This window comes from Hemitrygon akajei, chromosome 15 (genome assembly GCF_048418815.1).
Source record: "Hemitrygon akajei chromosome 15, sHemAka1.3, whole genome shotgun sequence".
Taxonomy (NCBI): Eukaryota; Metazoa; Chordata; class Chondrichthyes; order Myliobatiformes; family Dasyatidae; genus Hemitrygon; species Hemitrygon akajei.
In genome coordinates, this window is record NC_133138.1 from 43,745,541 (window position 1) to 44,322,256 (window position 576,716).

Sequence of the window (576,716 nt, forward strand, 5' to 3'; positions counted from 1 at the left end):
AATAAATGAGCAAAAAGAAATACTGAATGCTTATAATGTGAAAAATACTTTTCGTAACAAAATATGATTCATAATGAAAACTGTGAAATGATTGTCTTTGTCAGTGACAGCTGAAGAACAGGATACATTGATCCTGAGTAATGTCACGTCCTCATGAAGCTACTGTACATTAAATATTTCTTCCAAACTAGATTCTAGAGACTCATGCGTCAACTCAAATCTTACTCATACCAGCTGCTTGTAATATGTCTCCTGGTCAGCTAGAGTGACACACAGGAACAGGAGGCTATCACATCCATCACAGTTTTTCTGCCAACAGCTCATGGATAAAAAAAATGCAGCTCTAGTTTTCAGTTTCCATCAGACACAGCACCTTCATTATTCCATTGTTGAAATTTACAGAGCTATTCTAAAATTAAAATACAAGCTTTAAGTTTGCTGTAACTTTGGGATTGGGAGGTAACCGCAAATTACCCATAGACCCCAATCCCAGTGGCTAACCGTTGAACTACGTTTGAAAATAGTTTCAAACAGTGTATCTGTGGTTCTTCTAGAGCAGACCATTACTCACCCTCAGTTCCTCATCTAGACACTGTGCTTCAAGTGAATGCAACCTTTAATGCGGGCAGTTTCAACTGAATTCCGTTCTGGTTAAAGACAGTCCAACAAATTATAACTGCATGACGCAGATCCATAAAGTAGACAGAAAGGAAACAGGCCCTTCAGCCAACTGTTCATGTCAAACAAGATACTTGTTCAAGCTTATACCATTTCCAGTGTTCGGGGTATAAACTTCTAAATCTGTATTATCTACATATCTGTTCAATTGTCCTGTAGAAGTTGTTATTGTATGTGCCTTGACCACATCCTTTGGCAGTTGATTCCACATACATATACACTTTACGTAAAAAAGTTGCTCCTTAAATTCCTATTAAATCTTTCCTCTCTTGCCTTAAACCTACTGTATGTCCTCTTGTTCCTTGTTTCCCAACATAGGAAAAGACTAAGTTAATTCATCCTGTCTATGCTCCACATGATACCATAAGCTTCTCCATCACTCTCAGTCTCCTACATACAAAGAGAATTGTCCCGGCCTCTCCAGCCTCTGTCTTTAACTCTGTCCCTCAGGTCCTGGCAATATCTTTGTAAATTATTTATGTACTGGAGTAGCAATAATCCACCCACCACTTCTATTAGCTGCTAACTGAACACCAACGAAAGTTAAGATCATAAAACTGCAGTTTCTGGAAATCCAAAATAAAAAGAGCTGATTTTTTAAACTACATATACTAGAAGTCTGAAATAAAAACTGAAAATGCTAAATTCTGATGTTCAGTTCTGACAAAGGGACTTCAATCTGAAACAGCAGCTCGGTTTCTGTTCCTTCAGATGCAGACTGACCTGCTATGTATTTCCAGCATTAACTGTTTATGTTCCCAAAGAAAGTTTGCAAGTTGAATGAGGTATGGAAGCATATAAATACAATGACTAATGCCAGAGGAGATGTGTTTAAGGTGAATGGAAGAAAGTTTAGGGGAGATATGAGAGGTAGTTTTTTTACTCAGAAATGCACTGATCAGAATGGTGGTACAATAGGGACATTTTAGAGACTCTTATATGGGTACATGGATGGAAGAAAAATGGAGGGTATCGGAGTGAACGGTTAGGTTGATCAATGAGCAGGTTGATATCAGTCAGCACAATCTAATGGACCAGAGGGCCAGTACTGTGCTCTATTATTCTAAGTTTAAACTATTCTTTGCATTGGAAGTTGCTAATGACCCACGAGCTTGCCAACACCCATTGGTTCAAGCTTGTAATTGGCCACCTGTGTAAAATAACATCTGCTAATACCCATTGAATCAAAAATGGGCACTCTAGATGAGGGAAAAATACCAGGAAAAGATTACTTTGCATTTACTGAATGGTTGACCACAGAACAACAGAATTCCTAATTACACACAATAGTTCTTCTAGACTGGTCAAAAATTAGAAAATGCATTAGGTTACCTAACAATTAAAAATAAATATATCCATCTTTACTAAAGGGAGTAATTATTATCACTGCAATGAAGGCATCAAAGTTTAATTAGTTATTTTGAAATAATTGTCACCTAATCTTTTTTCATGGTTCAATTAACTTGTTGACCTTGCTTGCCTTGTTTGCTCTTTTTTTTAAATTGCAATTTATGCTGATGAATCCCACAGTGTCACATCATTTATAAATACTGTCAGTTACAGTAAAAATCAAATTCAGAACTTGACTCTGAAATATGGAGCTAGGGTGGATGGGTTGAGCAAAATGGACTTCAAGCAGTGTGCCAGCCAGATGAGCTCATGCTGTATTTCTCTGTGTGTTACTTGTAAACAGCCATTAAAATTAATAAAATGAAATACATGGATTAATAGAATCTAAATATATCAGACAATACAAATCCACAGTGGGAAGTCATTAATCTTTCATGGTTAGTTTTTCAAGCATGTTTTTTAATAAATGTCTAAGCCACACAACGCCTCTGTATCTGATTGGTGAAGCTTCCGGCACTCCCTGATTTTTTCTGGATATTGAGCCCTATTTCCATGACACTGGCAAATGGCAAGGTGTGATGGTCAGAGGGGACAAAATATTAAATATGGGGCATTTCTTCTCCGTTAGCACCATTTTGTACATTGCAAGTTCAAAGTATGCTGAGTAAATTCTTAGTGTATCATAAATTGAGAATAGCACTAGTAATAAGACCGTAAGTGGAAGAAATTATTACTGGCTCTGAATATCTGTATTATACACCTCTGAGCCCTGCCTGAACAGAATCCTCCTGCTGTGAAATGTGCATGTACTTATTGTCATACTATACAATCGTTGGAGAAATATGCTTACATCCTTTAAGGTGTGCATCAGAGCCTTCCACTGAAACTTCATGAGTCCTTGATACAAATCATGGAATGCAAGTGATGAAATGTCACTCACTTTTAAGGCCAAAAGTCTGCCATGCAGCACTGTTGTTGGTTGCCAAGCTCAAGTGGTCAGTGGTCCCAGATTTCTTTAAGCCTATAGCAATGGGAATTAGGTAAGGAAGGGGTGGGGATGGCTGGTGTTAGGTGACAGAGCATCAGAAATTGCTCGGCATTGTGTGAAAGTTTAGGGATCAGGCAGACAGTGAGTGCAGATGGGAAGGGATTAGACTGGCATTCAATGAAAGGGGATCAGGTCTTGGAATTGCATTGTGTGAAGGTGGATCAGGCATTGAATCAACATCATGTGAGGTAACACCAGTACTATCTGGAGGGGGATAATGGTTTGGACCAGCATCATGTGGAGGGGTGGGGTTAGGGATGTATCAGATATGTATTTTATGGAGAGAGATGAGGGAATAAGCAAATATTAGTTGTGCGTCCTTTGTGTGGCCAGTTTCAGGCTGTCCCACCTCACCATTAGTACTGTCATTCTGTGCTAGCTGACAGTGAAAGCACTGTCTGTGACTGCAGGGGTGTGCAATATTGTCCTTCTAGGAGGAGACAATAAATTCATGCTCCAAAGATTCATTGATACTCCACTGAAACTGGTATCAACATTGTTAGTGGTGTTTGTGGGAGTGCCATGATTCCTTCAAACCAATTCCCCCACAGGGATATACATACCACCATGGTGGCAGCTGTGTGCATCATCACATTCAACAGCGCTAGAACACAAACTACGCTTTCATTTGACATGGGACTAGTCCACTTGGACCTGGTAGCTCACACATTGCTAGCATAACCAATAAGATGCTATCTGCTGCCCATGAGGGCTCATGATCTGAACTGTTTCAACAGTCAGATAGAATGCTCCAGTATTATTCTAATGTACAATTGGGCAAGTACAAGAACTTGTGACTGAAATGAGAAAAGCACAAAGGTATAGTTATGATGAGAGGAAATACGAGGAGAACATTCAAAGCACCTGAATTCTACAATCCAGAAGCGATTGTGAACTAAGATAAGGTGGGATGTGAAGTGGAGGTTTAACAATGTCTACATGAGTCTTTTCAATATTCTTCAAAGTTCAAAGTAAATATATTATCACAGTTCGTATATATTACCAAACACAACCGTGGGGTTCATTTTCTTGTAGGCATTCATGCTTTTCGGGGTCTTGGACTGTGAAACTCCAGGTTGGGCAACAACCTCTCTTCTATCCAACTTTTATGGACTCGGTAGTATCTGCCCCCAGATGGTCTGAACTTGTGTATCTATAGCTCTTCAAGAGAGAGAGAGAGGAGTGTTCCAGTACATGGGTGAAGTGCCTCCAATGGGGGGGGGGGGGGGGGGGGGGGGTTTGTGTGTGTGTGAGAGAAAGAGAGAGAGAGAGAGAGAGAGAGAGAGAGACAGAGGGCATTTAAATGTATAAATGTAGGATAAGGGTGATCATAGTCAGATGGGGAATGGATGGACTTTTGACCTCCTGGCATATGGACCACTTACACTGACCTTGAACACACATGTGAAATCATTGCTTTGGGGCATTGATGCGTTTGACATTGATGGCCATCTCCAGCTGTAGTCTCCTCTTTTCTACCCTGGAGAATTTTTGGTGTCTGGCATACATGATCCCTGTCTGGGCTACAGCCCTCTTGTACTGAGGTCAATTTTGGAGAAAGAATGTTTCAGTTCTACTGCTCACGTTGTCGGGCTGCATCATTAACGAGAGCACTGGTTAGGTTTGGATCTCTGATCATTGTGCCCTTTAAGAGACACAGACAGACTCACCAAGTTCAGGGACAGTTAATACACCTCAACCATCAGGCTCTTGAACCAGAGGGGATAACTTCACTCACCCAACACTGCACTGATTCCACAACCTATGGACTCTCTTTCAAGGACACTGCATCTCAGGTTCTCGATATTTATGGTTAATTTATTAATTATTACTTTTCTTTTTGTATTTGCGCAGTTTGTTGTCTTTGCACATTGGTTGTTTGCTGACTTTGTTTTGCGTGGCTTTTCATTGATTCTGTTGAGTTGCTTTCATACTTTCAAATGCCTGCAAGAAAATGAAACTCAGAGTGGTATATGGTGATCTGTAAGTACTTGGATAATAAATTTACTTTGAACTTTGAACTTTTGGATAACAGAGCTTAATTTTAGCTGAAGTATTTTAGACTCTTGTAATACTTACAGTTACTTGTAATTTCATGACCACTCAAATCTCTGAACAAAGACAGTGTATGAAAACCTTGAACTGCAGCAGATTCTCTTTGCACATTTAGCAGCAGCCTCTCTCCAGCCCCTCAAAACCATTTTGCTCTATGTTTTCACCTCCAGGCCAGAGAATTTGCACTGTGAAAAATGAACAGCAATATGCAGAGTAGAGAGCACCCGGGTAAATAGTCAAACTGACATAAACACCAGTGACAGGACAATTAGATTTAGATTCATATGCCTAAGTTTAAAGGAGAATAGAATTCTCAAATGTTATAAAATGAAAATAATCCTGAGGTATGGAAGTCTGAAAGCATAAAAACTTGAAAACAATGATAAAATATTTAATGTCGATATTTAATTGGGATCCAAAATAAGTCAGCAAGCACAGAGAAGAATGAATAAGCAAGACTTGTTACTCGTGAGAGTACAGACAACTGAGTTTTAATTTTTGATAATTTAGGAAGGTAGAATGTGGGAGCCCAGGTAGAATATTTTGGAATAATTAAGCTCAGAGGTAATACAGGTATAGATGAGAGCAGCGGTGCTGAGACTGAAGTATCGTTAGAACATTGCGGCTCCATGGAGGCAGAGAATAAGGTCTAAGGCTCATGTCAGGACAAATGAAACAGTGCAATGATGTACAGTGTTATTCTGTCCCAAGCAGTTGACAAAGTGTGAAATGGATTTGCTGCCTAGTAATTCTCTCCGTCTCTCTGTCTCTATGTCTGGAGACAGGTTATCTACTGATGTCTATTACAAACCCATGAACTCTCCCAGCTACCTGGACTATACCTCTTCCCACTCTGCTACTTGTAAAAACAACATCTCCTTCGCTCAATTTCTCTGTCTCCACTGCATCTGCTCTCAGGACGAGGCTTTTCTTTTTAGAACGAAGGTGATCTCCTCCTTCTTCAAAGAAAGAGGCTTCACTTCCTCCACCATCACAACTGCTCTCAACTGCATCTCTTCCAAATCACGCATGTCTGCTCTCACCCCATCCTCCCACTACCCTACCAAAGATAGGGTTCAGCTGTCCTCACCAACCACCCCACCACGCTCCGCGTCCGGCAATAAATTCTCCGCAACTTCCGCGATCTCCAAAGGGATACAACAACAAAGCATAGCTTTCGCTCCCCACCCCATTTTCTGCTTTCCACAGGGATCGCCTCCTATGCGACTTCTTTGTCCATTCATCACTCCCCACCAATCATCATCCTGGCAGTAAACATTGCAAGCGGAACAAGAGCTTCACCTGCCCCTACACTTCCTCCCTCACTACCATTCAGGGCCCTAAACAGTCCTTCCAGGTGAGTTGACACTTCACCTGTGCATCTCTTGGTATCATTTAATGTGTCCGGCACCCCCCCCACCAATCCCCATTCCCTATACCCTCTCTCATCTTATTTCCTTGCCTGCCCATCGTCTCCTTCTTGTGCTCCTCCGTCTTTCTTTCTTCCGTGGCCTTCTGTCCTCTCCTATTAGATTCCCCCATCTCCAGCCCTGTATCTCTTTCACCAATCAACTTCCCAGTTCTTTACTTCACCCCTCTCCCTCCCGGTTTCATCCATCACCTTGTGTTTCTCCCTCCCCTCCCCCCACCTTTTAACTCTACCCCTCATCTTTTTTTCTCCAGTCCTGCCGAAGGGTTTCGGCCCGAAACATCGACTGTACTTTTTTTCCATAGATGCTGCCTGGCCTGCTGAGTTCCTCCAGCATTTTGTGTGTTTTTCTTGGATTTCCAGCATCTGCAGATTTTCTCTTGCTTGCTGCTTAGTGAGCAGTTTGTGGAAATGATCAAACACAATTACATCTATTTTCCAAATATTTACTGAAAGTAAATTTCTGCCCATTCAGCGCTGGACATTAGGCAGCCTGTCTGGCAAATTAAGGACAGTGAATTATTGAGAGAGATGATGTTGAGGTACAGCAGGGCAGATATGGACAAGTGATGTGTTTTCGGATGATATTGGCAGGGGCAGCTCAACTTTGTGACATAAAAGAGGTAACAGTGCTGGAGTGAAAAACGCTGAATGTGATTGGTTGAATCAACAAAGGATGCGCAACAGCTGTGACAGGGCTTGAATACCATCACCTCTTATAAAATTAAATTAACCCACACAGGCGACAACAGGGCTTCACTTCCAGGTGAGCTCAATGCATTCTATGCCTGTCAAAACATGTAGGAACCATCACAAACTCCACAGCCTCTGACGATCCTGGGGTTCCAGTCTCTGAGGCTTCAGGTGGGTGAACCCACAGAAAGTATCTGACCCAGACAGGGTACCTGGCCAAGTACTAAAGACCTGCACTCATCAACTGGCTGGAGTGTTCATCTACGGCAAGATGCCATCTCATTGGCTCTTCACTCAATGCTGGAACATCCGGACAGCAAAGGTGCATTCATCAGAATACTCTTTATCAACTAAAGCTCAGCAGTCAATGCCATCAATGCCTAAAAAGTAATCAATAAGCTTCAAGCCTTGGCCTCAGTACCTCCTTGTGCAAATGGATCCTTGATTTCCTCGCTCGACCCCAGTCAGCTCAGATTGGTAACATCTCCTCCATGATCTCCAAGGGGATAGCTCACTGCTGTATTTGCTTTACATTTATGACAGTGTGCCTATGCACCACTCTAATGCCAAATTCAGATTTGTTGATGACATCACTGCCATTGGCCAAATCAAAGATAGTGGTGATGGATCAGGATATAAGAGGTAGATTGAAAATCTGGCTGAGTGGTACCATAGCAACAAACTCTCACTCAATGTTAGCAAGACCAAGGAGCTGATTTTTGACTTCAGGAGAAGGAACCCAGAAGTCCTCATTGGAGAATCAGAGGTGGAGAGGATCAGCAATTCTAAATTCCTCAATATTGTTATTCCAGAGAACCTCTCCTGGGCCTAGCTTATAAAAGCAGTTACGAAGAAAGCGCAGCAGTGCCTCTACTTCGTTAGGAGTTTGTGAAGTTTTGGCATGACACCTAAAACCTTAACAAACTTGTATAGATGTGTACTGGAGAGTATACTGGCTGGCTGTTTCACAGCCTTGTATGGAAACACCAATGCCCTTGAGCAGGATATCCTACAAAAAGTAGTTAATACAGCTCCGTCCATTGCAGGAAAAGCCCACCCCATCATTGAACATGTCTACATGGAGCGTTGTGGCAGGAAAGCATCATCCATCATCAGGGACCCCACCACCCAGGACATGCTCTCTTCTTGCTGCTGCCATCAGAAGGAAGGTACAGGTTCAGCAATTATTATTACCCCTCAAACATCAACCTCTTGAACCAATGGGGAAGGTACAGATTCAGCAATTGTTATTACCCCTCAAACATCAACCTCTCAAACCAAAGGGGAAGGTACAGATTCAGCAATTGTTATTACCCCTCAAACATCAACCTCTCAAACCAATGGGGAAGGTATAGATTCAGCAATTATTATTACCCCTCAAACATCAACCTCTTGAACCAAAGGGGAAGGTACAGATTCAGCAATTGTTATTACCCCTCAAACATCAACCTCTCAAACCAAAGGGGAAGGTACAGATTCAGCAATTGTTATTACCCCTCAAACATCAACCTCTCAAACCAAAGGGGAAGGTACAGATTCAGCAATTGTTATTACCCCTCAAACATCAACCTCTTGAACCAAAGGGGAAGGTACAGATTCAGCAATTGTTATTACCCCTCAAACATCAACCTCTCAAACCAATGGGGAAGGTATAGATTCAGCAATTATTATTACCCCTCAAACATCAACCTCTTGAACCAAAGGGGAAGGTACAGATTCAGCAATTGTTATTACCCCTCAAACATCAACCTCTCAAACCAAAGGGGAAGGTACAGATTCAGCAATTGTTATTACCCCTCAAACATCAACCTCTTGAACCAAAGGGGAAGGTACAGATTCAGCAATTGTTATTACCCCTCAAACATCAACCTCTCAAACCAATGGGGAAGGTATAGATTCAGCAATTATTATTACCCCTCAAACATCAACCTCTTGAACCAAAGGGGAAGGTACAGATTCAGCAATTGTTATTACCCCTCAGACATCAACCTCTCAAACCAAAGGGGAAGGTACAGGTTCAGCAATTGTTATTACCCCTCAAACATCAACCTCTCGAACCAATGGGGAAGGTATAGATTCAGCAATTATTATTACCCCTCAGACATCAACCTCTCAAACCAAAGGGGAAGGTACAGGTTCAGCAATTGTTATTACCCCTCAAACATCAACTTCTTGAACCAAAGGGGATAACTTTCACTCAGTTTCACTTGCCTCATCATTAAGACGTTAACACAACCCATGGACTCACTTTCAGGGATTCTTTATCTCATGTTCTTGATACTTATTGCTTATTTATTAATTATTATTATTACTTATTTATTATTATTATTTCTTTCTTTTTATATTTGCTCAGTTTGCTGTTTTTGCACACTAGTTGAACACCCAAGTCAGTGCAGATTTTCATTGATTTTATTATGGTTAGTATTCTATCTTGGATTTATTATGGTTTTAATATAAATAAATTATCATTATAGGGGTGTGTTTTCATATATCATGCGGAGGAACATTCTGACAATTAGTTTCATGCAGGAGAAGGTGCTTTAATGTGTGCTACATAGATGAAAGTTATTTAATAATACACAATTTTATAAACACAAATGTATCCCCTGGAAATCTAAAATAAAAGCAAAAAACGCTATAAACACTCAGTAGATCAAGCAGCATCTATGTTAACAAATGTCATAGATTGTTCAGGCAAAAAAAGCATATTTTATCAGGAATATATTAAAAAATCTAAAATGATGTTAACCCCATTGAAAACAAATTATTTGTCAGAACTGCACATGATTTTCAAAAAGGTTATAGAAAGTTTCCTGACAAAAAAGCAATTTTCAGGTTGCAAAGAAAGGAAAATAAATTAGTTACTAGATACAAGCAAAGGGGGTTATCACCTTTAAACAGTGACTGGGTAGACAAGATCTGGACAGGATATGATTAGAAATACCAAGTTATTTTTACCCATTTCATTTATCTCTAAACTCAGCACTCTGCCAAAGAATCTTCTTTCCCAGGCAAGCATCTGTTGGCTGAGATTAGAAAATTAAGGAGAAGGTAATTGGAGCAAGATATTTGAATAATGGTGCATAGCAAAAGGATAGCAGATAGCCAGGCAAGTTTGACCATAATATAACAGCAGGTGCTCACCAAATAAGCACCTTTAGATAAACTAATCACTTGCAACTTAAACTCATTCTGAAGGATAAATTGGCAAATACATCATGTTTTATACTATTAATGAATTGGCTGTTGTAATCATGGAACAAAAAACTTTCTTAAGCGTCTACTCTCAGCTCTCCTTAAATTCCCACTAATAGTCCCATTAATTGCCAATAAATATTTGAACCTAGGAATTCATTTGTACATTGGTGCTATTTTCTCACATGCAGTGCACCCAACCTTTATCAACAGTTATGCAAAATGTGAAAATAATTTCTGTTGATATTTTCAGCCACATTTTTGAATTGTAGTTGGACTTTCATCCTCTCCTGCGCCTGGAGTTCAGGGTCCCTTCATCGGCCAGTTCAGGAGCCGATACTGAATATCGAAGACCAAAGGTCAGTCAGGAGTGCAGATGTTGAGGCCCGATGGCCAAAGCCTGGAGGCCCAGAGCCCTGCCTTGAAGTTGGAAGACTGTCCATCTGTGAGGACAGGAGGAAGGAATGGGGCTTGTTTTGCTGTTGTTTTGTAGTTGTTGCTTTCCGTTTTGTTGTTCTATGTTGTTTGCTGAGCAATGTGGGTATGAATCCCAACCATTGAGCACATCTACATGAAATGTTGCCGTAGAAAAGCAGCATCCATCATCAAAGATCCTCACCACCCGGGGCATGCTCTTTTCTCACTGCTACCATCAGGTAAAAGGTACAAGTGCCTCAGGACTCACACCACCAGGTTTAACTACACCTCAACCATCAGGCTCTTGAACAAAAAAGAATAACTACAGTCACCTATTGAGATGTTCTCACAACCAAAGATCTCACTTTGCGGACTCTTTATCTTGTTATTTCATGCTCTTTATTTATTGCTATTTATTTATATTTGCATTTGCACAGTTTGTTGTCTTCTATGCTCTATTTGCTTTTCTCATTGATCCTGCTTATAATTACTATTCTATAGATTTGCTGAATATGCCTGCAGGAAGAAGAATCTCATGGTTGTATGACATGTACATACTCTGATAATAGATTTTACTTTGAACTTTATGGTATATTGGCACCAAAATGTGTGGCGATATTTGAAGACTGACACCAGCAAGCCTTTAAGTGCGTTAGTTGTTCACAGAAATGAAACATTTCTCTGTCTGTCTCGATGTCCATGTAATAAATCAATCTGAATCTGAAATCTGGGAGTGCTCACCTGGTCCCTCAACACCAGCTCCATAGCAAAGAAAGCCCAGCAGCATCTCTACTTTCTGTGAAGGCTGAGGAAAGTCCATCTCCCACCCCCCATCCTCATCACATTCTACAGGGGTTGTATTGAGAGCATCCTGAGCACTATTTTGTGCATTTTATGCAGTCCTGGATAGGTCTATAGTCTAGTGTAGTATTTTTCTGCATTGTTCAGTGTAGTTTTTGTACTGTTTCATGTAGCACCATGGTCCTGAAAAATGTTGTCTCATTTTTACTGTGTACTGTACCAGCTGTTATGGTCGAAATGACAATAAAAAGTGACTTAACTTGACTTGACTTGACTTGACTCAACAATGCTCGTTCATTGGAAGGTTTAAGGAGGAAGTGACTCGTTTTCTTTTAAAGATTTGGGAATTGAAGGTGGTGAGGAACCAGCATAGATCAGCCATGACCTCAATAAAGGGATGCTGAGGTTTGAGGGGCTGAGTGACTTATTTTCCTGTGTCCTTATACCTTTCAAGCAGCTGATGAAAACTGGACATCAACGTATCAGATGGTTTCACCAGTATCCCACTGGAAATTAAGTGGACAGAGTGCCGGAAAAAAAATATTTAACAGAAGACCAGTTCCATATTTATGAGATCAGAGAAAAATAGAGAAATCCATCCAACAAATGATATGGCACTCAGAATAGGAAGCTGCTGAACACCTGGGAGTCCTGTACAACAGCCAATTTCCCCTTCCTGGTCTAATTGGAAAGTAAGAATATTCAAAACTCAAAAGTTCTCTTCCTTGTTTTTTATGACCAAAATAAATTTCATTCAGAATAAAAATATTAACAATAATAAGCCATGCAACACCTTTTTATTCTTACATTTGTAAACAATGTTTAGTGTTAAATTATATTGTTTGAAACCAACAGCGCCATTGCTAGTCATGTGCCCCAATGGGGAGGTACAGCACTATAATAAATGATGGGTCCCCACCCAACTCAGCCCCTCCCTGTCCAGTAGTAGAAGAGACCTACACTGTCATCTTTTCCTGCCGAGCCCCTGTTTCTCCTCCTTGTTAATAGATATTATTCAAGATTGAAGATTATTTAATATCATCTGCAGTACACAAGTGTAGAAAAGAACAAAATAATTGTTACTCCAGATACAATGCAGCACAAAAAACACAATAAGATAAAGAACACTAGAATAAAGAAGCACAATAAGTATAAATGCATTAGATAGCTTATATTCATAGATTGATTGTATGTCCATAAAGTGAAGATAGGCACAGGAGTGTCTGTACATAAGGTGACTCAGAAAGGAAGTGATAAAGTGGTGGTGTTGGGGTGGAGGTGTTGATCGACCTTACTGCTTTGGGAAAGTAATTGTTTCTGAGTCTGTGGTCCTGGTATGGATGCCACATAGCCTCCTCTCTGCTGGGAGCAGGGCAAACAGTCCATGAGCAGGGAGGGTGAGATACTTCACAAAGTTATTGGCCCTTTTCTGGCACCTTTCAGCATATATGTTCTTGATGGTGGGTAGGCTGGTGCTAGTGTTGCATGGGGAAGTTTTGACTACCTGTTGTAGAACTTTGCTGCTGCCATAGTTTATTTCCAGACCATGCAGTGATACAGTTTGTTAGGATGTTCCTTACTGCACATTGATATGGGAGGATGGATGTGCACTGTCCAGCTCTCTTCAGCCTCCTCAAAAAGTAGAGGCATTGATGAGTTTTCATGATGTTATGGGATGTATTCTGGGGCCATGAGAGGTTGTGCAAGATGTATACTTCCAGGAGCTTCCAGTGCTGTGCCACCGATGTACAGAGGGGTGTGACAGTTGCAAGTTCTCTTGAAGTCAATGAACCATCATAAGCTCCACAAAGGAGCACTGAGTAGCAAACCAGCACATCTCAGGTGAAGGTCCTCTAAATGAGGGTTAACCTGACTTTGACTTTGCTAGCAGTGTCTACCAAACAAACTCACATGACTGCTCAGTGTTAAAGACAGGGTTGCCTTAATTTTCAATACCTTTCCCTCTTGATCCTTGCAGTCAATCTCTGCTGCAATGTCTCACATACGACACTTTGCTACTCACTGATAAATTGCAGAACTAAAGAGCAGTCCTTTGAACTTTTGATAAATTAAACTCTTGAATCCACATCTGAAATGGCCATTTGGTTGCAGGGCAGGGATCCAAAAAGTGCAAGCATTCATAAAGGTCACACATCTTCAAGAAACAACTACGTGCAACTTCTTTTTCTCACCATTCTTTCACAATGAAGTTGCTTCCTGCACTAGTTCTTCTTCAGAAGCCCCCACAAGATCTAGGAAAGGTCTGCCATCTACTCCCGTCACTGAGTCACACACTCATTCCTCGCCACAATTCCCAGCAGTTTGTATGGTAGTGCAGCCCTTTAAAAACTACTTCCAAACATCAAGATAGTGAAAAGAGGTACTACTAACGCAGGACATTTGATTCCCAGCCCTGCTCCCATTGTTCCTGAGAGAACAGCATTACTGAATGGGTTAATTGTACTGTTTGAACTGGCATTGACAAACTTATTGGAACCTAGTGTTGTGGAAATGACTCACTCCATTATAACAGAGACATGTCAGCACAGAAGAATTTTGTGGCATATTTACTAGCCTTTTTTTTAATATATCTGAAACTTCTGAAGACAGCAAGAGATGTCTCTGAATTAGTATGACAACTAGAATGCACGGTCCAGTAATATTGCCATTCTCTGCATCGCTGGTAGCATATTGAGCAATGGTAACATATTGGAGATCTCTCAACTAATGATCCAATGCATGGATGGACTGCTCAAGGTAACACAATAAAAATGATAGATAGATAGATAGATAGATAGATAGATAGATAGATAGATAGATAGATAGATAGATAGATAGATACTTTATTCATCCCCATGGGGAAATTCAACTTTTTTTCCAATGTCCCATACACTTGTTGTAGCAAAACTAATTACATACAATTCTTAACTCAGTAAAAAAATATGATATGCATCTAAATCACTATCTCAAAAAGCATTAATAATAGCTTTTAAAAAGTTCTTAAGTCCTGGCGGTAGAATTGTAAAGCCTAATGGCATTGGGGAGTATTGACCTCTTCATCCTGTCTGAGGAGCATTGCATCGATAGTAACCTTTCGCTGAAACTGCTTCTCTGTCTCTGGATGGTGCTATGTAGAGGATGTTCAGAGTTTTCCATAAATGCTGAATAAAGTGTAGCAACTAGAGAGAAAGAGCAGTGGAGGTAAACAATAAGGTGGAGGATCATAATGAGATAGTCAAACTTTCATGTTAGGAAACTATTTAAAAATCTTATAACAGCAGGTTAGAAGCTGTCATTAAGCATGGTGATATGTTCCTTCAAGCACTTGTATCTTCTAACCGTGTGAAAAGAGCAATGGGAAAGGCCAGGGTGGGTGTAGTCCTTGATTATGTCAGCTGCTTTACAGATGTAGCAAGATTTTTATTTAGAATCCACGGAGGGGAATCTAGTTTCCATATAACTTCTTGTAGGTGTTGGGCAGAGCAGTTGCCATACCAAGCAATTATGAACCCAGGATACTTTCTATGGTGCATCGGTAAAAATTGGTAAGGGTCGACTGGGACATGCCAAATACATTGAGTCAAGTCAAGTCCTTTTTATTGTCATTTTGACCATAACTGCTGGTACAGTGCATAGTAAAAATGAGACAACGTTTTTCAGGACCATGGTGCTACATGAAACAGTACAAAAACTAGACTGAACTATGTGAAAACAACACAGAAAAAAACTACATTAGACTACAGACCCACCCAGGACTGCATAAAGTGCACAAAACAGTGCAGACATTACAATAAATAATAAACAAGACAATAGACACAGTAGAGGGCAGTAAGTTGGTGTCAGTCCAGTCTCTGGGTATTGAGGAGTCTGATAGCTTGGGGGAAGAAACTGTTACATAGTCTGGTCATGAGAGCCCGAATGCTCCGGTGCCTTTTCCCAGATGGCAGGAGGGAGAAGAGATTGTATGAGGGGTGAGTGGGGTCCTTCATAATGCTGTTTGCTTTGTGGATGCAGCGTGTAGTGTAAGTGTCCGTGATGGTGGGAAGAGAGACCCCGATGCTCTTCTCAGCTGACCTCACTATCCACTGCAGGGTCTTGCGATCCGAGATGGTGCAATTTCCAATCCAGGCAGTAATGCAGCTGCTCAGGATGCTCTCAATACAACCCCTGTAGAATATGATGAGGATGGGGGGTGGAAGATGGACTTTCCTCAGCCTTCGCAGAAAGTAGAGCCACTGCTGGGCTCTCTTTGCTATGGAGCTGGTGTTGAGGAACCAGGTGAGATTCTCCGCCAGGTGAACACCAAGAAATTTGGTGCTCTTGAGCCTCATTACCATTGATATAAACAGGAGCATGTGGCCACTGGCCTTCCAGAAATCAATGATCAGCTCTCATCTCTTTCACAAACGTCAATTATGAAAATAAATCTGTTATCACTGACCATTCCTGCCTTGTGAATAGTGTGTGACTGCAGTCGGCTTTTAACTGCACTCCTGAAATATTTGGAAGCTTCCAAGCTGACAGCCTCTGTTTACTGGCAGGATTATGCTGTAGTCCCATGGTGGTTCAACCAGCTGCAGATTCTCCATATAGTACACACCATCCTGACTTGAAAATGTGCCATTAACCCTTTGTCATTGCTGGATCTCGATCCTGGATCATTTGACCTGCCAATATCTTCTCCATCAAGATACATTGGCATAAAGAATGAATATTGACTCGGCCAAAAACGTCCACATTTCAGTGAAGAATTCTGACAGCTTGTCACACATGAGTGTAACTTGTGCAGCACAGTATGAACATGCTCTGGTGCAGACACACAGCAGCTCCAAAGCTAGAGCAAGCATTTACTTAGTTGAGCAATTGACAGTAAATAATAAACACAAGATTCTGCAGATGTTGGAAATCCAGAGTAGCACACAAAAAATGCTTGAGGAACTCAGCAGGACAGGAAGCATAAATAGAAAAGAATAAAGAGTCAGTGTTTTGGGCCAATTCTCATCAGTCTCATTTTCTCATTTGAATACCTGGCCAATTAACATTATTTGCATTGTGACTTTATGAATTATAATTGGTTGAAAATTGTATTTTTAACCCACAGAAAACAGGAGAGGGAACACAGCCAAATATGAATATGGCAGAGAGTTGACATAGATATGTGGAATTAAAAATAATTGGGTGTGCAACTCATTTATCCTGAATGAGACTCCAGACATCCTGACCCTGGACTTCTTAATCATTGCTGGGTCTAAAAAGCAGAGTGCAAGGACTGGAAGAAAAATATAATTAATGGGTAGAACAAACTAAAATACAGAAAAGAGAACCAATGCACTAAATTTCATAGCTAAAGCATCAAAATATATCACACACCTTCTGCCTCAATTAAGGCATTATGATAACAGACAACCCAGCAAACCCTATGCTTCCAGAGCCAGGAGTGCTCAGGAACTCTGCGGAGTGCCCAGACCCTGGCCTAGACAGGCAGTATGAAGACACAACCTCAAACCTCATGGGGAGGGTTGAGTCCAACAAGGGGACTAAGCGAACTGCATCTCTTTTGTGCTGTAGGTAAAAGCGATCATCTCAACCTTCAACGCAAACACCATCCGCCTCTTGCTTCGATGCACAGAGTTGGCATCACAGGCAAGCAGATCCAAGATCTCCATCCTGAGGATCCAAGAACACCGTCATGTACACCCAGACGAAGAGATAAGGTTCACAAAGGTAGAGGGGTTGCACCTCATCATCTCATCTGCATGGAGAGAGCCGACGACGATGTCAGCACAAGGCGGAGTAGGGCTGATGTTGAACCACAAGGCGAAGAAGGCACTGACAGGCGTAGTCTCAGTCAGTGACAGAATCCTTACTGCGGAATTCAACGGAAACCCGGCGACCTCTGTCATCATCTGTTACTCCCCGCACAACTGTAGCAAGGAGAAGGAGGTGAAGACCTTCTACAGTAAACTTCACAGAGCTGTCACTTCAATACCGGCACATAACTTCCTGGCTGTGCTCAGCGATTTTAATGCCCAGGTCGGACTGGAAGATGTTCCATACTCATACCACGACTTTACCAACAGAAATGGACAATACCTAGCTGATTTCATCCAGGAACATAGTCTCATTGCTGCCAACACTCAATTCAAAAAGCGAGCTGGTAGACTGTGGACATACGAAAACAGAGCCTCCCTCAACAGGAAGCATCTCAACTACATCCTCATAAGGACAAAATGTCGTAATTGTGTGATCAACACAGAAGCCTACAGCATCTTCAGCTCGGTCAGTTCTGACCACAGAGTAGTGTCAATGCAAGTGAGACTGAGCCTGCGGCAACCCAAAGCCACAGGTCCCATGGAGAAGGTAGACTGGAAGGCATTCTCCTCGCAACCTATTCTTCAAGCCCAGTACACTGTGGAAGTGAGAAATCGCTTCGGCCCACTGGAGAGGGAGGAGGGAGAGACTGCCACCGACCGCTATCAACGGCTCATAGACGCTCACACAGATGCAACAAAGAGTCTGCCGACTGTGAAGCGAATCAAAAAGAGCCGGATCTCAAAACATCCTGACGTTGCCGCAGCAAGACGTGTGGTCAATGCTTGTCATGCCGAACTTAGAAGGAGTGAAACAGAACAGCTGAGAGACAAGTTCAAGACAGCAAAGAAGAACCTATGACCGACTGAAGGAAGAGGAACTAGCTGAGAGGATGAGAGGGGTAGAGGCTGCTAATGAAGACAGGCAGCACGGAGAAGCATGGCGCCTATTCAATGAGATCAGCAGACAGAAGAAGTCCCCATCAGGTCAAGTAAGTGGTAAAACAGCAGAGGACCGTGTCCAGACATGGTTTACCAACTTCAAGAGCCTGCTGAGAAGCTCTCCAATGATCACAGAAGCGGAAGAGGACATACCCACAATACTAACGCAAGTCGACATCAATGACGGCCCATTCACCATTGAGGAACTGAAGAAGGCCAAATATGCACTCAAACAGGGCAGGAGCACTGGACCAGATGGGATACCACCAGATGTCCTGAAGAACTGTGACCTGAACAACATCTTGCTGGACATATGTAATATGGCACTGATGAAAGGTGACAAACCAGAACAGTGGTCACTTTCAAACATTATCCCTGTCTCCACGTCTGGATCCCTCACTAAGACAGATAACTAATGCAGTATCAGCTTAACCTGCATCTTAGCAAAGCTATACAATCGGATGATCTTGAACAGGATTTGCACCACCATTGACTCTAAGTTAAGATTAATCAGAATGGTTTTCGGCAGAAGCGCACAACAGTAATGCAAATACTTGCTCTCCGTAGAATCATCGAGGAAGTCAAGAAGAACAACCTACCAACCGTGCTTACTTTCATCGATTTTCACAAAGCTTTTGACTCCATTCACCGAGGTAAAATGCTGAAGATCCTGAAAGCTTACAGAGTGCCAGACCATCTACTGAGAGTAAGAGTCCAGCTATACCAAGACCATGGCAAAAGTTGTATCACCAAACGGAGAAACAGCAGTGTTCGACCTCCTAGCTGGTGTGCTGCAAGGAGACACTCTGGCACCCTACATCTTTATAATCGTCCTTGATTATGCTCTACGTCAAGCTACCAAAGATCATGATAAGTTTGGTTTTACCATAAAACTAGGACGAACCAAAAGGGTCAGACCAGTTATGCTCACAGATCTCGATTTTGCAGATGACATAGTCCTGCTCTCTGACTAGATTGAGGAAGCACAGCAGCCACTGAAAAAAGTGGAAATTGAGTGCAATAAAGTTGGATTTCACCTAAACACTAAAAAGACAGAGTACATGGCATTCAACTGTGACGAAGGTACTCTCAAGACCGTAAAGAATGATACCATTAAGTAGGTCTTGGACTTCAAGTACTTCTGGTCAAGAATGATGAGTTTGGAGAAGGACATAAAGATACGGAATGTGCTGGCGTGAAGGGCTATGAATGACATGAAGGTAATCTGGAGGTCAAACCTGACTAGAGGGCTCAAAAAGAGGATCTTCATAGCAGTCAGAGTCCATTCTCACATACGGATGCGAGACGTGGACACTCACCAAGACCATGTGAAAGTCACTACATGTTTGCTATACACAAATGTTCCAATGGCTCTTGGCGTGAGTTGGCAACAGCACATGATGAACGTCGAGCTTTATGACGACCTACCGATGCTCACCACTTAAATTGAGGTGAGGAGACTGCAACTAGCGGAGCACTGCCTATGCCACCCTGAGCTACCTACCAGCCTAGTCACCACATGGGAGCCCAGTCATGGGAGGATGAACCCTGGGAGCCCTCCCAAGACTATGGTCAACATGCTCCTAAAAGATAGCGGCGCGGCTAATGTAGATGAACTGAACACACTGATGAGGGAGAGAGAGGAGTGGAAAGTCCGTCACCGTGCCCGACGCCGGCCCCCTAGGCCTGAGTCGACGTAGTAGTAGTGTGCCTCAATTAGCTCCATAAATGGACTAAAAAATTCTCAGATGCTCTCAGCATGATGAGAAACTCAATATGTTTGTTCTAAAAATAGGAAGGGAAGATTGTGATAAATGGTCCAATTTGAATCCCAGTTTTAGCCCGAATCACATATCTGTTCTACATTCCCATTCCCTGGTTCTTTCCACAAACCTCGCCCATTACTAGACATCTGGTTCTAAATGCACATACATCTCACATTCCCAGTGCCCAGCTCAGACCACACACCTGGTCTACATTCTCAACCCTGCACTTCACTTGCTGGATGAGTACAGTTCCAAGAACTGTCAAGAAATCACCTTCATCCAGAATAAAGCAACCTGTGGCTTGATCAGTATTCTAGCTACCGTCCAGAATATTAATTCCCCCACCACTCATGCACTGCAACTGCAGTCTGTTCTATCTGCAAAGTATAAGACTGGTTATTTGCCCGGCAAATTCCAGCAGATCCCCTCAAACCTATAATCTCTCCATCTGGAAGGGCAAGGTCTTCAGGTGTAAGCAAACATCCAATTCTTTTTTGGAAGTATTGTACTGTAAGTATTGAATCTGCTTTTACCAGCTTTTCATGCAGAACCCAGAAAGATTCCCTCAGAATCAAGCAGCTTATTTGGAACTTCTTATCTGGAAATTTATTGTCTTTAGAAAAACCATCACTGATCTTAGCCCCTGGAATCCCATGACTTCCTGAAATCCAGCAATCTCTGTTTTGAATAAACTCAGTGTCTCCACAGCCCTCTGTGGTAGTGAATACCAATGATTTACCACAGCAATGAAGAAATTTCTTCTCACCTCAAATCTCAATGGACATCCATAAACACAGGAGATTCTGCTGGAAATCGAGAATTTATATTTTTAATCCCAAGAAATGTGTTACTCTGAATCACCAACTCGTTTTTCTTTTCAGATTCTGGCCCCTGGATATATCTCATTAATACATCAATATGATACACCATAAAGAATTTACTATAGGGCGATCTGCTTAATCCCTTTTCATAGGACAAGATGTTTTTCCATTGTAGGAGCTAATTTGGTGACGTGTTATTGAATTCACTTACTCTGTTGCAAATACATCCTTTCCTTGGCAGGGAGACCATACCTGCGCGCAATATTGCAGATGCCTACCTGCCTTGATGTTTTATGAATGTGATAAGGTATGTTCAAATACTTGTAGAATAAAGGACAACATACCGTTTACTTCCTAACTGTTGCAGAACCAGCCCATAAATTGTCAGTTCTTTGTGCACAAGGATCCATAATCATTATAGAGGCACGCTGACTTTTTTATACTTTTTTGACTAAAATAGACAAATTCATATGTTTTCCATATTGTAATTCATCTGCATGCATTCTTCATTCATTTAAGCTGTTGAAATCTCCTTGAAGCCTCTCTGCATCCTCCTCACAACCCACAGTGCCAGCTAGTATCATCAACAAACTAGCAGAAATACCAAAGGGGACATAAAGTAAAAGAAAATTATGCAATGAGTTATTATTATCTCAAAGGTTCTGCATGAAAAGCTATTGAAAGCAGATTCAATTTTTATGGTATATCCAAAAGAGAATTGGATGAATAATTCAAATGAAAAGCATTGCAGAGCAATGGGGAGGGACTAAATGGATAGTTATTTCAAGGCATGATGGGCTGAATGGTCTCCTTCTGTGCTTTTATTCTGCCCTTAATGATTGTGCTCATATTGTTAAGAAATATGGGAAACTTAAAATGAATGTGGTTAATTTTACTGTTTTTACAGAAATAATTCATTTATAATCTGACACTAGAAATTCTCTTAAAATAGATTTCAAATACCATCTTATAAATACAGTATTATTTAACACATTTATCAGAGAGGTGTAAGTTCCACGATACTGTGCTATGTGGCCAGGAATTATTTTTCAATAAAAGACCTCATACTTTCTCTATGGGTATCAAGAGCCCACAGCAGGTTTGCTTGACAATAAAAATATCACTTAAATTTGATGCTTCCTGAAAGACATATTTCTGGATTTTGATATGTCCCAGAGCTTAACTCATCCTACAACTTGTGGTACTGTCAGGCTCTTATAGGGATCATGCAGTACCTGTTCCTTGCTTGACAGTTTCTGTTAATGGTCTATTTCTGGATGATACTGGTTTAATTTTATGACGCTTGAAAATTCAATGAGTTGGGTTTGATGCAGAGAAGATTTTACCCTGTTGCACTATTCGTAGAATTGTAGAAATTCATGGAAAGAAGAAGGCAACTTAGCCCATTTGTTCTTGCTAACATCATCGTAAACAGTTTAACTGCAGGCATGACAGCCTTATAAACCTGTCTTTGGCATAAAGGATATTGGTAGCATCAAAAAAGACAGAAGATAGGGAGTTATTGAATTTTGAAGCTACAGTTTTCATATGAGCAGAAAGAACTGTAGCGGTGATCGTACCTTAACAACTCCACTAAGAATTGAATGTCATCCCACATTTCAGCCATGTCCCAGGGGTAACACTACTGTCATTGATGTCCTCATTACAGGTGACGGAGCTGATCCCCCTGGACTGAAGAGGATCTCACTCTTCCCGTCCACTGTACTGCAAGTTCTCCGGGACATGTTGAAAGCTTCTGGTATTCTCTCAGTGATCATTACAATAATTCCAATGCTATTTTCTTCCATCTACTCGGTAACGAACTTACTAAACTCCCAGGTGTCAAAAAATAAACCAATGTCATCCAGAAATGAACTATTAGCAGAATCTGTCACACAAGGAACAAGTATTGCATGATCCCTGTAAGAGCCTTACAGTAGTGTTTAGCACAACACTTTACAGTACCAGGGATGCAGGTTCAATTCCCCCTGCTGCCTTTAAGGAGTTTGTGCATTCTCCCTGACTACGTGGGCTTCTACCCAGTGCTCTGGCTTCTTCCCTCAGTCCAATGACATACCAGTTGGTAGGTTAATTGGTCATTGTAATTTGTCCCATGATTAGGCTAGGATTAAATCCGGGGAATGCTGGGCAGTGCAGCCTAAAGGGCTGGAGGGGCCTATTTCACGCTGCATCTTAATAAAAAAATTAAGCTCTGGGACATAACAAAACCCAGAAATATGTCTGTAAGGTCATTGGTTACATCACATATTAACAGTGGAACGGATGATGAGTAGTCCAGGAAATGCTGGCTGCCCATGTGGGTCATGATAATTAGCAGGCAGCACAAAAACGACAAGCTGCCTAAGACAACGGGGGAAGGGATGGGCAGTACACAGCCAACCTCCATTCATTCGTATGGCTGAATCAAATATCTCAGCCACCTGCTCCACAAGACTGCCAGAAAAGAAAAGATTTATGGGCCACTTGCAAAACTGAAACCATTAACCAAGTGATGCATCATCGAAAAAATTGAGAGCATGCATAATGAAAGTGCAAATTCGTTGTGATATTTGTTATTATGAAGACATATCAAGTCTGAAGATCCCTAAATTCCCAAAGTAATTGTAATTTAAATTTCCTCCCAAAATTTTATGATTCAAGCCACTTTCAAGTTATTATTTGTCTTTTATCTTATTAGGTGCAATACTTAAAACTACTTTTAAATTATCAGTGCAAGACAACCCCCCTTCCCCCAGCTGACATTCCCAGAAGTGGTTGTTCAGTTGTTATAGGGAATATATGGTTTTGAATTGGATATATTATCACAATTGGTTGCCATAATATCTGCCTTCATTTTAGAGCTGAAAGGGTGACAGTAAATCTACTGGAATGAATCCTCAATGATGATCACGGTTAGATATCTTTGACACTGCGTCTTTGTGAACACTAATTAACTTCAGTGGAAAGTACTAACGTGATTTTTGTCACTTATTATTCTCAATGAAAATAAATGCTGCACTTGCTAATCTGATATGATGTGTAGAGTGATAGCTTGTGAACTGCATGTATCTACATAATTACAGCCAGTTTCGTTAAAATGCAATAAGGCTCTGTCAATGTTAAATTTATTTTTATAACAAGAAATTCAAAAGGACATGTGCACCATCTGCAAGGTAGGGGACAGGCAGTACAATGAGAAAAGGGAATTGAAAGTTCAGACATATGGAAAACGGTGGTCAGATTACGTGTGAATGTGATTAAATCTATTTCCAATTTCAATTGATCTCATTCCAAGGGACAGACACTTTCCCCTGTTGACATCGCATTCATGTGGAATTATTTTTCCCTAGCCCAGGATTCTCCTGGCCACTGGACAACAAGAAGGTGTAAGCATTCACTTTCTGATTAATTGGACAGTCAAACCCAACTACTTAATGATGCCAAAATATACTGCTATGCAAATTTCAAATTGATCATTTTTTGAAGACAAATGTAGGTTTCTTCAAACTGAATTATTTAGTATTTTAATCCTTTTGCAATTTTTTATTGTTTAATGCCCCTGATATTTACATTTTGACATTATACACAAAATTTCTTATATCCAGTTTTTATTTTGTTCAAATTGGCAACAAAAAAATCTGAGTCTACTTTAAGAAAAAATGGCAAATTCTTTCTGAAATTTCCCGGTTCAAGTCCCACATCAGATACCTTAGCTCTCTTTTCATCATGGAAGGGCCACCAGACTATTAGGGCTACCATCTTTTGGGTGAGGTATTAAACCAAAGCCCCATCTCTTCTCCCAGGTGAACAAAAAAGGCAATTTTTAAAAATAGTGAAGTTAATTCCTTTCATCAAAGTGTCTATGAGGGATTTTCTGGTTAACTTCACATTGTTGTCCTTGGGAACTTGTTGTTCACAATATGGCCGTAATGTTTTCTACATAATAACAGAAAAACTTTCACCAGTTCCACCCCACCACCACACACACAGTTCGCAATCCATCCACTTTAAGAGCACAGATAAACACATGGGAATCTTGAGCAACACTCTCAATGCTGCAGGAACTCAACAAGTCAGGGAGCATGACTGCAGGGTCATTTTGGGACATATTTCCTGAATGCTGCTTACATCAGGATGGCAAAGAAAGGGGGCAGTAACCAGAATAAGAAGGTGGAGAGAGAGGGGAATAAAGAAAGAAACTTGATGGCATGAACATTGAATTCTTTAACATTTGGTAATGTCTCCCCACTCCCCTTTCTCTCTTTTTCCATTTCCCATTCTGGTTACCCTCTCACCCTTCTCTTCTCCTTACCTGGCTCTCTCCTCCCTCTGATGCCCCTCCTCCTTCCCTTTCTCTGGTCTGGTCCTCTCCTATTAGGCTTCTTTTTCTTCAGCCCTTTATCTCTTCCAGCTATCACTTCCCAGCTTCTCACTTCAGCCCTCCAACCCCGCCCACTCACCTTTCTCCTCACCTGGCTTCACCTATCACCTGTCATCTTGTGCTCCTTTCCCTCCCTCCACCTTCTGCCCACATCTTTTCCAGACCTGATGCAGTGTCTTGGGTCAACACGTCAACTGTTTATTCTGTTCCACAGATTTTGCCTGACTTAAGAGTACTTAAATGGATTCAAAGTGTGCTGCAGTTAAAGAAGATTGGAAATGCACACTAAATTTGTTTTGGAGTAGATTATTAGAGGGTCTGTTATGGGCAAATGCCATTACTTGCAGCATTGTGAGGTAAGGCATTGCGTGGTCATAACCTCCAACTGAAATCTTTCCTGACTGCTGCTTAATTAGTTTTAACCCAACATCTAACTATATCTGCATGTCCATTTTAAAATCTATCAGGATATTTAACATTTAAGGGAATATGACACAGTCTTTTTAACTAATCAGTTAAGCAATTGTATCACTGAATCAGTATTACTGCCAGGATATCTGATCATTATCACATTACTTGTGGGAGTGTGCTGTACATAAATTTGGTGCCATTCTTTCTACATAATACGACTACATTTAACAGTTACTTTATCAGCTATAATGGGATTTGACACATCATGAAAAGGACACGGAACTTATTATATAAATGTTAAAATCAAATTACTTGTTTAAATCAAATTACTATTACATGACAATTTAAATAATACCATAACCGTGGCCCTGAATCCAAACCTCCAACAATTTGTTCACTTCGCCATGAAGTCTCCCATAGTGTACATCATCCATTGATACTTGTCAATCTCCTATTTGGATGGTATTAACTTATTTTGCACCATTTCATCAGAAGCCACCGATTCTGCAGAATCACATCCTTATAAAGTCATCATTCTTTTCCAGAGAACTGGATCCTATTTTAATGTAGACTAGCGGTAAAGGCCATATTTACTAATGTCCAACAGAAAATTCAGGACAAAGGTCTGTTGTCAGGGAGAGGTTGGAAGGTGAAACTTTCTATCATAAGAAGTAACTGAGATAACTGATGTAGATATATTTTAGGTAAGCTGGAGAAAGCAACAGAAGAACACATTAACAGGGTTTGATAAAGACCAGCAAAAGGACACTCCCAAGGACCAACTTAATTTTTAAGGCCCAGCTGGTCTGCATGCTTAATGTATCTCTATGCAACTGTAACCTTGGGATTTTCACTGAAATGTCCTCCCACGTCCATCCCTCAGCAGCCATATTGAGTAATTTTCTATACAGTGTGATGTCTATCTCTTTCCCAGCTTTGTGAATCGTCTGTCCTACAATGAATTGCCACACCCCCATGCCAAATCTTCCAAAGTCTCTCTACCAGTAATCTATTCAGCACCAGTTTATGACCACATACCCATCCCTTACTGAGTTTGGTTTCATCACATCTGCAGTATGTGTGGAATGTTCCCATGTGCTTGAAGTCTTTGTTCTTGGTGGTGCAGATAATGGTTTTCAGAGGCACTGTTAGGGCAAGCTGGAACATTAATTGCAGTCTATTTAGTAGGTGCTATTCACTGCAGACACTGTGTCAATAGTGCAGAGAATGAAAGTCTATGGTGGTAGATGATACAGCAAGCTTTCAAAAGGCAAAGGTAAATCCTGCTTCCCTTGCCCTCCAGTGGATTTCAGTCTTGCTTACTTGCCTCTATATTTTCATCATCCTGCTAATCTTCAGTTTGGTGGGAAAGCAGGCCTATATTTCCCCATTCATCTCCAAGTTAAAACTGGAATTCTACTGAAGTGAAAAGAGCAATTTCAAAATGAGTGTATTAGAATTGGATAAAGTTGAACAAAGTTCAAAGTTCAAAAGTAAATGTATTATCAAAGCATATACAGCCCTGAGATTCATTTTCCAAGCACCATAGTAGAAAGACCGCTCTCAACAGGGCAGCCAAACAACCAATGTGCAAATACAAAAGAAAAAAAAAGAAATAATAATGATAAATAAATGAGCAATAAATATTGAGAACATGAGATGAAGACTCCTTGAAAGTGATTCATTAGGTTGTGGGAACAGTTCAGTACAGGGCAAGTGAAGGTGTGTGAAGTTATCTCCACTGGCTCAAGAGCCTGATGGTTGAGGAGAAATAACTGTTCCTGAACCTGGTGATGAGAGTCCTGAAGCACCTGTACCTTTTTCCTGATGGCGGTAGCGAGAGCATAACCTGGGCGGTGGGGGTCCCTGATGATGGATGCTGCTTTCCTGCAACAACACTCCAGGTAAGTGAGCTCAACGGTGGGGAGGGCCTTACCCGTGGTGATTTGGGCTGTATCCATTACTTTTTGTAGGATATTCCATTCAATGGCATCTGTGTTTCTCAGCTGAAATTCAAGTCAGAGCTTTATGAACACTGTAATTAATTCACTGAGTTCAAATTACTCCAAGGTTACCGCTCAGTTGTGGTTGCAGTTTTTGATGAAGTCTACTTGCATACCAAGTACTTTTATTTGCACATCATTCCAACCTGGAGATCTCCATTGTACCCTTCTGTAGTCCATTAGGTAATATACACTTACAGAGGCATACTGAACTCATTACTTATAGATAATAGAACCTTGTTAACCAGGGTAGATACAGGGAGGAGGCCACTTATCACTGATGGAATGATTCTAATTAGGTAAAGTCCACTGTGCAAGTTCACTGTGAGCACCTGAAGAAATTATTATTCAAATACTCTCATTCACCACATCCCATGAAAGGAGAAGGAAAATATATTATTAATATCTCTTAATATAAAAACGCTGCTTGTTTCTAAATCGGCTTGTGTTCAGGATGATGAGAGAAATAAATCTCACTGAAATGAAACTTTGTTGAGGATGTCGTAAATGACATTGAATTCCATTACCAGTACAGTGGAGTGATGTAATATATTCTCATGTGAGACACTGCAGTAACTTTGCTGATTTGTTGCACACGACGAACTCAGCTGGTTAACATGATGGCAGAGCAGCTTGTGGTGATCTCGCAGGTCTGACTGTGCAGGGACTTCCCGTTTCCCATGGTACAGTGCCTGATTCGACTCCCTCATCCCAAAGGCATGTAGGTCAGTTACATAAATTAGCACTTAATAATGGCAAAAGGAATCAGAGAGAGTTGATGGGAATACGTGAAAGAGAATAAGGTGCAATGCTTCAGATAAATAAGAAGAAAATGAATTCTTCCCCAGGGAAATAGCATGGACCCGATAGGGTAAATGGCCTTCTTTAGTGTCATTATTACTCTGATTTTAATTTGTAGTTATTCTGATTTATGGGCATTCAACATAGAAAAATAATGACTTATGGGTGGCTAAGGATAAATCTCAGATGAATACTGCTCTTTGGAAATCAGAAACAGGAAATGAAAAGCATACAACTAGAGTAGTCTGAAATAAAAACATAAAACTCTGGAAATGCTCAGCAATATCATTCCAACCTGAATTATTAAGTCTGTTCTCTCATTCCATTGTTGCTGCCTGTCTTGGAAATAGGAAGTACCATTATTTCTTATGGAGGAAAACAAAGATCTTAATGCAATATAGCCATATGTAATAGAGTTAATGATCACCTTTTACCTTTAGCAAGCATTACAGTTTGTGACTAGTTATGTCACAATTCACCTATGTATGTGTGAAATAATTTGAAGCAATGCAGGTAGAGCATTAAGACAAGAATAGATGACGGCATTGTTTTAATTCTTTGGAATGCTATATCCTTGGAAGTGAAGATACTGGATTTCAAAGTGTTCCAATATGATATTTGTTGAATTTCCTTTCAGCAAAAGTGGACTAAGCAACAGAATACAAGGTTGCAGTAGATTCTGGGAACTTACTTGAATTAACAATGCCATCCTGGAACATACACATGGAGTTCTCCCTCAGTGGAGAACAGTTTGAGGGATTAAGATTAACTGATAGTTAGAACAGAATATGTAAGCAAAGAAAATGGCCTTTGTCTCACAATGTTTAGCCTAATGAAGTTTCCTAGCATCCAGAACTGGATTTGGGACAAGTAGTGTGATAGTTTAGAAGAGATGTTGAAAGAGATGGTGGTAAATTCATGGCTGGCATCACCAAGTCACAGCTTGTAGATGAGAAAGAGAATACAGAGCATAGAACAGGACATAACATAGCACAGGAAGAATTCTTTTGGTCCACAATATCTGCATCAATCATCATTGCATTTTAAACTAATCTGTGTCTATATGTACATAATCTCTGTGTTTCCACGTGTCTGCCTAGATACCTCTGAAATGCTCTATAGAAGGGAGACAAGCAGGAAACAAAAGAACAAATATTTTTCATTGGACATGTAAACCATTTGTAAGCCACGTAAACCATAGCCTGTAGAAATTGTGAATGGTTTCCTGGTTTTATGTTGCTTTATAATAAGTAATGGCATGATGGCAGAGTGATGCAGCAAGTGCTACTGTCTTACAACTCCAGCAACCCAACTTCTATTGATGCTGTCTGTGTAGAGTTGACGTGTCCTTCCTGTGACCGCATTTGTTTCTTTCCAATGCCTTAGTTTCTTCCTACATACCAATTCGCGTTGATACATTAATTGCCAATATACTGTATATTATTCCGTAATTTATGTAAATGATTAAACGTTGTACGAACTTGTTGAATTTAACTGATGGGATTGCTCAGCACGCACACTATGGACTGATAGTTAATAAAAAGTACACATTGTAAAAATAATTAAATTAAAAATTCATAAAGGTAAAATCAAAAGACAGAAAATATTTTCAAACTTAGGCAACATGGAAAATAATACATAAAATAATACTAGCCTTTATCATAACTTTCAAGCATAAAGATTCTTTGTCAAACAAAGAGACTATAATAAGTTGCAGTACATAACCAGGTAACAAGAATTACTGAAATCTTTAACTGTAAAATACTAGAATACCGTTCCATATCAAGGTGGTTTTGCCCAGTGCGTTTCCGTATTGATTCGATCTCCTTAGCAGCACTAACTACTCAAAAGCCAGCATTTCAGAGACATAACCATGGTGTTGCTTCTCCTATACAGCACATTTAGCAGTACTGAATGAATAAGTCCTGGACTCATTAGTACAAAATAGATAGCATAAGAGTTTTTCTTTCACTCACTTTCAATCACAGTTCCTAAATGACAGCAGCAGAAATAGGTTTCCATCCCCAGGGACATACAAAGCAGTAGGCAAATCCAATATATAAAAAATCAGCAGCCCCCATTTAATTATCCTCAGAGGGACATGCTGAAGAAGGTTGCCTCAATTAAAACTGTTTTCCTTCAGAGTAACCTTTTGAATGCCAAATGTCTGTTGTCATGTTCTCATTTTCTTGTAGTTGGAAAAATAAATCAAAGTTTCTACTCTAAATTGAAAAGTTTCAAAACTATGATATTATAAGACTTGTATTAAAAAAGTGTCTTTCATTCAAAAACTTTTACAAAATGTTTTGCATAATGAATGCATTTAAAATGTAATAACTGATGGTATGGAAGCATATTCTGTAATTAATTTCTGTTCTGAAAGTAAGCAATTGCAAACGGCTTTTTAAGCAATGTGTTTGTGGTAATATTAATTGAATCTTAGCTGGGAAGTATCTACTAACCTTCACCTAGTAATCTAGGATTTTTTCAATTTTTCTACAATACAGATGAAACAAACAAATAATTTTTTTTCCTGGTTCTGAGTGCTGATAAATATAACACTGTAAACAATAACAGTAAAGCTACTCCATCACATTACACCTTGGAGCTTGGATTTAAAACCATAACCTTACCATCAAAGAAGAAAGCTAACTTTCTTCTCTTTTCTTCATTTTCTTGTCAAAAGAAAAGAGACTTAAAAATTCAAATGCATATTTGTGTGATTTCATCATGATTTTTTGTTTACAGAAGACTTATCATGAAACAATGAAGAACAAATAGAGTATAGAGGGAAAGGGTTAGGGTTAATGTTGGGATTAGCATTAGGGAGTTCAACGAGCAGGTTCGATCTACATTACTCACATTATGACTAATTCATATGCAACATGCAATGCCCTTTTAGAAACATAGAAACATAGAAAATAGGTGCAGGAGTAGGCCATTCGGCCCTTTGAGCCTGCACCGCCATTCAGTATGATCATGGCTGATCATCCAACTCAGAACCCTGTACCTGCTTTCTCTCCATACTCCCTGATCCTTTTAGCCACAAGGGCCATATCTAACTTCCTCTTAAATATAGCCAATGAACCAGCCTCAACTGTTTCCTGTGGCAGAGAATTCCACAGATTCACCACTCTCTGTGTGAAGAAGTTTTTCCTCATCTCGGTCCTAAAAGGCTTCCCCTTTATCCTTACACTGTGACCCCTCGTTCTGGATGTCCCCAACATCGGAAACAATCTTACTGCATCTAGCCTGTCTAATCCCTTTAGAATTTTTAGACATTTTAGCAGTGATCTCACAGAAACTCTTTCCTGAATGCATGGAGCGTCCATTATAGACAAAAGCAAGAAAATTTACTCCAAAAGGAAGGGGCCTTTCCAGACAAGGGATTGGAGTGTTCTGGCCAGAAGACCCTCATCTTAGAGTCTTCCAGGAGCCAATATACCCAGCTCCATCTGTTGATGTATTTGTTGAACCCCATTACCTCTCATCACCCAGGGTGCCATAAAACTTGCCAGCTTTACCCTTCACCCTTACAGAAACATGCTGCTCTCGTATTCTGGATAACTCATTCTTAAAGCTTCCCACTGTTCCTGTCCTTTCAAACAGGTTCTCCCAATTCACTCTGATAGATCCTACCTAATTTCCACCCTTCCCACAATTATTCTTGCACCGGTTTCAGAACCTGACCTGTGGACCTGTTTCATCCTTTTCAGAATCAGGTTTATTATCACCAGCATGTGATGTGAAATTTGTTAACTTAGTAGCAGCAGTTCAATGTAATACATAATATAGAAGAAAATAATAATAATAATAATAATAGCAATAATAATAATAAATAAGTAAATATTCAGTATACTTTATACAGAATATGTATATTGAATAGATTAAAATTGTGCAAAAAACAGAAATACTATATATTTAAAAAAGTGGGGTAGTGTCCAAGGGTTCAATGTCCATTTAGGAATCAAATGGCCGAGGGGAAAAAGCTGTTCCTGAATCACTGAGTGTGTGCCTTCAGGCTTCTGTACCTCCTACATGATGTTAGTAGTGAGAAAAAGTCATGCCATGGGTGCTGGAGGTCTTTAATAATCCTTTTCCATCACTATCTTAAAACTAATAGAATTATGGTCACTAAATCTGAAGTGATCCCTGGCTCCTACTTTAGTGAAGTGCCCTGCCTCATTCCCCAAGAGGAAGTTCAGTATTGCACCCTCCAGAGTAGGGTTCTCTGTATATTGATGACAAAATTTCACAAATTCCACCTATCCAGGCCCTATACATATTATGTGAACTAGTTAATAGCAGGGAAATTTAAAATCTCCTACTAAAACAACCTTGATTTTCTTACAGCTATGTGAAATTTCTATTGAAATGATTGGTTTCATTGTTCCATGGACAGGTTTAATATGTTCAGCAATTTCAGGATTAAAATGGAAAAAAAATACCAACACAGTCTAACCAACAAGTTTGGGACTTCTGCATTAATATCTAACCTGATGACACTAATGCAGGGCTAGGTTGATTGTGTAGCATTGATTGTCTCACACATTCTGGACCTTTCTTCTCGATTGTAAAATACAGACAACACAAGTTTGCTCCTTAGCTTACCCACTCTAGGACCCATGTAAGGCAATGGTGTCCAAAAGTTCAGAGCTGCTCACAGACATCCTTCATATTCATGGCAAAGAAACAACCATCCTGCATTTGGGGAAGGAGGAAAGCACAGCAGTAATGTAACAGGGAAAGGCACTGAGGATGATAATGTCAGAATAGTTTTACTATTGTATGGATGCAGAAAAAAGTAATATGACAAGTTGCGATCTTAATCTGTGCTCTACCCAATATCAAGGGCCTTTTGTTTTGTTCCAGCAAGATGGTTTTACCTTTATGTCCTCACCTCTTTATTTTGCCTGTTGTAAGATTAGTGGATCTATCAATAGAAGATACATTTTTTCACGAATGTACGGAAGAATTCAGCATTTAGAGAAAATTTCAGTGCATCTAACTCTCTTTGATGTCTGCAACTGTATTAGAAAAAGATTAAGGGTTACTTTGACTCTGTTGGGCTTCTTCCTGCTGTTCCAAGTCAGTCTCTTGTGCATGGACCTTATAGTAAGTGAATTACATATTGTATCAAAGCAGACAATAGATCAGCATTGTGCAAGGTTTACCTCCTTCTAGGGTGCTCTCCAGCGTGCTGAACAGCTACTGCAAAGTTGCAAGCAGTATGTTATGAATTGTAATATTGCTGTCATATTTTATCATCTAAATAGCAAATAGAGACCAATAGGGTGAAAAGACCAGCAGCAAACTTCTACCCATTCTATTCCCTGCTGTTCCTCTGTAACATCTGTAATTGTCAGAAGCAATATCGATGTACCTATTCTTAATTGTGTACATGGAATTAATGTAGTTCATTATATTCCAGCTGGCCTCTTGCAGATTTATTTTTCACATACAGTTCAACAATAGTGAAGTTTTAAATCTCTGGAAATTTCCAAATGACCAGGAAGGAGTGCCATGTGAATAATTAGCCTTAACTTTCACTTTTGACAGATTGCTAGAGCACTGCTGTTCACAAAATGCTGAAATGAGCTTACTGATGCTAAACAAAGTAGCTGGAAGGTGCTGTGTAAAGAGAAGAAAAATAATAGCATGGGCTGGAGTTCCAGTAAATCATCAGGTCCTTGGGGAAATCAGATGACAGCCATGCAGTATGAGCCAGTAAAACACAGAGCTGCTGCTTCATTCGGCAAAGTTGAGGACAAGCGTAGCCCCTTCTATATTCTCAAATAGACAAAGATAACAAAATATATCGTTGTAAACCCCTTTGATTTTCACCATACTTAGCAAAGTCAGATTTTCGCTCTGCTGCCCATTGTAAACAATAACAATTTATGGGTAAATAGAAGACAGGCAACAGAGCAAACACGAGGAAATCTGCAGATGCTGGAAATTCAAGCAACACACACAAAATTCTGGTGGAACACAGCAGGCCAGGCCACATCTATAAGGAGAAGCACTGTCGACGTTTCAGACTGAGACTTGATGAAGTCCTGACGAAGGGTCTCAGCCCGAAACATCGACAGTGCTTCTCCTTATAGATGCTGCCTGGCCTGCTGTGTTCCACCAGACTTTTGTGTGTGTTGACAGGCAACAGAGATGAGCATACCTAAAATAGAATTGAATAAAATGATATTCCATACAATTGGTTGTGCGTGATCAGATGATGGTCATATGGAAGCTTTTAGGGCTTATGTAGGCAACAATGTTACAAGAAAATGTACACAAGGCATCTTGTGTGATTTTTTACATCCTCAGCTTTAAAATTACTATCACTTTCTACAGGGGCACAATTGAGATCATCCTGACCGGCTGCATCATTGCCTGGTATGGGAACTGTACTTCCCTCAATCACAGGACTCTGCAGAGAGTGGTGTGGACAGCCCAGTGAATCTGTAGTTGTGAACTTCCCATGATTCAGGACATTTACAAGGAAACACATGTGTAAAAAGGGTCTGTAGGATCATTGGGGACCCAAGCCATCCCAACCACAATCTATTCTAGCTGTTACCATCCGGGAAGTGGTTTCGCAGCAAAAAAGCCAGGACCAACAGGCTCTGGGACAGCTTCTTCCACCAGGCCATCAGACTGATGAATTCACACTGACCTGAGTGTACTCTATATTACATTAACTCTTCTATGTATTATAAATTACTATGATTGCACATTGAACATTTAGATGGAAACACAACATAAAGATTTTTACTCCTCATGTATGTGAAGGATGTAAGAAATAAAGTCAGAAACGAGTGGCAGGTGATTCCTGTTAGCTGGGTGGAGACTCGGAGGTGCCTGCTTGTAAAAAAAAGAAAAAAAAAGAAATAAAGTCAATTCTATTCAATAATCTAAGAAAATGCCAGATCTTCTGATGTTTCCCAGTGACTTTAGGGGAAATGAACAAGGTTTCTTTCTATTAAATAATGTGTGAATTGATTGTATACCATTTACAGTATATGGACTAGACATGGACTGACTCTACCAATACCCTTCACCAGTCAATAGAAAACTAAGGTCATATTTTAATTCTACAGTTATAATGCAACTTCAATCTGGAATAAAAGCCCAATGATACCAGAATGAAGCAGGGCAGATTCTTGGAATTCTGTGGTCTTTAAAAGATCAATACAGTACAAGAGTATTTTTAATGTTTTCACTATGATAAAGTAATATTAAAGAAGATTCAGTATACGATATATTCTGGACAGCTAAAAGGTCTGAAGGTAGATAAGTCACATGGACCAGATGGACTACATCCCAGGTTTCTGAAAGTAGCAACTGAAGAGATTGTGGAGGCATTAGTAGTGGTCTTTCAAAAATTGCTAGATTCTGGAATATTTCTGGAGGACTGGAAAATTGCAAATGTCACTGTACTCTTTAAAAAGCAAGGGAGGCAAAAGATTGGAAATCAGCCTGATTTCAGTGATTGGGAAAGGTTTTAGAGTCCATCATTAAGGATGAGGAGTCACCGTATTTGGAGGTACATGATAAAATAGGCCAAAGACTGTATGCTTTTGTTAAGGGAAAATCCTGCCTGGCAAATTTGTTGGAATTCTTTGAGGAAATAACAGGCAGAATGGGCCAAATGGCCTAATTCTGCTCCTATGTGTTACGGCTTTATTATAATTGCAAATTTTTCAACAACACATACAAAATGCTGGAGGAACTCAGGATGGTTTGTCTGCATTTATGGAGGGAAGTAAGTAATCAACAGTTCCGGACTCCAGTTCTGACAAAGCATTGACTGTTTATTCTCCTTCATAGATGGTGCCTGCTTTGCTGATTTCCTCTAGCATTTTATGTGTGTTGCTCCAAATTTCCAGCAGCTGCAGAAATCACATTAATTTTCATGCATGTGTGCACTTTCTGCAAAATTGTAAAGACATAAATCTATCAATGTTATCTATATAGCTAAGCCAAATTTTCCCCTGGATGGAAAAGAAGGAGAAACCCTGGAATAACTCACCCAGTTCAGGTGGTATCTGTAGAAGGTGAAACTAGATGATGTCACCAATTCTGCTTCCAAGTAAAGGAAGGGTCACTGACCTTAACACTGATGATTCCAGCATTTTCAGTTTTATTTGTTTTACAATGGGTGGGTTGACCACTGAGAAAATGCTTATTACACCAACACCCAAGACAGGCAGAATAAAATGACTGTAATGAATCGCTTTGGATTACTTGACCTATCAAATTCTATTTTCAGTTCTGGGAATGACCCTAACTTCCCTTCTTGCCACAGCACATAAAATGAAGCACAGGGACCACGTCAGGGCCATAGGATGGATGGGTCTGAACTATATTCTTGCCCGTGTTCATTTAGGTGTCCACCAGATGCTATGCCAGATAACTCTACAAACAAAATCCACTTAATTTTAGGCCTGAGAGACCACCTGACTAAGTCTTGGGACCTTCCTGGTGAACAGCTTTGAAGTTGTCCTGATTTGGGGGAATTAACTGCACAGGACCCTTGGAGCCTAGGTGAAATGTCAGGCTCTGTCGTAACTTCCTACAACCATATCTATACTGTATTAGTGGGCACAAATTCATCAACATAAAACACTTAAGTACTGGTGGGCATGGGTAAGTGACTGTATATCTGGGGTAATGTATTGGTGGGCACAGGTAGGCTACTGCATATAATGGTGTAGCAAAGAGAAAAGAGATTCAGGCCCTCATGGGAGTGTTTAAAGATGATGGCTTAGGCATTCCATAAGGCCAGAGAGGAGGCATTCATGGTCTGCGAGTGGAGCAACAAGGGAGAGTGAGTGTAGAATTTGTGAACGAAGAGACTGTGGCTTAGCAGAAACAACCGTTCCATTCATGTCTTTAAATATAATTGAAAATATCAGTATTTTGTAATGTACAGTTAAAATATAACATAAGTGGCTCTTATAAGAGCTTTAGATTTTAAATCCAATCCACTTTGTCAGAAGGTAATACGCTACTGCTACACTACAGCTCACAAAATAGCTAAAGCATTATCATTATTAGGTTCAATCTAATCTTCTGAGTCCAAGCACAGAATCAGCTTCATTTGTAACTCTATTTCAGTCCTAGTGGACACCGGTCTGTTATTATAGAGTGGGTACAGGATTGGTGTGTTCAGGAAAGATATTGCATATACAGCTGCTCACAGATATGTCATCTTTCCTCAGGTATCCCATTCCTTGCAAAGAATTGTGTTGCACACATTGTGGAGATGTGTGTATCTAATACTTATAGAACCTGGCAGCTAATTTTCAATTGCATGGCAAAATAAGGTGTAAAAACTTCACTTCACTCTTCGGACAATAAGTGCAAAGATAACAAAATGTAAAAGAAAGATATGAAGGGAAGCCAATCAGATCAGCCTGCTAATTACATGATGTACAGGCTCTTTGTCTCATTGTACCCCTGGGCTTGTATGCCATCAGCAGCAAGAGGCCAGATGACCATAACTGTAACCACAGTCCCTGTTAGGCAAAGTTCAGTGAAGCCAAGCCAAAAGCAATTCCATCTTTGTCAAAACTTATTGGCAAGACAAGTAATAAGCAAAGTCCAGACAAGTAACATCTCTGACAATAAAATAACTAAAATAACTGGACCCAGAGCACACGCATCCTTACTACTCAAACATGATTTTCATTTTACTTGTACACCGGAACAACAACATTGCCCCTGTTCTGAAGCCAGAACAGAAAACTTACTTTTATACAGAATTGTCTGATCAGCTACGGATATTGACTGTTTGGTAAGTTGTATGTGTTTGAATTCCTTACTTTCAAGATCAATCACCATTCACAATAGAGGTGTAAAAAGTCAATCGAAACTTCAATCTGACAACAGATGATGTTTTGAAGTTAGTAAAGCAATTGTCCCTTAGTTGTTGGGATGTGTTTCACATCTTTCTGTTGTTCCCATCTCATATGTCCCCAGCATTGTGTAGAGAAACACCATGTTTTAGGACAACCTTTCTAGAAGAGTCTCACTACAGAGGCCTCACTCCACAGTCATCCCAGTCTATCTCTAAGCAGAGGTGTCTCAGATGGTCTCACGTGACTACAACTGCCCAAGGCTATATTTGCCAGGATGGTGCCTTTAGCCCTTGCCTTATCACAACTTCCACACTCCTTCCTCTTTGTCCTGTAGCAGACAGCATAAATCTTACTGAATTTCAATAGCGCAGAGTCGCTGAAACTCAGGGATAGTTGTCTGTTGATATCACGGATGTACGTGCAACACTGCTGGCTAATAATGGCACAAGTACCACTTCTCTCAGACCACAGAAAGTCTCGTGCTAGTTCATTCTGAATGTCCACAGTGGAGATTGCCAGCATTTCTGCAGTAACATCATAGAAGATTTGGCTTGTACCATGTAGTGCAAAGGCTGTATCATTAGCCAGTTTCTCCAACAGCACTGAGGCTATGCTAATATAGACATTGCATGTAATGTTACCTAAATCTAGTCCCATCCCTTGATGATTACAGTTACATAATTGTTTTTAATTGAGATACTGTGTGGAATAGGCCCTTCTGGTCCCTTGAGCCATGCTTCCCAGCAATCCCCCAATTTAATCCTAATCTAAGCATGGGACAATCTAGAATAACCAATTAACCTACCAACACGTATGTCTTTGGACTGTGAGAGGAAACTAGAGTGCCCAGAAGAAGCCCACACGTTCACGGAGAAAAACGTACAATCTCTTTACAGACAGTGGCGGGAATTGAACCCAGGTCACTGTACTGTAAAGCATTGTGCTAACTATTACGCTGCCATGCGACCACTCACCCTTATCCCCATGAAGCAGCTTCAGAGCAGGGGGTTATGAAATCCATTATTAGTAGGTTGTGTAGTTCCTGCTCCCTTTACAGTTTGAGTTTTGTTATCAATGTAAAACATGGCATCAAACTCAATAAGATTCAGCGGTATAGACGTACGGGCAAGCTAGTTTCCAAATGTATAGCCACTCTCTAGAGCACACCTAATAACCCACCACATATTCATATCTAAGGCAGAAAAACCTGTTAGGAATATTAGTGTAGTGAAATACTTCATCATCTAGGCAGAAAATAGATGTCCGGATGACCCAAAACTCATAATGGATAGCGATTATTTAAGGCGGCAAGTAGCAAAGGTCAAGAGTTCAAAGGATCAGTCCTAATCATCGACTTTCTTCTGCCTGGTCCAGTGGCATTACTGGTTTAAAGTGCAAGGCGTGTATTCTCATTGGCTTTCCTTGGATGTTTGAAGTGGTATCAGTAGTCAGCAATACTTAGAGTGGACCTACCCAGCAGGGGTCCAGAGAATTCTTTCATCGGTAGGCTCTCACCAGTACCCAATCCCCTGGCTGGTAGGTCTGACACTCGAGAGTCAGAATGATCTTCTGGGCTTCACGTATCTGTTGATGGGAACCTTAAAGAGCTTGTGTTAACAATGCTGCAACATGCTTTCACTCATAATATGGATGGCCATCTGTTTAATTAAAAAGAGAGAAGTGACTGCCAAGTGCATGAGAAATCCCAAAATGACCTCATATGGAGATATGCTTGATAGACAGTTGGGAGCATAGAGCATTGTCTTTAGGGCCACACTGGCTCGGTCTCATCGTGAAATTTAGCTGACCTGCACATCAGGGCCCCATTCTGCCTTTCAGCTGCACCGTAAGATTTTCTTGACATGGCTTTCCAGCCCTTCGAGCTGCACCACCCAGCATGTACCCTGTTTAATCTTAGCTTAATTACAGGACAGTTTACAATTCACCTACTAACCGGTACTTCTTTGGAACATAGGAGGAAACTGGAGCGCTCACAGGAAACCCATGCATTCACAGGGACAATAAACAGACTCATTACAGGCAGCAGTGGGAAATCAACCCGGGTCGCTGGTACCATAAAGCGCTGTGCTAACCACTATGCTACCATGATCGACGGTGGTAAGGATAGGTAATATGATACTTACATTTCAAGGTTTTTATTAACTTATTACTTTACCCACAAAGTGAGGACCGCTATCACTTGAGATTTTCTCAGGGATTCCAAACCTCGGAATAAATTCTCATCATAATAATTATCAACAGCTCTCTGGGTTCGATAAGCTTTCATCCATGGAGATAACAAAAAAAAGAATAAGTGCATAATAGCAACCTGTACATTTAGGTAACTGCATGAAGTCCAGTTGGAGATCCACAAATGAAATTCAGGAGGAAGGCCCGGCAGTGTCTCTCGGGAGTATGTCTCTGGTAAACCATACAGCTGCTGCTACTTCGTTTGCTATGGTCAAGAATCTCTAATTTTCCATTATACTCATCATCCTTTATAGTATTACAAATAGTGTGTTTTAGTACATAAAGTCTGCTCAACCACTGGCACATCACGTTTTAATTGCACCAGTTCATCATAGAATTTGGAAAGCATAGGCTGCCTGATCACGCTGGAGTACTACGTCACCATAAAGATCTGCTGTTTCTGCCTTAGCAAAGGAGTCAGCTCATTTGTTCCCTCTAGTTATTTCATCCTTCCCATTAGTATGAGCCACATAGTTTATAACAGCAATTGCAGTAAGTAATTGAACAGCAGGAAAAGGTTCACAGTTAGTTCACCGTGTTTTATCGGAGTTCTGAAGAGATGAGAAATCCACATAGCCTCCTGCTGTCCATTGTCACGTGCTACTCCTAAGGCACGATGAGATTCTGTGTAATTGTTTACAGCAACACCGGCTGCAAGAGTGTCGGCTTTTGTTCAGGCAAAAAGGTTCAGCTGCTTAAGCAGGACAGGAGGGAAGGAGGCTGAGCCACCTCAGCTACTTTATGAGGTGCACGCAACACATGTCCACTCAGATTTTTCCAATATCATATCAGGAGGAAAAGCCATCAAAGAAAAATTACACCTGGGTTTACATCAAGTGGCATTTTACAGTGGGCAAAATTTAAATTGTGCAAGTTCTTAAGTCAGGAATGGATTATTTAAACTGCATAGTCTATGGTGGTGGAGGCAGAAAGTTATCACAGTTGCCTTGTCCTGAGGCATCTTCAAGACCAGTGTCCAGAATGTCAACAAACAAAAATAAACTCCCGGTGGAATCCTAATGTTTACCCTTACCGCGTCCACCATCCCATTTCTATGTTTTTTTGGATCAAGGAGTTGTAAAACTCATACATTTAGAATAGTATTATCTAAACAATTATGCTATTCAAAACAAAAATTACCAGTCATAAGTGGGTCACATTAGCTATATATGTACAAAGCAGGTAATGTTAAAACAGAAGTTTACAGTGAAATTTTAAACTGAAGTTAATCTGGTAACAAGTATCCAGAATTTGGTCACTGCTAGTTTGGGTAAATATAAAACAAAGTTATAAATAAAAATAACTTTCAAATTGTATAGGACAGCTATCGCAATACTTTTAAAACTATGTACAATATTGCCCAGAGGCTATAGTGGAGCAGCCATGAAGTCTCACTCAAGTATTGTCCCCATTTCCCTTAACAGCTTTAATCCTGTGCTGTTGTAACTGCTCTTGGCAATATTGTAAAACACATTCAATTTTACTTAACTCTTCCCATCTCACACAAGTAGCAGCATACAGTATGTTTTCCTTTAACTAAGTTTGCAACCTATTTGCAATAATATTTATTATAATATGTATCCCCACTTCTAGAATTAATCCAAAATTCTTTTGAATTCATTTACGTATGTGTTCTACATATTCATTAATGTCATTGTCTCCAGTCTGACACTTTTTTATGCCAATCTACAGTGTGAGGGAAATATTTTCTTAGGGCTCCTACTAGGTTATTTCAAGATACATTTATATCAATATTTTCCTTATTCCCTCTGCATCCCTCTACTTCCCATCTCCTGTTGTGCTATTGGAATTGCTGCCCATGGCAGGACACTGGCTGATGCCAGTCTCACTGAGTACTTACGAGACACTACTTGGCGTGGGCTTTGCTGAAACCGTGCCGAGGGAAGGCAGGGCTGCCGCATCCTCAGGCTCTGATGTTGTTTCTTTTCAGACATTGAGGTAGACACTAATTTCCTTCACCTGTTCTTTCTGTTTCTTTTTCTTCTTTACCTTGTTCTCACATTCTGTGCATTTTTACAGCATTCATCTCACCATTTTTGCATTTTACATTTACATTAGACAAGCACAGACCACCCTACAGTCTGCTCACATTTTCCTTTCTTTATCAACATGTCCACAGACATCCATTCCGCCATACAACATAATTCTCAACATTTAATGCCTTCTGGTCCATAATGTACAAGCGTGCCTCCAACAACTTGCCCACCACTGAGTCTGACTTCAGTGGTGGGCAAACAGTTGGAGAAGATCCTGAGAGGCAGGATTTATCAGCATTTGGAGAGACATAATCTGATTAGGGATTGTCAGCATAGCTTTGTAAAAGGGCACGTTGTGACTTACGAGCCTGATTGAATTATTTGAGGATGTAACAAAACACATTGATGAAGGTAGAGCAGTGGATGTAGTATGTATGGTTTTCAGTAAGGCATTTGATAAGGTTCCCCATTCAAGGCTCATTCAGAAAGTAAGGAGGCATGGGATCCAGGGAGACCTTGCTTTGTGGATCCAGAATTGGCTTGCCCACAGAAGGCAAAGGGTGGTTGTAGATAGTTTGTGTTCTGCATGAAGGTAGGTGACCAGTGGTGTTCTGCAGGGATCTGTTCTAGGACCCCTCCACTTTGTGATTTTTATAAATGACCTAGATGAAGAAGTAGAAGGGTGGGTTAGTAAGTTTGCTGATGACGCAAGGATTGTGGGTGTTGTGGATAGTCTGGAGGGTTGTCAAAGGTTACAGCTAAACATCAATAGGATGCAGAACTATATCATTTTGTGATTCTGATTGATACAATTCAGAATAAAAAATTTTTAAAGTTTCATTGATTTCTAAAGGTTTATAAGTAATTTTATTTACACTTGTTCGAATTGCATTTATTGTTTTGGAAGCCTGGTCTGTTTTTAACTGCCAAGCAAGAATCTTGTGTGATCTTTCACCTAGTTCATAATATCTCTGTTTAGTTCTCATAATTGCTTTTTCTGTTCGGTATGTCTGAAGCGTATTATATTGTAGTTTCTTATTAACAAGTTGTCTTTGTTTTTCTTCTGTCATATATCTTTGAGATTCTTTTTCTAATTTTGTAATCTCTTTTTCCAATTGATCTAGTTCTACCATATATTCCTTCTTAATTTTAGAAGTATAACTTATTATCTGGCCTCTCAAATATGCCTTCATCACTTCCCATAATATAAATTTATCATCAACTGAATTTGAGTTTGTATCTTAAAAAAACTGAATCTGTTTTTTCATAAAATCACAAAAATCTTGATGTTTTAATAATATTGAATTAAATCTCCATCTGTAAATCGATTCCTCCTTATCCATCATTATCATTGTCATTATCAAGGGGTCTAGACAAAAGTTAAAGTCTCCACCTATTAATATTTTATCGTGTGCGTCAGCCAAATTCAAAAAAGCCTCCTATATAAATTTTACATCGTTTTCATTTGGTGCATAAATATTCATAAGAGTCCATAGTTCTGAAAAGATTTGACAATGTATAATTACATATCTTCCCGCAGAATCAATTAATACATTTTGTATTTTAATTGGTAAAGTTTTGTTGACCAACATTGCAACTGCCCTCGCTTTTGAATTAAATGAAGCTGCTATAACATTTCCGACCCAATCTCTCTTTAATTTCTGATGTTCTATCTCTGTTAAATGTGTTTCTTGAATAAAAGCTATATCTATTTTCATTTTCTTAATGTATATCAAAATTCTTTTTCTTTTCATCAGTCCATTAAGCCCATTAACATTAGAACTTTAAAAATTCAGTAAATTAGTCATTATTTTTAACTGGGTTACTCCAGTCTATAATAATACATAATATTTCAACTCTCATAGTACCTTGGGGAGTTATTTTAAAATCCTCCATGTTGCTATGTGTCTCCCCTCTGATCATCCAGGCAAAGAAAGAAAGATAGATTATAAAGAAAAAAAAACCCCTGCTAATGTTGTGAATAAAAAAAAAACACAACATTACCCCCCTCTGTTGTGCGGGTCATGGCAAACACCATGATTACACACGTGAATCCCGTAGCGATCGATCTGAAGTTTCCCCAGCTCCCCCGTAACATGAAAAAGTATATATAAAATAAGAAAGAATAATATCACTACTCTCGATTAACATTTCTCAAATTTTTACCTTTCTCTCCCGTATCATATCATTAAAAGTATATTTAAATATTCTTCTGTCTTTAATATCCATCAACTCACTTCAGGGTCCCCGTCTTCATCTTTAATCTGTTTCACTTTTAAATCTTTACTGTGTCTAGCGAATATTTGGGAGTTCTTGTGCAAACTCCTCTGCATCCCGATGATCAGTAAAAAATCTTCTTTTTCCGTCATCCAAAAAAATTATCAGTGTTGCCGGGTGGCACAATATAAATTTATAACCCTTTTCCCATAAAACCTTTTTCGCTGGGTTAAATTCCTTCTTTCTCTTCAAAAGGTCATAATTTATATCAGGATAGAAAAGAACCGCTTTCCCTTCTATCATCAATGGCTCACTTTTCTTTCTGGCACATTGGGCAGCCGCCTTCAGGATCTTTTCTTTATCTTGATATCTTAAGCATTTTATCAAGATTGGTCATGGGTTTTGATCAAGTTGGGGTTTTGATCTTAAGGCTCTGTGGACCCTTTCGATTTCAATCAACTGGGTTCCCTCTTCCATTTCCAAATGTTCTTTCTTTTTTCTTTCTTTCTTTTTTCTTCTTTTTTTTTCTGTAGGGATATGTTAGTGGGGAAGGGTTAAGAGGAGGGGGGAAGGATTGATAATTTTCTTTTTTCTTTCTGTAACCAATTTGAAAATTCAATTAAATTTTTTTTTAAAAAATAGGATGCAGAACTGAGCTGAGAAGTGGCAGAGGGAGTTCAACCCAGATAAGTGTGAAGTAGTTCATTTTGATAGGTCCGATTTGAAGACAGAATATAATTTCAATGGTAAGAGTCTTGGCAGTGTGGAGGATCTGAGAGATTTTGGGGTCTGTGTCGAAAGGATGCTTAAAGCTGCTGTGCAGGTTTACAGTGTTGTAAAGAAGGCGTATGGTGTGTTGGCATTCATCAACCATGTGATTGAGTTCAAGAGTCATGAGGTAATGTTGCACCTATATAAGACCTTGGTCAGACCCCACTTGGAGTACTATGCTCAGTTCTGGTCACCTCACTACAGGAAGGATGTGGAAACTATAGAGTGAGTGCAGAGGAGATTTACAAGGATGTTGCCTGGATTGAAGGGCATACCTTATGAGAATAGGTTGAGTGTCCTTTTTTCCTTGGAGCGATAGAGGATGAGAGGTGACTTTATAGAGGTGTATAAGATGATGAGAGGCATTGAACGTGGTGATAGCCAGAGGCTTTTTTCCAGGTTTGAAATGGCTAACATCAGGGGGCATAGTTATAAGGTGCTTGGAAATAGGTACCGAGGGGATGTCTGGGGTGAGTTTTTCACACAGAGAGTGGGGGGTGTGTGGAATGCACTGCTGGCAGTGGTGGTGGAAGTGGATACAATAGGGACTTTTAAGAGCTTCTTAGATAGGTACATGGAGCTTCAAAAATTCGAGGGCTATGCACTAGTGAAATTTTAGGCAGTCTCTAGAGTATGTTAAATGTCAGCACAACATTGTGGGCCAAACGGCCTGTAATGTGCTGGAGATTTCTATCTTCTATGTTCATGTGTGCCACTGGCACCCTTTAGAGGTCTGGGGCAGGGGACTTTCTTGCTATCATTCATGCATACACAATCAGGGCATGCACACACACATAACATTTCAGAATTCTTCTTTTTAACAATACACTTACTGAATTTTTCTGTGCTTTGTGCAGGACCCAACCTGGACCACAGCAACCTTTTTTTTATCACTGCAGCTTTCCTACATCGGCGACGAAGGTGGCAGAGCTTGATGCCTCCAGACAGGAGAAAATTTGTGATCCGGTTGGAGACCCGTCCCCTGCTCAGATATGAGCAGCCTAGGAGTTAGGATTGATTGGCTACCAGGACTGAATTCCTTCCTCCTGTATAATGAGTTCAAGGGTCACCAACCTTGCTGGAATCTCCCAACTAAATGTTGTCGCTGATAATAAAATAAAATTAAATAAGATAACTAAAATAACTGGGTCCAGTTCACATACACTCTTAGGCTCAGACATTCTTTTATCTTACTTGTGCACAAGGATAGCAGCATGACCCCTATCACCCACAGTGTTTTGAAGCCAGGACAGAAAACTATTACTTTTAGGCCAAATTGACTTAACAATTGTGGATATTGACCATTTAATAAATTGTGTTTGTTTGAATTCCTTACCTGCAAGATCAATTGCCATTCATGATAGATGTATTGAAAGTCAATTGAAACTTCAAGCTGACAGCTGATGATATTTTAATGTTAGTTAAGGCAATTGTCCCTTAGTTGTTGGGGATGTTGCACATCTTTTCATTATTCCTATCTCATCTGTCTCTGGCACCCCCAATTAGGTAAAGGGATGGTATGTTTTAGGAAGACCTTTCTAGAAAAGTCTCACTACAGCTGCCTCACTCGTCTGGCTGGAGAACACATTGCCGCAGCCACTCCAGCCTATCTCGACTCTAGTAAGCAGAGGTGTCTCTGGTCGTCTCACTTGACTAGACCATAAGACCATACGATATAGGAGCAAAATTATGCCATTGGGCCCTTCCAGTCTGCTCGCCGTTCAATCACGGCTGATGCTTTTCTTTCCCTCCTCCTCAACCCCATTTCCTGGCCTTCTCCCCGAAACCTTTTGATGCCATGTCCCGTCAAGAACCTATCAATCTCTGCCTTAAATACGCCCAACAATCTGGCTTCCAGAGCTACACATGGCAACAAATTCCAAAAATTCACCACCCTTCAGCTAAAGAAATTTCTCCATATCTCTGTTTTGAATGGACGCCCCTCTATCCTGAAGATGTGCCTTCTTGTCCTAAACTCCTAAACTCTCCCACCGTGGGAAACATCCTTACTACATTTGCTGTCTAGTCATTTCAACATTCAAAAGGTTTCAATGAGATTACCCCTCATCCTTCTAAACTCCAGAAAGTACAGACCTAGGGCCATCAAGCGTTCCTCATATGATGTGCCGTTAATTCCAGGAATCATCCTTGTGAATGTCCTCTGAACCCTCTCCAATGCCAGCACATCTCTTTTAAGATGAGGAGCCCAAAACTGTTCACAATACTCAAGGTGAAGCTTAACCAGTGCCTTAAAAAACCTCAGCATCACATCCCTGTTCTTGTATCCCATCCATGTTCTTGACCTCTTGAAATGAATGCTAACATTGCATTTGCCTTCTTCACCACCAACTCAGCCTGCAAGTTAACCTTTAGGGTGTTCTGCACAAGGACTCCCAAGTCCCTTTGCATCTCAGATTTTTGAGAATAAAACCACCCAGACTAGACCTGTCTGGACATTGTCTCTAACCCTTGCCTTACGACAACTTCCACACAAGCACCTAACAAGCATTAAAGAAGCAGAGAAAGGCAATTAGTAAGAAATGTAAGAAAGTCTGTAAAATTTCTTGGAAAATTATGACTAAACAGAAGACAGACAACAACAAGAATTGCTTGGAGCAAAATGCACTCTTTGTTATAACAGGTATAAATATAACAGAATACAAAATAATCCAAACCAAAGGTTGACATTCAAAATGAGCAGGAATATAACACTTTTGTTTCACGATCACTGCAATCAGTGTGCTTGATGAGCTTCACACCTGTATGATGTGTATTATTACTGATTTGGACACTTGTAAGGATTTTTGCTGACAGAAAAATATACAACATTACAACTAAAATTGTGTCAGTTAGCATCACAAAAATAAAGGAGCAGCTTCACAAAATAAAATCATTTAAACCTAGGATATTTTGCACTTCACATTTTTTCATGATTAAAACCTCTATTGGATTTTTGGGAGTGATGTTCTCTGCCGTACTAATTGCATGAATGGGACCTGACTTTTTTGGTGACATTTGACAGAGATACTAAGTTCAGAAATGAGGTTTTCCTATTTTCTATCATTAGAGCTGGCTAAAAAAGAGAACAACTCACAGTCTCCATCCTGAGAGAGAGACACATACACACAAGCATCTGTTACTGTCCTTGAAGCGCACTGACATATGTGACAGCTCAGAGAGTTTATTGGTTGGAATGAGAACAGCCTCTCTGGTCAGAATTATTTCTCAGAGTCCTTGTGAAATTATCTTATTCTGGCTTCTTTCTGTGACATTGATGATGCTGTGTTTGGCCTCCTCACCCTCCAGGAGCAGTCCAAACTTGACACAATTGACCGACAACATCTCTCTGTAAAATCTCTCTTCTATTATTGAAGACCATAAGACATAGGCCATCTGGCCCATTGAGTCTGCTCTGCCATTCAATCATGGCTGATCCTTTTTTAAAAATCTCCTCCTCAACCCCAGTTTCTGGCCTTCTCCCCGTAACTTTTGATGCCATGTCCAATCAAGAACCTATCAATCTCTGCCTTAAATACACCCAATAACCTGGACTCCACAGCTGCATGTGGCAACAAATTCCACAAGTTCACCACCATTTGGCAAAAGAAATTTCTCCACATCTCTCTTTTGAAAGGGCACCCTCAATCCTGAGGCTGTGACCTGTTGTCCTAGACTCTCCCACCATGAGAAACATCCTTTCCACATCTACTCTGTCTAGGCCTTTTAACATTTGAAAGGTTTCAATGAGTTCCCCCCTCATCCTTCTGAATTCCAGTGAGTACAGACCCAGAGCCATCAAACATTTCTCGTATGATAACCCTTTCATTCCTGGAATCATCCTTGTGAACCTCCTCTGGACCCTCTCCAATGCCAGCACATCTTTTCTAAGATGAGGTGCCCAAAACTGTTCACAATATGCAAGGTGAGGCCTCACCAGTGCCTTATAAAACCTCAGCATCACCTCCCTGCTCATGTATTCTAGACCTCTTGAAATGAATGCTAACATGGCATTTGCCTTCCTCATCACCAACTCAACTTGCAAGTTAACCTTCAGGGTGTGCTACACAAGGACTCCCAAATCCCTCTGCAACTCAGATTCCTGGATTTTCTCCCTGTTTAGAAAATTGTCGGCACATCTATTTCTACTACCAAAGTGCATGACCATGCATTTTCCAACATTGAATTTCATCTGCCACTTTCTTGCTTATTCTCCTAATCTGTCTAAGTCCTTCTGCATCCTACCTGTTTCCTCAACACTACCTGCCCCTTCACCAATCTTAGTATCATCTGCAAACTAGGCAATAAAGACATCTATTCCATCATCTAAATAATTTTAGACAGCATAAAAAGAAGTGGTTCCAACACCAGCCCCTGCAGAACACCACTAATCACTGGCAGCCAACCACAACAGAATCCTTTTATTCCCATTTGCTGCCTCCTACCAATAAGCCAATGCTCTAACCATTTTAGTAACTTTCCTGTAATACCATGGGCTCTTAATTTGGTAAGCAGCCTCATGTGTGGCACATTGTCAAAGACCTTCTAAAAGTCCAAATATACAACATCCACTGCATCCTCTTTATCTATCCTATTTGTAATCACCTCAAAGAATTCCAACAGGTTTGTCAGCCAGAAGTTTCCTAAAGGAAACCTTGCTGACATTGTACTATCTTGTCCTTCCTGTGTCACCAAGTACTCCATCATGTCATCCTTAACAATTGACTCTACCATCTTCCCAACAACTGAAGTCAGGCTAACTGGTCTGTAATTTCTTTTCCACTGCCTTCCCCCTTTCTTAAAGAGTGGAGTAATATTTGCAATTTTCTAGTCCTCTGGCTGTCCTAATAAAGCTAATTTTTGCCCATCCACTTCCAATCATAAGCCATCACTAGCACAGCCCCTCCACCATGTTAAAAGATTCTATGGATCTATTTATGGGATTTGTGGATGTATTGGCCCTTTAGCTTCCCCCCTTCCCCCAACCTGGCTTCACCTATCACCTTCTAGCTTGTAACTCTTCTTCCCTCCCATCACCACCTTTTTATTCTGGCATCTTTCCCCTTCCTTTCCAGTCCTGGTGAAGTATCTCGGCCTGAAACGTCAACTGTTTATTCATTTTCATAGGTGCTGCCTGATATTCCTCCAGCATCTTGTGTGTGTTGCTCTGGATTTCCAACATCTGCAGAATCTATTGTGTTTATGTGATTCTCCTGCTCACTTCTGTCTTACACCCTGGTTACATTGTTCTTAATATATGGAAGCCAATTCCATGTCTGCAACAATGACAAGCTTTAAAATTTCTATCATTTCTTCTAACTCCTGCACTGATTTTAAACTAGGCTTTTTAAATGATCCTCACATTCCTTCATCAATCACCTTGGAGTCCCTTCTCACTACTTCCCTTCTCCTCTTTATGCTGACCATCATGCTGCTCCTCGCTCAGTCCTGATGCAGGGTTTTCACAGAAAACATTGGCTCTTTTTTTCCTTCCACAGATGCTGCATGACCACTGCATTTTTTCCGGTACAATGTTTTTTTTTGCTCCAGATTCCAGCACCTGCAATCTCTTGTTTTTCCTCCAGTTAAGCCAGGAATGCTCAAACCATCTTCAGCTATGCCTTTGAACTTCATATTCTCATGAAAGGCTCAGCATCAGTCACTTTTGGAGTTATTATCATTGTTTTCTCTAACCATTAGCCTTCAGGGAAAGCCCCTGGCCAGAGAAGTGCTCAAAAAAGTTTAAGGAGTTCGAACCAGAAAATCTTTATTTTGAATTCCCAGACAAGTCACAAATGATATAAATCAGAAGGAAATCTTCCAAGCCCATCACAGATTGACCCATTCCCAAAAAAATATTTTCTCTTGGGCACAATCTTTTGATGACATCTCCTGGTTGGTGACAAATGTTTGTCAAATTATGCACTATGAACTTCTTCACTGGAAATGGATTAAGTTTCCCAAAATTAATATTGTTTTATTTGGCCACTTCGCATCCATTAGAAAACCAAGGCTGACATCTCAGCTATCTGGTGTCATTTTGACTAAACCAAAGATACAGAAAACAATTTTCTTCATGGTTAAATACCTCCCCAAAATTAAAGCTTTCTACTATGCCTGTAACTGATCAGGAAAGCCACCAACAAAATCCACAATGTGTTTATCCTTCTGAAGGATAACAGAACTGAAAAGATTTCCATGCTTTGCTTCTTTTTATTCTCAAATCAGGTAAGCAGCATGTAGTCAGTAGCAACCTTCTTCACACTGGAACTGCCTAGATATCTCCTAGTGTTGGGAATTTGGTGTGCCAGCAGTGCTATTCTCCCTTACATGGCAAAATTACAGTGCGAAATACAGGGAGAGGATTTTGAATAGTGTTCCACTTGCTCTGTTTTGAAAACATTGCAAATCATCAAATAGTTTATTGCTGTCAGTTCTGGACTCATTAGTGCACAGCCCAAGCTGCAGCAGAGTTTCTTCATGCCACACTTAATGAAAAGCTGTTGTAGGGTGGTTCATACTGCTATCTGACTTTCAGAGGAAGATTTCATTTCCCAATCCTGTCACTTTTCACTTTAATGAGCAGAGGATCATATATTTTTTTAAAAATGCCTAACTGGTACACTGAAATAAGGGAAAGACATCTGTAAAATGTGTGGATTCAGTTACCACTGCTTACTCCTGAAAGAGATTCCAGGGAAAATGTTAACATAGAACATAAAACAGTACAGCACAGTACAGGCCATTCACTCCACAACAATGCATTGAAGATGTACAAGGTAAAACCACAACCGAATGTAGAAAAGAAGCGTTACAATTCCAGTGCAGATTGACAATAAGGTACATGGTCACTATGGGGTGGATTTTGATGTCAACAGTCCATCTTATCCTACTATGGAACCATTCAGTAGTGTTATAAAAGGGGTAGAAACTCTCCTCGATAGCTCATGTTGTATCATTTGCCCAATGGGAGAGGAAAGATAAGAAAATATCTTAAGCAGCAACAAGTATAGACAGAGTGCATGGAAGGAAGGCCAGTATACCTAATGTGTTGAGCTATGTCCAAAACTCTGTAAGGTTTCTTGTAGTCACAATTGCATACCAGTTATGAAGCATCCAGATAGGATGAATTCTTTAGTATATCAATAAAAATTGGTGTGAATCAAAGAGGCATGCCAAATTCCTTTAGCCTGCAGAGGACATTGAGATGCTGGTGAACTTCCTTTGCCATGGCATCAACGTGGTTGGACCAGGACAGACTATTGGTGATGTTCACTTCTAAGAACTTGAGACTTTCAACCCTCTCTACCTCAATCCATTAATGTAAATAGGAATACGTGCACTGCCCTCCTTCCTGATGTCAATGAGCTGCTGTTTTGCTGAGACTGAGGGAAAGGTTGTTGTCATCAGTAGGCTCTATATCTCCTTCCTGTACTCCAGCTCATCATTACTCGAGATATGGCCCACTACAGTGGTTTCACCGACAAACTTATAGATGGAGTTACGGCAGAGTTTGATGAAACAATCATGAGTGTACAGGAGTAGAGCAGAAGGTTTAGTATGTAGTCTCATGGAGTGCCAAAGTTCAATTGTGTGACAGGTGTTGCTGTTTATCCTTACCGACTGCATTCTGTCGGTCAGGCAGTCAAGGGTCCTATTGTAAAGGGAGTGGTGAGTACCAGGTTTGGAGATGAAATAGTATTGAAAGTGAAGTTTTATTTCATAAGCAATAGTCTAACATAGTGGTCTTTACTGTCCAAATGCTCCGAAGATGAGTCTGCTTGATGGTGTTTACCATAGACCTGTTTTGACAGTAGGCAAGTTGCAGAGGGTCAAGGAGTATCTTGGAGGCTGGAGTTAATGTATACTATGACTGGCTTCTCAAAGCATTTCGTGATGTAGTATGTCAGAGTCACTGGATGGTAATCATTAATGCACATTAGCATAATAGTGGTCTTCTTAAACCCGATTAAAGCAGGCAGCGGTCAACAATGTCTGAAAGTACCCCGACCAGCTATTCTACACATGACCTAAAGACATGGCCAGGGACCTGATATGGACAAGATGCTTTCCATGGGTTCACTCTCTGAAGACTGATCGTACATCCACAACGGTGACTGTGGGTGGTGTTACCTTGGAGACTATCAGGGTGGGGAGTGACATTCAATCCCCTTCTGCTTAAGCCATGCATCGAATGTGTTAAATATATCGGGTAGGGATGAGCTGTTTTCAGTGATGCTGTCCAACATCATTTTGTAGCTCATTATAACGTGTAAGCCCTGCCACAACTGGCGTACTCTGGTATCTGGCAGACTAGATTCTCTAAACATCCACAGGATGCTTTCACCTGATGTGTACACAACCTTTGTTACATAGCTTATCAGCACTCAAGACACCTCAAGCTGATCCAATCATAGTTAGTTACAAGCCACTCTACCCTGGCATGCAACAGTAAGTTTCCCTATATAAAAAGCAAAGAGATATCACAGTATTACAGGTGCTGTAAAGAGCTCTTCGAGCCAGTGTGGGGAGCTAGAGAGAGTTAGCCTCCGGGGTTTTTAGAGCACCTGAATTGGTTGATTGTTGTTTAACGAAAGTCACTTATCATTTAGAGTTCCTTGTGATCTTCCTTGAGCGAATCGCTCTTTGTAGTGGGTTCTCCTGGTGCTTTCTGCTTAAACTTGTTAAGTTTATTTTGATAGGCTCAGGGTTTCCATGTTACTTGTATTATTTAAGTGGATGCCTGATTAACGCTAATTGCGGGGTCCTAATTTTGAGACTGTTACACCTCAGAGTGTCATTAGACCAAGCATCTGATGTTTATGATTATGAGTAAACTCTCATCACCATCCCTACACTGGAATCTGTCTTTCCTCTGCACTTGGGTTCCAACATTGCCAGTGAACATCATAACAGATCCTGGGATCAAACACAAAGCTACAATCCCACAATCTCTGAGCGACTCTTGTCCTTTTCCTGGTAACTTGCTTCTTTGATGGTAACGTGAGTAAAACAAAACACCACCCTCCCTATGATTAAAAACAGAAATTGTTGGTCAGAAACAGAGCCAACATTTCAGATCGAAATTTTTTTCACAGAAAAGGAAAGGAGAATAAAGATGATTGGAAAGCTGCAGGGAGGGGTAGGGGAAGATCCGATAGGGTAAGGTAGGGGTGACCATGCAAATAAGCTGTACACAAGGTTATCTAGTCAACATGTGAATGAGAGCAGTTAGAGACAGAACATAGACAAAAGGATGTCGGACTTGAGAAATACAAAGCAGGAAGGCATGCTTGACAGATCAGTCTGGGTACATCCTCCATTTCCAATAAAAAGAGAAAGAGTAAAAAACCAAGTTGAGCAAGATCACAGATGTGTGATTGATACAGGAAAATAAATAAATTCACATGAAGTTAGAGAATTTAATATTGACTTCAGAAGGTTACCTATGTGTTCACAGATAAAAGACTTTTCCTTTTCAATCACATAGACAAGAAAGAATCTTTTAAACTAGATATGAGATTACTAATTAAACTGATAAGTTGAAACAGGTGACTCATTGAGAGCTGTGGCAACGTGTCTGGGATTACACAGTTAGAAGAGAAGAACAGCATTTTAAAATATATAGGAGTGCAATATATTTTGAGTTAAGTGGCATGTAATCCTGTATCATTTTACTCCTTTGAAAATAAACTGGATAATTTTCTGCTCTATCACAGCACTAGTGAGCATAGAAATCTGAGCAGAGCTAATAGGATAAACCATGCATTGCAGCAAGAAAGTTTGAGGGAAGTTTTGGGTGCAGGTGATGAAGCAGCCTTGAAATGACATTGAGACAGTTGTAAACCTGTTGCCATAATGTAGCAGTAGAACAGGAATTAAATTCTAAGCCAAGTTTGCAAAGGTACAAGTGAAGAGATAGATGGAGAGGAATGGGAGAAGGTTAGCAGGCATGGGGCATACTGAAAAAGAGAGGTTGGAGTTAAAAGAAGACAATGGAGTTATAGAGTAGGACTGAGGGGGAATGCAAAAGAGCAGCTGAGTGCAGGTGTGTTTGTGCTGAACCCACCTGTCTATGTGTACAAGTGTATACATGCTAATAGGTGTCTACATAAGAGTTCATTTATATGTGTCTTCATCTCCATGATTTAGAACTTGGATCCCAGATAATTTTAGCCTCCTTTCTACGGGGTGAAGACTTCAATCTAACAACATCATGTGATAGCTGTGTAGAAGACCTATACCATGGTACAGGACCTCAGACATAGACAACTTCCACTCATCAACATGAAGTTCGGCACTTGGATTGTCAGGATTCTATGGACGACTCCAATATACTTAAAACCATATTCCTACCTGTTTCCCATACCTTCAGGTTCCATATGTATACCAAAATATATTGCTGTGAGTTAAGCAACACACACAAAATGCTGGTGGAACGCAGCAGGCCAGGCAACATCTATAGGAAGAAGTAGACTCAATGTTTCGGGCCAAGACCCTTCATCAGGACTAACTGAAAGAAGTGATAGTAAGAGATTTGAAAGTGGGAGGGGGAGGGGGAGATCCAAAATGATAGCAGAAGACAGGAGGGGGAGGGATGAAGCTAAAAGCTGCAAGGTTGATTGGCAAAAGGGATGCAGAGCTGGAGAAGGGGGAGGATCATGGGATAGGAGTCCTAGAGAGAAAAAAGGAGGAAGGGGAGCACCAGAGGAAGATGAAGAACAGGCAAGGAGTGATTGAGAGAGGGACAGAGAGAGAAAAAAGGGATTAAATAAATAAATAGATAGATAGATAGATAGATAGATAGAGGATGGGGTAAGAAGGGGAGGAGGCGAATTAACGGATGTTAGAGAGATCAATGTTCATGCCATCAGGTTGGAGGCTACCCAGATGGAATATAAGGTGTTGTTCCTCCAACCTCAGTGTGGCTTCATCTTGACAGTAGAGGAGGCCATGGATTGACATATTGGAATGGGAATGGGATGTGGAATTAAAATGTGTGGCCACTGGGAGATCCTGCTTTCTCTGGCGGACAGAGAGTAGGTGTTCAGCGAAATTTTATCGTTTACCTGCACTGCACTACATCTGTAGCTTTTATACTTTATACTGTATAGCTATTGTTTTACCTTAGCTCAATACATTAAGCAATGGTTTGATCAGTAAAAAGAGTAAGGAAGACAAGTTATTCCTCGGTACATATAACAATTACTAAATCAATACCAACATAAATACCAACACTGCACTTACTCTGAACAGGTCCAGGTTTCCTACTGCAAGAAGATTACTTATTAAACCTGTTTCATGTACATGTGCTTCACCTTGCCTACAAAAAAAAGCAGCCTACCATTTTGCTTTCCAAATTGCCCGCAGTACTGGAAGTTTATTTTCAGCACCTCATGGACAAGCTTTCCAAAATCCTTCTTTGCCCCACCATTATTTTCTCACTATATAAAAGCATCTTGTATTTTTTTTAATATTTTTCCATTCCTAATATAGGAATGGCAGCAGAGATACCGAGGAGCAGATTGGGAGGCAGATTTTGGAAAGGTGCAAAAATAACAGGGTTGTTATCATGGGTGACTTTAACTTCCCTAATATTGATTGGCACTTGATTAGTTCCAAGGGTTTAGATGGGGCAGAGTTTGTTAAGTGTGTCCAGGATGGATTCCTGTCACAGTATGTTGACAGGCCGACTAGGGGGAATGCCATACTAGATCTAGTATTAGGTAACGAACCGGGTCAGGTCACAGATCTGTCAGTGGGTGAGCATCTGGGGGAGAGTGATCACCACTCCCTGGCCTTTAGCATTATCATGGAAAAGGATAGAATCAGAGAGGACAGGAAAATTTTTAATTGGGGAAGGGCAAATTATGAGGCTATAAGGCTAAAACTTGTGGGTGTGAATTGGGATGATGTTTTTGCAAGGAAATGTACTATGGACATGTGGTTGATGTTTAAGGATCTCTTGCAGGATGTTAGGGATAAATTTGTCCCTGTGAGGAAGATAATGAATGGTAGGGTGAAGGAACCATGGGTGACAAGTGAAGTGGAAAATCTAGTCAGGTGGAAGAAGGCAGCATACATGAGGTTTAGGAAGCAAGGATCAGATGGGTCTATTGAGGAATATAGGGTAGCAAGAAAGGAGCTTAAGAAGGGGCTGAGAAGAGCAAGAAGGGGGCATGAGAAGACCTTGGTGAGTAGGGTAAAGGAAAACCCCAAGGCATTCTTCAATTATGTGAAGAACAAAAGGATGACAGGAGCAAAGATACGACCGATTGGAGTAAAAATGGGAAGATGTGCCTGGAGGCTGTGGAAGTGAGCGAGGTCCTCAATGAATACTTCTCTTCGGTATTCACCAATGAGAGGGAACTTGATGACGGTGAGGACAATATGAGTGGGGTTGATGTTCTGGAGCATGTTGATATTAAGGGAGAGGAGGTGTTGGAGTTGTTAAAATACATTAGGACGGATAAGTCCCCGGGGCCTGACGGAATATTCCCCAGGCTGCTCCACGAGGCGAGGGAAGAGATTGCTGAGCCTCTGGCTAGGACCTTTATGTCCTCGTTGTCCATGGGAATAGTACTGGAGGACTGGAGGGAGGCGAATGTTGTCCCCTTATTCAAAAAAGGTAGTAGGGATAGTCCAGGTAATTATAGACCAGTGAGCCTTACGTTTGTGGTGGGAAAGCTGTTGGAAAAGATTCTTAGAGATAGGATCTATGGGCATTTAGAGAATTATGGTCTGATCAGGGACAGTCAGCATGGCTTTGTGAAGGGCAAATCGTGTCTAACAAGACTGATAGAGTTATTTGAGGAAGTGACCAGGCTTATAGATGGGTAGTGCAGTGGATGTGATTTACATGGATTTTAGTAGGCATTTGACAAGGTTCCACATGGTAGGCTTATTCAAAAATTCAGAAGGCATGGGATCCAGGAAAGTTTGGCCAGGTGGATTCAGAATTGGCTTGCCTGCAGAAAGCAGAGGGTCATGTTGGAGGGAGTACATTCAGATTGGAGGGTTGTGACTAGTGGTGTCCCACAAGGATCTGTTCTGGGACCTCTACTTTTTGTGATTTTTATTAACGACCTGGATGTGGGGGTAGAAGGGTGGGTTGGCAAGTTTGCAGATGACACAAAGGTTGGTGGTGTTGTAGATAATGTAGAGGATTGTTGAAGATTGTAGAGAGACATTGATAGGATGCAGAAGTGGGCTGAGAAGTGACAGATGGAGTTCAACCGGAAGAAGTGTGAGGTGGTACACTTTGGAAGGACAAACTCCAAGGCAGAGTACAAAGTAAATGGCAGGATACTTGGTAGTGTGGAGGAGCAGAGGGATCTGGGGGTACAAGTCCACAAATCCTTGAAAGTTGCCTCACAGGTAGATAGGGTAGTTAAGAAAGCTTATGGGGTGTTAGCTTTCATAAATCGAGGGATAGAGTTTAAGAGACACGATGTAATGATGCAGCTCTATAAAACTCTAGTTAGGCCACACTTGGAGTACTGTGTCCGGTTCTGGTTGCCTCACTATAGGAAGGATGTGGAAACATTGGAAAGGGTACAGAGGAGATTTACCAGGATGCTGCCTGATTTAGAGATTATGGATTATGATCAGAGATTAAGGGAGCTAGGGCTTTACTCTTAGAGAAGGAGGATGAGAGGAGACATGATAGAGGTGTACAAGATATTAAGAGGAATAGACAGAGTGGACAGCCAGCACCTCTTCCCCAGGCCACCACTACTCAGTACAAGAGGACATGGCTTTAAGGTAAGGGGAGGGAAGTTCAAGGGGGATATTAGAGGAAGGTTTTTCACTCAGGGTGTGGTTGGTGCATGGAATGCACTGCCTGAGTCAGTGGTGGAGGCAGATACGCTAGTGAAGTTTAAGAGACTACTAGACAGGTAAATGGAGGAATTTAAGGTGGGGGGGGGTTATATGAGTGGCAGAGTTTGAGGGTCAGCACAACTGTGGACCGAAGGGCCTGTAATGTGCTGTTCTATTTTATGTAATATCAATTATTCCAATAGTATATTCCATTTGCTACACTCTTTTACACTGCTCTAAATTTTATCCAACTCCTTCTATTGATTCACAATTCATGTTCTCACCTGGCTTGGTGTCATCAGTAGAAATCACCATTTGTGTCTTCAACAAAGTCATTAATGTAGACTATGAATTATAAAGGGCCTGCTACCAATTGCTCAGCAATACCCTCACCTATGTACAGGACAGGGTGCTTGTCTAGTCAGCTTGGACCAGGAGAAACAACAGAATATTGCATGCCTGCATGATGGATATATTCTTCAAGATTAGTTTTGGGGGAAGGAATCATGAAAGACTCCCAACCGTCCTACACAGGCTAAATCAATGGATGAAAAGCAGATAGTTTCCCCATGAAGTCTGGAGTCCAACAGGGTTGGCCACTCTCCCCTGTCTTGTTGGTGTACTGAATGGGACCTTTCGGGAAATACACCTAGAAAGACAAGAGCATAAGAGGGGTGACATTGCCAAGCAGTGGAGGGATCCTGGTGAAGATGCCCTTGTACATGAATGACTTCAGCTGACCTGATCTGGGGTCAGTTCATGGATTGATCACTATCTGTGACCAGTTTTAGTTTGGCATCAGAGGCCAAAGTTAATCACTTGAAGAGCTGATGTGAAAGGTGATGGACTTCTATTCCAAACCTAAACAAATCCCATCTGCCTGCATGTGGTTCTTTGCCTCCAATCCCTGCCTGTTCATGTGCCTGTCGAAATGCCCCTTATATGCCGATTTCACACGTCTCTCTACACTTCCCAAGGCAGCATGTTCCAGACACCGACTGTAAAAAACCTTTCCTTGTAAATATCCTTTAAAATCCACCCCACCTTAAACCTATGCTCTCTGTGTTAATTCTTCTTTATGGTAGCCTATGCAGAATCTTAGCTCAGAATAGTAAAAGTTGCAGCTGACCCCATGATCAAGCCGATTACAGATGGAAAAATTTTGTGTCAACCTATAAGGAAACATGCCAGCATAGATCAGCCATGCACCACATCACATAATTAAAAGATAAACCAGCATTACATTTATATGTCATAAATAATTGCGCAAAAATGAATGTATCATATATTTATGATTGATGTAAATTGCACAAGATAAAATAAGTGGTTGGTTCTAATTATAGTTGCTTCACAATTTTATTTCACTCTGTTCTGGAGAGATCAAAGTAATCATGGTAAAATTTGCCTAAAAGGACATCAGAAGCTGTGTTAAGATAGTTCACACACACAGACATACACAATAATGGGACTAAATCTTTCCTGATAGGACCACACTCATTTTGGGATTGAGCCAACAATTTGCTCTGAACCATTATCATGAAGATTTTAAAGCACACAGCCAGTAGGGACAACTCACATGGACATAATACATAGACAGAAGCAGATAACAAGATTGTATCTGGGTGACTGGAATTGTGAGTATAATTTAAATAAAATACAATTTACATAACATTTAGTACAATTTTGCAACATTCAGATGTATAATTATTAATGAATCTTTTTAACTTAATGGTCTTGATCCCTGAATTTATGTTGTACCAATTACATATTACAGAGGAAGGTCTTTGGGCTCAAGGGCTTGCTCTCTGATAAAGCAATGGAATGAGAGGTTGCGCGTGAGAGAGGAGGAGCTACAGAATTCACATAGAGAGTTCATAGAAATACTTAACAAATTCTTGGAAAGATGTTCTGTGTGCCAGGCCCAGGCAACAAACTGAAAGATTTTGCTTAAGCAACACACACAAAGTGCTGGAGGAACTCAGCAGGCCAGGCAGCATCCATGGAAAAGAGTACAGTCGACATTTCGGGCCGAACCCCTTCAGCAGGACTGGAGAATTGTGTCAGTCAGAAGTGAGAATCCGCAGAACATCAAACAATGTCAGAAGAAACTTCAAAGATTAGCTATCATGATCGAGTCTACACCAACATATGCTCCTCATTTTTTTTACACACACACACACACACACACACACACACACACACACACACACACACACACACACACACACACACACACACACACACACACACACTCTCTCTCTCTCTCTCTCTCTCTCTCTCTCTCTCTCTCTCTCTCTCCGTAACTTCCGCTACTTTCAACGGGATCCCACTACCAAGCACATCTTTTGCTCCCTACCTCTTTCTGCTTTCCACAGGGATCACTCCCTATGCGACTCCCTTGTCCATTCGTCCCCACCATCCCTTCCCACCGATCTCCCTCCTGGCACTTATCCTTGTAAGTGGAACAAGTGCTATACCTGCCCTTACACTTCCTCCCTCACCACCATTCAGGGCCCCAGACAGTCCTTCCAGGTGAGGTGACACTTCAGCTGTGAGTTGGCTGGTGTGGTATACTGCGTCCGGTGCTCCCGGTGTGGCCTTTTATATATTGGTGAGACCCGACACAGACTGGGAGACTGTTTTGCTGAACACTTACGCTCGGTCCGCCAGAGAAAGCAGGATCTCCCAGTGGCCACACATTTTAACTCCACGTCCCATTCCCATTCTGATATGTCTATCCATGGCCTCCTCTGCCGTCAAGATGAAGCCGTACTCAGGTTGGAGGAACAACACCTTATATACCGGCTGGGTAGCCTCCAACCTGATGGCATGAACATTGACTTCTCTAACTTCCGTTAATGCCCCTCCTCCCCTCCTTACCCCATCCCTGATATATTTAGTTTTTCCCCCCTCCTTTTTTTTCTCTCTTTCTGCCCATCACTCTGCCTGTTCTCCATCTCCCTCTGCTGCTCCCCTCCCCCTTTCTTTCTCCCTAGGCCTCCCGTCCCATGATCCTTTCCCTTCTCCAGCTCTGTATCCCTTTTACCAATCACCTTTCCAGCTCTTACTTCACCCCACCCCCTCCAGTCTTCTCCTATCATTTCACATTTTCCCCTCCCCCTCCTACTTTCAAATCTCTTACTATATTGCCTTTCAGTTAGTCCTGATGAAGGGTCTCGGCCCGAAACGTTGACTGCGCTTCTCCCTATAGATGCTGCCTGGCCTGCTGTGTTCTACCAGCATTTTGTGGGTGTTGCTTGAATTTCCAGCATCTGCAGATTTCCTCGTGTTTGATTTTCAATTCCTTCCTTGCTTAATTTGACAGAAAGGAAGAGACATTATTTTCATCAGCTGTTTTATTCACTTTCAGAGGTGTAAAGCTAAAATTTAGAACATTTCATAATTTTCTATGTTTACCTCATCTAATATTTAATTCTCCTCTTTACCAATATTGTCGGCATTGCTCCCCTATTTTGTGATATTACATCCATGCCTTTCATCTACACAAGTTAACATTTTAGGCTCCATCATGGTTTATTTGGCCTTTGCTCTTTATATATTTATAAAATGACGTTAATGTTTCCTTCCTTTTACTTCTTTACATTTCTAAATGCAAACTACTTGTTTTAATGATTTCCTTTTCAATTCCACTTCTGTGCTTTCTATGTTCCTAGCAATTTGGCAGATACTAGTTCTCAAATATCAGACTTTAGTATCTGACTGAAGCTTCCCTTTCAGAATCAGAATCAGGTTTAGTATCACTGGCATATGTTGTAAAATTTGCGGTATTTGCAGCAGCAGTACATTGCAATACATAATATAAAATCTGTGAATTACAGTAAATATAAATAATAAATAATTTTATATAGATATATATATATACACACACATCCACACAAATATATATACATAGATCTGTGTACAGTGCCTATAAAAAGTATTCAACTCCTTGGCAGCAATTACAGTATTGAGTCTATGTGGATAAGCCCCTATAAATTTTGCACATCAGGACACAACGGTTTTTTTCCCCATTCTTCTTTACAAAACTGAGCAAGCTCTGTCAGACTGCATGGGGATCGTGAGTGAATAGCCCTTTTCAAGTCCAGTCACAAATTCTCATTTGGATTGACGTCTGGACTCTGACTTGGTCACTCTGGGACATTAACTTTGTTGTTTTTAAGCCATTCCTGTGTAGCTTTGGCTTTATGCTTGGGGTCATCGTCTTGCTGGAAAACAAATCTTCTCCCAAGCTACAGTTCTCTTGCAGACTGAAACAGCTTTTCCTCTTGGATTTCCTTGTATTTAGCTGCATTCATTTTACTCTCTACCTTCACAAACCTTTCAGGCCTTGCTACGATGAAGCATCCCCACAGCATGATGCAGCCACCACCGTGCTTTTTGCACAGTCACTCAGTTTTTGAGGACGGCCTGCTTTAGGCAGATTTATATCTGTACCATATTCTTTCCATTTCTTGATGATAGACTTAACTGTACTCCAAGGGATATTCGGTGACCTTGAAATTTTGTGTAACCATCTCCTGACTTGTTCTTTTCAATAACCTTTTTGATGAGTCATTTGGAGCATTCTTTTGCCGTCATGACGTAGTTTTTGCTGGGAGTTGACTGAGTTCACAACATTCTGCAGCTTCTTTTGATCCTATGGAATGCAACCCCCTCCATGGTACATCTGTAGAAATTTGTGAGCTTCTTTGGTGATGTACCAAATCTTCTCAAACTCCTTTCTTACTCTTTCTGTTCATTAGCATTCAGAGGACCCTTGAATCCAGGAATATCAACCTTCTGTCTTTCTTCAAACCAAATTTGCTGTGAATGTATGCTATCTTCTCTCTAACAAGATATTTAAATAATTATTTCCAGTCCACTTTTGCTAAGTGAATTTGTTACTACCTGAGTATTTTTACTCCTGGCGTTTGTTGTCTCACATGACCATGCTAAATATAACTTAGGTATAATAACTATTTTTAAATATTATACCACTAATACCTCTTCCACTTGTCTTAGCTTTATTTCCTAAAACTCTTCAGATCTGACCCCACTCTTGTTGTATTTGCTGTATACAGATTAAACAAACTCTTCTAAAAGCTTTGAAGACGGTGGTGTCCTCTATACTGTCTACACTACTGACTTTAACTCAATCAGCAGTTGAGTAATCGCTATCCCCTACTTTTGCTGTGTGATTGACTTCATACCTCACAGTGATCTGCCTACACATTTGCTCTGTAGTATGTCTCTGATTAGAGACATATTCCCAGCAATATGATTCCTCCGCCTTACAGGTCCCCCACATTATGACAGGCTTCCATTCCTATGATATGGCCTGAACAATTCACCAGTCAGCAATGTGGCCACGAACTGAATTCTCACACAGCGGAAGAGGGAATGTGTGACATACATTCTTCTAACATAGTCTGCTCATCCCTTATAGTGTCACCCTCTGAAAAGGTGCCGTGATATATCACACACAATGATGCACTGTGGTCATCATTAAAACTGCCATTGTCATCTCACCCCATGCCAACCCCCTTTGTCGTATCTTTTAGAATCTTACCCTTTCTCCTGTTGTGGTCCTGTTCTAAGGATTAGGAAACAGCGACATACCCTGCTACCCAGTAAATGCTAAACAGAGTATAGTACACTCGTAAGCAATGGCAGAAACATATAGGATGACGTAGAAATAATGGCAATAATGGTGTCTACCACTGATCAAATCTAATGGTTATAATAATCACAATGAAATATTGAAATATTGATAGATGACACGCCTAGTGGTGTATCTTCAAAGTCCTGTCCCGAGCCTTAGCTAATCAGGCTGGTGCTTATGCCAGTTTCTGTGATGTGAAGCGACTGAGAGTATGAGACACCCCCCCCCCCCCGGATAAGACACCAGTCTGTCACAGTGTTGAAGCAGTGTATCTTATGTGCATGAAATGGTGTGAGATTCAGTGGCTCCTTTTCTTATTTGATGCAAGATGGTCTGCTTCATTGAGGTCATATGGACCCTCTTCTCTCTCTGCTAAGGAGTGTGTGTCTATCCATGGCCTCCTCTACTGTCAAGATGAAGCCACACTCAGGTTGGAGGAACAACACCTTATATACCGGCTGGGTAGCCTCCAACCTGATGGCATGAACATTGACTTCTCTAAATTCAATTAATGTCCCTCCTCCCCTCCTTACCCCATCCTTGATATATTTAGTTTTTTTCCCCCCTCCTTTTTTTTCTCTCTTTCTGACCATCATATTGCCTGTTCTCTATCTCCCTCTGGTGCTCCCCTCCCCCTTTCTTTCTCCCTAGGCCTTCTGTCCCATGATCCTTTCCCTTCTCCAGCTCTGTATCCCTTTTGCCAATCACCTTTCCGGCTCTCAGCTCCAACCCACCCTCTTTGGTCTTCTCCTATCATTTCACATTTCCCCCTCCCCCTCCTACTTTCAAATCTCTTACTATCGTTCCTTTCAATTAGTCCTGATGAAGGGTCTCGGCCCGAAACTTCAACAGTGCTTCTCCCTATAGATGCTGCCTGGCCTGCTGTGTTCCACCAGCATTTTGTGTGTGTTGCAAAGGAAGGAATTGAAGTAGCCCTGAAAGTATTTTTCCCTACTTTGTCAAGCTGTAGTGAGAAAGAGACAGTATTAATCAATAAATATTATTAATTATTACTTAGATCATTTATCTAGAAAAAACAGACAAAGTTGATTAAACTTTTTGAGTAGATAACAAAGAGAATTGATGAGGGTAGCATGTTTAATACAGTTTACATAGATTTTAACAATGCTTCTGATAAGGTTCCAGATGGCAGATTGAAATTCAAGAGTGAATGACAAATTAGGCCCAAAATTGGCTCAGTGGCAGGAAGCAAATGGTAATGATTGTTAACCATTGTTGTGACTGGAAAAACTGTAGCTGTGAGAAAATGTTATTTATGTATTAAATTACCACTGCACAATGTTTGTGAGATACTAAAAACTGCATTTCATATGTTTGTATTTTAACCTGCAGTAAGATTCAATAGGGCTCTGTGGCAAGACCCCCTTGTTTGAATATCAGCGACACATAAAGGAGGAGGAAGATTAAGAAATCTGAAGATGTTTTAAAAATTGACTGTGGTTCTTAGTGAAGAACAAAACGGTATTTTGCTAGAGGACGTAAATGGACTTGTCAGGCCGAGAGAAAAATGCCAAATGGAATGGAATGCATTTAGGGTTCTAATAGGGCAAGGGAATATACATTTATGTGACCAGATAAACGTGAGCATAAAAGATCTGGATAATCTCTGGAGGAGGTGGGGGGTGCATTGTATGTGTGCGATGGAAGGGAGAGTAGGTGAATGGGTCGGTGGTGTGTATGCAAGAGGTTGGATTGTGTGTGTGTGGGTGTTGCAGGTGGGGACAAGTTATGGGTGGGGTGTTGGGAGTTATGGGTATGGTGGGGAATGGGGAAAGAGAGAATTGTAACACCAGATGAGTGGGAGAGGTGATTTGAATGGACTATATAAAACTATGAGAATCATAGACAGAATGCCTGGGAAGAGGAAAGGGACTAGTAACCAGACCTGTGGATTTCACTTAATAGTAAAAAAATTAGAAGAAAGATGGGAAGAGCATTCCTTTTAAGCAAAATTGAATATATATTTCTTCTGATATAATTACTCTTCATTGTAAGTCACTGTCAGAAAGGGTGGTTGAGTCAGAACTCCTTTCAGCATTTTAAAAGGTGCTCTTTGAGAATTCAAGAAGTTGATTAAGGCTATAGTCCAAGGCCCACAAAATAAGATTGAACCAGAGATCTAAATCTCTGAGCAGCAAGAATAGAATGGGGCTAAATGGCCTCCCTCTTTGCTATAATTTTCCATTATTCTTCAAAAGATTTTTTTTCCTCTCCTGAGCAGCAGCACATGATCTGGGCCGACAATCAGATGAATTACTGAGAGAAGGCTGCTACACTGCCAGAGGTACTTGTTTACAAATTCACCTCCCAGTCAATAGCATTAAACAGGAACATGCCAGTTAGAGCTCGAGCAACACACACATAATGCTGGAAGAACTCAGCAAGACCGGCAGTGTCAGTTGACGAATCAGGCCAAAACCCTTCATCGGGTGAAGGATTTCTGCCTGAAACATCACTGTTTATTCCCTTCTATAGATGCTACCTGATTTACTGTGTTCCTCCAGCATTTCGTTTGTATTGCTCAAGATATCCACTATCTTCAGAATCCCTTGTGTTTAAAACACGGTCACTAACCATGTCACAGTGCTCTTTCCACAAAGTTAACTTTCTGCTTTCTCCCCTCCTCTAAAGATCACTGCCCGAACCTCTACCAGTTATTGTTCTTTCATTCTTTAGCAGCACACCCCCCACACATCTCTCAACTCAATGTACTGTCTACCCTTGCTGAACCACTGTCCTTTCCCCCCTCTGATGATTGTTCAAGGGCATTCCACAGGCAAAATTCCGAAAATAGATACAGTCAAGCATCATTACAATTTCCAAAATATATCATTTTCTACAATCAGTCGACAAGGGGACAGGTAATTATTGTACTAGAAAGCAATACAGTAAAGTATGAGTACTTCGAAGCTTCTGGCATGATGACCATAGAATCAATCTGATCAAATATAATTTATAAATTTACAGAATAAATGTGTGTTTATTTCTCAGTGTGTGCAAGTATGGTGCATTCCAGGTATCCCAGAGTGGAGAAGAGAACACAATGCACCAAATTCAAATTCTTTTTCAAGGACTGGCTGCCAAGCATGACACACTAGTGCAGAACACGCTTCCAAAAAGTAATTGAATAACTATGATTGAGCCATTTGGATTTATCAATCTTTGATCTAGCCTTCTTGAATTTTGCCTAGGTCCAATACCAAAAGAAGAAGAGAAAGAATCAAAGCCTAATCCATAAATTAATAAGGAATATAAACAAAGAAGCCCATCAGACACACGACAGAAGGCATTAATGCCCAAGCACTGAATGCTTCAGTCTGTTTGTGTCTTTCCTATAATTCAGGATTGATCATATAATGATAAGACGATTATGCTGCCAAAGGGCATTGCTCTTGCCAATCCATCAGCACCATGTAGCATTAACACTGAAAAGGTTAAACGGGATTGGCTTTGTTCCAGTTGAAATCACCACGGCAGCAGCTGTACTCCTTGCAGTCTGCATCAAACAGACTGAGATAAGATTTTAGCTTTTCATTCAGAGTCACCTGGATTAACAAGATTGATTGTACCAGTTTTTACAGCTGTAACAACGGAGTACTGCAAATCAGACTTGCCAAATTCTCTCACACTTTATCTTTTGTGACACATGGTTAATATGCTGGCCTGCAGAAAAGAAGCATTTGCAGCTTAATAGGATGCCAAGCTGAAGTCTCATTTTGCTAATAGCCTGTGAAACTCCTATAATTTAAAACAAGCATCTGAACTGTTCCAATGGTATGTTTTCTCACTCACTGTCGGTAAAGCAGCAATCAAAACCCTATAGCTGCAACATTGATCAGCATACTGCCTGTTGTTTGGGGGCAATGGAAGTTAACTTGAATCCAACTTGGCCCGTGATGTGCTGCCCTTGCATGCGAGTCAAATCTCATGACAGACACCACATTGCACGAGACACTCTCACACCCTGGGAGTATTCAGTTTAGGCAGGCTGTAACATCAATCTGCCAGCAATGCTGAATTAACACCACTATATTGGACTCCAACAGTGTTGTGTTTTGAATTTACAACAATTTAATATTTAACAGAGCACAGGAGGCAGAAGGTCATGTACCGTTGCATAAAACCTTGGTTAGGCTTCACTTTGAGCACTATGAGAAGTTCTGTTTGCCCCATTACAGGAGGGTGGAGTAAGCTTTGGAGAAGGTGCGGAAGATGTTGACCAGGATGTTGCCTGGATTAAAGGGTTCGTTTATTACGTGCCGTGTCATATGATGTGGGCGATCATGGTCTTATCCATGGCCACGATTGTTCTCGGCAAATTTTTTCGCAGAAGTGGTATGCCATTGCTTTCTTCTGGGCTGTGTCTTTACAAGACAGGTGACCCGAGCCATTATCAATACTCTTCAGAGATTGTCTGCCTGGCATCAGTGGTCGCATAATCAGGCCTTGTGATATGCATCAACTGTTCATATGACTGTCTACCACCTGCTCCCCAGACTTCACGTGACTCTGATCAAGGGTCTAAGCAAGTGCTACACCTTTCCCAAGGACCTGCAGGCTAGCAGAGGGAAGGGTTGCCTCACAACTCCTTTCCTAGAGATGTATCTCCAACCAGCCACCCAAGAGGGCATTTGCTTCATGAAAAATTTGAAGAAACTTGGATTATCTTCTCCAGAGAAAAAAAGGCTTTTGAGAAACGTAATGGAAGCTTTCAAAATGATGGAAGGGATGAATAGGATAGATAGCCAAAATCTTTTCACATTATATAAATCATCATTGTCATGGCTATCCCTTGAGGTCAAGGATGATGGTCTTCATTCCGTTGATCTATTTATGGGCTCTCAAGTGGTCTATGATTCCAATCAGGCCCACAGAGCGAAGATGCCTGTTAATATATTTGTTTAACGTGTACTTGATGTTGCACTCCAAGAAGCACACAATACTTCACATATCAACCAACTGATTCCAATGGCATGGAAACCACAACAATTGGAGCTGATGGATTTGTTGCAGCCTTCATTCACTTTCACAGCCTTTGAGTTCCAAGTAACTTAGTCCGCCTGTTCCATCGTTGAGGTCTTGGTTGGATTGTTCTTTGTCAGGGACCTCACCCGCAACCTTACCACCATGGGTGACCCTAACAGGAGCATAGCTCCAGACCACGTCGGTCTCGGGATCTCAGGACAACACAAGCTTCTCCACCATGACAAGGTGACAATCCGCGGAGAAGATATTCGATATATATAAATATGGAATGCAAGAAGGCAGAGCTTTACGGTGAAAGGGGGAAATTTAAAGAGGGTGGAGAGTCCTAAGTCAATCGGCTCCTTCCCTCTTCCTCCCTGGTCCTGATAAAAGATTTTATCGGGCAATGTCGACTGTTTACTCCCCTCCATGACTTGCTGAGTTCCTGTGTGCGTTGCCCATAGGTTACCTGGAACATGTGGGAAATAGGATAAGAGTGTTCAAGAGGCTTTTAAGGCAGGCATGTGAACATGCAGGGGTGGAAGGTTATGGACCATGTGTAGGAAGAAGGGATTAGTTTAATTTGGCATACTGCACAGCACAGACATCATAGGCTAAAGAGCTTGTTCTTGTGCTACACTGTTCAATGTTCTATTACAACTTGCTGGTTAGTTACTGATTTACTTGTTTGCCATGTTAGCTAAAAAACATGTAATCCCTTGTTGTAGACTGTAAAAATAACCAGGAATTACAATATATAGCCGAAGCAGGGATTCTGTCTTCAATTTAAGGCTTCAGTTAAATCTAGTTTCTACCAGGGATGAGTGCTTTCATGTACTATTCTTCAAGAATGGACAGCAGGGAGCATGAAAATTGGAAATAGAAATGAAATTGGAATTGGTTTATTATTATTATAGTACCAAGGTACAGTGAAAAGCTTTTCTTGGATATATTTCATATAGATCAATTCATTACAGCGCATTGAGGTAGTACAAGGTTAAAAACAACAGAATGAAGAATTCTGTGTGACAATTACAGAGAAACTGTAGTGCAGGTAGACAGTTAGGAGCAACAGCATAACAAGGTAGAGTGTGAGGTCAAGGGTGAATCATGAGAGACCATCTTCTACTAGGGAACCATTCAGTAGTCTTAGAACAGGGGATAGAAGCTGTCCTTGAGCCTGATGGTATGTGCTGTCAAGATGCTATTTTATTTTATTGAGATACAGTATGGAGTAGGCCATTCTGGCCCTTCAAGATGTGTTGCCCAGCAACTCCCAATTTAACCCTGGGCCAAATTGCACTAACCAATGTACCTACTAAGGATGTGATGCTGAGGCTTTATAAGGCACTGGTGAGGCCTCACCTTGAGTATCGTCAACAGGTTTGGGCACCTCATCTTAGAAAAGATGTGCTGGCATTGGAGAGGGTCCAGAGGAAGTTCACAAGGATGATTCCAGGAATGAAAGGGCTATCATACAAGGAACACTTGATGGCTCTGGGTCTGTACTTGCTGGAATTCAGAAGGATAAGGGGGGATCTCATTGAAACCTTTCAAATGTTGAAAGGCCTAAACAGATTAGATTTGGAAAGGATATGTCCCATGGTGGGAGAGTCTAGCACAACAGGGTACAGCCTCAGGATAGAGGGGCACCCTTTCAAAACAGAGATGCAGAGAAATTTCTTTGGCCAAAGGGTGGTGAACTTGTGGAATCTGTTACCACATGCAGCTGTGGAGACCAGGTCGCTGGGTGCATTTAAGGCAAAGATTGATAGGTTCTTGATTAGACATGGTATCAAAGGTTACAGGAAACGGGATTGAGGAGGAGATAGGAAAAATAATCAGCCATGATTGAATGGCGGAGCAGACTCAATGGGCCATATGGCCTAATTCTGCTTCAAAGTCTTATTGCCTTATGGTCTAGCAACTAGTACATTTTTGAACAGTGGAAGGAAACCAGAGCACCCAGAGGAAACCCACGCAGTCACAGGGAGAATGTACATATTCTTACAGGCAGTGGCGGGAATTGAACCTGGGTCTCCGGCATGGTAAAAAGTTGTGCTAACCACTACACTACACATGCCACCCACAGTATCTTCTTCCCGATGGAAGGGGGAAGAAGAGAGAGAAACTGTGGTAAGTGGAGTCTTTGATTATGCTGGCTGCTTTACTGAGGTAGAATCCATGGAGCGGAGGCTAGTTTCCATGATGTGCTGAACTGAGTCTACAAGATTTTGTGGAAATTGGCACAGGGCAATTTTCTAGAAGAAAAAAGGGGAGATAAAGAAGAGTCCTTACTCTCAAGGCTGCTTCATCCATCAGGAACTGCAGGAAGAAGTCTTCCAACGTCCTTCTCACCACCATGATTTGCAGCAGATGACTTGAATTCATTGAGTGTCTTTGCTGAAATATAGCGGCCACAAATTCTGCCGCAGGTGTACACAAAGGATTCTACACATCCTAGAACTCTTGAGTACTGTGTGCAACCGAGATGAGAAGCAATGTGTGTGCAGCCGCAGGTGTACACAAAGGATTCTACACATCCTAGAACTCTTGAGTACTGTGTGCAACCGAGATGAGAAGCAATGTGTGTGCAGCTGCAGGTGTACACAAAGGATTCTACACATCCTAGAACTCTTGAGTACTGTGTGCAACCGAGATGAGAAGCAATGTGTGTGCAGCCGCAGGTGTACACAAAGGATTCTACACATCCTAGAACTCTTGAGTACTGTGTGCAACCGAGATGAGAAGCAATGTGTGTGCAGCCGCAGGTGTACACAAAGGATTCTACACATCCTAGAACTCTTGAGTACTGTGTGCAACCGAGATGAGAAGCAATGTGTGTGCAGCCGCAGGTACAGAACAGTTTTGCCAAGCCTAATAAGTTATTGTTCCTGCCAGACTGGATCAGGAAATGTCTGCAACATTTCACAGCTTTCAGCAGCCTGTTGCATTAAAGAGGTGGAGATGTACTCCTGTGCATCTCAAAGGCAAAGGCAGGAGAGGGAATCATTATCATTTTGTGCTCACTCCCTGACTGATCCATCTTCCACAACCGTACCATATCAAAGGGTAGCGACGGCTCCCTTTTTACCAAATAGTGCCAGATTCTAATGCACAACACATGTGGCAGGACATCGTGCATCATAATGAATCCATACTGGAATTTTTAATCCAAGAGAACAGGCATGAGTGCTTGGAAAATTCTGCAGAGAAGATCACAAGATTCATGTTTCTGTAACTTACACAACTTCATGATCCTCTAAGCTGAGCCATTGCATCTACTGTACAGAGTATCCCAGGCGACTCCCACTCAGCTCCCTTGAGCCATTGGGCTCTGCAGAGGTTGATGGGGGTATGTGGGGAGGTAAAGGAAGTGGGTACAGGAAGTCCACATAACCACCATGCCAAAATAAATAACAACAGAAAATCAAAAATGCAAAACACAATATCATTCCAAATTCCATGCAAATCTCATCCAAAAGCCTTCCTTCATTCCCTCAGTAACCATCTTCCACATGCTTCTGGCTACCCTAACTGCTTCAGTCAGGGTTGCGGTTGGGTTAGTGGAAGGCTGTTCCCTTTCCATGAGGGTGACTATAGGATTTCCTTACAGGATCACCTCTAGGAAGAATGGTCATGGACTGGGCTGGCTGGCCAATAGGTCACAGCCTGGTTCTGTTGCTTACTTACTTATTTAAGCTCATCACTCCTACTGGGGCATAGGCTCGCCAGAGACCTCTGTTCTGGGCCAGTCTTTTAAATTATCCCCAGCCGTAGCTCACCCTCTCCTTCCTCTCCCAGGGATGAGGTCGTTGAAGCTTCTGTAGCATTTCTGTAGCACTGGGATTTTATGGGATGTGATTGCTAGCTCCATACCCAACCATCCTCCTTTTTCCCTTTTGCTGCCAGACTTCAGAGTTGGCTCTGCTGCAGCCATTTTAATATCAGTTGGAAGACGGCTTTCTGAACAGCCACGGTTTCAGCGTGCACAGCTCTACTCCGATATCGGCTCACCATGCTGAGTTGCAGTGGAAACTGAGACACCAGCAATCTGATGTGACCCAGCTGTTCAGGTTTACAATGGAGTTGGCTGGGTCAGGATGGCCTCTCAGCTCAGTATGATCAGATCGGCAAGGCTGATGGCTTTCTGTCCCATCCCACTGCAATCAGACTCTTGAATGATAACATGGACTCGTGGGCTCACAATCCACCTCATTCTGGGCTTCCATTTCATCATTTACCTGCACTGCATTCTTTCATTAGCTTCTACACTTCATTCAGCATTTTTATTGTTTTACCATATTCTAGCTTAATGCACTGTATAACAATTTGATCTGTATGAACGGTAGGCAAAACAAGCTTCTCACTGTATCTTGGCGCATGTGACAATAATAAACCAATATCAATGCCAAGGCGCTTTCCCATGTCACTGTGCACTGACAAGCTGCTCCTGCTTTACTAAATCCAGTTCTGCTCTTGCATTACAGCCACCAGATTTATTTTCTCCTGTGTGCTGGAGGCTGAGTTTTCATCACGTGCAGATCCTGTCTGTCATCTAGCCTCATCCATACATGCTTTGCCTGCAGGTGAGCAGGTAGCTGAGTGTCCAAGCATACCACTGCCTTCAACTTTCTTATTCCTGCCACCCGCCATGGACTCTGTCATGCTCCTATCAGTTGATGTACAAGAGAAGGAAGACAGCTGGTCAGTGTTGCATAACGTGTTCAGGAGATGTTGTGCCTGTCATAGTTGAAAATCTATTTTATTTCTTGATCATTTCTAAATAGTAGATGACTTATAAGGAGTCATATTTTACGCAACCTAATTATTCCAAAATCCAGACTATGTTGAACTTGTTATGTCAGATGTTGCAGATGTTACTGCCAATTGCCATTAAAATCTTAAACCCAATTAAATCCATCACTCTTCATTATACACAATTCTTAAACTATTCAGCAATCATTCCAATTAACTGGGATTATATAATGGAGAAATAGCATTAAGAGTATCCCAAATCAAGAATTCGTAAATTCCAAATATTTAGGAATGTAATTTCTCTGGATAGTTGAGCTACATTAGAGGATTCTTTTCTCTGTTGGACTTTATTGCATTTGCATGTCAAGTAATGTAATTTGGAGATCCTCTGATTATCTCCTCACTTGCCTGGTTGCCTGACAGGTGCAATGAAGATAAAAATTTGTCCTACGCTCCTTTCCTATTCATTTAAAGTCATTTATTTCTAATTATCCAATAAACACATTTTCAGCTCTAATTTACTGTGTTGTGGGGTTATTTACATGACTTAATTTGAATTATGATATAATTTGACTTTTATTAAGCACTGAAAATGCTTTGAATTCTCAGGGGTACAGTACTGCATCAGGGGCAAACATAGTTCATCAGATTAAAGAGCACTAAAATGCTTTCCTCAGTCTTGCATAAAGAAGATCAGGTTCTTGACCATGAAATGCGGAAACAAAAACATTTGTACAACAAAAATATTCTTTGTTCAGTTACCTACAGTACCGTATTGTTTTTTTGGGGGGAGGGGTGGTGTGTATTCTTCAAAAGAACTTTGATCACAATCACTCAGGTTATTTTCCAACATGATCTTCCCTGAAATTTGAAGCAATTTTTTCCAAACTCCATTTAGATTGTACTGTTATATATTTTAGTTAGATGTCTTTGCTTACTTGCAGAGATTTAACGGCAGTTCTGTTTTTAAATCATTCCTTTAATGTGTTCAGCAGTAGTGTCAGGGAAATATCTTCAATAACAAGTTTAAATATTCAAAGACCAGTTCTCATTAACAGTGCAACATCAAATAAAATTTATAGAACTCAGCACATGAAGGTATAAAATATACAGAGCAAAGCACCTCTCCAAACAAGTATTAGCAGCCACACTGCCAAACCTAAACATACCTTACTGGAATAAACAATTAATAATTTAAAAATATGTTGGAAAAATCTCATTGAAAGGTAGTATTCCAGGAAACAAACAAGCTGAATATTGTTGGACAGAAGACAAAGTAAATCAAGAAATAATAGGCCTATGTATTAATTATGTTCTATATACTGTGGAGACAGTTTGCCTCTCACATAGATATTCCATTACCAGTGAGACATACTGCATATTCTAAATACTATAACGAACAAGTGAAAGTAAATGTCTACACAAGGAAATCTGAAGATGCTGGAAATTCAAACAACACACACACAAAATGCTGGTGGATCACAGCAGGCCAAGCAGCATCTATAGGGAGAAGCACTGTCGATGCTTCGGGCCGAGTCCCTTCATCAGGACTAACTGAAAGCAAAGATAGTAAGAGATTTGAAAGTAGTGGGAGGAGACGGAAATGCGAAATGATAGGAGAAGACCGGAGGGGGTGGGATGAATCTAAGAGCTGGAAAGGTGATTGGCGAAAGTGATACAGAGCTGGAGAAGGGAAAGGATCATGGCAAACAACAAAATAGTCAGGAATGGGGTAAGAAGGGGAGGAGGGGCATTAACGGAAGTTAGAGAAGTCAATGTTCATGCCATCAGTAAATATCTGATAGCTTTACTTTAGGGAGAGCCAATATTTAGTAGATTACAGAGTCTATTTAATGTGAAGTTCTGTAAACTTATTGAAGCAAATTAGAAGTTAAATTGTACAGTGCTGGAAAAGGGGATGGGAACCATGTTACCTGACTGATCTATGCCTATTTGACAAAGCATCGACGTTTGAATGATTCATGCTACATGTTCAATGATTTCAGCATCCAGTCAGTCATAAGCATGCAATTTATTGCCTTGCTGCATCAGTGGCTAGCATCAATTCAAACCAACTTGCATTATTTAGTCATCGAGGATGAGCATAGTGATAGAAGTCATCTCTCTTCTCAAGTAACAAGGTTATTAATTCAAGTCCTATTCCAGCAACTTGAGCATAGAATCTAGACTGATCCTTTAATGCAATGCTGAAGGACTATCATTACATGGGAGGCGCTGGCTTTCTAATGAAATATTAAACCAAGACATCCTCTGTGCTGTAAGGTGGATGGAAAATATTCAACAGAACTCTTCAGAAAAAAACTGGAGATTTCTATTCAGAAAGCTGGCTAATGTTTACCTCTCCAACAGCACTCCAAAACATAGAATGGAGTTATTCCTACATTCCTGTTTGATAGATGGGTATCATGCCTTTAACATTGCAAGTTCTTGAACTTTCTGAAGTACTCTAATTTGAAGTCTGAACATTGCTTAATGGGGTACTCTGGCCATGGCACCTTTCCTGCTAGAAAAGTTTTCAAGTCTGCTTCTGTGGGGAACTGGAATCTTGACTAAGCCCTTGCATGTGCTGCCATTTTCTTTTTTTTGCAGGGTGTAAAAGGGACTCTGTTCATTGCAGGTAGAGTGTCTAATACAGTACCATACATCAAATTTCAAGATGGTGTATAGCTAAAGTCTTGAAGGAAACCTAAAGCAAAGATGTTCAAGGTCACCATAAGGAACTATTGCAAAACTGTAAAAAGTAAAAATGCTGTGAGAGTTCATAATCCAGACAATGTTGTCCTACTTTTTTCTATGTTGGTACAAGTGTTTCATCATGAAAATGGTCCATTCCTATAAAGAAATCTTTGCAGACCTTTAACAGACAATTGTTAATTAATCATTTTAAATGTTAGCAGCACCAAGTAACCATATTGAAAATAGAATCAAATGAAACTAAATAGAATCATGTGGTGGGAGGTACTGGAGCCAGTCAATAAACATCTTGAACGTAACAAGATTTGGAAAATAGTGCAAAGTAATGTTCTGTTATTGACACGAGCATAAATTAATCCCCACATTATGGCCATTCAGTTAATAGAAATTTGGCCATAATGAAATTCACAAATCAAACCCAAAGATTTATAATGCAAAGTTTGCTCTCATAGAATTAATATGCAAAGAAACACAAAATTGATCTTTTACACTGCATTTACACTGTAAATATCCCTTTACACTGTATTCTAATATTATTGCTTAATGACAACTGTGTGGATTATTGAAGGTTTAGTGGAGAATCTGAGAGATCTGGGCAGTTTGTCTAGCTTGCCTTAAAGGTATGATTTACCATCCGCCACCCACCAACTCTCCATCAACCCCATCCGCCACTAATTCAATAACTACAATGGCACTCAGTCCCTTTAATCTCAGCCTGGTACTGAGCTTTATTCTTCCATTATGAGAAAGTACATCAGATCAAACTCATGAAGTTTTAGCAAAACAATTGACAGCTGAATTGGGTAACTGTTCTATTCACAGCACTGTACGTCATATGATCTCATTTTGCTTACATTCACAAGGAAGCAATCAGCTCTATCTCACTCAGTGCTGCTCTTCTTGGGTAAAGTCACAATTCAAAACACAAAATTCAAGGCTGATGCTCTAGCAAAGTACTAAGGGAGACCTGCACTCTCAAAAACGTTGTCTAATCAATGAGCATCAACCTAAACAGGGGTAAAAAGAACCTAAGCACTCTCTGTTGGATTAGAGTGTAGAATTATTCTTTTTCTAGTATTTTCCTTGTAGTTTAACTTTTCTATACTTGCTTATAGTTTTATATAATCACCGACACAACTGATGTCATGCTACCTTAATCTGGCTGTTTAATAGATTAATCATTATCACTGGAGTGTTGTTTTTCTCTAGTTTGAGAATGAGACGACACAACTTCTTTATCTTTGCCTTCTTTTCTTTCTTCATTATTTGTTCCTGAAACTTTTAATTTAATAAACATAACCAAGTTGCATGCCTCCTTCTTGACTACTGCCTATTTCCAGGATCAGTATCACCAGATCCAACACTCTCAAGGAAAATCAAAGGAGATACTCATTGTTTCCCAATAAAATCTCTTCCTCAATTGACAACATTAAAACAGATTAACTTGCCATTATTATTTTGATGCTTTTGTTGTTAGCTGTATCTTGAAAATAGTTCATTGTTTGAAATGTGTTGCCGAATAGCCCAAGGTCATGAAACATGCAACGTAAGAGCAGTTTTCACTTTCTGTTTCCAGGAGATGCTGCAGCCTCAGTTGTGTGTGTGGCTACAGTGGTAACAGAAACAGAGCAGGGAGGTAAATCAATCAACTCCAATAAACCTCCCATCTGGTAAGAATGGTTGAGGTAACCCGAAACACAAGAGATTCAGCAGATGCTGGAAATCATGAGTAAGACACACAAAATATTGGAGGAACTCAACAAGTTGGAAGGGTGAAGAAGCCAGAATAAGAAGGCGGGGGAAGGGGAAAGAGTACAAGCTGGCAGATGGCAGATGAAACCGGGTGAGGGGGAAGGTGAGTGGGTGGAGGAGGATGAAGTAAAAAAGCTGGGAGATGGTAGGCGTAAAAGGTAAAGGGCTGATAAAGAAGGAATCTGATAGGAAAGGACTGGACCATGGATGGAAAGGAAGGAGAAGGTGAACCAGAGGGTGGTGATAGGTGAGTTAGAAGACAAGGGGTGAGAGGGGAGCCAGAATGGGGGACGGAAAAAGAGAGGAGGAGGGGGCAGAAATGACTAGAAGTTAGGGAAGCTGATGTTCGTGCCATCAGACCAGAGATTACCCAGATGGAATATAAGGTGTTGTTCTGCTAATTTGAATGAGGCATCATCAGAGCAGAAAGGAGACCATGGGTTGGGATGTTGGAATGAGAATGGAACGTTGAACTGAAAAGGGGCCGTTGGGAAGTCCTGTCTCTTGCGCTGGTTAGAGCGAAAGGGCTTGACGAAGTGATGCCTCGATCTATGTCAGGTCTCACTGACACAGAGCAGGCTGCACCAAGAGTACTGGATACAGTAGATGACTGTACCATCTCAGCTGAAGTGTGGCCTCATCTGGAAGGACTGTTTGGGGCCCTGAATTGTGGTAGAGGGGAGGTGGAGGGGTAGGTGGAACACTTGTCCCTCTGTTGTCCCTCTGGCAAGGATAAGTGCTAGGAGAGAAATCAGTGTGGAGGGATGCATAGACAAAGGAGTTACATAAAGGACAATCTCTATGGAAAGCAAACAGTGGGGGTGGGGAACATATGCCTAGTTGTAGGATCACATTGTAGATGGAGGAAGTTACAGAGGTTACTATGCTAGATATGGAGGTTCATGGGATGCAAGGTAAGGACAAAGGGATCTCCATCCGCCTTGTGGCTCTGGGAAGACAAGGTGAGGGCAGATTTGTGGGAAGTGGAAGAGATGCGGATGGGGCGGCGTCATTGATGGTTAAAGGAAATTACTGTTCTTCAAAGAAAGAGGACATCTCCTCATCCTGACAGCAGATGCAGTGGAACTGAGAAAAGGGAACAGCATTTTCACAAGTGACAAAGTGGGAAGGGATGTAGTCAAGATGGCTGTGAGAGTCAGTAGGTTTATAAATAATATCAGTAGATAGCCCGTCTCTAGAGATGGAGACGGAGAGATTGCGAAAGGTGATGCAGTTGTCGGAACTTGACCAAGTGAATTTGAGGGCAGGGTGGAAGTTGGAGGCAAAGTTGACTAACTTAACGAGCTTAGTCTGGGTGCAGGAAGCAGCACCAATGCAGTCTTCAGTGTATCGGAGAAAGAGTTGGTGATATTACCAGTGGCTTGGAGCATGGACAGTTCTTGTTACCAACAAGAAGGCAGGCATAGCTGGGGCCCATGTAGGTGCCTATAGCTATACTTTAGGTTTGGAGAAAGTTGGAGGGGTCAAGAGTAATTGTTCTGAGTGAGAACCAGTTCCACCAGATGGAGGAGGAGACCTGGTTATCCCCGTTGTCTAGAAACAAGCAGATGGGAGATAGAAGGGATGAGGGACTGGACATCCATACTGAAAATGAGGAGATCAGGGCCAGGGAATTTAATGTGAGTTGAGTGATTGAAGCATGTGAACTGTTGCAGATGTATGTAGGAAAGGACTGAACTAAGGGGTTCAAAGTGATTCTAGGTATGCAAACACATGCTCAGTGGGACAGGAGCAGCCAGAAATAACAGGCCTATCTGGACTGTCAGGTTCATGGATCTTGGATAGGAGGTAGAAGGGAGCAGAGTGGAGTAAGTGAACTATAAGGCTGATGTAAGTGAATGAGAGATCTCCAGAGTCAATGAAGTTTGTGATCGTGCAGGAAACAATGGCCTGATGCTCCTTAACTGGGTCCTGTTCAAGGGGTAAGTAAGAGGAGGTGTCTGGGCCTTTCTGCTTGGCCTCAGTAACATAGAGGTCAGTCTGCCAGACTGCAACAGCATCCAACCCCCCCTCCCACCTGCAGGTTTGATGATGAGGTTGGGATTGGTGTGGAGAGAGTGGTGGGCATGAGGTTCAAACAGAAGTGAGGAGTGCTTAAGATAACCCTATGGCTCTGGATTTACAAACTCTGTATCAATGGAGATGAGTGAATGAAAATTTCCCATTTTGAGGTTGTGGCTGTGTTCATACTTACTAAAGGTGTACTGATATTAGAAATGCAGTGACATCACTTTTGAAGATTAACAGTCCTTATTAAAACAGAATATTTATTTTAGATTTCAGCTGCTTCCCCATGCGGCAAAATCAGAGCTGCCAGAATACCCAAGATAATGAAGCACACAAGTGGCATAATTCCAATGGGGAATATCTCCACACAAGACAATGTAGGACTGCTACTATAAATCTGCACTGTTGCTTTCCCACTGCATCTCATCTGTTTATGCATTCTGAATGATTTCACTCAAAATGAATTCTATCCTTTATATCTTTCCCTAAAGTGAGCCATTGTGACTAAAATTTTTCTGAAGTCTAATAAATACGGTGTATTCTTGATACCATAATGAAATAAGTAAAATGACACCTGTAGTCTATTTAATCCTTCTCATTTGCTCCATGATTCAATAGGATAGCTTGATTAAATAACTAGCACTAAAAAAATCACCATCTCTTCATTTGTCCATGTATTTTAAACAGTTTTATTGGAAGTCAAATTCACCGGCGAATCAAAGAGTACAATTTTGTCCTAGTTTACTAGCTCTAAATACAAGAATATAGTCCTGTCTGCTCATTATCCTCCACTTCTGCAATTCAATTCCTTTGACAACCATATTGCCTGTTTAGTGCAAGCACCCGAGGATGAATGTTTATCCCATTGAATCTCATAGCACAGAAAGTGGGCCATCTGGCTTGTGGCATCTATGCCAGCTCATTGAAAAAAGCTCTCCAATATAATCTTAAAGCCCAGCTTACATATAATATACAGTATTAATTTATTCCAGAGGGCAGCAAGCTGGCCTCGTGCCATAACAAATAATTTCCAGCTCTACAGTAAGTGCAAAGTGCTCTTCAGAACATTGTTTAGCTCCTATTGACATTTAGTGCTTTATTTATAATTTGTACATTTCTATTTGTTGTTATACAATTTCAGTATAATTAAATCTGTAATACAATGCAGCCCAAGAAATAAGCTGTAGAATGCTGCAGTCATTTGAAAGATTACTGCCTTTAGGCTCTGGTAATGGAACATCTTTGATGACAAACACACTGTCTATCACTTGTTGGAATGTGACTCGATATCATTTGCTAATCTGAAAAATACAGTGCTTCAAATGATCTGTCAAAATGGTTGCATTCATAAATTCTAACCTTTCTATATGTAATCGATTTGTTTCCATTATATCCTCAGACCCTTGCTGTTATCAAAGTTCCGCATTTTCTTCATTGTTTTCAAGTTCTAGGAGTCAGATTTGTTGACTCAGGCTTGACCCATGCCATATTTTCATTAGTTTCTCAGGAATTTTTGATCATTTGACCTGCATAAAATATTTGGAAATGCGTTTCACTTCAGTAAACTCTTTCCAATTAAAGTGGATTAAGATTGGTTCCCTTGCCATTTATAGCCATGTGCCACAGTTACTGAAGCAAAGGAAGTTATTGTTAATAAGCCAAGCACTGAATATTTATATCAGAGTCATCCGCACCCATTTTAAATTAACAAAATAGTATTTGTGCAGTTGAATGTCTCTAAAGTAAGTGCAGTCCTGATGATTATTTTAATCTTCATGGAGAAAAACTAGAAGATGTATAAAAATGGCAGCTTCTGTAACACACCCACTTAAGATGATAGCAAAATGAATGGCAAAGGCAAGTACATACGCACAGAAAGCCAAAGGGTTTGTTCTGTGCTGTATTGTTCTTTGAAATATTGCATGACATAGGGAAAATTCCAGGCCACAATGAGAGTCGATGGTTATAAACAGTACTCGGGCTTTGTGTGATTGTATAGAGAGATTGATGATGATCACAGATGGATTTCTCACCATATAATGACAGGTCAGCAAATTTAGGACAATATTAGCTGTACTCCCTCTCTGGCCTGTCCTCTTGCAAATTAGGTCATCAGCAGCAGCTAGATCCTGTACAGAATCACAGAATGATAATGCACAGACAAAGACTAGTTGGTCTAATAAATGATTGATGCCTCTGAGAGAGTTACCCAATTAGTTCTACTGCCCTGCTTTTTCACCGTAGCCCTGCAAATGTTCAACATTTAATATTTAACCGTTCTTCTTTTGAACGTTATTATTCCACTTTCTTTCAGGCTTCATGACAGCCCATTGCATTAAAACAATTTTCCTCACCTCACCTCTTTGCTAATTGGCTGCATCTTCTGATATCTTTCATTTCTGTCCCCGGAGATTACGCATTTGAATTGCTACATCACTGTGACTGCTTCAGCATTCCTTCCATCAACTGTTCAGTATTTCCAACCCATCTTTAAGGTATCTGTTAAACCTTCTCTGAGCAAGTGTTTTCTTTCCTGACCTAAACTCTTTATGTTCTGCAATACCAAATGTTGGTTGGCAAATCTCAAGTGAGGCAAATTGAGGTATTTTTACAATGGTAAAAATACAAATAGACTTTTGTTTTAACCAATTGTGAAAATAGCCTCTATTGAACATTTAAACATAGGATCTATTTCTGTAAAGTAAAAGTCATTAATGAAAAAAGTGACTATCTAGATTGGGGATGATTAGCAAATAAGTTTGTCACAAAATAATATAAACTTTTGATGAGATCGAATTACTATTTTGCAAGCTATGGTGCATGAGTTTGAAAAAGTACTTAGGCAAACTTAGGATAATATCTCCCACTGGCATTCTTCCATTGTTGTTCTCTCATTCCTATTATCCCAATATACTCAGGTTTTTTGATTAGATTTCTCTGATTAGCATTATCTCATTATCATTGGTATTTCCCATAGGTGCTCTCTCTCTGGCTTGCTATGTTAACAGACTATTAGCAGTGTGAATTTTATTTCTTGTTGCCTTTCCTTCTCTCTTTTTCTTTCTCTTTCTTTCTCTCTCTTTCATTCTCTCATTTATTTTTCTTTTCCTCTTTCTCTCTATTATGTGCTTCGCTTACCTCTTTTTCTCCCCGCACCCCCCACCCCCCAACTCTCAGGTGTATATTTCAAATCAGATTCTTTTCACTGAGAGCGGTCCTGGATATCCATATTTGGCTTTCATTTCATTCATTATTTTTAAATGTCCCTCTGGCATTTTTTCACATCAGTCTGTAGAATCACACTCTTTAAGTTGCTTCCTACTTCGGAATTTGCAGACTAGGGTGGTCCAGTATTCTCCCAAGTACCAAAATCATTTAAGTTCATAAGTTAGAGAGGCACTGAAAAATTCCCCTTTGTGTAGGCAAGTGGTGAAACTAGGGTGGGAGAGAGGGTCAGAGGTAAAACATAGAACATAAAACATTACAGCACAGTATGAAGCTTTTGGCCAACCTTCTAACCTACTCTAAGATCAATCTAAACCTTCCCTCGTACATAGTTCTCCATTTTTTTTTTATCATTTATGTGCCTATCTAACTTTCTTAAATGCCACTAATGTATCTATCTCTACCATGACTCCTGGTAGGGTGTTCCATGCACCCACCACTCTGTGCGAAAATCCTGCCTCTGACACTCCCCCTACAATTTTCTTAAATCACCTTAAAATTATGCTCCCTGGTATTAGCCATTTCCACCCTCGAAAAATGTTCTCTGGCAATCCGCTTGATCTATGCCTCTGATCATCTTGTACAACTCTATCAAGTCTCCTTTCATCCCCCTTCACTACAGAGAGAAAAACTCTTGCTCACTCAAACAATCCTCTTAAGTTTTACCGACCTGCGTAAAGATACTGCTACAACTGCGGACACTGCCACTGGTTCGGGACACTATTACAGGTAGGCAAATGACCAATCCCTTGCATGTGAAAATGCACACATTCCACCCTATTACAGTTTCTGGTAATTGTATTTAACTCTCTTCCTTTTGTGTTGGCAATGTCAAGTCTTTACAAAAGCACAGGAATGACAACACTCCCTGCTTACCTTAGCCATATTCCAGGAAAGAAGATGTTGTTAAAAATTGAGTGAACTTTTCATTTCACGTTGACAACTCTCCCTCTGCTCTTGTGCCATCACTGAACTCCCATCAGCAAGACTGGACCAGAAAATAGACCCAGGTGGAGAGAGAACAGCTGAAAATGGCCCTGAACTTCTTTTGTCAGGTAGGGGAGAAGTTAAAGTCAGTGGAGTGTGGGTTAGCAGAAATGGTTCCTGCAATGCAACAAGCCCCATCCAAGCTGGAAGAACTTGTGTCAGCTCTCACAACAGGTCAGCAATTCACTGCAGACAGCCAGAATCAGGTAGCAGCCATTGATGTTCTCACTGCCACACTTCAGCAGCCCTCTGCCGGGTCAGTTCCACTTCCACCACCAGCACCTCTCCCATTCTCCTCTACTGCAGTCTCATCAGCCTTAAGTACGAACACTCCACATTCCCTTGGTGGCTTCCAGATCTGAACCAAGAATTCCTCCAACAGGCAGATGTTCCAGTGACCCTGAAGACTGCAGGAGCTTTATAACCTGGTGTGAGCTGACCTTCCAAGCTCAGCTGGTTTGGTTCAGTGATGAGGCATGTAAAATGGCTTACATGATGAATCTCTTAGACAGACTTGCACTCAGCCTGTTCAATGCCCTATGAAAAAATGTTTCCCCTGCAGCCCCGTCTTCCCAGCAATTTATAGTTGAGTTCAAGAGAGTGTATGGCCTTCCAATCCAGGGTCAAGAAGCTTCCCACTGACTTCTGGACCTGTGCCAAGGGAGAGGGGCAGTGAGAGACTATGCAGAAAGGTTCCGCACTCTTGTATCTGAGACAGGGTGAAATGAAAGATCTCTCATCACTACTTTCCAGCTTGGGCCGAGCAAAGAGGTCCGGCATGAGATTGCGGAGCGTGTTGAACAGAACAGCCTGGATGGCTTGATAAATCTGGTCAGTTGAACAGACAACTGAAGAGCTGAGTGGCAAAGAGAGAGAATGCCCCAAGCATCCTACTCTTTAGATTACTGCCTGTCCTCACCCCTTCTCTCATCATCCAGTACACCACAAATGGAGGAGGCCATGCAGGTGGGGGGCCTGCAACTATCTCAGAAGGAATGAGATTGGAGCAGGAAAACATGTTGCTGCTTCTACTGTGGCTCTCTAGGATCCTATGGGCATCATGCCCCAAGCACCCAGTGAAAGAGGATACTCTTCAGTAAGTGGGGAAATTCTGACAGGCTGATTCATCCTGCAAAAAGCTTCCCTAATCAAGTAATGCTTCCAGCTTCCCTGCCGGAGGGGTCCCAGACTCTTGAGCTTCTGGCATTTATTGACTTTGGGGCAGCCAAGACCCTCATGGATAGCTCTCAGGCTCAAAGATCCCACTCAACAACTGAGAGAGATACTGAGATCAAAGCGCTGGATGGTTGGCCTGAGGGCACTGGTAAGGTCCACATTTCCAACGAACCTCACCAACTTGTGCTACAGGGCAACAATAGGGAAATGCTTTCTTTATCTCTTGTTGATTCACCTGAACTGCCACTGCCGCTTGGCCTTCCCTGGCTATCTTAACACAGCCCATGGATTGATTAATCCTGAAAGCTGCTCCAAGAGTAGGGACTGGCATTCCTGTCTACCCATCTGGGTCCAGCTCAAACCCCTGTCAGCATATCCCCTCCTGAGACAGCTGCTAGTGTGGATCTGTCTGGTGTTTCAGCTAATATGCTGACCTTCTTGAGGTCTTCAGTAAGAAGAAGGCCAGCTTCCTACCTCTACACTGGCCATTGACCTCTTACCTGGTTCTAATCCGCCTCTCTTGTCCTGAAGTGGTAGCCATGGAAGAATATGTCAAGCAGAGATTGGCCTTAGGATTTATCCACCCACTAACCTCATCAGTAGGGACGGGCTTCTTTTTGTGAGCCAGAAGGATGACAATCTCTGTCCTGCATTGATCATCAGTCCCTCAACAACACCATGGTGAAGAGCTGTTGCCCTCTTCTGCTGATGGCCTCTTAATTTGAAAATCTCCAGGGAGCAACCATATTCTCTAAGGTAGATCTGCCCAATGCTTACAACCAGCCTCACATCTGAGAATGGGGATGAGTGGAAGGCAGCATTCAACACTCTCACTGGCCACTATGATTACCTTATGACACCACTTGGTCTGGCCTGCTGTTTCTCAGGCCCTGGTCAGCAACGTACTCCAGAAAATGTTGAATCAGTTTGTTTTTGTGGATTTGGATGACAATCTTATCTGTTCCTGCTCTCGTGAGGAACATGTCCAGTAGATCCAAAAGGTTCTCAGCCCGCTTCTTGAGAACAACCTTTATGCCAAGCCAGGTAAGTGTGAGTTCCACAAAGACCAGGAGTTGCTCTTAGTACATCCTCACTTCTTCCAATGTTCAAATGGACCCATTTGATCAGACAGTCACAAAATGGCCCAAACCATCTACAGTCAAACAAGTGAGGTGCTTCATGGGGTTTCTAGACTTTTATCGCAGCTTCATCAGAAACTGCAGTTCCATCACATCCCCCATAAATGCTCTCATCAAGAAGACCTCTGCAGGACTCCTCTGAACAAGTGAAGCAGACCAAGCCTTCTCTGACCTAAATTAATGCTACACCACTGCCCCAGTGCTGCAACATCCAGACCCATCTCATTTGTTCATCATCGAGGTTGATGCATCTGATGTCAGCATTGGAGCCGTCTTCTCCCATCACTCTTCAGTAGGTAATTTGCTGCATCTCTGTGCTTTCTTTCCCTTCCCTTGAATCCTATAGAGTGTAACTATAATGTCAGGAACCAAGAACTTCTGACTGTCAAGGAGGCCTGGAGTCATGATGACGCTGGCTGGAGGGAGCAGAGTGCACCTTTCTGGTATGGATTTGAAACCCCTTTTTACTGGGCATCTCTAGAGATGCAGCTCATTCGTCCCTCGTTAACAGCCACTGGGCTCAGCAGTGAGAAAACCTGGTTTCTCAATCGCCATACATCTAGGGTTAAATTGACTTGAGTCCCACTAAAACCAGGAAGTTGGGACGTCTCAACAGCACCCCACGCCTTCAAACCTTCATTTGTGTGAATACTGTGTAAATACTGCCCCCATGCAATTAGCCATTGGCAAGAAATAACAGATCATACACTGAAAATAATTATAAAGAAAGCATATCTACAAATTTCAGCTTAATTGAACAGCTAGTAGTAAAATGAAAAGAACAGAAATTTTTAAAAGGCCTTTACAGTTAACCCAGTCCAAATCTGCACATAAGTTGGAACTCATCTTGAAATTGTCTTTAACTCAAGCGCTGGACCCACATGAGAGCACACAGCACCTTCCAAATGTCACTCAAAATCCATCTCGAAAAATGAGCTCCCCCACAGGAGTATTGGTCCTTTCTCCTTAAAGCAATTCATATGCACAAAGCACCTTGTGCAATAGGGATGGCGTCCTCAGCCATTTTCCTTCTTGTCTTCTCCCAGCTCCCGCCAAAAAGTCCTCAATCCACACCAGTGTCTATTCCAAAATCTCTCTGCCCAGGTTCTCTAGAGGCTTCTCGCGATTCCACCATCCTGATCAGCTGACACAACATTTCTAAGTTGAACAACATAGCCCCTTATCTTTCGCTCAAGCCTAAACACGCTAAGAGCACAACAGAGTGCATTTACAGAACAGCCAAAATGAAGTACCTACAGCATAGGTATAAAAGTCTTAACCAGGGCATTACAGATCACAAAAAAACCTTTCCTACATTTCTGATACCAAGAGACTCATCCTGTCAAGTCCATTGGGCTCTTTCCTTCACCTAGTTTAATTTTACCCTCAACTATCATCCTGACAGCAAGAATACCAAGGTCAATGCCCTCTCCTGTCATTCTGACATCTCTGAAGACATCGGCAATTCAGAGCCTATCCTGCCCTGCACATCTGCTCCAGTGATTCGGGGAATAGAAACAGAGGTGAAGGCTGCTGAACAGTTGGATCCAGGCCCAGGTGGGGCATCTCCTAACCAGCTATACTGACAGGGGAAGTCTCTCAAGCCCAGGGAAAGTCCTGGCTGGGGTGTAGCAATCTTCCACTGAGGGTAGAGAGCCTTAAGTTGGCTGGATCCAGGCTACATGGAACCATTCATAGTGGAGCAAGCTATCTACAGGTCCTCACATAGGCTGTGCCTACCACCATCCATTATGATTCACTCAGTGTTCCGTGTTCCCCAACTCAAGTCAGTGACTTCCTCCCCCTTTGCTCCAGTCATCTCCCCTTCCCATTTGGTGGATGGATCTCTGGCCTATTCTGTACAGTGCATCCTGGCATCTTGCTGGGTGCAGGACAGTGTCCAGTACTTGTTGACTGGGAGGGTTATGGCCCAGAGAAGCATTCTTGGGTTTCAACTTGACACATCCTGGGTATGTTTCATATCCAGGACTTCCACAGACCTCTAGTGCCTCAAGAGCTGCACCAAGCCAGTGGGCCCTCTCACAACCACAGACACTGCCACAGGTTCTGGGTGCTCTCACAGGTGGGCAGCTGAAAGAGGACGACAATCATGCCAATTAATAAATTAATAAATTAATAAATACCAGCCAATTAAGTTTCTGGTAATTGTATTTAACTCTTTTCCTTGTGTGTCAACCTTGCCAAGTCTTGATTGAAGCACAGTGATGGCAATGCTCCCTGCTTACCTTGTCCATGTTCCAGGGAAGAAGTTCTTAATAAAAACTTTGTGAACTGTTCATCCCATGTCAGTGTTTATCCCTCTACACTTCAACCATCATTAAATTCTTGTTACAATACTCCATGATTGATCTATCCAATCCCTCCTTCACAACCCATAACACTTCATTTTTCTTACATCCATGTGTCTACCTAAGAGTCTTTTGATTTTTCTTATTGTATCAGATTCTTCCATACTCCCCAACTATGGTTTCCATGCACTGGCAGCTCTCTGTGTAAAAAACTTAGCTCTGACATCTCCCCTAAATTATTCTCCACTTACCATACTGTAAAGGGATGTCTTCTGTTAATGGTCATTGTGCTTTGGGAAAAAGGTGCTGCTGTCCACTCTGTCAATGCCTCTCAAAAATTCAAGGATTCAAAGTAGATTTATTATCAAAGTATGTTTGCGGTATACAACCTCCTATAGGCAGCCACAAAACAAAGAAATGCAATGGAACCCATTCATAGAAAACATCAAACACGCAACGTGCAAATAAAGAATTGAGCAAATAGCAAAAGTGGGTGAATAACTCAGAGAATATTAAACAGTAAATCACAGAGTCCTTGAAACAGTCCAGCAATGTTCAGTTTAGTTCAGTTCAATTCTATTGACTGCTGTGTCATTGACTTCAGGCCATAGTCCCCATTCACACAGAAGTGCTCCAATCAAAATCACCTAAAATAACAATTAAAAAAGAGTGATCAGAAACCAGAAACATGTGTAACATGAACCACCGAGTTGTCTAAAAACAAATCCACAGCCACGAGCCTTGCCGATCAAACCTTACCCAAGACCCAAAACTCTTGTGCTTTCCTCCAGCCAGCAGCGAACGAGAGGGAGAAGGAGACCAATCAAATGCAGGTTGATGGGACTGAACACCCACTTGCCTTCTGCTCTCGTTCTCATCATTTTCAATCTTGCTCATAATCTTATACACCTCTGTGAAGTCCCATTTCATCTTCTGTTACAGCAAAAAGAAAAACTCTAATTTACTCAACCTTTCCTCATCTGACATGCTCTCTAATCCAGACATGCAGGTAAATCTCCTCTGCACACTCTCTAAAGAGATCATGGCAAATAAATGAGGATTGGTGTAAGATTAGAGTAAATGGGTATTTGATAGTTGGCATGGACTTAAGGGATTGTTTGTGTGCACTTCAACTTTATGAATCCATAACTAGCATGATCTTAGTGGCATTAGGCATTTTTTCTTCACTGTGATTAAAGCACAGCTGCTTCAACTTTTCATTAAAATATAACAGCAAAATACTGCAGATGTTGAAAATCTGAAACAAACACAATGAATTTGCATAAACTTAGCTGGACAAAATATCTTCTACAGAGAGAAATTTAATTTCTTTTGATGATGACCAGTTCTACAGCAGAATACTTAATGTAAAGCATTGCACTGAATTATGCTGCACAACCCCACAAGTGGATAAACCTTCAATGGCGCAGCAAGCTCCACTGCACAGGGCAGCTCATTGTCTTGCCCTGCACACAAGGCAAAATAGGCCACATGTAGCAACCAAGCCTCAGATGACAGATCCTGAGTCCACAACACCAGGCTTACCCAAACAGTCAGTTGGCGCAAGGCATGGCTTGCACCTCCTATTCACAGCCCATGCAATCCCCAGGAACCTCAGCTCATTTCAGAATGTCATTCAGCATATGAACTATGTATGTCGTTGTTTATTCTTGTTGAATTTTGTTTAACCATCACCAATGGTTGTTTCTACTATGCAGCAACCAAGAAATGGCTTTTACCCATTCGGCAAGATACAATCACACCTGGCATAGATTCCCAAGGGCTCTCAGATATTCAAAAAAGATCTAAATAAAAGTAGAGCATTTTGAGTTGGAGATCTCAACTGTAACTTGATTTACTCTGCTATTTTTCATTGTGTGATCAATAAGCCTTCACAACTTAACTGTTTTCCCTGAAAGTGTCAGTACTTAAATCAACACTTGAAAATAAAAAAAAACAGCTGAACTTCTTCTGCAACTGCATTTAACATTACTTCTGTATTAATTTTTCTCTCCTTCCCCCATCAGGATGTTGAGTTTTGCAGGAAAGTTTCAAAAAATGATTAAAATCCGATTATTGGAAACTCAGAAGTAATCCCTGGGCAGATTTTCCCCTTACTTCCAGCTATGAATAAGAATAAGTTTAAAGGAATGTATGCTTCCTTAATTAATTAAACAGGATTCTATTCACCTGAAGTTAGGAATTGTGCTCTGGAGAACTTTGAAGACAGGGACCAGACCGATGTAAAGAAAACTTCATCATTTTATTTCCAACAAATGAGCAGGGCTGGATCTGAAACCAAAAAGATGGAAGTGATTAATTGTAATCAAGTTAGCAGCTGTTCTTTTTTTCTTTTGCCTGTTACACCCCTGCCGTTTAGGTCAGCAATGAAGATCCTCCATCCCTGGTGGCATTCATGGCTTCCTTCGTCGTGTCGGTAACTTCCTCTCAGTTTACTGTCAGTCATGCAAGTGCCGGGTGGAGACTCAGGCATACTATCGCACATAGACGTAGAAGGTTCTTCATTGCTGTTTCCGTAACAGTTTTGTTTTACCATCCGGGTTGTTAGCCCTGAGCTGAACTCCCAAACCTGGAGGATCGGTAGACCACTCTGAGTCTGGCCTCTACTGTTTGGCATGTGTGACCTTACCAAGAGCCAAAGCACAAAGCCTGACTCCAGCCAGCATAGCTCTCCGGGTCATTGAGGCACGCAAGCCTCCAAACCACAACAAGGTTGTGGACCTCTTGGAGGTTAGTAGCTGTTAACCTGATAAAATACATGCAGCTATTTTGATTCAATGTGTATTAGCTTGTATCCATTCCCTCAGTGAAGTGGCACTGCCTTACAGATAAACCTCAAAGTCTAAATGTTTACCAGTCTTAAAGCTGTCAGTTTTTGACTGGTGAGACTACATACTTAATATTTATGGAAAGGAGGAGAAGGCATCTATCAGCAGCCAGTGTCAAACCAGATTTAACAACAATACCTCTTTTTTTAAAATCTTTTTATTAATTTTAAGAAAAACATAGATGAAATATGAATAAACAATACCTCACTTAAATTCTTTTACACCATTCCCCTGCGTCCGCCTGCCAGGTTGAGATTCAGAAGCAGACCAGTCATCTAGCTGAGCAGTGAAGCTGGAAGTCCAGTGGAGAGGACAGATAGAGCGAGGGAGAGGATGGCTAGATCACAGGCTATGGGTAGGGGTCAGGTAGTGATGTTAGGTCATCAACCTGAAACACTTACCCCCACCCCACTTGCTTTTATTATGTGGAAGTGAAAGGTAACTGAGGGATCTGCTCCACTTGGCTCTCAAGAATTCATGAGAAGTATATAAGGTAGCTTTTATACCTACTTCCCTTTAAAAGAACCAATCAAGAGACAGGCAAATGGCTGCACAAACTTCTTTCTGATTTCAGTGCCTTGTCTATCAAACATGCAAACCTAAAATTCTGCTTGAGATGCCCATCTCCTCTGAAGACATACATATTTCTGTCTTAAACTCATCCTCTTTACTTATTTGAAGAAAAAGTTTTGAGAGTTTACTCATAAGCAGGTTGATCTGATTCCTGGTCTCTGTCAAGCAGTGACAAATGCCCTAAGCAATAAATAGGCTACACTGTTAATTGTTCAGTAAAGAAATAGGGTATTGACAAGCTAAAGTAACTCAAATTTATAAAGATCTAGGGAGATTATAAAAAGACTGATGGTAAATATTATTTTGTTTCAACATCTTCCACATATCTATCCAACACTTACAATTCTTGCAGATACTTATATGTTAAATTTTAAAATCACCTCCACACTATATGAATAAGTGGCATATCTAGTCATGCAGATACAAGGGACAGCTGATGCTGGAATATCGAGCAATTAATCTATCTACATGGTTTTTGACTTAGACAGAATAGATTTCAGACAGGATGAGAAACAAATTTGATTAATACTATGTTCAAAGTAGAAGACCTTTTACTTTGGGGCAGAAGATTACAAATTAATGGCAACAAAATGGGTAAAAATGTACACAACTTGTGTTGGTGCTTTGGAAGACACCATCAGAGAGGTGTTCTTTGACCTTCAGTGTTTTCTGGATTTGACCACATGTACATTGCAGTGTAAAAGTCATAAGTGTCCTGAAAATTAGACTGGAAACTCAACTAGAGTTGGACTGGAGCACAGCACTATCATCTTGTACTGAGAGGTCAGATGCACTTATTACTTGGCTCCTTAGCAGCCAAAGCCCTATTTGTTTGAACAGGATCACCAGTGGTTGAGAATTATGTATTACAATAGTTTGTTCTGCATATCATGTTTAAACCTCTCACTGTTTAGGACTTCTTACTCCAGAGGTCGGAATAAGTAAATGCATGGGAGGGAGGTGTATGGAGGGCGATGGTCCAGCTGTGGGCCAATGGGACTAGGCAGAATAAAAGTTCTGCCTGGTCTACTCTAGATGGGCTAAAGGGCCTCTATGCTGTAGAAGAAGAATTTAAAAAAAGAGAAAATATTCTCAAAGGTGAGGTCGGTGGTTCTCTCAGGAGTAGTGCTTTGCTTGGATAGATAGCAGAGTAAATTTACAACTTTCCTGCTGCTCCGGAGTTTATACACACGGACCAGCTAAAGGGAGAAATCTCACTCAGCATGTTAATGTCAGATTCAAGCTCAACTGATTGAATGCGTACACGAAGTGTCTCCCTTCTCCTAATGGCTGCAATGACTTCCCATGCAGTTCTTAGTAAGGTTAGGAATCAACAGAATTCTGGCTGCAACCTGTTCCCCTTAATTCTGTCCATCATCTCACCCCATATAGAATGCAGCAAAGAATAAAATCAGGGACCTAGTCATCTTCTCAGTGGAAAAACGTGGCATCCATATTAAAAACACTTGTAATCTGATTTAGGGAGGAATATTTGCCAGAGAGCTTTAAGTTCTTATTTAAATTGTTTCATGTAAGTTGCTCCTCATTACTAGAATGGACAGATATTTTATCCCAAATATAAAATGCCCACAGTTGTTCCTGAGGACAGGAGTGGTTATGACTTAAAATGGTTATAAAAGAAAAAAAAGATTCAACAAAAGGTTTTCACTTTGAAACTATCGCTGTTTTCATTCCACAAATGCTACCTGACATGCTGAGTGGTTTCAGGATATTTTGAAAAATATATTTTAGCTTTACAGCATCTATAGGCTTTTGACTTCTATTTAGTTCACATATACTCAGTGGCCACTTTATTAGGTACACCTGTACAACTGCTTATTAATACAAATATCTGATCAGCCAATCATGTGGCAGCAACCCAGTGCATAAAAGCATGCAGACATGGTCAAGAGGTTAATTGTTGTTCAGACCAAACATCAGAGTGGGGAAGGAATGCGACCTAAGTGACTTTGACTGTGCAATGATTGTTGGTGCCTGGCAGTGTGATTTGACTATCTCAGAAACACCTGACCTCCTGGAATTTTCACACACAACAGTCTGTAAAGGTTACAGAGAAAGGTGTGATAAACCAAAAAAAAAAGTCCAGTTCTGTGGTTGAAAATGGCATGTTAATGAGAGAGGTCAGAGAAGAATGGTTCAAGCTGACAGGAAGGTGACAGTAAGGCTACATCCACACTAGACCGCATAATTTTGAAAACGCCGGTTTCATGTAAAAACGATAGGCGTCCACACTATGTGTTTTTAAAAATATCTCCGTCCACGTTGAAATGGATATTTCAGCGAATCTCCCCCTACTGAGCATGCGCAGGACACATCTACCGAAAACAAGCGACATGTTTGGTGTTGAATCTCGCTGTGAAAGATGGTGCGCATTTGTTCAGTTACAGACTAGAAAAACTTAAACAACGGACAGCTGTTGGCTCTCACACAGGAGGACTTTAAAGTAAAAAACAAATACTGGAGTGTATGGAGGCAACCAACAGGGAGTTCACGGACAGACTGACCCGGCTGATGACGAACATTGAAAAACTGACGAACTCTGTTGCATTAATAAAGCCCCTTGTTAAATGTATAAAACATGTCTGCATCAATATTATCTTGTATTTCCATAAAATGTTACATTAGGCTATTACACATCTGCTGTCAGAGAAGTACTTGCATAAATAGGTAAACCACCTTCATACGAGCAAGGACAGAAAACAGGGCAAAGTGAGTATACTTATTTATTCAGTAAGTTATGGGTCAAAGTATTTGGTGAGTACATTTCTAACTCCTCTGGCTTCAGTCTCATTGCCGTCTGTTCTGAAATTGTTAGGTTACGTTCAAGAAAACAACGAAATGGCGTGCTGCCATTTGACAGCATTTTCAGATTTCTCCGGTTACCCCGTCCACACTGATCTGCTCAAGCGGCGTTTTCAAAATTACACACCCTGGAGAGCGTTTCTGAAAAGCTTCAGTTGTGGGGGACGAAAATGCTGTTTTAGTGTGGACGGAGGGTAAAAACGAAGAGAAAAAGCTTCGGTTACAGATTTATCCGGTGTAGTGTGGAGGTAGTGTAACTCAAATAACTTCGCGTTACAACAGTGGTTTACTGAAGAGCATCTCTGAATGCACAATATGTTGAACCTTGAATTGATTAGGCTGCAGATACAGAAGATGAAAACTGGGCTCCACTCCTGTGGCTACTTCAATAGGTACACTCCTGTACCTAATAAAGTGGTCACTGAATGTAGAAATCGAAGACAAAATCATTATCTACTAGAAATTAAACCTCAACAATGTTTCTACCTTTACCATTTTAATTTTTTATGAGCTGAAATTCAGTCAGGATAGAATACATTCTGCTTCATGTGTAGAATTAAGGTTTTTTTTTTAATTAAGCGCTAATCATAACTGAATTTCCTTAAGGAGTTCTTCCAATCACTGGAACTCTAACGGAATATCCACAGAAATCCCAAAGAAACCACATAAAGAGTATTTATATGAAGTGAATTATATAGAGCATTTCTTCAGGTATGGATTGTAACCTTGGGATTATGGTTTGTAGAATTTAATGGAGCTGACAGATGGGGTTACATACATGACTCACTAGATTTAGCATAGGAACAGAACATTATTAGAAGCATAGTTAATAGGAACTTATCATGTAGTTAAGTGATTGTAATAATATATAAAACCATTTATATATCCTACATAATTCTGAATCACCTCATAACTCCAAGCATTTTGCAAAATCAAGATCATAATTTTTGTGTTTTAATTTTGACCACTAAACAGAGCTTCAAAAGATTTAATGACCACTAGTGGTCCCAACTGGCTTCCAGTTTTGTTTGTGGATAATGACTTTAGCACAATTCTCTGCTCAATAAACCAGGCAGCATGATGCAGTGCAACTTTTGCAATCTTTAACATGAGAAAATCTGCAGGCACTAGAAATCCAAAGCAAGACATGTGAAATGCTGGTGGAACTCAGCAGGCCAGGCAGCCTCTATGGAAGAGAGCAAACACCTATCACCTGCCACTTTGTACTTCTTCCTCCCGCCACTCCCCACTCCCCCACCCACCTTCTTGGTCTGACCTCTCCCCTTCCTTTCCAGTCCTGTTGAAGGCCCAAATCGTTGAATGTTTACTCCTTTCCATAGATGCTGGCTGGCTTGCTAAGTTCCTCCAGCAATTTGTGTCTTGCAATCTTGGGAAGTTTGAAGAATAGGTAGCTGATGTTGTCAGCTCTTGAGTGGAACTTATTTGATGACTTACTGGCAGTCCTGACAATTGGGCTGAGAAGATTCAATTTGGACCACATGTTTATCATGTCCAGGAAACCGGAGGAAGATATCTCCTTCCCATGATCACTCACCCCTTACCACCATCAACAACATTATATGATACATGAAGTAACTCTCAATAACTTGCAGACTTGGTGGATGCTGAGTAGAATTTTGTTCATTAAAGAGCCATAGTGAATCATGTCAGTGATGCATTTCACAAGTGTTTTGTGATATCACAAAGTGCATTACAGTCAATAAAATGCTTTGATAAAGTGATCCATCATTGTGGTATAAGAAACACAACAACCAATTTATACTTTGCAAGCTCCCACAGATGGCGATTTGATAATGACCAGATAATCTGTTTATTTGTAGTAAGACGGAAAAGTAATTTCCCTTCATTTCCTACTCTTAATTTCCCGCTGGTTTATAATATGGATTTATCCCAAGGAACAATTTGTTTTGTAAGCTCATTTTATCATTCTGCTGTTGAATATCTGTGAAAAAAAACACTAAAGGATTGGGCAATTATTTCGCTGTGTAATGAATGATAGTACAGAAGCCTGGATTGTATTAAAACTTGCCATTGGCTATATTGATTGGCATGTACTTTGTGGCCATTTCAATGCCATTCAATATGTTTAGAAGAACTCCAGAAGGTGTAATTAGGCTTCTATTTTCTTGTCCATTCTATTCTAAAGAATTTATACTCTATAGCAGTGATTCTCAACTGTTTTTTGGCCACGGCCCCCTTAGGAGCTCTTCTCAGGTTCCAGGGGCCCCCCTTCCAACAGGGATGCAACACAAACAGAAAATCATTTATAATTGAACACCAAGAACACTTGAACATTCAGACATACTGGGCAAAACTTAGAAAAAGACTGTATGAAATTATACATCTATCAGGCCTATTGTGATCCTTGAGCTTGGTGCTTTTCTGCAAGTTTCATGATATCGGACTCCAAATTAGACAATGACAGTCGGAGGTCACCTCTTGTTGCGAAATCAATTCTGCTCCTGGATTTTGTCAAGGAAACTACCTTGCAGAACCTGCTCTCAACCAAATATGTTGAGGGAAAGGCAATAAAAAGTCTTTGGGCTTTTTCCCACAGTGTTGTAAATTTATTCAGCAGATCACTCTTGATCCAAAAATCTTTTTGAAACTGACGACATGCAGTTATGTCACTCTGAAGATTAATTTCTTGGATTGTAAGGAACTGATCATTGTATTGGAAAGATATTATAAATAGGAGGGAAACTATTGACTCCAATGAAGGTTGCTGCTTGGGTATTTCATTGGTTCAGTTACCAGGGCCCCCATAAACACTTGGGGCTCCCCTTCTCACAATTTTCAGTCGGTGGCTCCCTTCAAATGTGCCAGGGCCCCCAACAGGGCCATATGACCCCTGTTGAGAATGGCTGCTCTATAGCATTCTGCAAATCCAACTGCAAAGAAATAAAACTTAGTTAATTGACGTAATTTGGAAGTCAAGTACATTGTCCCATATTGTTATTTCTGAAAATAGTTCTCTGAAGGGTATGATTTCAGTAAGTGATAGAGTTCCAAGTTAACTCTGAAAAAGAATCTATCTATATTGATTTGACAGAATATTGCAGAGATATTTATGATTCTTGGAAGATCGGCATTGCTCAAGTTTGCAGATTTATCTGTGGAAAAAATTAGCAGCTACGTGAAATATGCAAATAATCTTGGAAACTTAAATAATTTTCTAATATACAAAAGCTGGTCAGAAGCATCAATATAACTCTGGCCGCAGACACTCAGCGGCCACATTATTAGGTATCTCCTGTAGCTAATAGAGTGGCTTCTAAATGTACGTTCATGGTCTTCGCTGCCGTAGCCCATCTACTTTAATGTTGTGGTCTTCTGTCACTGTTGTAACGTGTGCTTATTTGAATTACTTTCACCTTCTAGTCAACTTGAAATAGTCTGGTCATTCTCTTTTGACCTCTATCATTGAAAAGGCAGTTTCACCCACAGAACTGCCGCTCTCTGGATTTTTTTTTGTTTTTCACACCATTTTCTGTAAACTCTAGACTGTTTTGTGTGAAAATCACAGGAGATCAACAGTTTATGAGATACTCAAACAACCCCGTCTGGTATCAGCAATCATTCCATGGTCAAAGTCACTTAGATCACATTTCTTCCCCATTCTGATGTTTGGTCTGAACAACAACTGAGTCTGTTGACCATGTCTGCATGCTTGCACGCATTGAGTTGCTGCCACATGATTGGTTGATTAGACATTTGTGTTAACAAGCGGCTGTATAAGTGCACCCAATAAAGCAGCCACTGCGTATATGGTGGACTGGATGTACAAATCTGCATAAACAAGATGTTATGTTCAAACTACTTACCGTAGATTTTGCACTACAGAGCGCACCTGATTAAAAGCCGCTGGCTCTAATTTTAGAAAGAAAATCAATTTTGTACTTGTACAAGCCGCACCGGATTTTAGGCCGCACCGGATTTTCGGCCGCAGGTGTCCCACGTTGTAATATGAGATATTTACACAGAAAGATATTACACGTGAGGATTTTTTAACTTTTAATTAAATCCATATGGTAACATAAACAAATACATATTGCAAATGCTTTTTTTTGAACCGTGCCTGTAACGCGGCTACTTTTAAATATACGTTGCGTATACTTTTTTACTGAACAACATTCCAATATCTCCTAACGACTGGTAAAAAATATATATACTGCAGCCTACCAGGAAAAGTTATTGATCGCCTTTAACTTAAAAGCAGCGTTCGCTCAGATCTAATGCCGCTCGCGTAATGCGCTTGCCCCCCTCCTTCCCGTTTATCGCAAACCGGCATTTTTCCCACAAGACGCGGCGAAACCGGGTGTGACGTCATAGCATCCCGCGATGTAGTACAGAAAACAAATATAGTTAAAACACTTCTAACTTTAACTAGAAAATGAATTACTAAGCGAAAATATTATAAACTAAATAACTGCCATAAAGGCAGCACAATGCTTTTCTTCGAGTGTTTTCCATGTTGATGAGGGTGAGTACAAATGACTGATTTACAATAATTTAATTGTGAAAGTGCGCTTGATTTATCGTACAATTTCATTGGACCTCTGTGAACTACTCATCAATTTTATTGGTCTACTGTTACGAGGCAAAATGTTTTTGGCGGCATGAAAAAAAATCATGCATTAGCCGCACCGTAGTAAAGGCCGCAGTGTTCAAAGCTGTTCAAAATGTGGGAAAAAAGTAGCGGCTTATAATCCGACATCTACGGTAAATACATAGGAACTGAATGACCTACAGCAAGAACGGCTGGAAAGCAAGAGTTAGAGAGCTTAAAAAGAAACATCCAAGAAAAGAAAAGCCAACATAGTTGGTGAGAGATCAAATAAGCTCAAATAGAGCCAGAAAGCAAACCAGCCAAAATCGAATAGAGTCATCCATGAAGTAGAGAAATTGAAACAGAGCAAGAGCTAGAAGAGCCTGTAAAGACAAGTTCAATTAAAGTGAACAAGAGAATAGAGCTCCAATAGAACTATGAGATAGCAGGAGAACATCAATTCTTAGGGTGTGAATCAAACTCTTATTTCCTTACTCCTTACCATATGGAACGATAGGTAATTTATATGTACGTATATCACATATTCCTCAGATAGATGAATCTTACTAGCTCCTGCAAAAATGTCATTCAGAAATGACATGGAATTTCACTTTTATAAATGTACCTTTAACATTGTCATAAATAACAAACAGTGGGGAGTAAAGTTTAACTTTAGCTGGAAGCTATGTTCCTGGAGTATGTCATAGCAAACTTCATCACTAATAGCAGCATGAAGATTCACTAACTTAATGCATACTACACATACGCAAACATATCATACAGGAAGTACAGTAGGAATGATTCAGAGGTCAATAATAAAGTGATAAATGATGAGCTCATTAAAAATACTTCCTGTTTTTGTAACAGAAGGAATTTGGTTTTAAGTCCAGCGCTTGTGTCCTTATCAACTCCTTTATGATATGCAATGTTACCATTTGCTGGGAAGCCAACATTCTCTGCTTGTACTTCATTTCAAGACACAAATTGCATGCTACCAACTTCTGGTTATGTATTCAGCTGGGTCCAGCTGCTTGCATGCTCATATCCATAATCAGTTTATTTTCATATTAAAAGACAGCCCTGGCACTGCAGATGTAACTGTCGAAAGAAAAACTGTACAACTCACAAACTCAGGGAGTGAAACTTTAGTTAATAGATCCATGAATGCCAAATTTCTATGAAAGCGGAGATTTGTGACAAATATGTGGCTAGTTCATACTGAAGGAAACTTCTATCATGCATGCCAAAAGTATTTCAGAGGATGCTTCTATTTTACCATTAAACTAGTGTCAGATGCAAAATTTCAGATGCAAAGCGTCGGATTCAGAATGTTACCATACTTAGGTATGGTGTATGTTTCTGGTTGATTAATGATCTATCAACAGATGGAAAATCAACAATCTTTCTGTCCAGAAAGAGGTCATTATATCAAGACATTATAATTTGATTGCAAGAAGGCAGTGGACAGCAGGTATGATTATCTCCTGACAATCCATTTATTCCCACGTTAGAGAGGAAGATGAGGATATGGGAGAGGGCAGAGTGTTATCACTGGGAGCAAATCGTTGTTTTGTTTTTTTAGATGTAAGAGGGATGTTGACTTCATAACATGGTAAAGACTCTGACTTGAATAACTAAGGACACATTGTCTCAGAAGTCAAAAGTAATTATTTCCAAACCGACAATTTTTAATGCTAAATGTAAATTAAGGGTGACCAAAAAGCAGTCCTTTATTTAAATTAGAGAATTCAAACATAGTTATAGTCATACACTGCAAGGAAAATTAACAATATTTCAGATTTACTTAAATAGGCTGAGAATATTGAACAGTAAGTTCTCTGTTGCCTTCATCATGGTCACACTAGAAATGTTCAATATGTTGAATTCATGTTTCTAAGATAGACTGGGCGCTAAGCTCTGAAAAGGAATATTCTGCCATCTTTGGAGACTAAGCTAAGATCAACAAAAGTTTACAAAAAATTGATTCTGCTTCTATGAAATTGATTGCTATCATTGTTTTTGGTCTAATGAATATTTTACTGAATTATGTGAAATAGTGTCAGCTTTGGTTTATATGCTATTTACTCATCTTGATTGAACAACTTGTCAACAAATTCTGAGAACTGGTCAATAAGCTATTTGTTCCGAATTGTCAACAGGAAATAGCACCACATGTTTACAAGATGGTTATAGAAGTGGAGCATTACATGAGACATCATTTTTTGCGACAGATTTTAGCTTGAATTTTACATTTTATTTACAAACCAGATGTTAAATAGGTCAAAAAGAATTTTTAAAAACTTATCGATGAAAAACAAATTTGTATATAAATAAATATCATATGTATAAGCACAGATGAAAAGAAGATTTATCCTTATAAAGCACTTCCTACACATTTAATAAGATACTACATACCGTTGAATAATATAAACTTTGGACAGAGTGCTTTTTGCCTTTGTGCTGAGAGTTAGTATAGCCGAATATGCAATATACACTCAGTAGCTATTTCATGAGGTACACCTGTACACCTGCTCATTAAAGTTGAAAGTAAATTCATTATCAAAGTACATATATGTCATCATATACATCCCTGAGATTCATTGTCTTGTGGGCATTCACAGTAAGTACAAGAAATGCGATAAAGTCAATGAAAGACTGCAACCAACAGGCAATGCAAATTCATACACTCATTATTGCAAATATCTAATTAGCCAAACATGTGGTAGCAATTCAATGCATAAAAGCATGCAGACATAGTCAAGATGATCAGTTCCTTTTTAGACCTAACATCAGAATGGTGAAGGAATTTGATCTAAGTGACTTTGTGGAATGGTTGTTGGTGCCAGACAGGGTGGTTTGTATAGCTCAGAAACTGTTGATCTCCTGGGTTTTTCATGCACAATAGTCTCTAGAGTTTACAGTTAATGGTGTGACAAACAATAAAATTTCCAGTGAGCAGCAGTTCTGTGAGCGACAATGCTTAGGTTTAATGAGTGAGGTCAGCGGATAATCACCAGACTAGTTCAAGCTAACAGGATGATGACAGTAACTCAAATAATCACGTGCTACAACAGTGGTGTGCGGAAGAGCAACTCTGAATTCACAGCATCAAAACTTGAAGCAGATGGACTACAGCAGCAGAAGGCTATACTGAGCTCCACTCCTGTCCCTAATAGATGACCAGAATTCTGAAAAAACTTTGGGAATAACATTTTGCTCTTATATAACATGTAACAATCACAGCACGGAAACAGGCCATTCCGGCCCTCCTAGTCCATGCCGAACTCTTAATCTCACCTAGTCCCACCTACCTGCACTCAGCCCATAACCCTCCACTCCTTTCCTGTCCATATACCTATCCAATTTTACCTTAAATGACACAACTGAACTGGCCTCTACTACTTCTACAGGAAGCTCATTCCACACAGCTATCACTCTCTGAGTAAAGAAATACCCCCTCGTGTTTCCCTTAAACTTTTGCCCCCTAACTCTCAAATCATGTCCTCTCGTTTGAATCTCCCCTACTCTCAATGGGAACAGCCTATTCACGTCAACTCTATCTATCCCTCTCAAAATTTTAAATACCTCGATCAAATCCCCCCTCAACCTTCTACGCTCCAATGAATAGAGACCTAACTTGTTCAACCTTTCTCTGTAACTTAAGTGCTGAAACCCAGGTAACATCCTAGTAAATTGTCTCTGCACTCTCTCTAATTTATTGATATCTTTCCTATAATTCAGTGACCAGAACTGTACACAATATTCCAAATTTGGCCTTACCAATGCCTTGTACAATTTTAACATTACATCCCAACTTCTGTACTCAATGCTCTGATTTATAAAGGCCAGTGTTCCAAAAGCCTTCTTCACCACCCTATCTACATGAGACTCCACCTTCAGGGAACTATGCACTGTTATTCCTAGATCTCTCTGTTCCACTGCATTCCTCAATGCCCTACCATTTACCCTGTATGTTCTATTTGGATTATTCCTGCCAAAATGTAGAACCTCACACTTCTCAGCATTAAACTCCATCTGCCAACGTTCAGCCCATTCTTCTAACCAGCATAAATCTCCCTGCAAGCTTTGAAAACCCACCTCATTATCCACAACACCTCCTACCTTAGTATCATCGGCATACTTACTAATCCAATTTACCACCCCATCATCCAGATCATTTATGTATATTACAAACAACATTGGGCCCAAAACAGATCCCTGAGGTACCCCGCTAGTCACCGGCCTCCATCCCGATAAACAATTATCCACCACTACTCTCTGGCATCTCCCATCTAGCCACTGTTGAATCCATTTTATTACTCCAGCATTAATACCTAACGACTGAACCTTCTTAACTAACCTTCCATGTGGAACTTTGTCAAAGGCCTTGCTGAAGTCCATATAGACTACATCCACTGCCTTACCCTCATCAACATTCCTCGTAACTACTTCAAAAAATTCAATAAGGTTTGTCAAACATGACCTTCCACGCACAAATCCATGCTGGCTACTCCTAATCAGATCCTGTCTATCCAGATAATTATAAATACTATCTCTAAGAATACTTTCCATTAATTTACCCACCACTGATGTCAAACTGACAGGTCTATAATTGCCAGGCTTACTTCTAGAACCCTTTTTAAACAATGGAACCACATGAGCAATACACCAATCCTCTGGCACAATCCCTGTTTCTAATGACATCTGAAAGATCTCCGTCAGAGCTCCTGCTATCTCTACACAAACTTCCCTCGAGGTCCTGGGGAATATCCTGTCAGGATCCGGCGATTTTCCACTTTTAAATTTCTTAAAAGCGCCAGTACTTCCACCTCTTTAATTGTCATAGGTTCCATAACTTCCTTACTTGTTTCCCACACCTTACACCATTCAATATCCTTCTCCTTAGTGAATACCGAAGAGAAGAAATCATTCAAAATCTCTCCCATCTCCCTCGGCTCCACACATAGCTGACCACCCTGATTCTCTAAGGGACCAATTTTATCCCTCACTATCCTCTTGCTTTTAATATAACTGTAGAAGCCTTTCGGATTTACTTCCACCTTATTTGCCAACCCAAACTCGTAACTTCTTTTAGCTTTTCTAATCTCTTTCTTAAGTTTCCTTTTACATTCTTTATATTCCTCGAGCAATTCCTTTACTCCATGCTACCTATATCTATTGTAGACATCCCTCTTTTTTCGAACCAAGTTTCTAATATCCCTTGAAAACCATGGCGCTTTCAAACCTTTAACCTTTCCTTTCAATCGAACAGGAACATAAAGATTCTGTACCCTCATAATTTCACCCTTAAATGACCTCCATTTCTCTATTACATCCTTCCCATAAAACAACTTGACCCAATCCACTCTCTCTAAATCCCTGCGCATCTCCTCAAAGTTAGCCTTTCTTAGGGAACACTTTGGAATGGCTTTTCTATGGTTTCCACTGGCAACATGAGAAGATGGATTTGTATCAACAACAGGAATCTTTCATTTTTCATGTAATATAACTTTACATTCAGTGGTAAATAATCACTCACAAAGTTTTCCTATCATTGCGGGAGATTTCAACCAGGTCAGCTTGAAGAAATCTCCAAATAACTACCACTAACATATCACTTATGGAACCAGAGGAGGCAACAAACTTGACCACTGCTATACCACCATCAAGAAAGTTTACCATGCTGTGGCATGCCCACACTTTGGAAAATCCTATCATTTGGCTGTACTTCTACGCTCAGCATACAGGCAGAGACTAAAAGCTGCAGCATCAGTGGTGAAGAGACAAGAGGAGCACTTACAAGTCTTCATCTTCCAGTCTGAATGAATACACCACTGCTGTAACCAGCTTCATCAAGACCTGTGCAGATGAATGTGTGCATTCGAGAGCATACTGGACAAACCAAAAGCTGTGGAAAAACCAGAAGATTTGCAGCCTACTGAGAGCTAGATCTGTGGTTTTCAAGACTGGTGATCTGGGGCCATACCTGAAGTCCAGGTATGAACTACAGAAGACTGTTTTAAGGGCAGAAGAGCTATGTTGATTGAGGTTAGAGATGGAATTGATGCACACCAGCTCTGGCAGGGTTTGCAGGCCTTTACTTCCTAAATGCGAAATCTGACATCATGAATATCTGTAATGCTTCACTCTCGGAAAAGTGCAATGCCTTTTATGCACTACAATCTAAAACTACAGCATCTGGTGACCCTCAGATCTCTGTGTCAGAGGTTTATGTCAGAACATCTTTCAAGAGGGTAAACCCTCACAAGGCATCAGGCCCTGAAGGTATACCTGGTGGGACTCTGAGAACCTGTGCCAAACAACTGTTGGGAGTGTTCAAGGACATCTTCAATCTCTCACTGATAGAACATAGAACAGTTGAATGTTCTCACCAGCTTCAAAAGGGTGGCAATCATACCAATGCCCAAGAAGAACAGGGTGAGCTGCTTCAACGACTATAGCCAGCAGCACTCACATCAATGTGATGGAATGCTTTGAGAGGCTCATCATAGTTCAATTCAACTCCTTCCTAAGTAAGGACCTGGACAGCTGCAGTTTGCCTCTTACAACAATAGGTCTACAGCAGATGATATCTCACAGGCTCTCTACTCGGCTTTGTATCATCTGGACAATAGCAGTACCTATGTCAGGCTGCTGTTTAATGGCTACAGCTTAGCGTTCAACATACTCATACCCTTGGTTCTAATCAACAAGCTCCAAAACCTGGGCCTCTGTACCTCTCTCTACCACTCAATCCTTGACTTTCTCACCGGGAGACCACAGGTTGTGCAGATCGGAAATTATATCGCCACCTTGTTGATAATGAATACTGATGGAGTTCAAGGTTGTGTGTTCAGCCCACTGCTCTGATCTCTACATCCATGACTGTATGGCTAAGCACAACTCAAACTTCATCTATAAATTAGCTGACAACGCAACTATTATTGGCAGAATTTCTGATGGTGATGAGGAGGCATACAGGAGCGAGATTGATCAGCTGGTTGAGCGGTGTCACAGGAACAACCTTGCACTCAACATCAGTAGGAGCAGGAAATTGATTATGGATTTCAGGAAGGTAAAGATGAAGGAACACACAAATCCTCATCGAGGGATCAGAAGCGGGAACAGTGAGCAGTTTCAATTTCCTGGGTGTCAACATCTCTGAAGATCTATTCTGAGTCCAACATATGATACAATTAAAAAGAAGGAATGACAGTGGCTATATTTCATTTAGAATCTGAGGAGAATTAGTATGTCACCAAAGACATTCACAAATTTCTACAGATGTATCATGGAGAGCATTCTAACTGGCTGTATCACCATCTGGTATGGAAGGGTCAATGCAATGGATCAGAGAAAACTGCAGAAAGTTGTAAACCATGCCAGCTCTATTACAAGCACTTGCCTCCCCAGCAGCCCAGATAGTTTTAAAAGGTTTTGCCTCAAAAAGGCAGCATCCATTATTAAGGTCTCCCATTACCCCAGACATGCCCTCTTCTCATTGCTTCCATAAAGGAAAAGGAACAGGAGCCTGAAGACACTCACTCAACATTTCAGGAACAGCTTCATCCCCTCCACTATCAGATTTCTGAATGGACAATGAACCATGAACATTACCTCAGTTTATTTCCTCTCTTTTTTCCCTACCTATTTAATTTCAATTTTGTTTTTACACATACTTATTGAAACTTATAGTTTTTATAATTATTATATATTGCAATGTACTGCTGCCTCAAAACAACAAATTTCACATCTGACTGTGATGTTAAACCTGATTCTGATTCTGAGTTGGACAAGGATAATGCTGATAAAACATTATCAACATTTATACACTTAGCTTGGATGCCAAAGTCAACTCACTTTGTGCTGTTCAACCTGTTTACTCTTAATAGTAAAGGATCAAATCTCCCATCAATAGTACACTGACATTACAACTGGAGCTAGTATGAATAAGTATCCTGAATCATTCATCCATAGAGATTCTAATATGCAACTATTACAGCATTCAATCTCTCATTTAATGATTCAAAGGGTGTTGCTTCTGCCATTATATTCAGAAGTTCAATGTAATTAATATTGATTTGTGCAAATAAATGTTTATCTTGTATTTTATTCCATAATTGCCCTTTCATACTTTGAATAAGGATCTTTCTCGCAACTTAGGAAGTATCCTTATGTGTTTGCCTCCTTTCCTTGCTGATTACATATAACTTTGCTATTCAAAATACTGTTTACAGAAGAATTATATCATTATCCTCTCACTTCTTTTCTACAGTCTACCCAAGTAATCTGACATTCGATTAGCTTTAGTGATTGTTGCTCTTTCAAGTTCATCCTTAGAGAGAAGATATTTTGCTTTGCTTTCAAGATGTAGTATTTTATGACTGTTTGCATCATGGCCTTGATCTTAAATTCATGCTCTGAAAGGAAACCAGAATCTGTAAAAGGCTTAATATTTCTTTCTACATCTTCTGATTCCCTCCTCTTGCCATCATAAACAACTTCTGAGATAAATCAAATCCTTAACTGATCTTAATTACTACTATGGGTGGATCATTAAGGTTGGCATTACTGCATGGAATGGATTTTTAGAATGATCAGGAATGTTCAACTATAAAAGGTCTAATAATGAGAATGAAGTTACAACTTTATTAAATTAGCATTGGTCAGTTTATTTCGAGCTGTGACTTGGTTGCAGCATTGAGATTTTGTTGTGGTTGAAATTCCCACTTACCTCAGGAATTACTCTTTCTGGTGATCCCTTGTTCACTCATTTCTCACTTCCAATCCCCCTCCAACATTTAGCTCTGAAGCCACACTAAGTGTACATCTACACTTACACCTTCTCCCTCACCAACATTCAAGGACTTCAACAGGTGAGGCAATCTTCCAATTTGTGAGTTCATTGGTGTCTGTTATTGGATCTAATGCTCTCAGTGTGGCTTTCTCAACATTGAGGAGACCTGGTGCACATTGGGGTATTACTTCACCGTGCACTTTTGTTCCATCCATCATAACACCTGGGATCTCCCAGTGGTCATCTATTTTAATGCAATTTCCCATTCCCACTCCAACAAATCTGTCCATGGTCTCCTCTACTGCCAAACTGAAGCCCAACATAAATCAAAGGAACAGTACCTTATATTTCTCATTGTTAGCTTTCAACCTGACAGCATGAACATCAGTTTCTCCAGCTTCTAGTCATGATCCCCTTCTGTTGCCCCTTTTGATTTCTTTTATCCCACTGGCCCCAATAACCTTTCTCTCTCCCACCCTCCCATCGGTTCCCCTCCCCACCTCCTTCTCTCTATTCCATGGCCCACAGACTCCATCTTCTTCAGCCCTATGCCACTTCCACCTACCACCTCCCAGCTTTTTACATCATCCCCATTCCCCTTCCCCCACCTGCCTCTCTTCCCCCTCTGACTTCGATCCACCCATCACCTACTAACTCCCGCTCCTCCCACTCTCTTCACCCCTACCACTTAATACTGGCTATTTCCCCATCCTCCTTTATAGTTCTGATGAAAGATCCCAATCCAAAACATTGACTGACCTTCTCCCTCCATAATTGCTGCTTGATCAGCTGATCGTTCAGCATTTGTGTGTTGCTCCAGATTTCCACCATCTGCAGTCTCTCTTGTGTCTCCAGAAAGCATAAGCTTATTCATTTCAACATTGGGCTGCATTTTAACAAATGATTTAACATGGCTCCAAATGATTGCTGAAATCATTTTCTTCAGCTAATTGCAAGCATGTTTTTTATGATTAAACTTCAGAAATCTGAACCTTGAAATAATCACTGAAAAATGTGATGGGAAAGGTTACAGAAAGGATTCCATTCAATCATATGGCTTTAAAATAAGCCCCATTTCAGCAGGGGTGCTGTTTGTTATGATTCCGTTTCCACCACTAGCGGCAATGTTCTGACAGTGATGGACATTTCTATTAAACCATCTCTTTGGGGTGCCAGTTTGTCATCAGCATTAGACCCAATAGGTTAAATTATAGCCAGACTCAATATAAAAAAGCTCTTTATACAAGGTAGACAGAAGTATTCAACAGATCTGCTATTTTGAGGTTTTCATTAAAATGGGTGGTTGTGCTGCTAAAGAATCATTTGTCTGCAGTCATAGTTAAGAGTATAACACTCAATTGTTATAGGCAGGTTGTAACATAGTCAAACTACATGGTCAATGCATATATTAAAAATAATAATCATTAAAGTGTTGCATTTTAAAACAAAGTTAGAACATTAAAATGCTTAGGTGGTTTCTATATAAATGCTAGATAGAAATGCAGATGTGTATGTGTTTGTGTGTTTGCATGCACATGAGGATGCTTATTCACACACTTACATATGCGAGTATATCCAGGTTCCACAAGGACAGAAGGAGCATGCACTTCCAACCCTTTTCCCCTTTTCCTCAAGATGTGAAAAGTGGAAAGCTGATAGTCAATGATTTCCATTCAACAACACTGCTTCTGCTGAATGAAACATGTAAATTATTTCCAAAACAAAAATATTCTAAACTTAGAAATGCTTCTTCTCCTCTAGGTCACAAAAGACCCTTACTCTAGTGTGTGGGTCCTGGAGAGATTCTGAGCCTTGATCAGTAGTGAGGAAAGTGATGTTCAACATGGTGGATGAGAGAATGTTGTGTTCTCTTTTTTCCCCAAAATATATTTTATCCATTCATAATAAGTGCAGAAATACAATCAGAAAATGCCATTATCTTCATTTATTACACCAATTCAATGCATTTGCTTACAATTTATCAATGTGACTCTTTCATTATTAAATAATGCATCAGTGAAATATTCAAGAGGCCCAGACATTCATTATCCAGTAGAGTCACATTCCTATGGACACAGGCAGTTTTCATTGCTTAGAAGAAATGAAAAATTGCTCTGGTGACAGTGCAGGAGTCACAGAGCCACTGAGCTGTTCAGCAGGAATACAGGCTTTTGGTCCATACCACTGTGCACTTCCAGCTCGTCCAAATTTCCTGCATTCAGTCCATATCCTTGTAAGCCCTACGCCACCATGCATCTATCTGAATACTTCTTAAGGGATACTCAACTACTTCCTCTGGCCCATTACATATACTCACAACCTTTTTATGAAAATGTTACCCCCCTTCCCCCTTCATCTTAAACCTGTGCCATTTAGTTTTGGTCTCCCCTAAGCTGGGGAAATACTGTTATCATCCACCTTCTACCATCTACCAGGAGGAGATGTGAATGCAGCAAGACTGCTTTGAAGCTAATGACCACATTCTACATGGTCATCTGGAGAGACCACCACTCCCATGTTCTTAACTTTTCATCCTACTTATGGTAGCCAATTCTTGCTGCATGCCCTGCTCTTCAAACCAGATTGCCATGAGTGCCACGTACACTCCTGAACCAGGATCACTGATTACAGTCATCAAGTTACTGTACACTGACAACAGATGCACACATGCATATTTCAAGTCCAAGCTGCAAGTCACTATTGACTGCTTCATCTAAGCATATGAATGGATAAACCCTACATTCAGAATTAGAATCGTTTTTATTATCACTGACATATGTTGTGAAATTTGCTGTTTTGCGGCAACAGCACAGTGTAATGCATAAAATTACTATATAAAGCATAAAATTACTGTAAGTTACAATAAGAAATATATTTAAAATAGTGCAAAAAGAGAGCAAAATAATGAGGTAGTGTCTGTAGATTCATGGATCATTCAGAGATCTGATGGGGGAGAGAAAGAAGCTATTCCTAAAATGCTGAGTGTGCACCTTCAGGCTCCTGCACCTCTTCCCTGATGCCAATCACGAGAAGAGGGTATAACCTAGATAGTGATAGTCCCCAATGATGATTGCTGCCTTCTTGAGGCACTGACTTTTGAAAATGTCCTTGATGGTGGGGAGGTTAGTGCCCAAGATGGAGATGGCAGAGTCCACAGCCCACTGCGGATTTTTTCAATCCTGTACATTGGAGCCTCCATGCCAGGTGATGATGCAAGCACTCAGAATGATTGCCACGGTACAGCTGTAGAAATGTGTTAGTCTTTGGTAACATACCAAACCTCCTCAAACTCCTAATGAGGTATAGCCACTGCTGTATCACCAGCCTCAGCAAAACCCTTCGAATCCATAGATCAAAGAGGCAAACCAACATTAAAGAGATCTCAGCAGGTTTGCAGCCTCAAGCACTGATGGCTTCCCAGCAGGTGAGCCATATCATTTGCACGCCTGATACTAAACTTTGAAATAGCAGCATTGGTTACGGTATGCCAATAGTATTTAATCTGCAGCTCCTCCTCCTTCCCTTTTTACCAAGGGATTCTATCCACTCATCAGATTCCCCCTCCTCCAGCCCTTCAGGTGGTGAGGAAGGCAAATGCCATGTTAGCATTAATTTCAAGAGGTTTAGAATACAGGAGCTAGGATGTGATGCTGAGGTTTTATAAGGCACTGGTGAGACCTCACCTTGAGTATTGTGAACAGCTTTGGGTGTTCACAAAAGATGTGCTGGCATTGGAGGGGGTCCACAAGAGGTTCACATGGATGATTCCAGGAATGAAAGGGTTACCCTACGAGAATCGTTTGATGGCTCTGGGTCTGTACTCGCTGGAATTCAGAAGGATGAGGGGAGGGATCTCATTGAAACCTTTCTCCCACCATGGGAAACATCCTTTCCACACCTACTCTGTCTAGGACAAGAGGGTACAGCCTCAGGATAGAGGGGCACCCTTTCAAAACAGAGATGCGGAGAAATTTCTTTAGTCAAATGGTGGTGAATTTGTGGATCTTGTTGCCATATGCAGCTGTGGAGGCCAGGTCATTGGATGTATTTAAGGCAGAGATTGATAGATTCTTGATTGGACATGGCATCAGAAGTTACGGGGAGAAGGCCAGGAACTGGGGTTGAGGAGGAGGGAAAACAAGGATCAGCCATGATTGAATGGTGGAGCAGATTCGATAGGCCAGATGGCCTAATTCTGATCCTATGTCTTATGGTCTTTATCTTCTCACCAATCAAATTCCCAGCTCTTTTCCTTCAACCCCTCCCCCTCTCCCAGTTTCACATATCACCTTCCTCCCCTCCCTCCACCTTCTTGCTCTGATTTCTCCTCTTTCTTTCCAGTCCCGATGAAGGATATTGGCCTGAAATGTGACCTGTTTATTCTTTTCCATTGATGCTGGCAGGCCTGTTGCGCTCCTCCAGCATTTTTGTGTGTGCTGCTTTGGATTTCCAGAATCTGTGGACTTTTTCCTGTTTGTATGTAATCTGGGTTGTTATACATTTGCATTTTCTGTAGCTGACTAACCAATTGTGGTTTCTCATTTATTCATTAATGACATAATTGTGTCATAAAAAGCCACATAAAATTTTATATGCAACAAAGCTCATCTAGCCAGAATTCCAAATATAAAATACATAGGTTAAATTTGATGGTACTAGAAAACAGACTCTCGGATTTATGGTGTTATATTATCCCAAACCTATCTGTCCCAGTGCAGGACAGACACAGGAATGTGTTCCATACCTTAGTTATCATGGCTTCAGTGCTCAACCAGGGAAGAAATTTCTCTATCCAACAGGGGTCCAGCAAAGTCCACCAAGCAAATGCCATGAGAAATCTGAAGGCAATGTTGAGGTTTGCAGCTCTTGCTTTAATTTAGTTTTTGCACTGAGTCTCACATGCCAGCTCTAATTCAAACCCCCAGCCTCCATTGCACCATCTCAGCAGCACAACCACACAGTCCAACATCTGAGATCTGTAATGCAAGTTCAGATTTCTGCTTTGCAAACTCAGACTACCTCCATCATGGTGCTCAAAAACAGCTTTAAAGGCAGGTCATCATTATAACTAGTTTAATTAATATACGGATTGTTTAAACTTAGCCTCGTGGAAGTGGATGCAATGTTAGAATTTATGCACACCTCTTTGGCCCCTGTCAGATCTCACCGATAAAATGGCTGTGTGCGCCATTGCTATTCACAATAAAACTGTAATCAAAACTGCAGGCCTAGAACTACTTCTGCTCATTCTGTATTCCTGCAACATTGCCAGAAATGTAAACAGACAGCATGGACAACAGCACACAGAAGACATGCTCAAAGGTAATACACAGTGATGTTTGGTTGCTGCATGACTGGCTATGTCATTGTTGGATGCCACCATATGTTGGTGTAAAGTACTTCTGTGCTATTGCAGTCAAGTACTTGTTGTTCTGGTGAGCTACAGGGATAGGTAATGGTTTCATGGGAAAATGAGTCTGTTTTTAATGAAAATGCATTTGAATCAGTTGCCAAGTCAAATAGGGGACTCCAGCATTTGCCTTGCTTATTTCCCTTTCTTTCTGTGCTGCTTATTTCACAGCTGCTTGGAAATTCCAAGTGCAGATTGTAACCAAGTTGTGGAGAATAACCATGAACCTTGAGATCCAGTCCACTCTGTAGTTCAAGGCTCATCCAAGCAGCAGAAGCATTGCTTTAGCAACGTCGATTTGACTGTACAGGACTCATTGAAGGTGCTTCCATGCATAGCTTCTAACTGGATTCAAAACCAGGTGGTAAGGCTATTACTATTGTCTCCAAATCAGCAACATTTGATTTGACATGGAGGCTCAAGATGAGGGCATTGCAATCACTTGCCAAACAACAGTACTGTGGCAGCTGCCTGATTATTGTTGTAGCAATGATCTTAATTCTTGGAAATGGTAACAAAGTTCAAAGCCCATTTATTCTCAAAGTATGTATACTATATACCACCTTGAGATTCATCTCCTTATAGACTGCCTCAAAACAATACAATAGAAGCCATTAAAAAAGACCGCCTAATACCCAATTTGCAGAAAAACAAACGGTGCAAACAGTAAAAGTCAGCAAATAACCTTCACAGCTGAAGTTCATGAAAGTGAGTGCACAGCCACGAAGCCATTCACAGCTGATCCAGGACCTGCTAGTTGCAGGCCACCCCCTCAGTTCAGTGCAGAGTAAACCTCATGAGCAGAGAGCTGAACACTGGCCTATCGCTCACTTCCAGTCCTAACACCCTGACTTTTGCAATCTGGCCTAATGGTTAAATCAGTCAAAAAGTTGGTCATTCCTTGCTTTCAGACCCAGGCACTGCCACTTCAATATGCTCTTGGTCCTGGGACCCAACGCCTCGATTCAGCCCATAGCCGACCTTTCCAACCTGGCCCAGTGCTTAGATTGGTCAAACATCGGCTTGTTCCTCACCTCGGTTCTGCCACTTCAAGTCCGCTCCGGCAGTGCCCAAACATTGGCTTGTTCCCTGCTCTTCAACCCAGGTCCCGCCACCTCAATTTATCCCATACACGCCACATCGCACCTGCCCTGCACCTTCGAGACTTCAGATCACGCTACAAAAATGCCAGGTTGTTCAGGTGGCTCAGAAGCTCAGCTCTGAAAGGGAAGTTTCAGACTATCGATTGCAGTGATCATTTATCAGAAAAGGTGTGATTAATAAAGTAGCTAGTAGTTTTGTTTGCTTCCAGTAAGCCATTGCTGTTTCACCAGCACCATCTTAAACCAGAAAATTTCTTAGCTGGAACAGATAATAAATCTGAATTAAAATAGTTCTGAACTAATGAAGTTAAAACCAAAACATGTCATACTACATGTTTAATGAATTTAAAATACTGAAAAATGATAAAGAAAAGCTAATTGGAACTCTCTTAGTAATTGCATAAATTGAGGGTTTTACATTACAAGGTAAAGACATTTCAGCTAATAATGGTAGATGTATGAACTGGAACTGCAGGCAAAAACGACTCCCAAATTATTGATTCAAAGTTAACCACAACATTAATCAGACCTGCACTAATTAATTCTTTTTGCAAGATCCTGTGAAGTAAACCAGCATTTTGACCTCCAGAGCCAACTAACAGCTGTAATGATCTCCCACCATTTTACTTCCTCCCAGCCTTCACCTACTGGAAGCTATTTATTGGTATGGAAATTATGCCAAGGCCTGAATCATAGTATTCACCTCCTGAATTATTATTCTGAGATTCTTCTCATGGGAGCGTTATACACTCAAAGACCTTCCTGAACAAGAACTACTGCCACTTTGGGTTGGAACCACTTTGTTGAATGAAGAGTTAGGTGACAAGATCTCAGGGTTTTGTTTGGTCGTCAGCAATGATTCTAGTTTTACCAAGCATGCAGACAAGCTCTAAGGCATCTTATTTAGTCAAAATTATTTGACAGTGTTAGCAGCTCTTCACAAGTGCACACTCCAAACATACAGATGAAGTAGATTAAATAGAATTTATCATGTACTCATGGATAATCTTCTCCTGCAAACTGTACAAAAAAAGTTTCTGTGGTTCCGATTTGCTTATTCTCCTGGATTTGATTTTGTATGATTCAACAGTACTGTAGAATATGCTAGGATTTTGGAGAAATGTGGAACAAAAAGAATCTTGGGGCATTCTGTACAATAGATAGACATTAGATGAGCTTTGATTAATTTTTCTATCCCATGAGGCATCTATATTAGAAAGCCTTTGAGGTCTTGACATTGCAAAGACATATCTCCACTGCCAGAAATGCTGTGGAGCTGTTTCCGGTAATGTGCACCTCCTGTCAAAATGCAAGGATAGAGTTAATAAAAGTCAGGATGATTCATATCCACACAGATCCAATGGAGATTTTGTTGCTGGAATTCCACAGGTTGATCTCCCCTCTCAATTTGGATCACTTTCTAAATAAGGCTGAAATATTACAATCCAGGTAGAGTCAATTCTATCCCTTCCTAGAGCTTGCCAAAGATGATCTACTCATTGAAAACCCTCTTAACTCTAAAAAAATTCTATAATTTGGTCATTTTAGTTCTATATCTGGGTCTAGAAAAAGTTATTTTGGATGAATTGACTTTTGTCCCTTTGGCTTATTACTTCACTTCAAAGTACTTCTTTAATTATGCAGTGGTTTTGGCCATTCTAATATAATGAAAAATCTATAAATTCTAAACCTCTCTTTATAAGAACATTATGAGCTCAAATTCCATTCCAGCACAGTTTACTTAACATGGCTCCCTCTCTTGTGAGGTACTAAATTAAGCTAAATATTATACCATTCCCATCTGCCTCTTGCCATAAGAGATCCCCTGGCAAATTTTAAAGAATAGGATGGTGATTATTCTGGTGGTCTAACTAACTTTCTCCTTCTGTGAAAAAGAGATTATTTAGTCAATGATCTCATTTAGTGCTTGTGGGAAATTGCAGTGCAGAAACTGGCTGCTGTGTTTGCTAAGTCTCCCTGTGATAATAAAACTTATCTGGCAGTGACTGAACTTCAAAATTAATTAATTGGATGTAAAGTGTTTGGAATCATTCTGAAGATACACTGAGCTTCTAATTTCCTTAACTTTTCTAAAATGGAGTCTGCATTCTGCTATGAAAGCTGTTGCAATAAATGGTCCATAACATTTTACAACAGAAAACTTCTATTGATGCATAATTAAGTATCAACCCTTAATTCATTAAAACTATTGGATTAGTTACCATAGTAGCTAACAATACATAAAGCCATAAAGCAGAAAAGGCCCATCATGTTCTAGCCATCAGAGGAGATATCCTGCCGAATCCTACTTCCCAGTTCCAAGGTAAAAGTCCTGTAGGGCATATCTCTTCAAGTACACATCCAGATCTGTAAAAATTGAAAAGGGGTTCTGTCTCTATCACCCTTTCAAACTATGAATTCTAAACCCACAGCACTCTGTGTGTGAAAAAGCTTTTCCTCATCTCCCCATTAACCCATGGCCAAACAATGCCTCCTAACTTTTGACCTCCCTGTTAAAGGAAATAGTTCCCCGGTTTACTCTATCTTGCCCCTTTTACTTTTTGGCAACACAATTAACTGTTTCTATTCTCTTTCAAAGACAACAGTCTTAACTTTTCAATCTTTCTTCACAATTATAGTTTTTTTCTGTCTATATCCCTGTAAATCTTCTTTCCACCATTTCCTATGCAAACTTTCCTGTGATGTACTAACCAGAATTCTGTGCAATACTCAAGTAGAGGCTTGACGTGCATCGTGTGCAGTTCGAGCATAAATACCTTGCTATTGTATTCCGTCTCATTAATATATACTATGTGTCTTTATATTCCCCTTATTAATATATCCTGGTACAATTAAGTATATGTGGCACACAGTTGAAGATTCCTCTATTCTTGCACACTTCTCAATCTTCTCCCATTAATTGCAATGTTCCCTTGCATTGCTGGACCTCTCCAGCACATTACTTGACACTTCTCTGGTTTAAATTCCATTTGCTGTTTATCTGTTCAACTGATCTGGCCCTCAATATCCTCCTGGAATCTAAAGCTCTTTTCCTCACTATGGGTGCCACGGTAGCGTAGTGGTTAGTATGGATCATGTACCTATCTAAGAGTTTCTTAAAAGATCCTATTGTATCCGCCTCCACCACCATCACTGGCAGTGCATTCCATGCACCCACGAACCTCTGTGTGAAAAACTTACCCCTGACATTACCTCTGTATCTGCTTCCAAGCACCTTAAAACTATGCTCCCTTGTGTTATCCATTTCAGCCCTGGGGAAAAAGCCTCTGGCTATCCACACGATCAATACCTCTCATCATCTTATACATCTCCAGTAGGTCAGCTCTAATCCTCCGTCGCCCCAAGGGGAAAAGGCCAAGTCTTCACAAAATCTTCATTGATTCATATCCACAACATATGCCTGCACACTCCCCTTATTGATGTATTTAAATGTCTATTTTAGCACATTTTTATAATGGCTTCAATCATTTTATTTCACATACAGTACGTTTTTTCCTCTTTTTAAAGGCTGTGAACAATGGGAAGTCTGGAATGAATTCTCCAGATGAGAAATGTGAATTCGTCTCTGTGCATTTCACTCTCATCTTTTTTCCTTTTCTGGAGAAATATTATTTTGTTTAATTCCCCTGCTTGGAAGAACACAGTGTTTGGAAATAGAACATATTTTCCAAAGTTTGAACCTACTTTTAGAGCAATGTAGCCTGTAGTCTAACTAGCATGGGGCTGGCATACAAATGGATCACCATGTAATTTAAAGTGAAATAACTCCAAATGCCAGAAGCATGAAATAGTGACACAGAATGCAGCAATTGCTCAGCAGGTCAGGTAGCTCTATGGAGATAGAAACAGTTAACATTTCAGGTTGATGATCTTTCATTAGAGCTGTGACTTAATTCAAAGGTCAATGACCAAAAACTTTTTTTAATCTACATAAATGCTTCCTGATCTCCTCACTATTTCCAGGACTCCATTTTTATTCCAGTCACACTCTATCTGGCTGAAATTTTCTTACAAATCAAATCAGACAAAAACATTCTGCCTGCTCGTCTTGAGAAATAATGCTGGCAGAAAAGAAAGATTACAACTCACATTTTCATTAATTCCATTGCACAACGAAAAGTCAATAATATATCATTCTCTGAATTATAAGCTATAAGCTTTTATGGAATGTGTAATATTTCTCAATTGCATGCTGTTTATTTATAGAAATAAATCTATACTCATCTTTGAATAAACGTTTATCATGAATGCATCTATCTGTTTTGTTTCTTTATTAAATCAAATGACATGCAGTGCTCTATAACTGATCATCTCCTGCATTACTATAAAGGCAAGAAAAAATCCTATTATTCGCCTGCTGTTCTTGAAATATCAATTGAATCAAAGTGGAGAGTTGAAACGTTCTTCAGTTTCTAGCCGTGGTGTTGTTAAAATCTCATAGCTGTATTACACACCTGCAGTGGCAGTTAAAAGGAAACATTTTTCTCTTATTGCTTAGGAGTATAAATAATCATATGGTTTTATTGTTCATAGGAAATAGGGATAGAAGATTGTGCATGTGTAACAGAGATCAACCAACTTTTTATTCTTTTAAATTATTAGAGAGGAAAACTGAAAGATTCTCTTATTATCAGGCTGTCTTTGCTTGTATTTCCATTATTCTCTAGTGAAGTATTCATTTCAATAAGAAAAAGACACTTATCTCATGCCTTTAACTCAAAAGATTTGGTTGTGTTTGATGCCAATAGGAAACAAGGAAACTACCCTTCAATTACTAAACGCAGCAGAAAAACCAAATGAAACTTCAAAAAATTGCCTTCTGCAACCATCTCCTTTGAAAGTTCAATAGATGTGACGCATTCCATGAAAAGTCTTAGGTTCAGTCATTATGTTAACTTACTTGATGTAGCAATGTGTAATGATTTCTTCAGATTTATCACTAACATTTCATTAAATGTTAGTCACTAAAAGGCAAAACACTGCAGATGCTTGGAATCTAAAACATAACAGAAAATACTGGAAATAGTCAACAGATCAAAAGAGCAACACACACAAAATGCTGGAGGAACTCAGCAGGTCAGGCAACATCTATAGAAATTTCTTTCCAGTCCTGATGAAGGGTTTTGGCCTGAAACATCGACTATTTATTCCTTTCCATAGATGTTGCCTGACCTGCTGAGTTCATCCAGCATTTTGTGTGTTGCTCTAGATTTCCAGCATCTGTAGAATCACTTCTGTTTAAGATGAAAAGGAACAACGGATAGGGGATGAGTTAACATCTTATATCAATGTACAAATATTCATAACATTCTGTTTTAACTGACTAATTGTGTTGCTTCATATTGTAGAATATCAGCAACCTGACTGTTTTGTGTATATATATCTTTATTTATAAATATTGTGCATTTCAATATACTGTATATTTAAATTATACACATTTTCAAACATTACAAGCTGTCAGTCACACATTTCTTTAGTGTCCGTAATTTGTAAACCAGAACAGTGCAGTACCACAGAAAGATTGACCAGTTAGATGGAGGTATTCAAGAACACTGTGCAATATATCACCTTAATTCACAAAAGCCAGCATACTACAGAATCCAGTAAGCCCAACAGTCTAAAATGGTGTCTTGGTGGCCTTTGGAATCAGCTGATTTCAAATTATTACTTGAAATGACATGGGTGATCTCGATGATCAACAAAGTAGAGGCTGGAACTGCCAAATTGGCAATACTTTTCTGTCAATAATTTGCCACTGACAAGACATGTGCTAAACCTGTGGCTCAATCCAGAATGGGCTCACTTATTTAAAAGGTGATACTTTGGATGTCATTCCTCAGCACAAATGATATTATTACAGTGAGGAAAAACCACATTTCCAACTGGTAAGCAAAATAACTGAAACAAAATGAGGTGTGTTCTTTAAAGAGCCTTCCTACAGTTGGGAAAAATAACCTAGAAGACCCAAATTGTATTTGTCACAATGACATCACGCAAAATGACTGATATTTTCAACCAACACGAAATTACATCATCTTATTGCACATTTAAAAGACAGTGAGTTAAAAAGTGACAATTAAACTCCTTCGATAATGCACCTATATGCCTGGCATTATTCAGTTGGCCCTTTGTAAGATTTATGATCCCTTTTCTTTGTTATCCAACTGAAAGAGAGGGGGAGGAACAGATGATATGTGTTGTCTTATTTAATTAACCCTCTAAGAAGTGGTTTATTCATTTCTAGATTCTGCACTAATATAATAACAAGGGGCACAGACCACAAAGAGACCAAAGCATAACACATAAATCACAGCTTTCAGTACCAAACATTCAAACAATTGAAATATAAATATTCTATTAAGTTCATACACAGTGCAGGGATACTAACATAGCCCTCAGAAGGGTTTTATTTCATGATCTTAACCTGAAATTGGTAAACTGATCATCAGAGACCCACCATTGTAGCAGTATTTCATGGAAGAGACAGACTTGTGCTTCAACATCCCAGCAGGGAAATAAGTATCACAAACTTACTGGAAATAAAAAGTCACACGTTGCAAGAGAGTTCCACAGATCTCCAAGATAAGAATACTATTCATCAATAGACTGTCAGTCATTATCCAATTAAAACATCACACAGTGAATACTGAATCTCACAGTCACACTTTGTTTGGCTAAGTCTGCTTTGCACCAAACTATTCCTGCAGAAGGAAGAGCGAATGGCAACTTCAGCAGCCATTGGAATCTAGAGTAAAAATGGATCCTTCACTTTAGAGTCGGGCACTTGAACAGTCAGTGTATGGAATCTCTGCTTAGACCCTCATTACTGACACAATGTAGTCAAAACTTTCAATGTGCTTTTTCTTCTAAGATGCATATATCTTTGTTAATTTAAGCAAGCTGGTGAAGTTTGCTTGTGATGCAGCTGTAAGATATTTCACAATGGAATTGTTGAGTAAATTAATTTCTTTTTGACAGCACTTCCAAGTGAGAGCAGATTTTTTTTCTGTGATAAATACCAATAATTTTACAATGAATAGCACGGTAACTGAAGTCTGATTCACAATCTGCACACTTAAATACATGCAGGTATCAGAGCAGGGAGTAGGAGGGAGCCAAAACCAAGAGACCAGTATGAGCAGGAGCACATTTGCTCCCTGTTGATTTCCAGAACAAGTATTTTGCTTCTATCTTTAAGTGGGGTTTGTCTGAAAGTTTAAAATGCGACACCATCCCCTGTCCCATTTATCTCACTCTCTCAGAATGTAATATTAGTGATTCGGACTTCCAGTGAAGCTTGATCAGCAACGTATAAGTGATCAGAACTCAAGCACGTCTCCCTAATGACTTTGTCCTTGTTTAGCTCGGGACTTGGTGAAAGAGATTAACACTTTTTGGACATAGTTGGCGATGAGAGGAGGAAGCTGTTTAAAGCTCGGAGGAGGAACCATGGTGCAATGAGGGACCAGGTGCACAGTGAAGAGGAAAACAGCTGCAGCCCGGGAACAGGGAAAGGTGGACCCAGGAGAGCCCAGAAGCATGAAAGGGAAGCTGTCCTGTGCAAGGACCTGGCCTATAGATGGTACTTCCGAAGCAGTTCTAGTTGCCATGGATACTTTCGTTCTGGGAACCTATCAGGTATTTTAATTTTAAGAAAATCTTGGATGCATTTCTCCAGCTCTTCTTCAATAGTCAGTTTCTCTTTGACTTTCTTTTTGCTTGTGTTGGACTCCCGGGATCCACTGGTGAGCGTCCTCAGGAGATCACTTTTCCTGCGGAATTCGCTTTGCTGCACCTGCTGCACGGGCCCTTTCTTAGCGGGCCGGTCCAGGGTCTGGATGTTGGACTGCCGGGTCACTGGTCCGCAGATCACTGTCTCCTGTGGCGAGCTGGCCTCAGACTGGCTGTCGCAGCTCGAGGTGGACAGTTCGTTGCAAGAAGTTACACTCTCTCCATCCCTTTCACTTTTATCATTCCGACAGCCACATTCACAGTGAGGTGAAGGCCAACGGGAAGAGCCACCTGGAACAGAGAAAATACCATTAAGCAGAAGGAAACCATTAACAAACCCAGACAGCCAGGAGCGAGATTGATGAGCAAGGGCCTGGACTGCTTGATGGATCAGGAAGAAATTGATTAATCAGAAACCATCACTGCCGTAGGGATTGGCTATGAGGGACATAGGCATGAGAGACAAAGGTAAGAAGGAAACTTAATCTCAGTAGGATTGCTGTGCTAGTTGCCCCAGGAATGACCAGTGATAGTCACTTTTGCCACCATGTGACTTAATTTCTCCCACAATAGTTCAAAAGGCATAAAATGTATACAGTTATAGAGCACTACAGCATAGAAACAGCCATTCATCCCATTTACCCCATGCCGTTCTAATCTTCCATCTAGTCTCAACTACCTGCATGCAGACCATATCCCGCGAAACCCCACTTATCATGTGCCTACATGCAGAAATTTAAATAACATCATTCCTGAGATATTTCAGCACCTGTGCTGTTTCTTCTACACATTATGTTTTTACATTTAAGACATACTTTATACTATCACTGAAAAGTACAGTAGTTCCGGGTTGGTCCGCCAGATGAAATGATGACTCATAAGATATAAGAAATTAAAGAACATCCAGATTTCATTAAACATTGCCTCTAAAGTGAGCAAAACTTGGTTTGTGGCCATAATGAACACTGTCTTAATTTTCTTCCCTAAGTATCCAGCAGCAAAGCTCATCCTCTGCACAAAGCATCACGAGAAGGACGAGCTTTAATTCAGTTGTGATTAATTAGCTATCCATAAGAATATAAGAAACTGAGTAACCATATTCATAATGATTGTGGCTCCAACTAGACTCTCTTGCTTAGTCCCCATGCCTTTTGAATCTGGCCCAAATCTATCTCAAGCATGAATGATTCCATCTCCACAGCTCTTTGGGGTGGAAAATAGCAAAGATCCACTTTCATTTACATCTTAAATGAACAATCTCTTATTCCAAAACCATGCTTCTAATTCTAGATTGCATTTTTACACATTGCAGTGAGATCACCCTTATTCTTCTAAACTGCAACACCACAGGCTCAAAAATTATACTTTGTCTTGGTACATTATATTTTTATCCTTGTTCACCTTGTTTGAAGCACTTCAACAAAGATGTACAAAAAGAACAGAAAGAGTGAATAGTGTTTTTACCAAGCTACATTATTATAAAATAGGAAGAAGTCAAAGGGAAATAGCTGGGAAACGGGATTGATGAGATTTGCACTGTGGACCAGCATAGACTGGACAGGCCAAAGTACAAGTTCAAATGTATTGCAATTCAACCATACACAGGTACACTGCTAAACGAAACAACGTTCCTCTGGGAGCAACGTGCAAAAGACAGCACATAAAATAAGATTAACAGATAACAAAAATATTCTGTAGAAGTTCACGTTGGAATAAAGTGATTATTCAACATATAGCTAAATATACAACAGTATAGTGCTCCTGGCACTGTCATAAAGAATGTGTACTGGATGGTAGCAAGACATCTATATCTTATGGAAATATTTTTTTATTTTTAGCACTAGATCCTTTTCATTGTTATTTTATTTATTTTTTTTATTGAGATACAGCGCAGACCAGGCCCTTCCGGCCCTTTGAGCCACACCATCCAGCAACCCCTGATTTAACCCGAGCCTAATCACAGGACAATTTACAATGATCAATTAATCCATCAACAGGTACATCTTTGGACTGTGGGAGGAAACCGGAGCACCCACAGGAAGGCCATGCGGACACGGGGAGAACTTACGAACTCCTTACAAACAGCAGCACGAAATATTCTTGCCTGAGATAAAGGTATTTTGAATGCTAGTTAAGATATGGGTAATTTTAATAGATACATCTCATTTGTAACCTTTAAGATTTAAAACTGTTATTCCAAAAATTCTTTGGGTTACTGTCCCCTTGACTCCTAAACCATATCCCCAGTGCCCCTCCCAACCTTCCTTTCAAGATGTTACGTAAAAACTAAAAAGAATTTTTGATATTTGATGCACAGTGAAAGAAAATATGAACTGCAAATTCAAAGCAGTGACAAATAATTACAAAAAATATAGAAATTTATTTAAAATTGCAAATAAAATTACTTATTTAATTACAGTAAAAACAATTTTCATGAACAATTTTAGAGCATACTTTAGTAGTCCAACTATTCACTACTTCATTGCTTTATCACCTTTCAATAAGATGGATGGGCTTGGTGAGGCGATACCAGCTTCTCAACAGTGGGATGAATGTCACTCAGAAGGAGTCTCAGATCCCCAAGCAGAAGCTGAGGTTCACAAATTGGAAAAGGTCCCAACAGCCAATGTTGTATTTATATAGGATTAACTTGGACAGAAATGTGGAGGCGACAGATTTGATTTTGATTAGGTTCACCTTATTTCCTTGCAATTGAAGATTGATTTCATTAAACTTTGCGAACAATTCTGACAAATAAGGAATGTCATGCCTAGCATCTCGAGTTGATTATTGAATTAAGTATTCAAGTCTTCAAAGAAATTTATCACAGTTTCAAAAAAGTGCATAAAAGCATCTCAGACAGTTTCCCTTTTGAGAGCCATCTGACTTCTGTGTGTAACAGCAAGCAGGCCAACTGCTCATCATTCTCAATACAAAGCTCTCAAAGTTGTCAAGAACTGAGAGCATGGGACTTGATTTTATTTACCGCTGCGATCACAGTATTTAACAATTTGTGCAGCTGATCACTTAGGTTTTTTTGTGACAAGATGTTCTCTTTGAATGAAACTGTGAATGGTAAATATGTTAGGTACAGCTTCTTTCAAGAAAGTAATAGGTCCACAGTGCCATCCTGTTATTGAAGGTGATACATCTGGTGCACAAGCAAGAATCTTGGTGAGCAGAATGTCCTTCTTTTCAAAACAAAAATGCTCAACAACCCAAAATATTAACTTCCCCTTCATATGTTGCTAGTACTCTTGCAAGTAACATCTCTTGAACCATGTTTTCATCTTTTATGAAGCAAACGTAACCGAAAAGCAAAGATTCATTGCCTGGCAACGTTGAGTCATCCAACTGCAGAGCAAACTTCATTGTCCTAAGTATGTTGCACAACGTGACTTCCACATTCTCAGACGTTTCATCTATTCCTCTATGGTCTGGTGACTTATGCAAAACCATACTCAGAACCTCCCTTACTGCTGGCAGAATCTTCTCCAACTGTATGGGGCTTTCAAGATTTAGCAAGAAATGTTGTATGAAGGACACAAACCATCACTGTTTTGTGGTGAAGTGCTGGCAGACATGTTATAAAGTGTTTTCCATTTCTGAAAGTATTCACAAAGTGACTGAAAATAAACCAAGCTCTTGTTTGCTTTATCAGAGTGTATTCTCTTCAAATGTTCATGAAGCTTGGATGGTTTTATTACCTCATTTGAAATTTTCACACAACTGATACACGGGCTGCTGTTGGCTTCTTGGTGTTGTTATAAACCCATATTTCAAATACTCCACATGATATTATTTACACTTCTTTTTCATTTGATTTGCTTCTGCCATTCTCGTTATGGATTAGCAATCACAGCCAATCTCCTATTGCTCAAGTCCAACTTTGAGTGCTATGATCAATAAAGGGGAAGGATCTTAACTCAGGCGAAACCCGACTGCCTGCCTGAAGGTATATGAAGTGGAGCAGCGATATCTCGGCTGTGCCATGAGCTACAGAAATGCAGTCAAGACTATCTGTGCTCCTGCTTCACTACTGGACTCAGCACTGCACAAGGGAAGAGTACAAACATCTTGAAGTGAGGGGCATGATTACACTCAGCTAATCAGATTTACACCATGGATGGCTGGTATAGGGGGGTTGAATAGGGTTGCCAGCTCTTAATGAACTAATTAGGTGCAAATATGGATTTTTCTTTTCTTATTTTGAATGCTAAGCGAAGGCTAATCTACCTTGTCATGAGCTTTTACCTTAGTGCCTGCCTGCAGTACAATGGCTCTGTAACTTTAACTCTCTATTCTGGTGCAAGAAATTCTGCAGATGCTATAAATGCTGAGGTAACTCAGCAAGTCAGGCAGCATCCATGGAAATGAACAGTCAACTTCAGGTTGAGAACCTTCTTCAGGACTGGAAAGGAAGGGGGCAGATGTCAGAGTAAAAGGGTGAGGGAAAGGGAAGAAGGCTAGCTGGAGGTGATAGATGAAGCCTGGTGGGTGGGAAAGGTAAAGGGCTGGATATGAAGGAATCTGATAAGGAGAGGAGAGTGGACCATGGGAGAAATGGAAGGAGGAGAGGAACCAGGGGGAGTTGATAGGCAGGTGAGAATAGGTAAGAGGCCAGAGTGGGGAATAAAAGAAAAGAGGAGGGGGAAAGAGTTATTTTACCTGAAATCAATATTCATGCCATCAGTTTGAAGAGGTATTGATCCTCCATCCTCAGAGTGGCCTCATCTTGGCACAAGAGGAGACCATGCACCAACATGTCGGAATGGGAATGGGAATCAAAATTAAAATGTTGGGCCCACCAGGAAGTTCCACTTTTGGTGGAGGTGTTCGGCAAAGCAGTCCACCAATTTACGACAGGTCCCACCAGTGTAGAGGAGGCCACATTGGGAGCACCAGTAGATTCACAGGTGAAGTGTTGCCTCACCTGGAAGGACTGTTCGAGGCCGAGAATGAAGCTGAGGGAGGAGATGAATGGGCAGGTGTAGAACCTGGCTGCTTGCAGGAATGTGTTGGGAGGGAGATGAGTGGGGTGTAACAAATGGACAAGGGAATCTCAGAGGGGGGGATTCCTGCCGAGAAAAGTGAGGGGGTAGTAATTTCCCTTTGGAAGTGGTGGAGCTTGCGGAGAATGATGTGTTGGATGTGGAGGCTCATGGGGCGGTAGGTAAGGGCAAAAGAAATTCTATCACCATTAAGGTGGCAAGAAGATGGGTGAGTGTGGATGCTTAGGGAATGGAGGAAATGCAGATGAGGGCATCATCAATGATGGAGGAAGAGAGACCCTGTTCTTTGAAGGAGGAGAACATCTGGAACAGATGCAGTAGAGATGAAGGAACTGAGAAAAAGAAATAGCATTTTTACAGGAGACAGGAGGGGAAGAGGGATAGTCAAGATAGCCATGGAAATTGGTAGATTTATAAAAGATGTTGGTTGACAGTTTGTCTCCAGAGATAGAGACAGAGAGATTGAGTGGCGGTAGAGGGAAAATGGTTGGTTCTTTTACTGAGAAAGAGGAGAGCCTTAAGGGCTTCTTGATGGGTGATAGAAGTGTATAGGGACTGGACATCTATGGTGAAAATGAGGCAGTCGGGTCCAAGGAGTTGAAAGTTAGTGAGGAGATTGAGAGCACGAAGAGTGTCGTGGATGAAGGTGGGAAAGGACTGAATCAAAGGCGATAGAATGGAGTCGAGGTATGAGGACATGAGTTCAGTGGGACAGGAGCAGGTAGAGACAACGAGCCTACCCGGATTGTCAGGTTTGTGGATCTTGGATGGAGGGCAGAAATAAGCAGTACAGAGTAATGGATCTATGAGTTTGGTGGCAGTGGATGGGAGTTCTCGAGAGTTGATGAGGTCAGTAATGGTGTCAGTGACAGCTCTCTAATTGTCCGGAGTAGGGTCCTCTTCAAGGTGTAGGTATGAGAGGTGTCTGAGAGTTGTTGCCTGGCATCAACAAGGTAGAGGTCAGCGTGCCACACTAAACAGCACCCCGTTTGTCTACAGGTTTGATGGTAAGGTTGGGATTGGTGCGGAGAGAGTGGAGGGCAGTGCATTCAAAGGAGTTAGGTTTGAGGAAGAGAGAGGAGTGCTGAAGTTGAGCCAATTGATGCCTCGTTGGCAATTGGAGATGAAAAGATCCAGGGCAGGTAGGTAACTAGTGGAGGGTGTCTAAAAAGAGAAGGAGGGTTGTCATATTCTATATTCTGGCAAACGGCCATTGTTTTTCCATTGTATCACCTCAGTGTACGAGTGTGCTGAAATGATCAGGATGGATGGCATGCAAATTGAAGTTTCTCACTGTACCTTGATACATTTGACAAAAAAAATTATAAATTAATATTGTAATCTGTTTTTAATATTTAAATGCACTTTAAGAGGGTTTTAGTCCTTTTAGTTTTTTTTATCATTTTGATTCCCACTGCTGCCTGTAAGGGGTTAGTATGTTCGCCCCATGACTATGTGGATTTCCTCCAGGTGATCTGGTTTCCTCCCGCAGTCCAGAGACGTGATATTTGACAGGTTAGTTGGTCATAGTAAATAGTCCCATGATTAGGCTAGGGTTAAATCGGGGGTTTCTGGGCGGCACAGCTCGAAGTGCCAGTCTATTCTGCACTGTATCTCAATAAATAAATAAATGAATCTTTGTAATTGTCCTTGATCACCGAGTATATTTAAAAACAGCCCATTGTCTTTTGTCAGTAGTGAAATGGCCTTCAGTCCAGTCTGTCGGCAATCTCTCTGGACCCAGAACCCAAGGTCAGGTTCCGCTCGAGAACTGCTCCACTTCACAGGATGCCTACAGCACCGAGGCCTTCAGCATGACTGGATCTGCAGAGTAAGACTGTGTCAAAAGCATGAGTGGTGAGTGAGAGCAGCTGCCCAGATCAAGTGTAATCTGGCCCATTTCATTACATTGAATTAAAGCATGTGTCTAGTGGGAGCTGCATTTGAGGGGAGCATGAATCATTATTTCATACTACAACCTTTTCTTCAATCTATATGTCCTTCGACTGCATTTCTCCAGTGGGAGTGTGACAGATGGATTTAAGCCCTAATATAGCTATATGGTGTTTTGTTAAAAATGAGAAAAGCCACGCAGAGCATCCAAACACTATCTTTTTTGTTGCTTTATATCTATCAGATTCCTGATGCTTTGGACTATTACAGATCTCTATACAATCTGTTGCATTAAATTGATATGCTTCTGTGTATTGCACGATTACTATTCATCTGGGATTCTGTGTGTGAGGTTGAAAGGAAATCTCCCATGGATATTGCCTGCCACTTTCCCCATCCGAATTTTAAAGTTCTTCTTTACATTGCTATCAGCTTGACAATGACAGTTTCTCTCAATGATCCTGAAGATAATAGTTCTAAAGGCTTCTTCGAACATGAAGCACAGCAGCATACCCTTCGGTCTACAATGTTGTACAGAACCCATTAAACAGCTAACTTCTTCTGCCAACACAATGTCCATATCCTTCCATTTTCTTCACATTCTTGTGGTTATCTAAAAGTCCCTAATGTGTCTGCTTCTACCACCACCCCAGGCAGCACATTCCAAGCACCCACCAATTTCTGTGTAAAAAAATTTGCACTTCACATCTCCTTTGAACTTCCCTCTCTCACCTTAAATGCATGCCCTCTGGTATTAGACATTTCAACCCTAAGGAAAAGATACTATCTGTCTACTCTATTTATGCCTCCCAAAATCTTGTAAACATTTATCAGATCTACCTTCAACTTCTGCCACTCCAGCCAATACAACTCAAGTTTGTCCGACCTTTCATTATAGCACATGCCCTCTAACCCAGGAAAATCCTGGTAAACCTCTTCTGCACCCTCTCTAAAGGCTCGACATCTTTCCTAAAATGAGGGAAACAAAACTGTATGCAGTACTCCAGTCGCACCCTAACTGGAGTTTTATAAATTCTTGTTTAAGCAATTAATACTGCTTCTACTCATTTATAAGTTTTGCTGCTCTTTAATTTGACACAATCAAATGAGCATCACATGCATTACTAAATTGATGCTCTTCATAAATGCTTTTTCCCCAATTCCAGTATTTCATTTATATTAATAGGAAAGGGTAATACCTCTAAATCTTCATATTATCTAAACATGTTAGATAGGTGAATCAGCCTTGATTGATCCTTGAATATAATTTGAAAGGATTTGCAATGAAGGAAGATAAATAAAGGTTTATCTCGACTGATTCCTGGGATGAAGAGATTGTCACAGGAGGAGAGATTATGCAGAGTCCTCCTACATTATCTGGCATTTAGATGAATGAGAGGTGATCTTACTGAAATATACAAAATTCTTTTTGTGCCTGACAAGGGAGAAGCAGAATACTGTTTTACTTCTGATTGAGGTGTCTAGAATCAAGGTCTCAATACAAGTGGCTACCTTTTCACAACTGAACTATTCGGAACTGACAGAAGACTATTTTTTTTTCAGCAGGGGCCTGTAAAACCAAAAGGGCAAAGGGATCTCAGTTGGTAAGTAAATTAAATTTTGTGATTAATAAATTTCCAAATATGAATGGATCAAGAGAAATGGCACTGAGATAAAAGGTCAGCCATAATCTTAGGTTGAGGTACAATGTGCCAAATAACCTACTCCTGCTTCTATTTTCTATGTTCTTATGAAAAAACATTGACCCTTGTTACCTGTTTATGTAGTTTGGTACCTGAGACAATCTCAAGTGACTGCTTTTAAGTAATGAGTCTTCATTTCAATAGATGGATGATATAAATGTTGCAGATTCCTCTGCATTTTATATAAGTCACCTGAAAAGGTCACATATGGAAATTAATGCCATATTTGCACTTGACTGACTCAAATATCACACCCACGGAATAGCAATAAACAGAAAATATACCTGACAAATATGTCATTATAAAAGCACTTCATTATGTGCTGTAAGAATAACTCATAAACTGGTTACAGCTGCTCACGGTATTAACAAAATCTGAGTTGAAGTATTTATTCCAAAGTCATTCTTTAAACAGTGAAAAACAAGAAACAGCGAAGGTGCAAAGTGTCTGTACATGTGACTCACTAAAATTTGGTAGTAAAGTGCAAAAAAATCAGGAGGTCTAATTCTTTACTACAGAAGCATTATGGCATTTATTGAGGGGATAAGGTTTAGCTGTAATTTTACAAGACCTGCTAAGGCTACTTTAGTTTGCCATGTGAAGTCTGGGAACTGTGTTCAGGGAAGCAAATAGCTCTTCCAAGAATGTTAGTAAGCTGCTAATGCTTAGAATACTGTATGGTGAGGTTGCCAAAATTAATTTATATTCCTTGCAAGACAGAGAAATTAAAATTGAAAGGAATTTGTAGATAAGAGAACATTTTCTTAAATCAAAGTCAGAACATAGAGGAGGAAAGTTAGAAAATACTTTTACCCACAGAAAAAACATGAGACTTGACTGCAAAACAAAATGCTAGCCTAATTAATAATTTTATATTTATGTCAGTTGTTCACTGAACATAAAATATGATTTTATGCCATTTAAGTGGGGACACACACACATCAACCACAATGTTAAGACATAATAACATCAGAAGTAAGGCATTCAGCCATTACACCATTCAACAAGATTACTGCTAGTGTCCTACCACAATGGCACTTTTCTACACAGTCCCCAAAACCCTTCCTATCAAAGAATAAATAATTATTCTCAACAGTTGAGCATCTGCATCCCTTAGAGAAAAAAACTCCTTAGATTTACAGTCTCTTAAGTAACTTTCCACCATCACAGACCCAAGTCTAATCCTCATGAGGTTATGATTGTTAGTTCTAGCCTTGTCATTCAGGAACATCGTCCTCTCAGAATCCACCATACCAAACCACCAAAGAATTTCATAACTTCCACTCAGATCACTTCTCATTTGTTTCAGCTCCAGCAAATATAGGCCCAATGATCAACAGCTCCACAAAGTACAATTCAAAGGAGAATTGTACTTATCCCTGAAATCTGTCTAGTAAGTCTTTGTTGCACTATCTTTAAGCCAGTTTCTTATGTGATATTTCAGATGATATCTCATCACTCCAACAACAGTGGGCAGATAATGCTGCATATTAACGAGTTCCAAGTCACCATCATCTCGCCCACTGAAATATAAGTTTCACAAAAGAGTAGTCCTGTAACAACTTGCCCACAGACCTCTCCCCTTAATAACATTTCACTCCAAAACCTCTGAAAATGTACCAACACATAAAGCACTGGAGGATCTCAGAGGGTGAGGCAACATCGGTGAAGGGAAATGGACAGTTCTGATCGAGATCCTTAATCTGGACGGAAAGTAAGAGGGAAGATAGTCAATATAAAAAGATGGAGAAAGACCTGGGTGGATTCAGGGGATGGGGGGGGGGGGGGGGGCAGGGTTAGGCAAATGAGGGAGAGAAGGGAGAGAGGGAATGATGCCAGAGGGTAGGAGGTGACAGGTGGTATAATAAGAGGTCAAAGATGAGAAAATCAGATAGGAGAGGAGATAAAGATTAAAGAATTAAAGATCAGCTTTGTCACATGTTCTGTACATAAAAACATTGAAACGTACAGTAAAATGTGCTGCTTGAGCCAATGACAAATACAGTCTGAGGATGAGCTGGAACTCCATGCTTCTGGCACCAAGATAGCATGCTCACAGCTTACAAATCCTAACCTGTAAGTCTTTGGAATGTGCAAGGAAAACCGAGCACCGAGGGGAAATCCATACAGTCAAGGGGAGAAGGTACAAATTTCTTCCAGGCAGTGCCAGACATGAACCAAGGCCACTGGTTCTGTATTAGAATTATGCTTATCATTAGGCTACTGTACCATCCATGGGAAGAATACAAGGGAGGGAGACGAGGATGGGAAACGGTGCAAGGGATGGGGCAGATGGAGAGGGTGGGCCAGGGGAATGACGGGAGTGATGGAAGCTGGTGAATTGAGAGGAATGTGAAAAGAAAAAAGGGAAAATAGGGAGAGAGGGGGAGTGGTTATCAAAAGTTTGAGTAGTTGATGTTCATGCTGCCAGGTTGGAGACTGCCCGGGTGGAATATGAGATGGTGTTCGCCTAATTTGCAAATTGCCATGACCAAGCAGTGGGGGAAGCCATGGAAAGACATGTATGTGTGGGAATGGGAGAGGGATTAAAATGGGCCAGCAGAGTCTTTGGTCATCTGAGGGAAATAAGAAGTCAAATGTGGCTCAAAGTTTATGTTCTATTAGGCAGCAGTTATTTTTCATTCTCTGACCACCCTACCTCGATTCGCATAGACCTCAAAGACATGGTGATATTTCTGAAATTGGAGGAGATACAAGATATAGAAGTCCTTGTGGACTGGTTGCTGAAAGTAAGCATGCAGATTAGTATACAATTGAGAAGGAGAATGATAAGCTGGCCTTCACAGCGGGAGGATTGAGATATAAAAGAAGGGAAGTCCAAGTCCACAAGGACGAGAAGTGAACTAAAGTCAGCATCCTCTCTAAGCATCAAGACTCAGAGTGTACTCAGCACGCTCCCATTGGTGGGCCACATTAACTGCATGCCGGCACCCAAATTGGCACCCTCCTCATGAGTTCTGTTATGCGTGTTAGTTGTCCATCATTTCCAGCGATGATGTAATCTGTGCGGGAGGGGTTTTATAGTGAGAAAGCCATTTCACTGGGGCAGTTTCACTCTCTCGGCCTCAAAAATTTTGGTCCAATGGCACAAGAAATCATCGTGTTTGGGGATTTCCACAGCTGCAGTGGATAGCCATGATGCCTTCTATGTCTCGTCATGCCATTGAACCATAGAACATTACAGCACAGAAACAGGCCTTTTGGCCCTTCTTGGCTGTGCTGAACCATTTTTCTGCCTAGTCCCACTGACCTGCACCTGGCCCATGTCCCTCCATACACCTCTCATCCATGTACCTGTCCAAGTTTTTCTTAAATGTTAAAAGTGAGCCTGCATTTACCACTTCATCTGACAGCTCATTCCACACTCCCACCACTCTGTGTGAAGAAGCCCCCCCTAATGTTCCCTCTAAACTTGTCCCCCTTCACCCTTAACCCATGTCCTCTGGTTTTTTTCTCCCTAGCCTCAGTGGAAAAAGCCTGCTTGCATTCACTCCATCTATACCCATCATAATTTTATATACCTCTATCAAATCTCCCCTCATTCTTCTACGCTCCAGGGAATAAAGTCCTAACCTATTCAACCTTTCTCTGTAACTCCGTTTCTCAAGTCCCGGAAACATCCTTGTAAATCTTCTTTGCACTCTTTCAACCTTATTAATATCCTTCCTGTAATTTGGTGACCAAAACTGCATACAATACTCCAAATTTGGTCTCACCAATGCCTTACACAATCTCAATTAATTAAATGCCCTTCACTCACCACAAAGCGATGCAGCATTGCATTCTTGGCCGTTGGATCTTGTAGCTGATCTCATCCACTCAGTCCACCGGAAATAGCTTTGCATGCTAGGGTAGGCATATCTCTATCTCACCGGGGTTGGAGATTAAGAGGGAATCCTTGCTCTATGGTATTTCAAAATCTGGATGGCATTGAGAACCTGAAGCCTTGCCCCATCTGTGACAGACTTTGCTGATCCTATATCAGCTACCTAAAGAGTTATAGAAATGGAGTGGGAGGGGGTTCCCTGGTTGTCTGTCTAAAGAGAAGCAATAATAATATTATTTTCTCTACTCCTACACTCAATGCTTTATATAGCAATTTTGTGCTGTACCTGCGTTCTAACATTCTGTGATTCATATTGAAAGCCTCTTTGGTCTAGATCTGATGCAATAGTATTTTCCTCTCTTCACAGATGCTGCATGATATAGTTGCACAGATGCTCAACATATTCATTCTTTTTTTGTTCTTTTGACAGTAGATTCTAGCAGTTTATCATGTTAACTAATCCCTAATTTCCTGCTTCCTTTCACTTGTTTTTGTGATCAGCTCTCAAATTCTTATATTACAATTAAAACAAAGATATTGTCAAAGATACATAAGTACTTTCATTAACTGTGACAACAGTTCATTTTAATGTTATCAGAAGTCATTTGGGGAACAATATTCTGCTTCAGTATGATGCATAAACTGATGTTTCTTTTGGGGATAGAGTACATGCAGATTAAATATGGCACATTGACAGCTCAGTGAGTTAAGACCTAACATAATAGCTAGAGAAATCCGTGCCTTTTTACTGTATCGCCACATGCAGATGCTTGGTTTATATGTTTATTATTCATTAATTGTATATTTTTCACAGCGTTAACATTCATTTTGTGGCAGAAGTAAATGTAAGCTGATGAAAGGTTCTGAAGTTCATCCAATTTTCAGCCAATCAAGGGTGCCTGCCTGCAATCTGATGACTTGTACAAAGTGAGCTGTCGCTGCTGTCTACACCAGATAAAGGGTCACAACGACAATATTAATTACAACGCTTACACTTTTTAATCTAATTCAGGTTTGTCAAGTCATCATACTTCCCATATTCCCCTATGCTTTGCAGAAGAATAGCTGCATCAATCTTAAATGACGAGTTGACTTATTCTTTATATCTTATTCAGTAAAAGAAATCTTTTCAAACCTGTGTAGAGTTAAAAATAAATCTTCATTTTCTGTCCATTCAGATAAAATATAAATTTTGTGAAAAGACATTATTTGTATAAAAATAGTTCATAATACTAACAGGCTTATTTTCTGACATAAGTGCTATTGCTATTGAACATGGGCATATTGACATCACCACAGCCATGTTATAAAGCTGAACAACATTCCTAGTAAAAAGTTTCAGAAGGTTAAGAAGTAGACACCCTAGCAAACCTACTTTGCTTATTTATCTCCTCTGGTGTTACGCCTGTCATTAATCACAAGAGGAAGAAGTTAACGTGCATCATTGGCATTTCAGGATGAGATTTCAAGAGATTGAACTAGACCAAAAATAAATAGATCTTCTTCAGGGAACAACGGTGCTGCATTTCTAAGGTTATCAAATCCAGATGTATTATCAATAATGACACTTTTTTTGTTTGTTTCGATGTGTTGCAATGATGAAGTTTACACAGAGGACCCAGGGTAGATACAAAAGCTATTGAACCTTATAATTCCCAAGAGTGCTACACGGATAGAAAAGCCTGGAAGACATACAGTAGATGCCTTCCACAACTAAAATCAATTCAACACAGTAATGGGGAAAGTGTTTCTAGTAGCAATTAATTCAGTTAACAAATAATGCAATATAACTGTCTAAAAAACCAAAGGTGGCATCAGGAAATGTACATTGCTGAATTCTGACTGAAATTATAATGGACATTGATTTAATCCAGGCATTCCAAAACAAATTGGATTAATACTAGAACAAAAATGAAAAGGGATCTAAAACATGGGATTAATCAGAAAGATCCACCAAGCTGCTGACACAGTCAAGAGGGAGGTCAAATGGAGGCTTTTTTGTGTAATATAATTCTATGACCCATTTCTAGTTTGGGAAGAATTCTAAAAAGGAGCTCTCTCTCCGCCAAAAATAAAAATGGCTAATGAAAGTATTTTGGAGGACTATTTTTCTGTTGGGAAGTCAATAGTCCCAAGGATATGGAAGCACCAATATCAAGACATTGGACAATTCACATTTTGTATGTATTTCTGGTCATGACACTCTAGGAAGGATGTTGAGTCTCTGGAGGGAAGAGGTTGACCAGAATATTGCCTGGATTGGAATGCATTAGCTAGAAAGAAAGAGGTCCAATAAACTCAGCAGCTGTCTCAGGCTAAGGAGCAACCTGATGGAAGCATGTACAATTGTGGGAAGCAATGGGAGAATGGATAAGGGAGAGCATCATATACTACAGGACTTGAGTAAATTGAAAGGAGATTTTCAAGGTAAGGTTTTCTTTTACACAGAGATTGTAGGTCCTGGAGATACTGGCAGATTAGGTGGTAAAAACACAGATGGTAGCAGTATTTAGGAATAATTTATATAGCATATGAACCAGCAGAGAATAGAGTCATACACAGGATACACAGGTAGATGGGATTAGTTAGATTGGAATCAAGGTCAGCCTAGACATGATGGGCTGAAAGGCTTCTTCCTTTGTTATGTTTGAAGTTCTGCTGGTATCATTACACACTGGATGTTAGGAGGGAACTAAGCACCTTCCTGAAATCTAAATTATGTTGCCAACTTAATCACCAAGGGCGTGCAGGCCGATAGGTTAAGTGATTCCTGTAAATTGTCCACAGTATAAGAATCTGAGGGGAGTTGATTGGAATGTGGGGTGAATAAAATTGGATTAGTGTAAAATGGTTGATGCAGATGTAATGAGCTGAAGGCCCTTGTTCTGTGCTGTATTACTCTATGACTTACCTTAACTGCTTTAAGGTGACAGCTGTGCATAGTGATTACTTATGCAAACTTTAGATCAAAGAACGTAGCCCCTGAATGTAACCTTGAATCTAAAGGAACAGAAACTAATTAGATCGTCATGTTAGATGGCAATATGCTGAATCCTCTGCCCTGCCAGAAACATTAGTTAACTCCTAATGTGGGCGTCAAGATAAATAGTGTAATTATTTTGTTTGAAATATGGAACTTTATAAACAGAACCATTATGGGGAGCATAAGTATCATTGGTGTACAACAGAATAGATTAGTTTTATTAAAGAGGACAGTTGCGTTTAAAAGAGAATAACCTTGTACAAGTTTACCTGCAAGTTGGGATGAATCATATGCAATGATTGTAGGGTATGCAGCAACTGAGCACAGCAGCATTAGCACCCAATGTAATGGAGGTTGCTGAACCCTGTCAAATCCATCAGCGTCAGAGCCATTTAAAGGTGGCTGTGGCGGCAACTAATAAAATTAATCGGCAAATGCAGCAGTGACCCAGCAAGTAATTAAAGTTCCTAATTAGTGAGCTGTTTTCCTGGGCCGAATGCTAATTTCAACATTGCTGTGGATGCAGCCTGGTGCTCTGGAAGCTAATTCTGCCTGAGCCGTCCTCTGGTGAGAGCAGAGTTCAGAAATGGCCTGTTTTCTAAGGATCGAAAAATAACAGACATCAGGCAGGAGATGTAATAAGGATTGTTAAGAATACCTACAAATGCCAAGGGGTGCACTGCTGAATATTTCATCCCAGCACTTCCCCTCTTTGAAATTATTCTATACTCTTCAGATTTTCAGCTACAGCAATCCAAAAAAAGGTTTCTGTTTTGTAGATTTAATTAACGTAAAACAGTAGGGCATTAAAATAAACCACTTAATAAATTCAACAACAGTGATTTGCTAATAAAAGAAAATAGAACATATCAGAATCAGATTTAATATCACTGGCTTGTGTTAACTTTACACCAGCAGTACAATGAAATACATGATAAATAGGAATAAAAACTGAAATACATTAAGTAGATATATATCGATTAAAAAGATAAAAATAAGCAGTGCAAAAAAGAACAGAAACAAAAAGGTAGTGAGGTAGTGTTCCTGGGTTCAATGTCCATTTAGAAATCAGATGACAGAGAGGAAGAAGCTGTTCCTGAATCACTGAGTGTGTGCCTTCAGGCTTCTGTACATCCTTCCCAATGGTAACAGTGTGAAGCGGGCATGCATTGGGTGATGGGGTCCTTAACGATGGATCCTTCCTAAGGCACTGCTCAAAAAAGATGACTTACGTCGATACCATGGAGGCCAGTACCCATGACGGAGCTGACTAATTTTACAAGTTGATTCATGTTGTTTCGATATTATGCAGTAGCACCCACACTCCCAATGCCACAAGGTGATGCAGCTAGTCAGAATGCTCTCCACGGTACATTTGTAGGAGTTTTCGAATGATTTTTGTTTACAAACCAAATCTCCTCAAACTCCACTGTCTCATCTTCTTTATAGCTGCATCAATATATTGTATCCAGGTCAGGTCCTCAGATATATTGACACCCGGGAACTTGAAATTGCTTACTCTCTCCCCTTTTGATCCCTTTATGAGGATTGGTTTGTGTTTCTCCGTCCTACTTTTCCTGAAGCTAACAATCAGCACTCTAGTTTTGCTGATGTTCAGTGCAAGGTTGTTACTGCAACACCTCTCAACTAACTGGTATATCTGGCTCCTGTATGGCCTTTCATCACCATCTGAAATTCTGCCAACAATGGTTGTATCATCAGAAAATTTGTAGATGCCATTTGAGCTTTGCCTAGATACGCAGTCATGGATGTCGAGCAGTGGGCTAAGCACTCATCTCTATGCAGATGGAGATACAGAAGTCTAGGTTCTATAGCTTTTTGATCAATACCATAGGAATGCTGGTGTTAGATGCTGAGCTATAGTCAATAATCAGCATGCTGACATAGGTATTTCCATTGTCCAGGTGATCCAAGGCTGCGTGGAGAGTCATTGAGATCGTATCTGCTGTAGACCTATTGTGGCAATAGACAAATTGCATGGGTTCAGTCCTTCCTGAGACAGCTGTTGATTCTAGCCATGACCAACCTCTCAAAGCTTTTCATCACTCTAAGTGTGAGTACTACTGGACATTAGTTGTTGAGGCAGCTCACACAGCTCTTCTTGGGCACTGGTATAATTATTGCCCTTTTGAAGCAGGTGGGAACTTCTGACTGTAGCAGTGGGAGATTGAAAATGCCTTTGAACATTCCTGCTAATTGATTAGCACAGATTTTCAGAGCCTTACCAGGTACTCCATCAGGCCTTGCTGCCTTGCGAGGGTTCACCCTCTTGAAAGACAACCTGACATCCACCTCTGAGACAGAGATCACAGGGTCATCGGATGCTGCAGGGATCTTCATAGCCGTGGTTTTCTTCTCCCTTTCAAAGGGAGCATAAAAGGCATTGAGCTCATCTGGTAGTGAAGCATCACTGCCATTCACGGGGTTGGGTTTTGCTTTGTAAGAAGTAAAGGCCTGCAAACCCTGCTGGAATTGACTTGTATCCAATGTCATCTCCAAACTCTCCCAGAATTGTTTCTTAGCTCTTGAAATAGCCCTCTGCATGTCATACATGGTTTTCTTATATAGACCTGGATTGCCAGACATAAATTGTACAGATCTAGCCCTCAGTAAACTATGTACCTTCTGGTTCATCAATGGGTTTTGGTTTGGGAATGTACAGTAAGCTTTTGGAGGTACAAACTCATACACATGGGTTTTAATGAAGTCAGAGACGACTGTGGCATACTCATCCAGGCTCAAAGATGACTCCCTGAACACGGTCCAGTACACTGATTCAAAGCAGTCCTGTAAGAACTCCTGAGCCTCCCTGGTCCAGACCTTCTTGGTCCTCACCACTGGTGCTGCAGTCTTCAGTCTCTGCCTGTACTCAGGGACTAGAAGTACAGCCAGATGATCATTCTTACCAAAGTGTGGGCATGGGATAGTACTGTAGGCACTCGATCTTAATGTAAGAGCTGCAACATTACATGGAGGCTCTTGAACTCAATCCCCTAACTAATGAAGGCCAACACACCACTCACCTTCTTAAAAACACTATCAACTTGCACAGTAACTTTGAGGGATCAATGGATGTGGAACCCAAGTTCCTTTTGTTCCTCTACACTGTTAAGAATCCTGACACTACCCCTGTATTCTACCTTCTAATACAACCTTCCAAAGTGAATCACTTCATGCTTTTCTGGATTGAACTCCATCTGCCACTTCTCTTCCCAACTCTCAGCATCTTCCACCAGCTAGCATATGATTGGCTAATATACTGTCACTGGAGAGCAAGGCAGAGGACTTAAGGGCAAGATTGCTATATTGGCGGGAACTGAGGGATTGCCGCATTCTGTGTATTACTGAGACCTGGCTCACCCTCCCAACACTCCGAACATGATGCTGCAGCCCAAAGGATTCTCAACCCACTGGATAGACTGAACGGCAGTGCCAGGTAGAGGTGGCAGCATCAGCTTCAAGATAAATTCACTGTGATACTCGGGTATACTGTCCTTTTTGCACTCTTGTCCTCCCAAACTGAAATATCTAATGATTAAGTGCCAACTGTTCTACTTACTGAGAGAATTCTCTGCCATGATCCTGACTGGAGTTTACATACTGCCAAAGGCAGATGTCAAGCAAGCACTCAATGTATTGAGTATCATGATTAACAAACAAGTAACAGTCTACCCTGACACCTTCCACAGCTTTGCTGGGGTTTTCAGTTGGGCTAAATTGAAGAAATGTTTGTCCGACTACCATCATCACATCATGTACAGCACCAGAGGACACAGCACACTCAACCATGGATGCACTACCATCAATAATGTCTGCTGTTCCATCCCTCAACTTCATTTTGGGAAATCTGACCACCTAGCTGTCATCTTCTTACCTGCATATAGGTAGAAGCTAAAGAGCAAGGCACCAGAGATGAGGAAAGCAAAGGGGTGGTCAAGGGAGGCAGAAGAGCAGCTATGGAATTTCTTTGAATTGGTGGACTAGGCCCTGTTCAAGGACTCAGCAGAGGACCTGAATGAATATGCCAAAATGTTTACAGACTATAAAGACACTCTTGGATGAGCATGTTACTTAGAGTGTTGCCCAACCAGAAGCCCTACATGAACCTAGATATCCACGATCTGGCAATCCACAATCACCCAGTAGCACTTATGTCCACTGCGATGAAGTGCTTTCAGAGGTTGGTCATGAAGCATATCAACTCCTGCATAAGGAGTGATTTAGATCAACTCAAATTTGCCTACCATCAGAAAAGGTCCACAGAAGATGGCATTTCATTGGCTCTTCACTCAGATCTGGAACATCTGGACAATGAAGATGCATCCATCAGGATGTTCTCCTTTGATTACAGCTCAGCATTCAACATAATCCCCTCAAAACTAATCACTAGATTCCTGGACCTAGTCCCCAGTGCCTTCCTGTTTAACAGGATCCTCAATTTCCACACTTACAGACCTCAGAGAGTATGGATTGGCAACGTCTTCTCCACAGTCATAGGTGCACCACAAGGCTGTGTGCTTAGTCCTCTGCTCTTTTTGCTCTATACATAGTATAAGCAACTCCAATATCATATTTATGTTTGATGATTTCACCACTGTTATCAGCTGAATCAAAAGTGGTGACAAATCGGAAAAACGGATGGAGATTAAAAATCTGATTGAATAGTGCCAATCTCTCACTCAGCATCAGCAAAAGTGAAGAGCTGATTATCGACTACAGGAGGAAGAAGCCAAAGGAATATGAGCCAGTTCATATTAGGGAAACAGAAGTGGAGATGGTAAGTAACTTTAAATTTCTTGGTGCTAGCTTATCAGACGATATGTCCTGGGGCCAACACCTAAGTGCCATCACAAAGAAGGCATGACAGCATCTCTACTTTCTTAAAAACTTGCATAGATTTGCTATGTCATCTAAAGTTTTGTCAAACTTCTATAGATGTACAGTGGAGAGTATCCTGACTGGTTGCATCACAGCCTGGTATGGAAATGTCAATGCTCAAGGATGGAAATGTCTCCAAAAAGTAGTAGATACCATCACAGGCAAAGGCCCCCCCCCCCCCACCCCTGTCATTGAGCACAGCATCCACTATCAAGGACACCCATCATCGAAGCCAAGCTCTCTTCTCATTACTACCATCAGGCAGGAGGCACAGGAGCCTTAGGTCCCATACCACCTGGTTCAGGAACAATTATTGCACTGCAACCATCTGGCTCGTGAACCAGCATGGATAATGCACTCACGTCAATGCTGAATTGACTCCACAATCCAAAAACTCACTTTCACAGACTCTACAACTCATTATGAGTGATTTACTTTTTTTATTATTGGCATGATTTGTCTTATTTTCCGTATTGGCTGTTGCTAGCCTTTGTTATTTATAGTTTTCATAAATTATATTGTATCTCTTTATTTTCTTGTAAATGCCTGCAAGAAAATGAATCTCAGGGTAGTATATGGTGATATATATGTACTTTGATAATATATTTACTTTGAACCTGCTATACTATCCACAACACCTCCAACCTTCATCTCGTCTGCAAACTTACTTACACACCCTCCACTTCCTCATCCAAGTCATTTATAAAAATTACAAAGAGCAGGGATCCTAGAACAGATTCCTGTGGAACATCATTCATCACCGACTTCCAGGCAGAATGTGTTCCATCTACTGCCACCCTCTGCCTTCTGCGGGCAAGCCAATCCTGAATCCACATAGTCAACTATCATTAGATACCATGCCTCCTGCCTTTCTGAATGAGCCCACCGTGGGGAACCTTATAAAATGTCTCACTGAAATAATGATTATTTTCTTGAAAAAACAAGTAGTTAATGAATAACAAGGGTTAATTCTCCAATGCAGTCACCTTTAAGATTATAGCCCACAATTAAGTTTATCTTTCATGTGCTTTCATTATCCTTCATGTATACATTATTTAATTAAATAGTTCAGAAATAGATAGATAGATAGATAGATAGATAGATACTTTATTCATCCCCATGGGGAAATTCAACTTTTTTTCCAATGTCCCATACACTTGTTGTAGCAAAACTAATTACATACAATACTTAACTCAGTAAAAAATATGATATGCATCTAAATCACTATCTCAAAAAGCATTAATAATAGCTTTTAAAAAGTTCTTAAGTCCTGGCGGTAGAATTGTAAAGCCTAATGGCATTGGGGAGTATTGACCTCTTCATCCTGTCTGAGGAGCATTGTATCGATAGTAACCTGTCGCTGAAACTGCTTCTCTGTCTCTGGATGGTGCTATGTAGAGGATGTTCAGAGTTATCCATAATTGACCGTAGCCTACTCAGCGCCCTTCGCTCAGCTACCGATGTTAAACTCTCCAGTACTTTGCCCACGACAGAGCCCGCCTTCCTTACCAGCTTATTAAGACGTGAGGCGTCCCTCTTCTTAATGCTTCCTCCCCAACACGCCACCACAAAGAAGAGGGCGCTCTCCACAACTGACCTATAGAACATCTTCAGCATCTCACTACAGACATTGAATGACGCCAACCTTCTTAGGAAGTACAGTCGACTCTGTGCCTTCCTGCACAAGGCATCTGTGTTGGCAGTCCAGTCTAGCTTCTCGTCTAACTGTACTCCCAGATACTTGTAGGTCTTAACCTGCTCCACACATTCTCCATTAATGATCACTGGCTCCATATGAGGCCTAGATCTCCTAAAGTCCACCACCATCTCCTTGGTCTTGGTGATATTGAGACGCAGGTAGTTTGAGTTGCACCATATCACAAAGTCCTGTATCAGTTTCCTATACTCCTCCTCCTGTCCATTCCTGACACACCCCACTATGGCCGTGTCATCAGCGAACTTCTGCACATGGCAGGACTCCGAGTTATATTGGAAGTCTGATGTGTACAGGGTGAACAGGACCGGAGAGAGTATGGTTCCCTGCGGCGCTCCTGTGCTGCTGACCACCGTGTCAGACCTACAGTCTCCCAACCGCACATACTGAGGTCTATCTGTCAAGTAGTCCACTATCCAATCCACCATGTGAGAGTCTACTCCCATCTCCGTTAGTTTGTGCCTTAAGATCTTGGGCTGGATGGTGTTAAAGGCACTAGAGAAGTCAAGGAATGTAATCCTCACAGCACAACTGACCCCCTCTAGGTGAGAGAGTGATTTGTGCAGCAAATACGTGATAGCATCCTCCACTCCCACCTTCTCCTTATACGCAAACTGAAGAGGATCCTGGGCGTGCCTGGTTTGTGGCCTCAGATTCTGTATTATCAGCCGCTCCATGGTCTTCATAACGTGCGACGTCAAGGCAACAGGTCTGAAGTCATTCAACTCCTTTGGTTGTGGTTTCTTCGGTACCGGGACTATACAGGATGTTTTCCACTGTCTGGGTACTCTTCTCTGCTCCAGGCTCATGTTGAAGATGCGCTGTAGTGGTTCTCCCAGCTCAGTCGCACAGGCCCTCAGTAATACAAATTATATACATTGGCTTATGGAACAAATTCCTTCACAACAAAATAAAAGCACAAGAAAAAATAAAATTCTATATACAGGCTTGTTCCTGAACTTTGTTTGCAATTGTGATTCTGTAACACTGACAAGAATCAATTGTCTTGCTAACATTGTTGACTTTTGGAGAATTGTCGCAGGAAGTTGAACAAAGTTAGTTAAATCTACGAATTTAGAGTGTTTTAATACTTCAATCAGGCTTACATGCAGCTTCTGTCCTTATCTTTGTCACCACCTGGCACTCAAATACAGGGTCTCAGTTGGGTTACGTTGCATTTAGCATTCCTGTTGAATGTCTGCATTTCCTATATGCTCAGATGGAACACAGAAAATGATTGCCAGAAGAATCACATTTTTGAAATTGAAGAACATTTTTGTCAATATGAAAACCTTTGTATTTGCACAACAGATCAATTTAGCCATTTTCACAATGGGTAAGTGTTTCGTTCTAGGACGGGTTAAGACTGACATTTGATAACCACTCACAGTCTATCACTATTATGGATCCAATATTATTAGAAAAGCAGATCACCAGTGGGATAGTATGGAATGGCTGGGAAGGGAAATGAGAAATGCCTGTTTTGAAAGCTGGAACCAAGAATAGTAGGCTAGATTACTCATTTTTGATTTCATATGAGAGTTTATTTTCCTTACCAATGTTAGGAAGAAAACTGCAGTATTAAAAAGATGTATGGTGGCACTTGAGCAGATGTGCAGAATTAATATTAGTTGCATGTAATCCCAAAGTGGTTTCACGTCCAAAAGGGAACAGTTGCTGATTCACAAACATCCTGTATTTTAAGCCACCACCATTTCCATCCCCTTTCAACATCCCCCTCCACCATCTACATTCACCCGGTTTTACTGGATTTTAGAATTATCTTATCTGGTTAATATCTGTCTTTCAAACAAAACTAGATTAACTGATTATTTACGCAAACACGAGGAAATCCGCAGATACTGGAAATTCAAGCAACACACACAAAATGCTGGCGGAATGCAGCAGGCCAGGCAACATCTATAGGAAGAAGTACAGTCGAAGTTTTGGGCCAAGACCCTTTGTTAGGACTAACTGAAAGAAAAGATAGTAAGAGATTTGAAAGTGGGAGGGGGAAAATCTGAAATGATAGAAGGCAGGAGGGGGAGGGGTGAAGCTAAGAGCTGCAAAGTTGATTGGCAAAAGGGATATAGAGCTGGAGAAGGGAGAGGATCATGGGACAGGAGGCCTAGGGAGAAAGAAAGGGGGAGGGGAGCACCAGAGGGAAATGGAGAACAGGCAATTGTGATTGTGAGAGGGGCAGAGAGAGAAAAAAAAGGAGGGGGGAAATAAATAAATAAGGGATGGGGTAAGAAGGGGAGGAGGGGCATTAACAGAAGTTAGAGAAATCAATGTTCATGCCATTAGGTTGGAGGCTACCCATCCGCCCGCCACCCCACTCGGGATAGGTTTCCCCTAGTCCTCACCTACCACCCTACCAGCCTCCGGGTCCAACGTATAATTCTCTGTAACTTCCACCACCTCCAATGGGATCCCACTACCAAGCACATCTTTCCCTCCCCCCGCCTTTCTGCTTCCCGCAGGGATCACTCCCTACATGACCCCCTTGTCCATTCGTCCCCCCCCCCCATCCCTTCCTACCGATCTCCCTCCTGGCACTTATCCTTGTAAATGGGACAAGTGCTACACCTGCCCTTACACTTCCTCCCTCACCACCATTCAGGGCCCCAGACAGTCCTTCCAGGTGAGGCGACACTTCACCTGTGAGTCAACTGGTGTGGTATACTGCATCTGGTGGTCCCGGTGTGGCCTTTTATATATTGGTGAGACCCGACGCAGACTGGGAGACCATTTCACTGAACATCTATGCTTTGTCCGCCAGAGAAAGCAGGATCTCCTAGTGGTCACACATTTTAATTCCACTTCCCATTCCCATTCTGATATGTCTATCCATGGCCTCCTCTATTGTCAAGATGAAGCCACACTCAGGTTGGAGGAACAACACCTGATATTCCATCTGGGTAGCCTCCAACCTGATGGCATGAACATTGATTTCTCTAACTTCAGTTAATGCCCCTCCTCCCCTTCTTACCCCATCCCTTATTTATTTATTCCCCCCTCCTCCTTTTTTTCTCTCTTGGCCCCTTTCACACTAACTCCTTGCCTGCTCTCCATCTCCCTCTGGTGCTCCTCTCCCCCTTTCTTTCTCCCTAGACCTCCCATCCCATGATCCTCTCCCTTCTCCAGCTGTGTATCCCTTTTTGCAAATCAACTTTCCAGCTCTTATATTCACCTCTCCCCTTCCCGTCTTCTCCTATCATTTCAGATTTCCCCCTCCCACTTTCAAATCTCCTACTATCTTTTCTTTCAGTTAATCCTGATGAAGGGTCTCAGCCCAAAACATTGACTGTACTTCTTCCTATAGATGCTGCCTGGCCTGCTGCATTCCACCAGCATTTTTCGTGTGTTAACTGATTATTTATCTTATTTGTTTTCCCAGGCCCTTAATATCAGTAAATTATCTACTGTGTACCTACGAAACCACTTGAAAAATAATTTGTTAGTTGCAAATGGATTTCAGATGCCCTGATGCTATGAAAACTGCAATATAATCCATCATCATTTTCAGAACAAGCAGCGACTTCACAACAAGGCATCGACCACCCTTCATGCAAAGAGCCCATGATACACAAAATAGCAAAGTGAAATGCTATCATGTCATGTGCAACTGCCAACAATAATCAATACACCTAATTCTCCACACACTATTTCTGAACTTCCATTAACAGTTAAGTACAGATTACTCAGCACATTAAACAGTGGTACTCATTTGCTAATACATTCAGTCACTAACACTACCTTCTTATGAAGTAATAGCTCATACTAATTGCACATGCAATAAATTGTTAATAAAAATAATACGATTCACTTGACAATAATTGCACTGCAAATTATAGCCAAGCAGCTGAGCAGAGTTTTCCCTTCCTAATATAAAATTAGCAGCTTTAATTTTAGCTATCACAATAAAATAGCAAGAAAGGGCTCTAAATTTATCCAAAGTGGGTGAAGAAATTAAGTTAACACTGGAAATAACATAAGGGCTTGCCAAATTGTGTGGTTAAGAAAGAATCAGTTCAAGAATACGCAGCTTCCACTATTTTGACTGCCGCACCTCATTTACATTATCTTGTCACACTGCGCATGCAGTTTCACTGTTGATGAGCAGCTGTCCGATCTGAAGAGTCCCATCTCCTATCAGCTCAAGAATGGATGCAGCTCCAACACTGGTACCTCAATAGAACTATGCTGCTGATGAAGTTTCTGGAAAAACAACTCACAGCATGGAAAATTGCCTTGATTCTTTAACACAGTGGTAGTTGAAGCAGCAGAGTGATTGAATACACTCAGGCGAGTCACATTTCCTTCGGATGACAGGTAGGGATGTGAAGAACTCTTGCAAGAAAATTGCAGTCTGGCATCAGAAAATTTCAATGAGCTCAGTTTCAATCTAGGACACAAGTGCTGGCCTGGATAGGTAGGCAAGATGTACGTCTTCTTACATCAATTTTTGAATCAATGGTTTTCACTATCTTCTTAGAGGCTCCAAATCCTTTCATCCTTTTACCTGGTAGTGATTACAAGATTCAAGATTGTTTAATGTCTTTTCCAGTACACAAGTGAAAGGAGAATGTAATAATTGTTACTCTGGATCCGATGCAGCACAAAAAAAAAGACACAATAAGAAAAGGAACACAATAATAATTAAAAAAACACAATACATATAAACACTTAAGATAGCTTATTCACATAGATTGATTGTATGTCCATAAAGTGATGTTAGGCACAGGAGTGAATTTAAAAATGCAAACACAAGGAAATCTGCAGATGCTGGAAATTCAAGCAACACACACAAAATGCTGGTGGAACGCAGCAGGCCAGGCAGCAGCTACAGGAAGAAGTACAGTCGATGTTTTGGGCCGAGACCTTTCGTCAGGACTGTCCTGACAAAGGGTCTCAGCACGAAACATCGACTGTACTTCTCCCTATAGATGCTGCCTGGCCTAATGTGTTCCACCAGCATTTTGTGTGTGTTGCTTAGGCACAGGAGAGTCTGTACTTAAGGAGACTGACATGAACTAATAAAGTAGAGGTGATTGGATCAGAGGGTAGAAGTGCGATCAGTCTTACTGTTTGGGGAAAGTTACTGTTTTTGAGTCTGGTGACCCTGACGTGGATGCTGCATTCCCTTCTCCCCGATGGGAGCAGGACAAACAGTCCACGAGCAGGGTGTGTGGGATCCTTCATGATGCTACTGCCCTTTTCTGGCACCTTTCTGTATATATGTCCTTGTTCATGAGTAGGTTGGTGCCGGTGATGCATTTCTGACTACCTTTTGTAGAGCCTTTCTGTATGCCACAGTGCAGTTTCCATACCATGCAATGATCAGCTTGTTCGGATGCTCTTATTGTGCATCTACAGAATGGCATCAGTATAGATGTGCATCGTCCACTCTCTTCAGCCTCCTCAGAGGCACCAGTGAGCTTTCCTAACTGTGTGTAATTCACTTCCTGATGCCTTTATTCTCATTTCCCTCAGAGCCACTTCCAATGTGTCATTGTCTCCATTTGGCTCACAGCTTCCCGGTACAAACTGCAGGAGTCTGAGCAAAACCTTTTCACAGCTGATTAGAACAAACAGCCACAAATCCTTCTCTGAACAGAACTGTGTTATGACAAGAGAAGGCCAAAATGGCGAAAGGTCTCATCTAGATTCTCCAACTCAACGAAGGACAATAAGGTAGACATAATTAAATTGGGAAAATCAATGAGCATCTGTAACTGTATGGTCATATTGAGCATGGCATACCCCTCTTACGTGAACTTATTTCATTGCTGCTTTAATTTGTAGTTAAATGGAAGTATACATCTTACAACTGTATATTTTGAAGTTGGGTCAGTCTGGAATGTAATCTAAAAGATATATTCAATAAATCTAACATTTAGAAATAATGTATGGATTTTACCGCTAGATAAATATTTTAATATTTGTGGGCCAGAGACATCTAGAAGTGTGGGTTGTTGCATTTGTTGCTAGAGTAATGTCTATCACCTGTACTTATCACCTATGGCTTGGGAATAACATTGGCAAGGTCCAAGGATGTTCATAGCCATCCACTTCCTGGGCTGTTATTGGTACTCACCAGCTTAGGACCACCAGATCCATGTACAGGCTGTACACGTGAATGAACGACAAGGAGACCAGCGGGATAGACTTGCTTGGGGCTTGCAAGGTTCTTTTGCCTTGTGGTCACATTTCTAACCTGTGAACAGCTCAGTGAACAGTGAACAAATAGTTCACAAATCAGAAGTCTGGAATCCATTCATAACCCCAGGGAGGAGTTGTTGTTCTACTAGCTATAACTCATTAGCACTGTCTGATTTTCAATGTACAGACCCGTTAGGTTACATATCTATACCACCAGGATGCTAATTCTCTTTCTGCTCCTTGGAAGAATGGATTGCTGGTAAGTGTTTGAGAATTACCTACACATCCTACAGAGTTCACGGGGACTAAGTTAGATCACACTTGAAAACATATACATATGATGTTTGATTAAACATAGCTGATTGATGTGGTAGAGGAAGCACATAAAATTTATTGTTATTTAATCCTGAGTATTGCAGCCCAGGTTACATTTCGCAAGATTGAGTAAAACACGTTGCATGCCTTACGCTAAACTCCCAAAACTAACACTCATTTCTGAGCTATGTTTTGGGAAGAGGTTACCATGAAGACAAAGAAAAAGATTCAAGGCTGTGCTCAACAGTTCTTTGAAGAAATGCAACAACCCACACTTCTAGATGTCTCTGGCCCACAAATATTAAAAGTGAAAAAGGTATTGTAAATCTGAAAAGCACAGAAACACACAGCTTGTCAGACAGCATCTGTGAGACTTTCTAGGCAGTAGAAGGTTATTTGATCATCAGAATTATTTATAGTGCTGGTGCATTTTGTTGAAATCCATGAAAAGGAACATACAAGCTGAAGGTGGCAGGTCAATGTTAAGTTAAAGGGGGAAGTTATCAGTCCTAAGGGTTGTCCTGGTTCCAATTCTCTCAGTTGAAGATTTTAATTGACCGATCACAGATAAAGGCAAAGGCATGATCTATGAAATGCTTGAGACATTGAGAGGCCCACTTGAAAAGCAGAGTGAAATATCAAACAAGGGGGATTTGACTCATTACTACAGCTTTGCCCAATATTGAAGCCTAAACTTTGTAGCATAGCAGTACTGACCACCTCTAGTGTTTTCTCAAAGAGTACTGATAATGGCTGGGGTCACCTGGTTTGTAAAGACACTGCCCAGAAGAAGGCAATGGCAAAACCACTTCTGTAGAAAAATTTGCCAAGAACAATTATGGTCAAAAGCCCATGATCGGCCATGTCATCTGACACGGCTCATAATGATGATGAAGATGATGTCTCAAACAAGCAGCATCTAATAACTGATACCTCGGCATATGTAGATTTGATGGTTCACAGAGTAACACAGCAAGGAGACAGGTCCCTTGGCCAAATCTGTTCAAGCCTATCAAGATGCCAATCTACACTAGTCCCATTTGCCTACTTTTGGTGCATATCATCGAAATACTTCCTCTCCAGTCTTTCTTTTAAGAATTACATCAAATAAGCGAAGATTGTGCTGGGCAGTCTGCAAGTGTTCCCAACATAACATGCCCAGAACTTACTAACCCTAACCTTTACACCTTTGTAATGTGGGAAGAAACAGGAGCACCCGGAAGAAATGCATGCACCCCAGGGAGAACTCATTACAGACAGCAGTGGGAATCGAACCCTGATCTGACAGCTTCCTGCTGTAAAGCATTGTGCTAACCACTATACTATCATACATCACAATTAGATGAATTAAATTCCATCAGCCTTTCCGTTGTCTACTTTTGCAGTTGGTCTAGATAACACTCCATATATGGCTTCAGAAATTTTTATTGGACACACTTAACAAATTCTGCTTCATCAAACCTTGTAAAGCAATGGCAGTCCCAATCAATGCTAGGGCAGTTATAATCAACTACTTCTACAACTCTATTATTGCAGCACCTACCTCTGATCTCCCAACGTACTTGCTCCTCCAATTCCTGCTGACTACTGGTAGGGGGCTGACTCTATTGTATAAATCCATCAAACTGATCATCTCTTTCTTTTTTCTAAAATTTACCCCTATAACTGTGCTTGACATCTTCCATACAATATCCTCTCTAAGTATTGCTGTTTTGTTCTCTCTGATCAATACTGCAACTCTCCCTCACCTCTTACCTTCACTTCTAACACACTGGAAACATCTGCACTCTGAAGCATTGAGCTGCCAGTCCTGTCCATCCATCAACGATGTTTTCATATTAGCTATAGCATCTCAATCCCATGTGCTGATCTATTCCCTGAGTTCATCTGTTTTACCTGTCAGGCTTCTTGTATTATAATAAATGCAGTTTAGCCTATCAGATCTTCCTCACTTCCTATCTACTGGCCTGGTCTGCCTGCCACACTCCCTTGCTTTAAACTCTGCATTTGCTTCCAGTTTCTCATCTGTTACAGAACTACAGAACTCCACAAAGTCTTGGGCACATATATATATATATATATATATATAGATATAGCTAGGGTGTCTAAGATGTGGAGTGGAGAACAAGTTTGTAAATCTGGCAGGAACAAAGGATGTTGGGAATGGCAAGGGTAGAACACCACGGGAAGGGCAGTGGGACAGGTGGCAGAGAAGGAATGCCGGGGCAGGGATGGCATAAGTGTAGGCACACCCAGCCCTGAGACACCAGCCAAGGTTATTTGATCCCAAATAATTGGGTTATTGATCATTACACAATATCTCTCTGGTGCTTCCTGCTTCCTCCCCTCTCTCTTCCCCTTTTCCCAACTGTGATTCCCATCTCCCTACCCCCTTCCCACTCTTGGTGTAATACATAAAATTACTACACTACTGTGCAAAGGTCTTGAGGCACTCTAGTGATATAAATGTGCCTAAGACTTTTGCAGAGTCTGCCTCCTGCCACAATAGAAAATGAGCCAAAGGAGCCAATCTATCCATTGGATAGTGGTCTGAAAACACTGACAGAATGATTCAGTTAAGTAAAACCACATTAATAAAAGGAAGAATCTTTGTCACATCGATACAAAATCAGTATGGCACTTTGATAATAATGTCATCTTATGACTTTTCCCTGATAAAGATATGAATGATTAAAAGAGTACAGAGAAAATTTACAAGGATGTTGCCGGGACTTGAGGATCTGACTTATAGGGAAAGATTGAGTAGGTTGGGACTTTATTCCCCAGAGAGTAAGACAATGAGGAGGAATTTGAAAATCATAAGGTATATAGATAAGGTATACACAAACCACTGAGGCTGGGTAAGACTGGAACTAGAGGTTATAGGTTAAGAGTGAAAGGTGAAATGTTTAGGGGAACTTCTTCATTCAGAGGAAGGTGAGAGTGTGGAAAAAGCTGCCAGTGGAAGTGATGGATGCGGGTTAGGTTTCAACTTTTAAGGGAAATTTGGATAAGTGCGTCGATGGGAGGGGTATGGACAGCTGTGGTATAAATGTGGGTCAATGGAACTAGGCAAAATAATGATTCAGCATGGCCTATATGGGCTGAAGGACCTGTTTCAGTGCTGTAGTGTTCTCTGGATCCATCCAGAAAGAAAAAATAAGCAAAGAAATGCACCAACAAGGGTTAAGTTATTTTGGATATCTGTTACCAACGTTTATAGAACAAGCAAAATAATAAAAACTACATGGGATTGAAGAAATTGGAAAGAAGGATTGAAAGAGAAAATAAGCAAGACACAGTGGCCAATGCAAGAATTAAAATCAGTAATTGATGCATGAAATCTTAATGTTCACTTATATCAATAAATTTACAAAAACATCTCCGAGCAATAAATAAGCAGATTTTTTAAGAGCTTGCTTCTTCTTGGAAATATATAAAATTTATCATTAACAATGCTTTTTGAAAAATATTACCCATCACATTTGTATTATAAAATGACATAACATTTCATTTAAACTCTCCATCAGTAAGGAGATATAGGCATGCATTCACATTGCCATCAGATTTAATGCCTTTTGAGTTTATTTATTAAGATACAACATGGAACAGGCCATTCCAGCCCTTCGAGCCCTGCTGCCCAGTAACTCTCGATTTAACTCTAGCCTAATGATGGGGCAATTTACAATGGCCAAGTAACTTCACGATTGTTATGTCCTTGGACTGGGAGGAAACCGGAGCAGCCGAAGGAAACCCACTTGATCACGGGGAAAGCTTACAAACTTCTGACAGGCATCAGCAGGAATTGAACCCAGGCCACTGCTACCATAAAGAGTGCTAACAACGATGCCACCGTGTCACCCCATTGTTCACATTTGGTTTTTGTCTAAATGCAGATTAAAAAAGAAAAGCAAGAATACAAAGTAAGCTTAAAACAAGCAGGTAAAACTTTGGAATAAAGCGTGCGTTCCCTGCACGTTGTGCTCATCACAAGCCCCAATCCAACTGAGCTTCACGGGCATGGACATTGTATGCACAGTTAGCAACCTTACCAAAATTACTAATGTATATGTGATTGGCTATTTTCCCAGCACCGCATTCCACAGCACCACATGATTCAGTGCCAGCCACTCAGAAAAGAACTCGATTATTCCTACCACAAACAGGAGAAAAGCTGCAGATGCTAGAAATCCAAGCAACACACCCAAAATGCTAGATGAACTCAGCAAGACAGGCAGTATCTATGGAAAAGAGTACAGTCAACATTTCGGGGCAAGACTTTCCAGCAGGAGTTGATCATTCTTACCTTTTGTTTCCACTCCTGGATCCAGCTCCCGATTCAGATCAGCAAATACTCCCCAGTCGTACGTGCTTTTATCTTGGACACTAATCTCTTGCTTGGGACCTTGCCGGAATCCTTTTGAAACACCATTTATATCACTGCCCTTGTTGGAACCTTTCACTACCCATAACATGCTCAAGAATTTCTGGTAAGTTTGCCAAGCAGAAATTCCCTTTTGTAAACTTTTACTGATCCTGCTGCAATTCAAAATGCTCTGATATTACATATTTAGTTGTGAACCCCAGCAGGTTTCTCACAACTGATGTCAGGGTAGCTGTAATCCCTTACTTTCTCTGTCCTTTTTTGTTTAAATAGTAGATTGCCTTAGCTACCCCACAATTCATAAAAACAGCATATAAATATAAGTAATGTCTCTCTGGGCAGAGGATATTGATCTACTATCAGTTCTGGGTTGATGGTGTCCTTAGAGTCACCAATGATCCTGACTGACCCATTCTTCTTGGCTACTGGGACCACTGGTGTTGCTCATGGGCTCCACCCAACCTCAGAAGGAATTCCTCCAGCCTCCATGTGATCTAGCTCACTGGCCACTTTATTATGGCGACTATAAGGAACCAGATGGGCTTTGCAAAATTTGGGTGTCTTTCATTTAACACTATCATACCCTTGATATGTTAGAGTTTTCCAGTGCCATCCTTGAACACTGCTTGTGGCATCATCCAGTAGCTTTCTTCATTCACTTTCAGTTAACTCTGTTGCAAGGGGGTGTGGATAGATCTCCAATCAAGTTGTAGTTGTCTCAGCCATCCACATCCCCACAATGCTGGGCCTCCTGTTTTCACCACATACAATCCCAATGTAGCGTGTTAGTTGCATTTCACTGTTACGAATATCATTCCTGCAGAAGTTATCTTTTCTCCAGTATAAATTCTTAGTTGGATATCTGCAGACTTCCATTCAGGCTTCCATTCTGTGTAATGACTGAAACAGCTGAGCCAGTGTCCAATTCCATTTTAATTATTTGCCATTCTCTTCTGGTGTAACCCATATTGCTTGTCTATTGTTAGTTTTCACATGGTAAATCTCAAGGCTACTGAGTATTATGTCACTCTTGTCATTATCATATTTTTCATCAACAACATGCAGATTAGTGCTCTTTTTCAACCTGCAGCTTAACTCTTTTTCTTTTCTGGGTACAGTCCACTTATCTTTGTCTGCCTGAGATATGTCCTGCTTTATTGTATTCTCTGCAAGTTTCACCTTTAAATCTACATTGGTCTGGTTTATCCTTAAGATTGTTATAGCCGGGGGTGGTAATGGGGTCAAGCTCTCACTACCTATTAAATGCTCCCAGTGGTGTGTGCCTCAAATAGCTTCTGACAACCAAGTCCAGCTCCCGACCTTTACATGTGGCTTAGCTACTAAGCCCTGCAGAACTGTTTCTACTGACAGGAGAAGCAGCAAAGGTGGGTTACTGGTGTCTTAAAACCAGTCCCTTTGGGCAGATGGGGCTCATCAGCCATGCTTGGCAGCTCAACTGGGAGAAGAAGAACTCTGATCTCAAACCTCTGCTGCCTTGCAGCTATACCCACTCATGGGGAAGGCTTCGAGAGTAAACCCCGAGGGAAAAATCCAGAGCTGGAAACCCTCAGGCAGTCCTACGTTGAGTTCAATGCTGACTGGCGACTCTGCAAAGCTGCTGGTACCAAACTGTATCAGTCTCTACCGTTCCTTTGGGTTTGTCAGCTGTGTGGAGATGGGAGCTTGCGACATGGGCAACAGCTTGCTCTCCATATCGCTCTGCCCAGGTTTGCATATCTAAACAGCTCAGATGCAATATCCATGGTCAACTCTGTCCGACAGAGGCCTCAGACCAACTCAGTCTCAGAGTCTGGTGTATGTGATCCCCTGCCACGACAGTAACACAGTTTGTTCAACCAGGCTGGTTTCTGTTTAGATGTTTCAGTATTGGTTACACACACTTTTGTTCCTTACTTCAACCCAATTGTATCTCTGTCTGCTGTTTCCATTGATACAGCAATTTCAACTATTCGCTTAAGTGTGAGTGATGCTTCAGCTTTGGAGCCATATTTGAAGGCTTTCTTGTAAACTAAACAGTTTATCAGTGCCACATTGAGCCCATCACTGAACTGACAATACTCAGTAAATCTCTGCAATTCAGCCACATAACCTGTGATGAACTCCCCTTCTTTTTTATTCCGCTTATGAAACCTAAAGCACTTTGCAATCAACAATGGTTTCAATTCTCAATGTTCCTACATTACTTTCATGATATCAGCAAACTCATTTTGGCTGGTTTAGTGGGAGCAGTCAAACCTCTAAGCAAACTGTATGACTTTCTACCCAATTCACTTAGCAAAACTGGCACACTCTGTTCATAGGTGATTTAATTGACTTCCAAATACTGTGCAATTTGCTTAGTATACAGTGCCTACAAAAAGTATTCACCCCTCCCCCCAGAAGTTTTCATGTTTTATTGTTATACAACATTGAATCACAGTAGATTTAATTTGGCTTTTTTTTTGACACTGATCAACAGAAAATAATCTTCTGTGTCAAACTTATCAAGCTCTGTCAGATTGCAAGGGAATCGTGAGCAATCCAGCCACAAGTTCTCAGTTGGATCGAGGTCTGGGCTCTAACTTGGCCACTCCAGGACATTAACTATGTTGTTTTTAAGCCATTCCTGTATATCTTTAGCTTTATGCTTGGGGTCATTGTCTTGCTGGAAAACAAATTTTCACTCGAGTCGCAGTTCTCTTGCAGACTGCATCAGGTTTTCCTCCAGGATTTCCTTGTATTTTGCTGCATTCATTTTACCCTCTACCTCACAAGCCTTCCAGGGCCTGCTGCAGTGAAGCATCCCCACAGCACAACGCAGCCACCACCATGCTTCACGGTAGGGATGGTGTGTTTTAGATGATGTGTGGTGTTTGGCTTACACCAAACATAGCATTTATTCTGATGGCCAAAAACCTCAATTTTGGTTTCATCAAATCATAGAGCCATCTTCCAGCTGACTTCAGAGTCTCCCACGTGCCGTCTGGCAAACTCTAGCTGAGATTTTATGTGAGTTTTTTCCAACAGTGGCTTTTTCTTTGTCACTCTCCCATAAAGCTGTGACTGGTGAAGCACCTGACAACAGTTGTTGTACACACAGTCTCTCCCATCTCAGCCACTGATGCTTGTAACTCCTCCAGAGTTTTCATAGATATCTTAATGGCCTCCCTAACTAGTCTCCTTTTTGGACAGCACTCAGTTTTTGAGAATGGCCTGCTCCAGGCAGATTTACAACTGTGCCATAATCTTCCCATTTTTTTGATGATTAGCTTAACTGTACTCCAAGGGGTATTCAGTGACTTGGAAATTTTCTTGTATCCATCTCCTGACTTGTGCTTTTCAATAACCTTTTCACCGGGTTGCTTGGAGTGTTCTTTTGTCTTCATGCTGTTGCTTTTGCCAGGATACTGACTCACCAGCAGTTTTTTTTACTACAGTCAATTGAAACATCTTGACTACATATGGTGATCTCCATTTAACTAATTATGTGACTTCTAAAACCAATTGACTGCACCGGTGATAGATAGATAGATAGATACTTTATTCATCCCCATGGGGAAATTCAACTTTTTTTCCAATGTCCCATACACTTGTTGTAGCAAAACTAATTACATTCAATACTTAACTCAGTAAAAAAATATGATATGCATCTAAATCACTATCTCAAAAAGCATTAATAATAGCTTTTAAAAAGTTCTTAAGTCCTGGCGGTAGAATTGTAAAGCCTAATGGCATTGGGGAGTATTGACCTCTTCATCCTGTCTGAGGAGCATTGCATCGATAGTAACCTGTCGCTGAAACTGCTTCTCTGTCTCTGGATGGTGCTATGTAGAGGATGTTCAGAGTTTTCCATAATTGACCGTAGCCTACTCAGCGCCCTTCGCTCAGCTACCGATGTTAAACTCTCCAGTACTTTGCCCACGACAGAGCCCGCCTTCCTTACCAGCTTATTAAGACGTGAGGCGTCCCTCTTCTTAATGCTTCCTCCCCAACACGCCACCACAAAGAAGAGGGCGCTCTCCACAACTGACCTATAGAACATCTTCAGCATCTCACTACAGACATTGAATGACGCCAACCTTCTTAGGAAGTACAGTCGACTCTGTGCCTTCCTGCACAAGGCATCTGTGTTGGCAGTCCAGTCTAGCTTCTCGTCTAACTGTACTCCCAGATACTTGATTTGGTGTGTCATGTTAAGGGGTGGGGGTGAATACTTATGCAATCAATTGTTTTGTGTTTTGTATTTGTAATTAATTTAGATCACTTTGTAGAGATCTGTTTTCACTTTGACACGAAAATATTTTTCTGTTGATCAGTGTCAAAAAACAATTAAAAAAAAGTTAAATCCACTGTGATTCAACACTGTAAAACAATTAAACATGAAAACCTCCGGGGGGGATGAATACTTTTTATAGGCACTGTATAACAACACCTCCCTTAATGCAGATATGAACTGTACCATATGACCATGTTGCTTAAGTTCCTACTCAGACATCAGTGAAACTGCATTATGTTCTTTTGACACTCTCTTTTCCTTTGCTTCTGCAGTCAACAAATTAGCTGCAGTGGGGTTCAGACTCGGAGCTATGAGAAACATGGAGTAACCTTGAATAATCAATGTTGCACGGTAGAAAACTTGCATCTTGCCTTTTGAGCAGGTTATGAATGAATGGGTGGCTGCTGCACTGTGAAGCTGAACACTGCTGAACATTGGGAGTAGAGATAAGGTGGAAAGCAGGGAAAAGGATATGGAAAAAGAACAAATTTATTGCCTTGAGATGGTTGTAAAGTAAACAGCAGGCATCTGCAGAATGCAAAAGCATGTTCAAAAATGAGATCGCATAAGGTATTGGCAATGCAAGGAAGAGCTAAGTCTCCAAGTCTGGGACGAAGAGTCAGGAAGACCCCTCATTGTGAACCTGGACAGTTTGTGAGTGTGTCACTAATATCCTGGCTTAATAGAAAATAAATATAATGGTACAGTTAAGTATTTAGTATATGCATTAATACCGGAGTTTCAAAACAGAACTCTTCTGAATGGGATTATTTGCCTGGAAGAATTGTCAGATGGTGATGGGCACAATGGAAGCTACACTGCCAACAGGAACCCAGGCAAAAGGTACAGATTTAGAAAAGGAATCTGATGATATTGAGAAGTGGATCTTAAATATGTGGGAAAGAAGTGACCTGCATATTTGTACACTTCTGGGACTTATTCAAGTGCAGAGGAGTTATAGAAATAGATTCAGTAACAGAAAGGAATAAATGGAGAAAGATAAAGAAATGTCAACAGCAGTGACTTGCCAAAGAGCTAGATATGAAAGAGAGGGAGAGTAAAAACTGAGGGAAGTCTTGAAGGATGGAGAAAATAAATTCATACAGTTAAAGCTACACTTGGATGGGTCAGTAAGCACCTGTGCTAATAATTTGATAAATGTGAATCATTATCAGAGTACAGACAGAAATTGTTGCTTGAAAGAGATAAGGAAAAAAGAATATAAACTGCAGGGGTAAACAAAGTGAAATTAGGTATTAAAAGCAGCAGTCCAGCTACTGCACAAGGCTAATAAAGCAGAGCAAGACAATTCAAGCGATCACACTTAGTGCCGGAAACAAATCGATCAGTTGAAAAGGCAATTATACACCCAGAGGGGATTTCTGTGTGCTTCCCAGGCAAAACGAGGATAATGACAGTGGAGAAGTGAAATGGGATTATCTAGCAAAGAGGACATATCATTAACATAATGAGGATCATTCTTGTGAAGGAGGTATCTCTATCATGGATTTGTGATGCCCAAACACCCATCTCCTGAGATCAGAGAGAACAAAATAGATTTCACAGTAAGTCAGGAATCTGGTTGAGCTAATGAAATTAGATGTAGGAAGATCATATAAACTGGGAAATGATTTTATAAATGAGTATGGGCTGGCCTTCAACCCAGCAAGTCAGGAAATCTGTGATATTGCTTTGCAACACAATACCGTTCTGAAAACCCAGCAGATAACGAGAGAAAGAGTGTGTAAGATAAGATAACTGAGACCGGAGAAGCTGGATAATTAAAACAAAACATAAAGGCATATTTACAAAATTCGAACATGATTGTGGATAGATAGAAGGGGATGCTACCACAGAGTTGGAAGATCCCTGGTTCCAGAGTATGGGTTTCCTGAAGTGGCAGAAGAAGAGGTGGCTGAGATAATAACACGTCTGAAAGAACGAGGAATCCTGGGACCACTAGCCTGTAAATTTATTGTTTATCATCTATATTAATGACTTAGATAATAATGTGGGAAATGGATTAGCAAATTTGCAGGGGTGTAGTGGGCAGCAAGGAAGGCTATCAAAGCTTGCAAAGTTATTTAGACCAGTTAAGAAAGTGGGCTGAAAAATGGCAGATGGAATTTAATGCAGACAGGTGTGAGGTGTTGCACTTTGGCAGGGCAAATCAGGGTAATACTTACACAGTGAATGATAGAGGCAATGAGGGGTGTGGTAGAACAAAAGGACCTAGGAATGCAGATCCATAATTCCTTCAAAGTGCCATCACAGGTGGATGGGGATCATAAAGAGAGCTCTTGGCACATTGACCTTCATAAATCAGGGCATTAAGTACAGGAGTTGTGATGTTATGTTGAAGGTGTATAAGACATTGGTGAATTTAGAGGATTGTATGCAGTTCTGGTAACCTGTCTACAGAAAAGGTAAGCTTTAAAGAATGTGCAGAATATTTACAAGGATGTTACTGGTATTTGAGAACTTGCATTATAGGAAAAGGTTGAATAGATTTATTTCCTGGAATTAAATTAAATTTACTTTATTACTTACATCCTTCATATACATGAGGAGTAAAAATCTTTAAGTTACGTCTCCATCTAAATGTGTAATGTGCAATTTATAATAAATAATATGTACAACAGGACAGTCAATAAAATAGAAATACAATCGTATCAGCGTGAATTAATCAGTCTGATTGTCTGGGGGAGAAAGCTGTCCTGGAGCCTGTTGGTCCTGGTTTTTATGCTACGTTACCATTTCCTGGATAGTAGCAACTGGAGCAGTTTGTGGTTGGGGTGACTCGGGTCCCCAATGATCCTTCGGGCCCTTTTTACACACCTGACTCTGTAAATGTCCTGAATAGTGGGAAGTTCACATCTACAAATGCGCTGGGCTGTCCACACCACTCTCTGCAGAGTCCTGCAATTGAGGGAAGTACAGTTCCCATACCACACAGTGATGTAGCCAGTCAGGATGCTCTCAATCGTGCCCCTGTAGAAAGTTCTTAGCATTTGGGGGCCCATACCAAACTTCGTCAACTGTCTGAGGTGAAAGAGATGCTGTTGTGCTTTTTTCCCCACACAGCCAGTACGTACAGATCACATGAGATCCTCGGTGATGTGTATGCCGAGGAACTTAAAGCTGTTCACCCTCTCAGCCCCAGATCCATTGATGTCTCCATTCATCCTGTAGTCCACAACCAGCTCCTTTGTTTTTGTGACATTAAGTATAGGAGAATGAATGCCGATCTTATAGAGGCTCTAAAAATTATGATGGGTATAGATAGAGGGAATGCTTGCAGACTTCTTCCCATCAGGTTGGACGAGGCTAGAACTAGAGGTCATACATTTAGAGTGAAAGGTGAAATATTTAAGGGGAACCTTAAGGGGAATTTCTTCACTCAGAGGGTGAAGCAAATGTGGAACGAGTCGTAGATATGAGGTCAACTGCAATACTGGGTGGCACAGTAGCATAGTTGTTAGCTCAAAGCTTTGCAGTACAGGCCACCCAAGTTCAAATTAAATCGGGGGATTGCTGGGTGGCACAGCTCAAAGGGCTGGAAGGGTCTATCCGCGCTGTTTCTCATTAAATAAATAAATTTAAGTTTGACCAAAGCATGTAGTTGTATGGTCTGGGTGCAGGTAGGTGGGACTAAGCAGATAACCAGACTGGCATGGACTAGATGGACTGAAGCGCCTGTTTCTGTGCTGTAGTGCTTCAGGGAGCGGTGTCTCAGAAAGGCAGCATCCATTATTAAGTACCTCCAGCACGCAGGGCATGCCCTTTACTCACTGCTGCCATCAGGGAGGAGATACAGAAGCCTGAAGGCACACACTCAACAATTCAGGAACAGCTTCTTCCCCTCTGCCATCTGATCCTAAATGGACATTGAACCCTTTGACACTACCTCACATTTTTTAATGTTCATTATTTCTATTTTTTGCATGTTTTTAATATCATTTCAATATACGTATACTATAATTGATTTACTTACTTATTTTTATTTATTAGTATTTTTTCTTCTATATTATGTATTGCATTGAACTGCTGCTGCTAAGTTAACAAATTTCACATCAGATGCCGGTGATAATAAACCTGATTCTGATTCAATGACTAATGTTTTGTAACCTGGATACCTTGTCCAATATGTAGATAACTTACTTATGCCTACACAGAGAAAGGAGAAAATCTAAAGTTTTCAGCTGAACTGCTAGGATTGTTGGATCAGATGGGGCTGGAGATGAATTCTAAAAAGGCACAAGTAACTTTTGTGAGAGTCCTGGACAGTCAGGGAATAATGGAGATAGAAAGAGTACATTTACTTGTTTCCAAAGACCAAAAATCTTTGTAACCTTTCCAGGGGCTTAGTTGGTTATTACCACTACCATATTCACTATAAAAAGCCACCTGTTAATGGAGTTATTAAAAAAAGGTTCTCAATAGTGTTGGGAAGATTGACATACACAGGTGGTTAAAGACCTAATGGAAGGAATAGCCACAACACCAGCTTTACAGACTCCAGGGGGAGAACAATCTTAGCTACTATTTTGGCAGTACATTTACAAGAGAGACGTGACAAACAAGAGCCAGTGGCATATGCACCTAGGCTATTGACCCAGTGGAACACATAGTTTGTAAACAACACTGTACAGTATTTTGCCTACATAGTAATACTGGACCCATTAATAACAGAACGCATACCAATCTACTTACTGTTACATGGGGGAACCTGAAGCCAAAACAGAATAGTACAATGGATTTGTTCTACAGGAAAAGCTATCTATATAAAACAGATTAAGATAGCCACTTTTTTGGTGGTTAACCTGATAGATACTGGGAGGATACTATGAGTATTAAATGATAAACTTTGTGCTAAAACAAAAGGCGGAAGAAGTGGCAAAAGATCAAAGACAACAGGAACAAGGGACAAATATACAAGGGAAACCACAGACATTATATTGAAATAAAAATGAACCACTTGCTAGAGAAAGACCTGTCAGAGCCTGAAGTAATAGTACTAACAACAGATGACCAATAAGGCAACGTCTGTCAAAGGGAACCTAACTTCAACAGGAAAGTGAATCCCACGGAATACAAGGTCGGACAAAAAGTGACAATACCGTATACATCAACCAGGAACTTCCCAGGCACACAAATATTTCATCCACATGAAACAGTGCATAAGGTAACGCTTTAGTCTACAGAAGAATGCTGGACAGTGATAAAGAAGGATGTAATGTGTTAACCAACTGAATGAATACAGGAAGACCCAGGAGTATAGATGCTATAGGACATCAGATGCAGCAGAAATCAAACAGTCATCAGTCAACCAATAATCCTGCAATCCTCACCCTGAAGAGTAGTGGAAGCTGGTTAACTAAGGAAAGAAAGGAAAACAAACAACAGGAATAAAAAAGGGAAAGATTCACAAGGTTAACAGAGAAGGATTTGGAAGATCTATTGATGTAAAATATTAGTAACTACATAAGAACAGAACTTGCTGTTAACTTATAGATTTCGAAGCGTCTTACCCAAAATGTTGACTCTTTACTGCTCTCTATAGATGCAGCCTGACCCTCTGTGTTCCTCTAGCATTTTGTGCATGTTATTCTGGATTTTCCACAACTGGAGATTCTCCTGTATCTCCAGAACATCTCTATTTGTTTCTCATAACTCATGAGCAACTGCAATTTTCTCCTCAGTAAATATTGATGAGAAATATTTGTTGAAAATCCCACTTACTTCCTCTGGCTTAAGACGTAGGCTGATCTCTAATAGGAACCACCTGCTCCACACTTTTAATATAGTTATAGAACCTCTTAAGATTTTGCTTAACCTTACCTACCAGATCCATCTCATATCCTCTCTTTGCCATCCTAATTTCCCTCTTAAGAGTATTTTTTAATCTTTCTAAATCAAGGAATTCACTCAGTCACAACCTCCTAAACCCAAGTTTGGCTTCCTTCATTTTCTTAACTGGAGCTTCAATATCTCTCATCAGCAAAGGTTCACTAAACTTGCCAGATTTACCCTTTACCCTAACAAGAACATACTGCTCCTAGACTCTTGATATCACTATCTTCAATGTCTCCCACTTGCATTTTCAAACAGGCTCACCCAATCAATCTTTTGGTGTGTTGTGTGTGTTGCAATCTCTGCTAGATCTTATCTAATTCTCCCAAAATTTGCTCTACTCCAGCTTCAGATCCCAGCCTGTGGTTCTTACCTATCTGTTTCCATCACTATCTTCAGACTAATAGAATTATGGTCAAATTGCTCCCTGATTGCCACTTCAGTTACCTGCCTGTCTTGGTCCCTAAGAGGAGGTCCGCTATTGCACCATACTGAGTAGGGCCCTATATACTGAGATGTGAAACTTTCATGGATGCATTTCACAAATTCCACCTCATACAGTCACTTAACTGAGTGGCCCAGTCAATACCAGACAATTTAAAAGCTCCTACAAATACAACCCTGTTTTTCATAGAATTATGAAAAATTATTCTATCCTGCTCCTCAAGTTCCCGCTGACTATTGTAGGCACCCTGGAGTGACCCTCCCATTCTTGTTTCTAATTTCTACCACCTACCCTAATGATCCCGCAAGAATGTCAACGCTTAAATATTACTTGTAAAAGTATTCCATTCAGTACATGTTTCAGCTTCACTACTAAAGTTCATATTGATTTGTATTGCAAAAGGTACAGACATTTATGTTGGACACTGGGTGCTGCTCTAAATAAGTTTGTTTTAAATGCTAATGAAAGGTTAACTTAGGCTCAACTTTACAGGTAATGGTAACTGAGATGACTGAGCTGCAACTGCATTCTCCTGCCCTGAACCCTCACAAAAGGTAAGCAAATCTTACAAATCTGCTTCAACTTCATTAAAATTTACACAATAACTCAATCCAATTGATCTCCATGGAAACAATGTAAAGCCTGATTTATCACAACATGGTCCAACGTATGCAAGCTTTATAAGTAACCATCATTTTTGCATTTTCTTTTCACTAGATGATGCTATTCCAAGTACAGTATCAGAGTCGCTACAATGGGTTCTCATTCCCTGAGGTCATCATGGATTGTAAACAAGGGCTTTGCGAGGAACCAAATTCCCTCTAATCCTGATTTGTTTTCAGGGGTTAAATTAATTCCTGTGCAAAGTTAGAAGCCTTGGTTTATAGCAAAAATAATTTGTAAAAATGTAAATAGAGAGTTGAATTATGCTGACTGACAGCTGGCATATCAGAAAGGAATCACTAGCTTTCGGTTGTGCGTACTTCAGAAAGTTGTGGACTGCAACCTTTGACATCCTTCCACATATCTGAGAAATCCTGAAGGTCATATGTTGGTGCTCTAGACGGACAGGTCTGTTGTCAGACACCACAGAACCCAGAACTAAAACAGTCTCAACCCAGAGAGAACAAATGCATTTTATATCTGGCCCTAAGTTTTATATCAGGGATGACTGATATAGGAACAACAACCTGTACATAGATCAAATGGGAGGTCAGTAGCCTGAAGGATTAACTCTGTTTCTCTCTCCATGGTATACACCTGACTTACTGAGCACCTCCAGCATTTTCCTCTGTATTTTTTTCTTCTCAGATCCCCAACACCCACAGTATTTTGTATTTGAAATATTGTTCCATGCTTTGTGTGCAGGCCCCTCATGACTATTTTCCTAAAAAGAGAAATAAAAAATAGAAATCCAGCCTTTTGTTTGTTCTCCAGCCCCTACAAGTACAAAGGTATATTCACACAACTAAAAGGCAACCATTATCATTATAAATTTGAGCCTATATTGGATGTAATGTGTGATAAAAGCTTATAAACTATTGAGGCAGTGGATAAATGGGAAATATCAGGAATCTTTCTGCAGCTTGATTTCTTCTCTGTTATATTTCCAAATCTTCAGAGCCAGTTGTAGTTATGAAGATTAAACTCTCAATGTATAAATTTATCTGAAGACAAAGTCTGCTCTGCCACCTTAAATGTAAATAATCAGTCTCAAAGCTAACATATTTCTAATTTATAAACTGTGTGTTTAATTAGAGGCTATATCAACAAATGACCATGCATTACATTCAATACCCCACATTTGTGCCCATGCTTCTTTTGACTATTTTCCTTTTCCATCATCAGTATGATCTATATATGGACCCTAAAATTCTTAACACCTCCTTCTTTCACCATTTACAAAGTACAACATTCTATCCGCTCTACAGCCAATGTGTATTAACCCACATTTACACTAAAATACATCTGCCACTCTTCTGCTCCTTCACGTAATCTTTGTAATTTGCTGCTGTACCCATTCATTTAAAGGTTCGACGTGTTGTGCATTCAGAGATGTTCTTCTGCACACCACTGTTGTAACATGTGGTTATTTCAGCTCCTGCCACCTTTTTGTCAGCTTGAACCAGTCTGGCCATTCTCCCCTGACCTCTCTCATTAACAAGGCATTTCACCCACAGAACTGCCGCTCACTGGAAGTTTTTTTTTCTGTTTTTTGCACCTTTCTCTGTAAGCTCGAGAGATTGTTGTGTATAAAAATCCCAGAAGATCAGTAATTTCTGAGGTACTCAATCAATCATTCCACAGTCAAATTCACTTAGATCACATTCTCCCCTATTCTGAACAATAACTGAACATCTTGACCATGTCTGCATGCTTTTATGCACTGATTTGCTGCCATATGATTGATTATAATTTTGCATTAAAGAGCAGGTGCACAGGTGTACATAATAATGCGGCCACTGAGTGTATGTCTGAACTGTTGAAAATAGGGTTAATAGTTAAGATACTGACACAGAACTCCACAGGACTCCAAGAGTTGTATATTTCCTCCAAGAAGACTAGCCAATTTTCTAGACTGTTTCTTGTTAATGAGGCAAATTCCTAACCTATCATATAATTTATCTTTAATTCCATGCACTTCAACTTTAGTTAATAGGCTTTCAGTAGAAATAACCACATATTGCAATAGCATTTATAATGTGTCTCTGGAAATTCATATCAATCATATCCATAGACTTCCTTCATCCAACACTTCTTCAAATATCCAATTATGTCCATTGGGAATAAACCAGACTTTTTGCAAATCTATTGTTGCTTTCTAATCAACTTAAAGTCCTTCCAGATGCCTTTAACATTTCAGCTGTCAAACCCCCACTTAAAAAGCTAACCCTTGATCATGAGGTACTAGCTAACTACAGGCCAATATCAAATCTTCCCTTCCTGGGCAAGACTCATGAGAAAGTAATTTTCAATCAACTCAACAACTTTCTGAATGAGTACAATATTGTAGAAGAGCTTCTGTCAAGTTTTTGAGCAAACCACAGCACAGAAACAGCCTTTGTTAGTTACCTTAGTCTCAGCACTGATGCCAACAGTCTCAGTTCTAATTCTTCTAGATCTAAGGACTGCCTTTGACACAAATGACCACAATATTCACCTGAATTGCCTTGAGAACTGGGTTGGTCTCTCTGATCACTCCTGTAATTTACAGAGAAAAGTGTGTGTCTGTCTTGGAGAGCAATATTCTAAGAGATATGATGTACCTCTTGATGTTACTCAAGAAAGTTGTCTTGGTCCCCTACTCTTCTTGTTATACTTTGGTAGACATGATTAGCGAGCATAAATTTGATTTCCTCAGTTATACAGGTAACACACAATTGTATATCTTGGTTGAAACTGATGGTGTTAATACTCTATCTTCTCTGACTTCTGGCACAAATGCAATAAACAAATGGATGAGCAATAATTTCCTAAAACTAATTGAAGATAAAACTGAAGTACCTTTGGTTGGTCCCAAAGCTAAAAGGGATAAACTTCTTGATAAACCTCAAAACTTAGCCTTCTCCCTTGTAAAATGAGAAGTAACAAGCGTGGCCAACATCTTTGACTCAGATTTGACTTTTAAATTCCTCATAAAGAAAGTGACCAGAGCAGCATTTCTACACTTTGGAAATATTGCAAAAGTATGTCCTTTTCTAGCACGTGATGATGCTGGAAAACTAATTCACGCCTTTAAATCAAATCGACATTATACTGCAGTGCACTTTTTACCAACCTTCCAAAGCAATCTATCGACAAACTTCAACTCATTCAAAACACCGCTGCTAGATTTTAACCAAAACCAGGATGAGGGACATAGTACTCCCATCCTAAATGCTCTGCATTCGCTTCCTGCATCTATCAGAATTGATGTTATAGTGTTACGATTTGTTTTTAAAGCCTTTTATGATCTGGGCCCGGAGTACATTGCAGAAACACTTCCGCTTCATGATCCTGCTCGAGTTTTCACGTCTCATTCCACTGATCTCTTAAACTTAAACAATTTCCCTCCAAAAATAACTGGCAGGTCAGCTTTTTCGAACAACACACCCAAACTGTGCAACTCAATACCTAAAATTAAGAGGGATGTGGACTCAGTTGACACTTTCAAACACCAACTAAAAACCACTTACTAAATCTTGTTTTTAACTAATATCTTTTTTGCCTTTTTTATTTTCACATTTATGGTTTTTTTTATTTTATTTTCAAGTTTCCGTTTTATCCCATTGTAAAGCACTTTGAAATACAATGTATGAAAAGCTCGAGAAATAAGTTATTATTATTAAAAATTTCAACATGTTCAATCACAGCCTCACTTGTATTCATGAAGCTAAATGGTCTAAAACTATGCAGTTTCCAACATGTCACAATGCTATATGAATTTTCTCAGCCTAAAAGAGCAGTTCTTGAATTGATATTTTAATTGTGACTTCACTGCGATCTCATTGACTTTCTTTAAAATGCTGCACTTGCGTCTCTTTAGTGTTGTTATTTTCTTCATTGCTGTTACTTTGTTAATGATAAATTTTAATGAGTTCTTTTCCCTAATTCGATATTCCACATCTCTTTCAGGTGTGGAATTCCAATTAGCCATATTATGTGCATTCACTTACATTATGTTATATTCATGACCATTAGATTTAATTAAGTCTTGCAAATGCTGAAGGAATAATGAACAGAAAAATAACTTTATCAACTGAAATCATACTGACTCAGAACTGGGGACACCAGAAGAAATTTGGTAAACCTGTAATACCAAAGCTTAGATAAAATATATTTTTCTTCCTCAGAGATGTGCATATGCAAAGTAAGTATACATTTTGTAGAATTAGCAAATGCTTGGTAGAAGCAGGCTGAACAAAGTTGGTGAAATGAGCTATATCTTCATACTTTTAACTTTATGTCTTCTTGTACAAATAAGGAATTGGAGCAATACTTGTTAAATTAAATTCTTGATGATGTTATCCAAAATAAATTTTATTTTCATATTAAACTTCTGATGACCTAAATCATTTTCACTGCCTTATGACTTAAATGACCAAACTTTCAATATCAATTCCATAACATAGTGCGATTATCACAATATGGTTCTATTACCTAATTGCTCAATTTCAACATGTTAGATGTCTTCGTAATGGATTACTGTGGATTTTTTTTCATTATTAAGTTAATCATAAAAATGATTCTAACATTGTTATAGAGGAGTGAGAGAAGGTGAAAATGATCAAATTGCAAAACACCACAAATGCAAGGTTGTGAAGTCAGAAAATATATGGACTTGATCCCTATGCATATGATAACACCATGGATTTAGTCAGAGGTGTTTAAGATTGTGATAAGACAGATATGAAAAAGTACTTCTTCCATTGTGGGGAAGCTACAGGCCATTATAGAATCATGGAATTATCACAATACAGAAGGAAATAACTCAGACAATCGAGTCCTTATCAGCTCCATGTAAAAGCAATCTAGCCAATCCCACTCTCCTAGCCTCTCTCATAGCCCTGCAATTGCTTTAGAAGCTACTTTTTAAATGATACAATTCAATCTAATTGTACTACTCCCCAATAGTGCATCCCAAGCATATGTATTGTCTACACACAGTCTGCCCACTATGGAGAAAAAATATCCTATGAAATCACTCACAAAATGTTGAAGGAACTCAGCAGGACATCCAGCATCTATGGAGCGAAATAAACAGTTGACATTTCAGGCCAGGACCCTTCATCAGGACCTTTCTTGGCCTGAAATGTCAACTGCTTATCCTCTCCATAGATGCTGTCTGATCTGCTGAGTTCCTTTAGCATTTTGTGTGTATTACTCTATATTTTCAGCATATGTAGAATATTTTGCTTACGAAAGCATTGGCTCATTTGCCAATAACATTCATTCTTTCTCCTTAAGTTCTTGACTCCTTTGTCAGAATCAGAATTAGGTGTAATATCACCAGCATTTGTCATGAAATGTGTTAACTTTACAGCAGCAGTACAATGCAGTACATGAGTATACAGAGAAAAAAACTGTGAATTACAGTAAATAGTTAAATTAAATAAGTAGTGCAAAGCATAGGAAATTAAAAGGTAGGAGGTAGTGTTCATGGGTTCAATGTCCATTTAGAAATTGGATGGCAGAGGGGAAGAAGCTGCTCCTGAATTGTTGAGTGTGAGCCTTCAGGTTTCTGTACCTCCTTTCTGATGATAGCAATGAGAAGAGGGCATGTCCTGGGTGGCAGGATCCTTAATGATAGACACCATCTTTCTGAGGCGCTGCTCCTTGAACTACGAAGGCTACTGCCCATGATGGAGCTGACTAATTTTACAACTCTCTGCAGCTTACTTCAGACCAACTTTTCTGTCTACATCTTGTTTTTTTTAAATCTCTCTATCTGACCCTTTCTCGGTTTGTGGGAAAATGGCCCCAGTTGTTCAGTCTATGTATATTAAAGTCCCTCACCCCTAGAACCTATTTAGTAAATCTTTTCTACATTCTTCACAAAAGCTGTTATTTCTTCCCTAAAGACTGGACGCACTAATTCAATTGTGATCAAAACTCAGAACCTAGGTTGGTCATAATTTCCTTGTTCCTTTTGCCATTATTTTCTTTAATTACTTTATCTACTTGCCCTACCTCTTTCAATGTTCTGTTCACACATATTGCCAGCTTGTTCCCTTCTAACACTCCTTTCAGAATATTAGGTTCATTAGTAACTCCTCTGGATAATTCAGGAATGTCTTTAACCGGAGAATAATCAGAAGTGTTAAGTTTTGTAACTCTAAAACTTAAAAACTAATTGAAAGGAAAACAAGGGAGCCAGGAATCCGAGGCTACCTATGCTGTACCTTAAGTGAGATGCGCACATACATGACATGGTGACGTGATGACAGTTGCCATTCGCATACTTTTACATATAACCTGCAATTAATTATTTAAATGAACAGGATTGATTAATCAAATAATAATATTGAGATTAATATTACTTAAATATTACTGACATATTATACACACAACATGAAGTTAGAACTCACCACCAAAAGGAGCAGCTAGATAATATTGCACAGTTGTCTAGGGGTGACACAGTAGCATAGCAGTTAGTGTAACATGATTATAGCACCAGGATCACCAACAGGGTCCTATTTCCCGCCACTACCTGCAAGGAGTTTGTATGTTCTCCATGTGACCATGTGGGTTTCCTCTGTGTGCTCCAATTTCCTCCCATATTTCCAAAGATGTACAGTTAGGGTTGGTGGGTTGTGGGCATGCTATGTTGGTACTGGAAGCACAGTGATACCTGTGGGCTCTCCAGCACAATCTTCGCTGATTTGATTTGACACAAATTTGTTTCCATATTTTGATGTACATGTGACAAATAAAGCTAATCACTTATAAAACATTTCAAAAGAAGATAGTAAGATTCATGAACAAAAAAGGAAGTGAAGGATATATTAATGTTAAGTTATAAATATAAACATTCTTTATGGATATGCTGGAATACATGGCCCATTTCCATGCAGCAAATATACTTTGTTATGTTATCCTGACACTTGAATCAAAAAATTCTGAAACCAGTTAAAATTTCATTAAAAAATTGCTGCATTGACACATTGCTTCTCATGCCAAACCACCTGCGTTCACTATTAACATGTGGAAAAGTCCAAACTTAGCTCTTTCAGATACCTCAATGTCAACTTGCCTGGATCCTAAATAAAAAGGCAGTGATATGCTCTTACAGAGTGTATTAATTAATTCACCAGTGCCTGTTGATAATGTGGCATTTTATCAAAGGAATATAGAGAAGATGTATATACCCTCTCAAGAGGGACATCATTATTGCCTAGCATGTGCCCAATGTGAAAATGCTTGGTGACGTAAATTCCCAATTCCTGAAGTATTGCTTCATGCAAATCTTAATTGCTCCATTATATGAAGAGGGTGAATGAAATTGAACATTGTCCATGCTTCTGCAAAATCATTACATCTAGTTAAATGGTTTCTGAAAGAAGTATTTATTTGAAATTGTGTTCTGTCCTAAGAAATCTGTACTCATGTACTAGGCCTCAAATGATGGACCTTCAACATTTACAACCATTTTGGTGTTTTGGAATTAAGAGTTTTACTATTGCTTCTCAGTAGCTAATTATTATCATTTCTATAAGTTGATGATGCACTTAGTCCTATGTTTTTTTTATTGGTGTTAAGGACAACCATTTTGCTTCATCTCTGGCACTCAGCTTGTGTTTGAACTACACTCAGCAGCCACTTTATTAGCTACCTTCTGTACCTAATAAAGTGGCTACTGAGTATATGTTCATGGTCTTCTGCTTCTGTAGCCCATCCACTTCAAGGCTCAACTTGCTGTGCATTCAGAAGTGCTCTTTTGCACACCACTGTTGTAACATCACAAACAAGATGTTTCCTGGCCTGTTGGGTTCCTCCAGCATTTTGTGTGTGTTAACTGTCATAACATGTGGTTTTTGCGTTACTACCACCTTATTCAAGATGGCACCAATGACTAACGCAGCAGTGACATCCTGAAGACAGTTCACCAAACTACTTCTTCTCCTTCGTCCATTAAATATGATTCTACGACCAAGCTACGTACCATTGGAGCTTGTAATTTACATTCTGATGATGTGTTTTTGGGCCAATTGAGTGAACTGGTGGTGTTGCTGTCTCGCAAGTGAGATTGAAATCAATGAGGATGAGAGAGTAAGGTGAGTGGGTGCTGAGCACTATCTACCTGTATTTGACTGGTCTCTCTCTCCCTATCATTCTCTGCTGCCAGAGGAAGGTATAGGGGTGGAGTCTTGGGTCTTGGGCAACATTTGATCACCACTGTTCATGGGTTGGACCTGTTTTTAAGAGGACTCTGCAGTTCATGTAACATGTGTTCCTGGTTTCTGGTTACTCTTTTTTCATTGCTATTTTGCACAAGTTTGATTAGGACGCTTTGATGTAGACTGGCTCTGTGGCCTGCAGTCAACAAACGAGAAAACACTAAATTGAACTGACCTGAACATTCCTAGACCACTTCAAGGACTCTGCATTTTAATGTTTAATATTCTGTGTGCTATTTGCACATTTTTTGCTGAATGCGCAGTGGGTGTTTGATGCTTTTGTTGAACGGGTTACAAAGTGTTTCTTTAATTCATGGCTTCCTGCGGGAAGATGAACCTGAGGGTTGTAAGCTGCACACATACGTTGATAATAAATGTACTTTTAAACTATGAATTCCTGAACCTGTCAACTTGAACCAGTCTAGCCATTCTCCCCGTCGTCTGTCATCAACAAGGCGTTTTCACCCACAAAACTGCAACTCACTGGATTTTTTTTGGGTTTTTTTTCACCATTCTCTAAACTCTAGATACTGTTGTGCATGAAAATCCCAGGAGAAGAGCAGTTTCTGAGATACTTAAACCACCCCATCTGGTACCAACAATCATTCCATGCTCAAGGACACATTTCTTCCCCATTCTGATATTAGTCTGAATAACAAATGAACCTCTTGTCCAATGTCTCCATGATTATATGACTGAGTTGATGCCACATGATTGATTAGATACAGTGGATTCTGATTAATTGGGACACCTCAGGACCAGTACATTTTGGCCCAATTAAGCTGCAGCCCCAATTACTCAAAGTTTCATGGAAATCGCTGAAAAGGTATAAAAAAGACAAACTATCATTTAACTGAGTAGCAAATTATTTATTTAAAAGATATACAGAACAAATTAGAAGACTATTGATATTATTGTGATACTATAAAACTGTGTATTCATTCCAAATTGTTATTGACGAAGCAATTCATTCACTGTACACATTCTTTTGATTGAATACAAATGACCAAAAATCAGCACAGGAACCTAATGTAGATAACAGTCTGCCTTCATACAATACTATTGATGATGCTATTTAAAAACTGTTTGCTATAAGCATGGTATAGCGTTCAACAGCTACACTAGTTAGAAACTGTTCAGCAACTGCTTCCTGCCCAAACTAAGTGGCATAGTGTCCCAAATAAATAAAGGGAATCCCAGCTATTAGTTTTTGTTCTTTAAGAGTTGTCCCAAATAAGCAACTACCCAGATTAACTGATGGTCTAATTATTCAGAATCCACTGTATTTGCATTAATGATCAAGTGTACAGGCGTACCTAATAAAGTGGCTACTGAGTGTAAAGTTGTAATGGTATCTGGAAGTGAATACTTCTGGCAATGACCAAACCAAGGATCCAGTTATCGGTGGGTAATACCTCAAGGAAGCCTTATCCATCCCACCTTCCATCATTCTGCAGAGGACAGATGTTGGGGCAATAATTACCTAGTTGGGTTTGTTCTGCATCTTGTGGATTCATATTGACGATGTATCTCAGAGATATCCTAAACACTTCTGAGGATGTTTTGGATCGACAGATAGATCTGTCAGTTATCATGCATGTCTGTACAAAATGATAAAATGAAATCATTGAGCAGTGCTAAAATTCTGCACAAAATTTTATCAAAGAAATACTCTTTGATATTGGAACATAGAAAGTAAATGAAGACACCTACAGATAATACTTTTCCCTAAATTAATTTTATTTATTCCTTATGTTGGAGCCTGTCCTTGTTTTGATCAACAATAAAAGATGCTTTGCAACAAACTGGAAAATTGTTTAGAAGCTATGACTCCTTTACAGGTTATTGTCACACAGTGGAAAGTGATGTTGAATTACTGTTCACTTATTTCCTTTTCGGCACTATGAGGGGTGATTGATAAGTTTGTGGCCTATGGTAGAAGGAGATGGGTGATTATGCAGAATTCCCATAAGTTTGAAGTTCTACCTTAGGCCACTGATGAGTTATTAACTTCAAACTTTCTGCATAATCACTCAAAGAGTTGAACTGCATGTGCATGTAATGAGAGCTGTATAACTCATCTCCTTCTACCTTAGGCCATGAACTTATCAATCACCCCTGCTGTGGACACTTTCTGGAGGTCCAAGATCCATATGCTCCATGACCGCTGGACTAAGTGTGTAAATGTAGGAGGGGACTGTGTTGAAAAATAAATGTATTAGGTTTTCTAAAATTGACTCCTTCTAACTTAGGCCACAAACTTATCAATCACCCCCGTATATATTTATTTTGTGATTTATAATAACTATTCTTTGCACTGTACTGCTGCCATGAAACTATTAATTTCATGTGATATAAGACAGTGATAACTTGATTCAGATTCTGACTTGAATTTCCACAATAGTCAATTACATGCCCATGTTCTCCATCTTGCTGCCAGTGTTTCTGCTTGTTGTCTCCCCAGAATAACCTCATCAGTGATTTCTCAGTGACTAAGGCACAATACCACAGGCAAACTTCAGGAAGGGCAAATTAAATTGAGTAACTAGAAGTGAAGTGTGGAATATTAATTATTCAAAATCTTTATTGGACCGATGTTCTAAAATTCACTTACCTTCATGTATATCACAATCATTTACAGAAGAAGTACCTCATGAATACTTCATTACTTGCATCTCTCAATTATCCAGAGACTGAATATTACGAATGAAAACTAACTGTGAAGGAGATACCTAGGTTTTCAAATGGCCCATCAGTTTCATGCAGGAAGTGTCAAATTCAAATCCCAGGACCGTCCCTCACGAACACTTCTGCGTCAGTCAGGGGAATTTGATATCCTCTCAAAAGCACTTACCAATTAAGTGCTGCACAATTCAGAAGCACTCCTACTTCAATGAGAAGTACAAAATCAGATACCCTTCAAAGGGCTTGGTTTAATTCATGCTTTTTCCTGCAGAGGGACGGGGATTCATGGTAATCAAGAGAGATTTACCACAAAAGCTGCATCAGGTTTCTGGCTCAGACACCAGTGGTGAGAAGTTGGAAGCGAAGAGAAAATGTAAGAATGAATGCAAATCATGCCATGTGTTAATTTAGTTTAGGAATTTGCAACTGAGCCACGTGCAGAGAAACTGGATGTTAAACAGTCAATCTGTAATAAAGAACATTTTAATCAAGAGCCCACTACTGGCAAATTCAGCAGCATGTCCAATTGAAGGCACTGGGTGACCAAAAGGTTTCATGCATACAAGGCATTTTATTCACAGTTGCAGAATCTGAGAAGGAAAGTTCAGGACCAAGTCCAAAGCCTTGGAGACAAGATGTTTATGATGCAATGGGGCTGATGGGGTGGGGTGGATGGGTATTATTATATATCAGACAGTACCGGCATTGATCAAAGGGTACAGGTGACAGGGTAGAATTAGGCTGCTAGAGATTTATGGGGATTATTTTTGTTATTGGAGGGTAGTTTGCTGGTATATGAGGATAACAATGTTGATTGACTGGGAGATTGCTATGGTGGTCTGGAAAACGTGAAAGGCCTGTCAAATGGTGAAAAGTCTTAACAGAATGGAGGTGGAGAGGATGTTTCCAATGATGGGAGAGCCAAAGACTAGAGGACACAGCCTCAGAATAGAGGGGTGACCTTTTAGAATGGAGACAAGGAGAGAGTGGGGTATCTGTGGATTTGCCACAGGCAGCTGCGGAGGTCAAGTCTTTATGTGTATTTAAAGCAGAGCTTGATAGATTTGTGTTTGGTCAGGGCATGAAGGGACATGGGGAGAAGGCAAGAGATTGGGGCTGAGAGGAATATTGGATCAGCCAGGATGGAATGGCAGGGCAGACTTGGTGGCCTTATGTTGATGTCTCGAGGTTTTTGGTGTTTGATGATTAGAGGGATGTCAGGTCAGTTCCATAAAATAGAAACTTGAGGAGCTGGATGGAATATGGGGAACAGTGGCTGTAACTGGCTGTCAAGTGAGGATTGTGAAGTTGAGAAAGGTGATAACCAATAATTGTGTGTTGTACGGCACAGGAAGGGGAACTGGCTAAACACTTTTCTTTAAGATGAAGCAAGTTCCTAAATTCAGCATGTATAGGTCAGTCCCCTTCATCACACAAAGAAGCAGATCTCACAGGCATTTTGAAAGATAACTTCTGCATGAATAGCATGGACAATGTATGTGTTAATGGAAATGGCTGTAATCTGTACAAAGCTCTCCATTCCACACCATTTCTAGAATCTTCCGTTTATCAGTGCATCAAATACACAAAGACCTAGAACTTGGGAAGTTTTCAGAGTTTGATTTTTCACTAATATTTGATCAATTAATGTACAAAAACATGGCACTACACAAGACAATATCTGCCACAATTTGATTAAAAGCATGCCTTCTATAGTAAAAAATTACACATTTGGTTTCTAAATTATTTTTCCAACCTCCCTTAATGTGAATTAGCATGACAGTCAGACAGGATAATATATAGAATTAAAAGAAATGGTGATTAAATTACTTTGTCAAAGATGCCTCTGTGAAGAAATTCACTCCTCGTCAGCAGTTGAATGGAGTGAATTATAGCAGAGGAGCGCAGATGTTCATGAAAAACATGTTCAGTGCTACTGGGCAGTAGGACTCTACTGAAGGGTGGCTGTATTATTTTAGCAGACTCAATCCAGATACCACAGACTAAATATAGTCACAGTTAACCAGTCAATTGGAAACACGTATCTAAGATCAATAGAATTGGCGGGTAACAGAAAACTGAAATGTACTCTGATAACAGAATCGTTATTATGGAGGCTTAACTGTGTTCTGAAGCTAGTTTTACTTAATAGAAAAATATGACAGGTCCCAAAATATACTTTTAGTTCTCTAAATTACACATGTCCAATTTTAGTTCTCTTATATCTGCTTTAAACTTACTCTTATTAATTTAATCATTTATTAGCTTTACATTTGCATTTTCTTGCCCTCAGCTTAACTTTCTTACACCCTTACATTGCCTTATTGATTTTATTTAATCTTTTTCTTTGATAATAACCCCTGTACAGCTTCTTCCTTTAGGTGGTAAATTATCCCAATGTCCTTCCATAGCCCTTCATGCTGTTTTCAGCATCCTCCTCAGCACCTGCTTGTCCCTTGCATTGTTTGGTGATCACCACATAAATTTCAAGTGTAGCAAGACCAGTCCCTTAACAAGGCTTAGCATAATCCAGCTGCATTTATTATTCTGCATAACCCAACATTTATTTGCATTTTAATTGTTTGACATTGAGCCTCAATATTGAAAATGATGTTATTCCCAAAACTGTTTTAAGTTTCTCTTTACTAATCACATTCCATTTATTGCATGCTTATTTCATTTTCTTCACTCGAGGCCCAATATTTACATGTCAATATTAAATTTAATTTGTGTTACCATTTGTACAACTATTCCAAGTACTTCTGAAAATCTCACATATCAAATATGAGGGATGTTAACTCCCACTACTGCTTCATTTATGCCCACAAACATTTTAACTCTGTTGATTACTTGAAGTGCTCATGTTACTCAATAATGCGCAGTAATGTATACCAAGAATGTCAGCCAGGGTGGTCTCCATCCAGAAACCATAGATGAACTAAGAGATCCACTCCCTACAGGTCTAGGTCTGCAGCGTTCAAACTGAGCGGCTCTGACTTCTACAGGAAATTGAGGTGTGATCTTTGTAAAGTTATCCGGGATACCAAGAGGCAGCACCGGTCTGAAACAAAAAAAAACACCAGCCCATAGTACAAAATGAAGTCAGGCATAAATTCAAATATGTCTGACCAATGTTTTCGATGTAATCAAGAAATTGGTACTTTTTTACATTCTACTTGGTCTTGTTTTAAAATTCAACCGTTTTGGATAAATCTAAGACTTTTATTGGAACAAATTACTGGAGTACAACTCCCACATAGTCCAATGTTCTTTTTATTAGGAGATATTGAAGGGATAATACCGAAACTTAAATTGAATAAGTATCAGAAAAAATTTATAAAAATTGCATTGGCAGTAGCTAAAAAAGTTATCGCAGTTACTTGGAAATCTGATTTATATTTAACTATGGATCGTTGGAATAATGAAATATATAGTTGTATTCCACTTGAAAAAATTACATATAATCTAAGAAATGAATATGATATATTTTTGAAAATTTGGCTCCCATACCTACAAAAGATGGGATTAAATATATAGGTCCTTTGAAGATAAAATTATAAAGTAATTGGGGAAAGTAAAAATAAATATTAAAATTATTTTGAACTCCATGGAGCATGTGGGGACCCTCCGATATCCAGGCAATCTTTTTTTTCTTTCTTTCTTTTTTTATCTTTCTTTAGATAAGGGTTAAGGGGGGGAGGGTTAAGGGGAGGGGGGAGGATCAATATTATTTTTCTTTTTTTTCATTACATTTATTCTTTGTAATTTTCTTTAAAAAATAAATAAATAAATAAATAAATAGATAAATGAATGAATAAATAAATAAATAAATAAATAAATAGATAAATGAATGAATGAATAAATAAATCAATCAATCAATCAATCAATGGAGTCAGGCAGTATTGCTGGCAACAATGCATCCCTTCCTGAAGAGCCTAAGTGCATTCTCTCATTCTATTTGTGTTTTGAACAGAAGGACAATGAAATGACCCCACCCGTCCCAATAGCTTCCAGCAGACCCGCAACCACAGTCACCATTGTAGACATCAGATTAGTCTCCTGAAAAGTGAACCTGGCCATGTCATTAGATCCAGTGTGGAATGGCTGGCAGGAGTATTTGTAGACACTATTAAACTCTTCCTACTCCATTCTAAGGTTCCTACCAGCTTTATGAAGATCACTATCATCCCAGTGCCAAAGTAAATAAGGTAATATGCCTACATGACTATCACCAATGACTCTGCTATCCACCATTGCAAAATGATTCTGGAGCCTGATCAGAGCACACACTAACTCCATCCTCCCAGACAACTTTAACCCATTGCATTTCAACTTCCACCAAAACAGGTCCACTGCAAATGCCATCACCTACACTCATCTTTGGCGTATCTGGATAACAATGACACATACAAAAACTCCTATTTAATGACTATAACTCTGACTTAAATAGCATTATTCCAAACAGACTTAACTTCAAAGTCCTAGGCTCTACATCTCCTTATTTAATAGGATCCTTGACTCTCTGATGAATAGAACCACAATCCGTAAGGAAAGGTAGCAATGCCTTTGTCACTTTTATCCTTAGCACTGGTTTTGCCCCCATATACAAATATTATACAAATACACAGATGACACCTCTGTAGTGGGCCAGATCTCAAATATTGACCAAGTGAAGTACAGGAAGGAGGTAGGCAGCCTACCAGCGTGACACTAAGATAGCAGCCTTTCCCTCAATCTCTCAATGTCAGCTGGTCATTGACTGAGGAAGTGAGGCAGAACACATGCCCCTGCAATGATTCTGTGGTAGAGATGGTTCAAGCTCCTAAGTGTAAATATCAAACTTGTGTCTAATCACAAGAACACAATGGCCATAAAAGCACACCAGTGCTTCTACTTCCTTACAAGTCTAAAGGAATTTGGCAGTTTCCCATTCAGCCTCACCAATTTTTATTAACGTACCACAGAAATCATTCTATCTAGATACATCATGGCTCAGTACGGCATCTACTCTTCCCAGGACTGCAATAATTTGCAGCGGGTTGAGGATACAGTTCAAAACAAGTTTCACTTTCCTGGATTCCATATGCACTTTCCTCTGCCTTAGGACAAACAAAGAAACTTGGTACATAAGGTGGCAATAAGCCACTTACCGTTAGGAACGTCTCCAGTCATTTTTATGGCTCCTAATAATTACCATATATTCTTCTGATAATCTAGCCAATTGTAACAAAACAGAGATTCCCAAAGGGAGGGAACAAGATTACTGTGAAGTTCCAGAGGTGTCAAGGCCCACAGGGGGCAATTACATCACAGTGATCAGTGTTGGTTCTACTGTGTAATCAGAGCTTGTCATACTACACCTTTGGGTGCAATTTCTGTCAAGATGATGAATTTTACTGAAGTTCAAAATTTAAAATGCACTAGGCTTCTTACAGTATCCCAGCTAATTTGACATAACATTGTGGATTGAGAATGGACTCATTATCTCTACTGCTGTCACTTTCAAATTCTCTATTCATTTGACCATCTTTGTTTTGTTTATGTTGATCAGATTTACGTAGATTGTTCCGACCATCACTTTTCACAGGATATTGCTCAACTTCCATCCCACCACCACAATCCATCTCACCAAATTGCCACCAGTCTAACATTACAGCACTTATATGAATCGTAGTACAAACCAAATTCAAATCAGCAAATTTGCAGGCGACACCAAGATTGGGTTCGTAGTGGACAGTGAGAAAGGCTTTTAAATCTTACACCTGGATCTGGACCAGCTAAAAAAATGGGCTGAAAAATGGCAGATGGAATTTAATGTAGACAAGCATGAGGTGTTGCACTTTGGGAGGACAAACCAGGGTTGGACTTCCATGGTGAGTGGTAGCACACTGAGGAATGCAGTCAAATTCCTTGAAAATGACAACGCAGGTAGATAGAGTTGTAAGGAGAACTTTTGGCACATTGTCCATCATAAATCAAAAGTACTGAGTATAGAGTTGATTTGTTATGTTGACGTTGATTAAAATGTTGGTGAAGCCTAATTTGGGGTATAGTGCCCATTTCCGGTCATTACCTACAGGAAAGATATCAATAAGATTAAAATACACAGATAAAATTCACTAGAATATTGTCAAGTTAAATAGGCTAGAGCTTTACTCCCTGAATCATAGAAGATTAAGGGGAGAGGTATACAAAATTATGAGGAATATCGATAGGGTAAATGCAAGCAGGCTTTTTCCACTGAGGTTGGGTGAGCCTAGAACTAGAGATCATGTGTTAAGGATCAAAGGTGAAATATTTCACGGGGACACGAGCGGGAACTTCTTCACGCAGAGGGTGGGAACAGTGTCGAACAAACTGCCAACATAAGTGATGGATGTGGATTTGATTTCAAAATTTAAGAGGAATTTAGATAGGTACATGGGTGGGAGTGGTGTGGAGGCAGATTAATATTACAGCATGGACTAGATGTTACAAAGGACCTGTTTCTGTGCTGTGGTACTCTATGACTCTAAATCCATTTCATCGTCTACCTTGTAATACCTCGTGGGTCCGAGTACAAGTTGTGCTATTTCATTTGAAACTCTGCTCACAGGCTCTTGTATGTCAAAAGTATTATTACCATGATCAATTCGCACATTAGCTCTCAGTCATCAGGATTTATCTGACAGGTGTTTCCTTTCAAAGTCCTGCATGATTTTTAATTAAGCAATAGCTATGAAAGTACTTCAAAGCTCAAGAATGACTTCCCTAACTGTCCTGCTACACTGAAGGCAAGGCTCCAGGTGTGAAATCACTTGAGATTTTCTTTAATCAACTTTCAAGTTCTCTATGTTATTTCCCTGCAATAGAATCTCACCAGCTTCTAGTGCAGGGGTTCCCAACCTTTTTTATGCCTTGGAGCCTTACTATTAACAAGGGGTCCATGAGCCCCATGTTGGGACCCCTGTTCTAATCTTATGTTCCTTATTATAATCAGGCCAATGTAATCGAAATTTGCTGAGACGGCTTCAGCACCCCAAACGATACATTCCTTGCACCCAATGAAGGACTCTCAGACTACTGTGTACTGAACAGTCATGAGCATTCAGCAGTCAAAGAGATCATCGTAGTATTCCGAATCAATTGATTATTCGGACTTCTGTTATTAGGCTGCAATTTTTATGCTCTGGTAATCTAGTTCTTTTAATAACCCACAATCTAGTTACTTGAAAAATGTTTTAGGATTAGTAAAAAATAAGATAAAACCTTTTGTTTTGTTTTCATAGCCATGTTTGATAAAGTTGTAGACTTAGAATAGTATCTAATTTTGCAATCAAACAACTGCAGCTGATGAAGGACTAAACCTGAAATGCAGTGCATATTCTACAATGATTCCTGTCTTTCCATTTCAGAATAAGATCCCAGAGGTTCAAGACATGTACATTGAATGAGGCTGCACAATGATCTCGAGATGAGGAAGGTGAGGTAAGGGAGGAAGGAACCTTCTCCTGGCATCATGTGAAAGAGAACTAGACAGAGTAGTCAAATGCCTTCCTCTACTCTGAATTTTTTTATTTTGTTTCATCTTTGCTAGACAGGGGTCTGGTTGGATTTAATATTTTGCATCCGAACCCCAACCTGGAAATTTAACTAGGGGTCCATTGTGACGGCCTTTATAGAAAAATAGGCTCACATTAAGGATGGTAGGATTTAGCTGGAATATCAACAGTGGAGATGCTCAGTCGACTTCAGCAGATTGAAACTCACAGTGGATGAGGAATGGAAGGCTAGCCAGCAGAAGCTCGATAGAGTAAAGTCTAGAATTGTTAAGTGCATGGATGAGGATTACAGTAGCTAATGAGCTGAGTTAAAGGAGGTGAGTATGGGTAACAAACTGAATGGAAGTTCAGCTCAGTAAAATACTACATACATCAAGGCACTTAACTGGTTCATGACTTTTTTTTGTAGTTTTAAACATATTCTGCTCCTCTCAGACAAATGTATTTTCAGCAATATATTTCTGTCAGTTTGCTTTCCTCATAAATAGTTCATTCCAACCCATCAACTCCAGTCAACTGTCAAAGCAATTCCATCATACCCACTCTCTCACTCATTTCCCTGCAATCCATTCTCACTCGCATGTCCATTAACTCCCCAGTCCTCCGGACACCTACCTTGGACTGCAAGCTTCACACAGACACCACTGGAGGTTAGGACTCAACCCAGGTCACAGTAGCTGAAAGACAACGGCACTGCTGGCCTGACCACTACGTCACTCGGCTTGGGTTCAATGGAATCAGCTAAAGTTTTGTTTTAGAAATAACTACCTGGATTTGTCGATAATGACACAATAATCCAACAAACCTGGGATAATTGCACATGCCAATTTTAGCACAGAAATAAGGATAAGGATGAAGCTCTCCTCAACAAGCAGTGCTAATTCAGTATAACCAATTCATCAGAAATGGCATGAAGTTAACATTCTTCATTAAGCACAAACTAACTACACTGTAAAACATCTTGAATATGTTACACACTGTTGCTCTGTTGCATTAGATGTGAGAAAGCTTTAAATGGCACACGCAGTCAGTTATAATTTGGCAAGCACTCTAGGTTAATTTTATAAACATGGTTTGTATTTTTCTATAAATAAATATTTCAAACATAATGGATTTTAAAAATGTGAAAATATTTCCGATAGATTTACTTGTGGTATTTAAACTTTACATCTCACTGAATCATATATTTTCCAATCTTTAGTTAGCATACTTAGAAACTTTATTAAAAACTGTAGGTTTTCAAATTCAAAATTCTGTAATGTAATTGGCTACACAATCAACTCCTCAGATGGAGAGTACCATAAAAACTCCTTTGAACTAATACCTGATAGCAATTAGGGCTGGAAAAGAGGAAATTTACTCCAACAGTTCAAAGAGAACCAACTGTTTTCATTGACTCCCAAATAAGTTAAGCCAATGACAGGCATTTGCTCTGGAGAATTATATGCTTAGGTTTAGAATACCATTTTGTTTAAATATGCATTCTTAGCTAGAGATTAGGAAAAAAGATAAATTGCTATTCATATTTTAGAAAATATACTTTATTTCTGAGTCCTTAAATCATTTTTCATTACAGGCAATCCCAGCTTCTTTAAGGGTTCTGTTCCTCAGTATGCCCCGTAATCTGATTTTTCCATAAATTAGAAACATCCATTTTCTATATCTACTCTTAAGTTTTCCTCTATATAAACTTGCTATGATTCTTTCATTTCATTGAATAATCACCCTAACACTATTTATAAGTAAATTACTGGAAAACATATTATATTCAGTTATTAATGACTTCCGGGAAACATTCCTTATTGTTGTTATTATTACTTTTAATATATTAGTACTTTTTTCTCAGCAGAGATTGGTAAAACCTGAGGAACAGGCATTGCCAAGCACACCCATTTCCCAGTTGCTAGGAAAATTTGGTGTTTAGTATTGTCGCTTTCTGAAGATCTACATAAATATTGCTGTGTAGGCCTAATTGTTTAATGCTATTGTGTGGTGACACAATAGTGGGTGATACAAGTGGATGATACCAGTTGTTGATACCACTTTCCAACTTTGTATTTCATTTGCCACTTCTTTTCCCATTCCCCTAAACTATCTAAGTCTCTCTGCAGGCTCTCTGTTTCCTCAACACTACCCACTCCACCACCTATCTTTGTATCATTGGCAAATTTAGCCACAAAACTATTAATCCCATAGTCCAAATCATTGACATATATCGTAAAAAGCAGCAGTCCCAACACTGACGCTTGTGGAACTCCACTGGTAACCGGCAGCCAGCCAGAATAGGATCCCTTTATTCCCACTCTTTGTTTTCTCCCGATCAGCTAATGCTCCACCTATGCTTGTAACTTTCCTGTAATATGGGCTATTATCTTGCTAAGCAGCCTCATGTATGACACCTTGTCAAAGGCCTTCTGAAAATTCAAGTGCACCACATCTAATACATGTCCTTTGTGTACCCTGCTTGTAATTTCCTCAAAAATTGCAGTAGGTCAGTCAGACAGCATTTTCCTTTCAGGAAACTGTGCTGGCTTTATCCTATCATGTGCCTCCAGGTACTCTGTAATCTCATCCCTAACAACTTCCCAACCACTGATGTCAGGATAACAGGTCTATAGTTTCCTTTCTGCTGCCTCCCACCCTTCTTAAATAGCAGTGACATTTGCAATTTTACAGTCATCTGGTACAATGCCAGAATCTAATGATTCTTGAAAGATCATTGTTAATGCCTCCACAATCTCTCCAGCTACTTCCCTCAGAACCCAAGAGTGCATTCCATTAGGTCCAGGAGATTTATCCACCCTCAGGCTATTAAGCTTCCTGAGCATATTCTCAGTCGTAATTTTCACTGGACCTAATTCATTTCCCCGATACTCTTGAATGTCCGGTATACTGCAGATGTCTTCCACTGTGAAGGCTGATGCAAAATACGCATTCAGTTCCTCTGCTATCTCTGTGTCTCTCATTACAATATCTCCAACATCATTTTCTATAGGTCCTATATCTACCCTCAGCTCTCTTTTACCCTTTATATACTTAAAAAAGCTTTTAGTATCTTCTTTGATATTAGTCACCAGCTTCCTTTCATAATTCATCTTTTCCTTCCTAACGACCTGCTTAGTTTCCTTCTGCAAGTTTTTAAAAGCTTCCCAATCCTCTATCTTCCCACTAGCTTTGCTTCCTTGTATGCCTTCTCTTTTGCTTTTACTTTGGCTCTGACTTCACTTGTCAGCCACGGTAGTATCCTTCTTCCATTCGAAAATTTCTTCTTATTTGGAATATATCTGTCTTGCACTTCCCTCATTTTTTGCAGATACTCCAGCCATTGCTGCTCTGCTGTCCTTCCTGTTAGTATCCCTTTCCAGTCAACTTCGTCCAGTTCCCCTCTCATGCCAATGTAATTTCCTTTATTCCACTGAAATATCGACACATTGGAATTTAGTTTCTCCTTCTCAAATTTCAAAGGGAACTTGATCATATTGTGATCACTGTTCCCTAAGGGTTCCATAACCTTAAGCTCTCTTATCACCTCTGGTTCATTGCACAACACCCAATCCAGCACAGCCAATCCCCTAGTGGGGTCAACAACAAGCTGTTCTAAAAAGACATCCCTTAGACATTCTACAAATTCTCTCTCTTGAGATCTAGTGCTGGCCTGGTTTTCCCAATCCACTTTCATGTTAACATCCCCAACGATGATCATGACATTGCCTTTCTGACACGCCTTTTCTATCTCCTGCTGTAATTTGTAATCCACATCCCGGCTGCTGTTTGGAGGCCTATATACAACTGCCATTAGGGTCCTTTTACCCTTGCCATTTCTTAACTCAACCCATACAGACTCTACACCTTCCGATCCTATGTCACCCCTTTCTAATGTTTTAGTATTATTTCTTATACACAGGGCCACACCACCCCCCTCTGCCTACTAACCTATCTTTCCGAGGCATCGCATATCTTTGGACATTCAACTCCCAACGGCAGCCATCCTTTAGCCAAGTTTCAGAGATGGCCACAACTCCATACTTGCTGAATTTCAAGATCGTCCATTTTAATTCTTATGCTGCGTGCATTCAAATATTACACTTCCAGTCCAGTATTTGTTGCTTTGTGTTGTAAATCATCCTACTGGCTGTGATTATGCCTCATATTCTGCCTGTCCTTCCTATCATCTCCGTTGCACGCTACCTTTGATTTATTTCTGTTGTCCCCTTCCTCAGCCCTATCACTCTGGTTCCCATCCCCCTGCCAGATTAGTTTAAACCCTCACTAACAGTTCTAGTAAACCTGCCTGCTAGGATATTGGACCTCTTTGGGTTCAGGTGTAACCCATCCTTTTTGTACAAGTTGTACCTCCCCAGAAGAGGCCCCAGTGATCCAGGAACCCGAAGCTCTGCCCCAAACACCGGTTTCTCAGCCACACATTAACATGCCTGATCATGCTATTCTTGCGCTCATTAGCTCGTGGCACAGGCAGCAATCCTGAGGTTACTACCCTGCAGGTCCTCTTTTCAGCTTCCTATCCAACACCCTGAATTCTTTCTTCAGGACCTCCTCCCTTTTTCTACCTGTGTGATTGGTACCAACTTGTACCAGGACTTCTGGCTGTTCACCTTCTCCCTTTAGAATACTCTGCACCCGATCTGAGACATCCCATACCCTGGCACATGGGAGGCAATACACCACACGGGTATCTCTATCAGGCTGACGGAACCTCCTGTCTGTTCCCCTCACCCGATTGCTGTGGTCGTCCTCTGTCAGGTCAGTCCCCCTCCCCCAACAACATCCAAAATGAGATAACGATTACTGAGGGACAAGGCCACAAGGGGTGTTCTCTACCATCTGACTTCTTCCCTTCCCTGACAGTCACCCACTTGACTAACTCCTGCACCCTCGGGGTGACTAACTCCCTGTAGCTCCTCTCTATCTCTTGCTCACTTCCTCTAATAAGCTGCAAGTCATCAAGCTGCAGCTCCAGATCCCTAAAACGGTCTCTCAGGAGCTGCATCTCGGAGAACCTGGCACAGATGTGGTCATCTGGGAGGTTGGAAGATTCCCAGGATTCCCACATCTGCACCCAGAGCAAAATACTAACCCTACAGACATGCTGTCTATTCCTCCAGAAAAAAAAATGCAAGGGAAAAACGTAGTCCACCTACCCACTTACCTCACTGAGACAAAGCCCTACCACTCTGACTCAGACCACTCGTCAGTGACCGCTCCGCTAGGCAGAGTCGTCCTTTTATTCCTGAAACTTCCCAGCTGTCCAGCTCAGGATTGGTGCACTGGTTATAGCCAAGTTCCCACAAAGCTTTCCCCTTTTAAACTTTCCTCATGGACCTCCTCTCTCGAAGCTCTCCAACTCACAATCAATGCGCTGGTTATTTTTTACTTTTAAGTCTCTTAATACTTTTCTAACATTTGAAATGATTTAAAACAATTTTACTAATTTTTAAAAGTATCTAAATACGAAAGACATTTAAAACCTGTTTTAAGATTCTGTTTCCTGCCAAAGATTGTCAGGCTGTACTGTGGGACAGGGCCTTAGTGGTATGTTCACGGAAGTGTGGTCATCATGAAGGCTAAATGCCTTCTTGTTACTTAACAATCATCTTTTTTGGTCCTCTACATTCAAGTCTCCAGTGTCAAGAATAGCAAAGCAAATTTGCGTCTACTGTATCTGGCCCATAATTTGACTTCAACATTCCATCTCTGTAGGGTTCTTATTTGTTCCATTTAATAGCAGGAGAGCAGATTGATGTTGATTCTAAAAATAAAAATTGTTGGTGTCGACAGAGTTAATGTTCTGCATTTATTACTGGGCCTCGTGAGTAAGGAAACATGTTGGTATTTGCTTTTGCGATACCTTGCAAAACGTTGTGCTTCCTTCAACTGGTTTTCCAAACACTTAAACCATTAGATTGGCTTATGAAACACGAATGAATTATTGTTACAAACATTTCATAAACACAGTTGTTTCTGTATGTTATTATTGAAATTGTTATTTCTGCATTTAAACATTTCAAAATTTTGTAGTTCCATAATATTACAAGTTACACTGCCATGATGGGCACTTTTTCTAAGTAGTTCAACAGAGACCCTGTAGTTCAATATGAGACCCTGATACAGATGATTACCCACTTATACAAACAGATCAAAAGTAACTTGAATCGGAAACTAACACCTAGAAAATGGATCAATTGGCTCCCGTATAATATGCTAATCACACAATAATTTGTTTTACTGGACTAACTCCTGATGAAACTGCACACATGGCAAAGCCATGATCCACAATGTAGTATATGTGATGTTTTCCTAGCACCAGGGAGACACCCAACAATATTTGCGGACCGCCTAACCCCTCCATTCCCCCAGCATTTCATCAACTGGAGCTCAAAGGTGCGATTTATGACTGGTAAAACTAGAAGTATATCACACTAGCTCGTTATATTCTCTGCTATTTAAATAGATACTCCATTAACAAAGCAGACCTAATAGTACAAATGTTGAGATGCTTATTCCCGGATACGTTTGTGGTGACAGCACCTTTTAGGTATCACAGGTCAGACCAGACAGTTGTGGACCATGGGCAGGAAGCAAAGGCGTGTCCATCAGTGAAGAATCTACACCAACAGACACATCTGATCCTACTTGAATCTTGTAGCAATAAAACTGCAGATGTTGGAAATCTTAAGCCTAAACAGAAAATGCAGTAACATTGCAGCATTTTGAGCAGTATTTGTGGAGAGAAAATCACGGTTAAAAGTTCCTGTCAGTGACCTTTAATCAGCGCATGATATTAATTCTGATCACAGCTCTAATGAAAGGCCCTGATATGAAACATTATCTCTGCAACTCTCTCCATAGATGCTGCCTGACATGCCGAATATTTCCAGGATTTTCTGCTCCTAACACTTGCCTGGATCTTTCAAATGAAAAATGTGTTCATACATTCACTATAAATTTACCAAGGCTTTTAACACTGAGAAGTGTGCCTCTGCAGGAAGGTGTGCAGCAATGTTTTCATACCCGGACAATTCTCTGTACTGAGGCCTAGAGTTTGTTGACTCTCAAGTTGTTCAACAACAAATGAGTCCAAGTGGTTGCAGCAGAGTTCTACCATGTATTGATCAATGGGGTCACTCAGGCACCATGTGGAAGGACGTTATTAATTCTGATCTGAGTGAGGAATAGGGGACAGCTCAATCACTGGTGTTGCCCACAAGTACTGGCAGACACTGATTATACTCACATGGCTATAATCCACAAGATCTTCTCTCACACAAACGTCCTCTGTGTTGAATTCTATTTATGGCAAGATATTCAGACAATAACTTTTTCATAAATGACTCCTTAAATAAGCTAATCATCATGAGAGCAACCACACGGCCAACGTGCGGTTTCCATGAAGTACTCATGATTCTCTCAGCCTCAAGGGAGCATGCATTGCTGTACACTTTGGGTTACACGCTCTTCTCACAGCATTGTGAAGGATGAGGGCTACCCTCAGTTGCCCTGGCTGCTCACACCAGGGTGCTATCTGACAACACCAGTCACACACAAATAGAACAATCACCGAATTACCAGGATAGCTGTGATAAACCCTCCTTAGTTCTGAAGATAAATCCCATTCCATGCCTCACCCGCAGGAGTAGGGCGATTTAAACAAGCAGTGATGAATACTTTATGTCTGTGCTCAGCAAACTGCACAATCTTGCCAACAGATGGTGGTAGCTGATGCTGGAGACTCAACAAGGGCCCTGCAGTCTGAGACCCATCAGACAGTGTTGAAGAGCAGCAGGAACAAGAAGAAATATGCACAGAAATATTCCTACTTGGCATCGATAGGTTTATCTCCCAGATGAGGAAAAGAGACAGGAATAGGCTGCACAGACTGCACTGGATTCCCCATTAAGAAATTACATTTCTTTCAAAGTCTGAAAAATTGAAGCCTGAGGCAAGCAGGTGGCTTTCTTCAGACTCCTGTCATTACTGTCAACCTAGGACAACAATCATAGCTGGTTGCTATAGTAGATGCTATGGTCATCCCTCACATGCAGCTTTGTCAGTCAGCCTGTACTGACTCAATCAATTATACTACAAACTTTTTCACGTTCAGATATTCAGGATGACTTCCTGACCCTCTAGTTCTGTAAGTGCTGAGGTGACGGTGAGGTTAGTGTGGGGGGCACTGATTCTACTGCAGATGGGGAAGGTGGTGCTTGATGGCAAGGGTGTTTGCTTTGAGGAAATACATTCCTTGTATTTGCTGCGCACATATGAACTTAAGGTCTTGGTGCTATTTCAAATACTCCATCTCCACTTAAAATCGACATGAACCAAGCAATCCCTGCTGTTTCTTCACAATATAGATTTTTTTTTAAACTAGGGTGCTTTGTGAACACTCTTGAATGTTTTCCTTTGTCTGTCTGGTAATCTCCTCCAGTGATAGACATCAGAGCGTCAGTTTTGGGCATGCAAATGACTGGGCCTCCTCAATAGAGCCAGCTTACCATAAATAGAATCCATATAACCATATAACAATTACAGCATGGAAACAGGCCATCTCGGCCCTTCTAGTCCATGCCGAACACTTACTCTCACCTAGTCCCACTGACCTGCACTCAGCCCATAACCCTCCATTCCTTTCCTGTCCATATACCTGTCCAATTTCGCTTTAAATGACAAAATCGAACCTGCCTCTATCACTTCTACTGGAAGCTCGTTCCACACAGCTACCACTCTCTGAGTAAAGAAGTTCCCCCTTGTGTTACCCTTAAACTTGTGCCTCATGTCCTCTTGTTTGAATCTCCCCTACTCTCAATGGGAAAAGCCTATCCACATCAACTCTATCTATCCCCTTCATAATTTTAAATACCTCTATCAAGTCCCCCCTCAACCTTCTACGCTTCAAAGAGTAAAGACCTAACTTGTTCAACCTTTCCCTGTAACTTAGGTGCTGAAACCCAGGTAGCATTCTAGTAAATCTCCTCCGTACACTCTCAATTTTGTTGACATCTTTCCTATAATTCGGTGACCAGAACTGTACACAATACTCCAAATTTGGCCTCACCAATGCCTTGTACAATTTTAACATTACATCCCAACTCCTATACTCAATGCTCTGCTTTATAAAGGCCAGCATACCAAAAGCTTTCTTCACCACCCTATCCACATGAGATTCCACCTTCAGGGAACTATGCACCATTATTCCTAGATCACTCTGTTCTACTGCATTCCTCAATGCCCTACCATTTACCATGTATGTCCTATTTTGATCATTCCTACCAAAATGTAGCACCTCACACTTATCAGCATTAAACTCCATCTGCCATCTTTCAGCCCACTCTTCTAACTGGCCTAAATCTCTCTGCAAGCTTTGAAAACCTACTTCATTATCCACAACGCCACCTATCTTAGTATCATCTGCATACTTACTAATCCAATTTACCACCCCATCGTCCAGATTCAACAGAGGGAATGTTTGTGTGAGGGAGGACCTTGTGGATCTGAAGGATTTTCTGGTGAGAGCATTGAAATGCCAACTGTCTGTTATCCAAGTTTTGGAATGTAAGACATAGGAGCAAAATTCAACCATTTGGCCCATCACTTCTGCACTGCCATTCATCATCACTGATTTATTATCCCCCTCAACTCCTTTCTCCTGCCTTCTCCCCAGAACAATTGACACCCTGACTTATCAGGGCACGACTTCAGGATTGAAGGACGTCCATTTAGAACAGAGATGCAGAGAAATTACTTTAGTCATAGGGTAGTAAATCTGTGGAATTTGCTGCCACAAGCGGCTGTGGAGGCCAAGTTATTGGGTGCATTTATGGCAGAGATTGATAGGTTCTTGATTAGCCAGGGCATCAAAGGGTATGGAAGAATGCAGGGGAGTGGGGATGACTGGGAGAATTGGATCAGCTGTGATTGAAAGGCAGAGCAGACTTGATGGGCAAAATGGCCTGCTTCTGCTCCTATATCTTATGATTTTATGGTCTTATCAAGAACCTATCAAACTTTGCTTTAAATATATCCAGTGACTTTGTCTCCTTAGCTGCCTGTGACAATTAATTCCACAGTTTCACTACTCTCTGGCTAAACAAATTTGTTCACATCTCTGTCCTAAAGGGATGTCCTTCTATTCTGAGTCTGTACCCTCTGGTCCTAGACTCACCCACAACTGGAAACATCCTTCCTCCATCCACTCTATCCAGGCCTTTCAATATTTGTAGATTTCAAAGAGATATCCCCTGATTCTTCTAAACTCCAATGAGTACAGGCCCAGAGCCATCAAACACTCCTGATATGTTAACCCTTTCATTCCTGGAATCATTCTCATTACCCCCTCTGGACCCTCTCCATGAAAAAGGCAGGGATCATTTCCCAGTGGACTGTGAGCTTTGGTCTTGATTTTTATGCACACTCCTTCAATTGGCCAAAATCTTGGTACAAATATATATATGCAGCTCCCCGAACCCACCCTCTGAGGACTTCAAATTTATTTTTGTACTATTCCATTGAGTGGGGACTCTCACATCTAGAAGTGACAGCTGAAGCCATCTCCTTGCCCCACAGGACCTCCTTCATGGTATGTATCTCAATGACCATGCCAATCTCACTGTACAGTGCGTTGCTGCTGGCTGGCTGCCATGCAGACTGTGCCGCTTAGCATATCACTTTGATTTTAAGTCATCCTAATGCTATGTTAATGAATTGGATAAATTTTATGATTTGTTTTTCAGAGGACTAGAATCAGCATTAGCAATGAATCCAATGGCAATATGGCACAAGTCTCCAGGGTGGCAACGCTACTTCACTGTAGTTCCAATGTCAAACAATTTAATACACATTTAGAAATTAGACTTGAGGATAACTGTATCAGAGACATTTTGATTTTTGTTTCCAAATGTTTCCTGAAATGAATGGGCAAGAAACGTTCCCTTTGGGATACATTAAAAAATATGGAAGAAGCTCTGTAGAAGCCTCTGCTGCGGGAATATCAGGGATAAATGTACAGCTGCTTTATCTCAAGCAGTTGGTACTACACTGCGTACACATAGAAACAAATGTTCTCAATCAGTGTCCTGCTGCTACATTCATTCACAGCGCAGTTTTGGAGTTAAATCCCAAGCTGTGCTGATTCAGAGAATGCAGACGATTGTTACTGTAGCAACAGATCTCCAGAATAATGGCTCTCTTGGGCAGAAGCAGAGTTGCCAGATTGGGGTGTTCACACCCAATTGGGCATATCTTTTCTTTTACTGTGTAGGAAAAGTACGTGCCTGATATTTTTTTTGGTCAATTTTTGTCTCCTTTATAGCAAACAACCTTCCTCCCCACCCCAGCTTTGTGTGATCAGCAGTTACCCTAACAGCCCCACCAATACTGTGCAGCGCTATCACCCATACTGCTTCTGATTTTAACACATTCATAGCAGGCATTCGCATCTGAAAGCACCTTCCCCCCATTTTAAAAATAGCATTCAATATATTTTTCAAAAGTAGACAAGGCTCAATGATAGCCTTCAGTTTTCACACTGGTCTACCTACAATGGATGTTACTTGCTCCTGTATATTAGGTTCAGGCACCCTGCATTTCAAGCAGACTAATTGACTGAAAACACTGAAAGAAAGGCTTGCATTTACTCCACACCTTTTATGACCTTGCTCAGTCCCAAAGTGCCTTACAGATAACTAAGTAATTTTTTTACAATTACTGTTGTTATTTTGGAAGTGAGGCAATCAATTTGCAGGCACAAAGGTGCTACAAATAGCAACAGGTTGAATGGGTCCAAGCTGGCAATAATAGGTTATTCCTACAAATGCTGAAACTTTTCCAACTTCCATAGCAGAAATGCTCATTACTCAGTAAATCAGTAAATTGTTCGCCAGTCACTCGCCCTTTGGCATCCTGTTGCGCTCACCTCATTTATAAGCAAATGCTTTGAGAGGCTGATCAAGGACTACATCTGCAGCATGCTAGCACCCACACTGAACCCCCTACAATTCGCCTACTGATGGAACCGGTCTACTGATGACACCATAGCCATAGCACTACCTGTCCTCACTCACCTGGAGAAGAGGGACGCATACGTTAGAATGTTGTTCCTGGACTACAGTTCGGCATTCAACACCATAATTCCCTCCAGACTTGACAGGAAGCTCAGAGACCTTGGCCTGCACCCCATCCTGTGCAGCTAGATCCTAGCCTTCCTATCGGATCGCTGACAAGTGGTGAGGTTGAGCTCCGTCACCTCTGCCCATCTGACCCTCAACACAGGTGCCCCCCAGAATTGTGTTCTGAGTCTCCTCCTCTACTCTCTTTACACCCATGACTGTACTGCCACATACAGCTCCACTCTGCTGATCAAATTTGCAGATGACATGACTTTGATCGGACTTAATTCTAGCAGAAATGAGACAGGCTACAGAGGAGAGGTTGACACCCTGACACAGTGGTGCCAGGATAACAACCTCTCCCTCAATGTCCTAAAAACAATAAGTAGACTGTGGATTACAGGAGGAACGGAGACAAGCTCGCCCCGATCAACATCAATGGGTCTGTAGTTGAGAGGGTGAGTAGTTTCAAGTTCCTCAGTATACACATCACTGATGATCTCACCTGGACTGAACACACCAGCTTTGTGGCAAATAAAAGCACAACAGTGGGACACCAGCCACCTCAACCATAAACTGTTTCAGCTGCTTCTGCCTGGCAAACAGTACTGCAGCATTAAAGCCAGGACCAACAGGCTACGGGACAACTTCTTTCTACAAGCCATTTTAAATTCACGTCTGTACATTGTGACAGAGTCATAACGCAAAGATTATTACTCCATCATGTTGTGGGATGGAAGATAAATACAAATTCACTCAACGGTCCTTGTAGCACCACTGGCTGCCGGAGTTGCTCAACCTTTTCATCAATGGCGGGTTTCGCTGACAGCCCAGAGTTGGCAAAACACTTGGCCTCAGAATCAGAAACCAAATCAAGTTTAATATCATCAGCATGTTGTGAAATTTGTTGTTTTGAGGCATCAGTACCATTGTAGAAAAAGAATTACAATAAGAAGTACATATGAAAATAAATTAAATAAGTCGTGCAAAATGAGAGGGGAAAGTACTGAGGAAGTGTTCGCAGGTTCATTGGGCATTCAGAAGTCTGATGATGAAGGGGAATAAGCTGTTCCTGAAATGTTGAGTGTGTGTCTTCAGGACCCTGTACCTGCTACTTGATGGCAGCAATGAGAAGAGGGCATGTCCTGGGTAATGGATTTACTCAGCTCTCCTTTAGATGGGGATCCTTAAGGATGGATGCTGCCCTTTTGAAAGCATCACTTTTTGCTGGTGTACTGGATGCTGGCGGAATTCAAGGATGTGTGCTTAGCCCACTGCTCTACTCTCTCTACGTCTATAACTGTGTGGCTAGATACCGCTCAAAAGCCATCTATAAATTGCTGAGCACACAACTATTGCTGGCAGAGTTTCAGACTCCAACTAATGGAGAGCTGGGAAGCCTGAGACTCTGGTGTTGGGAGAAATGGGTTGAAATTTCAATATTTTAATATTTATTCTGTGATGCCTGCAATAGCAAATGACAGAATCCAACATTCATTCACCAAGACTCTGTATAGGGACAAAGTAAGACAGCAAGTCTGAGTTAATATGCATTGTGCTCAGCTCCTGTTCTCCTCTGTGAGTGTCTTATCTGTCTATTGTGGCATGGAGATAGCTCTAACTAGATTCTAACTGGTTAGAACTGTCTCAATCCCAAAAAATATGTTTTCAAGTCTCCTTTTCGTCCCAGATTCCAATCATAGGTTGGGTAAACATTGGACATCAGGAAGCCTAACAACAAATGTACATCTTGAAAATAAAAAAAACAGAAAGCAAATGATTCCTGGTGCTATCTTCATAACCCAATCAAGGCAAATAGAGGACTACTTTTAATCTATATCTAAAATGGAGATAAAATTCCAAAAACAAAAAAGCAATTAGCCCCAAAGGACCTCTGTATGTATACATCATTCTTTCAAAGAGTGATAATGCACAGCCAGAAAAATATTTTGTCTTTAGTCTACTTCAAGGACAGACAGTTTAAACACAGTTTCCCTTTGGCATCAGGCTGCGTTGCAATTTCACCAGATGAAACAAATCAAGGAAAATCAGAGAGGGAGGATCTTATGTCATTAAGAGAGGTTATCCAAATTCTGCTGAGGTCGTAGCTCAGACCGAGCTTATTTTACTAGGATTTTTTAGGTTTGTAGGGATGCTTTTGGGGACAGAGAGGGAAGTTAGAGGTCAGGCTAGGTGCAGGGACAGGTATTTGGGACAGGCCCGAGTCTCAACCTCCACTATGCATTTGAAGATCAGCAATGTGGACATGGTCAGATGTCTGGCCAAAAGACCAGTGAGGTGATTCAGTGTCCTATCATCAGCTAGTCCAGACCTAGTGGCCTGGAGTTTGGGTCCTTCATTCACTGTCATTGCTGAGTCCTGGGTCGATAACGAACATAAAATTACAAAGGTCGATCAGAAGTCCTGAAGTTAGGGCTCTTTGGCCATAGCCCTGAGTCTGCGAATCTCCGCAATTCCAGTGTGGAAGTGAAGACCCAACGTCTGCAAATCCACGAGTCCGCTGGAGGCTAGAGGCTGAAGATGCCCTGGTCTGTGATTTGAGGACTACGTATGTGCATGGGTGGGCAGGAAGAAGGAACAGAGCTGTTGTTGTGATGTTGTTCGGTATATTATGTCTTGGTGTGCTCTGTGTTGTTCTGCCAAGCACAGTGGGCATACTACGCTGGTGCCAGAACATGTGGCATCACTTGCAGGCTACCCCCAGCACATCCTTGGGTGTGTCAGTTTTTAACACAAACAACACAATTCACTGTATGTTCTGATATACGTGTGATAAACAATTCTGAATCTGAATTCTAAGTGAAGATAAAATGAGATGAAATCATTTCACTCAGGAGATTCAATACGGCATGCTTGGAATGTACCACATGGCCTCCGCTTAAGTGTTATGTCTGTAACTGCAAGTTTTAGGAGGAAAGGAATGTTTTATTTCCTGTAGAGTGAGAGGATGGAAAGAGAATGAAAGAGGAGAGTGTGTACAGGCAGGCTGTTCAGGATAATTGCTTGGCCAGATGATCAGAAAAGGTTATGGGCATCAACTGGATCATTATGGGTGATGATTGAGTAGATGAGTGATAGCTGGAACCAAGAGTCCCCTGGAAGACTAAGAATCCAAGCAGGACTGGATCTTCGGGTATGTGGGGAGGTGAGGTGGGCACACACATGCAGCTACAGCTTGAAAATAACCTCTTAATGAAGAGCTGGATCCAAAACAGCTTCTAAAAATCCACATCATGTCTACATTCTTAATCAACAATTAAGAGTCTAATTACTTGTCTACAAAATTACAAGGGTTAGAGTAAATACAAGCAGGCTTTATCCGCTGAGCTTGGGTGACACTAGAACTAGAAGTCATGGGCTCTTCAGAAGTCTTCAGAAGATGGCAGAGTTTGTCATCTAAACATCAGTTGTAATCGATACCCATACCGGGTTGAAAGCCTGAGATGAGTTTATTCATCATATATGCCAGGAAAGCACTAGATCCTTTTCATTTATACTGACACTTAAATTGGCAAAGATTACAAGAACACTGACCTAATGTAGGTTTAGTGTGAATGAGCAAAAAGGTAAGCATAGATGAGGTGGGTTGAAGGGCCTTTTTCTGTGCTGTACAGATCTCTGACCCACGTGCAATGCTGAAGATACAAAACGTAGTTTCACTGGTTTAGCACTCACACAGTCTTGGCCTTTTTGTTTGTGAGATTAATTTATATCTGCAGATTCAGCAACAATATGCACAGAAATATATGCTGAATATGACACATCCAAGACAACAATCGGGATCACTATGTCCCATGAAAGAACGAAGAGATTAATGCTATTAACAAAACAGGAGATGCTATGAAAACTTCGCTGAAATAAAGCAGTTTTCAAACCTCATTAACAGGGATCTGTTTCTACCTTATGGTCAAAAAAGTCAATGTTTATTACTGTAAGGCAGCCTTCTATGCATTAAGATACACAACATAGATTATAAAACATCTAGCTGTGTTCACAAAATAGTAGAACTCACAGTGAGGCAGTTTTTATTTCCAGATTCTGCATTGATAACAAAGGAAAATAAGATTCCAGCTGCTGCCTGTCAGGTTTTTGGAGGGAACATTTTAATGCAGGTTGCATTGTTGTTGGCTAGAGCAAGCCCACAACAGTCTGACGATAACCCATTAGTACAACACAGATAAATGCAACTCAGCTTGCCTTCCACTGAGCAAGCACTGGAGAAGAGCACCAATGGGAGGGGCCAGCCACAAACCAGCTTGGACACCCACTGTGCTACACAGCTTCCGGCATCTCCTCTCCTGGGCAGCTGTAAAAGGTGACCCCCTACAGCATGAGAGCCTGGTCCACTCTACACCCGAGACCACGGAGCTGTCCCACTGTCGATCTTGCCAATGAACCAGTGAACCAGACTTGCAGTATCCTACGGATTTGCAGAAAAAAGACGTAAAGGATGAACAATTATACTTTTGGTTGGACCTGGAGAGGACGTTGCAACTATGCATGTCGCCATCTTACCGGAATTCCAGGTGGGGCCGAAGTGAGGTTCAAGGTGCTGTTGCTTTCTGGTGTAGAGGAGAGAGTGGACATAGAACTCAGATATAGATCAGATATAGATATAGAGTGGACACAGATCAGACTGCATCTGTGAAAATGGAATGGTTGTGAGCTCAAGCATGTTGAGAGGTCAGATTAACAACCAACAGCCCATAGTCAGAATCTTGAAATATTACTCTCCTCACTCCATGCAGACTGCCTGATCTGCTGAGCATTCTTCCAAATTACCAACATTGAAAGGATCCTGCTTTCACTCTGCTGCCAGGAGCTGGAATGCTATTGGGATTTATTTTGCTATAGGATTCATTTTGATGTTTTAGTGCTAAATCATGATAAGTAATTACAACAAATGTTATATTTACCTGCCTAATCCCATTCCCCATAGTTTTTGATATAACTATGGAGAGGCACGGCCACTCTAACATTTTGCCTAATGGTGAATCATGAACAACATGTACCTACTTCAGTGCAACCCTTGCCACTGTTTTGGGAGTTGAATCAGAAGACCATGTAAAGAACTGATGTTCAGTACCTTTTCACTTTAACATTACTCAGTGTGGATAATAGATAAGATTCAGTACAATGCACAAGCCAAATAATATGTCATATAAAATAGTTCTCTTGGTGCCACCTACAGGTGCTATACTTGTGGAAGGTAACAAATCATTTTTATGATTGTGCTTTATTGCATAAGACAATGGCATATCAAAAAATGCATGAATCCATCCAGAAGCAAGACATTTCAACAGGCTTGACCACTGTTACACTACGATTAGGAATGCCTACTGTTTCGTGCCTAGACTGCATTTCAGGAAATCTGATCACTTAGCTGTCCTCCTCTTACCTGCATACAGGCAGAGGCTAAAGAGCAAGTCTCCAGATATAAAGACAACAAAGAGGTGGTCACAGGAAGCAAAGGAGCGACTATGGGGTTGCTTTGAGCCGGTGGAATGGGTTGTGTTCAAGACCTCATCAGAGCACACCACAGTTGTCACAGACTTTATAAAAGCAGCCGTAGATGAGTGTTTCCCCGCAGAATCATTCAGAGTCTTCCCTAACCAGCAGCCCTAGATGAACAATGTGATCTACAATCTGCTGAGGGCCAGATCAGTGGCACTCAGCTCTGGTGACCATGTTAAATACAACAGGTCCAGGTATGATCTGCGGAAATCCATTTCATGTGCAAAGTAGCAATTTTGGACAAATTGAATCACTGAAGGATGTTCAATAGCTGTGGCAGGGCTTGAATGCTATTACCTCCTACCAAGTAAAATCAGACAACATCGGTGACAACAAGGTTTTGTTTCCAGATGAGCTCAGTGCCTTTTATTCGTGCTTTGATCATCAAAACATGGAGGACCTTCACAAACTCACACAACCCTCAATATCACGGTGATTTCAGTCTGATAGGAGAGTATCCTTCAGGAAGGTGGACCCATGGAAAGCATCTGGCCCAGATGGGGGTAACTGGCCTCTGTTGATCAACTCAATGGAGTGTTCACCGATATCTTTAATCTTTCGCTTCAACAGTCTGAGGTACTCACCTTCTGCAAGCAGGTTTCAATTATACCGATGCCTAGAAAAACGTGCTAAACTGTCTCAATGACCATCATCCAGTAGCGCATACATCCACGGTGAAGAAGTGCTTTGAGAGATTGGTGATAAAACATATCAATTCCTGCTGCAGAAGCAACTTGGATCCAGTCCAATTTGCCTACCGTCACAACAGGTCATAGCACATGCCATTCCATTGGCTCTTCACTCAAGCCTGGAACACCTGGACAGCAAAGATGCATACATCAGGATGCTCTTCATTGACTACTGCTTAGTTTTCAGTACTATCAACTCCTCAAGGCAAATCAATAAACTTCAAGACTTTGGCCTCAATACCACCTTGTGCATCTGGATCCTGGATTCCCTCACTTGCAGACCCCAGTCAGCTTGGATTGGCAAATACATCTCCTCCACAATCACCATCAGCACAGGTGCACCACAGGACTATGTACTTAGCCCCCTGCTCTATCATTTTACATTTATGACTGTGAGGCTAAGCACAGCTCCAGTGCCATATATACTGATATGGTCATACACCGAATCAAAGATGGTGACAAATCACCATATAGGAGGGAGACCTGTAGGAGAGTCCAGCACATGAGCACCATTGCAAAGAAAGCACAACAACATGTCTACTTTCTTAGAAATTTGTGACTATTCAGCATGCCATCTAAAACTTTGACAGACTTAGATAGATGTGTGGTGGAGAGTACATTAAGTGGTTGCATCTGGGCTGGTATGGAAACACCAATGTCCTTGTATGGAAAAACCTACAAAAAGTAGTGGGTACAGCCCAGTCCATCAAGGGTAATGTCCTCCCATCATTGAGCACATCTACTTGGCGCATTGTCACATGAAAGCCGCATTTATCAACACCCAATTTTTAAAATGCATGGACATCTCAATTGCTGAATAACATACAGAGGACAATGAATAACTTGAGCAAAATAAAACTGGAAGATCTCATCGGGTTCAGGAGCACTTGTGGAGGTAAAGGGACATTCCAGTCAAGATGGGACCAGCATACAATGCTGCTTTGGTTGACATCTTCTGCATAGATCATGAAACCATATATTTCACTTCTTTTATGTCTTTTACATTTATTGTTTCTCTTGAATCTGATTCTGTAACTGTTGGAGCTTGTGATTTGCAGTTTGGAGATCATTTAGACATTTCAACACTCTGCAGACCCTGAGGGGACTCCGCAAGGCAGAGGCAGCGTGCAGGAACCTCGTGGTAAAAAGGCGGCGAGTGAAAATTCAGCTCTATTTGCAGCTCCTCTTGGAGGAGTGTACTGTAAATTTTTAATCAAATCATGGCGTTGTAGCGGAGACTGAAAGCCTGCCGTTGTTTGTTGTTGTTCAAAAGCTGATTCCAGTATTCTCCTGATGCTGTTGTTCTGCTTTTGTTACCCTGCACACATTATATTTTCATTATATTAATGGCATGTGATAATTGTTGCTGTTAAATGCAGATGTGTGATGAACAAGTGTAAGATGAAGACTGCTTACTGGTATCTCATATATTCCAAAAAAGTCCAAAAAATACCAAAATCCGAAACACTTCTAGCCCCAAGCATTTGGGATAAGGGGTACTTTACTGTTCACTTCTTAGGATTAGTATTTCTGAATCCCATTATCTCTGTGCCTTTAAGCATTTTGCTATCAAGGTTATTGTTATCTGTTTTTATTCACTCTGAAATGTATGATTTCACATTTCTCTACTTTACGTTTTATCTGCCTATTCTAAATTATGGATTTGTCTAAATTCTTATGAAGTCATCCTCTCTTTTAACATCATTATTAGATTAGTACCAGACACAGCCCAGACCTCACAGGTTAAATGCATCAGATGTAATTTTCTCTTCTATAACCAACCTGTTGATCATGTTGTTGCCATGCATGGCTGTAGCAAGACTCTTCCTTTTGTGCTCAACCTGTTAAGAATGCAGACCATGTATTTATCTCCTCTAGTTATCTTCCTAAATTCCCTGCTGTAGGGCCATGCTTACAAATGTGTTGAAGCGTGCTGTGTTTCATGAACCAACACAATTTGGCTCATCTGTATATCAATGTCTGCCAGTTATACATACACTCAGTGATCACAAGGTGCCCACTGAGTGTATGTTTGGGTCTTCTGCAGTTGGAGCCCATCCACTTCAATGCTCGACATGTTGTGTGTTTAGAGGTGCTCTTCTGCATACCCCAGTTGTAACAAATGATTATTTGCGTTACTGTTGCCTTCCTCTCAGCTTGAACCGTCTAGCCATTCTCCTCTGACCTATCTCATTAACAAAGCATTTTTACCTACAGAACTGCCACTCACTGGATTTTTTTTTGGTTTTCACACCACTCTTTGGAAAGTCTAGACACTGTTGTGCATAAAAATCCCAGAAGATCAGCAGTTTCTGAGATACTGAAACCACCTCGCCTGGCACTAACAAACATTCCACAGTCAAAGTCAAGGTCACTCAGGTCACATTTCTTCCCCATTTGGATGTTAACTGAACCTCTTGACCATGTCTGCATACTTCTTATGCCTTGAGTTGCTGCCATAAGATTAGATATTTGCATTAATAATCAGGTGTACCTATTAAAGTGGCCACCAAGTGTTTACATCATCTCCATGAGTATGTGTGCAATGCACAAGGAAGATCAAGTTGTATTTCTACATAATAAATGTAAAAAGTACCAATCATGCCTAGAAATTGTGCTTTAGACTAAAAGCTCCTGAACAACACTTGAAAAGTTGCAGTACGTGAAAATATTTTTCAGTCTCTGTTCTTCTGTGAAAGGTAATAATCTTACATTTTCCATCTGCCTCTACCTTGCTATTTCTCTTAACCTGTGAGTGTCACTTTGCTGACAGTCTGCTTCCACCTCATAGATCATTTTCCCACCAATTTTTATCTTCTCAGCAAAATCTGATGTGTTAAATTTGGTCTACTTCTTTATTAATTCAATTGTAAGTAACTGGTGGCACATTGCTGATCTCTGTGGCAGCCAACAAAACTGAAGTACAATTTTCTGGGCAAAATCCCTATTTTCCCCAGAAAACATTCCTCTACGAATGCTACCATGTTACCCTGGGACCCCATGAGGTTCCAGTTAAAGCATCCATTTGATACAGTCCTTATCAAAATGCCTTTATTTAATATTCCATTTCTTCTAGCTCCCTTATCTATGCAGTTGATTACATCCCAGAAAGGTCTATTAGATCACAAAAGATCACTCACTAACTGCCTGAGTATTCTGATACAAAGTCCTGCCAACTATTGTCTTTAGCCTTTCTTATTTTTTCTCTCTCTCTCTCTCACTCTCACTCTTCCCTCTCCCCCTCCCCCTCCTTCTCCTCCCTCTCTCTCTCACCCCTCTCCCTCTCCGTCTCTCTTCCTCCCATCCTCCCTTTCCTTCTCTTTCTACTCCAGTAGAAATGTTCTCAGCTGCCCCAGAATCAAAAGAATTTTAGATGATCTCAATAATGTAACACTTTCACACCATTTACTTCTCATGACTCTTGTATAAATTCTATCAAATCCAGATTCATTGTCTTTGCACTCCATTTTAATTTCTCTTCAATCATATTAATTACTTCAGGTTATTAGGCCTTTGGTTTGCCATTATGTCACATTTATTAGGATGGCTACAAATTTGACATAACCAGAATGTTTGTTTAGCTAGTGCTTCTGTTTTTTGTTCCCTGTTATAATTTCTCCTCCCTTTGTGTCTGAGTGACCCACATTTATTTTCGATGTTCCTTTTCTTTTGACAATCATGTAAGCTTTTACAATCGCTTTCTATAGTCCGTTCTTTCAGTTTCCATGTTCTTCCTATTAATTCTTTGGTCCTGTATTGCTGCTTCTTAAAACTCTCTCAGTCTTTAAGTTTATAATTATTTTTGCAACATTTACCTTTTCTCTTAATCTAATATTACCTTCACTGTGGTGATTATAATTCTCCAGTGAAAAAGCATTCATAAATATTTGAGAAAATCTGCACCTGCCTGATATCCACAACAACATCCAAAAAAAAAATGCTGGAGGAACTCAACAGCCTATGCAGCATCTATGAAAAAGAGTAAACAGTTGATGTTTCCATAAGAGATAGGAGCAGAATTGAGCTGTTTCATCATGGCTGATCCAATTTTCCTCTCAGCCCCAGTCTCCTGCCTTCTCCTTGTATCTCTTCATGCCTTGGCCAATCAAGAATCTATCAGCCTCTGGCTTAAATACACATAAAGACTTGGCGTCCACAGCTGCCTGTGGCAAAGAATCCCATAGATTCACCACTCTCTGTCTAAAGAAACTCCTCCTCATCTCCATTCCAAAAGGACGCCACTCTATTCTGAGGCTGTGCCTTCTGATCTTACACTCTCACACCATAGAAAACATCCTCTCCACATCCACTCCATCCTATTTATATGGGAGGCAGGGTTTAAGGGTCAGCACAACATTGTGGGCTGAAAGGCCTGTACTGTGCTGTATTGTTCTTTCACTATTCGATAGGTTTCAATGAGGTCACTCCTCATTCTTCTGAATTCCAGTGAATAGAGACACAAAACCATCAAACACTCCTCATTTGACAAACTATTCAATCCTTGAATCATTCTTGTGAACCTGCCTTGAACCCTCTCCAGTTTCAGCACATCCTTTCTAAGATAAATTGCCCAAAACTGCTCACAATATTTCAAGTGAGGCCTCAACAGTGCTTTATGAAGTCTCAACATCTCATCCTTGCTTTTATATCTAGTCCACTGGAAATGAATGCCAACATTGTATTTGCCTTCCTCTCCACAGACTCAACCTGCAAATTAACTTCAGGGAATACTGCAAAAGGATCCCATGTCCCTTTGCACCCCAGATTTTTGTATTTACACACCATTTTGAAAATAGCCAACCCTTAAATTGCTTCTACCGAAGTGCATGACCATATCCTTCCAGAGACTGTATTCTATTCGCCATTTCTTTGCCCATTCTCCTAATCTGTCTAAGTCTTTCTGTAGCCTCTGTACTTCCTCAAAACTACCTGCTCCTTCACCTATCATCATATCACCTGCAAACTTTGCAATCATCCAAATCATTCACATTTCACGTAAAAAAAATCAGTCCCAACACAGACCCCCATGGAATACCACTAGTCACTGGCAGCCAGCCACAAGAGGCTCTCTTTAGTCCTACACTTTGCCAGTCAGCCACTGCTTTATCCATGCTAGAATCCTTCCTGTAATACCATGGGCTTGTAGCTTGTCAAGCAGCCTCATGTGTGGCATCTTGTCAAAGGCCTTCTGAAATCCAAGTACAAAATATCAACCAATTCTCCTTTGAATATCCAACTTGTTATTTCTTCAGAGAATTCCAACAGATTTGTGGGGCAATAGTTTCCCTTGAGGAAACCATGTTGACTAGGCCTATTTTATCATGTGCCTCCAAGTACCCTGAGACCTCATCTTCAATAAGCAACTCAACATCTTCCCAACCACAGAGGTCAGACTAACAGACCTATAGTTTCTTTTCTTCTGCCTCTCACCCTTCTTGAAGACTGGAGTGACATTTTCAATTTTCCAGCCTTCCAGAACCATTCCAGAACCTATTGATTCTTAAAAGATCATACTAAAGCCTCCACAATTTCTTCAGCCACCTCTTTCAGAACTCTGGGGGTCTAGATGACTTATTCATCTTCAGACCTTTCAGTTTCCCAGGAACCTTCTCTCTACAAATGATAACATCACATACTTCATACCCCCTGACACTTGGATCTTCCACCATACTGCTTGTGTCTTCCACAGCGAAGGCTGATGTAAAATACTTATTTAGTTCATCCGCCATTTCTTTGCCCCCATTACTACCTCCCCAGCATCATTTTCCAGTGGTCCAATATGCACTTTCACCTCTCTTTTACACATTATGTATCTGAAGAAACTTTTGGTATCCCCTTTAATATTATTGTCTAGCTTACTTTTGTATTCCATCTTTACCTTCATAATGATCTTTTTAGTTGCTTTCTGTTGGTTTTTAAAAGTTTCCCACTCCTCTAACTTCCCACTAAATTTTGCTCTATTATATGCCCTTCCTTTGGCTTTTGTGTTGGCTTTGACTTTTCTTGATAGTCATGGTGATGTTGTCTTGCTTTTAGAATACTTCGTCCTCTTTGGGATGTATATATCGTGTGCCTTCTGAATGGCCTCCAGAAACTCCAGCCATTGCTGCTCTGCCATCACTCCTGCCAGTGTTCTTTTCCAATCAATTCTCACCAACTCCTCCCTCATGCCTCTGTCATTCCCTTTACTCCACTGTAATACTGATGCATCTGACTTTAGCTTCACCTCAGATTTCAGGGTGAAGTTGATCATATTATGATAACCTCCCCTAAAGGTTCTTTTACCTTAAGCTCTAATCATTTCTACTTCATTTTATAGCACCGAATCCAGAATAGCTGATCCTCTAGTAGGCTCAACCACAAGCCGCATTAAAAAGTCATCTCAAAGGTACTCTAGAAATTTCCCCTCCTGTAATCCAGCATGGATCTAGCTTTCCCAATCTACCTGGACATATTGAAGTTCCCCATGACTATTGTAACATTGCCCTTTTAGCATGCATTTTCTATCTCCCATTGTAATTTGTGGGCCACATCCTTACTACTGTTTGGGGGTCTGCATACAACTCCCATCAGGGTCCTTTTACCCTTGCAGTTCTTTAGCTCTATCCACAATGTTTCAACACCTTCTGACACTAAGTCATCTCTTTCTAATGATTTGATTTCACCTTTTATGAACCCCCTCATCACCACCCCCTCTGCCTTTCTGCCTATCCTTTCAATACAATGTGCATCCTTGGGTGTCAAGCTCCCAGCTATAATCTTTCAGCTATGATTCAGTGATGCCTACAACATCATACCTGCCAATCTGTAACTGTGCTGCAAGTTCATCTACCTTATTTCACATACTGCATGCATTCAGATACAACACCTTCAGTCCTCTATTCACCCTTTTCGATATTGTCCGCCGTTTATATTGCAACTCATCCTGTTGACTATAATTTTGCAGTATCAACAGCCTCTCCTCACTACAATCGCCTTGATTACAATAGCCTCTTCTCACTACAATAGATTTGTTTGCTGAGACTAAAGAAAGAGAGGACTAATAAGTGACAGCATATATGGATTAAAAACATGTGTGAAGGCTCAAAATAGTCTCTGCAGGCAATTGAAGGAGTAAGTCAGCATCAAACAACAATACTTCCTGAAGTAAAGGAGATTCTACGAGGTAATTTCCAGGTAACCATGAAGTATGTTGACCGCAACCTGTATGATAAGCCTAAATGTGCTTACATTTAAATTTTGTGCTTTAGTATCATATTCCTATAATCACCATGTTTAAACTTTTGTTTCATTGAATCTCCACCTTCAATAAGATTGTTTTTAATTCTGCTGCACAACAACATAAAGTTCAAGTCAATAAATAATGCGGTCAGGAATACACAAGCATCAAAGAATATTTGGAAATGTGCACAATTCCTTTCAGATCTATCAGGGAAGAACAACCAACTTGATGACTCTGTACAAATGCAAAAGTGCTAAACTTCACCTATTCTTTGACGTCCTTTTCCAGACCGTATTCCGACTCAGAGAAAGTAGGAGCAGCTACACTATAATAGAAAATGATATGAGAACTTATCATGTTTTTCAATTAACTAGTTTTAATTGCCCACATGTCTTCTTTAATGTTAGGGCTTAACTTCATTCATTACTGACATCTAACAATTTAAATTTGCTTGATTTTAATAATTTTTGAATGTTTTTAAATAGCAGGTAGTTTGTCAGACAGCTAAGCCAGGGTGCATGATTAGTCAGCTGTCAGGGCTTTTCAACTCTTTGGTGACACGGGGCTTTTGTTGTGAAGCTCAAGGTTGGAAAGGAAGAATGCACAAAGCTCTGTAGGGGTAAAAGAGTTTGGAGAGGCGGGGTTGGAGATCAGGAAGAGATTTTGTGCATGAAGGAAAGCATTTTAATATAGAGGCAATCAGAAGCCAGAGGCAAGTATAGGGGTGATAAGTGGAGCATATCGTTTAAAGAATGCAGCCGAATTCTGGACATGCAACGTTACTGCAGGCTGAAGGTTGGGAAGAAGGTGAGCAATGACTTCGAATAGCAAAATCTGGAGATGCTATTATCATGTTCCAAAAATATGCTGACACTGAGCAAAATTATAGAAATGAGATTAGACACTCTTCAGATAGATATGAGAAAGGGTTGTCAACTCGGTCCAGGGTCAGATAAATACATTCAACATTCGCATTCAAAGCAGACAAATATAGATAAGTGTGGCAAATGAAAACGACAATTACTGAGGTGAATTACACAACCAGTACAGGTGGCAGTAGCAGTGACTTGTGCTAAATGTGTAAAAGTTCACCCTCTATTGCACCTGCAATATCACCTGCAGTTTTCAAATTAGCTTCCATGGAATTCCGTAAGATTATTACTATGTCAGTAATTTTGTTAAGAGATAGGATTAATGCCCCTGTTTGGTTGTTTGCTAACACTTCCACTTATCATGCACGTGAAGACAGCTTCAGTATTTTCCAACACTTGGTTCTTCTTGCAGCCCAGTCTCTTCAAGAGGTATTCAAATACTTAATGCTTGTGATAATGTCAGCTGCTCTCTGATTGAATGCACTCACTGACTTATAAGGGACATATGGCAATCGTTTACTCCCTGCATTAAGCTTCAGTAGATGGAGCAACAATTTATCAGGGCCACAGTGCTGTAGTTCTATTTCTAATCCACACTTTTATCAAAGAGTCTCAGTGCTGGGATTACTGTATCATTAGATTTTCCTCTTATAATCACAACTCAAACATCATTTTTCATTTGTTAACAGATTTACCTTTCAATTTGTTTTAATCCTACCCAGCGTCATGGGTGGATTCTCTCCTCCTACAATTGGTAGTCATGCAATCACTGGTGGCAGTGCTAGGATTTGTATTCAATCTATTTTCTTTCTTTTAATTAGGTTTTGCTTTTAAACTTTATCAGTCAATTCACCAGTGTATGCTTGATTGTTTTGACTTTACAATTATCTGACCTTTCAATGCTCTGTGACCATGATCAAATTCACTCACACAAGTAATAAGCAGCTTTTCAAAATCAAATAATGCTATTTCTTGCCAGACTGGTGAATTGCAAACCTTACAGAAGCGCAGCAAGAGAGAAGCTTGCTCTTAAAACTGTTGTCATGTATTTAGGTCCAAACCTATCTTACAGTCAACTCCACCACAGGGTGCATGTGTTGCTGTCTTATAAAACACAATAGAGCATTATCCCATCTATTTCAATAAGCTCGGCACATGCCTTGCATCTGCACTATGCTTGAGGGATTCAAATGATGTCAAGAACATTGAGAGTGAAGCTCATTATCTGAACTGTGAGATTGTGTTGCACCCCCATGGCATTCTGCACAAGGCACTTGCTTCTGCACCGTATACACAAATCTGTTTTGTTCAGTTTTGTTTCTCCACTTACCACTGCCATGCTTTATCAATTCTTCTGTACATCACCTAACAAGTCTACACTTTAATTAAACCTGGTTCTAACTCTTAATGATCTAATTGCAGTTCCTACTAACTACAATTCCTTTACCCAAAATCTACAGCTTGTCTTTATAAACTCAGAGGCCACTTTATTAGGTAACAGACATATTAGGTACTGAGTGTATGTTCATAGTCTTCGGCTGCTGTAGCCATAAGTTCGACGTGTTGTTCGTTCAGAGACAGTCTCCTGTGCACCACTGTTGTTACATGTGGTTATACGAATTACTGTTACCCTTCTGTCAGCTTAGAAACATAGAAAACCTACAGCACAATACAGGCCCTTCAGCCCACAATACTGTGCCGAACATGTATTTACTCTAGAGGTTACCTAGGGTTACCCATAGCCCTCTATTTTTCTAAGCTCCATGTACCTATCCAGGAATCTCTTAAAAGACCCTATCATATCCACCTCCACCAGCGTTGCCAGCAGCCCATTCCACGCACTCACCATTCTCTGCGTAATAAACTTATGACTGACATCTCCTCTGTACCTACTTCCAAGCACCTTAAAACTGTGCCTTCTTAAGTTAGCCAGTTCAGCCCTGGGAAGAAGCCTCTGACTATCTACACGATGAATGCCTCTCATCATTTTATATACTCCTATCAGGTCACCTCTCATCCTATATAGCTGTAACATTACCTCTTGGGTCTTGAAATCAGTCCCACAATTGATGAAAGTCAATGTACCGTATGCCTTCTTAACCACAGAGTTAACCTGTGCAGCTGCTTTGAGCGTCCTATGGACTGAGACCCTAAGATCCCTCTGATTCTCCACACCGCCAAGAGTCTTAACATTAATGCTATATTCTGCCATCATTTATGACCTACTAAAATGAACCACCTCACACTTATCTGGGTTGAACTCCATCTGCCACTTCTCAGCCCAGTTTTGCATCCTATCAATGTCCTGCTGTAACCTCTGACAGCCTCCACACTGCCCACAACACCCCCAACTTTTAATTCATCAGCAAATTTACTAACCCATCCTTCCACTTCCTTATCCAGGTCATTTATAAAAATCACAAAGAGGAGGGGTCCCAGAACAGATCCCTGAGTCACACCACTGGTCACCGACCTCCATGCAGAATATGACCCGTCTACGACCATTTTTTGCCTGCTACGTGCAAGCCAATTCTGAATCCACAAAGCAATGTCCACTTGGATCCCATGCCTCCTTACTTTCTTAAGAAGCCTCGCCTGGGTTACCTTATCAAATGGTTTGCTGAAATCCATATACATTACGTCTACCTCTCTTCCTTCATCAATGTGTTTAATCACGTCCTCAAAAAATTCAATCAGGCTCGTAAGTCACTATCTGCCTTTGACAAAGCCATGCTGACTATTCCTCATCATATTATGCCTCTCCAAATGTTCATAAATCCTGCCTCTCAGGATTTTTCCCATCAACTTACCAACCACTGAAGTAAGACTCACTGGTCTATAATTTCCTGGGCTATTTCTACTCCCTTTCTTGAATAAGGGAACAACATCTGCAACCTTCCAATCTTCCTGAACCGCTCTTGTTCCCCATTGATGATGCAAAGATCATCACCAGAGGCTCAGCAATCTCCTCCCTTGCCTCCCACAGTAGCCTGGGTACATCTTGTTTGGTCCTGGAGACATAATCAACTTGATGCTTTTCAAAAGCTCCAGCACATCCTCTTTCTTAATGTCTATGTGCTCAGGCTTTTCAATCTGCTGTAAATCATCCCTACAATTGCCAAGATCCTTTTCCATAGTGAATACTGAAGCAAAGTATTCATTAAGTACCTCTGCTATCTCCTCCAGTTCCATACACACTTTTCCACTGTCACACTTGATTGGTCCTATTCTCTCACGTCTTATCGCCTTGCTCTTCACGTACTTACAGAATGCCTTGGGGTTTTCTTTAATCCTGCTCACCAAGGCCTTCTCATGACCCCTTCTGGCTCTCCTAATTTCCTTCTTAAACTCCTTCCTGCTAGCCTTACAATCCTCTAGATCTCTATCATTCCTAGTTTTTTTTAACCTTTCGTAAGCTTTTCTTTTCTTCTTGACTAGATTTTCAACAGCCTTTGTACACCATGGTTCCTGTACCCTATCATCTTTTCCCTGTCTCATTGGAATGTACCTATGCAGAACACCATGAAAATGTCCCCTGAACATTTGCCACATTTCTGCCGTACGTTTCCCAAGAACATCTGTTCCCAATTTATGCTTCCAAGTTCCTGCCTAATAGCTTCATATTTCCTCTTACTCCAATTAAACACTTTCCTAACTTGTCTGTTCCTATCCCTCTCCAATGCTGTGGTAAAGGAGATAGAATTGTGATCACTATCTCCAAAATGCTCTCCCAATGAGAGACCTGACACCTGACCAGGTTTATTACCCAATACCATATCAAGTATAGCCTCTCCTCTTGTAGGTTTATCTACATACTGTGTCAAGAAACCTTCCTGATCACACCTAACGAACTCCACCCTATCTAAACTCCTTCCTCTAAGGAGATGCCAATCAATACTTGGGAAACAACCCTGTTGTTATTACACCTTTCCAGAATCTGTCTCCCTATCTACTCCTTGATGTCCCTGCTACTATTGGGTGGTCTATTACAAACACCCAGTAGAGTTATTTACCCCTTCCTGTTCCTAACTTCCACCCACAGAGACTCAGTGGCCAATCCCTCCATGACTTCTTCCTTTTCGGCAGCCGTGTTACTATCTCTGATCGACAGTGTCACACCCCCACCTCTTTTGCCTCCCTCCTGTCCTTTCTAAAACATCGAAAGCCTGGCAGTCTAAATAACCATTCCTGCCCCAAGCCATCCAAGTTTCTGTAATGGCCACAACATCATAGCTCCATGTACTGATCCACACTCTAGGCTCATCTGCTTTGTTCATGATGCTTCTTGCGTTAAAATAGACACATCTCAAACCATTGGTCTGAGCGTATCCCTTCTCTATCACCTGCCTACCTTCCCTCTCACACCGTCTCCAAGCTTTCTCTATTTGTGAGCCAACCACCGCTTCGCCGTCTCTTCAGTTCGGTTCCTACACCCCCCCCCCCCCCCCCAGCAATTCTATTTTAAACTCTCCCCAATAACCTTAGCAAACCTCCCTGCTAAGAAATTGGTCCCCCTCCAACTCAAGTGCAACCTGTCCTTTTTGTACAGGTCACGCCTGTCCCAAAAGAGGTCCCAATGATCCAGAAATCTGAATCCCTGTCTCCTGCTCCAATCCATCAGCCACATATTTATCCTCCACCTCACTCTATTCCTATTCTCACTGTCACGTGGCACAGGCAGTAATCCCGAGATTGCTACCTTTGAGGTCCTGCTTCTCAACTTCCTTCCTAACTCCCTGTAGTCTTCTTTCAGGACCTTCCCTCTTTTCCTACTTATATCGTTCATACCAATATGTAACACGACCTCTGGCTGTTCACCTTCCCACTTCAGGATATCATGGACACGATCAGAAACATCCCGGACCCTGGCACCTGGGAGGCAAACTACCATCCATGTTTCTTTCCTGCATTCATAGAATTGCCTGTATGACCCCCTATAGAGTCCTCTATTACTGCTGCCATCCTCTTTCTTTCCCTACCCTTCTGAGCCACAGGGCCAGACTCTGTGCTAGAGGTACGACCACTGTTGCTTCCCCCAGGTGGTTGCTCCCCCCCCCCCCCCACCGCAACAGTACTCAAGCAGGTGTATTTATTGTTAAGGGGGACAGCCATAGGGGTACTCTCTAGTATCTGCACCAGTCTGACCATTCTTCTGCAGGAACAGATTCTCTAGCATCTAAACCAGCTTGAACCAGTCTGACCATTCTCCTCTGATCTCTCTCCTTAACAAGGCATTTTGGCCCAAAGAGCTGCCGCTCATTAGATATTTTTTGTTTTCCATGCCATTCTCTATAAATTTAGACTGTTGTGTGTGAACATCCCAGGAGATCAGCAGTTTCTGAGATACCCAAACCACCGTGTCTGGCACCAACAACCACTCCACAGTCAAAGCCACTTAGATGGCATTTCTTCCCCCATACACCTGCTCTTAATGCAAATACCTAATCAGCAAATCATGTGGCAGCAACTCAGTGCATAAAAGTGTGCAGATATGGTCAAGAGCTTCAGCTGGTGTTCAGACCAAACATCAGAATGGGGAAGAGTTGTGGTCTCAGTGATTTTGACTTCCTCATTAACAAGGCGTTATCGCCCACAGCGCTGCCACTCACCTTCGGTGAAATGTTCAATAACCTCATCAGTTACCAAGCTCATCAAGAGACTCCAGACCCTGAGAGTTAATAGCTCCCTCTGCAGGGGAATCCCTGACTTTCTGACCAACAGCCCACAATCAGTAAGGATAGGCAGCAACATTACCACCATGATTATTCCAAACACAAGCGCTCCTTGAGGTAATATCCTCTGCTCCCTACTCTGCCCCTTGGACTGTGTGACCAGACTCTGCTCTAACTCCATCTACATTTTTGCAGATGATACCACTATAGTAAGCTGGATCTCAAAATAACAATGAGTTTGAGTACAGAAAATAGAGGTTTAGTAACGTGGTGCCATGACAACGACTTCTCCTCTCATATCAATAAGACAAAAGAGCTGGTCTTTGACTTCAAGAGGAGGGCAAATGCACATGCTCCTGTCTACATCAATGGCATTGAGAGCTTCAGCTTTCTTGGAGTGAACATCTCCAATAGTCTGTCCTGGTCCAATCACATGATGTCATGGCCAAGGCAGCTCATCAACATCTCTGCTTCCTCAGGAGGCTAAAGAAACTTGGCATGTCCTCATTGATTGGCCTTTTTTATCAATGCATCATAGAAAGCATCCTATTTGGATGCATATCAGCTTGGTATGGCAACAGTTCTGCATGTGATCCAGGAATCTGCAGACAATTGTTCCCACAGCTCAGCACATCATAGAAACCAACTTCACCTCCCTGAACTCATTCTACACTCTCACTACATCAGACAGCATAATCAAAGACCCACCCACCCTGGACATTCTCTCTTGTCTCTTCTTCCATAGGCCAGAAGATACAAAGTTGGAAAGCACATACCACCAAGTTCAAGGACAGCTTCTACCCCACTGTTATAAGACTAGTAAATGGTTCCCTAGTACCAATAAGATCAACTGTTGACTTCACATTCTACCTCGTTACGGTCTTGCACCTCATAGTTTACCTGTACTGCACTTACTCTGTAGTTGTCACATGTTACCCTGCATGTGTTATTGTTTTATCTTGTTATTGTTTAATGAATTGATCTGTAGGAACAGTATGTAAGATAGGTTTTTCTTTTATCTTGGTACATGACAAAAATAAGCCAATTCCAACTCCAAGCTCAGTCTTTACTCAAACACTGCATCTTCCCCACCCACCATTTCGTGCTACTCTTCAACAATCTTCTTGCTATACTTCTACTACACCAGATAGCACTTCATTTTCTTCTCTTTATTTTCATATATCCTAAGCATCTTACTCTCAGAGTAGGGTAATTAATTAGGAGAAATGTACGTAATTCACAACCACTGACTTTGAGCTGGAGTTTCACTTTAAAAGGCTGTTCTGACGTGATGATATTGTTATATAAGGATTTTAGCACACTTTTGCTTTTAGGTTTTTAAGTTCAATAAAATATATTATGGGTTCCAGTAAACACAAAATATCCCACTTCGTTTTATTTGTGAAAACCTATATTGGTGACCCTGATGCTCTGGAATGGTTCCAGAGTTATTGAACATGTCAGCGTTTTGGGAGCGAAATGTCGTTGCTTGGTTTGTACAAGCCGAGGCCCAGTTGGCTCTGCCGCTGACAACATCAAGTATTTCTATGTGGTAGTGTCACTCAGTAATTCCAGGGCTGTGAGAGTGGTCAATCTGCTTGAACACCTGCCTGAACATGATAAATACTGATCACTGAAAACTCACCTTTTACAGACTTTTGGACGGTCGGAGTTTGAGCGCGCCAAACAGCTGCTCTCTTTACCCAGTCTCAGTGATGCTAGGCCTTTGGAGCTAATGGACCACAAGATGTCTCTAGTGGGAAATCACCATCCTTGTTTTATTTTTAAAGAACTCTTTGTGCAGCGAATGCCTGATTAAGTTTGCATAGTCCCCGCTAATGCACCCGTGAAGGACTATAGTCAGCTTGCTGAAGTGGCTTATAGTCTACACTCAGCCAGGCAGCAATTCCCTACCTCAATAAGCCCAGTCAGCAAGGCCGCCAATGCAAGGACACCCACGGCTGTGAAACAGATGATGCCGGGCTTGAGAATTTACCATGCTCACTTCAGCAAGTGTTGCCGACTGCCTCGCAGCTTTGACAATGCCAGCACATCGGGACATCAGTGGCCTGTGAACACCGTGGGTTCATTACAGACTGTTCATTACAAACGTCTACTGTTCATTACAGACACCCTTTCAGGGTGATGGTTCTTATGTGACATAGGTGCTCAAGTGAGTGTGCTGCCAGTTGATGAGAAGGCAAAGAGCGAGGAAACCTCACTGGAGGCCACCAACAGCAGCGGGATCCAGACCTATGACACTCTGTTTCAGTGGGCAATGTTACACATGGAACTTTGTCCTGCCTAAAGTGGCTAGATCCTTGGTGCAGATTTCCTGTCAGCCCAGGGACTCTTGGTCAGTCTTAGGAACTGCCAGCTTGTGAGTGTCAAGGACTTTGAGTTGTTACCCTGCTCCCCCGGTAAGTTCCCCATAATAACTCTGTCAAGCACATGCACCACCAGATGTGAGTTTGTTCAACTGCTGGGCAAATTCCCAAACCTCACCAAGCTCACATTCTCCACCACAGTCACAAAACATGGGGTCAAGGACCACATTCCCACAACTGGCTCACCAGTCCTTGCCCACATGTGTAGACTGGACCCAGAAAAGCTGGTAACCTTGAAGGCTGAGTTTCCCAACAAAGACTCGGAATAGTACGCCAGTTAAATAGCCCCTGGGCTTCACCCTTTCATATGGTCCCTGAGTCTGTTGGTGGTTGCTGCCCTTGTGGCAATTACCAGCACCTTAATGAGGTCACCACCCCTGATTGCTACCCGATCCCACATATCCAAGACTTTACGGTACGTTTATCCAGAAAGTTAATTTTTTCCAAAGTTGATGTAGTTAGGGGCTACCTGTGCTCAGAGGACATACCCAAGACGGCTGTGATAACCCCACTTGGCCTCTTTGAGATTTAGCTCATGCTGTTTGGACTGAAAAATGCAGCACAGGCTTTCCAACAGCTGATGCACGCTATTAAAAGATTTTATTTCTGTTTACCTGGATGACATGCTTGTCACCAGTGCGTCCAAATCCAAAAAAAAACCTCATCTCCACACACTTCTCCAGTGCTTAAGCCAACATGGGTTGATTACTAACCCTGCTAAATGCCAGCTTGAGTTGTCAGCCATTGACTTTCTTGGCCATCACATCTCCACAGAAGGTTTGAAATCCCTCCCATCAAAGTAGCTGCTATTATGGATTTCCTACTGCTCCACACTACTAAAAAACAGCAGGAGTTTTTAGGCATGGTAGATTTCTACCAGTGCTTCATTCCACAAGTTGTTGAACTTATGCTCCCCTGTATGGTGCGCTTAAATCAAGTGGTTATCTGGTCAGTGGATATGACCAGGGCATCTGATGATAACAAACGAGCTCTTTCTAACGCAACCCCACTGACGCATCTGCTCCTCAGTGCAACAGCAGCATTTCCTACTGACGTCTCAGACTATGCTGTGCACCAAGAGCTGGTCAAGGGCGTGTGGCAGCCACTCGCCTTCTTCATTCAGCAGCTCCAACCCCCTGAACGTGAGCTTCTCAGCTCCTATCTGGCTGTCCACTATTTTCGGTTTCTTCAAGAGAGTCGCCATTTCACAGCATTTGTTGACGCGATGGCCAAAGTATCAGAGCCTTGGTCTGTATGGCAGCACCACCACCTGGCCTTCATAGCAGAGTTCATAATGGATATACAACATAACAAGGGGAAAAGTGATGCCGTGGCCAATTGCCTCTCACAACCAGTTGTTGAGTCCGTATTCATAGGGATTGACTATGCCGGCATGGCAGTGACCAAGTCACTGACCCTGAGGTCCATGCTTACCAAACAGCAGGCACAGGCCTGTGGTTGGCTGACATTAAGTTTGGGGAAGCTGGTGTTCCTCTCCTGTGCAATGTCTCAACCGGTCACCCTCACCCCACCGTGTCTGCAAACTGGAGACAAACTGCTTTCGACTCCATACATGGCCTCTTGCATCCAGGCCAGAAAGCCTCACAGAAACTGGTTGCGCTAAAGTTTGCTTGGCACTGCCTCAGAAAGGGCGTGCAGGATTGGACTTCAGCCTTATGGAGTACCGGCAGGCAAAAATCACCTGCCATGTTCAGGCACCACTAGCACCTTTTGAGATCCCTGAGCGACAGTTTGACCATGTCAATGTGGGTCTTGTTGGTCCTCTTCACACTGCCTCCCGCAGTTTCATGCACCTCCTTACCATGGTGGACTGTACCACCGGGTACATCATCCCTCCATGTCATCCCTCCAGCATTATGGCTCAGGTGTTTATCAGCACCTGGGGTGCTCTGTTTGGCACCTGCTCTGATATTTCCTCGGACCATGGTCTCCAATTCATATCTAAGTTGCAATGGCCCAGAACATCAGTATTAAGCTACAACACACCACAGCCTATCACCCACAGCCCAATAGCCTATAAGAGTGGCTTTACCACTCCTTAAAATCTGCTCTGAGGGCTTCCCTGACCAATTAGTGTTGACATGATCCTCTCCCATGGGTCCCGCTGAGACTCAGAACTGCTCCAGAAGAGGACCTGCAGTACGAATATAAAGTGAGTTCATTCCGGATTCCATGACCGGCTGGTCGGCCTCTCAACAGCATCCCAACTTACTCAGTAAATTCAATTTCTTCTCACCTGTTCCTACCTCCTATCATGGTGTAAAGAAATCCTGGGTTCCTTTGACCTACGTTCCACCTCGTTTGTTTTCTTCCGCCGTGATGTACACCAACATCCACTTAGGACCCCTTACGATGGCCCATTCCACATTTTGGAACTGGATGAAAAGACTTGTATCTTAGATAAGAGGAGTAAACCTGAATGTACTTCAGTAGATCTCCTTAAACTGACCCAGCATGATTTGTATTCTGCTGCCGTACCCCTGGCATCACATGACCATGACCTCACCCCTGGATGAGGCAGGGGCACCTGTGGTTCCTCCACCCACTAAACACAGGACTCAAGCCGGGCAGCTCATCTGAGGCTCACTGTGCCGGTTTTATTGAATTTTGGGAAGGCCTGTGTAGGGTAACATAATTGGGAAATATGTACATAATTCACAACCACCGACGTTGAGTTGGGGTTTCACTTTAAGCTGCTGATCTGATGTGATTTTTTAGCATGCTTTTGTGTTTAGGCTTTAGAGCCAAATAAAATGAGCTATGGGTTTCATTAAACAGAAGACGCCTTACTTAGTTTTATTTGTGAAAACTTAAATCAGCACTGTTCATTTCTTCCCTCTCCATTGTATCACTTCAAGGCACCATGGAAAGTTCATTCCAAAGGCATGCAGGTTAGTAGTTAATTGGTCACAAGGGTGTAATTAGCTGGTGTGGGCTTGTTGGGTCAGCAGGGCCTTTTACTGCACTGTTTCTCCGAATAAGTAAATGTCCGATAATGAGGTACTCATGGTAGGCTGATTCAGGTTAGGAGATTTGGGGTCTACAGTGAGTTCGTAGACATGATTCAAAGTTGGCTTGGCCTAAGAAGACAATGGGTTGTGATGGAGGACTCTACTTTTTGTCTGGAGGTCTGTAACCAGAGGTATTCATCAAGGATCACTGATGGGATTTCCGCTGTTGCAATACTGTGTATATAAATTAACTGCATGGAAATAAAACTGGACTGTTTTGTAAGTTTGCAGATGATACAAAAATTGGTGGAGTTCTGAATAAAGAGGAAGGCTGTTAAAGCAAACAGAAGGATATCGAGAGTACCCACGGGATTGAGGAGCAACACCTTATACTCCGTTTGTGTAGCCTTCAAACTGATGGCATGAATATCAATTCCTCCTTCTGGTTAAAAAAATTCCCTCCCCTCTTCTTCTATTCTGGCCTCCCACTCTTCTCACCTGCCTATCACCTCCCTGATCCCCCTCCTACTTCTCTTTCTCCTGCGATCCCCTCTCCTCTACTGTCAGATTCCTTCCTCTCCAGTCCTTTACCTTTCCTACCCACCTGGATTGATCTATCACCTTCTAACTACTCCTCCTTCCCCTTCCTCAAACTTTTTATTCTGGCATCTTCCCCCTTCCTTCCGAGTCCTGAAGAAGGATCTCAGCCTTAAACGTCAATTGTACTCTTTTCCGAGATGCTGCCTGGCCTGCTGAGTTCCTCCAGCATTTTGTGTGTGTTGCTCGGACTTTCTGCATCTGCAGATTTTCTCTTGTTTGAAACGTCAACTGTACTTTTTTCCAAGATGCTGCCTGGCCTGCTGAGTTCCTCCAGCATTTTGTGTGTGTTGCTCGACTTTCTGCATCTGCAGATTTTCTCTTGTTTGAAACATCGACTGTTTATTCATTTCCATAGTTGCTGCCTGACCTGATGAGTTCCTCCAATATTTTCTGTGCATTGCTTAGGGTATCAACTTGTTAGAAATATGGGTAGAGAAATGGCAGATGGAGTTTAATCTGGGCAACTATATGATGTTGCAGTTTTGGGAGGCCAAAATGAATAGAAAATAAACAGTAAATGGCAGGACTGTCAGGAACCTTGATATACTGAGGGATCTTAGGGTACAAGTCCATAGTGGGAATACAGTAGACTGGGTGTTAAAGAAGGTGTACAGTATACTTGTCTGTATCAGATGTGGTGCTGAACTTAAAGTTCAGGAAATCATGTTCCAGTTGTATAAAACTTTGGGTAGGAGTATTCGGAGTATTGTATGCTGTTCTGGTCATCAAGTTTCAGGAAGGATGTGGAAGAATTTAGAAAGGGCACAAAAGGAGTTCATCAGGATGCTGCCTGGATTAGAGAATAGAGGCAGTAAGAAGAAGACAAACCTGGGTTGTTTTCTTTTTGAGTGTTAGAGGCTGAGGATGACCTGATAGAAATTTATAAAATTGTATTAAGGTAGAGTCATTCCCCATGGTGAAATTCTCAGTTACTGGTAGGCATAGGCCTCAAGTAAAAGGAGGTAAATTTAAAGACTGGCATGGCAGATATTTTTCTTACACAGAGAGAGATGAGTGTCTGCAATGTGCTGCCAGGATCGATGGTGGAAGCAGATATAATAGCAATGTTTAACAATCTTTAGACAGTCATGTGAGCAGGCAGAGAATGGAAAGATTTAGACCATGAAAAAGCAGATGGGATTAATTTATATCGGCATCACGAACATGGTGGGCTGAAGGGCCTGTTCCTGTATTGAATGGTTCTAAGTCCTACTGTAGCAAACCAGCTTTAGAGAATAACCATAGTACAAGTACAGAACTCCAGCTTAAATATTAATGAAGTTTAATATTGTTTCTGCCACATGCCCTGTATGGCCTTGAAGGAGCAGAAACAAACATGCAGACTGAATGAACATTTTCCATTCACCATTCGCTATCAAACACCCTGAGTGCTCAGAGAGATCATCAAATAGATTATGAACTAAAAGTCAGTCCACGAAAATTTGTAAATACAAAAGAATTGCTTGTCTAAAAGTTTCTGTGAATGCTGCACAGTAAAAGGGCTTTGTTATCTGGTGGAGTCAGAAAGCACTTAAACCCCAACTTCCATTACATTGTCCCGCGGAGATACTATACACAAGATCAAAATGGCCATTTAACAAAACTTTATAAATAGTCCAGAGAAAAACTGAAAATGACTCAGACAGTACTTATGAAACACAAGTAAAAATGCATTTTATTCAATTAAAAGAAATTAATTAAGAAGTAACATTTCTGGAAATGAGTCTTTTTCAACAACAAATAACAGTAATGATATTTATTATATTTTTGACCAAGTGGTATTCAAATAATTTATGAAAATATTTTCAATTATACAGTTAGAGGCCACTTTAGAGCCTGTAATCCGGTTAATGCAAATAAGTAACCAACCAATCATGTGGCAGCAACTCAGTGCATAAAAGCATGCAGACATGGTCAAGAGGTTCACAGAGCAAACATCAGAATGGGAAGAAATGTGATCTAAGTGACTTTGACTATGGAATGGTTGTTGGCGCCAAACAGGGTGATTTCAGTATCTCGGAAGCTACTGACCTCCTGGGATTTTCCCACTCAACAGTCTCTAGAGTTTACAGAGAATGGTGCGAGAAACAAAAAGAAAACATCCAGTAAGCAGTGGTTCTGTGGATGCAATAGCTTGTAATAACAGAGTTCAGAGGAGAATAGTCAGATTCGTTCAAGCTGACAGGAAGTCTACAATAACCACGCCTTACAACAGTAGTGTGCAGAAGAGCATCTCTGCATGTACAACACGTTGAACTTGAAATGGCTTGGTTACAGCAGTAGAAGACCATGAGCATACACTCAGTGGGCATTTTTTTAGGTACTGGAGGTACATAATAAGCGGCCTTTGAGCGCTTACCTAAACAGCCCTGGTCTGATTCTTGCTGCAACGTATCCAACTGAAAACCAGATTAGTTGGTCAGAGCTTTCAAGGATGGTGAGTGTATAGTCAGAGGTCAAAGAGCCAATCATTTTTAAAGCTAAAACTACATTGGGGTGCAGAACCCATCCCACATGGATTCCGTCATTTCAGATTCCTGTCTTAGCTTGTGTGATTCGAAACTCAGTTTGGTTTAATAAAAATATAGAAAGCTCACCAATGATGTACAATATGATAAGACATAGATTGAGTGGCTAGGCAGAGACATTTTCCCAGAGCAGAAATAGCTAATATAAGGGGTCATAATTTTAAGGTGATAGGAGGAAAGTATCAGAGGATGTCAGAGGTAAGTTCTTGACACAGAGAGTGGTAGGTGGATAGAGTGCCCTGCCAGGAATGATAGTAGAGACTGATGCATTAGTAGCTTTTAAGAAACTCTTAGATAAGCACAGAGATGACAGAAAAATGTAGGGCTATGTAGGAGGGAAGGGTTAGAGTGATCTTAGAGTAGTTTAAAATGTTGGTATAACATTGTGGGCCGAAAGGCTGCACTATGCTGTAATGTTCTTTGTTCTACATTCAATGATATTTTAACTTCTTAGCTTCCACTAATCTTAATTGAGTCACCTAGAATAAAAAAGAATCATGGATGCAATTCACACTTCAGCATAAGACGCTGAGATTGGAATCACTCAAGGATGCTCTCTGGGAAAGCTGAGCAAAGCTCATCACAGCTTCTAGAAAACAGATGACAACTGCAGAACATGACTGTTTATAACATAAAGCAGCAGCATATCTGTCAGGGTGAAGAATGAGTTAAAGCCTTTAGCTGCTGGAGAGAATAGGTTACAAATAATGAAAGATTTGTTACCTAATTATTCATGTGGTTAGAAATTCCTCCAGTAACATTATTCATAAAGTTAGAAATTCCTCCAACGATTACAGTGAAACTTGATTCTACCCATGGGAACAATAAAATCCATGGAGGAGCTTCTTGTCAATACTGAAGGAAGTTATCATCTACTTTTTCTAAACTTTTATTTCAGGTGTCTCATGTTACTGATAAGTTACGTAAATGTGACAGAATCTATTTTGAGAGTCCTTGATTCCGAGACGATGCCTAGTAGCTCTCCTTCTCTTGGTTGTTTCTTGTGCTAAAAAAAGGCACGGGCTCCGGAGGACTGGTGATGGAAACAGATATGATCACATTCTTATTGTGTTTCATTAGTAAGATCTGTGATAACAACCTTCAACAGGCATTTCGATAGACACATGAACAGGAAAGGAATTGAGAGATCGAGACCAGGCGGATATGCAGTTTAAATTGGTATCATGTTCAACACAGACATTGTGAGATGAAGGACCTGTTTCTGTTTTCAACATTCTATATTCTTTTGGGCCCTAAAAGTACTTAATAGTGATCTGTACAGCCATTTCCATTTTTACTTTAATAACATACTTCATTTGTTCTTCCCATCTCTGAATTACGATTGTGTCACCTGTACAACAAGAATACAATTGAAAAGTTATACTTATATTTTCAAGGAATCCTGAAACTTTGTCAGAGGCAGCAACACCAGCTAGAAACAGAATCAAGGCTGACAATCTTGGCTCCTTTACATGTAAGTGCCTACAAGAAATTATGCAAGTCATTGCCAATAATGGACATGGCACAGATTCCATTTCTCAAAGTATGGTCTCTGAAAACAATCAACTATTTTTTTATTAGCAGCCGATGTGTTCATGCTCACATTACTGTACACGTCCACTACTGATTACCTCTTTGAAAAAAGCACGCCTACCATTTTTTCTGCAGCAACTAGTGTTGCTGTGGCAATGATTATCTGAAAGGATGGGTTAGCTGATAAAATATCCCCAAGAATTGCCATGAATGGTCCATCAGACCAGATCCTGGCTAAAGAAGTTAGTATTACTCATTTCCCAGTTACAACCCAAGTTGATTCCAGGAAAACGCTGGAGAGAATTCCAAGATGCACCAATTACAGCACCTACTCCTTTAAAATCCCCTGCCCTCAGAAACTCCCATGAAACATCAGGTACCAGGCAACTGTTACTGATACAGGTAGAAAATCAAGGCTTTCTACTATAATGAAACAGCTTCAGCTTCACGTATTTCTATCTACTGAATTATGGCAATTATTTTATTAATATCTTGAACCAATGCATGTTTTTTTAGTAATAGTGAGCAATCAAAGCCCTTATTAGAATCAATATAAATATCCCGGACTCTTTTGGTCTCTGATATTAGCACATACAAGTCTTTCCACAAATGCCAATGGGAAAAGATGTTGAAATATATATAGCATTCATAAGAATATGCTGTGACATTAAAAAAGTTGATGGTTTTCTCCACTCATCATAATTCAAATGAAATGCACACTGGCATGTAGATATTTAGGCCTTTGGGCTGAACTGTGTTGTCTTGAAGTATGAAATATTTAAGCGTCGAGAACCAAATGACTCCTCCAGATTCAAAGCACTTATCTGCCAAAAAGAAGTACTTTTCCCGCATAATTGAAATCAGAGACCAAGAAAAAAAACCTTGAATGGTTTCATTGTTGTTCGAACAAAAATATCGCAAGTCAATGAACGATTGGCTGAAAACTCAACCTGAATGCATCGTTGGGACAATTATTAAAAGTTATTAGTGAACATGATTCCTCAACTTTGCTTGCTAGTTGAGGAGAACAGGAGGACTGGTGATTGAAACCATAATGGGGAGATGACTTGAGCATTCCAGCAGTGGGAGATAATTTCCGAGGTGAAGGAAAGGGTCCCTTTCATTTTAACTCATTTTATTTACCTGTCTGATATATGCTCACTTGCACAACAGATGAACTAGGCATAAGAAGCAAATAATGAATGCAACCTCAATCTATCAAACCATCAACTGATCCACCACCCACTACCCTCAGCACCCATAACTACAGACCACAACGTTCCATTTACCGGTTGCATCTTTTTCAGGTACAAACTTTGTCAAAAAAAATTGATTGAATTTTTTGAAGAATTAACAAAATATACACTTGGCAATGCAGTTGATGTAGGCTACATAGATTTCAGCATTACAGAGTCCCACAAAAGAAGACTTGTCCAAGGAGATCCAAGACAAGTTGGCAAATTGGAGCCAAAATTTACTTTGTAATAGGAAACAGATGGTGATGGCAGGAATTTGTTTTCATGACTGGAAGGCTGTGACCAGTAGCGTTCCATAGGGATCAATGCCGGAACTCTTATAGATTTGCAATTTGAACATATAGAACATATAATTACTAAGTATCCAAATAATATGATCATTACTAGTGTGGTTGATAGTGAGAAGGATAGTCACAGGTTACAAGAAGAATTGGCAGAGGGGATGTAATACTGATAAGTGCAAAAGCAATAAAGCTTGATGCATGTGTAAGAAAAAAATCAGTCCAAAGTTGAACAAGACAGTAATAAAAAGGAAATGAAACAATTAATAAGTTTTTGGGAAAAGACTGCAGACTGCTGCTTCAGCAATCAGCTTTGGCAGAATGAACTACTTATCATATCACCATTTTTGCATTCATTGGGTAATTCCATTCCATGAACTATAGGAGCCCCCAGACAAAACAGCTTGCTTCTCCAGGCGAGAGAAATTGGTGAAACCTGACATATCTCACTTTAATTGTGGTCAGCTGCCCAATCAAAGAATGGCATTAAAAGCAGCCATGGAGAAGTTGGTGAACAAGAAATCATGTATAAATGGTTATTTCATACACAAGAGAATACAGGTAGTAAATCAAAAATGTACATATACTGTAGCCATAGAATCACAGAGCACAACAACACAGAAACAGGCCCTTTGGCCCATCTAGTCCATGATATATTATTCTTCCTATTCCCATCCACCTGCACCTGAACCATAGCCCTCCATACCACTCTCATTCATTAATGTATTCAAATTCCTCTTAAACATTGCAACTGAACCCACATATACCATTTCTGCTGCCGGCTCATCCCACAGACTCACCACCTTCTAAGTGAAGAAGATTCCTCTCATGTTCGCCTTAAATATTTCATCTTTCACCCTTACCCTATGACCTCTAGTTCTAGTCTCACAAACTCACTGGTTGTGTTTACATAAACCCCTCATAATTTTGCATACCTCGATCAAATCACCCCTCATTCTCCTACACTCCAGGGAACAAAATACTAATCCATTCACCCTTTCCCTATAAATACTTAGTATAATTTTCTGTTATGAATCAGGAATCAGATATTAGCTTTAATGACTTTCATGCTGAGCATATCATGAAATTTAAATTTTGTGATCAACTGACTGTTTAAACATAAAGCAAAGATTTTCCAGTTTCCCTAATTTCTTATTACAACATCTAACAGGACGCTAACAGGTATTCCATCTATCTTATGTCAAGAATTCAGGTGACTTCTCCAAAAATATCATTTGAGACACAGCAAGTTAGGCTTAATGATAGCCGAATCCTAAAGATGAAGAAATCTTCAATTTAATGGCTAGTGTATGCTAAGTTGATCAGTTGCACGCAATACTGGAGGTGCAATTAGCCTAGGGTGACATGATTGGAGTGATTCAGCATCTGATTGCTATCCAGTGACCTTGGTTTAGCATGAATGTATGAGAGGACATCAAATAGGAAAATTATTTGTCTGGGTTTGAAAACACCCTGCAGTGAATTCCTTGCTAATACACAACCATTGAGAGAGGTCTTGTAGGCGACTGTGACATTAGCCTTGGGAACATGATGAAGTCAGAATTAATTCTGAAATTTCCCTTCTTCCCCCCCAGAGCCAGGAACACATAGGCAGGCTCTATGTTGCCTGGTTACAAATCATGGAACATAGATCATCTCACACACTTCTATCATTTGCTTAAATTATAATCTGCCCTCTCCGTGTTAATTTAAGCAGGAAATGTCAGAAATAGTTTAGCTGGAAAAGAACAGGTCCCTGAAGAAGTCTGCATTGAAATCCCTTGGAGTTATGCGTGGGAGATAGTATTTACACCCAGTGGAAAATCTGAACCAATCTCTTTGGAGAGAACAGAATGAATAAAATCATCCAGAATAAAAGGAGGAAAATAATTTGTCTGATTCTGTCCACAGCAGATATTCTTTTGGATCATTATAAAATGCTATAAATACACTCATGTTTAATTTTAAATACAAGAAAGTGTGCAGACACTGGAAATCCAAAGCAAAACACACGAAGTGCTGGAGGAACTTAGCAGGTCGGGCGCATCTAGGACTGAGAAGGAAGAGAGAAGATGCCAGGATAAAAAGATGGGGGAAGGGGAAGGAGGCTAGCTAGAAGGTGAGAGGTGAAGCCAGGTGGGTTGGGAAGGTCAAGGGCTGGAGAAGAGTGGACCATGGAGAAAGGGTAGGAGGTGGGGATCCAGGGGAAAGTGGTAAGCAGGTGAGAAGAGATAAAAATTCAGAGTGGAAAAGAGAGGAATGGGGCAAGGGTGAAAATGTTTTATCCGGAAGGAGAAATCCATATTCTTGCTATCAGGTTTTTGCACCTCCACCCTGACAGTGGCCTCATCTTGACACAAGAGGAGGCCATGGAGCAATGTCTTTCTGTTCTGCTGTCTTCCCCTTTCCTACTCAGTCCTGAGAAAGGGTCTCGGCCCAAATCTCCAACGGGTTACTCATTTTCATAGATGCTGCCTGACCTACTGAGTTCCTCCAGCATTTTGTGCATGTTTAACTTTGTTTTGTTAAATGATCAGCTACATAAAGATAAACACCTGAAGCAACTTAGATCCATCTTCTTTGGAGAGAAGACTGTATTTAAAATGATCTATTCAAACTGTTTGGCAAGAAGACTCAGTTAGGAAATTGGAGAAAACTAATTCCAAGCTGCAATCAATTATAAATAAGAGGAAATCGGCAGATGCTGGAAATCCAAGCAACACACACAAAATGCTGAAAGAACTCAGCAGGCCAGGCAGTATCTATGAAATAAAGTGCATAGCAGAAAAAAGTCCAGCATATAATTCTCCACAACTTCTACCATCTCCAACTTTCTGCCCCCCTACCCCACTATCTACTTTCTGCAGGGATCTCTCCCTACACAACTGCCTTGTCCATTCATCCCTCCCCACTAATCTCCCTCCTGGCACTTAGCCCTGCAAGCGAATAAGTGCTACACCTGCCCCTACACTTCCTCCCTCACTATCATTCAGGGCCCCAAACAGTCGTTCCAGGTAAGGCAACACTTCACCTGAGTCTTTTGGGGTCATATACTGCGCCCGGTGCTCCCAGTGAGGCTTGCAGTATATCAGTAAGTCCCAATTGGGATTGGGAGACCGCTTCGCCGAGCACCTACGCTCCATCCACCAGTAAAAGCTATATTGCCCACTGCCCATTTTCCACAGATGCTGCCTGGCCTGCTGAGTTCCTCCAGCATTTTGTGTGTGTTGCTTACAATCAGTTACACCATAGTTCCATGATCATCATGATGATCTATTATCTGAAGAGATTACAGTATGGATACAATATCTAGCACCTTTAATGGATGTTGAAAGTAGTTAGCATTTAGCTATCCTCTGTGCAAAAGACCAACAGTCAAATGTTGAAATACTCTTATCCATGATATGGCTGTAAATTTTACCACCGAGTTCGATTTCTCCAGGCACCTTTGTGCTTATATTTTTTTTAAATCTAAACAAATGAAAAGCCTAAACACAAGAGGTTCTGCAGATGCTGGAAACCCAAAGCAACACACACAAAATGCTGGAGGAACTCAGCAGGTCAGGCAACATCTATGGAAATGAATAAACGTTTCAGGCCAAGACCCTTTTTCAGGACTGGAAATGATGGGGGAAAGATACCAGAATTAAAAGGTGAGGGGGAACAGGGGAAAGAGGACAAGCCCGAAGGCGATCGGTGAAGCCAGATGGATGGAAAAGTTAAAGGGCTGGAGAAGAAGGAATCTGATAGGAGAGTAGAGTGGATCACGGGAGACAGGGAAGAAGGAGGGGGACTGGGGGAGTGGCCTCCGCTTTTGCCATGATGAGGTTACTCTCAGGGTGGAGGAGCAACACCTCATATTTCGTCTAGGTAGCCTCCAACCTTGAATCGATTTCTCCTTCCTGTAATTTTCCCCACCCCCTACCCTCCTCTTCTATTCCCCACTCTGCCCTCTTACTCTTCTCCTCACCTCCCTCTTTCTTCCCTTTCTCCCGTGGTCCACTCTCCTGTCCTTTCAGATTCTTTCTTCTCCAGCCCTTTCCTTTTCCCATCCACCTGGATTCACCTATCAGCTTCTAGCTAGTCCTCCTTCACCTCCTCCCACCTTTTAATTCTGGTGTCTTCCCTCTTCCTTTCCAGTCCTGATGAAGGGTCTCGGCCCAAAATGTCAGCTGTTAATTCATTTCCATGGATACTGCCTGACCTGCTGAGTTCATTCAGCATTTTGTAGGTGTTACCCTAAACAAATGGACATTGATCTTCATATGAATGTCCATAATTGCTGGATTTTCATTTTTTCTCTCCAAAGTGATTTCATCTTATTGAACCACTGAGAACCCTGCTCTCAAAGAAACCTGTGCACACGACGATAATGATGGAACTTGAGGTTATGAAAAAGGTATGAAGTTGACAAGCAGATCATTATGCCAGAGATGGAGGATCCACAAGGGAAAATTCTGCATTACAGGAATAGAATGTTGCTATCTTTCAAAGGCACTTCTTTTCCATTACAGTACTCAGACACATTTTTTGTGTCGATGATTAAGGTTCTTTCTAACACTGAGATAGATGTGTTCATCCAAGCATTAAAAAGGTACCAGTCAGGAAGGACCATGCTGAATTGAATAGAACCAATGCAGAATTCCAAATTGTACTGTTTTTATTACAATGCTTAACCATTTTTGTTTACATTTCCTTGCAGGTCAATGGACAGCTCATTAGAAAGCCAAAATGCTTCACACACATAATAATCTACTAATGCCATACATTGAATCTTGTACCAGTGTCTTGGAGTTGCTGCTTTATTACTATGATCTATATAATTACAGCATGACTCATAGGTAGCTTTATTTTGTTCAGACAAATATGCTGACTGGACATAATGGCCCAGAAATGCCAGTACAAAATGCAAATAATCTCTGATAAGGCAATACTTTTGTAACTTTAAAATGTCAAGAAGAAGGCTGAAATCATTTGTCATTAGTGTAATTTCAAACTCTCTTTAAGGTCAAAAAAATGAACAAGAAAGGAAAAAAATCCATCAGAAAAATAATACATAACAGAAGTAGTTCAGAATTATTTTGCTTTGATATTGGTCAAAGTTAGAAATCATTAATATTTCAACAAGATTAAAAGTAAAAGTCAAGCAAGACTTCAGCCTAAAATGATGCCTCACAGAGGATTTGTACCAACTTCATCCATATCGGAACAATTCGCTTAGGTTCACAATGCGCATGGAAGTATGTATGCAGAGAAATGAATCACAGGTCTTTCATACAGTTATACACTGAAATCACCTGCAATTTCAGCAGCCAGGGAAGAAGCATCAACTGACCTACACAAGCAGGAAGACCTTCAGAGGTAGTTGTCAATGAAAACCCATACTTCAAATTCAGCAGCAAATATGGATGACATTATGTCAGATGTGGTGGGAGTTACACCTTGTTTCTCCTGACAGACAACTAAATATCAAGGTGTTTGAGCTGCAGGCTTCCAACCCAAGATCCCACTTCAAAGAAGACAATGAGTTTTAGCGGGAGTACCAAAGGAATCTCATCCGTAAGAGAGGATTCCATGCACTTCTTCAGTGGCAGACGCACTATCGGTGGCTCAGCTGGAGACTTCTTCTTTAGTTCCCGTTCACGCAAGCCTTCATTCTGCCGCTCACGCCTGCTATCCCTAAAGAGATGGTTTCTTCAATATTGCTACAGTTACCATGCATGCTGACGTCTCTGCTGTGCGTGCTGCATCCTCCATGCACAGACACGCCACACACAAACCTGCAGTTCCTGAATTTCAGGTTTTGTGCAATGCAGGGAAGGAAATGCTCTTTGCATTTAGTGATCAATTTTACACTTCTGCTCAATCAAACAGCATAGACAGAAAGCATTATACAACTGAGTTCATTGGCTTTCATTACTTTTTTTCTTATCATTCTAATTGCTACTAATGTTGCTTCATGAGTGATATTCAGCTGGGGCCTTAAAACCATCGAAAGTGCTCAGGCAATTATATAATAATGGTGATGTTTCAGCTGAGGCAGTTTAAGGGCAAAGCAATATAACACTGACAGCAATGTACCCATTGGATTCCTAGTAAATACTATATTGTTTAACTTCCAATAGTAGCTAATTATTTGTGTAGCTTTGCAAGTACAGCTACTTATTTGCCCTGTAGATAATGAAGCTACATTTAATTATTGATATGTCAGGATTTTTAAATGGTTATTCATCTCTCTTTAATTTCTCATTTATTAATTAGCTAGTTTAGTTGTCACACTCTCCTGAGACAATTAAATATACTTTACCTTGATGTTCTGAGGCAGCAATGGCTAATACCAAAGAGGAACAAAAGGGGATAACTACACTCATTTGCCCATCCATTGAGAAGTTCCCACAATCAATTATCACTTTAAGGACTCTTTATTCTATTATTTCATGTTGTTGTTACTTATTCCTATTTATTTATGTTTGCATTTGCATAATTTGTTGTCTTCTGCACTCTACTAGATCTTCTATTGATTGTCTTATAGTTACTATTGTATAGATTGCTGAATATACCTGCAGGAAAATAAACCTCAGGGTTGTATGTACTCTGATAACTTTGAACTTCGAACAAAGGACATCCAATTAAGGTGAAAGGAGGAAAATTTAGTAGAGATGTCAAAGGTAGTTTTTTTTACACAGAGAGTGGTAGGTGCCTGGAATGCACTGCTGGGGTGTTGTTAGGGGTTGATACAATTAAAGAGACTCATCGACAGGCACATACATGTCCAAAATATGGAGGGTTATGAGCAGTGTAGGAAGGGAGGGTTGGATTGACCATGGAGTACATTTATATAGGTTGGCACAGCATTGTAGGCCAAACGACCTGACTGTGCTGTGATGTTCTACATTCTATGTTGTCAGAATCATGGAAAAACAGAATTATTACTGCAGAGAGGTCAATTAGCCTATTGGTCTGTACTTGTAAAGTGTGCAGTTGCATTTCCACCCGTTCTTTTACCATAGTCCTGCAAACATTGTCCTCTGTTTGGTCCTCAGCTGAGGAGAGTTGTACACCCAAAGGAAGGGGTGGGGTGGGGGGGAGGTGGAGACAGCATCTTCCATGACACTTAGCAGGCACTGAGTACAACTATAATGCGGATCCAGGTGATTTGGCAAAACATGGAGCGAGTGGAGACAGTCGTCAAGACTGGCCTGCACTCACTGTACTGGTCTGGGTACAGCCCCTGCCTCCATCCAGTGCAGAGCAACACTAGCCCTGCAGGTGCCTCTCTACACTGATATGAGCAGTTTTCTGCTGCAAGATCACCAGTGGGGATTTTGTGCCACTTTCTTGGCATGGGGGGTACGGGTCATAGCAATGCAGAGGACAAAGGGTTCAGTCCGGGTTCCTGACAGAGCAACACATGGCTGCAGGGAGGGCAGGTTCCTGGCAGAACAGTGTTGTCAGTATAATACCTTTCCACACAAAACACTACAATAACCCTTTCCATTTCAAGAAAATTAACTACTGCCGAGTGATGTCAAATCTTCCAGCTTACCCGCGTCATTTTCTGTCCTCTACGCCCCTCAGAGACTCAGCAAGTCTGTCATCTGCAATTTTACCTTGCACACATTTTTCTAATTCTTTTCTGTAAATAAAACGTAGTGATCCCTACATTGGTCCTCAGGATTATGAGTTATCTACAATTCTCCAGTGTGAAAAACACTTACTTCAAATCTTGACACTTAGTCCTTTCATCATCAATGGTCACCCATGCTACCACTAACCCTTTCACTTTGCACAGCTCTACCTTGCTTTTATATGGCACGTCATCAACAGACTTCTCAAATATCTAAGTAGATGATATACCTCTTGTATACCACAGTCAAAGATTGATCACATTACGCTAAAAACATTTGCTTTTAAAAATCTATGCTACCTCTCCTTTTATAACACAAATTTCTCCAGTGTCTTTTTCCCCTTGGTAGCTATTTCTTAAAGCTTCCCTGCCATGGGACTTGAACTGACTAATAGGTAGTTGCCAGGGAGGTTCTTCAAAGATTTATTTAATATCAGAGTATGTATACAGTATACAACCAGATATTCATACTCTTCACAGGCAGGCACAAAACAGGAAACACCATAGAATGAATGATAGAAACATCAAATCCCCGAAGCCTCCCCTCCCCTCTCCCATTGCACAAAGCATCAACCCCCCTCCCCTCCCACACGTGCCAGCGGAAGAAACCCCCTCCCACCATGCAAGCAGCAGCAGAAACACAAAAGAATCCCTGATCCAGAGTCCATCAAAACTACAGTCCAAAACGAGAACTTCACTATTTCGGACAGGCTCTCCCACCCAATGCTCTTTGGCATTTTCGCATCCACTGAATCCAAAGAGGATTAAAAATCTTAACAAGGTATTACTGAACAGTGAACATAGAACAGTAGGAACAGGACTTTTTGCCCATGATGTCTGTGCAGACGATGAAGACAAATTAATGCATTCCCATCTGCCAGCATATGGCCCATTCCCTGCATGCTCACTTGCCTGTCTAAATGCCCCTTAAAGGTCAACATTGTATCAGCTTCCACCATCTCCAATGGTACCACGTTTCCGGTATCTATCACTCTCTGTGTAAAAACCTTACCTTGGTCATCTCCATTCAACGTTCCCTTCATTAAACCTATGCTCTCTATTATATGACATTTCCGCCATGGACAAAAACCTCCTGACCATCTGCCCTATCAATGCATCTTCTAGTTTTATAAGCTTCTATCTATTGCTGCAGAGAAAGCAATTCAAGGTCGTCTTTCCATATGACTAATACTCCCTAATCCTGGTGAACTCTTTCTGCACCCTCTCCAAAACATCTACATCCTTCCTGTGCTGTGATGACCAAAATGGCACATGATACTCTAATTTCTCTGCCCATATTCTGTACTGATTTATATCCTCCTGTATCCTTTGAAAAGTTTCTTTACTTCCCATGACTCTGCCAACTTTTGCAAATTTACGAATCATCCCAGCTACATTTTCAAATGAGTTTCCACCAGTGAGCTCTGCTAAGCACCATTGGTCATAGATCTCCAGTCAAAGAAAGATCCCTCCATTAGTCTGGAGCCAAGCCAATTTTGAATCAGATCTACCATATCAGCATGGAACCCATGCATCTTAAACTTCTGGATCATCCTACTGTAAAAATGTCAAACATTTTCCACCCCACCTCCCTCAGGAACACAAGATATATCACATCCAAATCAGGTGACCTGTTCATTTTAAATATGGGCCACCTTTCAAGTATTTCATTTTTTTCTACATAGTTTTACTTAGATTTTTGTAATTTGGTATAGTCCACATATAATTGCAGGTAGACCCTGCTTTATGGAAGACTCATGTTCCTAGAAAATGGTCTACATTGTGATTTTCCATAAGCCACATCATCTGCACATATCAAAAATGCAAGTTGAAATTAACGCCGTGTTTAGTTATTTACCATTTACCATTTATCATTTTAATTACTTACGAGACAATTAACCCTAATGCATCTCAAATTCTTGGGTAGGGATTTGTGAATTCTGTACAGACAAACTTTAATCATCTGAATGACCTGAATATCTGATGCCATAAATTTCACAGTTAGTTTAACAGATTGGCCAGCTGTATATGATAGCAGGTTAAACGCTGAACAGCAAGAGAAAAGCAAACACAGCAGGTATTAATTCTCTTGAGGGAGTATTCCCTGGAACCTGAGATATACAGCTTTTATGACCATAGGAAATGTTGTAATGTGAGTATTATTAGAAGTAAGTTAACACTAATCGGGGAGCTGTTGGTAGCAAGAGGCGGGATCCGGGGTTGGCGGGGTCTTTACTTCCGCTCTTTTTACTCCGAGTATGCATTGTATAAAGTTCCTCCACCCATGCCGCACGAGGTACCTGGAAGCCTCTATATTGTAAATATCATTTGCCGTCCCAGATAAAGATGCTCTTTTGGCCATCAAGTTGTTGAGTGGTCTTCTTGTAAAGTAGAAGTTACCACAGGAAAGATCACAGAAACAGAAGAAAATCAGGAATTGTGTGATTAGAACACTGTGAGTTAAAAGTACTGTGATTATCATGAAACTAGAATAAAGAGCTACAAAAAAGAACTGGTCGGGTCACTGAAAAAATTTTCAGTCAACCAAAATAGAATGGTGGAGGTATTTGCATGTTGTTTAATCAGATGCATTTGTTTTTATTTGAGATTGCCATCTGATAGATTCCCTGGAGGGTACACACTGGTTGCCTGTAAGCATTATTTTGTGACACCCACAACTCTAGATGCTATCTGGTGAATAATTTGCTCCTGACATTGAGTTGCCTCTTTAGAGACTTGTAATAATGTGCATCACGAACACTGACAGAGTCTCTTGTTGGTTCCTATTTCCTTTTTCCTTGGCGTGCACTGTGCACTCCTGGGACAGAGGTATGCAAACATAATTATTTATTCTTATTTTAAATTCGACTCTCATCATAACTGCCAGAACCCTAGTGCTGCCAGGTGAAATATTAAAAAAATTAATTGTTTACATACTATTGAAATATAAATTGTAAGCAAAGAAATAGAAAACGTGTTTGGATTAATGTTGCTATTTTTTTGTGTGTGTGCCATACTCTGCCAGAGCCTCGCAACCACTTATTTTTTTCAAGTGGTTGGCTTGGAGGAAAGATTCTGTGAGTGGTCCCCCACGTCCTTCTTACAGTGCAGTGTGGTTTTTTTTTATGGGGCCGAGTTGTGAGCTCGATACTCAACCCGGCACAGATGGAAAGCGTGTCCAGGAGCGGTCCGACTGGATTCGAACTCAGGAACCTTCGCTCCGGAGTCCAGTGCTGATGTCACTGCGCCACCAGCCTGCCTACTGTTGCTATTAGCTTCTCAAAAATAAATGCATTCTGCAATGATTGAAATCTTATAAAATGTGTAAGAAACATATTCATAGGTTGCTCCTCAGACCTACCTTTTATTCTAAGGATCATGCCTTTACTGACAATAGCATCATTTATTGTCCAACTCTGGTTGCTGTCCTTGAACTTAATAATAAAGACAGCTTACATGGACATTTGAATGGTACCTAAGAGTCAGCCTATACATGTATCTGAAAATAACACATAGTTAATCTACAATCTAAGTTACCAGTCCTGCAGTCACTTTAAGATTTTCCTTGAACATTATTCCCTCAGGTTAAGTCTGGCACTTGGCCAACAGTGTATAAGGATTACAGGGGCCCTGCTCCATTTCATAATTTCCTTTGTTTTCTTGTCAAAAGTAAAAGCAGGCAAGCTCCCAGATCTACAGAGAGTCAATCAATTCCGTGTGTGATACCAGGTGATGACAGCCACTTAAAATCTGACATCACGCGGTGGGATGGAGAAGGTGAGACCAGGTGACCATTAAACCCATAATACGTTAGTTCACAAGATCAGTTTTTGGATATTTTTGGGAATCTGGTAGTTTTCTTTGCCTTCTGGAAGACTATTTAAAGTGGGAATGTATCTCGTTAAGGACGGTGGTATTGATTGCTTTCATTTCTGACTGAAAACTCTGGTTGTTAAAATAAATCATAAGACTTCATCTCCAGATGTATTGAGATGCTCAGGGTGTGAGGCATTATTCCCTGGGCACCTCCAAAGCCATTCTTTCCAGGCCTGGACAGAAGATGTTGACAAAGTTAATGCAATCCTCAATAACTCTAGGCCTGCCCTCCATGATTAGCTGTGAGCAAATGCCTCATTTAAAACAGATTAGGTTATACCCAGATACCATCTTCAAAACTATAATTCCCTAATACCTATCTAAATTCTTGGTGGGATCCAAGTTTTATCACAGAATCCAAACTGTGAGGCCTCTGACCATCAGTGCAGAGCATCTGGCCAATCCTTATAATTATATCCATAAAGGCTGGTGGGGGGGTTCACCATTAAAATGCAAGGAAAGGCCGGTTCCTCCAAGTTAAGAAACCATTTATCACATTCCCAGATAAAAGAGAGTGAAATGAAACCTAAATTATGATTATTCAGGCATTAATAAATTAGTGCAAAGTCCTGTGTAAGAATAAAATTAAATGTTTTAAATCTGGCGGGTGTTAGACATCCATTCACAAAGTTTTAGCAATCCTACAGCAAATGACTGAAAATGCTTGCAGTTCCATTTTACCCACAATATATTGAACATAATCCCTCCCAAAGGGAAAAGACTCACATCTCCACTTTCTGTAATTGAGGTAAATAGGCTGGTGTGGAGAACTGAGACCAGACTGTTTCAAGATTAGATTACCACATTTGCCAGAAGACTGCCTAACTTCAACACTGTCACTACACATCATATTTTGCTTTTAACAAATTTGACTACTAAAATAATCAATTTACCAACCATTATATGAGTAGCCAATGGCCAAATGCCCAACTGAAGATGTACTTTGATGAATCAAAACTGGTACAAGGCTGGGCTAAAATATGACTCTTCAAATGCTGACAGAAAAATTGATTAGCATTTTTTTACAATCTCAGGACATCATGTTTTAGAACCAATTACTTGCTTTTGAAGTGCAGTCACCTTACAGCGTAAGGAAGTAAAGCAGCCAATTTGTACACAGCAAGGTCCCACAAACTGCAGGAAGTGGTGAGATCAGTGGCAGTGATCCGCAGCGAACATTAACTACAATATAAATAATGAATCATTACGTAATGGCCCATTATTTGTCAGTATTGATCCATTCAAAACAATGAATAATCCATGAGCTTCTTCTTAGCACATTCTTGGCACCAGAATCAGATATTAGCATCAGTTTTTTTGGTGGAACAGAGACAATTCTGTATGTAATTATTTTATTTTTAATTCACCTTGTCAGAAGAGGGGATGTGAGTGTATAGCTCAGTAAGATTAAGAGGATTACTTAGTGAATCAATTTATGAAACTAATTACATTTTAAATCAAGGCTCTGGCTTTCCTTCTGCTTATGGGCATTTCAGGCAATTACAAATTATAAACTATGTGTCAGACCAGATTTCAGATTCTAGAATGTGGATTTGTTTGCTTCACATAAGAAATCAATCAGACTATTAAAACACGATCTGTTTGAAAAAACGCTGATAGCTTTAATCTTCTGAGCGTCACAGCAACCTTTCCTCAGCTGAAAGTATTTTTAATTATATTATTGTAATGGGATAGTTTGTTGTCTGCAATGAGGGAGAGGTGGAAAATGGGAGATTCTTTTGGTGACTTATTTTCAATTATGCCTTTTAATGTAAATGACATTATGGTCAAGAGCAAACAATATCATTTAATAAATATTATCTGATACAACATTTTTCTTTCCAAAGATTATCTCAAATGTGCTCTCTGACAAGCTATATATGACCCAAATATTAATATGAAGTTTGCACAAAACAATAAGAGGCAAAATTGACTGTGATAGCCAGAGTTTAAAGCCATTGTCACAATCTGTAAATGGAACGCAACTGAACCAATTATGTTTAACATTTAAGTTTTGTATCTCAAAGTGGCAGAGCTGCAATAATGCAGAACAACGTGATACATTCACATCGCATTTGAGACAAAAGTATTTAATTGGAAATTAGAGGTGTCAGGGTGAAATGTTAGAGCAAAGCCAGGCATGTTATGAAAGACCAGTGACAATCCTCTGTACAATAAGTTTTAACGCACAACCACGATGTATCAGTGCCTGCTTTCAGGACCACGACTTTATGCAGCAATGATGCAAAAACGACTTAGCTCTGTGACCAAGAAGGTGTGGCTGGATGTAGCTGAACAGCAGAGGTATGATATCCAGGTTGTGGATGCATTGTAGAAAGTGGTTATTTAATCTAAACAAGTCAAGTCGAACTGCTAATTAGCTGTACCCCTTGCTACAAGCACCCCATCAGTTCACTTTGCCTTGTTAAGGACAACAGACAATAGGTGCAGGAGCAGGCCATTTGGCCCTTCAAGCCAGCACTGCCATTCAATGTGATCACGGCTTATCACCCCCAATCAGTACCCCATTCCTGCCTTCTCCCTATATCCCTTGGGAGTGTCCTTTACAATCACTTACTTTCAGTATGATGCAGGGTGGACTTAGAATTCATTTCATCACTTCCCCATTTGATTGTCTCGATTCACCACAAATCTTAAGCATTGCAAAGTGCCTGCCTCATTGTCACTCCTCCCAGTGCAGTAATCCAGGGGGGGGGAACATGTAATCTTGGCTTGCTGACACTTTTGTTCCACTTTAACATAAAGGAGAGGGACAGCATTGATGCTAGGCTGCCAGAAGGGAGATAGATATAGAAGAGAATGCTAAGGAGTTAAATGGCACATCCACATCCCAGCCAACCAAAGACAGAACTTGCAGAAAACTGGTAAAAGGATGAAAAACAAATACTAATTTTATATTGAGGTGTGAAGATCAGAGGTTCAGTGGGACAAATTCATTTCCACCTTTTTTATCCTCCAAAACCTTCACGTTGAGCAAAAGGTGATAAATCTTCAGACAGTATTAGTTTACTTATTTATTCATGATCAGGATCACTTAACTATGCATAGAAACAAATCTGAACACTTTGCTGGAATCCATTATACAATTTTAGATTTCAACTTCCGATTGGTTAGTCTCAAGTGAGCACCAGCTGAATCTCATGGAAACAATGAGGATCCTGATCGAGTGGATACCAGCATCTTCAAGCTTATCTCTGCTGGACACTGATTATTAACCAGAGTAACTGCTATTGAGAAGGAGAATAGTAAAAGGGCATGAGAGATGAGGCCGAGTACTGACAAACACACTGCACACAGTCTGTAGGTGGAGTACACACACCTCGTAGATGGAGGGCTCTGACTGAATCACTGGTGAATTGGAGTGAAGACAGCTTCACTCATATGAAGCCATGTTGCAATATGATTGGTGCTGCAGAACTGATATGGTGATGGAAGAAGGCATGATAGATTGCAAGGGTTTCCAGTCCAATAAGATGGTGGCATGCCTGCTTACAGCGGCCTCTCCAGATCTAACAAATGGTGCCAGTGTTTACCTTAAATGTTTTATGATTCCAAGACCCTGCTAGACAATGGCATTGCAAGATACTGCAAGTGCAGTTCATTGGCTCGTTGGTGAGGCCAGCGACAGCGGAGCAGCGTGGCCTCGGCTGTTGTGCAGACCAGGTCCTCATGCCAGAGCCTGGCCTGTTCCAGGGGCGCGATGGGAGTGCTGGAATTTGTGCTGGGTTGTGGGCTTGCCCCTATAGGCCGGCTCTCCCACTGGGGCAGCCCTCTAGTGTCTACTCCCTGTAAGGTAAGTTGGAATGTCTTGGTTTGCAGCTGACCCAGCCCCAGATAAGGAACTGGTGTGCGTGTGTTCTTGCGGAAACAAGGCTCCAGGACAATATCCTATGTACCATTAATCTTTAGGCCATGCCACTCGGGGACGTGCTAATGCTATTTTGTGACTGTATGTGGTATCGTAACTGTCTGTGTGTGTGTACACACACTAAGTTTTACACCTTGGCCTCCGCAGAACACTGTTTCGTTTAGATGTACACATGTATTAAGACTGAGTTTGAACTTGAAAACCCTCAGTTGCCATTGCCACCCAGAACACCCTCCCCTGTGGTTACTCCAGAACTCACACCGATTCAGTAGCTCGCTTAGTGACAATTTGGTGGTCACAAACCAAAAGACTCCAGCTGTGCTCTTCATTAATTAGGAGTTCTCCGGAGTGTCATGGGCAAAGATTGAAAGGGAATCCGTTGTTTCCCAGGAGACAATACTTAAATTGAGAAGAGAAAAGGTCGGATGAGCGAGACTGATGCTGTGTGAAAGTGTCACATCTAATCACATGGAATCTAAGGCCCACTTCCAGTAACTCCTTCGTGAAGCTGCACACCAAATGTACATTGATAGGTGAATCCCTTGTTAGTGATGAAACAATATGGCCCCAAAGTATGCAGTTAATATTATCACGCATATGTGGGATTCCATCTAGAGAGGTGATATAAAGCAATCCTAGCAAACAATCCCCTACTTGTTTTAATTCTTGTAATCTGGGCAGTTATTGGGCCAACAGGCTCCAGGACAGCTTCTTTCACCAGGCCATCAGATTTATCAATGTACATGGACCTGATTGTGTGTCTGACTGTACATATATGTCTACAAAACAATTATGTATGTAATTTTAGTGTTTGGGCAATATCCTCCCACATTTCCACTCTCTATTGCATGTACATTGTGACAGAGATGCACCATAATAATTTTTACTGCCTTGGATATAAAAAATTAAATTAAATTAATAAATAAATTTATTGTTTAATTGATTGATTAATAAAAAAATAAAACTTCCACTAATTTCCTAAGGAGACATAGAGTTGAAAGGTTGAGGGCAGCAATCACTTTCACAGTCATTGACAATACATAAGTTCTAGTTCCAGTGGGCAGTGAGTCTTCTCATTGGCTGCTGAAGATGTTTGCTGCCAGGAACTGAGCCAGGTGCCTCCTACATCTTAGCTATTCCCACCAATGCCATGGATTGTATTGGTCTTCATCTTTTCTATCAAAAACATTTACCATGCCTTCCACCTGATTTTGTTGCTTTGAAATCCTACATGGCTGAAGAAAGCCATATACACAAATGCAAGCTCTGTTAAACACGCCAAAGGGAATTGAAACATCAGCTGTAACAAGTGAGTTTTTATTCAGAAGGGACCATGACACGTTTAAATAACCACCTGAACAGTTTTCAAACTCAGATCCATTTCCCAAGCAGCTGTACAGGCAAAACACATTGCAAGGTTAAACAGTTTGAAGAGACCTTATTAACAGCATCTGGGCGAGTTGATTGGCCTACTAAATATCCAGCCGCATTCTATATAGAAACACTAACTTTGGCACAGAACAGGCCAATGCTTGATAAAAATATGAAATGCCACCATTTATGGTTTTCACTTATTACATACAACTGCTTTGATGAATTTCCAAATACAAGTTATATATAAGCACTACAAAATTAAGTTTGCTTTATAAATCATTTGCTTTCTTAGTTTGATAGATTTAAACTGAGAAGCCACTCTTATGCTTATCATGTGTGTGTGCAGTATGGGTATTTTAAAAACTACATTATGTTATGCACAACAAAACATATTATGAATCATTATTGCACTAGATATGCTTGAATTTTGCTCTCTAGTCAACCTTTCATAACATTTTGAATGTTTCTTGCAATTTTTCCTCAGTATTGCCTCTTAATTTATTTTTCTTGAAGCATAACATATTTTCCATTTGATGTACGTACTGTTTTGTCACAATATATCTACCAAGGTTGGGTGCACTAATTATTTTTCATTCCACAACACGTGAAGAGGAAAGAACTAGGGACAAGGAAGTGATCAGGAAGCACAAAGTAAGAATTTGTTAAAAAAAAGGAAGAGGTGATTAAATACTTTGCAAACGATAAATGAAACCTGGATCATGGGAAATACAGAGCAAGAAACCTGGATCATGGGAAATACAGGGCAAGAATTCGTTAAAAAAAAGGAAGAGGTGATTAAATACTTTGCAAACGATAAATGAAACCTGGATCATGGGAAATACAGGGCAAGAAACCTGGATCATGGGAAATACAGGGCAAGAATCAAGGTGACAGGATGCCCTCAAAGTTTACTCAGAATTTTTGATTATAACAGAACCAATTTACCAAACAGACTGTGTACTGCAAATCTAACTTGGTTATCCTGATATTAGAACTTCACACCTTATATTTGAAGCAATTCAGATAGCAATTATGTTATTCCTGCGTTCACAAGCATTACTCTACACGCATACATTCATGCAAGTCCAAAATGGTACTGAAATGTTCTTTCCTCAGAAGCTGCCTGTTTGGAGCATTTCCTGATATTATTATGTATGAAAGCACCTCTCCAGTGTAGGAACATTCATTAAGAGCTGTGGCATACCACCTGTAAACACACAGCAGAACAGGTGGCATTCAGACAGGCCATAAACAACCTACAGCATCAGACTATTTTCCAGTTGTTCACAGAATTAAATCTGAATGCAAAGACAAATGTTATTTAGATTGTACTCAGACAGAGTAATACAACAACTGCACTACCTTTTGTTTCTTAATGTAGCATATTACACATTTTAGCTAAATGCAGTGGAAATATTCCATAATAATTTATGAAGTAAGTCAAAGTTGCTCATCCCTTTGGAACTGTCCAAAGTGGCTTCAATCATTAATCTTAATGGTAGTGAAGAGAATCTTAAAATACCATAGGCAATGAAATCACTCAAGCAAATAAACCAAGCAAATATGAGTGGGGAACATGGGAACTTTAATCATTCTCCCTTCCAGGTTTTGCTTTTGTTTCCTCTGATGATATTTTGAGGATCCCTGCTCTTCACATCAGTCTGAGAAGGTCAACCTTTCTGACATGTCATGGAAGTTTCACATGATTCTTTGTTATCACTCTCTGAAGTATTCATATATATCTAATGATGTTTGGATTTTTCTGCACACACAGACAGTATTTCAAATTAAAACATTCCTTATTCAAATAGTGTTCAAACAACTCTGGTGTACTTCATAAGAAAATTTATTCTGAGTCAATATATTAGCATTGAATCTTTCTCCTGAAGCTATATTACACTTCAAGAATCAGATTTGATTTGATTTCTTTCTTCCAACTTCAGAATGAAGATGTATAATATCTGCTGCTCAGATTCCACAATCAACTCTTTTTGGTTTCCTCTATCTTTCTTTACGTATACTGTTTTGAAGATTGATAACAAAATTATTTCAGAGGCAAATGTCCATAACACCTATTAAATTGAAAACATCTTTAATTGATAATATACTGCAACCTGATTTAAGAGCAATCTCATAAAAACCAATTTCTCAATATCTTGAAACTATGCAGTTGAAGTAATATTATTCAGGACTTAGGAAGTTAAAGAGGAAAGTCCACTCCCCGAGGCACAAAGCTGAGCATGTGTTTATTAAATTACATTTAAAAAATGAGAATGTTAATGATTCTTTTAAGTGGCAGTCATTTCCCATGCATGACAAACCCCAGTCAGAATTTCCCACAACTCTGTCCAAGACTGCTACAGGCCCTGAGGAAAATGGTGGCATTGCTGGTGTTAGATTGTGTTATCACAAGAAGCCACTGCTGTGAGCATAAAGCAAGCAGGAAGGATGGTCAGTACCGCACCCAGTAGAGATAAAATGGCTGGATTGAGGAGCAACAGCTCCTACAGTACATTTTGGTGTAATCCCTGATGAAAACTGACATAACCCAAACTCATCAAAGCTATCATTGCAGAGCTTCCCTTTCCTTATTACCTTCAAAGAGTAGTTTGCCAATTCCGTCAGGTCATAGCCTGCCACTGCACTAATGGGAATAACCAGCAATACTGTACCAAATGCCAATAGCAACAACAGTTCTGTGTGTACAAATGGCATGCACCCAAACATCAACCAGGAGACTATATCTCAGGTGGGTAAGTGCGACCACTGGCACGTGAACAAATACTGAGCTACTGAAGTCACTAGCATTGTTTTTCACTTGCACAAATTATATGGACAGCCAATTGGGTTCATTATATCATATACAATTGGGGCCAACACAAGGACAGCATGTGCCTTTATACCTTTATATCCACAACATTAGATTTTAAGCATAACTTGCTAATATACAGTATATTGCATAAAATCACAGTAACATGATGGAGTTCACCGGATGTCTTTTACATTTCTTTGCATAATTCTCTTCCTTGAAGTCAAAAGAGATAATTTGCCTCACTGAGACCAAGATGAAGTACTCCAACTGATGGTAGCCCAGGTCAGCGAGAATGGTGTACTTCACCTTGCAGATTGACTCTCCCTGCCCAAAGAACAAAATGAAAGGGAGGATACTAGAGAGAGTCCCAAGGACAAAGTGGACCTAAAGGACAGATGTGAACAGTTCCAGCACCAGATGATTGTAGGGGTTAGGCAGAAGATGTATGCAGTCAAAGTAAACATCCAGTAAGTGTTTTAGAAACTCAAGGGGAAAAAAATCAAAACTGGTTTCAGGAGACTTTGAGATCTGACATCATCCCACCGAGTCCCCTGAAACTGCTAGCTGCCAGTGTGTAGGAGATGGTGGCCAAGATGACAGTTCCTCCATGTCCAGAGCTGGTGGCTAGGGCAGTGGCTGAACCAGCAGGACAGTCCAGTAGTTCTGCTTCACTGGGGTGCACACAGAGTGGTTGGTAGACCTACAAAAGACAAGAGGATGGATGTGTAAACTTTGGGCAGAATACCATGAACTTTATATATTTTTTTGTTTGTTGCATGTGTTCTGCAATGCTACATAGTGCCCTTTCATTGTTGTCTATCTCCATCTGTGCTAGGACAGAGTCTGGAGATGGCACCAATTAGTGCAAAAATTCATTTTGTGTTGAAAGAACTTTTCAGTTCAGTTTATGTCAATGGACACGTGTGCTTTGTCAAAAGCTGAGCTGCTCAAGAATGTGCAAGGGTATTATAAAGGATATTAGAGTAAAGAGAAATAATATCTGACAATATAGCCAGTCAGGCAGTACTATGGAATTAGTGTTTCAGCACGAAGGGTCCTTCACCTGAAATGTTACCCTTGTTTCTAATTCCACAAATGCAAGGTGACGTGGTGGACATTTTCTGAACTTACTAATTTTATTCATATATCTACCATTATGGTCTTGTATGTGGAGAAGATATTTCCTATAGTGGGAGGAGTCCAGGACCAGAGGGCACAACCTCAGGATAAAAGGACATCCCTTTAGAGCAGAGATGAGGAGAAATTTCTTTAGCCATTTCTTTAGCCAGAGTGGTGAATCTGTGGAATTCATCATCACAGATGGCTATGGAAGCCATGTCATTGGGTATATTTAAAACAAAGGTTAATAGGATCTTATTTTGTAAGGACACCAAAGGTAATGGGGAGAAGGCAGGAGAATGGGGTTGAAAGGGATAATGATCAGCCATGATGGGATGCTGGAGCAGACTCGATTGGCTGACTGGTCTAATTCTAGTCCTATGTCTTATGGTCACATCTGCAGTTGGCAAAATTCCACCTTCCCCAGAACACTCTGGTGCAATTCTACACTACATCACAGAGAGCATCCTCACATCAGCCATTACCATCTGGTTTGGTGCAGCAACCTCTCACAATATACGAAAACTACAGTGAACTGTCAGGTCAGCTGAAAAGGTCACTGGCTACAGCCTACAATCACTACAGTAAATGTATGTGTCCAGGACAAAGACAAGGGCAGAAAAATCATTGCAGACACCAACCCCAGCAAAATGTCTTTTCCAAAAGCTCCCTTCTGGAAAGTGGTATAGGACTATTAAAGTACAATCATCACACTATCTTAAAAGTTTCTTTCCCCAAGCAGTTAATCTGATCAACCATTCTAGTTAACAACCTCCACCCCCTCTATCTATTATTACCTCTAGCACTGTACTGTAAACACTTTAAAACACTTTTTATAATGCTGCTTACATTGTAAATACCTGCTGGTATTAATACATTTATGCATATTTTATTCCATATTCGAACTTTACCCATTAAGTTTATTTTTATATAATTTGTTCTTCTTATAATTGTTGAATGTTGCCATTTTATTATTCTAAGTCACGCTAACACACCACAGAAAATTCCTAATGCACGTAAATGAATATAAATAAAGCAGGTCTTTGATTTTCTATTAGTGAAAGGTGAATATGTTTACAAAAATGAAAATAGGCCTATGTAACCATCCAGTATGGCGGTCTACATGAATGTAACGTGACTAATGACCCTTCACTGATTAGTGTATAATCAATGAATGAACCCAGGTATTTGAAAATAACTAAAGGTGATTGTAATGCACTATATCTCTTCTCCTTCAGAAGCCCAACTGTATGACATGAGCAAAGCTCCATAGCAAAGAAAGCCCAGCAGCATCTCTACTTTTTGCGAAGGCTGAGGAAAGTCCATCTCCCACCCCACATCCTCATCACATTCTACAGGGATTGCATTGAGAGCATCCTGAGCAATTGCATCACTGCCTGGTTCGGAAATTGTACCATCTCAGATTGCAAAACCCTGCAGCAGATAGTGAGGTCAGCTGAGAAGATCATCGGAGTCTCTCTTCCCACCATCACAGACATTTACACTACACGCTGCATCCACAAAGGAAACAGCATTATGAAGGACCCAATGCACCCGTCATACAATCTCTTCTCCCTCCTGCTGTCTGGGAAAAGGCTCCGAAGCATTCGGGCTCTTACGACCAGCCTATATAACAGTTTCTTCCCCCAAGCTATCAGACTCCTCACTACCCAAAGCCTGGACTGACACCTTGCCCTACTGTCCTGTTTATTATTTATTGTAATGCCTGCACTGTTTTTGTACACTTTTTGCAGTCCAGTGTAGGTCTGTAGTCTAGTATAGCTTTCTCTGTGTTTTTTTTTATTACGTAGTTCAGTCTAGTTTTTGTACTGTGTTATGTAAACCATCGTCCTGAAAAACATTGTCTCAATTTTTACTATGCACTGTACCAGTAGTTATGGTTGAAATGACAATAAAAGTTGACTTGACTTGACTTGACTTGAAAGAAAATATTTAATATCGCCTGGAACTAACTGCATGTTTTCTGCATGCAGGAAATGTTAGTAACATTTCCACTCATTTAGATACTAAATAATTTCTCGAAAATTTTAGATGAGTAAATGGTAAGATAAATATAGGTGTAGCACAACTGATTAAATTCATATCAGTCACAAGGACTTGAAGTTGAACCAGGTGAACAACCATTACTCCTATAAGTAAATGCAATGAGTGAGCAAGTGGACATACAATCCAAACAGAAGTGCTCAGCTTGGCCATAAATAATATTACATTTACATAGATTTTAAATATCTCACTGTTACTTAGCAAAACTTAGCTTTATTTATTTGTCACATGTATATCAAAACATACAGTGAAGTGAGTCGTCACGCAAGTTAATTATCATGATTTGACATTCAAACTTTCTAAGTGATCCTTTGAGTCAAATCTACAGGATCTCAGCACCAGTGGCAAGGTGTACTCTTTTTGTCCATTCTCAATCGCCATGGAGAAGGTAGTGATAAGCACCATCTTGAAAACCTGCAGTACTTTTGATGATGGCACTTCCATGTTACTGCTGAATAGAGAATTGAAGGATTGAGAGCTAGCAACAAAAAGCAACCAGTAATTGATTTTCAGGTCAGAATGGTGTGTGACCTGGAGGGAAACCTGCCACTGGTGGTGTTCACATGCATCTGTTCCCTTTCTGACAACCGGCAAATTAATTGTACATTTGATGCCAAAGATTGCTTAATTATCTGATTATATGAAGGAAGCCGTTGGTCTGTGTTTCCTATTTCACTTCATTCTTTTACAGCCAAACTGTAAACTGTAGCTAACACAAGTAGGTAGAGGAGGTCCTGAGGTTACAACGGAGTTCCGTTGCTGAGAACTCTTTGCAACTCAGAAATGAACAGAAACAACTGGATCAGGGAAGTGAGCAGGCACAGGAGGGACTGCAGTCAGTTGAACTCATTGACTCAGCTCCCAGCTCTGATTGTTGATGTTCAGGGGGGTGGGATGGAGGGGAGCCACCGAGGTTTGGGTACAGTGCTGTGGGGAGAGAAGGCAAGCAAAACTGCCCCATTCCCACATGGCACAAGAAGCCTGCATCCCCACAGCAGCCAGGAAATCCACCCTATCCATCCCACTGGCCTCCCAGGTGCTTGTTAGTACCTACAAGCTGCCTGTGAGTCTGGTGTTTGTAATCTGGGGAAGACTTGGATCTGGAAATTGCAATCTTGGTCTGAAGTCTGAAACATAATGAAACCAGACACTATATTCTCTCAATTTACAGACACAACTGAAGTCTAACCTATTGCTTTGTGAAGTTTCTGCTTTCAAAATTAAGCCATATTCTTATTCTTTGACACAAATAAAATTGAACCGTCGCATTTGCTTATTTGATGGTGTTCTCAGTTTCTAAATAATTTTCAGAAGTTACAACATAACATCCTTTTTGATAAATAAGTAAACATATCATATGTTACAGAAGACACAAAATACTGAAAGCATGCACCAGCAGGCTGTAGGATTGCTGCTGCCCCACTATTAAATGGCTCCCTAATATAATAAGAAGGACTCTTGACCTCACAATCTACTTCATTATGATCTTGCACCTTACTGTCCACCTGCACTGCACCTGCTCTGTAGCTGTTGCACTTTGTTCTGCATTGTTATTGATTTACTTTGCTTTACCTCAACGATCTGTATTAATAGTGTGCAAAACAAGCGTTTTCGCTGTATCCTGGTGCGCGAGACACTAATAAACCAATTCCAATTCCAGTTCTAAATTCTCCTCTTCTAGTAATTGTTAATCACACCAAATATAACAGATCTCTAGAGAAAGGTTCGACAATAATCCATTCATCAAGTAAAATAAAATTGACCATTGCATTTGCCTATAAGATGGTAGCCTAAGGTTTAGATTTCATGCAAAAATGAGAGCATGAATGGAGTTTAGCCAATCAGAATAATTGACATACCAAAACATTTTGAAAAGTAAATCATAGTATTAAAGGTCTGGCACTCCTGTTTCCCAAGTCAAAATATATCTTCATGATACCTCATTCACCCACCAGTTTTCTCGAACTAACCAAATTAATTAATTCCATTTCTAATATAAACCTGGTATTCATTAATATCAATTTATCTTCTTTAGGTAAATGAGTATATTACTCTAGTTCATAAAATCTATAGCCCATAGATATCTCCAACAATATTGTCAATGTCATTGTTCAAGCTATTTTTCCTAGAATCCTTGTTATGTGTTTGCTTCCTGGGTCAAGGGGCCCCTTATTTTTGCCAAGCTTTGCTTTCTAAACACAGCAGCTGCCACTCATAAAGATCAAATAGTTGTGATTTAAACTTCCAACTAATATCCTTTGTTTAGCTTCTGGTCGCCACTCTTCAGTTCTTAAAATGTTAATGGCAAACAGTAATCAGAATTAAGTTAAAAACAAGCACTGTCTATAGCAGCTTTTCAAACAAGCTCTGTATGTATCAGACAAATTGTCTGTAGGAAGCAGGATGTTGGGTAACTGGTTTATTGCTGCTTAAGAGGTTCAGTATAAGAAAACGGGTTATTTAATTTAGCTTGTTTCAAAACAGACAATGCTGACTAATTTTCTTAATTCAAGGAAGCTTGTAAACCAGATGGGGACCATCATTTAACATATGAATAACTGACCTATTCACGTTGCAAGGGGTATGTACTCAAGGAAGTTAACTTTACAGCTTTAATTGTGGGTAGCTGGGAACTCTGCCTCCAAAAAGCTTATAGGCCATTTGTGTAAAATGGATATATGAGTAAATATACAGTATACCGTGAGTGTGTAGTCACCCAAGTGACAAAGAAACTGTATAAATGTCGAGAGCAGTTCAGGCTTATTAGGAACATCAAGAAACCTGAAAGAAACATGGGGTGAACTAGAATCTATTCGTCTACTTTCGATTTCTTCAATGGACAATTCATTCGTCTGTATCATTGATATAATTTTTTAGCTTATAGGAATTGTACCTGTATTCTGGAAATCCTTTGTGTTTTAGAAATGGCTTGTAATTTCGAAATGTATAAGAAAGAAATCCTCTGTGAGGTTTAAGTGAGTTTTAAGAATGTTGCTTGGATTTAAACATGTGTGACTGAAAATAAATGAATTGTGTTTTAAACTACTTTGTTAGCTGGAATTACCTTCTGTTAGGGTTAATGTTAGGGTTAATTCGAGACTGCCATTACAGGTCAGGAGTGGCTCACGTAATATTAAGAGGCCGGAATGCGAGGGAGGGGGGAGCGAAACTGGGGACTCCGCTACACCGAAACTACTAGTGTCACGCGATTCAGTAAACAAAAGAAACAGGTAACTCGTGAGTGTATGGCAGCGGGCCAATAAGATGGACACAAGTGCCCGATATTACCTAATATGTAGCGGGGGGCTGTGCTGGGGGGAAAAGGGATATAAATAAGAGCAGATTGTAAGGGGAGGTCGGAACGCGCCTTCTCCAGCGACTCCGTGGATTCGCTGTGCCAGTTACGGATTCTGCAATAAACCCAAGTTTTGTAATATTCCGGTGTTGGTTGTCTCTCTTCCTAAACGAACACAGGGCAGAATTTCAAGCCCAACATTTGGTGACCCCGACGTGGGGAGGGAGAGACAACACAGGCTGGCGGGTCCGACAGCAGACAACTTGCGGCCGCAAGCTCGACTAAGGTCAGGAAGTGCCTGTTATATCGAAGACTTCCACTAGATAGTTAAATCACTGAGTTAGATCTTGTCTGCTGACGGATCCTCACCAACCCCAAATTACCCTGGGAGAGATCATTCCCGGTGCAGAATCGTGACTGGTAAGTACTAACTCTTATCTGTTTTTAGGAAGATCCTCCGCCCGTGGAAAAGTCTTCTGAGTGAGGGTACCCGCCGCCCACGATGGGCATAAAAGTCTCAGGAGTGAGGAGAAAAGTGTCGCGGTACACCGTAGTACACAGGGATACTGACGGCGCCAACCTTAGACTGGTTGTTAAGAGGAGAAATCTCCCACGCGAAGGTCAGGTTTTGAAAGGCGACCGTCCCACATTTGATCCTCTCTGTGTACTAGGGAGCCATGGAGCACTTCAATTTCGAGTTACCAAAACTCAGACATTTGTGTGTTGAGTAACAGAGTATATGAGAGTTTTTAGAAATATGGTAAAATTGATAACTGTGCGAGTTCAATAATCTAACAGTGAGCAGCCGCAGGGGTCGGACACCATCAAGGTAGGAGTGGAAGTGTTCCTCCGAGGCCCGGGGAAGCTCACCTGGAATGGAAAACGGTGGCATGGTCCATACCCTGTCACCGAGGTCTCCAACAGGGCATTAAAAGGTAAGAAGGGAGGGGGACAATAACTGGCATTATTTTCTACTGGCTAAATAAGACCTCTGGCAAATGGGGAGCGTTTCTGGGACAGTCGGCTCTAGGACTGTCTATTTCAATTGCTATCTTTATTACGTGTGGTTGTTGTTGCGGGACTATAGATCGAGCCTTGACCGGAAAGGATGGACCTCCACCGGCGTACCATGCACCCTTGTTCCCGGTGGAAGGGGAGGACACGGCCCTCCCGGAAAGCGGACGCGCTATGGGAGGACACGGACTGAAATGGACCATGGCAAGGGGGGGATTGTGAATTTGTTCTTGAATAAGTTTTCTGAAATGTTGCATGCTACTTGTAAAAATTGCGGATGTTTAGGGAATCCCTACCCATATTTTGTGACCCTAGGTCGGACAAATCAGGATAAGCAAATAGGGAGGACACGCCAAAGAGTGCCGGGGGACGCTCACCTCCCTGCCTGATCCCGACAGCCGCGGAAAAGCTTGTAAGGGATGTGGCCTCTGGGAGGCCAAGGGAGGGAGTGTTAGGGTTAATGTTAGGGTTAATTCGAGACTGCCATTACAGGTCAGGAGTGGCTCACGTAATATTAGGAGGCTGGAATGCGAGGGAGGGGGGAAGCGAAACTGGGGATTCCGCTACACCGAAACTACTAGTGTCACGCGATTCAGTAAACAAAAGAAACAGGTAACTCGTGAGTGTATGGCGTCGGGCCAATAAGATGGACACAAGTGCCCGATATTACCTAATATGTAGCGGGGGGCTGTGCTGGGGGGAAAAGGGATATAAATAAGAGCAGATTGTAAGGGGAGGTCGGAACGCGCCTTCTCCAGCGACTCCGTGGATTCGCTGTGCCAGTTACGGATTCTGCAATAAACCCAAGTTTTGTAATATTCCGGTGTTGGTTGTCTCTCTTCCTAAACGAACACAGGGCAGAATTTCAAGCCCAACACTTCTCATTGGCAGGGAGGAGGGACCCACTGCTCAAATAGTGGGGTATTGGTAGCTATTTTCACTATGAAGGATAAACAGTGAAGGGTACTAGTCTTTGAAGATTGGGTAGTTACAGTATAATCTCCCTTTAGTGAGGTATTCAAGGCTATTTACATCTGATAGGGCTTAAGGCCTTCATATGAGTTTAGAACTTCATTGTCAACAAACACAATGCCATCAGATTTAAAAACTTTGAAAATTAAGATGCATTGAAAGCACTGTACTCATAATCATATTCTTTCAAACATTGATTAATGAAACCGCAATACAGCCAGTCTGCACTATGAAGTGAAAGTTCAGTTACTAATCCCACATAATAGATTCATATCAATTCTGTCAGTTTCAGAAATAAGTTGATAAAAGTTACAGGAGACAGTCAGGGCAGGGTGGTAGAATTGAAAGTTGGGAGAGGCTGTTGAAAAGGAGTCGCTCTGCTTCTGTCTGAAATGGGAACAAAGTAGGTGCCAACAAAGACTGCCAAGGTAAGTAGGTGGCTTGGCAAGGACTAGATGGGCTAAAGGGCCAGTTTCTGTGCTGTACTTTTCAATGACTCTATAAGAAATGGAGGCAGGGTTCAATGGAGATCCAAGTCATTTTTAGGCCATTTATGGCATTTCAATATAGCTCATGGCTTGTGCTGTGTACATAAATGTCCTGAGGGGCGGGTCAACCTCGGAAAAACATCCAATTTGTACACTGAGTTGGCCTCCCAAGTTAGGGTTAAGCTTGGGAGTCAGTCCTTAGTGGGTGAGCCCTGCTATCAGCAGGTTACAGTACTTCTGTATAGGCTGCATTTTTGTGTTCCCGAAAAATGCAAGAAAGGAAGGTTTCAAGCAGCTGAGTGACTAGTCCTCAACTGCTCCTTTAATGATTGATAGCTTCTCTACACTTGGCCCAATATAAATCTGTACAATGAACACGATGCTTCACCAGTCTATTTATGCATTTAAAGTTATAACCACAGAAAATTTGATTATTTTATTTTAAACAGCTTCCCTCCATTTTAATTTGGTTTCTGCTTAATTATTAAGTCTCATAGATGAAGTCTCCAACATCTATCCCCTGACCTCTCTCAAATGTTAAATAGTTTGTTACACACACAGAATGCTGGAGGAACTCAGCAGGCCAGGCAGTATCTATGGAAAAGAGTATTGCCGATGTTTTGGGCCTACCCATCAACAATACTCTTTTCCATTGATGCTGCTTGGCCCACTGAGTTCCTCCAGCATTCTGAATGTGTTGCTTGGATTTCTGGTATATTCAGATTTTCTCTTGTTTTTAATTTGTTTATTGGTCATTTATCATACTAAAAGCCAGAAAAAAATCCTTCCAGCTGCCAGTATCATCACAAGATTTTCTTCATGCCTTTTCTTCAATTGGTTAAGAAGAAATAATACTGAGAGGAACTATTTCTGGGAGTTGCCTTTTGAAATGTTATATTTTTCTTTCCAATCAATGAGAGCAATTTGGACATTTTCTCCTTAGGGAGAGCTGGTTGGGCATATTCCTGGTAGTTTTTTTTAAAACATGCTTTTTTACCTTAAACCATCTTATGCAAAGAGCCTTTTACACATTGCCAATAAACAAAATTGTCTACAGAAAATGTAACAAAGCTCTTTTTTTAATTGAGCCAGTGTTTCTTTTCTCAGCTCTGGCTGTGTTTTTTTTTTAACTTTAAATGCAAATATGAGAACATGAATGGAGTTTAGCCAATAAGAATAATTAACATATATTAACCAACATAGTAAAATATTTTGAGAAGTATATAATGCCATAATGTTTCTCTGACTGTTTATCAGTATTGACGGAATGTGGCAGCCTGTGATGCCGAGATAATTTCCTCTACTTGCTACTTTAAAAAACTATATACAATAATAGAGTCAGTTGCTGAAAAGATGTGATCATTCAATTACTCTAAATACCTTGAGCAGGTTTTGTAACCATAAGAAAAAGGACATAGGAGCAGATTAAGGCCATTCAACTCATCAAGTCTGGTCCGCCATTCCTTCATGAATGGTTTATTATCCCTCTCAACCCAACGTTACTTAACATTAGTGAAAAACAAAATTCTTTGAGTTGGGCATCTGATCACACCCAAGAGCAACTGTGGAGGACATGGGGCTTGCATGTTAGCTGGTTCTATGCAGAACAAGTTTTTATACAAAAACACCAAACCTTGCTTCCTAGAATGATCAATGAAAGCAAAGCATTGCTTAATCATGCCAATTGTCTGGTTAATGGTATCTCTGAGAGTGGACTGGCTCTTGTTTTGTGTCAGATACACAGCTGTGCCAGCGCTCCTGACAGGAATCATAAGCCAGGTTTGCAGAGGGAAGTCCTTGACAATCACAAGCAACCTTGGGCTAGACCCTCTGGTGAAATACAAGTGACATAGAGGATTGGCAAGGGACTACGTTGAGTCGGTTGCCAAGAAATTATTCATAGGTCTGCAGGATCACAAACCAGCTGAAAAATAAGGGACTGGGATCTCATTCAGCAGATAAGGCTGTGGAGTCTATTACCAGGGCACATTAACAATTTGAGTGTCATCCACGGCACTCTGGGGAATCTTGTCACATAAACCAGCCTCAATATTCCCATTCTCCTTCACATTATCTGTGGTTGAATGCAACAGTCTAATGATCCTTACAGACTTCTCCAGTTGTGGTAGACATCCGCAGTGAGGTATTACTGACGTCACCTGCACCAGCCTGAAAAGCAGGGCAGTAGTGAAAAAAGTTAAGTGCCTCAGACATCTTGACAGCCAAAGGAAATGCTGTCACTGTCAGAATCGAAAACAGGTTTATTATCATTGACTTATAGGAGGTGAAATTTGTTGTTTTTTGGCAACAGTATGTGACAAGTTCAAAGGCTTAGAAACCTATAAATTTTTAAAAAGTGCCAAAAAAATGAAATAACAAGGTAGATCACAAATACGAGAAAATCTGCAGATGCTGGAAATCTAAAGTAACACATGCAAAATACTGGAGGAAACATTGGCTGTTTGCTCTTTTCCATAGGTGCTGCCTGGCCTACTGAGTTCCTGCAGCATTTTGTGTGAATAACAAGGTAGCACTCACAGGTTTATGGACTGTTCAGAAACTTGATTGTGGAGGGGAAGAAGCTTTTCCAAAATCTCAGAATGTGGGTCTTCAGGCTCCTGTACCTCCTCCCTGATTGTAGTAACAAGAAGAGGATGTGTCCTAGATGGTGAGGGTCCTTAGTGATGGAGACACCATCTCTTGATGTGCTTGATAGTGGATAGTGGGTTGTGCCAGTAATGAAGCTGGTTGAGTCTTTGCAGCCTCTAGTAACCCTGTGCACTGGAGCCTCCATAACAGGATGTGATGCAGATAGAACACTGGTAAGGTATTTTTAAATCAAAATCACCTTTTCTGAAGTACTTCTACAAACTGGAGATAAGAAAATACTTCTGAATATCCAGCGTAGATATGGCCTCCTAAGCACATTTTTTCATCTTCTCCCTTATGTTACTCTTGTACTTTCTCTCTGCTGATTCTGTTATCGTTGCCCCCAAGTGCCAGGCCTGAGGCAGCCTCAAACTGGCAGACACCTGAAATAGTGCAGAATCCATGACAATCTGTTAGCTGCTTGATTTAAGCTTATCAGCGTCAGAAAAAAACTGACCAGGTTTTAACCATCAGCTTCAAATGACAAAGCAGCAATGGGACGTTAAACACCATAGCTGAATGCTTCATCCTGTCTGGTATCATGAAAATTTGTCAGGAATGCTCAACACATATGAATTAGATACCAAGTAGCTCAGTATCAGAAGAAGATTCAACAAGTACAGGGTCCCTATTTAAATCTGTAATCTCAATAGTGCTGATGTGTCCTCCAGATGTTCTTAGAGATGCCTGGTTCAGTAAGTGGTATGATGAACTTTCTACTGTCTTGTGTGCAAACATAGGCTATCCTTGGGTTACGAGTGCCTAACTTATAAACATCTCATACATACAAATGAACTCCTGCAATATTATTAAACTCAAAAGGCAGACATACGTTCATTCCTAGCAACAGCAGAACTAGTTTCCATTCTCTCTCTCCCACCCTTTAGCAATTATTCTTTCTTGAAAGGCTTACGCACTTTTGATGTAATTATAATATTATGAGGGTATAGTTACTACCAAACATATCATACCAAAACAAACCTGTGCATTTCACAGACAAAGTCTATTTAAGGGTGATCTGTAAAAGCAGAACCTGTTTGTTAAATGGGGACAGCCCAAGCACTCAGCCTGGGGTCTATTTTCCATCCGATAAAAGGGTAGGGTACCATCAAACTTCTAGGCCAGAGCCTGTTCAGTGAGCGCACGGTAGATTAAAACATCAAGAAATTCCATTGCAAGACATCTGCAATCAGTTCAAGCAAAATAACTCTGCACACACTAAAACTCAGATTTCTTTCTGTATTATTGCAATGAATCTTTAACCAGAAATATAGATATTTAATGAAAAAGACTTAAATTTGAAAATTAGTGTATGATAAAGCTGCAGATATTGTGATTTTATAAATGAAAGCATTGATAATGCTCTAATCAAACAAGGCACTGATTTCAGAAGAGAAATACACTTTAACTTTCAAGGAACATTAAAGAAACTAATTTTCCATCACTATCACTAAAACCTTCAAAGTTAATCAGAGCAGTTCATTATAGAAAAGCAGAACAAATAATTTGAGGAACCCAAAAGCTTGTCGTTACATTACTATTTCACAAATTAACATATTGAATAAATGCCACAATATAATCTATATTGTTCCCATGTGGAATAACATTAAAAAGTAATTGATGCTACGTTAAAACAGTTTCAAACTGAAGATGCTATACTTGAAGAAGACAGTTCATTTGAATTATCAATAAATCTATTCAGAGCACTGCCAATGCAATGATACTACTTATTCAATCACGAACATGAGAAAATCTGCAGGTGCTGGAAATCCAAGCAACACACACAAAATGCTGAAGGAACTCAGCAGGCCAGGCAGCATCTATGGAGAAAAGTACAGTTGACATTTTGGGCCAAGACCCTTTGTCAGGATTGGAGAAAAAAGCTGAGGAGTAGATCTAAAAGGTGGAGAGGGGAAAGCGAAACACAAGGTGATAGGTGAAAGCAGGAAGGGGAGGGATGAAGTAAAGAGCTTGGAAGTTGATAGGTGAAAGGAACAGAAGGCCATGGAGAAAGAAAAGGGGGGGGAGGCCCAGAAGGAGTCAATCTGGGAGTCAATTAGAGGGCCAAGAATATAAGGTGAGAGTGGGAAAAGGGGATGGGAAATGACGAAGAAGAGGTGGTGGGGGGGGGGGACATTACCGGAAGTTTGAGAAATTGATGTTCATGCCATCAGGTTAGAGGCTACCCAAACGGAATATAAGGTGTTGTTCCTCCAACCTAAGTGTGGCCTCATCATGACAGTGGAGGAGGCCATAGATAGACATATTGGAATGGGAATGGGAAGAGGAATTAAAATAGGTGGTCACTGGGACATCCCGCTTTTTCTGGCGGACAGAGCGTAGGTGCTCTGCGATTTGGTCTTCCACTCTACATCGGGTCTCACCAATATACAGGAGGCCACACTAGGAGCACAAGACCCAGTATATGACCCCAAAAGACTCTCAGGTGAAGTGTCACCTCACCTGGAAGGACTGTTTAGGGCCTTGAATGGTAGAGAAGGAGGAGGTGTAGGGGCAGGTGTAGCACTTGTTCCACTTGCGAGGATACTACTTATTCCTTCACATTATAGCAAATTGAGGATTAGGGAAGGGTGGTGAGAATTATTGAAGGTAACCATGCATTTTGTTCACCGTGCTTTGATAAATATAAAGTAAACATAAATCAGATAAATTACTCTTTCAATTGATTTTAGAATAACACATATTAATGTTTATAAAATAAATATTTTCTGAAAGCACATTTTACAGCTGAATTTATTTACTTGCATTATTGTTATAGAGGGTCTTGTCAAAGCTGTGTTAGCCAATGAACTGGTGCAGTGGGAGGAGGGCTGATACAGGACTCACATAAACAGTCATAACAAGTAGCTGAGGTCAATTTACTCAGTAAACAGGTCCATTTAAAGACAGAGATAATAGCTTCTGATAAAAAAAAGGCGTTTCTTTAGAAAAATGCAGTTAGTGGAAGATAGTTATATGCATTATCGCTGCAGCTTAACAATGTAGCCACTAAGCTTGCACTTCACTCTGACTGTTTGCAGCCTTAAAGTAACAACTGATACATTTAGAGCACAAACTGATTTCTGAAATTAATGTTATAAAAATTATCTGACAGATGGCTTTATTAATCCAATACCTTGAGAATCCATTTCCTTATATTTATTAAAGCATGTAATTTGATGTTTTAAAAGAAAAAACATACAATTATTTAAATAACCTGGAAAAAAGTCATGATAGTGTCAGAATTATCAAGTTTGCTGCTCTTTTAGGTAGCATCACCCGCAAAGAAGCAACATTGGGGTGTTTAACCTGCCCAAGCCACCCTCTTTGAAAATTTTATTGAAACTGATAGAATCATAGAGACATACAGCACAAATTCAGGTTGAAAAACAACAAATTTCCTGACACATGCTAGTGATCTTAAACCTGATTCTGATTCTGATAAACAGGCCACAATTGTCCACAACATCTGTGATGCCTACCTACTTTAATCCCATAAGATGAGGTGGAAATTTTAAAACGAGATTTACAGAGTGTTAAGTATTTGGTAGAAACTGCCCGCTGAAATGATGGAAGCGAATACAATAGCAATATTGAAGAGTCATTTAGACAGGAACATGAACTAACAGTGGCTGGAGTATTGCAGTCAGATGAAATTGGTTTAAATTGGCATCATGGTCAGCACTGGTGGGTGGGTTGAACTGTCTTTTCCTGTGCTGTGTTGTTCTGTATTTTTCTTTTCTAATCAAATACCTGTCCAAATACCTTTAAACATTGTAATAGTATCTGCATCCATTATCTCCTCTGGCAGCCTATTTCAAATATTCACCATCCACTGCTTGGACAAATTTACACCTCAGATCTCCTTTAAATTTCTCCCCTTTCAAATTAGACTTTTGCCTTCCAGTTCTAGACTTCCCTGCCTGAGTAAAGAGACACTGATTATTTATGCTTCATAATCTTATAAACTGTAAGTTTTACCCTTAATCTCCTACAGACCAGTGAGGATAAACCCAGCCTATTCAATCTCCCTTCACAGTTACAACCCTCCATTCTGGGCCACAGCCTTGTGAATCTCCTCTGTACTCTCCCTATTGCTACCACATCCTTCCTGCACTGTCTACACAAGAAATCTACACAGTACTGTAAGTGCAGCCCAACTAATGTTTTGTGCATGACGTCTCAACTCTTATAGTTAATATCTCAATCTATGAAGACAAACATACCCAAATCCTTTTTTCACTGTGTGTACACAGGATGAAGGACATCTGGAGTCTATACCTCTGCTCCATGCTTAAAAGCCAGTGATAAGGACGGGTGACGATGGACACACATGGATGGCAGGCTGACCCGGGTTGATGGGTCCCAATGTCATAGGTATGTGCAGTGGAAGGCACAAGGAGACTCAAGGGCTGGTCAGTCAATGTGCACGGCGTTTGGGGTCCCATCATCAGCAGGTCTGCAGTTTGATAACGAAGGTCAAAGCTCGGAGGTCAATTGGAAGTCAGGAAGTTGAAGCTCGATGGCTGAAGCCTAGAGACTGGAGAATTGAGGTCTGTTTTGGAGATGGAAGAGTGTCCATGCTAGTAGGTGGGTAAGCAGGAGGATGGGAGGGAGGAAAGGGGCTTTTTCTGACTTTTTTTGTTGCTTGTTGTATGCTGGTTTGTTGTGCTCTGTCTTGCTCAGATGAACATTGCGAGCATGCTATGTTGGCACCAGAATATATGACAGCACTTGCAGGCAGCCCCTATCACATCCTAAGTGTGTTGGTTGTTAAAGCAATTTCATTGTGAGCTTTGAATTATATGTGATAAATAAATCTAAATCTGATCTTGTCACAAGCCTGACTGAAGTCCACACAGCCATCTACTGCCTTGTCTTTATCAATTTCATTGGTGACCTTCTCAGAAAAAGCAATAAGATTTGTGAAATACAATCTCCCCTACACAAAATCATGATGATTCCTCCTTATCAGTCATTGGCTTTCCAAGTGAATATAAATTCTGTCCCTTAGAAGCTTCTCCAGTAACTTCCCCACCATTGATGTAAAACTCAAAAGTCCATTTTGTCTAGGCTTTTTTGAATCAGGGGATATTAGTTATCCTCTAGCCTTGTGGTACCTCATCCATATGTAGTATGGATGCAAAGTTCTCTGTCAGAGCTCCAGCAATCTCCTTCCTTGTTTCTCTAAGCATTCTAGCCTGGATTCCATACATTCCAGGAATTTATCTACCCTGATGGTCCCTCATAACTCTAGCACTTCTTCCTCCCTGATACAGTTGTGCTCTAGAAATTCAGTGCACCCCCTCACTTAAGCATCCAATCACCAGGTCCTTTTTGCTGGTGAAAATCAATTTTGGTTCTTGCTCCTAACTCCTGGCTTCATGCATATATAATTCCTATGATCCTTCAGACAACCTGTTCCTTCCTTAACTAACCATTTGTTCTAATATACCTATAAAAGGTTTAGGATTTTCCTTAATACTACTTATCAAGGTAATTTACTCTCAACATTATTCTTAACTCTGGTGCTCCACAAGGTTGTGTCTTCATCACCCTACTTTACCCCCTGTACACTCACGACTGTGTGTCCAGACTCTGCTCTAACTCCACCGACAATTTTGCAGATGGTACCACTGTAGTAAACTGTATCACAAATAACAATGAGTCAGAGTACAAGAAGGACATAGAGAGTTTAATAACATGGTGACTTGACAACAACCTTTCCCTCTACGTCAGCAAAGCGAAAGAGCTGCTCTTTGACTTCAGGAAGGGGAGCAGTGCACATGCTCCCGTTAACATCAACTGTGCTGAAGTTCAAAGCTTCACAGTTTGGCATGGCATCTGCGCTTCCCATGGCTGCAAGAAACTGAAGGGAGATGTGGACAGAGTTCAGCACATCACAAAACCCAGCCTCCCCTCTACGGACTGCATCTCTACTTTTCACTGCCTCAGTAAAGCAGACAGCATAAGCAAAGACACCAGCGACCCTATTCATTCTCTCTTCTCCCCTCTTCCATTGTGCAGAAGATACAAAAGCCTGAAAGCACATACCATCAAGCTCAAGGACAACTTCTACCCCGTTAAAAGACTATGACTATTGCCTGTTGAACGGTTGATTACTCAACCTTTCACTCTATCTTATTATGCTAATATCTACCTGCTGTTGGATTCTGATGCTTTAATCCGAGGTTCTTTCAGAAGTCAAGAAAGAGGCAACAAGCTAGCTGCTTCACAATCATTTTATTACATGTTGATGGGACAAAGGAAACAGGAGCAGAAGCTAATAGCAGAGGGCTTAAAGACAAAAAGCAAAGATGCAAAGATGCCACCAAGCATAGAGCAGCTATTTTTATACTAGAGATAAAGAAAGTTCCATTTAAATTTGTAGATAAGAGTCAATCAATAAGAAAGCACTTATTCAAATACTGCAGCACCAAGTTAACTAATGAGAAAGCATTTATTGACATAATACAGGGCAAAGAAGCTTCCAGAGCTTTCTAGGATTATACTTGGTATAGCCACCAGAGGTATAGTAAATGGTTATATTCATATACAGTAAGAACTTGTTAAAATACAAGCAGATAATTATTAAACTACAAAAAAACAATTAAACAGCCTAATCTTAGAATTAAATAGTCAGATTCAACACTTCACTCCACTCTCTTTGTAGCTGCTATGCTTTATACTGTTACTGTTGCACCTTGTACTACCTCAATGCACTGTGTAATAAATTGACCTACATGTACAGTACGCAAGACAAGACTTTTACTGTGGTTCAGTACATGATAAACCAATTCTGATTCCAATGTCAGGGCCTATTTTTGCCTTTCTAATTTTTTTCTTAAATTTTCTCCTATATACCTTATGGACCACATTGCATGTTCTGAAAGTTTCCTGTATCTCATGCACATTTCTTTATTTTCACTGAGCAAACCTTTAATACCCTTTGTTATCTAAGTTTCCCTAAACTTACCATCTTTTTCTCTTATAGAGACATGTTGATTATGAATTCTTACTATCTCACTTTTAAATGCCTCCCACTTAGCAGATGTTGGTTTCCCAATCTACTTCTTCCAGATCCTGTCTTCTACAATCAAAATCCAATCATTTTCAAGGATTCTACAACTCATATTCTAAGTATCTTTAATATTATTATTATTTGTTCCATTTTACTATTTGCACATATAGTCTTTTGCACATTGGTTGTTTTTTAGTCTTTGTGTTGTTTTTCATTGTTTCTATTGTATTTCTTTGTTCTACAGTGAATGCCTGTGAGAAAAAGCATCTGAGGGCAATATAAGGTAATATATACACTCAGTGGCTACTTTATGAGGAACACCAGTACACTTGCCCATTAATACAAACATCTAATCAGCCAATCATGTCTCAATGCATATCGATGCATAAAAGCATGCAGACATGGTCAAGAGGTTCAATTGTTGTTCAGACCAAACATCAGAATGGGAAAAAAATGTGATCTAAGTGACACTGACTGCAGAATGATTGTTGGTACCCAACAGGGTTGTTTGAGTGTCTCAAAAACTGCTGAACTCCTGGGATTTTCACGCACAACAGTCTCTAGAGTTTACAGAGAATGATGATAAACTAACAGGGGGTTTCAGGGTGGGCTCACACCTCAATTTCACACATTTGGTGGGGCCAGAGATTGTCTTCCCTAGACCTATGCAGCTGACGGAACCAGGGTGTTTCACCATATAAAATGGCCACTGAGTGTATGCACTTTGAAAATAAATTTAACTTTGAACCTTGATGCTTGAAATTTGCCTCACCCAGTTTTAGGGCCCTAACTTTAGGACTTCTTAACTCCTAAGTGTTACCCTTCATAGCCTTATTAGTTGGTCCCTCTAGGACAAGGGCTCCCAATCTGGGATCCATGGACCCCTTGGTTAACGGTAGCAGTCCATGGCATAAAGAAGGTTGGGAGCCCCAGCTCTAGGGTACCTTTGCTAAGTACTAAGGTAATGTGTTTCCTGATCAGTAATACAACAGCCTCTCATCTTTTGCACTTCTCACTGTCACACCTGAAACATTTATACCCCAGAAAGTGAGCTACCACTCTTGCCCCCCCCACAACTGAAACAATATTATATTCCCATATGCTGCTAATCCATCTGTTTATCGTGAGGTTATTTGCATGAAGTAAATGCAGTTAAGCCTACAGGCCCTCTTGTGCTTCTCTTTTTGTCTCCACCTATGCTTCCCCTGGATTTGCCTGTTCTATTTATGAGTCAGTGCTTCTACTTGCTGTATTGTCAGTCTAGTCCCCAATTCCCTTCCCCTTAAAGTGCAGAGGAAGATTCTTTTTCTTTCCCTCATCAGAGAAAAAATGCAAGCCTTTTCTTCCACTTACAAGTTTGTATGAAACATACTGTTCAAAGCAAATAACATACTGTATAGTACTGTTGTTAAATCATCGGCTCATGTTCCTCTCAAATCATCAATAGCCCATCACTGCCATTACTTTCCAAAGTACATTTCAATGATATATAAGTAGTTTTAGTTCATGGACATTTATAAGCGGCATTGATTTTAATGGGGACAAAAGTACAATAATTATTTCTCAAGTAGAGCTACAGTTCCATGTAGTGAAAAAAGTATAAGGGAACTGTAGAAAACTGCAAGTAATGAAAGACATAACTCAAGCATACTATCATTTGTTCTTTCAATGGAGCCATAAAATTAGCTGTTCAAGTTGCACACTCCATCTCCTTTACCATATTGCAAGTAAAAAGAAAATTATTGCTCAACCACCTCTCAGTTCGGTATTATGTGAAAATAACAATTGTTGTCAGTAACAAGGTTTTCCTTTTATTTCAAGAACATGAACAATCACAAGCACTTATGTCTTAAAAACAAGATGAATTAAAATAATCTTGTAAATCTACAGAAGAAACAATGAATTAAAACAGCTTGTTAGGTGAACATCATCTTAGAAACTTGAATACAATACTACTAATTGAGAAAGTGAGTTTTAAATCAGAATGCCTGTTACAAGGAATATTTTTATTGCCGCAGTATACTTGTAGAGATACCACTACAGATCCCATGGGACACTTAACCAACTGTATAACAACAAGAAACCAATGGATGGCCAGTAGACTTCTCATCTCAGGAGGGCACCACTGCTCAAAGGCTGTTGCACAGATATTTAAGTTTCAAGGATCATTGTTGTCTCTCAATTCCATGAATACCTACTTATGCATTAGACTGAGCAAACATTTCAGAAGCTCTTCAAGGAGCAAACATAAATGACAGTGAATAAACCCCACCAGCTAACGATTTTTAGGTGAAGTTTATCTCATTATATGTTGAATAAAAACCGATGAAATTACTTCCCATCTGCAGCATTATGAATTTTGTGATGAATGCTTCCTTTGACTGACGTGAACATCTTCCTTCCATTAATGGGAATAGCAAATCCTTCAATTTTTATTTTACATTTTCAATTTTAGCTACTAATCATATGCAGGATAATTTCTAGTTCACTTTTTCATCTATACTTTGTCATATTTACTGCTGCAAAGTGCTGATGATAACTTTTGATATATTTACTGAACATAAACTAGGACCCAGCTGTAAATATTCTTAGATTTTTCTTTGTACCTAGTTAAATGAGTTGGAATAACTTTCTTGTAATGGTAAGTACCAAAACAAATCAAAACTAGTTAAAGTACTTTCTAAGGCTGTGTGATTATTGATATTGAAATACATTGCAATGCATATTGTGACAAATTATAATCCTATAAATGTTACAGAGGTCGACCATCCACCTCATCCATCATTAGCAAACAATAAAAAAATTCTTTCATCAACAAATAATAAGTGGCAATAATATCACAGATAATACCAAAGTCTAGCTCAGCTGTATTTTAAAGAGACTTTGGAAATGAACAAATATTGTTGAAAGCAAACAGGCTTGAGCAACAACTAAATCAATGCTTATTGAATCCAATGTTTTAGTTCATTTGTTCAGAGATGTAGTCCTCACAGGATTTAATTACTCATCCTTGATATGTGCATGTGTATCCACAATGTTATAAGGGAGGGGTTCCATAGTTTTGACCCATTGTGAGTGAAGGAATCATGATATTCCAACTCAAGATGGCGTGTGGCTTCCAGGTGGTGGTATTCCCATGTTTTTTTCCTCTTGTCCTTCTACCTCGGAGTCAAGAATTGTTAAAAATGCTGTCTAAGGTGTCTTGGTGAGTTGCTGCAGTACTGCCAGGGCCAGAAGAGCTGCTGCTACAATGTGTTGGTGGTGAAGTGAGTGAGTGGTTGTGGATGATGTGCCCATCAGGTGGAATGCTATATCATCGATGGTGTTGAGCTTATCGAGTGTTGTCAAAGCTGCACTCATCCACGCAAATCACATTCCTGCCATGAGCCTTGTAGGTGGCGCAGACAGGCTTTGGGCATTGAGGGGGTGATTAACTCAATGCAAGATTTCTAGCCTCTTACTTGCTCTTGTAGATACATTGCGTATATGGCTACTCCAGTTCAGTTGCTGGTTAATTGGACCAAATTCTAATTGACAGCACCATCAGGAATTACTTTCATTTTGTGGAATCACATTAAGAAGATGGTGGCGAACTGTCACCTTAGTTTTTGTTTTTTTTAAAGTTCTAATTGCATTGCTTTCAATGGATTCACTATCATTGTAATGACTGGCTCATATCCATGTTATTTAATCATACAAATTCAAAACTTATTTCCAACATTAAAAATATGCACTGCAGGTATGAATCTGGCAGAGAACCTAAGTGGAAAGTTACTTGCTATTGCTCATAATTAAAGTCCAGAAAACTCTCAAAAAGAAAACATTGCAGTGAAGTAAAAAGGGAAACCTTCAGGACACTTAACACTAGCAATCAATGTGAGCTTATTTTCTTTTAGGATTGTACGAAGGCTGACATGTGTTGAAATTATGATGGTGGAACACAGTCTCTTTCACTGCAGATGTTCATTTAATGCTACATTGGATGTGTGAGTGAAAGAGTGCTCAAAATGAATAAATATCTCCCTCACTTCTAGATGCCACTTTAATGACCTGTCAAAAATCAAAGGTGTGTTGCTTGTGCATATCTGGAATAAAACAGAAATACTGAAAATATTCAAACATGTCAGACATCGTTTCAACCAATGGGTGGGTCATACTGCCCATGCACCTGATTTCCTTTACCAACTTGGGAATGAAGTTCAGTTTTAAAAGAATACCAAGTGAGTAAATGTTAATTGAATGTAAATATAGGTGAAAAGTGATTGTCTAATCTGTTCCAGGCCACTTATTGTGCATGGGGCTCATCCTTTACATGATTTTATTTATTTATTGAGATTAAATAACTGAATTCAATTGAATTAAATTGATTTCTTACATCCTTCACATACAAGAGGAGTAAAAATCTTTACATTACATCTCTGTCTAAATGTGCAATGCGTAATTTATAGTAATTTGTAGTAAATAGTATGTACAATCCGGACAGTCAATATAGCATAGAAATACAATTGTATCAGCATGAATTAATCAGACTGATGGCCTGGTGGTAGAAGCTGTCCCAGAGCCTGTTGGTCCTGGCTTTTATGCTGAGGTACCGTTTCCCAGATGGTAGCAGCTGGAACAGTCTGTGGTTGCAGTGACTCGGATCCCCAGTGATCCTCGGACCCTTTACGCACTTGTGTCTGTAAATGTTCTGAATAGTGGGAAGCTCACATCTACAGATGTTCTGGGCTGTTCACACCACTCTCTGCAGAATCCTGTAATTAAGGGAAGTACAGTTCCCATACCAGGCAGTGATGCAACCAGTCAGGATGCTCTCAATTGTGCCCCTACAGAAAGTCCTTAGGATTTGGGGGCTCAAATCAAACAAGAGACTATATGCAATTGGCTGGAAGCAGAGTAATTCATAAACTGATAATGAGTCGTTGATCAGAAAATTTACTGTCTTTCTTTTTAGAAACAGTGCCTGACCAGCTGAAGATTTCTGTCTTTACCTTTATTGACACCACAGGTGTGTCACGTTACAGTATGTAAACACACACAAATGCAATATATTAACAATGAATATTATAACTGGTGCTCCCACATTCACACAGGCAGGGACAGAATTCACTCCTTATTATTCTCCAGAAAAGATATCACTGGACCTCCATGTTCTACTAATGGCTTCTTCCTTCATATTCTGAACTGCTCCTCTCCAGGCAGCATATTTAAAGCAGCTGATAAAGGCATAGTGACAACACATTGTCAATCCTTATCAATACAATATTAATGTAAGGTGCCAAGAATTCCAGAATATAACAAGAATGGAGCATTGTTAAGTTACAGTACATCAGCCCTTAAATATTAAATGCTCCCAAAAGAAGTGGAAATGACTGCAGGGCAATCAATTACTTCCCATCTGCCTAGATTATTAAAATGTAAGCAAAAAATACATTTCTCTTTCTACCCAAAGAAAGCCACCCACCTTTCAGTGCTGTGGGTGTCTGAGGCCCACAGTGCTCATTAACCACCCACTTCATAGGTGCTTTTCCCAGTGTGAAAAAGAACACAGTTTAAACACAAATTGGACTAAGTCCAGAACTCTAGAAGATTCACTGATCCCAGCAATGGTAAGGTTGGCAGACATTTTTTTGCTCCCACTGCTATAGAAACATGGGTGAATCGGGCATGGGGGGCCTGGTGTGGTATTCAATTGAAGTAGTGAAGAAAAAAATAGAAATTGGCATTTTGTTCCTCTAAATTGTTTGCTATTTCAAAGCGCTGCCTAGAAGCCTGAATACAACTTAAACAATGAAATGAAATGCAGCCTAACGTCTGGACAATGGCATCACTTCCACCAGAGTAGCAACACAATAAACCTGCTGCCTGCTGCTAGTTGGTGCTCTCTTCATATTATATGGCAGAGATTTGCATAATTTGTACTGCGAATGAGGTTTCAGAGTCACTGATCCCTTTGGTCATTTTACAATCTACCAATTGTTATGTTTTGTGATCACAAAACGTAATAACTATTTGAAAGGAAAACAAGGGAGCAGGGAGACAACTCGTGTACATTCGTAGTTCAGCAAGGCACATGTATATGACGCGGTGGTATGATGATGTACTTCACATTCTTTGTACAAATCACCATAACAAATTAAGCAACAAAGAATGCTTAATCAAACAATACATCCTGAGCAGCTGCATCACTGCCTGGTTCGGAAATTGCACCATCTTGGATTGCAAGACCCTGCAGCGGATAGTGAGGTCAGCTGAGAAGATCATCGGGGTCTCTCTTCCCACCATCACGGACATTTACACTACACGCTGCATCCACAAAGGAAACAGCATTATGAGGGACCCCATGCACCCCTCATACAATCTCTTCTCCCTCCTGCCGTCTGGGAAAAGGCTCTGAAGCATTCGGGCTCTTACGACCAGACTATGTAACAGTTTCTTCCCCCAAGCTATCAGACTCCTCAATACCCGAATCCTGGACTGACACCTTGCCCTACTGTCCCATTTATTATTTATTGTAATGCCTGCACTGTTTTTGTGCACTTTATGCAGTCCAGTGTAGGTCTGTAGTCTAGTATAGCTTTCTCTGTGTTTTTTTTTATTACGTAGTTCAGTCTAGTTTTTTGTACTGTGTCATGTAAACCATCGTCCTGAAAAACGTTGTCTCATTTTTACTATGCACTGTACCAGCAGTTATGGTCGAAATGACAATAAAAGTTGACTTGACTTGACTTTTACAATATTACTGAAATATTAAATACACAACACTCCTCCCTGCTTAGCAATAAACTCCAGCTCATTAGAGAATGCATCTCAACTTACATATACAAACTATATATACCGTATTACAGGGGTGTCAAACTCATTTTAGGTCATGGGCCGGATTGAGCAAAATGCAGCTTCATGCGGGCCGGATCAGTCGGACGCATGCGAACGCAGCTTTCGTTGCCTCCGTTTTTTCAGCCTGCTCTCATGTGTCTCAGTCTCTGCTATAACTACAAAGTGTTTCACTTTACAAATTCCGTTTCTTATGAAGAAGACTGCCGAGCAAGACTGCCGAATAAACACTAAAAACCCTGAAAACCTGGTACCTGAATAAACTCAGCATTAGCCATATCATACGCCATAGGCGCTTCGATTACTGGGGCCAGCTTTAATAGTAATTAGATATTATCTCGCGGGCCAAAGATAATTAATCCGGCCTGCGGGCCTTGACATATATGGTATACGATATAATACAGCTACTATATAGGTATCCACAGTGTAGTAAATTTTAAATTTATCTATTCAGGCCCTGGCAAGGTGGATCACTTTTCTTGGCAGGAGACTGTGAAAGCCTCATTGGACGATATGGATCATAATGTGTGAGTACAATGTCTGACATAACTATTTCCTTTGCCTTTTAGAAAGCCAGCTCACCCTGCTTTGTCCATTGCCATTTCTTCCCAATCTGTAATAATGAGTTCAAGGGTGGAGCCCAGCAGCCAGGTTTGGCAGGAACCTGTTACAGTAATTGGCAAATCCTAAAAAGGACAACTGTAACACATCCTTGGGTCTTGGAGCATCCACCAATGCTAGGATTTTCTCAGCACACTTGTGTAATTCTTGTGCACCAATAGTGTGACCACAGTAAGTGATGATTGTTTTAAAGAATTCACGACTTCCAGTAAGATGGCGATTGTTTAGTTGCTCCGAGCTTTTGCTCCGTTATTCTTCTTTCCTTTGCACTATGTGCCTCCCTTCTTAAATCTTAGTTAGGTATTTTATTAGTTCTCTTCTACCTGCCTGCGAACACATCTATCTTATAATGGCTACCAAAAGTACTAAAACCGGGAAAAAGGAAACTTCTACGGCTTTGCCGGCTGACATTCTCGCTGTTCTGGAACAACATCGACAAGATACTTTAATGGATTTTAGAACTGAATTTAGAACTTCTTTCAACCAGCTGAATGTCAAACTGGATCAGATTAATGCTAGAGTGGATGATCATGCTGAACATTTATCTCGCATTGACGTAACTTCTGAAGATTTAAAACGCCGTGTTCAATATCTTAAAACTCTCTGCTCCAACCTAGAGGGGAAGAATAGTAAACTTTTTTCCAAAATGGTGGATCTTGAAAATCGGAGCAAACGTTGCAATCTACGAATTCTTGGTTTGCCAGAGGACACCGACAAGGGCTCTCCCATTGAATTTTTTTCCAAGTTTCTCTGTGAGATTTTCGGGAAATAATTTTTTCCGACTCCACCTGAGCTTGAAAGAGCACACAGGATCTATATTCCTCGAGCAATTCTGGGTTCCCACCCACAGCCGATTGTTTTATGCTTTCATCAATACCAGGTGAAAAACCGTTTGATGATGGAGGCATGCCGCAGAGGTACTTTTGTCTTTCAAAATACGGTCATTCGTTTTGTGGAGGATTTTGCCCCCCAGGTTCTGAAGATGCATGCTGAGTTTAAAGGTGTAATGAAAGTGCTTTTCGATCGCAGATTCAGACCCTCTCTCCGAAACCCAGCCGATCTTCGAATTATGCTTACTACTGGAGATTATAAGTGGTTTAAATTAGTGAAGGAAGCAGAGGCGTTTGTTGGAAGTCTTCCAGCCACCTCGTCTTCTTCGGAACCGGCCTGACCTTCTAAAATGGTTGATAAGTGCTTCTCGAAGTAAAACTATTTTTTCTGAACTCAGACTTTACTTGAATAACTCAGTCATTATCTATTGAAACTCTAAGGGCTGTAGTCAATCTCTCCCTGGACTTGGTGCGTTTTTTCTAAATAGATAATTTAAGTTTAATGTTTCCCTGCGAACTTTTAGATTTTACCTGTGTAATCTATTTTATTTTTGTATAACCTTATCTATAGAGAACTACAATTGTCTTTAACTTGTTTTGGAGGTTTGGAGTTTTTATTGAAGGCCTCCCTGTTGGTTGATTCATAGCTTAAGTTTTGCTTTTTTTTTCTGTAAATGGTTGATAAGGACTCTCTTTGAATTTTATAATTTCCCCCTTTTCTCCCTCCTTTTTTTTTCTTTTAATCTTTTATAATTTTTAAGGGGTAGGTTAGTTTTAGTTCTCTTCTGATTTTCTTCGTATTAAGTTTTATACTTCTGTTGAAGTTGTTCCTATTTATAATTCTGTTTTCTAGTGCATAAATTAGTTATTATTTGTTATATTATTTATACGGAACTTTTGTTAATGACACAGAACTGGAAGTCATACTTGGGTTAATTTTTTTGGTAGAGCTAGCTGCTTTTTTAGGTAGCCGTCTAATTTTGGGTAGCGGGAGGGAGGGGGTGTTCTCCAGTTCCAACACTACTCACTGTTTCTTTTGTTTTCCTTTGTTATTCAGGACATGGCTCTGTTTTGATTCTACGGATCTACGTTTACATTTTTGCTCCCAGACTGTTACGGTACTGCTTGATTTTTTATATGCCTGCTACCTTTTATGCACTAACAATTGATAATGGTTAATTCACTTAAATTTGTGAGCTGGAATGTAAAGGGATTGAATCATCCTGTTAAAAGAAGAAAGGTCTTCTCGCATATTAAACAACTCAAAGCTGACATTGCTTTCCTTCAAGAAACTCATATTCATAGTTTTGATAATTCTCGGCTTCTGTCAAAGTGGGCGGGTCAGCATTTTCATTCATCCTTTGCTGCCAAAGCTAAGGGGGGTCTCCATCCTTATTAATTCAAATATTCCTTTTGAACTCCATAATAAGATATCTGATACAAATGGCCGTTTTATTATTGTTTCTGGTAAATTATACAATACTAAAGTTGTACTAGCAAACCTGTATGCTCCCAATTTTGATGATGTTAATTTTTTTGAACGTTTTTTCTCCTCGCTACCAGATTTAAACTCATACTCTCTTATACTGGGTGGCGATCTCAATTGTTGGTTAGATCCTAATTTGTATCGATCGTCCTCTGTTACTAGACTACTTACTAAATCTGCCTTAGCTATTCACTCTTTTCTCTCTAATTATGGTATCTCTGATATATGGCGTTTCCTTCATCCCACTGAGAGAGACTACTCTTTTTTTTCACATGTTCACCATACCTTTACTAGAATTGACTACTTTTTACTCGATAATCAACTTATTCCATTTGTCTACTCTTGCGACTATCAGAGTATACTGATTTCTGACCATGCCCCAATTACTTTGTCTTTAAATTTTCCTGGTCTCCCTCAGAGGAATAAACACTGGCGTTTTGACTCGACTTTATTATCCGATGATGATTTTCTAAAATTTATTAAGGATCAGATAACCTTTTATTTTAACACCAATACATCATCTGAAATGTCATCCCAGATTGTCTGGGATGCCATGAAAGCATATTTGAGGGGTCAAATAATCTCCTATACAGCAAATCTTAATAGAAAGTCCTGTGCAGATCGATTAGACCTCATTAATCAGATTAAAGAATTGGATCAACTGTATGCTCAAACTAAGAATCCTGAATTATACAAGAAGCATGTAGAACTTCAAACTAAATTTAATCTTCTGTCTACTCAACCTGTCGAACGCCAACTTCTTGAAAGTAAGAGTCGCTTCTATATTCATGGTGACAAATCTGGTAAATTTCTAGCCAATCAGCTGAGACGTTCCAAAGCCAAACAACATATTACAAAGATCCAGAAGGAGAATGGAGACTTTACATCTGATCACTTAGAAATCAATGACGCATTTAAAAATTTCTATTCTCGACTTTATTCCTCTGAATCTTTGAATGACAATATCTCTGTTGATCACTTTTTAAATAATCTGAATATTCCTTCGCTTTCATCTGATTTTAAAGCCAAATTTAATGCACCTATTTCATCAAAAGAAATATCTTTTGCAATTTCTGCATTGTCTTCAGGGAAATCTCCTGGACCTGATGGGTTCCCCGTAGAATTTTATAAATCATTCTCTTCACTTCTTTCCCCTCAGTTATTCTCAGTATTATCTGACTCGTTTAATTACGGTAAATTGCCACCCTCTTTTAATGAGGCATCTATTATTCTTTTATTAAAAAAGGGTAAAGACCCAACAGAGTGTTCCTCATATAGGCCGATTTCTTTGCTCAATGTTGATATTAAAATCTTGACCAAAGTTTTGGCTTATAGATTAGAAACTGTTATTCCCTCTATTATTTCTGATGATCAAACTGGTTTTATTAAAAACCGTCTTCCTTTCTTTAACATTTGGCGTTTATTTAACATTTTATATCACCTCCAACTGGGATTCCTGAATGTGTTATTTCCCTCGATGCAGAGAAAGCATTTGATCGTATAGAGTGGAACTACCTTTTTGCAGTTTTAGAAAAATTTGACTTCAGTCAAAGTTTTATCTCTTGGATCAAATTGCTGTATTTGTGTCCTAGTGCCTCTGTTTTGACTAATTTTCAGAAATCCCAGTTATTTAACCTCAAACATGGCACCCGCCAGGGATGCCCTTTAAGTCCCTTTCTCTTTGATTTGGCTATAGAACCTTTGGCGATAGCATTTCAAAATTGTCCTGAATTGACCGGGATTTGGAGAGGGGGTGTTGAGCATAGAGTTTCTCTTTATGCTGATGACTTATTACTTTTTCTTTCAAATCCATCTACATCCTTACCTCCAATGTTTTCACTTCTTGATCAGTTTAGCCAGTTCTCTTCCTTCAGAATTCCTTCAGCATCCATATGATCTAGCTCACTGGCTACTTTATCACAGATAGTATCAGGATCCGGACCGGCTTTGTAAAACTTAGCTGTAGCATTTTCATTTAACAGTTAATTTATTCTTAATATATTTGAGTTGTAGAATGCCATTCTTGAATGCTGCTGTGGCATCATCTGGTACCTTCCTTAAATCACTTTCAGTTGATTCTATTGCAGGGGATGTGGCATATAAATGGTAAATGGATTTCTAATCACGTTGTCATTGTTCCAACCACTAACGGCCTCACAATCCCACAATCCTAGCCCACCTGCTTTTACCACATTCAGGCCCAACGTGGCTTGTTGATTGCTGTATTTCACTGTCAAATATCACTCCTGCATCAACTTATCTTTTCTCCAGTGTAACTTCTTAGTTTGATATTTGCAGGCTTCAGTTCAGTATCTTTGAAATGCCATTCAAACTCATTTTGTGAAATGACCTAAGCAGCTGAGCCAGTGTCCAATTCCATTTTAATTAATTTGACGTTCCCTTCTGGTATAAGCTATAATGCTTTCTATTCCTGGTTTTCACATTGTAAATCTGAAGGCTGCTCAGTTCTGTTTCATTCTCATCATCATCAGATTTTCATCAACAGCATGCAGATTAGTGCTCCTTTTGAAACTGCAACTTGACTTATCTTTTTCTCTTCCCTGTGCAGTCTATTTATTCTTGTATATATGACTTGCTCTTTGTATATGTCCTATTTTGTTTCACTTTCTGCAAGTTCCACCTTTAAACCTGCATTGGTCTGATATATATGAGCCCCTGCTACAACAACAACACAATTTCGAGCATGAGAAACTCTGCAGATGCTGGAAATCCAAAGTAGCACACACAAAATGCTGGAGGAACTCAACAGGCCAGGCAGCATCTATGGAAAAGAGTAAACAGTCAACATTTCAGGCTGATACCCTTCAACTGTCCTGATAAAGGGTCTCAGCCTGAAACGTTGACAGTTTACTCTTTTCCATAGATACCACCTGGCCTGCTGAATTCCTCCAGCGTTTTGTGTGTGTTGCCTAGTAACACAATTTCTTCAGCCAGGCTAGTTCCTGTTTAGACTTTGTAATTTTGTCCATACTCACTTTCATTCATGGCTGTAATTCACTAACGTCTCTGACTGCCATTTCCATTGATATAGAGATTTCAACTGCTCTTTTAAATGTGAGACGTGCTTCAGTTAGGAGCTGTTTCTGAATGCTTTCTTGTAGGTGTCTATAAACTAAACGATCTCTCAATGCATCACTAAGCCTATCACACAACTGGCAATGCTCAAGCAATCTCTTCAATTTATCCATGTTCATTGACAGGGAACCTCCCACCTTTTGATTCCATGTTGAAATCTAAAGCATCCTGCAATCAACAATAGTTTTGATTCTAAATATTCCTGAATTACTTTCACAATATCAGTAAAGGTTATTTCAATTGGTTTGGTTGGAATAGTAAAACCTCTAAGCAAACTTTATCCCTTTAAATCCAAAGCATTCGGCAAAATTGGAACTCACTTCTCATCCGCTATTCCATTTGTTTTAAAATACTGCTTGAGTTGCTCAGTATATAATATCCAATTATCTGTTGCACAATCAAACATGCCAATCTTTCTGATGCAGCCAGCCATTTCTGTTTTTTTTATGATTGTTATCACCTGGTACTTACTATTTAGGAACCAGTGAATTTGTCCGTTTTCTGTCTTTTTTAAAACTCAACAGTGTCTGTACCTTCTGAAGTACATGTGCTATGCAGTTTTTTTACTCAACCATGTCTCACTGTGCTTTTTTTAAACTCAAACGTCTCGCTGCGCCTCAACTGGTAGGTAGTCGTCTTGGGTTTATTTTTAAAATACCTCATTGACACTGTTATGTATTGTGACTCGAAAATATAAAAACTAATTGAAAGGAAAACAAGAAAGCTGGGAGATAGCTCATGTACATTCATAGTTTACTTCAGCAAGGCATGCACGTATGATGCTCTGGGATGATGACATATGCCTTTCATGTACTTATACCTAAATATACCCAATGACTAAAGAAATTTACCCTGTGGCTGAAGAAATTCCTCCTCATCTGGGTTGTAAAGCAACATCTTTGCATTCTGAGGCTGTGAAAACTGGTCCCAGTCTCCCCCACTACAGAAACATCCTTTCAATGTCCACTCTATCTAATCCTTTCAGTATTCGATGAAGACTCCCCTCGTTCTTCTAAACTCCAGATAGTACAGATCTAAAGCCATCAAACACTCATCATATACTAACCTTTTAGTTCCTGGGGATCATTCTTGTGATCCTCCTCTGGACCTTCTCCAATGTCAGCATTTCTTTTCTTCGGTAAGGGGTCCAAAACTGCTCACAATACTCTAAGTCTGCTCAGAGCAACAATGCTCCATAAAGCCTTAGCATTACATCCTTACTTTTATATTCTAATCCTCTTGAAATAAATACTAACATTGCATTTGCCTTCCTTACTAGCAACCCAACCTGCAAGTTAACCTTCAGGGAATCCTGCAAGATGCTATAATACATGATATTATTGTAAACTGTGTAGTGACTTAGAATGGAAAGACTATTCAAAACGCTGATACGCAACATTAAGAATGAGTGGCAAGCTGAAAGCTTGCACGTTCTAAACTACAGTTCTACTCTGTTACACTCAGGCAATATTTTCTAAACAACAAGACTGCCAATATTCATTGCCGTGATGGTGAAAAATGTACTCTTTATCTAAGATAATTAGGCTGCCAGATTTTGAAGGGAGAATTCAAAGTTTAACATCTTTGTTCTATCTTTACTGTTGAGCAACTTATTGTTACTTTCTGCTTCATGATTAAAATGGAAACATATTCTGGAGCAAATCCGAAGCAGAAATAGTGCAGGCTACTCTGAAGGCAGAAATGGAGACCCTATGTACCCAAATACGTTCATGGACCTGAATGTCCAAAGGTACAAACACACTCCATAAACTGTAAGTGATTTGCTTCCACTGCAGTTCTGTGGGTTCTGAGGTGGAGCCATGGACCTTGGCAGGTGAGGTGGCTCAGCTGCTTACATACATCCAGAATTCTTCTGCTGCATGTTCTTGGCCTTCACCTTCTCCCTTCAGATACTTGAGGTGCTTGGTATTGTCTCAGAGGCACTCCAGGATCACTACCCTTGAGGTTGTGCTTTTCAACTTCCTTCCTAGCTCCCTATATTCACTATTCTGGACCTTCCACACACAAGAGAAAATCTGCTGGAAATCCAAGCAATGCGCACAAAATGCTGGAAGAACTCAGTAGGCCAGGCAGCATCTATGGAAGGGAAGGGTTTTGGCCTGAAGCGTTGACTGTTTACTCTTTTCTGTGGATGCTGTTTGGCCTGCTGAGTTCCTCCAGCATTTTGTGTGCATTGTTTGGACCTCATTCCTTTTGTTGTTTGTGCCAATTTGTACCTTGTCATCTCTCTGCTTCTCCTCCCCCTAAGGAAACCATAAGAATGTGATAAAAGAGGCTTTATATAATTAGTTTGGAATGGAATAAGTTCTTAGAAATAGAAGGCTTTCTAGCAGCACAATAGGATAGCAGCTAGCAAAATCACTCTACAGTGCTAGCAATCACCATTCAGGGTTCGATTCCCACCACTGTCTTTAAAGAGACTGAACGTTCTCCCCATGACCATGTAGGTTTCCAGCAGGTGCTCCATGTTTGGTTAGTGAGTTGTGGGCATGCTACGTTGGTGCTAGAAGTATGACGACACCTGTGGGCTGCCCCTAGCACAATCCTCAGAATGCATTGGTCACTGATGCCAAATGAAACGACGTGTTTCAATGCTTCCACATACAATAAAGCTAATCTTTTCTTTTCTTTCAAGTGCATCGACTGACTTGAATTCCCTGCTGCAGGAGAGTGCAAACAATTTGGAAAGATTTCAGTCACTGTTACAGGAAAAAGCAAGCAAAACAACACTGGGTAAGCCACGGGCAGAAAACATGTCATGTTTTCACAAGACTGCAACGGAAATGGGAACGTACTTGTTAAAAGATCTCTATCCATAAAACTCCAAAGATAGAATTCATGTTTCTCTCATATAGAAGGCAATTTGGCCCATTGAGTTTATGCCAGCTCTTGGAGCAATCCTTTCTCCCCACTTACTTCCCTGTTTTTTATTCTCTTTTACATTGCCCACTGATACCTTTCTGATTCTCCCACCAACCACTGATGCTAGAGGTAATTCACAGCAGCCAATTAGCCTAAACATCAGCATTTGATTGGTGTGTGGGAGAAAACAGGAGCACACTGAAGCTGCCTCTGCAGTCACAGAGAGAACGTGCACACGTCACCCATACAGCACCGGAAGTCAGGTTTGAACCAAGTTTGCTGGAGCTGCACTACCTAATCTAACACTGGGCAGCACATATTTATTCCTATTTGCACACATTAAATACAGTATTTGCAATTTGGAAACAGTAATCAACTGGAGATGTTACAGTAATCAGGAATTTCAAGATCGAAGTACAAAATGACTTAACTTGTCACTGCAATTCCTACAAGGATGATAAGGTCAAACCTGTGATTGGCGAGTCCTAGGGTCGATATCCAGAGGTCGCTGAAGACCAAAGGGCAAAGCGAAGTCTAAGTCCAGAGGTCAATGAGTTCAGGGGTAGAAGCACAAAGGTTTGAAGACAAAAGTCAATGAGTCTGGAGGCAGAAAGCCAAAATGTAGAATACCGTATTTGGCACGTCTAGAGGCTGAGGCCCAAAAATTGAGTCTAAGAGTCCAGGCCAGGGGCTGGAGTTGGAGGCCTGACATCTGCAAGTCTGAGAGTCCAGGACCAAGGACTGGAGGCCTGGAGGTGGTCTGTACTGGGTTTGGAAGCCTGTTTATCTATATGGGGGTGCGAGTGGGTGGGAGGGTGTTAAAGGGGCTTGTTTCACTGTTGTTGTCTTGTTTTGCTCTGTTGTTGTTGCTGCTGCTTGCATTATTCTGCTGAACATTGTGGGCATGTGATGTTGGCACCGGAATGTGTGGTGACAATTGCGGGCTGCCTCCAGCACATCATGGTGTAATCCAAACAACACATCTCACTGTATGTTTCCATGCAAATATGATAAATAAATCTGAATACAGATTACCTCAGTGGAATCTCTGTGAAAATTCTATCCCCTGGAGTCCTGTATCTCTGTTGTGGAATTCAAGATGCTGAGTATAGCACTGGCTGTGAGGGAATGGATTATAAATGTATTGCTATCAAACACACTGGGGCAGATCCTGTGCTATTAATCTAGCACCTAAATTGGTATATAACTTAATCCTCCAATAAATGTCTCAATCTCCAGCCAAGGCAAGTATTTCAGCAAGTGATCCAGCTATACTCTGGTCTTTCTAGGCACTGGGACATTGTTGAGTCCAGCACGGTAACACAAATCTGTATCCTTTATGACAGCCTTCACTGGAAATCAGTGCAACTTGTGAGAGTAGGCACAAGCACTAAATATGATGTAATGCTATTATGTATCCAAGAATGATCAACATTTTCCAAGGCCCTAATTCTATTTTCCAGCTTTATTTTTCTGCCGGAGGGAAAGTAGTGGGGAAAATTTCAATACCCGCCTGCGTTTGAAACATAGGAACTTAGTGTGTCCAAATTACTAGCCCTAGAACCATCTACTTTTTGTGCGTTCCTAAGATGATAAACACAAGAGGTTCTGCAGATGCTAGAACCACCCAGCTTCTCACCTCACCCCCCTCCCTCATCCACCAACCTCCCCTTTCACCTGGTTTCACCTGTTTACCCACCAGCTTGCACAACTTCCCCTCTTCCCACCTTCTTACTCTGGCTTCTTCCCCCTTCCTTTCCAGTCCCAGAGGAGGGTCCCAGCCCAAAACATCGACTGTTTATTCCTCTCCATAGATGCTGTCTGACCTGCTGAGCTCATCCAGCATTTCATATGTGTTCCGAAGATGGTATCATTGTCTGTCACTGTGTCGCCAGCTACGCCTGGTACTGATAATGTAATGAGGTGCTCAAGTCGTAAAAAGGCTTAGTAAAAGTTCAAGGAGAACAGAACATGCTGTAAAGCCCCAGTATCCAGCAGAATCACGGAGCTCTTTCAGCAGTTCCTATCAGAACCGCAGAATTTAAAGGATTTTTTTAAATGCCCTGACTCCTATGACAGCAGGTCACCTTGTCTGAAAACAGTCTTAGTTTGTTGCTACTTGTTTCAAATTCAGCATGGAGCATCCCTGAGCATTGAAATGTTTCTCTCCAGTGAAATCCTCAATGGTAAATGTTAGCTATCTTATATTGACATTCTTTCTGTCTGCTTTAGCCTTCCCCAAATCAAGCTGTCACAAGGCTGCATGTTAAAAAACTCACACCTGCAAAATTGGATAATTTTAGGTCAAATACATTTGAACACACAGAACACAGCAATTTGCATTACTCATCACAACTGGATGATGTAATCCTCATTGATAGGAATGTAGGGCAGTGTCTTTCAATCATCTTTCACACTCAGCATTGTAATCATAATTGTTTTAAATTTCTCGTTGGATAAGCAAAGATAGGCTCGTGACCTCGCATTAGAAGCTGCTGTATGTTTTGGAAGCGCCTGTGTCATTCTCTGTAATGGATGCCCCTGCTAGCAAGATGCTCACAATTCTGTTTTGCCTTCCAGATATCCTAATTTGCAGTGCTGTAGCCAGCAGCTGGCTGCACCCCATAATAAATATGACCAGCTGTTGATAGCTCCGTATCTCAATTCATCAGCTCTATTCCTTATACAAGCCATGTGGGATGCTGTGTTTCTTCACAATAAAGGCTCAGGTGCTTATTGTTATTTCAGTACATGAGAAGTACAAAATAAGAATTAAACATTACACCATTTAAGATTTAGCTTCATAGCTGCTTTTGCACTTCAGAAGCATTTTTGTGTAATAAGGTGCTTTGGAAATTGACGAAATATTAATTAAACTTCTTTATCCTAAAAACACAATGTAGATTTTCTCCATTATTATGTAACTGTCAGCACAAATCTTGTAGAGTTTAAGGCCAAACTGTGCAGAGGTAGGCCCACAAGAACATGAAGTGCCCTTCTTGACTAATCAGTCACTAACATCTTTTTTCACATTTTCCCCACACTCCCACCAACTCCCTCAGATTCTATCACTCACCTACATTGTAGGGACAATTTACAGCTGCCTATCACACTGTGTAGGTGGAAATTGGAACACTTGGAGGAAGCCCACAATGTGGCAGAGTGAAGGTGCAAACTCCACTCACACAGCATCGAAGGACAAGATTTAACCCTTGTCACCAGAGCAGTAAGACACCAGCTCTGCTGGCCGGGCAACTGTGTAAACCTGGCAGCAAGCTACACAGATTTTGATCCTGTTTTTGCTCAGAATTCTAGATGTGTCAGGCTGAAATAATTGCAATATTCCAAGAACATTACATACTCTCAAAAATAAATCATGAGCTGTGCTCCAACGCTTTGCAGAGTTTTTATCTGAGTAGATATGTATGATATAAGATTGTCAGATGTACAATTGAATACATCAGAATGACTCCAGGTTGCTAAGGTCATGTCAGGCCTGCACAGGCAGGCACCTCCCAGTCTCCGACTTGCTAACAGGAAACATCTGCCAGTTATTTCCAACTCATCACCTGCAGCCACTTAAACCCAGCCCTCAGCCACAATCCTCGTTCACTTATCTGCATTAGCCAGCCTCAATAAGTTGTTCCTTCAGTTACCTTGTTGTGTTAAGTATCTGGTCTCTCTTTATTTTGTAGCCTCTTGTGGGTTGTTACTTTGCACTTTATTAGTAAAGTATTATTTATTACTAAATTGTCTCCTCTGCTCTGCTTTTTGGTCAGGCCTCCTCTACATTTCCTGAAAGGATGAATGAATCAGTAGCTGTCCCAGCAGAGTATGCTTTTTCTAAAGGAAGTTGTCCATTGATAGGCGCACACAATCCTGAAGCAGCTGGAAACCACTGACAACTCACTTACCACTCTCAACCAACTCTCCATCTCATTACAGCAACCATGTGCCAGTCAACCTTCTCCCTTAGGGCACCAGATTCCAGTGCCTGAACACTTCAATGGGTCCCAAGCCAATGCCACTATTTCCTGTCCCAGTATGGTCTTACAATCTGAGCTCCAGCCATCTGTGTATGTTACAGACCAAGCCAAAATTGCCCTTGTCATTTCACTCTTGACTGAGTGACCTCTGACCTGGGCTGACGCCTACTGAGACTGTAAAACTACTGCTTGCAATAAAGATGAAAGTTTTACTGCTGAGGTGCACCAGGGTTTTGACCACCTGGGAAGATGGGACACTTCAGCTGTGTCAAGGCTCCCACTTGGGGCTGGATTACACTGTGGAAGTCAGGACTCTCACACTGGAGTGTGGCAGGAATGTGGAAGTACTGCTCACCCATTACCATCATGGTCTTTCAGCACCTGAAAGACGAGCTGTTTACCCAGGAGATGTCCACCAACTTCTAAAGCCTCATCACTTTACTCCTCTGAATTGATCCAATGTCTTATGGAACCACCCTCCAGAACCCCACTTCTGTTCTCAGTACCATTTTGGACTGCAGAGCCCTCATCGCTGATGCCTCCAGAGCCCAGGTGGTTAGGAAGACCCTCAAGACTGTGAGCCTGGTGGAGAAACAACTGGTGTGCTTACTGAAGAGCCACCAATCACCCATGCATTAAATGCCCACTGCACCTGGGGAAAACAGCACCACCAGGTAGAGACAATTAGCCTATCTAATTAGCTTCACCCCCCTCCCCCTAGCACCACAGCCTAACTCTCACTCTCTGTCCTCCTCCACAGCCCCCACAGCTCTATGCACACAGGAGTTTCTGGTGGATTCGAGCGCAGTTGGGGACTTTCTGGACTGGACACTATATGTGCAGCTTTGAGTCCCTACTGAGCCTGCCTCTCAACCCTTTTTTGTATCAAAACTATAAAAGCTTATTTATAACACATTGAGACAAGACAATCAATATTTACAAGACAGTAGTTACACTTAAATTACTATATAGTCACTACCGTCTATAAAACAGTCTATACCGCAGGGGGACCACCGCTCACAAAAATCCCCCAAAGTGTCCGCCGTGACCGCGTGCTCCCTCTCAAGATTCAAGATTCAAGATTTCTCGAAGGACAACGGGCAATCTCTCGGCCCTTCTACATCACGGCCATTGGTGAACTTCCGTTGGGGCCTGGGATGCTCGGTCTTCACACAGCCTGTGCACTTGAGCACCGAAGAGCACCGCGTGTACATCCAATTCCTCCTTATCGACCCACTCAAGACTCCTCTCGCCCCGGCTCTCCACTCACGACCCTCACTTCGCCCGGTCATCCAGTTCATTGCTGAGCTGGGGACCCATCTGCCTGCAACCTCAACTGATTCTGCCCTACAAGTCTGAGGAGATGGAGGAAACTTTCAACCTCACCAAACTCCCACAGGAGTACCACGGCTTGGCCATCACCTTCAGTAAAAGGGAAGCCAGCACCTTGCTACCTCACAAACCACACAACTGTGTGAATGGCCTCCTCCTGGGCACTGCCCCTCCCCGAGGACTTCTGGCCTCCTGCGACTCTCCAAAGAATGACTACATTCTTGAAGCACTACAACACAGCTTCATTCGCCCATCCCAGTCCCCCACAGCAAGATTCTTTGTAACAAAAGAAAGACGGACGATTGAAGAATTACCACTCTCTCCCCTTACAAAGCACCATGTGGGGATCAGATCTTCACCAAACTGGACTTCTGGAGCGTACAACCAGATCTGCTTTTGCCAGGGAGTGAGTGGAAGATGGCATTCATAACGCCCACTGGCCACTGTAGAACCAGTGACTTATCAACAGGTTAGCTGTTTTCCAAGCCTTCCATCAATGATATCCTCTGAGACATGCTACACAGGTGTGTGTTTGTCGACATTGCCGACATCCTCATCTCCTCCAAGGACCCCCCACCCCCCCAAAACCACCTGTGTCACATCCATTCAGTCCTTCTGTGTCTCTCTGAAAACCAATGCTACTGTAAGTTAGAGAACTGCTGGTTCCATTCCCCAGTCATTTCCATCCTGCGTTGTGTACTGTCACCCCAAGGCATAAGTGTGCGCGGAAGGGTGCGCTGGTTTTGAATGGCTCCAGCCATGCTCCCTCAAACAGCTACAGCTCTTGCCCTGAAGAAGGGTCTGAGCCTGAACTGCTGGGGCCTGGGATAATGCCTGACCTGCTGAATCCTCAAGCATTTTGTGTGTGTAGCTACAGCTGTTATAGGCTTCTCTAATTTCTACTGCTGTTTCATCAGGAACTACAACCGAATCATCATTCTCTAATTTCCCTCACCAAATCAGTTACCTCACGGATAATGTGGTCTGCTACCGTGGACCTATATTTTTGAAGAGCTTAAGAGACAATTCACCACCACCCCCATTCTCTGCCTTCTGAACTACTCTGGAACTTTTGTGGTAAGGGAGCACACATCTGATGAGGGCAGTGGGCCATCCTCTGCCAGCGAGGACCAGATGGGAAGACACGCCCTTGCACCTTCTCACACAAGTCCAATTCTACAGAGTGCCATTATGGAGTAGAAGACAGGGAGATACGCACCAGCAAATGGGCCTTGGAGGAATGAAGATATTGGCTGATGGGAAACACCGAGCCCTTCATGATCTGGACTGACAACCAGAACCTGAACAGACCTACCAACTCAGTCCACGTCAGCTTCTCTGGATCCTCTTCTTCAAACATTTCAACTTCGCCATCTCCTACTGATCCAGCTCCAAGAACACCCTATCACGACACTTCGACATAGCTGAAACAGAGATTGACCCTCAGCTGTCGCCTCATTATTCCATCCTCCCAATTCCTCACTCTGATTGTCTGGGACCTTAAGAACCAGATCCACACAGCCGTACATCGTGACCCTGCTCCAGTCAACACACTTGACAACTGCATGTACGTGATGGCGCCATGCACTCCAAAGCATTCCAATTGGCCCTCTCCTCGCCCCTCTCTGGCTATCCTCTATTTTCTATGACATCACTACAGATGGCCCACCATGATTGCAGATACATGTCTGTTCATCGCTGTCTACCCGCATTGTGCCCAGCCCAATTTCTCCAATCAGCAGCACTCCAGCCTCCTGTAGCCCCTGCTGATCCCTTGATGAGCATAGTCCCACATCGCCATGGATTTCACCACGGGTTTGCCACCTTCCGAAGGGGCCACAATGATCATGACAATGGTGCACCAGTTCACCAAGGTAGTCCACTTCGTTACCTTCCCAAACTTCTGCCAGTCCCCGAGCAGAGCTGCTGAGGTGACCTGCACCTTAGTCACCTGAGGCTGAAGTATGCATGTTTTCCAGCGAGTAGACAGTCGCAAGGCTGCCAGACCAGACAGCATCCCAGGGCAGGTACTCAAGATGTGCATGGCACAAACGGCAGGGGTGTTTAAGGACATTGTTTAAATCTCTCCCTCTCCCTGTGTAGAGTGCCGTCCTACTTCAAAACATCTACCATTGTCCTTGTACCTAAGAAGACCAAGGTAACGTGTCTGAACAACTGGCGTCCTGTCACACTCACCTCAATAATAAGCAATTGTTTTGAGAGGCTGGTCAAGGACTACAGCTGCAGCATGCTACCACCCACACTGGACCTCCTACAATTTGTCTACCGATATAATCAATCAACAGATGATCAACAGCTCTACACTCATCCTTGCACATCTGGAGAAGGATGCTCATGTGAGAATGCTGTTCTTGGACTACAGTTCTGCATTCAACACCATAATTTCCGCTAGGCTTCACAAGAAGCTCAGAGACCTCTGCCTTCACCCTACCTTGTGTAGCTGGATCCTGGACTTACTGTTAGATCACTGGTAGGTGGTAAGAGTGGACACCCTCACCTCTGCCTCTCTGACCCTCAACACAGGAGGCCCTCAGGGCTGTGTCCTAAGCCCTTCCTTTACTCTCTGTACACCCATGACTGCGTCACCACCCACAGCTCCAATCTGCTAATTAAATTTGCTGACAATATCACATTAATTGGCCTTGTCTTTAATAATAACGAGGCAGCCTACAGAGAAGTCATCACCCTGACACAGTGGTGTCAAGAAAACAACCTCTCACTCAAAGTCACAAAAATAAAGGAGCTGGTTGTGGACTACAGGAGGAATGGAGACAGGCTAACCCCTATAGACATCAATGGATCTGGGGCTGAGAAGGTGAACAGCTTTAAGTTCCTCGACATACACATCACCGAGGATCTCATGTGGTCTGTACGTACCGGTTGTGTGGTGAAAAAAGCACAACAGCACTTTCTGCTCAGACGGTTGAAGAAGTTTGGCATGAATCCCCAAATCCTAAGGACTTTCTACAGGGGAACAATTGAGAGCATCCTGACTGGCTGCATCACTACCTGGTATGGGAACTGTACTTCCCTGAATCACAGGACTCTGCAGAAAGTGGTGTGGACAGCCCAGCATATCTGTAGATGTGAACTTCCCACTATTCAGGACACTTACTGAGACAGGTGTGTAAAAAGGGTCCAAAGGATCATTGGGGACCCGAGTCACCGCAACCACAAACTGTTCCATCTGCTACCATCCAAGAAACAGCACCGCAGCATAAAAGCCAGGACCAACAGGCTCCAGGACAGCTTCTTCCATCAGGCCATCAGATTGATTAATTCACGCTGATACAATTGTATTTCTATGTTACATTGACTGTCCTATTATAGGTACTATTTATTACAAATTACCATAAACTGCACATTTAGATATAATGTAAAATAATGTAAAGATTTTTACTCCTCATGTATGTGAAGGATGTAAGAAATAAAGTCAATTCAAAATATGGCAGACCTGGTTCTCCAACATGTAGCTCATCTCAAAGGCTTCCCTCAAGACATTGTGCCATCTGGGGCCTACAACACATCTCCCATTTCTGGCGAGCCTTCTGCTCCCTCCTCCACACCTGAGTTTGTCCTCTGGCTATAAACCGCAGATCAATGGCCAGTCAGAAAGCCAGTCAACAAGTGGAGAAGTTTCTGCAATGCTTCGTCGCTTCTAACCCTTTACATGGAAGAAGCATCTGCTCTGGGCTGAACTGTCCCATGATCTACACAGTTCCTCTGGCACAGGTACGTCACCCTTTGTTCTCTGCAGAGGAGCTATCCGCCGGAGCTTTGGTTTTACGATGCCAGAGTGCTTGGAAGTGGGCCATCCTAGCTGCCAACCATGCCTACTGCCACCAGGTGTTGGCGTCCTGCTAAACTACTGTGGCCTGGGTTGATGGATTTGCGTCTTTGTGGTTGGGACATCTGATACCTGGTCAACTGCTGGCCTGAAGGAAAAGTCTTCAGTGCCATCCTGTTACATCTTGGATCCATCGCTCATTAAGGAATTGCCTAGGACCCATCCGGATCTCCCTGGGACATTGAGTGCAGGGGGGTGTGGTGGGAGGCCTGTCAAGTCACCTGCCATGTGTTTCCAACTCATCACCTACAGCCCCTTTAAACCAGCTCTCATCCACCATCTTTGTTCACTCATATGAACCAGCCAGCGTCACACCAGCCTTCAGTTAACTTGTGTTAAGTATTTGATCTCTCTAATTTTGTAGCCTCTTGAGGCTTGTTGTTTTTCAGTTTATTAGTAGATAAATTGTTCACTGCTAAATCATCTCCACTGCTTTGCCTTTGGGTCAAGCCTCCTCTACATTTCCAGTTCATCACAGTACTCAGTGGTGAACAACCAAATGACAGCCATTTCTGAGAGCAGATGGACAGGGAAACTGTGTTTTCAAAGTGGGAGAGTCTAGGACCAGAAGGCACAGCCTTAGAATGAGAGTAACTTCCTTTAGAACAGATGAGGAGAAATCCCTTTAGCCAGAGAGTGGAGAACCTGTGGAATTCATTGCCACAGATGCCTGTAGCAGCCAAGTCTTTGGAAATATTTAATGCGGAGCTTGGTACGTTCTTGATTAGCAAGGGTGTCAAACATTATGGGGTTGGGGGGTGGGGGAAAAGCAGGAGAATGGGTGTAGAGGGAAAATAAATCAGCTATGATGGCCTGAATGGCCTAATTTTGTTCTTGTGTCTTACGGTGATCACATCAGCCCATACTATACTGAGCAAACAGCCAGCCAGGACCAGACGAAGTCCCAGTCAGTGTAAAATCTGTTTGACTAATACTATTGGGAGACTGACTCTATGATCAATATTAACATAGCAATAACGTATTCACAATCTTTAAATCACACAAATAAAAGGTTTGTTTATTGAAGCAAATGTATATAATTCTGAAAGCAAAAACAGAAATATGAAGCAAGTTAAATTCAATGACCCTTGAAGAAAGATAGCAGCATGCAATTAGCTTGTGCCATTTCAGCAGAATGTAGGCAGACTGCCAATATTGTAATCCGCTCATTTCCATGATTGTAGCAACAAGCTGCCACTGGCCATCCTGTTCACTGGTCAGACATTTTTAGGAGGAACCCAGCCACTAGCTTTCATTGTTTAAAGGGTGGGGATTCAGATAGGTATTGTTCAGCTGATCCAGTCATGGGAAACTCTGAACATGGAGAGTGCAGTCTCCATCAATTTTAGGTACTGTACAGGCTGTCAGTGGATGGGAAGAATAGAAGAAATATTTGGCATTCACAGGAGGCTAGTGAGAGCAGAAAGCCCACAAAGTCAATGTTAGATGTCAAGTACTGAAAGCCTGAATGCAGAGACACAAATATCCAATTACCTTATCTAAATGATCAGGTATGGAATGTAATTTCAAATGCCACACACTATTCTTTTACCACCAGATAGAGGTAATGTATATTACAGTACCAGTGTCTTGTGTAACACCTCATCACATGCCCACCAACTTCTACCATTTGGTACTGATTATCATGGCCTCTGCTCTATGGTAGAAATATAGTCTGGTTGCAGGCCTCTCATTCACATCTCACAAATGGAACATGTGATCTAGTAATCAATCCTAGAAGTTTACAGGATTTCTACCACACTTCTTTTTCAAGAAAATGTGGCACAAAGTTTTATGCAAAAGCAACAAAGTAGACATGTTCACGAGGAGATGCCTCTCGCCACTTGGACACCCATTCCTGCAGCTTCAGGTTAGAGTCATTAAAGCTGGTAGTATCCTTATACTCAATCCTCCTTCTCACATCCCAGGATCCCCTCTATTAAGAATCCTTGGTTTATAGACTGTAGTTGCTATAGGTATCTCTTTCTTCTACCTTCTCCCTACATCACATCTTAGTCTCAGCTTCTTTTCAGTTCATATACCAAGGAATAACATGTTATCAACAGTAGTCTCAGGAAGAGCACTATAGACAAGCACTAGAGCAAGAGAACAGAAGATTGACTCCAGACAATGATAATTAGTTGCCTTTTGTGCACAATGTCTTTTAATTACATTTATGAGTTGGTGTAGTGTGGGTTCTGCCAAAGTCTTATGACCTTGTCTTTGGCTTCATTCCTGAGGGGCTCTTATCTGTATTCAGAACTCCCAGAGAGCAGGACTCCCAGCGTCTGCTGGAGCCATCGGCTACATTTAGTTCTCAGGAATAAAACTAGACAGGTGGAAGAGTATCTGAGAGGAAACATTTCTCTAGTAGTGATTTAGTAATACGGAAAAGACAAACAGCAGTAAATATTGTGGCTGCCTTCTTGAAAGATGCAACTCTGGCTTGGAAGATGACAAGTAAACAATCAATGTAAAAGGAGATTTGGGAATAGAATTTAAGGATTCCCTGACATTTACCAAACACAGAATTGAGTTTCATCTCATTCAAGGGGAATCATTAACCATAACCCTGGAATATGAGCACTGAACAAATAGCACACTAGCAAAATGAACGGCAGGAACTAGTCAAACAGACCCCAATTCACAGGATAGATAGATTCTGGTACAAACAATAAAAGAAATAATAAGCAATAGTCATCTTCTTCCTTCTGCTCTGCACAATGTTAGTTACTTGGGCTGCCCAGTACATATTCCCAGTCTCTCCAACAGGTGGTGTCAGATCATATAATTCAACGAAAATGCTAGAATTACTTAATCACAGAGAAAACAAGAAATTATGTCGAATGAACAGAAATTCAAAGCTGAACTTGCAACCTATTTTATATTTACACAATTAATAACTTGTGCCAGCTTTTTTGGATTGCTGTTTTAGAACTTTTTAGCCCATAGATTTATTCAGTTCATATCTGTACTTCCATAGACGTTAATTCCTCACATTGATTAGACATTATTGCAAAAGACTTCCATAACAATAACATGAACCTTGAAAGATTCTAAATCGTTCCACTCAAAATATCCCGGTTTACATGTCACTAAGTAGAAGCCTGAGTTTTGCTTTAAGGGAATTTCTGAGGATTCCCCTACTCACTGTTACTTCTTGTAAAAATGGGCATCAAATTCAAGAGTATACACTACAACAAGAAAGCCCCAAAATCAAGAAGCTCTTTTTGGTTTGTCTTGTTCCACCACATTGCAACCTTAACAGGACCCATTGATGGACTCAGCATCTAAAGAATACAAAGTTAGTGGACTAAAGTCTAGCCTCTGTGGTGGACTGGTACTCATTAAACTCAGCATGTAAAGTTAGGACTGGTGCTTTCAGTATAGGTGAATTTCTAATGATGCGATCTGTCAAAATTATTATCAAAGATTCTTTGAGCTCAATAGTTTAATTTTACATATACAGTCTTACATCCATCTTTAAAATTTAATTTATTAAAAAGAAAATCCTTATTAATCATTCTGCACTTGTTTTAGACTATTCCTTCTCCCTGGTTATATTTCCTTGTGTATATTCTGTGTGACTTGCCAGATTCTTCAGTTGAACTAGTGAAAAAAGAACACTGTTACCAGTCCAATTGACATACACAATAGGCTCCCTTCTGAGTGTGGTAAGCTCTTGTGCTTCCTAACCTGCACTGGCTGAGCAGCAGCCCCAGTTTAAAATTCAGATCTTTGACTTCACACTTGGTGTACACTGCAATGTATACTGGTTTGCTGATAACAGAAAGATAGGTGAAAGAATTATGAATAGGGTGATAAGATTCTGCAAAGAAATATTGTACAGTCTGGTTTAATGCAGAAGCAAGAAAATGGTAAATAATATCAAAAATACAATGCCCTCAAAAAAGTATTCATCGGCACAACTATTTTCACATTTTACTGTCTCAAAGCAATGTTTGAGGCCTCACACTTTAATAGATACTGTCATTCATTCTATGATGTTTCTTGTACTTACTGTGTATGCCAACAAGAAAATGAATCTCAGGGTTGTATATGGTGATGTATATATACCTTGATAATAAGTATACTTTGAAGTACATATATGTCACCATAAACAACCCTGAGATTCATTTATTGCAGGCATTCATGGTAAGCAGAAAGAAACACAATGGAATCATTGGAAGACTGCACACAAGATGGACAAAATAAACAACATGCAAATGACACCAAATTGTGCATACACAAAAGGAATAAAAATAAAACAAATAAGCAATAAATATTGGGAACTTGAGATGAGGTGTCCTTGAAATGGAATCCATAGATTATGTTCAGTTCACTGTTGGGATGAGTAAAGTTATCCCGTCTGGTCCAAAAGCCTGATGGTTGAGGGGTAATAACTGTTCCTGAACCTGCTGGTATGGATCTGAGGCTTTCGTACCTCATTGCTGTTGGCAGCAGCAACAGCAAGAAGAGAGCATGACCTAGATGGCAGGGGTCATTGATGATGGACAGTGTTCCTACAACACCTCTCCATGTAGATGTGCTCAGTGGTGGGTAGTGCTTTACCTGTGATTACTGGGCTGTATCCAGGCCATGATGCAACCAGTCAATATACTCTGCACCACACATCTATAAAGGTATGTCAAAGTTTTAGATGATATGCTTAATCTATACAAACTTCTAAGAAAATAGAGGACTCCCATGCTTTCTTTGTAATAACACTTAAGTACTAGACCCAGGACAGATATTCTGAGATGATAACACTGAGAAATTTGAAGCTACTGTCCCTTTCCACCTCTGATACCCAGAAGAGGACTGGATCGTGGACCTCTGCTTTCCTCCTCCTGAAGTCAATAGTCAGCTCTTTGCTGACATTGAGTGAGAAGTTGTTGTTACAGCACCACTCAGACATATTTTTAACTTCCCTCCTATATGCCGATTCATCACCACCTCGGATTTGGCCAGCATTAGCAATGTCATCAGCAAACTTAAATATGGCATTAGAGTTGTGCTTAGCCTCAAGTCATAAATATAAAGTGGGTAGAGCAGGGGCTAAGCACACAGCCTTGTGGTGCACCTGTGCTGTTGGAGATAATTGAAAAGATGTTGTTGCCATTTTGAACTGACTGGGGTCTGCAAGTGAGGTAAACGAGGATCCAATTGCATAAGAATGTACTGAGCCCAAGGTCTCGGAGCTTGTTGATTAGTTTTGAGGGGATGATAGTTTTAAGTGTTGAGCTGTAGTCAATGAAGAGCATCCTGATTATACATCTTCACTGTCCAGATGTTCCAGAGTTGAGTGAAGACCCAAGGAAATGGAATCTGCTGTTGACCTGTCATGATGGTAGGCAAACTGGAGCAGATCCAAGTCACTTTTCAGGCAGAGGTTGATATATTTTATCATCAATCTCTCAAAGCACTTCATCACAGTGGGTATAAGTGCTCATGAATGATAGTCATTGAGGCAGGTTACCAGGTTCTTCTTAGGCATCAGAATAACTGAAGCCTGCTTGATTCAGGTGGGTACCTCAGACTGGCAAAGTGAGAGGTTAAAGATATCAGCTAACACTCCAGCCAATTGATCAGCACAGGTCTTTGGCTAGGTACCTGTTACAAGGGGGTGTTGGGAGTGGACCCAAGTGCAGGACACAGACACAGAGATAGTATAAACAGAACTGGGTTTATTGACAGTTACTAGGAAAGCCAGGGAGCAAGGACTAAATTTCAAATGGACGTAAATATTGGATAACTGGTAAAGCCTGGACTAAGACTTGGACTTGGAACCTGGACTTGAACTTGCCTTGGACTCGACTTGGACTAGGAACCTGGACTCGGACTTGACTTGGACTCGGACCTGACTTGGACTCGAGCCCTGGACCTCAGCTTGAACTCGGAACTTGACCGGGATCTCGACTTGGACTCAAAACTTGACTAGGATCTCGACTTGAATTCAGAACTTGAATCTTGACTAGAACTCAGAACTTAGACCATGAGCTTGGACTTGGACTGGACTTGGACCACCTAAAGACAGAATACCCAACTCAGAGTAGTGGCAAATGGCCAAATCTGCTCAGCTGGAAGGACTTGGACAACAAGGAGACAGGATACCCAACTCAGAGTAGCGGCAAATGGCCAGACACACTCGGCTGGCAAGGACTTGGACAATGAGGAGACAAAACCACACAATGACAGTCCATACATATCTTTGCTCAAAATGGCAGCAAATGGCCAGTAGTCTCAGCCGACCACGAAAACGACTGATTTAGCCAAGCAGCCACAGGCACCAAGGCGACTAGAGTACACGATTCACGGCAGTTCCAGGATGAGTATAGCCACAGTGGCTACGGTGAGAAGACTGGCTTCCAGTGACTGGTTTCTGGTTACGAACTTTTGGTAACAGTCCTGCAATCACCGCTGTAACCCGGAGCCTTTATGTTGCCGGTACAAAATGAAGATCAGGTGCCTTAATCAAGGTGCCCAACGGAACACAGGGAAAAGGAAACAACTGGAATGAGGAATCCACGGAGCGGACCGTGGCAGTACTGTCGGGTCTGAATGTTTTCCGTGGGTTTACACTCTTGAAGGCTGCTCCCATGTTGTCCTCAGATACTGAAATCACAGGATCATCAGGGACTGTGTGAGTTTGTGAAGTTACTTCCATGTTTTATGGTAAACATGAAAATAAAAGGCATTAAACTCTGCCACTGCATTTGAGCATCTCTCAGTGATTCAGGTTTGGTCTGAATTTGCAACTTCACATGTGAGGTAGCTTTCTGGAAGTTGTACCTGGACCTCTTGCATTTTACATGGTTGCTAGACCTGAACACCACTAATCTAGCCCTCACAAATTGCAGTTCTCATGGTTCATCCAAACTTCTGGTTAGGGAAGATGCTGGATACACTTGTCTGTGACAACCATGGTGTATTCATTCAGATCCTCTGATGAGCCCTTGATCACGGCCCAGTCCACCAACTCGACACAATCCCGTAACCACTCCTCTGCCTCCTGCAACCTCCTCTTTGTTGTCCTTACCTCAGGAGTCTTGGTCTTTAGCCTCTACCTGAAAGCTGGTAGGAGGACAACAGCCAGATGGTCAGATTTCCTGAAGTGAAGTCTAAAGGTCTGGAAGGGCCTGCTTCCTCCAGCTGGGACCCCAAACCAATGAGGCAACTTGTTCGGATGCAAATCATTTATCAAAATGAGGAGCAATCCTTACTGAAAAGATTGGGATTCTTTGAAATGTTCTGCCCCAGAGTGCAGTTGAAAATCTGTCTTCAAGCATGAGGAAGGAAAGAGGATGTCCTGCAGTGTCAATCTTCCTGATCCAATGGTTGAGCAGCCTTAAATCTTTATACAAGTTATTCCTACTTCTGCCTCTTCTGCTCAAGTGACTCTCCTTGAATACATGTATTTGACTGGCATAACTATTTGAGTTTAGGATGGTGGAATATTATTTTCTAATATCCCAGTCATTTTTCTTTATTGCTCAGTGTGCTTTATTCCAAGTTGGTATTTCATTTGAAACAGTGAAAGAGCTATCAAAAAATGGTATCAGTGTGCTGCCCCTTTGTGTTCCAAACAAAATCTGCCCAGAAAGCTACTGTCTTATATATCCAGCTACCCAAGTTTGATGCTGACTTCAGTTGCTGTCCGTAGGGAGTCTGCATGTTCTCCCTGTGACTCTGGATTTCCCTTGGGTGCTGCTGCTTCCTCTAACATTCACACAGGTTAATTCATCGTCATCATTATGTGCCATGTCATATCACGTGGGTGATCATGGTCTTGAGCATGATTGTTCTTGGCAATTTTTTCTACAAAAAATGGTTTTGCCATTGCCTTCTCCTGGGCACTGCCTTACAAGATGGGTGACTCCAGGCATTATCAATACTCTTCAGAGATTGTCTGCCTGGCATCAGTGGTCGCATAACTAGGACTTGTGATATGCACCAGCTACTTAAATGATCATCCACCGCCTACTCCCATGGCTTCAGCTGACCCTAATTGGTGGTCTAAGCAGGTGCTACACTTTGCTCAAGGGTGGCCTGCAGAATAGTGGAGGGAAGGAGCATCTTACACTTCCTTTGGTAGAGACGTATCTCTACCCTACACTTAGAAGTAGCAGGCTAATTGGCTGATATAAACTGCCCCTTGTATGTAGGTGTTTGGTAGAAACTGGAGGCAATTGATATGTATGTGGGGAGAAGAAAATAGGATAGGAGTAAATGGATACTTGATGGTTGGCACAGACTCAGAGGGCCAAAGCATCTGTTTCTGGGTATCTGCTTCTGTAGCTCTAATCAAGTTCCATTGATGGTCATCAGCTTTCTCTGCACTCCTGATGCATGGTCTTCTGGTTCTCAATACCATCCCAAATGCTCCTTCTCCACTTTGAGTTCCAAGGGTCAATGGTGGTTTTTCAAGGTGAACACCAATTTTTGTTCAGATATTCTTCCACTGAATTTACACAATGCAGTGGAGGCAGCCCTGTTAATAGTTTCCCAGTGTATTGAGATGCCTGTTGTAGGTTGTCCAATCTCAGAAGCCTACAGAAGAGCAAGGTATATTGTGAGATCTTAAGTTCCATGTTAAGTCAGAGGTTTTGATCTCCAAATACCCTTTTCCTTAATTTCAACAATTGTGCTGATGCATTACTTATACTGAATGTATCACTGATATTTGTCTTTACCAAGATATGAGAAGTAGTTCACATTCTCCAGGTGAACTTTCTCATAGTGAACCTTTATTAACCATATAACAATTACAGCATGGAAGCAGGCCTCTCGGCCCTTCTAGTCTGTGCCGATGCTTACACTCACTTATTATTCAGGGTTGTGTTGAATAGTGAAGCCAGATTGGTATTGGACTCTGGAGGTTGAGTGGAATAGCCACATACTTCAGTGAACAAGTTAATAGGAACTTGGAACTTGGCTTCCAGGCACCCTTCATCTTGTTTCCTGCGGACATGCAAACCATGATCCTAACCAATATGTTGAAGCAGAGCCAATCTTTATGAAAGCCAATGTCAAATAAGGTTGGAAACACAATAGTCTGCAAATTCTGGAATCTGGAGCAACAAAGAAAATGATGGAGGAATTCAATACGAAGACAGCAGATGACGTGTCTCTCCCTGAAATATCTGTTACCCTCCACAACTGCTGTCAAATCAGGGTGCATCATTGTCTTGAAAATATTGTTTGTTCTTTCTCACTGCAGTGCTATGCCTCACTTCCAGCAAGCGTCCTCTGGCAGGGGAACTAATCTTCAGCGCTGAATGGAAATTGTTTAACCACAGTGACGACACTCCAGAACCAATGTCGCCCTAATGTCAGTAGTTAAGCTGCAGTGTGATGATTCTATTCCACAGCAGAATACTACAGATGAATGTATGAGCAAATGGATAATGCTTCAAGTGAGTGATTGGGGACAGTGTACGGAAGGAGTGGTGAGCACTGCTCACTGATAAGTTGGATGATGTGACTTTCCCAAGAACTAACATCTACTTTTTTTTGTGGTAGACTGTCTATCACCCCCTTGCATAACCTTCACTCATGGGAATCTTTACCTGCTTAAAGATATCTACTACACCTGCCAAATCAAAGTCATTCAGGATCAAGACTTAATACAGATTGATATTAAAGGGTTCAGAGACTTATCAAACTTCAGAAGGTCAAGTGCATATTGTCTTGAGTAAGCAGAAATGTGGTTTAATTAGCTTATGTTTAATCAATTTAGCTACGTGCTTTGTTATTGCAATGCTGCAAAACCACTAGTAACTTCACTCCAAATGTTAGATTTAGAATTTTAATTATGTCTTTAGTGCAACTCTGCTAAAAATGAAACTTCAAATACAGTCTGCATATTTAAAAGTTTACCAGACTGATTCTTGGGATGGTGAGTTTGTCCTATGAGGAGACATTATGCTGACTGGGCCAGTGCTGTTTAGATTTTGGAAGAATGAGAAGTGATTTCATGAAACATTCAATACAAAACTCTTATGAAAGGTAACAAGGTAGAAACAGGGGTATTTTTCCTAAGGGGATGGTTAGGAGCAAATAAGGGGTTGGCCATTCAGAACAGAGGGGAATAGAAATTACTTCACCTATAGTCTTTGGAATGATCTAGCCATAAGGACTGTGGAGGCTTTAGTCACTTAGCATATTTTCAAGAATGAGATAAATCATTTTAAAGGAATTGAGGGATATGGAGTAAACAATTAGCCATGGTTTTAACTGAATGCCAGAGCAGGTGGAAGGGGGCTTGTTCTTTCCTTGTGTAAAAACTAGTCATGACAATGTTTGTGAAATTCGACAATGTTGTTACATATTTTTTGGATTTAAAATTATACTGTTTTGTATGCAAATCAGTGTATTGGAGCAAGCAGCAGTATTATATTAAAACTGTCAAGTCTACTGGTAATGGTTTAGGACAATCCAAAAGTAATTTATTTCAGAAACATTATTGTATACAGTATCCTGAAACCATGCCAAATATGTAGGTACACTACTTCACAATATATGTTGACAGTTCAGGTGTAATTAACATAGACCAGACTCAGCAACATTTTATGCCTCTGAAAAGCCACTATGCTCCTCTGTCTATCTAAATAATAGCAAAGTTTGACTAAACTTATAAGCTTCAGTATCATCCAAGAGGCAAAATGAGATAATAGTTCAGTTTCTGCTGTGAAAATAATGGCAAGTTTAATATCAATCCCTTTATTGGTGTGAAAATCCTTCGGGGGTTTGTGATGAAAAAGAGATGCTCTTCGAGTTGTAGGTTTTACAAATCATCACGGATTACTGCCACTTCTTCTTTAGCCTCATGAAAGAGTGCCAGCTTACTACTCATTTCCTTGAAAATTTCAACTGATTACTGCATTTGTACAGGAAATCAAATTAAATTTATTGAATTAAGTTGGAGCTGGTATTAAATACATCCCGCAAAAGCAGATGTCACTGCCAAACATGTGTGAAAAGATCAGCAACAAGATTTATTAGAATGACACTTCATGCAGACAGTCCAGTTTCAATTGCTCTGTTCATGTATCATTTCAACAAGCAGAAACTGGAGAATTTTGCAGTCAGCTAACCTCACTTGAATGCTTTGTCACCTCCTCAGCTTTGACTATGAAACACATCTTTTTCATGGCATTTTGTCTTCTTGTCCCCCTGAAATATTGTCAGTGTTGCCATTGTGTATAAATATTTCAGTAATATTTGATTAATCTTGTAAATATGTTGTTTAATTAAGCACTCTTTGTTGTGTATATAATTCATTATTATTATAGGTGAACATAAGCGAATTGCATATGTCATCACCCTACCACAAGATATGTGTGTGCCTCGTTTAAAGTAAACACAAAGTTAGACTCACATTTTGGACTAACATGTCTTTCTTCGAATAAATTTAATGCTTTGAAGTTACAAAGCCTAACAGTGGTGGTGACACACTTTTTGAAATAAACCCAAGACCACTACCAATCTGATGAAGCACAGCAAGACATTCGAACTAAAAATAAGTGAGGAATGGTACAATCTTACACAAAAGTATTCAAAAATGGCTCCTAACTGTAAATGTAAGCACATCTTACATTTAAAAGGGCAGTTGAAATTGCTGTATCAATGGAAACCGTGAGTGCTGAGAAGCTACAACTTTATTGGCGATCCATCCACCATTTGCATGCCACATCCTTTGTAATTGAGTCAATTTAAAGTAACTTTAAAATGGTACTAGATGATACCACAATGCCACAACTGTCTCCACACCATGAACCTTTGCACCAACGGGTTGGAAAGCATATTGCCAAAATTTGAGATGCAGAAACTAGAATAACAAAAAGGAAGAAGAAGAAAGGTGACTACTGCTGTCAGAACCATTTCCTGCAGTCGCTGAGTCAACTCCAGCAACCACCACGGAACAGGCCCCAAAACCTGAGACTGTTTTCACAGCTATACTGTAAGTCTCACCTGCCAAGCAGTGTGAACCCACCACCCCCATCAGGAAAGATGTTATCCCACAAGAGTAAGAAATCCTCCACAGCAATTAAATTTTTAGGCCTGAATGGGACAATTTAAAATTTATTATGCTGTGGATGTCTGTAGAATGTAGTTGTATAATTTAGTATACTGCATATATAGTTGAGATGCACTATTGAGTTAGAGTTTATAGCTAAGCAGGGAAGAGTGCTGAATATTGCAGAAAAATTGGTGTTGGCCAGAAGAAACTATAGTCTAATTTAGGACAGGGTAAGCAGACAAACGAGTTCTCTGCTTTTCCCCCAATTCTGTGGACTCTGAACTGATTCTTGCTCTTGGATAATCTAATCAGAGCAACTGAATGTGGACACAAGAAGCTTCAGGTAATGATCTGCTAAACCTGAGACCATTGTCAAACAAGTAGCTGTTTGTAAAGGGCGTGAACTCTGAACTGGTTCTTGACTCTGGGACAATCTAATCAGAGCAATTGAATGTGGACACAAAGAACTTCAATTAATGACCTGCTTAATCTGAGACCATTCTCAGAGAAGTAGCTACTTTTTATGTAAAATGCCAGACCTACCAAAGAAACAATCTGTAATTTCACTAGACTCTGTCTGGGTTGGCTCATTTAGATGGTTTGAACCAATCAGAGTGTAAAGACACAAATACACAAGGCTGGGGTGGGCAGAACAATGAAACAATGTTGGTTGCAGCCCTGTACAATGACCAGTAAGAAGGTGACCCAGGTAGGTCAGGTGACCTTGAGCCAATGGGATGGAGATCCAATGGTTCAATTCATGAGAAACAGTATAAGACTCAGGAGCTCCAAATATGCAGGGGCAATAACTCTCCAGCAGCCCGAGACCAGCCATCATGGAGGAGGAGGACTTCATGGGCACGTGGAGATCGGGATCACGAGGAACACCTGGCCAGCGTACACTCCTTTCCTGGGTAGTCCCTTTTCTCTTCATTGACTATTCATGGAGTGTCAGGGATTCTAGTAGGGAGCGCACAGGTAGATAGTTCGTGAACCCACGTGCTTTTTAGTTGAAACAATTAAAGTTACTTGTCGGTAAATACAGATTCTCTGTGCCTCACTGATCGTTATTACAAGGGGTGATTCTTGTAACAATTTTGAGTAATCTTGTAAATATATAATTCGATTAAGCATTCTTTGTTGTGTATATAATTCATTACGGTTGTAAGTAAACATACATGAATGGCATATGTCATCACGCTACCACATGGTATGTGTGTAGCTCACTTAAAGTAAACACAAAGTTAGACTCATATTTCCGACCCTTGTGTCTTCCTTTGAATTAGTTTAATGATTTCAAGTCACAAAACATAACAGTAGCAACGAGATATTTTTGAAATGAATACCAACCTGTTGGAAGCGCAGCGAGACCATTCAAACTAAAACAAAAGCAAAATGAGGAATGGCAAGTGAAAAAACAGCACAGCAATGCAGAGACTGTCAAGTTTGGAAAAAAAGCAGTAAACGGAAGAATTCATGGGTTCATAAAAGTGAGTGCTAAAAGTCATTTAATAAAAGCAGCAACGACTGGCTACATCAGACTGCTCAACTGTTAACTGTCTCAGGTATAATGAGAGGTAATGTTGCAGCTATATAGGACCCTGGTCAGACCCCACTTGGAGTACTGTGCTCAGTTCTAGTCACCTCACTACAGGAAGGATGTGGAAACTATAGAAAGGGTGCAGAGGAGATTTACAAGGATGTTGCCTGGCTTGGGGAGCATGCCTTATGAGAATAGGTTGAGTGAACTCGGTCTTTTTTCTTGGAGCAACGGAGGATGAGAGGTGACCTGATAGAGCTGTACAAGATGATGAGAGGCATTGATCATGTGGATAGTCAGAGGCTTTTTCCCAGGGCTGGAATGGCTAGCATGAGAGGGCACAGTTTTAAGGTGCTTGAAAGTAGGTACAGAGGAGATATCAGGGGTAAGTTTTTTTACACAGAGAGTGGTGAGTGCGTGGAATGGGCTGCCGGTGACGGTGGTGGAGGCAGATACGATAGGGTTTTTTAAGAGATTCCTGGGCAGGTACATGGAGCTCAGAAAAATAGAGGGCTATGGGTAACCCTAGGTAATTTCTAAGGTAGAGACATGTTCGGCACAGCTCTGTGGGCCGAAGGGCCTGTATTGTGCTGTATGTTTTCTATGTTTCTATGTTTCTAATTGAACAGTATTTTGAAGCAAATGTTTTCAAGTTACAAAACTTAACAGTTTCAGTTTTGTCAGCTCCTTGGCTAGTAAGGAAATGCAATGCAACAAACACAAAATGGTGGAAGAACTTAGCAGTCAGCCTGCATCTATGGATGGGAAAAATATTGATGTTTCGAGCCAAGACCCTTTATCAGGACCCAAAATGTCGACTGTTTATTCCTCTGTATAGAAGCTGCCTGACCTGCTGAGTTCTTCAGCATTTTGTATTTACTGCTCCAGATTTCTGACATATGCAGAACCTCTTGTGTTTAAGAAAATGCTATTTAGATTCTACCTGAAGAAAAATATTCAGACCTCCAAATAATCCACGGGATGTTTTGCATAGAGGAGTTAACAGACATTGATAGCACTACAATATATTAATAAAACAAAAACAATGCTAAAATCACAAACTCAATTAATTCATGGAATTTTCTTCACAATGGTGAAGTTCAATGTCAGCTGGAGCAGATGAAATATTCTACTAATCCTCATGTGAATGTATTCTAACATTTAATGAAGTTATTGCCTATAATTAGGGCACCTGAAATGACTGCTGGGAATTCTGGCAAAATTGGTTGCAGTCAAATTATAATATTATGTAAGTCCCTGTTCCTGTTATGCTTTTGCAATATTGCCCTTAGCAACCACAAATTCTTCTCGTCTCCATAAATGTCCAGCTGTGCATAAGAGAATATTCTGAGAAGTGCAATAATGAATTCAGATGATCACTTTGTTACCAATGTTCAGTATTACATTGTACTGCAGCAATTATTCATTGAACTAAATAAAGTTGTCCAATTTTCTCTCCGCTATTCAACAGTTTCAACACACATATCTAACTTCCCACCTAAATACCTCAGAGAAAAGTACCGAACTGATTTACACACACAAAACGCTGGAGGAACAGTAGGCCAAGCATCTATGGAAAAGAGTAAACAGTTGAAGTTTCAAGCCAAGACCCTTCTTCAGGGCTGGAAAGGAAGAGGACCAGTCAGAATAAGAGGTGGTGGGAGAGGGAGAGGAAGAAGTATAAGGTGGCAGGTGATAGGCGAAACCAGGAGAAGGGGGAGGGTGAAATAAAGAGCTGGGGTTGATTGTGAAAAAGATAAAGGGCTGGAGAAGGGGGAATCTGACAGGAAAGGACAGAAAACCATGGAAGAAAGGGAAGGGGGAGGAGACCGAGAGGGAGGTGATGGGTAGGTAAGAAGAGAAGGTATGAGAAGGAAACAAGAATGGGGAATGGTAGAAGAGAGGGGGTAATTATTGGAAGTTCGAGAAATCGATGTTCATGCCATCAGGTATACCCGGATGGAATATATGGTGTTGCTCCTCCAACCTGAGCGTGGCCACATCTTGGCAGTAAAGGAAGCCATGAACTACATGACAAAATGGGAATGAGAATTAGAAATGGGTGGTCACCACAAAATCCTGCTTTCTGTGGCAGACAGGTGCTCAATAGAATGGTCTCCTAATCTTCATCGGGTCTCACCAATATACAGGAAGCCATACTAGGAGCACCAGGTACACTAGATGACCCCAACAGACTCACAGGTGAAATATTGCCTCAACAGGAAAGACTGTTTGGGGCCATGAATGGCCGTGAGGGAGGAGGTGTAAGGGGCAGGTGTGGCACTAGTTCTGCTTGTGAGGATAAATGCCAGGAGAGAGATTAGCGGGGAGGGATGAGTGGATAAGGGATTTGCCTAGGGAGCAATCCCTGCGGAAACCAGAAAGTGACCAAACAGATTAATTCATACTCATCAACTAACAAACCATGGTGTATATAGTAGGTTTCTGTTAAATAAATGGAAACATTGCCCATAACTGAAACCGCTGAGAAAATTGAATAATAGAGTAGATGATTGTAAGTAAAGTATTTTATTTGCATTGAGTGTAGAATTGAGAGAAAAGCAGATATAAGATGTAAAGCATGAACACTTGCAAGCACATATGTACCCTCACACTTTGGAATACATAAACTGGCAAGATAGTTAGTTTTGTGCCAGCTAACATCTAAAGACTGAACTCACCAAATCTATTAAAATGGTTCAAAGTTGGAAGTTGAACAAGATGCCAAAAAATTATATGGACCATGATAGGTTCAGAGCAGCTATAAGCACTTTTTGTAATTTGACATTGTGTTTGGCACAGGCTTGATGGGCTGAAGGGCTTGTTCTTGTGCCATACTGCTCAACGTTCTATTAGCTTGTATAATGTACATAATACATGGCTGTAAAGATTTTATCTACACAGTGAGAAACTCTGCAGGCCCTTTCATCAGAAATTTTAGTAAAATGCATGAGGGAGATAACAACTTGTTAAACCAAATGTTATTCTTATTCTGTGATACCTGACAGTATCTTATTCTGGCACCATTGTGATATTGTCATACTGAAATACATCATAGAAACACAAACAGATAAACACCAGTTGGTTTGTCTGAAGTTCTTTTCTACTCTATTTTTCCATCTTTTAGTAGCATTTTAGTTGGCTTGATGCCAAAGCCAAATTAACAAGATACGATGTTTAAATAGACAAAAGCTATGCTCATATACAGACATCAATACCGTAATTTCAGGTCCATTTTAAGGCTCTACCTTAACCTGAGCAGTGAGCTGGTACAATATTAGACATTGCTCTGTTAGTACTCAATAACAGTCCAAGAAAACAATGATCTCAAAATCAGTCCTTTCTCCAGCTTCTTTCTTTCCTCTCCAAATGTCTCCCATTTTCAAAATAGATGCTGACAGCACTCCCAAAGCTCCGAGATGTTAGACTATTTTTATCTTTATCATCTAATGGAGAGAAGGAACGTACTATTTAACTCCACCACAAACATGTAGTCTACCCCTTCCCCATGCTAAACAAATTAAGTATATGGCATGGAAGTGAATATTTGAAGGTAGCATGCCTCCAATTATTAAATAATTGTGTAACACCCTGGGAAAGGTTTCACTGCTAATGTAATGGTCTTTCTGTAGAAGCAGTGCTTGGGTTATGGTTAGAGAAAACGGGCGCTTTGGAACATGAGCCTTCCAATGACGGGAGGGTGTTTTCGTGCTGTGTGCCTGACACCAGGGTGATCTGGGTCTCTTTTTCGGCTGGAGATAAAGAGAAGAGACACTGGAATGGAGCCATGAACCGATGAAGGCTGGGAGATTGAAGGAGGATCGGCATAGGGGGGACCATCAGAGCTCCAACGTGCACATTAGACTGCTTCATTAAAATGGGCCCTTTTCTTTCTGTTTTACTCTACTAACCCTTTAGTCAAATCAAGAATTATAAAGCTAAATCGTTTAATTTCATGTGGTGTACTGTCTGTTACTTCGTGCTGATATTAACAGAGTAACACATCACACAGCATCCACACAAACAGGAGGTTTGGCACCTCAATTACACACGTTTGGTGGGGCCAGAGATTGTCTTCCTGAGACCTACGCAGCCAACAGAACCTGAGGGTCACAATTGTCTGACATCCACTTACACAAGCTGACAGAAACCCGTGGGCCCACAAATCAAACGAGCAAGGGGTGCTGCATTTGGACTGTAAGCTGATTGGTGTACTATTCTTCTGCTATAATTACGATAGTTGTTCACTTATAATTAAAATACTTGATTCCCTGAATATTTAAATATCTTTCACACCTGTGAATAGAAGGAAAACAGAGTCAATCAAGACAGATAAGAAGAATGCTGAATGCCTAATCCAAAATATAGTTAAATTGCTGGCAGACATAAGTGAGATTGACTTTCTTTGTATTCTCACTGAAGATTGTAAATGTTAATTAAAGAGGATAATAGTATCACATTACATTTTTAATTCAGAGTATTCCTGGAATAATTCTTCTTGTCTTTAAATCAATAATGTCATTTTATTTCTTTAACTGTTTGCATTCTTTATTACTATCGTCAAGAATTGCTTCACTCGTGGCATTGTTACCTCTAATGCAGAATGACGAGGGTTCAAACTACACTACAGAGACTTCACTCATAACGGGGCCTGACAATCCAGAACGGAATTACTTTCTGCACCGTTGGAGGTGTCATCTGTTGAACAAGCTGCCAAGCCAAGAGCTTATTTGCCCTTTCAAGTAGGCGTTAAAAAGTCCATAACACTAGTTGAAAAAGAGGCAGATAGGATAGATGATTCACTTGGTGTCCCTTTCAAAGTTTCTGCCCCTACACTAATAAAGGTTGCCAATTTGAAATGTTAACTGGGTGCCATGGAGGTAATTCAGTGTGGAAAAATATGCAATGAAGCAGTACAACACCATGCTATTGCTCTAGTTTCAGTTAAGGGCTGATATTTTTATACACGCCATGTCACATTGAATTGGTGATACTACTGATGATTCATCATGCAGTTAAAATCTATTCGGACTGATGGCAAACTCATTCAGAAGTATTTTCTAACCATATTAAAGTCCTACAAATTCGTTATGCTCCTGTTGAACTCCACCATCATTCCACAGAATACTCAAAGAATCTCCTTAGCACTGAGCCCAGAATGCCAGCAAAGCACAAGTCTGTTTCAAAGAAAACTCTGACTAGTATAATTCTTCCACTTGCCAAAATTTGTTTACAGAAGATTAGCTCTCTAAGTGGCAGAAATCTAGTGGCAGAGGGGTAGAAGCTGTTCATAAAATGTTGAGTGTACGTTTTCAATAGCTCCTGCACATCCTCCCAATGGTAGTAATAAGAAGGGTTTCTAAATGATGGATGCCACCTTCTTGAAGCATCGCCTTTTGAAGATGTCCATGAAGCTGGGGAGGCTAGAGCTGGCTGAGCTTGCAACCTTCTGTATCTTTTTTTTTCTGATCCACTGCAATGGCTCCTCCATAAATGTTAAGCTTCATTCCCATATCTGCAGGAGTCACAGAATACCAGTCAAGCGTCGGAAACCTGGATTCTCCTTTCCTCGGTAGCCCTCTGCTGCCCAGCGTAAGTGAACTGCATCCTTGGTGAATCAGATTGAGTTCGAGACCCTTTGTCCGAAATCATCAAATATGAAGTAGGAAGCACAGATGCAAAATAACTTGCAAATTAATCTCTTACAGAATTCTGAAGAGCCATTCAAATTGCTTTTGGTTGATACAGAGTAAGGTGAAAAGGTTTGGCACAGAATGTGGGTTGGTCACAGAGAGTACAGTACAGAGACAACCAAAGGGTGGTGAGAGGAATTTTGATGCAATGACAGATGGTACTGTTAAAATTTTAATGTTCTTATGATGTATGGCAAGTAAAGAGGAGCCAACTTCATTATCCAGGAGTATCTGAAACATGTTTCTGTCAAACTTAATTTCACATGGTGTTAAAATGCTTAACTTTAATAATCAGGTACAAGTTCCATGTTATTTGCAGGCTTTGCCTTCACCTGAAAGTAAATTGGTACATTAATTTATTATTATCACATGGCCTGAAGTACATTGAAAACCGTGGTTGCACATCATCCACATAGATCGATTCATTACAACGGTGCATTGAGTAACGCAAGGTAAAGCAGTAACAGAGTGCAGAATAGAAAAAGTGCTGGTAAATAATAAAGTGCAAGGTTGTAGCAAGGTTGATTGTGAGGTCAAGAGCTGAACTTATTATACTTTGAAAACATTCAATAGGATTCTAACAGCGAGGAAGCACATGACAGGCTGTTCTTCAGCCCGCTAGTATGTGCTGAGGGTGAGAAATGAAAAAAAATCAAGGGTGGGTGGGATCTTTGATTATGCTGGCTGGTTTTTTGAAGCAGCAAAAAGCATAGACAGAGTCCTTGAAGGGGCGGCTGGTTTCTGTGATGTGCTGAGCTGTGTCCACAACCCTCTGCACTTTCTTGCGATCATGAGCACATCAGTGGCCATTCCGAGCTGTGACAGGATGTTTTCTATGGTGCAACAATAAAAACCGTGGAAGCGCAAAGGAGACATGCCAAATTTCTTTACCCTCCTGAGAAAGTAGAGGTATGGTGAGCTTTCTTGGCCAAGGCATCATCATGGTTGCACCAGGACAGGCTAATAGCGGTGTTTACTCCTAGGGACTGGAATTTCTCAACCCTCTTGACCTCAGCACTGTTGATGGAAACAGAATCATGTGCATTACCCCAACCCCTTCCTGAAAGTTATTATCCAGCTTTTTTGTTTTGCTGACATTGTGACTTAGAAGGAAAGGTTGCTGTCATGAAACCGTATCTATCACTGGAGTATCTCTTTCCTGTATCTGTCTCATTTTTTGATATACAGCCCTTCTCAGTGGTATCACCTGCAAACTTGCAGATGGACTTGAAGCAGCATCTGGCAATGCAGTTGTGAATGCGCAGGGAGTAGAGTAGGGTGCTGAGGATGCAGTCGTGTGGAGCATCAGTGTTTAGAGTATTCATGATGGAGAAGTTGCTGTCTATCTGTACTGATGGCGGTCTTTTGGTCAGGGTCAAAGATCAAGTTGCAAAGTGAGGTGTTGAGTCTCAGATTTAAGGGTTTGATGATGAGCTTGCTTAGGATGATAGTACTGAAGGCGGTGCTGTAGTCAATAAACAATAGTCTAATATAGGTGCCTACTGTCCAGATGTTCCAGAGATGAGTATAGAGCCAGGGACACAACATCAGTTGTGAGCCTGTTTTGACAGCAAGTGAATTGCAGTGGATTGAGGTTGTCTGGGAGGCAGTCCATGACCAGTCTCTCAAAGCACTACATGACGGGGGATGTCACAGAAACCAGAGGTGGCAGCTAATAAGGCACATTACCTTATTTCTCTTAGCGACCGGATGTCAATCAGAGAAGCCGTCCATCACACAAAAAAATCCACATGAAATCATGTTGATTACTGGGCTGTAGGCTGACCCTGAATTGAACCTCATCTTGTGAAAAATAATGCACTGATTCATTATCAATGGCAAAGTAGACTACAGTACCAACTACTAATCAACTGCAATCACACACTCCCAGCTACCATCTACCATCAGCCAGCTCTTAGAAATCACCCACTCCTCTGCTTCCTAAATCCTCTGTGTAAAATTGTGTAGAGTAGAAACTGCTGTATTACATTTTAAAATCATTAAGACAGTTTTATATATCCTCTTAAAACCCAACATAAATTGCAATCACAGATTTTTAGGCTCACCGTTAGCATTATCAGGTTTTCCTGTATAACCACATACTGCATCACTTTCATTAAAATGTTCCCTTTTGATTTATTGCAAGTTCTTGCAGCTGCTGGCATTTAACCCACTAGCTGCTACCTCTGCAACAAGCTCTTCAAAGGAAATGCCATATTTCAGGCAGCATTTTGCTGCTTAAAGGCAGGATGAGGTCATGAGGGGAAAGGTCATGAGTCAGTGAACTTTTATAGTGCATTGGCTCATAAAGAATGATACTTGTATAACTGAGTCATAGAACACTATAGCACAGAAACAGGCCTTTTGACCCATCTAGTCCATGCTGAATTCTTAATCTGCCTAGTCCCATCAACCTGCACCCAGGCCATAGCCCTCCATACCCCTGCCATCCATGTACCTTTCCAAATTTCTCTTAAATGTTGTAATCAAATCCACATTCACCACTTCCACTGGCAGCTCATTCCACACTTTCACCACATTCTGAGGGAACGTTCCCACCTCATGTTCCCCTTAAACATTTCACCTTCCCCCCCCCCCACCCCAATCCATGACCCTAGATATAGCTCGAGTTTCATCCACAGAAACAAAAGCAGAGAGACCTCACAGAGATTTAGCCAGGAATTTTTGGTAGAAGATTGTCAAAATGGTCAAAGGATCAATATTATATGCAATCTGTGGATGTTTGTATTTTGGAAATTTCCAGGCTATGAGTAAAATAAAAAGTTAGTAACTTTCAGATGTTTGAGAAATAGTGGAATGGTTGCAAAAGCAAAATACTCCAGCACAACTGGAACCTGCTGCTAAAAGTAAGAATAGAATAATGAAAAACAAACTATATCCCCACAATCTTTTACAGGGTATATCATTTCTTTTCCCATGTTACTAGCAAGTCATGATTTAGGACTAGAGTAACAGAGCTTAAGAAGGAAATTAGGAGAACCAAAAGGGGCCATGAGAAGGCCTTGGCGGGCAGGATTAAGGAAAATCCCAAGGCATTCTACAAGTATATGAAAAGCAAGAGGATAAGACATGAAAGAATAGGATCTATCAAATGTAACAGTGGGAAAGTGTGTATGGAAACAGAGAAAATAGCAGAGGTACTTAATGAATACTTCAGTATTCATTATGAAAAAGGATCTTGGTGTTTGTAGTGATGACCTGCAGCAGACTAAAAAGTTTGAGCATGTAGATATTAAGAAAGAGGAAGTGCTGGAGCTTTGGAAAGCATCAAGTTGGATAACTCACCGGGACCAGATGAGATGCACCCCAGGCTACTGTGGGAGGCGAGGGAGGGGATTGCTGAGCCTCTGGCGATGATCCTTGCATCAACAATGGGGACAGGAGAGGGTCTGGAGGATTGGAGGGTTGTGGATGTTGTTCCCTTATTCAAGGAAGGGAGTAGAGATAGCCCAGGAAATTATAGACCAGTGAGTCTTACTTCAGTGGTTGGTAAGTTGATGGAGAAAATCCTGAGAGGCAGGATTTATGAACATTTGGAGAGATATAACATGATTACGAATAGTCAGCATGGCTTTGTCAAAGGCAGGTCGTGCCTTATGAGCCTGATTGAATTTTTTGAGGATGTGACTAAACACATTGATGAAGGAAGAGCAGTTGATGTAGTGTATATGGATTTTAGCAAGGCATTTGATAAGGTACCCCATGCAAGGCTTATTGAGAAAGTAAGGAGGCATGGGATCCAAAGGGACATTGCTTTGTGGATCCAGAACTGGCTTGCCCACAGAAGGTAAAGAGTGGTTGTAGACGGGTCATATTCTGCATAGAGGTCGGTGACCAGTGGTGTGCCTCGGGGATCTTTTCTGGGACCCTTACTCTTCGTGATTTTTATAAATAACCTGGATGAGTAAGTGGAGGGATGGGTTAGTAAATTTGCTGATGACACAAAGGTTGGAGGTGTTGTGGATAGTGTGGAGGGCTGTCAGAGTTTACAGCGGGACATTGATACGATGCAAAACTGGGCTGAGAAGTGGCAGATGGAGTTCAATCCAGATAAGTGTGAGGTGGTTCATTTTGGTAGGTCAAATATGATGACAGAATATAGTATTAATGGTAAGACTCTTGGCAGTGTGGAGGATCAGAGGGATCTTTGGGTTGGAGTCCACAGGATGCTCAAAGCAGCTGCGCAGGTTGACTCTGTGGCTAAGAAGGTGTACGGTGTATTAGCCTTCATTAACTGTGGAATTGAGTTTAGGAGCCAAGAGGTAATGTTGCAGCTATATAGGACCCTGGTCAGACCCCACTTGGAGTACTGTGCTCAGTTCTGGTCGCCTCACTACAGGAAGGATGTGGAAACCATAGAAAGGGTGCAGAGGAGATTTACAAGGATGTTGCCTGTATTGGGGAGCATGCCTTATGAGAATAGGTTGAGTGAACTCAGCCTTTTCTCCTTGGAGCGACGGAGGATGAGAGGTGACCTGATAGAGGTGTATAAGATGATGAGAAGCATTGATCATGTGGATAGTCAGAGGCTTTTTCCCAGGGCTGAAATGGTTGCCACAAAAGGACACAGGTTTAAGGTGCTGGGGAGTAGGTACAGAGGGGATGTCAGGGGTAAGTTTTTTACTCAGAGAGTAGTAAGCTCGTGGACTGGGCTGCCGGAGACGGTGGTGGAGACGGAAATGACAGGGTCTTTTAAGAGACTTTTGGATAGGTACATGGAGCTCAGAAAAATAGAGGGCTATGGGTAACCCTAGTAATTTCTAAGGTAGGGACATGTTCTGCACAACTTTGTGGGCTGAAGGGCCTGTATTGTGCCGTAGGTTTTCTATGTTTCTAAAACAATAGCACAGAAACAATCCCTTCAGCCCACCTGGTCCATGCCAAACCACTGAACCTGCCCAGTCTCAAAAACCTGAATCTGGACCACAGCCCTCTGTGCCCCGCCCCTTGGGAGCAGTGGGAAGAAAGCCGTTAAATAATTAAATTGTTTTTTTATTCTGTGGAAATGTTAATGACAGGAATTTTATGTTCAAAGCACATGAAGTAAAACTATGACAGAGATTAATATATTCCTCTTTTACACAATACAGTTTGAACATAAATGGGACTTCATTTTAAATCAAATAATTTTGCATCAATCCTACTTATTTCAATGACAACAAAAACTAACTGAAATCTGAAAGTCTGGTATCATGCTTATTAGATCACATCCATTATTGGATAAATTCAATTTTTTCCTGTTGAAATTACTTAAAATCAAAATAATAGTACAGATTGTATAAAAGTCTAGGAAAACTGCTCACTTATGATTGTCTATTGTATTATGGGTGTCATACACAAATCCCAAAATCTCAGATTTTTGTTAACTAAGCAGTAATGATATGAACTAACCTTAGTGTGAAAATGTCCGAAAGCAAAAGAGACACCATCGTACTGTCAGTCAATGATCACTGTTACTAGATGACATTTACACTAGCTATGAAGGGTTCTGTCAGTACTGAACACAAGAGAAAGCTACTACAAGGGTTAACCAAAAAGTATTCATAAGGAGAATAATTATCAAGACCATATTTTATTACTGGTATTCAAAGTTAAATTTTCTTTATTCGATCATCACAAATAGATGGCAATTTTTTAAATGTAACATGACCCAAATTGTACATTGTGCTTTTCCCATTATCAGACTTGATAATGCTCAATTCAAAATCTGGTTTAGCTAAATGTAGAAACACTAGAATTGATCTAATTTCAATACTTCAATCTGAATGGTGGTTGAAACATTGCACAAAAGAATAATAGGATGAGAATTTGAATTGAAAGATGGGCTGCGACAAGAAGCAATGTTTAACATGACATCCTTAGCTGAAATATGTGCTTCAGGAGATTATAATAAAAAAAAGGCAGACAAGCTACCATTAACAAAAACCACAAAATGCATAAACATACTGTGGCAATCAAGGACCTAGCTGGAACAGAATCTGATCTCATCTGTTACTGCTGCTCCTGATGGAGGAGGGAATCAATAATGTATGGAATTGCACTATTTCTAGATGGGAACTCTTAATGGATTAGATAGCCTTTTCCTGTCCTTTTTACACAATTGTAACTCTACTGTTCTTGAAATTATTAGGCACATCAAGAGTGTAGGCGGCAGACTGAACTGAGTTGAAATCAATTAGAAATAATAATGATGTGATGCATTGAGCTGAAGAGCTCTCTACTTGTCTACTTTGGGCCATACTAAGGTTAAACATGCTTGCCTATGCTTGATCTATCCAATGGGGTATTTCTTTTTTAAAATGTCATTGAACGAAGAGTGGGAACAAGATTAAATGGAACAAAAAAACAGAAAGTATTGGAACTACTCAGCAGACCAGACCTCATCAGTGGGAAGAAAAACAAAATCAATGTTTCAGTTCAAAGACACTTCACCAGTTCTGAGTGATAAGTATTTCCTGCATTTTCTTTGTTTTTGTTTTTGAGTTCAGGCCTCTAAAGATTTTTTTTTTTGATTTTCAGTATCAAAAAGAATCTTGGTTAGCTACAATTAGAAATTTCATGATTAACAGAATGATAAAAACTTTTAGTACACTCCAAATGGAATACGATGGTCCATTGCACTTTAATTCTGTATCACACATGCATCTTATAATTTTGACTACAAGTTTACAGAAATATATATTGCTTTAATGATACCTAATTAAAATTCTGCATTTTAGGCATATAGAGTGTACTTAGCCAAACATTAAGTATGAGAACTATTTTTATGGCAGATGACTTTTAAACAGCTTAATCCTCACGCTATAAATCAATACTCATCAAAGTTGCATTACAATCACTATTGATAAATACCATAAAATGAGCCTGTCTGAATTTCTACTTCGTATTGACATTGGATATTGCCATGTTGCTGCCAACTTTATTAGCAGAGTACATCATGCAACTACCAGATTATGAATCATTCAGTTACTTCAGGTGACAATTATTTCTTTTTCTGAAACTCTCTCTTTACATTTATTTATGTATTGGCTCCCAAACTGCAGACCTAGTTTCTAAACAAGGAATTAATTACCTCACTTCATGCCAGGAAGGATCCTTTGCTTTATCAGTGAGACATTTTGTACTATGATCATAATCATGTTGTTGAATGTTCCACCAGAAATGGATAAGTAGTTGTTTATGAGGTTAACTAGTTGAACAGAAACATCTATCCAATTATCCAAGATCCTAAGACAGAATCTAGAAAGCCAATATGGAATGATAGTCTTAAGTTTTGCTGCACCAGCTCCAAGACTATTAAAATATTCAGTGCACTATAAAACTCAGATAGGAAGTTATGGCTTCATCATTCCTGGATGCTTGCAGAATACATTAATGTGATATTATAAATTATTTATTCTTTAGCTTCAGCTCCACGTTTTAATGTTTTAGATTTTTATTTTCTTTTTGACTCATATGATAGTGAAAGAAAGTACAATAGTTTTTTTTTATAAACTTTTCTTTCAGATTCTTTTTGCTCCATTAATACTCCTTAATCCTTCAATAGGAAGACACACTCACATCCTCATCTTCAATTAATAATGGAGAAGTTCTTCTAACCATCTCTGTAATATAGCATTGACCCAACACCAGAATTGGACAGAACTGCTGAAGGAACTAAGCAGCTCAAACAAAAACTCTGGAGGAAGAAGAAAGGAATTGTCGACATTTCTGGAAGTAACCCCGCATCATGGCTGTCAAAACATTGACAATTCTTCTTCCTCCACAAATGCTGCTCGACTCACTGAGTTTCTGCAGTAGATTATGTGTTGCTCCAGGTTCCAGCACATGCAGACTCTTGTGTCTCCAGTGTGAAAATGGGATGGGCAGTTGAAGAGGCATGCAACCAGCTACCCTACAAGGATGGTGAGAAAGCTGTTGTGAGCAGAAAGAAATGATGGTTTACTCCAGTACCATACCAAAGGAGTTTTGTATTGCTGAGGTACCATCTTAGATTCTGTTGCCCAGCATCTCTGAGCCAACTACAATGACAAACCAAACTACTCCTATCTGCCTGCACAGTTTCTGTATCACTCCATTCCCTGCCTGGTCAAATGCTTGCCTAAAACACTCTTAAATGTTGCTATTGGTTCTGCTTCCACTGGCAGTTCATTCCAAGTACCTTCCACACTCTATTGAAAAGCTTCCCTTGTAAATCTCCTTTAAGCTTTCACCCCATTATTCTCAAAGCCATGTCCTCTAGTGTTTGATATTTCCATTCCAGGAAAAAGATTCTCATTATTTACCATGTCTATGCCTCTCATAACTTTATATACATCTCACTCCTCAGCCTCTGATTCTCCAGCGAAAACAATCCAACATCTCTTCATTGTTAATAGTCTGTCATCTAGAAAAAATTCCTACTGAAACCCCTCTACACCTTCTCCAATGCCTCCACATTCTTTAATTTGGTAGTAAAACTGCACAACATACTCCAATTTGGCTGAATGGAAGTTTTATACATTTGCAATATTACTTCAAACTTTTATACTCAGCACCCTGGGTGATGAAGGCAAGTGTGTCATACAGCTTCTTTGCCATCCTATTTATCTATTTATGTTGCTACTTTCTGTGAGCTATGGACATTCACCCCAAGATCCTTCTGTATATCAATGTTCTGCTATTAACTGTATATTTTCCCCTTGCATTTGACATAATGCCGGGGTTGATTGTATTTAATGTATTTAAGTAAACTACTTAAGAACTTTTTAAAAGCTATTATTAATGCTTTTGGAGAGAGTGATTTAGATGCATATCATATTTTTACTGAGTTAAGTATTGTATGTAATTAGTTTTGCTACAACAAGTGTATGGGACATTGGAAAAAAGGTTGAATTTCCCCATGGGGATGAATAAAGTATCTATCTATCTATCTATCTATCTATCTATCTAACTCACACTTGCTGGAATTAAACTTTACCTGCCACTTCTCTGCCCTTTTTGCCAGCTTTGCTAAGTACTTTGACGATCTTCCTCATTATCCACGTACTAATCCGGCCTACCAACATTTTAGGTCAAAGCGTTTATAACAAACAATATAGGTCTCAGCACTGATCCTCACAGATTACTGATCACGGAGGTCTAGTCAGAATAACACCACTCCACTACTACGCTTCGTGTTCTATGGCCATTCCTATTTTGAATCCAATCTACCAAATATTCATGGATCACATGTGCCTTAATTTTCTGGATCAACCTCCCATAAGGGATCTTTTCAAGAGCTTTATTAAAGTTTATGCATACAATATCCACTGTCCTACCCTCTACAATCATTTTCATCACCTCCTCAAAAAACCCAATCATGTTTGTTAGACATGACCTCCACAGCATAAAGCCAAGCTGACCAACCCTAATAAATCTATGTTTTTTTCTAGATGTGAGTAGATCCTATCCAGATTATTATGGATAATCTTTTCCAACATTTTCCCTGCCACTGAGTGGCCTATCAGTCCCTGAATTATCTCTATTACACTTCTTAAACAGATGAACAACATTTTCTATCCTCCAGTTCTCTGGGACCTCACCAGTGGCTAAATATGATACAAAGATCTCTAAAAAGGCCCGAGAAATCTTCTCTATCACCTCTCTCAATAACTTATTGTTAAACTAAGGTCCCTTCTACAGTCTGTGATGAACTGAGAAGAGACTATTCAATAACCTTGTATCCTGATCAATATTTACACGTCAGTAAACATTTCAAAAACAGACTATCTGGTCATAAATACATTGTTGATTGTGAGAAATTACCGTGTATAATTTTGTGGCTGCATTTCTGAGCTAATTTGACTTCAAAATGCATTGATTTGTTCAGAAGATGAAAGGCATTATACAGAATAACGTCTACTGTTAGCAAGCTTGCATTGAACTTTTAGCAACACACTCTAAAATGCAGTGTCGGCTTTTTGCATATTCTTCAATCAGACATGTTTTTATCACTGTAATTGTAAGGATAGATGTGACACAATCTCAGTATCTCATCAGTTCCTAGAATTTTTTTGATATTATAACATTTGTAGGAAAAAGGCTGGGTATATTAAGGTGGATTTATTTTTTTTTTTTGCTCTCTCCTTAGCTGTCTACATTTCCCCTCAAAAGTCTTGAAGTGCAGTTACAGTTGGCATGTGTTTCATCCAATGACTCTCCAACAGAGGACTCCAGTATATGGTGGCAACTGGGGCACTGACATCAACTAGCACAGTGAGCATGGGCAAACTACCTTTATATTGACTATCGGTTGGGATTGGTCCTAGTCAGTGCAAGAATTGGCAACAACAGCTCCTCTACAATCTCCATCAGCACAGGTGTGCCACAAGCCTATATGCTTAGACCCCTGCTCTACTCCCTTCATACTTATGACTGTAAGGCTAAGCGCAACTACAATGCCATATTTCAGTTTGCTGACAACACCACTGTCATTAGCCAAATCAAAAGTGGTGAGGAATCCGCATGTAACAACCCCTCACTCAACGTCAGCAAGACTAAGAAGCTGATCATTGAGCTCAGGAAGAGGAAACCAGAGGTCCATGGGAGATCAGAGATGGAGAGGGTCAGCAACTTCAAACTCCTTGCTGTTATCATTTCAGTGGGCCTGTCCTGAGCCCAGTAAGCTGGAAAATATCCTCTCACTTTTTGATTGAATCTTAAACTGGACCTGGTATATTCCCCATTACCCCACAGCTGCTTTAGTCAATCTGCTTACTTCTTCAAACTACTCAGCTCTGTACCTGACCTGAGACCAGCAGATGACACATCTACCCTGAAAGGAGATTGGTGTTGTATTGATGCTCACATCTCTTTAAAATGTATCATTGACTGTAAAAAAAAATGGTGTGTCTTAAAGAAATGAATATTTTTAGTGAGTGTGAGACTGATGATATTCAATCTACCGCCAAAATAAATTTGCAGCGCACCAAAGAAATCTAATTTCTTCGTGACTTTCAATGTCACACTAAAATATTAATGCTATTTTTACCATTATTTCAAAATGTTTTATATCTGGCAGATGAATTCAATATTACACTCTGGAAGGACTCATCAAATCAGATCTAAAAAAATATTGCATTTGACAGGACCCAGATAAATCTTTACACATTTGGCATTCTCACAGCTACCTCTGATAAAATCTCAAAGAACACTAACCCATCAGCACATTTCACAAATTATTAAATAAATCTGCAGTTTGAAGCTGAGTTAAAAATAGGTCAGATATTCCCAAGATGATTTAAGCTGTGGGTTCCCTGCACAAAGTTGTCAATGAACTTTGCTTCACTTGACTGGGAACTGTTTACTTCTGCATGTCAGGACTAAGCAGCCAGGATGCATGGAACTGCGGGTAAATACTACTGATAGTGTCCAAGGACAAGGTGATACATTTAATAATACCCCAAATCAAGATCATTACAATGCACATCAGTGTAATTCGTCACACTATATGTTATGGCCATGTGTTTTATAATACTTCCCATTACAACAGAGAGTTAAGCCCTGCAGCAGGACTGTGGTTTTCAAAATTATCATCAATACAATAAATATATCCTGGGTGAGGATTGTGGGTGTTATAATGGACCAGATCATGCTTACCCAGTTGAGGGATCAATTGTGGAGCACTAGCTACCATGTGAGTCATTTAATCACTAACATACTCTGGAAAAGCTCTCATGACAACAACTAGCAGTTGAGCTCTGCTGTAATTAGCTGACCAGCTGAATGCACTTCACACCTGGCCCCTCAGTTTTAGCAGTATGACCTCATTTATTTCAGTGTGGTTGCTGATCTCAAAATAGATGGTTTATTCATTTTACTTATAATAATATTTCTAATTAACTTCTATGATTTCAAACTGTTTCTATTTTTTTCTTATTTTTATCATCTAATTTATGAAAAATTAATTTAGCCTACTTGGCCTGTTTGTAAATCTCTCTGATTATCCTAAATATTTAAAACACGACTTTGAGCTGTCAAAAGACCATCAGAGAATCTCAGGAGATTGAAGAGTGCAGCCTGAGTCACCGGACACAACTTACTCCTTGAGTGCAAATAAGTACCTTTTTTTTTTAAAGTTATGTATTAACATAGAACAGTGCAGCACAGTACAAGCAAGCCCTTCTGTCCATAACGTTGTGTTAATCTTGCAACCCACTCCAAAGTCATTCTAACAGTTCCCTCCCACATAGGCCTCTATTTTATTTCACCAAGTTATACCCATATACTTGATTACATTATGGAATTTTAAGAAACTTAGTGGCTCAACGTGAACAATCCTTGGTATCCGAGATACATCATTACAGTCAAGTAGGCACTATGGTCAATGAATTTGAGCACAAGTCAAACTCAGGACAATCTGCCCCTTATTCCTTATCAGAACTGCACGATATCCCCCAACAGAGGATCATGGATTTGACAGGAATTCATTGATTTCTTGGTGCCCATCATCCAGAGGTAAGAAATATATTCCAGGACAGTGTATCACAGCAGTACTTAATATGCAGAGCAAGACTTCGTGCCATGGGTTTTAGCACCAGGGGCCACATTAGGTGCTGAATTGTACTGCAACTAAGAGGTCAGTCCTAGGTTAGTGATGAGCCAGACTAATTAATAGTTTGATGCTTATAGAGTTCACACCTCAATAAAAATTCAGAAACCAATTTAATGCCAACAAACTACATCCTTCTCCCTGACCTAGAGCTGTTGTTGAACATCAACTCAAAGATAAAGTCCATACCAGTGTTCAATGTTAATAATATTTTTAAGACAATACGAAAAAAATCAATGTTTTCATTATAGTTAATTTATGATGAACATTGCACTTTAAATTAGTTAACAGAATGTTAAACATTTTCAATGTGCTAAAACAGTCTTATTTCTTGTCTTAAAGACAGAAGATTTCAATCAAGTCCCACTCCAGTAACATGAAATCATAATTCCGCTTGGGGAAGCAGGAACACAGCAGGAACACAGTTGGTCAGGCCAACCGGCCTGTTTCTGGATTGCAAACTCTTACATTTTTTTATGCATTTCTACATGTCTAACAGATCTGATAAGGTACTGGCACTCTAATATTTGCCTAATTAAATCATTCTTAACTAAAAATCTTGCATAAAGTTTTTGCTCAGATCTTTCATCTTACTGGTTACCTGCACCGCACTTTCTCTGTAGCTGTTACACTTTGTCCTGCATTGCTATTGTCTTACCTTTGGATCTCAGTGCACTGTATGAACAGTATGCAAGACACGCTCTGCACTCTCCCCCGGCACGGGACAACAATAAACCAGATCAACAAAAGCCATGCAGCTTTGGGACTATAAACAGTTGATGGCTCTGAGTCAGAAGGGTTTTAACTTTTTCATTCTAACAAATTGAGTACCAAATTCTAGGTTGTCCATTCATTATAGTACAAAGTCAATGCCACACAACTGAAGATGCCAACTTTCACAGAGGGTGCTGAACTCCAACTAGCTCTCTCAAATAGACATAAAAGATCCCGTGGCACTAATTTTGTGACGAGCAGTGGAGGTCCCTCTGGTGTCTTGGCCATCATTTACTACTCATTCCGCACTTCCGTAAGTGATAATTCCACTGTTGACACTTGGATTTACTGCACACATATTGACATCTACAATTTCACATTACAATAGCAGCAATATTTCAATTAGGTACTTACAGTATCATTAAAGAGCTTTGAAACAATCTTCCCGGAATGTATAATGTATTCTGTATAAAATATTACTAATCTTTCTTTAATTTTAGTAGACGGGAACAATATTCCCTCTAATTTGTAATGATCAGTGTGCGCAAAATCTTGTGCTGTGCAATTTTTAGCCCAGTGACAACAACATGTACGGACTGAATTTTATATAAAGAGGTATTCATTTTAGCAGCTAACAAAACATTGTCAATAAGAACTTCGATCTCCTCTGGGTTTGATCGTTTTACTCTCATTCATCTGCACTCTCACAAAGAATACGTAGCAGGCCTGCAGCAGGAGGATTTTCTTGCCGGAACTTTTGCACACCATCCATATGTGATCTGCTTGTTAAATAATGACTTAAAAATGCAAGTTTCAAAATATCACTCCACTTCCTCCCACTTGTAAATTCTCCAACAACTTTTGCATCATGACCATACACATAAGTAACACCAGTTTCTGTATTGTACATAAATACTTCTCTTAGCTGCAAGTTCCTGACCTCATGAGCTTTCAGTGTAGCAGTTTTGTCTCTTTAATTAAGCCACCTACTTTAAATGAACTGGCAGTTCTTTTGCCCTTCACAGCTTTTGCTTCTTTGGAATTCAACATAGTGAATCAATAATTTCTTCAATAAAAACAGTATAAGTGAGCCATTTCTCAAATCTGCAGACAAATCATTACAAACTCCACGCTGTCAACACCATCTGCATCAGAAACTGGAAAAGGAAATGTGATTATGTACAATCATGAAATATACTTAACATGCCAACAAGGTGACAGCCTTTTTGATGCAGTTTAAATTTCTTTGTCCACTAGTAGTAAAAGATGTGTACGCACACACATATGCGCACCTTAAAAGGAACGTTGCTCATGGGGTTAAAATGCATTAGAATTGAATTGGCATTGCACTGCACTACGTCTTGTACTTGGATCCCAAGACACATTTATACTTTGTGCACCACTGTACAAATGGTGGCGGGGTGGAGATACGTCTCTACCAAAGGGGGTGTAAGGTGCTCCTCCCCTCCATTGGCCTGCAGGTCACCTTGAACAAGGCTTAGCCCCCTGATCTGGATCATGTGAATCAGTGGGAGCAAAGCTGGTGGATGGTTGTATGAGCAGCTGGTAAATATCACAAGTCCTAGTTATGTGATGCTGACGACAAGAGTATTGATAACGGCTGGGGTCACCCGTCTTGTAAAGACAATGCCCAGAAGAAGGCAATGGCAAACCATTTCTATAGAAAAATTTGCCAAGAACACCCATAATCATGGAAAGACCATGTCATACAAAAGGTATATAATGAACTAACATACACCATAGGTTGTCAAGCTATTATGCTGGGCATTAAGCAGAAATTCCTTTATGATTCTAGAAGCAAAATAGTTTACTTTGAAAATAACAACAACCACAGATTGCCTTTATATAGCTTCCTCCACATAGTAAAAGCATCTCATGGCAATAAAACATAAAAGAACAGGCCCTTCAGCCCACCATGCCTGTGCTAACAATGATGCCAATTTAAACCAATCCCATCTGCCTGCACATGGTCTATAACCCTCCATTCTCTGCCTGCTCACGTGTTGTCTAAATGTTTCTTAAACATTGCTACCATCTCTACTTCCACCATTTCCCTAAGCAGCATGTTCCAGACACCATCCAGCCTTTGTGTAAAAATACGTGCCTTGTAATTCTCCTTTAAACTCTTCTCCTCTTAACTTAAAGTTAGGCCCGTTAATATTTGCATTTCCACCTGGGTAAAAATAAAGCTCTTGACTAGCTACCCTATCTATGCCTTTTACAATTTTAGAAAAATTTTCAGATCACCTCTCAGCCTCCAACAGTGCACAGAAAACAATCCAAGTTTGTGCAGCTTCTCCTTATAAATACTCTACAATCCAGGCAACATCCTAGTGAACTATTTCTGCACCCTCTCCAAAGTCTCCACATCCTTCTTGCAATACAGAACCAGAATCAGGTTTAATATCACCAGAAAAGGTTGTGAAATTTGTTAACTTAGTGGCAGCAGTAAAATGCAATACATGATAATACAGGGAAAACTAATTAAGTCAATTACAGTAAATATATGTGTGTGTGTGTGTGTGTGTGCGTGCGTGCGTGCGTGCGTGCGCGTGTGTGTGTGTGTATTAAATAGTTAAACTAAAAATAGTGCAAAAACAGAAATAATATAAAAAGATGAAGTAGTGTTCATGGGTTCAATGTCCATTTAGGAATCAGATGGCAGAGAGGAAGAAGCTGTTCCTGAAATATTGAATGTGTGCCTTCAAGTTTCTGTACCTCCTCCCTGATGGTAACAGTGAGAAGAAGGCATACCCCAGGTGATGGGAGTCCTAATAATGGACACTGCCTTTCTGAGGCACAGCTACCTGAAGATGTCTTGGATACTACAGAAGCTAGTACCCAAGATGGAGCTGACCAATTCAACAACTTCCTGCAGCTTCTTTCAATTCTGTGCAGTCGCCCCCTCACTTTCCCCACACACCCCCCATGCCAGACAGTGATGCAGCCTGTCAGAATGCTCTCCATGGTACATCTGTAGAGGTTTTTGAGTAGTGGTGCAATACAGCTTCCAGCACTGCACACAATACTCTAAACGCAGCCTAATCGAAGTCATAGACTGCTGCAATATAACTCTCTGGCTTTCGTTCTCAATATCCTCACCTGAAGGCAAATGTGTTGAATACTTTCATTCTATCTACTGTGTTGCTACTATGACCTATGGACTTTCACTCCATAGATCTCTCTGTACATAATACTCTTAAAGGTCCTGCTATTTACTGTGTATCTTTCTTTTACATTGGACCCCTGAAACTGCAACACCTCATACTGGTCTGATTTACAATTCATCTGCCATTTCTCGCCCTACATTTCCAACTGATCTATGTTCTGCTATATCCTTTGACAGCTTTCCTCATTATCCATCACATTCTAGTGAGAATAATACCCTTCCACCACTACCCTCTATTTTCTATGTCCAAACTAATTTTGAATCCAGTCTACAGTGTCTCCATGCACTGCATGTGCCTAAAACTTTTAGATCTATGTGGGACTTTGTTAAAAGCTGAATTCATGTCAGTGTAAATAAAATACACAGTCCTACCTCCTTCAATCATCTTCATCATGTCCTCAAAACAAAAAGTCATTCATATCTGTACTATATGACCTTCCCAACACAAGGCAACAATCTCCAATGTCTTTTCTAGATCCAAGTATATTCTATCCCAAAGAATCTTCTCCAAGAATTTTCCTGCCACTGATTTTAGGCTCATTAGCCTAAAATTTCCTCTACTTTCCTTTTCAAGCAGAGGAACAACTCTGACTATCCTCCTACCCACTGGGACGGCACCTCTGGTGGATAAAGAAGATGAAAAGGCCAAATTGCTGCAACATAAGCCAGCAAGGTCTTCAGGTGAGTTTCAATATCTTCTTCAAGGAAATCAAGATCAAATAAAAAATTCAATGTGAGGCTTTGTCTCAATGATAACTCCAGGAAGCAACGGTATTGTCCTCATGTTACGCTCGCACATCTGTTAATCTTCATCACAAGCACTGCAGCTGTTGACACCTTCTCAAGGGCAATTAGGAATGAGTATTAAACACTGGCCTTGCAGCCAGTGCAAACATCTCATAAGAAAATGAGAATACGTAACTGTCGCAGACAAGCATCCTTGACGCCGTGCTAATGTTTATTTGTTACATAGCTGTCAGGAGAAGATCTCACCTCTGCATACAGTTTGCTCTTGATGTACTTTTGATGAACAAGCTACAAATTCTACTCAAAGTTATGTTAGTTTTCAAAGTCAGATTCATTCAAACTGAATCTTCTGAAAGGACACAGAGGGTCAAGCAGTATCTGAGGGAGGAAAGGAATTGTTGACATTTTGGTTTGAAAGCCTGCATCAGGACCCTGTGTTTATCAATATCGCAGGGAGGGAGAGGGAAGTTCAAGGGAGCAATAGTTATAGTTACAGAAACAAAGAGGCTTGAAGAATACATCTCGTCATGGTCAGAACACATCGTCAGTGATGTAACCTGAGGTCATCAAGTGTTTTGGGCCTCTCAACGTCAGACGCCCTTACCTAGGTGACCCAGCTGTGGTTGATAAAGTCACGACTTGTGTTCAAGTAGCATATTCTGAAGATCCCCATGGGTTCACTCTCTTCATCCAGAACCATCTTGAGGCCTTCTCTGCTGCCTCAGGGATGTTGCCAATGGCTCTCTGCCTCCTTATACCATGATGCCCAATGTGCTAAGGGTTCTGTGAAGAGACTGCCCAGAGAAAACCCCAGCACTTCAAAAGGCTGCACTTTGCTTTCCATCCCTGCCTGTGACAGTCACCAGCCAGTTCCTCGTATCTGGCAAGCCTCCTCTCATGGGCCTCTGAAGGGCCTGTATTGTGCTGTAGGTTTTCTAGACACTCCTCCCATGGCACTGTCAGCTTCAGCAGGCATTGTTGCTTTTACAGGACCAGGGTGAAGGACTTAAATGAACAGATGCTGACTTTTCTGAAGAGGGAGAAGGAACTGCACTGATGAGGCCACGCCCCATAAACCCTTTGAAGCAGGAAAAGGGATGGAGTCCTGCTGGCAAATTTAAGAAATTAAGAAAGGGATCAAGAAGCAGAACCTCAAAGGTATCAAAATTATTTAAGAGTTGTTCCCTGCGAATATAAAACTAGGAGAATAGTACAGATAGATGTATCACTAGAGAGATGGTACAGGAGGGGGGACCTTGGATTTTGAGGATTTTTGAACCGTTTCTTAGAAAGTGATTGCACCTTGATTGAGCTGGGATAAACCTCCAACTGAAGGTTTGTTGGTGCTGTGGGGACGGGGAGTTTAAACTAGTTTGGCAGCGAAATATGAACAAGAAGGTAACATGGAAAAGTAAAGTAAAAAAGACAAAAAGGATTCCAAAAGATTAATAACACTAGAACAAGAAGCAGGAAGATTTCTAGACAAGAGTAAGAGAGAGTATAATAAGGTATAAAGTAAGTTCATGATGTATGCATGAAAAGACAAAAAGCATTTTAAACAAGACTGGTGAGCATCAGGCACAATTAAACATGTAGGTTTGATGTCCTGGGAACAACAAATCCCTGACTGGCAAAAACGGGTCAAACATTCCCAAGTAAAAGAGTTCAGGAAAGACAGAAAAGGAAAGAAAAAATAGCAAGGACGATGGTCATGGGATGGTAGGATGGCTTTCATAAAGGAGAACATCGGTTAGAAACCTGGAATCATGAACAGTATCCATCTGATCAGTACAGTTCCAATTACACCACGGGCAGCACTTCATGAGCTACCAACTAGTGGGAAAGATATTGGGGGGCAAATTTACAATACATTAGGAGAATGCTCAAAATCTATCGATAAGTGGTTTAATGTAAATTGGAAGGGAAAAGATAATGTGTTCAGGAGAACTTTATTGATCGGTCTGTTTCCAGCTCAACGAGAAAGATGGCTTTACCGTCTTTCTGAATACGAGCTAAGTGGAGCAAATAACAGTGAGGGAACAACTAAGAAATTAGCTATGGATTAGGATTGAGTCATCTCCAAAGTAAAAATTGTCAGTTGGAGAAGTGCCAATTTCAGAGTAAAATTGAATCAACACTTTCTGGTAAAACTGTAATTGAACAGTGAGAGCTTTTACGGAAGAGGTATTTCAACTACAGTCTGCGTACATTCTCGTGAGGAAAAAAAATTAAATAAATGACAGCCAGCACTCTCCAGATGACCAAAGTAATAAAGATTAAACAGAGCAGTGAAAAATAGCACATGACAAATGACAGGTTGTTAACATAAGTGAGAATGGGCTAATTCAGAGGTGACCAAAAATTTGCTGCAACCTCTCTCACCACTTAGATATATATTCTTTAATTTGCTTGCTATCATGGACTGTATTACATTTTTCATGGGGCATGGTAGCATAATAGTATCAGTAGTAGATGCTCTACAGTATCAGCGACCCGGGTTCAATTCCCACCGCTACCTGTAAGGAGTGTGTACGTTCTCACCGCGACTGCATGGGTTTCATTCAGGTGTCCTCCCACAGTCTAAAGACGTACCGTTGGTAGGTTAATTGGGCAATGTAAATTGTCCCGTGATTAGGCTAGGATTAAATCAGAGGATTGCTGGGCACCGTGGCTCGAAGGGTCAAAAGGGCCTATTCTGTGCTGTATCTCAATAAATAAGTTGAATAAATAATCACGTTATCAGATCTATGCCTTCTCACTTAATCTATCCTGGTCCTGATGAATTGTCTCAGCCTGAAACATTGACCATTTATTTACCTCCATAGATGCTACCTGACTTGCTGAGTTCCTCCAGCATTTTGTGTGTGTTACTCCATATCTCCCTGTAGCCTACTTCCCAACCTATTACTCCTTTCAACCAGTCAGTTCTTGAACCAACCTGCACAACCTTCTTCAGGAGGCCTGATGAAGGGTCTCAGCCCAAAACGTCGACTGATCTCTCCTTTCCAGAGATACAGCCTGGCCTGCTGAGTTCCTCCAGTATTTTATATGTGTTGCTTGGATTTCCAGAACCTGCAGATTTTCTTGCATTTGCGAAGCTCACCTTTAAGTTTATCTTTTTGTGATATATAGAAACTTTGCTGTTTTACCTTTGGTGCATTCATCCAAGTCATCTATATAAACTGTAAAATATTTCAGGTCTTAGTAGTGATCTCTGGGGCATATCATTCACTAAATCTTATTCTCCTTGAATTAGCAAGGGGGTCTGACAGAAGTATTTAAAGTCAAGAGGGTGAATACAGAGTAAATAGAAATTGTTCTCATTGATAGAAGAAATGTGAACCAGTGGACAAAGAATGCAAATTATTTGCAAGGTCTGGAATACACTTCGAGGAATCGCAGTACAATTCTGAAATTTAATAGGGATCTGGAAAAATATCTGAAAAGAAATTTTGTCTGATTGAGTTTGTCTGATTGAGGGGAGTGCATAATGGTGTGGAACTAGCTGGATTGCTTTTGCACAGAGCAGATAAAGATTCAACAACCAAAGGTTCTGTTTTCTGTGATGATGTGAATATTTAAACAATTTCATCCTGTCTCTGGGTCAACACACATAAAAATGACATTATTGTGAAGTCTGAAAGGTTACATATGGGCATAATTAGCGGAGATTAATCCAACAGGGACAATACTGTTGACAGGGCCAACTCGCACAGTGACATTTTTAAACTAGTGCAAAACATCATTAAGTTTCTAAAGTTTTTGTATGAGTTCTCTAATGCTGAATGAACACTACTGGATTTTGTATTAGCATTGAAAGTGTCTGGAGTTTAAAATAATGTGAGGTGATCACATATGAGAGAATTTCCCAAGTCAACACTCAGAACATCTTAGCTCTGGCTAAGATGTAGATCCAAGGGAGTATTGTGTCAGAATAAAGATGAGGAGAAATTTCTTCATTTGCAGGGCTGTGAAACTTGGGAAGTTTCTGCTCTTGAGTGCTGCAAATATTCACTTGCCAGTTTATTCAAGGGTGAGACTTTAAGGCAATCATGGGAAATAAGAAGGGGTGGGAAAATATTTGAGGATCAAACACAATTCCTCAAGGGGCTTCTGGCATATTCTCACTTCAGCTCCTGATGTTCATATTTATTCCAATGGGAATTACAGGCCATATCATTTTTCACAGTACGATTAAAGAATTTTCCATTTTCAGTTGATTATACTCTAGGGAGATGTATTTTCTCATGTGTAGTGCGTTGCTCCACAACAACTGCTGAATGCAGTGCTATAATGAATGTGCCAGAGTGTGTATGCGGTAATAGGTCATTAGAGAGAGTTACAAGCAGGTCCCACGTAGCACGAAACACAAGAGACTGCAGATACTGGAATTCAGAGCAACAAACAATCTACTGGAGGAACTCCGCAGGTACAGCAGAATCTGCGGGAGGAAAAGAATTGTTGGCGTTTTAGGTTCAGACCCTGCACAGGGCACATTAACATTGAAGCATACAGTGAAATGCGAAATTTGCGTTAACATCCAGCAGACCCAAGGAGGTGCTGGGGGCAGCCCACAAGTGCCACCACATATTCTAGTGCCAAAATAGAATGTCCACAATGTTCTGTAGAACCACGCAAGCAATAAGAAGAACAACAAAACACAAGAAAACAACAGCAGAACTTTCCCATCCCTCCTACACTCCCATCTACTCATATACACACACACACACACACACACACACACACACACACCCTTCAAACCTCTGGACTCACTGTGTTCTGACTTGGACCTTCAGCTTTGCCCTCTGGACTTTGACCTTCAGAACTCACACTGACATCCAAGCCCATTGTCCCAGGGTGGGGGGGGTGTCATCAACCCTTGATCCATACAGCCCTCTGACCCAGGACCAGTCTCCAACCGGGGAATGCCGATATCCTCAGCGTCTGCCACTTGACCTCTAGGATTGCTGATGTTCAACCATGGAGCTCACTGACCTGGACTCAAACTCTTCATTTACTACTCCTGACCCCTCATCCTCCTCATCCCTGTCCCTAAACCTTAACCTGACCCCTAAACTCCCATGCTGTCCCCAAAACCATCCCTGCAAACCTAAAGAACAACCAGGTCTGAGCCACAACACTGACGGATAGCCTTGTTTAAATTTAATACATCAAATATTATCTGTTCACAGTGCACTCTCCTCAGATTCGAGATGGGCCAATTAGGCAGAACACCCATTTTCTCCAAAAGCAACCCCTGAAGTTCCTCTGTTTTGTTACCTCAATATTCTATCCGTTTCACACTCCGAACCACTAAGGAGGATGCTGTAGTGTTCCAATGTAGTATGAGTTCAAGGAACTGCACCTCACCTCAAACTCCACCCATTACATCCTTTTCGACTCAGTGTTAAGCGCTGGAAAATTGGAATAGTGTACATAAGATATTTGATGGCTAGCATGGAGATAGTGGACAGAATGGTCCATTCCTGTGATGAATCACTCCATGACTCCAAGGTTCCTACCCTTTCTCCAATGTAAAACTTGCATTGTCTAACATGTTCCAGATTCTGATTAAAGGTCATTGATCTGAAATGTGGTTCATCTCATCAACTTCCCTGTCACGTCACCTTTAAAATCTGCAATGTTTCAATAAGATCACTCCTCAGTCTTCCAAATTCTAAATAAAATAGATCTAATTTCTTCAGTAACAAAACTTCCCCATTACTAAACTCCAACTCTCTTACATGAACCAATATGCCATTTGTCTTCTGACACTTTCTGCTTTTGTATTTCAGATTTCTGGCATCTGTGCTTTTTTTTTAAACTTTGGTTTCATTGCAAAACTGGATGTGTATTTCTTCTAACATACAGAAAAGCACGACATAAAGGTTACTTGTATTTATCATAAACACAAAAAAGTCTGCAGATGCTGGAAATCCAGGGCAACACGCACAAAATGCTGGAGGAACTCAGCAGGTCAAATAGTTGACGTTTCAGGCCAATACCCATCTTCAGGTCCTGAAGAAGGATTTCAGCCCAAAACATCAGTGATCTATGCATTTGCCATTGATGCTGCATAACCTGCTGAGTTCCTCCAGCATTTTGTGCAAGTTACTTGTATTTATCCTCTCAGTTCTGTGGCAAACAGGCTGCTTACAATATAACAACACAACAGAAAGTCAGTCTGATCATAGAACAGACATAAGGGACTGCAGATGCTGGAATATGGAGCAAAAAACAATAAGTTTCAGGGGGAACTCAGTGAGTCAATCAGTAAAAGGCAAAGCAATAGCAGATGTTTGGGGCAGAAACCCTGCATCGGGATCGAGAGTTTGGAGACGAGATGGCCAATATAAAGACGTGAGGGAGAAAGGTGAGTCAGAAGCTGGCAAGTGACAGACGGATTCATGGAGAGGGATTGAGGTTTCATTGACACCATCTTACCTGGTTTCACCTATCATTTGGCAGCTCCTGCCTCACCACTTCTCATCACTTCTCTATACTGCCTACCCTCACAGTCCTTTAGTCTCATCCTGAAACACTGACTATCTCTTTGCCTTCACAGATGGTGCTTGGCCTGCCAGCTCCTCCAGCAGCATGTTTTTTGCAGGCAATAGCAGAGGAGGTCTGAAAATTAGAGCATTTTCCAAGGGTCCATTGACGTTAACAATAATGGTACTCTTCCCCTCATGCATCTTCTAATTCCGGCTTCTTCACCCTTCATTGCCAGCCGTGAAGAAAAGTCTCAGTCCAAAGTGTCGACTGTTTCAGCTGCTGAGTTCCTTCAACATTTTGTGGGCATTGCTCTGGAACTCCAGTGTCTACAGAATCTCTTGTGTCTATGCTATCCTTGTAGTTTACAACCCTGACTAGAAATACGTTTCCAGCCAGCACCACTAAATAGCAGCAACAGCATAGTGTATTTTGTTTCCTATGTTTGGTTCCACTGAAGTGGAACAGAATTTTGGAAGCAGATGTTTAGCCAATACTCTAGTATGTTTAGTGTTACTGACAGGGAACGAATATCCAGGCACTTATCTTCCTCAAGGCAACCTCACACAGTCTGTTACATGAAATTATTTTCTATTCAAAGCTGTTGTCCCTGCCGAAAGTCCAGTGCTTCCTATATTTTACAAATATCGCTCAGAGACAATGTTTTGTTTGTCTAAAGCTGCTGGCTAGGGAAATTGCTGGCATCCTCCAAAAGCACAGTATTTTCTCTCTATGATTTGATTTTAACAACTTTAGAAGGCATATATCCCTCCCAGTGTGAGTGAATCTAGTGTTAAAATGACCACACTTAGGCTTAGTTCTGACTTGCTTATACATATTCAAATTATAAAAAGAATCTGGATTTTCCACTTTGAATTTTCCTCGAGCTCCCTTTCCCATCTCTCTAGCTTCAATTTAAGTGATCCATAGCTACCATCTAAATTAGTCCCTTGTGTTCAATTTGTATAATTTTTAAGATTTAGAAATCCAACGATGCTGGTTGGAGCTGATGCCATACCATTAATAAGGCTTGCCTGTCTCATGCAATATTTCCAATGCACAATTTCACCCTCTTCTGTACCCCTCTTGAGTCTATTTTAGATTGTGGCTTAATCAAATTTCTGAAGCCTATCTCTTGAGGTTCCTCTTCTAACAGCTTCTCAACTTGTATCAGTACCAGTGGGAGACTATATGAGACTGGTGTTCACTTCTCTTACGTTTAACAGTTAGTAGTCTGGAAAGCTTGCACTTTCAGACCTAACTGGGTCTGGATTCATTTGCACTCCAAATTGATTGAGCGGTGTGAAGGAAGAGAAAAGCCCAGAAATCAAATCAAAAACATCCCCACTCCTCATTAAACTTCTGGTGAACTACAGAAACTGAAAGGTTGTCTATACCCAACCCAGTTCACCAGTCACTGAGGCCCATATGTTAAGACCAGCAGCAAGAGGGAGAGATATCAGGAGAGGGTGAGGGCAGGATGCCCATTATTATGAAGGCACAAGGAGTGCCATGCTTCTTCCAATTCCTCACAAAGAAAATTTTGAATACATTGGTCTTTTCTTCAGCCATACTCTTCAAGCACTGCACAGCTGGAGATATTACTTAGAACTCTTAAATTGCTAGCTTCACAAGTTAAAATACTTGAGTGTCTGATGCAGCAATCAGAAGTTACCGGAGATCCAAATTCTTGCATTGATAATGCAAAAAGGTTTCTGTACTTCTGATGTAGATAGAGTTCCTGGCAAAATAACATTGAATTTAGGCCACAACAGTACTTTAAAAATTGATAGTGTAAAGTTATATGACTTGTAGCTCATTGTGTTAAGTTTTGGCTGCATATAGTGTGAAGGGTAAAACAACTCAAAGAAGGGATGATATGGGTAATTCCATCCATAGTTGCAGACAGTTGAGTCAAAATGTCAACTGCCTGTTATGTTTGTTCTTAATAAAGATGAACTTGGCGTAGGTTTACGTCAGAACATTTTATTACTGCACTGCTGCTCAACTCATGCACACACAACCAGGTCACCATAGTAGCTTCCGGTTCTGGTTGAACCACTCACGTTGCCCACTGGGAACTGAAGTTCTTTACTATGCTCACATAATAACACAACCGCTTTGCCTCCACAGACGCTGTCCAACCCACTGAGTTCATCTAGCAGCTTCTGTTTTGCTCCCGATTCCACATCAGCACTTTCTTGTGTCTCTGGGTGATTTCCTTCTCACTCAAGGTTTGAGCCAACACTGTTGTAAGTGAACAAGGTTATTTTGCACTGAATTTATATGTGACAATCCACCGCTTACTGTAGTCTTCTTGAGAAATTACACTGCTCTTATGGGTCATAGTATATAATCCCTATTTCCACTGTGTGCTGAACAATGAAATGTTTACTGCATTTCATGCATCCCGACTCAAACTCATTGTCTATTGTATGCTACCAGTAAAGAATCCAGTTTTCAAATGGTAAGAAGCTAAGCACTGTACAGTTGTGAAAGTATTGAGAATCCATGTAAATAAACCATTTAGAGCCACCAGATGATGCAAAGAAAAAGCAATTAGAACACCTAATAGAACGACAGCCTTTATCTCAAGAGGGTTTGATTACAAAAGGGAAGAGGTTATGCTTTGCTTGTTCCAGCCATGCTGTACCACATTCAATTTTGTCCCCTACATGTCAGGATGGTTACATTCACCTGGAAGTGGTTGTAATACAGATTCAAAAGATTAACATCCAAACTAGAGGATTAAAGTAGCATAAGCCTTGTGTATAAAAGCTGACTGACAGATAGAAACCATTTCTCTGATGGGGAAATCAAGCAAAATTTAAACCATTGGGAAGAAATTCAGACAGCACTTACATCCCAAGGGCCAAAGTGTGAATGATGTGGTAATTTAATGTTTTAAATTTAAGATATTAATTTGTAGACAAAAGCAACTGCTAGAATCTGAAACAAAAAAAAAAGAGAATCTGGAAGTCAGTTGGTCAAGCAGCATCTCTGGAGGCAGAAGGTGTAAGTTAAAATTCAAGGCCGAGCCTTTGAATTGGGACTGCGAAGGAAGAAAAAGGATTGTCATTACATAATGGCATACTACAGGAGAGAGCGAAAGAAGCTAATCCGTAATGTGTGGAACCCAATTGGGGGGGAGGGGAGTGTGAGATCATGGCAATGGTGAACAAAGGGAGAAGAAACCAAGATGAACAAAAGTGCGTGTGTGTGAGGAGCACACCGGGGAAGTGATTGCTTGAAATTGGAAAATTCAATGTTCACACCAATGGGTTATAAGTTACTCAAGTGGAAAATAAAATGCTGTTTTTATTTGCATTTGACCTTTTTAGTAAAGGACAGAGAGATCAGTGTGAGAATGAGAAGGACAGTTAAACTTCACGCAACCAGAAGCTCAAGATGGCAATTGCGAATAAGAGTGCCGGTGCTCCACTCTTTAAGATTCAAGATGTAATATTGTTTAATGTCATTTCCAGTACACAAGTGTAACGGACAATGAAATAATTGTCATTCCAGATCTGATGCAGCACAGAAAAACAATAAGTAATAAAAAACACAATAAATACTTAAGATTTATACATAGATTGATTGTATGCCTGTAAAGTGACACTAGGCACAGGAGTATCTGCACATAAAGCAACTCTTCAGGAAATGATATAGTAGCGGTGGGTAGGATGTGCGGAGGGTTGGGTTAGAGGGTTGAGGTGGAGGTTTCATCAACCTTACTGCTTGAAGAAAGGAGAGAGACAAAAGGTGGGAAATTGCAGGCCAATTAGCCTTCCTAATGGTTGAGAAGATGTTGAGTCCATTATTACAGATAAAGTTTCAGGGTACTTGGAGGCACATGATAAAATGAGATCATGCTCATTAAGGGAAAATTTTGCTTGACAAATCCGTTGGAATTCTTTGAGAAAATAGCAGACAGGATTGACAAAAGAAAGTCAGTAAATGTTGTTCATTTTGATTTTCAGAAGGCCTTTGACAAGGTGCTGCATATGAGCCTGCTTACAATATAAGACCCATGGTATTACAGAAAAGATTTTCACATTGATAGAAGATTGGCTAACTGGAAGGATGCAAAGTGTGGGAACAAAGAGGGCCATTTCTAGAGGCTGCCAGTGATTAGCGATGTTCCACAGAGATTGATGTTGGGACCGCTTCTTTACACATTATGTGTCGATGATATAGATGAAAGAATGGATGGATTTGTGGCCAATTTTGCAGATGATATAAGGATAGGTGGAGGGGCAGGTAGTGTTGAGAAAGCTGGAAGTCTGAAGAAGGACAGACAGATTAGGAAAATGGACAGAAGTGGCAGATGGAATACAGTGCAATAAATTGTATAGTCATGCACTTTGTCAAAAAGAACAAAGGTATAAAGTATTTTCTAAACAGGAAGTGAATTCAGAAATCAGAGGGTCTAATGGTAAACTGGGGTTGAACTTCATAAAAGATGCTGTGCAGATGAGGAGAATTGCTGGCAATGGCACAATATAATCCTCAATGATCCACTGCCATATTGTGGTAATACGTTGTGAGTAGTACCATGTAATTGCACAGTCCAGGATAATGAGTGACACAGAATCTGAGGCATGAAGCTCTATGCTTCGGGTAATAAAAAGTCTGCAAAAAGTAAAATGAATGACCTGTGCAAAATGAGGCCATCAGATGTTGCAATTAAAACACTGAAGTCAGCATTGAGGGCCTTTAATTTATGTCAAGTGGGGATTTCATGCTCCGCATTTGTCTGAGGCAATTTTTATCAAATTACATTCAGGCTCTGGGCATTATTGACAAGGCCACCAATATCATGTACAACTATGACAAAACCTCCCTATTCTCAAATCCAACCCTTTTTCAATAAAGGCCAAAATGCTGTTTACCTTCATAAATACTTGTTGAACCTGTCCGCTAACTTCCTTTAGAACACCTAGATCACTCTATACTTCAGTCCTTTGCATCCACTCTACATTTAGAAGATAATCCAACCTTTGAATTTTCTTACCGAAGCAATTGTCCTCACACTTTTGCACGTTAAAGTTCATTAGCCTGGTTTTCACTCGTTTGCTCAGTTGCGTTGCAGAATCACAATGTCCTCATCACTACACGCCTTTCAGCCTACTTTTGTATCATCTCCAAAATGCGATGGTGATGACAATGCCACTGAATGTCAAGAGTTTTTCTCAGCTGGAGATGGCCATTGTCTTTCACTTCTGTAGCACAAACGTCATTCTTCAACTTGAGTCAGGGTGCTGTTATTGATATGGTGCCAACAATGTGAAGTCAGATGACATGTAAAAAGTCCCAATTTAATTGCACAAAATGCATCATCTGACCTGGAAGTGATCAGTAACACAATCCACTCAGATTAAAAACCAACTTTGAAGTGCACAGCTTTAGAAACATATACATTGTTTAATCTAATTTCTAGGAAAACATTCTCTGGTTGATACAGCTTACAACGTTATGTTGTATTATCAATAATTTTAGTCACAGCCAATAAATGTAAACTAAATAACTGTGTCTGGCAATTACTGCACTAAGGATTTGATTAAACGTGCAGCACAGGTTCTTTCTTAGCCTTCTGTGTTATTTTAATGTAATTGTTATGAAATATTGTGTTAAAATCTAACTTCTTCCAATCAGCCTTTTTCAGCTTTGATGCATTGTGCTACATGCTGTAATCAGCTTCCTCTCTTACTAATAGCATTTGATTTTATGAGCTGACTGGAAACATCCCTAAAAACAATTTATAACAATTTTTAGGTACGACATTCAGGACTAATTGTGTCAACAGAATTCTTCAGTTCTAAAATCTGGCAACAAGTAATTGGCATTTATTTTATAAAGTTCAGAAGCTTGCTTGCTCAGATTTACTCACAGCATGTTATATAATCATTGAGTTCAGCATGATTTCTCCCACAGTGGTTGGAGCTGCAGTAATTTACTATTTCAAATTTGTTTAAAGAGATTGGATCCATTTATCTGCACTGTACAACTTCTGTACATAAAGATGTTACAGGACTCAGTAATGGCTAATACATCCCAATGGAAAGACAGGGTAGATAAACCAGGCTGCCTGCAAAATAGAGTTTTTGAATATCACAGTACATTTTTCATTTTACAGTGTCAATTTCATGCTGAAACATATATTCCTATCAAAATAATAAAAATTCTCCAAATGTATTCAATTACTTACTATGTTCCTCACCTTAGTGGGCAGAGCCCACATTACAAAAACTGTTAAATGCCTGTGCAAGTGACAAGACCGGGTACTGGGGAGTGCGGTACCAAATAAGCTGCTAGCCAAATGTAGCCTATTATCTAAATTTTCAAATCTGAAAGGTTTTAGGCTTACTCTATTGGCTATGTATCTCTTATCCTTGCTGAACAGCTGTTCTTTGATAGAATCCTGAAATTGGCTGCAACTCCAAGATTTCACTGTATTTTTCGCATGATGTCCTTTGCCAGTTTAAGTGTTTCACATGATGAGAAAATATTAACTATATCATCAGTGTCCAACTGGAAATAAAGTTACTTGAATGCAAGATCAGAAGAGATGGGAGCAGATATAGGGCATATGGTCGCTTGAGCCTGCTCCAGCATTCAATAGGATAATGGTTGATCTCATCTTGATCTCAGCTCAACTTACTTTCCTGGTCTTCTTAATCCTTCATTTTCCTATGGATATTTTGTAATCCAAAAATCAGCCCATCTTTATTTTGAACATAAACAGTGATTCAGCCTCCATGGTTCTGGGGGAAATTCCAAAGATTCATGATCCTCAGAGAAGAAAGTCCTCTTCAACTCAGTCTGAATAGGCAATCATTCATTCTCAAACTACATCCACCAAGTTCTAGATCCCCAACAAAGGGCAGTACCCCCTAGACCATTAAATTCCCTACAACTCGATGAATTTCTATCAGATTACCTTTCATCTTCTAAATTTCAATAACTATAAGCCCAGTCATTCATCTTTGCAGCATAAGACTCATTCTTTTGTACTAGGAATCAAGCTGATGTACCTTCTTTGAACATCTCCAATGCAAGAATGTTCCTTCTTGAATCAGAAGACCAGAACTACCTGTGCAAGTGTAGTCTCACCAGTGCAGGTACATCTGTTGCAAGATACTTTATCATTCAAATCCCCTTGTCCTAGAGTCCAACATTCTCATTACTTGCTCTACCAGCATGCAGTGTTCCCTTACTTCACGAATGTGGACAGATCTCTTCACACAACAACACTCTATAGTCTGGCTTCAGTTAAGCAACATTCTACTTTCATTCCTTTCAGCCAAAGTATTTTATGTACATTTCCCCACATCCTACCATATTCTTGTAAGGAAGTGATTAGCAATGATGCGCTATCCATTTTTCCGAGATATGATAGCTGAGACTGCAGATGTTGTACTCAAGGCACCATGTTATAAGTACAGACTTTTTCCACTGATGCTTTATTAATAATTTCGGGGCAATGTGCATTTGCTTTTTACTGAGCACTTAAAAAGTTTTGAGGTTTGCACTCAAAGTTTACATTGGCAATGGAAGTAACAGGTGTTGCACGCCTTGTGCTGCCAGTAGATTTATGACCAACTCTATGAAAATACCAGCGCCATATTAGTGATGTGTCTGTTAATGCAGAGGCCAATTTCCAAATGTTTCACTCTATCTCTACCCCCGTGCAAGGTCCTTAAACCAGAAATGGAATCCATCAGCACCTTATATGCAAAACCGAGATAAAGATTAACTGCATTTGTCACATGTACATAAAAAACATTGAAATATACAGTAAAATGCATCGTTTTGCATCAACGACCAACACAGTCCGAAGATTGTGGTGGGGCAGCAGACAAGCGTTGCCATGCTTCCGGTACCAATATAGCATTCCCACAACGTACTAACCCTTACCATATGTCTTTGGAATATGAGCAGACAGAGGAAACCCACACAGTCACGGGAAAAATGTAATAACTCCTTACAGTGGGAATCAAACCCCAATCGGTGATCGCTTGCATTGTAAGGCGTTTGTGCTTGACCACTACACTACCATGCCACCCTCCGATATACAAACAACTTTACAAACTGGAAATTACTCCAGCGCTTCCATGCAAGGTCACTCATAAACTAATATCAACACAAGCAATGCAAGGCATTTCCTCCCCTATCAGCACAATGTAGAGATTGTGAGTAGAACTTTCAACACTCAAGAGTTAGCTAGAAACATATTGTCTTGAAATCAGTAATAAGATGCCGTGACATTGGTGCCTTGCATATAGCACCTGGCAATCTTAGTTTTCTATGTAAATAATTTACATCAGAGCTGCATGCTGCAATCACTGGCCACTTCATCATTTTATAATTTATTGTGGTGAGGTCACTCAGACTTAATCAGACTTACATGGAAACTACACACACACACACACACACACACACACACACACACACACACACACACACACACACACACACACACACACACACACACACACACACACACACACACACACACACACACACACACACACACACACACACACACACACACTCCCATGTTCTCTCTTCCAGCATTATCCCTATCTTCAAAGCACCTTTTTTAGAGCTCCTTGGAAGGTTTAATATGCTTCCCAGTGCTTAGCAAAGCAACAAGGTAGCAATTGTGGGGTTTATATGTAATTCTCAACAGGGTTAAGATGGCTCTCATTTTCATTCGCAGGACTACATTCAAACTGACATGATGACTTGACTACTCACTGACAAAGATTCAAACCTGATAGCAACAAAAATATTTCAAATCAAAGTAATAATATTCTCAATGTTACTTAATGTATAGTATAAGTATTTTTTTGTGTTTTGTGAATACATCACCATCTACATCGTATGGTGTGCTTCAACTACAAGAGCAGGTTCATTACCTGTCAAATTCTCCAAACAATATTAATCAGTGAAATAACAATTTAAACACCTCCACCAAATTCCTGTTGGATGGAATATTCTCCAAAATGGTATCATCTCAGCTAAAAATTTGGAAGAGGACTTTTGGACATTCACACTAGCATTCCTTACCTGGATAAATAAATGAAAAACAAGAGAAAATATGCAGATATTGGAAATCTGAGCAACACACACAAAATGCTGGAGGAGCTCAGCAGGCCAGGCAGCATCTATGGAAAAGAGTACAGTCAACATCTCAGGCAAAGCATCTCGGCCCAAAACCTCAACTGTACTCTTTTCCAGAGATGCTGCCTGGCCTACCGAGCTCCTCCACATTTTGTGTGTGTTGCTTAAATAAATCAAAAGTTATTGAAACTCCATACACCACATCTATTATCAGATCAACTCTATCAGTTATACACCATTTAGAAATCTCCATCTGTATATAGTTACCGAAGTTAATTTGAGGTTTAAGCTGAGTTTAGTTGCTTGAGTGATCTAAGTTATTTGTCTGAGAAGATATACCTCATAAACTGTGTAAACACTGCTTTGCTTAAAACATGTAACATTTATTCTTCAAAAATACTGGATATTAAAAGGAACTTACTGATGACTGCTTATGCATGAGTATGTAGAGTCCTTGTTTAAATTGTGGACTTCATCTTTGCATGCAAAGATCTTAAATGTTGTTACATTATTGTTGTCAAGGAAACTGTATGAATTGAGATTTCAGCCAGAAGGGTGCCAGGGAATACTTGCCAACATATGTTGGCTACTCACAGCAGCTATACTGTACCAGGCTGCAGCATTATCCAGATAAATCCAAAACTCCAGCTAGAGGTGCAGTCTCAACACTCACATGGGATCTCATACATGTTGACGTATAGTGAGAGGTGGGAATTACAGCACTGCAGCCCTTCTTCACCTCTTGCCTTCAACTAAATTCCTACCTGTCAGAGAAACAATAGTTATATGTGGCAATTTTTAATAGATGGATAAATGTAATCAAGATTGAACTCCTTCGAGTGATCAAGTGACATTTTACAGTAGCTAGAAAACACTTTTATCTAAGTTGAAAACAAGGTGATATAAACACATATTGACTAACTCATTCACAGATAATGAAGTGTAACGCTTCTTCACACACATTCATGGACATCTCCCCTTTAGCAATTAGAAATCTCAGAATTGAAACTAAGATTGGTATTTTTCTTACATTTTTACAGAATTCAGGCATAATCAAATGGCAAATACGTAGTTTTTGGGGACAGAACTATCCTCACATTTTTCCATGATATCCATCTTGAGGAAAGTTTATTAGAGCACATCTTCCATCTGAGTACATGTGTTTTATTTAGACTTAACTGCTTTTCTTTTTAAAGCTCACAGATACCAGCTTTGGTGTTGGCCTAACCCAGTAGTAACATCTTCTGTAATATCGTGTTACCGACTTCCCCCGTTCTGCATGGGTCGATTTTTATGGAGTTCAGCAGAGATTTCCCAACTCTCATGCTGAGATATGTAATCCACCAAGCCCCTGCTAGGTTTAAACTGGTCCATAAAGGGACCAGGAAAAATAGTAAATAGACTATTTTGTTCTACTTAATCTGGTTGGTTTAAATATATGTAATTGCTTTAATTGTATGTGGCTGATTTTTAGTGCTATAATTTATTTCAATATTTTTTTAAAGGTTTTAAAGGCATCAAAGGTTATGGTGAGAAGGCATGGGAATGGGACTAAAGGGGAGATTGGATCAGCTCATGATGAAATGGCGGAGCAGACTCGATGGGCTGAATGGCCGACTTCTGCTCCTTTGTCTCATGGATTATGGTCTTAATTTTTTAAACTGCCTAGATGTTTTTGAATGCTTGTGAACCTCAAAAATATGAACAAATTTTTAGTGAGTTTTTATAGTGTGCGAGCCATGACGGTTATCAAAACAATTCTGTGAGTGCAGCCACCCATTAGCACTGGCAGAGGCCTTCAGCTAATCTATACTGTGTTCTGCTGAGCAGCACTGTTGAGCTAGTGTACTCAGTAAAAGGCATTTTGGTCCAAGGGAAAGCAACCAGCATTGTTAGAATCAATCCGCCCAATGCCCAGCATACTGAAATTGGACCAATTCGCTTGCAAGTTACCATCAAACCCGTAAAGAATATATAACCGACAGTTGTTCATTGCAAGAGACCACGAAAAGTAACAGGGAGGTTAATTAGCCACTGATAAATCTCCAAAACCACAGTGGCATTTCTCAAACTACACGCTCAAGCACTGCCGAGACCTGGATGTTAAAATATACAATGCATGAGCTATAAGCTATAAAGTCACCACACTTCCAATAATTTACAAGATGATCAAGGCACAAAGAAGGCTGGGATTCTAAAACTCCTTTTAGTTTTCTTACACATTTGTGCACAACCAGATAGTTTTACCCCAGCATAAGCAAATAGATCCAATGAACTATGGAGACCGCCAGTTGGAACAATGTATTTTGCAGTAGCCAGATAACCACATTTTTTTCTCCTTCAAACTCACGGGAAGGTCGACGTCACTGTGGCCAATACCAAGCCATGGCTTTGTGTATTAATAGAACTTCCCTGAAAGAATTGGATAAGGAGTAAGCATTTTACTTATATCATGGTTGATCTACTTGCCTCATGCGAATTATCTGATAGCTTCATTAAAGAGAACCTTCGATTGTTGTGTCATTCTTCACTATATTACTTGCATGAAGGAGAAGAAATGCCACCTCTGGTGATAAAAACATGCAGTGTTGTAGTGGATTACTTTACCAGTGCCAATGATTTTAAAGAATTTGGCGGAAGATTTAATTTGTGTAAGTGTATGTGCCAAGATAGACTTCCTCTTTAAAAGTACTACGCCAGTTTGGTATAATTTAAATAAGCTGAAAGGTTGCTTCCAAATATAATGAGACATCTGTTAACATCTAACCCATGTTTCCTTCTTTTTCTCTGCAGCAGAATTTTAGAATGGTTTAACATTGTGATTTCTCCTATTACATGCCATCCCTAGGTTACATGCACATGTATTATGGATAGTCCATATGTACAAACGAGCTCCCCTGATATTATTAAATACAAATATCCAACATATGGATATACATTCATTCCTATTCTCTTCAATTTTACTAAATATTCTTATCAATTTTGTGTGCTGTTAATGCAATTCATCAAGTTTAATTATCATCCAACCGTACATGTATATAACCTTCCTCTGGGACCAAGGTGCAAAAATATTATCAACAGGACCCAGCCCATAGCACAAATAGCACATATGGCTGTGATTTCAGAAAAATATATAGTCACAAAGAGAATAAAATATATAGCCTATATAGAGTTGCCTTGGTCTAGCTTGTTCTGCCATCAAACAAACACTAGAGGGCAGCACCTACAAGATGGGCCAGCCCCCACCCCAGCACAAAAGCCAACGGTACACAGCCAGCTCTGGCATCTGGCGTCTCCTTTGCAACAGGTAACTCCAAGGTAAGAGGGCCTTGTCTGCACAACAACTGAGGCAACACTGTTGGTCTCCACCAATAAATCAGTGAACTGGATTTGCAGTGTCCAACGGGGTCCTGCAATCACAATGAAAAAGCCCAAGGCAATCACTCACACCTTTTATTGGACCGCGCACCATCTCAGCAACAACGGTGCATAAGTCCAAGCAACAGTACAACAACGGTACATTGCTGTTGAGCAACTCTCTGATGGGGTAATCCTGCAGTACTTGATGCTATCCTAAAAGGGAGGCACAGGACGAACAAATGCACCCTAGAATGGACCTGGATCTGCTGCATAGGAGTGCACAGCCATCTTACAATTCTGTGGAGGTTTGGTTACCATATTGGGTGTTTTTCCTTGTGTATATGCTGACTTGCAGATAAAATCAACCTAAAGCATCTATAATACACGAAATCCATGCATAACCAATAGATGGCCTGGGCTCAGTTTGCTGAAATATTGCTGAGAGAAACTTCAGTAGTAATATTGTAAAACATTTTGCCACATCTATTGACAAAAACAATTTCCTTAAGACACTAAACAAATGTAAATTTGCTCCATCTAGCACTTAAGCAGTAAACATAACTTGCTTCTAGGTGGTCCTCCGAAAAAGAAAACAGAGCAGAATCATATAGAAAAAATTACAGATATGAAGGAATTAGGGATTGAGACACAAGCCATAGGGAAGGTAAGAGGTTTTAAAGATGTTTACAAGGATAGACTTTCAAAGAGATTTTCAGAAGATTGGATGCAACAACTTAAAATTCAGTCTTCAGGTGTAAAGTGAAAGAACAATGAAAAAGCAATAACATAGGGTAAGAACAAAAGAAAGCTGGGATGTAAAAATGGCAAAGATAAATCCCCATGAGAACGAAGACAGCCTATACAAGTTTCTGCACTGACAGAGGCATCAACCAATCAATTTGCTGGGCTGGAGAGTAAAACAGAAATTGGCATGTATGAGGCTATAGTAAGGCTGAAACCAGGTTCCGCAGAGATCTGAATGCAGCCTTAGGTTGTTAATATGGAGCACAAAAGTTGCAAAGAGTTCCAATAAAGAGAGAAACTAAGAATTTCACATCATAGAAAATGATCTTCAATGCAAGTAATCTTTTTTACCAATGTAGAACTAGATATTTGGCTCAATTATGCATCACTAAATTCAACTGATTAGTCAGATAGTGTGACTGATGGTGGCAAAACCAAAGGCTGATAGGTGCCAATAATAGCAAAGGATTTTTTTTTAAATAGCATGGACTTTTAAAAGATGAGTCAGTGAAAGCAGATTTCAAAGGCTTGAGTACCCAGCCTAGAGTTTAACAAATAAACTGAGATTGACAAGATCAGATGGTCTGCAATTAAGAAATTAGACTGGAAGTTGACTTGAGAGAGTAAGTAAAGTTGCAGATTCGATGAAAGTGAGCACATAGGTTGTGGAATCAGTTCAGTGTTGGGATGAGTGAAGTTATCGATGCTTGTTCAGCAGCCTGATGATTGTCAAGTAATAACTGTTCCTGAACCTGGTGCTGTGGGAACTAAGGATCATGTACTTCCTTCCTGATGGCAGCAGTATGAAGAGAGCATGACCTGGATGGTGGGGGTCCTTGATAAAGGATGCTGCTTTCTTTTGGCAGTGCTTCTTGTAGATGTGCTTAATGGCAGGGAGAGCTCAAGTTGTGCTATAGTATGAAAAGTGCTCAGGAAAAGAAAAAAAAATGGATGCCTTACTTTACCAAAACAGTGTTCCTAGTTTAACGAGGAGGATGGATATTCCCTAAAGTTTAACAAAGGGATGCAATAAACTAACAACAGCTAATTTCTGGGTACAGCCCATAATGCATTTCATTCATTACAAACTGATATTCAACTTCGCCAATGAAATATCTAATTTATAGTTTTTCAATCAATTCTTGACAACAAACCAATGAGTACATTCTTAAATATTCACATCTGCATTTAAAAGCTGAGACAGGCCTGACAAATAAAATTAATCTCTATTATTCATTCTTGGGATACTGTGTTCTCTGACAACTACAATAGTTATTGTCCATCATTAATACATGAATTCACAGCATCGAAGGAAGTCATTTAACCTGTTGAGTCTATATGGACTCCTATGTAAGGCCAATCCAACTAGTCCCACTTCAGTGCCATCTCACCACAAATGCCAGCAGTTCATTCCAGGCTATGACAATTCATGATGTAAAAAAGCATTTCCTCATGTCACTTCTGTTTCTTTTGCCAACTATCTTCATTCTTTCTCTCCTGGTCTTCGCATTCTACCAATTTTCTGCACTTCCCCAAAGGCCTTTACACCTTTCTCAAATTATGTTGCCAGAAATGAACACAGGATCCTATTTCTGGTCAGGCCAGTGTCTTAGAAAATCTCAGAACCAGAATGAGAGTTAGTATCACTGATATATGTTGTGAAATGTATTGTTTAGTGGAAGCAGCAAAGTGCAAGACATTAAAAATTATTAAAACTTACAAAATAAATAAATATTGCAAAAGACAAATAACAAAGGAGAATTCATGGTTTCATGACCATTCAAGTATCAGACGGTGGAGGGGAAGAAGATGTTCCTAAAACATTGAGAGGGCATATCCAGAATAGTGAGGGTCTTTAATGATGAATGCTGCCTTCTTGAACACCATCTTTAGAAAATGTCCTCCAGACTGTGATGCAATCAGTCACAATGCTCTCCATCCTACATCTGTAGAAATTTGCAAGAGTCTTTATTAACATACTAAATCTCTTCAAATGCCTAATGAAGCATTGCTGCTGACATGCCTTCTTCATGATGGCATCAATGTGTTGGGCCCAGGACAGATCCTCTAAGATGTTAACATACAGGAATTTGAAGCTGCTCACCATTTCCACCACTGACCTGTCAATGAAGACTAGTGCGTGTTCATTCTTTCCTTAAGTCCACAATCAATTCATTGGTCTTACTGATGTTGAGTACAAGGATGTTGTTGTGACATGGCACAACCAGCTGATCTATCTTACTCCTGCAGATCTCCTCGTCGCCACCCAAGATTCTGCCAACAACAGTGGTGTCATAGGCAAATTTATAAATAGCGTTTTGAGCTGTGCTTAGCCACGCAGTCATGACTGTAGAGAGAGTAGAGCAGTGGACTAAGCATGCATCCTTGAGGTGCAACTGCGTAGATTGCCAGCGAGGGGATCTTATCATCGTACTGACTATGTCTCCCGATGCAGAAGTTTGTACAAAGGCCTCATCATATCCTGCTTGATCTTTTACTCTACTCACATACTCTCTTAGCCACTGTTTCAACATGCATTGCCGTATTCAATTAATTATGCATAGGAACATAAGAATATGAAAAGTAAGAATAAGCCATTTGGGCTTTCAAATTATTGAATAGCATTTTCACTAACTTGGAAAACAACAGCACATGGGTCTCATGCACACGATATTACAGATTGTGGCTTATTATAATCCTGCTCCTGCAGCTGATGGACACTGCTATAAGCTGCAGATACTCTGAATATATCACATTGAGCATGATAGTAGTGTCACACAGCACAAGAGAGTTTGTGAAGACAGCACTCTGCCTATATAAGTATTGAACAGAAATTACTCCCACCGGTGTCCAGGATCAAAATCAGTGAGCTGGTGAGGATGAGGTTTTTAGTTGGCTCCTCATTCTAGTTATCTCATTGTCAACCACAGACACATCTGGCAGATATGGTTTTCAGCTGAGCCCGTGAAGGCTATTGAAGTACCCTACCCTCAATAGATTCTGTAATGACGTTACACTCAATGACTCTTTCATATGCCGTCTGGCATGGCAGAGTACAGATTCAGCGATTTAAGTAGAGTAGATGGCAATTATTCTTTGCCAATATTTGATTTAACATGATATAAAATCAATAAAAGTTTGAGGACACCTAAGGCCATTCCATCTCACTTGTATACTATAGTGCTGCAATCTCTATTTGGCTGTGCCCTGGTGGGACAAGATACACCCAAGGTTGTAATGAAGGAATCAGTAGTTCCCTGAATGTTATGATTATTTGAATAAAACTATAATTGCCTTAACTTTGGGCCAGCTCTATCAACTTAAACACTAGTTACATGAGCTGGACTTTGGAATGGTGACTGCCCAAGTACATCTGAATCATGTCCTTAGATAAAAGCTAAATTGTCCATCTGTTTTTTTATTCATATTATACTTCAAGATAACAGTTTTAATGCAACTGAATAGTATAGAAGACCATACTAAGAAAGAATAATCCTCTATGGCTGTGCAGTTACATCAAAGTAGGGAGAGACAATAGATTTCCTTCCCTTAAGGACATCATCTGTTATAATAGCCAGCTATCAGCTTTGTGGTCAGCAATAACAAGTATGTGAAGAGCAAGAGGATAAGACGTGAGAGAATAGGACCAATCAAGTGTGACAGTTGAAAAGTGTGTATGGAACAAGAGGAAATAGCAGAGGTATTTAATGAATACTTTGCTTCAGTATTAACTACAGAAAAGGATCTTGACAATTGTACGGATGACTTACAGCAGATTGATAGACATTAAGAAAGAGGATGTGCTGGAGTTTTTGGAAAGCATTAAGTTAGAAAAGTCTCTGGGACTGGATGAGATGTACCCCAGGCTACTGTGGGAGGCGAGGGAGGAGATTGCTGAGCCTCTGGCAATGATCTTTACATCATCAATGAGGACAGGAGAGATTCCAGTGGATTGGAGGGTTATGGATGTTGTTCCCTTACTCAAGAAAGGGTGTAGAGATAGCCCAGGAAATTATAGATGAGTGGTTGGTAAATTGATGGAGAAGTTCCTGAGAGGCAAGATTTATGAACATTTGAAGAGGCATAATATGATTAGGGACAGTCAGCATGGCTTTGTCAAAGGCAGGTCGTGCCTTACGAGCCCGATTTAATTTTTTGAGGGTATGACTAAACACATTGATGAAGGAAGAGCAGTAGATGTAGTGTATATGGATTTTAGCAAGGCATTTGATAAGGTACCCCATGCAAGGCTTATTGAGAAAGTAAGGAGGCATGGGATCCAAGGGGACATTGCTTTATGGATCCAGAACTGGCTTGCCCACAGAAGGCAAAGAGCAGTTGTAGACGGGTCATATTATGCATGGAGATTGGTGACAACTGGAGTGCCTCAGGGATCTCTTCTGGGACCCTTACTCTTCGTGATTTTTATAAATGACCTGGATGAGGAAATGGAGGGATGGGTTAATAAATTTGCTGATGACACAAAGGTTGGGGGTGTTGTGGATAGTGTGGAGGGCTGTCAGAGGTTACAGTGGGACATCAACAGGATGCAAAACTGGGTTGAGAAGTGGCGGATGGAGTTCAACCCAGATAACTGTGAGGTGGGTTCATTTTGGTAGGTCAAATATGATGGCAGAATATAGTATTAACGGTAAGACTCTTGGCAGTGTGGAGGATCACAGGGATCTTGGGGTCCGAATCCATAGGACGCTCATAGCAGCTGCACAGGTTGACACGGTGGTAAAGAAAGCATACAGTGCATTGGCCTTCATCAATCATGGGATTGAGTTTAATATCCGAGGCATAATGTGGCAGCTATATAGGACCCTGGTCAGACCTACTTGGAGTACTGTGCTCAGTTCTGGTCACCTCACTACAGGACGGATGTGGAAAGTACAGAAAGGATGCAGAGGAGAGTTACAAGAATGTTGCCTGGATTGGGGAGAATCCCTTATTAGAATAGGTTGAGTGAACTCAGCCTTTACTCCTTAGAGCACCGGAGGATGAGAGGTGACCTGATAGAGGTGTATAAGATGATGAGAGGCATTGATCATGTGGATAGTCAGAGGCTTTTTCCCAGGGCTGAAATGGCTAACATGAGAGGACACAGCTTTAAGGTGCTTGGAAGTAGGTACAGAGAAGATGTCAGTTAAGTTTTTTACACAGAGAGTGTTGAGTGTGTGGAATGGGCTGCCGGCAACAGTGGTGGAGGCAGATACAATAGTGGCTTTTAAGAGACTTTTGGATAGGTACATGGAGTTTAGAAGAATAGAGGGCTATGGGTAAACCTAGTAAGTAAACATTGTGGGCTGAAGGGCCTGTATTGTGCTGTAGGCTTCTATGTTTCTATAACAAGAAAATATTTTGTTTTTAGCATTCTAGATTATTTAACCATTTAAATTTACTGACACTAAATTCCCCATAACCAATAGCAATTTTTAAATTTGTGCCTCAAGATCGATTTCCAAGATTCTAGTTAACGTATCCAAACATTTAACAATAGTCTCCTTTTCCAATAAGTTATTGATATCCAGTTCTCCAAAAAGTTCCTCTTAAGATGGCATATAAGCAATCTGAAGAAGTAGGAATGGCTTTAGAAAGCATCAAATTGTAGGATTTACTGAGTTGATTTATGGTCAAACTTAATTCATTCCCTCCATTAACAACAACATCCCCACTAACCAAAAGCGGAAAAAGAAACGTTGAGATGTAAAAGAAAAAGAAAAAGTGGAAAAGAGGAAAAAGAAACAAAACTTGATAAACGCTGAGTTTGCTGCCTATGTAGGTCAGATGCAATTGCATAATTAAATAAATGTAACTGCAGGTAACATAAATTCCTTCTGAAACTTCTCCCTAGCCCACTGAATTAATCAGTTTTACAGTCTTGCATAATATGTGTTGCACATTATTATAGTGGAATGAGAGAAAAAATACTTAGCTTTTGACTATTGTGAGGCCATAAAACGAAGTTTAGGAATAGAACAGAATCATTAAATCAATCTTTTTGACATTTCTTGTGCATCCATATGCCCAACATCTTGATTCATATTTCCAACTTTCAATTGGACCTGGGACTCACTAAGCAAAGTTGTAACCAAGATTCACATTAAACATTTCCCTTTGCCTTGCTTTTTGCTAGTTTCATTTGTTTTCGGTCCTTCCATTGGCATAGGCAGACATATCTGACAACAATAAAGCTGAAGAAAGAGAAACTGCAGTTTACGAGCTAAAAGTAACATTTATTTTCACAGTTTATGTGACTTTCTATGTTCGAGGTAACAATGGAAAACGTACTTTCAACTCCTAGGCAAGGAACGGAGAACCAATACAGTTATTGAAAACCAAATGAAACAAATGATTCAGATGAGAGAATCAAGCACAAGTTTGTCAATATACAAAGCAAGGTAACAGAGTGGGCTATGACTATGATGCAGAGAAGCTTTGGAGGGTTACCAAGAGGTTATATAATGTGGAAAAATGTGAAGTTTTCCACTTTGTTAGAAAAAATAGAAAGAATAAGACAGAGATTGATTAATATTAATAAAGGGGTAGGAAGGTTAGTACAGGAAATACTGAGGTAAAAGGAACACAATGGCCTATTCTTGCTTCAATTTCCTATGCTTTTATATTCTTTTGTTCTTAAATAGTAATTTTATACTCGTCTCAGATCTTTTTTGTTCAGGTAACATTTGAACAACAATTTTTTTCAAAAGTCTTGTTTCCTCAAAAAAAATTTTGTTTTTGATAGATCACTGGAAGCTGAACACAAATATAATTTGATTACTTGCATCACGTAGGAATTTGGAAAAACAATCAATTAACTTCCATTGAATATAATGTGTTTAATTGCATAATGGTGCTGAAGCTTTACAATAGTTCAACGGAGCTAAGAATGTTTTATTGATGATTTTCATTTGTACTCAGTGTTTGAGGCTTCTCACTTAAGTGTCCAACAATAATCAGCCAGCATTGATGCATTCAGTTGTGCTGATACCATTTCTCCATGACAACAATGTCATGGTGAATCCTTTCATGATGCTCATCACTGTCAGCATCAAGATTTGCAGAGAGAGTCTAAATGAGACTGCAGAAAATGAATCTTTAGTGACATGTTGCACTTCATGCTTGAAGCAATTTGTCAGCCAGCTGCACATAGTTTGATGCTCTGTAGTTGCCATAAAATTTTCAACAACATTTTTGAATGCCTTCCATGTGATTTTCTCCAGTCCCACTAGAATTGCCTGTCATTGATGACCTGTTTGATTAGTGGACCAACAAAAATACCTTCCTTAATCTTGGAATCAGTTATTCTAACTTGAATTATGAATTGAAATAGCAGATATAGGTGATTTCAAAAATTGTTGCGTGATAGGGAGATTTCATGGTGATTTTCATGATCAGTAGCTCAAAATCTATGATACATCAAAAAGCATTCAGGAAGCAAAATCCTTGTTGTCCAGTTTAATTATTATTCATTCCCTTGACTCAAGGGAAAGCACTCTCTGATTTTGAGATAAGTGAATAAAATTCTCCACTACAATGCTGATTTACTGGAAGTGCTGCAGTTAAGGTGGGAATTTAAACCAAAATCTCTCTGTTCTCTCCAAGAGGTCAACAACCTATTTCAAAAATAAAAAATGCAATGGAATTATTCCTCTGGTCTTGGCAAATGCGGTCCCCACAACCAACATTAGTAAATCTCATTGGTTTGACATAAAGTTTTAGGGGACATGGTGAGTTTATGAAAGTTGTTTCATTAATGGAAGTACTTTTATTGTCTCACTGTCCCATCCATAGCGCACCTATAAAATAAAGGGGTGAGAGCAATATAATTTCAAATATCTGTCAATGTTACGCGAACAGGCCTATGAAAGAAAGCATGGTTGGCATCATTAATTGTGACTTAATTCCCACTGCTATCTGTAAGCAGTTTGTTTGTTTTCCCTATGACCGCATGGATTTCCTCTGGGTGCTCTGGTTTCCTCCCAGAATCCAAAGACGTGCAGTTAGGGTTAGTGAGTTGTGGGCACGCTATATTGGCATCAGAATTGTATTAACACTTGCAGGCAGATCAGCACAATCCTCTCTGATTCAACTTGTTGCAAATGATGCATTTCTTTGTAAGTTTCAATGTACATGAGACAAAAAAAAGCTGATCTTACATATTCTTTCCTCCCACTTTTTACATCTCAGTTCTATATATCTAATCTGTGATCTTAAATCAACATATTAGAATATAAAAAATAATTTACTGAACATCAAAAATATAGAAAATTTATAAACAAATAATGCTATGTAAAATAATGCTATGAATCATGGGGTTTTCCTTATTAATGACTGGATAATGCAATTTCAAACCTTATTTACTTGAAAACAGTAATATGCATGATTATGTTGTACCTATCTGCATAATCTTGCAGGGTTTTCTTTGATGTTTATTGTGTTTATATTAAGGTTGCGGGGAGAAGGCAGGATAATGGGGATGAGAGGGATAATAATCAGCCATGATGGAATGGTAGAACAGATTTGATGTACTGAATGGCCTAATTCTGCTCCTATGCCTTATATTTTCCAACTAAAGAACTGAATGATCATTCTAACATTTAGTATGTGGTTAAAAGGATGACTGAATAAATTCCAGGTTTTATGTAACTATTAACTTGACATTTGCAGAGCAAATGGTAACATACCATATTTTAGACTTTAATAATTTAGAGGCTCTTGATTCCATTTTGTCAATTAAAGATTATTATGTGGCTACTGATAGTAATCAAACACCTCTAACAACCTATTATGGTCACATTTAATCATATAATTAACCAAAAAGAGAAAATAAAAAATACTGGAGATGCCTCTTGAACAACATTTTCTCAGATCACTGCCAATAAAATGTTGCATTTACTAGGGAGATCCAAATTTCCACCCTGTCCCCTACAAATTTTACCATGCCTCTTCTCAGGTCAAGGTTCTCATATTTCCTCTTCAGGCCCATCAGTTTAATGCCTGCTCCAACAACAATCGCATTCCTTCACTATTTTCCTATAACCTATTCTCTCACAAGGCTACCAGCTCCTTCCTGATTCTCCCGCCAACCACTTACACACTAAGGTTTATTTATCGTAGCCAATTAGCCTAGAAACCAGCACATCTTAGGAATATGACAGCACCCAGGGGAAATCTACGTAGTTACAAGAAGAGCTCCATACAGTCAGCACCAGAGTGGAGGACTGAACCCAGGTTGCTGCAGCTATGTGGAGAAGCATTCCTTGCTGAGCCACTGGGCCACCTGAAATTGCATTAGCTAAGCTCAAAATGGAAACAGAAAAAAAACATTTCAGTTTTGCATTGGTATTTTCATGTCAGAGTAATGAATTAGACGCATCCTTCACATGATTAGACAGATAGGCCTCTTGGCCCTTGGTTGAGAGGTTACAAAGATTTCCTGACCTCTTATAGTCTACGAAATTGCTAGATAAAAGAATGGTTATGGAATGACACACAAATTCCTGCAGGAATTCAGTAAGTGAAAAAAGCATCTCTTGAGGGAAATGGACAGTATAGATTTTGGTTTGAGACTCTTCTTCAGGGCTGGAAAGAAGGAGGGGAGAAAGTCAGTGTAAAGAGTGGGGGATGATGTGGCAAGAGAGCTGGAAGGTGAGAGGTGAATCCAGGAGAGAGGAGAAGATAGGCAGGTCATACACCACTCCATGGTCTCCATTCCCTGCTATAATGGGAGACTGAAGAGGAAATTCTGTCACATGGCCACTTTGGATCTAGTGTGCACAGAACATGAGAACTCAGCAATTATTCAGTGGGCTGGGCCAAAACTTGTTGCTAACAAAATTTACTCTTCAGACTTCTTTAGCTGTTCCTGTTTTGAATGACAAGAATTTGTAAAGCCCCGAGGGAATTATTTCTATGAGCTGACAGTAAATAAAAGATGTTATGTTTGAGTTATAATCAAAGGTGTAAAAATGAAGAAAAAGTATAAATAAATTATTTTTAGTATAAGCAGTTATCGAACTAATAAACATGGTGTACATGGTGTATTTTTTCTTGAATAAAGTCCCAATCCAGATTATTTATGCCACTACTATATTAATAAATCACCATGTAGAAAAATGTCAGTACAGTCCTTTGTATTACAGTGAGAGCACAATATGCAAAAGGTCAGGATGAAATACATCTGAAGTTCATGACTAAATATGCATTGAAATATTTTTAAACTATATTTTTATATAGTTTATTATAATGTGGAAAAATAGAACTGTGATATACATTACCCAAGACCCTTTTACTTGTTCGATACTAGTAGACAGAAACATCAAGTAGGCCATTGCAGAAAGGAACATCTAACAGTTCTAAAGCATTTATTTGGGCAAAAAATGCAAGGATAATCCATTACACATAAAAAATAACATCACAGAACCCTAAATTGCACTGAAAGGCAAAATAATAGTACTTCATTCCCATACAGTGGTCTCCCATATATCATAAATGGTCTCCCATATATCATAAAAACACTGTTCATCATGACTGGCATGGAAGGCAAACATAGGCTTTAGTCTTCCCAGTGTCAGAAAAAAATATCTCCTTTCTTCCTTGTGATCCCACCAGTAAATTCATCAAATCTAAATTCAATTCATCAGGGCAGACCACAGCTTTTTCTTAATCCACAATTTTCCTCTTCTAATGAGGGAATACAATTATTTCAACAAACATGAGGAAATCTGCAGATGCTGGAAATCCAAAGCAACACACACAAAATGCTAGAGGAGCTCAGCAGGCCAGGCAGCATCAGTGCAAAAGAGTAAACAGTTGACACTTTGGGTCGAGACCCTACATCAGGTTCCTGACAAAAGATCTTGGCCTGAAACGTCGACTGTTTACTGTTTTCCATGGATGCTGCCTGGCCTGCTGAGTTCCTCTGGCATTTTATTTCTATCTCTAAAGATAAATGCTGACTTAGAAGAATCAGAAAACAACTGCTCCCTTAATTTTGCATAGCATTGCAAATTGAGCTGCATCATTAAATTGTAGATGTATCACCTACTGTTACAACAGGTCAACAGCAGATACCATATTATTGGCTCGTCACTGAACCCTAGAACATCTGAACAGTGAAGACGCATACATTAGGATACTCTTCATTGACTACAGTTCCGCATTTAATACTATCAACCCCTTAGAACTAATCAGCAAGCTGCAAATCTTAGGCCTGAATACCTCCTTGTCCTATTGAATCCTCAATCTCCTCAATTCAGATTGGTAACAACATCTTGTCCACAATCACCATTAGCACAGGTGCACCACAAGGCTGTGTGTTTAGTCTTGGTCTACTTGCTTTACAATACAGTTCCAATACCATATTTAAGTTTACTGATGACACCACTGCTGTTGGCCAAATCAAAGCTGGTGACAAATCGGCATATAGGAGGGAGATTGAAAATCTGGTTGAAGGGTGCCACAAAGACAACCCCTCACTCAACGTCAGCACATTTACAAGGAGCGCTGCCACAAGAAAGCAGCATCCACTGTCAAGGGCTCCCATCCAGATCATGCTCTCTCCTCCGTGTTGCCATCTGGAAGGAGGTACAGGAGCTTTAGGTCCACATCACCAGGTTCAGGATCAGTTATTACCCTTCAACCACTGAACTCCTGAATAACAGTGGATAACTTCACTGAATTCAACACTGAACTGATTCCACAACCTATGAGCTCGCATTCAAGCACTCTACAACTTATTTTATCATTATTTATCCATTTATTTATTTATTTATTATTTGATTTCTTTTTGTGTTTGCACATTTGTCACCTTTTGAACATTGGTTGTTTGTCTGTCTTTGTTTTGGTGTAGTTTCTCCGTGATTCTATTGTGTTTCTTTTTTTCTGTTGTGAATGCCCACATGTTCCTTAAGGTTGTTATAGCCGGGGGTGGTAGTGGGGATAAGCTCCCACTACCGATTAAATGATCCCAGTGGTGTGCATCTCAAATAGCTTCTGACAACCAAGTCTAGCTGCTGGCCTTCACATATAGCTTAGCTACTAAGCCTGGCAGAACCATTCCTACTGACAGGAGAAGGAGCAAAGGCACCCAAAAGCCAGTCGCTTCAAGGAGATGGGGCTCATCAGCTGTGGTTAGCAGCTCACCTAGAAGGAAAGCTCTGATCTCAACTCTCCACTACCCTGCGTCTGTACTCACTCATGGGAAAGGATTGAGAAGCAATCTCTGAGGAAAAGTTCGGAGCTGGAGTCCTTAAGGGAGTTCTACATTGAGTTCAATGCTGACTGGCAATTCCTGCAATGCTGCTTTTACCAAAGTGAATCAGTCTCTGAGTGTCATCATCTTTGTGGAGAAGGGGAGCCTGCTCTCCATATCGTACTGCCCTGGCTTGCATATCATGTAGACAGCTGGGGTGCAACATCCATGGTCGACCCTGACCATTGGAGAGTCTCTGTTGCCCACGAGGAATGAATCTCAGGGTAGTACAGTATATGATAACATATATATACATCAATAATAAATTTACTTTGACCTTTGAACTTTAATGACTTGCTGAGTTTCTTGCCTACTACCAGATTGTCTCTTATTCTAGATCCTTAATGTATAAAATAATGTTTTCATAATGAATAAATTGATATTTTGCTCAACTGGCATTTGCTTGGAAATCAACTCCTACAAATACCCATGTATGGAAAATGGATTAAACTCATTGTGAATTCAGCTGTAAAGTAACAAGCAAAATAAAGTGACCAAGCAATGCTGAACTATTGTCTTATAGTGAGACAAAATGAGAGCAGATCCAATTCTTAACATCAAAGTCGTTGGTAAATAGCTCCTCATAATTTAGTAAATACATCATGTACATTAAACTAACTTAGATTCAGTTACTGTTTTCAATAACTATTATTAAACAATGTCTTCAGTAAGCAATTACTAAACATGCTATTATGCTTGGATCAACTCAATAAAGAATTTCAGAGGCAAACTATTCATCTGTAAATTGTAGAAATAAAACAGTTCCAGAGGAGGGGCCTGCCACTTGTGATTGGACAGCATTGCACCGGCCATTTTGGAGCCATCTTACCTGCAAAAGTTTGCAGACAGAGGCCTGCTCCAGGTAAATGTGGTTTAGTGAACAGGCAACAATGAACTTGGGTGGCTCACTGCTTAGCAAAGATCACACCAATGTTTTAAATTGCCATATTATGGAAAATAGTATTAGATTGTCAACTGATGTGTACAGTTAATCCACAGGATTTAGTAATGACCATGCTTTAGCCCTATAGATTGTACTGGATTGCTGCTCTAAAAACATATGTTGTCCCTACATGATGTACAATAGTTGGCAATGTGTTCGCCTAACTGATACATTTTCATTGATAAAATTAAAATGCACAATAACACTTAAGTATATTGTGCCTCTTGCGTGACAAAAAAAAATCCAAATGTGTTTCACAGTACAGAATCATCAAATGAATTCAGATACTGGATATTAGGTCAGATGAAGGGCAGCTATCAATTAGGTGGATTCCATTTAACAGACCTAAAGGAAGAAAGGGAGATGGCAGGGCAATACGATTTAGGGGAAAGATCCCAGAGCTCTGAGTCTTGACAAATGTAGAAGCCAAAATTGGAGGAATGCAAATAGTTTGGAAAATTGTAAATAAGAGTAATTACAGAAACAAGGAGGACTAGCCCAAAGAATGATTTGAAGACAAAGATGAGAACATACAAGATACTGTTCAGCTGAGACCCAATGTAGTCAAGGGGGCTGATAGTAAACAAGTCTGCGAGGCATGGGTAGAAAGCTTTTAGATGATTCCTAGTATATAAAAAGAAGCAGAAAGTGGAAAACAAGCTGGGAACATGTCCGAATAGTCAGACCGTGAGCTGAATAAAAGTTGTCGTTAAGAGTTTAATTGAATTTGCAGAATTCTTACCCGTCCTCCTTAGAGTTTATTTCAGCTAAAACTTATCCTTCATTACAAATTGCTCGGGACTGTTGTTTTCATGACCTGCACGATCTAAATAAATGGCGTTGCATTTCAACAATGTACTAATTACAGATATTAAAAATGAAGGAAATATTTACAAGTGGCACTACCAGGCGTGCCAGGTTCTGTCGGATTGTGTGATTCAGCGGTGCCACAGCTGTTATATGATCATGTTTAGTCAGAGACCCATTAGAAGGAGCATTCTGTCCTTGAACAAGTCCATTCTTGACCGAAAGCACTCGGGTCTTGCCACCACCAATTTTCTCAGGATTTGACTTAAAATCACAACACTGAAAGTTGCAGTACCGCCTGGTGAAGCACTGTGAACAACGTTGATTTGTTTCTGCCTCGTGCGCCGTTTATTTCACACTGCCACTGGTGGTAAAATCTCATACTGCAATAAAATATCACATTGTAATAAACTCAGTTTTCTCAGGGAACAGTAAGTTCCAAAGGCACTCGCTAACACTGCATCGTCTCCCACAGAACTTGGCAGGAGAAAGATAGCTCGCTACTGCCTCTTGCGACCAGTTGGGGGTATTGACCGAACCGATTCCCAGCGCTTGAAGCCCGGAGGCGGAAGAGAAAACGTGGAAGAAGTAGAATTCATATTCGAAGGCAGAGGTTAGAAGTTCAAGTTTTACTGCCGGCTAGAAAATACCTGGCTGGTTATTAATGCACCTATTGGTCAGAATTGCAAACCATGAACTATCATGGCCTCCCATTACAGTTGCCGCTGTACAACACTCACTCATCACCCTCACTCTGAAGAGGCGAACTTCCCCCCACTGAGGGGGCGTTGGGAACAGGCGCCTTTGGCTGGTTCTCTCGCTTTGATAACAGACCTTACCCTGTAAATGCTTCCCTTCCTTCTCCTTTTTGGTTCTCCAAAACGTTCCCCGAGGAGTCAGCATGCATACGCTTTGTATACGGGTACAATCTCTACCAGCGCCATCAAATAAATAACTGCCATTCAAACACCTTCGATGTCCACGTGACATCGGTACCAACCCCGTTCATAACTAAACGTTATTGCAAAACTGTAACATATGTCTGCAGTTGCTCCCAATGCACGACAGCGAAGTTTGTGCTGAGTCTCCCCCGCCAAAAGGATTTGTGTAGATAATCGGTGCAGTGAGGGATGTGGTAAACTACTCAGATTGTCTCCCGCGCGAAAAGGCCGATGTATAACTGTTGGGGCTGGACTCAGCGCAGGGTGTAGGTGAGCAGCGCTTGGAGAATGGATGTATTCGCGTTGGGTGGTGAATGTGGACAGAATATTTTCGATGACGAATGACAGGTGTAGGTGGAGAGCACGTGCTGGCAATGGACAGTGGGTGTGGTGGGAATGCGTTGGGGTAGCTGGTAGTAATGGACGGGATATGTTGGGGGTAGTTGGCGGGTGTACCAAGAATGCTTTGGGGATGGACGGTCGATGGAAGTAGACGGGTTGCGTTGGCGATGGATGGACAGCGTGCACAGACTATGTCAGGGATGGATGGAAGTTGTGAAGGGAATATGTCAGAGATGGAGAGTGATATGTCCGGGACTGATGGAGGCTGTAGATAGAATATGTAAGGGATGGATAGAGGGTGTGGAGAGAATTTGTCGCGGATGTACGGAGACGGTGAGCGGGATGTGTTGGCGATAGATGGTGTTAGGGATGGATAATGGGTGTGGACTCGATATTTTTATGTAAGTTAAGGGTGTAATCGGCTGTGTTGGCATGAAGAATATGTATTGGAGTCAGATGTAAGAAGGGGTGTGAATAACACTGTACTCACGGTAGAAGAGGTACTCGGTGTAGCTGCTCCATGCCCTATCATCAATTGCCTGGCCGCAGGCTGAGCCGGTGACCGACGAATTGCTGCCCAACAGAGTGAACCCTGCCTCGGCCAGCGTGTCGAATGCTCTTTCGAGTTGCCGGTAGCGAAGATAGAAGCGGGACGTGTACCTGTCCGGGGTCCGGTCCGGGTCCCTGCTTTCGTTCACATTATCTCCGAACACTTCCTTGAGGAGCCCGATGCGGCCACACACGAGGATTCGAGGTACCCGGCGGAAGAGCCGGGCGTCGCCTTGCATGCTGTCCCGCCCCAGAACGCAAGAGCCCCGGTAACCGAGGGTGATAAATCCTGCCCTGCGCTCGGCTGTCTGGCTCACACCCCGCGGAAGGTCACTGCCCTGGGACAGCTCGTCCTGGTCGCTGTGCAATGGGTCTTCGAGGCCGGGACTCTGCCTCTCGTCCGGACTCAGCATCCGAACCAAATCGGGCAGTTGGAAGAACTCAGCCTCCCGTCTGAGACGCATCTTCTCCGGGAAGAGATCGGGCAGGACCACAGAGCGGTCACGCAGGTAATCCAGGATGTAGCGGAACAAGAAGCCGTCCCTGTCGATGAAGAAGCGTCCACGGTTGTCTCGGGCCAGTTCTGGGCTGCCGGAGTTCCTCTTGTGGCCGAACATCTTGCCAAGCACTGAATTAGGGAGGCTAGTGAGGGTGGAGAGCCGAGTGAAGTACACCTGACCACCCACATTCAACTCCACCACTTCGGGCAGCGCCCCGCCGCTGTCCCGGGCTGGCACGGCTGTTGTCCTGCAGTTGGCATTTAACGCCATCGCCAACCGGCCGCCAGCGACTTCTGGCCGGCTGACCGAGCCCTGCGCTCTCCGCACCGGCCGAAGTGTCCAGGATCTCCCTCCCGGCACTGGCTCGGTGCGAGTCCCGGCTTCCCTTCTCACCGCAGGAGCGGGCGAGCGTATGTGCTAGGGCAAGTTGAGAGGTTCGGGTGACACAGACTGACCCGGTCCAAGCTGCTTTCTTGCGGGGGAGTTCGGAGCCGCCGCCGCCGCCGGGTTCGCTGCTCCAGCCTCTCAGTGTCACATCTCAGAGAAGCGGAGAGACAGAGAGAGAGGGAGAGGGAGAGAGAGAGAGAGAGATGGAAAGCTGCTGGGAAACGGCTCTTACATCATCTCCCCAAGATCACACACCGCCTCCTGTCGAGATTTACTTCTGCAACTTGTGGACTCCGGATGGTTCAGGTTCACGGGCGAATTGGAGAAACGTCTCTCTCTCTTTGCGGCTTCGGCTTCGCGCCAGTTGTCGCTGGCGCGCTGGCCACTTTCAGACTTGGACACTTTGGGAGACTCCGCCTGTCCGGCTTCCCCCACACCTCCCCGTCTCCATCTTACTCCGTTTCACGGAAACGTGCGCGGTTTCGCCGCCACCCGCGACTCGATCAAAGTTGTCACTAAACCTTAGCCACGAGGAGACCGAGAGTACTGGATTCACAGGGTGAAGTGGTGAAACCGCGGTCTCGCCGTCGTTTCCTCGTGCTAGAGTGTCGAGGGATCAAATCCATTGAGACGTGACGAGAAATTTTAGAATTATGGAACAAATAATTAGATACAGCTGGAATTGAGCGGGTAAGATGACCCAGCAATCCATAGAGGCGTGCACTCAATTCCCTAATAGCAGTCTACGCCAAGAGTTCAACGATTCAGAAATACGACATTGGAGATTTAGTTTCCAAATACGTAGTCCGTTGTAACGCCTAGTAAAAGTTTAGCCCAGTAAAAGTGATCCCATTCATCATGCTGAGCCTCAATAGCCTCGCCAAAGGGTATTTGCTGCAATAAACTGGAACGATGATGATATTGGTAACAAATAACAGAGAGTAAATACTGAAAGCTAGAAATGCGCAATGGGATCCAAAAATCCTTCAAACAGCGCCTACCCACACTTGTAATCACGCTTGGTGGCTAAAAATAGCGCAATTAAATATGTAAAGAAAACGATATAGAGTTGGTTTATTTTCCTAGAGAAAAAAATCATGCCATAAACAAAAAGTCTAATCGTAAATAATGATAGTATATAATTCAATTGCGTAAAATAATCCACAAAATTCAATTTCTTTCGAGTCCTGCATCTATTTCATGTATTATGGCTGAAAATGTTGGTGTGCGAATACAGTACATAGTCTGTTTGTATCAGGAGAGAGCATCCCTGGTTCTGAATTTGTTACTTGAAAGGTCTAAATAACTGATAACTGGAAAAGGTAAACAAGCAGAATAGCCCAGCCACCTTCTATAAGAAGAAAGTTATCTTTAGAGATTCTCACTTTTAAATATTAACCCTTTACAAGCTTATGTTCGTGGACCTTGTTAATTTTATGGTCATAAAATTTACATGTAAGACAGCAATTTAATGCAATTGAATGGATTGGTGCTGGTATCTTCTTCTTTGGATTACTGGTGTTTTCCAAGCCTTGATAGATTACTGAGGCTGAATTCAGACATTAATTTCAGTTGAATACTGGAAATGCTCAGCAGATTACACAGAATCTAAGAGAAGAAAACTGAATCAACCTACATCACAGCTTTCTGAACAGTCACAGTTATGAACATTTTGTCAAGTCCTATCCCCATAACTTCAAGGCAGGAAGGCAATTATAGATGTACCTTTGGGTATGCAAGGATAGGGAAAGTGGCCACATACCTTGCATAGGAAAAATAATCTGCTGGAAAAAGCATTTCATCTGGAGGTCCTATCCACCTGCAGTCTTGCTTCTCAAGTAGCAAAGTTAAAGGAGACTCCACTTGCTGAAAGAGTGGTCAGTGTGATCTACAACATTCTGGGGCCACAGTTAAAGCCAAAACCATGAATGGAGATGATAGCGGAAATAAATGTTTTGGCCCCATGTCACCTCAGAGTGATGCAAGAGAATCAGCATTTTCCAGTGCAGCATTGCATTCAACGGGCATTTTGAACTACCATCAGCACTTACGTTGTCTTCAGGCCAGAGCACCAGGATCTGGAGATGAACAACCATTGCAAGGGATTTCACTTCCTTGAGTGTCCAATTGCTTGGTGACCAATAGCAAAAGAAAGACATGGTGGTCAATTCAGTGGTCATGACTCATTATTCTGCTGCAGTCTGTCCCCCATGCCGGATTAAAGGATGGGTGCCTGAGGTCATGTGTTCTTCCCCTTCCCTCTGGTTATTGACACCAGACAGAGGCCTGTATGAAAGCAAGTCATGTTATGCACCACAATAAAGTCGCACTTTGGTGTGCCAGCACATTGAGGAATGCTGCTGATTGGCATCCTCCTGTCTTGTACGAGTATGTGCTGAGGGACACATTGAACCTTGGTGCACCACCACAAGTGCTCAGTGGGGAAGGACCACAGTGTAGGGTTCTCCTGCTACATGAGCGGGAGAGGTTGAGTTGGGTGAGGAAGCCCCTCAGTTATTTTGATAGGGGGCTACTTGAATTGTAGCAGTGATATTGATGTGTAATAGAACAGAACTGAAAGCATTGACTATGAGTGTGAAGAATTAAAAGGCAGTGCACAGTTTATTCTTGTTAATAGGTTTTCTGAATAAAATCTATTTTGATCATTAAATAAATGTTGTGAGCCACAGTATCCTTGTGCAGAACATCACTGCCTTTAATTAATGCTTCTGTTGCCTGAACTGGTCAAAGTCAACTTGAGTTACACTGCAAGCAGTTCTCCGAAATCATCAATGCTGCTGTATCCCTAACAATTCAGCATTAATCCAAACTGATGTGCTTAATTGATGTGCACAGAGATCTTACGGTCCAGTTCATAGCTCCCTGGAAATGGCTACACAGGTTGAAAGGATGGTAAAGAAGGCATATTGCATGATTGCCTTTATTATTAGAGCAATTGGGTTCAAGAGTCAGAAAATCATCTTGCAACTCCATAAAGTTCTTTGAAACATAGAAATATAGAAAAGCTACAGCACAATACAGGCCCTTCAGCCCACAAAGCTGTGCTGAACGTGTTCTTACCTGAGAAATTACCAACAGTTACCCATAGCCCTCTATTTTTCTGAGTTCCATGTACTGGTCCAGGAGTCTTTTAAAAGACACTATCGTAACCACCTCCACCACTGTCGCCAGCAGCCCATTCCATGCACTCACCACTCTCTGTGTAAAAAACTTAACCCTGACATCTCCTCTGTACCTACTTCCAAGCACCTTAAAACTGTGCCCTCTCATACTAGCCATTTCAACCCTGGGGAAAAGCCTCTGATTATCCACACGAACAATGCCTCTCATCATCTTATATACCTCTATCAGGTCACCTCTCATCCTCTATCGCTCCTAGGAAAAAGGCTGAGTTCACTCAACCTATTCTCATAAGGCATGCTCCCCAATCCAGGCAACATCCTTGTACATCTCCTCTGCACCCTTTCTATGGTTTCCACATCCTTCCTGTAGTGAGGCAACCAGAACTGAGCACAGTACTCCAAGTGGGGTCTGACCAGGGTTCTATACAGCTGTAACATTTCCTCTCGGCTCCTAAACTCAATCCCATGATCGATGAAGGCCAATGCACTATTTGCTTTCTTAACTACAGAGTTGACCTGCACAGGAGCTTTGAGTGTCCTATGGGCTCGGTTCTTAAGATCCCTCTGATCTTTTGATTCTTGTTAGGCCAAGTTTGGAGAATTGCATTCAGTTCTGGCTGTCCCATTATAGGAAGGATGTCGAGGATTTGGAAAGGATGCAGATGACGTTTATCAAATGCTGTCTCGATTACAGGGCATACTTGAGTTGCTTTCTACCAAGAGAGGCAGGAACTGAGGGGAAATCTGATAGAAGTTTAAAAGATTATGAGAGGCATAGACATAGCAACAATATTGTTTGCCAGGTTTAAAATATCTAATACCAGAGAATATGCAGTTAAGGTGAGAGGGGCAAGTTTTATACAGAAAGTGATGAATGCCTTGAATGCACTTCCTGGGGGGGTGGTGGTGGAGGCAAAACTGATAACGGATTTGATTTGACACAAACAACACTTTGCACTGATGTTTTGATGTACATTTGACAAATAAAGCACACTAAAGACAGAGGTGACGAGGCTCTCATTTAGGAACATGAATGTGCAGCAAATGGAAGAATTAATCAGTGTGTAGGCAGAAGTAATGAGTTCAATTGGGTATTTGGTTACTAATTTAGTTAGTTTGGCTGGACATTACAGGCCAAAGGGCCTGTTCCAAAGCCGTACTGTTTTATTTTTCAATGTTCTAACAGGAAGAAGCAGAAGAGGAAGTGCAGGAAGTGAGCACAGCCATGGTAAAATTATATGAAATAATACTTATTTTTTTAAGATTATAACTACAAGCACGAATTTATATATCACCTTCCCAATATAGACAATTGTGGAATCACATAAAGATTACAGCACAGAAAGCAGCCACACAGTTCATGGAGACTACTCTGCTTCTAAGCAAAGCCAATCCCACTCACCTGTCTCTCCCCCTCTTCCTTTGAAAACTTTTGAGAACTTTTCCTGTTCTTTCTGAATATTACTGTGTAGTCCCTTCTATGATCTCACCCCAGTAATGTGTTCCTGATCCTGACCACTTGCTGTGTTAAAAAAAGGTTTTTGTCATAGAACCATAGAGACATACGGCATAGACAAAAAAAAGCCCTTTAGCCCAGCTGTCCATGCCAACCAAGATGCCCTAATTATATTGTTCCACTTGTCAGCATTTGGCCCATAACTTTCTAAGACTTTCCAATCTGTGTAACTATCCATCTGTCTTTTAAAAATTATTATTGTACCTGCCTCAACAAATTCCTCCGGCAGCTGCTTAGGCACCATTATTGTATAAATAAAAGTTGCCCCTCAAGTTCCTTTTAAACCTTTGCCCTCTCTCTTAAAGCTATTCTCTCTAGTTCTTGATACCCCAACCCTGGGAAAAAGACTGAGGACATTTACACTCCTCATACACCTCTATAAGATTACTTCTCAGTCTCCCATCCTCCGAGGAATATAGTCCAAGCTCTCCCTATAATTCCGTCCATCTTTTCTGTACTCTTTCTAGTTTAATAACATCTTTCCTGTAGCAGGGTGACCAAACTGATACATCAGGTAAACCACAACCTCCCAACTTTTATATTCAGTACGATGATTTATGAAGGCCAGTGTTCCAAAAGCCTTCTTCACCACTCTGTCCACATGTGACACCACTTTCAATGGCCCATCCACTTGTTCTACAACACTTCCTGGGACTCTGCTGTTTGCTATGAAAGTTGTTTCTGGATTTGACTTACTAAAATTGCAATAATTAACACTTAACCAAATTAAACTTCATTTGCCATTCCTTGGTCCATTTACTTAGCTGACCAAGACTCCCCCCACCAACTTTTGAAGCCTTCTTCATTATATAATAACTGTAATGTCCAGTGTGGCTTTATGGGTGGAGCTGAGATATAAGAAGAGGATAATACACTGCTGGGATTTTACTATAGGCCCCAAAAAATCAACTGGAATTTGAAAAAAAAACAAATATGTAGGGAAATTGTACAGAGTTATTGAAAAAAAGCATTGTCGTAGTAGAGGATTTTAACTTTAATAACTTTAGGTAGTAGTAACTTTCATAACATAAACTCAGACAGCTCCATCTTGGGCACTAGCCGACAAAGTACCCTGGACACCTTTAGGGAGCGGTGTCTCAGAAAGGCAACGTTTTCATTATTAAGGACCTTCAGCACCCAGGGCATGCCCTTTTCTCACTGTTACCATCAGGTAGGAGATACAGAAGCCTGAAGGCACACACTTAGCAATTCAGGAACAGCTTCTTCTCCTCTGCAATCTGATTTCTAAATGGACATTGAAGCTTTGGACACGACTTCACTTTTGTTAATATACAGTATTTCTGTTCTTGCACATTTTTAAAATCTATTCAATATACGTAATTGATTTACTTGTTTATTTATTATTATGTTTTATTTTTTCTCTCTCTCCCTCTGCTAGATTACATATTGCATTGAACTGCTGCTGCTAAGTTAAGAAATTTCACGTCACATGCCAGTGATAATAAACCTGATTATGATTCTGATTCTGACTCTGAAAAGTTTCCTTAGGCAATATATAGAGGACCCTACTAAGGAGAGGGTAAATCTCAACCTCCTCTTGGGTAATAGGGCAACACAAGTGACCAAGGAACAGTGGGGGAGCTCTTTGAGACCAGTGACTACCATTCTATTCGTTGGGGTGTAGGGTAAGGCAATTGATGAGAGAAGGACAGTAGACATGACTTACACAGTATGGACTTAAGTAAGGTCCTAGTGCAATCTCATTCAATACTTCACCTGTAGCTTAACTAATGTTTGATAAATTTGTACCATAACCTCCCTATTTTACAACCTCAGACCGGTTATTAGAGTCAAATATTCCTTATGCCTTCTTTATCACTTTATCTACTTGTGATGTCACCTCTAGGGACCGATGGACTCGTACACTCAGGTTCCTTTGTTCTTCATTGCTCCCTAGGACCCACATTCATTGTCTGCAGCCTCTCAAAGTGCATCTCCTACTTACTGGGATTCAATTCCATCTGCCATTATTGTGCCCATATGACTAAGTAACCAATACCATGCTAACAATTCTCCTCACCATCGACAATACCATTAATTTTCTTGTCATCTGAAATGTATTAATCCTATCTCCTACATTCATATCCAAATTGTTTGTTAATGTATACAATGATACAGAAGACAGAACTCAGCCTAGTAGGACACCAGTGGTCACAAGCTTTCAATCATAAAAACAAACCTTCCAAGATTTCCATCTGTTTCCTATTATCAAGCTAATTTTAGATTAAATTTGCATTAGATCCCATGGACCCTTTCAGATCATGTAGGACATAATCAAAGACCCTGTTAAAGTCCACCTACACTAAATCAACTATACTCCCCTCAACAATATATTTTGTTCCTTCTTCGAAAAATTCATTATAATTGGTTGGACAAGATCTTCCCTAACAAAGCTATAATGTTAAGGGAAGATCTTTAATTAATCCTGCTATTCTAAGTGTAGGCTAGGCATGACCATAAATTTGTTCCTCAATTCTTTCCCCAACATTGACATTAGACTCACTAACCTATAATTTCCTGGCTTATCCCTGTTGTCCTTCTTGAGTAAAAGTATCACATTTGCTGTCAAGTATGGCCATCAAAGATTTAAAACTCTCTTTCAGGATACCAGCAATCCCCTCTCAGAGCAGCCAGGAATCATTCATCAGATCCGGTGGATTTATCTAATATAGCTTTTTTAATTATAATGTATTCAATTACGTTTTCTTTCCAAATTATCCAATTACAATATACTTTTTGTTTAGTGAATACAAATGAGAAGAATTCATTTAACACCTCACCTACATCTTCTGACTCAGCACGCAATTGCTTCCTTGATCTCTAGCTCTGTGCTTAGTTGCCATTAGCTATTTACAAAATGTTTTGGGAATTTTCCTTTATCTTATCCGCCAGCAATATTCCATGCCTTTGTCCTCTTAGTTTTTCCTTAAGCACTCCTCTGCACTTTCTACACTCCTGAAGGGCCTCTTCTTTTTCAGTTCTATAGATCTGCCTTACACTACTTCAATTCATACCTCAGTATCCCTTGGTGACACAAGAGACAGCAGACAGTAGAATCTGCAGCAATGCACAAGATGCACACTTTAATGCTGGTGCTACATTTTGGTAGGAATAATCCAAATAGGACATAGATGGTAAATGGTAGGGCATTGAAGAATGCAGTAGAACAGAGTGATCTAGGAATAATGGTGCATAGTTCCCTGAAGGTGGAATCTCATGTGGATAGGGTGGTGAAGAAAGCTTTTGGTATGTTGGCCTTTATAAATCAGAGCATTGAGTATAGGAGTTGGGATGTAATGTTAAAATTGTACAAGGCATTGGTAAGGCCGAATTTGGAGTATTGTGTACAGTTCTGGTCACCGAATTATAGGAAAGATGTCAACAAAATAGAGAGAGTACAGAGAAGATTTACTAGAATGTTACCTGGGTTTCAGCACCTAAGTTACAGGAAAAGGTTGAACAAGTTAGGTCTTTATTCTTTGGGGCGTAGAAGGTTGAGGGGGGACTTGATAGAGGTATCTAAAATTATGAGGGGGTAGATAGAGTTGACGTGGATAGGCTTTTTCCATTGAGAGAAGGGGAGATTCAAACAAGAGGACATGAGTTGAGAGTTAGGGGGCAAAAGTTTAAGGGTAACACGAGGGGGAATTTCTTTACTCAGAGAGTGGTAGCTGTGTGGAATGAGCTTCCAGTAGAAGTGGTAGAGGCAGGTATTGTCATTTAAAGTAAAATTGGATAGGTATATGAACAGGAAAGGAATGGAGGGTTATGGGCTGAGTGCGGGTCAGTGGGACTAGGTGAGAATAAGCATTCGGCACGGACTAGAAGGGCCGAGATGGCCTGTTTCCATGCTGTAATTGTTATATGGTTATATGCTAGAGGAACTCAGTAGGCCAGGCAACATCTATGAAAGGAAATCAATAGTTAATGTACTTGACCTGAAATACTGACTGTGCATTTCCCTCCATAGATGCTGCCTGACATGCTGAGTTCCTGCAGCATCCTGTGCATTGCTCCTCAATATCCCCTTGATATCAGGGGTTCCTTGAACTCATTGTCCTTACCTTGCACCCTTATAGTAAGATTAGGGGATGTGAGGAAGAGGATTAGATACAACTATCTTGCCAAGTATTAAGAGAACAGTGCAGACAGACCAACTGGCTGGAGTATTTACGGACATATTCAACCTCTCACTTCTGCAATCCGAGGAGTCCACCTATTTCAAAAAGGCAACTATTGAACCAATGCCCATTAAGAGTGTGATGACCAGCGTTAATAACTCCTGCCTCAGAGGTGACCTAGATCCACTCTAATTTGCCTACTGCCACAACAGACCAACAGCTGATGCCATTTCCCTGGCTCTTCTCTTAACTCTGGACCATCCATACAACAGGAGTTCATCGTCAGGCTGCTGTTCATCAATGACAACTCGACATTCAACAAAATTATCCCATCCAAGCTTCAAGACCTGGGACTTTCTACCTCCCCCTGCATCTAGGCTCTTGGCTTCCTCAATCAGCAGACCTCAATCATCACTTCTCACAGACTATTAATACGTGTGCACCTCAAGGCTTTGTGCTCAGCCCCCTGCTCTGCTCTCTATACACACAGGACTCTGTGGCTAAGCACAGCTACAATGCCATCTTCACCTGGACGAATCACAGGCGGCTTCGATTCAGCTGACTGAAGTGTGATAGGTCACGTTGTTGAGTGGTGTGAGAAAAACAACCTCTCGCCCAAAGTCACTGAAACTAAAGAGCTGAATGTTGAACTCAGGAGGAGGAAGGAGGGCAAACATGTGGCGGTCTGCATTGGGGAATCACTGGTGGAGAGAGTCAGCAGCTTTAAATTCCTGGGTAATAATATATCAGATGATTTACCCTAGGTTCAGCACATCGATTCAATCACAACAAAAGCATGCCTGCACAATACTTTCAGAGAAAGTTACTGAGGTTCCACTTATCATCAGGTATCCTAATAGATATACTGTTAAATAATCCTAACGTTGCATCATGGTCTGGTAGGGCAACTCAGCTGTGGAGGAATGGAAGAAACTGCAAAGAAAGTGGACTCTGCCCTATACATCATGAGCACATTCCTCCTCACCATTAGTCGTAGCTATGTGAGGTATTGCCTCAAGAAGCAATATCTATCATCAAAGGTAACCACTACACAGGCTATATTATCTTTTGGCAACTACCATTAGACAGAAAGTGCAAAAGCCTTAAATCCCACACCAGCAGGTTCAAGAACAGCCAATTCCCTTCAATCTGGTTCTTGAACTAACCAGCAAAACTCTAATCACTACACTTTTGTTACATTATGAGCAATTTATAAACTTTAGAATAAAATGAACTTAGCTATTTTTTTGTTCTAATTGTTTTCTTGTGCAAAATTTTGTATAAGTTATGTTTATGTTTCTCTTGTGAATGCTGCTTATGTGATATCATGTGCCTGTTTTGCTGCTACTATTGAGTTTTCATTGCAAAAAGTGCATACATGTTCTTGTGCACATGACAGATAGGAGGTGCAACAGCATTAGGTCCCACATCACCAGGTTCAGGAACAGTTATTACCCTACAACCGTCAGGCTCCTGAACCAGTGTGGATATCTTCACTCACCACAACTCGGAGTTGCTTCTACAACTCTGATCTGCTTTCACAGCCAACAGACTAGCTTTCAAGTACTCTGCAACACCTTCTCAGTATTATTTATATTTTTTTCATTTGCACCATTTGTCTTCCTTTGAACATTGACTGTTTGTTAGACATTGTTCATATATAGTTTATTATAAATTCTATTATATTTCTTTTTTCTGTAATTCCATACTTTGATAATAAATTTTATTTTGAAAATAAACTCATCTTTAAATCTGAAGAATGTTGTTCTCTTCAATAGCTTCTGTGCAATCATCAGTAATAATCTATGTGAAAACCACACAGAAGATGGCCAAAAATCTGTTGTAGATTGTGAGCTGTGTAGCCACCTTTTTCACTATAGTTTGGTGGGACTATCAAAGATATTGTTCTACCTGGTCCAGGAAATATGTGTTTGTGAGCATTGATAGTTGAAGAGTTGCCAATGTGAGATATGACATATCGAGTGACACTTTGATTGGTATTAAATACTTGAGGGAGATGGTGTAATTGAAAATTCAGTCATGATTGATTGAGATTGTCATTCTTTGATGTAGATGCATCACAGGAACAAATGTGTTGGATTGGTGACAACTTCGTGGGAGATAGATTTTGATATTTATATAAAAATCTTCATCATACATGAAAGGTTAACAACCTTCCTGTAGAACTGCATCGACAGTATGTCTATATTGTTAACCCTGAATTGACTTTAATTGCTGGCAACACACACACAAAATGCTGGAGGAACTCAGCAGGCCAGGCAGCATCTATGGAAAAGAGTAAACAGTCAACATTTTGGGCCGAGATCCCAGTCCTGATGAAGGGTCTCAACCCGAAACATCAACAGTATGCTCTTTTCCATATCTGCTGCCTGGCCTAATGTGGATAAATATGAGGTTATCCACTTTGGTGGCAAGAACTGGAAGGCAGATTACTACCTGAATGGTATCAAGTTAGGAAAAGGGGAAGTACAACGATATCTAGGTGTCCTTGTTCATCCGTCACTGAAAGTAAGCATGCAGGTACAGCCTGCAGTGAAGAAAGCTAATGGCATGTTGGCCTTCATAACAAGGGGAGTTGAGTATAGGAGCAAAGAGGTCCTTCTGCAGTTGTACAGGGCCCTGGTGAGACCACACCTGGAATATTGTGTGCAGTTTTGGTCTCCAAATTTGAGGAAGGACATTCTTGCTATTGAGGTAGTGCAGTGTGGGTTCATGAGGTTAATTCCCGGGATGGCAGAAATGTCATATGTTGAAAGTTTGGAGCAACTGGGCTTGTATACACTGGAATTTAAAAGGATGAGGGGGATCGGATTGAGACATATAAGATTATTAAGGGATTGGACATGCTAGAGGCAGGAAGCATGTTCCTGAAGTTGGAGGAGTCCAGAACCAGAGGTCACAATTTAAGAATAAGGGTAGGCCATTTAGAACGGAGTTGAGGAAAAACTTTTTCACCCAGAGAGTTGTGAATCTGTGGAATGCTCTGCTCCAGAAGGCAGTGGAAGCCATTTCTCTGGATGCTTTCAAGAAAGAGTTAGATAGAGCTCTTAAAGATAGCAGAGTCAAGGGATATGAGGAGAAGGCAGGAACGGGATACTGATTGTGGATGATCAGCCATGATCACAATGAATGGCGGTGCTGGCTCGAAAGGCCGAATGGCCTACTCCTGCACCTATTGTCTATTGTCTGCTGAGTTCCTTCAGCATTTTGTGTGTGTTGCTTGGATTACCAGCATCTGCAGATTTTCTCATGTTCGTGACTTCAACTATTGCCTTCTCACATTAACTCCTGGCTATGAACCTGAATGTCTTCCTGGTCATACTCACTTGGCAGATCTCTTTTCCCTCTACCTCTACTAGCTCCCCAGAGCTTTTTTTTTGAAGAATCTCCCTATACTTCCATTCTAACTTCTCTTCTAATGAACTACCACTGTGTGTGGAATTACTTTCACCAATGGTTGAGATTAAAATACGGCTTCACTTTATTGTTAATCAACAATGGCCAGTTGGAGTGACACGGCCAGTTCGAGTGACACGGCCCATTTACTTGGTTTCGTATCACAGTAAATAAACAGCATTATTCACACAGCTGGTTGCTGAAGTTATATTAATAAGCAGGAAGAACTAATTTTGTGAGCATCCTGCACCAGGTATGTTCTAATAGCAACTTGCATTGCCATTATGCTTCATAATCCCTGCATCCATATTGCATTATGCAACTTATCTCCTTGATCTTATTATTCAATCATACCACCCCTTCCCCCACCCTGCCACACCATAAACCTGTAGTTTAGCAGAGGTTGAACTAACAATAGTTGTGTTGCTGCATGCAATTGAAAAAATTGTATACATTTACATTAGTCTTATTGTGTGCTTTTTGTTGGCTACCTTTAAAATTGTGTTTTCATTCAGCTTAATCTTGTCAATTTCTGACAGTAAATGAACAGAATTTACCAAAAACATCAAGGCTATGCACTCAGTAGGTACCTCCTGTACCTTATAAAGTGATCACTGAGTGTATGTTCGTGGTCTCATGGTGCTATAGCCCATCCACTTCAATGTATTGTGCGTTCAGAAATGCTCTTCTGTACACCGCTTCTGAAACGTGTGGTTAGTTGAGTTACTGTCACCTTCCTGTCACCTTGAACCAGTCTGACAATTCTCCTCTGAACTCTCTCATTAAAAGGCATTTTTGTCCATAGAATTGCCTCTCTCTGGATGCTTTTTATTTTGCTTCACACACCATTCTCTTTAAACTCTAAAGACCGTTGTGCATGAAAATTCCACAAGACCAGCAGTCTTGAAATACTCATAACACCCTGTTTGGCACCAAGAATCATTCCAACTTCAAAGTCACTCAGTTCGCATTTCTTCACCAATCTTATGTTTGGTCTGAACAACAACTGAACCTCTTGACCTTGTCTGCATGCTTCCATGCACTGAGTTGCTGCCACATTGTTGACTGATTAGATATTTGCATTAAAGAGCAGGTGTACAGGTGTAACTAATAAAGTGGCCACTGAATATAAATTTCACTTGTGTTTGTGCATTTCAGAGATTGAAGTTGGTTATTTGAGCTCCAGTACACAAGTGCATCTCTGTTTGCAAACATACTGACTGCCACCACTGGAGCTACCACATCAATTCTACACTTGTACGTATGTACAATGTCCACTTCATGTGCATTACAGAACAATTTACTGTCATTCTCCATGTTTATGCACAATTCCACCACTAACACTCATCCATTGATGTAATTGGCTCACCCCTCCCCCCCCAAATCAGGAGATCAATTATGCCAAATAATGAGCTGCATTTTCAAGGCTTCAGGCTGTTACTGTAAATTCACAGAGTTATAGACAAGTACACCACAGAAACAAACCATTTGGCCCATCTAATTCATGCCAAAACCATTTAACTGCCTACTCCCGTCAACCTGCACCAACCATAGCCCTCCATGTCCTTACCATCCATGTACCTATCCAAACTTCTCCTAAACATTGAAATCGAGCTTGCATGCACCACTTATGTTGGTAGCTCATTCCATATTCTCACAACCCTCTGAGTGAAGAAATTTCACCTCATGTTCCCCTTAAACTTCTCACCTTTCACCCTTAACCCTTAATCCCACCAAACCAGTGGAAAAAGCCTGCTTGCATTAACACTATCTATACACCTCATAATTTTGTCTACCTCAATCAAATCTCCTCTCAATCTTCTGCATTCTAAGGAATACAGTCCTAACCTATTTAATCTTTCCTGATAACTCAGGCCCCCAGACCCTACAGCATCCTTGTAAATTTCTCTGCATTCTTACAACCTTGTTTACATCTTTCCTGTAGGTAGATGACTAAACCTGCACACAATACTCCAAATTAGACCTCACCAACATCTTATACAACTTCAACGTAACATCCCATCTCCTGTACTCAATACATATGAAGGCCAGCTGACAGTGAAGTCTGCCAAATTTGAGAACCTGTGTGAATTCAAAACTCACACTCTGCATTCAAATCCCTGGAAGCACTTAAAAATTCTGCCATACAATTTTGTCATAGTCTTTGCAACTTTTGTGCTATTATGTAGCAAACTTCATTGTCAGTAGCATATATTTAATTTAATGGAAACTCAGACTAAAAGACTCAACAAGGTTATTAAGTTTGTATTTATTCCCTGAACACCATGGTAGGAGATTATCCAGTGTGTTTTTATTTTGCAGATTGATAACAATACATTCCCTCCATTGTACTGGACTTTGTTTAGAGATATGAAATTTATCCAATCAAGTGCAAAAATGGTGAACAAGATTATTGTCAATGCCAGAAATGTGACAGTTGAAACATGCCGGGTAAAGGTGTTTCCCCACCCACCCACCCCCTTACTGCTACTGGAGAAATGCCTGGGCAATTTTCTCAGGTGTGGCTGTGCCTAATTTACATTGGACTTAGCCCAAAGTAACCTCCTTCAGCTTTTCTTTTTAAGTGAATTGCTGATCTAAGGAGGAATAGCTTATAGTAAGTACACTTTCCATGCAAATCATATAGATTTCAAACAGAGTAATCTGACATGCAAGTAATAAAGGTGGAAATCCAGAAGCCTTTTTTCCATCAGAACTATAAAGACAGAAGTGTCATTCACAGTCTTAGCAACTATATTCCATTATCCTTCAGAGTCTGCCTGGTTATATCAAAGTTTAAGTTAAATTAATAAAAGTTTAAGCAATAAGAAAACAGATGAACAATAATTGTATCTGCCATTGTTTAGCAATAATTTAGAACAGGAATTTAAGTAAACAGATGGAGCAGTACTGTTTTCTAAATGTTAAATAAATCCTATCCTAATTACTGAAATCAAGGGAAAAGGCACAGGAAAAGTGTTTGAAAAGAGAAACTAAATTTATGGATATGGAAACTTGAAGGAGTGAATTTCAATGAGATTGGTATTGAAAGTTTTGTTTTTCTATCACCACTAATCCCTCAGCCCCCACCCCACCACATTTTCCCATTAAAAGAAGAAAATCAAGTGCTATCATTTTGATCTATTATTGAATCTCACATATCATTTTTTAAAATGCAGATGCAGAAGTAAAATCACCAAAAAACTATCTATTAAAATAGGAGCCTGAACATAATCACAAAACCAGTATAATTATGTCAATATCATATTGTGGTTTTAGGAGCCCAAGATCCATCCAGTGTTACACCACAATATGTAAAATGCACTGTGCTTCACTGAGGGACCTCTTCTCTTGGTTAAATCAAAGAAAAAAAACTGCAGCTCTTTACATCTCTTCAATCTTGGAACAAAGCAAAAAGGAAGTAAAGATAATTTTCAAAATTTGCTTTTCCTTCCAGATACATATTTTTGTGAGAATGCCAATTCTTAATGCAGAATTTTACTTCCTCTCTGGAGTAGTCATTTGGCAGAAAAGTTTGGACACATAAGGAATGATAAAAGGGGTTAATGCCAATTCAACTGATTTTTATTTTCAGACTTTTTCATTGTAGTATCAGTGTCTAGTGACACAATTTGCAGTCTATAATCAAGAGAGGTTCAGAAGAAGAAGTACAAATACTTCACACTGAATAGATAGTAATAATACAGGAAAATGAAAACCGTGCTAAAAGTTACTATATCCTCAATAATGATTTTTTCTTCAATTTAACATTGAGGAATGATTAATTTATTTTTATAGCATTTCTCCTTTACAATCAATTCTGCTTCCTTTGCCTAATCATACAATCATTGCATCTCATTATAATTTCACAGCATCCTCACTGTTACTTTATTCACCTTTCATTAATGCCTTACTACATTCTGATTGTAACCTCATTTTTCCTGCACTGGCAAACTGTTTAACTCACACAGTAATCTCATTTCCTTTTACAATCTCGCCCCATCTTTTGATGTCTTTATTACAGTCTCTACAAGTCTGCTCTATTGTTACACCCTTGCTACATTACTATTTATGAGATAAACTCAGTTACATGTCCATCTGCTGGTAACACCTGGAACACCCCCTTGTGGCTAGAAAGATTCATTCAAATACAAGTTTTAAATAACTACAGTATACTTCTGTGAATCATTTGCAAATATAATCAGGACATCTGCTGGTTTCTCCAAAACCATTAATCAATGCAATTTAAATTCATTGAAATGGTGCTTTCCTTTGCTTGCCAGCGATCTTTTTGAAATGCTATTGCTGAGTTCATAGTGGAAAATGTAGCCAGGACTGTCCCATGGTGATACTGGCCAAATCTCATTTAATCTCATTTGTGAAGCTTTGGATGAGAATAATAAAGTTCAATGAAGATGCTACTGTCATTGTGCATGCTGGGTTCCATTCAGCTCCAAGTTATTTCACTCCATTGACACAGGTTGGACAATGTACGCCTCTCAGAATAGGAGCAGGAGGAAAACATTCAGCTCTTTGACACTGCACTGCCATTTATTGATCATAGTGATCTTCTATCTCGGCATCCAGCATTATCCCTTATCCTTTGATTCCCTTACTGTTTTGACATCAATCAATTTGCTTCAAATGAATACAGTGACTTAGCTTACATTCCGAAGATTATCCCTTTTCCTTTGGTTCTCGCTCCTATATGACCCTACCACTTATTCCCAAACTGTGACCCCCCCTCCCCTCCAGAGCACAGTTCAAAATTGGCAGGTCGTGCTTTGTGGGCATCGCACAGTCATTGCTGAAGGAAGACTGCAGCTGGGAGCATAACATATCAAAAGGACAGGCAGGTGGGCAGAGGATGTGAGGAGGCTTTGGTGGTAAAAAAAATATTGAAATCAACTACTTATAAAGAAGTAACATAGATGTAAAATCCTTGTGGGCAGAGTTAAGAAACTGTAAGGGTATAAAGACCCTGATGGTAGTTATATATGAGTTTCCAAACAGTAGTCAAGATGTTGGGTATAAATCTCAATGGGAAATGGAAAAGACATGTAAAAAGGGCAATGTTACACTAGTCGTGGGGGATTTCAGTACGCAGATTGGGAAAATCAGGTTGGTGATGGACCCCAATTTGTAGGATCCCTTGCAGCATGTGGTCAAGTCATCCAGAGAAAAGGCTTCTGGATTGCATGTTCTGTAATGAATCAACACCAAACCTAGATTAGGAAGCTTGAGGTAAAGAAACCTTATGAGGCAGCAATGATAATATGGTAGAGTTCACCCTGCAATTTGAGAGGGAGAAGCTAAAATCAAATGTATCAGTATTACAGTTGAGTAAAGGTAACTGCAAAGGCCTGAGAGAGGAGCTTGCAGTGTTGGCTGAAGGGTAGGCTAGCAGAGATGACAGTAGTCCAACAATGGCTGGAATCTCTGGAAGTACCGGTAATTTGAAAAATGCAAGGTTTCTTTATCCGAAGGAAGAAGGCACATTCCAAAGTGAGGATAATGCAACAGTGGCTGATGAGAGAAGTCAAATGCAGCATAAAACCAAAAGAGAGAATATAAAATATAAGTCATTAGTGGGAAGCTAGAAAATTAAGAATTTATTTTAAAAACCAGTAGAAGTACACTAAAAAAGCAATAAGGAGAGAAAACATGAAATACAAAGGTAAGCTACCTGATAATAAAGAAGCAGATACAATGTGTTTCTTTTAGATACACTAAGGGTAAAAGAAAGGAAAGAGTTGACATCAGAGTGCTTGAAAATGATGCTGGAGAGATAGTAATAGGTATGGCAGTGGAACTGAATAAGTGTATTGCGTCAGTTATCACTGTGGTTGACAGCAGCAGCATGCCTAATATTCAGAAATGTCGGGACAGAAGTGAGAATAGTCTCTGTTACTAAGGAGAAGGTGTTTCGAAAGCTGAAAGGTCTGAAGGTAGATAAATCACCTGGACCAGGTAGAGTACACCACAGAGTTCTAAAGTAGGATTCTGAAAAGTTTATGGGGACATTAGTAGTGACCGTTCAAGAATCAGTAAGTTCTGGATGGTTCTGGAGAACTAGAAAATTGCAAATATTACTTCACTCTTTCAAATGGGAAGCAGGCAAAAGACATTAAATTATTGGCCAGTTAAGCATGAGGTTTTATGGTACTTAGAGGCAAACGATAAAATACTATTGGTCAAAGTCAGCATGGTTTTCTTAAAGTGAAATCTTACCTGATAAATCTGTTGGAATTCTTTGAGGAAATAACTTTATTCAAACTCTCCTCAAACAACAGATCTACCATTCCTGAAACTTGTACAGTTTGCCCTCTACAGCAACTAAGTAAGAAGACAAACACTAGACTCTACACTCCAACTGCAGATTCATCAACTGGCAGTTTAAATGGTTTTGTCATGGACTAGATGGGTCGAAGGGCCTGTTCTGTGCTGTACTTCTCTATGACACTAATTGCAAAAAGACTTCCTTGCTCTTGAATTCAATTTTCTCATATTGCACTTCCACACTGGCCACGGATTTGTGTGCAAGGATAGCCAAATCGGTTTGAATTCATATTCTCTTCTCTTTCATCACATGTATTTTACTTCAGAAGGCCCTAAAGAATTTCCTGACTAAAGCTCAAAGTACATTTATTACAACATTGGGATTCATCTTCTTGCAGGCGGCCACAAAACAAAGATGCACATCTCCAGTTAAGCTACTCTGGAACGTGCTTGCTGTTTCATTTACCTCATGGATATGTTTCCATAATGTTAAGCGTTGCACCATTGGGGGCATGTTTTCAGCATCCTAGACTAATTTGAACACACTTCCAACCAGCAAAATAGGCAGCCCCCAGGCATATTCCTGCAGCTGCTTACCTGCTGTCCATGGGGAAATCGAGATCAAGGGGCCATTTGGAAAGGTCAATCTACTGCTTGTTCCAGTAGCAAAACAACAGATGGCCACTTTGATTGACTTATTTTTAGTTGGCAAATTGAATGGTAACCTTCCATTCTGATAAGTTTGAAATCTGCTGGCTGGGGAAGGCACATTAGCTGGTGGCACTGAAGGCCTACAAACAGATGCTTAGGTGAGTGAAAGGGATTAGAACACAATGCCAAGGTGAGGCAGAAAAGGATCTTGCCAGGCTAGGCTGAGCCAGTGGTGGCCCACACTATTAGCCAAACCTCTCTTAATATTGCTATATCTTTTGCTGTCATGGTATGTCAGAGAACAAACTGAATCATCAAATTCATACATTTATTTTCTCCTCAGTAACTGGCTTGGCCTTCATTCATCACTCAACCCCTGCTAACTCGTGGTGTTCATCGCTACCCACCATGACTCAGCACATTTATTGAGCAAAAAAAACAGAGCGTTACATTAGTTTTCAATAAAATCAATTAGTTGATTTTGAAGAGATTTTGAAAACCTTGTTTCGATAAAATATGTCAGCCATGCTCAGTAATAAGTTTTTAATTGAAAAGGGTGAATATGTGTGATTCTCCTGTGAATTCAGCTTCGTATACCCTATGGCATGCCTGATTTATTGGCTTACACAGTATTGGCAATATTTGAAGGAGCAAACACACACAGAGTCTTTCTTCTGTAAACTTCATGTTAAAACAGCCAAAAAAGTTGCATTTTTAAAAGCAAATATGGTCTATAATTAGTCTTTGTCCTGTGTTTTTAAAACATGCATAAGCAATTTGCTTTCTGACACATAATAGAATGAGACAGAAAATGACAAAAGCAGAGAAAAGCCTTCAGAGCTACACAGAGAAGATAGAAGGAAAGCTGGTTGTTGGTGGACAGGGTGAGGGGAGTGAATTAGATGGAGAGAAACAAGGTATAGAGACACTCTCAGTGTTAATTACCAAATACCAACATTAATATTGTACCAATACCAATTAAAACAAATTGTGCATACCAGAACTAGGAAGATCTCTTCCCTCATCCCCTGTCCACATTTTTATATTATATATTTTTAAATTTCCCCTGTAATTCTCTTTACAATGTCAATTAAGGTACTGGTGTTAGCCTGTTTCAAGTGAAAACCATCAAGTCTGTAAAGGGTACACTTGGCTCTATAGGCCAGAACAGATCTAATGAATTTGAACATTTTAATGCACTTATCCCCTTATCTTCGTTATACATTTGTGCCACTAGCATCTAGCGTAATGGAACCTTTTGATAATTTAATCTTTCTCCTTTTATTACTCAACACATTCAATGTGGTAGTCAGTTTAGTGGTATTTAGACTCTTAAAATGTATTTAAGTATTTTGCTAATATATATTTACCAATCTTGTTGATACAATTACCTGCTTAAAACTTACCTACTGTTGCTAAAACTTGCATCCCCCACTGTCTCTGCATACCTCCCATCACCAGCCCGCAAATCCTCCATATTCTGCTATCAATTCATGAAATTACTTACTTCTTCTCCAAATCCATCTGCCCCACCCACAGACACAAACAGACACAGAAACAATACATTTATATTACATTTTACAATTTCCAGCAAATGAAATTCAGTAAGCAATAATCTTCAGAAAAGTGTGTAAGTGGCTACTTGCAAAAACTTCTTAATAACATCGTAAAAACCAGACTGCATGTTATGTTGGAGCTTTAGAATAAGATACTCTTCCTATAATTTGCAAACTTAATGTCACATTGTAGAAATCTTAAAGTTAGTTGCTTCAATCCACTTACTTACTAGTCTTACTAGTCTCAAGTAGTATCAATGTGCCACTCAAAAGATTTTTTATTCATAGCACTGTGGTTGTTAATGCATTCTTTCAGCAGGAACACATCATACTTACGTAACATCTTTATCTTACTAAAACATTTCAGGGCTCTTCACAAAAATGCTACCAAATGACACCAATTTACATAAGGAGATATTAGACAAAGTGTGAGACAGATGAGGCAATGTAAGTGATTGAAAAGCAAGATGATAAATTAAAAATCAAAGCATTTGTGTACCGGGGCCCAATGTAAGTCATTAAACACTGAGATATTGTTTGGACAGAGTTGGGTGCTAGTTAGAATGAGAAAGAAGAGCTTTGTAGGTTTTCAGGTTTAGAAAGTGGAGAATGAAGAAGGCTGATCAGAAGTATGTTAGAGAGGTACAGCAAGTTCGAGAAGTAACAGCAGCTGGGATTGGTCCTCAGCAAAAGAGAGGCAAAGGCAAATGCAGATGAAAAAAGAGTACATAGTGATCCAAAACATATCACCCAATTAAATGGAACATTAACAGTGGGTGAGCTTCAAAAAAGTTACCAAGTAGTCTTATCAAAATTAATGAGGGAACAAAGTCTGAGATAGTGTCTGATATCTCAGATATTTGTCCCGTTATGGGAGGAAATTCTGTTTCTCACAGTACTAGATGTTAGGCTAGGAGCCCAACAATGCAAGAATAAGAGCTGGGTTTCATCTGCGTACGTTGACTGTGTTTGAGAATGATGAGGAAGGAGTGATGAAGTGGTGCTTAGGAAACACGGGAAGAAAAAGGAGAAAGTGAGAGGAACAACGATTGCAGGTACAAATTTGTGGAGACAGGACAGACATGAACATGACCAGATGAATTCTGTCCCATTCATCTGGACAACAGTAAAGTTTGATACAATGAACCATATCAAAGCCTAGCATAGAAGAATGAGGAAGGACTCTTTCCAAATTTCATTATTAGTGAGGCAGAAACCTGGATGGATGAACTTGAACATGGATTGAGGTGACTAAGTGTCTCATGATAAGCAACAGGCCAGACCTCACTTGCAGCTTCCTGCAATTTCTTTTGGAACCATGAATATCTAGACAGTTCAATTACATTAGCTCCAAGACTTGCCTGCTCCAAGACTATCAAAAATTGAAATCATCAGCATAACAAAGGCCAGACCCATCACTAGACATTACAGCATTCCATAACATTACATTAGAGATATCAGATGCAAGGAAGTAATTACCTAATTTCAATCGGAATGGCAGAGCAGTGGATTAGGAGGCTGTAGAGAAGATGAATTATATTGAAAATTATTTTTCAATCATTTAATGCTTTTAAATATTGATAAATGTTTTGTGAGTTTTAGGAAACCATTTCAATATTAATACCATATCAAAATATTTTAATGTATAAAATTTCAAGTTGTTTGTTTTCATTCCCTATCAGAGACACTTCTAACCCTTTAGTAACTTTAACTGCCGGAGGAAGGACTTTGCTAGTGGTCAAAGTTTGGCAGTTTAAGAGACCAGAACTTCATAGTTCTGCTTGTGGCCTTGTCGCCACTAAAGACTACACTGCTGGATTCAGCTTGCTTTGGACTAGCCAGGTTAGTCCCTCAGATCTGGATATATGGAGGACTACAGGCTGTAATTGCAATAGGAGATACCAAGGTGTACCTTCAAACATCATTGATCATGTCCAGTGCCTGAAGTGGAACTTAAATTACATGGTTTAACTACCTATATTATCACTCTACTATAGTAAGCCAACTACATATGAATATGGTAAAAATTAGATGCTAATGGTTGCTTTAATGGCAAGGGTTGTCTTGTGATGTCATTTCAATCTTTTCCCATTTCTTTTTGAATATGGCAATATATCTGTGAAGTATGAAAACACTGCGTCGGTTTATAGCCTTTAGTTTCACAGTTGTAATATTGAACGAAGGAAGTGTCATTAAACGTTATCTGAGAAAGAAAGACTCTCTGACACTCACTTATTGTTTTAGAAGATCCGCGTTGTATGCCTGCTGAAGCACACAAATTAGATGTGAAAATCTTGACATGTGTGCAGCCATGTGTAACTGGAATACAACTGTGCTCATGAATAAAAGTAGACTTAGAATTTATACAGATATTTAAATAACCTACCAAAATCAATTCTTCCCCTCCCCATCTAGAATTTTTATAATAAGTATGCATTTAATGTACAAAAACCCTGAAAAATCTAACCAATCATGCAGTAACAAGGTGGATTAGATGACCCAACAGAATGATTTGTAGTTGCTATCAGATGTGAACAAATGACTGATTATAATATGTTATTACATAAAGCATATCCCAAGATTCTGACCTTGCATATTTAAAGCTTCATTCTTGTGATATGACACATAAGGCATAGGAGCTGAATTAGGCCGTTCATCCCATCAAGTCTGTTCCGCCATACAGGTGGCAGCAATATTTATTGTCCATTCCCACTTGATAATCCATAGGTGGGGTTGAGACCTTTTCCAAAAACCACTTCAATCTCTATGGTTAACATAATCTTGGAGAGTATTTGGCAGGAATTCTCAACATCAATTTGAGAATATAGTGGAATATTTGTATTCAAAAATAGCACATAACTTGGAGAGAATCTGGCAGTGGTTGATGTTCTCATGTATCTAGTATCCTTCGTCCATTTAAATAGTAATCATTGAGGTAAGAGCCGCTTTGTATATGAACCATTTTACAAATAAAATTCAAATGTTACTAGTTTTGATGTTGATTCTGACCTCCTCTAGAAAGACTGATGGAGTAAAGAATGCTTACAATGCAGATAACTGATACAGATATCCAGGGAATTCCACTGTTACGCTACCAAATCCATTTAGGGAGTGGGGGTTAAATATTATTATAGGTGGGCAACTAGATTGAAAAAGGAACATTTCCCATGGCTTGTGTCTGTTGCATAAAGTTTAAAATTCCAGTAAAGGAAAATGAAGTAGGAGATTCCTTACAACCAAAGCATAATCATTGCTCACAGATCTTTATTATCAGGCACAACAACAGTAGTCAGGTCAGTGGTACTGATGCTCAGAAGGGAAAGGTAAAGTTAGGCAGAGTAATAGTAATAGGAGACTCAGTAGTTATGGGGACAAGCAGGAGATTCTCTGGCCATGAAAGAGATACCCAGGATGGTGTGTTGCCTCCCAGGCGCTAGGGTCCAGAACGTCTCAGAGCAGCTGCAGAATATTCTCAAGGGGGAGGATGAGCAGGCAGAAGTTGTCATTGGTAGAAGGGGAGATTCACTAGTGCTGCTTGGGAGGATTTAAAATAATTTGGCAGGGGGATGGATAACCAGAGCACAAGTACAGAAAGTGGACAGACTGAGAAGAAGGTAGATGTCAGCACCAGTAACAACAAGCAGGAGCAAAGTATTGGATACAATGGGATAGATCATTTGGAAGGTGTGTATTTTAATGCTAGGAGTATTCTGGATAAGGGTAACAAACTTAGAGCACAGGTCAGTACATGGAACTATGACGTTGTGGCCATTACAGAGATTTAGTTGAGAGAGGGACAGGAATGTGTGCTTAATGTCCTAGGGTTTTGATGTTTTAGCAAAGACAGAGAGAGAGGTTAAAGAGGGGGAAGATGAGTTGTGCAATTCACAGCTGCACTCAGAGGGGATAATGGAGGACTCGCCCACTGAGTATACATGGGTAGAGCACTAAAATTAGAAGGGTGCAGTCACTCTGAAGGGTTTGTACTACAGACTCCCCCAGTGGCCACTGGGACATTGAGGAACAGGTACGCAGGCAGATTAAGGAAAGGTGTAAAAACAAAAGGGCTGTTGTCATGGGGACTTCAGCTTCCCTAATGTAAACTGGGACTTTCTGAGTACAAGAAGTTTAGATGGGGCAGAATTTGTTAGGTGCATCTAGGAGAGTGTATGAAATCAATATGTAGATAATCCAACTAGAGGAGGGGCTATACCGGACCTGATGTTGGGTGATGAGACTGGGCGAGCAGTGGGTGAGCAGTTAGGAAACAATGACCACAAATTCTTAAGTTTTAAGATATCCATAGATGAGGATAAGTATGGATCTTGTGGGAGATTACTAAATCAGAGCAGGGCGCAGGGCAAATTGTGAGAGCATTAGGCAGGAACTAGGGAGAGTTAATTGGGAACAGCTGTTTTGGGGAAAATCCACTTCCGACATGTGGAGGGTGTTTCAAGACCAACTACACAGAGTACAGGTCGAATACGTTCAGTCAGAATGAAGGACAGGGATGGCAAGGTAAGAGAACCGGGATGGGGCCTCTGCAGTTTGCAATGTATATAAATGACCTGGATGAAAATGAAGATGGGTGGGTTAGTAAGGTTGCGGATGATACGATCAGTGGTGTTGTAGGTAGCGTAAAAGACTGGCAAAGAATAAAAAGGGAAAGAGATCAGTTGCAGATATGGGTGTAGAAACAGCAGATGGAGTTTAACCTGGCCAACTGTGAAAAGTTGCAACTTGGTAGGTCAAATGAAAAGAGACAGCACATTGTTAAGGGCAATACCCTTAACAGTGTTGATGAGCAGAGGGATCTTAAGATTGAAGTTCATTGCTCCTGAAAGTGGCTACACAGGTTGATAGGATGGTTAAGAAGGCATATGCCATGTTTGCCTTTATTGCAGCTTTATAAACCTCTAGCTAGGCCACATCTGGAAACTGCATGCGGTTCTGGGGGTCCCATTATAGGACGGATGTCGAGGCTTTGGAGAGGGTGCAGAAGTTTACTAGGATGCCAACTGGATTAGACAGCATGTGCTATAATGAGAGGATGGACAAACTTGGGTTGCATTCTCTGGAGAGGCGGAGGCTGAGGGAAGATCTGACAGAGTTTTATAAGATTATGAGAGGCATAGATTGAATAGACAGACAGTATCTTTTCCCAGGTTTGAAATGTCTAATACTAGAGGGAATGCATTTAAGATAAAAGGTGGTAATTTCAAAGGTGATGTGATGGGCCTGTTTTTTTTTTCAACAGACAGTGGTGGGTGTTTGAATTTTTTTGCACTACCTTACTTTCCCTTTTCTATTTTCTATTTATGATTTATAATTTTAAATTTTTATTATATTTGATTTGTGCTCCAGGGAGCACGAAGCGCAGAATCAAGTATCACCGTGATGATTGTACGCTCTAGTATCAATTGTTTGGCGACAATAAAGTAATAAAGTAAAGTAAAGTAAGTGTTGCCTGTGGTTGTGAGAGAGCTAGGTACATTAGGGATATTCAGAGCATAAACATAGAAGCAGAATTAGGCCATTTGGCCCATTGAGTCTGCTCCACCATTCAATCATTGGTAATCCCTTTTCCCCTCCTCAGCGCAGTTCCCGGCCTTCACCCCGTAACCTTTGATGTCATGGCCAATCAAGAACCTATTAATCTCCACCTTACATATATCCAATGACCTGGCCTCCACAGCTGCATGTAGCAACAAATTCCACAAATTCACCACCCTCTGGCTAAAGAAATTTCTCTGTATCACTGTTTTAAATGAATGGCCTTCTATCTTGAGGCTGTGCCCTCTTGTCCTAGACTCTCCCACCATGGGAAACATCCTTTCCACATCTACTCTATCTGGGCTTTTCAACATCCGAAAGGTTTCAATGAGATCCTCTCACTTCCTTCTAAGTTCCAGTGAGTACAGGCCAAGTTCCATCAAATGTTCCTCATATAATAACCCTTTCATTCCCGGAATCATCCTTGTGAACTTCCTCTGAACCCTCTCCACTGCAAACTCCTCTCTTCTAAGATGAGGAGCCCAAAGCTATTCATGATGCTCAAGGTAAGGCTACACCAGTGCCTAATAAAGCCTCAGCATCACATCTCTGCTGTTATATTCTAGACCTCTTGAAATGAATGCTAACATTTCATTTACCTTCCTCACCACTGTCTCAACCTGCAAGTTTACGTTTAGGGTGTTTTGCACAAGGATTCCCAAGTCCCTCTGCATCTCAGATTCCTGGATTTTTTCCCTGTTTAGAAAATAGTCTGCACATTTATTTATTTTACCAAAGTGCATGGCCATGCAGTTTCAACATTGTATTTAATTTGCCACTTTCTTGCCCATTCTCCTAATCTGTCTATGTCCTTCTGCAGCCTACCTCTTTCTTCAACACTACCTGCCCCTCCACCAATCTTTGTATCATCTGTGAACTTGGGAACAAAGCCATCTATTCCATCATCTAAATCATTGATATACAGCATAAAAAGAAGTGGTCCCAACACTGACCCCTGCAGAATATCAGTAGTCAAAGGCAGCCAAGCAGAAAAGATTCTTTTATTCCCACCTGCTGCCTCCTACCAATCAGTTGATACTCTAACCATGCTAGCAACTTTCTTGTAATACCATGGGATCTTAACTTGGTATGCAGCCTCATGTGTGGCGCCTTATCAAAATCCAAATATACAACATCCACTACATCCCCTTTATCTCTCCTACTTGTAATCTCCTCAAAGAATTCCGATAGGTTGGTCAGGCAAGATTTTCCCTTAGGGAAACCATGCTGACTTTGTCCTATCTTGTCCTATGTCACCAACTATTCCTTCACCTCATCCTTAACAATTGACTCCAACATCTTCCTAACCACTGCGGTCAGGCAAACTGGTCTATAATTTCCTTCCTGCTGCCTCCTTCCTTTCTTAAAGAGTGGAGTGTCATTTGCAATTTTCCAGACTTCCAGGACCATGCCAGAATCCAATGATTCTTGAAAGATCATTACTAATGACTTCACAAGCTCTACCGCTACGTCTTTCAGAACCCTAGGGTGCTGTTCATCTGGTCCAGGTGACTTATGTATCTTTAGGTCTTTCAGCTTTTTGAGCACCTTCTCCTTTGTAATAGTAACTGCACCCACTTCTCTTCACTTCCACACTTCAACACCTGACACACTGCTAATCTCCCCCACAGTGACGACTAATGCAAAATACTCATTTAACTAATCTACCATCTCCTTGTCCCATTATTATTTCTCCAGCCTCATTTCCTATATCCACTCTCATCTCTCTTTTATATACTAAATAAAGCTTTTTCTATCCACCTTGAGATTGTTTGCTAGCTTGGCTTCATATTTTGTCTTTTCCCTCTTAATGATTCTTTTAGTTGCTTTCTGAAGGTTTTTAAAAGCTTCCCAATCCTCAATCTTCCTGCTAATTTTTACTTTGTTGTATGCCCCCTTTTGCTTTTACATTAGCTTTGACTTCCTTTGTCAGCCACGGTTGTACTATTTTACAGATTACTTTTGGAATACATCTATCCTGCACCTTCCTCACTTTTCCCAGAAATTCATGCCATTGCTGCTCTGCTGTCATCCCTGCCAGCATCTCCTTTCAATTTACTTTGGCCGATTCCTCTCTCAGACAACTGTAATTTCCTTTACTCAACTGAAATACTGCTACCTCAGACCTCAGTTTCTCCCTATCAAATTTCATACTGAACTCGGTCATATTGTGATCATTGCCTCCTAAGCGTTCCTTTACCTTAAGCTACCTAATCATCAATGGTTCATTACATGATGCCAAATGCAGTTTAGCTGATCCCCTAGTAGGCTCAATGACAAACTGCTCTAAAAAGCCATCTCATATTCATTCAACAAATTCACTCTCTTGAGATTCATTATCAATCTGATTTTCCCATTCTACCTACATGTTAAAATCTCCCATGACTATAATAATATTGCCCTTTTGACACGCCTTTTCTATTTCCCATTGTAATCTGTGTCCACATCCCATCTACTGTTTGGAGACTAACTGCCATCGGGTCCTTCTACCCTTGCAGTTTCTTAGCTCAGCCCACAAGGATCCAAAATCTTCTGATCTTATGTCACATCTTTCCAATGATTTGATGTTATTCTTTACCAGCGGAGACACGCCACCCTCTCTGCCTACCTTCCTATCCCTCCGATACAATGTGTAACCTTGGACATTCAGCTCCCTGCTACAACCATCCTTCAGCCACAATTCAGTGATGGCTGCATTATACCCGACAATCTGGTAAAAGTGCAACAAGATCATCAGCTTTATTTCTTATACCCTGTGCACTGAGATATAACACTTCGAGTACTGTACTATACTTTCTACCCTTTTAGATTCTACATCCCTAATGCACTGATACTCACTCTATTGGCTGCATTTTTGTCCTATCAACTGCCTGCCCTTCCTGACCATCTGACTGCATGCTATCTTTGCTTTTTTACTATCCATCCTATCCTGAGTCCCTTCACTCTAGTTCCCACCCCCCGTCAAATTAATTTACACCTTCCCCAACAGCTCTTACAAACCTTCCTGCGAGAGCATTCGTCCCCTTTGGGTTCAGGTGCAACCTGTCCATTGTGTACATACCACCCCCAGAAGAGATCCCAATGATCCAAGAACCTGCTGCCCTGCACCCTGCACCAGCTTCTCAGCCATGCATTTATCTGCCACTTTTCTACCCCCACTGGTGTGTGGCATGGGTAGCAATCCTGGAATTACTACTCTGGAGGTCCTGCTTCTCAGTTTTTTTCTTAGCTCTCTAAATTCTCTCTTCAGGATCTCTTTGCTTTTCCTTCCTATGTCTCCAGTACCAATATGTACCAAGACATCTGACTGCTCTCCCTCCCTTTCCAAAATGCTGTGTACACAGTCCAAGGCATCCCTGACCCTGGCAACATACCCTCTCAATGTCCTGTTCATGTCCGCAGGATCTCCTGTCTGTTCCTCCAACTATTGAGTCCCCTGTCACTACTGTTCCCCTGTTCTTCCTCTTTCCCTTCTGCACCAAGGACCCATGCTCAGTGCCAGTAACCTGGTCTCTGTGGCATTCCCCTGGGAGGTCATCCCCCACAAAACCATCCAAAATGACATAGTTATTATTGAGGGGAATGGCCACATGTGTTCTCTGCTCTAACTGCCTATTCACATTTCCATTTCTCCTGACAGTCACTCAGCCTCCTGCCTCCCGCAGCTTCGGGGTGACTTACTTCCCTGTAAATCCCATCGATGATCTCTTCACTCTCCCATAGAAGCCGAAAGTCATCCAGCTGCTGCTCCAGATCCCCTATATGGTCTTCAAGGAGCAGCAGCTGGATGCACTTCACACAGATGTAGCTCCCTGGGAGAATCTAAGTTTCCCAGGACCCCAACATCCAGAATGAAGAACACACAAGGGCCATTTAAACTACACTAATTGCCCCTGACACAGTAAGAAAAAAGGGAAACTTACCTGGACAACTTACCCTGAGCCAATGCCTCTTCCAATCTGAAGCCTCCTTTGAACCCAAGCCTGACACTTCCCACTCTTACCACTGGCCCACTCCAACAATGGCTGTGTCGCTTGTCCCTTCTGTACTTTTATTTACACCTCTCTGCACTGCTCCCGCCACTGATTGGGCCGCCAAAATGACACTGAATGTCCACGAAGCTCTCCTTTTTTAAAAAACGCCGCTACCCTGTGAGTAACTTCCTCGCTATGCGCTGCTCCCCGCTGCTGATTGGGCCACCAGAATGACACTGAGCACCTGCGCAGCTCTCCTTTTAAACGTTTAAGTGGTTGAATGCGAAGAAAATGGAAGGATGTGGACATTGTGTAGGCAGTGGGGATTACATTGGCCATTTGATTATTAAATTACTAATTTAATAGGACTGGAACAGCATTGTGGGCCAAAAGGCCTGTTCTTGCGCTGTACTGGGCTATCTTCTACCTGTACAGGCAACTATAATATGGATATTTTTCAGAAGATAATTAATGAGCACAAGTATTCCATAAGAAACTAAAACACAACCCAGTTCTAGGGCTTAACCATTCCCGACTTTGAGGCCCAGGTTACACCAAATCTTTTTCATTGAGCAGACCATATCATTCACATTCCTGACACAAAATACCTGCAAGAGATTACCAGGTCCTCAAAAGATAAGATTCAAGGATATGTTCAAAGCCTTCTTGCAGAAATGTAGCATTTCCATTGACTCCTGATCATCTCTGGCTCTGACAGCCTGCCACAAAAAAAAAAGCAGCATTCATCATCAAGGACCCTCATCATCCAGGTCATATTTTCTTCTCACTGCTGCCATTGGGAAGGAGGTACAGGTGCCTTAGGTTCAGGAGCAGAATTTACTTTGAAGCATTCAGAATTGCATTGAGAACCTCAAATATGTACATTCATTGGGAGTAAACTGAAGCCCTGCAAGTAAAATATACCATCTTACAAAACAACCAACCACCCACTGCCCTGTCAGACACCTGTTGTCCATCAGGGGAGGCTTGCATTGACCTCCTCAAACTCCACATATCCAGAGCCATCCTCCATTCTTAATAACCAATAACAAGATAAAATTAAGAGGGGCTTAGATATAGGAATGAGCAATTTCTGTTAGCAAAGTGTTTAACTAACAGGAGGCATACTGTAACTTCCAATTGGTACAGAAAGATGCGAGCAGACTGGGTAGCATTTATTCCAACTGACTCAGACACACAAAGGCTTCCTGTGTCATAAGTATTTGGTTTTATGAATTAGAAGTTTAACACCCTGGTTAAGATTTTTACTATGCTGTAGGTATTTCATTTTAGCAGTTCTGTAAGAACAGTCTGCTCTGCTTTCAGCATGTTTGGGTTTAAGCTAAAGGTAAGGGGTTGTTATGTTCATGCTTAGTAATGGAGTGTCATCTAATCAGGATGGTAGAATTAGGAGAAAGTTCTAGTGAACACTGGGTGGAGAGGTTTTTGTGACAAACGCTGGTGTGAATTACGGTCTTTATTGCAGAAGCTGGGAGAAGACAGGAAGGATGTTGGCTGAGGATGAATGGCTTCAAGGAGGAAGGACCAATACTCCCATGGGGGAACCCATTTGTTTGAGATGGATTTCGAATGACATTCGGAAGGCGGTGTGTGCTTTCATGCAGACAGTGGGTTCAGCATGTGAGTTAAAGACAGTTTCAAGATGAGCTTCAAATTATATGGTCTGGGTTAACTGTAATAGGCCATTTTAAATTTTCTTTTCTTTGTCCTACTAACTGTTTGATAAAGCTGAAATTTGTAAATATACTTTTCATGCAGTGTACGGTCTGTTATTTCTTGCAGCTGGATGATTGAATGGGGACAGTAATTACACAGTATTTACAGAGATCGGGGTTCGGGTGGGCAAGGCATCCCAAACTCCCGGGTTTGGTGGGACCCAAGTCATAGCGACTGTAAAGTACAGAATTCGAGAAAGTTGGTTTTCTCACTGCTGAGTCCAGTGACTGTCAGCAAGGGGCTAATGAGCCACATCTCTAGTGATGCTCAGTAAAAAATAAAAGGGGTTTCAGAAGCATTCATTCATTTTTGTTTAAAAGATCTTTGAAAGTATTTAATTATTTTGATCCTCAACTATTTTGTTACTACTTTGCTTCTCTCTTCTCTGCATTATTGCCCAAGCATCTATTTTCTTATTTGTATCTCTTCATTGCTTTTCTCTTTTCCTCTTCCTTTCCCACAAGATTGACCTGAAGAGCATCGAATGATTTTGCAACATTTCTCTCCTGTATTTACTAACATGTGAAACAAAGCTGTTAACACTATACAATAAGATAATAATTACAGTTTAGGCAGAAGGATGAATTCTCATCAATGACATGGGCCATTGCTCTCTGCAAACCAAACAAGAAGCATGATGATACCATTTTCTGGAGGAAGATGCTATTATATGTTAATATGCCAAAAAAGATGGAGGCTGAGCAAATTTTTTTTCAAGCCTTCTGAGTACACACCTGGAAGCATGGCTCTTGGGGAGATCAATATTCTAACGAGCCACCAAAACCCATGACCTCTGCTAGTGTGGAGAACTATAGACACACTCAATTACATATATTACTTCACAAATTGCAATCCTACACCTATCAAATATCACGATTGACAAAAATCTGATGGGAGAAAAATCAATGCCCTTATCGTTTTATCTGTACGATTAGAAATGTTTTTTTTTAAATAAATTTGAGCTTCTTAATCACACTTTACAAAATTCATGCTTTGTTTAAACATGATATTTAAAAGTGACTATACATATCCACAGACTATTTGCTGGTTGATTATTTTTCTGGCTGCTGCTACAATCCTACAAGTCTAATGTAATTGTAAAATTGCTGAAGTCTACAGGGAGTGTTGAGACAGGCACTTCAGAATTCTCTTTCTATCCTCAAATGTAAAACAGAAACTGGATATGGGTACAGCGGTGGGAGAATGAGCAGACAGTGCACAAAAAGCATTTCACCTAACTGGCAAGAGATTGCAGGGATCCGACATACAGGACCACATTGCGATCTGTTTATCTTAAAGCATGATCTGCAAGAGGTACAAGTGCAAAGAAAATAGGTTGCAAAGCAAACAGTGTTATTGTTTGTGATGGGGAGCATAAAATGGAAAGTTATGCTTCTGTTATGTATGGCAATTGTTTGATCACTTTGGCAATGATGGTTTCATTAATAAAAGGATGTAAAGGCACTGGAAGCACTTCAGAAGTCTACTACATTAATATCTGGAATAGCCCTTTGAGGAAAGATTGAATAGACTCAGACTGTATTGCTGGAGCTTAGAGAAGAAAGCTGATTGAAACATGAGACCTGGAGTGGTGCTGACAGGGTGGACACAGAGAAGACACTTCTGAGAAAGTCTAGAACCAGAGGTCACTATAAAATGCAGAGGTCACCCATTTAAGACAGAATAGAGGCATTACTTTCTCCTGCAGGAGGACTGAGTGCCTTTGTAACTCCCCTCAAAGCATTGTGTAGAAGTAGTCTTTGAATATTTTTAAAGGAAGAGCAAGAAAAATTATTGATAAGTGTAAATAATGATACAAGGAGCTGCAGAAATGCAGAGCTTTAGTTACACACCGATCAGCCACATTGTTAACAGTAGAACATGCTCCTACTTCAGACAATATACTTGGCTGCTGCAGGATGGGGAGCAGACTTCAGAAGGTTATATCCATCAACGTAATTCAGAATGCAATTATCCTATCAGAATCTGCAAGGGCTGCATTGCCAACGGCTGTAAAAATGACCTCCGCAATCAATTTTAATACATCTATCTTCTAAACCTAAAGTAATGACAACACTTTGGGAGTTTGCTTTTCACTGTTGCTCAAGAGAGCTCACCGAGGCACTCGATTCAATTACATTGAGGCAATTACATTATCTTTTCTATTGCCTAATACCGGAAAACAGGGAAGGCATAAAACTTCATAGGAATTGCAGGCTTGCTTATTATGGGATGGTTATGATTGCAAATGCATCATTTCCCTACAACAAAAGGCTTCCATTCCCTCAGCATCTCACTAGTATGTGGCTATAGACTAGTTAAGCATGGGGTATGTTATATAGCTGGTATCAATCTTACAATTAGTATATCAAGCTATATCTGAGCACTACTGTAATCAAAGGGTAACTTATATCCCTCAAATCTCTTAACATCCAAAATCATATTAATACCTATTATACTGTAGGACACCATGGCAACATCGAGGTTAGCACGATGCTGTTATAGCTTGGGGCATCAGAATTCAGAGTTTGATTCTGATGCCATCTGTAAGAAGTTTGTACGCCGTTCCCGTGAGTGCACAAGTTTCTCCTCCAGTGCTCAGTCTTCACAAGCCAAAGGAAGTATCATTACTGATCTACCCTGTAAAAATTCAGTATGTTTCAGTGAGATCATCTCTCATTCGAAACCCAAGATCATTTATACGCTCTTCTCAAATCAAACCTCCCCCCGCCCCCCCCCCCCCCCCCCCCACATCCTACAGATTAAACTGGTAAACCTGTTATGTCCTCTCTATCACAAGTATATTCTTGCTTGGAAAGGAAGACCAAGCCGGTACATAATATTCCAGTTTCACCATTAAAGTGGTACAACTCCACTGTCAATTCTACAGCAATCAGCAGATGAACAGAAGTTACTTTCTTCCAAAGCATTTCACAAGGAACTCATCTGTGTGATACCCAAATGCTTCATTCACCAACTATCCAACATCTATCCCATTCCTGGTTACCACAATGTCTGTTTGGTCCAAATACAAAGAAGTAACACAAGATAGTTCAGATCTAATTTACAAGTAGACTGGATTCCAGTTAATTAGGCCATTGGTTAATCAGGGGCAGTTGCTTATTTGGGACAACTCTTAAATAACAAAACCTAATCAAGAAAAAAAAACAGTATTCACTTCATTTGTTTGTGACACTACGTTGCTTAATGGGACAACAGACTGTTGCTGAATAGACTCTAACTAATATCAGTCGCAAGCACTTGTGTAGCTGTTAGATGCTACACTATGCCTAGCCCAAACGTTTTTAAAATAGTAATACACAGGACTGATGAAGGATCTCAGCCCGAAATGTTGACTGTTTATTCTTTTCCATAGATGCTGACTGGCCTGCGGAGTTCCTCCAGCACTTTGTGTGTATTACTTTGATTTCCAGCATCTGCAGATTCTCTCCAGTTTTTAAATAGCATTGGTTGCATGTGTTTATGTTCAAAAAGCAGTGATTTTTGTCACTAAGCAACACACACAAAATGCTGTCATAACTCAGCAGGTCAGGCAGCATCTACAGAAATGAACCATTGACACTTTGGGCCTGTGAAGCTTCTTCAGGACTGGAAAGGAAGGGGGATAAATGCCAGAATATGAAAGTGGGGGGAGGCAGAGGTGGATGGTTAGAAGGTGAAGCCAGGTGGGGTAGGAAAGGTACAGAGCTAGAGAGGAAGGAATCTGATAGAAGATGAAAGTGGACCATATGAGAAAGGGAAGCGGGGAGGGTACTTAGGGGATAGTGATAGGCAAGTGAGAAGAGGTAAAAGGCTAGATTGGGGAAGAAAAGGGGAGGGGAAGTTTTTCTTACCAGGAGAAATTGATACTCATCCCATCAGGTTGGAGGCTATCCAGACAAAATATAAGGTGTTGCTTCTCCACCGAGGGTGGCACAAGAGGCAGCCATGGTGGAGCATAGTGTAGCATCTAACATGTCACAATAGGAATAAGAATCAAAATTACAATGTTTGGCCACTGGGAAGCTCTGCTTTTGGTGGATGGAGCAGAAGTGCTCGATGAAGCAGACTCTCAATTTATGACAATTCTTACCAATGTGGCCACAGCAGATTTGCAGGTGAAGTGTTTCCTCACCTGGAAGGTTCAGGGCTGTGAATGGGCAGGTATAGTAATTTGGCCACTGGTAGGAATGAATGCCAAGATGGTGATTTGGGGGAAGGACAAATGGACAAGGGAATCAGGGAGGGAGTGATCCCTGTGTAAAGTGGAGGTAAAGATATATTTGGTGGTAAGATCCCTTTGGAGATGGTGGAAGTTACAGAGAATGATATGTTGTCTTTCTGTCACCAATAGTTTGTGAGAAATAAGCAGTAAGACAATTCAGAACTATTTTGCTCACTGCAGTTTCAAGCAATTAGGCTTGGAAATGCAAGAAGTAGTGATGAATGAAAAGAATTTGATAAGTATTGACAAATATCTTGAATGTGAAGATGAAACTGAAGAATTGGAGGATACAATCATTAATAGCATTGTATGAAGACAGTCCGCTATCTGCACGAGGTGTCTCCACTGATTTTTGTTCATTGCATACACGGGATGCATTCCTCCATCAATGACTATTAGGAACAAATGAACAGTTTTATAGTACTGTATTACTATTGGTAATGTTCTAATTTGTTCTGTATTTCAATTGAATACATAATTTTATACTCAGTTTGTCTTTGTTATACCATTTTAACTACTTCCATGAAAATTCCACTAATTGGTGCAGCCACTTAATTGGGCCAAAATGTACTGGTCCCAATTTGTCCTAGTTAACCGGAATCCACTATAGTTGAATCACTGTCACAATAGGCTATATACCTATTGTTAGTAAATGGGATTAATATAAAGGTGCTTGATGGTCAATGTGGTGGATCAAAGGCCCTGCCTTATGCAACACAACTGTGATTCTTCATGAATCACATCATTTAATATTTGTATATTCCTTCAATGCCCGTTGTCCAATGGAGGGGCCCCTCAGTGTCTGGTTACCTCTGTCCTGAAGTTCACTGCTGAACCTTGGAGAACAGCCTCATCTAGTTTAGAATGTGAAAATCGAGCTGTGGACTGCACCATCCAAGCATGGGTAGTGCTACCCAGGCTAGCTGGAGTACTACCATAAGGGTACTAGTAGGCAGAAGTGGTGGGGAGGGTGTGTAGAACAAATGGAATCTCCCTTGGAAAAGACACCAAAGTAGTACATCACAAAGCTCATAGTATTCTCTGGAGAGTAAACTGAGTGGAGGCGAGGGAAGGGGAAGTTGGTGGTTGTATTTTGTCTCAGTAGCCCTGATTGATGTACTGCTGTTAGATCTTCCAGGGCCACCTGCACAACTAATCCATTGCTAGAAAAATGGCACACTGAGCTGATGGGACAGCAGTGTGACACTGAAGGTATTCTGTGTTGGCTGCTGTTTGTGATGAATCAGCCAGAAGCCCAACTGTACCCAAGTTCACAAATGGAATTGCACATGCTTACACAAGAATTAATGACATCAAAGCTCTGTTCAATGCCCTGTGCCAAACTGTGGCCAGATTGCATGCCATTGACATTAAATGCTGGCCTTCCAATGCAGCAACCATTTTAGTATGCACACCCATTAGCCGTCTTCCCCAAGATGATTAATTGAAGGCTCTATCAAACCTTCTCAAACATAGCAACTGTAAACGTTTATTGAACTTTTTATTAGAGCAAAGCCCTGTCTTGAGCACAAATTCTATCTTCAATACCAACTTTGAGGCTTTAAAATCCATAAATTCAATTCTGAATCATTTAATGACAGAAATGCTGTTACCCCACCCCTAGTATCTTCACAGTGAAATTCTTGTACAGGTAGATAACCCCTTATCCAAAATGCTTGAAGCTGGAAGAATTTCAGAATTTTTTTGGAATTTTGGAAAAGATAATGAGATAGCTTGGGGTTACCATCATTTTGCAACTCTAAATTAATGTGCTACCAGTAAGTACTCTGTCTTACACTTGTTCTCCACATGTACGTACTGATGCAGCCATTCAGTGTGTTAAGATTTTCATCAGTGATGATCTTGGAAAACATCAATGAATTTCTCTGCTGCTTTGTGATCAGCAGATGATTTACCTCAAATGTTTAAAACTATAAAGCCGTGCCTTTTCTTAAATTTCTGCAACCAACCTGCTGACTATTCACAATTACCTTCAATTTTCAGTTCATTTAATAGATCTTTCCATGTTTCATGATCAGCATATCATTAAGCAACATATGTTCACTCCAATGCCAACAAATCCACAATCAAGATCTCAATTTTTCACTTTGTGCAGTGATTTTCTGTTTTTCCATTAACTTCTGTTCATGACATCCGTAAGGTCACTTCTCTGAACTGTCTGTGGTGTGCAAAGACCTGGGAACCTTCCTAGTACCGTGTGGAATTTTCCATTTGTGATAACATGCCAACACTTGCCAACAAAAATACTCAACCTGTAGCCAGTTTATGACAAATAGCAAAATGAAAAACATGGTACAGTAGCATAATAGTTAGCACAACACTTTACAGTACCAGCAACCTGGGTTCAATTCCTGCTGCTGTCTGTAAGGAGTCTGTATGTTCATCCCGTGATCATGTGGGTTTCCTCCAGGTGCTCCAGTTTCCTCTCACTTTGGTTGGTATAGGTTAATTGGTCATTGTAAATTGTCCTGTGATTAGGCTAGAGTTAACCAGGAGATTGCTGGGCAGTGTAGTTCAAAGGGCTGGAAGGACTTATTCTGTGATGTATCGCAATAAATAAATAAATAAAAACAAGACACACCTTGAACCAGAAATTAATTGATTTATTACAAATGTCATGGATAGTGAAAGTTGCATAAACAGGGGGGGAAAAACAGGCAAATTAAAAAAAGAACTGGTTTATAATGGAGCTGGAATTATATTGTTACCTTTCCCATAGACCAAATAAACATGGTTATCAAATAATAACTAATTTGCAAACTAAACAATTTATGCTGCATAGCAAGAAATTTTGGAGTGGGATATTTCCTTGTCAAAATTATTATAGATCTTGCATAACATATTTTGAAACTCCTTCCACCTTAGGATTAAATTCTGACTCTTGAAGGAGAACAAAAGCATTTTGGTCCAGAGGGTGCATGAATCGCATGACAACATTTTGAATATGAATTAAGAATGGAATTTGTTTCTTCAGCATTGCACTCAACTCTCTATTTACACCTTCTTGATGAAATACTTTCTGGTGGTCCTGACATCCCATCTTAGAAAAACATCATACTTGAATCATTCTTCCACACATTATGGAGGAATTGCATTACAAAGCAAAGACAAAACTTCTTCATACGATTATGCCAATCAGCAAAATCTGTTGTCAAAAATGATGTGATTTTGATTTCCAACCTGAATCAGCATTTTCAGCCTCTGAATTGGGCTTCTTAATGCAGCAAAAAAGCAGTAATTTAGGAATGTGTTTCAACTACTCCCCAAATCTTGGAATCAGAAGAGTCATAATTACTTTGGTGGCAGGAAGCCAAAGTCTTTAAACCATTTGAATGCCAGGGATTTGCATCTGCTTCTGTTCGAATTCAGAATATGGAGCCACATTCCATTCACAAAATTCTTTAGAAAACAGAGATGAGAGCAAAAACTCCATACAATAAAGCACAAGGATATGCTACCAGTAATTGCTGCCCCTCCATTGCTAAGGCAGAGATAAAGATTTTAGATGCTGACAAACTGCACCAGCCGATAATGACAGCAGCAATGATTATGCCCATCATACCCCTGAAGGAGAAAAAAAAAATCAATATTAGGATTTGATACTATATTTTTAAGTAAATGCTTTATGATTTGAGCAAGGGTCTTATTAAGATCACTAAATATATATTTCTAGCCAATTTGTTAAGAGTAGTAAAAGTGAACAACTTGGACAATTCAACTCAGGCATGTTATGCAGTATAGTCTACCACCCAGAAGGGGGCAGTGCAGTTATGCTATGGAGAAGCAGATTCTTTTCATTTAGAAGTTAACAGGTGTGATACAACTTCTTAAAAAAATCAAAATAATGACAATAAAATCTTAGCCACAAAAATGCTGATATATAAAATGCTCCATGCACCTGTTGTACTTTAACCAGGATACACAAACACAAGGCTGACTCTCGTATCAATTAATTAATTACAATTTATGATTATGTAATTAAAACCTTTAATCTGTTGGCTACAAATTTGCTACTATCAGATCAACCATTCTTTATACGCATTACTTGATTTACTTCTGCAGCAGTTAATTAAATATAATGTGTGGTATATAATGGCAGTCCATTCTATACCACCTCTTTTGTGCCACTTTGAACACTAGAAAATTGCACACCACAAGCCAGCCAGTTTGGTTCACAGATATTAAGAGTCTTACCAAACAATTGCTAAGTAATTAGGAGCTGTGAATTATCTAATCCTCTTGTCTTTAGTCTCAATCTGTCTGCTATGCTACTGCACTGTAAGAGTTGGCTGAATGAATTTCATACACCTATCTAGATGTCTACTCTACACATCTACACAACTAAGGTAACCATGATCCACTATGCAATGCTGAAGGCCAAGTATGCATGCTCAGGCTTGTCTTTTAGTGCAAAATATCACGCAAAACTTTTTTTTTGAGGTGTAAGCCACATATTAAAGAAATAGTCAGGGCTTCCCAACTTTACAGGGTTAAAGTGTATTTAACTTCCTAGACCTGTTGCAATGCCAGACATAAACTATAAGCAGAAGTAAAACTCCAGTATTGAAATCTGTTCTACAATTTCCTTATTACATCTTTTATCTTCTTCATGTGTACTTAAATATCCCAAAGTACCATCTAAGCCAAGTTATTCTGAATATTTTTTATTCACCCCCAATAATAATCGAAATTTATGTAAGATATTATGGTGTGTTTCTATAGAGGTTCTTCCACTTTCATAGCCCACTCAATCTGGAATATCCACAGTTGCTAGCACTATGCAAATAAACAGCTAACATAACCAAGACCAAGGAGATGGTGGTGGACTTTAGGAGATCTAGGCCTCATATGGAGCCAGTGATCATTAGTGGAGAATGTGTGGAGCAGGTTAAGACCTACAAGTATCTGGGAGTACAGTTAGACGAGAAGCTAGACTGGACTGCCAACACAGATGCCTTGTGCAGGAAGGCACAGAGTCGACTGTACTTCCTTAGAAGGTTGGCGTCATTCAATGTCTGCAGTGAGATGCTGAAGATGTTCTATAGGTCAGTTGTTGAGAGCGCCCTCTTCTTTGTGGTGGCGTGTTGGGGAGGAAGCATTAAGAAGAAGGACGCCTCACGTCTTAATAAGCTGGTAAGGAAGGCGGGCTCTGTCGTGGGCAAAGGACTGGAGAGTTTAACATCGGTGGCTGAGCGAAGGGCGCTGAGTAGGCTACGGTCAATTATGGAAAACCCTGAACATCCTCTACATAGCACCATCCAGAGACAGAGAAGCAGTTTCAGCGACAGGTTACTGTCGATGCAATGCTCCTCAGACAGGATGAAGAGGTCAATACTCCCCAATGCCATTAGGCTTTACAATTCAACTGCCAGGACTTAAGAACTTTTTTTTTAAAGCTATTATTAATGCTTTTTGAGTTAGTGATTTAGATGCATATCATATTATTACTGAGTTAAGTATTGTATGTAATGAGTTTTTGCTACAACTAGTGTATGGGACATTGGAAAAAAATGTTGAATTTCCCCATGGGGATGAATAAAGTATCTATTTATCTATCTATCTATCTATCTATCTAGTAATGCAAATACAAAAGTATTTACTAATTTGGCTCACATAAGGCAGTCATGTTTTGTATTTAACAAAGATGTTACATTAAATTTACAAAAGGATTTTATACAGTGGTGCTAGGAAGTTTGTGAATCATGTAGAATTTTCTCTATTTCTGCATAAAAATTACCTAAAATGTGATCAGATCTTCATGAAAGCCCTAAAACTAGATAAAGAGAACTCAATGAAATAAAAAACACAAAATAAATTATACTTGTTCATTTATTTATTTAGAAAAATGATCCGATATTAAATGTATCCCGGACAGCCATATCTGCACCAGATGTGTCGAGCTGCAGCTCCTGAGGGACCGAGTTAGGGAACTGAAGATGCAGCTCGATGACCTTCGCCTAGTCAGGGAGAGCGAGGAGGTGATAGAGAGGAGTTACAGGCAGGTGGTCACACCGAGGCCATGGGAGACGGACAAATGGGTCACAGTCAGAAGGGGGAAGGGGAAAAGCCAGGTACTAGAGAGTACCCCTGTGGCTGTACCCCTTGACAATAAGTACTCCTGTTCGAGTACTATTGGGGGGGGGGGGGAACAGCCTACCCCCAGGAGAAGTGGCAGTGGCCATGCCTCTGGCACAGAGTCTGGCCCTATGGCTCAGAAGGGTAGGGGAGGGAAGAGGAAGGCAGTAGTGATAGGGGACTCTATAGTTAGGAGGTCAGACAGGCGATTCTATGGACGCAGGAAAAAAACTCAGATGGTGGTTTGCCTCCCAGGTGCCAGGCTCTGCAATGTTTCGGATTGTGTCCAAGATATCCTGCAGTGGGAGGAAGAACAGCCAGAAGTCGTGGTACATACTGGTACCAATGCCATAGGTAGGAAAAGGGAGGAGGTCCTAAAAAAAGACTACAGGGAGTTAGGGAGGAAGTTGAGAAGCAGGACCGCAAAGGTAGTAATCTTGGGATTACTGCCTGTGCCACATGACAGTGAGAAATGAAATAGGATGAGGTGGAGGATAAATGCGTGGCTGAGGGATTGGAGCAGGGGGCAGGGATTCAGATTTCTTGATCATTGGGACCTCTTTTGGGGCAGGTGTAACCTGTACAAAAAGGATGTGTGTACTTGAATCCTGAGGGACCAATATCCTGGTGGGGAGGTTTGCTAAGGCTACCGGGGAGAGTTTACACTAGAATTGTTGAGGGATGGGAACCGAACTGAAGAGACTGGGGAAGAGGAGGTTAGCTCACAAATAGAGAAAGCTTGTAGACAGTGTGAGAGGGAGGATAGGCAGGTGATAGAGAAGGGACTCGCTCAGACCGAAAGCCTGAGATGTGTCTACTTTAATGCAAGGAGTGTTGTGAACAAAGTGGATGAGCTTAGAGCGTGGATCAGTACTTGGAGATATGATGTGGTGGCCATTACAGAGACTTGGATGGCTCAGGGACAGGACTGGTTACTTCACGTGCCGGGTTTTAGATGTTTCAGAAAGGACAGGGAGGGAGACAAAAGAGATGGGGGCATGGCACTGTTCATCAGAGATAGTGTCACGGCTGCAGAAAAGGTGAACGCCATGGAGGGATCCTCTACGGAGTCTCTGTGGGTAGAGGTTAGGAACAGGAAGGTCGATAACTTTACTGGTTTTTTTTAATATATATAGGTCACCCAATACTAACAGGGATATCGAGGAGCAAATAGGGAAACAGACCCTGGAAAGGTGTAATAATAACAACTGAGTTGTCGTGATGGGAGATTTTAATTTCCCAAATATCGATTGGCATCTCCCTAGAGCAAGGGGTTTAGAAGGAGTGGAGTTTGTTAGGTGTGTTCAGGAAGGTTTCTTGACCCAGTATGTAGATAAGCCTACGAGAGGAGAGGCTGTACTTGATTTGGTATTGGGAAATAAACCTGGTCAGGTGTCAGATCTCTCAGTGGGAGAGTATTTTGGAGATAGTGATCACAATTCTATCTCCTTTACAATACCACTGGAGAGAGATAGGAACAGACAAGTTAGAAAAGCATTTAATTGGAGTAAGGGGAATTATGAGGCTAACAGGCAGGAAATTGGAAGCTTAAATTGGATACAGATGTTCTCAGGGAAAAGTACAGAAGAAATGTAGCAAATATTCAGGGGATATTTGTGTAGAGTTCTGTATAGGTACGTTCCAATGAGACAGAAATTATGGTAGGGTACAGGAACCGTGGTGTACAAAGGCTGTAATAAATTTAGTCAAGAAGAAAGGCTTACAAAAGGTTCAGAGAGCTAGGTAATGTTAGAGATCTAGAAGGTTATAAGGCTAGCAAGAAGGAGCTTAAGAAGGAAATTAGGAGAGCCAGAAGGGGCCATGAGAAGGCCTTGGCGGGCAGAATTAAGGAAAACCCCAAGGCATTCTACGAGCATGTGAAGAGCAAGAGGATAAGACGTGAAAGAATAGGACCTATCAAGTGTGATAGTGGGAAAGTGTGTACAGAACCGGAGGAAATAACAGAGGTACTTAATGAATACTTTAATTCAGTATTCACTATGGAAAAGGATCTTGGTGATTGTAATGATGACTTGCAGCAGACTGAAAAGCTTGAGCATGTAGATATTAAAAAACAGGATGTGCTGGAGCATTTGGAAAGCATCAAATTGGATAAGTCGCCGGGACCAGATGAAATGTACCCCAGGCTACTGTGGGAGGCGAGGGAGGAGATTGCTGAGCCTCTGGCGATGATCTTTGCATCATCAATGGGGACGGGAGAGGTCCCGGAGGATTGGAGGGTTGCAGATGTTGTTCCTTTATTCAAGGAAGGGAGTAGAGATAGCCCAGGAAATTATAGACCAGTGAGTCTTACTTCAGTGGTTGGTAAGTTGATGGAGAAGATCCTGAGAGGCAGGATTTATGAACATTTGGAGAAGTATAATATGATTAGGAGTAGTCAGCATGGTTTTAGGAGCCTGATTGAATTTTTTTGAGGATGTGACTAAACGCATTGATGAAGAAAGAGCAGTAGATGTAGTGTATATGGATTTCAGCAAGGCATTTGATAAGGTACCCCATGCAAGGCTTACTGAGAAAGTAAGGAGGCATGGGATCCAAGAGGGACATTGCTTTGTGGATCCAGAACTGGCTTGCCCACAGAAGGCAAAGAGTGGTTGTATACAGGTCATATTCTGTATGGAGGTCGGTCACCAGTGGAATGCCTCAAGGATCTGTTCTGGGACCCTTACTCTTTGTGATTTTTATAAGTGACCTGGATGAGGAAGTGGAGGGATGGGTTAGTAAGTTTGCTGAGGACACAAAGGTTGAAGGTGTTGTGGATAGTGTGGAGGGCTGTCAGAGGTTACAGCGGGACATTGATAGGATGCAAAACTGGGCTGTGAAGTGGCAGATGGAGTTCAACCCAGTTAAGTGGGAAGTGGTTCATTTTGGTAGGTAAAATATGATGGCAGAATATAGTATTAATGGTAAGACTCTTGGCAGTGTGGAGGATCAGAGGGATCTTGTGGTCCGAGTCCATAGGACGCTCAAAGCAGCTGCACAGGTTGACTCTGTGGTTAAGAAGGTGTATGGTGTATTGGCCTTCATCAATTGTGGAATTAAATTTAGGAGCCAAGAGGTAATGTTGCAGCTATATAGGACCCTGGTCAGACCCCACTTGGAGTACTGTGCTCAGTTCTGGTTGCCTCACTACAGGAAGGATGTGGAAGCCATAGAAAGGGTGCAGAGGAGATTTACAAGGATGTTGCCTGGATTGGGGAGCATGCCTTATCAGAATAGGTTGAGTGAACTCGGCCTTTTCTCCTTGGAGCGAAGGAGGATGAGAGGTGACCTGATATAGGTGTAAAAGATGATGAGAGGCATTGATTATTTGGATAGTCAGAGGCTTTTTCCCAGGGTTGAAATGGTTGCCACAAGAGGACACAGGTTTAAAGTGCTGGGGAGTAGGTACAGAAGAGATGTCAGGAGTAAGTTTTTTGCTCAGAGAGTGTTGAGTGTGTGGAATGGGCTGCCAGCAATGGTGGTGGAAGCGGATACGATAGGGTCTTTTAAGAGGCTTTCAGATAGGTACATGGAGCTTAGTAAAATAGAGGGCTATAGGTAAGCCTAGTAATTTCTAATGTAGGGACATGTTCGGCACAACTTTGTGGGCCAAAGGGCCTGTATTGTGCTGTAAGTTTTCTATGTTTCTATGTATTTATTCGAAAAAGTATATGAACCTCTGGGGGTAATGCCATCTATGAAAGCCAATTGGAGTCAGGAGTTCCAATCAAGGAGATGAGATTGGAGGTGTGGGATGTAGAGGTGCCCTGCCCTATAAAAAAAAGACACACAAAGTCAGGTTACTGACAGATCCTGCTCTTCTCAAGAAATATCTGTTAACGTGCACCCTGTCTTGATCAAAACAACTTTCAGAGGACCTTAGAAGAATTGTAGAGGTGCATAAAGCTGGAAAAGGCTACAAAAGCATTTCTGAGGAACTGAGTGTTCATCAGTCCACATTAAGAGAATTTGTCTACAAATGGAGAGTACTGTTGCTACTCTCCCTAAGAGTGGGCATCCTGTAAAGATACACCAAGAGCACAACATGCAATGCTGAAGGAGGTGAAAAAGAACCCCAGGGTAACAGCGAAGTTCCTGCAGAAATCTCTAGAACTTGCTAAAATCTGTCTTCATGTGCCCACTATAAGAAACACACTGAATAAGAATGGTATTCAAAGAAGGACACCATGGAGGAAACCGCTGCTCTCCAAAAAAAAAAATTGCTGTATGTCTCAAATTTTTAAAAGACCACACAGATGTTCTACAACATTTCTGGGACAATGTTTAGTGGACAGATGAGACAGAAGTTGAACTTTCTGGCAGAAATGTACATTGCTATGTTTGGAGGAAAAAGGGCACTACACACCAACACCAAAACCTCATCCCAACTGTGAAGCATGGTGGAAGGAGCACCATGGTTTGGGGCTGCTTTGCTGCCATGGGCCTGGACAGCTTGCAATCATTGAGGGAACAATTAATTCAAAATTTATCAAGACATTTTACAGGAAAATGTCAGAGTATCAGTCCATCACCTGAAGCTTAATAGAAATTGGATGATGCAACAAGACAATGATCCAAAAGACAAGAATAAATCAACAACAGAATGGTTTAAAAAGAAAATTTGTGTTTTGGAATGGCTGACTCAAAGTCCTGATTTTAATCCTGTAGAAATGCCGTGGAAGGACCTGAAGCAGGCAGTTCATGCAAGGAAGTCCACTAACATCCCAGAGCTGAAGCAGTTTTGTAAGGAGTGGCCTAAAATTCCTCCAAGCCGACATGCAGGAGTGAACAACAGTTAGCGGAAACATTTGGTTGAAGTTATTGCTGTACAAGGGGGCCACTCCAGTTACTGAAAGTAAATGCTCACATGCCTTTTTCAACAAATACATGTAATATTGGATTGCTTTTCTCAATAAATAAATGAACAAGGATAATGTTTTTGTGTTATTTATTTCATTCAGTTCTCTTTATCTAGTCTTAGGAATTGCATGAAGATCTGATCACATTTTAGGTCATATTTATGCAGAAATAGAGAAAAACTTACAGGGTTCACAAACTTTCTAGCACCACTGTAGATAAAAACATATAGCAGCAATCATGAGAAATCTGATGTAGAACTTGCACAATAATGCTTTTCAAAATAATTTCATAATTTAGCTGATACCAAAATCAATTTAACACTTAATATAGACAAGTTCTATTAAAATATCTACACTTAAATCAGAATGTTACTTACTGCAAGGAGAAAACCGCAGCAAAGCTTGACAGGATAATCATTGGAAGAAGACAGTATCCAAGGACGCTGGCTACACAGCCAAAGGAGACACCGGTCATACTCATCAAGTTCAAAAGACAGTACACACCAAGGCACCCAATGGCACTGATACCATACACATAACCAAACTGGATTTTTCCAACCTAGGATTAAAAAGCAAAAGATTTTCCAGGTCTAAAAATATATTTGATAACTACCACACCACATAGAAAATTGCAAGGTGATTTTGATATATTACAAAAATTTTCAAGAATAGTGGTAAAATACTGCAATATCTTGTACAAAACATATGAAAAATCACTATTTCAAAATTTCACAATGTCATATTTTCTGAGGATATTTTAGTCTTAATGCTGCCATGTCTCATTACAGCAAATCCTGACCATTTATCAAAGTGCATGAATTTCTAGTGCACTATCTTGTAAAATTTGCTGAAAATAATTTTATATTAAATTATACTTCCTGCACAATGTAGGTTCAAACATGGTTCGGAAGTTATTTTTGATTCCATTTGTAATGTGTCTGAAGTTTGATACTATTCCTATACATAACTGCATCATACTATAAGTAAATCAATACCAAAGAACTGACATTGACAGATACTCATTTTAAGCATAGCAAACAGTAACACTTTATTACCTTGAAAGCTTAAGACATGCATAAAACTATTAGTACAGACGGCCCTCCTTATCCACAGGGGATTAGTTCAGAGACCCCGCACGAATACCAAAAAACGCGGATGCTCAAGTCCCTTATTTAACATGTCTCAGTGCAGTGGTCTTCAGGACCCAGCGGAACCCCGGACTTTATTTAACAAGTATCAGTGCGGTGGTCTTTAGGACCTGGCGGTGCAGCTCTGAATCTGCAATGTTTCTGTTCAGGAAAATAATCACGATCACGATTGAAAATAAGGTGGAAATAATAAAGCGACTGGAAAGAGGTGAAACGCCATTGGTCATTGGAAAAGCATTAGGCTACAGTCGGTCAACGATTGGAACAATTTTAATGGAGCATGTGAAAGGCCCTGCCTCAATGAAAGCTGCAATTATTACTAAACAACGCAGTGGTTTAATTGAATACGTATGTTTCTTAAGTGTTTTATATGCATAGAAAGGTAAAATATGTACTATATACTAAGAAAAACATTTGACTGACGCTAAATAATACCAAATGTACCTGTTCCGACTTCAAATCCGACTTAAAGACGGACTCAGGAATGGAACTCATTCATAACCCGGGGACTGCCTGGACTTTTAAGTCATTACTTATAATACCTAATACAATGTAAATGCTATGTAAATAGTTGTTATACTGTATTGTTTAGGGGAAAATGACAAGAAAAAATAGTCTGTACATGCTCAAATGACGAGTGCTGGAGAGAGAACTTCCGGGTTTTCCCGATCCGCGGTTGGTTGAATCCACGCATACGGAATCCGCGGATAAGGAGGGCTGACTGTAACATCAAAAAGCCATGAATTAACTCTTCTCAGCCTTCTAGCCGGGTACAGGTATTAATTATAACTGACATTTCAATGACAAACTCTGCCATCTTCTCCAGGGATAATATCTGGGCATGTCTAGTATGGTAGTACCCCTTTGTTCCATCCCTCCTGATTGGTTAGTCCTCATCCAATCAGGTTTCTGCTCTTCCACCTTGTTTACAATCGACGAGGAACCCATCGGTACCGCCTGTCTTCCTTATGGGTCCATGACTTCTGGAAGGATCGCCAGGATCCTGAAGAAGTATCAGATTAATACCATCCACAAACTAGTAGGGAAGTTTAAGTCACAGCTTATGCAGATCAAAGATGACTTGGGACTCATGTCAGCTGGCGATTACAGGATTCCCTGTGAATGCGGTGTGGCGTCTAATCAGCCAGACAGTACACACCATGGAAACGTGCATCAAGGAGCACAGGAGGTATATCTGGTGACAGAAGCCTTTGAAATAAAACTAGAGGAAAAGAATTTTAACAAAGACGAAGGTCTCACTCTAAATAAGAACTGGAATTTGCTTGTAAACAAGGTAGGAGATGAGGACTAACCAATCAGGATAGCTAGCCGAAAGGGGTATAAATACTATTGGACTGGACACGTCTAGGCATCATCCCTGAAGAAGATGACAGAGTTTGTCATCGAAATGTCAGTTATAATCAATACCTGTACCTGGCTGAAAGCCCGAGAAGAGTTTATTTGTCATATATGCCGGGAAAGCACCAGATCCTTTATCAAAAAGCCACTTTTGCTCTCCAATTCAAAAGATTAGGTGCCCTGTCTTGGGGCTGGAGGCCTGCCTGTGCTTGTGAGTGGGTGGATAGGAGGGTGGAAAAGGGGCTTGTTTTGTTGTTGTTATTAATGTTTATGTTGTTCTGCTGTAGGCATGTTATACTGGTGCTGGAATGTGTGGCTGCCTCCAGCATATTGTTGAGTGAATTAATTGTTAATGCAAATGACGCATTTCACTGTATGTTTCAATAAATAAATCTGAATAAATCTGTACTTCAAATGAGGCACCTTCATTTTTTTATTAGCTTTGTAAAAACTATTTCTATCAATGCAGCAATATAAACAGTACCCTTATTGAAATTGTACTTTTAACATAATACAACATTTCACAGCACAACACAGGAATGAAATCAAGCAAAATTTTCAACTATACCACTAAACAGGAAAAGGAGATTTGAGAAACTCATACAAAATGATCATACTTTATGGAGAGAGAAGCAGGGTTAAAAAAGAAAATTATAAAATACTGTCCCCTGTGCAGCAAATGATTCAGAAGAGCAATAAATATAAAGATTATAATAGATTTGGTAGATGCATAAAAGCATGCCAATTGTAAAGCGTAAAAAGAGACAAGAAGGGGGAGGACCAAGGCCATGGAAGGATTTGAAAATACAAGATGAGATTATTAAAATCAATGCACTGTAACTCAGGTATTAAGTTATGTCAAACAACTAGATAAACTGGACAGTGGGACCTTGAATAGGTGGCCAAATTTTGACCTTTCAAGTTTGTGAAAGATGAGTTTCTGTTGGTATAGCATTAAAAGGGGGATCTTGAGGCAACAATGTATGGGTATGATTTTGGCAGCAGGGAGACAAGAACAGAGATGAAGCACTTCATGGGATTTATATCAGCTGGCATGGTTGGCCATGAAGGAATTCCCTAGACACTTAGCCGACAGAACCAGAGGGTTACACTTGGTTTATAGAAGGCGTTTGATAAGGTGCCACACATAAGGCAGCTTAACAAGATAAGGGACCATGCTATTGCAGGAAAGATACTAGCATAGATGAATGATTTGGCAAGAGCCAAGGAGTGGGAAACAACTAACTGTGTGAGTTAAGGACAGTGGAAGCAAGCAAGCAAATCAAATGTCTTTGCTATTGCCACATGGTGGAAGAAATGGAGGCAACAATTTTGTGACTACTACTTTGTGAATGGTTTCCCAAACTAATTCTTGCTAGATTCAAGCATTTGAAAATGGACACAATGGAGTCCCTACTGATAACCTGTAGCGTTGAGCAGTCTGTGAACTGAAGTAACCTGAACACAGTTTCTAGCTACATGTGGATTGGCTATAAGTGGTTTAAAAAGGCCTAACTCAAGAAAAGCAAGGGAATGACATCAGAGACTATCCTTACTTGGGCGAAGAGCAATGAAATAATGCTATCTGTAGCCTTGGGCCGGAGTCAATGGCACAGGCTTGCCAGATAAGCCAGAAACAATGGAATCAAAGTTAAATGGCACAGACTGATAAGAAAAAGAATGATGAAGAATTTTGGATGTAGAGCAGTGACAACACTGCAGACTATCACATGAAAAACCTCCATGCCTGGGGCAGGGGGGAGAAGCAGCAGTCATTTGGCAACAGATAATCCTTATTGTGGAGTTATAAATAGGACCAAGGGTCTAGTTAAGCACTCATACGAAAGGAACAACAGTATTTATTAAACTAATTTTATATGCATATTTGTATTGACACAATAAATTATGTTTTAAATTAAGATTCTTAAGGTATTTCCCTAAGATAAAGGTCAACATACAATGATGACATGGACAACATCAGAATATCGGCACATCAAATAGGTTGTGAAAAGTATAATTCAGCTTTATTTTGAGGACAGGGAAATAGTAACAGACTGTCTCACAGTTTAGAGTAGTGGGTCAAGCTTGAAAGGCTGTGTTCACGCATCTAAATGTAGTCAATTTTTCTTTATCAAATAATGGATGGCAGACAAATAAACTTTTCATATATTCAGAAACCAAACCAAGACAACGTTAAATTTGTCTATCAGAAAAATATTGGACATTACATACCAATAGTAATGTGGCTCCAAATGCTAAACAGAATACCATGGGTCCAGCCAGATCAGTCTCATTCATAATGGTTCCGTCTGCTGCTTTGAGTGGATGGAGAACAGTTAGTGTCTTCTGCCAGATGTGATCGAAGTTAATACCCAGTTCTAAAAAGTTCCAGAAAATTAAAGAGAATTAAAAATATTAAGTTACTAATCAGCAATACTTCATAATACAGTTAACAAGTAATTTGATTATTCCTTCTAAAACAGTACACATATTATAAAAGGAAGTTCTGAATGAAAATATTTCATATGTTTCGTTTTGGAAATTATGTCTGTAAAGTTACAATTCAATATGGAATTTACATAATTTATGTCCAGTTATTTTTCCTGAAGCTTAAAAAGAATTAAATAGACCTAATTTTAAATGGTAATATTAATGGCCCTGCTATTACATTAGTAGCCTACCAAATCTGGAAGGCAACAGCTTTGATTCCTGGCTCTGGTACGCAATGTTTTGGCTCAGTGTGTTACTTAGGTTCTGAATCTCAATTCATCCAGATACCACAGAGCACACGCTACAATGATACCCCGACTGTGACAAACACTAACGGATGCAATTCTTTTCTTAGCTGTTAAAGGATGACAGGGCAATGGCAAAAACATAGATTTCTCCATCTCTAAAAATCAAAAGTGGGTAAATAAGGAAATATGCATGATTTTCAGGAATCATTTAATTGATATTACAGTATTCAGCACAAAAAATTGCATCAAAAGGGCATCAATTTTCTTTTCATTCTCTTAAGGTTCATTGCTCTTAGGATTTAACTGAGGTAACATCTTAAAGCTATACCAAGTTTCAGAAGTACATACATATTTTAAACAGATTGTAATCTTAACTTCAGTATTCTATGCAGACCACCTGTGGCAGTTGAACATAATAACACCCACTAAGTGCAAAGCACATTTTTACCTTCCAATAACGGAGCCTCATCTTCAAAACTGTTACTATATACGGACTGTGAGGAGCTTGGGGTGAAGGTTGGTGTTGGCTGGTAGATCTGTCCTGTGTATGGTTGTTGTGGTCCTGTTGGATGAAAATACCCAGCTTGCTGTGTATGACCATCATAGTGCCTATATGCAAAAAATAATGAAACATATTTCTTGGTCCTTCTTTTCCGTTTCTGTCTAATGTATTTATCAGCATATGACTACACAACAAAACTTTATTCCTTATTAAACACTTGGAGCCCTGTGCCCCCACCGCAACTCCAGCTGTTTCCCACCATGTGCTCCAGTAAATTTTTTTAATCTTCCTATCTTGCAAAGTTTAGTGCTGAATGCTACTGGGAATTAAAAATTGGGCACAAGGATTCAATGGAAAATCCTGGCAATTCCAGACAATGTTTCCCACCCTCTGCAAGCCACCTCAGCTGAACAGAAAAGCCTTTTAGTAATAGACTAAGACAACTGTGCTGCTCCAAAGAGGTCATTCTTACTCTCGGCCATTAGGCTCTATAATGAGTCAACCTATAGTCAGGGAAGTGATGACCCCCTCCTGTTAGACTGTTTGTGGTAACTTATTTTCTTTCTGCTTCTCTTCTAATAGTTATATCTGTGCACTTGTAATGCTACTGTAATCAATAAAGTATCTACCCATCTAGAGAAGCTAGTATTATTATCCTTAAAAAATTGCCACGTGAGAAGATTTGATGGAAGTGCATAAAAATCATGAAGTATTTTGAAAATTAATAATAAAAAAATATTTCTGGTGAAAAAAATGGGTCAATAACATGAAAACAAGTATTTAAGTTAATTACCAAGTAAGAGATGATATGTGGAAATTTAAGACACCAATTTAAGTCAGCATTGGAATGATGTGATGAGCAGTGTCCTTCCACACTGCATCGTGCTATCTTGTCTAAATATATTTAAGACAAGGTTGAATAGATTTTTGCATAGTAGGGGAATTAAGGATTATGGGGGAAAGGCAAGTAGATGGAGATGAGTCTATGGCCAGATGGCCTACTCCTATTTCTTACATTCTTCGAATCATCCATCTCATTTCCACAATAAAATTACTTTTGATTGTTTCTGTTACTTCAGTGCCTATTTTTTCACTAGGCAGAGCCACTTTAAAAGTCACCCCTGTCCCTTTCATTTTCGCAACAGATCTTCAGAAATTAGAAAACAAAACTGCAAGCATCAGAGTCAAGAAAATAGTAAAATATAATGTGACTGAAACAAAAAGTCATAGGGGTGTATTTTATAATTAATACAGCGGATGATAAGCCCATGACATCTACACCAGATTTTGAAAATTATTTTCAAAATTATTTAAAATATAAGAACAGGAGTAAGTCATATGACCCACCAGCTCACTCTGCCATTTAATATCACAGTTGACCTGCTCCTGGCCTTCAATTCTCATTTCCTTTCTGAAGTTCATAATCACCGACTACTTAACAGTAAAAAAATCTAGCATTATGTAGAACCCCACGCACCCCTCATACAAACTCTTCTCCCTCCTGCCATCTAGGAAAAGGCACTGAAGCATGTGGGCTCTCACGACCAGACTATGTAACAGTTTCTTCCCCCGAGCCATCAAACTTCTCAATACTCAGAGCCTGGACTGACACAAGTTACTGCCCTATTGTCTAGTTTATTATTTATTGTAATGCCTGCACTGTTTTGTGCACTTTATGCAGTCCTGGGTAGGTCTGTAGTCTAATGTAGTTTTTTTTTCCTGTTTTTTTTAACGTAGTTCAGTCGTTTTTGCACTGTTTCATGTAACACCATGGTCCTGAAAAACATCTCGTTTTTACTACGTACTGTACCAGCAGTTATGGTTGAAATGACAATAAAAAGTGACTTGACTTGATCTTCTTCTTCATGTGCCTTGCACATTACACGCTTGGGCGATCATGGCTCTCCACATCAAACGATCCCTCGCAGCGTCAATGACATCTCGCACATTTAGATTTGTTAGTTCTTTCACAATGTCCATATATTTTCTTCTTTGCCTTCCTCTTCCGCATTTACATTACGGCCTTGTAATGCAAGGCATTCTATTTCTCCCTTTCTGATGACATGGCCCAGGAAATTAAGTTTCCTCTCATTTAATGTTCTCATTAAAGATATTTTTGTATTGGCACATTGGAGTACTGTCTCATTAGTTACCCTATCTCTATATGATACTTCCAGCATTCTTCTAAGAAACCATATTTTTGTTGCTTCTAAGTTTCTTTGGAGTTCTGGTGTTATAGTCCACATTTTGGAAGCATACAGCAAGATTGACCAGATGTAATATTTTAGTAGCCTAAGTCTTGCTGTCATAGAAATGTGTCTGTTGGTAAAAATGGGTTTCATTTTTCGGAAGTTGGTTTTGACAATGGCAATTCTTCTTTTTATTTCTACGTTACTTCTAGCATCTTGTGATATAAAGCTACTAAGGTAATTAAAGCTGGTCTTTTGCTCAATCTCTTGGTTACCGATGTACAATTGGCAGTTGGGAGTATCCTGCTGTTTTGATATTACCATACATTTGGTTTTTTACAGTTGATGGTTAGACCAAACTCTGCACTTGTTTATACTACTTTGTTTAGGAGGATTTGTAGGTCTTCTGCAGCACTTGCTATTAGGGTGATATTGTCTGCATATCTTATATTGTTGATGTCAACACCTCCAATTTTTATCCCATCTAGGACACCTATTTCTCACAGAATCATTTCACTATATATATTAAATAATTCTAGTGAGGCAATGCATCCCTGTCTAACTCCTCTTTGAATTATAGTCCAACTGCTTATATTATCATTCATTTTTACCGCCGCTGTTTGATTTCAATATAAATTTTGAAGCAGTTGTTGGTCCCTTCTGTCAATATTCAGTGAGAATTTGAAGTAATTTTTCATGATGCACTTTGTCGAATGCTTTAGTGAAATCAATAAAACATAAAAAGACATAATTTTGATATTCAATTGCCCTTTCTGAAAGCATTTGTAGTATGAAAATTGCATTCCTAGTTCCTCTATCTTCAATAAACCTATATTGCAGATTAGAAATTTCTGGCCTTAATTTGCTTTTAATTCGACTCAGAACAATTCTCAACAAAATCTTTATTATGTGACTCATAAGACTGATTGTTCTACAATTTTCACAGTCAGTAGTTCCAGGAATTTTTGGTAGTTATAAATACTGATTTCAAGAGATCGTCAGGCAATACACCAGACTCATATGTGCCATTAAACAGTTCAAAAAGAATATCTATGCCCAGATTTTCTGCGGCTTGTATCATTTCCACTGAAATTTCATCAGGTCCAGTGGCTTTACCATGTTTCATGCTTTTCATTGCTTTAGTTATTTCTTCTTTGCTAATAGGTGGGCCAGAATTAGGGTGTTTAATATCTGTGGGTTCCCCTTTATTATCTTCAAAAAGCTGCTCTATATACTGAATCCACCTCTCACATATTTTATCTGGATCTGTTAGTCTGGATCCGTCTGCTGATCTGATGCATCCTGTAGAGGTGGTTTTCTTAATTCCAGTAATTTCCTTAATTTTCTTGTGCATTTCTTTGCTGTTGTTAAAATGGCCTTCTACTTCATTGCATTTTTGATTCAGCCATTCTTCCTTTGCAATATTGCACAATTGTCTGGTCTGTCTGTCTAGCTCTCTGTATTGCACTTCATTATTCTTCACTAACCTTCTTTGTTCCATCATATCTAGAATTTCTTGCGTTATCCACCCCTTACTGGTGTGTTGGATTTCTTGCACTGGGATTATCTCCTCTGCTGATTGCTGTATAGCATATTTAAATCTGTCCCAAATAGGTGGTGTTTCGTTTTCGTTGAGGTGGTCTTCTACAGCTATTTTGAACTGTTGCTTAAGTATGCTATCATCTTTAATATACTCAAGAAAAAAAATCCTGTCTTAAATGTCTCCTGTTCTCAGACTTTGCCCGCTTTGTTCTATATTCCCCATGAAGGCAAAACAACTCCACAGCATCTACTTTGTCAAGCTGTTCGAGAATTTACAAGCTGATCACCTCTTATTCTTCTGAACTTTGGAGTACATAGGCCTGACTTACACAGTTTTGCAAGATAGTCCTCGTCTTTCCAAGAATCAACCAAGTTGACCTTCTTTATCCCGCCTACAATTGCGACAAAAACTATCGTAATGTTCTAGCTGTGGTTTCACTAATTGTTTAGCTGCAGCAAAATTTCCCTACTTCTATTCTCCAGCCTTAATTCAATGTTCTTTTTACCTTCCTAACCTCCAGCCTATCTCTGTGTTAGCTTCTTTCACAAAGAGGGCAATGATATTTTCAGCTTTCCCATCTACTGAGATTTTTCCACATTCAAGGGAATGGTGGAAGCTCACAACCAATGGACCCATTATTTCTGCAGTGATTTAGTTTAAGAAGCCAATGGACTAACATTGATATTAAAAAAGTAAGTTTTCAAACTAATGCTGCGATGTACACATTAGAAAACATTCACGCTGCTCCTCTTCAATGAAATACCTCAGCTGTACAATTGATGTAGGCTACTAGCAAATAACTGAGTTGTGAATTTCCCTTCAGCAACTTGATCACAATAACTTATACAGCCATGAATATTACAAAAGCATATTGTAAATGAATAAGAAACAACTAATGACCTTTAGTGATCCTGTCATATATGAGTGTGGAGCTGACTGTCAATCAGAACACTTACTCACCTGTTTTGATAGGGATCCCCTGCAGCACTGTAATCATACGTTTGCCCTTGGTCATCAATGCTATAACTTGACTGGAAGAAATCTGTGTTGAAATTATTAAACTCAGCCATTATATATCTACTGTAAAAAAAAGAAAACAAAATCTTAAAATATCGTACAGTTCCACAATATCTCTCAAGGACTTATCAATTGTGAATAAAAATAATAGAAGAATATTTTGATAATTTAAAACAAAGAAATATCTTCTCCTGAATGATTAAAGTGATTAAAAACCTTGCAAACCTACATGAACTTATAAAACAGGATTCAACAATGCTGTTTTAGTTTGGAGATGGGTTAGCGAATTTTTTTTTTTTAATTCCTGGTGTCTGGAATATCACTGGTAGAAGACAGCATTTATTGCCCATCCTGAAACCACTTGAAATGATGGTAAACTGACTTCCTGAAATGCGACAGCCCTTTTAGTAAAGGTACCTACAGTGCTGTAGAGTAAACATCCCAGGGCATGGGCTGAGCAACAATGAAGTTCACGTGACTTGCACCACCCTGATTTTTAAAATACATCACCCGTACTTGGAGAGGAACTTGCAGGTGACAGTATTCTTGCATAACTACTGCCTTTATCCCTGATCTTGGTAGCAGTATATCTTTGAAAGATGCTGTCAGGGTGGCTAGGGTGAACTTTTGCGATGCATTTTGTAGATGTAAACAGTCAAGCCCCTTTGCAATGGTGAGAAGAGACTGAGTGCTTAAGAATGGTGACTGGGGCAGCCCACATCAAGCAGGCTGCTTTGGCTTGCATGGAGTCAGCCTTTATGGGGGGGGGGGGTGAAGAGCACTCTGCGACATTCCTAACTTGTACTTTGTAGAGATCCTAACTTTGTACTTTGTTCTTTCATTCTTTAGTATGTCAGAATATAAGTCATTAACCACAATATACTGAGCCACTGAGTACACTGACTTGTACCGACTGTATTTGTGCTCAGTTTAATTTGTGGTCAATGATGGCCTTCAAGATATTGAGGATAGCTGATTCCATGATAGTAATGATACTAATTGATAAGGGTAAATGGCTTAGCTTCTGTCTAGTCAGAGATGATTAAAAAACTGGCACAAACAACACCTGCCACTTACCAGCCCATGCTTAAATTTGTATAGGTCTTGCTGCATGTAAGTATGGCCTGTTTCATCGGCTGAGAGGTCGAGAGTGGAACTAATTATTTGTGTCATCAATGTATCTTCCCACCTATGGTCTTATGATTGAGTGAAAAGAATTGACAAAGCAATTGAAGATGGTCAGCAGGGATTAACCTCCAACAACTAAAATCATATTTCTTCCTGCTAGCTATAATGTCAATTACCGGAATGTTTTCCTTGCACACCTCTAGCACACTGCTCTATTTTCTACATTCATACCTATGTGGCTAAAAACAGCTCAAACACCTTCTATAAATTTGCCAATGACACCAATGTTGATGGTAGAATCTCAGATGATGACAGGACTGAGACAGATCAGCTGACTGAGTTGTGTTGCTATACCAACCTCACACTGAATCAGTAAACCCAAGGAACTGATTGTGAACTTCAGGAAAAGGAAGTCAGTAGAGGTCAGCAGTAGAAATGGTGAGCAGCTTTAAGTTCCTAGGTGTTAACATCTCAAGAGGATCTATCCTGGGCCAAACACATTGATACAATCACAAAGATGACATACCAGCAGCTCTACTTCGTTAGGAGTTTGAGGATATTTCGTATATCACCAAAGACTCTTGCATATTTCAATATACGGATGAGGAGCATTTCTGACTGGTTACATTACAGCCTGATACGGAGCCTCTAATGTACAGGATCACAACAAACTGCAAAGTGTTCTAGACATTGTGGGCAAAACCCTCCCCACAAGAAGGCAGCATCCATCATTAAGGACCCTCAATATCAAGGACATCCCCCTTCTCTTTATTATTAAACAGGGGGAACAGGAGTTTGAAGACCCTAAGACATAGGAGCAGAATTAAACCATTCAGCCCATCAAGTATGCTCTGCCATTCCATCATGGCCAATCCTGGATCCCACTCAACCCCATACACCTGCCTTCTCGCCATATCCTTTGATACCCTGATCGATCAGGGAACTATACACTTCCGCCTTAAATATACCCAAGGACTTGGCTTCCACCGCAGTCCGTAGCAGAGCAATATACTCTCTAACTAAAAAAAAATCCTCCTTACCTCTGTTCTAAAAGACATACACTCAACAATTTGGAAACATCTTTGCCTCCATCAGACTTTTGAATGGTCCATGAACTAATGAACGCTATCGCAATATTCATGTAATTTATAGACGTCTGTGTATTTACACTGCACTGCTGTCACAAAATAAATTTATGTGATATGTCAATTATAATGAGTATGATACCCATTAATGTGTGTTTAATAGGACTCCCCAATGCCATGCTAGATCAAATGCTACCTCAAAATCATGGTTTGTTAAGTTCAACTTTTTGTTTCACATTAGAGCCAAATGATCCTAGCAGAATCCAACGAGCCATCAGCGAGCAAGTAACTCGTGCGTAGGTGCCACTTGCAATGAATTTTCCATTCTTTTGCTGATAGTTGGATGGTATTTAGCTAGACTGAATTTGTCCTGCCATTTGAGGATAGCACTTGCCTGGGCAACTTCACACATTGTAACTTTTCTGGAGCAACAGCTAGTTTTAGAATTCAATTAACTATGGGCTGAGGGGCCTGTTTGTGTTGTAGTACCACACAACTACAGATGGGATGTTGTCTGGTCACAAAGCTTTTGCTGCATCTAAAGCTTTCACTAAATTAGTTACAGACCAACTTCAGATGCTGCTTTTCTCAGGAGAAAGTCAAGATGGATCATTTCTTCTAAGCTTCAGGCAGAACATGGCTGAGAATACTTCAAGCACAATACTCAAAATGTTGGAGGAACTCAGCAGCATCTACGGAAAAAAGTACAGTCGATGTTTCAAGACCGGGACGCTGCCCGAAACGTCAACTATACATAGATGTTGCCTGGCCTGCTGAGTTCTTCCAACATTTTATGTGTATTGCTTGGATTTCCAGCATCTGCAGATTCTCTCTTGTCTGTGAATGCTTCAACTTCATTTTTAACATTCACATATTGTACTACACCATCGAAGGGGACCTTCTGTCGCCATCTTCTTCTACCTGTAAACTATTATAACTTTACCATATGTACATCACGCCAAACAGTTAACAGTTTAATTTCGAGTTCAATGTACATCTGAAAATAAAGGAAAACTTCCAGAAATAAACAGTATGACAAAGAATACAATAAAAATACAGTATATCATGTTCACTTACAAACGAACATTTTAAACCATAACCTGTCTGAAACCTGAGAAATTTACAAATTTACAAACCTGACGTATTTACAAATGCAGTCAGTACTTGTATTGGCAGTCTTGCTAATCTAAGCGTGTCAAACTTGCAAACAAGATTGCACAGATTAAAAGATATAGCGAACATTGCAAGGACTTGAGGTACCCACAAACAGGAGACCAGTTGAAGAGGGGGTAGAAGAGAAGAGGTGTGAGTGGTGGGGTAGGGAGAAGGTGCTGGAGCGTGTAGGAAGGGAGATAAGGGGGAGGAGAGAGATGAGACGAGGGGGGAGGCCACGCCAGCTGATCTGCCATCAAAACCAGCTACGTGGACCCCAAAGGCCTACCACCAATGACAGAAAGGTGACGGGAGCAACGGAGCAGTCGCCTCGGCCACCGAGTTCTAGTAGGCCGGACACCGGTTCCTACGTCCGAGAAAGCTCTCCTACCTGGGCTCAGGCTCCGGCCGCTCCGGACCCCCAAACCGACACAAAGCGTCGGAGCTGACAGGAAGCCGGCCGAACGCTGCCACCAAGGCTACCACATCACTTCCGTGTACACGCGCCTGCGCAGAGGGGGCGGCAGTTCGGCCCGGGGAGGGAGCAGCTGTGGGAGGTGGGGGAAAGATACTTCTGGCCTCAAGTGGATTTGACTTCCAGGTTCAACTATCCTCCCGGCAAACAGTAAAAGAGCGGGGCGGGGCGGCCCAGAGCGCTGAGGTGCCGACAGGAGGGAGGACTCTGTGGGCGTGGTGGAAGTGATGGGCCCGGGGGGCTGCGTTCGCCCTGGCCGCGGGGGCGGGGGTGGGGGTGGGGGTAGGGGGTTATTGAGTATCTTGCTGAAGATACCCAGTTAGCGCCTGATTCCAGATATGCCATTTCCAACTGAGTGCTGTGTCCAAACAGTCTGGCAGAATGCTTCCTCGCCAGACTTCACCAAGCAGCACCCAGAATCAGGTCAATTATTACTGACGTGTTGTTTTGTGGCAACGGTACGGTGTAAGACATTAAAGTAGCTATCTAATTACAAAATCTAAATAAACAAAAGACTAATAATGAGCTTGTGTACATGGACGGTTCAGAAATTTGTTGGTGAAGGGGAAGTTTTTCAGGTAGCTGTACCTTCTCCCTACGTGTACCTCTCAACGTGAAGATGACATGGCGAGAGACTTAACTCTTTAACGATATGACGTTTGGCTGGCGGTGAGAGTGGCCCCAATGTCGGATCCTTCCGATAAAGTGGGATTCTCACTGGCGGTGAGAGGGTCCTCACCGTTGGATGTTATTTATGCAGTTGAACTCGTGCACTGGTAATGTTTAGAACCATTAACTGCATCTAAAGGCTGAAAGATGCTAGGAATGTAGAGCCGTGCACTCTGTAGTTATGTATATTTTTATTATGGATAAAATTTATTTTTAAATAGATTAATGTGCTTGGCCTTCTCAAGCTGCGCAAAAAATGAAAAACTTCAAATGCCAGATATCTAAATAAAAGTAGATGATACAGTAATTATGCAGCAGTTTAAACATCATAGTCTGTGGAGATTTTTAATGATAGTCATGTTTCATTTACTTGAAATTCCTTTCCCATGAATGTTTCTTGATCTACTTAGTATGTCCCCAAGTCTTTGTTTCTTTCCCTTGCAGTCAGCAAATGGCAGATGTATCTTTGTGATTTTTATAAATGACCTGGATAAAGAAGTAGAAGGGTGGGTTAGCAAGTTTGCTGATGACACAAAGGTTGCGGGTGTTGTGGATAGTCTGGAGGGTTGTCAGAGGTTACAGCAGGATATCCATAGGAGACAGAACTGAGCTGAGAAGTGGCAGTTGGAGTTCAACCCAGATAAGTGTGAAGTGCTTGATTTTGGTAGGTCAAAGTGCCTCAGAAAAACAGCTTCCATTCATCAAGGACTTTCACCACCCAGGACATGCCATCCTCTCACTGTTACCATCAGCAAGGAGGTACAGAAGCCTGAAGGCATATGCTCAGCAATTCAGCAACAGCTTCTTCTCCTCTGTTATCTGATTTCTAAATAGGCACTGAACCTATGAACACTACCTCACTACTTTTATTTTTAATTTTGGTTTTTGGACTATTTAACTGTTTTTCTGTATATTTATCATGTATTGCATTGTACTGCTGCTGCAAAGTTAACAGATTTCATGAGGTGCTGGTGATACTAAACCTAATTCTGATTGTGTGCTTTCTGTGGGGAGTTTGCATGTTCTCTCTGTGATGATGGATTTTCCCCATGTGGTCAAATTTCCTCCCACTTCCCAAAGATGACCAGATGGATTAATTGGCTACTGTAAATTATCCCTTATTGTAATGGCAAAAGACTCAAATAAACCTTGATGGCCATGTGAAAGCAAATAAGTTACTGAGATACCTGGAATATGACTGAAGGGATTCCTCAGCTGGAAGCTAGCATTAAACTGATGGGCTGAATAGCTCCCGCTGTGTCGTAGTAAATAAATAAGTAATTCAAAGGTAAGCCTGGGTAGCTATTTGTCTATTAGAGTAAAAAGATCAAAATAGTTCAGATGCTCACGATATCAAGTCAAGGCTGTTAGGGTTTTTTTTTGCCTTTATGGGATCAGAGAAAAATATATTAACAAGAATGTGGGAAACAAGGCTTTGGTTTTAAATGGTAGAACTGAACAGTCACGACCCTGGAGCATAGCATATATGTGCAATTAAGAAACATTAGATAATTTGTTGTATTATGAGGAAATTGCATCATTTACACAATAAAAGTACAATTAGTTGATTACACTACTGATTACCTATTACTATACTGTAAATTGTCATCTTTGTGGTAGAAAGTGAGAAGAAAACATGGACCCTCTCTACGACAAAGTCCAGATGACAGTATATCTAAAGTACTGTGAGCCTTTCTAGGCATCACACCTTAAGGGAAGGGTAAAGCCTAAGAAGTGATCTATACATCTGTACAATCTGGTCTCATAGTATTAACTTTTGAAGAGAGACTTCAAGAACAGGGCTTGTACTCTCTGAAGGTTAAAAATTTAAGCTGAAGTTTGTTAGATATTGATGGAAACTAAAAGAGTAGACAGGGAGAAATGATTTCTGTCATTTGAAGAGATAAATGCTATGATCATGTTTTAATACCGACTTCAGACAAATAGTATGTACTTCAAGTTCCCTATCTCAGCTGCCACCAGCTCTTTGCAGCACTGTGTTTCTACCCTATCAGAAACTTCCACTTTGCCCTCTCCATTCCTCGGCATTTCTATGTGTGCTCTATTCTATTATTCCCAAAGTACTTAGAGCATTTTCTGTTCTTTTAAATAAGTTTCATACCTTCAGGCCCACCTTTAGTCGGGGTTAACCATGGATGGCACATCCCAGCTGTCTCCATAATACACAAGCCAGAGCAGTATGATATGGAGAGCAAAATGTTTCCCATGTACAGATTCCACCTCTCCACACAACTAATGAATCCAAAGGAACGGCAGAGGCTGATGTGGTTTGGCACCAGCAGCATCACAGGAGCTGCAGTGGTTTCAAAGCAGGACTGCCTTAGGGACTCCACCTCTGGATTTTTCCTTGAAGTTTACTCCCATAGCCTTCCCCATGAGTGGGTTTAGCTACAACGGAGTGGAGAGGTTTTAGATTAGCGATTTCCTTTTCCTATACGAGTTGCCAAAGATGGCTAACAAGCCCCATCTGCCTGAAGTGACTGGTTTTAAGGCACCAGTAACCCACCTTTGCCTGTTCTCCTGTCAGTAGAAACTGTTCAGCCAGGCTTAGTTAGTACCAAGCCACACGTGAAGGTCAAGGAGTTGGACGTGGATCTGAGGCTATTTGAGATGCATAACATTGAGAGCATTTAGTAGATAGTATGAGCTTATCCCCACCACCATCACCAGCTATAACAACGTTGTGGAACCACAGGCTCTGCATTAGTGGTAAAAAAAAATACACGGTAAGTATTTATATAGAGGGAACTATTAACAGAACATGTTAGAAAAGAAAACCATGTAACAATTACATGGATTCTGAACCACATATTATGTTTTGTTACCCTGATAGCCTTCTTTTAAAAGGCATTAGAAAATAAGGGACAAATTATTACCATGGTCATGACATTTAATTTTGGTTTTTATAAAGACCTTTGTTGGGTACGGCATGATTGTCTCATAAAGATTAGGGCATTTAAAGTCAAGGACAGTTAACAATGATTAGCAAATTGAAGTCAGTAAAAGTAAAGGAAAGTAATGCTTATGAGATAAAAATATAATGTAGAGTTCCAAACTGATCAATGCAGGGCCCACAACTTACATATTTCATTTCCTAGAATGAGAGGATTGTTCTATCCAGAGAGGCTAAATAGTTGGGTCTGTTTTTCTGAGTTAATAATTTGAACTTATGGTCAAAGAAATAAATTTTACATCAATATTTTACAAACTCTGCATGTACAGAATGCTAGTGTATGATGTAAAATACTTCACATTCAGATAATAAATTTGCAGCTATACATAAATATGAGAAAACAGCATAAAATAGAAAAGCTGCAAAAATGTGATGATACAACTTAGAAAAAGAATTTGCACTTTCACCTCTAAGTAATTTTCTGAATGGGGATAAAGAGGAAAATGATTTAATGTGCATTTGAATACTTTATAGTAAACTCTTATTTGTATGGTGGTTGTGCACCTACAATTCTTTTGCAACTTGCAAAAGTTCCAGGGTCTAACAAATAGATGAATCACAAATAAGGATAATAGTGGCTCTACTTCATTGAGAGTTGAGGAGATTTGGTGTGTCACCAAAGACGTGGAAATTTCTATTAAGGTGGGGATCGTTCTGGCTAGTTGCCTCACAGCTTAGTATAGAGCCTTAGTACGCAGGATCACAAGAGGCTGCGGAAGGTTGTAGATGGCCAGTTCCATCTCAGGCACAACCCTCCCCATCATTGGGAACATCTTCAAGAGGCAGTGCCTCAAGAAGGCATCCACCACTAAGGACCCCCACTACCCCAGCTTCTTACCCTCCATCATCAAATTTCTGAACACTTTCTCATCATTTTTTGCACTATATTTATTTTATAATTTATAGTAATTTTATGCCTTTGCACTATATTGCTGCTGCAATATATAAATTTCACATCTTATGAGACATTGATAGTAAGCTTGGTTCTGATTTACTCTTAAAATATATAGTGTAAAATATTTAAAAGGATAAGATGTAGAATTTATTCAGTAATTTATACAATGAATATTAGTGTGTGATGTATAATAATGTTTTGAACAATTCTCATGCAATTGGCATACTCATGAAACTGGCACCCTCATTCCCTATGGATTGTTGAATGACTGAGAATATACTGTATTGAAATCAGTATTGTAGGTTAGCAAATTAACTAAATGTGTTAAAATAATGTAATTTATTTCCAGAGGTTCAGAATGCAGAACCAAGCTTTATGGATCCCAGGTGAGGCTATGTTTGGAACCCTATGCACCATTCTAGTCTCCATACTGTCAAGAGGATATAGAATCATAATTATGGGTGGAAGACTTACAGAATGACCTGTACTGAGAGAATAGGGCAGTCAATATTTAAAAACCTGTTATATGTCTAAATTTCTGATACCATGCTGAAAACGTCAAATGGGGTGAACAGAATGTAAAAGATTGATGCAGCACACCAGTGAGTTTACTTTTATAATTAAGTAGGAGAAGAGCCTTGCAACTACAGTCTGAAGATTGGAGCTCCATATTATATATCAAACTGGTTAAATTGCTGGTGAATGGAGGATGGTGTAATCTTCAAGCCGAAATCTTCAGGACAATTGGTTAATGGTCAGATGGCCAGGAATTATTATCAGGTAGTGTGGCATGGGAGAAGTTGAAGGGTAGTGACTTGGCCATCTATCATGGACTGTGGCTGTTGTAGGATATTGGGAGCAAGATCAGAGTGTGGAGAGTGGTTGTGGGGGTATAGGACAGCTGATGTTTCATAATAAGGAAAATAGGAGTGAGAGTACTTGACCACTCAAGCATGTTTGCCATTCAAAATGATGCACCACAGCCTCAGCATCTCCTTTGTGAAGCACTCCACTTCCAGATGTTTCAACAATGTATTTATGGCTTTTTGAATTACTTCTAATGACCTAGCCTTCACTGCTTCCTGAGGTACAGAATTTCAGAGATTTATTATCTTCTGAGAGATTTCTAGGTAGTTTAGTTTTAAATGAAGCAGGTTATCAAAAATTACAGGGGATCTTGATCTTTGGGTAAGTGGACTGAGGAATGGCAAATGGCAGTTTGGGAGGACAAACTAGGGTAGGGTTTTCGCAGTGAGTGACTGACTGGGCCCTGGGGAGTATTGTGGAATAAGGAATACAAGTACATGGCTACCTGTAAGTGGTGCCACAGACAGAGTGGTGAAGAAGGCATTTAGCAAGCTGGCCTTCATCATTCAGGGCACTGAATATGGGAGTTGGAACATTGTGTTGCAGTGGTTCAGGACGTCAGTGAGTCTGCAACTGGAGTATAGTGTACAATTTTGCTTATCCTGTTATGGGAAAGGTATTATTAAGGTGGAAAGAGCACAAAGACTTACAAGAGCATTGTAAGGACTCAAGGGACTGAGGATGAGCAGGCTAGGATTTTATTCATTGGACCACAGGAAAAAGAACGTTATAGTGGTGTACAAAGACACTTGAAGAGGTACATGGATAATGTTCAGAAGGATATGGGTCAAACATAGGCAAATAAAACTATCTTAAATTGGCATCTTGGTTGACATGAGCAGATTGGGCCATAGGGCCTGTTTCCATCTTGAATTACTCTTTGACTGCATGACTGACTCCTTAACTTGAAATTATGTTCCCTCTTTTGAGACTCTCTCACAAATGAAAATATCAAAACATCTATCACTCCTTATTCTTCTAAATTCCAAAGAATACAAACCCAACCTATTTAGCCTCTCTAGATAGAACAATCATCCAAATCACTTTTTTTATGTAAAGGGATCAAAACAATTGGATTTATTTTAATGAGGGTCTAATACTGTAGCATATTCTGAAATTCTGTGTGCCTAGGAGTGCCTAAAACAGTTTCGCTCATAAGGTTCCCAAAAGCATTTTGCTTGGAAAATGTCTGGATCTCAACTGGAAATGCCTGTTTGAATTTCCAGCCATGATTTGACTTTGAATGAATTGTATAAGCAATCCACTTCAGGAGGGGAAAAAATACAAAAACTTCGCACTGAGAAAATGTAAATCAATCCAAAATTGTTAGCTTGTCTGCTTCTTTGTGCACGCTTACACTGCCATCCTCTGGCGATTTACCAGATTACATGAGTTTGTCTTGAGAGAACTACTCATTGCTCTGTTCTCAATGAGTGAGACAACTTACTAATGGCCTGATTGTAAGACTGTTTTGCCTCATCCTTCAGCTTCATTTATTTTTGCATCACAAATTACTAGAACTGCTGTATTTTAACAGACTATCTAAGACTTTGGGATCAACAGATTATCCTCTAGACCAATGAAAACTGTGTGAGGGGAAAGAAGCTCAGAAATAGGAGATGGAAATTGATAAATTAGAATTAAATTTGGTATGACAAATATAACGAAGAATAAGATTGGATTAAGAAAAAGAAAAACAAAAGAAAACAATTAAAAATGTTGACTCAAGAGAGACTGCAGATGCTGGAAATTTGGAGCATCATACAAAATGCTGGTAGGAAATGAACAGGTCAGCCAACATCTATAAATGGAAATGAATAGTTGATATTTCAGCCCAAGACCCTTCATTAGGACTGAGGATGAAAAATAGTCAAAATAAGGAACATTGTGGATTCTGACTCCACCAAGTTCATTCATCAGAGCTGGAAAGCATAAGTGAGATTTGAGGTATCTATACCTCATCAAAATACTCTCAATGTTGAGTATCGACTGTCAATATGTAGTGAGTGTAATTCATTCTGGCACTGGAATGGTGCAATTTCTTAATGTTTCCAGAGAAGTTGAATGAAGGTGTAGCTCTTGCTCAACAAAACATGGAGTGGCACAAATCATCTATCAATAGACTAGAAAACTTCATCAATCTGTTGGCTAGCTTGCCTCATTCTACCCTGTCTGAATTTGTGGTCTGATGCCCATCACTGAAATCAGGAAAATGTTGGTAATCTATCCATGTGTACACCAACCTGTCAAACAACTAATGTGCAAAAATAGAACTGTTAAAATAAAAAATTCTATGAACATCAGTTGTAAAGAGTCCTTAGAAGTGAGTCTGTAGATCCAAGAATTTGTTCAGAATTGTAGTAAGTGATGTTATCCATGCTGGTTCAGGTTGTAGGGTAATAACTGTTCCTGAAGCTGGTGGTGTGGGACCCAAGGCTTCTGTTCCTCCTGCTCAATGATAGCGAGAAGAGAGCATGGCCTGGATGGTGGGGTTGTTGGATGATGGATGTAAATATAGTTAACTCTCCTGGAAGGCATGTTGGAAGTTTTATTATAGTAAAGGTGCTCTGCAATTGTCTTTTTAGTTATTTTACTGGTATCTTGTTGGAATTCTGTCCTAAAATAATGAAATAAATTACTACCATTCAGTGTCCCAAACAGTCCTTCCAGATGTGGTGACTCTTCACATGTGAGTCTGCATCCGGTGCTCCTGGTGAGACCCACTGTAGATTGGGAGACCGCTTCATTAAGCACCTACACTCAGCCCACCAGAAAAAAAGGGATTTCCCGGTTGCCACCTATATAAATTCTATTTCCCATACCCATTCCAACATGTCGGTACATGGCCTCACCTACTACCGCAATGGGGCCTCACTTGGGTTGGAGGACCAACAGCTTATATTCTGTCTGTGTAGCCTCCAACCTGACGGCATGAACATTGATTTCTCAAACTTCCTGTAATTGTGCTCCCTCATCCGGCTTTCACCATTCTCATTTCCCTCTCTCAACTTATCTCCTTACCTGCCCATCACCTCCCTCTGATGTTCCTCCCCCTTCCCTTGCTTCCCTGGTCTTCTGTCCTCTCCTTTTAGATCCTTCCTCCTCCAGCCCTTTATCTCTTTTCCCAATCAACTTCCCGGCTCTTTACTTTATGATTTCTCCTCACCAAGTTCCACAATCACTTACTACCTTGTACTTTTTCCTTTCCCTCCCCTCACTTCTCATCTCTTTTTTTCCAGTCCTGATGAAGGGTCTCAGCTCGAAACGTCCATAGATGCTGCCTGACCTCCTGAGTTCCTCCAGCATCTTGTGTATTACTTTGATTTCCAGGATTTGCAGTTTTTCTCTTTTCTGGAAGTTCTCAAAATTAAAATAATGCTGCTAAATTGTTATGGTTTGGTTAAGTATTCAGCTTGTAAATTTATTTAGATTCTTTATCAAGGTACGTGAACTCATTTTGTTGAGGCAGTTATTGCTGGATTAGACTGGATAAGGCCTTGTAAACATAAATTCTGCTTTGTATCAATAAATCAGCTGCAGCAACTGTATGGCAAGCTGTTATCAGCATGTAATGTTTATTAGTGATTTCTAATAACAGGAAAGACCTTCAAGACTTCACCCATCTCAACATGACCGGGTTTGTGCCTCCCTGGCTATGAGCTTAGTTTCCAAGAGCCGTGTTAGATATTAATCATAAGCAAACACTGTTTACACTTAACAGGGATCATGAAACAACAAGATATTGAGGAATAAGAAGCAATCATTAAACCACATCATTGGGTCTTTTTGAGACAAAAATGAGCAATAGTGACAATAAAGCTAAATCTCCTAATTTCTACTTTTAAGTAGTGCAGTGCAAGTTAATTTGTAAAATTTGCAAACGGCTTCACAGAACAGATGCTGTGGATTCAGTTCCCCTGCATGGGGAACAGAGAACAAAGGGGCAAAGTCTGACCCAGAGCTTTCCAATTTAAGACAGGAGAATTTTTTCCCCTGAGTATCTTGAACATTTAGAGTTCTTTCCCAAAGAGCTGTTTAGACTGAGTCAGTAACTCTGTGTGAGGCTGAAATAGATTCTTGTATTGTAAGGGAGTAAATGATTATCATCTTAAGGGAAGAATTGAGAATTGAAGACCAGGGACTGGTCAACCATGATATTGGATGGTAGAGTGAGCTTGTGGGTCATATGTCTTAATCCTGTTCCTTTTCCTTATGCAGTTTTGATAATATAAGTCCCTGTTATCTTGCCGTAGGTACGATAGGCATCCACTGTGTTCTATATTGCTGTGCTATTTATTCAATGCAACCTATGACTAATTTTGTTTTAATACATTGTATTTTAAATGAGGTATCAAATTAGATCAAGCAGCTGGATAAATAGTGGGACCTAGAATATGTGGCCAAATTCTGGCCTTTCAAGTTGGGAAGACATTTTCTGTTGGTGTTTCATTACAAAAGGATAGTCTTGAGGCAACAGTGGCATGGGTACCTTTTTGGACATTGGTAGACAAGAGCAGAGATGGAGCACGTAATGAGATTGATGTCAACTGGCACAGTTAGCCATGAAGGAATTAAAAATCCTGCAAAACAACTAAATGTGTGAGACAAGGACAATGGAAATAGACAAAACAAATGTCTTTGCTGTTGCCACATGCTGGAAGAAATGGAGGGCACACTTTTGTGGGACTGTTCTTGTGACCAGCTAAGTTTATATGTATATTTGTATTGCTAGAATAAATTGTAAACTTTTAATTTAGGTTCCTGTGGTCATTTACCTAACCTAAGTTAGTTGACCAAGATAAGGGTCAACATATAATGATAATATGGTCAAGTTCAGTATCTGGCAATACCGAATAGGTCGTGAACAGTATAGTTCTGCTTTAGTGTGAGGGCAGGGAAATAGATCCAGACTGTCCCATAGTTAGAGTGTGTGAAAAGCTGTGTTCATGCATCCAAATGTAGTCAATTTTAATTCATCCAGTAATGGATGCCAGGCAACCAGCAATTCATATATTCAGAAACCAAACATAGACAATTTTAAATTGGTATATTGGCAAATTATTGGACATTACATACCAATAGTAATGTGACTCCAAATGCTAAGCAGAATACCATGGGTCCAGCCAGATCAGTCTCATTCATAATGGTCTGCTGCTTTGAGTGGATGGAGAACAGTTGGTGTCTTCTGCCAGATGTGATTGAAGTTAATACCCAGTTCTAAAAAGTTACAGAGAATTGAAAGTATTGAATTACTATTCAGTGATACTTATAAACAGTTGCTAAATAATTGGTCTACTCCTTCAAAAGACAGTACATATATTGTAAAAGGAAGTAGGAAGTTCTGAATGGAAATATTTCTTATGTTGATTTCATGCTCCATATTTTGATTTGGAAATTATTGATATACGTTACAATTCAATTCATAGCATTTGTCTTTGAAATGTTGATTTTACATCATTTATGTCCAGATTTTTCCCTGAAGTGTGTGGAGAATTAATAGACCTGATCTCAAATGGTAATGTTAATGGCCCTGCCATTACATTACTGGTTCACAAAATGCAGAAGGTAACAGATTTGATTCCTGGCTCTGGTGCACAACTCTTTTGGCTCGGTGTGTTACCTAGGTTTTGAAACTCAACTCATCCGAACATACACTACATTGGTATCCAACTGTGACAAACACTAATGGATGCAATTCCTTTCTTACCCATTAAAGAATGACAGGGTGGGTAACGGCAAAGACACAGATTTATACATCTCCAAAAATCAAAAGTGGGTAGATAGGGAAATATGCATAATTTTTAGGAATCATTTAGATGTTTTAAAACTATTCAGCCAAACAAAAATTGTGTCCACAGGGCTACAACCTCCTTTATATTTTCTTAAGGTTCATTACTCCAGATTTAATTGAGATAACAAATTAAATACAAAGTTTCAGAAATACAAATGCACATACATTTGTAGACCTCCTGTTGCAGTTGAAACAATTAACACTCAATAGCAAACAAGAGAAAATCTGCAGATACTGGAAATTCGAGCAACACACACAATATGCTGGAGGGAGGAACTCAGCAGGCCAGGCAGCATTGATGGAAAAAAAAGTACAGTTGACATTTCAGGCCAAAACTCTTCGGCAGTTCTCAATAAGTGCAAAACACATTTTTACCTTCCAATAATGAAGCCTCATCTTCAAAACTGCTACAATATATGGATTGTGAAGAGCTTGGGTGAAGGTTGGTGTTGGCTGATAGATCAGTCCTGTGTACAGTTGTTGTGGTCCTGTTGAATGAAAATATCCAGCTTGCTGTGTATGACTATTGTAGTCCCCGTATGCAAATAACAATGAAATGCTGCATTTTTGGTCCTTACAGTCAGTTTCTATTGAATGTACTAATCAGGATATGATTGCACTACAAAATTTCATTCCTTATTAGAATTCCTGTCATTCCTTTTAAACAGTTGGGGCTTTGCGACCCTACTCAACTCTGCTTGATAAAGTATTAAATGTTTATTTTTCTAGGGTGATTCAATGGGGGAAAACACCACTTTCTGTAGGATGCTTTAAGACCCTAAGACATAGGAGCAGAATTAGGCTATTCAGCCCATCGGGTCTGCCCTGCCATTCCATCATGGCTGATCCCAGATCCCACTCAACCCCATATACCTGCCTTCTCACCCTATCCTTTGATGCCCTGACCAATCAGGAAATGATCAATTTCTGTCTTAGATATACCCATGGACTTGGTCTCCACCGCAATCTGTGGTAGAGCATTCCACCAATTTACTACTCTCTGGCTAAAAAAGTTCCTCCTTACCTCTGTCCTAAAAAGGCACCCCTCAATTTTGAGACTGTGCTCCCACCATAGAAATAATCCTCTCCATGTCCACCCTATCTAGTCCTTTCAACATTCGGTAGGTTTCAATGAGATCCTCATGCATTCTTCTGAATTCCAATGAGTGCAGGCCCAAAGCTGCCAAATGTTTCTCATATATTAACACCTTCATTCCCAGAAACATTCTTGTAAACCTTCTCTGGACTTTCTCCAATAACAACTCATCCTTTCTGAGATAAAGGACCCAAAGCTGTTGACAATACTCCAAGTGCAGCCTGACTAGTGTCTTATAAAGGCTCAGCATTATCTCCCTGCTATTATATTCTATTCCCCTTGAAATAAATGACAACATTGGATTTGTCTTCTTTACCACAGACTTAACTTGTAAACTAACCTTCTGGAAGTCTTGCACAAGGATTCCTCAGTCCTTCTGCACCTCTGATGTTTGAACCTTCTTCCCATTTAGATAATAGCCCACATTATTGTTCCTTTACTAAAATATATTATCGTTATACTGTATTTCATCTGCCACTCTTTGCCCATTCTTCCAATTTGTCGAAGTCTTCCTCATTGCTTCCTCAGCACTACCTACTCCTCCACCTATCTTTTTATCATCCGCAAGCTTTGCCACAAAGCCATCAATTCCATTATCATCGACAAACAACGTGAAAAGCTGCGGACCCAATAGTGACCCCTGTGGAACACCACTAGTCACCGGCAGTCAACCAGAAAAGGCCTCTTTTATTCCCACTCGCAGCCTCCTGCCTGTCAACTGTTCACTCTCCAGCCAGTAACTTTCCTGTGATGCCGTAGGATTTTATCTTGTTAAGTAGGCTCATGTGTTGCACTTTATCAAACGCCTTTTGAAAATCCAAGTAATTGACATCCACTGCCTCTCCTTTGTCCACTCTGCGACACAGACATGGCAGGAAAATGAACCCAAGTGCAGGACTCCGACACAGAGGCAGGATCAGGAGGCAGAATCTCCGTAGCGAGTGTAGAATCAGGACCAGGCTGAGTCAGGACCTGGGAGACTTGGTTTACAGAGAGATACAGGGTTGAAGACTTGGAGCAAGGTTCCTCTCTCTTTCTCTCTCTCACAGAGTCAACCAACAATCTGGCAAGGGCTGACCAGAGCTGTCGGAGTCTTATCCTCTGGTGGCTAATGGAAACCAAGTGCTGGTGATTGAGAGGAATTGGGAAAGATTGGGAATCAAGTGTGGGGATTAAGGACCAATTAGGGAGGAAAGGGAGAAGGTGGGAAATGCCAGCCAGAACCATGACACTCTGCTTGTTACTTCCTCAAAGATTTGTCAGCCAAGATTTCCCTTCATAGAAACCATGCTGACTTTGACTTAGTTTAGTCTCCAAGTACCTCAAAACCTCACAGTTAATATCTTCTACCGTTAAACATTGTTGATGTTGTGGATATTTATGAGGCTATGTTTGTAGAGCTCACAATTTTGGATAGAATTGTCCGCATGCCATGTTGAAACCCTGCGGGTGCTCCACCTGTTGATATGTAGGCATCTGGTTGAGGTCCCTGGAAGTCCTATCTCAATGGTTGGCGGAGGGCTGGTCTCAGGGCACACATTTAAGACAGAAACAAGGCTTTCTTTTCTCTCTGAATCTTTGAATCTCACTTCCTCAAAGGATCTTAGACAAATTATTTGAAAATATCTAAGGCAGAGTTTAATAAATTTTTAATATGCAAGTGGCTGAGAAGGAACTATGGAATATGACGGTGAGTTGTAACCAGAGCAGCCAGGAGCTTACACAATGCTGGAGCAGGCATAAGGAGTCAAATGACCTGCTCTTGGTTTTAAGACCCACAAAACCATTGTGGGGTAGAACTTCTAATTCAAAAGTGGATAAATTCCCGCCAATTGAGGCATTGAGCAAGGTTGCAGTTGATGAGGACGAGAACGGAGGACAGGCAGGTGTTCAGTGCCATCTGCCTGCTAAGGAGGGCCAGTCTTCCTCACCCTCTTGCCTGCTGATATTGGAGGAGAATGCAGGAGTCCACTCTGTCAGGATTGATCGGCAAGGCAGTGGACTTTGTTTGGGGGACTTTGAGGTTCATGTTGCATGTGTTCCTGGATTCTGGTTACTCTTCCTTTCGTAGTTTATGAGCCATATGATTGGGGTGATCAATGCGGACTGGGGTGTTTCAACAAAGAATGTCCCTGTGGACTGAATTGACAATGCTGAACTGAACTAAATGACTACTTTTGAACTCCTAGTTTGATGATTGATATCCTATGTGTTGTTCTCTTGCTTTTATGCTGTTTGTGCAATTTGCTTGGGCAATGTGTTTGATGTTTTCTCAATCAGGTTCCATGGAGTTTCTTTGTTTTCTGGCAGTGATGCACCATCAATAACTCACGCTGAGACTTAGGAAGCGAGATATCGGCTTTTATTGACTGGAAGAATAAACAGCACTACATCCTGGGGAAAATGAGGGAGAGCAGCAGCCCACAGTCGCCTTTATACAGGGGTCTGTGGGAGGAGCCACAGGAGCAGTCAGCAGGGTCTGTGGGAGGAGCCACAGGAGCAGTCAGACAGGTATATCTAGTTCACCACAGGCAGCTTGCAGGAGAATGAATTTCAGAGTTGTATTCTGTATATGTACTTTGATAATAAATGTACTTTGAACTTTGAATTTTTTTCTCTCCTATTAGCTGTCCAGGTATGCTGATGTAGCACCTCCGCCCTCTCAAAAGTGCCTCATCTTTCATCAGATGCTGGTTTCTTCATGGTTCAGAGAATCAATCCATGCTGTAAAACTTGCAAAACCAGTTCAATCAGATGCTGGCAGTGTTCCTAACATGGTTAGAATGCCAGTGCATATTTTAGGAGGAGCTGCTGTCTGTCACTTACTTGACTGCTGTAAAGCCAATATATAGGCAGGTTGCCAAGAGATTCCAGACAAAGAGGGGGGGAAAGGGGAAAGAAGTGAAGGAGGTAATGTATCCATAAACTGTAAAATGCAATGTTCAGAAAATTAAGTTGTAATCAACCCAGGCAGAATATACAGTGCTGTTCCTCTAGTGCGCACTGGGTTGCACCCTGAAAGTGGACAGACTGGTATAGAAATATGAAGGTGAGTGGAAAAGACAGACAACTGAGAGCTCAGGATGGTCACTGCAGGCAGAGCACAGGTGCTCTGCAAATTGATGTTTGTCTGCAATTGGTCTTGCCGATGCAGAGGAGCCCACCTTAGAAGTACCAAATGGTGTAGTGAGGTTGGAGGAGGTGAACGTAAATGTTTGGCCATTTGCGACCCTGGGGGGAGGAGATGTAAAAACAGGGGTTACACCTCCTGTGAAAGTATCAGAGATGAGGAAGGGCTGGATGGGGAGGGATAAGCAGACCAGGAGGTCACCTGAAGAACTGGTCCCTGAAGAAAGGGTAGGGAAGAAGATGTGGTTAGTGGTGGAATCTTGTTGCAGCTCACAGGAACAACAATGGATGATGTGCTGGACGTGGAGGCTAGCAGGTTAAAGGTGAGGTGGTGGAAAACTCGGTCTGGTCTGTTTGGAGGGAGGTAGAGTGAAAGCAAAAGCTGGGGACATAGAGGATAATAGAAGCCACATGGATTTATGAAATGGAAAGCCTCTAGAGAGCAGATCTGATGGAGGCAGAGAAACTGGGAAAAAGGGGTGTAATCCTTACAGCAGACAGGGTTTTTTATCTCAGAAGCTGTGGGAGTCAGTGGGTTGATAATAAATATCTCCTCGGAGGGAGACTGAGAAATCCACAAAATGGAGAGAAACATCAGACAGGGTCCAAGTGAATTTGAGAGCAAGGTGGAAGCTAAGAGTGAGGGTGATAAAATTGATGAGTTCTACATGGGTACAGGAAACAGTCATTGATGTAACAGAGAAAACATTGATTAGCTTTTTTAAGTCACATATACATCAAAATATATAGTGAAATGCAACATTTGTATGTTGCCTGTCAGGTGCCATGGTCAGGGATGTCTCGGTTTGGGTCCATGGAATTTGAAAGGGGAAGGGTGAGCGGCCAAAAAGCAACATACATATTGGCACCAGTGACATAGTAGGTAGGGAAAGGGAGGAGGTTCTGAAGAGAAAATGTAGGGAGTTAGCTAAAAGGCTGAAAAGCAGTACTTCCATGGTAGTAATCTCTGGATTGCTGCCTGTGCCACGTGCCAGTGAGGGTAAGAATAAAAGGATTTGGCTGATGAATGCCAAGGAACTGGTGCTGGGGTACAGCTTCAGGCTCTGGATCATTGGGATCACTTCTCGGAAAGGGATAGGTTACACCTGAACTTGAGGGGGACCAATATCCTTTCTGGCAGGTTCGCTAGCGTTGTTGGGGAGGTTTTAAACTAAACTGGCAGGGGGATGGGAACCAGAATGCCAGGGCTGAGAATGAGGCTGTTGGTACACAACTAGATGCAGTGTGTGGTGAGACTGTCAAGAACAAAAGGCAGATGATAGGGTGAAATTGCAGTCAGTGTGATGAGTTGCAGTGTAACATGAGGACAAAGTCTAAAAGGGGAACAAATCCTGGACTGAAGGTGTTATATTTGACTCCATGCAGTATATGGAATAAGGTAGATGATCTTGTAGTGCAGTCAGAGATTGGTAAGTATGATGCTGTGGGCATCACTGAAGTGTAGCTGAAAGAAGATTATAGTTGGGAGCTAAACATCCAAGGATACACCTTGTATTGAAGGGACAGGCAGGTAGTCTGTATTGATAAAAAATGAAATCAAATCCTTAGAAAGAGTTGACATGGGATTGGAAGATGTAGAATCCTTATGGGTAGAGTTAAGAAACTGCAAGGGTTAAAAGACCCTGATGGGTGTTATAGATAGGCCTCTGAACAATAGCCAGGATGTGGGCCACAAATTACAAAGGGAGATAGAAAATGCATATAAAAGGGCAATGTAACATAGCCATGGGGGATTTCAATATGCAGGTAGATGGGAAAATCAGATTGGTGCTGGATCCCAAGAGAGAGAATTTGTAGAATGTTTACAAATTTTAGATCAGCTTGTGGTTGAGTTCACTGGGGGAAGGCTATTCTGGATTGGGTGTTTTGTAATGAACTGGATTAGATTAGGGAGCTTAAGGAAGAGGAACGTTTAAGAGGCAGTGATCATGATAAAATTCACCCTGCAATTCCGGTGTATCAGTATTACAGTAGAGTAAAGGAAATTACAGAAACACAAGAGAGGACCTGGCCAAAACTGAATGGAAGGAGACACTAGCCAGGATGACAACAGAGCAGCAATGGCTTGAGTTTTTGAGGACAATTCAGAGGACACAGAATAGATACATCCAAAGAAGAAGACGTATTCCAAGGGAAGATTGACACAACTGTGGCTGACAAGGGAAATCAAAAACCAGCATAAAAGCAAAAGAGAGGGCATGGGTATAGAGCAGAAATTAGTGAGAAGTTAGAAGATTGGGAAGCTTTTAAAAATCAACAGAAGGAAAGTTAAAAAGACATAAGGAGGGAAAAGATTAAGCATGAAGGTAAGCTTGCCAATAATAATAAAGAGGATACCAAAAGATTTTTTCAGATATATGAAGAGTAAAAGAGAGGCAAGAGTAAATATCGGAATGCTGGCAGATGATACTAGCGAAGTATAATGGGGAGAAGGAAATAGTGGACAAACTAATTAAGTATCTTGCACCCATCTTCACTGTGGAAGACACAAGCAGTATGCTGGAAATTCAAGAGTGTTGGGGGGCAGAAATGAATGCAATTGACATTGCTAGGGAGAAGGTGCTTGAGAAGCTGAAAGGTCTGGAAGTGATTAAGTCACAAAGACCACTTGGACTACAACACAGGGTTCTGAAAGAGGTGACTGATGAAACTGTGGGCATTGGTAATAATCTTTCGAGAATCACTAGATTCTGGCATGGTTCTGGCGGACTTGAAAATTGCAAATATCACTCCACTCTCCAAGAGGGAGTAAGGTAGAAGAAAGGTAAATATAAGCCAGCTAGCTTGGCCTCAGTGGCTGGGAAGACGTTGGAGTTGATTGTTAAGGATGAGGTCTCAGGGTACTTGGAGGGACATGATAAAATCAGGCCAAAGTCACCATGGTTTCCTTAAGGGAAAATCTTGATTGACAAATCTGTTGGAATTCTTTGAGGAAATTACAGACAGGATGGACAAAAGAGAATCGGTGGATGTTCTGCTCTTGGATTTTATTCACCGATCTTGCTGATTGAAGCGTTGAGCAAGATTGAAATCAATCAGGATGTGAGCGTGTGTTCTGCGCTATTTGCCTGCATTTGACCGATCTCCCTCTTCCTCTTGCTTGCTGCCAGAGGAAGATACAGGAATCTTGGGTCTTGGGCAAGGTTTGGTTAGCGTGCTTTGTGGATTGGACTTGATTTTGGGGGACTCTGCATTTAATATTATATGTGTTACCGGTTTCTGGTTACATCTTTTTTGCTATTTTGCGCAATTTTGATTAGGACACTTCGACTGTCTCTGCATCCTGCAGTCAAATAAGAACACAGCACTAACCTGAACTGAACTGAACTACTCCCAACAACACACATAAAATGCTGGTGGAACACAGCAGACCAGGCAGCATCTATAAGGAGAAGCACTGTCGACGTTTCGGGCCGAGACCCTTCATCAGGACTAACTGAAAGGAAAGATAGTAAGGGATTTAAAATGCTGTGTTCCACCAGCATTTTGTGTGTGTTGTTTGAACTTCCAGCATCTGCAGATTTCCTCGTGTTTGAACTACTCCCAACATCCCTAGACTATTTCAAGGACTCTGTAAATTGATGTTTTATATGCTGTGTGTTTTTTGCATGTTTTTTGCCATTTGCACAATTTGTTCCCTTTTTTGCATAATGGGTGTTTGATATTTTCTTTGAATGGGTTCTATGGTGTTTCCTTGTTTTGAGGTTGTCTGTGGGGAAGACAAATCAGAGGGTTGGATACTGCATACATACTTTGATAATAAATGTATTTTGAACTGTGAAAGATACTAGCATGGAGAGAGAATTAGCTGATTGACAGGAGGCAAAGAGTGGGAATAAAGGGAGGCTTTTCTGGTTGGCTGCTCATGACTAGTGGTGTTCTGCAGGGGTCAGTGTTGAGACCACTTTATTTTACGTTATGAGTCAATGACTGGGATAATGGAATTGGTGGCTTTGTAGCCAAGTTTGCAGACAATACAAAGATAGGTGGAGGGGCAGGTAGGATTGAGGAAGCAGGGCATCTGCAGAAGGATTTAGACAGATTAGAAGAAAAGGCGAAGGAGTGGCAGATCGAATACAGTGTTGGGAAGTGTACGGTCATGCACTTTGATAGAAGGAACAAAAGTGTAGACAATTTTCTAAACGGGCAGAAAATTTAAAAATTTGAGTTGCAAAAGAACATGGAAGTTTTTGTGCAGGATTCCCTAAAGGTTAACTTGCAGGTTGAGTCGGTGATGAGGAAAACAAATGCAATGTTAGCAGTCACTTCAAAACGACTAGAACATAAATGCAAGGTATATTGTTGATGCTTTATATGGCACTGGTGAGGCCTCCCTTGGAGTATTTTGAGTCGTTTTGGACCCTTTATCTAAGAAAGAATGTTGGAGAAGATGCAGAGGAGTGCTTGGTGGCTCTGGGCCTGTACCTGCCAGAACTTAGAAGAATAAGAGGGGATCTCATTGCATCCTATTGGAATGTTGAAAGGCCTAGACTGGATGTGGAGAGGATGTTTCTTATGGTGGGGAGTCTAGGCCCAGAGCATTCAACTTCAGAATAAAGGGACATCCATTAAGAATGGAGATGAGGAGGAATTGGCAAATCTGGAATTTGTTGCTGCAGACGGCTGTGGAGGCAGGTCATTAGATGTGTTTAAGGGGGAGGTTGATAGGTTCTTGATTAGTCAGGGCATGAAAGGTTACAAGGAGAAGGCTGGAGAATAGTTTTAAGAGGGAAAATGGATCAGCCATGGTGAAATGGATGGGCCTATATTTTTAAGGTCAAATTCAAACAGCAAGCGTTGTGCTGGGCAGTGCAACAAGAGTTGCCATGCATCCAGCAACAACAGAGCATGCCCAAAATTCACTAACTCAAACCAAATATCTTTGGAATATGGGAAGATGCCAAAACACCTAGCAGTCATGAGGAGAATATACACCTTACAAACAGCAGATGGAATTGACCCCTGAGCTTCCAGCTGGCAATGTATTAGCATTATGCTAACTGCTGCACTACTGTGCCACCCTGTTGTACTGAACAAGGGCTACTCCATGAAGCCCATGAAGAGATAGGTGTAGATTAGGGTGTAGCTTTGGCTCATGCGAGTGCCCATGGGCACGCCTTTGTTTTGAACAAATTGGGAGGAGTTAAAAGAGAAGCTTTTCAGGTTAAGAACAAGTTCTGACAAGTGTGTTTAGGTCTAATATTGTACAATATTCAAAAATAAAATGACTAAAACAAATAACTAAAATAAAAAAAATAAAATGACTAAAACAGGAACTGCTTGATCCAATGGGCTTCACCCATCAAATCATTGTGAGATGGGACCAAATGGCTCCTGGTTCTCTTGAGTCATTAAATTGTTTCCAGTTTATGATAGTTCTGGTGAAACACAACGATGACAGACAGGCAGCAAACCGAACTACTAACTACTTTATTAATCACACTTTTTCTGGCAAACAATCACTACAATCAATAGCCTGTAATTTCTGTTTTGGAGATGGACTGTTGAGCCACCTGTACGACCTGGCATCTTTGTGGTGTGAACTGAAGTCTCGAAGGTGCAGTGTGGTGTGTACAGGCTGAATCGAAGTGGTGGAGCCTGGACCTGCTGTTTCACTGATAGAAGCGCTCGGTCAGATTGGGTATGAGCTGAATCAAGGCAGTGGGACCCAGGCCAAAGAGAGTGTCGAAGTGGCAGGGCCTGGCTCTGAGAGTGAGGAACAAGCTGAGGTTTGGCGGATTTAAGCACCAGACCAGTTCAAAAAGGTCAGGGTGTCAGGGTCAGAGGCAAGGGACGGGCCAGTCTGCAGCTAGGTTTACTCATCTCTCCACTGAGCTGAGGCTGTGACCTGCAACTATTGACTCCTGGACTAGCTGTGCCTGGCTTCGCAGCTGTGAACTCACTTTCTTGAACTTTATTTCTGGAAGTTATTTGTTTACTTATTGTTTTCATGATTTTTTCAAGCTTTTTGCAGCCTGGGTGTTTGAGAACCTTCTCTTTTTAATGGGTTCTGTTGGGCTTCTTCATTTTGTGGCTGCCTGTAAGGAGACAATCTCAAGGTGGTATATAGTATACATACTTTGATAATAAATATACTCTGAACTTTGTGAAGCAAGCAGAAAAAAGTGGCATTCATTTAAGGCATATTTCCCACAGCAACTATATTTATATTGACTTCTCCATAAGAAATAGAGCTTGCAAATAAAAAGGAGAAAGGGCCCACAATTGCTCAGAGGGACATGCATGTCCTTGTCAATTGGATAAATGGCAGGTTAACATGGAGACATACTAGCCCATATAAGGTGACTTCAATAGTTGATGGGTACAGTTTTCTCATCCCAGAATGTCATTTAGTGGAGAAATGCTGGAAGAAATTTTATGTGCGCATAAGATGTGTCAGATGATCGTACATAATTGAGACCTACAAACAGGAGATCTCATTGCAAATGGACATCATAAGGAAGTCTGAGTTTAATAAATGAAGCAGCATTCTCTGAGAAATAACAAAATGCTATAATGAGCAGCATAAACAAAATGCTGGAAGAACTCAGCAAGTCAGGTAGCGTCTATAGAGGGGCATAAACAGTCAATGTGTAGGGCTGAGACACTTCATCAGGACTGGAAAGGAAGAGGCAGAAACCAGAGTGAGAAGGTGTTGCAATGAACCATTAAGTAATTACAGCAATGATTCAGAGATTAATGGGGATCTGTATGACAGGGTGTGAGAAGATTTTGCTGTGTCATCTGTCCTCTTCTTGCTGAATATTAATGCACTCTGCGTGCTGTTAAAAATATCAGAATCAGGTTTATTATCACCAGCATATGACATGAAGTTTGTTAACTTAGCAGCAGCAGTTCAATGCAATACATAATCTAGAAGAAAAAGATAAGAATACATAAATACATAAATCAATTACATTATATATACATTGTTTTGGCACAATTTTTAATCTATTCAGAAATAACATATATTTAAAAAGTGCGGTAGTGTTCATGGGTTCAATGTCTATTCAGGAATCCAATGGCAGAAGGGAAGAAGCTGTTCCTGAATCGCTGAGTGTGTGCCTTCAGGTTTCTGTATCTCCTACCTGATGGTAACAGTGAGTAAAGGGCGTGCCCTGGGTGCTAGGGGTGCTTAATAATGGATGCTGCCTTTCTGAGACACCGCTCCCTAAAGGTGTCCTGGGTACTTTGTAGGGTAGTACCCAAGATGGAGCTGACTAGATTTATAACCTTCTGCAGCTTCTTTTGATCTTGTGCAGTGGCTCCCCCTCCCCTCCCCATACCAGACAGTGATGCAGCCTGTCAGAATGCTCTCCATGGTACATCTATAGAAGCTTTTGAGTGTATTTGTTGACATGCCAAATCTCTTCAAACTCCTAATAGAGTATAGTCGCTGTCTTGCCTTCTTTATAACTGCATCGATATGTTGGGACCAGGATAGATCCTCAGAGATCTTGACACCCAGGAACTTGAAGCTGCTCACTCTCTCCACTTCTGATCCCTCTATGAGGATTGGTATGTGTTCCTTCATCTTACCCTTCCTGAATATGGTGTAGAAAGGGTCTCTTGACTTGCACTAGGGAGTTTTATTTTGCAGGTTCCTAATGAAAGTCATCTATCTAAATGGGGTCCTTTATATTCTGTGTTGCCAGTCTGAGCTGCTGTGAGATGAGGAAGTGGATGCTGAGCAAGGATATCCTCTTCCTCTTGCTTCTGTTCTCTGGCCCCAGCACATGGCTGTCAGACTTTGATTCCTCTCTCTCCTCTTCCTCCAGCGGCAGCTGCTATTGTCAGTGGACAAGGTGCATCAGGACAACAATGAAGTTTCCACATCTGCAAGGCTCCTCCAGACTGACCTCCAGAACATAAAATCTCCTGTTTGCCAGCCTATAGCTGTCTACTACATTGTATTGTTACAATTACTGTTACTGCCTCAGCTGAAGAGATTCAATGCAGGGTATTCATATTTCTATCAAGGCATTCAGGGAATGACAGTCAAAACAGCTAATAACAGCAGGAGAAAGCTCCTGTAAAAATTCCATGGATCAAAAGTTGACTGATTTTGACAAATGCTTGCTATCAGGTTGACAAAATAGCTATTCTAAGCTCTGTCACAGAAAGGGATGACCAGGCAGCCAAAGAAAAAGTTTCAAGGACCTGCACAAAACTACTTGAAGGAAAGTAATCTGCCCCTTACTCTTTGGGAACCGCTGGATCTTAACTTCTCAAAGTGGAGAAGGAGAATTTAGGATGGTATTGAGAATCTGCAGGCCATGAACCAGGAGCCCCCACCCCCCACCCCGCTGGTCAGCACCACCCGCCCCACCGACGGAGGGCATTTCCCACATTGGCCTCATTAGTCTCCTCAAAGCCAATCAACCCAGCGTGGAAAGGGACTGATGTCAGTTTATGTCATCTGTACTGAGTACCTGTGTACAGTTTTATTCTCTGGGCAAAGAGCTTGCAGAGGTAGCTGAAGTAGAAAGGGCAAACAAACAAAAAGTTCAGTTTTTCAATTAAACTGATAACTAAGTTTTCTCTCTCTCAGGAGAGTAAGTAGATAAACTGAGAAGGACGTGGGAGGATGGAGGGGCAGAGAAGGAGGGGTGTAGGGGAAGGGGAGAGAGGAGGGAGGGGTAGGGGTTAGGGGAACAAGTGGAGGGGGAGGATCAGTCTATATCTCCTGTATATTGACCTCTCTGCTAAGGCAATATACCCTTCCTCTTCACCCTGCTAAACTTCCTGTAATTTCATACATCTTGATTAAATTTCCCCTGAGTCTCTTTTTCAAAGAAAATGACTACAGCAGAGGCAATCTCTTCTTAAAATTAAAGTTCTCATGCACTGACAACATCCTCACAAATCCCTTAGGTAAAATTTCTGAAGCAGTCATACCTTCCCTCTAACGTGGTGACCAGACTATAAACAGGCAACCAGCTGTGCCTGATTAGTCTTTTATAGTGTTGTGCATTCCTTCTCATGGGTATTATTTTGCACAGTTACTGATGAAGGCTAGAAATGTGTGCAACTGTTTGACCTCTTTGTTTACTTGCCCGGCTGCTTTCGGCTCTCTGCAAGCATGCACTCTGTTATGTTTTGAAACTCCAAAACATAAAACTAATCAAAAGAAGAAAAGGAGAGCCAGGGATAACTTGTGTTCTTCATTTTCACTTTTAACTTATGATGAAGTGGCGTGATGATGTATGCCATTCACTTACTTTTACAAATAACCCATAATGAACTATGTAAACAACAAAGAATGCTCAATCAAACAATATACTAACAATGTTTCTCAAATATTACTGAAATATTAAATACATGGCACTCCTTCCTGCTTAGCTATAAACCCCAACTCATATACAGTACTGTGCAAAAGTCTTAAGCACATATATATGGCTAGGGTGCAAAAGACTTCTGCACAGTGCTGCAGTATTTTTATGCATTGCACTGTACAGCTGCTGCTGCTGCAAAAAAAAAGAATTTCATGACATAATGTGAGTGACAATAAACCTGATTCCGATATGGGTCTCTATTGTGGACTGAGAGTAGGAAAGGGGGAAGTGAGAGGGGAATCATGGTAGGGAAAAGGGGAACAGTGAGAGGAGGAAGCAGGAAGCACCAGAGACATTTTGTAATGATCGATAAACTAATTGTTTGGAATCAAAATACCTTGCCTGAAGCCTGAGGGCTGGTGTGTGTCTGCACCTGTATCACCCCTGTCCCTGGCACTCCTTCTCTGCCACCTGTCCCACACCCCTCCCCACAGAGCTCCAACCTCACCATTACCAGCATCCTTTGCACCCACCACATTTTCAAACTCCCTTTCTGCTCCACATCGACAAATACAGTATTGTGCAAAAGTCTTGGGCACCCAAACTATATATATGTGCCTTAGACATCTGACAGTAATATATATACACTCACACACACTTTTATATGCATAGTATACTATATTATATGGCTACTATATCACGGAGGCAGTGGAAAGTGTACTATATAGACTCAAGCAGCTAATGGATTGGGGAAGAATGAAGTTCAAGACCGAGAAGTCAAGGAGCCTTGTTCTTAGGAGAGGAAAGCTGGTTAACTTTCATTTCACCCTTTGTGGAAGGAGATTCCATCCATTCAGAACCAACCAGTTAAGAGCCTCGGGCGATGGTACACAGAGGAGCTGAGACACACCAAGCAGGTTCAAGAGACAGGAGAACAGATCAGCAGAGGTCTGGTGTCTGTCGACAAGTGTGGCTTGCCTGACAAGTTGAAGTTGTGGTGCTTGCAGTACGGACTGATGCCATGGATAATGTGGCAACTAACTGTCTATGAAGTGGCAATGTCCCATGTTGAGGCAATGGAACGGAAGATCAACTAGTATGTGAAGAAGTGGTTTGGAGTACCGAGCAGCCTCACTAATATTGCAATCCACAGTAGCCAGACAAAGCTTACCATCCCAGTGCAATCCCTTGTTGAAGAGGTCAAGGTAGCCAAGGTAGGATCATTCTTGATGCTTCAAGACTCAAAAGACCCTGTCATCAAAAACACCCAGCCAGATGGGAGAGCAGGCAGGAAGGGGTCAGCCTGGGCAGCAGTTAATGAGGCAGAGCCTAGATTGAAGCACAAGGAGACAGTTGGGGCTACCCAGCTAGGCTGCCAGGGACTTGGATGGACAACCCACAAGTGGTGGTCATCTTCTACAGGTAAGGAGCGTCGTGAGCTTGTAACACAAGAAATACAAGAGGAGAAGAGGTTAGCTAAAGCAGCTGGCCTGACCAAGCAAGGGGCTTGGACCTGGTGGGAAAGGGTTGAACAATGACATCTATCTTGGAATGTCCTGTGGCAGATGGAACCGCTCTGCATTTCTTTTCTATATAGAGCAGTGTACGACCTGCTCCCAACACCTGCCAACCTCAGCACCTGGTATGAAGATAAGACAGACAGGTGTGCTGCTTGTGGCAAGAAGGGAATACTTCAGCATATTTTGAGTGCATGCAGAGTCAATCTTTGCAGCGCATGTACACTTGGAGACATAACAATGTTCTCAAAGTTGTAACAGAAGCGGTTGAGCAGAGAGTACTGCAGCACAACTTATCTCGTGCCCCATGCTGCACAGAACATCGCATATCATTTGTGAAAGAAGGCTCCAAGTCAAGGGTGTACAGCGCAGGCCCACGATCAAGCATACTTTCTTCAGCCATTGATTGGTGTGTCAAGGCCGACCTGGATGGGACACACTGCCTCCAGCGTTGTCTCACCTGGACTGCAGCAGCTGGCAAACCCACTTGAAGCCTAGTCCTCAATACAACCGAGGCCACACTGCTGCCACATCACCTGCCTCACCACCAAACAAGGGAAACAGGCCTACGGCATCTCATATAATCAATGTCCAACAGGGTCATGTGTACTCAAGAGAATTCTCCTTGACAGTCACTCACGGATATATTACAAGCTGTTTTTGTGCACCAACTCCGGTGTCTTCAAGTAGCAGGCAGCAGCACGGTCTGCACCCAGGTCAGTTCCTCCGACCCTTCTCCAGCCTGTCGGCCATCCTCTCCTCCGACCGACCACCGGCCTCTCCATCTCCAACTGACCACCGGCCTCTCCTTCTCCGACCGACCATCGGCCTCTCCTTCTCCGACCGACCACCGGCCTCTCCATCTCCAACCGACCATCGGCCACTCCATCTCCGACCGACCACCGGCCTCTCCTTCTCCGACCGACCACCGGCCTCTCCTTCTCCGACCACCGGCCACTCCTTCTCCGACCGACCACCGGCCTCTCCATCTCCGACCGACCACCGGCCTCTCCTTCTCCGACCGACCACCGGCCACTCCATCTCCGACCGACCACCGGCCACTCCATCTCCGACCGACCACCGGCCTCTCCATCTCCGACCGACCACCGGCCACTCCTTCTCCGACCGACCACCGGCCTCTCCATCTCCGACCGACCACCGGCCTCTCCATCTCCGACCGACCACCGGCCACTCCATCTCCGACCGACCACCGGCCACTCCATCTCCGACCGACCACCGGCCACTCCATCTCCGACCGACCACCGGCCTCTCCATCTCCGACCGACCACCGGCCTCTCCATCTCTGACCGACCACCGGCCTCTCCAACTCCGACCGACCACCGGCCTCTCCTTCTCCGACCGACCACCGGCCTGTCCTTCTCCGACCGGCCACCGGCCTCGCTAAATCTTTTTCTCCCAGCCAAGCACCAGCTTCTCCTTCTCCCAGCCAAGCACCAGCTTCTCCTTCTCCCGGCCAAGCACCAGCCTCTCCTTCTCCAAGCTGAGTGTCGGCTTCTCCTTCTTTGACTCATCCGTTGGTTCTTTCGACTTCCCTGCCAGCAGGTCCGAACAACTAACAGCTCATTGACGTGGTAGACCTGCTATACACATTGTTCTTGGAGTCCAGTATATTCTTACAACCATAAAACTCACATTTTAAAAAGAAATGACCTCTCAATGCTGGCTCTCCTGTTTTTACCACATACCAATATGGCATGGTTGAGTTTTACTGTTGTGAATGTCATTTATACAGGAATGATATTTTCTCCAGTATAAGTTCTTAGTTGGATATCTGCAGGCTTCACTTCTTTATCTTTGAAATGTCCTTCAAACTCATCTTGTGAAATGACTGAAACAACCAAGCCATTGTTCAATTCCATTTTAATTAATTTACGTTTTTCTTCTGCTGTAAGCTATATTGCTACCCTCTTGTTAGCCTTCACATTGTAAATCACAAGCCTGTATCACTCTCATCATATTCAGATTTTTCATCGACAGCACATAGAGTAGAGCTTTTCAAACTGCTTTTCAAACTTGATTATTTACTTCTTTCTTCTCCCTGTGTAGTCAATTTATTTTGTCTACCCAATATGCTCCTTGTCGCTTTGTTGCACCTTGTCCTACTCTGTTGCATTTCTGCAAGTTGTGCCCTTATACCTACATTGGTCTGGTATATGTGAATCACTGTCATGATGGTAACACAGTTTTCTCTGCCAGGCAGGTTTCAGTTTAGAAGCTGCAATTTTGTTTGCATTCTCTTTCAGTACTGTCTACAGACTATAAACAGGCAACCAGCTGTGCCTGATTAGTCTTTTATAGTGTTGTGCATTCCTTCTCATGGGTATTATTTTACACAGTTACTGATGAAGGCTAGAAATGTGTGCAACTGTTTGACCTCTTTGTTTACTTGCCCGGCTGCTTTCGGCTCTCTGCAAGCATGCACTCTGTTATGTTTTGAAACTCCAAAACATAAAACTAATCAAAAGAAGAAAAGGAGAGCCAGGGATAACTTGTGTTCTTCATTTTCACTTTTAACTTATGATGAAGTGGCGTGATGATGTATGCCATTCACTTACTTTTACAAATAACCCATAATGAACTATGTAAACAACAAAGAATGCTCAATCAAACAATATACTAACAATGTTTCTCAAATATTACTGAAATATTAAATACATGGCACTCCTTCCTGCTTAGCTATAAACCCCAACTCATATACAGTACTGTGCAAAAGTCTTAAGCACATATATATGGCTAGGGTGCAAAAGACTTCTGCACAGTGCTGCAGTATTTTTATGCATTGCACTGTACAGCTGCTGCTGCTGCAAAAAAAAAGAATTTCATGACATAATGTGAGTGACAATAAACCTGATTCCGATATGGGTCTCTATTGTGGACTGAGAGTAGGAAAGGGGGAAGTGAGAGGGGAATCATGGTAGGGAAAAGGGGAACAGTGAGAGGAGGAAGCAGGAAGCACCAGAGACATTTTGTAATGATCGATAAACTAATTGTTTGGAATCAAAATACCTTGCCTGAAGCCTGAGGGCTGGTGTGTGTCTGCACCTGTATCACCCCTGTCCCTGGCACTCCTTCTCTGCCACCTGTCCCACACCCCACCCCACAGAGCTCCAACCTCACCATTACCAGCATCCTTTGCACCCACCACATTTTCAAACTCCCTTTCTGCTCCACATCGACAAATACAGTATTGTGCAAAAGTCTTGGGCACCCAAACTATATATATGTGCCTTAGACATCTGACAGTAATATATATACACTCACACACACTTTTATATGCATAGTATACTATATTATATGGCTACTATATCACGGAGGCAGTGGAAAGTGTACTATATAGACTCAAGCAGCTAATGGATTGGGGAAGAATGAAGTTCAAGACCGAGAAGTCAAGGAGCCTTGTTCTTAGGAGAGGAAAGCTGGTTAACTTTCATTTCACCCTTTGTGGAAGGAGATTCCATCCATTCAGAACCAACCAGTTAAGAGCCTCGGGCGATGGTACACAGAGGAGCTGAGACACACCAAGCAGGTTCAAGAGACAGGAGAACAGATCAGCAGAGGTCTGGTTTCTGTCGACAAGTGTGGCTTGCCTGACAAGTTGAAGTTGTGGTGCTTGCAGTACGGACTGATGCCATGGATAATGTGGCCACTAACTGTCTATGAAGTGGCAATGTCCCATGTTGAGGCAATGGAACGGAAGATCAACTAGTATGTGAAGAAGTGGTTTGGAGTACCGAGCAGCCTCACTAATATTGCAATCCACAGTAGCCAGACAAAGCTTACCATCCCAGTGCAATCCCTTGTTGAAGAGGTCAAGGTAGCCAAGGTAGGATCATTCTTGATGCTTCAAGACTCAAAAGACCCTGTCATCAAAAACACCCAGCCAGATGGGAGAGCAGGCAGGAAGGGGTCAGCCCGGGCAGCAGTTAATGAGGCAGAGCCTAGATTGAAGCACAAGGAGACAGTTGGGGCTACCCAGCTAGGCTGCCAGGGACTTGGATGGACAACCCACAAGTGGTGGTCATCTTCTACAGGTAAGGAGCGTCGTGAGCTTGTAACACAAGAAATACAAGAGGAGAAGAGGTTAGCTAAAGCAGCTGGCCTGACCAAGCAAGGGGCTTGGACCTGGTGGGAAAGGGTTGAACAATGACATCTATCTTGGAATGTCCTGTGGCAGATGGAACCGCTCTGCATTTCTTTTCTATATAGAGCAGTGTACGACCTGCTCCCAACACCTGCCAACCTCAGCACCTGGTATGAAGATAAGACAGACAGGTGTGCTGCTTGTGGCAAGAAGGGAATACTTCAGCATATTTTGAGTGCATGCAGAGTCAATCTTTGCAGCGCATGTACACTTGGAGACATAACAATGTTCTCAAAGTTGTAACAGAAGCGGTTGAGCAGAGAGTACTGCAGCTCAACTTATCTCATGTCCCATGCTGCACAGAACATCGCATATCATTTGTGAAAGAAGGCTCCAAGTCAAGGGTGTACAGCGCAGGCCCACGATCAAGCATACTTTCTTCAGCCATTGATTGGTGTGTCAAGGCCGACCTGGATGGGACACACTGCCTCCAGCGTTGTCTCACCTGGACTGCAGCAGCTGGCAAACCCACTTGAAGCCTAGTCCTCAATACAACCGAGGCCACACTGCTGCCACATCACCTGCCTCACCACCAAACAAGGGAAACAGGCCTACGGCATCTCACGTTATCAATGTCCAACAGGGTCATGTGTACTCAAGAGAATTCTCCTTGACAGTCACTCACGGATATATTACAAGCTGTTTTTGTGCACCAACTCCGGTGTCTTCAAGTAGCAGGCAGCAGCACGGTCTGCACCCAGGTCAGTTCCTCCGACCCTTCTCCAGCCTGTCGGCCATCCTCTCCTCCGACCGACCACCGGCCTCTCCATCTCCAACTGACCACCGGCCTCTCCTTCTCCGACTGACCATCGGCCTCTCCTTCTCCGACCGACCACCGGCCTCTCCATCTCCGACCGACCACCGGCCTCTCCTTCTCCGACCGACCATCGGCCACTCCATCTCCGACCAACCACCGGCCTCTCCATCTCCAACTGACCACCGGCCTCTCCATCTCCGACCGACCACCGGCCTCTCCATCTCCGACCGACCACCGGCCACTCCATCTCCGACCGACCATCGGCCACTCCATCTCCGACCGACCACCGGCCTCTCCATCTCCGACCGACCATCGGCCACTCCATCTCCGACCGACCACCGGCCTCTCCATCTCCGACCGACCACCGGCCTCTCCTTCTCCGACCACCGGCCACTCCTTCTCCGACCGACCACCGGCCTCTCCATCTCCGACCGACCACCGGCCACTCCATCTCCGACCGACCATCGGTCACTCCATCTCCGACCGACCACCGGCCACTCCATCTCTGACCGACCACCGGCCACTCCATCTCCGACCGACCATCGGCCTCTCCATCTCCGACCGACCACCGGCCTCTCCATCTCCGACCGACCATCGGCCACTCCATCTCCGACCAACCATCGGCCTCTCCATCTCCGACCGACCACCGGCCTCTCCTTCTCCGACCGACCACCGGCCTGTCCTTCTCCGACCGGCCACCGGCCACTCCTTCTCCGACCGACCACCGGCCTCTCCTTCTCCGACCGGCCACCGGCCTCTCCTTCTCCGACCGACCACCGGCCACTCCTTCTCCGACCGACCACTGGCTAAATCTTTTTCTCCCAGCCAAGCACCAGCTTCTCCTTCTCCCGGCCAAGCACCAGCCTCTCCTTCTCCAAGCTGAGTGTCGGCTTCTCCTTCTTTGACTTATCCGTTGGTTCTTTCGACTTCCCTGCCAGCAGGTCCGAACAACTAACAGATCATTGATGTGGTAGACCTGCTATACACATTGTTCTTGGAGTCCAGTATATTCTTACAACCATAAAACTCACATTTTAAAAAGAAATGACCTCTCAATGCTGGCTCTCCTGTTTTTACCACATACCAATATGGCATGGTTGAGTTTTACTGTTGTGAATGTCATTTATACAGGAATGATATTTTCTCCAGTATAAGTTCTTAGTTGGATATCTGCAGGCTTCACTTCTTTATCTTTGAAATGTCCTTCAAACTCATCTTGTGAAATGACTGAAACAACCAAGCCATTGTTCAATTCCATTTTAATTAATTTACGTTTTTCTTCTGCTGTAAGCTATATTGCTACCCTCTTGTTAGCCTTCACATTGTAAATCACAAGCCTGTATCACTCTCATCATATTCAGATTTTTCATCGACAGCACATAGAGTAGAGCTTTTCAAACTGCTTTTCAAACTTGATTATTTACTTCTTTCTTCTCCCTGTGTAGTCAATTTATTTTGTCTACCCAATATGCTCCTTGTCGCTTTGTTGCACCTTGTCCTACTTTGTTGCATTTCTGCAAGTTGTGCCCTTATACCTACATTGGTCTGGTATATGTGAATCACTGTCATGATGGTAACACAGTTTTCTCTGCCAGGCAGGTTTCAGTTTAGTAGCTGCAATTTTGTTTGCATTCTCTTTCAGTACTGTCTGCAACTCAATTGTGTCTCTCACCGATGTTCCCATTGCTACAGCAATTTCAACAGCTCTTTTAATTGTGCGTTGTGCTGCAGTTAGGAGCTGTGTTGAACACTTTCTAGCAAGATTCAACAAACTAAATGATCTCTCAGTGCATCACTAAACCCATCATTAAATAGCAATGCTTGGACAATCTCTTCAATTCAGCCACACGAGTTGTAATCGACTCTCTTTCCTTTTGATTCCGCTTATGGAACCTAAAGGCATTACTTTCACAATACAGCAAAGCTCATTTTGGCCGGTTTGGTTACAGCAGTCAAACTTCTCAGCAAAACTGGCACTTGCTTTTCATTGGCTAATCCATTGGCTTTAAAATACTGCTCAATTTGTTCGGTATACGTCAACAAGTTATCCCTTGTGCAATCAAACCATTTCTACATTTTTAATTTATTATTATCACATGGTACTTACTCTTTACGAATCCATGAATTTTGTACAATTTCTGCTTTTTTTTAACATAACCGTTTCTCTCCTTTCCGAAGAAACCATGTGCTGCTCTTTTGTTTTAACTCCAATGTCTCACTGCACCTCATCAGGTAGGTAGTCATTTCAGGTTCGTTTAATACTAATTTGTCACTACTTTTATGTTTTGCAACTCTAAAATGTAAAACTAATCAAAAGAAAAACACAAGACAGCTGGGGATAACTTGTGCACTTGCTTTTTACTTCTAACGAGGCAAGCGCTTATGATATGGTGGCATGATGATGTATGCCATTCACGTACTTTTACAAATAACACATAACGAATTAAGTCAGTAACATAAAATACAATACAGCTACAACATTACTCAATACTTTTTGTGTTTTTATTGCACCAATTAAGTCTATTAGTAACTTTCTGCATCCTTCAAGTATGTCCATTACATTCAGCCACACTCCCAATTTTCATTTCATCCTCAAATTTCTTCCATCGCTTGAATTATGATCGAACCCACTCTCAGGGTCTCACGACTGGCCGCTATTTGATATACCAAGGACACGGCCTAGAAGGCTAGTGTGCCTTCAGGATTCCGGGATTTCATGGCTCATGGGGTGGGCGGACTCAAGGTTGGTGCCCCTGCAGGAAACTGGTGTGTCATGGGAGGACACGGAAGATCGAAAGCAGCGAGCTGGATGCTGGCTGTGGGCCCAGAGACCCGAGATCTTTGGGCACAGAGCTCGGAAAAAGCGATACAACAGACTTTTAACATCATAAATCAGCGAGTTGTTTGTTATGTCTCCCCTCTCGCTGTGAAACAGGGACACCTCTTTTTCCCTTATTAGGGAGAAATGGTATGTCAAATTACCAGGTGAATGAGTAGTCTTTGGGGTACTGCATATTTGTATCTTTATTGATGCTCTGCTGCGAACTTGAGTTCTCGGTGGGGACTACTGATTCTTCTTTTGCTGGTGGGGAAGGGGGAGGTCGTTGTTTTGCTGCTGTTTATGTGTGGGAGGGGGAGCTGGGAGGGACTTTGGGATTCTAACATTTAACTGTCATTCATTCTTTGGGGGCACGCCTCTGTTTTCGTGGATGGTTGTGAAGAAAAGGAATTTCAGGATGTATATTGTATACATTGCTCTGTTATTAAATGTACCTTTAAAACCTTTGAAAATAACATTGATGAGATATTTTAATGGTGCAACATCCAGGCTTAGTCTCTGATATGATTTTTCAGCTTCACTGGTCTGAAAATTATTTACAGAATAACCAGATTTTGCCAGCTCTACTGCTGAAATTCTGCTATTTAAAAAGGTGTCACTTTAAATGAATTTGCTGTCCACAACAAGTTCTATGCACTCAAATTCAGGCTCCCACATAGATCTGTAATTCATTACCCATGGAAGTAAAAGATAATGGTCACTCTTAGTTTTTAATCCTTAACTCTTAGGGGTGGCAAACCTACGGCTCACGTACCAAAGATGGGACATGGAAAAAATTTGTTGGTTTGCAGGTGCAGTGCCACCCCTCAATTCTTTAAACCTTACCCATAATAATAATATACATAATGATCATCTTTACTGCCAAATGAAGAGGTGAATGATTCTTTTACAACCCAAAAGCAGTGAGATGTTTTCACAGTAAACAACTCATGCCAGCTTGGTGCTGGCTGGGCAGTTGCGAGAACTATCGACCTTGGATGAGTCATTTTGAAATAGTCACAAACCTGGTTACATATCAGTGTTTGTATAGAAAACGGTTGTGCCAGTTGGTATTGGCTTTGCTCTGCCTATATGTTTTCCTTCTGTCATTTACGAGAGAACACTGGTTATTCAGTGATAATAACAGTATACTCTATACATAGTTTAGTGCCTCCATGATGCTTATTTTCCACTTGTCCTTTAAAAATTAATATTAATAATTTTTGAACAGATTTTTATAATGCTTCATTTGTTTCAATCGATAGTTCAATAATTCCATTTAATAGCAGAGAAATGTATACAATATACATCCTGAAATTCTTGTTCTTCACAGACATCCACAAAAATGGAAGAGTGCCCCAAAGAATGAGTGACAGTTAAAAATGTTAGAACCCCCAAAGTCCCCCCCCCACACACAAGCAGCAGCAAAGCAACAACCCCCCCACATACTTCAGCAAAAAGCATCAGCACCCTCCATTCACCAAGCAATAGCAAAGCCCCCAAGAAAGACCATGATCTGTAGTACGACAAAAACTAATTGTTCACCTGACAAATTGACGTAACACAGACTCTCTCCTTCCCTAATAAAGGGGCAGAGAGGTGTCACTCAGCAAGAGGGAAGACAGAACAAGACAACTCGCTGATAAAGTCTGCTGCATCGTTTTTTGTCCCCCGAGTTCTTCAACTCAAGAATTAGCAACAAACTCTCCACCACCAAAGACAGAAAGAGAGAGAGAGCATTCAATTTGCTGAGTACAGAACCCCCTATAGCTATCCACTGTTCCTGATGATTTGGTTTCTCCCACAACACTTCAGTCACCAGAACAGGGTTGGCTTGTGCACAGTGCTGCGAGGCCTTGGAACTGCTGGTCGTGAACTCCTGAAGTTGGATCCCATCACTGCAAAGTACCAAAGTCTGGATGTAACACCAGGTCAGGATCTCCAACAGAACACCATCTACCCTGAAAAGGAAAAAGAGACATTAAAGGTAGAAATTAAGCTGTTTCTGCAGTTGATCTTGAAGGAGTCTCTGTTAAGCATTCATCTGTCTCTAATACACTTTATTAACCGTTAAACAATGAATAAGCAGCAATTTTTTTCCTTAAAAAAGTCAATAATTATTATTATTAATTCAGTAATCAATGATAAACCCTGCTCAAAATTACCATTGCACATGAGAAAATTGTTTTAGGAGATTATTGCCAATTTGGGCACCGATTCAGAATAATGTTTAGCATTCCTGCCTTTAACCATTCCAGGTCACTGCTGCTAACTTATCATGCCTCAATGCAGTCTGAAGCTCATACTGCATTAGGAACATCAAACAAACTTCTTAGACAAGGAGACAGAAAAACATTCTTCTACTTTTCCTTCAGTCCACATACGTACCTGACAGATTAAGCCGAGAATCAGAAGTTATTTTGGATTTATAATTAAACACTGATCCAAACATAAACCATACTTGACCTGACGCATGTAGCTGAGTGTGGACAGGTCAAGAATTTTAGACAGTTATTGGCATGTTATATCTCAAGATTTATACCATGTCAAGTTAAGCAGTGCCATGAAATATTAATAGCATTGGTCTTCAGGATACAACAACACTAATTGATATAAATAATATACATGTCTTAGATTTATCCCTGTTTTTCTATCATTCATTATACAAATTAAAAAATAAAACAGTAAATAGTTTAATGTTATATGTACGCACAGTGACCAGCATCACTTGGCCAGATTTTCTATCTCCCTCTGATACACTGATTCGTCACCACCTTTGATTCAGCCTATGACAGTGGTGTCAGCAAACTTAAAAATGGGGCATTGGAGCAGTGCTTAGCCTCATAATCATAAGTATAAACCAAGTAGAGCAGGGGACTAAGCGCACAGCCTTGTGGTACATCTGTGGTAATGGAGGTTGTGGAGGGCATGTTGTTGCCAATCTGCATTGACTGATGTCTGCATGTGAGGGAATCAAGGATCCAGTTGCACAAGGAGATATTGAGGCCAAAGTCTTGAACCTTACAGATTAATTTTATGGGGATGATAGTATTGAATGCCAAGCTGTATACAATAAAGAGCATCCTGATATATGCATCTTTGCTATCCAAATGTTCCAGGGTTGAGTGAAGAGTCAACAAAATGGCATCTGCCATGGACCTGTTGTACCAGTAGGCAAATTAGTGAATTTCCAAGCTGCTTCTCAGGCAGGGGTTGATATTTTTGATCACAAACCGCTCTAAGCACTTTATTACAGTGGATGCAAGTGCTACTGGATGATGGCCATTAAGGCACATTACCACATTCTTGGGTGCTGCTACAATTGAAGCCTGCTTGAAGCAAGTGTATAACTCACACTGCCATAGCTAGAGGTTAAAGAGATCGATGAAAACCCCAGTCAACTGATCAGCACAAGTCTTTTATAATTGGCCCAGGTACCCCATCCAAGCTGAATGCTTTCCACAGGTTCACCCTCCTGCCATAGAGACTGAAGTCACAGAGTCACTGGGGGCTGTGAAGGTTCCTCCATGTTTTGATGGTAAAATCAAGCTAAAAAGGCATCTGGAAGCAAAGCTTTGTTGTCACCTATGTCACTTGGTTTCACTTTGTAAGAGTTAATAGCATTCAAGTCCTGCAAAGCTGTGAAGCATCCTTCAGTGATTCACATTTCATCTGGAATTGCCACTTCACCCATAGCTGGCTTTCCATAGATCATTCCTGGAGCTCTTGTATCTTACTTGGTTTCCAGACCTGAATGCCACTGATCTGGCCCTCAGCAGATTGTGGATCTCACGGCTCATCCAGGGCTTCTGGTTGGGGAAGACTCTGAATGATTTTGTGGGGACTGACGCAACTTGCAGCGGCCACTCCGGAGCTGATTATCTGTTATTTGTGAAGTGTGGTGCCGTGGAAAATCATTATCGATTGAAAACAGACGTGGGAGCACAGAAGAACATCGGGAAATCTCCAGAAAGACCTTCTTCGGTGCTGCTGCTGTGAGGTCCGGGACTCTGCTGGGAAGAACAGGCCCCCAGTCCTCGGGGTCGTGTTGCCGATGGCCGTTGGCAGGGCCGTCTTAATACACTCGGCAGAGGATGGTGCTCGGAGAAGCTGTGCCGGAGGGGATGGTTGTTGGCTCGGAGATTCGACGGACTCGGAGTCCGCTGTGGTCAGGTCGCTTTTGGTGTGTGCTGCGTCTGCGAGGCTGAGTCGGGCGGCGCCGTGGAAGTCCATAGCGGGGGTATTCCCTTCTGCTGCTGGCGTGGGATGGCGAGTCTGTTGGGACCCTGGGGACTTGTGGAAACTGTGTGGTGATTTCTTTTGAACTTGTAGTCCTTAACATCTTTGGACTATTTTTACTGTGCCCATAGTCTTTTTTTTTTATCAATTATGCTATTGTTTGCACTGTTGTAACTATGTGGTTTTGTGCAGGTCTTGTAGCTTTAGTTTTTGGTCTTGTTTGTCTGGTGGATTTGGAGCTCCTTTCTGGGGAACGCGCTAAGACGGTAGCGCAATATTAATATGCAGCAGCCTCTCCGGACTCTGGATTGGGGATTGCCAAATATGAACAATCTGAATCTATGACTCTTCTCATAAACTCTGTGACAACTTTTGGGTTTCTCTGATGAGTTCTTGAACACAGCCCAGTCAACCAACTCAAAGATGCTCCTTGCCTTCTTTTTGTTATGCTAACTTCTGGAGCCTTGCTTTTTTGCCTCTGCCTGTATGCATGTAGGAGAGGAACAGACAAGTGATTAGATTTCTGGGCATGGAACAGTAGGCATTCCTTATTGTAGTATGGCAGTGGTCTAGTGTTTTGGAACCCCTGGTCCTGCAGGTTATAAGCTGATGGTAATTAGGCAGAGATTTCTTCAAACAAGCTTGTCTGTGATTTGAAATGCATCAGAATGGACTATTTCTTGTTTGGTGATGGCATCATTCAATATCTCAAGTACCTAATTAGCATTGGTTTTGGCAGTATGTAAATTGCAGTCAGGATCATGGAAGAAAACTCTCTTCGTAAGTAGACAGTTGGCACTTAATCATTAGATGTTCCAGGTCAGGGTACAACAAAACTGCCACACCTGAACACCTCAGAGAGTTTATCATGAAATACAGACCCCCAACTTTTGCATTCTCCGAATCAGCAGTTTGGTCCATCCTATGTACAAGGAAGCCTTCGGGTCTGATTACCAAATCCAGCACGTTCAGGGTGAACCAGGTCTCTATGAAACAGAGAATGCAGCAATTCTTCATTTCCATACTATACATCAATCTTGCCCTTTAGGTCCTTAATCTTGTTCGCCAGTGACTATACATTTGCTAACAAGATGCCACGTAGAGGGGGTCAAATCATTCTGCATTTCAGCCTGGCTTGGAGTCTACTGCTCCTCGTTCTCTTACAACCATGGCAGTGTACATTCATCCACCTAAAGGTGCTACCTGCACGCTCGGGAATTAGGTCTGCTGAATCCTTTAGAAGATCACAAAATCACAAATTAATTAAGGTAGTTCAAAGCTACGTTGCTTAAAGGGAAATTACATGATGCAGATTGCAGTGAGAGTAATTCAAAGAAGATACATTTAGAAGTCTTGTAAGCAGTCCACATCACGTCACTCTGGTTCACTGGCACCATCTTGCTTTGGTCAAGATGGAAATGATTCCGGTTGTTTTGGGGTTTCCATACTGGAGGTGTACACATACCAAGCTTGTTTCCAGAGCATATTTCGGAAGAACAATCTCCTCTCAATACCTGTCTGATGGCTAAGTGGCCAAGTGGCTAAGGCATTGGTCTAGTGATCTGAAGGTTGCTAGTTCGAGCCTCAACTGAGGCAGCGTGTTGTATCCTTGAGCAAGGCACTTAACCACACATTGCTCTGTGACGGCATTGGTGCCAAGCTGTATCGGCCTAGGCCCTTCCCTTGGATATCATCGGTGGCATGGAGAGGGGAGACTTGCAGCATGGGCAACTACCAGTCTTCCATATAACCTTGCCCAGGCCTCAGTCAACATCAAAACAGATGGACAGCTGAAGAAGAAGATGATCTTTGCAAACAAGAAGTATCTTTGCAAGCTCAGGCATAACCAAACTTCTGAATTCAAAGGAATCTTCTCTGTACTTTCTCACCCCGTAGGATCATTGCAATTAGCCACTGCATGCCTCAGTTGGCTGCTCACTGCAACATCTCTCTGCTTGCAACAGAACCACTTCATTTGCTGGCTGCAGCTTTAGTGAGGAACTTGTATGGCAGCTTGACAGTGGGATTTGCCATCATTGTTGTCCTTCCACAGATATTAGAAGACATTGTGGTCAGTGCCACATTTCCCACAAAGCATTTATCTGAGATCCAGCCAACTCTTCCCCAACATGACTCCTCCCTTCTGAACAATGCCCTGCCACAGTGGCGGAGTTGTTGTTTATCTCTTGTTCTCAAGTAAGGTCTGGTCTACATGCTGCAATGGGTTCTGAGAGAGCCGGTTAGACCAGCCTGGTCTCTAAAATTCAGAGGTGTAGGCATCATGAGAAAGGAGAAGGAGGAGGAGTCTGCAGATTTGGCAGATCAGGGGGAATTTCCTGATGAATATCAGTGGTGCCAATTAGCACTGTAGAGGAAAGAGGCTATCAGTACAAGGGCAGGGAAGGCATTCAACAAAGTAGGCCTGTACACACACCTTTCCCTGTTGCATGGATATTACTCCCAAAATAAGGTGATAAAATGGGGATAATCCTTGTACACCCATCACATCCTTCATTGTAGTTGCAAATGACCTACTCACTCATTAATGAGGAACGAAATTATCAAAAATTCTAATGTCTTGCTGCAGGATCCAAGTTAACACCTGTTTAAAAATGCACTAACCTCAATAAGCCTGTCCTGACGAAGGGTCTCGGCCCAAAACATCGACAGTGTTTCTCCCTATAGATGCTGCCTGGCCTGTTGCGTTCCACCAGCATTTTGTGTGTGTTGCTCAATAAGCCTGGCATTCTTTGTGTTTCTGCTCCTCTTTGCAAATGTAATCCATGATTCTAGTACTGAAACCTTTAGAGCATTGCCAATTAAAGATGGTACTTGTCAACAATGCAGCCATCGCAGTCGAGAGTAATACATTTTACAGCAAATTGATTACATTAACATTCATTAGAGATGGAGATTGTTTGAAGGGTTTATGATTGTTCAACATCATTCAGCAATTAGAATCATGAAACTCCGGCTGAAAATCACGTCAATCCATTGAACAAATGGACCATATGAGTGGGCCACCAGTAGGCAGAGATTTTGATTACAGCATGTTGTTTTAAACGTTTCTCAGGAAAATTAAATGAGTCATTGCGCTGTGCAGCCTCCCTGCACAGTTTATCACAACACTCGAACAGCATCATCTTATCCTACAAAATATGGGGTCTTCAACAGCCAAGGCACTCTGTAGAAGACTAAGCAAGTCTTTTCCTTTATATTTTACTCCCTCTGTATTGAATTCTGGTCTCAGTGGTGGCTGCAGTAAATAGTGTGTGTGTAGAAGGGTCTCTTTCTGTGTTATATATTCTATAGTTTATGTAATATCAGGGCTGGAATGCCAGGTACAGTGTGTGTGGGGTGGGAGATGTGAGAATGAGAGAATGAGACAAGCATATGAATTCTTTGTTTTTGTATGCCCACCTTGACATATTTGGTTAAATCATTAAATTTTTTGTGATTTTTTTCCTCATTTAGAGATTCCCATTGTGATCAGCCTTCACCTCAGCGACCATTTGCCAAGTGCTGTGTGTGGTGGCCTCAGCAGATCTCCTGATCCCTTCATCTTCTGTTCTAAGAAGTACAGTCTAAGTGACCTCATCCTCTCCTTAAGCCTTCCTCTGGTGACCATAATATATTTCACTGTTTCTGCTTTGTGATAAGGTAGGGCATAGGTCCTTGCTGGAATAATGTGATAGCAGATGCCCATAACTACATCATATACCTCTGGGAAACAGGGAGGTGCATTGGCCTTCATCAATCGAGGGATTGAGTTTAGGAGCCGAGAGGTAATGTTGCAGCTATATAGGACCCTGGTCAGACCCCACTTGGAGTACTGTGTTCAGTTCTGGTCGCCTCACTATAGGAAGGATGTGGAAACAATAGAAAGGGTGCAGAGGTGATTTACAAGGATGTTGCCTGGATTGGGGAGCGTGCCTTATGAAAATAGTTTGAGTGAATTCGGCCTTTTCTCCTTGGAGTGACGGAGGATGAGAGGTGACCTGATAGAGGTGTATAAGATGATGAGAGGAATTGATCGTGTGGATAGTCAGAGGCTTTTTCCCAGGGCTGAAATGGCTAGCTTGAGAGGGCACAGGTTTAAGATCCTTGGAAGTGCAGAGGAGACTTACAAGGATGTTGCCTGGATTGGACAGCCTACCTTATGAGAATAGGTTGAGTGAACTTGGCCTTTTCTCCTTGGAGTGACAGAGGAGGAGAGGAGTATAAGATGATGAGAGGCATTGATCATGTGGATATCCAGAGGCTTTTTTCCCAGGGCTGAAATGGCTAACACGAGGGGGCATAGTTTTAAGGTGCTTGGAAGTAGGTACAAGGGGGATGTCATAGGGAAGTTTTTCTCACAGAGTGGTGGGAGCATGGAATGCACTGCCTTTAAAGGTGGATACAATAGGGTCTTTTCAGAAACTCTTAGATAGGCACCTGGAGCTTAGAAAAATAGAGGGCTATGTGGTAGGGAAATTCTAGACAGCTTCTAGAGTAGGTTACATGGTTGGTACAACATTGTGGGCTGAAGAACCTGTAATGTGCTGTAGATTTTCTATGTTCTGTGTTCTATGATTCTGGGTATTATACATGCTAACAATATTTTAAAGGTGTTTTCAGACAATTTTGTGATTCTCTTTGTGGGGGAAATCTAATGGAAATCTTACCTTTCCCTTTCTATGCTCAGGAAATTCACTTCTAGGAAAAGTCATTGGTCCAGTTCAAATTAGTATGACCACAAAGTGTACACTGAGCTACAAACAGTCATAAAATGAAGATGAAACAAATCTGAAAACTGATTTATCAAAAACTGAGTAAGTGAATATGATTGCAGATGAAACACAAGACCAGCTCCAATGTACAAACCATAGCTGTGTGTTTGACAGTCCTTATTAATGAGCTGGCTGTGCATATTGCCTCACGTATTAACCTCCTCTTCATTGATTGGCTGCACTTTCATTAACAAAACTCTGTGGAAGAAAGTACCAACTAATCACAATTAGAAGATGATGGACACTTTGGAAAGATTAGCTTGTTAAAATGCACTCAGTCTGCAGGTTTTAAAGTAAATAGACAGAATCTACAAACAAAGGAAATTGGATTTTAGAATCCAGTCAATTGCTTACCTAACTCCAGCTGCTGAAAATTGCCTTTTAATGGATTTTCTTTTTGTGCTCAACAGGCTATTGAATATTGCAGTCGTCTACTGAAAAGTCCCTATGGTTCAAATGTAGCAAAAACATACTGACTGTTATGCCAGGGCTGAGCTGGACAAAACATCTATGAAATGTACCTATAGATAAGTTATTATTGAGAGTAACATTTCTGATTGCAATGCTTAATGTAAAATTCATGATATGCTAATTTCATGTAAAGTTCAGTTTGCAGCGCAAGCTCATTACAATATTTAAACTGATATTACATCTTCTGAATGTTTTTAATTCATAGCAATTTTATTGCCAAAATATTGTACTGATATTTTAACAGCATATCACTGAAAACATGGTGACATTTCTGAGGGGCCACTCTGAGTTAGCCCGTAATCATGAATCTGAATACTGTATATAAAAATTCAGCTCTAATTTGATAAGAATGAGAGTCAGTTTAATAAATCATAGTCTTATGAGACAGGAAATTTCTTGTTTGTGGTAGCAGTACAATGTAAAAAAAACATTATAAATTACAAATTAAATAAAAAGTAAAGCAAAAAGGAATAATGTGTCGGCCTTCGTGGACCATTCAATAATCTGATGGCAGAGGAGAAGAAGTGGTTTCTTTTTTTTTTTTAATTTTTTTATTAGTTTTTCAAAACATTTTACAAAATTAAAAACCCCAAATCCCAATGAGGAGCATTAATACAGAGCAAGGTTAAGCATACAATATCAATATGCTACAGAGGAAGAGAATTTAACAAAAAAGCACCTAAATTAAAGACAAGTGAGCTTAGTGTCCTCCCCAAGCCCCACAACACAAGAAAAAAAAACAACAATTCCAGACCAACCACCACACAATATAGAGAGTATAAGTCCGGACAATCAAACTCCCAGACTGTGAATATGCTTAGCAACAGAGGATAATAATGCCTACTACCAGAAAAGAAAGGGAGCTGAAAGCAAGGGACCGAAGGGAAAAAAAAAACCCTAGTCAAGAGGAAGGTTATGAAAGTAGTCGATAAAAGGCCCCCAGATCTTATGGAACTTTAAATCCGAAGTGAGAACTGAATAATGAACGAATATGAGTTTCTTGGAGGAAAGCAATGTCAGCTTTGAGTTGTTTAATATGTGAGAATACCTTCCTCCTTTTAACAGGGTGGTTCAGTCCCTTTACATTCCAGCTCACAAATTTAAGTGCACTAGCCATTATCAATTACTAATGCATAAAAGGCAGCAGGCATATAAAAAGTCAAGCAGTACAATAGCAGTCTGGGAGCAGAGATATAAACATAGATTCGTAAGGTCAAAATATAAACATGTCCTAAACAATAAAGAAATGTTGGAACTGGAAAACCCACCCCATCCACACAACCCAAAACTAGACGGCTACCAAAACAAGTAGCTAGCTCTACCAAAGAAATTAACCCAAATACAACTTCCAGATCTGTGTCATTGACAGCAGTTCCGTATAAATGCTATAACAAACAGTAACTAGTTTATGCACTAGGAAACATAACTACAGATTAGAACACCTTCTGCCGAGATATACAACTTAATACAGAGAAAATCGGAAGAAAACCAAAACTAATCTACCCGCGAAATATTATAGAAGGATAAAGTAAGAGAAAGGGGAAAAAAAAGGTAAGAAGGAAAAAGAAAAAAAAGAGGAAGGGGAAAATTGTAAATTCAAGACGAGTATTTATCAACCGTTTACCGAGAAGGGAGAAAAAAACATTCAGAGAATGGAAAAAAAAGGGGGTGAAGAAAAGAAAAAGATAAAATAAATAAGTATTTAAAACAGAGGAAAAATAAATCAGCAGTTGAACTGTGAACCGACAAACAGGGAGGCCTTCACTAAAGACTTCAAACCTCCAAAACAAGTTAGATTTAGTTGTAGAACTCTGTAGGTAAAGTTATACAGAGGTGAAAATAGATTACACACACACCAAATCCCGGGAGAGATTGTCAACAGCCTTTAGAGTTTCAGTGAATAATGTCTGAGTGATTCAAGTGAATTCCGAGTCCAGAGAAAGTAATTTTACTACGAGGAGTACTTATCCACCATTTTAGGAAGTCCGATCAGATTCCGAAGATGACTGGATAGCCGGAAGACTTGCCACAAACGCTTCGGCTTCCCTCGCTGATTTGAACCACTTGAATTCCCCGGTATTAAACTTGATTCTTAGGTCAGCAAGATTACGAAAGGAAGGTTTGAAACCACGATCAAAAAGCACTTTCATTACGCCTTTATACTCAGCGCGCATCTTTAAAGTCTGGGGTGCAAAATCTTCCACAAAGCGAATGGTTGTATCCTGAAAAGAAAAAGAGCCTCTGCGACGTGCCTCCACAATCAGACTGTGTTTTACCTGGTATTGATAGAAACACAAGATTACTGGTCGCGGACGGGTGCCCAGAATTCCGGGGGGGACATTAACTCTGTGTGCCCGTTCGAGCTCGGGCGGGTTTAGAAGCAGATCCTTCCCGAATATCTCACAGAGAAACTCGGCGAAAAACTTCACGGTTGATCCCTTTTCAGTCGCCTCTGGTAATCCCAGAATTCTGATGTTACAGCGTCTGCTACGATTTTTGAGATCCACCATTTTGGAAAGAAGTTTGTTAGATTTTTCCTCTAAGCTGGAACAGAGAGTCTCCAAGTATCGAACCCGACTTTCTAAAGCTTCAGAAGTCGAATCGATGCGAGATAAGTGTTCAGCATGTTTGTCCACTTTATCGTTGATCCGATCCAGTTTGTCTTCTAACTGTTTGAAAGCGGTTTTAATTTGCTTTAAGATTTCGTCTCGGAGATTTTCAAGCGCCTCCATCGTCACGCCCGACGAAGTCGTAGTTTCTTTTCTCCCGGATTTAGAACTCTTGCTAGACATTGTAGGTTAGATATATTCACAGGCAAGTAAGAGATACCGAAAAAATTCCTATCTAAGCTTTATAAAATGGAGACATTTAGTGCAAAGGTAGCGACAGTAACGGAACAAAAGTTCGGAGCAGCTAAGCAATCGCCATCTTACCGGAAGTCCCAAGAAGTGGTTTCTGAATCATTGAGTGTGGATCTTCAGGCTCCTGTACCTCCTCCCTAATGATAGTGGTAAGAAGAGGACATCTTTTGGATGGTGAGAGTCCTTAATGATGGATGCTACCTTCTTGAGGCACTGCCTCTTGAAGTATCCTTGATGGTAAGGAGGATTATGCCCTTGACGGGGCTGCCTGAGTCTAGAACTCTGCAGCCTATTGCAGTCCTGTGCATTGGACGCTCCATACCAGGCTGTGACACAACCAGTCAGAAGGCCATTAATATACATTAGCTAGATCATTTGATGACTTAGCTAATCTCCTCAACACCCATTGAAGAAGCGCCACTGGCATGCCTTCTTTCTGATTGCATCCAGGAAAGATTATCTGAGATGTTGACACCCAGGAACTTTAAGTTAGCCACCTTTACCACCACTGACCCATCAGTGAGGACTGATGCATGTCCACGCAATTTTACCTCCCGAAGTCTACAATCAATTGCTTGGTCTTGCTGATGCTGAGTGAGAGGTTGTTGTTGCAACACCACTCAAACAGCCAATCTCGCTCACACCTGTACGCCTCCTTGAGATGTTACCAACAGCAGTGGTGTCATCTGCAAATTTATAGATGGCCTTTGAGCTGTGCTTATCCAGGAGTGTAAAGACACCAGGAGCATAGACAGAGGGCTAACCACACACCCTTGAGGTGCGCCTGTGTTGATTGTCAGCGAAGAGGAGATGTTATCACTGATCTGCACTAATGCGGTCTCCCAATATGAAAGACATATACTTAGATGCAGAGGGAGATAGAGAGGCTCAGGTTTAAAAGCCTGGTGATTAATACCAAGGGGTTGATGGGACTGAACGCTGAGCTGTAATCAATAAATAGCAGCTTAAAGTATGTTTTGTTGTTGTCTAAGTGTTCCAAAGCAGAGCGGGGAGCCAGTGAGATTGTATCTACGGTGATTTTGTAGATCTGTTGCAGTGATATGCAAACTACAGCAGGCCCAGCTAGTTGCTTAGGCAGGAGTTAGTTCCAGCCATAAGCAGCCTCTCAAAGCACCTCATTACAATAGATTTAAGTGCTACTGATTGACCGTCGTGAGATAGTTCACCCCTTTCTTCTTGTTCGTCACAGCAAAGACGGTTTAAAATTCAGTTTGCAGTTTTGTTACAAAAGTTATTCAAGTGAGGGTTGAAAGGAGGTGACAAGGAAGATCATGGGAGGAGGCAGAATGAACCCAGAAGAATTTTCTGTATGAATTAGTGATGCACCATCAATAACTCACGCTGAGACGTAGGAAGCGAGGTATCGGCTTTTATTGTCTGGAAGAATGAGCAACACTACATCCTGGGGAATGAGGCTGGGCAACAGGCCTCAGTCGCCTTTATACAGGGGTCTGTGGGAGGAGCCACAGGAGCAGTCCAGACAGGTATATGTAGTTCACCACAATTAGCAGGCAGAAGAAGTAGCCAAGCTGTATGGTGAGTTCCACAGAGTTAACCATGCATCATTTATTTTTGGGGGGTGGGTGGGATTAAAATTAGTTCTGATAAAACTATTGCTTGTGTTTTCTAACATCACTTGGGCTCAAGCAGAGACCATAAAACCATTCAGTCTGTGTGGTGAACTACATATACCTGTCTGGACACGCCCCTTGCTGACTGCTCCTGTGGCTCCTCCCACAGACCCCTGTATAAAGGCGATTGAGGTCTGAGCCCGGCCTCTCTGTCTCCAGGATGTAGTATGGTGGTCAACCACTGCTTGTTCCTTCTTCCAGTCAATAAAAACCGATATCTCGCCTTTACGTCTCAGAGAGAGTTATTGATGGTGCATCAGTCTGAAAGAAATGAATTCATTAGAAAAAGATTAAAGCAACTATTTATGATGTTGCAATGAAGATGACTTTTAAGATTTAGGCATTTGCTCCTATTCTGAAAAAAGATCTTTAAAAAAACAATAGTTTCAGATTATTGAGAAACACTTCACAGAAATCTATGGGTATATGGTCTACGTAGCAAAACTAAAGTGTTACTCTGTCCTGCAAAAAAAATGCAGTCCCGAGATACAAATACAGAACACTATGACAGGAATCCTGACATAAAAAGAAAAATAGTTAAGTTTAAATATCATAAATAGTGAATAAAATTACAGGAAATACTGCCTCATGCATTTGTGTGTAACATTGCATGACCAAGCAAATATATATGTGCATTATCAGATATAATTACATTCATGTTTTATATCTATTCACAGCATCAGTTTCAAACCTTGTAAACATCAACTAGGTGCATTTCTCTAGAAGTGCCTATTTCAGTATGAATGTCGGTGATTACTTGAGTTACCTTTTCAATACAAGTCCATCATTTGGATTGGGCAAGTTTCAAACTCATGCATCGGTCAGTTGATGTAGCTCCTTCATATACAGGAAATAATGAAGAGACAAATACAGGGCACTAAAAATAATTAGGCCAAACAGCTTGTGAAATAAATCCACCGCAATTTAGATATAACTAACATTTTTGGGCAGGCTGCACAGGAAAGGTCAGTGACTATGTTAACTGCCTCTCAGAGGCATTTTACCAAAGCTACAACATGGATTTGTGTCAGTTAATCATGAATCCAATCTCGCTTCTGCCTGTGCAGTCAATGATATATCTACTAATTCCTTTCATACTGCTGAATTTGCTCTCTATGGATTATGATGATCCAGACTGGAAGAGAACATACGTGTCTGTAAACAAACTGCTCCTCCGTGTCATAGTGGATAAGATTTATGAAAGAGTATCCCCAACATGTGGACTCAAAGTACTTTGACTTCAGAAATGTCATTTTGTTTCAAACTTACGTTGTATTGTCTAAACATAATTTTGCTTCTTGAAGTTATCAAGTGCAAATTAAAACCATTGTGCATGTGCAATGGTGCTTAGGTGTCTAGAAAGGAAAGGTATTTGATCTCAAGTGAAACTCAGGAGACTTCAAACTTTCATGTTCTAGCTCAAGATCAAAGTCAAAGGAAACACGAGCAAGAAGAATCCGTATAGCTCTTCCAGCCAACTCTGTCATTCAATAAGATCAGGCCTTGCTGACAATTCAGTCTGTATGCCTACTTCCCAAAGCTTTTGACCCGATCTCTGCTTCAAAACTCACTTTTTCTCCACCTTGAAAATAAAGAGTTCCAAACATTCTCAACTCTCTCTCTCTCTCTCTCTCTCTCTCTCTCTCTCTCTCTCTCTCTCTCTCTCTCTCTCTCTCTCTCTCTTAAATATGTGATCATTTAATCTGACACTGAGCTTCTGAGTAGCTATGCCTCTCATGCGGAGAAATATCATCTCAGCACTTCTGCTGTAAAGTGCCCCCGGACTCTCATGTGTGTCAATAAGAACATATCTCAGTCTCAAAACACTAGTGAGAACAGTCTCAACCTGCTCAATTCTTCCTCAGAAAATAACCCTTCCATTCCTGGACTCAGACTCACAAACTTTATCTGAGCTGCCTCCAATGTAAGTACGTATATGCATCTCAAGGGAGAGCAAAACTGTATGCTGTACGTGGCATCGCCAGTAGTTACAGTATGTCTTTCCAACTTTGGTAGACCAACTCTGGCAACAAAGCCCACTCTAAATGCATTCCCCATCACTTGTTTTACATGCATGCAAACTGTTCCTGTTTCATGTTCAAAGGCACCAAAATCCCTCTTTCCTGCACAATTCCATGGGCTCTCTTCAATTTAAAGAATATTTTACGTTTTTAAATCTTCCCCCAAAATAGATAACCTCAAATTTTCCCACACTATGTTCCATCTGATCTGCCAATATCTTGTCCTGATGGCTCCTTTTGCAAGTTCCTTCTGCCCTCCTCATAACTTGCTCTCCCGCTTTGTAGCTTCACCAATTTAAAATACAGTACGCTCAGTTAATATCAGAAATTTAAAATTGTTGAAACCCTCAGACTGCTCCATGTGGCACCTCAATAGTTACAGCTTGCCAACATAAAAATGACTGATTGTTTTTTTTAGCCAGTCTTCAGTTCATATTAAAATATTCTCCCTCAAACCATGTGTTCTGTCTCCTGTGGTAAACTTTGATGTAACATTGTATCAAGCAGAGGGGAGTGGTAACGATTTACAGAAGACCAGAAAATATACTGGACTGTTTCAGTGATGAGCTTTATGCATTTTTGCATAAATTGATTTACAATGTTTGTTTAATATTTGTTTTATTCGTGTAACCTAAGCAGGCAAAGTGGTAATTAGTAATTTGATGAAGGATGGTAAGATGACGAACTGTTGGTATAGCTGGTACTTTATTTTCATTACAAAATAGCCGGCTGAGTTGGTCCTGGAGTGCCTGGCCAGGAAATGGTTACTATGGACCAGAAACAATTGCTAAGTCCTCTTGATGGCGATGTTGTGTAACACTGAGCAAAAGAATACAAATCTTGCAATCTGCTCCACCAAGTATTATTCCTACAAAGTGGTTCAGCAGCATTCTTGTTATCTCAACATGCTCAAATTTTGATTTATCACATTTTATGAAGTAGCCCATTTGATTCTATGTTGCCGTAGGTACATGGAGTCAAGAGCCACGTTGTCACCGGATTCCACTCGTCACTTTATAGTCACTATTTGTTTGCCTTTATCGCTCAAGTACAGATTCGAGGCATCATAACCATGCTCAGGATATCATCCACTGACCTGCGTGATGTGCCATTCATGCACACACAAGCTCAACATGAGGGCATGAAATTTTGGATCTGGTATATTTCATAGATTGTTTTCCTCAAAAACCTACCATAACTTCAAGGGTCCATAGTTTGTGGGAAATCCCAATGTTGTTCATTGTTCCATCAGAAAATATCGGCAGCTGTATGAGTAAGGACATTTTCCCCATGACATCCAGGCTTAAACAACTGCCAGTGCACTACAGCCTATAAAATTAATGTGCAATTATTAGAGCAGTATTTTGACCAAACCTTTAATGTACTTTTTTAGATGTGCTTGGTAAGGTTAATGTTAATTAAATAAATGAGGAGCTAGAGAAAGTGGAACTACCTCGATGGGCATTAGCAATGTACACATTGTCCTAAAATGGAATTTTTCATCAATTTATTGTTCTTCATCAGTAACTAATATAGTTTAGGAGACAGTAATCTACATGAGTCACTGGATATTCCTGGAAAAGTATTTAATTTCTATTGTAAGTCCTGTTTACATTAGACATGCAACATTTCAGGTCAGTTTGAACTTGTGCATATCTTGACCTTGAGGCACAACACGCCAACACTTTGCAGCCCACAGTTTTTATCCCCATTAGGTAAGTGGTATATCTGCTTAATGGAGACTTTTGCACTGCGATCAGCAAAACCATTTCTAAGCAATCAAATATTAAAAATTCTTAGTAAAATTAAAAATAACAACAAAAATGATGTAAACATTCAGCAGATAAAACATAGTGAAGAGAAAAACACATCAAGAGTCTGAATGTTAACTCCCAAAAACAGATGTGATGCAGTCATGGCAGAGGTTATAATGGAAACATTCAGCAATGGGAATTGAATCTACCAATAAGTGTGATGAAGGATGGGTGTCCAATCTGCTCACAGAACGTGGGCTGGCCTGTTAAGTACTGTAACCAGGCAGTGTGACCACATATAACAGACTTAGTTAAACATAAGGCTTCTGAAAATCCAGGAGCTGAAAGCTAGTGAGAAGGGTTAAATTTGATGAGTAAGTTTCTTCTGAGTTCTGCATATGCTCCCTTAGTCTTTCAACAAGCTATTTAGTAACTACGCTCTCCAGCACTCACCACTCCTCAGCCACGTGTGTTTTCCTTCACTATGTGATGCCATTGACTCTCAGATGCAAGCTTCATTTTTTTAAACTCTAGCCTATTGGCCCTTGCATATTTTAACCTTCTAACAATGGTGGCTGCAAGGGAGGCAGCAGGACTATCGGAAAACATTAGGCATTCTTACTACTCTTTAGCAGATTAAAGTTAATTAGCTTTTGAGATAAGGAAGAACATATGCATAACTTTTAGAAACACCACAGAAGATAAAGGTATCAAGGACCTGGTTTAATTATATTTATAAAAAATATATAACTATTTTGAGATTTTCAATGAGATACTAATGTCTTCTTTGCCTATGAAATATAAATAGGAGAAGCCAAAATAGCCCCTCAAGTCCGTTCCACCATTCAATAAGATACTGGCAAATTTGATCTTTGGCCTTAATTCAACACTTATGTTCCATTCTGCATCCTTCGATTCTCCAGAAGTCCAAACAATTTTGATCTCAACCTTGTATTGAGTATCCACAGCTCTCTGGAGTAGAGAATTCTAAGTACTTATAAATCTGAGAAAAGAATGTTTGGAAATTCATCATGGTCAAAGAACCTGGTTAATAGATAGCTGCAAAACTGTTCTGCCTTCTGTGCCAAAAGAATCATCCTCATAGTGTCCTCAGTCAACATAGAAACATACAAAATAGGTGCAGGAGTAGGCCATTCGGCCCTTCAAGCCTACACCGCCATTCAGTATGATCATGGCTGATCATCCAACTCAGAACCCTGTACCTGCTTTCTCTCCATACCCACTGATCCCTTTAGCCACAAGGGCCATATCTAACTCCCTCTTAAATATAGCCAATGAACTGGCCTCAACTGTTTCCTGTGGCAGAGAATTCCACAGATTCACCTCTCTCTGTGTGAAGAAGTTTTTCCTCATCGCGGCCCTAAAAGGCTTCCCCTTTATCCTTAAATTGTGACCCCTCGTTCTGGACTCCCCCAACATTGGAAACAATCTTCCTGCATCCAGCCTGTCCAATCCCTTTAGAATGTTATACATTTCAATAAGATCCCCCCTCAATCTTCTAAATTCCAGTGAATATAAGCCTAGTCGATCCAGTTTTTCTTCATATGAAAGTCCTGCCATCCCAGGAATCAATCTGCTGAACCTTCTTTGTACTCCCTCTATGGCAAGAATGTCTCTCCTCAGATTAGGGGACCAAAACTGCACATAATACTCCAGCTGTGGTCTCATCAAGGCCTTGTACAACTGCAGTAGAACCTCCCTGCTCCTGTACTCAAATCCTCTTGCTATGAATGCCAACATACCATTTTCCTTTTTCACCGCCTGCTGTACCTGCATACCCACTTTCAATGACTGGTGTACAATGACACCCAGGTCTCGTTGCACCTCCCCTTTTCCTAATCAGCCACCATTCAGATAATAATCTGTTTTCCTGTTCTTGCAACCAAAGTGGATAACCTCACATTTATCCACATGAAATTGCATCTGCCATGAATTCGCCCACTCACCTAACCTATCCAAGTCACCCTGCATCCTCTTAGCATCCTCCTCACAGCTAACACCGCCGCCCAGCTTCCTGTCATCTGCAAACTTGGAGATGCTGCATTTAATTCCCTCGTCTAAATCATTAATATATATTGTAAACAACTGGAGTCCCAGCACTGAGCCTTGCGGTACCCCACTAGTCACTGCCTGCCATTCTGAAAAGGTCCCATTTATTCCCACTCTTTGCTTCCAGTCTGCCAACCAATTCTCTATCCACATCAATACCATACCCCCAATACCGCGTGCTTTAAGTTTGCACACTAATCTCCTGTGTGGGACTTTGTCAAAAGCCTTTTGAAAATCCAAATATATCACATCCACTGGTGCTCCCCTATCCACTCTACTAGTTACATCCTCAAAAAATTCTATAAGATTCGTCAGACATGATTTTCCTTTCACAAATCCATGCTGACTTTGTCCGATGATTTCACCTCTTTCCAAATGTGCTGTTATCTCATCTTTGATAACCGACTCTAGCATTTTCCCCACCACCGATGTCAGACTAACTGGTCTATAATTCCCCGGTTTCTCTCTCCCTCCTTTTTTAAAAAGTGGGGTTACATTAGCCACCCTCCAATCCTCAGGAACTAATCCAGAATCTAAGGAGTTTTGAAAAATTATCACTAATGCATCCACTATTTCTTGGGCTACTTCCTTAAGCACTCTGGGATGCAGACCATTTGGCCCTGGGGATTTATCTACCTTTAATCCCTTCAATTTACCTAACACCACTTCTCTACTAACATGTACCCTCGGTCCCCTACTATTTCCGGAAGATTACTTATGCCCTCCTTAGTAGTTATTCAATTGGTCTGCCATGTCCTTGTTCCCCATGATCAATTCACCTGTTTCTGATGGTAAGGGACCTACATTTGTCTTAACCAATCTTTTTCTTTTCACATATCTATAAAAGCTTTTACAGTCAGTTTTTATGTTCCCTGCCAGCTTTCTCTCATAATCTTTTTTCCCTTTCCTAATCAAGCCCTTTGTCCTCCTCTGCTGGACTCTGAATTTCTCCCAGTCCTCAGGTGTGCCACTTTTTCTGGCTAATTTATATGTTTCTTCCTTGCAATTAATACAATCACTAACTTCCCTTGCCAGCCACGGGTGCACTACCTTCCCTGGTTTATTCTTTTGCCAAACTGGGATGAACACTTCTTGTAGTTCATCCATGCGATCTTTAAATGCTTGCCATTGTATATCCACCGTCAACCCTTTAAGTATCATTTGCCAGTCTCTTAGCTAATTCATGTCTCATACCTTCAAAGTTACCCTTCTTTAAGTTCAGAACCTTTGTTTCTGAATTAACTATGTCACTCTCCATCTTAATGAAGAATTCCACTATATTATGGTCACTCTTACCCACGGGGCCTCACACGACAAGATTGCTAACTAACCCTTCCTCATTGCTCAATACCCAATCTAGAATGACCTGCTCTCTAGTTGGTTCCTCAACATGTTGGTTCAGAAAACCATCCCGTATACATTCCAAGAAATCCTCTTCCTCAGTACCCTTACCAATTTGGTTCACCCAATCTATATCTAGATTGAAGTCACCCATTATAACTGTTGTTCCTTTATTGCACGCATTTCTAATTTCCTGTTTAATGCCATCCCCAACCTCACTACTACTGTTAGGTGGCCTGTACACAACTCCCACCAACGTTTTCTGCCCCTTAGTGTTATACAGCTCTACCCATATCGATTCCACATCCTCCAGGCTAATGTCCTTCCTTTCTATTGCGTTAATCTCCTCTCTAACCAACAATGCTACCCCGCCTCCTTTTCTTTCCTGTCTATCCCTCCTGAATATTGAATATCCCTTGGATGTTGAGCTCCCATCCTTAGTCACCATGGAGACATGTCTCTGTGATCCCAACTATATCATATTCATTAGTAATTATCTGCACATTAAATTCATCCACCTTGGAATGCTCCTCGCATTGACATACAAAGCCTTCAGGCTTGTTTTTACAACACTCTTAGCCCTTATTCAATTATGTTGAAAAGTGGTCCTTTTTGATTTTTGCCCTGGATTTGCCTGCCTGCCACTTTTACTTTTCACCTTACTACTTTTTGCTTCTACCCTCATCTTACACCCCTCTGTCTCTCTGCTCTTGTTCCCATTTCTCTACCACATTAGTTTAAGTCGTCCTGAATAGCAGTAGCAAACGCTTCCCCTAGGACATTGGTGCTAGTCCAGCCCAGGTGCAGACCGTCCTGTTTGTACTGGTCCCACCTCCCCCAGAACTGGTTCCAACGCCCCAGAAATTTGAATCCCTCCCCCTTGCACCATTTTTCAAGCCATGTATTCATCTGAAATATCCTCCTATTTCTACTCTGACTAGCACGTGGCACTGGTAGTAATCCAGAGATTATTACCTTTGTGGTCCTACTTTTTAGTTTATCTCCTAACTCCCTAAATTCACCTTGTAGGACCTCATCCTGTTTTTTACCTATATCGTTTATGTGCACCACGACCACTGGCTGTTCACCCTCCCATTCCAGAATGTCCTGCAGCCGCTCAGAAACATCCTTGACCTTTGCACCAGGGAGGCAACATACCATCCTGGAGTCTCGTTTGCAGCCGCAGAAACGCCTATCTATTCCCCTTACAATCGAATCCCCTATCACTCTAGCTCTCCCACTCCTTTTCCTTCCCTCCTGTACTGCAGAGCCACCCATGGTGCAGTGAACTTGGCTGCTGCTGCCTTCCCCTGATGAGACATCTCCCCCAACAGTATCCAAAACAGTATATCTGTTTAGGAGGGAGATGACCTCAGGGGACTCCTGCACTACCGGCCTACTGCTACGCTGTCTTGTGGCCACCCCTTCCCTTTCTGCCTGTGTAGCCTTTACCTGCGGTGTGGCCAACTCACTGAACGTGCTATTCACGACTTTCTCAGCATCGCGGATGCTCCAGTATGAAAACAATCGCAGCTCCAGATGCTCAATGCGCTCTGCCAGAAGCTGCAGCTGGACACACTTCCTGCACACATAGTCGTCAGGGATACGGGACACGGGACACAATGGTCTCAGGGTACAGTTAGTGTGGTGAGAATGGCCCCAGGGGCAATGTTTTGTTCTGTGTGTGAGATGTGGGAATTCTGGGGGATCTCCTGGATTACCACATCTACACCAGGGGCATGGGGCTGCAGCTCCTCAGAGAATGTGTTAAGGAACTGGAGCTGCAGAAAACAGGGAGTCAGAGGAGGTGATAAATGGGAGCTGCAGAGTGGTAGTCACCCCTAGGCTGCAGGAGGTAGGTAACAATCAACAAACCACGGGGCCGATCTTAGCTGACATGACCTACCCAATACGTTGCCTCAACTTTTGAAACGTTCTCCTTTTAAAGGAACTTACCCAGCCTTACCTCACTTGGAGTGAAGTTCGTCCTCAGCCTCTGCTTGTCGAAGCCTCTGAAGACAAAGCCTTCCTACTCTGTCCCCCTCTACTCGGTCGCCCGCTACAACGTCGCCCGCTCCGTCTAACTGCTCCCTTTAAATTCTCCCGCTGCCTCACGGTCCGACTTATGGTCAACTCTTGGCTGGTCCGGCAGCTTCTTTGCAGGGAAATAGATGGTTGCCATTTCAGCTCCAGACCCTTCACTTGGCCTGAAAGAGTCAGGAGAGATAGTGAGTATAAAAACTGAGGAGAAGCGGTGAAGCAAGGGCTAAAAGGTGAATTTAGGTGAAGAAGAAGTGAGCTGGGGTAAGGGAGAGTGAGAACGGCTCCAGAAGTTTCAAGGTGATAGGTGGAATTGACAAAGGGCCAAAGGTGATGAAATTGGAGAGGAAGGTGGAGCAGGGGATTTAAAGAAGGAAATGGGAGTTTTGGGGTAGGGGAACCAGAGGGAGGGGTGCGTGGCTGATGGGCAGATGGAGTGGGTGGAGGAGGAGAAAGATGTTGAGGTGGGTTGTGTGCAGAAAAAGCTGAGTAGACAAAGAGGAGAGAGAAAAAGATAAAGGGGGAAGTTTAGCAGAAGCTGGAGAATTCACTTTCCATGTTGTTGAGTTGTAAACTACCCATTTGGAATATGAGCTATTGTTTCAATGTTTTATACTGGTTATCTCTCTTTTATTTTTCAATCCAGTTGAAGGGTCTCAGCCAAACATTTCCCTCCATAAATGATGCCTGACACACTGCGTCCCTTTGCTTTGTGTGTGTGTGTTGCTCTACATTTTAGCATCTGCAGCTTCTTGTGTCTCATTCCATACTTTGATGAGAGAATCTCTGAATTTTTGAACTGGTGAAATGTTATCCCACTCTCCTTAATCTTTCCTCCAAGGACCATCCATTCATTCAGGAGTTTCAACCACTGAGTATCTTATCATTTTTGCATAAGAAATAACTGATCCTGACTACCGAGTACCTAATTTATACAATTATTTTGTCATCTTCACTGTGAATTGGCTATATGGCAGGGAAAATATAGGAATGGAAAGAAATAAAAAAAAATCCTTCTTAAAAATGAATCTTAACTTTAACAGCAGCAAATTTAGAAACAGAATGTAGCAGCAGAACATAGAAACAGTATCAATGTTTTAACTGTTCCAGAGAAGTCTGGAGAAAAATGGACTGAATGATGTAATTCAATGCACAGTCTATGAAGCTGTTTTTATCCTTGTGGCTATTTACCAGTTCATGCTTATAATCAGAATCAGAATCAGATCGGGATTAATTTCACTGGCATATTTGTTATGAAATTTGTTGTTTTACTGCAGCAGTGTAGTGCAATACGTAGTTAAGTCATAGAACACTGCATCACAGAAACAGGCCCAGCGGTCTATCTAGTACATGCCAAACCATTCAACTGCCTAGCCCATCAACCTCCACCTGGATCATAGCCCAGTCATCCATCTACCTATCCAAATTTCTCTTAAATATTGAAATCAACCCCGCATTCACCATTTGCACTGGCAGCTCATCCGCACTCTCACCACCCTCTGAGCGAAGAAGATCCCCCTCATGTTCCCATTAAACATTTCACCTTTCACCTTTAACCCATGACCTCTAGTTCTAGTCTCACCCAAACTCAGTGGGAAAAGCCTGCTTACATTCACCTTATCTATACCAGTCCCAATTTTGTATATGTCTTTAAAATCTCCTCTCATTCTTCTATGTTCTAGGGAATAAAATTCTAACCTATTCTAACCTTCTCCTATAACTCAGGTCCTCAAATCTGGCAACATCTTTCTAAATTTTTTCTACACTTTTTCAATCTTATCTATATCTTTCCTATAGGCAGATGACCAAATCTGGATACATTACTCCAAATTAGGCCTCATCAACATCTTATACAATTGCAAAATAGCATCCCAACTCCTGTACTCAACACTTTGATTTATGAAGGCCAATGTGTCAACAGCTCTCTTTATAGCTCCATCTATCTGTGGTGCCACTTTCAAGGAATTATGGATCTCTGTTCTGAGATCCCTGTTCTACCACACTCCTCAGTGCCTTAAAACTCACTGTGTAAGATCTATTATGCCCTGGTTGGTCCTCTCAGAGTGCAACACCTCACATTCATCTACATTAAATTCCATCTGCTATTCTTCAGCCCATTTCACTGCTGGTCCAAATCCCGCTGCAAGCTTTGATAGTCTTCCTCACTATCCACTACACCCCTATTCTTAGTGTCATCTGCAAATTTCCTGATCCAGTTCACCATATTATCATCCAGATCGTTGATATAAATGACTAACAATAATGGACCCAGCACTGATCTCTATGGCACAACATTTGTCATAGGCCTCCAATCAAAGAGGCAACCATCTACAATCACTCTGGCTTCTTCTGCAAAACCAATCTCTAATCCAGTTTACTACCTCATTTTGAATATCAAGTGACTGAACCTTCTTGTCCAACCTCCCATGTGGGACCTTGTCAAAGGCATTGTTAAAGTCCATGTAGATAACATCTACTGCCTTGCCTTCATCATCTTTTCTGGTCACTTCTTCAAAAAACTTTATTAAATTGGTTAGACACAAATACCATGCAAAAAGCCATGCTAACTATTCCTAATCAGTACATGTCTGTACAAATACTCATATATCCTGTTCCTTAGAATACCTTGCAATAACTTTCCCACTACTTACAGTATGACTGGCTCACTGGCCTATAGTTTCCTAGCTTATTCTTAGAGCCTTTCTTAAACAATGGAGTAACATTAGCTATCATCGAATCCTCCAGCACCTCACCTGTGGCAAAGGATGTTTTAAATATCTCTGCAAGAGCCACTGCAAGTTCTACACTAGCTTCGCACTGGGTCTGAAGGAACACATTGTCAGGCCCTGGAGATTTATCCACCCTAATTTGGCTCAAGACAGCAAACTCCTCCTCTGTAATCTGTATAGAGTCCATGACTTCGCTGTTGCATTGCCTCACATCTATAGACTCAGTGTTCATCTCCCAAGTAAATACAGATGCAAAAAACTCTATTTAAGATCTCCCCCATCTCTTTCAGGCCACACATAGATGATCACCATGATTTTCCGGAGGACCAATATTGCCTCTTGCAGTCCTTTTGCTCTTAATATATCTGTGGAAGGGAAGCCTAGGATTCTCCTTCACCTTGTCTGTTAGAGCAACCCCAAATCTTCTTTTAGCCCTCCCGATTTCCTTCTTAACTGCTCTCATGCATTTCTTATACACCTCATGTAGCTTATTTGTTCCTGCCTGCCTCTGCCTTCTATACACTTCATTCTTCTTCTTAACCAGGCCCTCAATGTTCCTCAAAAAATCAAGGTTCCTTCCCTTTTATTCCGACAGAATCATACAAACTCTGTACTCTCAAAATTTCACTTTTACAGGCTCCCCACTTATGAAGTACACCTTTGCCAGAACACAAGCTGTCCCACCCTCCTCCTTTAATCCTTTAATCGCTCATCACATCTTAAATAATGGAACTCCAGAACACTGAGCTGCCAGTCCTGCCCTTCAAACAACCAAGTCTCAGTAAAGGCTACAATGACATAACTTCATGAGCTGATCCATGACCTAAGCTCCTCCACCTTTCCGATAATATTCCTTGCATTGCAATACACACAGCTCAGAATATTAGTCCCACCATGCTCGACCTTTTGATTCCTGACTTTGTATGTTGCCTTTACAACATCCTTCTCCACAAAAACTGCACAATTTGTTCTGGTGCTCTGGTTCCCATCCCCCTGTAACTTGAGTTTAAACCTTCCAGTGCAGCACCAGCAAACCTTCCCACTACAATGTTAGTCTCCCTCCACTTCAGGTGCAAAGCATCCCTTCTGTATAGGTCCCATCTTCTCTGGAAGATAGCCCAATGATCTAAATATCTGAAGCTGTTTCCCCCCACCACAACCCTCCTCACATCAACTCCATAGCCATGTGTTAAAGTGTATGGTCTTCCTGTTTCTGGCCTTAAATAGCATGTGGCTCAGGTAGCAATCCTGAGACCACAACCTTGCAGGTCCTGTCCTTTAACTTAACACCTAACTCCCTGAACTCACTTTGTAGGACCTCATCACCCCTCCTACCTGGTACCAATGAGGATCAAGACCTTTGTCTGATCACCCTCCAACTTAAGAATGCTGAGAACTCTGTCCAAGATGTCCCTAACCCTGGCACCCAAGAAGCAGCAAACCATCCAGGAATTTCATTCTCTTCCACAGAAGCTCCTTTCTATTCCCCTAACCAATAAATCTCCTATCACTATAGCTCACCTCTTCTGCCCCCTTCCCTTCTGAGTCACAGAGCCAGGCTCAGTGCCAAAGACCTGACCTGCATGGCTTTCCTCTTCTAACAACGTTATCCAAATTGGAATACCTGTTGTTGAAGAGGACAGCCACAGGGGTACTCTCCACTGGCTGCCTATCCCCTTCCTTTCCTCCAACTGATGGTCACCTGGTTAGTGTGTCCTGTGTCTCAGGTGGAACTACCTTTCTGTATGTCCTGTCTATCAATTCTTCAGCCTGCTGAATGATCCGGAGTTCATTCATTTCCAGCTCCAACTCCTTAACGTGGTCTGTTAGAAGCTGCAGCTGGTTGCACTTCTTGCAGGTGTAGTCGGCAGGAATCTGGAGGTCTCCCTGCCTTCCCACATCCTGCAAGAGGAGCATTCCGCTATCCTGTTTGCATCCTCACTGCTCTAAAGGTGCAAAAAGGAAGAAAGAAAGCAGAAACAAATACAGAAAGAAAAAAATCTTCTTTGAACATTTGGAAAGTGGGCACAAGAGCCAGTCATTATAAGTTAGCTGCACTTTGCTTTCATATGGATCCCTATGGCAAGCAATGCTGAGAATGATTGTCTACAATTAAACTAACTCCCTTCATCCAACGTCAAAAATATAAAGTCAACTCACAATTGAGTATCAATCAGAGGCTTCATTTTCACTGATCCATCAGATGATGAGATTGTTTTTTGCTTGTGACTCATGGATATTCAGAACTGGTGAGTTCAGGTTTCAGAAATAGCTCAGATCATTTGCTACTGTTCAAAACTCCCCGATGCTCATCTGTTTCTCTACCACCACCTAACTGGCCCCTCCCTCTGTTAATAATTGCAAGGATTTACTGCTTCTCTTCCAACCAATACCAACAAAGTTAAGTGACATTTTGGAGATATGAGGACAACATAGATTACAGCTTCCTTATGCTGACTGCAAGAACAAGGAATGCATCAATGAACAAGTACATTAACCCATTTCATTTGCTTTTTGCTGACCTTTTAATGTGTTGCTAATATAACGAACGGCTAATCTCGGAGCCGTCTCAATTTCCAGTGGATAACAAAACAAGACATCAGGGTGTAATTACTATATTACCATTCTAATTGAATCAGCCCCAACTGTTTTGAATAATCAACTGTTTAATTCACACATCACACATTAAAATGTTCTTTACTTCACTGAATATTTCATTTCCACATTTAATTGCTTGAAGTTGAATTAATATTTATTCTGAAGGTTGTTCCGGGAGAAGAACAAAAAAAGAAGCAAAGAAAAGCCAATATTTTTACACTCTAGGGTTGGAGCTGATTGCAAACACAAAGCTCCCACCGCTGCATACAATTGTGCAAATAAAAGTCACTGCAATTACAACAGCATCAAAGTAATTGCAATATGAGTGTGATGCAGATATTGGGTGACTTTATCAGCAATATGTTGACTGTGAGTCCCATGTATTCTTATTGTGGTGATATGTGAAAGGGAAGTGCAGCTAACACCTGGAGATCGGCTTCCAAGCTCAATGTGAAAATCATTAGGTGCTTCAGACCCCAATAATAAAATCAACTTCAGAGAATGAGAAGATCAGACTATCTCATTTTGAAGTATAAGCGGATCAGTGGTTTACTAAGCTCATTGCAGACACGGCAGGCAATGTGGGTAGGAAATGTGGTGGGGCAGAGCGATGCTGTAAGAAGAAAAGATAAATGCTTAAGGTGGAATGGTAGTGTGATTAGCACAGCTGTGTTATGGCACCAGTGATCAGAAATCAGAGTTTGATCCCCACTGTTGGCCGTAAGGAGCTGTTACATTCTCCCTGTGACAGTGGTGCACTGGTCTCCTCCCTTCTTCAAAAGATGTACGATTAGTGTTAAGGTGTTGTGGGCATGCTATGTTGGTGTTGGAAGTATGGTGACACTTCCGAGCTGCCCTGGCAGATTGCAGAAAAGAAAATGATGAGGCAAACGATGCATTTCAACGTACGCTTCGAGATACATGTTACAAACAATGCTAATTGTTGAAACGCTGGTCTGAAAGAAAGGCAGAAGGTACAAGGCAGATTTTTGACAAAGAAAGTGGTGGGTACCTGAAACGCCAAGGGAGAAGGTAGAAGCATGTATAAAAGCAAGGTTTGAGGCATTTAGATTCCCTGAAAGTGGCCACAAAAATCAATAGAGTAGTAAGGAAGACACATGGCATGCTTGCCTTTATTAGTCAAAGCTCTGAGTTCAAGACTCAGGAAGTTATGCTGCAGCTTTTATAGAACTCTCATTAGGTCACAACTTCAAAGGTCTCAAAGGTACATTTCATGTCAGAGAAATGTACACAATATACATCCTGAAATTCTTTTCTTCGCAACCATCCACGAAAAGCAGAGGAGTGCCCCAAAGAATGAATGACAGTTAAATGTTAGAACCCCAAAGCCCCCCCCAATCCCCCTCTCTCCCGTGCGAAGCGGCAGCAAGGCAACAATCCCCCCTCCCCCACACTGGCAAAAAAAAAGCATCAGCACCCGCCACTGAGCACTCAAGTGTGAGCAAAGCAGCAGCAAAGACACAGACTTTCAGTTACCCCAAAGACAACTCATTCACCCAGTATTCCACATATTACAGGCTCTCTCTCCCCCTAATAAAACTTGCTTTGAGCAGTCTGGGGCTATAGATTACCCTGAAAATCTCCACGTGTTCCTACTGCACCTCTGGCTAAAATTAGCCTTATTTCAAATATTCAGAAGTGCCAAAGTAATTACTCCTGCCCATCATTCCTCTCTTACTTGGTTCTCTCTATCACTTTCCAGTCACTTTCTCTACCTCTGCCCTTCTTTTCCCCTCCCTTGCTCCATTGACTAACCTCCTTTCTTTTCTTTACTTCCTTTTTTTACCATCTATTACCCAAAATCTTCTTTCTCTCAACTCCATTATTCCCCTCTCCCAGCTGGTTTTATCTGTTCATTTTCCCTGCAGTATAAGGGTCCACTTATCACTAGTGTCCCCTGTCTCACACCCTCATGTACCAGCTCTCTTCCCTCTGAGCTCTCAGTTTTGATGCAGGGTCTTCGCACAAAATATCAACCATCTCTTTGCCTCCACTGATGTTGCTCAAACCGCTGAGTGCGTCCAGCATTTTGTTTTTAACTATAAATCCTCAGACTGCATTGCTCATTGATGTCAATGATGTATTTCACTGCACATTTTGTTGTTTTGATGTACATATGACAAAAAAGTTAATAAAGCCAATGTTTGGAATTGTAACACAGAATAAGACAACATCTCTTAACAACACACACAAAATGCTGGTGGAACACAGCAGGCCAGGCAGCATCTATAAGGAGAAGCACTGTCGACGTTTCGGGCCAAGACCCTTCGTTAGGACTGGAATCTCCTTATAGATGCTGCCTGGCCTGCTGTGTTTCACCAGCATTTTGTGTGTGTCGTTTGAATTTCCAGCAACTGCAGATTTCCTTGTGTCAACATCTCTTAAATCATTTTTATACAAGAAGGAGGAGGGAAGAAAGCTGAACATAATATTTTTCATGATCTGAAAATGTGCTGATTTGGTTCACTATCAATGAAATGTACTCCATGTTGTGTGATAAGAAATAGAGGAAATAGAAGCAAGAAGAAGCCAATCAGCCTCAAGAAACACGCCACGTTTTAATAAATCATAGATAATTTTTATCTACGATTCTCTAGCAGCATTCTCTTGTATGAACTACATATCACTTGCAGCCTGGGTTTGAACCTGATCTTTATGGTCTTTGCATGTTCTCTCCGTGACCACATAGGTTTCCGTTAGGTGAACCTGATCTTCAGAGTGTCTTAATGGACTTTGCATGTTCTCCCTGTGACCACATGGGTTTGCATTAGGTGCTTCCACATCCCAAAATGTACTGGTTGGTAAGTAAATTAGCTCCTGTAAATTACTCCAGTATAGAGCAGTGACAGGAGAATCAGTGCAACGATGGAGATAACATTCATGCTAAACACAAGTTACAGGAAAATAAGTAGGGCAATGGGAATGAAGTGAGACCCAGCATGGACTTGATAAACCAAATAGCCTCCTTCTATGCCGTAAGGAAATACGATTCTCCTAATAATCAATATGTATCAATCTCTGTATCCAATATACTCGCCAAACAAATCTCCTCAGTTAGAGTATTCTATAGGTTCAAAATCCATTCCAGGCAACAAAAAGTTTTTCTCATTTAGTTCTGAATGGGCAGAGTCTGTCACTTCTGGTTCTAGACATCCTGGTCAGGAGAAACATCATCTCAGCATTTACCATGTCAATTACTTTATGAACTTTGGAATGTAGGCAACTGGGGAAAGTATTTTAAAGGTAAGGTGCTGTATCAACATGATAATGGCAGGATAATGAGTTGAACAGGCAGAGAAATAAGCAATGGGTCGAAAACCAGGAATGTCTCCTTCTTCAGCCTGTGTATTAAGATCATTTACTGTATAGACCACGTGATAGGGTCTCAGTTGAATATCTCATCTGAAATCACCTGGGAATCAGCCTCTCAGATTTGCAAATCGTGGTAATAAGAGTTTGAGAGATCGGTGGTGCTATGGTTTTCATGATCAGTAATACATCTGATATAAACGTACATTCACTCTATTAATTCGATATTGAAGCCATGTCCAAAGAGTCACTAATTTCTGAGAGGTTGTAGCCAGTTAATGTGACATAATAATATATATTAAATAGTGTTCTTATATTGATTAGTATAAATTATTCATTAGTCAATAAAATTTAATTGTTTCATTTTAATTCAAACTTCTGGACTTTGTATTGGAGTGAAACTGGTAGAACTACTGGTGCAAACACAAGGAAATCTGCAGATGCTGGAAATTCAAACAACAACACACACAAAATGCTGGTAGAACCCTTGATCATGACTCCACTAAGGAGCACCAGGCCATTGTCTCCTATACCATCACCAACCTTATTAGCTCTGGGGATCTCCCATCCACTGCCACCAACCTCATAGTTCCCACACCCCGCACTTCCCGTTTCTACCTCCTACCCAAGATCCACAAACCTGCCTGTCCAGGTAGACCTATTGTCTCAGCTTGCTCCTGCCCCACTGAACTCATTTCTGCATACCTTGACACTGTCTTATCCCCCCTTGTTCAATCTCTCCCCACCTATGTTCGTGTCATTTCTCATGCTTTGAATTTTTTCAATGATTTTAAGTTCTCTGGCCCCCACCGTCTTATTTTCACCATGGACGACCAGTCCCTATATACCTCCATCCCCCACCAGGATGGTCTCAAAGCCCTTCGCTTCTTTTTGGATTCCAGTCCTAACCAATTCCCCTCTACCACCACTCTCCTCCGTCTAGCGGAATTAGTTCTTACTCTCAATAATTTCTCCTTTGGCTCCTCCCACTTCCTCCAAACCAAGGGTGTAGCCATGGGCACCCGTATGGGTCCCAGTTATGCCTGCCTTTTTGTTGGCTTTGTGGAACAGTCCATGTTCCAAGGCTTTACCGGTATCCATCCCCTTCTTTTCCTTCGCTACATCGACGACTGCATTGGTGCTGCCTCCTGCATGCATGCTGAACTCGTCGACTTCATTAACTTTGCCTCCAACTTTCACACTGCCCTCAAATTTACCTGGTCCATTTCCGACATCTCCCTCCCCTTTCTTGATCTTTCTGTCTCCATCTCTGGAGACGGCCTATCTACTGATATCTACTATAAGCCTACAGACTCTCACAGCTACCTGGACTATTCCTCTTCCCACCCTATCTCTTGCAAAAATGCTATCCCCTTCTCACAATTCCTCCTTCTCCGCCGCATCTGCTCTCAGGATGAGGCTTTTCTTTCCAGGACGAAGGAGATGTCTTCCTTTTTTAAACAAAGGGGCTTCCCTTCGTCCACCATCAACTCTGCTCTCAAACGCATCTCTCCCATTTCCCGCACATCTGCCCTCACCCCATCCACCCGCCACCCTACTCGGGATAGGATTCCCCTTGTCCTTACCTACCACCCCACCAGCCTCCAGGTCCAACATATAATTCTCCATAACTTCCGCCACCTCCAACGGGATCCCACTACCAAACACATTTTTTCCTCCCCCTCCCCCCTCTTTCTGCTTTTCACAGGGACTGCTCCCTATGCAACTCCCTTGTCCACTCGTCCCCTCCATCCCTTTCCACCGATCTCCCTCCTGGCACTTACCCTTGTAAACGGAACAAGTGCTACACCTGCCCTTACACTTCCTCCCTCACCACCATTCAGGGCCCCAGACAGTCCTTCCAGGTGAGGCGACACTTCACCTGTGAGTCGGCTGGTGTGGTATACTGCGTCTGGTGCTCCCGGTGTGGCCTTTTATATATTGGTGAGACCCGACGCAGACTGGGAGACCGTTTCGCTGAACACCTACGCTCGGTCCGCCAGAGAAAGCAGGATCTCCCAGTGACCACACATTTTAATTCCACATCCCATTCCCATTCTGATATGTCTATCCATGACCTCCTCTATTGTCAAAATGAATCCAAACTCAGGTTGGAGGAACAACACCTTATATACCGGCTGGGTAGCCTCCAACCTGATGGCATGAACATTGACTTCTCTAACTTCCGTTAATACCCCTCCTCCACTTCTTACCCCATCCCTGACATATTTAGTTGTTTGCCTGTTCTCCATCTCCCTCTGGTGCTCCCCGCCCCTTTCTTTCTCCTGAGGCCTCCCGTCCCATGATCCTTTCCCTTCTCCAGCTCTGTATCACTTTCGCCAATCACCTTTCCAGCTCTTAGCTTCATCCCACCCCCTCCGGTCTTCTCCTATCATTTCACATTTCCCCCTTCCCCCCACTACTTTCAAATCTCTTACTATCTTTCCTTTCGGTTAGTCCTGACGAAGGGTCTCGGCCCGAAATGTCGACAGCGCTTCTCCCTATCGATGCTGCCTGGCCTGCTGAGAACTACTGGTGCAGAAGGTTGGAATTCAGGTTTTTGGGCCATTGGAATCTGTTTTGGGAAAAAGGAATAAATGTCAGGTTAATTATCACTGACATATGTCACAAAATTTATTGTTTTGTAGCAGCAGTACAGTGGAAGACATAAAAAAAATCAGTGTGATACAAAAATAAAGAAATAGTACACGAGGAATAATAAAGTAATGTTCATGGGTTAATGGACCATTCAGTCATCTGATGGTGGGGGAGGGAGGAAGAAGTTTTTCCTAAAACAATGAGTGTGAGTCTTTAGACTCCTGTACCTCCTCCCCAATGGTAATAACGGGAAGATGGCATGTACCGGGTGCTGAGGGTCCTTAAGGATGGATGCCATAAGGCATCACTTTTTGAAGGAGTCCTCACTGGTGGGGAGGGCAGTGCCTGTGATAGAACTGGTCAGTCTTAAACCCTCTGCAGCCTCTTGTGATCCTATGCATTGGAGCCTCCATACTAGTCAGTGATGCAACCAGCCAGAATGCTCTACACTGTACATCTACAGAAATTTGCAAGTGTCTTTGATGACGTACCGAATCTCCTCAAACTACCAATGAAGTAGAGCCACTGGGCGCCCTCTTCATGATTGTATCAATGTGTTGGGCCCAGAATAGATCCTCTGAGATGTTGATACTAAGAAAACCTGAAGCAGCTCACCCCTCAAGGCGTGTTCTTTCAGCTTCCCCTTCCTGAAATCCACAAGCATTTCCTTGGTCTTGCTGATGATGAGTCCAAGTCTGTTAGTGCAACACTGCTTAAATAGCTCACTGGAAAGGTGAGAGGATAAAAACCACCTTGAGCATTCCACCAGTTGGTTGACACAAATTTTCAGTACCATGCCAGGCCTAACCTGTACAAGAGAAACAGCTTGCGGCCAAATAGGAGAGAGACCAAATTCCTAATGGGAGATTTGCTAAAGTTACTTGGGAAGGTTTAAACTAGCCTACATGGTATCGGACCCAAAGTAATAGTGTGGCAAACGAGAAAGTTGAGGTAAATATAGAAGTCAAGCAAGGCTGAGAAGTATAGATCTTTGTAAAATCATGAGGGATACAGATGAAGTCTAACCTTTATTGCAGGGTAGGGGAGTCAAAACTCAGAGGCAAACAGTAGATCTACTGTTAGAATGAAGAGATTTAAAGGGTTCCATTGTTTCAGCACGAAGAAGTCAAGAAACTACAAACCAGTCAGCCTGACATCAGCGGTGGGGAGGTTATCGGAGAGAATCCTGAGGGACAGGACCCATCAGCATTTTGATAGACAGAGTCTGATTAGAAGGAGTCAGCATGGCTTTGTGCACGGGAAGTCATGCTTGATGAACCTTTCAAAGTTTTTTGTAGAAGTAACTAGAAAGGTAGATGAGTGTGGGACAGTGGTTGTTGTCTACCTGGACTTTAGTAAGACCTTCAACAAGGTCATGCAAGGTGAGCTGGTCTGGAAAGTTTGGGCCCTGTGGAATCCAAGGAGAGCTACTCAGGTGGACCTAAAATTGATTGGAGGGAAGAAGCAGATGGTGGTGGTTGAAGGTTGTTTCTTGGAATGGAGACTGGTGACCAGTGGTGTGGCTTGTTATTTGTTAATTATATACACGACTTGAATGTGGATGCACAAGGTTTGATCAGTAAGTTTGCAGATGACACAAAATTAGAAGGGTTTGTTGATAGTGAACAAGGTTACATAGATTACAAAGGGATCTTGACCAGTTAGGGAAGTGAGCTGAGGAGTGGCAAGTGGATTCAATAAAGATAATTGTGAGGTAATCCATTTTGGAAAGTCAAACCTGTGTAGGACTTATACTATGAATGGTAGGCCACTAGGGTGTGTAACAGGAATACAATTGCATAGATCATTGAAAGCTGCATCGTGGTTAGAAAGGGCAGTGAAAAAGTCATTTAGCATGCTGGCCTTCATCAGTTAGGGCACTGAGTCTAGGATTTGGGAGATTATGTAGTACTGGCATAAACCATTGGCGAGGCAACACATACTCAGACTTCCAGCATCTGAGGATTGTGACATGAAGTACTGTGTCTACTTTTGCTTACCCTGCTAGAGGAAAGATGTGGTTAAATTGTAAAGAATGCAGAAAAGATTTACAAGGAGGACACCAGTACTTAAGAGCATGAATTATAGGGAGAGCTTGGCCAGAATAGGTCTTTATTCCTTGGAATGTAAAATCTTATAGAATTGTTTAAAATTATGAAAGGCATAGACTAAGAGGCCAGCTATGGTCCTTCCCCTACAGTAGGAGACTCCATAACTAGGGGGCATAGATTTGGGGTGAGAAAAGAAAGATTTAAAAGGGAGCTGAGAGATCATTTTTCCACACAGAGGGTGCTGAATGTATGGAAAGAGCTACCAAAAGGAGTGGTTGTGGCAGGTACAATAGTATAATTTAAGAAGCACTTGGATTTAAGAAGCACTTACATGAAGGGAATGGTCCTTAGAGGGATATGGGCCAAAGTAACTGGGTGGGCACCATGCCCAGCATGGACAAAGAGCCAGAATCCATGCTGTATGATTCTAATTAGCTGAACAAAGTGGAGAAATATTTGCAGAATACATGGGAAAGATATTACTAATTGAATAGCTATTTTTCAGAGCTTTGGAAGTTACAATAGGCCAAATGCCATGTTTCTGTACTGTAAGAGTTTTCAAACAAGGAATTTGGATCTTTAGTTAATGATTTTTGGCTGTTGTGTGCCCTTAGACCTCCAATACAGCATAGACAGTTTGTCCATACACTTGTGGATGAATTACGTATTTTGGCAAGGATACCTGTGCATGAAGTGAATGCCCCCTGTAATGGAGACTAGTGATGTAATCTGCCATCACTGCTGCCAACTTGGATATCAGTGCTTCAGTTATGCCAAGTTTGAGCCAGACTTCTTCACTATGCTTAGTTTTCCTTTTCCTGTAGCTTACCTCATGGAAAACGTCATCTGAGTGCTATGTTACAGAGTTCTGGTGTCCTAACACATCATATCCTTGCCCCCTTCCCTGACTGTAGGCCTCACCATGTAGATGTCCTGCTTCTGTTTTGTCCTGGTTAAGCAGTGCCATCATCCAAGATGGTAATTAGATTGTGAAATTATTTAAAGTCACGTTCATTATTTCCGTCTTTCTACTCTATATTTTCAAGTTGCTTTCTTTGCTTATCTGTACTGAAAGTATGAATATGGGAAAGGATGTGATGTAACAAAAAATGTTTAATTTAGTGATGAAAGACTGCTTCATCTGCAGCTTGTAAATCAGAATGGAATGGGCTGAAATTGAACTGGAATATAAGAGGGGGAAATGATTATGGTATATCCATTGCCCTCTTCAATGACTCCAGTCCATAATGATCTCATAAGTGTAGATCCCTGTAATGCCCATCATTGTCTCCTTCAATATTGTTAAGACAAACAGGCGCTATTATCCCCCTTCAGCTGACTCTTGCTGCCTCCATTTGAGGACAGATCCATGCATCACTGAACATCACTCAAGTATTTGGGTTGCGTTGCTATTGTGGTTAAAAAGCTCAGAGAGTTTGCAAGCTGTGGGATATAGTGCTTTTAAGCACTGCGGAGTTTGAAAAGATGTGGTGGAGCATACCAATATTACATATGACCACTGATTGATAGGCATTTTAAAAGGTGAGTGATGGGTGATGAATTGAACAGTAGGCAGGTGCCAGCTGATAATGTTTGAAGATACAATCACTGACCTTGACAATGCAAGCAAGGTCAAGAAACTGCAGTCAGATATCTGATCACGAACGTTGACTTGAGTGTTCTGGAGTACAACTTGATTTTTCTACTATTAATGAAATTTTAATATTGTTCACTGATATTTCATAATTATTTTTACATATTCTGTTGTTGCTAATGTTAAATGAGTGACCAACGGGTTTTCAGCTGTTTAGAATCATTTATTAGCAGAAAAGTAAACATTACAAGTGTGCAAATTAGCTCCTAGTTCATCCTGTTCAAGCACACTTAATTAGTGCAAACTGGCTGACAGGAAACAAAGAGTTGTGATTAACGGGTCCCTTTCGGAATGGCAGGCTGTGACCAGTGGGGTACCGCAAGGTTCGGTACTGGGACGGCAGCTGTTTATAACATACATTAATGATTTAGATGAAGGGATTAAAAGTAACATTAGCAAATTTGCCGATGACACAAAGCTGGGTGGCAGTGTGAAATGTCAGGAGGATGTTATGAGAATGCAGGGTGACTTGGACAGGTTGGGTGAGTGGGCAAATGTATGGCAGATGCAGTTTAATGTGGATAAATGTGAGGTTATCCACTTTGGTGGCAAGAACAGGAAGGCAGATTACTATCTAAATGGAGCCAAGTTAGGAAAAGGGGAAGTACAATGAGATCTAGGTGATCTTGTACATCAGCCAATGAAAGCAAGCATGCAGGTACAACAGGCAGTGAAGAAAGCTAATGGCATGCTGGCTTTGATAACAAGAGGAATTGAGTATAGGAGTAAAGAGGTCCTTCTGGAGCTGTACAGGGCCCTGGTGAGACCACACCTGGAGTATTGTGTGCAGTTTTGGTCTCCAAATTTGAGGAAGGACATTCTTGCTATTGAGGGAGTGCAGTATAGGTTCACAAGGTTAATTCCCGGAATGGTGGGACTGTCATACGTTGAAAGATTGGAGTGACTGGGCTTGTATACACTGGAATTTAGAAGGATGAGAGGGGATCTGATTGAAACATATAAGATTATTAAGGGATTGGACACACTGGAGGCAGGAAGCATGTTCCCGCTGATGGGTGAATCCAGAACTAGACGCCACAGTTTAAGAATAAGGGGTAGGCCATTTAGAACAGAGATGCGGAAAAACTTTTTCACCCAGAGAGTGGTGGATATGTGGAATGCTCTGCCCCAGAAGGCAGTGGAGGCCAAGTCTCTGGATGCATTCAAGAGAGACTTAGATAGAGCTCTTATAGATAGCGGGGTCAAGGGATATGGGGAGAGGGCAGGAACAGGGTACTGATTGTGTATGATCAGCCATGATCACAGTGAATGGTGGTGCTGGCTAGAAGGGCCAAATGGCCTATTCCTGCACCTACTGTCTATTGTCTATACATAAATTATGTATATGAGGTTTTATCCTGTCTCAGTAGAAGTTCACTATTGCATCATTTGTTTTTGCATGTGTTTCATGAAGTGGAGGGAGATGGCAAAATCTTGCGACTTCTCAGTATCCTTATGCATCACCCACTGGCTGCTCCATTGTTGCTCTTTCCACTTCTTGAGTTCCTTCATCTCCGGCTCCACAAAGTTCAAAGTCCATTTATTATCAACGTTAGATTTATATATATTAAACAATTGAGGGATATATAGTTGGTGCAGAAAATATTCAAGATTCAAAATTCAAGATTGCAGAAGTGTAAGGAGAATGAAAAAACGTTACTCTGGATCCAAAGAAACACAAAAAAAGACACAAAACATAAACAAAACAATAATAATTAAAAATACACATAATAAATATAAATACATATGATAGCTCAATTCATTGTGTCTATAAAGATTCATTGTGTCCACGTAATGTGACACTAGGTAGAGGAGTGTCCAGTGTCTGTACATAAGGTGATTTATGAGAGGTACTGATAGGGTAAATGCAAGCAGGCTTTTACCACAGAGGTTGGGTGGGACTACTACCAGAGGTCATGGGTTAAGGGTGAAAGGTGAGAAGTTTAAGGGGAACTTGAGGGGAAAATTCTTCACTCAGAGAGAGGTGAGAATGTGGAATGAGTTGCCACATTCGTGCTAGCTCAATTTCAAAGTTTAAAAAAAGTTTGGATAGGTACATGGATAGTAGGGATATGGTCCCGCACCACAGGCCTTTGGGAGTAAGCCACTTAAATGGCTTTCAGCATGGACTAGATGGGCCAAAGGACCTGTTTCTGTGTTGTATTTCTCTATGACTCTGTGACTCTCAAAAGAAATGATAAAATAGTGGGGGATGGGTTAATAGGTGGAGGTATTGATCAGCCTTATTGCTTGGTGAAAGTACCTGTTTCTGATGCTATGAAGCCTCTTCCTTGATGGAAGTGGGACAAACAGTCCATAAGTAGGATGGTTGGGATTCATCATGATCTTCCTGGCCCTTTTCCAGCACCTTTCTGTATTTATGTCCTTGATGGTGGGAAGGCTGGTACCAGTGATGTGTCGGGCAGTTTTGACTACCCATTGTAGAGCCTTCCTCTCTGTGCCAGTGTAGTTTCCACACCAAGCAATGATGCAGCTTATTAAGATCCTCTCTACTCGCATTTGTAGAATGACCTGAGTATAAATGTGCAAATTCCAGCTCTCTTCAGCCTCCTCAGAAAGTAAAGGCTTTGGCGAACTTTCTTGGCTGTGTAGGATGTGGTCAGCGAACGTGAGAACTTTGTGTGATGCGCACTCCCAGGAGATTGAAACTTCTTGCAGTTGCCCCTGCTGTGCCACCAATGTAAAAGGGAGTATGAGTGATGTCAGTTCTCCTGAAATTGATAACCACCTCCTTTACATTGAAGAAAAGGTTATTTGCCTGGCACCAGACCTCAAGCTTTTCTACCTCCTCTCTGTAGAGAATCTCATTGCTGTTGGTCATCAGCCCCACCCATGATGTGTCATTGGCGAACTTGACAATGTGATTGCTCAGATGTTTACTGCGCAGCCATGTTTGGCTACACAGTAGTGGGGTCAGCACACAGACCTGGGCACCTGGATTGAGGATATTATCTGTCTCACCATATGGAGGTTGACACTCTGCAGAGCTCTTCTCATGTCTGCTGCGGTGACAGACAATGGCTGCTCACCGGTGAGGGGTGGGGGTAACTCTTGTGGCCATTGTTGTTTCGTGCCTCAAAGTGTGCACATAAGTTGCTTAGAGCTTCAGGAAGGAAGGTGTCACTGGTATAGTCGACACTGCTTTTCCTTGTACAGTCAGAAGAGCCCTTGATGCCCAGCCACATATGCTGGGGTTCATTATCAGGAGGTGTTCCTGAATTTTTTGTGCATGCCTGGTGTTGGCCCTCATGATGACTCAGATGAGGTTTCTCCACCTTGCTCTGAGAGCTGGTCTATCACCTGACTTGAATGCAGAGTCCCAGGTTTTAGTAGAGAGACTGCACCTCTGCATTCACTAAGAATATTGCATTGATTTACCGGAAAGATGCCAGATGCAAGGATTAAAAAGTAAAGACAAATTATGCATGAAGCACCAAGTGGACATCTTTTCTGCAACAGCACTTGATACTAGGACAATGATTAATATTAAAACTAAGATGGATAAAATTTTTGTTTCATACACAAGATTCATGAATAGACACGGACTACTTCCCCAGCAGGTCAACGTAAAGATCTAGGAGGAGAGTTAGTCCATTCAGTCCATCGAGTCTACTCCACCATTCCATCATGGCTGATTTATTATTACTCTCAACCACATTCTCCTGCCTTCTTCCATTACCTTTGACACCCTGATTAATCAAAAACCCATTAACCTCTGCCTCAAATATACCCATTGACTTGGCCTGCAGATCTGTCTGCGGCAAAGAATTCCAAACCCTCTGACTAAACAAATTTTTACTCATCGCTCTTCCAAATAGATGTTCCTCAATTCTGAGGATGTGCCCTCTGGCCCTAGACTCCAATACTATAGGAAACATCCTCTCCACATCCACTCTATCCAGACCTTTCAATATTCAATAGGTTTCATAGAACAATACAGCACAGTACCGGCCCTTTGGCCCACAATGTTGTGCTGACCCTTAAACCCTGCCTCCTATATAACCCCCCACCTTAAATTCCTCCATATACCTGTCTAGTAGTCTCTTAAATTTCACTAGAGTATCTGCCTCCACCACTGACTGAGGCTGTGCATTTCACGCACCAACCACTCTCTGAGTAAAAAACCTTCCTCTAATATCCCCCTTGAACTTCCCTCCCCTTACCTTAAAGCCGTGTCCTCTTGTATTGAGCAGTGGTGCCCTGGAGAAGAGGCACTGGCTGTCCACTCTATCTTTTCCTCTTACTGAGATCCTTTTCACTTTTCACTGAGATCCCCCCTTATTCTTCTGAACTCTAGCGAGTACAGGTCAATTGACATCATGTGCTCCTGATATGTTAACCCTTTCTTTCCTGGAATCCATCTCATGAACCCCCTCTGGACTCTCTCTGATGGCAGCACATCTTTTGTTAGATAAAGGGCCCAAAACTGCTCACTGTACTCCAAGTGTGGTCTGACCAGTGCCTTATCAAGTCTCAGCATTACATCCTTGCTTTTGTATTCCATTCCTTTTGAAGTGAATGCAAACATTCCATTTGTCGTTCTTACAATTGACTCAAACTGCAAGTTTACCTTTAGGCAATCCTGAACAGGGACTTCCAAGTCCCTCTGCACCTCTGAATTTTCTCCCCATTTACAAAATGCCTTTATTCCTTCTGCCAAAGTGTATGACCAAGTACTTCCTTGTATTTGCCATCCTTTGCCCATTTCCCTAATCTAAATCCTTTGACAGAAATCCTGCTTCCTCTAGACTACCTGCCTTTTATCTGTCTTCGTATCATCCACAAGCTTAGCCCCAGTAGTTCCTTCATCGAAATCATTGACATACAACTTTTCATCTTTTCTCTCTTTATGGATTTTTAGTTGCCTTCTGTTGTTTCTCAAAAGCTTCCCAATCCTTGACCTTCCCACTAATTTTTGCTCTATTACATGTCCTCTCTTTTGCTTTTATGCTGTATTTGACTTCCATTGTCAGTCACAGTTGCCTCATCTGCCTTTTAGAATACTTCCTCATTTTTAGGATGTATGATTTCTGTGCTTTCTGAATTTCCCCCAGAAACACCAGCCATTGCTGTTCTGCTATCATCCCTGCTAGCGTCCCCTTCCAATCAGCTTTGCCAGCTCCTCTCTTATGACTCTGTAATTCCCTTACTCCATTGTAATATTGATACATCAATTTTGGCTTCTACTTCTCAAACTGCGGAGTGAATGTTATCATATTATGATCATCACCTCCTAAGGGTTCCTTTACTTAAAGCTTCCTAATCAAATCTGGGTCATTACATAACACCCAATCCAGAATTGCTATTCACGTAGTGGGCCTAACCATTATCTGCTCAACAAAGTTATCTCGTAAGCATTCTACAAATTCGCTCTCTTGGGATCCAGCACGAACCAAATTTTCTCAATCTACCTGCCTATTGAAATCTCCCAAGATTATCAGAACACTGCCCTTTTCACAAGCCTTTTCTATCACCCGTTGTAATTTGTAGCCCAAATCCTGACTACTTTTCAAAGGCATGTATATAACTCCCATCAGAGTCTTTATCTTCTTACAGTTTCTTAACTCCACCAACAAGGATTCTACATCTTCCATTCGGATGTTACCTCTTTCTAAAGATTTGATTTGATTTTTTACCAACAAAACCACACCACCCCTACTGCCTACCTGCCTGGCCTTTTGCAACAATGTGTATTGTTGGATATTGAGCTCCAAGCTATGACCTTTCAATCATGACTCAGAGATGCAGACAACTGTATACCTGCCAATCTCTAACTTTATTATAAGATAATCTACTTTATTGTGTATACTGCATGCACCTTCAATCCTCTATACATTATCTTTTTTGATTTTGCCCCCCCCCCCACTCACGACACTTTAACAACCCACTGACTGCAATTTTGCCACATCATCTGTCTGGCCTTCCCCATAGTCCCACTACACACAGCGTCTACTTGTATACTACTGCCCCATCCTCAGCCCTTTCACTCTGACATTTTAAACCCTCACCAACAGCTCCAGTAAACCTGCTCGCAAGGATATTGGTCCCCCTCAGGTTTAGGTGTAACGCATCCTTTTTGTACAGGTCATACCTTCCCCAGAAGAGATCCCAATGGCCCAGAAATCTGAAACCTTGCCCCCACACCAATTCTTCGGCCCCACATTTATCTGTCAAGTCATTCAGTTCTTACCCTCACTGGAAAGTGGCACAGGCAGCAATCCAAAGGTTACTACCCTTGAGGTCCTGCTTTTCAGCTTTCTGGCCATTTCCCTACATTCTTTCTTCAAGACCTCTTCCCTTTTCCTACCCATGTCATTGGTAACTACATGTGCCACATCTTCCAGCTGTTCACCCTCCCCTTTTAGAATGCTGTGAACCTGATCAGAGAACTTCCTGGCCCTGGCTTCTGGGAGGCAACGTTCCATCCAGGACTCTCTTTCACGTCCACAGAATCTGATTTCTGCTCCTCTAATTATGGAATCTCCTATCACTACTGCACTCTTCTTTTCCCCCTTCCTTTCTGAACCAAAGAGCCAGATTCAGTGCCAGAGACCTAATTGCTGCGTCTTCTCCCTGGTAGGTTGTCCACCCGACAGTACCCAAAACAGGATACTTATTACGGAGGAGAGCAGGCACAGAGGTATTCTGCACTGGCTGCTTATTCTGGGTTTTTTTTCCCAACAGTCACACAGATTGCTGCCTCTTGCATTTTAGGAGTGACTTCCTTCCTGTAGCCCCTATCTATCATCTCTTCAGTCTTCCGTATGGGCCGAAGGTCTTTGAGCTACAGCTCCAGTTCCTTAATATGGTCTCCAAGGAGCTGTATGTAGCTTGATGCACTTGGTGCAGATGCAGTTATCAGGGGAACTGGATATCTCTCAAATTTCCCACAAGGCACAAACCACTACATCTGAATCCATTCTCTAACAAAAAAAAAACAACTTACTAGAAACTTACTTAGTACCGTCCCCTCTGCTTGGCCAAACCTGTTCTTGTCTAAACCTTTTGAGCCAAAGCCAGAATTCTCTAACAGTGCCCCACTGCAACAATGGCCACTCCACCTTTATTTTATTGCCAGCCACCAAAACAAAAGGCAAAAAGCACCGAAGCCCTTTTTAAACCTCGCACTGCTTTACCAATGAATGACCTCTCGTTCTGATTGCCACCCGCCAAGAAAAAAGCTGAAAAGCACACTTTTTTAAAAACTTTGTGCTGAGTCACCTGGGGTGGCGGGATGCAGATATGTCTCTACTGAAGAGGGTGTGAGGCCTCCTTCCCTCTGCTTGCCTGCAGGTCACCCTTGAGCAAGGTGTAGCATCTGGATGGGTTGCGCTGATCCCTGACCTTGGCAATTTACTTACAAACGTTTCATCGAGGAGACATCAACAGTACGCTGTTGACTGTGTGGCAGCCGTTTAGCCCTCCCCCTCTCAATCAGGGTAGGTGAAGCCTTGGGAGCAGGTGGTGGATGGTCTCATGAGTAGCTAGTGAATTCACCAGTCCTGGATATGGGACCACTGATGCCAATCCCTGGCAAATATTGATAATGGGGTCACCCGTTTTGTAAAGACAGCAATGTAAACCACTTCTGAAAAAAAAATTGCCAAGAATAGTCATTGTCATGGAAAGACCGTGATTGCCCACCACATATGACATGGCACATAATGAACAAACGCTGCATCATCAACGGATGACGTCTCGCGCTAATAGCTACCCACAAGGAAACATGAGTATTGCCTCCTGCAATCTTCTCTTTATTCTTTCCACCTTCATCTGATATCCTAGCCTCCCCTGATATTCAGTTTTTCTATCGATTTCCCTATGGTAGCAAGATCCATATTTTCATCAGTCTGTGGATCAAGAAGTTTCCTCTAAATTTCCTATTGGATTTCTTGTTGACTAAATGATATTGACGATCTTCAGTTCCATTCTTTTCTTTGAAAGGAAATATTTTCTCTGCATACCACCAATCAAAATATTTCACAACTTCAAATCTACCATTAATGACACACACTTCATGAAGAACAGAGTCCCAGGTCTGTTCACCATTTCTTGATAAGTATACATCACATCCCCAGTACTACATGTACCTCTATTCGGTGCCATTATATCCTTTTCACAAAATGGTAAGCAAAACTAGAAATAGTGTTCTGAATGATCTAATCAAGGCTTGATAATAAAAGATTACAGACTATGAGGAAAAGACAGATCCATTTAGTTAAGTCACTGGTCACCCTCATTCTTGCAGAGGTGATGCAGAACTGGTCCAATGACAGCACATATTGCTAAAGGACAGGACATGTCCATTATCTCATGAACAGAGTGCTCCCCATGAATGGTGAGGCTGCCACAACGCCCTTGAGCAGCGATGGCATGATATCATTGATAATGTTATATTCTCATCTATTCCATCTGTTCACATCTTGTTTCCTTTTCAGCCCAGAACTTCCTCTGATTTATGCTGAAGTTACAGAATATCAGCTTAAAGTGACAGATTTGTGGCTAAAACACAACTATGACTGATTGTTAAATAGTACGCTTTGCATACACAAATTCAGGCTGGTTTTATGCATTGCAGACGAGTCTTAATCATTATTGGGACAATCAGAAAACTGCACTTTGTGCTATGTAGATAGTTGCACAAGCTGCTTCCATCTGAAGAAATGGCTGTTGTTTAATTGTGCATCATAAACTGTGCTCTTTCTCAGGACCTATCCAGTTTAAGCTCTGTTAAGTCAAATGTTAAGTAAAAAGGGCTGAATAGAAATCTGTTTTCCAATATACCAAGCAAAATTCTTGTGTTGTGTTTTCTCTCTCTCTCTCTCCCTCCCTGCCTCTCTCACATTTGTTCAATGTCTGCCATCACTGCAATGGACTCAGTTCTGAAGAGTATGAGGACCCTCTGGACCCTGTAAGATAGTGATATGCCTTTGAACTGTACAATTGGATCAAAGATAATTCATATTCATACAGGTTTCAGGGGTGATAAACACCAAAGATGGGCAAATCTTTGCTTGGATCTGGTGGAGGCACTAACTCAGCATGATTGATCCTGAAGAGTCTCTCCATGAACTCCACATAATGATCTTTCATTTCTGGTTTCCTCCTCAATGTGCGACTGAGGTTCACGAGTCAACAAAGAGCCTCCTCTCTGTAGTTTGGGAGGAGTAGTTGTGGAGAGCGTAAGGGAAGGGAAACTACCTGATGCACCATCAATAACTCACTCTGAGACATAAGAAGCGAGATATCGGCTTTTATTGACTGGAAGAATGAACAACACTACATCCTGGAGAATGAGGCCGGGCTCAGGCCTCAATCGCCTTTATACAGGTGTCTGTGGGAGGAGCCACAGGAGCAGTCCAGACAGGTATATGTAGTTCACCACACTACCCAACTGTTTCACTCATCTTTGCTAAACTTAGTTCATGATCTGAAAAAAGAGCTCATTTTCGATGGAAGATGCCAGCTTATAATCATCTTCTGAGTAACAGAAGATGACCTCTGGTTGAGCAGAGATAAGTGGATTAGGGTACTTGGTTTGTTTACCTACAATATTTTCTTTCATACAGATTCTACTCGTACAGGGTCTGAAATGACTTGGGCGTGCATTTTCCAGGGCAATAATTTTAAAAGTGCTGGTAGTAGGCTGATGAGCACCATTGAGGCAGTCTTCACCCATTGTGACCCAACCTAGGTCGTCTTTGGGCAGAAGGTGCATTGGGCTGACCATTGCACTGTTTACGTACCTTATGTGCACAGGATGGTGTCTCTACCAAGTAACTGGAGAATCTCAGCAGAAGAGTCAAGTGGGGGGATCTTCTCAGCCATGGCCTTAAGATGTGAATGACCACGTGTAACTTCAGGAGTTGGGATTTCATCCCTGTTGTTGGGAATATGGTTGTACTCAGTGAGGGTTGGCAAGATTAAGCAGATCTCCCCACTTATTAATCAAAACACTGCTGAAGCAAGAGGTTAAAGATCTCAGTAAATGCACTAACCAGTTAATCAATACAGGTCTTCGTTACATGGCCAGGTAGCCCATCTGGGCCAGATGCTCAGCCTCCTGAAGGCTGCTCGCATGTCAGCCTCAGAGACTGAAATCACAGGATCATTAGGGGCTGTGGGAGTTTCTGATGGATCCTCCATGTTTTTATGGTCAAAGCTGGCATTGAGCTCATCTGGAAGTGAAGCCATGCCATCTCCTTTGGCGTTCGATTTTACCTTCTAAAAGGTGACAGTATTCAAGCCCTGCCACAATTGTCGAGCATACTTTGTTGATTCAAGTTTAGTCGGAATTATCACTTCACCCATGGGATTGATTTCCAGATATCGTACCTGGAACTCTTGTAACTTTCTTGACCTAAATGCCTCTGTTCTGGCTCTCAGCAGCTTTTGGATCTTATGGTTCATTCAGGTCTTCTGGATGGGGAAGACTGAATGATTTTGTGGGGACATATTCATCTACAGCTGTTTTAATGAAGACCATTACAACCATGGTGTATTTATTCAGATCCCTAGATGAGTCCTTGAACACAGCCAAGTCCACTGACTTGAAGCAATCCCGTAGCCACTCCACTGCTTTCCATGACCACCTCTTTTTTGTCCTAATTTCTGGAGTTTTGTTCTTTTGCCTCAACCTCTATGCAGGAAGAGACAGACAGCCAAGTAATCAGATTTCCTGAAGTGCATGGAACGGTAGGCATTCCTTATCTTAATATAACAGTGGTCTAGTGTTTTGGGACCTCTGGTGCTACAGATTTTATGCTGATGGTAATTGGGCAGGGTTTCTTTCAAACAAGATTGTTTGAAGTCCCCAACTATGATTTGAAGTGCTTTGGGGTGGACTGTTTCTTGTTTGGAGACAGCATCATGCAGTATTGTGAGTGCTTGATTATAGTCAGCCACTGGTGGCATGTAAACTGTGGTCAGGATCACGGATGAGAACTCCTTAGGTAAATAGAATGGACTGAATTTGATCTTTAGGAGTTCCAAGCTGGGGGAACATGAGTTCGAAAAAATCGCCGCATTGGAACACAATCAAGAGTTTATCATGAAACGCACACCTCCTCCTTTTGCCTTTCCCGAATCAACAGTTCAGTCCGTTGCTTAGAGGGAAGTTACATGCTGCAGATTGCAGTGAGAGTAATTCGAAAGAGTTATATTTAAAATTACATTATAGCTGCAGCCCACAGAACATCACCAACAATCATTGGAGCCATCAGAGCCTCAGGATAGAACAGAGATGAGAAGGAACTTCTTTAGCCAGAGGGTGGTGTATCTGTGGAATTCATTGTCACGGATAGCTGTGGAGGCAACGTCAATGAGTGTATTTAAAGCAAAGTTTGATGGGTTCTTGTTAGGCAGGGTGTCAAAGTTTACAGGGCTAAGGGAGAAGAATAGTGTTGAGAGGGATAGTAATTCAGCCATGATGGAATAGCAGAGCAGACTGAATGGGCTGAATTCTGTTCCTATATCTTACGGTCTAACATTCAACCAATACACAAAACTCCGCGGCCGTGGCTATCATAGCGATGATTTCGGTATGGTCAGAATATAGATCATGAAATGTTGTTGCCTAACAAGATTTGGAATGACTACACAATGCCCTTCAGGTGTCCTTAATTTGTTAATAATCTAAAGACCAGTTTTTCCTCTATATAATGGTTCCAAAAATGTCAATCAACATTTAAACTTCAAAATAAGATTCTAATTGAAATCTTTGCTTCCATTTATCAAATCGATGGTTGCAAGTTTGCATCTGAGAGCAAGCCATAAAAAGAAAGTGCTTCAAGGCAGATAAAGGAAATGAGGTTTTGGACCTGCAAAGCTGTGTTAAAGGGTGATATCTCGGTGGACCTGCAACCGTGGAAATGTTGATGACATTGACAACTGAATGCCAGATCAGATTTTTTCAAGGAAGTCTCTGTGGTAAAGCTTGAGGGTTTACTCTCCACATGCATTTAAAACCAAAGATAAGATGTCAATTAGCTGCAAATCATAATAGTGTGGATGTCACACTCCTTATGAATGACCCACCAAGCTAAACTTCTTGTGGTTTCAAAGTAATGATTTTGGAGGCCGCTTCAAAATTCACAGATTGAATTATTATTGCTCTAATTATCAGAAGTTTTCAGAATGAAACTTTTCTGTTATTTGGTGTTAGCAATCATGGTTGAGCACCAGCAATGACAAAATTTTGCTCTTTTTGACAGTATATTTAATCTTCCACAACCCCAGCACAATAGTAGGTTGTTGTGCCTGTCACTGGAGGGCACTAAGACTAATCTCAAAACTTGAAATAAGACCAAAAGACATACTTAAATGAGAAGTCTGGATCTGCTTACAACAAGGTCATGCTGCACACAGCAAGCTGACATATGCGCATAATAAGCAAAAAAGTCTTCGTCCACAGAGGTTTTGTATCGTCTCAGCCAAGTGCAGGACATGACACAGTTTCCTTAAAGCGAATGAGAGAGAGAGAGAGAGTGCATGTGCGTGTGTGTGTGTGTGTGTGTGTGTGTGTGTGTGTGTGTGTGTGTGTGTGTGTGTGTGTGTGTGTGTGTGTGTGTGTGTGTGTGTGTGTGTGTGTGTGTGTGTGTGTATGTGTGAGAATGGCTATCAATGTATGAGAGAGGGAAAGCCAGTGCCCGTATAGTTGTGGGTATTGGACCACAGAATTAAATGTACTCCAGTTTTTTCTCACATCCCTAAGACAAGTAGGTTGGTAGGTTAAATTGCTACTATATTAATAGGGAAATGGTAGCAACTTGCAGGGGTATTTAATGGCAGTGAGGGTGAATAAAATTGGAATGAATGTAGGATCAATATAAATGGGTAGCTAATGTTCTGTGCAGATTAGAGCTGAAGGGCTTGTTTTTGTGCTGCATAAGAAAAGGAGAAATCCCCTCCACTTACATAGTAAGTATGTTACATCTTCCTCAATTGATCCAAGTTGTATAGGGTGTCACTAATGGGAGTGAGATCTTCTGTCTTTCCTGTCAAGTGCACCAAACTACTTCTCTGGAACATTTCTTGGCTGCCTCCTACACCCATCCACTTTCCCAAGAGCCACAAGCCATTCCTCCTGGTATTTCTAGGTTTCTCTCAGTGAGTCTCAGCCCTTTCAGCCAAGTTGCATGGCATTTCTGCACAGCAGAACTTTGATGCAAGTCACAGAGTGATGAGAGTTGTGTAGGTCCCTCAAGGGCCTAAAACCTTGAGCTCAGAGTTCTTTATCTGATTGTGTGAAATTGATTTGTGTTCTTCTTTCATTGGGCACATTAATTGCCACATGTGGCAACACTTGCTTTATAAAGTTGCCTGCAATGTTGCACGAGGATCATCTTTAGGCAACTTGTAATATCAGTACCATGCTACTCCTAATGTAGCTTTAATGCCATTTTGTATTTGCTATCTTCATAAACCATATCTTAAAGCATGCAGTATGGTGAAAGCACTGAATGTTTGCTGCTGATGGATTTGGTTTGTGTTTCCTATGATATCTAAAACTGGACTGAAGGGTTGCATAAATCTCACACTTTGTTGCTGCATGGTGTTGACTGTGCATTTCCTGCACTGCACTGTCACTGATTTATACCTTCAGAAACATGCTTTAACCAGGAGGATAAGCAACTCTAATTAGATGAACCTGCCCAGCACCCCAGCCACCTACAGTCCGCTGACTGGCAAATGCTTTGGACTGATCTCAAGCCATTGTGAGTTCCTTGGAAGAAATAAGAGGTTTGACCTACTCCATTTGCCAGACAATGTGCCTTTTGATTCGGGTCTTCTTTTCTTCTCTGTGATAATATATATTTGGCTGCATATGTTACAGCCCATACATTATTGGTTTCAGCAGGAGGACAGGGAAAGTTTCTGTACCATGGAGAGAATTCTGACTATTCAATGGACAGGACCGGAAAATGCTGTCAGGTTTGTAAACGCAGCCAGCTCCATCATGGGCACTAGCCCCCCACCATCTTGGACATCTTCAAAAGGCGATGCCTCAGAAACACAGCATTCAACTTCGGCCCCCATCACCCAGAACATGCCCCCTTCTCATTACTACCATCAGAGAGGAGGTACAGGAGCCTGAAGATACACATCAGTGTTTTATGAACAGCCTTTTCTCCTCTGCAATCAGATTTCTGATTTCTGAGCTCACTATTTTGATCTCTTTTTGCACTACTGATTTATTTTTTATATACTTATTGTAATTTATGGCAATTTTTTCTGTTTTACACTGCTGCCACAAAATAACAAATTTCACAATATATGTCAGTCATAATAAACCAGATTGTGATTCTGATTCTGAAGTCAGAGCAGGAGAGAGGAAACATTGACACAGAAATCACTGATCTTGTATGCAGCGTATAAATAAAGGAGATGAATTTTTGTTCATATTAAATCACAAGAGTTATGAGGAGGTCTGCTCTGCTCTAAGTGCCATCTGAAGTAGATCAGACTGTCAAAACATTACCATCCATTTTGGATTATTGTTTGAGAAAATGTTCATTTTCAATCTTTATGCCTGTGGAAAGTTTGAGTAAATGTTTTGAGCAAATTAAATGGAACTATCCGTTTAGGCTCACAAGAGAAACTTCCGATCTTTCCCATTGTCGTCTTCCCTTGACTCTGGCAATTTTAAAATTTATTTTGCAATTCCATAGCTATCTATTCTTCACACCTCAGCCCATTTTGGAGCTGGGTACAGGAGCAGTAAAGGCAGAAATGCTGGGAAACCCAACACTCTACTCCAACACTGAATGATGTATTGAGGCCAGCTGCAGAGTTGAGACTTACTGAAGAGGGAACGCAGACACACATCACATCTGTCCCTTAGCCTTACTCCAAGGAAAGGTTGGTGTATAATCAACAACTCCATTCATGTGGGTAATCCTGTGAAAAAAAATGTGGGCGCTTTACATTTTATTATCTTTGTAGTTACTTGTTAGAAATTTAATAAAATAATTAAGCCTACATAGAAAGTGAAGGAGGTACTCATTGCATTATGAAGCATGAGGTGTGCAGAGGATGTATTTGCTGCCTTAGAGTTAAACAGCATGGAAACAGGTCTTTTAGCCTAACTCAAGCATACCAAACAAGTCATCTACTTGAGCTAGTCCCATTTCCCTGGGCTTGGCCCATATCCTTCTAAACTTTTCCTATCCATTCACCTATCCAAATGTCTTCTGAAAGTTGTAATTGTACCTGCCTCAAACATTTCCTCTAGCAACTCACTCATTTATTCACCACACTTTGTGTGAAAAAGTTGCCTCGCAGAACTCTTGTAAGTAAGTCTTCCCCCTCCCACCTTTAATGTATGCCCTCTAATTTTATTCTCCTCTATCCTGGGAAACAGACTGTGACTATTCATTTTATCCACATACATATGTCCCTCATGAACTTATAAATGTCTATAAGGTCCTCCCTCAGATTCAAGGAAAGAAAAGTTCCACTTTCTCCAGTAGTTCAAACCCTCCCGTCCCAGTAACATCCTTGTTAATAATTGCTGCACCCTTTCCAGAGTAATGATGCTTTTCCTACACCCAGATTTACACTTTGTGTTCCAAGGGCGACATCTTGTATGGCTGTAACCTGACGTCCCAACTCTTGTACTTAATGCCCTCATTGATGAAGGCAAGAGTGCCAAATGCTCTGTTACTACCCCCGTCTGCCTGCGATTCCACTTTCAAGGAACTATGTTCCTGTACCCCTAGACCCCTCTGCACTATAACACTTTCCAAGGCCCTACTAATTACTGTGCAAGTCTTGCTCTGGGTTAATGTACTGAAGTGCAACATGTTGCACTTGCCCAAGTTAAATTCCATTTGCTGTTCTCTGGCCCACTTCCCAAACTGGCCTCACTCCCCTTGTATACTTAACCTCTTCACTATCCACTACTCCGCCAATTCTGGTCTCATCAGCAAAACTACTAATTATGTTAACTCAGGTGACATACTCAAAACGCTGGAGGAACTCAACAGGCCAGACAGCATCTATGGAAAAGAGAAAAACAGACGTTTTGGGCCGAGACCCTTCATCTCAGTGTCTTCAAAGTTGTTAACCATCTGTCCCCAGTGACAACCCAACAGTTCACCTTCCCCATCACTTGGAGAGTCCCTCCTGCTCATGTAGTTGAAGTGTTTCTGCAAAACATTCTGGTCTACAGCAGGCTACCATACCCATAGCTGCCATTGCTTTCTCAATCAATAAGGTGGACTTAAGTATATTGTCCCTATCACCTTCCTCTCGGGTGTAGCATTTTTTTCATAATCTGGTTCTTTAACGTGTACAGAATCCCCACTGAATTATAAAGCTGCAACATTTCATCAGAACCAGAGGCTACCCAAAGTCATATGCACCCGTGATCAACGTGCCTTATCCTGTGGTAATTGCAGTACTACACTATTTTGCACAAGCCTCGGAGATGGTGTGGTCCCCACAATAACCATGGGAAAGCTGCTTGGCTTAAAACCTACACAATGATCAAAGTTCAAAGTAAAATTTATTATCAGAGTACATATATGTCAGATTCTTTTTCTGTGGGCATACTTAGCAAATCTATAGAACAATAACTGTAAACTGTAAATATCACAGACCGTAAACAAACTGTGCAAATGCAGTTGTAAATAAATAGCAATAAATAACAAGTATGAAATAACAATATAACAGAGTCGTTAAATGACTGTAGCTATCCCATTTTGCTCAAGAGGTTGAAGGGTAGTAACTGTTCTTGAACCTGGTGGTGCGAGTCCTGAGGATCCCGTACCTTCTCCCTGTTGGGAGCAGTGAGAGAAGAGCATGGCCTGGGAGGTGAGTGTCACGTATTGAAATGATAGGGTCAGTTAATGTAGTTTGACACTTGTCAAGCATGGTGATGATGTCATCAGTCAGGGACAGAGCAACATGTGATGTGAGGGAGCACGGAAGTGAGAAAGAGAAATAAAGACGCATTCAGAGCATGAGCATCAAGTCGATATAATTAAGCTGTGTTGCAAACACACAACAGTGAGGATTTTTCATGATGGATGCTGCTTTTCTACAGCAACATTTCAAGTCAATGAACTCAATGGTTGGGAGGGTTTTAGCTGTGATTTACAGGGCCAAATCCGCTACCTTTTGTGGGATTTTCCGGTCGAAGGTACTGGTGTTCCCGTACCAGGCCATAATGCAGCCAGTCAGCACACATTCAAAGGTACTGGTGTTCCCGTACCAGGCCATAATGCAGCCAGTCAGCACACATTCAAAGGTACTGGTGTTCCCAACATTCTCTGAGTGGTCACTTCTTGTACCAATCCTATCAGGTGTCCACTTGTCTTCTCAGTAATCACGCACCAGGACTTCCTGTCCAACCTCGAAGCTCCTTGCTGCTTCACTTGGCAACTGGCTGAACTGCTTATTCTGTACTTCCCTCCGTAGATCTGGTTTCAGGAGCTCATGTGAGATTTTGGATTCCTGGTCACAAATAGCATTGCAGGTATTTGATTTGTCATCACTCAACAAAGTTCGATACACAAAAAGGAAGTTGTCTACCTAATGCTGAAGAGAAACGTCCTCCTTGTCCATAGCTTCTTATAAGTTGGGACAAACCTTTCAGCTAACCCATCTGGGTGGTGAGGAGCAGACTGGAGATATTTTTCTTCATGAACAGTCTGAATTCCCCTGATATGTATTGTGGTCTGTTGTCACTCACAATTTTTTTTACGTAAGCCCTTTCCAGCAAAGAAAATCCTCGGTGGAGACAGTCTTTTCTGAGGTGGTTGACTTCATTGCTATGACCTCCAGCCACTTCGAATGAGCATCCACAGCAATCAGAAACATGGAGTCCATGATTTACCCCTGCAAAGTCAATATTCCCTCTTTGCCATGATAAAGATAGACACTCCCAGGGTGTAATGGTGCCCGTGGGATTGCATTTTGGATGCTGTTCCATCCTGAACAGTTTTTAGTCAAGTCTTCAATCTGTCTATTCCCAACTACCACAAGTAGCTCCAGGTGAGCAGTTCATCTGATAATATTAGTCCCTTTGTTTCCTTGGATGCTCTTTCACACCTTTCTGACCATTCCCACTTTGCTCCTGTCTGCAACAATGCATTAAATGGGTGCAACACTGTAGCAAAATTTGGGAGAATCTAGTGGTAGTAGTTTACAAGGCTCAAGTATGACCTGAGTTGTGACACATTTTCCAGTTTGGGTGCCTGTAGCAATGCCTCAGTCTTCTCTTGTGACTTATGTAAGCTTTGCTCGTCAATGACATTTCCACAATATGAGATTTCATTCTTGAAAAACTTGAATTTCTCTCTCCTGCGCGCAGACCATACTCACTCATCCTGGTCAGCACTTTACCAAGGTTCTGGAGGTGCTCCTCATCATTCTTGCCAGTCACAATGACATCATCAAGGTAACTTTGTGTTCCTAGGATATGTTGGAGCACTTGGACGATGGCTTTTTGAATAATTGCTGGAGCTGATGTGACACCAAAGACGAGATGATTATACTGGAACAGTCCCTTGCAAGTGTTCATTGTGAGGAACTTCCTGCTTGACTCCTTAATCTCCAGAGTGTGTAATTTTGAAAACGCCGCTTGGGCAGAGCAGTGTGGACGGGGTAACCGGAGAAATCTAAAAATGCTGTCATGATGTGCCAGAACAGATGGTGACGGCAGCGCGGAATTTCATTGTTTTCATGAACGCAATAGAACAACGCTGCAGCAGAAATGGAAATAGTAAACCGCTTCCTCTTCAGTTGCTTTCTGTAGATGTGTCTGCGCATGCCCAGGAGGAGGAGATTCGCCCAAATATCCATTTTAATGTGAACAGAGATATTTTTAAAAACACCTAGTGTGGACGCCTATCATTTTTACATAGATAGATAGATAGATAGATAGATACTTTATTCATCCCCATGGGGAAATTCAACTTTTTTTTCCAATGTCCCATACACTTGTTGTAGCAAAACTAATTACATACAATACTTAACTCAGTAAAAAATATGATATGCATCTAAATCACTATCTCAAAAAGCAATTAATAATAGCTTTTAAAAAGTTCTTAAGTCCTGGCGGTTGAATTGTAAAGCCTAATGGCATTGGGGAGTATTGACCTCTTCATCCTGTCTGAGGAGCATTGCATCGATAGTAACCTGTCGCTGAAACTGCTTCTTTGTCTCTGGATGGTGCTATGTAGAGGATGTTGAGAAGTCAAGTCTATGTAGAGAAGTCAAGGAATGTAATCCTCACAGCACAACTGACCCCATCTAGGTGAGAGAGTGATTTGTGCAGCAAATACGTGATAGCATCCTCCACTCCCACCTTCTCCTTATACGCAAACTGAAGAGGATCCTGGGCGTGCCTGGTTTGTGGCCTCAGATTCTGTATTATCAGCCGCTCCATGGTCTTCATCACGTGCGACGTCAAGGCAACAGGTCTGAAGTCATTCAACTTCTTTGGTTGTGGTTTCTTTGGTACCGGGACAATACAGGATGTTTTCCATTGTCTGGGTACTCTTCTCTGCTCCAGGCTCATGTTGAAGATGCGCTGTAGTGGTTCTCCCAGCTCAGTCGCACAGGCCCTCAGTAATCGTGGGGAAACTCCATCCGGTCCAGCCGCCTTGCTGGTACAGATCTTCCTCAGTTGACCTTCCACCTGTGCAGCCGTAATCCTGGGCGTGGGCAAGGTCTCCTGTGAGTGGCTATTTTCCTGTAAGGGAAGTAAGCCTGGTGTGGATTTCTGCGGTGAGGATGAGATTGAGCTGTCGAACCTGTTGAATAAGTTGTTCAGCTGGTTCGCTTTCTCCACATCTCCATTTATGTTCGCCCCCCCGCTTTGCACCGCATCTGGTGATGATCTTCATCCCATCCCACACCTCCTTCATGCTTTTTTTCCGCAGCTTTTGTTCTAGCTTCCTCCTATACTGCTCCTTTGCCCCCCTTATCTGTACTCTGAGTTCCTTCTGAACTCTTTTAAGCTCCAACCGATCACCATCTTTAAAGGCCCTCTTCTTCTGGTTTAGGAGGCCTTTGATGTTACTAGTGTTACATGAAACCCGAGTTTTCAATAATATCTGGTCTAGTGTGGACATAGCCTTAGTATCCTCTTCAGAATGTAGGCTTAAGGCACTGGATGCACTTTATGGAATCTTGGTGTTTCTGCTTCATCCAGTTCAATTCTAACCTTCATGCCTTTGAGTTTACTAATACCCTTCTCAAACACCTTCTCATTAGCATTAAGCAGCTGTGACAATCTCGGACTAGTGCTACCACTTGGGCTGCAGTTGCCTGTTCATGACACATTGAGTGCTTCGATTGTGTGCCAGCCTAGTTGGATTTCTCTTAGTCATTCACATCTGAAAAGTGCCGGTCTTCTACTTTTCAGCACATAAAACTCTAACTGCTGTACTTGGCCTCCATATGTCACATTCCCTTTCAGTTTGCCTTTGGGAGACACTTTTTTGCCTGTATAGGTCTTTAGCATCACCAAAGTCTTTTCTAATGGTAGCTTAGAAACAGTCTGCTGTAGTTAGCCTCTGAAATTATAAACAAAGCTGACCTTGTATCCAGTTCCATTTTTAGTTTTACACCGGACACATCTGTTGTGATCCATATGACTTTGTGATCTGTTTCAGTACTGCTATGTAGTTCTAGGCATGACAGCTCACCTTTGTCAGACTCTGTGTTGTCTGATTCTGTTGCACATTGAGTCACTTTATGCACTTGTTTAGTTTTGTATTTAAAACTTTTCACGGTGTGGTTTTACTCTTTAGTTGTGTTTTTAGTCTAATTTTCACTCTGTGACCTTGTTTGTGATACTTTCTGCCAACTTTTTCTTTGAATCAACAGTCATTCACATCATTAGAGAATTTACCACATCAATAATATTTTTGGCTTTTTGCCCCATTCAGGGACATTTTGTGGATTTCCCATTCCAAACTCTTTTTCTGTAGTTCTGCTGCATCCTTTGCTGCAGTTTCTAATGATACTTCAATGGTCAATGCCCGTTCTAAGTTTAGGTCTCTTTCTGACAATATGTAAAGCACTCAAAAGAGAAGTTAATCAACATGGAAGAGGCCGTCACAGATGCTAACAAAGGGATGCATGAGTAATAGCTCCAGGTACACAGTGAAAGACGCACAACTTGCAAAGTTAAAGTGAAGATAATGTGATGATGGCCTTGGCCGGCAAAGTTGACAAATTTGAGGGTGCTAGGAGTTGTATATCGAGAGGGCTGAACTGTATTGAAATGCAAATGGCGTAGATGAGGAAAAGAAATTATGCATGCTTCGTAGTTTAACGGGTGCTAAAAAATTCAAACTTTCATGCAAATTAGTAACTCCTGGAAAGCCAGCAAGCAAGATGGTCGATGAAATTGTTACAATTTTACAAAGTTACTCTGAGCCCTATATCACTGCTAATACCTGAGTTTTAGATTTTACAAAAGGAACCAGTCAAAGGATGAAAGCATTTCTGAATACATTGCAGAACGGCCCAAACGTTCCCAGTACTATAATGTTAGAGATGGACTTTCTGATGCATTAAGGGAAAGGACAAAAATTATCATGGAGGGAGCAGAAAGTAGAGAGTAGGGGAAAGGTAAAGATGTGTTTGGTGTGAGGGTCCCATGAAGATGATGGAAGTTGTGGAGAATGATGTGCTGGATGCAGAGGCTCATAGTGTGGTAAATGAGGACAAGAAGATATCCTAGTGAAAGAATTTACAAAGTGAATAGATGTAGATTTTGTATATGGAACAAATGTATAACAGTCATTTACCTACTGCGGTATAAAAAGTAAAATGCTGAGTATTATGAATCACTGGATGTCTAAGAGCTTTAAATATTGATGTTCAAAATGGAGACTGACAGCTTTCTGGAATTAAGGAAATCAAGACGAATGGATTTAATGGGGGGGAAGTGCTGCTGAGGCAAAAGTTCAAGTGTAATCTTATTCAAAAGAAAAGCAGGTTCAGGAGGCCATATTTTAATTGGGAACAAACATGATTAGTTTGTGCTTCCACTGAATTTACAGATTTTTAAGGTATAATGTTACGTTACAGTCATGTATTTGGATTCACAGTATTAGAATTTCCTCAAAGACTCAAAATCACTTTTTTCCATTTCAAGCAGCTGAATTAACAGAAAGCTCAGATGATTGAAGTCTTGTTAGAAAGAGAGCCTATCCAATACCAAAGTAACTGAAGGAAATAGCACTTAGCATCAATGGCCTTTTCCGGCTAGTATAATGACATCTGTGTGCATTATGACATAGAAATGTGGAGTTTAGTTTAATTTCTTTCAGTATTAAATTCTGAATCACGGTAGTACTGTTGTGAAGAAGCAGCAAAATGAAATGAAGAGCCTGGCCATACATTACTGGCCATTGTCATACACTACCTAGGAAATAACTTAGAGAAGCAATGTTCATAACAATACACGTACAAATTAATCTATTCAAGAACTATTTATAAAGTGAAGGAATGCATAGTCTCATCTTTATATGATATACTTGGGCATCATGCAAACATGAGTTAAGAAAACACAAATTCAAGATTGCTGCAGTCATCAAAGTTTTTGATGACACGCCAAATCTCTGCAGACGCCTGAGGAAGTAGAGGTGCTGTAATGTTTTCTTTACAATTATATTTATATGATGGGTCCAGGACAGATCCTGTGAGATAGTGAGATAGTGGAATTTAAAGTTACTGACCCTCTCCACCTCTGATCCTCCGATGATTACTGATTCATGGGCCTCTGGTTTCCCTCTGCTGAAGTCTGCAATCAGTTCTTTGGTCTAATTGACATTGAATGAGATACTGTTACTATTACACCACTCAGCCAGGTTTTTAATCTCCCTCCTGTATGCTGATTCATCACCCCCTTTGATACAGCCCACAACAGTGCTGTCATCAGCAATCTTATATGTGGTGTTGGAGCTGTACTTAGCTATAAAGTGAGTAGAGCAGGGGCTTTGTACACATCCCTGTGGTGCTCCTGTGCTGATAGAGATTGCAAAGATGTTTTTGCCAATCTGAACAAAAGGGTCATTCTTTTTCTGGTATTCCCACAACGGATGGTCTCACTTTAAGGACTGTTTATCTTGTTATTTCATTATGGTTATTTATTGCTATTTATTTATATTTGCATTTTCACAGTTTGTTGTTCATTGAGCCTGTTTACGGTTACTGTTTTATAGATTTGCTAAGCATGCCCATAGGCAAAACAATCTCAGGATTGTGTGTGGTGACATGTATGTACTCTGATAATAAATTTTACTTTGAACTTTGTATTGATTGGCCTTATGAGCTGTCAATGGAAGTCAGCAACAGTAAAAGGAAAGAAACTGGAGAAGAGACTTGGACACGGGAGTGAAACAGATATGAATCAGATAGTAATTTAGACGAAGGGAGAAGGATGATGGCTATGCTCAGTAACAGTGAGAGAAGGTCTGAACTGGTATTCAGTTCAGAAAGGGACAAAATGAAGTGAGCAGAGCCAAATCGATCTCAGGACTAAACAACTTGGACAGAAGTGCTGCGTGAATAAATGGAATAAATGTGATCTGTATCTGTTTGGCATCTGGAATGCCATCAATTTGATAGCATCTCAGATGCTAAATGTCATGTTTCTGTTGAACCGATGCCTGAAAGCAAACGGTGTTCACTTCACAGCTTCCTGTTTCTCTGGCTGGGGCAGTTTGTGCATTCAGCTAGGACTAAATTTGGATCTCATATTTTAGATGTTGGTTCCCTCACCTGAATGGGAAATACGACTATAAGAAAATCTTGTAAGGAACAGAATAAAAGGATGGAAATAGAAAAAGATTAAAAAATACACAATGTAGACACTAGAATGCCAAGGGACAGTTTGTAAGATCTGAAAGAATTTTTGAAAAACTGCAAAGTAGTAAAAGTAGAACAGAAGAACACAAGTAAACAGGAGCAGGAATAGACTACTGGTCCTCAAAGCCTGCCCTGCCTTTCAATGTGATCATGGCTGATCTGTCCCATGCCCCAACTCCCTTCTGTGTATATTCTCCATGACACTCAATTCCCTGAACTTTCAAAACTTGTCTAACTAGTCTATTGCTACCTCCAATGATCCAACTTTCACAACTCTCCATGGTAATGAATTATAGCAATTTAACAACTTCTGCAAGAAGAAGTTCCTATGAACTTAATATTTAAGTTATCAGTCCTTAATCATGTAACTATGTTTCTTTATTCATGACTCTCCCACTAGTGGAAACTTCTCAACATTTACCCCTTTTGTGATCTTTTATACCTCCTTAGGATTTTGTATGTTTCAATAATACTACCCCTCATTCCTTCAAGCATCAACAACACACATATAATTTCCTTAGCCACTTAAAAATAGACAAGTCTCTCTAGGAAATGATTTGGTGAATGCGTTGTGTATTGCATCCAATGCTAGTATATCTTTTCTTAAATAAGGGGTCTAAACGTACTCAGAATCAGAATTAGAATTGATTTAATATCATTGGGATATATTGTGAAATTTGTTGCTTTGTGCCAGCAGTACAGTGCAATATATAATAAAAAGAGCAATATCTATATTAACTTAAATGAGTAGTGCAAATAGAGAGAGAAAAATAGTGAGGTAGTGTACATGGGTTCATTATCTGTTCAAAAATCTGATGGCAGTGGGGAAGAAGCTGTTTCTAGGACATTGAGTGTGTGTCGTCAAGCTCCAGTTTTTCCTTCCTGTTGTAGCAAGGACAATGAGGGTTCATAATGTTAGATGCTCACTTTTTGAAGATGTCAGTACTGGGGATCTTGATGCTGGGGAGGCTAGTGCCCGTGAAGGAGCTGGCCTCTGTAGCTTTTTCTGATCCTGTGCAGTGCCCTTCCATACCACACAGGGATGCAACCAGTTAGAATGCTCTCCACGGTTCATCTGTAGAAATTTGATAGAGTCTTTGGTGACATGCCAAATCTTCTCAAACTGCTAATGAGATATAGCTACTGTTGTGTCTTCTTTGTAATTGCATCAATATATCGGGTCCAAGGTAGACTCTCAGAGATTTTGACATGCAGGAACTTTAAACTGCTCATGTTTCCACAGCTGGTCTCTTGATGAGGACTGGTGTACATTCCCTCAACTTCCCCTTCCTGAAGTCCACAATCAGTTCCTTGGTTTTACTGACGTTGAGTGCAAGATTCTTATTGCAACACCGCTCAGGGTTCTTGTTGTGATCTATCTCACACTTGAATGCCTTTTCGGCACCATTTGAGATTCTCCCAACAATAGTTGTGGCATCAGCAAATTTATAGATGTTTGAACTGTGCCTAGACACACAATTATGGGTGTAGGGGAGAGTAGAGTAGTGGTCTGAGCATGTATCCTTGAGGTGTGCCCATGTTGATTGTCAGCAAGAAGATGTTATTTGCAATCCACACTGACTGTGGTCTCCCAATGAGGAAATCATGGATCCAGTTGCAGAGTGAGGTATAGAGGCCCAGGTTTTGAAGCTTGGTGATTAGTACTGAGGGTATGATGGTGTTGAATGCTGAGGTGTAATCAATTAACAGCAGCCTGACGTAAGTATTGCTGTTGTCCAGGTGGTCCAAGGCTGAGTGGCGAGCCAGTGTAATTGTATCTGCTGTAGGCATATTGTGGCAGTAGACAAGGTCTCGCTTATGCAGGAGTTGATTTTGTCCATGACCAACCACTCAAAGTACTTCATCACAGTAGATGTGAATTCACAGTACTTTAGATATGGTCTCACCAACATCTTGCATGATTATAACAATAACTCCCTTGTAATAAAGGACAAAACAAAGTTAAAGGCCAAAATAGAATAATGTGGACTATCTATCTTAACACTGATATTAAATAAGATTTAAAAATTGATACATGACAACACAGGAAAGGATTGTCTCAGAAAGACACTAAAACAAATAAAATAGTGGTGAATAAAACAGAAGGAACATTCAAGAAAATAATGGATTGCTAGGTGGGGTGAAATAAGATTTTCATTGACAGCTTAACGCATTTAATATACAGTATAAGAGTGTACTGCATACACAGGATCTAAAGTTGTAATCTGACCAAGCATAGGCCTGTGCCTGTCAGGGTGTAAAGGTGGTAAGCTGACACTCAATGGAAGGCACTTTACACGTGCAAACAAGGTCCAAATAAATTTGACCAGAATTCCTAGTAATTATGGCAGACTGTCTCATTAATGGAACTTTAAACAAACAAAAATCAAGACCTTCTGGTCATCACACTGTAGAAAGGTTGTAATAATTTTGGAAAAGGTACAGAGGACATTTACCAGGATGTGGTCAGGTTTGGAGATTTCCAGCAATGAAGAGAAACTGAATAGGCTGGGTTTGATTTCCCAGGAATGGAGAAGAATGAGAAAGGAGATATTGTCAGTATATAAAATATGTGAGGCATAGTTAGGATAGATAGTTGTAAAGAACTGAAGTAGTCTAAATGGCCTAGTTCTAAGGAGTATTTTTGGGTTAGCACTGCATGTATAACAACAGCAAGTTTTAAATGCAGCAGTAACTCAAAATGACTGCTTAGAAATTGATCTGACACTAAAATAACTTAATGATCTGATTTGCAAATATTCTTTCATATGTCATCATATATCAATCAAATGTACAGGTTCTGATCTTTGTTTACATTATTAAAATATTATTTAAGATTGTGATTTTTACATCCTCGTATGCTATCTCGAGGAGATTCAATGTGATGCTAAATGCCATGTTTCTGTTGAACTGATGTCTGAAAGAAAATGGCTTTGAATAATAAGTGCAATCTTCACAGGTTCCTTGTTCTCTGGTGCACTTTGTGCACAAAGTGAATTACTAACTGAATTTAAAAGGTGAAAACGTGGGCCATCTCTTTTGAATGTGTCTTTGTCAAGAAGGTCTTGAAACAGATCAGAAGGCTTGGTCAATGTTCATTCCAAGCAAAGGTTAATTAAAGATAGGTGGAGCTGACTCAATAGTGGACGATATACATTGAATGGCCACTTTAGTAGGTCCCTCCTGTGCCTAATAAAGAGGACATTGAGTGTATGTTTGTGATCTTTTGCTGCTGTAGCCCATCCTTTTCATGGTTGTGCATTCAGAGATGCTCTTTTGCACACCACTATTATAAAACATGGTTATTTGAGTTACTGTTGCATTCCTGTCAGCTTGAACCAGTCTAGCCATTCTCAACTGATCTCTCTCATTAACAAGGCACTTTTGGCCATAGAGCTACCTTTCATTGGATGTGTTTTTTTTGTTTTTTTCTCCATTCTCTATAAATTCTAGAGACTGTCGCGTGTGAAAATCTCAGGAGATCAGCAGTTTTTGAAATATTCAAACCACCCCATCAGGCACCAACATTCATTCCATGGTCAAAATCATCGGAGATCACATTTCTTCCCTATTCTGATGTTTAGTCTGAACAACAAATGAACCTCTTGACCATGTGTGCCTGGTGTACCTAATAAATTGGCCACAGAAAGTAAATGTCAGTGATAGAAAAACTTATAAAAATTAACTGGGCTTGAGCAATAACTTAATATAATTGCATCAGCAATGGAATGGAAAATGATATCAAGAAGGAGATTGGGTGCTCCTGAAAGAACTGCCACTCATCTGAGTTCCCATAGCAACCGTTTTATCTGGATGAACTGAATAGAACTGGAAAAAATAATTAAAAGCAAAACCATATAACATTAAGCAGATAAGGAATCAGAAGATCCAGAATTGGGCTTAGTAAACAACTGCATCTGTGGTTAAGAAGGTGTACGATGTATTGGCCTTCATCAATCGTGGAATTGAATTTAGGAGCTGAGTGGTAATGTTGCAGCTATATAGGACCCTGGTCAGACCCCACTTGGAGTACTGTGCTCAGTTCTGGTCGCCTCACTACAGGAAGGACGTGGAAGCCATAGAAAGGGTGCAGAGGAGATTTACAAGGATGTTGCCTGGATTGGGGAGCATGCATTATGAGAACAGGTTGAGTGAATTCAGCCTTGGAGTGACAGTGGATGAGAGGTGACCTGATAGAAGTATATAAGATGATGAGAGGCTTTGGTCGTGTGGATAGTCAGAGGCTTTTTCCCAGGGCTGAAATGGTTGCCACAAGAGGACACATGTTTAAGATGCTGGGGAGTAGGTACAGAGGAGATGTCAGGGGTAAGTTTTTTACTCAGAGAGTGGTGAGTGCATGGCATGGGCTGCCAGCAACAGTGGTAGCGGCGGATATGATAGGGTCTTTTAAGAGACTTTTGGATAAGTATATGGAGCTTAGAAAAATAGAGGGCTATGGATAAGCCGAGTAATTTCTAAGGTAGGAACATGTTCAGCATAACTTTGTGGGCTGAAGGGCCTGTATTGTGCTGTAGGTTTTCTATGTTTCTATGTTTCTAAATCAAGGCTCCAGAGCATTTTGTTTAAGGACACTTTCTTAATATTAGTTTTGTTTATTGCTTAAGCATTAATAATACTTCACTAGGTTCTTCTAGCTGCTTTGCTGGGGTTTTTTAATATCTAAAGATTTATGACATATCATCATTTTCTCCTGATAAATTGCACTCTGTGACTGATGATAGGAATTTAGATAATTGACAATGCTGCACTCCTACAGTTTCACCATTTCATGTGTAGAAGAGAATAAAATGATTCATTTTGGTCTACTGAGATGACAAAATGTGACTGGAGATTCCCAGAATTCAGCAACAAAAGACTAATTGTGGGTAAATTACCAGATAATAAAATAGGTCAAATCAATTTCCTAGTATTCTGTGTCATTGCCCTTATGTAAACATCTTACATTTGAAACGACATTTACACAATGAAGGATTTATGCTCAAATGCAAAGCAAGCAAACGTGATTGCCTGATGATGAAGTATGGAGCTGAAATAAGCCAATTGTGATCACAGTAAACCCTAGAGGAAATGAGAGTGCTAAGTTATAAATCTTTATTTGTACAAATGGCTTGTAGCAATGGTGGTTAGACACTGTGAGAAGCTGTAATCTGCATTTATCAGCCTGATACTTGGAAGGTCTCTCAAGATAGCCATTCTTTGCCACAGCAGTTTTCTCAGGTTTAATGAGATTTGTACACAGTACTGAACCTACCCAAAATCACTATTCAGGTTTAATTCCTGTGGTTCTTATTAGTGTCAGCTGGGAAATCACTCTCTTTATGTTATTCATACCTTTCCATTTCTCAGACTGACAGGGAAGGGTAATTACAAGTTAGTGGGTTAGAAATTTAACTTCAAGTCTGCTAACAGTCAATTCTTATTTTGGCAAAGATTAGTTTGCACTGTTTCTCTATCAGCATACACACTTAGATGATGCCATTTCTACCATGTTAGACTGAGAAAGGCCAGTTGCTCACAGAACAATCCGTTTTCACAAATGCCGATGGCTTAGAAATATATAAATTTAAATAGCTAATCAAAGCAAAAATGCATCTACTCACTCACACCAAACATGGAGCGGCTGATAATACAGAATCTGAGGCCACAAACCAGGCACGCCCGGGATCCGCTTCAGTTTGCGTATAAGGAGAAGGTGGAAGTGGAGGATGCTATCACGTATTTGCTGCACAAATCACTCTCTCACCTAGATGGGGTCAGTTGTGCTGTGAGGATTACATTCCTTGACTTCTCTAGTGCCTTTAACACCATCCAGCCCAAGATCTTAAAGCACAAACTAACGGAGATGGGAGTAGACTCTCACATGGTGGATTGGATAGTGGACTACTTGACAGATTGACCTCAGTATGTGCGGCTGGGAGACTGTAGGTCTGACACGGTGGTCAGCAGCACAGGAGCGCCACAGGGAACCGTACTCTCTCCGGTCCTGTTCACCCTGTACACATCAGACTTCCAATATAACTCGGAGTCCTGCCATGTGCAGAAGTTCGCTGATGACACGGCCATAGTGGGGTGTGTCAGGAATGGACAGGAGGAGGAGTATAGGAAACTGATACAGGACTTTGTGATATGGTGCAACTCAAACTACCTGCGTCTCAATGTCACCAAGACCAAGGAGATGGTGGTGGACTTTAGGAGATCTAGGCCTCATATGGAGCCAGTGATCATTAATGGAGAATGTGTGGAGCAGGTTAAGACCTACAAGTATCTGGGAGTACAGTTAGATGAGAAGCTAGACTGGACTGCCAACACAGATGCCTTGTGCAGGAAGGCACAGAGTCGACTGTACTTCCTTAGAAGGTTGGCGTCATTCAATGTCTGCAGTGAGATGCTGAAGATGTTCTATAGGTCAGTTGTTGAGAGCGCCCTCTTCTTTGTGGTGGCGTGTTGGGGAGGAAGCATTAAGAAGAAGGACGCCTCACGTCTTAATAAGCTGGTAAGGAAGGCGGGCTCTGTCGTGGGCAAAGTACTGGAGAGTTTAACATCGGTAGCTGAGCGAAGGGCGCTGAGTAGGCTACGGTCAATTATGGAAAACCCTGAACATCCTCTACATAGCACCATCCAGAGACAGAGAAGCAGTTTCAGCGACAGGTTACTGTCGATGCAATGCTCCTCAGACAGGATGAAGAGGTCAATACTCCCCAATGCCATTAGGCTTTACAATTCAACTGCCAGGACTTAAGAACTTTTTTTAAAGCTATTATTAATGCTTTTTGAGTTAGTGATTTAGATGCATATCATATTATTACTGAGTTAAGTATTGTATGTATTGAGTTTTTGCTACAACAGGTGTATGGGACATTGGAAAAAAATGTTGAATTTCCCCATGGGGATGAATAAAGTATCTATCTATCTATCTATCTATCTATCAGTTAGTTCCACTGAGTATTCAGAAAACCTGTGCCAAATGCAAATCCAATTTATGATGTCCATTTGTCAAGACCAAACACTCCTGTTCAGGATTACGTGAACCCATCTATGGGACCACATTTCAAGACTCACAACAATTCTTTACATACCGATTTCACAGGATGTCCTACACTTCATCAAGATACAAGGTCTAGAAGGCTATGACTCCACAAAGTAATCCTCAAAAACCTGAAGCACATTCTCACCCATGCCCTTCCGCTGTTTTTACAGTGTAAGTCAAGGTCATCCTCACCCTCGAAACCCCAGGCTCAAGGATTTTGCATCCCTCGCCTACTGATAAATGTCACTTATGAAGTTTGTTGCTATCATTGACTCCCTGTGCTACAAAATACAAAACCAGCATCTTCACCCTCAGCTGATAGAAGTAGGCAAAGCAGAAATCTACTGCATTGAAAACTTCCTCATTGGGTGGCCATTCAGGGGCTAAATTTATGAGACCACAACAGCTCCCATTTACAACACGTATATATTCCTTAATAGGAATAAGTCGTTGGATAGTTGATCAAAGGACTGTCGTAAATATCAATTCCAGATAACCTTGCAGCTTCCATGACTCATGCATATCAATCATAGCTGCCTCTGACCACACAACTCTCAAAGAACGCATTTGGAGTTTAAGGACTGTTTTCTACTCAAATGGCTGTTCACTCACAGATTGGCAACACAGCAATGACAAACACTCTGCTGCCAGCAACTTCATAGATATCATGAAATTGTTGAAATTGGATGAATTCACTTCAGCCCAAAACCACTAGTAATAGCTGAGATTTAAGTTTCACAAAAGGGACCAGTCGAAGGATGAAAGCATTTCTGAATATGTTGCACAACACCCCAAACATTCCGAACACTCTGACTTTTGATTTGGACGTTCTGATGTATTAAGGGACAGACTTGTACGTGGCATGCATGGTTAATTCATTCAAAAGAGGCCACAGTCAGAAAGAGACCTAACTTTAAAATGGATATCAATGGAGGCAGCAGCAAAGGATGCATCAGAACTACAGAAAAAGAGTTTAGAACATGAGATGCACAAAATGTCCCTTACTGGTGCAAAAAACCATGCTATTGACGTAGTAAATCCTCTCATGATGCAAATGACTGCTGGTTTGAAGAAAAAGCTTGCTGAAAGTATCACAGACAAGGCAACATAGAAACAAAAAGCACAACCAAAGAGAAAACCACACCGAGAGAAAAGTTTCAACACAAAACTAAAGAAGTGCATAAAGTGACTGAATGTGAAACTGAATCACAAAACAGTGTCTGAAAAAGGTGAGCTTTCATAGCTTGAACTCCATAGTATTGCTGATGCAGACCACAAAATCATATAGATCACAACAGATGTGTCTGATGTAAAACTGAAAATGGAGGTGGATACAGGGTCAGTAATTTCAGAGGCTGATTACAACAAACTGTATTCTAAGCTAAAGATGAAGCTAAAGATGATGCTAAAGATCCATACGGTTAAAAAGTTACTAAGTTGTGTAAGAGACTAAATTTTGGCACACATTAAGCAAAATGTGGAGACTTTCTTTCCCTCATCCACGTTGTTAGCATTGCATTACCGTTCAAACCCTCTCGATATACGATTTCTAGTCCTCATTAGCACTATCAAATTCGTCAACTTCCCTGATTAAGGCCATCATCACATTATTTTCACTTTTGTTTTGCTAGTTTTGTGTTTTTCACTGTGTACTGCGCACTGTCGCTCACGCATCCCTGTGCTAGCATCTGGGATTGCCTTTTCTGTACTGGTTCACTCTTTCCTCTCACTGTCTCTCTCCCTTCCTCTGAGTTCTGTCATCTCGTTACTACTAGTACAGCTGGTGATAATCGCTGTCATTCAGGTTCGTACTGGTCGCCAATTTATAGTGTCTGTAAAACTACATATCAAATAAATATGTACACATTTGGAGGTGAAATTAATGAGTATATTCACTTTGCAGAGAGAGCAACAAATCAATGCACAAGGGTAAGTTATCAGTCAATAATCAGTGCAAAAGGGAGTCATTGCACTGAAAGAAATAGATCCGTACACTACAATTACCCCTTCACCCGTCAGGTTCCTGAACCAGTGTGGGCATCATTACCCATCAAAACACTGAACTGATTATTGAACATTGCCTTTGGACAAACTCTCAAGGACTCTGCAACTTTCCCCAGAGCTGTTTAATTATCTATCTATCTGTCTGTTTATTTACCTTTTTTGTATTTTTCATTATTTGTCATTATTTATGTGTAGTTTCTCAAAGCTCCAAATAAATTTATTATCGAAGTATCTATATGTCACCATATACAACCCTGAGATTCATTTTCTTGTGGGCATACACAAGAAATCCAATAATCATAGCAGAGTCAATGAAAGACCATATCAACAGGGTGGACAACCAGTGTGCAAAAGACAACAAACGGTGCAGATTTAAAAGAATAATAATAAATAAATAGATAGATAAATAGAGAGATATAGTAGATTGAAAGATAGATAGCTAGATAAATAAATAAGCAAGCAAACAATAAATATCAAGAATATGTGATGAAGAGTCTTTGAATGTAAGTCCATAGGTTAGCACTATGTAGAGTTCAGTGATAGGGCAAGAGATGTAGAGTGAAGTTATCCTCTCTGATTCAAGACCCTGATGATTGAGGAGTAGTAACTGTTCATGAACCTGATGTTGTGGGTCTTGAGTCTCTTGTCCTTTCTTCCTGATGGTGCAGCAAGAAGTGAGCATGTCCTGCGGGTGAGGGTTCTTGATGATGGATGCTGCTTTCCTGCAACAACGCTCTGTGTAGATATGCTTAAAGGTTTTTCATTTATTCTATTGTATTGCTTTGTTCTACCATGAATGCCTGCAAGAACATAAATATCTGTGTATAATGTGTTGACATATATTTTGAATTGAATTGACGTTATTTCTTACATCCTTCACGTACATGAGGATTAAGAATCTTTACGTCACATCTCCATCTAAATGTCCAATGTGCAATCATAGTAATTTATAATAAATAGAACAGTCAATGTAATATAGAGTACACTTAAATCAGCGTGACTTCATCAGTCTCATGGCCTGGTGGAAGAAGCTATCCTGGAACTTGTTGCTCCTGGCTTTTATGCTGTGGTACCGCTTCCCCGATGGTAGCAGCTGGAATAGATTGTGGTTGGGATGGCTTGGGTCCTTAATGATCCTACGGGTCCTTTTTACATACCTGTCCTTGTAAATGTCCTGAATCATGACAAATTTATTTAGTAGATTGGAGCAGTGGGTGACGATACAACCATGGGTATACAGGGAGTAAAGGAGGGGACTCAGTACGCAGCCCTGAGGGGCTCCCGTATTGAGACTCAGAGGGGTGGAGGTGAGGGAGTCCACTCTTACAACCTGCTGACGATCTGACAGGAAGTCCAGGATCCAGCTGCACAAGGCAGGGTCAAGGCCAAGTTGTCTGAGCTTCTTGTCGAGCCTAGATGGAACTATGGTGTTGAATGCTGAACTGTAGTCCAATTACAGCACTCTTGCATAAGCATCCTTCTTCTCTAAATGTGTAAGGATGGTATGTAGAGCAGTGGCGATACACACTATCGTAATAAAATTTACATTGAACTTTGAAAATTGACTGTTTTTTTCTCTTCATATATGCTGCCTGGTTCACTGAGTTCTTCCAACATTTTTATGTTGCTCCAGATTTCTAGCATCTGCAGTCTTCCTTGTGCCGCACTTCTTTGCTTGTACTCTGTAAACCTGGATGCCCCGATGGAACAAATTTGTGTCTATTTAGACATTATATGTATTCAGTGATATGACACTGACAGCTTCCTACAGTAGAAAATTCCAAAAATGCCATAATCTCTGCAAGAAGGAATTCTTCCTCACTTTAATCTAATTTGGGTGACTGCTTATCCCATAACATTGTTCCCTTGTACCACATTGATGCAAGGCACCCTGCCCAGTAGCACACAGCCTAAGTAAAACTTGTTTGTAAATTACGATGTAGTATATGTATGAGAGTTTGGTCTGGAGACTTGGAGTCGCTATAATGAATTTGTGCAGGTTAGTGCTAAGCAGGATATTGTTACTTTTCATATTACGTGACTACATCAGGTTATATTTCTGATAAAATAGCAAAAGGCCATATTGACTATCATTCATGCAGACTCATGGCATTACCATCAGTGCCACTGCCCCATTTTTTCCCGTAACTTATAATCTCTCATGACCATCAATGCCCCTTCACATCAAATCTCCTCCCACCACTTACACCAGTCAATTATCTAAACTTGTATCAAAGACACTAGCAGTATTTCTTTGTGAGAGCAACCAGGGGACCAAAGAGAAACCCGTGTGACCACAGGACTGCTATGCAGAGAACCCCAGAGTTCAGAATTAAACCAGGTTATAGGGGCAGTTTTGCAGATGTACCACAATGCCACCCATTTTGCATTAGTATTCACAGTAACTTCCACAGATAACAAAGCCCACAAAGGAGAACTTGCTGTCTGCTGCACTAGTATATACTTAAGATCAGAAAAATACAAAATAGCAGAATTACTCATTCTGATAAGAAAGGCCCAAAATAACCTCCCCCCCCCCCCCCCCCCCGCCAATTCATTGGAATATTGCAACTGCAAAAAGTTATCATATCACTCGATCAAAGAATACACTCAGTAGCACCGTAGTTTCATTTGAAATGCTAGTTAAACATCTGATCTGTCTAATCATCTACAGGCCTGAGATTGCATTTTGGTAAGTACTCCCATTAAAGCTCTGTGAAATAAAGCCAGCATTGTTCAAGTGTATCTATCTTCCATTGCCCTTTTGATGTATGTCACTGCAATGCTTTGCAAAATTGAGTCTATCTGTATTTTCAAAGTCATCTCAACCCCTTGGCCACATCAAGGGCAACAAGCCCAGCATGGCATTGTTCAATACACCTGTAGAATGTCTGAGAAAATCTCACCTCAACTGGATTCACTAAGATAAGCCTTCAAATCATCTGCCTGCTAATGTCAATCATCATGTTGTAAGGGAGCCCAACGGTAGAGGAATTCTGTTGGCAGCAATAACTGATCTCTGGTGTCAGGCTTCCCAAGCCAGGCTGGTATCTCCACATGTATCTCCAAGTCCTTGTGCCATGGTTTCCATCTATTCCTTTGCATATTTATTTGTATCTAGAATTTTTAAAAATGATACATAGACTAGATTGAAAGATGGTGACCGTAATGGATGGCTATGTGAGAGGGAAGGGTTCGATTGGTCTTGGAGAAGATTAAAGGGTCAGAACAACATCATGGGCCAGAGGGCCTATACCATGCTGTACTGTTCTATGTCCTATGTAATTTCACTGTCAATTTCTGGTCTGTGCTCATTCATTCATGCACATCAGAAGTTTAAAAACAGAAAATGGTGGAAGCACTCAGTGGTTAGGAGCATCTATGGATGGAAAAACAGAGTTAATGTCTCAGATTAAACTTCAGACTGACTTTAAATGCACTCTGGCAAAAAGAATGGCCAATGGAATTGTCTCTAAACAGAACAGAGATAAGTAAATAAAACAAAGCTACAGATGGAAAGCATTGAAGAAAAATAGTACTGGAATAGGAACATCCAATGTAAAAGTGATGATGTGAATTCCACAATCCTGAAAGGGGGCAACAAATCCATTCAACGGACAAGTTTCTCCAAAATGGTTCAAAAGACTAAATATGTCTGCCAGGATGTCAACAAGTATGAACCCGTTGATAATCAGATATGTCTGCTGCAGGACTACCCTGGAGGAGTAGCAGAAGACCAGCAGGCAACCTAAAGTAAAGAAGAAATACGGGGCAAAAAGTTTCCCAGAAAGAATTTCATAAGGTTAAGATTACAACGCATCTTAAAGTCATAATTATACAGACAGGCATAAACAAATAAAGCTCTTTAATGTAACTTGACATACCAGATTATGATTAATATGGGTTAAGTTACTCATGTACAGTACATGCATTTTGATTGTGAATATATTTAACAATCTTTACAAGGATTGTTAATTCCTTTTGCAAGATAATGGGGAAGTACTGATTTCTAATTTTTTTGTATGCTATGTATCATATTAAACTGTTTCTTATAGATCAGCAGGGTCACCATTAACTTAAGAAACAACATCATATGATAAATGTAGAAACATTGTGTGTAAAATGTGAGGATTTGGATACCACAACATGCATCCCAGCAGCATGAATTATCCTGGTTGCTTTATTTAGTACACCTGCTCATTAATGTAAATATCCAATGAGCCATGTGGGTTATTTGATTTACTGGTGCCTTCCTGTTAGCTTGAACTAGTCAGGCCATTCCCTTTCGACCTTCAGAACTTGATTACAAGTAAGGCATCAAAAAACAAATTGCTGAAGGAACTCAGCAAGACAAGCAGCATCTGTGATGACGCAGAACAACAACTATCTCTCTGCCGCCAAGATACTGCCTGACCTGCGGAGTTCTTCTGGCAGCTTGATTTTAGCTCCAGATTACAGCATCTGCAGTCTCTATGAAGACACATGTCAGCCTGCCTCATAGTCATCATGGTGCTCTCTTGTAATATTGAAATATATCCACATATATTGTCTTTATAAATACTGTGGTTAGTTTCCAAGATCCTTAAGTCAAGTGGGTGATTGCTGTGTGACATCATATTGTCTGTCTAATAGAAAGAAAGTTTGGACTGTGACTTCAATGCCAATTAACAATCGCAGATAACAAAAAATATTTGTGCTTCCCAGATACAAAATAAACATTCAATAAATTGTTGGTTCTTGCTAATATTGATAGTTCCAAAACTGATTATATACCCTTCAACAATCTTTCTCTGCACCTTAGCTGCAACAGAGAGGATAGAAGACTGTAAGGTTAATTATGAAGAAGTTATCATTGAAATCTAACTAGATAGCACTTACATTGAGTTCAATAATCTGACAATATATTTGTACATTATCAGGTTTAGTTTGTTACTACAAAACCCAGATTAAGGGTGTGTTTGCAACAGTCAGAATTTGCTGCATTGCCTGATCACACTACAGGATAAAGGAAATATATTAAGCTTTGTTTCCGAGCATTAGACCATAGGACATAAGAACAAAATTAAGCTTTTTAGCCTACCGAGTCTGCTCTGCCATTCAATCACAACTGATTTATTATCCCTTTCATCCCCATTCTCCTGCCTCTCGTCATGACCTCTTATACCCTTAATAATCAAAAACCTATCAACCTTTGCTTTAAATATATCTACTGACCTGACTTCCACAGCCGTCTGTGGCAATTACTTCCACAGATTCACTGCCCTTTGACTAAAGAACTTCCTCCTCATCTCTGTTCTAAAGGGACATCCTTGTATTCGGATGTTGTGCCCTCCGGTCGAAGACTCTCCCATATCCTTTCCATGTCCACTCCATCTAGGCCTTTCAATACTTGATAATTTTCAATGAGATACCCCATTAATATACCTTCAGTATCAAATCAAGATTTAAAACTTTTAGCAGCAGACTTGGGGCATGTGTCATATGCCATCATCTTATGAAGCAACAAGAGTTGTAGCAGGGCCATGTGAAATTTTAAAAAGGGAGTTAACCTAGTTTTCCAAGCCAATACATCGCACTTTCATTTTAATTTAAACTGTAACTCATTTTTTATGTCCCAGAAAATGGGGACTATGGAAAAACATTGCCAAAAAAAGTGTTCTGAGAATTCAAATCACCACCTTGCTGTAATGGCTAATTTCTATTAATCTTTTTGATTAATTCCCCACTTTTTAATGTAACAATCTGTTTGTCTCTGACAAGTAAAATTGTTGATTCGATTGCAACCGCAGCATGTCTACATCCACAGGGGGATCCAATTAAGTGTCAATTATTTAGCTTTTTACATGTATAATTATAACAAAGTACAAGTAGTCAGATCAGAACACCTTCAGCCAGAGAACAGAATCCAAGGAATTATAACAAGGCAATGGGTTGACAAGATTAAAGTAGCTTATAAATAAACATTATTCTTAAAACTGATGCAACAAGCAGAAAAAAATAACACACTTGAAAGCTTATTGGAAGAGTAATTGGGGAAACACACGAAGAAACAATCACAATCAGAATCAGGTTTATTATCACTGACACGTTGTAAAATTTGTTGCTTTGTACATTCAGTATTCAGTACAAGACATATAAATTACTAAAAGTTACTAAATAAATAGTACAAAAACAAATAATGAGGTAGCGTTCATCGGTGATGGACCATTCAGAAATCTGATGGCTAACACAACAGTGAGTCAAAACTGCCCAGTGCATCACCGGCACCAGCCTACCCACCATCAACGACATATATAGAGAAAGGTACTGGAAAAGGGTAGCAATATCATAAAGGATCCCATCCACACTGCTCATAGATTGTTAGTCCCACTCCCATTAGGGAGGAGGCTATGTACATCCACACCAGGAACACAAGACTCAAAAACAGTTACTTCTGCTAAGCAGTAAGGCTTATTAACACCTCCACCCACTAAGCCCCCCAGACCACAAACCCTCCCCCACTATTTTATCATTTCCTGCCACAGTTATCTTATACGCAGAAACACCTACCATCACTTTATGTACAGTGGATACAATCAATTTATGTATAGAAGATATCATATGTATTTGTATTTATTGTGGTTTTTTTAATGTGCTCTTAATTTTAGTTTTTTTGTGCTACATCGGATCTGGAGGAATAATTATTTTGTTCTCCTTTACACTTGTAAACTGGAAATGACATTAAACAATCTTGAATCTTAAATTGTTGCAAGGGGTTTCTGTGTGGGTGTGAGATCATTGTCACGGGAATCACTGATGCGGCAATGAAAGTGCAGCAAATATTGCCAGTGCTGAAGATCTTCAACAAAAGGGCGGTATGCCAATGTGAGGGAGAGAATACTAGTGTGATAATGGACTGCACAAAGTTTCCTTTTGATAAGTGCCTATTCTCACGGGCACAGTGAAACTTCCATACACTTAATAATCAGATATCATCTGATTTAATGCTTCATATTGAACCCTTAATTTGAACTTTCAGAATCATGGAGCACAAAATCATACAGCACAGAAAAAAGGCCCTTTAATCCAATTTGTTCATGCTAACAAAGTTGACAAACTGAGGTGGTTCCAATTGTCTGAATTTGGCTCATATCCCTTTGCTATTTATGTATCCTGTCCAAGTGTCTTTAAATGTCATAATTGTACCCAAATCTCTACCATTTCTCTGGCAACTCTTTTCCATATATGGACCACCCTCTGTGTGACAAAGTTGCCCCTCAGATCCCTTGCAAGTATTTACCCTTTCATTTTAACATCTTGCTTTGGACTCCCCTATCTCTGGGAAAGTCAATGGCTTTTTACATTATCTACATCCCTTTTGATTTTATTAACTTCAATAAGGCTCCTACTCCCCAGCCACTTCTTACAGCTCAAACCCTTCAGTACCAGTGACATCTTCATATATCTTTTTGCACCCTCTCTAAACGCAACGCTCTCACCGGAGCTCGTACACCAACTTGGCTCATTAGCTCACTCTGCTAACAGCCACATAACTCAGCAGCGAGAAGGCCGGCTTTCATAAACAATATACATCTAGGGTTGGTATGATTTGGGTTCAAACAAACAGGAAAGTTAGGATGTTCCAATTAAGGAACATAGATCATAGTGAATGCTGTCTAAACACTGCCCATACACTGTTATCAGTAGCCCAGAAATGACAGATCATGCACCAGTATAAAATTATAAAGTATATTTACCAAATTTTCAACTTTAACAAACAGTTACAGAAACATAAAAGGGCCCATTACAGTTAAACCAGTCCAATGTGCACATAAATATTGGAGTTCATTCTGGAGTAGTCAGGGGTGCATCTCTTTACTCACACGCTGGACCTCCTGTCTGCAATAAAGCACCTGCCACATTCTGAACTTACCTCGAAGACCATCTCAAATGAACTGGCTCTCTTTCAGGAGACCTGGCCCTTCCTCTTTGGAGCCATTCATCTATACAAAACCCTTCTTGCAATGGGGACTCTCCTTTCAATGGCATTCTTCCCTTGTGCCCCGCTCCGCAGCTCCTGACAAAAGATCCCAAACCAGACTACTGTTCTTCAGAAAACTCTTCCCCACAGCTGTCTAGAACTTTCTCTCCTATCCAACAGTCCTGATTGGCTGCCACACATTCCTAAATTGTCAACATGGCTTCTTATCTTCAGCTGAAGCCAAAACACTCTTACCAGCAAGACACTGCTTTTACAGAAAACTGCTAAAATAAAATACACAGCATAGCAATGGAAATCTTAACCAGGGTAACACAATGTACTGACCAGAATTATATACAGTACTCCAAATGTGGCCTTACCAATGTCTTGTACAGCTGCAACATAACATCCCAGCTCTTGTACTCAATACCCTGACTGATGAGGAATAGTATACTAAATGTCTTCTTTACCACCCTGTCTACTTATGTCGCCACTTTCAGGGAACTATGTTTCCTATTCCTATGCCTCTCTGTTAGACAACACCCCCCAGCTCCCAACCATTTACTGGGTAAGTAATGCCCTGTTTTGCCTTACAAAGAAGCAAAACCTCGCATTCATGTGAATTGAACTGCATCTACCATTCCTCGACCCAATAGGCTAAGGTCCTGTTGTATTCTTACTATTTTAAAGAGAGATTATTAAGTGAAGAATAAGTTCACCCAGGCAAATGAGAGGACTGGTTGTGCAATAGTTCAAGGAAGAGCAGGATCCTCAGACCATCCTGTTGGAGGATGGAGATGCAGAGATTAGTCATGCATGGTAGAGATGAGGAGGACTGGACAAGACAGTGATTCTGGATCTTGAGAAAAAGACAGAAGTAGGCTGTGTGAGGTTGGAAAAAGTCTGCATGTAAAGACTAAGAAAAGTAGATTTACTGAGAAAATAACGCTCTGACAGAAAGGCATTTTCAGTGGTGGGCTTGTGGTTCAGTGGGAGCTATCAGAGTGTCTGAGAGCTAAGACTTGGCCTCAGTGAAGTAGAGCCCAATTTAGCTGACCACAAAAGCATGTGACCACATCAGCAGCTGTGATGATGACATCAGGCCGGCTCCTTCCTGAGCAGCGTTCTACAGGTTCAGATGGGTTGAATTAGAATAAAACGCATTGAGGAAATTAAATAATGGTTGGATGGAAAAGGGTTATGCTAAATCAAAGTAAGTTTATTATCAAATTACATCTATGTCACCATATACAACCCTGAGATTCATTTTCTTGCAGGCTTACTCAATAAATCCATAATAGAATGATAACCATAATAGAATCAATGAAAGACAACACCAACAAAGGCATTCAACCAGTTTACAAAAGACAACAAACTGCACAAATATACAAAAAAATAAGCAATCAATATCGAGAATGAGATGAAGAGTCCTTGTAAGTCAGTCCATAAGTTTAGTGATGGGGAAAGTGAAGTTGAGTGAAGTTATCCCCTCTGGTTCAAGAGGCTGATGGTTGAGGGGTAATAATGATTCCTGAACCTGGTGGTGTGAGTCCAGAGGCTCCTGATGGCAGCAGGGAGAAGATAGCAAGACCTGGGCGAAGGGGGTCCCTGAAGATATTTGTTGCCTCCATGTGACAATGCTCTGTGTAGATGAGCTCAATGGTTGGGAGGACTTTACCCGTGATAGACTGGGCCGTATCCACTACTTCTTGTTCAAGGGCATTGGTGTTTCCATACCACGGTGTCATGAAGCCAGTCAATATAGTCTCCACCTCACATATCTTCACAAAATCATAAGGAAATACAGGGCTGCTGTGCTTTCTTCATAATTGCACTTATATGTTGGGCTCCGGATACTCTCCACCACTGATCCTCTGATGAGGACTGGCTCGTGGACCTCTGGTTTTATCCTCCTGAAGTCAATAATCAGCTGACGATCACTAAGGGTTATTGTTGTGGTACCACTCAACCCGATTTTCAATCTCCCTCCTTTATGCTGATTCATCACCACCTTGATTTGGCTTACGACAGTGGTGTCAGAAGAAAACTTGAATATGGCATTGGAGCTATGTTTAGCTACACAGACATAAGTGTAAAGTGAGTAGCACAGAAAACTAAGCACACAGCCTTGTGGTGCACCTGTGCTGATGGAGATTGTGGAGGGGATGTTGTTGCCAATCCGAACTGACTGAGGTCTGCAAGTGAGGGAATCCAGGATGCAATTGCACAAGGAGATATTGAGGCCAAGGTCCTGAAGCTTATTGATCAGTTTTGAGGGGATGATAGTATTGAATGTCGAGCTGTAGTTGATAACGAGCATCCTGATGTATGCATCTTTGCTGTCCAGATGTTCCAGGGTTGAGTGAAGAGCCAGTGAGATGGCATCTGCTGTGGATGTGATGCACCAGAAGGCAAATGGGAGTGATCCAAGTCATTCTCAGGCAGGAGTTTTATCACCAATATCTCAAAACACTGTGGATTTAAATGCTACTAGGCGATAGTCATTGAGGCAGGTGCTTCTTAAACACTTTGAGGGGAAAACCTTTTCTACAGATACTAAATTTGCTGAGTCTGTAACAAAAATGATTTGCATATAAAAATGAAGGAATAGTCTCCAAACTGATCACAATTATTTAATGGTGGTGTCATTATAAATAACATGGCATTAAATGTCATTGGTTCATTGGTACTCGGTGCTGCTGCCCTATGGTATGGCATTACTTACAGAAGTGGTTTGTTATTGAAGTCCTTGATATTGGTAAGTACATCTCTATTTGACTTAGGAATATTCATAATGGTATTTAGAACCTCAAAGCCATGCAGACAAGAGCCCTGCATATACAGTCATAGGAACAGGCCACATCATAAATCACCTGCTTCATCTGTAGAAGAGATTATGGGTCCCACACTGGTATCAAAAGCCTCTTAAGAACTTACAACATCTTCAATCCAGAGGGAATGTCCAAAAAGAAAAGTATATTTCCAGGTTTTGTCTTAAGTTCAGAATTTGAAGAGGTCTTCTGTGTACCCTGCTCCAGAACATTATTTTATATCACAAAGAGGTGTAGTCTTGATATCAAGAGATCTTCTCTGGACTGTGGATCAGCTATTCTCTACTACTCTCTGGTTTTTATTCTTCACCCATTCTATCATTTTCCCTTTAATTCATATGCTTTAATATTGCTACAATGTGGTACTTTTGGTTGTTCACATTATATCATCAGCTTCTTTTTATTGTTTCATCAAAGGATAAAATCATCAAATCTCAGCTGGCTTTCATTTGTTAGCTGATAGCAATCCATTTCCAGTCAATTTGTCTTCGCTTGTTGAACACTTCCAGGATGCACTCATCTACCAGTTACAAGTAGCTGAGATATTCATCAACTACAGCTACTTGAATTTTAACTCCAGGTCACAGTAGGGATGCAACAGAGCTAACTGATTGTAAATGTTTAATGGAATGACATGAAGAAAAACCGTCCTAGCGAGGAATTTGCAGTATTATCTGCAGTTTAGAAACCAAATAATCAGCTATTCCCTCTTTCTGCCAATCAGAAGACTCAACTTTGATTTATTACTCCTACACTTGTGCCTAGTACCTTTGTTGCCTTCCTGCTTCCACTATAGTTTGATGATGTAGTCAAGCCTTTTTCTTTTAATTTTTTTCTCATCCATGTAAATTCCATTTTTGTGACATTTTATGCTCCTTCCATTATTATGGTCAGATTAGGAACAACTACTCATTATAAATATGATGGCCATTGATATTGTGGAACAATGTACAACATTTTTGTACTAATCACTTAAGTGAAAGTTTTATACATATTAGGCCATCTAGACCAGGGGTTCCTGACTTGGGACCCACAGACCACTCGGTTAATGGTAGGGATCCATGGAATAAAAATAGTTGGGAACTCTTGATCTAGACTCTTGTTATTGGTAGTTTATCAAAATCCTCACTGATTACTTTATTTGCATAAAAAATTGCATATTATTACTGTATTAACATAATTAATGTTTATTTCATTTTCACACAGAAAGCTATTACCACCAAAAGTTACACCACTTAACTCATTTTGACATTTGCAATCTTTCACTTCAAAACATAGCCACAGTTCTACTCTTGTTAATGTATTATAGTAGTGTAAAACAGACTATTTTATTTGCGTGATGGCATTGCAATCTGTCTCAGTTTTTCCACACTTCTTGCTTGAATGCCTATGATCTCATCTTGGCATCTATGGTTTAAAATTGAAATGTTCCTTTCATTCCTGTTTTTATAGAGTCACCTAAAAGATTGTGAAGCAGATTTCTTTTATTTTGGCTGCCTGTAATATTCCATCCTTGCATCCTATTGATAGAATTGCTTGTTATAAAACATACAACAGTAGGAACAAGGGGGTCCACGGCCTCTGTGCAGTGTATTACTGTATATGGCACAACTGAAATCAGAAACACTCTGTATAGTTAAGGCATTGGTACATCAGTTTATAAGGTATTAATGCCGCAGTTTCATTATGGTAAAATGGTAGAGCTAATACTGCAAAATAAGAAAAAGAATGAAATCTCACACTTTTATTTTTGCCCCACATTACTATACAACCAAGTAAGTTAAATCAATTTCTTCAATATTTAATGACATTACCTTCACCAAGCCCCTTACCTTAAAGATCTCGGAGTCTCCAGTCATACAAATACAACCGTAATAAGAGCAGGTCAAAGACAGTTATCTTGCAACAAGTAATGGCATCCTGACATGCTAAGGTCTTTCCATCAGCTACAAAGTACCAGATCTGTGAAAGATTCTCCACTTGCTTACTTGAATATAGTTCCATCAACACCCATGTATGACAAATAATTTCCGTGCAGCAAAGTCCAACAAACACAAATAACTATTATCTATTTTAATTGTAGAGATATCTGTTTTAATCATGTAATATGTTCCACAGTTTTTACCCTGCAACTTCCTAGCTCCTGAACCAGTGTAGATAACTTCATACTTCATAATCTATAGACATACTTCCAAGGACTCCGCAACTCATGTTTTCAGTGTCACAATATTACTTTGTTTAAATTATTTGCACCATTTTTCTTCTTTTGCTATATTTTGTTTTTATAAATACTATTGTGTTTCCTTATTTTCCTGTAAATGCCTGCAAGAAAATGAATCCTTAACTAATATATGTTGACATAGGCGTAGTTCAATAATAAATATACCTTGACTTTGACCTGAATTTGAAATATTGGTCACGGCTTCAGGAATAGTTACCTTGCTCCTCACCAACTTGTGCCATGGGATCTGTTATCTACATTTCTTTAAAATCCCAACAAAAAGTTACTCAGTACTTTCAGACCAGCACAAGTTCAACATATTCTGCAGAGACAACCTAAATTTCTGTGCTCATTCTTCTGAAGCGAGACGTGAAATCATATTTTCTGACTCAGAGATAAGAATGCTGCCAATTGAACCACATTTTCCACTTAGAATAGCAGCACATTTTTTCAAATAGCTGAATCAAATAGATTTTGTTTCATAAAAATCCCCTAAACTAACAAAATATACAACTGATGCTTCATATCTGATTTTGTGTTTTGCAGCATCTGTAGCATGATGGAAAATTTGATGAAACCTCCACACTTCTTACTCCAAATTAATTGCTTTGAATGGTAGATTTTTTTTCCTGACCAATTGGCTTCCACCTGTTTAATTAATTAGATTTGGATTTCCAAGTGTCATAAACGTTTAACACAGATACAGTTAAACTTTGTTAAGGTAACAAATCTCAAAAGTTTATCTCAAAATAAGGATTCTCTTTACAATATTTTACAATATCAATTTTCAAAACATTTTCATAGGTGTACTGCGTTATTACATATTTATATTTTATACAGGAGAAATTTTATTTCAGCATCCAGATACAAAAGACAGGCAAGTTCTTTTATTTTTTTCTTCACTTTTAATTAGTATGACTATTTTAATGACATTACTTTCACTTTAAACCATTCTATTAGACTAATGATGAAGAGAGAGAGAGTAAAGTTCCCCGCACACTCTCTACAATCAGTAGGGAGTTTTATAGGGACCTCCTACTACTGTGTTCTGGGCATCCAGATTTGGATCTGAAATGATTACCAGGACCTTCTTTCTTAGATATCAATGTGGAAAACAAATCCTTGGGAAAACTGCTTTTATTTCTGAAATAACAAAAGAGAATGTTGAAAATAATCTGCATTTCTGGTGGTATCTCTGGCTTGCATTTCAGATCAATGAACTTTCATTACTATAGAAATGAAATCACCAAGACCAAGGAGATGGTGGTGGACTTAAGGAGATCTAGGCCTCATATGGAGCCAGTGATCATTAATGGAGAATGTGTGGAGCAGGTTAAGACCTACAAGTATCTGGGAGTACAGTTAGACGAGAAGCTAGACTGGACTGCCAACACAGATGCCTTGTGCAGGAAGGCACAGAGTCGACTGTACTTCCTTAGAAGGTTGGCGTCATTCAATGTCTGCAGTGAGATGTTGAAGATGTTCTATAGGTCAGTTGTTGAGAGCGCCCTCTTCTTTGTGGTGGCGTGTTGGGGAGGAAGCATTAAGAAGAAGGACGCCTCACGTCTTAATAAGCTGGTAAGGAAGGTGGGCTCTGTCGTGGGCAAAGTACTGGAGAGTTTAACATCGGTAGCTGAGCGAAGGGCGCTGAGTAGGCTACGGTCAATTATGGAAAACCCTGAACATCCTCTACATAGCACCATCCAGAGACAGAGAAGCAGTTTCAGCGACAGGTTACTGTCGATGCAATGCTCCTCAGACAGGATGAAGAGGTCAATACTCCCCAATGCCATTAGGCTTTACAATTCAACTGCCAGGACTTAAGAACTTTTTTAAAGCTATTATTAATGCTTTTTGAGTTAGTGATTTAGATGCATATCATATTATTACTGAGTTAAGTATTGTATGTAATGAGTTTTTGCTACAACAAGTGTATGGGACATTGGAAAAAAATGTTGAATTTCCCCATGGGGATGAATAAAGTATCTATCTATCTATCTATCTATCTATCTATAGCGGGAATTCAGAGTTTTTATTAATTTAGGTTTTACAGAAGGATGAGAGAATTCCATTTGAATCTTGGCCATGACGTATCTTACTGTACTCAAAAATAACAACAAAATCATTTTGTTTTGTTTGGTTGCATGTATGTACAGTCAGATGACAATAAACTTGAACTTAATGTGTGAAGTTTTCGGCAGAGAGCTGCTGCTGCAAAAAGCTAATTTTCATGACATTTATACCCTGTGTATGTACTCCTAAGAAAATAAACCTGAACTTGAGCTATGTACAAGAGTGATGATTTGCTCCAGTGCACAAGCCAGTGCTTTCCTTACTTCCATGCACTGGAATGCAGAAGTGCAGAAAGTAATTCAGATCAGGAGCAGTCATATCTAAACTCCCAATGTGCCCATGGTCTTGACGATGATACCTTGGACAGATGTGTCAGCCATTGAGCCGAAGTGCCAGCTACACTTTTGGTTTTGTCCCCCAGATTTATGCTAACCATATAGTACGGGAAAAGGTCCTTTGGTCCAACTCTTCCCTGTTTACCAAGATGTCCATCTAATCAAGTCCCATTTAATGCATTTGACCCATATTCCTGTAATCCCTTCCTATCCATGGACGTCTTCTGAATTTTGGTATTGTACCTGCTTCTGCCACTTCCTCTGGCAGTTCTCCCATACATGTACCAACCGCAGGGTGAAAACAATTACCCCTGAGGTTTGAATTAAATCTCTACCCTCTTGCATTAGGCATATTGCATCTTGTCTTTGATTCTCCAACACCGAGGAGAAAACAAATGGTGTACGTTCTCCCTATCTATGCTCCTCGTGATTTTACACACCTCCATAACATCACCATGCAATCTCCTTTGCTCCGAGGAAAGGTCCTTGCCTGCCCAGCCTCCTCCCAGTCCCGATTCTTGGCAACATCCTTGTAATCTGCCCTGTATTCTTTCCTGCTTAATGTCATCTTTTCTATTGCAGAGTGAGCAAAAATGAACAATAATCTCCCAACTTCTATATTATCCAATGCCCTGACTGATGAAGGCCAACATGCTGAAAGATTTCTTTACCATGATCTACCTGTGATGCTACTTTCGGAGAAAAATATACCTGTAGTCCTAGGTCATTATCTAGGATAATCAACTTGCTTTGAAAAGGCAAAGTGAAGATTTTTATTAGTTTATTTACATTTTTAATGAATGTTTATAAATTTATTTTTCTAAAAGTAATCATATTTTAAACATATTTTATCGCTTTCAAAATATACTTGATTATCATAGTAGTTACAGCCAACATCAAATGGCTCTGAAAACATCAGCCCTGTAGTCACGTAAGTGAAATCCAATTCCAGACATCCGTGGGGTGAATGCAAAGGTCAGATTAGTTTGAGCAGGAACTGGCTCATGATCTCATTCTACGATGGTGCACAGAAGCAGCCAGAGAGATGTCAAACATCCCAGCAGGGTCACGGAAGACATAGCTGGCTTGACAGAGAAAGAGGATGGGGGCAGAGGTAGATAGAAAGGGAGATGCTGGGAACCCCAGAAGACAGATCACTCGGAATGAAAGTCATGTGATCAACAGATGGTCCATCTCAATGCAAGAGAGAAAATAAAGTTGTGTTAACACAGGGCTGACACTGGGTACAGAACAGGTAGATAACTACATTTTGGAAACTGACATCTTGTGAAAGAAACTGCTTGAATGATTGCAAAATCATAAATAGGCACACACTGCTAATTAAGGAATTAATTGCAAAAGCATAAGCTGACGCACAGTTAATTAAGGTTGAGGTAATTGCAGGATGGTGCTTGTAGGAATTTAAGAGGATATGGGTTGTATGGATAAGAGTTGGAATTACATCCACATAAAGAATTAAGCAAGTTATACATTTCTGAAGAAATGTATAAACTTTGCTTTGCGAGGTGACAGCAGCAGCAACTCCAGAAACCAATAACTATAAAGAAGACCCCAAGTTAGGGATTCAGAGAAAAATGGACCAAGATGAACCCGGCCAGGGTGACCTGGAGCAGGTAATACCTAAATATAAGTAGAAGATTTTAGTAGTTATGAAACTGAACAGTTAATGAGTCTTGTTTGAAATGACACAGTAAGTCTTTGAACTCTTTGATCTAATTGTTATTAATAAAGTATATCCATTTGGCAAAGTATTCTCTGGCATATTTTATCGTGTGCTGCATTTAACTGGCAACATGCACTTTATAATATATTTGTTGTTACTAGAGAATTTATATGTTATCTAAAAGCTATCGATATAGAAGGAGTGAAGAAAGAAAGCCTTGAATTGTTATATCTGGTTCATGAGATTGGGGTATTCCATTATGTAAAATGGCCAATTCAATTTTTTTTAGAACTGTAAGCTCTAGGAAAGGCCTTAATGAATTAGCACTGAGCAGCATCCCACAAGTAATTTGGAAATGTTTGGATGAACAAACACAAATTACTGGAGGATCTCAGCAGCTCAGGCAGCATCCAAGGAGAGGAATAAATAGTCAACTTTTCAGGCTGAGACCCTTCATCAGGACTCTGGATAAGCTGATTTAAGTATTGACTGGCCTTAGTATCAAAATACTATGTATAGCTGCCTTGCTCTTCAAGGGTTAACAGAGCCTGGTCTAAATACATTGTATGCTAGAAATCACCTTCCTCTTCAGAAATTCATGGGACTTACAGGTTACACTCTAATCTAAAGCTTTCCAGTTTAAATGAGTTTGGATCCACCTTCAAATGTGTGAACTTTCAATGACCTGCCCTGATGCTGTAAATTTGCTAATCATGCAGTAGAATTCCTGTTTCTAAGTATAAGCAGCTTTTCTGTCACGGTGCAGGTGAAGCTCTGATGGAGCAATAATCATAGTGTCTGGAAAACTAATCGTGTTTTCAAAGAGAATTGAAAGGTAAACCTGGTGTTGTGGCTGCAAACTTCCTTTCTATATCATTGTGAATTAACTAAAGTTCTATTACAAAGAACATAAAAAGACTGAATGGAAGTAATAAAATAATCCATAATTAATTCAGTTATGGATGAATTATATATCATTACTATAGCAACAGTCACTGTGGTATAAATAATATGCTGTACAAAAGAAGATTTTACTCACTTATTAAATCACACATTATTTGACATACTGTCAATATTTTTAAACTGGATATTTAATAATTTGATATTCTAAATGTTAACCTTCTCATTCAACAATCAATACTCATCCAGAAACAATTCACCTAGAAGCACAAGAATGTCACTATTCTACCATCTTGTAATAGTTTTGAAATGTCATCTATTAAATTAATAATTCATCAATTTCTTGATCTATCATCTAAGATATCAGTAGTTAAACAGACGTTATGATTTTTTTCTCTGGTTTGTGTTGCTTCTGATCCTGTATTAACTTTGTCCAATGAAACCAGATTATTTATCTCTACTTTTGTTGGAGACCAGATTGATTGGTTTCCACTCTCCTCTGTTCACAACCATAGACTAACATTCCAAATTACTGGGAACTGTTATCCTATTATTCTATTAAAAGGATTTTCGCAGGCTTGACAATACTGCGTAAAACAGGAAAATACACTCAGTGGCCACTTTATTAGGCACACCTGCTTGTTAATGCAATTATTTCATCAGCCAATCATGCGGCAGCAACTCAATGCATAAAAGCATTGGTCAAGAGGTTCAGTTGTTGTTCATACCAAACATCAGAATGGAGATGAAATGTGGTCTAAGTGACTTTGACCATGTTGGTGCCAGACATGGTGGTTTGAGTATCTCAGAAACTGGTATCTTGATGCACAACAGTCACAGAGAATGCCGTGATAAACAAAGACATTCAGTGAATGACAGTTTTATTGAAAAAAAGTGCCTTGTTAATGAGAGAGGTTAGAGAAGAATGGCCAGACTGGATCAAGCTGACAGGAAGGTGACTGTAACTCAATTAACTACAGCTGTGGGCAGGAGAGCATCTCTCAATGCACAACATGTCGAACCTTGAAGCGGATGGCAGAAGTCCACAAACAGGTATAGGAGGTATCTAATAAAATGGCCGTTGGTGCATGTCTGAGAATTTAACAGATTTCTGACATTGTTTTTATTGGTGTTTAATCATACATACTCTGGCTGATTGAAAGGAATTCCAGTGAATAGTTATTTTCCATTTATATAGTGCAGCCTGTTACTGCCCAGCTATCAGCACCAGCAAATAGATTAGTATTTGACACTGAGAAAAGATAGAACTCTTTATCTTCTTTGGTACTCACCTCTACCAGACAACATAGATTCTGAAATTCAGCACAAAATCCAATATGCCAGCCTCATCTTTTGTAGAATCTCATTGGATGTTCAACAACCAGAACCTAAGGACCTCAGCTTAACTACTACTTATTATGGGTGTCATGTACCCTGTGACGGGTTAAAGAACCAGCAGAAATGGAAAACACATTGGAGTCTGGTATTGCTAATAACTAATAGTGTTTATTAGTAACTACACAATACAGTACTGTAAATGCAGATATATCAGACAGGTTAGCAATGTATATATACACACGTAAGTATGGAAATAGGAACAAAACTAGGCTCTTTCAAGCCTAGGGGTGGATGGATACAGTCTTACAATGATGAAGAGAGTTCAGTTCAGTTTGAGGTAGTTGGTTGAGTAACACTGGAGAGAGAGAGAGAGATTTGTAATCCAAAGGTGTATGTTGTGAGAAGGCAATTATGTCGATATTCCAAAACAACAATAACAGTAGGTTTTATCCCCGAAGTTGTTCCACTCCACACATGAAGTATCACCAACTGTGATCTTCAACGAATATCCTTCCAACACAAGTGGTACCACACCTGAATTCAGCTACGGGTCATCCCAAAGTGGTGGCCACAGGATACTCAAACAGAATCCACGTATGGATTATTACCAATAGTAGCTTATCACTGAGGTACCATCTTCAAGTGGTAAAACTACCAACCCAGGCAAGGATGATCGCACACAGGTAGATTCCACAAGGTTACCTCAAACACACAACTGTGATAGCCACTTATCCAGTTCCACGACATACGAAATAACTCCTACAGTGATTTGCCACAGGGGTGCCTTTCTTCAGTGAACTACCACACCCAGACAAGGTTAACACACAAGTGGTATTCACAAAGGTTTCCCTCTCACCAGAGAACCCACTCCTGTGGATTAACTATGTGACAGTCACACCTTTGTATTCGAATGGAACTCAAACTCACCCTTACGGGCTACAGAGGAGAAAGTCCAAACAGTGACCTCTTTGTCATTAGGTCATTCTGTTTCAAACCTTCCTCTCCCCTTTTCTCTTCCTTTAAAGTCACCGACTGTGACCATAACCAAGGTGACCGTTCTTCTGTGGTAGAATTATCAACCCAGGCCAGGCTTGGACACACAAATAACTCCACACCAGTCACACCTTTTCTGCACTGCGAGAGCCACTGATCGATTTCCCCCGAATCGATCCTCCAAAACCCCACTTTACTGTGGGTACAACAAAGCTCGTCCAGTGTCCAAAACCGTGTGTCTCCAGGTCCAGCAGCTGACTTGGTATTTATTTCAGCATGCTGAACACCAGCTGTCCATCAACCTGCTCTGTCCTCCTCTCTCTGTAAGAGTTTTACAAGCAGGCAAGTGTCCTTGTGGAAAGGTAAACAACTTGTAGAGAGACCATAACATCAATCTTTCAAGCAGTTTCTGTCTCTCTCTCTCTCTTTCTTTTTTTTTTAATTTTTTTTATTAGTTTTTCCAAAACATTTTACAAATTAAAAACCCCAAATCCCAATGAGGAACATTAATACAGTGCAAAATTAAGCATACAATAACAATATGCTACAAAGGAAGAGAATTTAACAAAAAAAGCACCTAAATTAAAGACAGGTAAGCTTAGTATCCTCCCCAAACCCCACAACACAAAAAAAAACAACAAAAACTCCAGACCAACCACACCACAATATAGAGAATATAAGTCAGGACAGTCAAACTCCCAGACTGTGAATACACTTAGCAACAGAGGATAATAATGCCTACTACCAGAAAAAAAAAGGGAGCTGAAAGCAAGGGACCGAAAAGAAGAAGAAAAAAAAACCCTAGTCAAGAGGAAGGTTATGAAAGTACTCGATAAAAGGTCCCCAGACCTTATGGAACTTTAGATCCGAATTAAGAACTGAATAATGAATTTTTTCGAGGTGCAAGCAGGCCATAATGTCGTTAAGCCATTGCGCATGAGTGGGCGGGGCAACATCTCTCCATCTAAGGAGGATCAAGCGTCTAGCCAGGAGAGAGGCAAAGGATAATATTCCACATTTGGTCGGATCCAGACATAGATCTGTCTCGCCCCAAAAACCGAACAGAGCAATTAAGGGGTTTGGTTCTAGGTGATGATTCAGAATACACAATAACGTAGTGAAGACATCTTTCCAGAATTTCTCCAAGCTAGGACAGAACCAGTACATATGGATGAGAGAGGCCACGCCCCTCTTGCATTTATCACAGAGCGGACTAATGCCAGGGTAGAATCGAGATAGTTTAGATTTAGACATATGGGCTCTATGAACAACCTTAAACTGTAAGAGGCAATGGCGAGCACAAAGGGAGGTTGAGTTAACCGATTTGAGAACTGAGTCCCAGCTCTCCTCGGATAAGGTGATATTTAAATCCTGCTCCCAGGCCATTTTAATTTTATCCACAGGGGCCCGTCGTAAGGCTGCTAGTTTATCTCTGATAATCGATATTAAACCTTTACCTAGTGGATTAATGGAAAGAAATAGGTCCATAACATTTTTTGCAGGCATTTCAGGAAAGTTAGGAATTAAGGGAGCAATAAAGTGTCGGACTTGGAGATATCTGAAAAAATGAGCATTAGGCAGATTGAACTTGACAGAGAGCTGCTGAAAAGAAGCGAAGCGATTATCAATGAAAAGATCTTCAAAATGTTTAATGCCCTTCCTATACCAAGCATGGAATGCTGAATTGTGCGTAGTAGGTAAAAAAAGGTGATTATGTGCGACAGGGCTGGAAACGGAGAACCCCTGGAAACCATAGCATTTCCTGAACTGGGCCCATATACGCAAAGTGTGTCTAACAAGAGGATTGGCTATTGATCTGGGCAGACTACTAGGGAGTGCAGAGCCAAGAAGTGCAGAGATAGATAATTCTTTAGTGGAGCTCAACTCCATTGCCACCGAGTTAGGGCACTCGGGTTGGCCGTGGAAGAAAGACCAAAAGGTAGCACAACGTATATTAGCTGCCCAATAATATAAACGAAAGTTAGGTAAAGCCATGCCACCCTCTTTTTTAGATTTTTGGAGATGGATTTTATTAATTCTAGCATCTCTCTCTCTTTCTCACTGCATTGGACACCTCTTTGTAACAGCTCAAACAGTGTCCAAAAATCAGTCTCATTCTCCCGTCATTTTAAAGTGATAGTCCACAGAAAATATGAACCCTGGGGGTATATAACATGGGAAAGATGTTATAACATTAGAGAGGGTGCAGGGAAGTTCCACTAGGAAGTTGCCTAGGATGGAGAATGTCATGTGATGGATATTCACTGTCCAGGCACAGGATGCTTACTACTAGCCTCAGTTGTTAGGAAAGCAGAAGAAATTGCCCAAGGTATCCACTTGGCACATTCGTGTTTACCTAATCAGGATGTCCCATCTAATTAACCAGATCAGTGAGGTTACAAAACATCACTTGCAGATAAGGCCTTTCTAAATGGTTGGTGAAAAAAAACATTATATACCAAGGTATTCCCACACATTTTCCACAATTGTTTCTATCTCCCTCACACCACCAAACCTATTTGGTTCCAGGCTTCTCCTTCCTTTCCTGTCAGATTCAATCACCTGCAGCTTTTTGAAAAACCCCTTTAGAAAAGAGACTACATTTGTTAGGCAAATTAGTCTTTGTAATATTGATTGATACAATATGATCTTCTTAAAGTGAGGGTACTTGTAGACACTTATAACTGATTAGACAAAGTCTTGACTTAAGTGTAGGGTACTAGAATGGGCCTACGCAACATTATCACATTCAGTTCTGAGGAGAGACTAGAGGGCTACATCTGGAACGGAAGAGGTTATAAAGGGACATGATTGAGGTCTGGAATTTATTTAAATCTTACATCCATTCCACGACGTGAGAGAGTAAAAATCTTTGCATTATGACTCCATCACAATGTACAGACGTGAATTTAAAAGTCTTATGCTTGTAGAAGGAAGCTGTCCTATAGCCTGTTGGTCCAGGCTTTAATACTGTAGTATCATTTGCCAGACAGAAGCAGCTGGAACAGTTTATGGTGGGTGTAACTGGTGCCCCCGATGATCTTCGAGGCCTTTCTTTCAGCTATAAACGTCCTCTATGGAGGGAAGTTCACATCCACAGATGCACTGGGCTGTCCATACCACTCTCTGCAGTGCCCAGCGATCAAGGTTGGTGCAGTTCCCATACCAGGTGGTGATATAGCCAGTCAGTACACTCTCAATGGTGCCCCTGAAGATCTTGAGGATTTGGGGGCCCATGCTGAACTTCTTTAGTCGCCCAAGGTGGAAGAGACACCGTTGTGTTTTTTTTTGCCACAAAGCCGGTGTGTAAAGTCCAGGTGAGATCATCGGTGATGTGTATACTGAGGAACTTGAAACTAATCACCCTCTCAACTGCAGACTCATTGATGTTGATTGGGCGAGCCTGTCTCTGTTCCTCCTGTTATCCACAATGAGCTCTTTTGTTTTTTGGACATTGAGGAAGAGGTTGTTATCTTGGCACCACTGTGTCAGGGTGTCAACCTCTCCTCTGTAGGCTGTCTCATCACTGCCGATCAAAGTTGTCTCATCTGCGAATTTGATCAACAGATTGGAGCTATTTGTGGCAGCACAGTCATGGGTGTAAAGGGTGTAACACCATGAGAGCTAAAGATAGAGTAGACTACAGGAAAGTTTCCCCCATAGCAGAGGTAGTAAATTAAAGGACATAAGTTAAGGGTAAGAGGTAAGAGATTTAGAGGGGATTTGAGGAGGGGTGTTAAATTCCCAGAGAGGGGTGAATACCTGGAATACATTTCCTGAATCACTGACAATATATAAAATAGTCAGATCACCAAGGCATAGAAAATTATGGACCGGGTTCAGGAAGATTGAATGGGTGCCCATGTGGATTTGGTGGACCATGTAGCCTGTTTCCATGCTGTACGGTGCTATGCATTAGCGTGCCAGCCTCTGAGTTTCCTAGGCACTACTTATTGCATCTCTTCTCCTTCCTGCAAGATTAGAGCCGAACATGAAATACCAGCACCACCACTTTCTTTAAAAGTTCCTCAACATAAACCCGATGTGTGCACAAAGGTTCAGGCGCCGGGCCAGATTGAAGAGATCAGGGTGACGAAGGACGGGCGAGTTCAGCTCATTGCTCAGCGAGGTTTACTCAGCAATGCCCTAGACCAAGGGTCTGTGGACAGAACTCTCTCTGTGAACTGTACAGAATGCTGTTTGCTTGCGTGATTTGCTTTGTGTCTCTGCACATGGGGGTGTTCAACAGTTTCCTTTTTTTATTTGTTCTTTTGGGGTTTTTTTTCTTTTCTGGCTGCCTGTAAGGAGACAAATCTCAAGGTTGCATAATGTATGAGTATTTTGATAATAAATGTACTTTGAACTTTAAACAAGGAGGATGAATGATGAAGCACAACTGCAAAGCATGGAAGGTAGCATCCCAGATTAAGAATACACTTCAGGTGAGGGCTTGTTGGGGAAGAAATGGCCAGCTTTAAGAGAAAGCCATCATGCCCTAACCACAGATTTTATACTTTATTCATAAAATATACAGTTATACAATAAAATCATATTGGACATGGCTTTACATTCATTATGCTAAGCATATCATTAGTTTCACTTACTTACATTATGTCAGCACATCATTAATATTGCATTCGTGAAGGAAATGAGAAGTTATTACACGGTAAAGGCATTCACAGACCATCAGTGAGAGGATGCTGAATTGTGCTCTAACCAGTTCCTCATATACCCATCCCATCTCCAGCCTCCGATCACCCTATTTTTTCCACTTCACTCATTTCATCTGCCCATCGTGCACACATGCCTCCCACAACTGTTCCATCTGCCCACACCACTTGGTTCCATGCTCCTATCAAATTACATTATCTGCAGTCTTTTGTTACATTCATCTATCACCTCTCCATCCCTGTCACTAATTCCACTCTTCCCTTTCCCTTCTGCCCTCAACTCTTCTTTATCTGAGTCCACCCAATGCTTGCCAGCTCGTATAGAGTCTAATAATAGAACAGAATCCTGTGGATTGTTGAAAGGCCTAGATACTGCAGGCATGGAGAGGGTGTTTACAATAGTGGAGGAGTCTGGATCCAGGAGGTACCTTAGTAAGTGGTCACTGGGTGTACAACAGGTTGCTGTTTAAAGGTGGTCCACACCATTAACCCTGCAAACTAATCAACAAGCTTCAAAACAAGAGCCTTCCTACCTCCCTCAGCAACTGGATCCTTGTCTTTCTTATTGGGAGACCACAGTCAGTGTGGATTGGTAATGATATTTCCTGCTTGTTAAGAATTAACACAGGCATGCTTCAAGGAGGGGTGCTAAGTCCAGTGCTCTGCTCTCTCAAAAATTATGACTGTATGGCTAGGCATAGCTCAAATATCATCTAACATGGCTGCTGAAGTGCATTCAATGTCAGCAAGACCAAGGAACTGATTGATTGTAGATATCAGAATCAGATTTATTATCACTGGCATGTGACAAGAAATTTGTTAACTTAGCAGCAATACATATATAGAAGGAAAAAAATCATAATAATAAATATATTGAATAGATTAAAAATCATGCAAAAAAACTGAAATACTATATATTAAAAAAGTGAGGTACTGTCCAAGGGTTCAATGTCCAATATCAATGTCCATTTAGGAATCAGAAGGCTGAGGGGAAGAAGCTGTTCCTGAATTGCTGAGTGTGTGTCTTCAGCCTTCTGTACCTCCTATCTGATGGTAACAGTGAGAAAAGGACATGCTCTGGGTGCTGGAGTGTGGACTCTGCCTTACTGAGACACCATTTCTTGAAGATGTCCTGGGTACTTTGTAGGCTAGTACCCAAGATGGAGCTGACTAGATTTACAACCCTCTGTAGCTTCCTTCAGTCCTGTGTAGTAGCACCACTCCCCAAACAGTGATGTAGCCTGTCGGAATCTTCTCCATGGTACATCGAGAGAATGTTTTTGAGTGTATTTGTTAACATACCAAATCTCTTCAAACTCCTAATAAAGTATAGCTGCTATCTTGCCTTCTTTATAACTGCATCGATGAGTTGGGACCAGGATAGATCCTCAGAGATCTTGACACCCAGGAACTTGAAACTGCTCACTCTCTCCACTCCTGATCCTATGAGGATTGGTATGTGTTCCTTCATCTTACCCTTCTGGAAGTTCACAATCAGCTCTTTTGTCTTACAGACATTGAGTGCCAGGTTGTTGCTGTGGCACCACTCCACTAGTTGGCATATCTCACTCCTGTATACCCTCTCATCACCATCTGAGATTCTATCAACAATGGTTGCATAGTCAGCAAATTTATAGATGGTATTTGAGCTATGCCTAGCCACACTGTCATGGGTATATACAGAGTAGAATGTTGATCGTCAGCAAGGAGGAGATGTTATCACCAATCCACACAGATTATGGTCTTCTGGTTAGGAAGTCGTGGACCCAATGGACCCAATTGCAGAGGGAGGTACAGAGGCCCAGGTTCTCAGGAAGGCCAGTCGGGAGAATATACATCAGTGCTCTCTGAAGGGCCAACTGCTTCAAGATCCTGGATCTCAACATCCCAGAGGATCTATCCTGGGGAGAGCACATTGATGCCATCATGAAGGAGCCACACTAGGCACCACTAGACTGTTGACAAGTGGTGTTCTGCAGGGGTCAATGTTAGGACCACATCTTTTCACATTATATGTCAGTCATTTAGATAACGGAACTAATAGCTTTGAGGCAAGATTTGAAGGTAATACGAAGGTAGATGGAGGGGCAAATTGTGTTGAGGAATCAGGAAAGAACAGACAAATTCAGAGAATGAGAAAGAAGTAACAGATGGAATGTAGTGTCCGCAAATGTACAGTCATGCATTTTGGTAGACAACATAAGGATGTGGACTATTTTCTAAATGGAAAGAAAATTCAAAAATCAGAAGTGAAAAAGGAATTTGGAGTCCTCATGCAGAACTTACTAATGGATAACATGGTAGGTTGAGTCAGTGGAAAGCTAGACAAATGCAATATTAGCGTTCATTGTGAGAGGACTAGAGTATAAAAGCAAGGATGTAATTCTGAGGCTTTCTAAGGGATTAGTCAGACCACACTTGGAGTATTGTGAGCTGCTTTGGGCCCCTCATCCAAGAAAAGATGTGCTGGTATTGGAGAGGATCCAGAGGAGGTTCACAAGAATGATTCCAGGAAGAAAAGGGTTAACATACGAGAAGATTTTGATTGCTTTGGGCCAGTGCTTGCTGGAGTTTAGAAGATTGAGAGGATCTCATTGAAACCTATCAAATATTGAAAAGCCTTGAAAGTGTGGATGTGGAGAGGATATTTCCTACACTGAGGGAGTCTCAGAATAGAGGGACATCCATTTAGAATAGAGATAAGGAAGAATTTCTTCAGCCAGAGGTTGTGAGTCTGTGGAATTCATTGCCACAGATGGCTGTGGAGGCCAAGTCAGTGAATATGTCTAAAACAGAGGCCGATAGGTTCTTGATTAGCTAGGGTGTCAAAAGTTACTGGGAGAAGGCAGGAGAATGAGGTTGAGAGGGATAATAAATCAGCCATGATGGAATGGCAGAGTAGACTTGATGGGCCAAATAGCCTGATTCTGCTCTTATGTCTTATGATCTTATGGTCTAGTGGCTTTACTTCATTAGTAATTTGAAGAGAATTGGTATGTCACAAAAGACTCAAACAAATTTCTACAGACATACTGTGGAGATTATTTTGACTGGTTGCATCACAGCCTGCTATGGAGTTTCTAATGCACAGGATCATAAGTGAGAGCAACAGGTTGTGGACTTAGAGTTTCATAATAGGTCCTTTTATCCTTGCTATCAAGAACATCGTCAAGAAGCGATAACTCAAGGCGGCAGAATCCATCAATAAAGACCCACACCATCTGGGACATGCCCTTTTCATGTTACTGCAATCAGGGAGGAGATACAAGAACCTGAAAACCCATAATCAATGATTTAGGAACAATTTCTTTCTTCTCTAATCATATTTCTGAAAGGTCTATGAACCTATTAAGCTTATTATTTATCTTGGCACTGTTTATTTATTTTTGTAACCTCTAGTTATTTTTATGCCTTGCATTGTATTGCTGCCTCAAAACATCAAATTTCATGACATAAAAACTTGAATTTCATTCTGACCACGAAGACTGCAGGAAATCAGGACCATCCGTTACTGACTAACTCTATCCATTTCTTGTAAATGAATAAGACTTAGAAGTAATGGCTTACAAGAGAACCTGTATTTACCTCTGTGGGAGTGGATAGGTCTGGACTTGCTATCAGACACTCTGCCTCCAGCTGACAGTGTGTTAGAATGCATCAGCAAGCACATCAAATTCCTCATCGACAAGCAGAAGGAGAAGAGGAAGGATAACAGAAATTAGTGAACTGTCTGACTATTAAATGTAGATTGTGAGATTCTAAGGCCATCACTAATCAAGGCAGGGCAGCCCCCTAGAGCAAATGGATCCAAGTCAGTGGTCCACACCTGCCCCATAGTCAGAAGGGAGATCACAAACAAGGTGTGGTCCTCAGAGATATGACTGCCATTGTGTGCAACAGTAGGGTGACCACTTGTTCCACCAACTTGGAGTAGAAGGAGTCCTTGACAGAATATCGTCACTTGATGGATGTACAGTCCAAAAAAGGCAAGGTTCAGGCATTTGTAAGTTGTGAGAATTGGTATTTGTAATCACTGGTTACGACAGTTCTAAATAGACATTGGTACCATAATCCAACTAGCAAGAAGTAAATACAAAACTTCTACTCTGTTCCATTTGTGAACTTTTTTAGCCTTTTACTGAATCTAGAAGACCACAAAACAGTGGCATAGGAGCAGAATTATGCCATTCAGCCTTTCGAGTCTGCTCTGCCATTCAATCATGGCTGATTTATTTTCCCTCTCAACCCCATTCTCCTGCCTTCTCCCCCTAACCCTTGATACCCTTACTAATCAAGGTAAGCCCTTATTTACCTATCAACCTCTATTTTAAATATACTCAATGACTTGGCTCTACAGCCATCTGTGCAATGAATTTCACAAATTCAGCAACTCTGGTTAAAGAAATACCTCCTCATCTCTGTTCTAAAGGGATGTCCTTCTGTTCTAAGATTGTGCCACCCATCCTGTGCTCTCCCACAAATAAAAACATCCTCTCCACATCCACTCTATCCAGGCCTATCAATATTTGGTAGGTTACAATATGAACCCCTCCATTCCTTCAAATTCTAGTAAGTACAGGCGCATGTTAAACTTTTGGTTCTCTGGATCATTCTCATTCGCCTCCTCCGGACCCTCTCCAATGCCAGCAGGCTTTACAGTCGACCTCAAAAATAATGACAGTGTTGCTTGCTGCACTGTTTGCAACAGTGATTTTTCTATTGCCTGTGGTGGGTTAAAATGTAAAAGACATGTTGAGGTGAGTTAAACAGGTATCATTCATTCATTAGCATAGCTGACATGACATGACATGGCTACCTCCCTGAAATGAGTTTTTGCAGGGTGGGATGTCTGCACTGGGCCCAAAACTGCTCACAATACTCCATATGTAGATGCCTTATAAAGCTTCAGCACTACATCCTTGCTTTTATATTTGTCAGGACACTACAGCAGGGATCCAATCGCAGACCCAGCACTGTGCACACAGTGATATTAATTAAATAACAAATCCCAAGCTACAAACAAATTTGGTGTAAAAGTTCAGGCAGAGATAAAAACATCCAGAGAAATCAAAAAACCAGAATCGGGCACAATCAATATTCAGACAGAGTACGGATTTGAATGCTGGAAAAGCTCAGGAAAACTCACTGGCACAATCTAGCAACAAACAGGTGAAAACACAGGACTGAAATACACTGAGCTATAAACAGAGAGGCAGATGATAGGAGGAACACAATGAGACAAGGGTGGCAGCAATACAGGTAATAATGAGAAACAGATGAGATGGAATACTGAGTTATACAGGGGCCAGAGTAGAGCAGGAGTGGGGACAGGAGCACATGGCAATACAAAACCACAGACTGACAGCTGGGGAAAACACACAAAAAGACAGAGTTCAACTGGTGGTACTGTCAGTCCTCTCGAATGAATGCTACCATTGCATTTGCCTTGCTTACCACAGACTCAACATTCAAGTTAATCTTTAGAGAAACCTGCACTAGGACCCCCAAATCACTTTGCACCTAAGATTTCTGAGCTCGCTCCCCAGTAGAAAATATTCTACCCCTTAATTCCTCCTACCAAATTCCATCAGCAAAGACTGGGGCATAAGGAAGATGATAATCCCAGGTTGCTGAGACACTCAAGTCAAAGCCATGGGCAACATTGCTGTCTTCTGCTCAGATCCAAGAAAGCTCAGGAACTACAGCAATGACATGAATTGGCTGGATAAAATGCACAAGATAAATAGCGTGTTCCCCCTCAAATGAAGCAAAGGATCTAGTCATGAGGTCCAAGGTGTTCTTGGTATATGGTGCAGGTATAGTGCAAACTCTTCTCCTGTGTCACAGCAGTCACTCAATCCATGCTCCATTTCATCTAGAGGTCCCATCAGTGGAGATATGCTGTGCAGAATTCCAGAGAAAAAGGGGAAGGGTGTAGCCAAGATAGCCATGATCTGATGCTATCTTTGTCCATGCCTGCATCGAGCTATGTGTAAAGCCTGACAGGCTGAGTGGGCTTCTGTACTATCCCTGGTGATATGATGATGGACTGTGCCACACCACTTGTTGCTGACAGAAAAGTTATTGCAGAGAAACATCTTGGAGCATAAGCCAAATTAAACAGCAGTTCACATGAAATGCGCTTAATGCTCTGCAGGAGAAGCCAGTCAATCTTGTCATATGGTTCCCTCAGCAGACTGACAAAGTTATTTGGCAGAATAACTCTTCACCAGAACTCTCAGGCAAGGATTTTTCCCAATGCAGAGCCAGCGTCTCAGTCCCTGTGTTGGGGTGTTCGCATTGCAAACAAGATATCCATCCAACACTTTGTAGACTGTGAATTTGCCAAAAGGGTCTGGCAAGGGATGCAATGGCCTTTGTCATAGTTTTTCCAAAGCAACTGTCTGACACAGATTCTGTGCTCTACGGGCTACTCCCAGGGTCACATACTGAGATAAACAACAACTGCTGTTGGAAGGTCATCAACTTGGTAAAAAAAAAACTATTTAAAATAGGGAGTTATCTGCAATTAAATGCATCAGATTGGAACATTTCAGTTGCTCTAATCACAGAAAACCCAGGAAAAAAATGGGAACACTGCATAATTGCTTTATAGTCATCGTGGTCTAGATCTGACTTCCAACACGTGCCAAGGTCTTGTGGCTCCAGATGGGACTCAAAGTTACAAGTAAATTTATTATAAAAGTACATATATGTCGCCATCTACAACCCTGAGATTCATTTCCTTGTGGGCATTCACAGTAAGTACAAAGAAACACTATAGAATCAATGAAAGACCACATAAAACAAGATGAACAAACAATGTGCAAAAAAACAACAAACTGCAAACACAAAAAAGAAAAAATACGAAGCAATAATTAATTAATTAATAATATTGAGGACATGAGATGAAGAATCCTAGAAAGTGAGTCCATAGGTTGTGGGAGCAGTTCAGCGTTTGAATGAGAGAAGTTAGCCCCTCTAGTTGAAGAGCCTGATGGTTGAGGGATAACAGGTTTTCCTGAACCTGGTGGCTCTTCTACCTACTTCCTGATGGCAGCAGTGAGAACAGCCTGGGTGCTGGGGTTCTTGAAAGATGGATGCTGCTTTCCTGTGACAGCACTCCATGTAGGTGTGCATAATGGTGAGGAGGGCTTTACTTGTGATGGGCTGGGCTGTATCCACTACTTTCTGTGGGATTTATTATTCAAGGGCACTGGTGCTTCCATACTAGGCTGAGATGCAACTAGTCAATATACTCTCCACTTCTGTAGAAGTTAGTCAAAGTTTCAGATGACACGCCGAATCTTCACAAACTTCAAGAAATTAGAGGCGCTGCCATGCTTTCTCTGTCTTTCACTTTATGTGCTTGAACCAGGAAAAATCCTCTGAGATGATAACACCAAGGATTTTAAAATTGCTAACCCTCTCCACTTCTGATACACAATGAGGACTGGCTCATGGACCTCCAGTTCCTTCCCCTGTAGTCAATCAGCTCCTTGGTCTTGCTGACATCGAGTGAAAGGATGTTGCTTTGGCCCAATCCGCCAGATTTTCAATCTCCTTCCTATATGCTGATTCATTGAATGACAGTTTCATCAGCAAACTGAAAAATGGCATTGTTGCTGTGCTTAACCTCATAGTCATAAGTACAAAGTAAGTAGAACAGGGGGGCTAACCATACAGCTTTGTAGTGCACCTGTGCTGATGAAGATTGTGGAGGAGATGTTGATGCCAATCCAAAATGAATGGTATCAACAGTTAGGAAATTGAGGATCCAGTTGCACAAGAAGCTATTGAGGCCTAGGTCTTGGAGCTTACTGATTAGTTTTGAGGAGATGATAGCATTGATTGCAGAACTGTAGTCAATGAAGAGCATCCTGATGTATGCATCTTCACTGTCCAGATGTCCCAGAGTTGAGTGAAGAGCCAATGATATGGCATCTGCTGTTGACCTGTTGTGATGGTAGGCAACTGGAGCAGAAGCAAGTCATTTCTCAGTTGATGTGTTTCATCACCAGCCTTTCAAGGTTCTTAATCATGGTGGATATAAGTGCTACTGGACAATAGTCATTGAGGCAGGTTACCACCTTCTTCATAGGCACCAGTATAATTGGAGCCTGCTTGATTCAGGTGGGGACCTCAGACTGTTGAAGTGAGAGGTTAAAGATCTCAGTGAACACTGCAGCCAATTGATCAGTACAGGTCTTCAGCACACAGCCAGGTACACCATCTGGGCTAGACGCTTCCTATCGGTTCACCTTTGTGAAAGATGCTCTCACGTCCGCCACAGAGACTGAAATCATAGGATCACTGGGGGCTGTTGGGAGTTCATGATGGTGCCTCCATGCTTTGATGGCCAAATCAAGCATAAAAAGCATTGGGCTTATCTGGGAATGAAACTTTGTTGTCTCCAATGTCACTGTTCCATTTTGTAGGAGCTGCTAGTATTCAAGCCCTGCCACTCATCATTAAAGGGTTATAAAAAAAAGAAAATCATGTGCCGGAAATCATTGTCAGTCTTGAATCATTCTTTTCTCATTACACCAGAGTCTTCTAAGTCCTTTATGAGCAATGCTCTACTGTTTGAAGTACATCGTTCCTGTAATAGATACAATTCAGGCGCAGGATTATACATAAACAGAAAAGAGCGTTAAATGATCGTTCAAATTCCCTTTGATGTTATAAATTGAGACTGAGTTGCTGGGCGGTTTCAATGGGATTGTTTTACATACATCTGAACAACAAACTTGTCAAGCTTTATGTTTGCTGTATAACCTAAGCACGTCAGATTTATGACTTAAAAATCTTTCTGGGAATCACACTAGTCTGTCAGATCGATTCCCATTGCAGCCCCTGATGGCAGGCTCACTGTCAGGAATGCCTCACACCTTAGAGCTGGAACCTCACTTTAGCCACACACACTCCCTCTCACTCCTCTTCTGCCTGTCTTCTGGCCATTCCACATTGAACTGAGTCAAGGGGGTAAAGGTCGTAAATCTTATTTCCATTTCCTGCTATTGCGAAGGGACCCGGCAAATGGGCGTGAAGTGTGAAGGTGGAAAGAAGAAGGAGGCAGGGAGGGAGAGTGGAAGGAGAGGAGAGAAATGCAGAGGGATAAGTGGGAGAGAGACAGAGAAAAATGGAAGGAATGCGAAGGGGAAGGGAACATAAGGGAAGGAGGTAGAAAGATGGAGATGGAAGGAGAGAGAATGAGAAAAGAACAGACAGGGAAAGTGGTAAAAGAAAGACTGGGGTATACAGTTGGTGAAGGGAAAGGGAGAGAGAAGTAGAGTTGGAGTGAGGGAAAGTGAGCAGAGAGTGAGAGAAAAAGAGATGGGAAGGAAAGAGAAATTTGAGAACGTGTGAATATACAGAAGGTATAAAATCTACCTGTACATTTCTCCCATTCGCCTCCACCACTCCCACCCCAACAGTTCGCAACATTTCCACTCTCTGATCCCTTCTGCCTCTCTACACAACCTCCCCTTTTCACCCTGCCCTCCCTCTTTTTAAATCCTACAATGCATTCCAACCTGAAACTCTCTCTCCTTATTTTTTTCTGTCTTACAAATACAGAATATTGATATCTTGTCATTGTTGTACCATGTGATGAAAAACACAATTAACTCACGTCGACAGCGCTTCTCCCTATAGATGCTGCCTGGCCTGCTGCATTCCACCAGCATTTTGTGTGTGTTGCTTGAATTTCCAGCATCTGCAGATTTCCTCGTGATTAACTCATGATTTGTTTACTTATAATTGTGCGTTCTATCACAATTATTTTTTTAAATTACTCAACAGTCCTATTTATAATGTTATAATGCTAACGACGTTAGTGATGTTTTCTGCATTTCGTTATAATTTTGAAATTGAGCACAATAATTGATGAAATGTCTTTAGCAAATATCAATTAATAAACTCCTCTTTGATTATATAGTTATTATCACATCTTAAATCTTGTTTCCAAATCACTGTTGGAACTAAAGTGTTGAAAGCCCAGTCTTTCACGTTTGAAGTTCTTCTATACAAGTTAGACGCAACAAGTTTTTACATGTATTGAACAGTCAAGTGGTACCTCGGTTTAACTTTTTATGGTAAAAATGCTATCTTTGACAACACTACTTTGTTTATAGGCTTCAATCTGTTAATGGAGCTTGACCTTCCAACCTCTGATTCAAAGTAAGATTGAGCTTGGCCAATGCAATGCATTATTTTTTTATTGCTAAATAGGATTTATACTTGGGTTAAAACAGTTTGGAACAGGTCAAGAATTCTTTTGATATCTGATGCTTCCTCATAACAATGGGTCATATTTCATTTCCTGCTCTGGAGAAAATAAAGACTATTTCTGGTACTCATTTCAAAGGTGACCTCACAAAGGTGATGAAACGTCCTTATTTGTATTTATGTAAGATCTTTATATCTTTTACCAGACCTCCCCAGGTTGCCAGTGGGTTCTGTTCCTGAGAACTGTTTGTAACCCGAACATTTCACAAGTCAAAAACGTAGTTACCTGGCAACCAAGATCAATGTGTAGTGAAACCAGCGCTTTTAACTTAACCATTGCCGAGAGACAAGTTCCCACCTGGAAGGGATGCCTGCAGCCCTGCAGCAAATGGTGAATCCATCACACCAGACGACCAAACACTCACTCGTATGTACAGGTTGTACATGAGATAGGCATCTGTAATCTGGCGAGGACCTGCTTCTCTTGCTTCATATTACAATTTAATCAGCAAGTAAGACCTTGCTCATTTCAGAATGGAATAAAAGGTCAAGGCAACAAAAAGGTATCATTTGAAGAGGATTTTGCAGGATATATAACATTATATATCATATATATCATTCTGATTAAACTCTAGGACCATAAGGTGACACACACAAAACGCTGGTGGAACACAGCAGGCCAGGCAGCATCTATAAGGAGAAGCGCTGTCGACGTTTCGGGCCAAGACCCTTCGTCAGGACTAACTGACAGGAAAGATAGTAAGAGATTTGAAAGTAGTGGGGGGAGGGGGGAAATGCGAAATGATAGGAGTAGACCGGAGGGGGTGGGATGAAGCTAAGAGCTGGAAAGGTGATTGGCGAAAGTGATACCGAGCTGGAGAAGGGAAAGGATCATGGGACGGGAGGCCTCGGGAGAAAGAAAGGAGGGGGGGTAAAAGCACCAGAGGGAGATGAAGAACAGGCAAACAACTAAATATGTCAGGGATGGGGTAAGAAGGGGAGGAGGGGCATTAACGGAAGTTAGAGAAGTCAATGTTCATGCCATCAGGTTGGAGGCTACCCAGCCGGTATATAAGGTGTTGTTCCTCCAACCTGAGTGTGGCTTCATCTTGACAGTAGAGGAGGCCATGGATAGACATATCAGAATGGGAATGGGACGTGGAATTAAAATGTGTGGCCACTGGGAGATCCTGCTTTCTCTGGCGGACCGAGCATAGGTGTTCAGCGAAATGGTCTGCAGATTTCGTGTTTGACCATAAGGTGAGCTAGCTGGTTTACAAACAGAAGCAATGTATAATGAGGAGAGGCTGTTGTCAGGGCAAAATTGCAATCAACAGGACGAGTTGCAACATAAAATACAGACAAAATTGAAAAGGGTGAATACAGAACTGAAGGTGTTATATTTCACTAAGGTAGATTGATGTGTAGCACAGTTACAGATTGGCATGTATGATGTCATTGGCATCACTGAATCATGGCTTAAAGATTATAGCTAGGAGCTTAATGTCCAAGGATACACATTGTATCCACAGATAGGAAGGCAGAGTGGGCGGCACTGCTCTGTTCATAAAAAAAATGAAATCAAATCATTAGAAAGAGGAGACATTGGGTTGGAAAGTGTTGAATCATTGTCGATAGAGCTAAAGAACTGCAAGGGTAAAAAGACCCTGATGGGAGTTGTATACAGATTCTCGAACAGTAGTAAGGATGTGACCTACAAGTTACAGTGTGAGATAAAAAATGCAGGCCAAAAGGGCATGGGGGATTTCAAAAGTTCAGGTAGATTGGGAAAATCCGATTTTTGTGCTGGATTCCAAGAGGGGGGATTTCTAGAATGCCTATGAGATGCCATTTTAGAGCAGCTCATGGTAGAGCCCACTAGGAGATCAGCTTTTCTGGATTGAGTGTTGTGCAATGAACCAGAAGTGATCAGAGAGTTTAAGGTAAAAGAACCCTTAGGGGAAAGTGATCATAATATGATTGAATTCACCCTGAAATTTGAGAAGAAGCTAAAGTCAGATGCATCAGTATTTACTTTACTTTGCTGTCACCAAACAATTGATACTAGAGCATACAATCATCACAGCAATATTTGATTCTGTGCTTTGTACTCCCTGAAGTACAAATCAAAGTAAATATAATAAAAATTTAAATTACAAATCATAATTAGAAAATAGAAAAGGGAAAGTAAGATAGTGCAAGTCAGGTCCAGATATTTGGAAGGTACGGCCCAGATCCAGGTCAGGATCCGTTCAGCAGTCTTATCACAGTTGGAAAGAAGCTGTTCCCAAATCTGGCCGTACGAATCTTCAAGCTCCTGAACCTTTTCCCGGAGGGAAGAGGGACAAAAAGTGTGTTGGCTGGGGGGGTCGTGTCCTTGATTATCCTGGCAGCACTGCTCCGACAGCGTGCGGTGTAAAGTGAGTCCAAGGATGGAAGACTGGTTTGTGAGATGTGCTGGGCTATGTTCACGATCCTCTGCAGCTTCTTCCGGTCTTGGACAGGACAACTTCCATACCAGGTTGTGATGCACCCTAGAAGAATGCTTTCTACGGTGCACCTATAAAAATTAGTGAGGGTTTTAGGGACAGGCCAAATTTCTTCAGCTTTCTCAGGAAGTAAAGGCGCTGGTGGGCCTTCTTGGCAGTGGACTCTGCTTGGGTTAGACCAAGTCAGGTCATTTGTGATATTCACCCCAAGGAACTCAAAACTTTTGACCTGTTCCACCTGCGTACCACCAATGTAGATGGGGTCGTGCGGTCCGCTACTCCTTCTGAAGTCAACAACCAATTCCTTCATCTTGCTGACGTTGAGGGATAGGTTATTGTCTTCACACCATGCCACCAGGTTCTTAATTTCCTCTCTGTATTCAGACTCACTGTGGTGTCATCAGCAAAATTATATATTGAGTTCGATGGAAACTTGGCTACACAATCATGGGTGTACAGTGAGTACAACAGGGGGCTGAGTACACAAACTTGTGGGGCACCGGTGCTCACAGTGATTGTAGAGGAGAGCTTGTCCCCTATTTTTACAGCCTGGGTCCTGTCTGTGAGGAAGTTAAGATCCAGCTGCAGATCTGAGTACTAAGACCCAGGTTCTGGAGCTTAGGAATCAGTTTATTTGGAATTATGGTATTAAAGGCAGAGCTGTAGTCAATGAAAAGGAGCCTTACATATGTGCCTTTATTCTCCAGGTATTCTAAGGAGGAATGTAGTGCCAGAGAGATGGCATCTGCCGTTGACCTGTTGCTCCGTTAGGCAAACTGCAAAGCGTCGAGGTTGACCTGTAGGTTATGGTTGATGTGTGCCATAACCAATCGCTTGAAGCACTTCATAGCAATTGATGTCACAGCCACAGGTCGACAGTCATTCAGGAATGCCACCCTGCTTTTCAGTGTTACAGTGGAGTAAAGGGAATTACAGAGGCATGAGTGTGGAGTTGGCCAGAATTGTTGAGAATAGAACACTAGCAGTGATGATGGCAGAGCAGCAATGGCCATAATTTCTGGAAGCAATTCAGAAGGCACAGGAGACATACATTCCCAAAGAGGAAGCAGATGACACAACCATGGCTAACAAGAGATGTAAAGCCAACACAAAAGCCAAAGGGAGGACATACAATAGAGTAAAACTAAGTGGGAAGTTAAAGGATTGGGAATCCTTTAAAAACCAACAGAAGGCAACTAAAAAAGTCATTAAGAAGGTAAAGATGGAATACGAAAGTAAGGCAACCAATAATGCTAAAGAGGAAACCACATGTTTCTTCAGATACATTAAGTGTAAAAGGGAAGCAATTGTGGATATCTAACTGCTGGAAATCAATGCTGGAGAGGTAGTAATGGGGGACAACGAAATGTCAGACAAACTGAATAAGTATTTTGCATGTCTTCAGTGTGGAAGATGCTACCCATATGTGGAAGTTCCAGCTGTCAAAGGGGATGAAGTGTATGAAGTTACTATTACTAGAGAGAAGATTCTTTAGAAACCGAAGGTCTGAAGGTAGATAAGTCACCTGTACCAGATGGTGTACACCCCAGTGTTCTGAAACAGATAGCTGAAGAGATCATGGAGCAATAGTAATGGCCTTTCAAGAATAACTAGGTTCTGGAATGGTTTACGGAAGACTGGAAAATTGCAAACATTGCTCCACTCTTCAAGAAGGGAGAGAGGCAGAAGAAAGGAAACTATAGGCCAGTTAGTCTGACCTCAGTGGTTGGGAAGATGTTGGAGTTGATTAAGGATGAGGTCTCAGATACTTAAAGGCACATGATAAATTAGGTTGCTGTCAGCATGATTTACTCAAGGGAAAATCTTGCCTGGCAAATTTATTGGAATTCTTTGAAGAAATAACAAGTAGGATAGACAAAGAAAAATCAGTGAATGGTGCGTGCTTGGATTTTCAAAATGCCTCTGACAAGGTGCCACAGATGAGGCTGCTATGAGTCCACAGTATTACGGGAAAGATTCTAGCATGAATAAAACAGTGGCTGATTGGCTGGAGGCAAAGAGTGGTAATAAAGGGAGCCTTTTCTGGTTGGCTGTTGGTGACTAGTGGTGTTCCGCAGTAGTCTATGTTGGGACCGATTCTTTTTATGTAATATGTCAATGATTTAGATGATGGAATTGATGGTTTTGTTGCAAAGTTTGCAGATGACATGAAGATAGGTGGAGGGGCAGGTAGTTTTGAGGAAGTAGAGAGGCTACAGAAAGACTTAGACAGACTAGGAGAATGGGCAAAGAAGTGGCAGATGGAATACAGTGTTGGGAATGTATAGTCATGCACTTCGGTCGAAGAAATAAAAGAGTTGATTGTTTTCTAAATGGAGAGAAATACAAAAGAATACTGAGGCAAAGAGACTTGGGTGTCTCTGTGCAGAATTTCCTAAAGGTTATTTTGCAGGTTGAGTCTGTGGTGAGGAAGGCAATACAATGTTAGCATTCATTTCAAGAGGACCAGAAATAAAAGCAAGGATTGTAGCGGAGTGCTACACGCAGCGCTGAAATAACGACACGGAGTCGGTAAACTGCAGTTACAAAAAGATTTTATTCGAACTTCGCAGCCTCGCTTTAAAGCCTTCCTGATCCCGCCCTCCCCGGGCGCGGATGCTGTAGGGGGCACGTATTCACAGTCCTGTCCCGCGCGCGAATGCTGTAAGGGGCACGTATTCACAGTCCCGCGTGGGCTTTTCCCCTTGCTGGTGAAGCAGACTTGGCCCCCTTTTGGGACTGGCCTTTATGCCGGCGCGCTGGCTATTTGTGAGCCGGTTCGAGTGTGCTAGGAAATGGGTCGCCACAGGATGTAATATTAAGTCTTTATAAAGTACTGGTGAAGCCTCACTTGGAGTATTGTGAAGTGTGCTGAAACTGGAGAGGGTTCAAGGGAGGTTAATGAAAAAGATTCGAGGATTGAATAGCTCGTCATATGAAGAGCATTTGATGGCTCCGGGCCTGTATTCACTAGAATTCAGAAGAATGTACTGAAATGGTGAAGCAAACTTGATAAGCCAAATGGCCTTATTCTATCCTATACCTTATGGTTTTATGGTCTTATATAATTTTGCAGTTTATTATTAAAGTTGTTGCTCACCACTAAATTGTCTCTGCTGCTCTGTTTTTGAGTCAAGCCTCCACTACTCAGTACTCAGATCAGACATTTAACACCTTACTAAATTCTTGTTCCTTCAGACTACCATTATCAGCAGTTACAACAACAACCCTGATTGCTTCTGAGCTAATAGTAGTGAACTAACCCAGAATTCTTGCTGAAGAAGACATTATACCATGGCAAGAGATATTAGGATTCTGGAGCACGACATGTCAATATCTAACACTTAACTGGCCAGAAATTAAAGCAACTGTTTTAGATGGCTTCCACTCTAGACAGTCAGTTCGAGTTGGTGATGATAGCAATTTTCTTTTTGCCTCCAGCTATGTTGCATTAGGATTTTGAGGAGATTTGGTTTGTCATCTAAAAATCTCAAAAACCTCAACAGATTACCATCAGAGCATTTTGACTGGCGATATTACCATCTGGTATGGGGTGGGGGGGGGGGGTATAGCTACTGCACAGACTTGACGTAAATTGCAGAAAGTTGTAAAATTAGTCAGCTCCATCATGGGTACTAGCCTCCGTAGTAACCAAGACACCTTCAAGGAGGTGTGTCAGGAAAGCGGCGTCCATCATTAGGGGCGCCCACCTCCCTGGACGTGCTCTCTTCTCATTGTTACTGTTAGGAAGGTGTTACAGAAGCCTGAAGGTACACACTCAGTGATTCAGGAACAGCTTCTTCCCCTCTGCCATCTGATTTCTGAATGGACGTTGAACCCATGAACATTACCTCACTACTTTTTTTTATTTATTTCTGTTTTGTACTACTTATTTTAACTTAACTATTTAATATACATTTATATACTCACTGTAATTCAGGTTTTTTTCTATATTTATCTTGTATTGCATTATACAGCTGTCGTAAAGTTAACAAATTTCAGGACACATGCCAGTGATGTTAAAACAGATTCTGATTCTGAATTGTTTGCATGCACCATCCTTCATTTAATCTTTCAACGTATTTTGCAATCTCTTCAATAGCCACTTGCACCATTACATATTCAACAAATCTCATTGCCCTATTCAAGCAGATAATGTAAACAGCTGAATTCTGCCGTTAAGACTGATAAATGAAAAACACTGCAGTTTCCTTTCTGAAAACAGTGCCGCCCAGCTCTCGGTTCACCATTTATTCTAACCTTACCTTGGAGGCCCACGGAATTACTTTTGGGAGACAGGCAGTTGAAATGATTCATAGTTACAGAGCCATGTGAGTAGCAGGTATTCATTGCCAGCTACCAACTATCCTGCCTTTTGTCCCATGGTAAATTATAGCTGAATCACTGAGCTGATGAGATATAAAAGCATTTGTCACCTCCCAGCAGGTTGCAAATCCACATGCAAGCAGCAGTTGTCACTGAAAGTGAGATTCTCTTTTAGGAATTGGTGCTAATAAAAGTCAATCTTCACATTTCTAAGGCACATATGCTACCCCGGTTTAATCAGCAGGACCCCAGTAACACTGGTACTTCAAGAAACACCGTGAAGTTGAATACATTACATCCTCATGGTAGCTGCTTTGAAACCGTGAGCCTCTGTTCCAGATTTAGGTACAGAACAAAGCGAGTCCCTGTTGTGACTGACTAAACTGAGACACATGGAAGCTGTAACGAGGAGATATAAAGGACTGCTATCCACACAACAGATGCTCTGGAGAGGATTTAGCTCTCCTTACAGTGTTTTATACTTTATGAACACAAAGGGAACAATAAACAATTAACTACTGTTTTGATAACTATAATCACCTACTTAACTTTAATATATTGCAGAATGATCTACCATCCTTAATGTCACAACTCCAGAGTAATCACTAACAATCCCCACAAACCCTCACACTAAAGCAAGCTTCCCTGACACAAGAACTCAAAAAGTGACCCTGGATCTGACCATCCCAGGTGTGTGGAACTGGTGACTGTACCTGATAAAACCTGCCTTTTCATTGGCAGTACCCGTTGGCAAAAACAGATAAGAAACTGGACTCACATGCAGTGGTCTTCATGGAAGGCAAAATTTCCTTAACACATTTGGAGTAATTTGGAATTTTTGCAAGGCACATCTGCAGGAACAGTAAAGGAAGGAAGGCAAATACAATGTTAGCATTCATTTTGAGAGGACTGGAATATAAAAGGAAGAATGCAGCATTGAGGCTTTATCAGATAAGGCATCGCTCAGATTGCACTTGGAGTAGTGTGAGGAGTTTTGGGCCTGTGTCTAAGAAAGGCTGTGTTGACATTGGAGAGGGTCCAGAGGAGTTTACAAGAATGATCCTGGGAATGAAAGGGTTAATGTTTAAAGAGTGTTTGATCGCTCTGGGGTCTATAGCCACTGAAGTTTAGACGAATGGGGGGCAGATAATTGAAACTTCCCAGATACTGAAAGGCCTAGACTGGATGTGGAGAGGATGCTTCCGATTGTGCATGTGTCTACAGCCAGAGGGCATAGCCTCGGATGTTCCTTTAGAAAAGAGATGAGGAAGAATTCGTTTAGACAGAGAATGGTGAATCTGTGGAATTCATTGCCGCAGACAGCTGCGTGGAAGCCAAGTCACTGGGTATACTTAAAGCAAAGGTTGATAGGTTCTTGATTTGTATGGGCATCAAAGGTTATGGGGAGAAGGCAGGAGAACTGGGCTGAGAGGTAAAATAAATCAGTCGCAATCGAATGGTGGAGAAGACTTGATAGGCTAAATAGCCTAATTCTGCTCCTACATCTTTTTGTAATTTTTTTTTCTAACAGAACCTCTTGATCCTAAAATGGTAGAATTGCTGTCTAATTCCTTCAAAATTTATTGATGTTCATATTTTGTAGACTACAGTTCACCTGCTAACAATATGGATGTTGAGGTAATAATAAAG

At 40.8% G+C, this 576,716-nt stretch overlaps 2 protein-coding genes across 4 annotated transcripts; both read right to left on the reverse strand.

Annotated features, from left to right (window-relative positions):
* Window positions 1-121,778: 121,778 nt before the first annotated feature.
* Window positions 121,779-367,425, reverse strand: LOC140739296 (BTB/POZ domain-containing protein KCTD16-like). 2 transcript variants are annotated; one of them, XM_073067452.1, is made up of 2 exons: window positions 365,527-367,425; window positions 121,779-124,419 (listed from the first exon to the last, which is right to left on the reverse strand). In XM_073067452.1, the coding sequence occupies exons 1-2, from the start codon at window positions 366,353-366,355 to the stop codon at window positions 123,971-123,973; spliced, it is 1,278 nt and encodes a 425-aa protein (XP_072923553.1). In that variant the 5' UTR covers window positions 366,356-367,425; the 3' UTR covers window positions 121,779-123,970. The 2 variants fall into 2 exon arrangements, with proteins under 2 accessions (XP_072923553.1, XP_072923554.1); XM_073067453.1 differs by lacking the exon at window positions 121,779-124,419 and adding an exon at window positions 247,089-250,666.
* A 37,843-nt stretch (window positions 367,426-405,268) lies between these two features.
* yipf5 (Yip1 domain family, member 5) lies at window positions 405,269-428,010 on the reverse strand. 2 transcript variants are annotated; one of them, XM_073067455.1, is made up of 6 exons: window positions 427,876-428,010; window positions 424,063-424,182; window positions 419,317-419,477; window positions 418,363-418,508; window positions 414,001-414,182; window positions 405,269-406,250 (listed from the first exon to the last, which is right to left on the reverse strand). In XM_073067455.1, the coding sequence occupies exons 2-6, from the start codon at window positions 424,170-424,172 to the stop codon at window positions 406,088-406,090; spliced, it is 762 nt and encodes a 253-aa protein (XP_072923556.1). In that variant the 5' UTR covers window positions 424,173-424,182; window positions 427,876-428,010; the 3' UTR covers window positions 405,269-406,087. The 2 variants fall into 2 exon arrangements, with proteins under 2 accessions (XP_072923556.1, XP_072923557.1); XM_073067456.1 differs by having other exon boundaries at window positions 424,063-424,179; window positions 427,876-427,979.
* Window positions 428,011-576,716: the final 148,706 nt, after the last annotated feature.

Bases quoted from the DNA above. Each gene is read 5' to 3' on its own strand.
- LOC140739296 (XM_073067452.1), bottom strand. From the start codon at position 366,355: ATGGCGTTAAATGCCAACTGCAGGACAACAGCCGTGCCAGCCCGGGAC. The intron at 124,420-365,526 runs GTGAGTACAGTG...TCTCTGTTCCAG, and splicing joins CACCGAGTACCTCTTCTACC to GTGGCTCTTCCCGTTGGCCT.
- yipf5 (XM_073067455.1), bottom strand. From the start codon at position 424,172: ATGGCTGAGTTTAATAATTTCAACACAGATTTCTTCCAGTCAAGTTAT. The intron at 418,509-419,316 runs GTAAAAATGTGC...GGAACTTTTTAG, and splicing joins TGAGGCTCCGTTATTGGAAG to AACTGGGTATTAACTTCGAT. The intron at 406,251-414,000 runs GTAAGTAACATT...TTTCTCCTTCAG, and splicing joins GCTGCGGTTTTCTCCTTGCA to GGGTATGATGGGCATAATCA.